Source organism: Macaca mulatta, chromosome 11 (genome assembly GCF_049350105.2).
Source record: "Macaca mulatta isolate MMU2019108-1 chromosome 11, T2T-MMU8v2.0, whole genome shotgun sequence".
In the NCBI taxonomy this organism is placed as follows: domain Eukaryota; kingdom Metazoa; phylum Chordata; class Mammalia; order Primates; family Cercopithecidae; genus Macaca; species Macaca mulatta.
Window position 1 is genome coordinate 69,904,587 of NC_133416.1, and position 560,733 is coordinate 70,465,319.

General features: G+C 41.2%; 1 protein-coding gene, 3 long non-coding RNA genes, 2 other non-coding genes and 4 pseudogenes across 17 annotated transcripts; 6 read left to right on the forward strand and 4 right to left on the reverse strand.

Annotated features, from left to right (window-relative positions):
* Positions 1 to 27,856: 27,856 nt before the first annotated feature.
* Positions 27,857 to 316,657, reverse strand: PPM1H (protein phosphatase, Mg2+/Mn2+ dependent 1H). 11 transcript variants are annotated; one of them, XR_013401190.1, is made up of 13 exons: positions 315,999 to 316,657; positions 214,902 to 215,067; positions 184,595 to 184,939; positions 171,683 to 171,795; positions 121,696 to 121,780; positions 103,989 to 104,107; positions 77,420 to 77,483; positions 73,180 to 73,287; positions 51,802 to 51,953; positions 30,919 to 32,544; positions 30,638 to 30,780; positions 30,370 to 30,517; positions 27,857 to 29,840 (listed from the first exon to the last, which is right to left on the reverse strand). XR_013401190.1 is itself a non-coding variant. In XM_001116776.5 (10 exons), exons 1-10 carry the CDS (start codon positions 316,241 to 316,243, stop codon positions 32,397 to 32,399), a joined length of 1,545 nt encoding a protein of 514 aa, XP_001116776.1. In that variant the 5' UTR covers positions 316,244 to 316,657; the 3' UTR covers positions 27,857 to 32,396. The 11 variants fall into 11 exon arrangements, 2 of the variants coding, with proteins under 2 accessions (XP_001116776.1, XP_077810793.1); XR_013401193.1 differs by lacking the exon at positions 51,802 to 51,953; XR_013401188.1 differs by having other exon boundaries at positions 27,857 to 30,517.
* Positions 35,046 to 35,146, forward strand: LOC114671215 (small nucleolar RNA U13). Its single transcript, XR_003721100.2, has one exon. It is a non-coding gene; the product is annotated as a small nucleolar RNA U13 (small nucleolar RNA).
* LOC144332938 (large ribosomal subunit protein eL32 pseudogene) lies at positions 41,387 to 43,839 on the forward strand (annotated as a pseudogene).
* LOC716991 (glyceraldehyde-3-phosphate dehydrogenase pseudogene) lies at positions 139,759 to 141,288 on the forward strand (annotated as a pseudogene).
* Positions 194,442 to 214,951, forward strand: LOC144332940 (uncharacterized). Of its 2 annotated transcripts, none has more exons than XR_013401195.1 (3): positions 194,442 to 194,550; positions 202,145 to 202,265; positions 214,814 to 214,951. It is a non-coding gene; the product is annotated as an uncharacterized LOC144332940 (long non-coding RNA). The 2 variants fall into 2 exon arrangements; XR_013401196.1 differs by having other exon boundaries at positions 194,449 to 194,550; positions 202,141 to 202,265.
* On the forward strand, positions 215,000 to 223,780 carry LOC144332939 (uncharacterized). Its single transcript, XR_013401194.1, has 4 exons — positions 215,000 to 215,131; positions 215,815 to 216,012; positions 218,530 to 218,642; positions 222,831 to 223,780. It is a non-coding gene; the product is annotated as an uncharacterized LOC144332939 (long non-coding RNA).
* LOC114671232 (U1 spliceosomal RNA) lies at positions 235,098 to 235,262 on the reverse strand. The gene has a single exon (XR_003721113.2). It is a non-coding gene; the product is annotated as a U1 spliceosomal RNA (small nuclear RNA).
* On the reverse strand, positions 303,079 to 315,992 carry LOC114670878 (uncharacterized). The gene is made up of 2 exons (XR_003720682.2): positions 315,430 to 315,992; positions 303,079 to 304,826 (listed from the first exon to the last, which is right to left on the reverse strand). It is a non-coding gene; the product is annotated as an uncharacterized LOC114670878 (long non-coding RNA).
* Positions 316,658 to 398,067: 81,410 nt separating the features above from the next.
* LOC100427600 (L-lactate dehydrogenase A-like 6B) lies at positions 398,068 to 400,785 on the forward strand (annotated as a pseudogene).
* A 53,568-nt stretch (positions 400,786 to 454,353) lies between these two features.
* On the reverse strand, positions 454,354 to 454,843 carry LOC100427685 (putative ribosome biogenesis protein RLP24 pseudogene; annotated as a pseudogene).
* Between the last annotated feature and the right edge of the window lie 105,890 nt (positions 454,844 to 560,733).

Consider the following 560,733-nt stretch of genomic DNA (forward strand, 5'->3'; position numbering starts at 1 on the left):
TCCTGGACCTTGAGCCTGAGCCCGATGTCTTAATAAATGAGAATTTCAGAAGGTCTTGGGAGGGGGTGGGTATATTTTGCATGTGGGAAGGATGTAAATAATAGGTGGCCTGAGAGCAGATTATGGTGGCTTGAAAATGTGTCCACCAATTCTTTGATACTACTGTCAACAAGAGGTAGAATCTGTGTCTCTTCCTTTGGAACCTGGGTGGACCTTTGTGATTAAATGCAGCAGAAGGATGCTGTGTGAACTCTGAGACAGGGTAATAACGGGGTGATACAGCTGCCATCTAGTTCTTTCTCAGAACATGTGCCTTTGGAGCTCTGAGCTGCCATGGAGGAAAACCACCTACCCTGAAGCCACAACACTGGAAAGACCATGTGGAAGAACCACAAAGAGAGAAGAGGACCAAATGTGTGAGCCTCCCCAGCCCAGGCTCCAAATATGCAAGTAGTAAGCCTTCATTTCTTTTTGGTTTTAATTTTTTAAAAAATAAATAGAAATGGGGTCTCACTATGTTGCCCAGGCTGGTCTTGAACTACTAAGCTCAAACAATCCTCCCACCTTGGCCTCCCAAAGTGCTGGAATTATAGGCATGAGCCACCATGCCCGGCTGCAAGTAGTAAGCCTTCAGTTGCTTCCATCACCAGCCACCACCTGATGACAACCCCATGAATGACCCTCAGCAAGAACTACCTAGCTGAGTCCAGCCAAACTGCAGACCCATGAGAGAGAAATAAAATTGTTGTTTTGAGTCACTAAATATGGAGTAATTTATATTATCAACAGATAACTGGAACCACAAGTGTAATTGTTAAAGGTAAAACTTTGAAAACATTTATATGTGACTTCTGCCATATTCCATAATTGATGTTTGTTCATGAACCTATTGGCAAGTTTGCCTTATTGCTTTTCCTTCTTCCTTTTTTTTTTTTTTTTGGTTGTGATTTTAAAAATATCACATAATAAAACAACACAAAAAAGTATTTGAATGTGGGTTGAATGACTGTAAATAAGCACAAAAGTTCTCCTTCCTGTGAATCTCTTGTCTGTATATGCCAAGTATCTAACACAAGGCCTGCCTGGCACATAACTTTTTTTTTTTGTAAATGTTAGTTTCATTTATCATTCTTTTTCCCTGTCAGTGGTATTTTCTTGACCCATGGAATCCAGCACCCTCATGCTGACTTGTAGTTCCCCAAAGTCCCTAACCTCTGCAGTCCTCTCCAACCCCCATCCCCAGGCCTCTCTCTATGTTCCAGACATTTTCTGGCTTTTTACCATTATCCAAACTCTGAACTTACCTACTTAGTTTTTTTAAAAAACACAGAGTGACTAGATAGCTAATATAAATAATGCCAGTGTTAACACAAAAATTTGATTGGAATGATTACAATAGCAAACTTCAATGTTTACCCCATGGAATAAGCAGAAAATTTCAAGCACTTTTCTAGGCCACCTGAGTCTATTTTGAGTAAGGATCCTTAAGTTGATACTCAAGTAATGACATTCATGCAATGTAGAAGACTGCTAAAATCTGTCCTGGCTTCTCTCCATGCTATGGGCCATCTGTGAAGCTTTGGAGTCTAGGTCAAATGTATACGTTGTCTCCTCTTTGCTACCATTTTTGCACAGACTTCTAATCTAAATAAAATTAATGTCAATAACAGTGTGGAAAGGGAAAGTCTAAAAGAAAGAGGGTTTTTGAAGAGTGGGGGACCAGAAGAGGACAATTTTACGTGAACTGTTTTACTTTAGAAAATAAATTTGTTCATGTGATTCTGTGAGTCAATTAACACATGTATATAAATACAGCCTTCTTTATTTAACCATTATTATTATCACTATGCGACCCCTCAATGTGCTGGCTACCATAGGTGTAAGATAAATTACAGAAACTCCCTATTCTGAAGGACTAGTTCCAACAACAATTTGGCATTGTGCACTGTGTGGGGCCTGGGAAAAGCCTCTGATTTGCCATACCTTAGGAAAGGTTTTTGCATGATACTAGGCCATGTCTCTTACTACAATTATAAAGCATTCTTAGATTATAAGCATTCTTAGATTTAAAAATAATACCAAGCTGTCAGGAAAACTGAATTCCATCAATAATAACATCTTTTCATAAACTAAAAGCTTGCAAAGCCATAATTAAAAAATGAATTTATTACTAAGTGAATTTAATTCACGAAAGGAATTTTCCCCAATATTTAGGCTGTTGTTGGTTTTGGCTTTGTTTGTTTTTAATTAACATTTTTAGTTGTGTGGTTTTATCAAATATTGAATTTGAGTTCAAAGATACATTTCCTCTGAGGATGCAGTCTAAAGAGGCCAAGTAAGTAAGAGAAAATCATAGTTTCCAAGTTTCACAGAACAAAGCTCAGTAGTTCCATGACTTTTGAGCTACTCCCTCTTACACAAAAAAGTGCTCTAATTTTCATTTTTTTCTTCTTTGCTCAGTTTCTTCATTTCTTTCTTACTTGCCTACTTTAATTTCTTCCTAAGTAAATATATAGCTATCTTTGAGGAGAAGTGAGTGATGTAACATCAGAAACAAAGGGTAGACTCACAATTAGAGTCCACTGACTCATGGGACTTTAGATAAGCCACTAATCAGGAAATTGGGGGTGTTAATGCTGTTTAGTTAGTTGATTGAGGAGGTGTGGACAAAACCTGGTGACTTCAGGGCCTCAGCAACAGAACTCCTACCTATTTCCGTTGCCACCACTTACCTTACGGGCATTAGATAATTCTGCAGTGAGTTATTCTGTGCATGGGGGGCAAAGGCTTTAGAGTCAGGTAGCTGGGGAGTTATTTTCTGTCTCTGCTATTTAATACCTGTATGACCTCAGGTGAATTTCTTAATCCTGTTTATCCTCAGTTTCCTTGTTTGTAATACCCATCATGAGAAGTTGTTCTGAGGATCGCATATACTATACCTAAAGTACCCAACAAAGTCCTGACACAAGGAAGGTGTTCCATAAATGGTAGCTATTTGAAGTAATCAAAAAGTCTCCTTCAAATGTTTAATACACCCATATAATCCCAATCTTCATCTCACTTCTTGGCCCATCATTAGAGCACCAGATCCCCTTGACTGCTTTCCAGGGTAAGGACACAAGACCACTGAAAACTGTGCCGCGCTGGTAAGAAGAGGTGCTGATAGCATGCTGTTGCCTCTGCCAGACAGACTCTGTCTTTGCTAAAGTGTTTAGTATTGCTATTGTGGCAAATGCCATTTTAGTTAAAGGCAATAAATCTTCCCTTGTTTAAATGACAGATGGCTAGGGTTGTTACTTCTGTTTCTAGCAAACCCAAAAGGGGAAAAAATAAATTACTGACATTAAGAGTTCTTGTTTTTTAAAAATATTAGGGGAAAAATGAAGAGTATAGTTTCAGCAAAGTTATACAATGTTTGCTGTCAACAAAATCATGGACCCTCTAATGATGTTCACATTCTAGCTCCTATAATCTATGAATATGTTAGGTTACAGGGCAAAGGGGAATTAAGACTGCAGGCGGAATGAAGGTTAATTAACTGACTTTTTTTTTTTTTTTGAGATGGAGTCTCACTCTGTCGCCCAGGCTGGAGTGCAGTTGCGCGATCTCGGCTCACTGCAAGCTCCGCCTCCCGGGTTCACGCCATTCTCCTGCCTCAGCCTCCCGAGTAGCTGGGACTACAGGTGCCCGCCACCTCGCCCGGCTAGTGTTTTGTATTTTTTAGTAGAGACAGGGTTTCACCGTGTTAGCCAGGATGGTCTCGATCTCCTGACCTCGTGATCCGCCCGTCTCGGCCTCCCAAAGTGCTGGGATTACAGGCTTGAGCCACCGTGCCCAGCCTAACTGACCTTAAGATAGGGAATGTAGCATAATTTATCCAGGTGAGCCCAATATAATCCCAGTGGAGAAGGAGACAGAAGAATCAGAGTCAGAGAAGACGTGGCTACAGAGGCAGAGTGATGAGATGTGAGGACTCTGCCTGCCATTGCTGACTTTCAAGATGAAGGAAGGGGGCCATGAACCATGGGATGCCTCTAGAAGCTGGAAAAGGTAAGGAAACAGATTCTCCCCTAGACTTCCAGAAAGCTCTGCTGACGCCTTGATTTTAGCCTGGTGAGACCCATTTCAGACTTCCAACCTCCAGTACGCGAAGGTAATACATTTGTGTTGTTTTAACCTATTAAGTTCTAAAATTACTGAACCCAATTTCATTTCTTCTCTCCCTTTACAAGGTAGGTGCTATTAACAGTGAAATGACAAAGCAAAAGCACAGCGGAGAAAAGCACCAGCAAAGGGCATGCCTCGCTGGCTACAGATTGCAGTGGCCTCTTCTCAATTCCTATCTTAATATGTATCACATGCCCTGCCTGAGATAATAAGGACTCTTTCTCCCATTCCCTCAGTCTTCAGGTTGCCTCTTCTTCCATTTTCTTTTTCCTTGATATGGTCCCCTTATTTCTCATTCTTCTCTTCTTTCATTTCCCTGGTGGTTTTCTCTCCACTTCTTCCCCCTCTGATAGGAAATAAAGCAGTGGCCCAAGCTAGAAGAAAAAGTACACACCTACCAGCTCCCTTCCTTCCTCACAACACCTACACAGCTGCTGAGGAAGCCTTGAATGAAAGCTAGAAAAGAACAAATAGGAAAAGAGGCATTTGAAAACAGAACAGAAATAGTCATAGACGGGTGACAGGCAGGAGATGCCACCTCATTGACAGCTGCCACCCTTTTCCATAGAGAAGTTATTCCATTGTACTGTACACCAGGGCCGGTTTTAAATATTGTTCCTATGTACTTGGTAGTGTAGTGGAAGCTCCTCCATTTCTCTAAATAGTTAACTGCATACTTAGAGCTCTTGGTAGAGTTTAGAACACAGTTAATTATTCTGAGTGTACCTAGCCCCATCACTGTCTGTCATCTGTACAAAATTTGATAAGCCCTTTAAGATAGTTAGATATTTATTGAGACTCTGCTGTATATTTGGCAGTGCACCAGATATGGGTAGTGGTGGTGGAAGCAAGCAATAGGACCAGTGGAGCCTGCTTTCTAATAGAGAGTGATCTCTCTGGTGCTGTTACAAGTACAGCATATAAGCAATTTACTGGAGGTATTGTCTTCAAGATGTGAGCTCACCAAATTTACACAAGAACATCAAAGCCAGAATTCCTCCCCTTGCAGGGGTTAGCCTGTAACTCTGTGCCTCTCAAGTGTATACTAACTTTTTCCGTGGGAATTATGCTTCTGAAGCATGAGGAAAGAACACACCCTTGTTTCCATTTTCTCTGCTGCTTTGGATGTGATCTCTCCAGGTGTGCAAAATAATGCCTCGGTATCATTTTGACCTGTGTTGTCATTTTACAAAATTTATCACAAGACTTCATATCGGATGGAAGCAAATCTTTAGAAGGGATGTTATAACAACTTGAACAGCCCATCATGCTTTAGGCATGCTCCCTGTCAGGGCTTTGTTTTCATTCATTAGAGATGGAGGGGGAGGAAGCTTAAAATGTGTAATTCTAATCACCTGTTCCTACAGCTCTCTAACTGGTCTCCATGGCTTCTCTTTCCTTCCTCCAGTCTTGCCGATGAACCTTGATTAGAGGACAACACAACACGAACAGCCACTCCTCCCTCTGCCTCCTGACTCCTTATTTGAGTTAGAGGTTCTCATAACACCTGCATCTCCCTTTTGTCACATGGAGTTGTGATTGCCTATTTACTCATCTGCATCTCCTACTGAATTCTGATCCATGGTGGCCTGTCTTGTGTACATTTGCATGTAAACCACTTAACCCAAGTGCTAGGAAACAAACAGTACACACAGGTGTGTGGAGTGATTGAAATCTAATTTGCTACCTAAGAATGCACAGTGATTCCTCAGTGTTTATTAGATCAGGCCTAGACTCTTCATTTCAGTTTTCAACTCCTCTGATTTTTCTTTTATACAGCCTTTCAGATCTCTTGGTTCTCATCTGGCTCTTGCATCCTTATGCCGTGGGTTGATTCCTCTGCCTGCCTATCTGTAGTAGCTCATCTCCTAAGATGGCTGCCATCAATTTCTTCTCTTCTGTATACACATGCCACTCCCACATTGAGAGATGGAGTCGCCTTTTTTACCCCTGGAATCTGGTCTGGCCTGTGACTAATTTCAATAATAGAATCTCGCATTTCTATTGAAACTACAAAAAAAATATTATGTCAGCTACTGAGTTTTGGGGTGGTTTGTTATATGGCAATAGATATCCTCAATACTATTCTTCAAAGTCCGAAACCTACATTTTCTGTGAATCCTTACCTTGCTAGTCTAGTTAACACCGATCTCCTCCTTCTCTAACTCCCATAGAACTTTGTTGATGCCACACACGTTTTGTTATCCAACTGTATGTATTACTACTTTCTCTTTCCTGAATGCCAATATGAACTCCATGACCAAATTATATGGTCTTCGAAGATACCAAATAGTGGAAATAGGTCTTTTGTAATCCCTTCCACAAGTCCTAGTACTGAATAAAAATGTAATGGCTGTTGATTTGGATGAAAAGTAAAAATATTCTTGGCCATTTTAGCTCTCTGCCAATTATTTTGACTTTTTTTCACAGTATCTTTGAGCGCATTCTTTCAATCATGGTTATAAAAAGCATGTGTGGCAGCAGGCAGCCCTTAGGCTCCTTCCCCCTGCAGACAGTCTGTGACAGCGCAGTGGTTCTCAAAACAGTCCAGGAGCAGCAGCAGCAGCAGCATCTGGGAACCTGTTAGAAATGCAGATCCTTGGGCTCACCTCAAACCTACTGAATGAGAAGTCCTGGGGGTGGAGCCCAGCATTCTGTGTTTTACCAAGCTTTCCAGATAATTCTGATGCATATTAAGGACGAGAATCATTCTAGTAGAGGAAAGACTCCTGGTTTAAGGTTAGAAGATCTTGGAGTTTTTGGTCCTAACACATTTTGGTCCTGACGCTTATGTATCAATGAGAAAGTTACTTAACTTCCCTGAGCCTCTCCTTTCTCATCTGTATTATAATAATCCTAACCCTGAGATGGGAGAGTGTCTTAGTTCATTTTGTGTTGCTATAAAGGAAAACCTGAGACTGGGTAACTTATAAAGAAAAGAGGTTTGTTCTGACTTATGGTTCTGCAAACTATACAAGAAGGATACCTCTGGCATCTGCTTCTGCAAAGGCATCTGGAAGCCTACAATCACAGTGTAAGGCAAAGGGGGAGCAGGTGTGTTACACAGCAAGCGAGGGAGCCAAAAAAAATGGACAGGTTCTTAAACAAGCAGCTCTCACATGAACTAATACAGTGAGAACTCACTTATTACTGTGGGGAAGGCACCAAGGCATTCATGAGGGTACCACCCTCATGACCAAAACACCTCCCCCCACCTCCAACATTGGGGGTCACATTTCAACATGAGATTTGGAGGTGACAAACATCCAAACTATGTCAGAGAGTCAAGTGAAATCATATTTATGACTCATCCTTAAAAACTGTAAAAGGACCAGGAGTGGTAACTCATGCCTATAATCCCAGCACTTTGGGAGGCTGATGCAGGAGGATTGCTTGAGCCCAGGAGTTAGAGACCAGCTTGGGCAACATAGAACCTCTCTCTACAAAAATTTAGCCAGGCATGATGGCACATGTCTGTAGCCCAAGTTCTTGGGAGGCTGAGGTGGGAGGATTGCTTGAGCCTGGGAGATTGAGGCTACAGAGAGCCATAATGACACCACTGTACTCCAGCCTGGGTGACATAGTGGCCTGTTTCAAAACAAGAAAGAACACACAAAAACCCTGTAAAAATATAGTGATGAAAGTCACAATTAGGCTGGACTCAATGGCTCACACCTGCAATCCCAGCACTTTGGGAGGCCAAGGTGAGGGAAGACTGAGCCCAGGAGTTTGAGACTAGCCTGGGCAACATGGTAAAACCTCATCTCTACAAAAAAATTTTTTTTTTTTTTTTTTTTTTTTTTTGAGACGGAGTCTCGCTCTGCCGCCCAGGCTGGAGTGCAGTGGCCGGATCTCAGCTCACTGCAAGCTCCGCCTCCCGGGTTCACGCCATTCTCCTGCCTCAGCCTCCCGAGTAGTTGGGACTACAGGCGCCCGCCACCGCGCCCGGCTAGTTTTTTTGTATTTTTTAGTAGAGACGGGGTTTCACCGTGTTAGCCAGGATGGTCTCGATCTCCTGACCTCGTGATCCGCCCATCTCGGCCTCCCAAAGTGCTGGGATTACAGGCTTGAGCCACCGCGCCCGGCCATCTCTACAAAAAATTAGGCGTGGTGGTGCACATCTCTAGTCCCAGGTACCCGGGAGGCTGAGGTGAGAAGATTGCCTGAGCCCTTGAGGTCGAGACTGCAGTGAGCTGTGACTGTGCCTGCCACTGCATTTCAGCTTGGGTGACAGAGTAAGACCCTGTCTCCAAAAAAAAAAAAAAAAAAAGTCACAAGGTAGAATAGGATTGAAGACAGAGAAGAATGCTTTCATTTTAAATTACTTTGCTCCCTCTTCCTTCCTGTCGTGGACTCAGTATAATTCTATCTGGCTTGGCAGGCCTTTGATTTCACAAGTTCATGAGCAGTGGCTTGTGTAATATTCCCAAGTCAGGTTCCAGGTTATCCGTATATACTTCTCTCCCTTAGTAATGGCTGGCTTCAATGTAATTTTTAAGACCCAAGTAATTTCACAGTGATGCAACTGAAAAACTTCCTGTCAACTATTAAAACTAATATGTTTGATAACTTCACTAATAAAGGTAAAACTTAACCAGGAGAATGTAAGCCAACAAACCAAGTTTAAATTGAGTTTAAGTATTTATTCAAGATCAAACCATATTCATTTGATATATCAACTAGTGAAGATGAATTCACTACATGGGAAGTATTGTCCCCAAATTATAAATCTGGTGGAATAAAGGGGGAACTAAAGGTGAAGCAAACTGTAAATGTATTAAGTGTGTATCAAGTTGGACGGAGCAATGAACATGCTATGAGATCCCAGGCAGTTCCGCATGGCTGAGCAGAGGCTGACTACATGGAAAAAAAGTCTTTAGAGGATTCAGGGTAATGTTTCTGAGTTGTGGTTTACCAAGCCTCAAGACAGCAAGTCCACAGGGAAAGAGTGAGCCTGGCACCCAAACAGAAGCAAGCCTTGCTGTCTAGGGTGAGGTAACCTAAGAGTTCCAGTCAGAGATATGAAGCTATTGCTCAATTTGCAATGTTTTCTCACTTCACAGACTGTGAGCATGGAATTAGGGTCAGACGTCTGTCCTGGGCCAGGAGTAGGAAGATGCACTCTTGGGCTCATGTGATCCTCCCACCTCAGCCTCCCATGTAGCTAGGACTACAGGCACACGCCACCATGCCTGGTGAGACCTTATTGTTTCATCTCCGAACTCCGACTCTGATTAGTGGTGTGAAAGTGAGCAGGTCATTTCCCCTTTCCGAGCCTCATTATACTCATTTTGTCAAGTGCGAGGGTTGAAGCTTTTCCACCCCTGAGATATAAAGGTTGAGTCTGGAAGCAGGATAAAAAGGATTACAGTTTAAGGAAAGAGCCAGCTGCTTTCAATAATGAGAGGCAGTGGGGCCTGCGAGAGGCTGTCCCTTTTCAGGAAGTATCCACGGGAGTGGACATTGCTGTAGAGTATCTAAAACTGTACCCTGTATGTAGTTCGCAAACCAGTGATTCCCTCACATCACAGTAAATTGATGAGTGAATTTTCTGAGTAACTAACTGCACAGTCGACACTAGAAAAGTAAGGAATATAGCTCAAAAAAAACAATGAAAAGAAACCAGCAAGAAAGGTGTCTTAGTTACCTATCGCTTAGTTATCTTGCAGTTTTCTGAGGGACAGGAATGCAAGCGGACTGGTGCTGGGTCTGTTTCAATGAGGCAGTCATCTCATTCACATGGTAGCTGGCAAGATTCAGTTTCTTGTGGGCAGCTGGTCAATTCCTTGTCACCTGGGCCTCTCTGTTGAGCGTCTCACAACATGGCAGCTTAATCAGATCAAGCAAGCAGGAGGACCAGAGAGAGTGCTAGCAAGAGAGAGTGCTGGCAAGATGGAAGTGAAGGTCTGTTGTGTTCTAATCTTAGCAGTAATTGCCCATCACTATTTGGGTATTCTGTTTCTTAGAAGCAAGTCATAGCCAGGCGCAGTGGCTCCCACCTGTAATCCCAGCACTTTGGGAGGTCGGGACCAACATGGAGAAACTCCATCTCTACTAAAACTACAAAACTAGCCAGGCGTGGTGGCACGTGCCTCTAATCCCAGCTACTTGGGAGGCCGAGGCAGGAGAATCGCTTGAACCGGGAGGTGGAGGTTGCGGTGAGCCGAGATCGCACCATTGCACTCCAGCCTGGGCAACAAGAGTGAGACTCCATCTCAAAAAAAAAAAAAAAAAAGTCACTAGGTCCAGTCCATAGGCAAAGGAAAGGGATTTACACAAAGAAGTGAATACAAGAAGGCAGGATCACAGGGAGCCATATCGGAATCTGCCTTCCACAAAAGGCTTTCTATTCTGGGGTTCGTTTTCATCTAGACAGTTCCCCAAATTCTGAGGTCATGAAGTAAGTTAGTTACATGGCAAGAAAATGCTGAACCTCCTTGTTTATGTGGGCTATGCTTGAGGGTTCTATTTTCTCAAATATGCATTCTTTCATTAAACAATAGTAAACATGCATCTACTTGTACCAGATAATGTGCTAGGAGCAGGGGCTACTAAGATGACTGTAGGTTTGTCTCTACCCTTGTGGGTTGGAGGAGGGTGGCGGAGGTAATATTTACATACATAGAAATGAGACCTACCCCACACTATCTCTGCAAAACCTGCCCACTGAATGATAGTCTTAATCTTTCAGTTTTACCTTTTCACATGTGGATCAAATGCCATTATCAAGAAGTTAACTTTAGGAACCTAAAGTTAGAATGTGTGATATGGTTTGGCTGTGTCCCCACCCAAAATCTCATCTTGAATTGTAATCCCCATAATCCCTGTGTGTCAAGGGAGAGACCAGGTGGAGGTAATTGAATCATGGGAGCGGTTTCCTCCATGCTGTTCTTGTGATAGTGAGTGAGTTCTCACAAGAGCTGATGGTTTTATAAGTGTTTGGTAATTCTTCCTGCATTCATTCTCCTTCCTGCTGCCTTGGGAAGAAGGTGCATTGCTTCCCCTTTGCTTTCCGTCGCGATTGTAAGTTTCCTGAGGACTCCCCAGCAATGCTGAGCTGTGAGTCAATTAAACCTCTTTCCCTTATAAATTACCCAGTCTCGGGCAGTTCTATATAGCAGTATGAAAATGGACTAATACAATGTGTTTTCATTAAAGATCATAGTAGCCCATTAAAATAGTTTATTTGCAAGTGTTCACATTCACCATAGAATAGAAAATATAGATAAGTAAAAAGAAGGAATTAAAAGCATTAATAATCCCACTACCCATAGATAATAATAGATAACAGCTAATATCATTTCAATGTATTCCAAACTTTTTCAATGCCTGGGTATTATTTTCCCCCTTCCATACCTGTCTGAAGCTCTTAATAGCATATTGTGAACACTGAGTCACTCATTTCCTGGAAGTCAACATCATTTGTGAGATAGATAGTGGTGAGATGATTAGTGGTGTTTGCCCTTGGAGTGAGCCTAGCTACTTTTACTATTTTAGTTTTTTATTTTAATTTTTTGGCAGAGATGGGGGTCTTGCTTTATTTCCTAGGTTGGTCTTGAACTCCTGGCCTAAGGCAGTCCTCCCACATCAGCCTCCCAAAGCACTGGGATTACAGGAATGAGCCACCACACCTGGTCTAGCTTTTTTTTTCACTCTTGTCCATGGCCACTTTTTCCTTTTTTTTTTTTTTTTTGAGACAGAGTTTTGCTGTCACCCAGGCTGGAGTGAAATGGTGTGATCTTGGCTCACTTGCAACCTCTGCTTCCCCAGTTCAAGTGATTCTCCCATCTCAGCCTCCCCAGTAGCTGGGATTACAGGCACACACCACCACACGTAGCTAATTTTGTATTTTTAGTAGAGACAGGTTTCACCATGTTGGTTGGCCAGGCTGGTCTCGACCTCCTGACCTCAGGTAATCCACCCACGTTGGCCTCCCAAAGTGCTAGGATTACAGGTGTAGGCCACCATGCCTGGCCCATTTTTTCCATTTTGTTAATTCTTTCTTTCAGCCCATAGACTCCTCCTTCTTGCCTCTACCTATCCTACTTTTCCTCCCATTTAAGCTTTTTTTTTCTACCTATGTCCAACCTCCACTCCTTCTCTTAACCAACTCTCGGCTTCATCCTTCATGACCCAGTGCAGTTGTCAACATTTGTGGGAGACATTCCTTGATCCTTGCAGACTCTTAAATACTTTCTCCTCTGATTTTCCACAGCATTCTTTTCTTACCTCTATTATTGTACCATCTCATGTGAGCATTACAAATTTAGGTGTCTGCTTCCCTAGAGTAGAGGCATTTTATTCATCTCCATAACCCCTGAAATATATGGAAGAGCTTCTGTAATGTTTGCAAAATGAATAAATAAAAACACCCATCCTGTCAGAGTTACCTAGAACTGCTATTTATGAGCACATCTTGGAATCCCTTGGCAAGCCCCTGGGCTATCCAGGCTTCTGCCCTTGATATACAAGTACTGTGAGTCCTCCAAGAAAACCTCCCCAAAGGTTCAATTCCAAATTGCACAGAGAGGTATTGAATAACACAACCAAAAAGGGAAGAAGTACTTTCAGGTAAGATAGGCACTATATGAGAATAGAGGTCTTGGAAATGCAGTTTATGATGGCCTAGAATCCATGACTAAAGAATGTGCATTTTCCAAGACAAAATTAGTAGCATTACATCTTTATAGAGAAAAGTAGGGCTGCTAGAAACACATCCACATAGCCATGAGGTTGACTGAAGTAAGACAAAAGAGATGTTTTTCTTCCTTTTTTCTTTTTTTGACTGAGGGCAACAGTCAATTCTCCAGTCATAATTCTGATGCTCGACAATGGTTTGAACAATGAGGGAGGAGGAGAAGGAGGCTAAAGAAGAAAGGAAGTGGCCATTTTTTCCTTTTTTTTTTGAGGAAAAAATGGCCATGGACTGAGTGGCCTGGGAGGGAGCTACCCAGTGAGCAAATGAATGCAAACAAACTGAGCTGATTTTTGTTGTGATGACAGATGACTTTCCCGCAGGGTCCTGAGAGCAGCCCAGCAGGACAAAGCAGAGGGGCAAAACCGGACCATTGTGTGGGATCCAGGGAATGCTGCTGGTGACTGCCAGCTTGTCTGTCCTTAGAGGAAAACTACTAGAGTTCAAGGTGTGGAGAGCTGAGGAGACTGCATGCAGTATTCTGATTTGTTTCTGTGTCATGTGTCATATTAATGGAGTAGGATTACTTTAAGCTAAAACAATTATATTAGGATTTCAGTGTTTAGTTTTCTTTTATTATTTTGGCTTGTCCTGTGATCATTATGGCTAGCTGTGCTTGAAGAAACGTCTAGAGTTTCCCATTATTATTTTTTCTTAGAAAATTAGAGGAGACATCTGATTTGATCTTAATTAGGGAGTGAAATTTCTGCTCCCTGATAAACATGTAGTTTCACAAAGAGGTGAGACACAGCTTGAAGTCATACTTTGAGGATCCTCACTGGGCATTACCCAGGGTTGGGCAGCGTTGGTCATCTCCATCTTGTCTCTTCTCCTTTATGCCCTGTGTTCCACCACAGCAAGCATGACCTTTGCCTTTTCTCCTTGACCAACTCCTACTCATCCTTCACCTATCCTGCACCCAGTGCAGCGCCCAGCATGTATGGAAAACCTTCCTTGACCATTTCTGAGATTCTGAAATGCTCTCTCCCCTGATTTTCCACAGCACTCTCTTCTTACCTCTATTACTACACTTCACGTGAGTGTTACACGTTTAGGGAACTGGACACAGGACCTCTGCGTTGTATGCACATGCTGTGGCTTGTGGCCCAAACAACCTCCAAATCCATTTTTGTTGTCCTGGGAGGTAACCCTTACCTTCCATTCCACTTTGCTCTTTAATGAGACAAAATGGGCCACCTTTGTTTCTTCTCAAGCAGCATTTGATGAGACTAGTCAGTGGTGACAGGCAGCCCTCATCCCCCACTGAGCCAATTCCACCTGGCAGGATTGCACTTGCCCACCTTGATAGGTGGCAAGACAATTACTGATCGCTTTCTAGACCTGCTTCAAAGCTTCCTATAACCTGGCAGCGAATGAAATGCACAACCTTCCAACTCAGTGACATTTAAGGCAACCACTCATCAGTTCAGGCAGCAAAATAAATTGGTGCTCAGCTGCTCCCAGTCTATTTTTCTGGTTAGAACTACAAAGAAAAGAAATGATTGTGCCGCTGCATGTGTGACAACAACCTGCCCCCTCCCTCAAGCAATCACATTCTCTTGCTGTCTCTGGCTTTGTTCTGGTCCCCCTGAAGAACAGAGTGTTAAGGATTATATTTGGAGGTTGCCTAGTGCTCTGTGTCTGCATCTGAGTCCTACACACACAGATAAACATGATAAATCAATGGATGTGCATTTCAATTACATATCCACCTCTACTGAATATATCATTCATTTGTATGAAAATATTTTCCACTAAATATAACTCCCTGAAATTCGTATTTAGTCCTTTATTCATGGGACTAAAGTTGCATCACTCAGTGGTGACATTTAAGTGACAGTTACCACTGTAACACAGAATAATGACCTTGTGAAGTGTGGTGTATTTGGTATGCTTATCCAATAATTTATAGATTCTATAAGTTATGATGTATGAGGAGAACTCAAAAGGCAAGAAATGTTTTTCCCAAGGATTGTGAACTCTATCATTTAAAAAAGCATGTTCCAATACTTACTTGCTTCCTGATTTCCCCAAATTTCTTCCCTTCTAAGCTGCAAGTGTTGTGTTTCTCCCCCAGTAGTCAAACATTAACAATAAAAACAAGAAAACACTCTTCCTCCCTCCCACCCACCAAACACTGATGTCTTTGGTCTGTGCAAACACGAAGAAGAAAAAAAAGAATCAGTCAAACCAAATGATCTTCACCCTCTTTCAAACTAAATCTGCTTTAATCAGTGTGCTAGCACATTCTGTCATACTCCCCGACTGCTTGAAGCAATACATTACTCCTTCAGTTTCGGCAAAAACTAAACCTTTGCCAGCCCCAAAACCGACTCTACGTGGAGGCTGTTGCCAAGTTGATTTTTCTGACTCAGACAGGAAGGCTGCTCCCCGGCTCTGTTCTAAATTAATAAGGCCAATCAGAAATGCACAAAGCCTGGATGGCCAATCATTCTTCTCGAGGCTTTTGCCATCTCCTCCGCGGTCAGATAAATCATGTTACAGCCATTCCACCAATGACCATAAATTAGGGGGCCTGATCGCCATCCCTCCCAAGGACACCACAGACTGAGATTATTCCGGCAGCCACACTCGGCCCCAAGGGAGTAGCACTGCGGAGGTGGAGGGTCCTCCAGCGAGGTGGGGGGAGGCCCCCAGTGATATGCTGCCACTGTGCCCGAGCGGGACTGGCGCTGCCTCCCAGGTCCGCGTTCTAGCCGCTCCCAGCTGTTGGCAGCGCTGCTGAGATAATGGCCTGGATCCCCCAGGTGTGGGGACTCCCATCTGGTGGCTCCCCGAGACTATTTACAGCTGAGGTTAGGCCGGTGATTGCTGGGACGGAAAACTCATTTCTCAGCCTGGCTTTTACTTACACTCTTATTAAGGAGGCTTTCATTCACGTTGGAATGGCAGCGAGAGGCTGCGGGCCAGGCGGCCTAACGGGCCGTGACGGAGAGACAGCGGCCGCCCGCGCTGCGACCTTGCGGGGAGAGGAGCGTGGGCGGCGCACGGGGACAAAGGCGCGCGGGGAAAAAGGCGCGCGGGAGCCCTGGGTCATGGCTCTGCAGCAGACACGGGACCTCAGCGCGTTGGAGGCCTGGGTCACGGCTCTGCAGCAGACACTGGACCTCCGTGTTTCTACCACCCCAGAAAAGTTGAGTGGCTCGCGGGCTCCATTTCTCCCTTCATTGGTAGCTGGTTCGTCTCACCCCTTTGCCCGACCACAGCTCTTTGTAAATGCAGGATAGGACAAAACGGAAAGAATGATGTGCTCTCCCCTCTGTCTAAAACCCTAAATAAAGACCCAGTCCTCCCCCACACCCTTCTCCACCTGCGATTCAGGTCTCTGGGAAGAAGGCCCTGCACGCCCGCCCATGCCTCCCCTGCCCGAGGGAGCCCCGGGGAGGCAGCGGCCAAAGACTCCGCAGGAATAACTCCTGGGAGGGCAGGTTCGCGGCTGCTCCTCCCGTTGGCAGCGCCTCAAACCCGGCAGGCCCGCGTGTGTGCGTGTGAGCCTGCATGTCCTGAAAATCCCCCTGCAGCCTCGCACATCTGGGTCCCCTAGCCATGCATATTCATGCCCCAGAGCAGTAAAACCCAGGTCAGCTGCTCTGAGACAGTGAATCCAGTTCTTGAAAGCTGACCAAGCCCGTGACTTCAATAAAATGAAGACGGAGCTGTCTTTTCTCCAACTCCTGAGCAAAGTCTCATAACACTTGAGGCATTTTTGTTTTTTTCTGAAAGGGACAAAAGAAACGGGGGAGAAGTCAGCCGCAGGGGTGGCGTGGAGAGGGTGTCTACAGTTCTTCCATTGCTGTAGAAATCGTGATTTGTTTCTTGTACCCTACCTACTCCCTTTGTTTGTTTCCTCAGCCTCAGGAGAAATGGTTATCATTTGCATATTCTTTCTTTTGCATGTGGTCCCTGTTGGTGTAACATACTCTTCCATTTTACCCTTATCATCCTCCCATTTGATGATGTTCCTCGCCTCCCCAGAAAAAGAGCGGATTCCACTTGTGCCCTCCTAACCCTCCTTTCTGTAACTTCCATCAAAAATGCCCTTTTTGGCCGGGCGCGGTGGCTCACGCCTGTAATCCCAGCACTTTGGGAGGCCGAGGCGGGTGGATCACGAGGTCAGAGATCGAGACCATCCTGGCTATCATGGTGAAACCCCGTCTCTACTAAAAATACAAAAAAAATAGCCGGGCGTGATAGTGGGCACCTGTAGTCTCAGCTACTCGGGAGGCTGAGGCGGGAGGATGGCGTGAACCCGGGAGGCGGAGCTTGCAGTGAGCCGAGATCGCGCCACTGCACTCCAGCCTGGGCGACAGAGCCAGACACCGTCCAAAAAAAAAAAAAAAATGCCCCTTTTCCGGGCGCGGTGGCTCACGCCTGTAATCCCAACACTTTGGGAGACCGAGGGGTGCCGATCACTTGAGGCCAGGAATTCCAGACAAACCTGGGCAACATGGTGAAACCCTGCTTCTACTTTAAAAAAAAAAAAAAAAAAATTAGCCAGGCGTCGTGGTACGTGCCCGAAATTCCAGATGCTCTAGAGGCTTGGGAGGCAGAAGTTGCAGTGAGCCGAGATTGCACCACTGCACTCCAGCCTGGACAGAGCAAGGCTGTCTCAAAAAAAAAAAAAAAGCCCCTTTTCTCTTCCCTAGTAGCTCAGGGGCACAGTCACTCTTTTGCACAGCCTGGGGGGCAGGGGATGGGGTGGGGGTGGCTGGGCTGGGGTTGCCATGGGAAGAGGCTATAAGAACAATAATGCTTGACTGCCCTACCAACCTAACCACCTCATAGCCACTCAGGACTCCAGTCCAGTGAGGGACACTGTTAAGGGCTGAAATGTGTTCAAAATTTATATGCGAGTCAAAACTGCGAGTACCTCAGAATGTGACTGTATTTGAAGATAGGGCCTTTATAAAGAGGTAATTGAGGTCACACGCGTGGGCCTTAATCCAATCTGCTTAGTGTCCTTTGAAGAAAAGGAAATTTAGACACACAAAGGATTTGTGCACGCAGAGAAATGACATGGCAAGAGGGAGGCCATCTGCAAGCCAACCAGAGAAGCCTGGGGAGAAATGGAACCTGCTGGCACCTTAGCCACCCAGCCCATGATATTTTATTATGACACACGAATACAGGTACTAAGGAGGTCTGTCCAGCAGTCAGTCCTGAAGTCCTCCCTGCTCCTCCATGACCTGGGAACTCTCCCTCAGGATGGCACTGGCCTGGCACAACTTTTTGTTATATTCCATGTGATCTTGTTCTTTGAGACGGTTATACCCAGTGAAATTTCCCTGTTGCTGAGTCTTTATTTCTACTCCTATTTGCTTTTTCAGTTTTGTCCTGTGTAAGATTCCCAGATAAAATAGAAGACAGCCATTTAAATTTGAATTTCAGATAATAGTAAATAGTTTTTTTTAGTATGAGTACAACCCAAATATTGCACGGGACATACATTTAAAAATTTCTTTATCTGAAATTCAAATCCAAGTAGATATCCTGTATCTTTTGTCTGATAAGTCTGCCAACATTACTTTAGAGGTGTGTCCTTAATATCTTTACACAGTGGTTCTCACCTTAGAATCACCTAGAAAACTTTTTTTTTTTTTTTTTTTTTTTTTTTTTTTTTTTTTTTGAGATGGAGTTTCACTCTTGTTGCCCAAGCTGGAGTGCAGTGGTGTGATCTCAGCTTACCGCAATCTCCACCTCCTGGGTTCAAGTGATTCTCCTGCTTCAGCCTCCCAAGTAGCTGGGATTACAGGCATGTGCCACCACACCTGGCTAATTTTGTATTTTTAGTAGAGCTGGGGTTTCTCCATGTTGGTCAGGTTGGTCTCGAACGCCTGACCTCAGGTGATCCGCTCACCTTGGCCTCCCAAAATGCTGGGATTACAGGCATGAGCCACCGCGTCTGGCCAAAACATTCAAAAGATACTGATGATTGGGTCCCTCCCTGGGGGATTCTGATTTAATTGGTCTGAGATCTGACCTGGTAGACAGGGTTTTATTTAATGCTCTCAGGTGATGTTGACGAGCTACAGAAGCACTGCAGGAAGGGACAGGTATTAACTAAACGTTCACAGCTATTTCATTGTTAGATTTAAGCTCCCTTAAGCTTAAATTCTTTGGGTTTCGTTCCTTTGTTCTGCTAAAAATGTCATTTTATCACTCTTCTTATTGCTGAGCCCAGAGGCAAAGGTCAAACAGATCATCGAAAAATGCCCTGTTAGTATGTGAAATGGCCATTTTATTTCAGGTCAGCTGAGCCCACAGAGAGAGATGTCAAGAGCTGTAATAGTGATACCACTACAGCAAATGACTTTCCATCCAGACACTTTGGGTTTTATAACAAATAGTGCAACTGGGCAGCCTGGTAAAAGATTTACCTTTTACCATTACTTCTATTACAGACCACTGATCAAGAATGTAGGATCTGTTTTAAGCATACTTCTAGTTCAAGAGGATTTGAACATAATTTTTTTTCAATTCTTCCGGACCCTGACTATCTGTTCTTTTTGACTATTAGTTGGCATTTATAAAGAGCCAAATCTTACCTGCTCCTCACTATTTACTGAAAAGTTAGAAGATTCAGGTACTATGGTTAAAACCCCTGGGGTAACACATCATTCATTCTGCTTGTGTAAGGGCCTTATAATGGGGTCTGGTACTCCATGTCACCATGAAGACAAGCCTTGCCAACATACACCTTCATAGTGCATGCTAAGGAGCTGTTGGCAGAGCTACAGCTGAGCAAGAGTCAAAACTAGATGAGAGGAAAATAAGATGCCTGTGACAAAAACACATTTTACAGAAAAAGGTGCTGGTGGGTCAGCAGATGACATTGATTAGTTAGTATGTCTCAGTGCAAAGTTCCCGGATGGGGATTCGATGTGAAAGGGCTTTGTTAAAAATGCCATCCAAATAAGGGTGTACACACTGGAGGTTTTGCGACTACCCCTTCTTATCTAGTGAGAAGTTACAGAAAACTGGAGTGGTAATTGGCAGTTGGGTGTTGACTACATATAAGCTTTGGATTTGAAATCTTGGCTTTGGTGCTGCTTGGCACTGTGTCCATGGGCAACTGCTTTACCTACCTGAACTTTTATCTTTTTCATCTGGAAAAGGGCTTTCAGAATGGCACAATAAAAACCTCTTGAAATCTACTCCTCCATACAGAGAAAATTCTGGCAAAAATTGCCAGAACCAACTTTTTCAGACCTCTGGAAATTAACCAAAGGACTGCAACAATCTGAGGAATGTGTATTCAAGAAAAATGGCTGAATCTCAGTAAAAATAGGGAGCTTTGTGACATTTTATTTTAAAGAGACAAGGTCTCTGTCACCCAGGCTAGAGTGCAGTGGTGCAGTCATAGCTCACTGCAGCCTCAAACGGGATCCTCCCACCTCAGTCTTCTGAGTAGGTGGGACTACAGGTGCGTGCCACCATGCCCAGCTAACTTTTATTTTGACTTTTAGTGGCAAAGTCTTGTTATGTTGCTCAGGCTGGTCTCAAACTCCTGGGCTCAAGCAATCCTCTCACCTCAGCATCTTGAGTAGTTGGAATTACAGGCACGTGACATCACCTGTATGTAACATTTTTACTTGACCAGTCTCCTTACCCCTCTTTCCAGATCTGTGGTAGGCTTGAACACTAACAGCTTCTCAACCATGACAGCTCTGAGTACCAGCAGACTAGCAGCCAACAGTGAGGCAGAATAGGTTTGCAGCAGCCCTAGCAGATCTGTTTACAAGAAATGCTTTTTTTTTTTTTTTGAGACAGAGTCTCACTCTGCTGCCCAGGCTGGAGCACAGTGGTGTGATCATGGCTCACTGCAGCCTCAAACTCTTGGGTTTAGTGAGCCTCCTACTTCACCCTCCCAAGCAGCCAGGACTACAGGTGCACACCTGGTTTATTTTTAAACTTTCCTTTTTTTTTTTTTTTTTTTTTGAGACAGGGTCTCATTCTATCACACCGGCTGAAGTGCAGGCACGATCTCTGCTCACTGCAACCTCCGTCTCCCTGGCTCAAGCAATCCTCCCACCTCAGCCTCCCAAGTACCTGGGACTAGTAGTGCATGACACCACATCTGGCTAATTTTTGGATTTTTTGGTAGAGATGGGGTTTTGATATGTTGCCCAGGCTGGTCTTGAACTCCAGAGCTCAAGTGATCCACCCACCTCGGCCTCCCCAAGTGCTGGGATTACAGGCGTGAGCCACCACACTGGCTAAGTTTTTTGTACAGATGGGGTTTCACTATGTTGACCAGGTTGGTCTTGAACTCCTGGCCTCAAGTGATCCTCCCACCTTGGCCTCCCAAAGTGTTGGGATTACAGGCATGAGCCACATACCTGGCCTACAAGAAATACTAAGGGGAGTCCTTCAGGCTAAAATGAAGGGACACTAGGGAGTAACTTGAATCCACATGAAGAAATAAAGAACGCTTCTAGGGGTGAATACACAGAAACCATAAAAGGCAGTAGAAATGTATTTTGTTTGTAACTCTTTTCTTCTCCCATATAATTTAACTACATAAAACAACAATTACTAAACTTATTAGTAATAAGTACAGGCTTATACTGTAGAGAGATGTAGTTTGTATGACAAATAGCACAGAAGAGAAGGAAGGAAATGGAAGTGTATATTGCAGCTAAGTTTTTATTTACTATTGAAATTAACTTTGTATTAATCCAAACTATATTGTTTTAAGATGTTACTGTAATCTTCAGGAAAACCATTAAGAAAATAACTGTCAGGAGAGCAGTGGGGTCCTCGGTAACAGTTCCTTTAGGCAGCTCTGCTGACCCCACCCTTTCCTGAACTGCCCTTCTGTCCCAGAGGAGTCACCCTGACCGCGCCCATCTTGCTGCTGGGCTTTGGACCCCAGTCTGGAAAAGGCCCAGCCGTGCTGGCTCTGCCCCTCAAAGAGGCTGTGAGCAAGGTAGGAGGGAGCTGGTCTCCTTTCTTGGGGCCCCACCCAGGACCCGGGCACCACCTCCCCCTGTGAAGGCTCCAGGCCTTAAGTCCCTGGCGAGGGCAATGGGTTTGTGACACCAGCAGAACAGGGGAACAGGGCACTAGAAGTGAGCTCAGCATGTGATTCCGTGAAGGACCAGGTTTGGAAGGGCCAGTGTAGTTTTCGATGTTGTCGTTGGTTTGTTGTTGCACATTCCAGGATATCAGTATTTTAACAGGTTCTAAGTGCCTTTCTATTGTAACTTATGTTTTTCCTCCTATTGGCTCCACTGCTGTTAGCATAGAATTTTTAAAAAAGAGATAAGCTAATGACTGTAACAATATATTCCTCCATGGGAGAGGAAGTTTATAAAGAAACAATAAAAGTGAGTTGCAAAAAGTAAAAAAAAAGAAAAGAAACAAGAGGAAGTGGTATACTAGAAATCATTTCACACAGAAGAAGGCAGTAATGGAAAAATAAAGGAGTAAACAGACAGATACATAGAAAACAAATAGCAAAATGGCAGATGTAGTTCCTATTTTATCGTTAATCACGTTAAGTGTATATGGACTGAGCATTTCAATCAAAAGGTAGAGATTGGAGGCCGGGCGCGGTGGCTCATGCCTGTAATCCCAGCACTTTGGGAGGCCGAGGTGGGCGGATGGTGAGGTCAGGAGATCGAGACCATCCTGGCTAACACGGTGAAACCCCGTCTCTACTAAAAATGCAAAAAATTAGCCGGCAGTGATGGCGGGCGCCTGTAGTCCCAGCTACTCGGGAAACTGAGGTAGGAGAACAGCGTGAACCCGGGAGGCGGAGCTTGCAGTAAGCCGAGATCGCGCCATTGTGCTCCAGCCTGGGCGACAGAGCAAGACTCCCTCTCAAAAAAAAAAAAAAAAAAAAAAAAAGGTAGAGATTGGCATAATGAATTAAAAAAAATAACCCAACTATATTTCTTTATAAAATGCATTTTAGATTAAAAAATGCAAATAGGTTGAATGTGAAAGGATGGGAAAAGATGTACTGTGCAAAAAGTAACCAAATAAGGGTAGGAGTGGCCGTACAAATATGTAACAAAATAAACTTTAAGACAAAAATTGCTGCCAGAGACAAAGGATACTTTATAAAAAGGCCAATCCATCAGGAAAACATAAACACAGATGCCCTAACAACAGAGCCCCCACCCTAAAATACATGAAGCAAAGACAGAATTGAAGAAACAGCCAACTCAACAGTAACAGTTGGAGACTTTCATACCCTACTTTCAGTAATTGATAGAAAAATTAGGTAGAAGATCAATAAGAAAACAGAAGACTCGGACAGTATGATGAACTAACTAGGTCTAACAGACATCTACAGAACAGCCAACAACAGCAGAGTACACGTTCTTCTCATGTGCACATGGCACCTTCTCCAGAATGGATTCTATGTTAAGCCACAAAACAAACTTCAATACGTTAAAAGGATTGAAATCATACAAAGCATGTTCTCGGATCACAATAGAATGAAATTATTTCCTCACCTGCAAAAAATGATAACATCTACCTGAGCAGGGGATAAAAGAATTAATCCCAAGTAGCCAGCATGGGGCATAATAAACTTTTTTATTATGAGATACTTTTATTATTGTAAGAACAGAGTACATGTATGCTTTCCTTTGCCTCATGACTAGAGTGTGGCAAATGATGGGTTAACTTCCTCCTTTTAAATTAGAAAAAAATATTAACCATTTTCAATTTGTGGCAGATTATAAAATTGATAGTGTTATAGTTTTGAGAAAATACAGTATCACAACCCCGATGCATCTACCACCAATATGACTAAAAGCTGAATGTAGGACTACCTTAGAATACAAACTGGCAAATTTATAAATTGCGCTCTGTTTATAAAACAAGATGATTATGGATCTACCTGAATTTTCCTTAGCAATAGGCCGTGAATGTTCATTCATGTGTTTGACTCTCTTCATTTCACACCAGAAAGGCAAGATCAGGCCACATTCTTATGAGTTAATTCTTCTAGTCAAGTAATAAAGCTTGACCTTATACTGTCTTAAAACAGATCTTAGTTCAGATTATCTATGGCTGCATTCGTGCAACAATAGCTGGTTTGAGTAGCTGTAACAGAGTCCAAATGGCTCATAAAGCCTAAAATATTTACAATTGGGATCTTTACAGAAAAAGTTTGCAGAACCATAACCTAAGAACTAAATAAATAATCCTTGGGTGGCACTGGCAGATGATATTCCAGGAAAGGCACTGAAAAAAAACATGCAGTCATCCTTTTATTTCCAAGTTTGCACAACTTTCTTCAACATGGCCAATCTTGTTTCATCTGTAAACCCGTCCACTCCCTTCCCTTTATTACTTTGAAGCAAATCCAAGACATACATTGGTAATATTTCATCTACAAATATTTGAGTCTATTTGCATTGCATTTTAAGGCATGTAATACTTATGATAGCATTTATCTTTTTTGCAAATATGAGAACAACCACACTGTTAATTTTCCTCCAAAGTCTATGGTGCAATTGGTAGATTGGCCAAATATTCTCTGACTTGTATTTAAAAATTACAAGAATGAGCTGGGTGCGGTGGCTTACACCTATAACCCCAGCACTTTGGAAGGCTGAGGTGGAAGCCCAGGAGTTTGAGGCCAGCCTGGGCTAACATAGCGTGACCCTGTCTCTACAGGCATGGTGGCACATGCTTGTAGTCCCAGCTACTTAGGAAGCTGAGGCAGGAGGATCGCTTGAGTCTAGGAATTTGTGGTTGCAGTGAGCCATGTTTGCACTACTGTACTCCAGCCTGGGCCACAGATCAAGACTCTTTCTCCAAAAAAAAAAAAAAAAAAAAAAAAAAAAAAAATTCCCAAAATAAGAAATTTAATGTTTTCACCTAAGACAGTAATAGTGGAGACTTCACAGTTCTCCAGAAATTTCTCCCAACTCTTTTTTTTCACTGACCAAACTCAATAGGGAGGTAATATCTAATTCAGAACTGCTAAGACCACCATTTTCAGGTTTTACAGTTATTTAGTTTAAATCAAAGATGTTTTTCACTAAGCCTACACTTCCTGCAATGTTTAAAGGATGTGAGGTGGCTCAGCTTGGGACATTTTGCTGCTGTAACTCCACATTTCTCTCACTTTCATGTCAACCATTCCTACACCCCCACCCACAATTCTGAATGAGCTCACCTACTTTTACTTTATAGTGACTAAATTTGCAAATATCAAATTTTAAAAAGAGGATTAAAGAAAAAAGCTCAGATTTGTATGCCCCTTTCAGGGAAGAGCTGTCCTTTAGGTCTGCGTTCAGACCTTCCAAAGCCCTGTCCACGGCCCCACTTGCACAAACAAACTGATCCGACCCAGTCCCTGGAAGACAACAGAGCTGCACCCTGCCTCCACCTTGTGCTCAGTCATACTTGGAACGTCTGTCAGGCAGCCTAATTGGAATCAATAAAGCAAAAAGGGCTAGCTAGCTGGAGGATCTTGTCAGAAGTGAAAGACAAGAGACTGAAAATGTAGGGAATGTACTGAGTGAGCAGCAGTCTTTTCAGGGTTCTAATGATAGAGAACACAGTTAAAAAGGCAGACCAATTGCTAGGAAATGTAATTCATTCTTTGGCTTGTCATTTAAAGGAAACAACTGGGGTGGCAACAAGTGTGAAGTATTTTGTAGATAGGGATTTTTTTTTGAGACAGGATCTTGCTCTCTCGCCCAGATTGGAGTGCAGTGATGCGATCGTGGCTCATTGCAGGCTTGATGTCTCGGGTTCAAATGATCCTTCCACCTCAGTCTCCTGAGTAGCTGGGACTACAGGTGTGCACCACCACGTTTGGCTAAGTTTTGTATTTTTTGTAGGGTCTGGGTTTCATCATGTTGCCCAGGCTGGTCTCAAACTCCTGAGCGCAAGTGATCTGCCCACCTCGCCCTCACAGAGGTTGGGGTTACAGGCATGAGCCACCATGTCCAGCTGAGATTTTTAAAAGAGAATTTTTAAATATACACACACAATTTTAAAATGGTCTGATTTTCCCTAACACTGTTAAGTTCTTTGGAATCAAAGAACCACTTGACTGTACCAAAGGTCATAAGTAGTATAACATGGGATGGTCTTATCATAAATGTGTGGTTAAATTAGTGTTCTCCCCTTCTAGGCTCATAGCCTCCAAATGGCCATCATTTTCCTGGCTTAGTAAGGCTCATTATCAGCTGCAAGCAGCAGCAAAAGCATACACGTGAATGCAGGGATTATGTTCATCTCTGCATGATTGCTAAAAAACTGGTTTTCCCATTTCAGTCACCCTACCACATTCCATATGGAAGGTTATTTCCCACGTCAGAAGTGTATTTTCTCAATGCCATTTTCTCTTTAAACATTTTACATTTTTAACCATTTTATTCCCAAACCCCAAGAGCCAGGTTCTCTGTACCTTATTATTTGTTCATGGGTCTGTGGGCCAGGAATTTAAGCAGGGCTAAGTGGGGATGGTTCTCTGCTCTATAATGTTTGTGACTTCAAGCGGAATGACCCAAATAGCTGAGAGCTGGCTAGGCCTCTCTCCCCTCATGTTATCACCTGGAGGGACTCATTTGGGGCACCACTCCCAATGTCTGGGCACTGTGGTTCTCTCCCACGTGGCCTCTACTCACTCACTAATCTAGTCTGACATTCACAGGGTGACTGGCTTCCAAGAGTGAAAGCAGGTACTAGGAGACCTCCAGAGATCTCAGCTTGGAAGTCTCAGAATGTCACTTCTACATTCTATTAAAGCAAGTCACAAGCCAGACCAGACTCAAGGAGTGGGGAAACAAACTCCACCTCTTGATGGGAAAAGGAAACTTGCACACAGACCTAGGAAGCATTGTTGGCAGCCATTTTGGGAGACAACTGCCACACCTTTCAAGAGCTAATCATGACAGAATGTTAAAAACTCCTCCATCTTCCATGGAGAAGAAACATCCCAATCTCCTGGTATCTAATCCAAGCATTGATTTTTTCCATTGTTTTCCACTACTGAGTGGGGGAGGAGGAGGCAGTATCAGCATTAGGGTACAAGTGAAGGTGAACAGAGCTGGGATGTTTCACAATAATCGCATTCTAATATGACTTGTCTTCCATTCTCTCCTTCCCAAGCTTCCACTTTTAGCTTGCTTTTGTGAATCAAGACCATGGATCATTCAAAATAGGTTTTTCTTTTTTTTTCTTGAGACAGCGTCTCCCTCTGTCCCCCAGGCTGGAGTGCAGTGGCACAATCACAGCTCACTGCAGCCCCAGCCTGGGTGCAAGTGATCCTTCCACTTCAGCCTCCTGAGTAGCTGGGACTATAGGCAGAGCTCCAGTCACCACCACACCTGGCTAATTTTTATAGAGATGGGGTCTTGGTATGTTGCCCATGCTGGTCTTGAACTCTTGGGATCAAACAATCCTCCCCACTTGACCTCCCAAAGTGCTGGGATTACAGGCATGAGCCACCCTGCCTGGTCATTTAAAATATTTTGTTGGTATTTTATAGATTACTTTTAACTTCCTGGATTTTAGAACTAAGCAGAATTAGCATACTCTGATTCCTTATCCCACCTGTTATGGTAACTTTTCTCTATAAGATGGTACATTTTACTAACCCTTTGTCGTACTTAAAATGCTTAAGCAATGAAGGGAAGTCTTGATTCTTACTGTCTTTAGCAAGATGAGGCTCTAGGCCTCTCACTTAAGAATACCTCTTGGGAGTAATTATTTTCTCTGAATTCTTCATGTGTTTACTGATGGTATCCATGGTAGTTCCTCTAGAGGCATAGTTGAAATGTATTAGTCTTTACTGTTATTCCTGTGAAGGCTTATAGTGTTGGCATCCATTCCCTTTGGATTTCGAGTCTGTGTTCACAGTTGATAACCTCACATTGAGCCATGATACTCTTTGTGTCATTATCATTACCTGATATAAAGAAACCAGACCATTACCTGACCATGACCTGATATAAAGAAACTTCACATTGAATTCATACAAAAGACAGAAAAAAGTTTTGCTGAATATGTCCTATATACATATATATAATATTTTATTTTAAAATGTCATTGAACATATACATTTCTTTAGCTTTTTCCAGGGGACATTGCACCTAAGTTTCAAAACACACAAAATAGATCCCCTTTACTAAACAGTTTTCATTTTTGGGTTACAAAAAAGTCAATGTTTCACAATCACAAAGCATAAAGGTACATGGTTCTGAAACCATTTCCAGGCAGATTTCTCTCATTCACTGTACGTAGGGTAGTTTCGGAAACCCAGACCATGATCCATTCCTTACAAATGATCTCCACCATGGGCCTCCCTGGGTCTCCAGAAAAAACAAACAAACAAACAAAGAAAACTGGGGGCAAAACAGGAGTGAAATAATAACCTCAGGACTCAGGAAACAAACACAAAATACTTGAGGGAGATCAGAAAAGTAGAGGACACAGGTTCTCCTTCAAGTACATCACAGTAGAAAACTACAGCACATTTACAGCCTTATTTGGTCACTCTACCTGATTGCTACATGAACAAAACTTCACACCTAAGACACAGAGGAAAAATTAAAGCTATTTACACAGATAACACTGTGGATTCGAAAGAGCAGTCCTCTGCAGACTGGCACTCCATCTGACAAAGGCCACAGTCCTCACAGAACAGGCAAGTCAGGCTGCTCGCGTAGCGTCCTTTGAAAAATCCCAGTGTACAAACATGCGCCACATCACCACACAGAACCAAAGTCTGCTCAGAGAGGTGGGCTACGGTGTGCGGGCTGCAACCTTTCTCTGCAATTGTAAGTCCTCAAAAATCTGAGTTCCTCACATAAAATTCTGTGCTGTGGCCAGACCTTGTTTTACCATTTTCTTAGACTGGATAACTTTTAGGATCAGCCTGGTTGTTCTTTGCATAGACAATGACTCTCACAGCTTTCTCCGAGTGTCCCAGAAGCACTGACTTACTGAAAATAGAATCTCATCAAAGCTTAGCATATTCACTCTGAAAACAGCGGAGCTGCTGGGTCACTTAAGGAAAGCTGAGAACCTCAAACCTGTGGAAGAGAAACCAGTGACCACTTGTGGCCTGATAAAGTTGATTGGCAGGTGAGGAAGGGGATATCAAGAGGAGAATCAGAATTTTAAAGACATGGGAGATTTGTCCCTAACATTTTCATACGAGTGCTCTTGTTAAATGGAAAACCCTGCCTGCATGGGGAAGATCTGAGGCTAAATCTGGATCCTGGGACTGTCATTCTTCCCCACCACCATCTCCCTGTGGCTGTCATTCTTCCCTGGAAGTGAATGAATACTGAGAACACTGTAAGAGGAGGGTGGTCACCACTGACTTCACAAAGCCTCATGGAGGTTAAGTTGTTTAAGAATTTAAAAAGTAAACACCCCAAATCCTCCAAAATGGAATACTGTGGAAAATAACTGAAATTTCCACTGCTTAAGGCTTTGTCCTATTAAGACAGCTGAGTACTTGGCCTAGTCCGATTTTCACCTTTCTTTTCCACCTCAAGAACAGCTGATAGGCATGCGCAACCGCAGCAGAGCACACCCTCCACCTCTCTGACTGCTGACACTGGCTACAGGAACAAGGCTTTGGTTATCATCTAGCAAAATGCCACAGAGTCTGGACGGAGTGAGTTTGTTCTAAGGAAAGGAGTTTCACCAGATAGTCTGAAGAGGCCCAGCCCAGCAAAGAGATTTAGAGCAGAAAAGCCTTTCATTAAAGTAGCCACACACCCCTCAAGACAACCATAAAGACTTGACTAGGACAGACATCAAAAGCTTTTTATTAAACAAGACTTCCTCTGAGGCTATTCGAGCAAGCAAATTTGGCTATAAGTCAGATACGCAAGATTTCAGAACCGTGTATAAATACGTTCTGCAGAGTTTCGAAGTGTGCGTCCTTTGACTTTTCCAGGAACACACCAAGGGCCAACCCATTATGTAGACACAGTTACTGTTTCAGGACTGGGTGACATGGGGCCTGGGTAAAAAATAAGGCCAAAATTGAGTAAGCTCAATTTATAGAGCGATATCAGTGCTGGGCAGATCTGCCATGCTTCATTGACATCATGTTTCCCACTTTTGATTTCTTCACCTCATTTATAGTCTTCCTCCCATCCCCCAAACACAAATATGACTTTATCTTGTAACTAAGATCTTTCCACCCTAGGGGGCTTATGGAAACACTTCCTGGATGCCTTTCTAACTAAAACCAGCAGGACTAAATGCTCAAGATTTTATAGAGGATTTAGAGATGTAGAGGTTTCTAGAGTTTTTCCTGAGATGTGCCATAGCAGTAAATGAATTGGTGAATTGAGTAGAAGGTAGTTGTGACATCTACACCCAAATTCTTACTCTGGTGGCTTGAATAAAACTGGAGAAGCTCAAGGTAGGGCCCAGATAGAGGCCCAGGAAAGCAAGTAAATGAAAGGCAGTGGGGACACAGGAAGGATCCCAAAGATGGCAGCTCAGGGTCCTCTGTGGAAGACTCGCTCAGGTTTCCTACTTACACATGACTCTGAGCACCAGGACAGAACAGGGAGTGGACCACACTGCTGTCGCATGCCTGAAGGTTTTCCCACAGCATCAGACTGCCAGGAAGCAAAGCATTTTCCACAAACTTCTCTCCACAGAGATATCTGGGGTAGCTAAGATCTACTGCACGGGGAGGAAACGTGCCGTCAGATGAAGACAACTCCTGACAAGGCTGAAGTCCCATTCTTCCCAGGCCAACACTTCCACAAACACCGGGTGGCGTGAATTCCCACAGGGCTTCACCTGCCAGACAGGGCGCGGTCTCCACACCGTGGAATGAGTTCATTCCTGAGTAGGAGGGGCTCCAGGCCTTTCAAATACGATATCGACAACTCCAGAAATGCAGGTGATTTACTGCCCTGGAGGAGAAGTTTCTCTCCTCTCCTCTGGGGAAGAAATTCAAACAAACGTGAGAACTGGAATTAGCTGTCTAGCATTCTGGGGGGGTCACATCAGTGACCTTTTTCCTTCTTCGGTCAGAAGAGTGTTTTAATTACTCAAAATTGTCAAAATGGTGGCAATACCTCAGGAGCTCAGCAGGAAGACTAGGTAATTTTGTGGCTGTACAAGTCTGCCTAAGAGCCAGAAGTTTTACAGTCCTACTTGGCCATTCCTCCCAGTGGAGAAGTAGCAGGTAGATACGGCTCACGCTGTGCCTGCAGCTGCTGCTCTTGTGGTGAACACTCAGATGTGGGACCTGGAAGAGCTGGGACATGATTCTCTAGAGAAAAGGAGCACAGCATGGGAATGGCCAGTCAACCCATTTCAAATGCTTTTATTAAAGTGCCCCCCCATCCCCCGCCCCGAGGGGCCTTGCACAACGATGATGGGGAGAACAGAACTGCTGCTCCTTGACAGAACTCTGATCCTTACACTTTGTTTGGAGTGGGCTTGGGGACAGTCACAAGCCATGAAACCTGAATCCAAAATGGTCCCCAGACGAGTTATGGTGAACCAACAGATGCGAAGAACTTCTTAAACTGCTCTATTAAACACTGCTTTATATGTGTCCCCATGACACAGAAAAGTGGGATGGGGCCAGCCATTCCAGAAATGAAAATCCAGACTCTCACAGAGAACCCTTGAGACACACAGGGAGACCACTGAAGACAACAGAGGAACTGCTGGTCCACAGAAACACTCATAGTTTCATGAAAACACACTGATTTGGTGAGAAAATGCAACTTGGGAACAAACGTTACACAACAAAGATCCTCTGTCATGCAGGGCACCAGCCCAGATGCTGCCTGGGTTGTGTGGGCTGGAGGATGTGGGGACAACCCAGCCTGGCTGGGACTTTGACGCAGAACTTCCTCAGCAGGGTGTTGGAAAGTCCCAGGCCTGTTCTATGGAAGGGGAAAAAAAAAAAACAGATTCAAGGAATGTCAAAAACTGAAAAAATATACAGTAAAACAAATCCCTGCCTTACTCCACCACTGCCACAAAAGAATAGAAACAGAGAAGAAAAAGAATAGGAAAGAGAAGAACAGAAGAATAGAAAAGAGAAGGGGGCGGGGGTCAGACAGCAATCCCTGAAATAAATCTCAGGCTTCCTAGAAGGTGGGCACTTACATTTTGAGGCATGACCCCTACTTTCCAATGCAGCACTTTTTAACCCGTAGAGAAGTTGGCAGCTTGACAGGCTGAAGAGTCCTCTGCCATTTACACCTGAAAATGGCTGCCCCAGCTACTCGAGATAAAATAAATATGACATATATACCCCAAATAGGCAATGGCCACCTCGGAGGCCTACGAAAGGAACTGAAATACAACACTTGGTAGCAGCCTTTGTGTTTTGCTCTTGTTGAGTTGACCTGTTACTAAAGAAGAAATGGAAACCAAAGGGTCATCTTGAAGCATAGCCTTTTGGCCGCGAACTCCAAACCTGGGCTGGGAAGAGACTGCGTCACTTGGAACTCAGCTGGGGCACTTCCCAGTTCCGTCCTGCCAAGAGGCATCCCAGCTTTCTTCCCCTCTGTCCTCCCAATCCCCAGGGCCTTTTTCATGACAGCTTGTTTCCATGTATTAAAGGAATGACATATACAGAAATGTCATCTCCTGAGCCCAGTCGGTCATTAGATATCCGCCATCCTCTGTCCTTCAGCACACCCCGGGCACGCATCACCAGGTCCTGAGCTGCCAGTGTGTACCTGTGCAGGAGAGGCAGGAACGAGACAGTCAGTAGAGCATCAGGCAGAAGCCAGGGCTAAGGGAGGCTGGGAAGGGGGAGGCATCACTATAGTTGTATAAATAAGTTTCAAATACACTTACAATAAGAAAAAGTCAAGGTCTTCTTTTCCCAAAATGTAGGACACCTAATGTGAGATTATTGTTTACATGGTAGTGGGATAAGGCACTAAATATAAATACATTAGATAATGTCTTACATTATTCACCTGCTCAGTCCTCTTTTGATGTTTTTGATTATATTGAGGGCAGTCTCAGTTTGCTGCTAGTGTATCTCAAAGAGCTGCTCAAGCTCAGAGCTTTCCATGATAAATGGTATCTAGCTAAAAAGGTACATGGGAAAAATAAGGACTTTTGTTTTCAATATAGTTAGTTTTAGAGTTATGTTGCTTTTGTGACAAAAAATAGTCATTTTCTATTGTAAAAATCATTTAAATTTTTAAAAATGAGTTAAGGAAAAATATTAAAAATAATACAACATAGCAGAAGCATATAACAAGAATGTGAAGGTTTTTTTGGTAAATGATAAGTCTTGGTGTGAGTGAGCTGCTTACTTGTCAATGTCACCCTCTCCTCTTGAACAATGTAAGTTCAGCAAGAGATCTCTTAAGAATTTGAAAATAAGATTGCTGAGATTTAAACTGTAAGCTTAAGGAGAAAGAATGACACTATAAGCTGATGGAAAGTATTAACATCTAGGAGAAAGACTAACTTGGGAGGTGATTTGGGTGGGTATGGGCCTGGGTTAGCCCTGAGGCATAAAAAAATGAGACAAAACATTGGCAGGTGTCTATCCAAACACTGACCAGAGCAGAGGGGGAGTCATAGTTGACAGCCTTCAAAGGAACTTAGTTCCACTGGCAGGGTCATATTTGGTGTGGGACGGACTACTCTCTTAGCCTATACCATTAAGCATATGATTCAGCTTTATTCTGATTTCGTGTTCACCAAAGAACCTCCTGATTATGATCTGCTTCCCTGCATAGGCCTGCCTACAGGAAAGAATGAGCTAGTCATTTGTACTTTAAGAATATCCATCAGTTATATTTCTCTGTGTAAATGTCAAGTGGCATTTTGGTTTACAGATCAATCTTGTGAGCTTGGTTAAGGTGAGACCAACTCTGATAATGAATCTCTTTTTTGTATCTTGATTAAATCAGTTGCTGAACCTGAAAAGCTAAGAGCCAGACTGGTAAATCATCAAGATAATAAACGTCACCATATAAGTCCCCTTGGAAGCCAGCCTGTAGGCCTTTTACAAGGGACCACCCTGATATTGCTAGTGACCTTTCTCTACTTGAAATGTCTCAGTAGTCTCGCCTTCAGAACTGTGAGTTATGGAATTCAGAAAACCAGAAGCCTCTCCATTTCTTTTGCTAAAATTCACAGACTTTCATGTTGAGAACTGCATCATCATTACATTATTTAGGAACAAGTGCTCTAGCAAATGATCCCAGGACTGTGAAGATTCCAAGTTGTACAGTCTTTGAAGATCAAGTCTATTTGTACAGCCCAGATAGCAGACAGAAGTGTAACATACACCACAGCAGAAAGGATACTATAGTCAATAGAAATAAATACCTTTCCTTCTAGAGGATGGGGTAGTAGGTGAATAATTTTTTCTATCTGTATTAAGAGAATTATCTTTGAAGCAGAAATCTTTAAGTTGTTCTTGAGGGAAGATGCAACCAGTTTGTCCTGAGGTTCTCCTCCTCTTGAGATCAGGAAATAAAGGCTTCCAAAGAGGTCTTTGGCTGAAGAGCCAAGTAAATATCTCAAAATCGACATATTGCAGCTCATACACTATAGTCAGAAGAGCCTCTCAGCCGCTCACCTCATGTATTAGTTTGTTCTCACACTGCGATAAAGAACTACCTGACACTGAGTAATTTATAAGCAAAAGAGGTTTAATTGTCTCACAGTTCTGCATGGCTGGGGAAGTCTTAGGAAACTTACAATCATGCTAGATGGCAAAGGTGAAGCAAGGCATGTCTTACTTACATGGCAGCAGGAGACAGCAAGTGAAGGGGGGAAATGCCACACTTTTAAACCATCAGATCTCGTGAGAACTCACTCACTCTCACAAAAACAGCATGGGGGAAATCTGTCTCCATGATCCAATCGCCTCCCACTAGGTCCCTCTCCTGACATGCGGGGATTACAATTTGACGTGAGATTTGGATGGGGACACAGAACCAAATCATATCACCCTAGCTTACTCTTAGTTTTATATTAAATCGTATATGAGACATAAACACATGGGGAAAGGCCACCAGCCACACCAGAGTGACGTTTATTATCCTGGTGATTGACCAGTCTGCACCTGAGCTTTTTAGGTTCAGAAACCTGGCTAAGTTTATTTGCCTATCAGGCCTGAACTTACCTTAACCCAGCTATGAGCTGACTAGACATAGAAAATTATGGTATGCTATGAGAAAATATGCCTGACAATAAAAGATACTCAATCCTTTTGTAGTTCATAAGCCTGTTTGAGTCTTCACACTTATGTGTGAGATATGCCTCCCTCAAACCTTGTTACTACATTAGCACATTAACCATGAGACATGGAAAAAAAGATAGACACTCAAAGATGTCAAAAAACAGATACAAGAACTCAAAACACAACTCTGTATGGCTACTTTCAGCTCCAGACAGGCCTCAACAAGTCCTGCAGTCATGGAGAAATGACTGGCTTTATTAGATTCGTGAAAGATGAACAAGAGACCACCCTAATGCTGCTAGTACTAGTGACGCTGCATATTTTTTAAATGGTCAAAATTAGGTTGGTATTTTTAAAAAGCAAGCATTAGGTCACCTAGAAAAGATGGCTACCCAGGAAACTCATTTCCCTGAGGGCTGTAGATAATTAAGGTTTCATTCTTCAATATGGTTATTGCCTATTCCAAGATAACTTCCTTTGAGATTGCTTCTCTCTTCACCATCCACTGTTTTCCCTTAGGTGTTGAACTTCCTGAGGGAAAATACACTCTTGCTTTCCCAATTTATTACTTCCCATTGTCTTCCTTTGTCTCTTACCAGTAGGCCCAATACCCTGCTAATCTGTCCTCTTAAAGCTTCATCCAAGGGTGGCTTCTCAATACTTATTCTGGTTAACCCCTTGTGTTCAGCAGAAATACTGCTATTTTATCCTTAAAAATCTCTATTCTTCTTGAATTCTCCTTTCTTTCTGGGGCTCCCATGCTATAACCCACTCCAAGTTCTCCTGTGACTGGGCTTCCATGACACACAGCACAAGTCCTTCTCTCTGATGCTCCTTCTTAATTTCCTTTGTAGGCCCTAACTAAGACTTAGGAAGAACTCAATGAACATTAATTTCTTTTTACTTCCAAAGTGGAACATCCCCAGCTATCATCCTTAGTTAATGATATCCTAGTCTCTTAGGCAAGAAATCAGTGTTTTTCAATGCCACTTTCACACCCTGATATTGTTCAATTATGAAATCCACAGGGCAGGGTGGGACTTCTAAACTTTGCATTATTATTGTTATTATTTAGAGACAGGGCCTCGCCCTGTCATCCAGGCTGGAGTGCAGTGGCATAATCATAGCTCACTGTAACCTTGAATTCTTGGGGCCAAATGATCCTCTCGCCTCAGCCTCCCAAGTAGCTAGGACTAACGCATATTCCACCATGCCCAGCTAATAAACTTTGCATTATTTTTAGTGTATTTTATTAGTAGCACATGGCTAATTAAAACAAAATCTATATAGTCACTAAGATAATTTTGTTTATTGCAAAAACTGGTAGATCTGAACCTATATTTTGCAGTCATATATACATATACACACATATGAAAACTTATTTTGTGTTTTTAATTTATTTTTTATTTTATTTTTTTTTGAGACGGAGTCTAGCTCTGTCGCCCAGGCTGGAGTGCAGTGGCCGATCTCAGCTCACTGCAAGCTCCGCCTCCCGGGTTTACGCCATTCTCCTGGCTCAGCCTCCCGAGTAGCTGGGACTACAGGCGCCTGCCACCTCACCCGGCTAGTTTTTTGTACTTTTTAGTAGAGACGGGGTTTCACCGTGTTAACCAGGATGGTCTCGATCTCCTGACCTTGTGATCCGCCCGTCTCAGCCTCCCAAAGTGCTGGGATTACAGGCTTAAGCCACCGCGCCCGGCCGTTTTTAATTTATTGTATGCTTCTTTCCTTCTTTCTTGTTTTCTGTCAGGTTGATAGCTTTACTATTCCCCTCCCCCAACTGGTTTGGAAGTGTTATTTCTATTATCGGTTATGCTTAAGTTTTTAATATACAAGTTAATCATATTTCTGCCCTCCTCCTGAAAATAAAAGGACCTTAGAATGTGTTCTTTCATCTTCCATGTTACTGCCTATTATTTTAATTCACCTTTTTTTGAGCCTGCCTTAATCATCATCATTTACAGTCTACACTTACATAAATAAACCAACATACTCACTTCTTTGCTTTTTTTTTTTTTTTTGCTTTTTTTTCTAACTATTCCTTGCTTCTGGATTTAATTTCCTTCTATTGAAGTACATTTTTAGTGATTTTTTTTAACAATGGTCTGTGAGTGATAAGCTCACCTACTCTTTAGATTAAGAAAATCTTTATTTTTACGTTTGATTTTGGCTATAGCTTTATTGTTATGCAATTCTAGATTGTCTGCTATTTTCCCTCAGCAGTTTGGAGACATTATTCTGCCTACTTCTGACTTCTACTTTTTTTGAGAAGTCTGTCTTTTATCATTCCTTTATAGGTAAATGACTTTTGTCATTGATAGCTTTCCAAGTTTTTGTTTTTTTGTTGCTGATATGAAGTACCACTAAGACATAACAAAAAGGAGCTTTTTATTTATCACGGTAAGAAATTAGTTTTGCTTCTTCAAACTGAAAACTCCTGAAAAATTCTCAGCCATCAATTTTTTGGATATTGCCTCTCCTCTATTTTGTAGATACTCTCCATAAACTCTTATTAGATTTTACCTTGCAGATTTCAACTTCTCTGTGATATCTTTTTTTTGTTTTGTTTTTTTTTGAGACAGAGTCTCACTCTGTCGCCCCGGCTGGAGTGCAGTGGCGCGATCTCGGCTCACTGCAATCTCCACCCTCCGAGTTCAAGCAGTTCTCCTGCCTCAGTTTCCCGAGTAGCTGGGATTACAGGCACATGCCATCGCGCCCAGCTTATTTTCAGTAGAGATGGGGTTTCACCATCTTGGCCAGGCTGGCCTTGAACTCCTGACCTCGTAATCCACCCACATCGGCCTCCCAAAGTGCTGGGATTACAGGCGTGAGCCACCACACCCAGCCTTATGATATCTTTCAATTCACTAACTCCCTTTAGCAGTTTACTATCCATTTAGTGAATTACTTTATTTCAATGACAATGTTTCACCATTGTGAATTTCTATTTGGTTCTTGTCCAGATTGACTTCTTCTTACCTTATAAATTCTGTTTGCACACGTTTAACTCTCTTCTAAATTTGTTCTGTTACACCCAGGTTTTCTTCGAGGGCCTGGAGGGAAGGCTCTATTGTATTTAGTTATTCTTTCTCATGGTGGGTGTAAAGGGAAGACATAAGCACCTCTTCAGAAGGAGTTGTTCACTATGTGCCCTGGGTTATCCACAGAGATTTAAAATTTGCCTTTACTGAGGGGCGGTATGAGTTTCTGTAGTGCTAGAACATGTTCATTTTAGCTTTTTGTCTTAGGATCCCCATACCACAGGAGTAGTATTGTTAGAGTAGGCAGTTAGGTAGACATGAGCAGGACAGGGGAGGGCCCTGCCACAGGAATGTCTGGCGACCATCAGGTGATGGTCAGGCAGTTGTTAAACCCTCTAAAATAACAACTGGTCACAGCCGGCACCAGGGAAATGCAGTCTCCCAATAGAAAACACCTGGCCAGGTGCAGTGGCTTAGGCTTATAATCCTAGCACTCTGGGAGGTCAAGGCAGGCGGATTAACTTGGGCCCAGGAGTTAGACACCAGCCTAGGCAATGTGGTGAATCCCGTGTCTACAAAAAAACCACAAAAATTAGCTGGGCATGTGCCTGTCATCCCAGCTACTCGGGAGGCTGAGGTGGGAAGATCTCCAGAGCCTGGGAAGTGAGGCTGTGCCACTGCACTCCAATCTGGGTGACAGAGAGACTCTTTCTCAAAAAAAAAAAAAAAAAAAAAAAAAAAGGCACCTGAGGCAAGTGATCAGCAGCTTCCTGGTAAGATCTCAGGAGACAGGCGAGTGCGCTCAAGCACATGCACCAGGAGGCAAAATGGCGGAGTTTAGCTGTCATATGACCTTCCTCCAGAAACATTCAACAGATAAGGGAAAAACGAATGAGCATGCGTACTTCAATAAGCACACTGTGTATGCAGCCCCTCCCAAGTGTTGGCAGGCCACTGTGCATGCAGACAGCCCACCCCGAGGGAAGAATCAGGGGAGAAGAAACGCAAACCATGCCAATGTATAAAACCCCAAGTCAAAGGCGGATGAGGTACTTGGATCTCTCAAGTTGGCCGCTTGGTCCTCTTCCAAGTGTACTTTACTTCCCTTCGTTCCTCCTCTAAAACTTGCCTCAGTCTCTCACTCTGCCTTTTGTCCCTGGGCTGAATTCTTTCCTCCAAGGCAGCAAGAACTGAGTTGCTGCAGACCTGTGTGGGTTCGCCGCTGCTAACCACATGAGGTCTAACGTCACATTTTTCCTGTGTGGTAAACCTACCCAGACATTTCCTCCTCCTCATAAAACCTCAATCTTGTCAGGCAGCTGCCCTCATCCATGTACCCGTGTGCTTCAGAAGGGTAAGGACAGCCCCGCCTGAGGGAGAAGTTTAGGGAAGATTCCCAGGACGACTTCTTCCTACCCTGTTCCCAGGAGCTCAGATTCCTTCACATGGCTTCTCTCTGCCGGCTTCACCAGTGCATGTCTATCCCTCCTTGTCCAAGAGCAGTGTGCGTGAACAACTGAGCCGTTAGATGCTGCACTCCATAGGTGACAGTGCAAATGCTCTAGGACCAGCTTCCTGACATTCCCTTCATGCCACAGGAGACCTGGCATTGCAATGAAACTCAGCAACAGCATTCGGGGAAGATGAAGTCACTTGCAGGAGCTTTCATAGATTCATCAACTCAACACAAGCCCGGGGACCCAGCTCTTGGGAGAAAGCTTTTCGTGTCACCCCCATATTGGGCCAGGCTGGTGGCCATTTCAGAGCTCATTTGCATCCATCTTCAGAGCCACCCTGCCATATGAAATGCATGAAATCCTTTGCAAGGCTGCTTTAGGTCAAGACTGGGGCAAGAACAAACAACTTTCTCGGAAGAGAAAGAACTGCTTCTCCTGCCCCCATTGTATTCTCCAATTTTCTACCCTATGGCAGGGCTCCCTGGGTTGGTGACAATGAAAGTGCTTAAGGTGGTACTAAAACAGAGGAGGGCTTTATTGGTTTTGTTACTGAGGCTGAACACAAGGGCATTTATGTGCCATCAAAGGAGAATTGTAGAAAGTGGTAGGAGAAAATTTGAGTCAAAACATACTGTATAACCAAAAAAATATCCAGAGCAGTCAAGAAGAATATGGTACAGCTGAAGACAGCGAATGGGAAGTGGATTCTGTTACACACCAACTGGGACTATGTGGCAGCCGGAGCCTAGCACTTCTGGAAGCTGAGTGTGGAGCAGCCCTAGTACCATCACTGAATGCTGGGCCAGGCTGCATTAGACAACTGTGGAGGAGTTTGAAATGCCCACTCCTAATGAAGCGTCTCCCCAGGAGACATGTTTTTAATTTGGGGAACATTTTTCTTCTCTAGCTGAAGCTTTCAATATTGATCAGCAAAGCTCTGCTGAAAGCAATGGCTGCTGGGCAGGGATCAGACTTGGCAAACTTCACAGGGCTCGGGCTCCGAGGAGGAGGGAGCAGAGAAAGGACAGCAGGGGAGGCATGGAAAACAAAAAGGAAGAGGGGCTGAAGAGCGATGGGAAGGCCAAAACTCTTTTCATAACCACTGACTCTTATAAAGTCAGGCGGAAGGAGGCCATAAATCCTCGATTGTCCCCTTGTCCTTGCAGATTCTGTTGCAGTCCTTAGTTCTTTTCCCTCCTAGTGGATCAGAAAAGGGCTCTGGGTGTCAGCGTGACTTGCCCAGGTTCCAATCCTGGCTTTCCCACCATCCAGATGGGTGGCTCTGGAAAAAGTCCTTAGCCTCTTGGAGCCCCTCTTTCCTTACTTAATACTAGTGCAGACCTCCAAGGCTCCTGTAACAGCTAAATGTGATCTTTCCATAAACATCCAGCATGGTGCCTGGCACACGATCAGAGGTCAATAAATGTTAGTTACGTTCCTCATTAGATATAAAATGCCTTTCTCCTCCCCAGGATTTTGTCTTCCGTCATCTACGTCTTATAGTCTGTTTTTTGAATCTTTAGTGTCTGAATCAGCACAAGAATGTCAAAAATAAGTCAATTTCAGGCTGCAGGCTATCACCATACCCTAAAGTTCTTAATAGTTCTTGTTGGGTGGGAACTTCAATTTGCCATTTGGATGGTACAGACAGGGTCTTATAAGAGGGTGAGTAGTGGCAGGAACTGGGGAATTAATAGCTTCCAAATATTTGCATATAAAAGGCAGCCTCCATCTGCTGACACCCGCAGTAATACAGTGTGATGGGAACAGGAGGAGGAATCCCCTTTGCATTCTGAGCAGGCCTTAGAAATTTAAGAGGTAGAAAAGCTCTCCCAGCTTTGGAATGTTGGCAGGGGTCTATGGCAGTGGCGTCTTGGTGGGTGGAGGGTCAGGGGTGACTTGGAAATGGTGTTTGTTGTGCCCAGAACTAGCCAATTCATCCTGGGAGGAGGCACACCTCTTAGATTCACTGCTGGGAGCTGGTCCACAGATGCCCCTTGTGTAGCTCTGGAACCAAGTTCTGAAGCAGGTGAAGCTGCTCATGCCAGCTTCTGTCCCCCGTCAGGTTATGGCGATGCCATTCAGGCAGAATACCCTGGGACACCAGAATAATGATGACTGTTGTCTGCAGTGCTGTCACTGGGCTCACTGGGAGTTTGTGTGCTGCCAGCAGACACAAAGCTGCAGATTGGAGGGAGTTTCCCACCCCCATGAGAGAGGGTGAGAAGCCCTGCCAGGCCTCATCCACCTCTATGCACCCTGGCACCGGTTCCTGGTTTCTTAGGTGATAGGTTTTTAGTTCAAATTCCAAATAGTGACATTTCAATACGAGTGGGCATAATAGACTATTTCCTTCTCAATCCTCCCTGGCAAGCCCTGTAAAATATCCTGATGTGGCCACACAGCTCTGCCACATAAACACCCTAAACAGGATGGGATGGTGGCTGCTTGTGTGCTGTTAGAGGCTGCCACAGCCAGGGCCTCAGGCTGACTTCTGAATTCCCACAGATCTGAGTGTGCTAAACATTGCAAAAGAAAGAAAATTGAAAATTGCAGATTTTATCTAGTCTTCAAACACCAGATCAAACACCCATGAAACTGAGATGGTGAAAAGTGGAGGAAACCCTTCCTTTTCGCATTTAAGGCATAGTTTTTGAAAACCTTATGGCATGCTAGAAATTAGTTCCGCTAACTCATGGAAAGGTTTCATAAAAAGAACCTTTGTATTTTCCCAAAATAAATTTCATATTATCAGGGTAATGCAAACTAGCATTTAATACTTGCATTCATGCCTGTTGTCAGTGTTGGAGTTTTACTATTAACCTTTCACGGATTAATCTCTTCCTTCCAAGGCACACAGCCATCTGAGCCAAGGAGAGTGCGGATGTGAAGACTGACAAGTGTGGACATCAGGAAGGCTTCTTTCATTAGAGACATTCTCCGTAGGGTTTATGGTATACTGGTACTTACAGATTTAATACCGCATAAAAAGTCCCTCAAGGGTCATAACAGGGAGACGGAGGGTCATTAAGTAAGTCCAGGATACAAAAAAAAAATGAGGTGGGGCCAGGCATGATGGCTCACATCCGCCATCCCAGCACTTTGGAAGGCCAAGGCAGAGGCAGGAGGATTGCTTGAGACCAGCCTGGGTAACACAGTGAATTTCTTTCTCTTCTCTTTTTTTTAAATAAAAAAGTTTCCACAGACAGGTTTGGGGAAATGAAAAACTAGAGCAAGGCCTGCACAGTTTTGCCTGGGCACTAGGAATGTGAAACCACGTGCATTTCCAAGTTTGGTTAGCTATTCCCTGGCCCATTACTCTTGGTTTTGCCCACTCCCTTCCCCTTCAGTAATATTAACAATTTATTCCTTTCTGACAAAATGGTAAGCGTCGTCGTCTTTGAGCGTTTACATATTTGCCTCCGTTTTGAATATTCTTCCCAGGAGACCCCCCCACCCCCCCGACTGAACCTCCAGCCTTACAGAGGGGACAGTCAGTTGCAGATATTTTGCGTCAGAAAACACTTTCCAGGTTTGAGTGCCTTCTCCAAATCATGTAGGATCTCTAGGGCTTAAAAGAGAACCTTATTGGAATTATAAGGAACCAGAGGGCTGTGCAGCCCAACCTCCATGACCTGCAGCAACCCCACTCCAGAACGTTAGCGCAATGCATTTCCTAGAACAGTTTATTTCATGACCCCACAAGAGTAAAAGAACTCCAGTACCCTAGAACTTAAAGTATAATAATAAAAACAATTTTTTTAAAAAAGGCAAATTTGAAAAATATGAAGTTACTTAAAATGATAAATAATGTTATTTTTTAAATATTAAAATATCTTGAATAAATATGTCACAAAAAAAAAAAAAAAAGAAGAACTCCCAGCTTCCCTACAGTTCAGGGCAAACTCTAATAAAAAGAAAAAAAGGTGCCATCTCCTTGGCATCATGGCCACCCTCAGACCCCTTGTAGAGCCCAAGATTGTCAAAAAAAGAACCAAGAAGTTTATCAGCACCGTGTGACCAATATGTCAAAATTAAGCGTAACTGGCGGAAACCCAGAGGTATTGATGACAGGGCTCGTAGACGGTTCAAAGGCCAGATCTTGATGCCCAGCACTGGTTATGGGAGCAACAGAAAAACAGCACATGCTGCCCAGTGGCTTCCAGAAGTTCCTGATCCACAGCGTCAAGGAGCTGGAAGTGCTGCTGACATGCAACAAATCTTACTGTGCTGAGATCACTCACAATGTTTCCTCTAAGAACTGCAAAGCCGTTATGGAAAGAGCTGCCCAGCTAGCCATCAGAGTCACCAATCCCAAAGCCAGGCTGCGCAGCGAAGAAAATGGGTAGACAGCTCATGTGCACGTTTTGTGTTCTAAAATACTGTAAAAACTGCAAAAAAAAAAAAGAGAGAAACTTACTGCACTCATATTCTGGCTCGTCCATAAAGCTGCCTTTTAATTTTCTGCTTCCTTTGTTGAGACAGTTCAAAAGAGCAAAAGGACTTCAGATACACCAGGGTCAGAAAGATCATACAGCTCATTTTTACTCCCAAGTCTGCCTGAGAGGATGGTGTGAGGGTCAGAACACATCTTTATGCTAATCACCTCTTCCCTCACAGCACATTCTGGAGGGGGAGATGCTATTTTAAATTCCTTGCTGGGAAGGATGTCAACAGAGGAAGACAATGCTGGCAATTTGTTTAGAATGGCTGTCACTAGGAGGCAAAAGAAAAATAAAAAGAAAAGGAACCTACAGGCAACATAAACAAAAGCCTAACAATCAAACAGCAAAAGCCCCTAGTCTTGCCTGTCTCAGGCTTCATTCTCTGCCTCTTTTTGTCCTGCTTCCTTTCTAGACAAAACTGGGAGATCCTGGTAAGACTCAAAGTAAAACAGGCCCACTCAAAACCTCAGATGCAGAAGCACCTTGCCCTTTTCACTGGCTCTGTTCCATTCCCCTTCCCTCAGCCTTCCCACCCTGGGGAGAACTTTTCCCTTCTATTTTGTGTCCACAAATAGGCTGACCTCCTTTGGTCAGTTCCCTCAGGCTTGAACCCAGCAACTCTCCAATGAAAATTAAATAGGCAAACTTGTAGTCCCCGGCTACATATGGAGAGATAGGAACTCTCTGGCCAATGAAGGGCTAATAGAGCCTCTGGAATTATAGTGGGCCTTTTCTTATCATAGAAATTATGACTTGGCAACTTCCACTCATATTTCCATTTGGCATGACAAGATTTGAACAGCTCCCAGCTGGGAGGGCACTGGCTCTTGGGACTGAGCTCTCTTTGTCCATGGGCCTCCCAAGGAGACATCCTAAACTGGTGTGTGAGTGTGGTACCCTCCTACCAAACTACACACAGATATGTACAAAGATGTCAGACACATGAAAGAGAACACCATTTCACATATTCCTAAATTATGAGTTTGACAACAGAAATAGAAAAAACAACCCTAAAAGTTGTATGAAACTACACAAGACCCAGAATAGCCAAAGCAAACCTGAACAGAAAGAACAAAGCTGGAGACATATTTCCTGACTTTAAAATACACTACAAAGCTTTATTAACTCAAATAGCATGGTACTGGCATAAAAACAGACACATAGACCAATGGGACAGAATAGAGAACCCAGAAGTAAATCCATGCATTTACAGCCAAATCATGTTCAACAGAGGTGCCAAGAACATACACTGGGGAAAGGACAGTCTCTTCAATAAATGGTGCTGGGAATATTGGATATCCACATGCAGAAAAGAGAAACCAGACCCCTATCTCTCATCATATACAAAAATCAAATAAAAACAAATTGAAGAGTTAAATATAAGACCTGAAACTACGAAACTACTAGAAGAAAACATTGGAGAAATGCGTTAGGACATTGGTCTGAGCAAAGGTTTCTTGGCTAAGATCTAAATTGTGAGTCTGAAACAAATTAAGTTTCTCTGATGTCCCAATATGGTGTAATTACTAAGGAACACACAGGGGTAGGAAAACAATCCTCATCTTGTTTCTTACTATCAGATTTTGCAGAATACTTCCTGGTTGTCAATCATAATGAACAAATTACATAAATTCCATATCGTTACCACAGACTTCCTTTAACACAAATAATTTTCATATTCATGATCTCATGAGATCATGGGCCCCTGCTGACCCCTCACACCTCATCTGTTGGCATTCTGCTCCCCACCTCCAAGACCAGCAGCCACACTGACTGTTGGGTTCCAGAATGTGCCATATTTTTTCTCCCCAACTCCCGACCCCTGCCTCGCTCCTGTTGTTTATTCTTCAGGTTTAAGTGTAGACATCCTTTGCTTTAGGTTGATGCTGCTGTAATCCCTCCAGACTTTAAACTCAAAAAGCAGAGCTGAGGTCTGTGTTCTTCACAAGTGTCTAGCAGGCCTTGGCTCACAAAATAGGTCCTTAGTGGTATTTCCCAAATGAATGAATCAGAATGGGAGTTATTCGTTAAGAAGAAAACCTTGACTCTTCTGTTCCTTTTCTATTTTTTGAGACAGTCTCACTCTGTCACCCAGGCTGGAATGCAGTGGCACCATCTCGGCTCACTACAACCCCTACTTCCCAGCTTCAAGGGATTCTCGTGCCTCAGCGTCCCGAATAGCTGGGATTACAGGAGCCACCATGCCCAGCTAATTTTTGTATTTTTAGTATAGACAGGGTTTTACCATATTGGCCAGGCTGGTCTTGAACTCTTGGCATCAAGTGATCTGCCTGCCTTGGTCTCCCAAAGTGCTGGGATTACAGGTGTGAGGCACTGCGCTCAGGACAGTTCTGTCTTTTAAAACACCTTTTTTTTTCCTTATTTTTAGAGAGGAAGTCTAGCTGTGTTGTCCAGGCTGGTCTTGAACTCAAGCTTAAGCCATCTTCCTGCCTCAGCCTCCAGAGTCACTCAGATTACAGGCACGCACCATTGCACCTGTCTTTACAACCATAATTGTCTAGTCTGCAGTCTGAGAGTTTATTTCTTGCTGATAAACTGTGCTCCCCTCACAATTTTCCGTTTTATTCATTCATCTATCCGATATAGGATTCTTTCTATTGCTTAGGTTTGCCATCTTCCCCGAAAGGCATACTGAAAACATTTTTTCTTTCCCATCCTGTTTGTTCCAAAGAGATCCTTGTGAACCCTGCCTCCATAGGCAACAGTTCTTGTGGACCCCAGGAGTCTGCTCTGACCTGGCATGTGCACACTGCCCACAGTTTACCACTCCTTGGCATACAGATTTATCACCCTGGAAAAAGACGGGCTGGTAAGAAAGACCAAGCCAGCTTAGACACAGAAAAAAAGTGCTGAGTGCCTTTTAATGCATAACTGGCAGCTGGCTGTGCAAAGCTTTATAAAAATAATCATAGTAGAGAAAAATCAACATGAGAATGTTGCTAACAAGTGGGATACATAACTTGAAACTTGAAAGGCGAAAAACACATTCATATTCAAATAAAAGAATATTTAATTATAGTGCCATCAGTTCCTCTGCACCTGAGCTAAATTATATCAAACAATTCTAGGAGGAGACAGATGGTCTACCTTCACATTTCCTGAATTTCTGTTGTGAAATATATGAGACATAATGACAACAAACATGTCTGTAAGTGCTTATTATCTATTAGGCCCTTCACCTAATAATATATACGTATGAGGTTAATACTACTGGAATCTCCATTTTACACATGAAGAATCAAAGTCATAGAAGAGTTAAGAAATTTTCCCAAGGTCCTAAGTCTAGAAGGGGAAGAGCCAAAATTCAACTCGGGAAGTAATTATAGATTACAGGCTCTTAAGCACTAGACTACCCTGCCTCTCATATTTTACATACAAACAGATGTATATAACATTTAGAGTCTAAAAATAACACAACAATAACCTGCCCTCTACTTGAAGGAACAGAATATTATCAAGTAAATATCATAGAAACCCAACAGGCCTCAAGCATATATTCCCCTTGGTACCTGCCTCTTCTCTTCTCAAAGTAACCATTATCTTGAATTTTGGGCCAATTCTCTTGGTTTTTATTATAGTTTTAATGTCTATATCCCTAAATAATATATTGGTAGTTTTCACTTCATGTAAATAGAATCCTAATGTATGTATTCCTCTATGGCTTATTAAACTCAACATTATGTTTTTGAGATTCTTCCCTGTTAATGAGCACAGCTTTGGCTCATCTTGGGGGTAGGGGAGGTGCCATAAAGTATCCCATTTTTTGTTCACCCATCCCACCACTGGACATGCAAATTACTTCCAGTTTCTGTAATAAAAACAATTCTGTGAATATCTTTTTGCATGAATGACAATGCAAGAGTTTTTCCAGGGGTGTAGGTTCTCGAATGTTAGTGGCATCAGAATCACCTGGATGGTTTGTTAAAACACAAATGGTTGGTCCTGCCATTGGAGTTTTGATTTCAGGTGGGCCCTGAAAATCTGCAATTCTCTCTTTTAAAAAAAATTTTTATAAAATATATATATAAAAGTAGAGACAGGGTCTCACTATGTTGCCCAGGCTGGTCTTGAACTCCCAGGTTCAGGTGATCCTCCTGCTTCAGCTTCCCAAAGTGTTAGGATTACAGGCATGACCCACCATGCCCAGCCAAAATTTGCATTTCTAACAAGTTCTCAGGTGCTGCAGATGCCACGTAGCTCAAAGGACCATGCTTTTCAGAACCACCGCTCCAGGGTACAGACCTAAGAATGGAACTGCTGGGCTCCATAAAAACACTATTGATATTTTGGTTATAATTGTACTGATTCTGTGGATCAACTTAGGTAGACAGCTTCACTCCTTTGGGTCCTTAGAGCCTTTAAGTTATAAGAATTCTTGCCGGGCATGGTGGCTCATGCCTGTAATCCCAGCACTTTGGGAGGCCAAGGCGGGTGGATCACCTGAGGTCGGGAGTTTGAGACCAGACTGACCAACATGGAGAAACCCTGTCTCTACTAAAAATACAAAATTAGCCGGGCATGGTGGCTCATGCCTGTAATCCCAGCTACTAAGGAGGCTGAGACAGAAGATTCGCTTGAACCTGGGAGGTGGAGGTGGAGGTTGCGGTGAGCCGAGATCATGCCATTGCACTCCAGCCTGGGCAACAAGAGCGAAACTACGTCTCAAAAAAAAAAAAAAAAAAAAAAAAAGAATTCTTTTGTGTACATTTATGCAAAGAATATAGACTAAACTAGCCAAGTAATACAAGTCAGCCCTTAGGGCCTCACTCTGAGAAATATCTTTCTCTGTGGTTAAGGGTTTCTTTCTTTTCTTCTCTGTTTTCAGAAATCAGGATCTTGTGGCAAGAGGTTCCCTGTGACACAGGGGGATGCTTTGGATAAAGTTAGCTCATGGCATAGAGGGGATAATAGTCAATTCTGGCAGGTCAGAGGTGAGTGGGGTCTTTATCTATGCTTAGTTTATTAAATTAGAAAAAAAAGCTAAAAAATTCAGCCTTTACAGTTTTGATATATATTATTATTCAGGCCCAGGTACTTCTTAATTTTCATTATAATTTTTTCCTTTGATTCATAAGTTATTTAGAAGTTTGGTTTTTACTCCATGTGAGTTTCTTCTCCTTTACTAGTTTAGAAGTTACCCTTTCTATTATTTTAACAGTTTTCTTAGCTATTTAAACTTGTTTACTTAAAGCCTAAAGTTAAACACCATTAACTTCTCAAAAGAAGCACAGCATGTGAGCTGAGTAACACCCCCTCGTTGACAATTTGTACACTATTTTTATGCAATATTTTAGTTCTATCATTTTTAACCCCACACATTAGACATTCTTATTACTGTTTTACATAGTCAATGTATATTTAAATATACCCACATGTTTACTAATATTTTAGCTTAATAATCCATTTTATTTCTCAGATATTTCCTCTGGGATCATTTCCTTTTCTTATCTGAGCACACCCTGTAGAAGTTTCTTCAGAAGAGGTTAGTTGGCAGTAATATGTATCAGTTTAAGTTTTGCCTGAAAATTTGTTTACTTCATCCTTATTATTGATAGTTTTACTACATCTAAAATTTCTAGATTAACAGTTATTTTTTTCTTAGCCAACTGAAGATATAATCCCATCATTGGCACCGTTTGCTTTTGAAAGTTGGCTGTCAGCCCAAATGTCTTTTTTTTTTTTTTTTTCCTGGCTGCTTTTAGTATCTTTTTGGGAGGCAAAGAGGTTAAAGTTCTTCAGTTTTCTTTCTCTTTTTTTTTTTTTTTTTGAGAGAGAGTCTCACTCTGTCACCCAGCCTGTAGTGCAGTGGCGTGATCTCAACTCACTGTAACTTCCACCTCCTGGGTTCAAGCAATTCTCATGCCTCAGCCTCTTGAGTAGCTGGAATTACACCAATGCACCACCATGCCTGGCTAATTTTTGTATTTTTAGTAGAGATGGGAGTTTCACCATGTTGGCTAGGCTGGTCTTGAACTCCTGACCTCAGGTGATCTGCCCACCTCCACCTCCCAAAGTGCTGGGATTACATGGATGAGCCACTGCACTCAGCTGTTCTTCAGTTTCACTATTTTATTTCTCCTTCCAGAGATTTGTCGGGCTTTCTGAATCTTACGTTTAGTATTGTCAAAAAATTCCAGAACTTCTTCCCATCTTCTATAGTTTATCCTTTTGGAATTCTTTTAGAGCACCTTAGGCCATCTTTTTAGTCTCTTAGTCTCATTTCACATTTTCTTTTCTCTTTGTCTAAGCCATAGACTGGATTATTAAGATCAATTTTTTAGTTCACCAGTGTTCTCTTCAACTAGCTCTAATCTGTTTAATTCAGTGAATTTTTAATCCCTGTTTTTATATTTTTCATCTCTAGAATTCCATTTTCTTAAAAATTGTTTAGTCATTTTTTTAGTCTCTTTTAAGGCTCATATTTTAAATGCTTCAAATTTTTTTGTTTTGAGACAGAGTCTTGCTCTGCTGCCTAGGCTGGAGTGCAGTGGTGCGATTTATCTTGGCTCACTGCAACCTCTGCCTCTTGGGCTCAAGCAATCCCACCTCAGCCTCCCGTAGTTGGAACTACAGGCATTGCACCACCATGCTCAGCTAATTTTTGTAAAGATGGGGTTTCACCATGTTTCCCAGGCTTGTCTTAAACTCCTGTGGCTCAAGTGATCCTCCTGCATCATCTCCCAAAGTGTTGGGATTACGGGTGTGAGCCACCATGCTTGGCTAAAAAAAATCTGCTGAAGCATGTTAAAATATTTATATTTTTGTTGGCTTACTTTTGTTTGTGTTTTGAGACTAAGCCTTGCTCTGTCACCGAGGGTGGAGTGCAGTGGCGCGATCTTGGCTCACTGCAACCTCTGCCTCCCAGGTTCAAGCAATTCTCGTGCCTCAGCCTCCCAAGTAGCTGAGACTACAGGCGTGTGTCACCATACTCACCTAAAAATATTTATATTTTTGACTGCTAAATCCAATAAAGAAGTATTTACGGGTCCAATTCTGATTTCTCTGTTATTCCTGCTGGCTTTTACTCATGGTGACTTGTGTTCTAGTTAAAGCTGCCTTTCTCGAGAGGTAGTTTCTGTTTATTTCTGAGAGTCTTCTGAGGATGTTTAGGTAATTTACACTGCCTCTAAACTGTAAGAAGTACTTAACTTGGATCTTTCTCTCGTTACCAAATATTTCTCAAAAGAAACAATTCTCCAATGGATGACCATCATTGCTGGGATGCATTTGCCATCACTCTCATCAACAGGATCAAAAATGGGATTATTTCTACTTTAGAGGATAGTTTAGAGGAAATAAAAATGTGAGAAAGGTATGTTGCTGAAATGCCTAAATACTCAAATTCTTTACCACTTGTATCTAGGTTTAACTTAAGGAGAATTTTTATTTGGCAGAGAAAGTACCTCTTTTTTTTGTTTTGTTTTGTTTTGAGACACAGGGTCACTGTCGCCCAGGCTAGAGTGCAGCGGCGCGGTCTCAGCTCACTGCAACCTCTACCTCCCAGGTTCAAGCAATTCTCCTGCCTTAGCCTCCCAAGTAACTGGGATTACAGGTGCCCACCACCATGTCCAGCTAATTTTTGTATTTTTAGTAGAGACAGAGTTTCACCATGTTGGCCAGGCTGGTCTAGAACTCCTGACCTCGTGATTCACCCGCCTTGGCCTCCCAAAGTGCTGGGATTATAGGCATGAGCTGTCATGCCTGGTCAGAAAGTACCTCTTACAAGAAAGATAATCCCTTCTGCAGTTTGGTTACTGTACCATCCATATCAGCCTCTAAGTCATGAATTATGAAAACTGCATGATTATTATTTATTTCAGGCATGTCATGGAAGAATGCTTGAGGAACAACCCTACAATTGTAGAAATGCACAAACCTGTGAGGATCATCTGGATCACAGTTAGGAAGAAACTGAGTGATTGCTTCTGCTACTTCTTCATTTGATAAAACATCCCAGAGTCCATCAGTGGCCAAGATCAGCACATCATCTGCTCCATGATCATATTTTGAAAGATCGTAGATTCTTACCTGAAAAAACCAGGAATGCCACCACTTAAGAAATTGGAAGCATATTATTCTCCCTAACAAATTGACTTCTGATTCCCCTTCCCTTTTCCTGCCAGCCTAGTGGTTTTCATTGTAGGGTACTTCATTATACAGCAAGCTTTGTGGCCAGGGATAGTCTCCCTTGGAGACTTGCTATATAGACACATGGAGCCTAATACACATTTGTGAATGAGCCTAAGAGGTGGGCTTAGTACTTGTGGGCTAGGCCACAATTCTATGTTCATCCTACTTCAATGTGGGTGGGGAGGGATAGGGATGTGTGGAGAAGGGTTTGGGGTTTCACTGCTCTTCGCTCCTAGTTTGGCAGAATCAACTCCTGCCTACACCATCTCGTGAACTGAGAACAAAAGCAAGTCAATTTAGTCAATCTCCTTCGGCCTCCCTCATTACTCTATTTTCTTTCTTTCTTTGTTTTTTTTTTTTTTTTTTTTAAATTGAGATGGGGTCTCTCACTCTGTCACCTAGGCTGGAGTACTATGGCATGATCTCAGCTCACTGCAACCTCCGCCTCCAGGGTTCAAGCGATTCTCCCGCCTCAGCCTCCCAAGTAGCTGGGATTACAGGCATGTGCCACTACACCAGGTAATTTTTGTATTTTTAGTAGAGACGGGGTTTTACCATGTTGGCCAGGCTGGTCTGGAACCCCTGGCTTCAAGTGATCCGCCCGCCTCAGCCTCCCAAAGTGCTGGGGTTACAGGTGTGAGCCACCACGCCCAGCCCATTCCTGTATTTTCTAAATGCAAGTCTGAGTGAAAGCGACGGGTCAGGGCACGTGTCTCACGGCACAGCCATTGTTATGTCACCTCAGATCTAGAGACAATCATATCACCTCAGCCTAGAGACTGAATGTGTTGAGGTCTTTGAAAGCCAAGCCTCCTGTGTTTTAGAAAGGTTTGTCCAGGCTAGTGATGCCCTGCCGTGGGGCTGGTCCTGTGGGCTGACAGCCTATTCCCAGCAGCAGAACACAACAAAATGTCTATCCACAGGGCCCTGGGTGAATGAGCTCAAATGAAAAGCAGCCGCCAGGTGCCAGGCCTCTGTGGACTGTGAACAAGAAGGGAACAATTAGCTAATGGCCCGGCACATGAGCCATGCTCAAGGGAAGAACACTCAGGAGTACACTGCACTGGCGTTTAACATCTTCTTTTCAAAAGGCATGCTCACTTAAGGCTAAACTTATGTTCCGCAGAAGGCACTAGCCTTTTAAGCCAAATTAAAGAAAACAGGAAAGCTTCAGTTTCCAGCAGACCAGAAAGTCCCAAATGTCAGAATTCTGTCCTCAGGTCACTGACGAATGTGGTCCAATTTTCACTCTGTCAGAAACAAGCAACCCTCCTATGCTTTATTTTCTATGATTCTTGGGTGTGTCAGAGTTTAACTTCTCAAATATTAATGTGCACAGAAATCAGCTAGGGATCCTGCTAAAATCCAGATTACAATTCAGCTCTGGGTGGGCTTGAGAGCTGTGGTTCAGCTTCCTTCCAGGTGATGCCAACGCTGCAGGTTCACAGACTGAGCCCTGAGTAGCAAGGTCAGAGAGGATTCCTACTGGGCCAGATTTGTACACAAGGGAATCAATGGCTCAGTGGACTTTATGACGACTGTGGAGACTGTTCCTTAGAGTGGGCTCTAGACAGACTGTAAATGTCACCTCTGGGCTCCTAGCTTCAAGTACTGGTTCACTGTGTTGTTACTTTCAGTATACAATAACTTTGCTTGAGAGACACTGCTAGGAGGCCAAGGCAGGGGGATAACTTGAGGCCAGGAGTTCGTGACCAGCCTGGGCAACATAGTGAGACCCTGTCTCTACAAAAATTAAAACAGTGAGACCCTGGGCATGGTGGTGCATGCCTGTGGTCCCAGCTACTTGGGAAGCTGAGGCAGGAGAATTGCTTGAACCCAGGAGTTTGAGGCTGTGGTGAGCCATAACTGTGCCATTGCACTCCAGCCTGGGTGACAGAGTGAGACCCAGTCTTTTAAAAACAAAAATAGTGTTTGGGGGATTGATTCCTAGCTTCTTATTGGGTTATATCTACAATAAATTTTTGGGATAATTTGAACTCCATCTGATAGACAATATTGAGTCATAAGAGGTGGTGAGATGTGGATGTCCCAGTCTTATGTTGGTAGTAAACAGGAGATTCCATCTGCCTTGCAGCTTCTTCTAAAAGAGAGGGTTCAGGTCTACAGATAACATCCATTTAATTTCAGAGTCTGCTCTATGAGTAGGGTGCCAAACCTTTAAATCTTTAAAGTGCTTCCTGCTGACCCAAGAAATGTGACAGGTTGTGTTATTCAAGCTGAAGTTGTCTTGTCCACACTCAAATGGAAATCTGGCCAACAGAATGAATGTGGGTTGATACATACACACGTTATAAAATGCTACTCTTCAATTCCATCAATAAATGTAATCTTTCCCTAATTCTACCGTTTCCATTTCTATGCTCAGCTCCCTAATGTAGTTTATTTAGCTAACATGAAAATCCTTGTCAAGACCATTCTTCATGTAATTTTTATGAAAATAATAAAAAGCTGATCACAACCCTGGTCCGTGAAGCACTCCCCAATTAACATCTTTTGAGGTTTTTACAACCACCCTGTTTCCTGCCCTTTAGCCAATTTCCAAAAATCTTTGCTAACTTTCCACTTACAACTCGTGTCTTATACATTAACCTGTGATGCAGAACATTTTGCAAAAATGTTTTCAGAAGAATTGGACTGCCGTGCAAGTCATCCCACTGTGTGCCCATCCTCCCCAGCAGCAAAGGCTTCAAAGGATTCCACTGGGCTCTGGAGTCCTGACCTTCCCTCCCTGAAGCTGTTGTTGGCCTTACTCAATCGGACCATACTCACATCCTCAAAGTTCCCCTGTTCAATTCCTTAAATAGCTTCTTAACGTTCCTGGAAGCCTCACATCAAACTAATGGGCTCTGAAGCTCCCCAGGACTCAGACATCTGGAAGAGTCTTTGCAGCCCTGGAGGGGACAGGTGTGCTACAGAAAAGCCTTTGAAGTGGGACTGGGGAACATGGTCAGACCTTCTAATGGCTCCTTCCTGGGTTCCCATCTGCCAAGAAAGGGAGAGAAAAGCCAGACGAATCCTTGAGATTCTTGCAGTTTTTCAGAGCAATATAATCTGAGCAGCTGAAAAATGGGACCTGTGTGGACCTGCCTTTCTGCTGCCCTCAGTACACTTTTATTGCATACTTGCTGTGTGCCAACTTGTTTTCCAGGCACTGGGGACACAGTGAACAAAACTGACAAAGCTTCTCACAACTTCTAAACTAGTAGACGAGATAGATACAAATAAATTACAATGTCAGAAGATGACAGATGCTCTGAAGAAAAATCCAGCATGGTAAGGAGAACAACAGTGTCATTTTAGAAGATGAGGTCATGGTGGGCCTCTCTGAGAAGATACCATCTGAGCAAGTCAATTTCCCATGGGTCCCTTCTTGCACCTCCCCAACCTTCCTTTGGGTTTCTGTTACTCAGTGTTAGACTGGTGGTGAAGAAAGGGGGCTGAGAAAGGTGGGTGCCACTCTCTCCTGCCAAAGCAATCCTGAGGAGGACCAAGGAGAGGCCATCTTTCTTTTCCCTGGTCCTCTGCAGGCACAATCTTTTCACACCCACTAATGTAACATTTACCTATGTGTTTCACTGTGGGTAAACCTTTGTCTATCAGTTTTGTATGAAACTGTAATCATCGATTTATGGCCCTGTCCTGACACTAGGCTGTAAACACCATGAGGGTTGGGACTGTTTTTTCCTCTTTGTATCTTCAATGCCCAACCTGACACCTGGTTCGCTGAATGAATAGTAGTTGAAACTGATTGTCCCACAGAGATGAAGCTCTGTGCCTTGTCCTTTAGGTACAGAGAGAGATACATAGCATCTGATCTACCCTGGAAGACTGACAAGGCTGATCCTATCTCAGCGGAATCTGAATCTGGAATATGGCAGAATATTATTGCTTTTGCCAGAGCAACCAGGTGAAGAACAAAAAGTGAATGTGCTCCATCCCCTCATGAGGCTTCTGAAGCTTTCCTTATGATCTGATCACAACAAAGGAGACAGGCAACTGACAAATAGCACGCTGGTCCTGAAACACCGCTGGCATCTTTGTCATCAGCCTTTCAGGGCCCACTTTTCTGTCTCTTCTAAAAGATTAGATATTCTCAAACCTAAATGTGTTTAGAATCACCTGGAGTGCTACCTTAACCAAATTAAGATTCAAAGATTCTACCTTTAAGAGTCTGATTGTACAGATCTGAGCTGCATACTTCAACAAAGACCCCAGGGAATTCTGATGCAAGTAGTGGGGGGAATCTCACCTTGAAAAACTGTAACAGATGAGAAACTCTTTTAGGGGTAAGGTCCATCTTATCCTATCTGTTTTTGTGCCCAGAACAGAGCATTGTGCCTAGCACTCAATTCACAACCAAAAAAAGCATTTCCTTATTGGGTATTTACCCCTGTCCAGCTTACAATGAACACCCAGGGAGTTAGTCATCTTACTGTCCCACCAAAATTCAACTTCTGAAGGCCCAGAAATCCCAATTTGTATTTCCTCTGTGGGTCTAGCAGTATCTTCTATAGTGTAAACCACAGTAGGTCTTCAGGACATACTTGCTAAGACAAAACATAAACAGGGGAAGGAGAGAGGAAGAAACAAATTAAACATACAAGATACTTTCAGAAGACTGCCTCATTTCATGGTGATCCAACAGATTTAGTTTGTTAATTGTGACACTTCCAAATCATCAAGAAAACGTAATGTGCTGATATATAACAGAAGTGGCAAACTCTTTCCTTTTCTTCCTTTGTTTTCAGGGGAGCTGCCAATAAACATTCAGTGTGGGGGAGCAGGAATAAGTCTGGGGGCAAACAAGAACATTGACTAATGTGCTCTGAATGAGCCAAATGCTGACTGCTCTCACAGAGCCCTCGGTTTCAGAGCACTAAAAGATGTCCTTAATGTCAACATTGGGCACTTATTTTACACAGGAGCCTGTGACAAGCAACTCTTTAATACAGCACCTCCACTTAGTGCTCGGCTGCAGGCTGCTGTTTCAGCGTTTGTGTAATACTTGCTCCCATCTTTGCCTTATTATTGATAATATTTCAGTGGCATGTTAGGAGGGCTCATACCACTATAAGCTGACACTGGCTTCTTAAAGCTACTTTTAAAAAGAATCCATCAATTCTTCCATTTGCCAAATCTCTGCTGCTTCTCTAGGATGCCCTCACAGCTTTTACATCTTGATCAGTTCAGCAGATTCTCCAAACTGGTTTTTCTCTTTTAAGTACGCAATGTAGGACAATGAGCTCCTGCAGCTCAGGACTGGCTTTGTGGAAGAGAAGGAGGCTTGCCCTTCTTATCAGAAGCCTTGCTTCAGGTCTCTGCTTCTAACAAGCCTTGTGACTTGAGAAGATCCACCTTTTTTATTTTTATTTTTTTTGAGACAGGGTCTTGCTGTGTCGCCCAGGCTAGAGTACAGTGGCACAATTCTGGCTCACTGCAGCCTCAGCCTCCCACACTAAAGCAACCCTCCCAGCCTCCTAAGTAGCTGGGACTATAGGCGCACACCACCTATACTTTTTCACTTTTTGTAGAAATGAATTTCATGTTTCTCAGACTGGCCTCAAACTCCTGAGCTCAAGAGATCTGCCCACCTTGGCCTCCCAAAGTGCTGGAATTACACATATGCACCACTGCACCCGGCCTAGTGCTCAATTTTCCTATCTCTGAAATCATTTTTTAAAAACTGAAAAACACAAGAAAAAGGAAATATTATAACAACTGCTCTACTTCTCTCACAAAGCTGTAATTAAGATCAAATAATGTGGAAGGGAACTGCCAATTTTAATTCTTTTATGGTGCTGACCTCAGGGCAACCACATCTGAATATCGTCTAGTTGGTAGAAGGAGAGGATTAAGAGTGGGCTCAGGGGAACAGGGATTCAATTCCCAAAGTCTCATTTAAAATAGCAGTGATTGGAGCTCTCAATAGTGTTTCCTGGCAGAAATAGCCAAAGGTGGTTCCCAAGGTAAAGGTTGCCAATAGTTGGTGGGAAACAAAGAGATGAAATCTTATCCCTTCTACTTCATATGTCCAACCCAACAGCTGAACCTATAGATCCTTGAAAATGACACTTATAACAAGAAGAAAATAAAACACCAACATACTTCCTGCAGTCCTATAAAACAAGTTGATCATTTCAAGACTGGCATTCCAGCAGGCTACCAAGACTACACCCAAATTCTCTGTACTATTCTATATACGCTACTTGATGTCATGAAACAAACACTGAATCTGGTGGCAGAAGACTTGGGTTTGAAACCCACCTCTGCTTATTAGGCAAAATCACTTTATTCATTCAGTTTCAAAGCTTACAGACCATTTGCTGGGAATACCAAAGGTAAGGTGGGTACCAATTCCTTGGAGGGACGAGCTGGACATTGTATGCCTTACATGAAGAGGAAGCTGCAGGGGCCAAAGCCTGGGGATGTGAGAAAGGGCTGGTGTGTTTCGGCAGCTTTACCTTGCTTGGTTTGGCCACAGTACTGGATGTCCCCTGGGGAGTGGGGAGGGTGAGGCTAGACTTCTCAAATCTGCCCTCTGTTTGTGAAATGAGAAGTTAGACCTAGGTGGCCACTGCTCATGGCTCCAACATCCTCCGACTCTCATCACAGCATCAGGCCTTGATGTGACTGACCACAGGACTTTAGAACATTGGGCTGCAAGTGAATCCAGTGACACCGAAGTGTTACAAATATATTGGCTGCTCATACTATGCAAAAGGAGCTGTTTTGGCTGCAGGTATACATTTATACTTGAAATATGCCATAGATATTCTTGAGAGTTTGTTTTTTGGAGTCTACAGACCAAACATTTGAATTTGGAGGGTAGATACAATATAATAGCTCAAAAAGTGTCTTTCTAAACCAGCTAAAATATGAGATATTGTGCAGAGAGCCTGAAGGTATAACCAATGCCTGGCTGCTATTGCATAAAGTTTCCACTTTCTACACACAAGGCCTGGCACGTTACAAGTCTCTGGGTTTCCAATGGTTTGTTCACCAGTAAATCCAAAGGACCATTGAATGAATTAGTGAATGAATGGGTTTCAATATAGCTCAATAATTATTTGAGGAATAAGTCTATCTTCACAAAAATGCCCATTTGCAAAGATAAGCATCAGAAGAAATCCTAACCTGTGAATGCAAACATGAGGGTGCAGAACAGATGAACCGAGTTGCCTCAAGTCCATCCAGGAGGTAGGTGAGGCAGAGAGTGACCACATATCCCTGCTTGCTCCAATAGTTTTGGTTTGCACCTGTTTTCCCAGCATAATTATTAATAATGTCCCCTTTGATTCTTGAAAATTCCTGGTTGAGGGGTTAAGATGGTCACCTGACATATAAGTAATAAAATGACTGCTGCTTCTGGCCATTGGGACTGAAAGAATCAGTGTCACTACTTTACAGGACTCTTCACCACAGGTTTTCAGAGATCTCAAGAGCCAGTGAGCAAGGTATTATGCATGCTGCCTTAGAAGGGGAGATACAATCACCACAGGTGAACTGTGGGATACCTGCTGTGTGACAAAGTCAATCCCACTAATTGCAGTTGTTCTGGTAACAAGAAGCCCAAGACATAGCTTGTTCAAGTGCAGAATGAGGTATATCATATCCTTAACCCACCAGCCTGGCATGAGCCACATGCATTGTAGGAGTGAATCACACAATCTGGGACTACAATATGGATGCATCACAAACCCATTTTAGGATTGTAAAGCAAGTTCCTGCAGCACAGTGAAGAACAGCTTACTGATGGCAGTAGCAGTCTGTCTGGAGCAGCCGCTGCAAAGATGCTGGCTGTAGCAGGGGTGGCACAACTGGGTTGTGTGCTCCATGGAGCTGGTGGGAGCCCCCAAGTTGGTGGGGCAGGAGCCCTCTCCTTCCAGGTGCAGGTGCAGCCACCCAACCATGGCTACAGACCCAGGCATCCCTATGCTCTTGGGTGCCTTGGAAGTACCCCTGCCCCTGCAGGCTCAGAAGTGCCTGCTCCTGCTGCCTGGCCTCTCTCAGCTCCCAGTGCCCACTCCAGTGTGGAGCAAAGTTGTGACTGAGCCTGGGCACTGTCGTGACCTGGCTGGGTGTGTGGGGGCTTGGGGCAGCACTGATGTGCCAGCCCCCTGCCACCTCAGCCACCTCTGGGCTTTGGTCACCACCAAGCATGAGAGGGAGGCCAAGGGGAAGGGCTGAGGGTGGCTCAAGGTGGGCCTGCAGGCACCTCTTGATGCAGACAGCCAGGGTGTCATGGATGACATGTTGATGGCAGCAGGAAGCAGACATGTTCCTGGGTAGAAAGGGGCAGGTCCCTGGTGAAGCAGCACCTTCAAGCCAGGGATAGCTTGAAGCATGGGAGTCAGGCTGTCAGTTCCAGGTGGGGCTCACGACCTGGAGTGAGAACTTATGGTGCTTTGTCTGGCCCACTCATGGCCACCCATGAACCAATCAGCATGCACTTCCTCCCTTCTGAAGCCTGTAAAAACCCCGGACTCAGCCAGACTCACAGAAACAATGGCACAACCTGCCTGCAGATAGGAGCTACCCACTCTGGGTCTCCTCTCCACTGAGGGCTGCACTCATCAAGATGACCTGCCTATGGAAAGAAGCTACCCACTTCAGGTCTCCTGGGTGAGCGATAGCTCAATAAAGCACCTCTTGGCCTTGCTCATCCTCCAGTTGCCCATGTATCTCATTCTTCCTGGACGTGGGACAAGAACTCAGGACCCACTGTTGTAACACAAACAGGGCTGAAACACGCCTCCCTCTTGCCACACTGCAGGCAATGAGGAGGAGAGAAAAGAGGAGGAAAGAGCCATGGCCCTTTGGGGAACCCAGACTTAGGAGCTCTCCGAGCCAGGGCTGTAACACCCTCTTTGGGGCTCTACAGTTCCTGGTACCTCCAAGCTTTCAGGTACCACCGCATTCCCCGGTGCCCACAATGGAAGCCGCTTGTGGTATGCCTGGTTCAGCCACGGCAGGGAACTGGCACCTGTGCTGGTGCCACAGGTGGTATGTCTGGATGTGTGTAGTGGCCGAACCCCATACTTGCTTACCCTCTCACACACCCCTCACTGCTCTGTGCCTGGCTCGCTCTTGGCAGGCATGGGCTCTGAGCTGGTAGCAAAAGCTGAGTGCAGCCTGCCAGGCTGAGTGGGCAGAACTGGCCCAGTGGGCCTGAGCAAAACTTGGGCAAAGACACCACCAGCCATAGAGGTTTCCGGCCAGTGAAGCAACACCCTAAGGATCCTGTGACATTATCTGTTTCTCAAAGAGTGGTCTTTAGATCACTTACTACAGAATTATCCAAAATGTAAAAATGTTTAGAACTCATCCTAGATCAATGATTCAGATTCTCAGGAAGTGGATTCCAGGGATTTGCATTTTTTTCTTTTTCAAAGACAGGGTCTTCCCCTGTGGCCCAGGCTGTAGTGCACTGGTGCAATGTCGCGCCACAGCCTTCACCTCCTGGGCTCAAGCGATGAATCCTCCCACCTCAGCCTCCCAAGTAGCTGGTACTATAGGCGCACACTACCATGCCTGGCTAAGTTTTGTGTTGTTTTTAGAGACAGGGTCTCACTGTGTTGCCTAGGCTGGCTTGAACTCCTGAGCTCAAGCCAACCTCCTACCTTGGTCTCCTAAAGTGCTAGAATTACAAGCATGAGTCACCAGGCCCAGGATTTGCTTTTTTTAAACCAACTTCTAAACATTCTTATATGCATTAATGCAATAAATATAAAAAAGATACAGCATATTTAACTGAAACATCCAAATGAAATTATTATTTTTCAGGAGGGGATCAGAGGGCAACAATCTCCAATGACAGGAAATGTTTGACACATACAGGTTGGTTTCTGTTATGTGACCATGAATTTTGTGAGTTGCTAAGTTAGTTTTTTGGTGTGTGTCAGAGTAAATCTCAAGTTTTATTCCAACAGTTGGTTGGCAAATCTCAAGTCACTGGCCAAACGAGAATCAGCCATGTAAATGACACACAGATGCACACAACTGATTTTTATAGCCAGACCTGAGATTAGAGATGGAGATGCACAGGACACATCATGAAGTCTCTCCCATGTAAGACGAGAATATACCAGAATCAAAGAAAGTAGCTTCTGCATACTTTTTTTTTTTTCTTTCTGAGACAGAGTCTTACTCCGTTGCTCGGGCTGGAGTGCAATGGCGTAATCTCAGCTCACTACAGCCTCTGCCTCCTGGGTTCAAGCGATTCTTGCGCCTCAGCCTTCTAAGCAGCTGGGATTACAGGCATGCATCACCATGCTTAGTTTTTGTATTTTTAGTAGAGACAGGGTTTCACCATGTTGGCCAGGCTACCCTTGGTCTCCTGGCCTCATGTGATCCACCTGCCTCAGCCTCCCAAAGTTCTGTGATTACAGGCAGGAGCTACCACACCCAGCCTGTATACTCTTTGTTTTTTGAGACAGAGTCTTGCTCTGTTGCCAGGCTGGAGTACAGTGGTGAGATCTCGGCTCACTGCAACCTCCGCCTCCTGGGTTCAAGTGATTCTCCTGCCTCAGCCTCCCAAATAACAGGGACTACAGGCACCCGCCACCATGCTCAGCTAATTTTTGTATTTTTAATAGAGACGGGGTTTCACCATATTGGCCAGTATGGTCTCGATCTCTTGACCTCGTGACCTACCTGCCGCAGCCTCCCAAAGTGCTGGGATTACAGGTGTGAGTTACCACGCCTGGCCACCTGTACACTTAATGTGATTTTATCCCCCAAAATATTCAAAGTGGTGGCGGTGGTGGGAGGGGGCAAATTGCCCCCAAGGGTGTGCCATGCTAATTGAGAACACAGAAATATGAGATATTACAGATATGCAGGGCTGGAGAGTGGCTCAAGAAAGCTGTCAAATATGAATGCTTAAGACTAACAAAGTATCCTTAGAACTCCTCATTTTCCCTTTTTGCAGGGGGATACATGTTTTGTGAGGTCTGAGGTTTATGAAATTTTGGGGGCTCTGTTTAAGAATACAAAAGTAATTATGAATACAAATTTAGATACTAATGTGAATGTTTATTAAGAATGAGAAAAAAAAATCACAACATGTTACTGGAACCCTGGAAGCTGAGGTCCCTTTCCTTTGAGAAATGTTTACATAAGTGTTTCCTGATTGCAACCTGGCTCCTCATCTGGAACAGCCTGTCTACAGTTTCTGGCAACAATCAGAACTCACAGGGGCTGATCTGAGCGAAGGTCCCCAATACTTAAGTTTAATTAGCTTCTTTGTAAATCTGCCTTTACACTGCTAGATTTCCTTTCTTAATTAGCTAAACAGCTAACTCATCAACTTATATTACTTAGGCCTGGAAAGACAGATGATTATTACTTTTCACCCTCAAGATTTCACAGTGGGGAGGGCATTTCTACAGGAAGGCTGTGACACAGTGTCTGTCTCCAGGATGACTGCCATCAGTTCCTTCCCTTCCTGTACAAGCATGTTATTCCTCACATCAAGAGGTGGATCCAATTCCCCTATCCTCAAACATGGACTAGCCTTAGTGATGTCCTGGACCAACAGAATGTGGCAGTGCTGATGTTCTGGGATTTCTTAGGCTAGGTTTTAAGAAGCCTTGCTGATTCTGCCTCGGACTATTTTCTTTTCTCCCTTTCTCCCTTTCTCTTTTCCTCTCTCTGTCTCTCTCTCTCCCCCCTCCCCTCCCTCCCTACCCCTCCCTCCCTCCCTCCCTCCCTCTCTCTCTCTCTCTCTCTCTCTCTCTCTCTCTCTCTCTCTCTCTTTCTTTCAAGATGGGTTATCACTATGTTGCTCAGGCTGACCTTGAGCTCCTGGGCTCAGGCAATCTTCCTACCTCAGCCTCCGAGTAGCTGAGACTATAGCTACATGCCACCACGCCTATCCGGGATTCTTGAACCACCCACTCTTAGATATTTCCTCTCAGAATCCAGCTGCCATGCTCTGGGAAGTCAAAACCACATGGAGAGGCCATGTACTGCTGCCTCAGCTAAACTCCCAGTTGACAGCCAACAATTAATATGTGAGAAAGCCATCTTGGACTTCTAGCCGCAACAGGTCTTCAGAACAACCCCAGCCCCAACTCACATCTGACTGTGGCTATGTGAGAGGTCCTAAGGGAGAGCCACCTAGCTGAGCCTAGTCAACCAATGGAACTATGAAAGAGAAACAGAAATTGTTCTGCAAAACCTTTAAGTTTTGGAGGAGGTTTGTTTTATAGTCAAAAAGGGCACAGAGGAATTGTGTTGGGATATAACTCTTCCATGCCCTCTATCCCAATAAGACTGGAAAGACGAAACATGGGACATTGAACTCCCTGGATTATTTCTGTGGTCCCTATTTGTCTGTAAGTGGTGCTTGTTCCCTCTGTTCCTGTCCTCCAGCAGGTAAATACTAGGAAGACCTTCCCGCTCTGGGATTGGGAGATGAGAGCCCACAGCTGTTCCATAGGTTTGATTCGGGGGCTAGAGGAGACGAATGAGAACTCCATTTTGGTCTCAAATCCAAACCATTTTAACCAAACCAATCTAACTTTATACCATTTATTAAAGTTATTTTGACCCCAGACTCCAGTGTCTATTTTTTTAATTCGTTCAGAAAACTTACAACAAAAAAAGGCATATTTTTTCCTCTTCAGACCCCAACAAGTACCACCATTCTTCCTTTCATGTAGGCTGGAAAGCGAAGTCTTGTTTTTTAAATTTTACTCGGCTTCATCCTCTAAACCCAGTCTGCCTCACTGTGCCACCTTTTAGTTTCCACGGTCCCTTCACCAGTTCAGCTCCTCACTGCCACGGTCTCAGTCCTGCAATGACTGCCCTGTCTGCAGCTCCCCCATCTCCCACAGTTACAGCCAAGATACTCCTCTTGCTGAAGACCTTATCTACCGCCTTAGGTCCGGTCCAAGGACCTCTGTGGTAATTAGCTTTATTAGAGCTAACAGCCCTTCGAGCTAATCTTTCAAACTCAAATGGCCCCATAAGGCAAATTTTATTTCACACTAGACTATTTCTTCCTTTCTTTTAAAACAAATTGTCCTATTCTCCTCTTCTTTAGATTATATAGTTCTCCCTCCTATATCCAAATCCTCTAGTCCCTTAGAAAGCAAGAAACACATGCTTTATGGCTCATTATTCCTTGGCTAGTCTAACCATCTAACTAGCCACAAATTTGAATTCCTTGAAGATATGTTCCCCAGTGCCTTACTCAGTAAACACCACCGGACTCATGATATCTAAGGAAAGAACCAGTGAAATTTTGTTGTTGTAATGGATTAGGAAGAGGCGCTAGGAAGTAATATTTATTATGCTAGGAATTAATATTTATTTGTGTGGAGTACTTCATATGTCATTTAGTTTTTTTCCTTGGATTCCTTAGTATAACAACTCTATTGGCCTCTTTTTCACCAAACAGGAAGTTGAGATCCAGGGAAGTAACTTTTTCAAGGTCACTTAGTAAGTGCGGCAATAGAGCTTGAAGCCAAGATTGATTACCAGTCTAAGTTTTTTAACCACCATATCATATGGCCTCCAGGCTTTTTTGAGGTGCCCAGGGAATTCTTTAAAACAAATTTGTCTTCCTCTTCCAAATAGAATTACTGTTACCATTTATTAAAACTTCAAGACTTTCGGCTATGCATATATGCTTTTCTCTGTATATCATCACACTCTTTGTATGAACAATCATGTTCTGCTTCACTTCAGATGGCACAGCCATTTTCCCATGTCAATATGCACCAATATTGTTTCTCATGAATGGGCCAGACTGCAGAAAGCACAAAATATAACAAAATATGATCTTTTCCCAAATGGGATTTTGGCTTGGGCACAAAATGTCACCCAGAATCGGAAGACTATAAATAAATGTTAAGATGTAAACATGTTAAATATTATTCATGTTTTCATGGGAGAAAATGGGGAAACCCAAACAAAGCAGGAATTCTGAGAGTCAAGGTCTCACTCTGTCACCAAGGCTTGAGAGCAGTGGTGCGATCATAGCCCAAGGCAGCCTTGAACTCCTGGACTCAAGTGATTCTCTAGCCTCAGTCTCCCGAGTAGCTCAGACTACAGGTATGCACCACTATGCCCTGATAATTTTTAAACTTTCTGTAGAGACAGGGTTTCGTTATATTGTCCAAGCTGGTCTCGAACTTCTAGGCTCAGGTGATCCTCCCACTGCAGCCTCCCAAAGCATTGAGATTATAGGCGTGAGTCGTTGTGCCTGGCCTTCATTCTCTCTCTTTTCCATGGGGAGGGGTGGTGGGAAACAGGGTCTTTCTCTGTCGCCCAGGCTGGGGTGCAGTGGCACAATCATGGCTCACTGCAGCCTCAACCTTCCAAGGCTCAAGTGATCCTCCCACCTCAGCATCCCCTGTAGCTGAGACTACAGGCACATACCACTAATTTATTATTTATAAATTCATTATTTATAAATAATATGTTTGGGAGGATTTATTATTTATTTATTTATTTTTTGTAGAGACAAGGTTTTCCTTATGTTGCCCAGGCTGGTTTTGAACTCCTGGGTTCAAATGATTCTCTTGCCTTGGCCTCCCAAAGCGTTGGGATTACAGGTGTGATCCACTGTGCCTGGCCCATTCTCTATTAATACAAAAGTGAATACAAGGAATCTTTAAGTGTGAAGCCTTCCAGAAGCCGGTGGGGAAGGAAGACTAATATTTACTATCGCTGACCACGTACCACATCTTGCGCCATGCAATTTCACTGATGTTCTCATTTGCTTTTCCTAACAACATGTCAACATAGGGATTTTTACCCCACCTTAAGGAAGAGAAAAGACAGGCTGTGATTGCTTGTGCAGTCCTCTGGTAACACTGGTGCTGGATTGGAATTCAGATACTACAGTCTAAGGTCTTTGTTCTTTTAAAGAAGGCTGTTTCAGATAAAAGAAAAAAAACCCTAGATTTTAGAAAATTGAGAGTGAGTTAAATAAGTGATCTGGAGTTATAAAAAATAGCTGACAGGAATCTTGATAACCAAAGAAAGGAAAAATGAAGCAGAAATAAAATTGGGACCCTGTGGTTCAGTCTAGCAGGGGCGGGAAGGGGGCTTGCTGAGCTGAGGAGGGAGCTGGCTCCGCAAACTGGCCCCAAATAGAGGAAGGCCTTGTTTCTCCAAGAGCCCAAAATGGGGTAAAGGCAACAGCACGGTCTTTGAGTGGAGGCTGGAAAGAAGGGTGAAATTAAGAAGAATCCTAGCTCTACGGAGGGCCTGTCACTGGCCAAAAAGGGGCGTGGCACAGAGAACATCTGGAGGTTTGGGCTGCCGGCCTGTGCTGGGCTGTCTGAGTTACAGGACATGAGATGTGTGCTGGACTGGGAGTGGGAGAATTTCTGGGAAAGAAGAATGTGGGGAGAGCCTGGGCTCAAGTGCCTTTGAGTTAACAAATCCTTCCTTGTCCACTGAACGCTTTCAGGACAGTATAAAAAAGTTTAAAGGCGAACTTCACTAAGCAAGAGGGTGGGGGACCTGGCTGGGGACATTTTCCTTATGCTGGGGGAGAGGCTGCACCCTATGCTGTTAGGCAGGAAAAACCAGGTACGGCAGGCTAGAGGGGAGTCAAAACATCCCCTACACTCAACCCACACCTCCAGAGAACAGGCCTGCGCTCGACTGGTGGTGAGGGCCTCTCTTGGAATTCAGTTCTTGGCCAGAAATCCCTGCCTTAGACTGGGGAAGGTTTGAGGGAAGCTCAGCAAACCTGGCGGCTGCTCTTTGGGTTTGGCAAACTCGAGATTTTTCCAGCGCCTTGTGTTCAGCGAAACTGAAAACGTGTTTGGCTAGAAACCCTTCACTAATTTTTAAACCCCTGTGAGTTTTTTTTTTTTCAACATAAATTTGATCCACATGTTTTTGATTTATTTATATTTAACTCATCAAATCGAATTAGGAGCCACAATGATGAATGGGAACAATGCTGATTTCCAAGAAGATTTTTGAGCTCTTTTTCTTAGAATTCAAACACATTCCACCCCCAGCCCCCCACAACTGTTAAAACTACCAGACTGAGCTGGGTTTGAAATTTAGAACCCAAATGTGAAATAAAGATCCATGCCTGGCAAAGACAGAGCACAGCAGGGGAATGTTCTTAGGGAGTCACAGAAAGAAGGTGGGCTCGGGATGGGGGAATAAGAGAGGAAGTGGGTCGGTTATTCTCCCTTAGGTGGTTTCAATACGCTAATCAAGCTTTGGAGGCTCCCAACAGAGGTCAATTCTCTTGGGAATGATTTTATCACTACCACCCAGGGAAAAGGGGTTCCTGCTCCAAAAATTGGGAACAGGGGGTTCCTTGTACCTATTTTTTTTCTTGTGTTCTCTGTAGTAGCCAATTCAAGCTGCTCTTCCGCTTCCCTTCTAACAGTTCCACCCCCTGCCACCCCTTCCTGGCTCTGGTGAAGGCCTCTCCATCTGGAAACATTTAACATGTACAACAATTTTAATCTTGTGCAAGAGAATCTTAGATGCACTACATGCCCATTAAGTTAAATTATAGGTGTACAGTGTTACTTTGCACAATTCTGTCTGGTCTGGGTTTGCACACACAACAAAGGCCATTACTGTCTTTCCCAATTACCCTTTCTACTATACCATCATTTTCCACAACTTCAATCTGAGGCCAGTAGTATTTCTCTGGGAAACTCTGGCCCCCAAGGTCCCCAAAGTTGCTGTCTTAGGTTTAAGACAAAGGCACCCTCTTCAGAGCGCCTTGAATCACTACTTGGTAGGTCCCTAAACACTGACCAAATACATTTCCTTGAATTTGGCTTCTCTCCCCTACAGACTCTGATCTAATTACATAGGCCTGGGTACAAGTACCAGCTTGCTACTTAATAACTGTGTAACTTCGGGAGTTATTTTACTCTCCTGGTTCCAATTTCCCAATCTGTAAATTGGGTATAATAACTTTACTTACCTCACAGCGTTATTGTAAAGAGTAAATGAGATGTGTCCTGTAAAAACCTTCATTTGTTGCATGGAGATAGGGAGGTGTTGGTCGAGGGATACCAAGGTTCAGTTAGACAGGAGGAATAAGTTTTAGAGATCTACTGCATGGCATCATGACCACAGTTAATAATAATGTGTATTTTTTAATTATTAAGAGTAGATTTTAAAAGTTCTTACCACAAAAAAATGATAAGTATATGAAGTGATGAATATGTTAATTAGCTTAATTTAGTCATTCCATAATGTAAACATATATCAAAACGTTACACTATATCCCATCAATATACATAATTATTTATCAATTAAAAATAAACTTGGTAGGTTATCTCACCCGGACTAAGTAGTAAATAACAATTAGTTTTATTATTATTGAAACTGTCACACTTTATTCAACTCTAGAACTTTTCTAAGAGCATTTAAATTTTTGCAGAGGTTGACAGTTTCCTTCTAAATCCTCTCCTCTCCCATCAATGCTGAAGTGACCAACTCAGTGCCCTACAAACGAGTACCATTCAGCGAGGTGACACAAGCTTTCTCACCAACTGCCTGGGATTCTTACCCAGTTCTCAGGGAGTCTTCCATGCAGGCCCAAGTTTTAAGCCTACAGTCCCTTCCTGAGATCCGCAGTAGCAGAGAGATTGGAAGATCTAAAATCTAATGCATAGAGAGCACTCTGCTTCAAGCCAAGTGGAGCTGCTGCTTCTCATTTTATATAAAAAGTATATGTGAGAAAGGGAGGTGGAGAAGGAGGTTTTTACTTTGCTTTAAGGAGCAAAATCAAGACCTTTACGGATGCTTTTTGGAAAGTAGAAAGGTGAAGGCAACATTTAAGTTATCTGACAAACGCCTCTCTCGTAAGGGGGAAAATAGAAAAGTCTATGAGTCCAGTTATAAGCCCTGTGCTCAATGGCATTCAAAGAAAAGAGAGTTGAAGGTCCGACATTTATTGCTCTTCTCTGGTGAGAAGTAGTTTTAACGTTAATTCATGGATCCTGATGTTGGCCAGGAATTCACCAGCTTCTAGGGGGCACTTTGGACACCTAATGTAGTCATGGTCTTCATTATGCAGAATCGCTATGAGGACTCACGAGAGAACACTTGCAGAGTCTTGAAAAATGGTAATTATTATTTCTACCGAGCTGACCTCACTTGAAATCCTGGGTGATACCAGGAAATGTGTGTATCTTCCACGCCCAACATTTACTAGACATTTCTCTTTCAGTGGCTTCTTAGTCCCTTTTATCTACATGTACTATGGATGCCAGCCCAGCTCTAAAAAACCCTCAGGAAACCACTCCCTGCTCACAACTCGGCCAAATTGGTGGGTCTAGGTGACCGTTTGTGCCCATAGAGGGTGAAGTGGACATACAATCAGAAGGGACAAACACACAGGCTGGGAAGTCACTTTGGTCTAATATAAAAGGTGAACTGGCCCAACCAGACTCCTCTCTAGAAATGTGGAATTGGGAGAATGAGAAACTGGGTTGATTGGTAGCAGAGCCATAAAGAATGTGGTTGGCCACATCAATGGCAGAACTCCATGTGAGGGCTGAGAACTTTCTGCTGTGGAGGCTTTGCAGGGCTGCCCTGATTTCAAAACCACTCTCCCATAAAGCCTGGCTGTTCAATCGTTCTGCTCATGGACACCATAAATATCTCTTCTAATATTATTACTATTGTTTTTTTTGAGTCAGTGTCTCACTCTGTTGCCCAGGCTGGAGTGTCATGGCACAATTACGGCTCGCTGCAACTTTGAGCTCCTGGGCTCAAGCAATCCTCTCACTTCAGCCTTCTGAGTAGCTGGGACAGGCATGTGCCACCACATCCAACTAATTTTTTACTTTTTGTAGGAACGAGGGTCCTGCTACGTTGCCCATGCTGGTCTCAAGCGATCCTCCTGCCTCAGCCTCCCAAAGTGCTGGGATTACAGGTATGAGTGACCACACCCAGCTGGCCTTCTTGCAGTATTATTAAACATATCCTTTTTTTTTTTTTTTTTTTTTTTTTGAGTTAGCTTGAGTAAGTTTCTGTTTCCTCTGACCAAAATAGTATTTGTTAAAACAGCACCTGCTCTTGGGAAGTACATGCAAATAGAGTTATGTCTAAATGTTCTGAGCATTTCCAGTCCAAGGAATTATTTTAATACTTAATTACAGGCAAGGTGCAGTGGCTCATGCCTGTAATCCCAGCACTTTGGGAGGCTGAGGCAAATGGATCACTTGAGCTCAGGAGTTCAAGACCAGCCTGGCCAATATGGTGAAACCCCATCTCCACTAAAAATACAAAAATTAGCCAGGCATGGTGGTGCGTACCTGTAATACCAGCTACTTGGGAGGCTGAGGCAGGAGAATCACTTGAATCTGGGAGGTGGAGGGTGCAGTGAGCCAATGTTGCACCACTGCACTCCAGCCTAGGCAACAGAGTGAGACTCCAACTCAAAAACAACAACAACAACAAAAAACAACAACAAAAAAAACAAGAAACAAAAAGCAAAAAACCTTAATTACACATTGTAGTATATGCTATTGGTTCCTGACTTCTGCCTTCCTGATTTCCTTCTACTGTAGAAATTGGGAGAGTTAAAGCTCTTGCTCTCTCAACCTCCCTTGCAGCTAGAAGGTCATGTGACATAGTTCTGGCCAATGAGACGCAAGTGAATATCTGTTGGGACAGAGGCTGCCCCTCCTTTCCATCTTTGCATAGAAATGTGTCAGGCTTGGACCTGCCGCCACCACCTTGTAACCATGAAGGGAAAGTCAAAGAAATGCAGAGATGCTACAGCCCTGACACAATGGAGGTGCTGAACCAATGCCAGCAGCCATCAGATTTCAGCCTTCTTACTGTGTGAGAAAAATTTACCTTTAAACTATTAGGTTGTTGAAAAAGTAATTAAAAAATGGCAAAAACTGCAATTACTTTTGCACCAACCTAATACTACCAGTTAGACTTTTCCATAACTTGGAAGCAAAAAAATTTCTAAATGCTACATCCTGGAAGTCAACATAGAAATTAATACTGTTTCCTATATGTTAAGACATGTGATTTTTTTAAACCAAATACATGACCAATTTGTTTGTAAATTAACTTCTCTAAACATCAGCTGAATGACAGAAGCTCTCCAGGAAATTAGTCTAACGAGGGGAAAAGGTATACATGAATAACTATGATCAGGCTGAGTGCTCATGCCTATAATCTCAGCACTTCGGGAGGCTGAGACGGGTGGATCACTTGAGGTCAGGAGTTCAACAGTAGCCTAACCAACATGGAGAAACCCTGTCTCTACTGAAAATATAAAAATTAGCTGGGTATGGTGGTGCACACCTGTAGTCCCAGCTACTAGGGAGGCTGAGACAGGAGAATCACTTGAGCCCAGGAGACAGAAGTTGCAGTTAGCTGAGATCATGCCACTGCACTCTAGCCTGGGAGACAGAGTGAGACTCTGTCTCAAAATACAAAACAAAACAACTGTGACAGAAGGCAGACAGTGAAAGCACCTTAAGTGGAAGTTACTCTATGTATATCCCAAGTAGGGAGACACATTACTTCTGTTTGGGCAAGGAGGAGATCAGGGAAATCTCCATAAAAAAGCATCTAGGCTAAACTCTATAGAGAAAAAAAGAATTTGGATGTTTGGAGTTGGGGAGAAAGGGCATTCTTGGCAAAAGGAATAGTTTAAGCAAATATGGGAAACTGAAGGTCATGTAAGGGAAACAGCAAGTTCATTCTGGCTGGTGCAGAAGAACAAAGATCAGAGAAGTCCAGACCAAATTATAATAAGCCTTGAACACCAAGTGAATGGGAGTCTGAGTTTTACTCTCCATGCCTAGGCTGCCATTGAAAGTTTCTGAGCAATTAGGAGTCAGTAGTTTTTAAGGAAAATTCACCTGATTGCAATATGTAGCATAGATTGGCAGACTTAGAAAATGTCAGGAGGAGGCCGTGCAGCCATCTGGGTAGGAGGTGATGAGGGTATGAACCAGAAGAGTCAAAGTGAGGATGGAGGGGGAAAAGACACAGATGCGAGAGATACAGTGGAAGTACATACAACACAAGTTGGCCACTGTCTGGATATGGGGTTCAGTGACAGGAGGAATAATGCTGAAAATGTTTTATTGTACAAAATAGAAACAAAAATCTCATGTGGTACCTCTGGAGCTGAAGACAGGAATGGTTTAATGTAGATGTTGGAGTCATGCACCTTCAGGTCATGGTCCCCAAGTCCCCTGGTCACTCCAATAGTTGCCATTACCCGGGCCTAGGAGTATAAGCAGAGAGTCATCAGAAACACGCACACAGTGAAAGCATCCTATCCCAGTGCAGCTGCCTGGCCTAGGAACAACCAAAGAATTTTTCAGTTCCTCCTGCCCGTCTTTCCAGGCCGCTTGCTGCTAACATATGTGGATAGCTCTTACCAAGAAAGGGCTCACCAAAATCACTTCTGTATTTGAGGAGTGTTTTTTCTACCCATTATCTTAAGCTTGACAGGTTGCTGCTGTTTCTTTTCAGCTGTCTTTTTTGGAGACTGGAAGGAAGGATGTCCAATAAACTAACTCCAATGCATGCATGATGTCTACAGCTATGGAAATCAGTTCATATCAAACTCAATAGGATCAATTCATCCATCCATCCATCCGTTCATCCATCCATCCATCCATCCATCCACCCACCCACCCATCTTTCTGTTACATATCCACCATACAAGTATTTGCTCTACACCAGCTATGTCCTTAGTCCTGTGATAGGCACTAGTAAAATATGTAAAAAATGAGAAGTAGCTCTTGCCCTCCCAGAGTTCACCTATTATGTTTTATGGCTGGAAAAAGGAACTTAGCAACTCTATAACCTATCCTGCTAACATCTCCACAAATTCCCTCTGGGTGGAAAGGAACAAAATGTCACCAGTGCTGTGACATAGCTACACAGAGACCTCCGGGCTGAGACCTCATCCTAAACTGTTTTTTGAATGGTGTAAGGAAGCAACACTATTACACAAATGCCTACACAGTCAGCTTAAATATCTCCTGTTATGCTGAAGATTTGATTTACCCAAACATTTATTGGATGCCTACTATGTACTTACATCAGGTGGTGGGGGCACAAATATCTAAGGCCTCGTCCTTACTATAAAAAAACTTGGGGCCACGTGTGGTGGCTCATGCCTGTAATCCCAGCACTTTGGGAGGCTGAGGCAGGTGGATCACTTGAGGTCAGGAGTTTGAGACCAGCCTGGCCAATATGGTGAAACCCCATCTCTACGAAAAATACAAAATTTACCTGGGCATGGTGGTGGGCACCTGTAATCGCAGCCACACGGAGGCTAAGGCATGAGAATTGCTTAAACCTGGGAGGTGGAGGTTGCAGTGAATTGAGATCATGCCACTGCAGTCTAGCCTGGGTGACACAGCGAGACTCAGTTTCAAAAACAAACAAACAAACCAATAAAAACAAAAAGAAATTTGGTAAGGGAGATAAGAGGGATATGTCTAATTAATAACACATAAAATATGGTTAAGTACCAAAAAACAAATAGACAATGGGTTATGCAAGTTTAGAGGAGGTAAAAATTCTACTGAGAAGGCTCCATGGAGGAGGTGGCACTTAGCACAGAAAGGTGGATTGCATCGAAACAAGTGACACGGAGGGATGGAGAGAAAGTCATCCTGGGTGGAAGAAAGCAGTGTCCTAACCCTTAGTCATAAAAAATATATCCAATATAGTGTCATGGTTCAAAGACCTGAGCGTGAATCCTCACTCTATTACCTGGGTGATAAGAGTAATTACCTCCTTTGAGTGGGGATGAAGTAAATAAATGCTAAGAAACACTGCACTCTAATATATTGTCTTCATCTTCATCCTAGTCTGTCAACAGGGCTGTGAATTTTGAAGCTAGCCTTGGTTCACAAGGTAGGCAGAGCTCACATTAAGCAAGAAATGAAACCATGACACTTTTTTGAGGGCAAGGGTCACAGGGGATAGACATGAGACACAGCCGGACACAGTAGCTCACATGTGTAATCCCAGAACCTTGGGAGGCCAAGGCAGGAGGATCACTTGAGCCCAGGAGTTGGAGACCAGCCAGGGCAATGTGGCAAAACCCTCTGTCTACAAAAAATATAAAAATTAGCCAATGTAGTGGCATGCATCTGTAGTCCCAGCTACTCAGGAGGCTGAAGTGGGAGGATCACCTGAACCTGGAAGGTTGAGCCTGCAGTGAGCCGAGATTGTGCCACTGTACTCCAGCCTGATGACATGTCTCAAAAAAAAAAAAAAAAAAAGTGATGCAAAGCAAAGTCTGGGGCTCTTTGCCCCTGCTGGGAGGCTGGACTGGCTCCCTTCTAGCCAAGAAGTGCTCAACTCTAAATGTGAAAAATTCTGAGTCCCTTGTGGCTCTCCTGTTCTCCCCCCAGAAATGGCAGCTTCTCTGTTGCTTTTCCAGTCAAAGAAATGTGATGTTTTTGCTAGTGACCGACCTTGTTTACAAAGTATCCAGGTGTTACCCACACCAGTCTTTAAAAGCATCTGAAGAAAGAAAATGAGAAGTAATGGCCACAGAAGTACTCTGAAACTTCTGGGTAGGTGTACTCAGAGAAGAAAGAGAAAATCCCGGTCCAGGATCTAGACGGAGCTCCAAGAACTCACGGAGTCCTCAGACAGGGGTGGTGTCTACCAATAAAAGCAAAATGGAGACATGGTGCCTTTTAAACAGGCCAACAGGTACACGGACAGAACTTGTCACCTGCCCATCACAAGACCATCAAGCTTAAATTACCTGAAATGCTTGAGGAACATGATGTTTTGGTGAATTGAACTTTACATTAAAATTAGAAAAGCCTTGCTCCTTCAAATCTTATTGCTGTAAACTTCTAAGAATACATCATTCTATTTTCCTGTTGTACTAAGGAAAGTATACTGAACATAACTAAACAGCTTATTTAATACTTATGCATTTATGTCAGGTACCAGGCTAGACAGGAACTAGAGATACAGGGATAACAGGATGTTCTCCTGACTTTACTGGAACTCACTGGATATTAAAGGGTAATACAGAGAATCTCTGCCCCACAAAGAAATGGAGCTGCAGGCATAGGTCATTAGGCTGAGTAATACTCATTAATGGTGCCCATTGTACCGAAAGGCACAAATATTTATATCAGAACAGTGCCTATTAGCCCTGACATGATTCTTAACCAGAGATGGTGATTTGAAGGGTGTTCATTTTCATGAATGGGGTGTGTTTGTTTAAAAATGATTCCTACATGGATCAGATATTTGTGTTTGGTATTCATCTTTCTGTTGAAATGTATTTTTCCATGGAAATCACTGCTGGCCTACACTGAGCCCAAAACCTAATCATGTTTGTTTTTGTGCTCTTGCTCTGACACACACACAGACTCACTCACTCTCTCTCTCTCTCTGCCCACGGAAGGCATCCTTTGGTTTTCTTGTGAGTCATTTCTTCTTGATAAAAACTATCGAATGCTGGAAAAAATATCAGTTGAAGACTCTTCTCAATGTGACCACATTTTTCACTTGGAACGCTTTACACCGAGCTGAAATGTATTAGCGTTCCGAGGAAGAATGCAATGATTCAGATGTTTGTTCTTACTGGGAAATAGATTCCAAGCTTCTCTCCACTCCAGGATTTCAACCTCCTCCAGGCCTTTGCTCAGAGACCACTTTGAGCAAACCCTTTCTTTGGTTCAACAATGTGCTGTTCAGTGCTGGATTCTGACTGGAACCCTGGGAGCTCATGATGGTCTTTGTTACCTTACTCTGGGCTCTGGTTGCTGTGACCCTATAGTCTAATTACGGTGAAGCTTTGGACTCTCTTCCATGGCTTAAGTGGCGAACAGACTTGCAAAGGCTGAACTTCCATGGTGGAGTCTGAGACCGCACGAAGCAGATAGAAAGCCACGGCGCCACACCCGCGGCTGCCCCTCGCTTGGCTGCGTGATCTGCCTGAGCTGTTTTAACCGCATGGTCCCAGCTGCCTCGTCTGCCAGATGGATATAACACAGCCAGCTTGACCTGCCTCCTTGCTTGTTGTCAGATATAAATGAGATGATGTGTGTGAAAGTAGTCATGTTTAAACACTGTAAAAAGTTATTCAAATGGATTGGGAAGGGGGACGTTATTTTCACAAAATTGGCTTAAGTCCATTGTGCTCACTGCCCACCTCCCACCCCCACCACTCCTTGGACCCTGAAGACGGGAGGCCTGAAGGATGATGGATGGGATATGCTTTCAAGCTGTCAAGGCTATAAAATCACAAGCTGCTGAGTGGAACACACGGACTGCCACGGGCTATGTGGAGCCTCGTGGGCTATGTGGAGCGAAGGCGGGACAGAGCCCTGTCCTCTCCACCCAGGGGAAGCACAGGTGCCTACCTTCTTGCCTTCTCCATATATAAGGGGGAACTTCAAGTCCTCATCCTCAATGGTTTTGTATGCCCTGTAGGGGGATAAACAACATTTTAAAAAAGGTTTGCACTCAATTAGTGACCTGCTGCCCTGACACCGACTGCTAGGGATTTCATTTTCCCTGAGACCCCAACCACTCACCACACTGACTACCTCTTTCTTTATAGGGAGTTGTTCTCCCTACAGAATTGTGCGTGTGTCTTTTACCAAACCAGAAAATACCGTCTTCATATGCTTGAAGAGGGAGGAAATAAGTTGGCATATGCATAATTAGCAAAAAGGGGAGATGGGTTTCTGGCCTTAGGGTCTGTGTAATAATGAAGTGACCCAGCGACAGTATTCTCATCATGAATCCAAAACTGTGAGACACAGCGGCGCTCAGAGATGAATGGAGCGTGAACCGGCTTCAAGAGCCAGCTCTCACCTTCAGGGGTTGTTTATACCAAAACAGCCTTGTACTGCCATGGCTGGGGAAGAAATCTTTAGAGCCTGGTTGTTCTCTATATAATATGCAAGGTTGGTAAAACATTCTTTGTTTCACAATAGCTTTTAAACAGCCACTCAATACACAGAAAGAACCTTCAGTTTATGCCTCAATGGTTTATTCCAGATAGGGTCCTCCAGATGCCACGGCCTACACAACGGAGGTGGGTAAGATGAAAGGGACAGAGCTGATGAAGACCATGTCTTGCAATTTTGCTTATAACCAAGTTAAAAAACAAACAAGTGAACAAACAATTATTAGCCCAGTTACAGCTGTTTATCACCTTGAGCATGTAGCTTGATCTTTTTCAGTCTCAGTTTCCTCATCTGTACAATGAGGCTAATACACAGAATACAAAGAGCTCAGTACAGAACCTGCACTTAGTAAGAGCCCACTTAGTGGCAGTTCTTACTAATACTTAGTAGATAATTAACACTTGGCATACCAGTTCCCCTTTCTGCAAAATGGGGATAGCACTGTTCATTACTTCAAATATGTTATTTAAAAGACTAAGTAAAAGATGGCGTAGGTTCTGCTGAGTTAGGTGCTATAAGTAGATGCTTTTCTACAATAACGTCTCCTGAGTGCATTAAAAATCCTGATTTATTAAATGGCCTGCCATTCCTGGATATACCTAGGCTGCCTGGGAGTGAATCTGAAATCAAATTTATGGAAGCTCTTGAGGTACAAAAGAAGGTAACTAAATTTCAAAAGCATGGAACCCCAAAGTTAAAGCAGGTCCATCCTCAGGAAGTTACTTGGATAAGGTGTCCTTCCCCTGAGGTGGAGAATCAGTGAGGTTTTGGCACCAGATGCGCCTGAGCTGGAGTTCGGCATTGACTTTGGTACAGTCCTGTGCAAGTGGATGTGCTCTCAGGCCCTCAGGATCCTCGTTAATCAATTAGGGCAAAATCTGGGGCTCATTTGTGAGATTATGGCAAAGACTGAAATGGGGAAATGAATGTAGAGAGCTTAGGAGGTACTTAGCGCTGTGCCTGGCACAACAAATGCTGCTGCTGCTGAGTGAGCCCAGAGGTATTCTAGGAATTGAATTTTAAAACAAGGAAATATACTGTTTCCTTCCCCCAAATCTACCAAATTAACACAAAGTGCAAATAACCACTTTGATGTTTTTATATACTCACATGAGCTATTTTAAACACTGTGGTATATGAGTTTTGGGGGGAACAAATAAAGCTATTATTAGAAGAATGAGGATTTTTAAAACTTTCCAGGTGATTCCAATGTGCAGCCAAGGTTGAGATCCACTACTGTAGACCAAGCATCAACTAGCTAACATTCAAAATGATTCATCAATTAGCCCCTTATCAGCCTGATCTTTAAGACCACAGACTCTGTGGCTCAAGGGAGAGGAGGAAAATGGCCCAAGAAAGGCCTTGAGATGAGCATGAACAGGGACTGGGGATCCCATGTGGAGTGGGACATGTGGACAGTGAAGAGACAGGCCTGCACAGAGAGGGGGCAGCAGTGGAGACCAGATGTAGAAAGGGGCTGGGCTTCAAGATCCAGGCACAGGAGGAGCCTGGATCTGGTGTAGAAGAGTTGGGTCTATGGCTAGACAGTCACAGGAATTAAACAGAGGCAGAAGGCTGCAGCTCTAGAACCAATGACTGGGTATTACCTACAGCTTAATAGAGACAGGCGAAGAGCACTCTTAACAGGCTTAGAAAAGTAGTAAGAAAACTGCTCTATCACAAGCCAGGTCATTGATTTCTCACATGGCAGAGTGTTGCAGGAGCACGAAGTCCATGTCTCACAACTCTGAAAGACACACACTTAGAGCTGTTACCCACAGGACCAAACCAACTGCAAATTTTAATATTATATGTTAGCTTCTGTTTATCTTCAGGAACAGCAAAACATTATAAATAGAAACAATGGTGGAAAAGGAAGGTTTATTCTGCCCTGCCAGTGTTGGTTTTCAATCAACTATGAGCACTCCCTCTCCCCCAGCAACTAAAGACAAGGGGGAAGAACACCAATGAGGAGGAAAAGTACAACCCCCTTTCCCCCTCCATCTTTCGGAATCCTAAGCGCAGATCATCATATAAAGTTAAGTGGACTTCCAACCATAGTTACAAAGCCTTGAGTAATAAAGTATAAAACATAGTACTCAAGAGTTAAAACTGGCAACTTGATTAGAGTCTGTATAAATTAATAATAGCTAATAGTAATCACAGCAGCTATGATTTACTGAGCATCTTCTACATGCCAGACACTAGGCTCTGTGCTGACTTATAGTATTTAAAATCTCTCAATGGCCTTGCAATGTCCTGTCTTAGAGGAGAGAACTGAGCCCAGAGAGGTTCAGTTACTCCTCCCAGATCAAAAAGGTGGAGTGGCCTTAAAACTGGACTTGGACTTTTCCAGAAAACATGACAAAGAAATGTGATATCAGGACTTAGCTTTGGGAATTTCTCATTGTAGTCCAAGAGTCTGAAAGAAGACCATTATTGTCCACTTTCTTTGGGTGACCAGCTGATATCTGATGAAGAAAAGAAGGCTTTTGGCAAAAGAGGAAGGGGAATTTTCTGTGTGAGTGGCAAAAGAACAAAAGGGGATCATGTTTGTACAAAAACAGTGGCTACTACAGTACTGGGTCTACAGGGAAGAAGAGAGGAAAGTCAGCAGAAGTGATGGTCCGTGCTCTTTTTCTTTCTTTCTTTCTTTTTTTTTGAGACGGAGTCTCGCTCTGTTGACCAGGCTGGAGTGCAATGGTACAATCTCGGCTTACTGCAACTTCTGCCTCCCAGGTCCAAGCGATTCTCCTGCCTTAGCCTCCCAAGTAGCTGGGATTACAGGCAAGCACCACCACGCCCGGCTAATTTTTGTATTTTTGTAGCGATGGGGTTTCACCATGTTGACCAGGCTGGTCCTGAACTCCTGACCTCAGGTGATGTGCCCATCTCGGCCTCCCCAAATTCTGGGATTGATCCATGTTCTTAGACCTGCAGCTGCTTTTCTGGCCATCTCACCAGAAATGAGTGACCACAGAGTCAACCAAGCCCTCTCCCACAGAGAACAGACCTTCCTCAGACTACTCTCAGTTTAAGGAGGGCCATCCAAGTTCTGGCCCACTTGGAAGGCCTGTCTGTTTTATATTCTAGTCCATGTCAAGGCTATCGGCCTGAATTTATGCTTCCAGCTTGTCCTTGGCTTCCTTCTTTCTCATTTGGGGGAAGATAGGAGAGTGAAGCTTGAGAGCTCCAAGACATGGAGGTACTTTGAATTTGAGATGAAAAGAGTGTGCCCAGTCATAGAACCAATTCTTCCACACCAGATCCTAAGATTTTTGAAATCCTAATTAAATTTTTAAGAACTAGCCCCCCAAACAAATCACTCACTAGTTTTACAGTAATATGACTGACCAGAGATTATATTATTTGTTACAATATAGCAATACTGAAAGGCTTAGGAAAGATTTTCTAGACAAACTCTTATTAATATTTTGGGCCAATTCCTTAGTGAGTATTTATGAGGCCCACTGAATCATTTTTTTAGATGAGAAAAAAAAAAAAAATGCAAGGCTTAAAAGGGTTGCTAAATTCTTGGCTTTCCCTAACTGAGAGGCATTATTCTCAGAAGTTTCCATTAAATTCTTTTTTAAAGTAATAGTTTCCTTTGTAACGTTGATTGTGCAAAGCTGTAAAAACAAGCCACTGTTGGTTTGGACCTACTGGAAGGAGCAGTTCAGCATTAAGACTGAAATGCCACCAAGTCAGCTGTACCCCAAGTATAGGAATCCCTTCTACAATACACTTAACCTTGGTTCCTGGCCTCTCCTGAATGGACTGTCACAGATGTCACTGTCCTAGGAGTTTAACGGGACTTAATGTCAGCCCATTCCATTGGAGAACAGCTCTGGGAAATTCTTTCTTAAACTGACCCAAACCCACTGGCCCATCTGGAAAAACATGAAATAAATCCAGACTATTTTCTGCTTGAGAGCTCTTCAATTGTTTAAAGAGAGCTATCTCAAGGTTTCCTTTTCCTTAGTTCTTTCAACTGTTCTTCACAGGACCTGGGGGATCCTAACCACTGTAGTCCCCATGCATCCAACAAACATTAACTGAGCACTGAATACTGGTATGGTAGTGGCCCCTAGGGTCTTTCTGGTTTGCCAGCGTCCTCAACAAACGGTACCTGTAACTGAAAACACTTAAGATGTGGTCCAAATAAAAAAAAAAAATTAGTACTTTTTTTGATTTGCACCTTGCATTTTTTAAAATTAATGAAGCTATTTCCATTATGTGTATTTTTTTTAGGGTTACATATGGAGACTCTGAATGAAAACAAATGAAAAACCCTAGTCCACAAGAAAAAAGACCTGAGAATGTTTTTTTGGCTCATGGTCTCCTCTAGTTTATAATGACATACACAATAGATATCTTACCCTGAAGGAAGGACTCCATTGCCCTTATTAATTTTATCTTGTTAGTTTCAGTCCATTGTTCCAACCCACTGACAACTTCCTGAATTCAGATCCTTCCATCCAAAATATCAGCTCTCTGTCTATGCTATATCATGTTAAATTTGATAAGCAACCCTGACACCTTCATCCAGATCACTGAAAAAATTGCTAAATGGAATCATTACAGACCTTCCTCCAGGCCAAGCTAACCACACAAGGGGGGTGGCAACATTTCAGGCATGTGAAGGAAAGTTTGTGCAATTCAAAAAAATCATATTCAGCAGTATTCTTTTTCATGAAATGAAGAACCTATCAATTTCCTTTTTTATTTTTTATTTATATTTATATTTATTTATTTATCTGAGATGGAGTTTCACTCTTGCTGCCCACGCTTAGGTGCAATGGTGTGATCTTGGCTCACTGCAACCTCCACCTCCCGGGTTCTTGGGATTCTCCTGCCTCAGCCTCCCAAGTAGCTGAGATTATAGGCACATGCCACCACGCCCGGCTTATTTTTTGTATTTTTAGTAGAAATGGGATTTCACCATGTTAGCCAGGCTGGTATCGAACTCCTGACCTCAGGTCATATGCCCGCCTTGGCCTCCCAAAGTGCTGGGATTACAGGTGTAAGCCACCACACCCGGCAATTTCCTTTTTAATACAAACAACAGATGATATAAAGCTCGGCAGAATCTTGTCTGGTGGAGAAGCACAGAAGACAGACTCAACAGTAGAGGGTGGACAATGAGATATTAATATTTAAAGAGGAGGTGTTTAGGATTTAAAAAGCTGTCAACACTGATCCAGATAGACACTGTCCTCATGGATTTCAACTCTCCTGGAATAGCTCTTGGGCTATGAAGCAACTTAACTGAACCATTATCCACTCAGTATTTCTCCATCTTGTCCAAAAGGCTAAGAGAAGAAACAATCAGATTTCTTACAAACTCAGAATATATCTATGTATACAGTATTCGACCAACCTAGAAACCTTACCCAAAAAGAACAGATTACTAATTGAGCCTGCCTTGTTGACCTAAGCTGGCTCTCCTGCTTATATCACCTCCAGTGGACGCCGTTCCTTCAAATCCCTCTTGCTCCTAAGGCACGTGAGTGATGCTCATAGTTCCAACATCAACCCCACCCTTCTAGGCTGAGGCTCTCTCAAAGCCCTTCTGTCAGCCCCTCCATCTGCCTCATATCCCTCCTGCTTACCCACAAGCCTTTCACAACATTCTCCCACCTGCCCCAATGACTTCAGCCTAGGTTCGGATTGCTTTTCCACTCTTTCCAGGATGTCATTCTCAGCATTTTCTTAGAATTTGGTGGTGCTTTTGGATTCCTGACTTTACAACTCCTAGCCTACTTCCTGCTGACCTTTTTCTCTGTTCCCCATCATCACCCTGGTCACGTGGCCTGCAGCAAGAACATCCCGCACCTCTGAGATTCCAATTCCAATTCTGAATTATTTTCCCTCTCTCACTCCTTTGTTGAGGCTCTCAGGCCAGTTTCCCTCCTTGGTCCTGCTATTCTTACTACCTTCTGGCTAAACACGTTCCTGATCCTGTCTCCATCTGTGGCAAAGCTTTTTGATACTTTTCTTTGCTAGAACTTGTCACCTTCTCGATTTTCCAGTAACAAAACAAGGATTGAGTATTTTGCCTATTAACATTATGCCAAATACTGTCATCTTTACCTTTCAAACAAATCCAGAATCCTCAGATTTCAACACTTTCCCTGCTGTCAGAGCCCTAGCATCATATTTCTTGCTTACATTATTGGGACGGAACCATCAGGCCTCTGTGCAATGATCTAGACAAGAGGCAATGGTGCTAGGATGATGTTACCAGGCGGATGGCAGTGAGGGTGTTGAAAACTGTTCTGATTTGTCCCTTACTCCTGTTCTCAGAGCAACTGGAATAATTATTTTAGAATGTCAGGTCACATCATTACCCTACTCAAACCCATCAAAGGTTTTCCATTGCACTCTAAATAAAAGCCAAGTAACCAGATGGTCTTCTTTAACATTGTTCCTGTCCCCCAAATGTCCTAGTCCCCTTTCCTGCTTTATTTTTTTCCATAGCATCCACCACCACCAAACATTTAAAGAATTTTACTTCCTTACTATGGTTATTTCTTCTGTTGCTTCTTCATGCCCTTTAAGTTCTATGGGGATAGCTACCTGTGGCATCTCCTATACCTAGAAGAGTGCTCAACATATAATGGGTACCCAATAAATATTTGGTTAAGTGAGCAAATTAATACTACCTTCCCTATGCAGAGGCTTTATTCGTATTTTCTTGTTCCATAATATATTTGCAAAACAAAAGCAAAGAGCCTCCTTGTTCAGCTGCTTTCTAAGTCTGGCTATGCTGTTCCTACTGATGCTCACTTACAAGCACCCCCTTCCCACCTCTGCCCTAGCGGGCTAGGTGCTGTCCTTACAGGTCAGACATTCTCTATGAATATCTGAACTCAAGATCCCCATGCAGCCACACCCGATGCCCTTTTACTCTAACGAGTGGCAGTTATAGGACTTCTCCACCATTAACATACTTTGTCTTTGTGGCAATTTTATATGTCCCTTCAGCAAAGCTTTGCTCACACTGTCCCCACAGCTGGGAGGCCTGCTGGCAAATCTCCCACATTTCTCTTTTAATCCACAAGCATCACTCTCCAGCTTAAAGTTCTCCATTGAATTCCCCTCATCTTAAAATAGAATCCAATGATGAGGCCCTCCATGATCTGGCCTTTGCACTCTGACATCTTCGATCACTCCAATGCGCTCTCATAACACTGGCTTTCTTGTTTTTTATGACATGCCAGGGGGCCTGGTCATTCCTTCTGTCTGGACCATTCTTCCCTTTGATCCTGCCATGCTGGCTCCTGGGTATCACTCGGAAAGGCCTCACCTGACCACTCATCTAGAAGTCCAGTGTTCTCTGCTCCTGCTCATCCTGCTTCAGTGCTTCAAGCACAATCTGAAATGCTCTTAATTTGTTTACCTTCTGTCCCCACATCCTGCACATCAGCTCCATAAAGGCACAGACTTTCTTCCTATGTACCTCTCTATCTGTGTATCTACAATTGTGCAGGCACATGGTAGACACTAGCCAAATGGATGAATGAATGAACGAGGCCTGGCATGTCTCCCTTAGCATGTCAGTTTCTCTCTAAAGATATCCCCCATTCACCCTGCCTTAATAGCTAGCTTTTCTATGGCTAAAATTCATGGCTACATTCCCATTGGTGATACCTCTGACATATGCTCACCTATTTATATTAAAATTTCAAGTTCCCTTTATTAGTATATATACAAATAGTTATAAAATCATAAAAAATAACATTTATGATTCTCTTGTCTATTCCTTTCTCAGTTCCTTAGTACCACATCAGAATGGCAGTTTTTTGGTCACAGATATTCACCAGTGTATATGGTGTTACCAAGACAATTTTCTAACTTGGTTTAAAGGCAAGTTCCTCACTTAAAGTTCTTCCTAGTATTTGCTGGATTCCTCCATTTCCAGGAAGAGCCCCTACTCTGATTGCTTAACCCACGGGCCAGGAACCTAGAGTTCACACTTGGCATCATCTACATAAATCACTTCCCACGCTCTCCTTTCTAAGTCATGACCTTGAACTACAGAGAGAGAGAGAGAGAGAGAGAGAGAGAGAGAGAGAGAGAGAGATACCACTTGTTTCTCTAAGTCTTAATTCCCTTAGCAAGACTTCAAAGTCATTTAAGAGGAACATGATCCCCTCTGGGGGGCATAACAGGACCTTCTCCCTTCGGGGACAGTATAATCTCAACGACTCACTCGTGCAGCTCCAATGACACACACCAGCAAGTCACATTCTTCCACTAACCTCTAGACATTGCCTTGGCTGCCTCTCCTCCCCTGGGGATCTTCCTTCCTGGAGTCTCTCTTCCCTCCTGGCAGAGCCCACTGTGGTATTAAAGCACACCAGGCTTGGAGTCAGAGGTTCTGAAGTCCCATCTCAATCCTCATGTGAACTGGCTGTATGAACCTGGGAAAATCCCTCAGACCTCACTGAATCTGCCTCTTCAGCTGGATACTTCATAGGACGGTTGCAAGGATTAAGTGCAAACATGTCTGGGAACGTCTTTTGTGAAGGATAAGGTGCTATTTAGCCATCAGTTGTGGCTATTAAGATCTTTGGAGCCTCATTCTTTCTTCAATGCAGAGGTGGAGCTAACAGGCAACTGTAAGCAGGAAGACACAGCACATTCCCATAGGAAAACCACTTCCTGCTGAGCAATCAAGCCACCTAATTCATACTTTTTCTACAGCAAGCATGAAGGAACATACCCGTGCCACTTTATCCAGAACAATCCATTGTTCTCCTCTAACATGAGGACTCAGATACTCAGAAGGATGCCTCAGAGATAATAATCTAAAGAAGGTATAGTTGAGTTAGATTGAAATCGTCATAAAAGGAGGCTTTTTCCCCCCCCGCCCCCTTAGCTGAGAGCTCAGTGCCCCTCCAGGAGGGAGGGAAAAGCCACAGGCAGCCTTGTTTTCTTCTCATTAGAAACCAAGTCCTAGCCCAGCAGAGGCACATTCCATAGGGGCTGGTTGGGTTTGAGTGGAGGCTGGAGCGCAGAAACATTTTGGGTCCCCCTTCTTGCCTTCCTATAACAAAATCTCAGCAGTTGCTTAAATCTCAGGAGGCCTGGGATGAAACACCACCCAGGCCTGGCTGGACAGGAACAGACACATGCCTGGAGCCCAAATGCGACTCCAGGCTTTTAAGAGCTTGGCATGACCCCAGTTAAGCAATTCTGGAATCCACAGAGACTCTCGCTTGACTCCCCTCTCCCCACACCCACTCTCCGGAGACCTTCCTGGAAAAAGCAATGCAGGATTGGCAACCACCTCGTGCTTCCTTTTTTCTGCCAGCCGTCTGTATTTCCAAAGGAATCAGGCCCTAAGCCTAACCACAGTGCTCAGTAAATGGAGGCTGCTTTCTGATTCTTTAAGCGACCTTACAGCAGGCAGCCAGCTCTTCCCCCCTCACTACATGAAAGAGAGAGAAAAAGAGAGAGCGAGAGTGTGTGTGTGTGTGTGTGTGTTTCCTTTAAGGCAACACAAGAAGAATTTGATGTTTGGTTAGATCTTACTATTATATTTTAAATGTCATCTTTTAAGAGTCTTTTTTTTTTCCCTAGTTTCTAAGATTCACTTTGCCTTTGGATGGAAACTGTCTGCTGGAAAGACAGAGCTGCGCTGTGAAGGAGAGTGAAGCTAAGGCACGCTTAACAACGGCAGGCTCAAGTCAGAGTTATGAAGCAAGATCAGTCCCTGGGGTGAGTCTGAAGAGGCTGCAAAACATGCTCTATCCAGCTGGGAGTTTTGGGGCTTAGAATGTTTGGGGATGGACCCAACATCTCGCCCCAGGCTCACCACTGTATAACAGGCTTTAGGTATGCATTAATCTAGTTTTGGGGGTCATATTTTGGCTCATTGGGTTCCCGGATTTATGTGTTGGAAGGTATTTTCAGTAGGTATCTGAATGATATGATCCCTGGGAAAGTGACCCTGTAGGATGGAGGCTCTCTGAACAAATGCTACCTTGTTTTCTTTCTTTGGTTCTTGGAGTGTCCTTTAAATTAGTTGAAGCCTATAGGCCTTAAGCTGTGAAAGACTTGATAGACTTCTGCTAAGACAGTGCAAGTTAGATTCAGGCACAAATAGTACCTTTCAATTGTGAGTGTGATTAATATTTGGCGATAAACAGAAGAGGGCTGGTAGCAGCCTAGCTTGTGCATACCTGGCTCCCTGTAATGAGAGAAACCACCTACTCATCTCCTTAGCCACATGAAAGGCTGCTGGCTTTTCTTCTCCAGGAAAATGCTCCATAATGGGGCCCAAGCTCTGGTCCCCGACAATGCAAGTGCCCTGGAGGAAGTTGCCTGATTGGTAGGGTTAATCCACAGTCCCTGGGAAAATGCCTGCCTCCCCACTACTCCCCATCAGCACGCCTGAGCCAGACCCTGCCTAGAGTTCTGAGAGTGGTAACCATTCCTCTTTTCTGGCCTAAAGACTCTTCTCACCAGGACTATGGAGAATACCAAGAGGCAACGGAGATTGATCTCATTTTACTGGTCAATGTTCTTTGGGAGAGTCTATTGGGTTACAGCAGAGGTTTCACCAGTGGTAAGAAATATATCAATCCTGTTGACCCAATGTATGCACAAACAGATTGCAAAAAACAATATTTACCCTAAGTGTGTGATATACACTGATATTTTCTTTCTATCCTGTGCTATTCAATTGTTTAAAATGCTGCTCTCCATATATTAAACTGATTTCACGATCCTGTGAATGGGTTCCTACCCACAGCTCAAAGATTGGTAGAAGAACAGAACCTGCTCTAAGTAGCTTCCAAGTTAGGAGCTCAGGCTTTGACCAGATAAAAACAATGGGTTCTATTGGATTCATTTGCAAATATTTCCTGAGCACCTAGTAGGTCCCAGGCACTGGCACAAGTGCTGGGTATATGGAGTAGAATAAAGAAAACAAAGTGAAAGTCACCTTTTGATTGATAGGCAGAGTTCAGCAGCAGAAAAGGATTCACTTGGAAAAAAATTATTCAATCAGTATTTTTTAAAAAAGTAATCACGTGTATGTATAAAACAGAACTAATAATATTTCAGGATAAAACATTATGAACGACTCTTAAGGAAATTCGGGATTTGGAAATTATTTCTGATTCAGTATCCACTTGATGTGCATTTACACTTGGCCATAACAGCTTCATATTCTAATCAATAACATTTAGCTCTCTCCACGGATATGAATCAGAGACCCTTACTCCATGAACACACAAATGTGGAGTGATTTCAGCTTTCTCAGGGACCATTTATTCTGCAATAAACATGAATTTCATTGACATTCCCTTTATACTGTATGAGATCAAGTCAATATATACAAATCAGGATATGAACAAAATTGACCCCATAGCTACAAACGGTGGGGTGAAAATAGAAACAGATTATTAATTACAAAGAGGGTTTCTGCTGCACAGGCAGTTCCTCTGTGTTGGCCCTTGCAGCTTTCCCTCACAAAGCTTCTCCCACTCTGGTCAGGCGGATATTTGTATCATGGAGCAGAGTCCTGCAGTGTCCCCTGGGAGAAGCCACATGCAAGGACTTTACCCTATGCTACATCATTTCAAGGCTTTCCACCCAAGTGCCTTTGAACTGATAACATTATACAGTGCAGAGCTCAAGCATCAGTGCTTTGAGTCTTCTGTTTTATCTTTAAAAACCATGAGAGTTTTGCACAAGTCTACACATGAAGTCCTTCTACCTCACTCCCAGAGTTTTCAGGTTTATCTTGAAATACAGGTTTATCTTGTAGCTTCCCATACTCTTCTGAAATCTTCCACTAACCCCCACATTATTCAGGCCCCCAAGGGAAGAAGCGCAGGCCTGAGTAACAGCTGTCGATATTTACCAATGGGAGGAACACCACACTCTTAGCTCCTGCATCAAGATGGCCCTGTTGTTTCAGAGGATGGAGAGCAAAGGCAGCTGTTGTTAAATTTTCTGCTCTCACCTCACACCCAGCAGTTAACGGATTTTCACATACCCCAATGTTTATTATGCAATCTTTTTGTTCCAGGCACTAAGGATTTATATTTTTTAAAACTTACATAATCCTCACTGTAACACTGTAAGGTAGATAGAAACATTATCCTCATTACACAAATAAGAAAATGGAGGCATAAGAGAGGTCGTACATCTGGGGGGAAATAGGGGTCAAGCTCACTTCAGGTCTTTCCCAACTGGGTTACACTCTTAACCATGCTTTTCTGTCCCTTTGTGAAGAGCTAGGAATCTGCATAAATACCACAAAATGACATGATATGCAAAAGAACGTTTAATTACTAATTCTCTTCCTAAAATTAAATTGTAAAAAAAATTTTTAAAGCTCATCCTCATCTTCTAGGTTTTTATAATGGTAAGTCTCATAGAAGTTAAAACATATCAATACTCCTAGGGTTGAAAACTAGGGTTGTCTCTTAACAATATGGCAGATGTACAAGGTCACTATAGAATTAGATTTAACCTGAGCTTTGGCATTCAAAGTGTTCGGGTGCAATAAACTCAGACTCCAAATTTTCATACCTAGGTGCCCAGCTTTCCACAGCGTGATCCAATGGGACCCCTTCGGGATGGGGTATGTAGCATTTACTGAGGATGAGCAGGAATGAGAAACCAATAAGTTAAATGCCCTGGGCAGCACGGTCTCCTGGCCTATCCCATGTATTTATACTATGCGTGAAGGCTGGACTATCCAGGTTATGGGCACAAAAAAGGAAAAAGAGGAGGCCTAATCTGACCCTGACCCACTGCTGTACCTGAAGGCTTTGCCATCTCTTATCAGCCACTGCCAGTCCAGTGTACTGGCACCTTATGAACAGTCACTGGCTCACTGCAGGTGGACAAAGACATTCCCAAGCAATAGCAAGGGAGTAACCGGGGCGAAGACCACCAGCAGCCCAGGAGTCCCAATATTTTTACAGCCCAGGCTGCACAGTGCTCTTTAACCAATCACTTCTGCAAACTGTTGTTCATATCCATTGTAACAAAGTCTAGGGCTGCCCAAAGCCAGTGTTTAAGGATATACAGCAATCGCCTGGGGCGCTGATTAAAAAATGCAGAATCCATAGGGATTCTAATGCAGCAGATAAGGTAGACCCTGGAATGTTTTCAGTAATTGCCCCAGATGACAAAGCTTCACTCTAGGTAAACCTTTGTCTATCAGTTTTGTATGAAACTAATCATCCATATATGGCCCTGTCCTGACACTAGACTGTAAACACCATGAGGCTTGGGACTGTTTTTTTCTTCTTTGTATCTTCAATGCCCAACTTGACACCTGGTTCGCTGAATGAATAGTAGTTGAAACTGATTGTCTCACAGAGATGAAGCTCTGTGCCTTGTCCTTTAGGTACAGAGAGTGATACATAGCATCTGATCTACCCTGGAAGACTGACAAGGCTGATCCCATCTCAGCAGAATCTAAATCGAGAATATGGCAGAATATCATTGCTTTTGCCAGAACAACCAGATGAAGAACAAAAAGTGAATGTGCTCCATTCCCTCATGAGGCTTCTGAAGCTTTCCTTATGATCTGATCACAACAAAGGAGACAGGCAACTGACAAATAGCACGCTGGTCCTGAAACACTGCTGGCATCTTTGTCATCAGCCTTCCTGGCCCTTACAGAGAGATCTGCATTCAGCGCTCCAGCAAGGAACAGACACACAAAACTTCAGCCTCTCTCTTAATAAGTCCTTGATTTACTTGTCTCAAGGTAAGAGGACAGTGGTGGTAGGTTGAGATTTTTCAGAGGTTGGAGTGATGGCTTTCCAGCTCTTGTGTGTGGATTACTAGGGTAAACCCAGAAGCAAGGAGTTTTAAACCAGCACCTCAGATGATTTAGATGAAGATGCAGGTGAGCATCTTCATAGGATTATCAGCTCGAAACCAGCTGTGCCAATTTCCTGCTGGGAAACCTGGGGAGCTGGGAAAAGCAGAAAACTTATCAAGCTCTGGTAAGAGTGAACTAATTATAAGTGTTGGTTGGACGCAGGAAAATGTTTCCTTGGTGGGCTTGTGAGTACCTGGAAAATTTCACGAGTGGCAGTGTACCTACTTCTCTGGAATTTCCTGAAAAATGGGATCCTAAAAATAGGCTGAGAATTGGTCCATGCGTCCTTTTCTTTTCTTAAATCACCTTTTAAGTCACTGATAAAAATTTTATTTTTATTCATTTATTATGTATTTTGGATTCAGGAGGTACATGTGCAGGCTTGTTACACTGGTATACTGTGTAATGCTAAGGTTTGACGTACAGATGGTCCCATCACCCAAGTGTCAGCATAGTACCCGATAGGTAGTTTTTCAGCTCACACCCCCTCCCTCTTCTCCTAGGAGTCCCCTACATGTCCTTCATATACATATTGTCAGCTCTGTATTTCTGCCCTGTGTGTAATTTTCATACTTCACATTCCACCCTAAGGTGTGGAGCTCTTAAGGGTGGGAAAATTCTGTTCATTATTGGCATCCTTAGCCTGGTTCCCCATGAGCTGACTCCAATGTACTTACCTAGTTTCATAGTCTGCTTCGCTGCCCACCGCTGCTCTCCACCCTCTCGCTCCCTCCTACGTGACACTTATGTGAGCCTCCCAGGACCATGTTATCTAGCTGATATACACCAACATAACTGCACACGAAGGGCTAAAACACTGAAACACTCCATGCTAGTTGGCAAACAATGGCTGTCTCAATCTCCATGAATGCCCCATCTGCTGCTCTGGACTCTCCCCTAGAATCCCCAAGGTGTAACAGTAAATAAAGGGTTAATGCCTGGCACAGCAGGGAGGCTTCTAGGACCCTGCTGCAGCCCAGCTGGGGCCTACTCGTCCATTTTGATTATCCAAATATTTTGAATATTATCTCTGGCTTCCAAATTCCCAAAACACACATCACATTTTCACCCCTCTGGGCTTCTGCTGGCACAGTGCCCTTTGCTCAGAATGTCCTTCTCTCCAGCTTTCTTGAAACCCTCTCATAATCCAGATCTTTGGTTCAAACAATCTTCTCCAAGAAGTCCTCCCCAATCCCAGTCTCCCCTCTCAAAACGACTACTCCCTCCACCACAGCCACGGGCATTTTCTTCAAACCTTTTTGTATAACTCTTATCTTTTGTGTTCCTGTAGTTATTTATACATACATTCTAACAGACCTACTTCTCCCCCTGCTGAAATTTGAAGAATAGGTTTCAAGGTGAAATGACATTGTTCAATAAATTTCCAGAAAGGCCGGGCGCAGTGGCTCACAACTGTAATCCCAGCACTTTGGGAGGCTGAGGCGGGCAGATCATCTGAGGTCGGGAGTTCACAACCAGCTTGACCAACATGGAGAAACCCCATCTCTACTAAAAATACAGAATTAGCCGGGCGTGGTGGCGCATGCCTGTAATCCCAGCTACTTGGGAGGCTGAGGCAAGAGAATCGCTTAAACCCAGGAAGCGGAGATTGCAGTGAGCCGGATCACGCCATTGCACTCCAGCCTGGGCAACAAGAGTGAAACTCCATCTCAAAAAAAAAAAAAAAAAAAAATTCCAGAAAGTCAGTCTTTGGCCACATGGCAATTTCTTTGAAGCTAACATAGTCCTATCTGATGAGATCCTTCCGGTGCAAGGACATGCTTTAACCACAGACAGGTTTGACCCTCCCAGTTTCTTGGGTATGGTTTGGAAGGCCACAGGAGTACATTAAAAGGTCCAGCATCAGCTGGGTGCGGTGTGGCTCACACCTGTAATCCCAGCACTTTGGGAGGCCAAGGTGGTCAGATCACTTGAGCTCAGGAGTTCCAGACCAGCCAGGCCAACATGGTGAAACCCTGTCTCTACTAAAAATACAAAAATTAGCCCGGCATGTTGGTGCACGCCTATAGTCCCAGCTACTCAGGAGGCTGAGGCATCAAAATCATTTGAACCTGAGAGGTGGAGGTTGCAGTGGGCTGAGATCATACCACTGCACTCCAGCCTGGGCGACAGAGTGGAGTGAGACTGTCTCTTTAAAAAAAAAAAAAAAAAAAAAAAAAGTCCAGCATCTAGAAGCCAGAGGCAAATATAAGCAAGTCCCCAAACCAAAAAACATCCTATCAAATATAGTGCCTGGGACAGAGGGGCTGGCAACGGGCTTCCTGACTGTACTGATGGTGCCTCTTCTGACAGACAAGAGCTCTACCTTCTCTGTGCCAAACCCATCTTCATCTGCCACGCTGCAGGACAGACCTGCTAGGCAGAGGCAGCCAGCAGACCTGATCTGACTTTAGTTTCTTCTCAAAACTGCCTTCCTTTGTCTTTTTTTTTTCTAGCTTCTCACTACCTTGCAGAGGCAGCATTTCAGCAAATAATAGATTGTAAACATCCTGAGGCCAGCAGCAGCTCTTGCTGACCATTTCACTCTCCATAATAGCTAATGATTATAGTATTAGACACTCATCGTGCACTATTATATGCCAGGCTTTGTTCAATGCACTCAACCTTACTAACCCATGATATCCCAACTATTATCATGTACTGTTTTGTTTGTTTGTCTGAGATAGGATCTTGTTCTTTTGCCCAGGCTGGAGTGCAGCGGTATGATCACAGCTCCCTGCAGCCTTGACTTCCTGGGCTCAAGTGATCTGCCCACCTCAGCCCCCCAGATAGCTGGGACTATAGGCACATGCCACCACCCCCAGAAAATTTTTGTATTTTTTGTAGAGACAGGGTCTCCCCATGTTGCCCAGGCTGGTCTTGAACTCATGGCCACAAAGGATCCACCCGCTTCAGCCTCCCAAAGTGTTGGGATTACAGGCGTGAGCCACTACACCTGGCCTCAAGTACCATTGTTAGCTTCATTTTACAAATGGGGAAGCCAAGTTGAGAGTGGCAAAATGATCTGAGGTGGGGATTGGCCCAGCTAGGCAGTCTGGCTCCAGCGTCCTTGCTCTTAACTGCTACGCAACATCTACTGTGTAGTAGGTGTACAATACACGTCTGTCAAATATATGAGAAGTGTCTACAGGCCCTTCTTGGTTAAAAGGGCACTACTTTAAGAGAGATTTTTATAAGCACTTGACATCCCCAAACTTCCCCAGATGACTTGTAGCTATGTTCTCATCATATACATACTGTACAACCCCAAACACCAGTCACAGGGGACGCGCGGTACACACACTCTGCTTAAACGTATGTGGATAATAGAGATAAATGCTGTGAGTATTCGAAGGGTCTGAGTGGGGAAGAAAGGCTTGGAAGTAGTTTGGCCACTTTAGGACAATAAACTTTTACTCATTGAAGCAGAGAGACGTGTGTGAGTGCATTCATGCGTGCATGCGTGTGCAGGGTGAGTGATGATCAATAGGGAGCGAGCTGGTGGGGGCATCTCTTTTCTTTCTCCTCCCTGTGGTCTGACAAAGCCTGTCTGTCTTGGCTTGCAACCATTCGTAAAGACCCCATAGCTTCCACTGGCCTCCTGCGCAGGAGGGCAGGGAGCAGGGAGTCATTCATCACTGTCAGGAGATGTGCTGCACGCAGCAGGGCCCGCTTTCTTCCCTGCTGCTCCTGCAGCTAGAGCTGCAAATCTTGAAAAGATGCAGAACATGCACATAGCAAATAACCATTCATCATCTCAGCTCTGGAAGCCCCGGGAGAGGCCCCTCCCCGTGTGGGGCTGACCCATTCTGTCTTGGACTACAGCCCCACTGGAATTTGGAACACAGGGACTTTTCAGGTGCCTAATCCCTGCCCCAGCCTATCCGCATCCTGGATAATCTATTGAGGTTTGGGGTTAAAATTCTCTGAAATGATCCCCCCTGCCCCTTTCTCTACAAGGTCAGATTTTCAGAGTGCTTTCAGCAATCAGACTGCTGCCAAGGTGGCCCGTAATCATTAAATTATGAAAATACAAGTTGCTGAGAGGAAATGAATACCAGGTTTCACTAGGGAAAGGCCTGCTTTCTTGTGAAGTAATTATAAAATTAAAATATCATATTTCTCTTGTGAGTAGAAAAAGTCTCCTCATAAGGTAGGTCTGTGGCATGACAGCAACATCAGGATTTACACTGGGGTGGGACTGAGAGAGCCTTCTGTGCCCCCCAAATGCCAGAGACATCTGTAGGTAAATTTCCGAAGACTGGGTTAAGAGTGATTAAAAGCAGAAAGAGGGAAAAGTACCGAGTTTGAATTTTTCAATTACTCTGTAAAACTCAAGAGTCAAGCTGTTCAAAAATGCAGGGTTTCCAAGGAAGGCTAATAATGCCGAGCTCATTAGACCCACAGGCATGGCCAACATATCAATTCGGGCCCAAAAGAGGGACACTGTCCCTTTAAAAACTGCCTTGGGATCTGTGGAAAAGCTAATGAGGAGTGTCAGTTGGGGCTGCTTTATTAGGTGGTCCTCAAGAGGATAAAGCCTGGGGTTTCTGTAACAGGGCTTCTGTGCTTGATTCAATAAATCAATTTATATTAAATGCGGGTGCAGCTCTGGAGTTGGCTTCATAAAGCATTCTGCGGCGTTTCTCAATCTGCTCATCCACTTCCTTGTCAGCCTGCTTGAATGCACTGTCAGAGGGCATTGAAGACAGCAATAAAGAATAAGATAGAAGCTGTATCTATATTTGTAAAACCCAACCTGGCAGCTCCAGACCATGCGTGGAACTATCTCCAGTGAGTTTCTCTCTCCAGAAAGCATCTGGATTGTTGGTAAGAAGCCTGATGCTGTGGGGCTGCGCCTCCCCTCCCCAAGTCAAGCTCCAGGCTATAGATGGAGAATAAAGGTCGCCCCAAACACAGTGGAAAAGGTTGGAAACCAAGCTGCTTTTAAATCATATTCTCAGGGCCTGAGATACTCCCCAAGAAATCAAAGGAAAAGCAAGAGGGACAACAGTGCCAACAGCTGGTCCTCATCCAGGAGACAGCTGAGAGAGCTGAAAGAAGGCTGCTGGGCTGCTTGGGGAGGGGAGGTGCACTACTGACTAGGGCCGATGAAACGGGTCTCTCTTTAGTCTGGCCAGCTTGATGCAGCTTCTTGGTGGCCCAAAAGTGACCACTGGCTATGAGGTGAGTGTTCCTAAGCACAATGACTGATGCCCCCGGGGATCAGAAAAGGGGTGTGAAGCCCACCCGTCTGCAGACTCAGAGTCCGGCAGCAGAGGCACCAGAGGCTGGTGTGGCTACACCATTCCCTGTCCACACTTATCAGTACCCAGCTTTTAAAAAACTCTTTGCTGCCAGGTTCGGTGGCTCATGCCTGTAATCTCAGCACTTTGGAAGGCTGAGGCAGGAGGACTGCTTGAACCCAGGAGTTCGAGACCAGTCTGGGTAACATGGCAAAACCCTGTCTCTATAAAATACACAAAAATTAGCAGGGTGTGGTGTCACACACCTATAGTACCAGCTACTCAAGAGGCTTGACTCAAGTTTTACAGAGTAATTGAAAAATTCAAAGTTGGTACTTTTCCCTCTTTCTCACCTGAGCCTGGGAGGTGGAGGCTGCAGTGAGCTGTGGTCATGCGATCGCCTTCCAGCCTGGGTGGCAGAGTGAGACCCTGTCTTTAAAAAAAAAAAAAAAAAAAAAAAAACCAAAAAACTCTTTGCTGTTGGGATGTTGAGTTACAGAGAGCTCCTTGCACCACCCCATTCCCAGCTACACCCACGCTCTTCTACAATGTAGACCACAGCACCATCCCGTAGAACTTTCCGTGATGATGGAAACGTTCTATATCCGCATGGTCCAGTTCAGCAGCCACTAGCCACATGTGGTTCCTGAGCAACTGAGATTCGGCTGGGGCAACTTGGGAAATACATTTTTAATTTATGTAATTTTAACTAATTGAAATGGCCACATGTAGCTAGCGGCTACCGTGCTTGAGAGCACAGAGAACTGAAAAGGTTTTCTTTGCCTCAATAAAAGCAGAAAGTGCTGAAAGGAGAAAACGAGCTGATTCCACTCTGCTCCCAGTGGAAAATCCCCTATTTGCTCATAGTTTTAATGAAAAGAGAGGAGGGAAAATTATCGTGATGTATCATCAAGTTAGAATTATAAAAATTAGGGGCTCTAAGGGACAAAATAAAACATTGCCATCTCTGGAATCTTTCTAATGGGATCTGTCTTTTCCAGCAGCTCTAAAAGCAGAGCGAAGCCTACCCCTGCCCCCACCACACTTACAGGTTGGCAGCAATGGTCAGAGGAAGTATTTTACAAGCGGGAGACCTAGGCCAGGATTTACCCAAGGCCCCAGAAGCTTGGCAGAGCAAAGTACGCAAGGTGCCTATCACCAAAACAGGACTCTCTTTACCAAATCAAGCATGTGATCTCAAGTTACCAGTCCAGCCTGCCCCTGAAATAAGACCATCATAGCGTTAGAAAGGCTTTGCTTAAAGGAAGAATTCTGGTATACTTTGCTCATGACCAGAACCATCTGGAAGCAATCTAGCATTCACAAGATGGACTTTTCTTCTTTGGCCCTTGCTCTCTCTACAAATCCCATCAGCCCAGGAACAGCTGCCGGAGAATCTGGCCTGGCGCCATGGGTGAAGTTTCAGCCCCCTCCCACACACATGTCCTTCTGGGTCCCTGGCTTGCTTGCCACCCCATGTGGCTGGACATGGCACAAAGTACGCTGGTCCTACTTGAGAAAGCGAAATAGCTAGCGGTCACAGGAGCAGAGACTTGGTGCCACAAAGCCAGCTGTGAGAAACTTCTGTTTCAACTCGGTAACACAGACACTCGCCAGTAAATTACAGCCTGAGACATCTCAGAGGGCTGCGGGTCGGGATACACTGCTCTCAAGGCAACACAATGCCAGCTACAGCGTGCATCCTGCAACAGCAGCTCAACACAAAGGGACGGGGAGGATGGGCCCCAGCGTGAGGATTCTGGCACCGGGACCAATGACACCATGCACAGGAGGTGAGAGCCAAGGGGGTGATAGGGAGAGCAAGGGAAGATTCCATCAGGAATGAACTCAGCGCTGGGGGCACTGCGAAGAGAGCGGCTTTGTAAATCAAACCACTGTGCAAACTATCTGAGGAGAGGGGGAAGGGGAGGTGGGGGAGCCAGGGAAGAGGCCAACTGCATTATGAAGGTCCTGGTGACAATAACCTTTTGTCCTCAAAACAATTTGGGCCTGCCAAGCTGCTCCACAGTCTCTGAGAAAGCACGAGGGTGGGAAAAAAAAGGATCCCCATAAAGAGGCAACAGACTCATTCTTAATTATGAGACAAGGCTTCCCAGAGCTGACATCCTCTCCCACACTTCCTCCTGCGGCAGACACACCACTGAGTGCCGGCGCGATGCTCCTCTAATTTGAGCAGGCAAGTTTTCTAAGAACTGGTTCTTTTGGGATCTTCCCCCAGAACCCCCACCCCCAAATGACACAGGCTCTTAGTGAGAAGTGTGAAGCATCAGTTTAATTTGACCAATGCTCTACAGGGTCAGACTGGGGACTAGAAAAGTGACGGCCTCAGCAGCTCCTAATATGCTTCATTCCATCCTCTTGACGCTATAGGATCGTCAAGACACCGGTCCTGGTCCTGGTGGATAGACAGCCCTTGCTTAAATGTACACCGAAGCTCGAAACGGAATTATCATGTCTAATTATCCTGAAGAAAAGCTGACTGGCACCTTGTGTAAGAACCCCAACAAAGAGTCAGAAACCTGGATTCTAGTCCTTATTCTGACACGTTTGCGTCAGGGGAGGCTGCGCAAACCGCCTAATACCTCTAGGCCTCAATGTGCTCACCTGCAAAATGGGAGTCAGGGGCAGTCATTCCACATCTGGCAGTTCAGCACCTTAGTAAGCACCACACACTCTGAAGTTACACTGCCTGGATCCATATCCCACATTCTCCTTTTATGAGTTCTATAACCTTGAGCAACTTAGCTCTGTGCCTCGTTTCCTCATCTGTAAAATGTACCTAGTTCCTAGGACTGTTTTAAGAGTTAGGTATGAGGAATCAGGTAAAGCTCTCATCATAGTGTCTGGCCCTTAGCTCTTCCAGTAATTGTCAGCCCCATTATCATGATGATTAGTGGGGGATGAAGAAGAAAAAAAATTCCACAACTAGGCATTTACTACAAGGATTAAACAGCTTTGCAGTAGTAATCCTTTATTACAAGGATTCTCACAGCTTTTACCTGTGAGAAGGTTTCAGAAAAATGGGTTCCAGGCCCAAGTAATCCTTCCACCTCAGCCTCCCAAGGAGCTGAGACCATAGGCATGTGCCACCATGCCTGGCTAATTTAAAAAATTTGTTATAGAGATGGGGTCTCCTTATGTTGCCCAGGCTGGTCTTGAACTCCCAGGCTCAAGTGATCCTCCCATCTCGGCCTCTCAAAGTGCCAGGATTATAGGCATCTGCCACCATGCCCAGCCTCCCATCTTTAAGTCCTAAAAAATAACTGCTAGATCTAAGGCTTTCTGTTAGAGGGTAAAAACATTTTAAAAAGGAATTCATTAAAGTTGGGTGGGGGTGCTTTATGTAGGCAGTAGTCTAAATTGAATGGATGATTGATTTATTGATTCATTTACTTATTTAGAGATGTGGTTTTGCTCTGTTGCCCAGACTGGAGTGCAGTGGCGTGATTCTGACTCACTGCATCCTCAAATTCCTGGACTCAACTGATCCTACCACCTATGCCTCCCCAAATGCTGGGATTATAGGTGTGAGCCACTGTGCTTGGCCTAAACTGGTTTTCAATTTCTTAGGTTCTTCTAACAAAGATGTAAAGGGCTTTTCTTCACCTTAAGTCCTATTTTCAAATCAAAAGTCAGAACAGGTAGGAAATGCACAAAGATGCACATAAATCTGCTTGTAGCCAAGGTTGCGAGCCAACAGCCGTGTGGGGAATTAGGCTGAAAACAAATCAGCAAATCACGTCTGACTAAAGCCATTCTCAGTTGTGGCTCCTTCATTATTCAGTACCTTCTGTGAAGTTCCATACAATTAAAAACAGCCAATTTGTGGACTGTTTATCTGCTTAGGACCATGCTAATGCAGAGAGAGAGAGAGAGAGAGAGAGAGAGAGAAAATGAGAAAGAGAACAAGAGGAAGTGTGCACGCAAGACTGAAAGAAAGTAACTGTGTGCATATAAAGTTGGATATAGTCTAGTCCCTGAACTTAGCTACATTTTTTTAAAAAAAATTATAAAACCGGGACAATCTTTAGACATTTGCTAAATATTAAAATGTACAAGCCACTAAAACCAAACCAAACCAAAACAAGACAAACAAACAAACAAAAAACAGAGCTTCCAGGGTTTGGAGAAAGAAACATAAAAAAACTAACCCCATCACACATTCTACTTACAAAGAGACATTTGAGTGGAACCTTTACAGCCTTTGAAAGCATCTTGCCCATTAAAGTGAGGATGCCTATTATCTCATTAGGAGTGCTTTTCAAAGTTAGTAACAATGAGCTGTTCTTCTCCCCCTTTGAATCAATACTAAGCATCTGCAACAAAGATACTTTTCCTTATTACAAAATCCTAGGCAGATATTTACCATTTGTTTTGACTACTTTAGATCTAATTTGCCTTTCTGGCATAGAAAGAACATAGGTACAGCCTTGCCTCAAGCTCAATCTGTTTTAAATGTGCACAACGACTGTCTGCAACATTGACCTCCCCACTTGTGTCAATTATACTTCTTTTCTTCCTTTCAGCCAATACGTAATTGCTGCCTGTCTACTATGTGTCAGGCACAGGACTAGGCACTGGTGTCCCCCTCAAGGAGACTACAGACTTGTTGAAGAGACACATTTAAATAGGCAACTGGTGTTGTCAAAGACTTACCTTTATCCCCTGGCCTAAATGATTTAGTTTCTTTTTTTTTTTTTTTTTTTGAGACGGAGTCTCGCTCTGTCGCCCAGGCTAGAGTGCAGTGGCCAGATCTCAGCTCACTGCAAGCTCCGCCTCCCGGGTTCCCGCCATTCTCCTGCCTCAGCCTCCCGAGTAGCTGGGACCACAGGCGCCGCCACCTCGCCCGGCTAATTTTTTGTGTTTTTAGTAGAGACGGGGTTTCGCCGTGTTAGCCAGGATGGTCTCGATCTCCTGACCTTGTGATCCGCCCGTCTCGGCCTCCCAAAGTGCTGGGATTACAGGCTTGAGCCACCGCGCCCGGCCTAAATCATTTAGTTTCTTATTCATTTTCGTTCCTTCTGTGTTTTCTGCTTCTATCCCTCTATTTAGTCCTTGAGACCTCGCATAAATGTTGCTATGATAGTTTTTCTCTGGGTACCTGAATCTGCTTTCTCTCCTAGTCAATTTCATTCCAACTTCTCTTAGAATGGCCTTCCATAAACATTGCTTTCATTTAATTCTCTTTCTTAGGAATATATAAGAGCACCCCATAGCTTCCCAGTAAATCTAAATTTGTCTGGCATCCCATTTTCCCTATCATGTTCCCTCAGTACCAGCCCCGTCTGTCTCTCACAGTCTCTTCTCTTCTATTTGGTCATATTCCTCGATATCTTTTAGATCTACTCTTTTCATGTGTTTACAACCATGTGGGTTCCTAACCTTCCATCTTTCCAAATTCTACAATTCCCAGACTAAACCCCATGATGCTTTGCTGAATTACACTAGCTCTCACCTTAAACTTTTCCTGTACAAGTGCTGATTTTGCTAACTAAATAAAAATGGATTTACAAGAAAACCTAGTCAGGGTTGGTATGATGACCCTGGGGCATCAAAACCCCAGAACTCAGAGCTGCAAAGGTGAACCCTTTCTGATAAATCCATTCATATTTTAGAGCAGGGATAAATTCTTAGGCTTGAGAACCAGTCTCTGATGCAACTACTTAACTGCCCTGTTGCAGTGTGAATGAAGGCAGTCACAGATCAAACAAACAAATGGGAATAGCTATATTTAAAAAAATTATTTATAGAAGTAGGTAGGGTAGGCAGAATCTGACTCTTAGGTCATAGTTTGCTAACCTTGTTGTAGAGGAAGAAGAGTGGATACAGGTGAGGAACTTCTATTGGCTTGCAAAGGACAACCAGAAGTCCCTTAGATTGGCCTCTTATCTTCCCTGGGTAGCTCAACTTGTTCCCTGAAGACAGTATATAGCCTGGCGGTAGATCCCTGGCCAAGTCATCACCATGGGAATTTGGGCTGTGACCATCTGCTATTGCTATTTTGGTCAATGGGGAAGAGATAAGAAAATCTACTTCAACTCTGTTGGAGATATGGGGAAGAAAGGGTCCATTGTCTCATTCTCATATGTTCTTCCAGACTGGCAGGAGGCTCGCTTGTTAGGACGCCAGGGCACAAGAGCAAATCTTCACCCACACAGTGCCAGGCACTGCACTCTCATTTAATCCTTATATCAACCATAGAGTGTAAGTACTTATCATCATATCTGTTAGTCAGATACAAGAAATGATGAGATCTTAGTCAACTTTAGCCACTGCTCCATTCTAGAAATGGTCTTGATGCTTACACAGTTGTGTTTTTGGAATAAGAGAACCCCCTAGACAAGAGTTCTTATTTCAATTTGAATGTGATATTAATGAGAATAGCTCATTAACTTTAGCCTTGATAATGAACCTTCAAAGGATATATCTTTTTATCACTTTATCCATGGAAAAATGGGCTCTAGAGGTTAAGCAATTTGGCCAACTTTGCTCATTTAGAAAAATCAGAGTCAGGATTTGAACCCAAGTCAGTCTGGCCAATAAACCTTTGGCCATTCTACCTCTTTAATAACCCTGACCTAAACAGATAAAGCTTCATGTGTTTTTAAAGCCCTCAAATGTTTGCTGCATGTGAAGTGAGAAATCAGGTCAGTTTCACGGGGTCCAGTGTCCCCAAGGAGAGCCTCGAAGAAGCAGAGAGGCAAACCAAGGCTTGTGATTTGGTCCTAAGCAAAAATAGCAGAGGCAGGTGTAGCCCCTTGTCCTTCACCACAAACCCAGGTCTCTGGCTGTGCTTCCTGATCCAAACTGTGTAAGTGGCTTTTTATGGTGGTGATGCTTCCTTCACACACACTGTGTGGTGCCGAGGCGGAGGAAGGCATGTTCTTACCAGCCTGTCATGTTAAAGTCCCTGTAGAGCATCTTCTTTCCAAGCTCCTTTCTCTGTACTCTCCTTGGAAACTCCAAATGTGTGAACTCATTTCCCAGCAAGTGAGGCTGCATGAATGCCTAATAGCAAAAAGAAAAAGAAAAAACACATACAGACACATATTTAGAGAAACAAAATAAGAATCAAGGATGCTTTGCAAATTGAGACAGGCCATATTTTAAAAACAAGAAAATTGCCTCATATTTTAAGTAAATAGATTTCAGAGTCTAACCACTGATAGAAGATGAGCACATAAAAATGAACTTACAAAGGAATGCAACTTTTTCATTTGATCTGATACATTGATTGTAACCAAATGCATAGCTGAAGGCATCAGGAAAAAAGACTGAGCTTCTCTCTAAAGCCTGGCTTTTTAGTTTTCCAAATGGTATACTGGTGAGATACGGGGTGAGAAAGCTCCCCTGACGTGGCCTTTTCCACACTCATCTCACTCACATTCCTGGTTATCACGGCCTTGCCTTTGAAACCTGCGTGTGAGCTTTCACATAAACACAATGGCTCGAGTGCTGGTTGGGGCTGGATGCAGCAGACGGGAACTTTCTGTTGGACTCCCTCCAGTTTGCTCTGCAGTCATTTGATCGTGTCATTCGAAGACTATTCTGGAGCAGATGGCTTCTCCCCCTCCCCCAAATCTCTGTTCACACTACAAAAGTCTTGAGCAAACAGCCACTTAGGGAATTGCTTTGAAACAACAGTCTCATTGTCACATTCAAAATTCAAATCTAGCATATGCAATGCTCACATATTAACTTCTCTACTCAGAGGCCACACACCGCAAGCAGGCCTGCACTAGAACTTCCCCGCATGAAGCTGTCCACCTGCTTCTGAGCAGCGTGGTGGAATGGATCTTCTCTCTTTTCTGGCAGGGAAAAGAGTGGGCAGAGCAAATCACAGCCTGGCACTGTAGGAAAGCAAGGGATCCCTGCCACCAGGCAGATGGTCAGGTCCTCAGTGTATGGGTCGTAGGCATCTCCTACAGCTACTTTGCCAGGACGCAATGCCAGTGGATCTCCCACTGATTCTCATGAAGGTCTGGAGGTATTAGTTAGATATGAGTCATCCGATGCTAAGTTTTTCAGGAACCAAAGGAAGCAAGCTATATTGTCACTGGGCTGGTCATATATGCCCAGATATGGAACTCTGAGCAAGTAATTCTAGGCAGGCTTGGGGACAGCACAGGATGGGATGAGACAGGGTGACTAAGGGTGAGCAGGAGAACTGTGCTTCCCGTTTGCTGTAGCCTCAACAGTTTCCAGGTCTGGCGGACATTCTGGATCACTCTGAGGGGTTCTGAAAATCCTGCTGGGAGTAACGCTTGCGGTACCGATGGGTATCAAGTAAGCTTAAATACAAGGTTTTACAGAGAGGTTCTCCTGGGAAGGAATGAAGGCAACTAACACTTAATAGGTCAGGTCAACAGTGGTGCTTTGGGTGAGACAAATTTGGGTGTGAATCCAAGCTCTGCCTTCATAAGCAATGTGGTTTTAGCAGGTTATTTAATTTCTTGGGCCTCAGTTTATCTGTAAATGAGATTAATTATATACCTCACACTGCTGTTTTCATGTAATGTCTATTAATATCTTATCTTAGTTGTTTCTGCTTACAAAAAATTATTATAGTCACCTAATGATTATTGATTCCTATTATATCCTGAGTACTACACTCAGTGCTTTGTGAGTTCTCATTTCACTCTAAGACTGCCTTAACAATCTTACAGGCAACACTAGCTACATCATTTGTGGGGCCCAGTGAAAAACAGAAAGAGGAAGCCTGTGTTCAAAATTAAGAATTTCAAGACAGGAACAGCAGAGCATTAAACTAAGCATAGCACCCTGTGCGACCACACAAGTCACAGGCCCATGAAGCTAGTCATGCCTACTGGGTACATACTATTTTATTCCTCTTTTATCTTGGTCCACCCGTGAAAATTAAGGAACAAAGGCATAAGTGATCAATGGACAGCAGCATCTGTTATAAGCCCTTTATGATGTTTCAGAACTTTGAGATTGTATCAGCATGAATACGACCCACTACCCAAGCTGGACTAACATGGGCTTAGGGGTTACCATGTGCCAGCCCCATACCAGACACTTGATACACCTGATCTTACTCCCCAACAATTTCACAAAGCATCAGTCATAGACTCGATTGACGAATGAGAAAACTACATCCTGGAGAGCTTAAGACCTAGCCCAAGGTCATTCACCCAAGACTGAGTGGATCTTGAGCCTGAGCTTAATATCATGGTTATAACCCTCATCCTAACCATATGTTGGACCTTTAACCTACACACACATTTTAACAAAAGATAGTAAAGGGGCCATAAGAGGCCTGTGATCCTTTGCACTTAGACCACGCAGAGGCTGAATCAGTAAACCTTGTTAAAAGAACTCACACACACAGAGCCACACACGGTATGGGCACAAGGATATCTCTGACATTTATAACATTAAATAACTAGAAGAAATCATTGAACGAATAACTCATTAAATAAACCAGCCTAAACCCAAACAAGAGAATTCTATGGTGTCACTTACAATGACACTATAGAGAATATGCAACGACACAGAGTTGCGTTAAGTGTAAAAAAGTAGGTCTTCAAACAATATGTGTGTGTGCATGAACTTGTGAGTGCTGGGTCATATATGCACAGATCTTTGTAGAAGACATACATATGTATACAGATGCTCCTCTGCTTACAGTGGGGTTACATCCCAATAAACCCATCAGAACCTGAAAATATTGTAAGTCAAAATGCATTTCATACAACTAGCCTACTGACCAGAGCTTAGCCTGGCCTACCTTAAATGTGCTCAGAACACTTACATTAGTGTACAGTTGGGCAAAATCATCTGGCAACACAGTCCACTGTAGAGTGGAGGTTGTTTACCCTCATGATTGTGTGGCTGACTAGGAGCTGCTGGCTCACTGCCACTGCGCAGCATCACAAGGGAGTATCATACCACATATCCCTAGCCTGGGAAAATATCAAAATTCAAAACCAATTTGAAGTATGATTTCTACTGAATGCATATTGCTTTCACAACATCAGAAAGTTAAAAAAAGGTAGCGTCACTTTCATTCTGTTTTGTAAAATGAAGGCTGCCCTGATTAAAAAAAAAAAAAGTCAGTCGGGAACCATCTGTATACAAATGGACATGTTATGGTCTGAATGTGTCTCCTAAAATTCGTGTGTTGGCAATTTAACCCCTAATGCAACAATGTTGGGAGGCAGGCCTTTTGGGTGGTGTTTAGGCCATGAAGGTAGAGCCCTTGTGAATTAATGCTGCTATGAAAAAGGGCTGGTGAGAGGGAGTTCACTCTCTTGCCCTTCCCCCTTCTGCCATGTGAAAACGGAGCAACAAAGCCCTTACCAGATACTGGTGTCTTGATCCTGGGGGCTTCCTAGACCCCAGGACTGTGATAAATTTTGTTCTTTATAAATTACTCAGCCTGTTGTATTGTTATAGCAGCACCAAACAGACTAAGGCTCTCTGTGTGTGTAAATACAGATATGTGGCATTACATATGTATTATTAACAAATAGGTAAGAATCCAAAGGACATTCCTGAGCACATTTCTTAACAAACCCTGTGTCTAAGAAGGTGATGCATGTTCAGGACACACTACCTCAAATAGTGGTACCTGGGCATTTGAGGAAACTAGAAGCAGGCCATAGAAACTAGGAAGAATTCCCCTTACTCCTCCTCTAAAGCAAGCCATGAGACCTAGCTGACCTTCCCCTGAAAACAGATCATTAAGACCCAATTCCAGAGGGGCACTGCACCATACCCAGAGGAAAGAAATATCACACAGGGATGCCAAGATGATGCTGAACAAACAGGCCTTGATAAATACCCCTACTCTTGAGTTTATTACCATTAGATCACACTCTTTTGTCCTTTGATCAAACTTCTGTATGACTGTCCCTAAAAATACAGTTTGCCCTGTCTCCTTGGGGCTTTATTTCTGAAGACATCTGTGTGACATAAGCTTATATTAAATCAATTTGTTTGCTTTTCTCTTGTTAATCTGTCTTTTGTTATAGGGGCATCAGCCATGAATGGGTAAGAAATCTCTTCTCCCCATACAAGGGTAAGTGTGGAGATTTCAGGCTCTTTGCCTCCTAACAGGAGGATGAGTGGGCCCTTTGATGGTGCTTTAAACCAGGGACACTTGGGCTGTTTTTGGCTGGTATCCATTTGCCTGGGCGGCTGTATCAGAAGATCTGTTGAAGCAGATGTCTGCGGGTTAGTTGGGAACTCCTCAACAGCTTTGATAACTGCAGGGGCCACCTAACCTCTCCCTCTGAGGATGTGCAGGTTTGAAAGGGTCTTAAACATTGTGTCGCTCTGAGGCACCTTCACACACAGAGCCTTTCATGATTTCCACAAACTGCTTGCTTTCTCCCAGGATAACAACAGGCTATGATATTTCATCAAACATATATGCCATTAGATGCACCATCATTTTATTACTTCTAGGAAATAAAAAAAAGATGCCAATTAAAATATATATAATTCTTTCTTCACATTTCAAGTTTTAATTTTATCCTTTTCGTAACAACTGAGACCTAGACACATTTTTATTATCTATTGGACATATTTAATCAGGGATATAGAAGTGAAGTATGTTGGCTAAGGTTTCAAAAACTTTTACATTTAGAATCCAGCTGCTCTCATCATTTTTCAACTCTAAATCATGAATTTTCATAATTTTCTACACAGAAGTGTTGTGTGTTTCATGAGAGCACAGTGACGCAGCATTTTTTAAATAATCCACACAGCACTGGAAGCCTCAAAGCCAAGGGTGCGGAAGTTCTTAAGCCTGCTTTGCAATGATCTAGAGCCAGCTTACTTCTGACTCCCACTTCAGGAATGTGGCTAAACAAGTCTGATTCACACCTCCTCAAACTCCTCTGCACAATTAGTTGGATCCAGTGATGCTTAACAAGCCCTTCACTTTTCTCTGCAGGATTTTCTTCCAAGCTGCTGGACACCCATCCCACAAAAGTTTGGTGTGATGGTACTCAGGTCATTCTACCCCAAAATATGGAACCTTGGCATTTGAGGAGACAGCAGAAACGGGAAAGTCTCTCAATTTCCCCTTGTCCCTCTCTCCTGAAGCAGGTCACAGGATTCTCATTCCAGAGGTGCCCTCCCCATATCCAGAGGAAAGAAACATCTTTAACTCTGAAGACACAGGGATACAGAAGAATCTGAACAAAGAGCCTTGCTAAATTCTTCCCAGTTTGTTCCCATTAGATCATACCCATTTTATCCAATTATATTTCTCCATCACTGTCCAGTCTTCCTCAAACTTAAGCATAAAAATATACAAGTTTACCTATTTCTTTAGGTCTTCAATTTCTCATAAAGTCTCCTGTGTCATGTAAAACTTGCATTAAAGAGATTTGTAAGGTTTTCTCTTGTTTATCTTATCTTTTGTTATGGGGGACCTTGTGATGGGTGAGGAAATCTTTTCCACCCCTGCAGGTGTCTGCCCTTTTGATGTTCACGTATGTCCAGGAGATGACATGTCATGTCTGTCCCCTGGCTGGCAGCAAAAATCAAATATAAAATTCAGATATGTTAAAAAACAAACAAACAGGTGACTTAGTTCTGAGGAAATACTGTCATACTTGCTCCCCAAGTGATACTGATGCCACACTCTTAGATTTCTCCATCCTTCTAATTTTTCTTCCCTCTTGCTAACTGACACAGCACAGGTGGCATGATTCATTTTCTGTCATAATCATGCTTACCACATAATTTATAAGTACACCATGTGTACCTGTGATGTATTTTTGCCACTCTCTCTTTTTTAAAAAATCACCGCCCACTTCCTTACCAGCACATTCAATACTTACTGCTGTTGCATATGTCAAACCCTATGGAGTTAATGGTGTTAAAGGAACTCATCTCAAGAACTTGGTACAAACAGAGCAAACATATGGTTGCTTAATGAAAAATGAGATGCTAAAATACATGGCTGCACACAATTTGTAAAAACCTGTTGATTTTCAGAGGAAAACATTTATGCTTGTTAGTCTATCTTTTTGTGCACTCATAAAAGTCTATATATATAGTCTTATATGCACACATGTTTACACATGTACAGTCATCAAAATATTAAAAAAGGTTATCTGAGGGTTTTCTTTTTAATGTACCCATAATCATGGATATTTTGACCATTGGACACAGATTACTTCCATTTGAAAAGAAAACCCTCTAAAAATTAAGTTTTTTGAGAACCCAGTGTTTAAAGCAAGTTTTAAAAGATTGTTGAGAAAAGCGTTACTGCTTCTTGTTCTAATAATTTTAGGGAAAGTCAAAATTCTGGAGAAGAGGCAACCAGGGCAGGGACCTGGCTCCAACGTGGGGATGTGGAAGCTGCAGATTCCCATCAGGCCAGCACAGATATGTTTTGTCGGCAAAAGCAGAGTGGCCAAACAACTTGGGGATTTGGAAACTTCTTAGGGCCTGCCCAGAATTCAGGTGACCATGACTGGCTAGAATTACTTCATTTGTACTGGTCTGTGCCTCTGGAAGCATTGCGCAAGTCAGCATTCTGGAGTCCTGAGTCTTTAAAATGATTTCACTTTGAATTTACCATAAGCAATAAGCCCAAAGTCTGTAAAGTGTTGGGGCAGGAATTTGACAGTTTGCTAATAATTTCCTGACCTTTTTCTTTGAGACAGAGTTTCACTCTTGTCACTCAGGCTGGAGTGCAAGGGCGCAATCTTGGCTCACTGAAACCTCCGCCTCCTGGGTTCAAGCGATTCTCCTGCCTCAGCCTCCCGAGTAGTTAGGGTTACAGGTGCACACCACCATGCCCAGCAAATTTTTCTATTTTTAGTAGAGACAGGGTTTCACTATGTTGACCAGGCTGGTCTAGAACTCCTAACCTCAGGTGATTCACCTGCCTCGGCCTCCCAAAGTGCTGGGATTACAGGTGTGAACCACCATGCCCGGTTGATTTCCTAACTTTAAACTTACAAGATGCATGGACAATTTTGGTATGGTTTACTCCCCATTGTCCATAACTGAGCAGTTCATAAATATATATACATGATTAATGCCCCTTCTCAAGCCACATTTCATAGGGATGCTGGTCTATTAAAATTGTGGACCAAATCCAAGAGGGGCAAACTCACATTAACATCCCACTTCTGTCTGCAAAATAAAAATTCTGGATAGTCTCCTAAACATTCCTTATTTATCTGATATGCTGGATACATTCTGACCTTTTCTCTTTGGTGATGTTATTTGGATTTATTTACGTTAGAAACATCTGTATAGTGACGTAAGTTAGTCATATAAGCCATTGGGTATATGAGAATACCAGCTACACTTAAATGTGTTCATCATTTTAATTTTTTCATTTTTATTTTTTGAGACAGAGTCTTGCTCTGTTGCCTAGGCTAGAGTGCAGTGGTGTGATCTCAGCTCACTGCAACCTCTGCCTCCCGGGTTCAAGCAATTCTCCTGCCTCAGCCTCCTGAGCAGCTGGGATTACAGGTGCATACCACCATGTCCGGCTGATTTTTGTATTTTTAGTAGAGATAGGATTTTGCTGTGTTGACCAGGCTGGTCTCGATCTCCTGGTCTTAGGTGATCCGCCTGCCTCAGCCTCCCAAAGTGCTGGGATTAGAGGCATGAGCCACCATGCCCGGCCATGTGTTCATCATTATTAAAATCTTAGCTACACTCCAGTGCCTAGCATAGCACCCAACATAGTAAAGGCGCTAAATAAGTATTTGCTAGAAGAATGAATGCAGAACATTCTGACCTGCTCTACACAATCACAACTTAGTGATTATTTAAACTATAAAATAACACAGCCTTCAATCTTTTGAAAAAGTTAAAACTGAGGCCCATATTGTATAAAAACCATCCTGGACCCATGTAGTTTGGATTTAGTTAGCTTCTTATAAATTGATAGATGTCTTCCCATAAATATACATATGTATGGCTGCATGTGGTTTTTAAAACCCCGTAATGTTATTTTACAAATCCTAAGAATATCTAAATAATAACGCTATGTCTCTTCTTTACTTAATAAGCCTGCAGATGAGAAACCTATAAATTAGCAGTTGATATTAAAATGCAATTATTATTATTATTATTATTTTTTTGAGATGGATTCTCACTCTGTTGCCCAGGCTGGAGTGCAGTGATGCAATCCTGGCCCACTGCAATGTCAGCCTCCTGGGTTCAAGTGATTCTCCCACCTCAGCCTCCTTAGTAGCTGGGACTACAGGCATGTGCCACCATGCCTGGCTAATTTTGGTATCTTTAGTAAAGACGGGGTTTCACCATGTTGGCCGGGCTGGTCTTAACCTCCTGACCTCAGGTGATCCACCTGCCTTGGTCTCCCAAAGTGCTGGGATTACAGGCATGAGCCACCACACCCAAACTTAAAATGCAATTTAAAGTGTATCAGCCCACCCTGCGATAAAAAAGAAAAAAGGGATCTCTTCTTGTACCTCCATTTTAATCCTAAATTTTGAGGTTTTCCTTCAAGGAAACACAACAGAATGCTACTAAATGAGGGGAGAGGGTGGAGGTATACACCAAATTCATGTGTGTGCCACAAATATCAGCTGGGGGAGAAAGCTTGATAACCTCTGCCCTAGCAAGACCAAAGGCAGGTAACCAAGACTCTTAGGGACTCCAAAGAGCACAGGTTTGTTAAAAAGAGAATAGGACATATCCTCGTCACTTAGTGATCTGAGCAGCTAAAAAAAGAAAACTTACAAACATGGTTATATCTGGCCAGGAACAAGGACACCTCTCAGGAAAGGATGCTGGAATAACCGACTGTGTCAGGGCAGGACACCAGAGTTGGAATAGGGGAATTGGATGTCTTTTTACGGCCACTCTCCTCTCTAGTCCTGAGCAGAAACTGGTTTCAAAGGAAGAGAAGGGAGATGAGTTTGCACTGTGGAAAAATACAACAACTCCATCCCAAAGAAAGTCTTTGAGTACCTGACGGATGGAGGCATAACAGGAGGGAACAAGTCTGAAGAAAAGGCACCTTCCAGAACCTTCCAGTAAGCCTCTCACTAGGGAAGATGGAGGCCAGAAGTCTAGAGCAGGTGAGCAACCTGAACCCAAGGCTGTCTCACTCTAGAGCACATGGCCCCCAGCTCCACCTTCCTGGGCTCAGGGAGAGTTTTGAGCACCTCAGCAGGGCAAGGAGAAAAGAGTAGCTAAAAGCAGGGAACTCAGACCCCAGGGAGGGAAACTAGACCTGGTTATGGGATAGTCTAAGGTGACCGGGGCTCCAGCGGAGGGCGGAGCACCAGCCTTCCAGTGGACACAAAGATGGGGCTTTGAGGTTACTCCAAATTGCATGCTAGGGAATACAAAATGCTTCCTCATTTTCTTCCTCCTTTTTATCATTTTTTTTTTCCTGTTGCTTTGTGGTCAGCTGGCCAGTGAGTAGTGTCAGCCAAGGAGACTGTCCCAGGGCTTTGGGTATCCAGACAAAGGAATTCACGCAACTTAACATTTCAGCCCTTACATAGGCTAAGTATCAGGGGCTAAGGGTTTGGGGCTCAAAGAACACAAAAAGAGGCCCCTCTGCTCAGAGCTTACACACACCAGTGAGGGAGGCTGAGGACAGCTTACAGGCAGAAATGGAGCCATTCGCAGGGACTAAGGAACGGAGTGGGTCACATACTGAAGAGGATCAGAGAGAATCTGCAAAAGAGCTTAAGAGTTGGTCAGGCAAGAGCTCTGGGGGCAAGTGTGGCCACAGCAAAGGCAGGGAAGTGGGAGACAGCACGGCACCTGAAGGTACTCCTAGGAGAGAAGAGAGTGGGGCAGAGAGGAGGCAGGAGTGCAGACATCGGCACCAAAGATGGCCCCTCCTGCAAAGGGTAATGTGCAGTTAAAGAAAGGATACATAGAGTTAAATAAAGCGAAACTACTGAAACTTTTCAGTGAATTATATGTGGTAAAGTGCTCTTCTCATATGCATACAAGCTGATGGAGTTTCACAAATTGAACACACCTGTGTAGCTGGCATCCAGATCAAGAAACAGAACATTAACAGCACCCTGGGACCAGCGCCCCATCATCAGGAACCCACCCAATCACTGCCACAGCCCCAAAGGGGCACTACTTCGACTTCAAGACTGGCCCTGTCTCTGTGCTTCATCTGAAATCCTACAGAATGCCCTGTTTGCTAGGTATTAAGTCTGCGAAATTACACACGCTGTGTGTAATTGCAACTTGCTTATTCTCCGTGCTGTACGTTAATTCCATCCTGTGACTATTTCATTATTTATTTACCCATTCTAGTCTCCAAGGGCATTCAGATAGTTTCCCATTTAAGCTATTACAAACAGTGCTGCTATGCACGCTCTGGTCTTTTGGTAAACATTCGTACACATTTCTGTTAGGTACACACTTAGGAGTAACACTGCTGGACCACAGCACTTTCAACTTTAGGGAGACTGCCAAACTCTTTTTCAAAGGAGTTGTTCCAATTTCCACCCCATCAGCAGAATGTGGAAAATAAGAATACTCATGTTAAATAAGATAAATGAGATGGCAGATTCCATGATAGAAAAGAGTTTGTAAAGTTCTCTAAAAACTAGAATCCTCTACCTAAAACTTATACATTAATTAATTTTTTAAATGTTCAGACTTCACAGCATTTGAGAGAAAGTAATCGAAATGAGAATTTTCCGTGCATAATACAAATCTTTTTTTTTTTTTTTAATTGAGTAATCTCTCCTTTTTCTTGCCCTTAGAGGGGGAAAATCTCATCAGATTATATGAGAAGCAGATTGGAAGCCTTGCAATTCAAGATGATTTATCAAGATAGAAAGTCTAAGGTCAAGAATGAAATGAAATGAATAATGTCAGCCAAGCCACTGGTGATCACTAACGGTCACGCTAACAGTCAAATGAGACAGCTTTTCCAGAGCCAAGGCTGGCTGCCTGATTTACAGTGCAGGAATAGAATAGCCTGGTTTGGGTTAAAAAAATGAAGAAACAATGTGAAATGGCTGAGATCCAAATATGTATAGGTTGGATTCTTTCATAAAGAACTCTGGGTCTTAATTTGTTGTCAAAAATCTCAAAGTAACAAGAACCGAGTTTGTATGTATAAACTATTACAGAACTGAATATGAATAAAATTCTGCCTCGTTTATGAAGATTTTAAGAGAAGTTCACATTTAAATTTCTACATGATCCAGGGAACCTACTGTAAATAGAAAAAAATGCCACAATAGCTTTTAGTTTGCCATTTTATAATGAGAAAATTTGAACCTCATATGCCGTTTTACTAAAGGGGGTTAAATGAGGAAGGAGGTGGGACTGGAGTGGATTTTTTAAATGACTCAGACATTCTCCTAAGGAGCAAAGCAGGGAGATGGGGAACTGTCTCTTTTTGAATAAAGCCAGGCTTGCCGGGTTTAGCCACCTGCTCTCAATGTTAGGTGGGATGACAAGGTGATGTACCTGTCATTTTGACCCACCAGCACACTTGAACCTCCCCAGTTATAGCCTCCTGTCTTCACAGCAGGTTCAGGCTTAAGGAATACTTCTCTGGAGATAATTCTTGAGCAGGAAAAATCCCAGAGAGCCAAGCAGCACCAGGGAAACAGCAGACAAACAGAACCCGGCTCGGCGTTGAGAGCTGGGGGTAGTTCCAAGGACATCGCAAGAAATCACCTCAGATAATGTTGCACTTGTGTTCATCAAATGTGTACTTGAAACCCATGTTCATCTCTTCTATACATTGCCCTTGATGAAAAACAGCTGCAAACTTGGATTATTCTGCAAGGACAGAAGGATGTTATTTGAAGATATGATGACACCGGCACATCTTAATGTAATCAAATCAGCGTTTATAAATATGTCTCGGCAGAATGGAGGGAAAACTATCACTCTCATACCTCAGGGCTTTGGAGGTCTCCTGAGGGAAATCCATTTCTGGCTGTGACCTGAAGCAAAGGTAGGGGTGATTTCCTTGGGGTCACAGCATCAGAGCAGTACAATCTGTTGTGAAATGTCCATCAACCAGAGCCCCTTCCCTCCTATCAGAGCCTTGACCCTGCCAAAACATTCTGTCCTGCTTGGTGAAGCCCCTTAAATATTTTATTTCAACCACCCTGGAAACATTAGAAACAAAACCCAGCAACAGAAGAGCAAAGGTTAGTCACGACTGAGGATCATCAGCTCTCCCTGGCACTGGGGCAGGAGTGCCCGTCCCTTGAACTCCTCATCACACACCTGCCACATTCCGTGTGAACACGTCAAACCCTCAAGCCTGCTCAATTAATCACCCTGCCTGGGAATCTATGAAACAAAGTTCACATTACCCAGAGAGCCGCATGAAGGGCCCTCTGAGGTCAGAATGCAAGACCAAACAAAATTAATGTGCCTGCCACATCCATCATCTTGTAATCTGCTTCCAGTTCTATAATCCCCAAATGTCCAGACTGTGCATACCAAGAACACTGAACATTCCTCTTCGATGTGGATCAAAATGCTTCATGTAGAAAGGACTCTGATCACCTTTTCCACTAGCAAGAAAAGCATTAACCATTTCTACAAGTCAAACAGACCCGGACTGCAGACATCTGTTCAATTCAAGTGGCTAGGGACCCAGAAGTTTTAATGACTCTATCATAGATGTTTCTTCATATACCCTAAAAATAAAATTTGATTTGGCCTAAGAAGAAGGAATACACTTTATTTTTCAGTGACTACTAACTGGTGAGGCCCCATAAAGAAGATGATACAACTATCATTGTACTGAACTATTTTGTAATCAGTCAAGGGAATGAATGTTTAAAATAATGAATCAGTAGGGTTACATGCATTTAAAATTATAACACAGTATACTGCATTTTATATTACCATGCAATTACTTTTCATTTTAATTTCTGAGCATGCTATGAGTACCTGAAAGGAAGTATTGCTACCCATTTCATTCAGGAAGAAAGGAGATTCAGAGACATAGTATGAGGGGAAGCTAGAGGTCACATGACTCATGACTGGGCTGGGCTGGGAGAAATCCACATCACACTCCTATTTTCCTCTCAAAGTTGATACTATTTTCTCCACTCCTCTCCCCACCAAGGTAGAGTCTTGCTCTGTTGCCCAGGCTGGAGTTGCGGTGGCACGATCTTGGCTTACTGCAACCTCCGCCTCCCGGGTTCAAGCAATTCTCCTGCCTCAGCCTCTTGAGTAGCGGGGATTACAGGTGCATGCCACCACACCCAGCTAAATTTTTTTGGTATTTTTAGTAGAGACGGGGTTTCACCATGTTGGCCAGGCTGGTCTCGAACTCCTGACCTCGTGATCTGCCCACCTTGGCCTCTCAAAGTGCTCGGATTACAGGTGTGAGCCACTGTGCCTGGCCAATACTATTTTCAAGATTTTACACTGTTAATCTCTAATTCCCTCAAATATTTTACCATAAAGATTTCACCATTAGATTATTTTATGCTATGAGTATTCTAACTCAGGGTATTTTATGTTCTGATCATTTAAACTCCTGATGTCTGAGGAGAAATGTTTTTAGTTATAAACTGGAGCAACCCATTTGATTTAGGAGTAAGGATTAAAAAGGATATGGACAGCATTCTCACCTTTTAAAAATTCAGACATTAGATTCGGTTCTGTGAATTAATAGTGTCCACACTGAGTGTTCAAGAGCGACACCGAATTATGCATTAACCTTAGCAATGTTAGAAATGGCTCTTAAATAAAAACAAGAAAAAAATTATCCTGGTTTGCAGGCCAGTGGGATTTTTGCTACAGACTGAATGTATCTCCCTAAAACTCACATGTTGAAGCCAGATCCCCAGCGTGATGGTATTTAGATGTGGGGCCTTTGGGGATTGATTAGGTCATGAGGGTAGAGCCCTCATAAATGGGATTAGTGCCCTTATAAAAGAGGCTCCAAGGCTGGGCATGGTGGCTCACGCCTGTAATCCCAGCACTTCGGGAGGCCGAGGTGGGCAGATCAGGAGGTCAGGAGATCGAGATCATCCTGGCTAACATGGTGAAACCCCATCTCTACTAAAAATACAAAAAATTAGCCGGGCGTGGTGGTGGGTGCCTGTAGTCCCAGCTACTCGGGAGGCTGAGGCAGGAGAATGGCATGAACCCAGGAGTCAGAGCTTGCAGTGAGCTGAGATCTGGCCACTGCACTCCAGCCTGGGAGACAGAGCGAAACTCCATCTCAAAAAAAAAAAAAAAAAGAAAGAGGCTCCAGGGATCATTCTTGTTCCTTCTGCCACATGAAGTTTTTTGTTTTTTGTTTTTTGTTTTTTTTTTAAAAAAAAGATGGTCGTCTACAAACCAGGAAGTAGAGCCCTCACCAGACCTTGACTCTACCAGCACCTTGATGTTAGACTTCCCAGCCTCCAAATCTGTGAGAAATTAATTCTGTTGTTTATCAACTACCCAGTTTATGGTATTTTGCTACAGCAGCCCAAACAGATGAAGACAGGTTTGTAGTGGTAAGACTTTAATTCCTCAAACAATAGCTCAATGAGTAGTACTGTGTGTCACAAAACAGTAGGCATGTGTTGGTCCTTACACGGCCTTCTGAAGTTTTCTATCCCATTACTGATGAAGAAATAGGGAGTCATTGAAGTTCCCTGTGGAAATTACATACACTTACGTGACAAAGCTGAGATCTGAAGCCACATGCATCTTATTTCAGCCATCCCGAAATATACTACTGACATTTGGGAATCTGAAAATGTCAGCATTCCTATACTTCCCCCAACCAAGTTAACCTCCCAGGTCCATTCTTGTAACATGAAAAGATGAAATCATTTTAAAACAGAAAGTGCAAAAAGTTAACTTATTATTCATTGCCTGTCATAGGAAAACAGCAACCTGAATAGGGAATGGGTTTCAGTAAAGAGCAGGAGGTGGGCTGTGCGTGGTGGCTCACGCTTATAACCCCCAGCAATTTGGGAGGCTGAGGTGAGAGGACTGTTGCAGCCCAGGAGTTTACCAGCCCTGGCAACATGGTGAGACCCCCATCTCTACAAAAGAAAAAACTAATTAGCCAGGCATGGTGGCGCACCTGTAGTCCTAGCTAAACGGAGGCTGAGGTATGAGGATTGCTTGGGCCTAGAACGTTGAGGCCACAGTAAGCCATGGTTGTGCTACTACAATCTAGACTGAACGACAGAGTGAGACCCTGTCTCAAAACAAGAAACAAAAACACAATGGGAGGTGATGAAGATAGGGGATCATAGAGGCAAGGGAGGCAAAGACTTCATACCCTGCTGTAAAATGTTTGGGTGGAGCACAGAAGAGAAAGGACTGTTTGGTAATAATCTAGAAGGCAATATGAATATTGTTTTTAATCTTTTTTTTTTTTTTAAAGAGACAAGGTCTCACTCTGTCACCCCGGCTGCCCCAGGAGTGCAGTGGTGCAGTCTCGGTTCACTGCAACCTCTGCCTCCTGGGCTCAAGAGATCCTCCCACTTCAGCCTCCTGAGTAGCTGGGACTACAGGCACACACCACCACGCCTGGCTAATTTTTTTTTTTTTGGATTTGTTTTGTAGAGACAGCATTTTGCCATGTTGCTCAGACTGGTCTTGAACTCCTGGTCTCAAGCGATCCTCCCACTTTAGCCTTCCAAAGTGCTACAGGCGTGAGCCACTGTGCTCCGCCTGTTTTTAATCTTCTATTCAGTAAACAGATACTGATTCCATATCTCCTCTGTGCCAGGGGCTGTGCTGAATACCGGCAATATGAGGTGACGAAGGTAGGTGGCCTGCCCTCTAGAACTCAGTCTGAAGACAGGGAGAGACCTGAACAAGCAACACCATACACTGAGAGCCACACCACAGGGATGTGCATGCTGTGGTACAAGCACTGGGGACTGACTCCCTAGGAGGATTAGGGGACACTTTGCAGAAGAAGTGACATTTGTGCTAGGGTCTCAAAGAATGAAAAGGAGTTTTCCTGACAGAGAAGAAAGACAAGGCCATCCAGGCAGACCACACTTCCAAAGGCACGGGGGTGAGAGATCAGAGAAATCATGGTATGTCCTGGAAAGGGAAGGTAGTTCTCTGTGGCTAGAGCATGGGATGCCTGGTGGCAGTGGTGGTGGTAGCAAGATTGAGATAGGACTGGAGATGTGGGCAGAGGCCAGGATTTCAGGACGGCCAAGAAGGGCAGTCTGCATCCTGTAAATTGTGGGGAGCCAAAGGCTTTTAGACAGGGGAGTGACAAGGTGCATAATAAGGTCACTTGGATAGCCTTGTGGAATAGAGTGGACAAAGTCAGACAGGGGGCAGAAAGGCCAGCTGTAATTAATTCTACTTGGAGGGACCCTTGCAGCTCAAAGGCCCTTGGTGACCCTATCATCTAGCTCTCCATTTCACAAGTGATAAACCGAGGTCAGGAAAGGTTAAGAAACTTGTGCAAAACTATCCAGCTGGTAACACAGCTGGGGCCAGAATGAAGATCTGTTGGCTGCGGTGGGGTCCCTTCCACCGGCCTAGACCACCAAAGAAAACAATGAGGTCTGAAGCCTGGATTCCCTAGTAGTGGTTGCAAGTTTATCAGCTTAAGACACCACCACAAAGGTTAGAAAGCAACAGTAGGTGAAAGACTGAAGTACTGTTTTTACAATAATTTTGGATTCCTGCTATCTTATACACCAAATAGGTAGTTAAAGCGACACAGTTCATAGAATAAAACGATCGAAAACACAGACATGGAATGGAGGGAAAGTGCAGAGTTACTTTCTAAATCGACCAAATTAATTAAATCCTGACCACACATACTGAAATGCAGAGACGCGAACAAAGTCCTTTTTGAGTAGCCTGGATCAATTCTTTCCTAAGAGCAGATGGGCACTACTTTAGCTGTGTTGTCTACAAAGAAATCCAGTTGGCAAGAAAATATTTCATCCACAGAACTACAATTCACAGGGTTAGTCCCTAGAGGTATCTGCCCCAAAGTCACCTGGGATGATTACCAGAGTCACTTTAAACCGAGATTCTAAGCCTAATACCCTTGCCCCTGGAATTTGAAGACAAGGAAGTGAGTCTATTCTGTTTCCCAGAAAACTGAGTCTGCGCATAATTTCATTCCAAAGAGAATAATCTACATAGAGAACTTACTTTCAGGATAGAAACAGATTTTCTGACACCTGCACCTTTCCCAAAGGGCCTGTAAGACTTCATATCTGAGCATGAAGTAGTGGCGTGTCTGCAGAGACCTTAGAGCTGCCATGTCGGCAGATTCTTCCTCACGACGGGAATCAGACCAAGTTCCCTGTTTGAGTTAAAGTGAGTAGCAGGCCATGGAAGAAGGTATCTGTGTTTTTTGAAACTGCATCTCACATTGTACATAAGAAGCCATTTAAAAAAAAAAAAACAAAAAACCAGAGCACACCATGTTTTCAATTGGTCACAGATGGGAGAAAATCAGCCACAATAATAAATTCACGGAGGTGGAGTGTGTCGTCACACACGAAGCCAGGATGTGTGATCCAGAAGGTGTGTGGGGGGGAGTTAATACCATATGTCATTTGAATGCGGTGAGCCTGCTCCCATGTCAGTAGCAACGTGTTCCTCCAGAACAGCTCCGATGCCATCCCTGATGCCACTGCCCTCTGCCAAGCCTAGATGACTCTTACCAGGTACTGAAGTCGCTGGCGCTCCGTCTCGGGGGTAAATTCTGAAGACATGGGGATAATTTCTCCATTTCTGACGATTATGGCCCTGAAATGGTGAAAATGCATTGTCAGTAGCCAATCTCATAAATGCTCCGATTCTGTCACAACCATTGCTTGGTTCAGATCACACATGAAATGCCAAGAGATGTTTCTGTTCTCCCACTTGCATGGCAGGGTTCACCGTTCCCAGCTCTGGATCCCTCACCACATGAGAGGCATCTCTCTTTTAAGTGCATTGCATTCTAGTCAGCTTATGTGTACGTTTTCTGCTAGTTGGAAGTGTGCCTCAATGCTCCAGCACCAAGCATACTTCTTGGCACATAACAAATGCTCAGTGAATAAATGGATGGATGGATGAATGAATGAATGATGCAACAGAGTCCTGCTCTAGCCCAGGGTTATCCAATAGCACCTTCTGTGATCATGTTTTTGTCTGTGCAGTCCAATATGGCAGGCACTAGCCACATGTGGGTACTAAGCACTTAAATTGTGGTTAGTGCAGGCAAGGAACTGAATTTTTCATTTTATTGAAGTTTAATGAACGTAGCTTTAAGTTTAAGCAGTGACACATGGCTAGTGTTGAATGTATTTGACAGTGCAGCTCCAGATCCCTGTTACTCAAATGATCCTGTGGGCCAGCAGCATTGACTTCACCTGGGAGCTTGTGAGAAATGCAGAATCTCAGGTTCCACCCAACTTACTGTATCAGAATCTGCATTGTAATAAGATCCCCTGGTGATTCATAAGCATGTCAAAATCTGAGAATGTGTGGCCTAAACTGTTGAGTTTCTAGGGTGATATCCTGGGTCCAGGAAAAAACAACAACAACAACAACAAAAAACCACTCATCTCAAGGCTCAGGAAACTCATACACTCCAAAAAAAATGTATCTAAGAGCTATTGCCCAGTCAAGGACTTTTGAGGGAACAGCATTCCCTGAAGCAGATGTCTACAGGAGAGGCTGCAGGATCGATAACCATGAGCAACCTTTCCTGGGCTTATTCCCAGCGGTGCCTCCTGTTCTCAGAACTTCTGATTCCAAAGTGGTTCCTGACAGCCACTTTTCAGCTATCGATCGGTTGTGGCAGAATGTTGTCATTTCTACAACAAATGGAAGTGGCTTGGGGAATTGCATTCTATATGAACCCAACTGCTCCCAGGCATCAGGGAGCTAGAGACCTGAGAGCTGACATGCTTCTCGGTGAGGAGCCACCAACATGGGAAATGCCTTCGATCAGCTCAGCTCTGAGTGGATGCCTTCTTCATTCTAGGGAGGCTGCATTATTTGTGCCAAGAGGCCTCTGGGCATCCCTCCCTCCCAATGCAGAGGCAGTCCCTGACTTGGAAACAATCCCTATAAATGGCTGCAGCTGTCATGACCCCACCCCCAACCCCTCACCACCTGTGCCCTAGTTGCTGCTGTCATAGAAACAGGAAAGGGTAGGGGGTACATCCAGGAAGGGAAAGAATGATGACAAAAATCTTAGGAGCTTTAGATAACTTATGACTCTAGGCAAAAAAAAAAAACAAAAAAAACAGTGGAAGCTGTGAGAAAATGGAAAAGTTTAGGGGAACTGACTGTGAGAAGATGAGGCCTCTTCGAATACTCCCTATCACTTTTATTATGCTGTCTGAAATATGACAAGTTAAAGATCCCTTCTTATAAACAGGAGCCACTTGGAAAATGCGATCACTATTACCCCACCCCCACTAAGGTGTTATCCACCATTCACAAATCAGCGTGAATTAATTCCAATGGTCTTTGTTCTAATTACCAGGTGAGTATGACTATAATAAGGGAGTAGGAGTTTTGACAGGATGGAGAAACACAGGAGAATTTGAAAGGGGGCGGGGTCAGGAAATTCTAGGTTTGGGCCTAATCTTACAGGATCTAGAGGGCCCCTGAGAATCCGGGGAGCTGGAGTGAAAGTTATTATGTGATAAATCCCAAAGGTAATCTCCTCTTTCAAGATTTTGCCTAAAGCTACTCTTAACTTTTTCCTCTTTTTCTGCACGGCCCCTGAATTGCAGTTGAATTCCCAGGCGTGGACTAGGAAGAGCCAGCATGCCCAATCAGGCCATGAAAGCAGCTCCTCTAGGAACTGAGTGTCAGGAGCTCAGGGGCCTGGTGACTCCAAAGACTTAGGTCATGCCTGTCACAGAGCAGGGGCCCACTGAATGTTTGCTGACTAAAAGAGCAGATGAAAGAACTTAGAAGAAACTGTTCCTTGAATTTGAGGCAGGAAGAGAAAAGAACTAAAAGGCAGCAGATGTTCATTTAACCAAGTCACATGGGGTGATTTTACAGAGGAAAGAGGGGCCTTCAGCAAGACATTCACTGCTCCTCAGCTATCTTTTCCCCTTCTCTTCCTGACCAGAGTTTGTCTGTCTGTCACTTCCCACACGGGGTTCTCCCAATGTCAGTTCCTCCCAACTCCTGTATTTCTGACCTCTCTTTCCACTGGATCTCTGCCCATAGAACAAAACCATGCTAAAGCATTCTGTTTAAAATCAAAGCAAAACCAAAACCAAACAGATGATACTCTCCTAATCCAAACTCCACCTTTGAAAAGTCCATTTTTCTTTCCTAAGAACCTAAGCCTCATAAATTGACGATAATCTACATTCAGGGTCTATCTACTTCCTCACCTCGCATGGATCCCTCAAACAGAAGTAAATTAACTTCTTGCCTTCCTCTACACCCAGCTACTGTCACCTGAATCAACAAACGGCCCTTTTGTTGCTATATCCCTTTGGCATGTCATCGTTCTGATCTCCCAGACAGCATGTGACTGTCTCCTAACCCTGGCACCAGGGATACAACTTCTCCTGGTTTCCCTCCTAACTCCCAGGACATTCTCTCTTCGACTTCTCCATCCCTTCTTTGGTGTTGTGGACTAGGATTCTGTCTCACTATACTCCCTGGGTGCTCTCATTCCCTAACTCCTCAGCCACCAAGGTTAGGTTAGGTTGGGTTAGATCACTATCCCTCCATAAGTGTTCCCTTAGCCTGGTCCCTCTCTTAATACAGAACTCATCATATTTTATAATTGATTACTTAACTGTTTGCTTTCCATGCTAGCCTGTAAGCTGGACAAGAACCATGCCTGTCTTGATCAACACTGTAGCCCTACTACTGCAACCAGTGCCAGGCCATTGTAGGCAGGGCTATGTAATTTCAGGGTCCAGTGCAAAATAAAAACAAGGGCCCCCCGATAAAAAATGGATAATTTCAAGACAGCCACAGCAGAGCATTACATCAAATGTGAGGTCCTTCTGAGAGCAGGGCCTGGTGTGGTGCGCAGGTTGCATGCTCACAGATAGCCCTGAATGTATACTCTTAATATTTACTGAATGGATAAATAGCTTCAACAACAACATACGCTGGTGAGTCCAGACAACCTATCTAGCCCACACATCTCTGTTGTGCTCAGCCTGGAACAGCCAACTGCCAACAGATATATCCACTTCAATATATTCACTGGCATTTCATACTTAATAAGATACAAAATTAATGATCCTGTCCCCAGCCCCCTCCCAAATCTGTCCTCTAGTATTCTCTGTCTCCGGGAACAACACAATTTTCCACCCAGTTGCTTGTGCCAGAAGACAGACAGCCATTCCAGACTCCTCCCTTTTCTCACCTCATATGTCCAAATAGGCACCCAGGCTTGTAGATTTCACCTCCTCAGCAGCACAAGAATCCCTCTCTTTCTTTGATTCCTGGTAGTGCCTTGGTTCTGGTTTCCATCAGAGCTTATCTACGTGACTCAGGAGCTCTCCACTGCTTCCTCAGCCCCTGTTCTGCCCTCCTCTGCCCCGTGCTTCATAGGGTCACAAAGGTGATGTTAAAGCACTGCTCTCATCGTGCCACATCGCCTACCTAAAGCCCTGTGATGGCTTCCCAGCTTTTCCAGTTTCCTTTGTTATCTGGTCCTTGCCTGTATTTCTCGCTTTAACCTCACTCTTGCTACTCCCTTCACATCTGCTTCTCCCTTCTCATGGCCAGCCCATTTCTCTGAGTCAGCTCAGAACGCCTTCTGCTGTCCTCCTGGCCTACCCTCCATGCCCCTTCTCTGTGACTCTGTGGCGTCATATGCCTAGCTGTACCCTTACCAGTCCTTGCTATGACTGTTGGCTTCCATGGCTGTCTTGAACTACCCGGCGGATATTTTCCAAGCAGAGTCTATGTCGTTGTCTCTGAACCTCCAGTGCTCAGTGCCTAGCACGTGGCAGATGTGCAACAACTGCTTGCTGATGGATAAGTGGCTAAATAGATGAAAAGGGAGCTAGACTTGGGAGGAACAGAAGAATCCAGAAATGATGGCCCTAAGTAAGACTTTCTTTAGTAGCAACATTATATAACTTATAGTCTGAGCCCTTAAAAATCCATACGCCTTTTTGTTGGTTTTGCAAAAAGACAGTAGACCTAAGAGGACAATGTTCTGGCTGAGTCACCACCGAGAAGTGCCTTGAAATAGAAGGGGGAACAAGGCAGCGCCTCTCCTTTGTGGGCAAGGGACGGGGAGAGGGCAGCAATGGTAGCAGTCCACCATGTTTACTTTGCTTTTTAATTTCAAATTCACACACAGTGAGGTATCTGCATTCTATTACAATATGACTACCAGGGCAAGCCTAGTTTATTACTTTCTTAAATAGCTAATTATATCCAAATCCATCTATGTACAGAACATTTTTTCACTTCCGTTTGAACTACCAAGCTCTTCCTTTAAGAGGCATCCATGGATTAAAGATGACAGCATGTTTGACTGCCAGCCTTCCCAGTGCCTACATTGCGATGCCTCTTCCTATGTGATCCTTGCTTCCTTTTGATCTTTCTCTCTTTCATCCCTCTGATCTTGGGATCAATTTGTCAGAGTGCTGGTCTCCAATCTGGAGGAGGGCAATGAGAGGAAAGGGGTTTCAAAGGGAACGAAGCGCATGTGAAAGCTGACAAATCTCATACTAAACAATCAATAAAGTAGAGAAATGCCTTTAAAGCTGCAGTCTCTCATCACAGGACCCCTGTACTTCCTAGCTTCTATTTCATTATTTTATGAGATGCTTTTCCTAAGGAAAATTAAGAAAAAACAAAAACCAAAAGCTGTGGAAGCGAAGGTGCAGGAGAGCTACGTACACACGCTGACCTTCCTTCTGAGGCTTCGGACCTAGACTTGTGGATACCACCATGACCAGAATTTGAGTAACATTCCAGAGGTTAAATGAGAAAGTTGCTGGGGTTGAGGTGGTCTAATCCACTGGCAAACACCTCCCATCTAATACCCCTTCCCATACAGAGGGGATGGTTTTAAACATATTATCCAATGTTAAGATTAGCCTTTCCTTTAAAGACTACAGTTGAAATTTATGTGACATCAATTCCAGTAAAATTGATGGGACGTTATTTGTGATACAATAAACAGTAAGGTTTAGGGTGTTCTTATGAGTCAACTGCAAGAATGGGAGAAAAGGAGGTAAAGCAAGATATGAATACTTTAAAAAACTCAGGCTGGGTGTAGTGTCTCACGTCTGTAATTCCATCACTTTGGGAGGTCAAGAGGAACGGATCACTTGAGATCAGGAGTTCGAGACCAGCTTGGCCAATATGGTGAAACCCCATCTCTACTAAAAATACAAAAATTAGCTGGGTGTGGTGGCAGGCACCTGTAAGCCCAGCTACTTGGGAGTCTGAGGCAGGAGAATTGCTTGAACCTGGGAGGGGGAGGTTGCAGTGAGCCGAGATTGCACCACTGCACTCCAGCCTAGGAAACAGAGTGAGACCCTGTCTCAAAAACAAAAACTCCCTTTGGTTCCTGCCCCAAATATTATCTACACGAGAAGATAAAGGTAATTTATTCCTAACCAATGAGAATTCTGAGTTAGAGACTAATTCCTAGAAAATCCCGCTACTTCTCTCCTCTAATGTGATATTTTGGAGTTAAAAACACATACCTTTATTCCCCTAGTCTAAATATTAAGTGATTAAGAGAAACGGAGGGTAAAACAGGATGCTCACTTCAAATATTAACTTGATTTTACAATTTTTCTTAAAGGGATCATATTAACTCTTGTTAAATCTCAACTCAGTGTGATGTTCTCAGAGCAAGACTGACATGTGCCAACAGGCATTTAACAAACAAGCAGAAGAAAAAAAGCTGATAAAAAATATGATTAGGCAACTGACAGAGGAAAAATACAAATGTTTAATAAAGATATGAAAAGATGCTCAGTCTCACCAGTCCATGAAAATGCATGCTAAAGTAAAAACAATATATAATTTTGCTCATTAGGTTGGGAAACATTGAAAAAATCAACAATATATAGTTTCCATAGAGTAAAAGTCACTTTCATCATGGGAATGGGGATTGTTACACCTTTTACATTGATTACAATTATAATTACATATCTAATGGTTCAGTCATTCCACTTTTGGGAATACATTCTAAAGTAATAAAAGACTCAGTACATAGGCTATACATACAATTCAGACTTTTGACGTTATTCATTGGGGCAAAGACTGGAAATAGACCGAATGTCTGTCAAAAGGGGAACTGTTGAATGGATTGGTTTGTATTCTATAAGCCATTATACAGCCATAAAAAAAAAAAAAAAAAAAAAAGAGGCCAGGAGCTGTGACTCACACCTGTAATCCCAGCACTTTGGGAGGCCAAGGTGAGTGGATCACTTGAGGTCAGGAGTTCGAGACCAGTCTGGCCAACATGGTGAAAACCTGTCTCTACTCAAAGTACAAAAATTAGCTGGACGTGGTGGTGGGTGCCTATAATCCCAGCTACTTGGGAGGCTGGGGCAGGAGAATTGCTTGAACCTGCGAGGCGGAGGTTGTGGTAAGCTGAGATTGCACCACTGCACTCCAGCCTGGGCAACAGAGTGAGACTCTGTCTCGAAAAAAAAAAAAAAAAAGTGAAATTCTATTTTGTGACCTGGAGTTATCCATGATATAGTAAGTGAGAAAAGTAAACTGCAGAGTAATGAGTGGTACAATCCCATTTTTGTAAAAACAAAAACTATATATAGATATCCCATCTACGTGAGGAATCTGATTCCATGCCCAAATCCTGTGTGCTATGTTTCAGGCCTGACCACAGGCCATTACAAAGGCTCTGCCCAGCAGGCCTCACGGGGGAAGCTGCCCTCTCCACACCAGATGTGGTGCACAGTCCCCGCACTGCAGCCGCTAAGAGGACTACAGCCCAAGACTCATATCCCCCTAGCCTAAAAGTCTCCACTGAGAAACTTCTCTGCTCTGACTCAGTCTACTCGTAGTCCTTCCCCTTCTCTCCCTGGCCCTCCATCCCTCGGTCCACAAAATGGCAAAGCCTTTAGTTCAGAGCTCTGGGCACTGAGGCTCCCTCCTGCTAGCGCTGCGTGTCATCTGCCAGACCTTCACATGTTGCCATCCTATGGGGAAAAATGGAACCCTGGGGAGTCAGCACTTCCCTCTTTGCCTCTTGCCAGGACTATTGCAGTAAGAGAAGAAACGATTGTTACTTTCAGTTTGGTTCATTGTCCTAACTGACCACCTCGACACCTGGCAGCTTGATAACATATAATTATGTTTGAATGAGTGGCAAGGAAGTTGTGGAAGTGGGAGAGAAAGTTAATTTTTCTTTTTAAAACTTTTTATTATTTTTAATTTTTTAAATTATTATTTTTTTCTTTGTAGAGACGAGGCCTCACTATGTTGCCTAGGCTCGTCGTGAATGCCTGGGTTCAAGCGATCCTCCCACCTCAGTCTCCCAAAGTGCTGGGATTACAGGCATGAGCCACCTCGCCTGGTTAACTTTTCTTTATATATTTTTGTATTATTTGACTGTTACAAGAAATGTATGCTCCTTTTGTAAATTTGAAGAGGAACTGATTTGCCCAGATTTGGCTACACAGTCACAGAAGACCTAGAGTCTTCCTGAATGCCGATTCATCTTTGTAATGTTACCACCCTTCATGAACCCCACACGCCTCAAGCACCTCTCCATGAAGTTCTACTAGGTGGCCCAACCACATCTCAGAGGCCGTTATTTGGAGCTCAGGCACAGCAACAAAACTATCCTGCATCTGTTTCAGAAGCCACTAACTGAGAAGCCAGTGACTGAATCTTCTCATAAAAATAAGAACTGGTTAAGCCTAAAGATGCCTGTACTTTTCTACATCACTTGTGCTTTAAGGAAAGGACCCAGAAAAATAGGTTTAGAACTGCCAATCACATTCAAAATAAAAGTATAAGAAGAGGTTCCAAGTGAGGGATTAAATGCATGACTAAAGAATTCATCAGCTCTTCGATTGAAGGTTAGAGCTTGTTAATCTTAGCCATATAAAGAAGTTTAGACCAGGCGTGATGGCTCACATCTATAATCCCAGCACTTGGGGAAGCCAAGGCAGGAAGATCACTTGAACTCAGGAGTTGAGACCAGTCTAGGCAACATACTGAGACCCTCATCTCTACAAAAAATAGAAAAAATTAGCCAGGTGTTGTGGTGCACACCCATAGTCCCAGCTACTCAGAAAGCTGAGATGGGAGGATCACTTGAGCCCAGAAAGTTGAGGCTGTGATGAGCTATGATCATGCCACTGCACTCCAGCCTGGGCAACAGAGCAAGATCCTGTCTCAAAAAAAAAAAAAAAAAAAAAAAGGTTTAAACAGGTGCGATCTCCCCCCGTAGCCTGGGCATTCTGTATCAGTCTCATACATATATTTCACTAGGCACCCAAGAACTGACTTGAAACTGTGCCCACAGGCTCTACAGTATACATCCAGGTGTGATTTATTCAGTGGTCATAGGGAAATTTTCAATGTGTTCAATCAGTAACACTGATAAAGCAAAACCAAACCAAACCAAACCACCACTCCCAACTCAATTACCGTATTCATTGCCTATGGGCTACCTACCACCACGGACTGCCAGAGTTCCAGGCCCAGACAGCCACCCAGAGGTCTGGAGGTAGCAGTAGGATGGGGAAGCCACCTCCCCTTCATACATCACTACTAGGAGAAGGGGACATCTTCGTTGTGAGGCACCAAACAGCCAATCACACTTTCTATTGCTTGGGTGATATCTCCCTTGTTCCGTAGCAAGCAAAACTCAACCTATACTGTTGTGTGCTGTGGTTTCATCCTGCAGAATAAGGAACTTTCCTTCTAGATGGTCTCAGAAATGTTCTCCCTCCACAGAGCCCCAACACACAGGTTGCTACTGGGTTTGAAAAGTAGAAGCTCATTCACGCCCCCTCACCTCTAAATTTCCTAAAATGAAATGACATTGCCTTAGTACACTGCAGAGCTATTGTTATTGGCTATGGCTATAGAGAAAGCTTCAGATTCATGCAAACAAGTAACAAATTCTTTCTTTCCTTTTTTCTTTTTTTGAGACAAGGTCTCGTTCTGTTGCCCAGGCTGGAGTGCAGTGGCATAATCGTGGCTCACTGTAGCCCTGGACTTCTGGGCTCGAGTGATCCTCTCACCTCAGCCTCTTGAGTAGCTGGGACCACAGGCATGTACCACCATGCCTGGTTAATTAAAAAAAAAATTTTTTTTTTTTTGAGACGGAGTTTCACTCTTGTCGCCCAGGCGCGAGTACAATGGTATGAGCTCGACTCACCGCAACCTTCACCTCCCAGATTCAAGTGATTCCCCTGCCTCAGCCTCCCAAGTAGCTGGGATTACAGGCACGCACCACCAGGCCTGGCTAATTTTGTATTTTTAGTAGAGACAGGGGTTCTCCGTGTTGGTCAGGCTGGTTTCGAACTCCCGACCTCAGGTGATCCGCCCACCTCAGCCTCACAAAGTGCTGAGATTACAGGCGTGAGCCACCGTGCCTGGCAATTAAAAAAAATTTTTTAGTGCTGGGTACTGGGTTTAAGTGATCCTCACACCTAAGCCTCCCAAAGTGTTGGGATGGCAGGCATGAGCCACCATGCCCAGCATAAATTAAGTTTTAAGGGGAAGATGAAGTTTGGAGAATCAAGTAGTGCAAACACAGGAACACTCTGTCAGCACCTTCTTCGTGTCACCCTCAGAAAGCCTAAAAGCCCATGTTCTGGCAGGGTACATTCCAGAGCACACTTCCGCCCTTCTGCCCTCTCAAGGTAAAAACCTTTTGTCTTAAAACCAGACAAAATCCCCAAATTCACAGTCAAATAATAAATAGGTGCTATGTAAACATGGCATGGAGACAATTAATAGGCATGGAGCTTTTCAGCCTCAGTAGAAAGCTTTGCCCATGTGGCAGAACCTGCCAAGCACTCCCTCTGCTCTAGACACACAACAATGACCTATAACGTAGGTGGGAAAGAGAAAGAGAAAAAAATTATGCACGCACACACACACAAATACATAGCCCAACTAAAAAATAAAGGTAGCATCTCTCGGTAGAGTAGAAATGGAAAAGAAATCCAAAATCCCCAAGCTGCTGGACTTGAGAAGCAGGTAATGGTGTCCAGGAGTCCAATTTCTATGGAGTAAAAGGTATTAAAAGTCCTCCAAGTGGGCGGCGCAGTGGCTCACGCCTGTAATCCCAGCACTTTCGGAGGCCAAGGCGGGCAGATCATGAGGTCAGGAGATCGAGACCACAGTGAAACCCTGTTTCTACTAAAACTACAAAAAATTAGCCAGGTGCGGAGGCGGGCGCCTGTAGTCCCAGCTACTCGGGAGGCTGAGGCAGGAGAATGGCATGAACCCAGGAGGAGGAGCTTGCAGTGAGCCGAGATCCGGCCATGCACTCCAGCCTGGGCGGCAGAGTGAGACTCCGTCTCAAAAAAATAAAATAAATAAAATAAAAATAAAAAAAAATAAAATAGTCCTCTAAGTAAGACAAAGGGCAGCGATCAAGCTCACATCTGAAGTCCAATTCCAAACCAAGTCATTTTACTTTGTTATACCCTGGTTTCTTCTCTCCGCAGCAAGAGAACTTGCTGAATGGCAAAGCAAAATGCTTTGAGGCTCTAGTTTAAAAAAGTCCTGGGAGTGCAGAACTTCATTCCCATCTTTAATTCCTAAGCAATCGGCCAGCCCTGTAACATGGATTCCACCCACTCATGTAGTTAAATGTGTGCCAATGTAGAACACACACACACGCGCGTGAGGAAGCGCCTGCCATCATCTATCCTTTCTGGGTTGTTAGGTTCTGACAGTTAACCTGGAAGGCTATACTGTGACAGCCAAAGCACGAAATGATGAAGACTGTGGGACAGAGGCTAATTGTCAAGCCCTCCTCCAGCTCAGAAGGTTCATGGCTTTGGAGGTAATTCACAGATATGTGAGTAATTGGTGGTAGGAGCCTGTGTGTTGTGGCAGAAACAGCACCGGCCTGGGAATCTGAAATTATAGGTGCCAGCTCCACAGTGGGCTACTGTTAATAGTCTTTAACTCTGAGCCCTGGCATCCTTGCTAATAACAAAAAGGGGCACAATCAGGTGATTTCAAGGCAACTTTCAGCGTTAGAGTGAAATGCTTCTGAAAAGAAGTCTGATACACACTGGGGTAGGAAAATACCGACAAGGACTCCAGTTACTACTTTTCTCAGGAGGTGATAATCACCACAATTTAGATTCTAAGAAATATAAACCAAACACAGAAGCAACAGGATGGGAGAAGCCACCCTTACTATTTCTCTTAAATCATCACAGACAAGGAACCTGTTCCTGAGCAAGGCCCCCAATGTAATTTCATTGTTGTCATCAGTCCCCTTGGAACACAGAGCTACAAACAAAAAGGCATCTCTGACACTGTTAAGAGTATTCATGGATGCCCTGATTCCATTACACACTCTTTCAGCTGAAAGTGATTCGAAACGCAACATTAAACTGCAGATTTCCAGAATGGAGGAGAAAATCTGGTACAAGGTGACAAAGAGAAACCATTCGGAAAACCCCTTTTGACAGTGTATATCAATTTCAAGGCACAGGGAGGAAACATCCATTTTGTTCAAAAGCATCAGACCTTGTGGATTCTGTTTGGATGCAGCAGAAGTGTTGTTCTCTTTCAAAAGTATTAGAAACGCATTGTTGGGAAAGAAAGCAGGGCAGCTGAGGGACAAGCCAGGGTTACCTTACCATCGTCAGAGGATGGCTACTCTGTAGATGCTAATTAATGGTATTAAAAAATAGCTGAAGGGAAAAAAGTAAACCTAATAGCCTGGAATCAGTTTGGGTGTATTTCTTGTCATTCAATTTTCAGAATGGAAACTACTAAATAAGTCTGCAAATATGATGATTCATTTAACAAGACCCCAACTATGCAGTTAAGCTCCTAGGCAAAAATATTCACAAATGACAGTCAAGGGAAAAATATTTCAGATCTTTAAGTAGCAGCAAAAATAAGTGACCACTCATAGAGCCATAGCTGAGTCCAACGTTCCTTGCTTTCTTCACAACCAGCCCAGTCTGTATTCATACCACCCAGAATAATTTCTCAGTGTCATATTCAGCCACTTTCTGTAGAAACATCTTAGTCTACCATCTTGGCTACCAGCAACACTCATGAAACCCAGCACACCAACACAACATTTTCCAGATCAGGTAAATGCCTTAGTCATTAATGAAAGGTTTTCAAGGTGCATATCATTTCTCAAAAAAAGAGGTCTATGTGTTTGCTTTCTGGTTTTGAATTACAGTCTGCATACCATAAAATTCACCCTCTTAAAGTGATACAAGTCAGTGTTTTTTGGTACATTCTCAGGGTTGTGCGACCATCACCATTATCCAATTCCAGGACATTTTCTTTTTTCTATTTTTTTTTGAGACGGAGTCTTGCTCTGTCGCCTAGGCTGGAGTGCAGTGGTGCGATCTCGGCTCACTGCAAGCTCTGCCTCCCAGGTTCATGCCATTCTCCTGCCTCAGCCTCCCAAGTAGCTGGGACTACAGGCTACCACGCCTGGCTAGTTTTTTCGTATTTTTAGTAGAGACGGGGTTTCACCGTGTTAGCCAGGATGGTCTCGATCTCCCGACCTCATGATCAGCCTGTTTCGGCCTCCCAAAGTGTTGGGATTACAGGCGTGAGCCACCGCAACCGGCCCAATTCCAGGATTTTCGAAATCTGAAAAAGGACTCCCTAGCCCCTGTACATTTTAGTAGCCACTCCCCATCTCTCCTTCCTTCTAAGCCCTGGCAAATACTAATCTACTTTGTCTCTATGGATTAATCTATTCTGGACATTTAATATGAATGGCATTATACAATACATGGTCTTTATGACTGGTTTCATTTGCTTAACATATGTTTTCAAGGTTCATCCATGTTACAGCATGCATCAGTACTTCATTCCTTCTTGTGACTAAATAATATTCCATCACATGAACACATTTTGTTTATCCATTCATTAGTTGGCAGACATTTGTTTCCATTTTAAAAAAAATAGTGAATAATGCTGCAATGAACATTTGTGTACAACTTTTTGTGTAAATATATGTTTTCAGTTCTCTTGGGCATATACCCAGGAGTGAAATTATTGAGCCATATGGTAACCTTAACTTTCTGAAGAACCACCAGTTAGCTTTCCAAAGTGACTGTACAATTTTACATTCCTAATTGGTGGGTTTTAGAACTTTCTCTTAAAGGACTCGAGTTCAAACTAGATTCAGATCTGAAAATCTCAGTGATTTCTTATTCAGCACCCTTTTAAAGGCATCTTGCTGAAAAAGTTTTGCCTGCATGTTTAGATTTCAATGTGTATATCACACAATGCTTTATTTTTCATTTGCATCAGAGGATATGTATTCTGCTTCTCTCTAGTGCAGGGTCAATATCTAAAATTCACAATATCGCACGGTTCCTTAGCACAAATGTGTACAACCATTTGTTAAGTGCCAAATCAAGCACATTTTCTTCCTCACAGCAAGTAGCCAGAACAGGTGAAGCCACCAAAGGCATTTATTTTTCTCTCTACTGCAGACTATTTATGAGTAGGATGAACTTTTCTCTTCTTTTTAAAGGTGACTGTTGACTACAATGGCTCACTATTTGTGTGCCAAGACAGGTAGGACTTGCAGAGCCCAGGAAATAATTTCTTCACTAATACCCTGGATTGGTCACACCCTTGTTTGATTTGTGTCCGATTCAGGCCTCTTTACTTGAAAAATAGCAATGTGACGGAACAACTGAGCAGGGTCCCAAGAAGAGGAGTAAACACAATTCAAGGGGTGGAAAATAGAAGCTTTGAAGAGGCTAAAGCAAAAGTGGTATTTTAGCCTGAGGGAAAGAATGAGGAACAATCTCATCACACTTGCCTTCATGCATTTAAAATGGGTTTATTCAGAGAACAGTGGGTGACCAGTTCTTCATGCTCAGAGTGAAACAAACAGGAGGAAATCACATCAAATCAGTAAAATTCTATGGTTGGAAAAGGGAAAACAATTTCTTGATCTTCACTTTATACATTTGACCAAAGCTCATGGATCTCCATCCCTGGAATTCTTAAAAAAGATGTAAAGGAGTTTTGTCTCTATTTGCCTGCCAAGAATCTTGAGGCATCCTTCACTGTAGTTTCTTTAGGGTGCTATAAATCAGGAACTACGTCTGGTGCATGAGGGCAAAACCAGACCCATAAACAATGAGATCTAGACTGCATAATGTACTGAGAATGTCTTGCAGTGTGCACTGTGGAAGTAAACAGGACCTCTTCTTTGCCACATGCTCCTGTTCAAAATAAGTTACATTACTTCATCTGGCGAGGCAGGGAGGCTCATCTGTGGTTCATGGTTGGGTTACACAGGCTAGATGCTGCACACCGGCCCTACTTGTAAGGCCTCTCTGGCTCTGCCTGGTTACAGTTACCCAGTGCCAGTTCCTTACACAGCAAAGGCCTGGGAAGCCCATCTCTCATTCATTGAACATAACCCATTAAGTTGGGTTTGGGAGCCGGCTACAGTGAAATGAAAAGTGATCAAAGTTTGCAGTCCAAAGTCAATTTCAAGCTATGAATTAAGTATACTGGGAAAGTGAGTTAGCCACTCTGAGAATCAATTTTCCCCACTTGATAAATACCACTTTCTTCAGACTAAATGAGTGTATGTATGAAGGGACTTTATAGATTATTAGTGATGCTGAATGAATAAATTAAACTCACAAAGAGTCAGTAGGATAGTAATTTACTTGGAACTTCCTTATTTTTGGGTGATTATAAGTGTCTACAAATGGGATCTTAAGGAATTGTACAAAAGAAAAAAAAATTTTTTGTGACCTCGCTTAGGCTTTAAGAATAAAATGGTTGTCTCACATTTTATCGTTAAATAAAAATTTAACATTTTGAAGATTTCTCATTGTCATTTCCATTCACGTGTTCAGATCCCCCCAACATTCCACAGAAAAGAAGGAAGATTGACAGGGGAGTTGGGGGTATTCTTGAATCCCTTGCTCAATAGCTTTGAAACCTCACTCTGCTCATTAATATTAATGTTAGAGTCTCCTTAACATTTTCCCAAGCATATCCATAATTTTTAATTTTATTGTGACAAAGAGATGTATATAAAGGATTCCCACACCAAATCCCCTTTTCCTGCAAAAATTCTACTCAACCCATAATTTATCCAAGGCTCTTACAACTGTCCAAGTAAAAAATGAGTCTGAACTATGTCTGTGGAAACAGAAAATTCTTAGAGATAAAATACATAATTTTAAAAAATTATGTGAGAATTAAAGGAGAAGAAAATGCCTGCAAATCTGCTGAGGTTCCCAGCTTGGGCAATGAAGGACGACGATGCTATTAACACAGGAGAGACAAGCAGAAGAGGTGGTCTGGAGAAGACATTGCATTTTGGGCATCTGAATTTGGGGCATATGCCTGATGTCAGGTGGAGGGGCTAGTGAAGACACAGTTGGAAATGTGGGAGTGGTGCTCAGGAATGAGGTCAGGGCTAAAAAAGATTTGTGAAGAGTCATATCTATATGGTAGTTAAATTATAAAACTGAAACAAGTGTTCTAGGGAATGCATATAGAAAAAGGGGAGAAAAACAAAGCCGAGAACTGAACTAACATATTAAGTGAAAACACAGAAAAACAGGTCCGTTCTCTCATCTACCTTCTAACCTCAGCTACCTGTCAAACTCCTCTTCACAGAATAAATCAGTTAATTTAGGTTGGCCTCTACAACATTTCCCGTGGAATCCGGTGTGAATGAAAACAGGGGACCCCCAAACGAAGACTCCTCGTGCTTGAAAGAGTTCAGGAAACATTCTTCTTTGTCAAAGGACTTTTCTGAGTCTTTAATATACTCGTGTAGATTGTTGTTTTCCAAAACCAGGTTCCTTTATAACAATGCCCAAATCTAACTATGGGACGAACATCTAACATCTTTCCACCTTTCTACCATGTGTGGGTCAGATTCAGGGATGGAAGCACTTGACTGACCCATAGCTTAGGGATACGGTGCCTCACCCCCTACTCTTGAAGTCCTGTTGGATGTAAAATCGGAACTGTTCTGCTCCCTCTTGGAAAAAGGCCACAGCAGGCCATCTCTCTCTGCTTCCGTGGTTTTTTTTTGTTTGTTTTTTGTTTTTTTTGAGATGCACAGGCAGAGGTAAAGAGGCTGAGACTGTGGTGGGGGCTTGTCTGGGAGAACGCCAGGATCCAGGTTCTCTCCCCCTCTCTCTGGCTTTTTCCATTCTGGTTCTTCTCTTAAATAGTTTTCCAGATAAGGGGGATCAGGGTGGGCTCCCACTAACCTCATTTCCACTAGTTCTGACTTGAAGCTTGGGCTTTCTTGTTCTGATTCTTACTTGATTTTTGTATTTGCTGCTTCTCTGGAATGACCTTCCCTCATCACCAGGATTAGAAGTATTATCTTCCCTCTCACATTGAGAAGGTGGAGAAAAACCACAAGAAAAACTAAGGCTCCAAACCAAATAAAAATATTACAGAGGAGAATCTTGCTGCAATAAAAGGGATCAAATCCTCTGGTTTCAATGGATTATATCTTAGGGTCCCAAAAGTCCTCAAAAATGAGGCTGTCGCAGTACTGTTAGGGATCTAGAAGGAAGGGCAGTGAAGAAGAGATGTGGCTGTGAACAAAGATTAGAGATACGCAAGTCAGGTGTAATTTTTAACATGGGAGACTATGGATTCTGCAATGTGAGAAGGGGAGAGCTGTCTTATCCAGTCTTGATAAGATTCTAGAGTAGGCTGGGGACAGTGGCTCACACCTGTAATCCCAGCACTTTAGGAGGCTGAGATGGGAGGATCACTTGAGTTCAGGAGTTCGTGACCAACCTGGACCACATCATGAGACCCCGTCTCTAGCAAAAATACAAAATATTAGCCAGGCTTGGTGGCACATGCCTGTAGTCCCACTTACTTGGGAGGCTGAGGTGGGAGAATGGTTTGAACCTGGGAGGTAGAGGTTGCAGCGAGCCAAGATCAAGCTACCACTGCACTCCAGCCTGGGTGACAGAGACAGACCCTGTCCAAAAACAGATTCTAGAGTAGATTATGAAAGAAAGGCTTGTGAGGGCTAGTGAAAGAAACCAGCAGTCACTGGTCTACCTGGGTTCCATAAGAGAGTAAGTCAACTCATTCCCAATGCTTCTCTCCCAAACCCCTTCCTCGTCCAGCTAAAAGAAATGGTAAGCCATAGTCTTTACTTGAACTTTAGAAATCAATAGTCTTTCATGATCTTTTGGTTGACAGTGAAGAGGAAGGGTTAGTACAAGTAAAAATAAGCAAGTTAAAAACAGTTGAAATGTAACAAAATGGAAGAGCTTCCATCCATGAGACACTTGTTGTGATTCAGCTCTTTGGCGTGGCTGTCAGGAGAGTGAGGGTAGGTTTTAAGGATGTTACAAGGTGGGTGGCCTTCAGCTCTCTACCATGCAGGCCAATTCAGCTCTGAGAGGTGCCACATGTGAACAGGGAAATCACACAAGAACAGGACAAGGAGAGACCTGGATGACGAGAGGTACAAGTCAGTCATCATCTTTGGATGGTAAGAATATCATGTCTTTCTTTTCTTAATCTTGTTTATTTGCATATTTAAATTGCACATAAGTAGCTCTCTGCTCCTCCCATTTGACAGACAGCCGCATCTCTGAGACACTATGGTGAAGGTGAAGGTCAGAGTCAAAGGATTTGGTTGTATTGGGTGCCTGGTCACCAGGGCTGCTTTTAACTCTGATAAAGTGGATATTGTTGCCATCAATGACCCCTTCATTAACCTCAACTACATGGTCTGTGTGTTCTAGTATGATTCCACCCATGGCAAATTTCATGGCACCATCAAGGCTGACAATGGGAAGCTTGTTATCAACGAAAATTCCATCATCATCTTCCAGGAGCGAGATCCCTCCAAAATCAAATGGGGCAATGCTGGTGCTGAGTATATAGTGGAATCCACCGGTGTCTTCACCACCATGGAGAAGGCTGGGGCTCACTTGCAGCGGGGAGCCAAAAGGATCATCTCTGCTCCCTCTGCTGACGCCCCCATGTTCGTGATGGGCGTGAACCATGAGAAGTAATGACAACAGCCTCAAGATCATCTGCAATGCCTCCTGTATCACCAACTGCTTAGTGCCTCTGGCCAAGGTCATCCATGACAACTTTGGTATCATGGAAGGACTCATGACCACAGTCCACGCCATCACCCAGAAGACTGTGGATGGCCCCTCCAGGAAACTGTGGTGTGACAGCCACGGCGCTCTCCAGAACATCATCCCGGCCTCTACTGGTGCTGCTGAGGTTGTGGGCAAGGTCATCCCTGAGCTAAACAGGAAGTTCACTGGCATGGCCTTCCGTGTCCCCACTGCCAGTGTGTCAGTCGTGGACCTGAACTGCTGTCCGGAAAAACCTGCCAAGTATGATGACATCATATTTGAAGCAGGCATCCAAGGCCCTCTCAAGGGCATCCTGGGCTATACTACTGACCACCAGGTTGTCTCCTCTGACTTCAACAGCGACATCCACTCTTCAACCTTCAGTGCTGGGGCTGGCACTGGCTTCAACGACCACGTGTCATTGAAGCTCATTTCCTGGTATGACAATATATTTGTCTATAGCAACAGGGTGGTGGATCTCATGGCCCACATGGCCACCAAGGAGTAAGACCCCTGGACCACCAACCCTAGCGAGAGTGAGAGAGGAAGAGAGAGGCCCTCACTGCTGGGGAGTCACTGCCACACTCAGTCCCCAACAACACTGAGAATTTCCCTTTCTCAAGTTCCCATGCAGACCCCCTGAAAAGGGAGGGGTCTAGAGAGCCCCACCTTGTCATGTGCCATTAATAAAGTCCCCTGTGCTCAGCCGAAAAAAAAAAAATGAGGCCGGGCGCGGTGGCTCAAGCCTGTAATCCCAGTACTTTGGGAGGCCGAGGCGGGTGGATCACGAAGTCAGGAGATCGAGACCATCCTGGCTAACATGGTGAAACCCCGTCTCTACTAAAAATACAAAAAACTAGCCGGGCGTGGTGGCGGGCGCCTGTAGTCCCAGCTACTCGGAGGCTGAGGCAGGAGAATGGCGTAAACCCGGGAGGCGGAGCTTGCAGTGAGCCGAGATCGCGCCACTGCACTCCAGCCTGGGTGACACAGCGAGACTCCGTCTCAAAAAAAAAAAAAAAAAAAAAAAAAAAAGTACATAGGTAACATATACTGCATATGTAATCAGTTTTTTTAAAACAAATGTTTCATGAAGGAAACATGTACATGAACACATTTTGTATATTTATAAATATACAAAATAAATTTCCGAGGGAGGAGAGTCATCATCCACAAAGAGGTGGCCCAGGCCAGGGAATACTGAGACGCAGGTGAGCTGGTGACATTTGGGAATGTGGTCCTGAAAAGATGAAGAGTACTTACTGAGAAATACAAGGAAAAAGTAGGGGAGGGGAAAAGAAGGAGGGCGCTGAATCTCGGAGGAGCCAATTGAATGGACAAAGATGGCGGCACATGAAAGGCTCAAGAACTGTGGGAGCAGCCTCTACCGCAAGCTGCAGAGATGAGAGGGAGAGAGAAAGGAGGATATCTAAGCAGGAACCAGCTGGACCTACGTAAGCTGACTTGAGAGGCACCTGTGATGTCAGCAAAGATTTAACCAGAGCCAAAGACAGCACCTCCACAGGCTCAAAGGGGAAAACTCTCCTTCCAGAGTTCACAAGGGACATTCAATGCTATGACTGGTCCAGTTGGAAAATGAGGCTGGGGAAAGGGTGGATGACCAGAAAATGGCACCCCCAATGGTGAGACTCTGTAGACAGAGACCCATGGCCAAAGAGGCACTGAGAGGCACTGTTTGGTCCTTGTGAGAAGCCTCAGTGGGGTGGCTTTTATCCCCATACTCCCTCATGCTCTCATAGGGCTGGGTTATGAATCTGAATTATTTAAGTGTAGACAGTAGGGAACAAGAAAGGAGGAAGAACATCATGGACAAAATCGGGAGTGTGATTTTTGATAGATAAACTGTTTCCTGTTTTTGCTGGGATTAGTTATGCCAAAAGTGGAAACTCAGCTTCCTGAAAGAAAAGAGATACCTCCCATTTCAACACAAGAAATAGGAGAAATATTTATACCATGGCCTAGTAAGGCTGAAAAAAAAATTTTCAGGTGCATAAAAAATATCTTAAGTTCTAGAGAAACTATTATAGTTACTTAGGGTTTAACTTCTTTCTCAAACTATAAAATGAAAAGAGACCAGTTCACCCTTAGATATTTCATAGGAATGAATAAAATCAGTGAAGAGATAAATTCACTGGAAGAAAACACACTCTAGTGAATTCACCAGAAATTTGTCATCCTCGATCTACTATTTTCAAGTGTTTTTTCTGGGGGCAAGTTTCAAGTTGTAAGGTTGTCTTTACAACAGCATTACTGAGAGGCACTTCCTACCATAACACCACTCCAGAAAACACTCGGAAGCAGCACCATCCTTTAAGACCCATGTTTCTGTGTCCCAATTTCTATGGACTTATTCAAATTTACAATTTCAAATGTTTAGCATCAGTCAGTAAGTCACACACTCCACAGAACAAGAGGCTCTTAGAACACAATTATTATCTTATTCCCATTGGCTGGTCTCATTCACAACCACCTCTCAAAGGAGAAAAGCAGATGGAGGCTTCCCACATGCAACCCTTTATGGCTCCAGTCTGGTGCAATTTAGGAGTGAGGTTTAGAAGGAATTAGAAAGCGCATTAATAGAGACATTCATTGTAATTTGAAACATGAATTTGCTGTTCAAAAGGCTAAACTGGAGTGCTTAAAGCTAAGTGCTTAAAACTACCCCAGAAACCTAAAGTAATGTACCATAATTACAATTACATTCCTTCAATAATAGATTTAAAAAGTTAACACTTTCTTGTGTTTGGCTGGAATCACTCAGTCATCCACTGTAGTTGTGAGATCTCTTTCTTGGAAATCAACATCTTCATTTGGTTTCCACATGAATAATTCTTGGAAGCTACAAAGTCTTTGAAGGGTATTTATTTTTGCCTTGAGGGCTGGTGGCCTCAAAGTTCACATGAACCTCACAGATGCAAACTATCTCAGCATGATTCATCTATGCCTATAGCGTTCTCACCAAAGGGAGGTCCCTGCCTGTGTGGGGTTTCTGTATTTATACTGCTTGTGTGTTTATTTGTAGTTAAAATTGTTTTCACAAGTCAAATAAATTCAAAGATGACCTACAATGCACATGCATGAGAAATTAAGCCAAAACTCAGATTCTTGACTGAGTCACTGTTTGTTTTATCTTGGTGATGGGACATGTGCTTCACCTGAACTTCAAACTTCTTATCTTTCTGCCTCCATAATTGCAATCATCCCACTCTCTACACTGGCTACATTTTATTTAAACCTTCAAACTGTGGAGGAAAAAAAGAAGCATCTAACCCAAGAGAGGTGTCACCTAGACAGGAATTATCTGACAGCTAAGAGAATTTCTTTTCTCCATGAAATGCTGTGGTGGTTACGCCAATTCCCAGAACGACTAAAGAAAAATAACTTTTCCTATAAAAGATGAGAAAATGACCAAATGACCTAGACTAGCTCTGAAGGGTAAGCACGGAGTCCCAGGTTGAAGACTACATTCTAACCACACACCAGTCATACTCTGCTCTAGGAAAAACCTTAAGTACTTCTGTCCCTAACTTAGATGTTGTTTACTTTCAGTTTACATACAGTGCAAACATCAGGGCCTACATGATTTCCAAGTCAAAAAAGATAAGGACTAATCCAGAAAGGAGAAGGAATTCTGTTTCATGCAGACTCATTGACAGCAGCAAGAGATAACAAACCCACAACACAGGAAGCTTTAGAAAAAAACTAAATAAAAAACCGTAATCTCAAAGAAGACTACAGCCAACAATAAATATTAATACTATAAAGTAAGGTCCTAAGGACACCACAGTTTTGGAGGAACAAGGGATTGGAAGTTCATATCCATTATTTGGAAGCATTAAGAAATGTTTAGATTATTTTCCATTACTCTGTGTTTGAGGAGGAAGGGGAAAAACTGTTTTAAACCTGTATGCAGAGTGTAATTTCCCTAGGGGGAAAGTGAGATTATGTATGAAAAAAGGCTGGAAAGATGTACCCGTAATTGGTAACAGTGGTTGGGGAGGGGAGGAGATTACAGGCAATTTTTCCTTTTTGCCTGTTTGTATTTTCTACAAGAAACATGACATATATCTACAGCAAAAACCGCGTAACACATCCTTGAATTTTCCTGCTAAAATTGGTCTATGTGTTTTACTAAGGTAGAGATCTCCACCACAAAACACCAGGCAGACACAGGCCTGTTCAGTGCTTCCCATCGCCCCAGCCTTACAGCCCCTCATTTCCCCATAAAAAAGGGCTGGAGAAGGGTACTGAGAATCTCTATACAAGGTACCCACTTATAGGAGCATTTTGCGAGAGTTTAGGGAGTCCACACAGTGGAGCAGGCTGGCTTAGTGGAATAAATAGGCTGCGGTGAGAGTCATTCTAGGCCACAGCACTCATGGGCATGATCCGCCTTCATTTTACCCATGGGGAATGACACAGCAAGGAGCTGGAAGGCTTAGACATGAAGACTGACCTCTGCAGACTGGTGCGAGGGAAATGGACGTGGCTCCCAGCAGCGGCTCTTCCCACTCTCAGGACCTGTTGTCTGTGGCCTGAGACCAGAGACCCACAGCCAGGCAGAAGGTCTCCCAGCACAGGCCCAGTTAGCGCCTCGTCTGCAGTTCCTCTCTTGGTAGCATCACCCTGCTATATGCCAACAACTTGGGAGTCACTGTTTTAGAGAATCTGCCAAGCCCCAAGTTTGCCTTCGGGTTAACCCCTAACTATGTGTGGCCCATCTTAGGAGTTCCTTAGCGAGGTTTCTGTCTTGCACAGGTAGTCAGGTGAGTGTGCACAAAGCTCTGTGATCAGACCCTGTGGTGACCACACCTGATGTGTGCTTGTCCAGAGGGGGCTCACTGCCATGGAGTCTGCAGCAGTGCCTGGCCAGATGAGCATCAGAGGCCTCAGCAAAGGCCTTCCTGACCTTCCCCTGGGAACTCCGGATAGCCAAGGAGCAGCACCGTGCTCAGAAAGCCACAGAGCAGGACAGGAAACTTCACAAGCTCACCTTCTTCCAAGGCTTGGATTTTCATTCAATTGCAGACTCTGTTGGAGGCTCAGAAGAGGCATGGTAGATGCACCTGACAGCAGTAACTTACCCATACCCCGAGAATAAGCCTCATAGCAGACACACCTGACAGCAGTTATCTCAAGAAATGAGGGTTGCCACGTGGAGGGTGCTAGGGGGAGGATGCTAAGTGAAGATGCTATACAAACTGCGTCCTTTTTTTTTTTTTGAGACGGAGTCTGGCTCTGTCACCCAGGCTGGAGTGCAGTGGCCGGATCTCAGCTCACTGCAACCTCCGCCTCCCGGGTTCACGCCATTCTCCTGCCTCAGCCTCCCAAGTAGCTGGGACTACAGGTGCCCGCCACCACGCCAGGCTAATTTTTTGCATTTTCAGTAGAGACGGGGTTTCACCGTGTTAGCCAGGATGGTCTCGATCTCCTGACCTCGTGATCCACCCGCCTTGGCCTCCCAAAGTGCTGGGATTACAAGCGTGAGCCACTGTGCCCAGCCTCAAACTGTGTCCTTTTTACAAGCAGGTGCAGTTCTGTCCAGACTGCCACCACTGGGCCGTTCCTGTGTGTAAGTTCCCCATAATAAAATCTTGTGTCTTGCTTGTTGGCTTTGGGCCTCTTCTTCAGCTTCTTGAACCTGGTGCCATCCCTACTGAAATTAATAGGGATATAGCATGGCAAAGGAACATGTGATGAAACACGCTCAAAACAGGGGCCATATCGGTTAAGAACTAAAGAACACCACATTGAGGACCAAGAAGGGAGGGGCTGGCAGAGAAACCTGGAGGAGGCTGAAATGCCTTTGGACCTGAAGAACTATGCATGATTCAATCCTTCCTCTAATTGAAGGGAAAGAAACTATTTTTTTTTTCAAAGCACCTGCCAAGTAGCAGGTACTGTGTCTACGTTCTCTTCAACAACCCAAGGAGGCAGATATTACTCTTACTTTGCAAGAAGGGTTTTTAAGTGATGGTCTTGAAGTCCCCAAGCAGGGACTGAGAAGCAGATTTACCTGGTTCCCAATATGTGCTGCCGCCCAGATCAACCAAATGGTCTTTTCAGGTCTGTGAGTCCATCCAAGGTCATCTCCTGCCTGCCCAAATTGGGATGTTTGGGTGGAATCAGGCAGTCCAGGGTTGAGTGCTGGCCTTCCCACTTGTCCCCTGCAACCCTGGACTGGCTGTTAGGCCTCTCCAAACCTCAGCTTCCTCCCCTCTATAAACCACAGCCGTCTACCACACACCATGCCATGAAGATCATCAGCCAGCACCTGTCAGGGCTGAGCACCAAATCCAGATAGGGTAAATGTGCACGAGTGGGAATGGGCATCAGGAGCAGTCGTCCTGATTTCGGATCACCTGCTTTGCATGCAGCAGTTGTTTTTCAGCTGGGAGACTAATTGTTCACAACTTGGCAAAGCAGGTCCAAGTACAACACAAATTGCTACAACCTCTCGCCAGTCCTCAGCTCATTTCTTCCTCAGCTCTTCCTCACTTGGTGGGTAATTAGAACACTTGTCAAATACAGAAAGTTGAAATCACTAATGTGACTCTCAAACTTATTGCAGATCATTAAACATTTACTAGAGGTGCATAATGCAGAGATGTGGTAAATGACATTTCTTCACAGAAATTGTTGAGCTTAGAAATCTTCAATCATTTCATTTTAGGGGTGAAGCAACCAAAATCTTGAGAGGCTGGTGGTTTGGCCAGATCTAAACCCGAGGGGTTTGTTATTCCATTTGCTGTGCTTGCTACCACTCATGGTGGACTATTAATTCTCACCTCCACTCCTGGTTGCTTTTGAACATGTGGGGTGAGCTTGAAGAGAGCCAACGTCCTAAGATAGAGGAACACTCCCGATGCATTTTGCCCCCTCCAGTGAAGGTCAGGGTGCTTCTCAGTCCTGGATTCCTGCCTTGATCCAGCTGCTGCCTTTTCTTTGTCTGCACTGGTTTCTGCTCCATGCTGGGGGGACCATCCTTTTGCTCCTCTCCTTTGTCAGATCCAATAATACTAAAAATGTTGAACTCTGGTGAATTTCCGTCCAGACAATTGCCAGGGACAAAAATAGTGAAATGAGAACAAATGGGAGTGACCCAGAAGACAGACTGCACCCAGAGAGACCACAGACTCTGGAGCCAGGATGTGGAGGCACCGTCTAGGGACACCAACGTCCCCTGGCTTATGTCCTACATTGCCGGGAGGGAGAAATGTGCGCTGGAAATCTAGGTATGCCCTAAATTAGCGAGTGGAGATCATGGCTGCAAACGCTAGACAGAGCCAAACCACCAGGCTGAAGCAAATCTGTCTCAAATGTTGGGTAACAGCTACACTGAATAAAAACATTCTGTGCATATGGAAGGCTCAGCCTCCAAAGGAGCTTGACATTTTTAACTATAAAAAGGTCTCAAATTAAATCCATGTGACCTTGAGTGTAACAGGAACCCCGGTAACACCACACTTTTACCAATCAAATGAGAACTTCCAAGACCCTTTTTTCTCTCCCCTTCTGTTTTTCTTCTTTCAGCATTTAATCCTCGAGCACCTCCTACCTTGCGCCAGGCACTGTGCTAGGCACTGGGATCAGATGTGGAAGCAGAAAGGGCCGTTTCTGCTGCACAGAACTCACAATACAGGGAGGACCGTGATCCATCTGTGAAGGTGGGAGATGCCTCAGGGAGGTCCCGGAGGGGACAGAGAGACTGATGCTGAAAGGACTGGCACGGGGAGGTCATGGAGAAGGATGGAGAGCAGTTCAGGTAGAAGCAACTGCGTGTGTGAAGGCTGCATGGTGGCAGATGCTCGGCCTGTGTGAGGAGCTAGACAAAGCCATGCGTGCCGCTCAGTGAGGAAAACAACAGGCTCAGGGGAGGCTCGAGGGATGGGCTGGGGCCAGTCAGAAGGACCCTGCAGGTCATCAAAAAAGTTCAGATGAGCTCAACAGTCATCTCTGAAGGGCTTTGAGAGGAGGGCTTATCTTTTACAAAGGTTATCCCTGTTGTGTGTGGAAACTGGACTGGTACAGGACAGAGCTGAGAGGGAACCAGAGCTTGTTGCTGAAGTTCAGTGAGGTGTGTGACAGTACCTGAACAGCAGCAGTGAATGGCAAAAAAGAGAAATGATGCCCACCAGATGTCATCTGGAATCAGAACTGATGTGTGAGGATGGACTGGGAGCCGGGCCCAATGGGGTGGAGGCCATGTTTGCTAGGTGCCTGTATGTGCTGGGCATTAGGAGAGTGTTTCCTCAAAAGAAGCCATCTCTGTCATTCATATGCCAGGTCCCTGTGCACCTACTGTTAATGGTGTCCTCCCTCGACTGACTGTACCTACTTGTCTTTAAAGAATATGGAAAAGCCTGCAATGGTATCAACACTGTCATGGTTTTTTCAAACAACAATACTATATATAATCAATTTTTGAAGCACCTAAGCAGAGTTGAGCCTCCTTCTAGAAGAGCTTTGAGAGAATACAAAGCTAAGATTTTATTCCTACCATAAATGAGCTCTGGCCTATTAGGGAAGAGAGAGAGACACCCAGCTATACTACAGTGTGAAAAGTGAAGCAAAAGGAATAGAGGGGAGATCCTTGGGCCCCTGGCACACAGAGAGGCATCAGTGAACAGGTGTCTGCCTGGGATGGGATGGAGGAGTCAGGGAAAACCTCAAGGAAGAAGTGATGCTGAAGCTGAAGCTTCTAGAAGACATCCCAGGGCTGTTCTTGACAGAGAAGGAGGGAAGCGTGTTATCACGACAAGGGGCAGGAAAAACTTAGTTCTGGGAGATGTGAGTACCTGGTCTGGCATTGCCAGAGCTGAGGGTGTGAGGATAAGAAGTGACAGGTAAAGGTAGAAAGAGGGTAGAATCTGGACTTCAGTCTGAAGATATGTCACTGAAGGGCTTTCAACAGGGAAGTGGTGTGGCCACCCCACATTGTAGTAATCTTGGGGACTGCCAGATGGGTGCCAATGCAGTGGCCAGCCCTTGTTAAGGGGCCCAGGTGAGGTTCCTATATGGAGTCTAAAAAAGATGCAGCTGGTGATTAACAGGGATTGATGACAGAAGCGGTGGGGAGGGGGAATGCAGGTCAGGGTAAATTATCCTAGGTTTTCGGTTTAAGTTTAGGCACTTAGTAGCCTAAGAACACAGGAGAGAGGGCTCTATTGGGGAAAAGAAAACTATGCTAGTTCTGGGCATCTTAAGTATGAGATTTGCAGGACATCTTATTTATCCATACTTTACCTTTACCCTTGATTGAAAGGGTGATTACATAAACACACACAAAGTAAAATAAAAATATATGTGGAAGATAAAACTAGAAAGATCAGAGGAAGGTAGGCATTAAGTTAATACAAAGAACATGTACTGTAAGGCCCTTGTGCTTATTAGAAGCGGGTCACAAATGCTTCCGAACAGGCTACACAGACACAAACCAGGATTGGTTGACACAACTCAGGGCCCAAAACGAATTTTAAAAAGCCACAGAAACAAACAAACAAAAAATTACCCTGCTCTCAGTCCCCAGTCTTTTCCTAAATTGCATACGAGAGAAACGTCCTCTGTGGTCCTGAAAAGAGAGGAGGCTGTGTGATAGAATGAGCAAGCTCTTCAGCACGGTCCTTCAGTGAATGCCACAGCACATTTCACATAGCTGTTTCTCACAACCTTCTCCAACGGAGGCACGTGGCCTAAGCAAGCCATTCAGGAAACCATTGAGAAGGGCCACAAGTGTGAGCTTCAGGCTTCATCCAGGGATAGATTTGAGAATTTCTAGAAGGGTGCGAGGAATAGAAATCCTCCCTAAATACTGTTCCTCTCAACAGAATCTTTCAGAAATACCAAAAGGCAGCAAGTTCAAGTTCCTGGCCACCCTGCCCAATAAATACCTGAAAAGCAGTTACTCCACCAGCCAGGCAATAGGCTTGCTAAGTTGGTTAGAGTTGTGGGGGAAGCAGAATGATCAAGTGTGAGGGAAGTTCAAGTTGAGCCCTGCCACTTGCCTCATGGAAAGCCCCTGCTGCTCTGCAGAAATGTGGGAGGCTGACAAGAGGGGAGAGATGACTGGAGGAAGGGAGGTCATGGGGCCTGGTGTGTGGGAGGGAAGTGCGGCTTGGGCTTCTGTACTTGGGCAACATTGGGATGTAAGTGGATGCTGAAGGTGCGTAAGATGGCTCAGGTGGGATGTGGAGAAGCTGGCTGAAGACAAACCCTGGGGCAGCCTGCATGTCAGTGGCAGGTGTGAAGAGGTTCCACCAGTGAAGGGGAGGAAGGGGGAGAGGAAATCCTGGAAGCTGAGCAGAGAGATTGTTTCAAGAAGAGTTGGTGTGTACTTATAGTAGCTGCCTTTAACCCCTCTGTAAGTGAGTGTTTTTGATAGGGTAATATTAGCTGCTATAACAGATAATCCTAAATATCTCATGGCTTCATACAGTGTGTGTTCATTTCGCACATGAAATACAAGGTCTGATTGGCTTGGGCGTAGTTGCAGGGGTATTCTGCCAGCTTCAGCACGCACTTCCAAAGCCATCCTGGTTTGTCAACTTCTAGTCTGGAGAATAGTGAGGATGGTGTGTAGGGCAGTCTCCTAGGATTTATGTAATATGAGTCACAACAAAGTTGGCAGTTTAAAACAATAGAAAATGACTTCTCTCACAGTTCTGGAGTGTGCAAGCCTGAAATAAAAATTGTAGGGCCATGCTCCTTCTGAAGGCTCTGCAGACTCCTTCCTGGCCTCTTCCCAGCTCCTGGTGATTCCAGGAAAACCTTGGTTTCCTTAACTTGTGTCTTCTTAACCCCAGTCTCTACCTCCATTTCCTCCATTTTCACTGGTCATCTTCCCTGTGTCTGTCTATACATGCCCTTAAGTCCAGTCGCTGGATTTAGGGTCTGCCCTACTCCAGTTTGGCCTCATCTTAATTATAACTACAAAGGTCCCATTTCCAAGTGAGGTCCCTTTCACAGGTGCTGGGGGTTAGGACTTCAACATAACTTTTTCCTGGAACATAACAGTTCAAGACAACAATATGTACGAGGTTTTCGAGGGTCATATATCACTCTGCCCACACCCCCGTGGTTGAAACTGAGCCATGTAGCTATGCCTACAACACACTGAAGGCTGAGGAAGGTTGTTCCCTGTGCCCAGGAGAAAGGAAAAGGTAGCAGGAGGACAGCTAGTCAGCTCCACCATACCGCAGGGCAGGGAGGTGGGGGAGCACACTGGGACAGAATCAAGGCTGTCACAAGGGGGAAATGCAGCCAGGGAATGCATGCTCTGAGGGACGATCCTGGATGTGAAGAGAACGAAGTTAAGAGGAAGACACGCCTGTAATCCTAGCACTTTGGGAGACCGAGGCGGGCGGATCACGAAGTCAGGAGTTCAAGACCAATCTGGCCAACATAGTGAAACCCTGTCTCTACTAAAAATACAAAAAATTAGCCAGGCCTGGTGGCGGGCGCCTGTAATCCCAGCAACTCAGGAGGCCGAGGCAGGAGAATCACTTGAACCTGGGAGGCGGAGGTTGCAGTGAGCCAAGATTAGGCCATTGCACTCTAGACTGGGCAACAGAGCGAGACTCTGTCTCGAAAGGAAAAAAAAAAGGAGGAAGACGCAGGGGTAAGGGGAAGCTTTTTGTGCAAAATGAGAGAACTTTGAGTATGTTTGCAGGCAGGTAAGAAGCCGGGGGAAGGGAGCAAATCCAGATATGTGGGGTCAGAGAGGACGGGTGGAGACTTTTTAGAGGGGGTGGAACAAGGAATACTGGTGGAAGAAATCAGCACATCCCTGAAGCTAAGTATGGACAGGCACAAATCCTGTGAAATACCAAATGATAAAAGACAAGATAGCTGCGGTTTGCCTGGCTTTTTAAGCCCTTTACCTGATTTCTTCTAGGCCTAACGTGAGACATGTTTGTTTTGCACAGCTTATTGCACATATTCAGTCACCTGTACTACACACATTATACACAGATACGTTAGGAACGTCTCTCTTCCAAGCACATTCCCAATGTGCTAATCCTGAAAGCGCTTGCAGAAATGTTGGGTCAACCAGAAGACTGCTTGCTGGCAATGTACTAAAACAGTAATGAATACTTCAGCATCATGTAATTATGTATCTGCTGCAGAAAGAACAGGGGGCTAGTCTAGCTCTTCCTGGTGTGGTACCACTAGCCCTGAGAGGCTCTGATCCACAAACCTGCACCACTTGGGGTAAGGAAGTTGTCTGCAGAGTCCACCCTTAAAAGGGTAAAGCAGAATACTGCTTTTAAGCGGCAGAATCCTGATGGCTGTGACATGTATAGGTGGCCTGTGTGTGAGCAACTGGTCCTCACGCAGAGGGAGAAAGGGCACAGTTGCCCAATCACCAACAAAACCAGCCTCGTGGCCTGAACAAAATTAGCCTGTTTGAGAGCCTGCTCATAAGCTAAATAATTAAGTATCCATTCCAGAAAACAATACGAAGATTGGTTTGTTGGTCTTCTGACATTCATTCAATGTCCTCTATGGGCAAAGGCAACTTGTGAAAAGCATGGCATTGAAAGTACCATACTGAACAACTGTTTTTAACAGCTCCATGGGAAACCCTGAGGGACTGTTGATGGGTGTAAACCAAAAAGTATCCAAGACACGTCTCAATTGATTTAAAAGTTCATTTTGCCAACGTTAAGGAATGCCTGGGAGAGAAAAACATGGAATCACAGAAACAGTCTGTGGTCGGTGCCTTTCTCCAAAGATGAATTAGAGGGCTTCAACATTTAAAGGGGAAAAGTGGGCTGGAGGGGAAAGAGGGAGGGTATGGTAACCCACATGTTACAAGAGAAAAGCAACAGGTAGGGAAATAGTCAATTATCTGTTCATCTGGGGCTCAGTAAATTAGTACTTTCCATAAGATAAGGAGAATCCAGAGTAGCTACCAGTGGAGATATTTAACCTTTTATCGGCAGCTATTTGCTTAGGAACAAAAGGAAAGGCAGTTTCTTGCATGACTCAACTTTCAGCTTTTTTTTTTTTTCCTTTTTGGCTTAATAAATCGGGGACCCTAGTTTTTATTTTTTTTTTCCACCTGGGGATAATATTACTAATGATAATTATTATGGTTATTGGTACAGTAATAAAACACTTTTTGAGCATTTATTATATGCCAGAAACTTGTGCTTAACATTTTATACACTTTAAATCATTTAATCCTTCTACTAACCTTATCACAGATAAGGCCTCTTATTATCCCCATTTCCCCATTTTACTGATAAGGAAGGCACAGAAAGGTTGGGTATTTTGTTCAAGGTCCCACAGCGCTATGATAAGTCGCAGAAGCCAGGACCTGAATCCAGCTTGTGTTTCTCCAGAATCTGCGCTACTAATCAGTATGTAACCTGCTCTACATCACAAGTGTTCCTATCTGTTTTACATACTGGGCCTCTGTTGTAAGGTCTCATTTAAATAAAGGGTCTGGAAAGTATATAATACAGCTTTTTAAAAAAAATTTTTTTAGATGATCTATTAACATTGAGAAATTGGTGCAGTCCATTTGGAAGGACCATGTGTCCTTGAAATGCTGGTGGCAATGATGACCTGCCAGTTCTGAATCACAAAGAACATGACAAGGGTGTGGTGGGGGAACAACTATACAAAAACTTTGACACAGAAAAGCAGCAAAACAGGAGCGAAAAGTGAGCAAAGAGATGAATCAGTGTGAAAATGGATTGCATGAATCCGATTTTTGCAGGCAGGCCTGGTGGCCCACAGTAGGGAAAGAGTTCCCACTCTGTGATTTCAAAAGCCTCTTTATTATTGCCTGGGATACCACTGGAAAAGAAAAGCAAGGGTCCAGGAGCCGGGTGGGGGGAAGCACAGGCCAGCACAGAGGGTCAGGGCAGGCTCCAGGCCCAGCAATGCAGCTCTAGGCTTCTTGTGCAGCTGAGTTCCCTGGGAAGCAGTGACCTTGACTTCACGGCTAAGTCTTGCAAGAAAAAGAAAAAGAAAAAAAACAAAACAAAACAGAACAACAACAACAACAAAAACCCTGCACAACTGTGTTTTTCGGATGCCTGAGAGCCGGGAGGCTTTTTTAAAGGCTTTGTTGAAAAAGGACTTTTTCTGTGTTACTTAGAGACAACCATTGCTTGCCAAAACACTAGGTAAAAAAAAAAAATCACAAAATTCAAGAGCTGGAAAGAATATTACAGGCTGCCCAGTGTGTCCCAAAGCAACTAAATTATCATTATAAACTTTGTGGAGACACAGACACAGACACAGACACACACACACACACACACACACACACACACACACACACACACGGGCCTTTGGAGTGTGCTGACTTGAATTCAGCATATTGTCCACATCTAATCTAGAAAGAATACAGTTCTAGGGTCCAGAGCTAATATCTGGCAGCAATATTGGCTAAGATGAATTCTATTACACAGTGGAGTCCTAAAGCAGCTCAGGAACGCTATCAGAAGAGTTCACAACACACGCTTTTACATCAGCCCAAAAGTTCATGTAGCCCTTTCATATGCAAGCCATCTACACTGTAATGCAAATTATATTTTACCGTGCATCATGTATTTATTATAAACTTAAATATATTTACTATCTGCAGTAGTAGCAGCAGCAGAAATAATATATTGATAATCACTGTTGATAACTAGCATTTATTAGGTGCTTTCCATAAGGCAGGCAAATACTTGTATAAACATTTCAAATGCACTCAATTCGCACATAAAGTTTAATGCTTTTGCATGAATTATGTTTTACTTATTTTGCCACCATTCCTCCCCATACCCCATTACAATGTGAGTTCCATAATGGCAGAGGTTCAGGGGTTTTTGTCTTCATTATTAACTAAGCCTTCAGTTCCCAGAACACAGGAGGCATGCAAATATTTTCTGAGTTGAATTAATTCATTTAATCCTCACAATGACTGTAAGGGATAGGGATTGTTAGAATTCCTAACTTACAGATGGGGTAACTGGGGCACAGAATGGTTAAGTAACTGGCTGGAGGTTGCACAGTAAGTGACAGAATTAGGATTCAATCCTGGGCCATCTGACTCCAAACCCTGTACTTTTGGCGAATCCATAGCATTTCTGTTTTAATAATGACAATAGCTAACATGTACCAAGTGCTTCCTGTGTGCCAGGTACCACACTGAATGTCTTCTGTGCACCCTCTCATTAATATAACAGTTCTACAAAGGAGGCTATTATTATTTTAGTCACACATTTTAGAAGGATCCTCTACCTCGACCAAAGTCATTCTGTTAAGTTGTGTGGCTAGAATTCAAACTCAGGCCCGCGTGAGTTCCAAGCACATGCTCATAACCATTGCCCCGTTCTGTGTCCTGAGCCATCCTTCACAGAGAGAGATACTGTGCACTCTAGCTATGGGTCTCCCTTCGCTACTCTTTAAAAATTTTATTTTAGATTTGTATCTAATTTAAAAATGTTCATACTATCTTTTTTCATAACCCATATAAAGTTTGGGTTACTAAAAAGGACTATCATTAAGTGAAAGAGCAGCACCGCTAGTCTGAGGGGTGAAGGTGAACTGAACCAGGGCCAGCAAAACCATATCGGGCCACGACAGGAGGAAGTGGTGCCAGCGGCAACTCCAGATCTGTGATGCACTAAAACCCTTAGGAAGGGATTCTGGAAAACCACTTTCCTTTGGGAAGGTACCAGAGGGATGACTCAAAGGGAACCTGTAGGGCTGGGGAGGGTTAGAGACAGGAAACTGATCCCAGTCAGGTTGGTTGGCTCTGCCAGCTGACAGGCAGGCAGTAGTAGTGGGAGGTGCCAAGGGTGGGCAGTATTTAAAACAAAGTCATAGGCTGGGCACGGTGGCTCACGCCTGTAATCCTAGCACTTTGGGAGGCGGAGGTGGGTGAATCACGAGGTCAAGAGATCGAGACCATCCTGGCCAACACGATGAAACCTTGTCTCTACTAAAAATACAAAAATTAGCTGGGCATGGTGGCGCGTGCTTGTAGTTCCAGCTACTCGGGAGGCTGAGGCAGGAGAATCACTTGAACCAGGGAGTTGGAGGTTGCAGTGAGCCGAGATGGTGCCACTGCACCCTGGGCTGGTGACAGAGGGAGACTCTGTCTCAAAAAAACAAAACAAAACAAAGCAAAAAACAAAACAAAACAAAACAAAACACAAAGGCATGAAGCCTGGGTGCTGAGGCTCACGCCTGTAATCCCAGCACTTTGGAAGGCCGAGGTGGGAGGATTGCTTGAATCCAGCAGCTCAACAGCAGCCTAAGTGACATAGGGAGACCCATCTCTGTAAAAAATAAAAATAAATTAGCCAGGTGTGGTGGCACATGCCTGTGATCCCAACTACTTGGGAGGCTGAGGTGGAAGGATCACTTGAACTTGGGAGGTCAAGGCTGCAGTGAGCCATGATCATGCCAGTGCACTCCAGCCTGGGTGACAGACTCAAACCCTGTCTCTAAAAAATAAAATAAAAGGATGAAAGAATCCACTTCTCACATTGAAGGGCAGGATGTAATACCAAGGGAAAGGTGGTGGTCACCACTCAGGCCCACACACAGCCACTAAACCATGAGCTGTTAGTTCAGCTCATTTCTTGATGGGTTGGGCTTTGAAAAGTGATAGAAGCAATCTTAACACCCAAGTGGCAGACACTGTCTGCAGCCTGCTGACTGGGACCTCTTGAGAGCCAGAAGAACTCAAAGGTCAGTGCCGTACAGTTCTTCTGAAGCTACAGAGAAGAACATCAGGAGCAGGGTGGGGACTTCCTGGGAAGCTGAGATCTGGGGAAACTGCTGGAGCACAGCTCTCGGGGGAACCAAGTCCCAATGGAGCTGGCAACTGAAAATTTTCTTTATGCTTTAGGTTTGGAGCATCTTACCTGTCTTCTGCCATCTATGCCTAACCTAACAAGATTGAAGGGAAGAAAACGGAGGAGTCAGGAAGCTGAGCTGACCAGGTCAGTCTTTGGCTGGATACTAATTGAGTGGTTCCCAAATTTCAGAGCTAGAAAACACCACTGAAATCAATTAGTAAGATCTTGTTAACTTCATTTGTTCTTTAAAGCAGGAAACCGGCTCAGCAGGGGAAGTGGGTTTCTAATTGTTATGCAGTTTGCTACAGGACAAGATTGTGATTTATCTCTGGACTCCCAACCCAGTGTTTTTTCCATTGCTGTCTCAATGAGGCAGCTAAGAGCAAAGACACACACCTCTACTCTGGAAAACTTTCTTTCTTTCATTTTATTTTTTTGGAGGTATTTTTGTCAGGCAGGAGTGCAGTGGCATGATCAAGGCTCATTGCAGCCTCAATCTCCTGGGCTCAAGTGATCCTTCCACCTTAGCCTCCTGAGTAGCTGGGACTACGTGTGTGTGCCACCACATCTGGCTAGTTTTTAAATTTTTTGTAGACGTGGAATCTCATCATGTTGCCCAGGCTGGTTTCAAACTCCTGAACTCAAATTATTCTCCTGCTTCAGCCTCCCAAAGTGGTGGGATTATGGGTGTGAGCCACCATGTCCGGCCAGGAAACATTTGTTTTTATAGTTATACTCCTTTTTTCCCCAATAATGCTTGAAAATTTTGACCAAGGAGAAAATACATTCTTAGTAATCCCCCAAGATAGCAGAGGCTCAGCAAACTGTTCATGGATAAAGAGTAGGGCCAGAGTATGATTTGATCTTAGAAAGAACTGATGTTGCTACCAGATACCAAGCAAACTCTTGGAAAGGGAGGAGATGGGTCCTCCAAAAACAGGTGATGACCAAGGTTCTGGTATGCGTCCTGCCGCTGGCTATCTGTGGGAACTTGAGACAGACTATTTCTGTGAGCTTCACTTTCCATCAGTAAAAAACGGAATCTGGACTAGATGAGTGGTTCCCACAGTGGCCCCAAGCTCAAGGATTCTGATTCGGTAAGCCTGAGAATAAGGGCCCTGCAATTATTATTATTATTATTATTTTTAAAATCCCACAGGTGAATACATGAATGTCTGCCCTGGACTGATAGAGGGATGGGAGGATGGACAGATATATTTGATGAAAATTGTTAACTGCAGGATCTAGGTAGTAGGTATACAAGAATGACTCAACTATTATATATGTTGGCAAAAGTCCCCCAGGTGATTCTGATGTACAGGCCAGTTTGGCATCCTCTGGACCAGATGCCAGCCTCAGACTGAGTTCAGGGTACTTCACTGTCCCTCAGGGCAGCCCCAGGTGCCACCTTGGGAAAAGGGAGCTGGTGTGAACCTCAGCCTTGTTCTAGAGTTTAGTCTGGGCAGCTCCACCTTATTTGTTTATACACAGGAGAATTTGTGTAAGATTCTACTGGAAAGTGTACCAACAATGGACCCACTGCTTAACGTATATAAACCACTTTACGAGTTGGTTGTTAAGGCCTTACATAGATCCAACTGTTTATGAATTTACAAAATTACTTAAGGTTTGCTGTGCAAGATGGAATGAAGGCTTTAAAAATGAATATTATACATAAGTATGTGCGCACGTGCACACACACACACACACACACACACCCTCTTGGTTATTATAAGAGTCAAGCAAGAGAGGAGAGTTCAAGCTCAGATCTCATGGCCATTGCCATGGTCACTGCAGCACTAGCTGCCACTGAGCATGCCTGGGCCCTGTTTGCACCTCTTCTGCCTCACCCACCACCCCCTCTTTCTTTGGTCCATTTCTGTCTGGTCCTCAACTACAAAAGGTACATTTCTGGTTCAAGGCTGTATTAGTCTGTTCTCATTCTGCTAAAAGGACATAGCCAAGACTGGGTAATTTATAAAGAATAAGAGGTTTAATTGACTCACAGTTCCACACAGCTGGGGAGGCTTCACAATCATGGCAGAAGGTGAAGGAGGCGCAAAGGCACGTCTTACATGATGGCAGGCAAGAGAGCATGTGAAGGAAACTGCCCTTTATAAAACCATCAGACCTCACGAGACTTACTCACTCTCACGAGAACAGCATGGGAAAAATACTCCCCCATGATTCAGTTACCTCTCACCTGGTCCCCTCCCATGACACGTGGGATTACGTTATAGGAACTACAATTCAAGATGAGATTTGGGTGAGGACACAGCCAAATCATATCAAAGGCCTTGGCTGTTTCATTTGCCAGAGCATCTTGACTCACCTCCTTCAGACCTTACTCTAAGACTCTCTCCCCCATGACACCTTCTGTTGCTACCACATCTGAAACTGCCACCCACCCCTGACTACTAAGTCCCTTCCCTTGTCCTGTGTTTCTCTTTAGAAATTATTACCAATAGCATACTCAACATTTTACTTATGTGCCTTGCTTATTATCTGTCTTTCCAGACTGGTTTGCAAGCTCCTTGAAGGCAGGATTGTTTTTGTTCATGGCTGTGTTCCTAGTGCGTTTGACAGTGCCTGGCATGAGACATATTTGGTGACAGAATGAAGGGCTGAACCACGCTTGTGCTTTATATACATCATCTGTCACCTGCATGGCAATCTAGAAGAGTAGGAACCAGTCCCTTCCACAAATGGGAAAGCAAGGTATTTTCTAGAGGGATGAGGGCCAGCTTTTCCAAACCCTAGCGCCTGGGATCATTCTATTTCACCACTCTACCTCACACGACCCCGGCTCACTTCCGAGGGCTGACATGTTTCTCCCTCCCTTCCTGTACTAACAGCTAAACCATATTTGGGCCTGGAGAGTTTATTACCCTGCTTAAACAAGACAGGACAGAGTTGAAGGTGAAATGCCCATATTGTTCAGTTAACTCCTTGAAGCAAACAAATCATTTGATAACTGTACACCACACACCAGTAAGGACTGCTCAGTGAACATCAACATCCCATCAGGAAACAAGACCTTCATAAACCATTGTCTGTTGATGGTGGCTCAATGCGGGTTATATTTCACAAAAACGAGTATGATCCCGTCCAACATGTATATCACAAAATGACCCCAAGTGCCATACCTTGAAGCACTATTCACAACCACAATGACACTGAAATAAGAAAGCAAAGGGCTTAGCCTGTAGAATCCTGCTGCAATGGATTCTGACCTGTGAGGCAATTCTGTTGATGCAGTGTACCAGCATTGCTATTTCTGCAGCCAAAGAACATGATTACAAATGTATGCCTTTAACCCAAGGCAGCCCTGACTCAGTAAAGCCCAGAGCTTCATGTGTCTCCTGAAACACCTGCCTTGTCTGTCACACTGCTTTGTATATGGATGCCTGACTACCTGCCTACCTGGGCTGACTACAAGTACAAGAGGACAGAGACCTTGTCTGCCTACTTCACGGTGGCTTCCCCAGCACAGTGCCCAGCAGATGCCTGGCTCGTGGAAGGCATATAAATATTTGTTGAATCCTGCTCCTACCATGACATTTTACTCTGCTTACCCTTTATCTTCTAACTATGTAATACATGCACGATGGACTGTAAAAGTTTATCATATGCAAACTGAGGATGGATTGAGGTGTATATATAAGTAATCCATTCATAATAGTTATTTCAAATCTTATATTAAGGATGACATCAATGGGAGGAAATGAACTCAAAAAACATACTGAAGAACTGCAGTTTGAGAGCAGATAAGAAACTAAACTATTAAACTGAACTGGTATATCATTTAAAAATCTTTACAATGTAACTATGACAATTTAAAAATAACCGCCAAAGAACAGAAGTTTTTAAAACATCAGTATAGTCACACCCTACCTGATTAATGTAATCTTTCTCCTTTAGCAATGAAATAATCCTTGCTTTCTATGATGAACTTTCCAAAGACAAATATTTGGTATGCTGTTTACCTGTAGGCTTTTTCATTATTTAAATGTGTTCTTCTCCAAGATGAAAGTGGATCTCGGTGAGTTAGCTCTTTCTTCACTATCTTTGATAGCTAAAGCTGAACTTAACTGCATCTCTCCTAAAACTAACAGTGACAACATGCAGGTAACAAAAGAGGTAATTGGTCTTTGGGCTTAAAAATGATAGTGATATCCAAGTTGTAACTTCATCAGAACAAAAGGGAAAATGTATCAAAAACTGAATAAAGACACTATTACTAATTGAACCTAGTAAGAATTCCCTTTTCAATGCTACCGGTGGCCAAAACTGCTAACTGTCCACCAGAATCAATTCCCTTGGGCCTGGGTAGATGACTTAGACTACATTTCCCAGCAGCCTTATTTGCTTCTCAGTAAAGCCACATAACTGGATTCTAGCCAACGGAATGCACCCAGAAATGTTGTGTGTCTCTAACAGGCCTTGCCCCTAACCCCCTTCCTTGAGTGCTCCTCCACACTCTTGTCCCCTTCTGTCTCACTGGATGGAGATGCCTCAAGAGCTCTTGGAAGCCAAGAGTTAAAAATGTCAGAGCCTCCTTCAGCCTAGGTCCATGAGTGCCTGCAAGGGACAAAGGCACTGCTTCATTAAACTCTTTTTGTTTTTTTTTTTTTGAGACGGAGTCTTGCTCAGTTGCCCCAGGCTGGAGTGCAGTGGCGTGATCTCAACTCACTGCAAGCTCCGCCTCCCGGGCTCACACCATTCTCCTGCCTCAGCCTCCCGAAGAGCTGGGACTACAGGCGCCCGCCACCACGCCTGGCTAATTTTTTTTTTTTTTTTGTATTTTTTGTAGAGACGGGGTTTCACCATGTTAGCCAGGATGGTCTCGATCTCCTGACCTCATGAGCCACCCGCCTTGGCCTCCCAAAGTGCTGCTTCATTAAACTCTTAAAAGAAAGAGGCAAAAATGAAAATAGTCATGTTATTTCTTTAAAATCCTCAAAGTCACAGAAACATAATGCTTTGCTGGGTGTGATGGTTCATGCCTATAATCCTAGCACTTTGGGAGGCGAGGCAAGAGGACGGCTTGAGCACAGGTCCAGCATAGTGAGACCCCATCTCTGCAAAAAATAAAAATTAGCCTGGCATGGTGGCATGCACCTGTAATCCTAGCTACTCAGGAGGCTGACATGGGAGGATGGCTTAAGTTAAGGAGTTTGAGGCTGCAGTGAGCTATGATCATGCTACTGCAATCTAGCCTGGGTGACAGAGTAAGACCCTGTCTCGAAAGGAAAGAAAAGAAAAGAAAGGAAGATTGGGAAGGATAGGAAGGAAGAAAGAAAAAGAAAGACATAATATTTCTTTCTGTTTGTTGTTTTTTGGTTTTTTCTTGAGACGAGGTCTTGCTCTGTCACCAGGCTGGAGTGCAGTGGCACAATCTCTGCTCACTGCAACTTCTGCTTCCCAAGTTCAAGCAATTCTCCTGCCTCAGCCTTCTGAGTAGCTGGGATTACAGGCCCACACCACCATGCCTGGCTAATTTTTGTATTTTTTTTTTTTTTTTTTTTAGTAGAGATGGGGTTTCAGCATGTTGGCCCAGCTAGTCTCGAACTCCTGACCTTGTGATCTGCCCGCCTCGGCCTCCCAAGGTGCTGGGATTACAGGCGTGAGCCACTGCACAGGGCCTCAAACATAATATTTCATGGGCACCTTGAAAAACTTAGCACAACATCCTTGCTAAGTGGAATGCAGTTGATGTACAACTATTTTTATTAAGAAGAACCCACTACTTCCTTCAGCAGCTTATTGCATCTATAAACAGTTTCCTGATCAGTATGATAACAGTAATAGTAGCTAACCATTACTGAGCAGTTGACATACACCTGGCTCTGTGCTAAGGGCCTTCCAGGCATCTGCTCATCTAATCCTCACCTGAGGAGTGAGTACTATCATTATCTCCATTTACAGTTGACAACACTCAGTACAGAAAACATGAGATTAGCCCAAAGTCACACATACTAGTGGCAGAGCCAGGATTCAGCTCAGGCCATCTGAGTCCAGAGTCCCTGCTCTTAACCACCATCCTGCCTGCCTGTGGCTGTCACTTCTATCCCAGACTCCTGGACAGCTAACCTTACCACCTTACCCCATATCTCACAAATACCTGATCTTTTACATTAACAAAAGTTATCTTTTCATGTGGCTAAAAAACTGTAGCTCTTTTGAATTTTCCTCATCTTTTCAAACAGTTCCAATCTCTTCACCACTCCAGTCTCTCTTTTGAAGGTTCCTGTTCATCTATACACATGCTGAATTATGTCACCTAGAAAGGGACTTCATAGGTAAAATGACATTAATAATAGTACTTCCCCAAATGGGTTGATGTTAGTATTACTGAGGTTATTTATGTAAAATTCATGTAAAGCCCTAGACACTAGTAACAGTACTTACTACGGACAAAGTAAGCCAGCCAGTAAGAAACATTAGCTATTATTTACCTTGTATCTCAAATACTGCAGCCTATGATTAGATTAGGTTCTGGTGTCTATAGCACACTACTGACCAGATTAAATTTACTGTCTACTTAAATACATTAAAAAAAAAAAGTGAGCCATTGATAAGCTGTCTCCCCTATCCTGCTAGTTTTCTTTTTTTTGGTGACAGGGTCTCACTCTGTCACCCAGGCTGGAATGCATTGGTGCAATCATGGCACACTGCAGCCCAACCTCCCAAGCTCAAGTGATCCTCCTGCCTCAGCCTCCTGCGTAGCTGGGACCACAGGCGTGTGCCAATGTGCCCAACTAATTGAAACACATTTTTAAAAATAGAGACAAGGTCTCACTTTGTTGCCCGGGTTGGTCTTTAAGTCCTGGGCTCAAATGATCTCCCACCATAGCCTCCAAAAGTGCTGGGATTACAGACGTGAGCCACTGTACCCTGCTGCCAGGCTGGTTTTTGTCTTTTCAACAGGTGTGATGCTTTACCTTTACTGTGGTTAAGCTTCACCTGGTATTTACCCACTTTCTCAGGCACTAAAGGACTTTTTGAGTCTTGCTAGTTCATCTTACTTGGTTTCATATCACCTACAAATTAGATGATTAGGTCCTGGAAATCTATACAGTTGTGGGCTTCAGTGGGCAAACATAGGGCCTTGGGTTCTCTACTAGGAAGTTCCCTCCTGACATTGATCGGCTGTTCTACCCTAGCTCAGCAGCCAGGCATAGAAAAGGTGACTATCTTGATCACAATAATCTCATGCCAGCATTTCTAAGTGCACATATTCTAATTCTATGAACTTCATGAGACTTCCTAGCTCAGCCTTTCAGTGGGCTAAGAGAAACGGGACGTGTTTAAAGGCATAGCTTGGTTGGAATGGGGAACTGCAACAACTACACTTTCCCAGGGGCCCAACAATGAAAAGTCCGCACGGGGGCATGTCTGACCCATTCCAGACAAGGGAATGGAGGGCCGGTATAGGGTGGGATGCTTCACAGCTACTCAGGCTTCAGAACGACCCAGCAGGAAGAGGAGGCTGACATGTGGAGCTGGATCGTGTTAGAAATTCTCACCCCAGTTCCACTCTTCAGAGGAACAGGGCTGGCAGAAAGGAATCTGCAGCCAGCCGGCCCAGGCACAGGCAGCCCCACCCCGCCGCCGCCGCCAACCCCCGCCCCCCCGCCCCCCCGCCCCCCGCCCCCCGCCCGCCACTGCATGTAGCAGGCTGCAGCGTGGAAGGGGAAACACCGGTTCCAGGAGCTTGCCCTGCATGTGGTGTCTGGCTGCAGCAGGACTTGCTGAGACTGCCTTATAGTGCGCCTGCAGTCGAATGCTTTGACCCTCAGGCCAGGAGCAGCTAAAATATTTCACTCCTTCCTAGCTCTCTCAGATGCCCACGGGTAGACTTTAGAGTGGCGATTCTTAAACTGGAGCATACATCGGAGTCACCTGTAGGACTTGCTAAACACAGACTGCTGGGTCCACCCACGGCGTTTCAGTGAGCCGTGATCTGCTCTCCTAACAAGTTCCCAGGTGATGCTGCCGCCAGTCTGGGGATCACACTTTGAAGACCACTAATTCAGAGCAAGAGGTGTCAGGAAGAGCTTCAAAAATCCCTGAGAGAGGAAGTTGAGAGAGAGAAGGGCCTCTTGGGTGCCCTCTGTGTGGACAGCAAGTGGCCTGATGGGAAAAGTAGAGACTGTCTCAAGCCATTACTTGGTTTCTCTGCTTGTATTTGTGATCATTTGGTAGCATTATTTTCTTTCTGCTCATCCCTTCTACAGGTTGTGGGTATAGCTAAGGGATTACATGAAATACACACTAAAAAGATAGGGAGGGGGCTCTGCAGATAAAAGGGAGAAGCAGCAATTCACCTTTCACAATGGAGAAGAGTTGTTGATTTTGGTTTTTCTCTGTTATTTTTCAACTACATGTCAAAGAAAGTGAGAGGAATAGTGTATTTAATATAGTTAATGGCTTAAGGTCAAATATATTTCCAAACTCAGAGGAAGGCTAATATCAGAGCAGGAGCTCACTGGCATGTATGGATAGATGAACCACTTTTTAGCAAAAAAGAGCTTCAGAAAGGATTTGTACTGGCTGTTGGTGAAATCCATGGACATAAGAAGAAATGAATAGTTCTTTGCATGCCCTTGGCTTGGAGGCAGTTACCTAATATTTCATTATTTTACCACCAGCAAAAGGAAGAAACCTGGAGATAAGATGCCACAGATGCGTAATTGATTTTGAATTTAGAAACGTTAAGTCCTGTTTAATACCTAACTCCTGTCCTCAGGAACATTCAGACTTGTCAAAGGAACTCACCTTTGAACTAATAGAGAAAGCTTTCACTCTAATGGGGGGTAATTGTGGGAAACTAAAAAGGAGTGAAAGATACATGAAAGAAAACCATCCTGGCTGGACTTTGCTGGCTTCGTTCAGGGACAATTCATGGAATGCCGTTCACTCCCGTCCTACCGAGCTAATGAATGAACACATTCGACTTTCCCTACCCTTTCCTAGGAGACTCTCAAGCACGAGAAGATGACCCTCTATTCCCAGAAGTCTGTGGGCTCAATTCGAAAACGTCAGTGAGACACTTGCTTCCAAAGAAGTTATAAGCACAACACAATGGAAGTCTGAATTTATGGTAGCATTCATTTATAGAATCAGAAAATGCTTATATTATTTTCAATAGATTACGATCAAAATGAAAACATTTATTTTTAATTTTAATTTTTTGAGACAGGGTCTCACTCTGTCACCCAGGCTGGAGTGCAGTGGCATGATCACAGCTCACTGCAGCCTTGACATCTCTGGGCTCAGGTGATCTGCTCATCTCAGCCTCCTCAGTAGCTGGGATTACGGGTGTGAGCCACCACACCCAGCTAATGTATATATATATTTTTGTAAAGATGGGTTTTTTCCATGTTGCCCAGACTGGTCTGTAACTCCTAGGCTCAAGTAATCCTCCTACTGCTCAGCGTCCCAAAGTGCTAGGATTGCAGGCATGAGCCACCGCACTCGGCCAAAAACACAACATTTAAAATAGTCTCAGAACTTTGGGACTCTTGGAATGAGATGGGAGATCTCATGTTGAGAAAAAATCCTTTTCTACATTATAAATGGATGAATTGGACCATCCAAAGCTTATCTTGTCGACAACTGCAGTGCATTTAAAATAGCCTCTAAGGCAGCCTTCCACTCACTCCATAATCCATTTTAGGTGAAAACTAAGATGCCATTGATTATAAGGTATGTCACTATTTCACATAAAAACAGGAAGAAAAAAATGTTAATGAGAACTTCTTTATTTAGAGATGCTAAAATGAGAAAAACAAAACCCTGTGAGTCTCAGCATGGATGGGAAATCCCAGGGTACGGTGCAGAGACTGGGGATCAGATCCAACTCCCAGTCTTGGGCGGGGGGTGGCCCTGCTCCTCCGTAGCTGCCCAAGCCTGGGGAAACCACTTCCCCTCACTCTGCCTCAGTTTATTAATTGGTAAACTGTATTTAACTGGTATTAACAGTGCCTACTTCTCACTATATTATTGAGATAATTAAATGTGATCCTCTGTTATAGTATTTAATACGTGCCTTGTGCTTTTTAGCTGTTTTAGTGCCACTGTTACTATAAGTCTGGCAAGGGTAGAATTAAGAATTTAATGAATCTTAAACGCTTTTTAAAACTCTGAGTGACTTCACCCAGTCTCAGTTGCTAAACCCTTACACATTGTTTAAAATACGTGGTAATGGCTTCGCTTCCTCGGTACCTTAGTTCTCTAGAGATGAAATGAAATTATCTCTAAAATGGAGTCAAAGCACCTTCTAAACTGAAGAATCAGTCAGAGCCCTAAGGAGCTGATGACTCAAACACAATGGGTGATAGTTTGCATATTGCTTTGCATGACATTTGCATGCTACTGGTTCATTTTTTGCCTGAAGTGAAAATCCACCCACCATCTGCTTCTTTCCTGGTCCCTTATGATCCCCTAGGTGTTGAGTTGGCTGCCTCTGCCCAGGAAAAATAAAGCAACTGGCATGCATCAAGCAGTTACTGCATGTGCCTCTGTGGCTGGTTAGCTTGGCAGAGTAGAAGGGCAAGTTCTATCAGGGCATGGAACAGACCACATGGATCAGGTACCCGCGTCACTGTGGACCATCCTACATGAATGGTCCTACGTCCTCTGAGTGGCATGGTCGTTGACTCAAAAACCCATAAAGCCACAAATAGCATCAGGCAACATTTCCAGAATACAACTCCTAAGTGTGCAGATGTCTGATGGTAAATCAGATGATACACAGCTTAGTTCCTGACCATTGGCAGCTTCCCAAATCAAACCAGGGCAAAGCTTCTCTTTTCTTGTGTGTGAATAATTATGGGGGCAGTGAACATATAACAAAGATTTTTTACTCTCAAAACTGTCAAGATGTAAAAAAAAAAAAAAAAAAAAAAAAGGCACATGACAGCTAATATCTAGCAATAAAGAAGAAAATTTAGCACTTCATTAATCAGGACCCTGTTGCCAGAACCTTCTGCGGCTCTAAGCATTTGTTTTAAACTGAGCCCTGGGATTCCTGACTGCTCGTCAATCAGTGATAATGGACTTACATTTCTATAGATATGATCAAAGCTCACTTAGCTGTTGTTTCTTGGGAATAACTGAATATTTCTGTAAGCTCAAACACCTATATTATTAGTATGGCAAACTAGACAATGATCCTATAAGATGATATCAGTATCTATTGTTTATAAAAGAACTGCGAATGGCACGCTAGTAAGCATCCTATAAATGATCCTTCAGATGGCGCATAAAAATATCAACTCACATTGTTCTCAGGTTTGCTGAAGTATGACCCAGATGTGAAAAGCACACCAAATAATCAACTACAAAACCCCAAATTTATATCTGGATACTGGGGCTAGAATACTGTAAGCATAATTAAGTTTATTAGGTTTTAGAGGTAGTATTTTATCATTAAGCTTATTAGGTTTTAGAGATACTGCTTTTTTGATTTTTTTTGTGTGTGTGTGTGTGTGTGTGTGTTATGGCTTTATTAAGTATAAAAGTATCTGTTAGGCTTTTCAAATGATTGGATATAACATGTAAAACATCATACTTTTTTTTTTTTTTTTTTGGAGACAGTCTCACTGTGTCGCCCAGGCTGGAGTGCAGTGGCACAATCTTGGCTCACTGCAACCTCTGCCTCCCATGTTCAAGTGATTCTCCTGCCTCAGCCTCCTGGGTAGCTGGGACTACAGGTGCGCACCGCCACACCCGGCTCATTTTTTTTTGTATTTTTAGTGGTGATGGGGTTTTACCATATTGTCCAGGATGGTCTCAATCTCCTGACCTCGTGATCTGCCCGCCTTGGCCTCCCAAAGTGCTGGGATTATCGGTGTGAGCCACCATGCCCGGCCAAAACATCATATTTTTATGAACACTTAGAAACACCAAGAACTTCAGTTATATTAACATTTCCAAAACAAATCCTAAGAAATATAAAATAACCAAAAGATAAACCTTTACAACTTTACTTTCTAAAAGTGCCACTCCTCGTGGGATAATTTTTAGAGATTATCTAGTTCAATACCACTGCCTTTATAGATGAAATCGAAGTCTGGTCTGGAAATGGGCACCTAAGTACAACAGAAGGCAAGAACCCAGAAGATGAACACTTGGGACTGGCAGGTCCCTGGACAGAGGACTGGAGCTTCTGAGATACAGGCTTAGAAGCCCCGGCTAGGTAGTTGGCTCTGTTAAGGAGCCTGGAACTTTGAAGGAAACTATGTTTAAAAATGAGAAAAAGGCATTGGGGAGGAGTTGAGTCTTGAATAGTCGAACATAAAGGTATTCCAGCCAGGAAGTTGAGGTAACTTCTGACTCAGGTCATCTGGTGAAAGGCGCTTCCCTGGGAGGTAGGGGTGGGCCTGTTTCCAGGAGCAAGGCACTCAGTCACTTCCTTAGTCCCCAAGTGGGCCAGGAAGCAAACTCATTTTAAAGGACAGGAAACCAGACATAAATGCAAAAGGTGAACGTGAGTGCAACGGCTGAATCATCCACTTGGTCTTACTCAATTGGAGCAGACAAAGAGGAATTGCCTCCTTTGCTGCTCTCCTCTGTCTCCCAACCAGCTCAAGATCAGGAACTGAACAAGAGGCCAGGGGCTGGCCCCTCAGTGTGTTTTAAAAGCCCCTGAAGACCGAAGATTCCTGTCTTTGAAGCTGCTCAAACGCTGGGGTGGGAGAGGAGTAGCAGATGTGCTGGTTCTTTTCCATCTGTCCCCATCCTGGAGGTACTGTCCTGGCCTATGTCTGTGTCCTGGCAGGCTGACCTCCCTGGGCCACTCGTCAGCTGGCTTCCTGCTGGGGTCAGCTGATGGGAAGGTCCGGCAAGAGATGGGAGGGCGGGCAGAGAGAAGTCAGCGTCTCTCCTCCCATTTCTCCCAATAGCTCCTGCCCAGTGGTCCCTCATTAGTGACTCCCACTATCCTTGGCTCTGCTACAGTGTTTCCTTCCCTGGTTCCTCAGGGTGGTCAACTCCTTCCTGGGGACCTCAACACTCCTGGCTGGTTCTCTCTACCTCCTTCATTCGCAGCTGACCCATCTGAGTTGGAGTCTGTCTCCTGTCAGAACCCTGACCTGACACAGGGGAACAGCAGCCACAGGGTAAGCATAGCATTTTACACATACTTCCATTTACTGGGCAGAATTTTACAAGGAAACGTAAATATATATGTTTTTACAACATGTATTACACATTTCTCCACCTCTTTCATGTTAGAACATGTAATTACATTTCATGTAATACATGTTAGAATATTTATTGTAAAACATATATATATATGTTTATATCACCACATATATACTTTTGAAATCAACAGACCTTCACAAACACCAATGTTCAAGCCCCCAAAACCGCTGCCAGGTCAGTTCGCCCCTTGTTGTCCAGGATCTTTCCTGGGAAAGGATGCTTTACTAGGAGGAATGGAGGCTGCCTCAGCCTAAGTTTGCTTTGTAGATGGAAGTAAAATTAAGGTGAATTTCTTGATTGCCTCAAGGGAGTTGGTGTTCTGGGCTGCAGAGGCAATAGCAACTTAAGCTGGAGACAGGGAAGGGGAAAGGGAATCAGGAAAGATCAGACCTCAAAAAGGGTGGAGCAAGCAGGAGAGCCCACAAAAGCCATGTGACCTAGAGGAAGGGGAAAGAAGAATGAGAGTCCTCACAGCCCTTCAGCGGGGGAAAAAGTCCTGTACTTTTACTACTTTCAGAATAAAGAGTCAGTTCTTTGGTAGAGGTCCCACTCTCAGGCCAGCATATTTTGTTATGAAAGCGGTGGAGAAGTGTGTAATACATGTTAGAATATTTGTTGTAAAATCTGTAATTTAAAAATTCCCCACACCAAAAGTGAAGAAGCTTCAGTTATTGAAAAGAAAATCACAACTGCCAGGTGTGGTGGTGCAACCTGTAATCCCAGCTACTCAGGCTGCTGAGGTGGGAGGATTGTTTGAGCCCAGGAATTTGAGTCTAGCTTGGGCAACATAGTGAGACCCTGTCTCTAATTTTTAAAAAATAAATGAAATAAAAACATAAATGTATCTCATTCCCTGGCAATGCTGGATAAAGGAAGGGTTAACAACGATCTCTTGGCCAAAATTTCCTTTAGTTGAACCCGGACATGAGGTGACTGCAGTTTCTATAGGAATGTGCATAAAAGGAGAAGCTTCTGGGAGAGAACAGTGCAAAGTCACTAAGTAAAAATGGAGTCAACTGGGGAGTCATCCCAGGCTCCCTTCCAAACACCCAAGGCACTCGAATCCCTTTCCTTCCTCCTCATCAGTCTCACATCATATGCTCCTGCTAAGTTTTCATTGAGAAGCAGGTTCTGAAGTCAAAAAAACGTTTGAATACTACTGGTTTAGATTTATCACAGACATGTACATGAACTGCTATATGCATAAGAGACTGCCTTTACCTTGTAATATCAACCTGATTGCTCTTAAATGCATTTTCATTCTGATGTAGAAGGCCTGTCTTTAATTATTTCTAATCATTTAATTTTTTGAGACAAAATAAAAACATCAGAAGGCATTAGAAATTAGCAAGAATCAAGACAGCTCATTTGCTTACCTGCTATCCCCAGCATTTGCAACATACAGCTTCCCCAAAAGGCAAATCACAATGAGGGCCGTGCAGCCACCAGATATATTATATGAACTCCTCTCTCGTTCTATCTGTAGGTCCTGGAGAATAAAACAGAGTTAGTGTTGGATTGTGTAGGATGTATAGCAAAAGCTTTCTCACCTTCACTCTCTTTACAGTCATCAGACTCTGAATGTGCTTCAAGAAGGGACTAGAAAAATCTTTAGTGCTTGCTTTCCTACCACCTAATGAGCATTTCTGGAGAGGACACTGGCATAAAACTGCCACATATTAGACCATCTGTGAACCAGAGACAGGAAACAATAGACAGCAAACAGAAACAATCAGACAAAAATGCAAATGAAATGTAAGTTGTATTCAGTAAATATCACAGCTTATGGAAAATTTAGTCTTTGTGGATTGCATGAGCTGCTATGTGAAACATACACCAGAGAGGCTGAGAATGCCAAGTACTTGGACCTGATCAATGTTTTGTTTGTTTTTCTGAAGACAGGGTCTGGCTCTGTCACCCAGGCTGGAGTGCAGTGGCCCAATCTCAGCTCACTGCAACCTCTGCTTCCCAGGCTCAAGTGATCCTCCCACCTCAGCCTTCCGAGTACCTGGGACCACAGGTGTGCGCCACTACGCCCGGATAATTTTTGTATTTTTTGTAGAGATGGGGTCCTCCCACATTGTCCAGGCTGGTCTTGAACTCCTGTGCTCAAGCAATCTGCCTGCCTCGGCCTCCCAAAGTGCTGGGATTATAGGCACGAGCCACTGCGCCCAGCCTTGCCTTTTTAAAGAGAAGGTTTGGTCTGTCACCCAGGCTGGAGTGCAGTGGTATGATCATAGCTCACTGCAGCCTTGACCTCCTGGGCTCAAGCCTCCTGCCTTAGCCTCCTGGGTAGCTGAGACTACAGGTCTATGCAGCCACCACACCCAGCTAACTTTTCTATTTTTTGTGGGGACAAGGTCTCACTATGTTGCCCAGGCTGGTCTCAAACTCTTGGTTTCAAACAATCATGTCTCAGCCTTCCAAAGCGCTAGGCCGCCATACCCAGCCCAGACTTGATCAATGTTTTAAACTCCAAAATCTTGGATAAATAGTCTCTTTTACAGAGGAATTACAGAAAGATGTCTTCTGTTCAACACAGGCAGGAGTCAACCCATGACTTACAGGGCAAAGACTTATAATGACTTATAAATGACTTAAAATGACTTAAATTATAAATGACTTATAATGACTCAAATGACTTAAAATGACTTATAGGGCTTCTGAACTCAGACCTGACTTTTCCCACAGCCACCAATTTACAGTGGTAACACGTTCATAATAATTAGAAACATTCATTGAGAACTTTCTCTACGTCAGGCAGTGTGCTGAGCACTTTATCCTCAAACTCTCATATCGTCCTCACGACCGTCACTAGGAACCTCATTGTTTAGTTGCAGAGAAGTGGGGGTAGCCTGCCCATATTTACCTGGCTAGAGTCTAGATTCCAACCTGGCTCTCTTCCAAAGCTTGTGTTGTTACCTGCCACCTAATGAGGCCTCCCCAAGAAATTAATATTAAAAATAGACCAACACTGACATCATCAAGACAGATATCTGTGAAATTCTGTTAGCGATAGAAGCAAAGGTTCTGTTACCTCAGAAAAATCGGAGTTAGTAAGATACACTGAATGCCCAGCTAAAATAATGCCAAATCTTCCAGTGGTAATCTACTACTTTTGTGCAGAGGGAAGGAAAATGAGGGCTGGCTAAAAATTACAAGAAGAGGAAGAAATGGTGACGTTGATGGTGTTGTTGGCGGGTGTAGGGTCAGGCCACTATTGTAATCCTGAGAATCCCACAGAGTTAGAGCTCAGCTGCTTCAACCAACCTCCTCATGGAAAAGGGGGAGAGAAGTCAAGACTCCAGCATTTACCAGCAACTGCTTTGCTCTAGGGGCCAGAGATGGTAACATAAAAAGGATAAATCACCAGTGGGAAACTGGAAACAGAAGAGGTTGACCTTAGGGATATCATACTGGTTAAAGAGTAAGTGGAAGCCAGTCACAGTGGCTAATGCCTGTAATTCCAATACTCTGGGAGAGACAGACAGGAGGATCACTTGAGGCCAGGAGTTCAAGACCAGCCTGGGCAACATAGTGATACCCCCATCTCTACAAAAAATAATTAGCTGGATGTGGTGGCACATGACTGTAGTCTTCGCTACTTGGGAGGCTGAGGATAGAGGATCTCTTGAGCCCAGGAGTTTGAGGCTACAGTAAGCCATGGTCATGCCACTGCACTTCAACTGGGGTTACAGAGCAAGATCCTATCTCAAAAACAGAAACAGAACAACAACAAAAACCAGTAAATAGAGAAAAAACACAAAGCCAGGACTTGGGAGAGACCCACACACTGGGAGTGAGCTGGGTAAGAGGTTGGGGGAGGGGAGCTGGGGAGTCACAGGGAAGAGGTAGGAATACATGTTGGGGGATATAGGGGTTTATAAACAACTGAGGAAACACTTCGATATGGGAGTGAACAGCAGCAGCAAAAGCTGCAGAAGCATCAAGCATGGGGCGAACTTCAAAGGACTATGTGGGATTTTTAACATTTACTTCAACTGTGTATTAATTAGCTTTCTTAAAGGACTGTCATGAGTCTAAATTAGCCGGCATGTGTGAGGGGCTTAGCAGGATATCTAGACCCTTCCCGCAGCCCAGAAGCTTCAACATTGAGAGCGGTGGCCTTTCTTGCTCACCTTAGGCCCTCAACACCCAGGTTAGGCCAGGTAAATGGTAGTTTAATAAATGTCTGTTCAATGGACAAATGAAGAAATAAATTTTAAATTTTTTATCTCCCTATCCCCTTACCTCTGCCTTATGGATTCCACAATTCACAAATGAAAAGCTTACAATGCTAACGCTCGCTGAGATAATAATTAAGCAGAAACCCATGCTTCAATTAAAATGCTCGATTGACAAAAGTGGTTATCAGAACCTACACAAGAGTGGTAGGAGGCTGGAGGATGAAAAGGAGGGGCATGGGTGTCGGGTGGGAAGAATTAGTTCGAGGAAATACAAGAGAGGAGAAGGAAAACATCAAGATGCCTGTTTAACCTCCAAGAAAACCCATAAAAACAGAACCCCGAACCCTACTGACAAAGGAGTTTGTGGATGGAACTGCTATTTCTTTTTTTTTTTTTTTTTTGCATTTAAAGAACTCATATAAAGTTGATACTATGATAGATACATAGTTTACTAAATTAATATATAAATTGATAAAGAGTCTATATCCAATATATCAAAAGGAACTACTCAGCTACTGAGATTATTTTTTCACTGTCAGAATCAATATTTGCTTGAATACCCAAAAGGCTGAAAGACAATATTTATTAAAAATTATTTGAACACGCCGGGCATGGTGGCTCACGCCTGTAATCCTAGCACTTTGGGAAGCTGAGGCAGGTGGATCACCTGAGGTCAGGATTTTGAGACCAGCCTGACCAACATGACGAAACCCTGTCTCTGCTAAAAATACAAAAAAAAGTTAGCTGGGTTTGGTGGTGTGCGCCTATAGTCCAAGCTACTCGGGAGGCTGAGATAGGAGAATTGCTTGAACCCAGGAGCCGGAGGTTGCAGTGAGCCAAGATCGTGCCACCCCACTGCACTCTAGCCTGGGCAACAGAGCAAGACTCCATCTCAAAAAGTTATTTGAACACCTACTGCTTGTATATTGTATATAGACTAGAATGTGAATGGTGTTTGTTTGATAGACTTGATCAAACCACTAGTACGATCCAAAAGGTAGAATCGTTATGGTGCAAAAAGTCCACGTAACAGGGCCGTCCAAGGCAACAGATTCCTCTGCGACTCAGTTAAGCAAGTTCGGGCTACACCACAGGTAGGTACATTATTTATCATGGTTTCTATCACAAGAAATTCTGCTTAGAAAATTATGTAATCCTTAAGAAAAAAAATCAAGGTAAAGAGCTCAACACTAAAACTTTTCTGCTTTAACTTTGGGGGAAACATTCCAGTTAGCTTACCCATTTAACCCCTCGCTATTATATTAATAGTGTGACTCAATATTTTTTTCTAATTGATTTCATTATTTCTTTCACCTTTTTCTACGTTCAGCTATACTCCCTCGGTAGCTCCCCCAAATAAGGAATGCTAAATTTGGCAGCACTTTCTCATAAAGAGTGAACTTAACTACTTTTTAACCCAAGAAACTTTGCTAACATGTGCATGCGTTTGCCACTTCCCTCCCCCACATTCGTGTGGGGACATAAGTGTGCATACATGCACATGTGCACACACACACATTGATTACAAGTGTCCTCTCTGGGATCATGGTGGGAAGGATTTGAAAGACGTGTTTCCATAGACTTCATCTCCCCTGAAGGATTCGCTGTGGTTAAAACACACTCTTCTATTTCTTCTAAAACCGTGTGCAACTAGAACATATTCTAAAAATAATTGCTTCCCTCCCCCTCCTCCCTAGAAGCCAAAATAGCACATTTATTTTTTCCCTACATACACCACCTACTCCTCTTTAAAAGATGTTTCACAAAATCTTAGTACTGAAAGGAACACTAAAGGACCATCTGGCTGGTTCTTTTACTATCAGAGCAAACATGATAAGTTAAGTCAATAAGGATACATTTACCATTGCATTATCTACATTTTTTCTTCAAATCCTCGCCTTTCAGATTAGATTACGTTTTTAATATTCTAGATAATAAATAAAAACATGGAACTACTTTTTTAAAAACCTCAAGTTTTTGGTATTTTTACAAAAATCAATGAAATCATGGAAAAAAACCGCTTACTGCTTTGTACTAAGCAAAGACTGATTTAGAATATCTCCCCATTTTAGCTGTCAATGAACCCTGAGCCATGTGTCTAGAATAAACTGACTAGCAAAACACATGCATATACTGTCATTCAAGTATGGTCTAAAAGGATCACTTAAATGACTCATAAGATTCAATTAACAAGATAATTGATTTATCTGCTTAATCAATAGTCCTGAAGACCTTCCATGGCAACTTTCTAGGTAGCAGGACTGAGTTATCTTCTGTTGTGTCTGCTTAAATACTACATTTAAGCGAGGTTAATCTTTAAATCAAACAATAGATCCAGTTTTTAAGATGTGGGATTTTATTTTGCTCCTTGTTGCAAGGAGAAATGGGAGCCGAGAAAGCAAATAGAGGGCCGGGGCGGTGGCTCACGTCTGTAATCCCAGCACTTTGGGAGGCTGAGGCAAACGGATCACCTGAGGTCGGGTGGTGGAGACCAGCCTGACCAACACGTAGAAACCCCGTCTCTACTGAAAATACAAAATTAGTCTGGTGTGGTGGCGCATGCTTGTAATCCCAGCTACTCGGGAGGCTGAGGCAGGAGAATCACTTGAACCCGGGAGGCAGAGGTTGTGGTGAGTCCAGATTGCGCCAAGCAGAGATCGCCCCATTGCACTCCAGCCTGGGCAACAAGAGAGAAACTCCATTTCAAAAAAAGAAAAGAAAAAAAAAAAAGAAAGAAAGAAAAGCAAACAGAGATGTGTGTGCAATGAGACTAATTCAGCAGGAAAGAAGTGTAAGCGAAAAATATTGCCCGGGATGGTAATAATTTGATTTGAAAGTCCCATAGATGATGCAACTCCAAGGTCATTCTTTGTTTTCTACCAATTTCAAGTTGCAAAAGGAAAGCAATATCCGGTTGCAGAAAGGAGCAAGTGTTGGGTAGTTCCAATAGGACCTGGCAGCTCCCCCTAGCTGAGTTAAAACACAGCTCTGAGCACATTGCTAATAGTGTCAGTCACAAATAATCAGATTCTGCATGGTTTTAGTATCCAAATCTGATCCCGGTTTATTCTGAGAACAAGGCCATCTGCCAGCCAAGCAATGGGGGAGAAAAACCAGCACTCTACTGCCTACTATTTCCACCTGCTGGCTGCTGGTGGAATCACAGGCTCATTCCTTCCTAGAGGAACTTCCTGTTCTAACAAAAACAAAGAAAACAAAACCAACTTAAATAAAGACAGCTATGTGGGTTCCCAATTTACCATTAATACGCTAATTTTGGAAAACACTAATTTATTATAATTAATCTAGAAACACTAATTTATAGATTTCTAAACTATAACCTTTGCCCCCTTTTCGTCACAATGTCACCATGTATTTATACAGGTTTTACCAACAAAGCCTAGCTGCCTGGTATTTCCATTTACCCAGTGATAGAATTACATCTAGTAGTTCCATAAGTTAAAATATTGCCATTTTCTTCCCTTCTTAAGAACCGACTGTGACGGGGAATCTAGACCCACTCTTAAAAGGAGATAGAACTCTGAGATCCTCCCGGCTATGTCCAGAACTCAAATCCCATAGTTAACAGGTTAAAAGGGTAATCACTGCTAACTTGGTTCTGATCTCTGGGAGGGCAAAGGCTTCCTGTAAGTAACCCTGCAGTGGAATTGACTTCCTCCATGGGTCTGAAATGTTGAACATTCAACCATGTTTTTGGGAGGGTGGAGAAGTAGGGAGAAGGTTTGAAATCAGGACTTAGAAGACATTTGTCTTATTTTTACCTATTGTCCTGGGCTAAGTGACAATATAAATCTAATAGGTGACAAAACAGAGCTAAGCCAGGCCTTGCTGGGAAGCAGAATTGAAGTCAGTCAGAAAATTCCTGAGATTTTGGTCCTTTAGGAAAAAGCCAAGGCTCACTTTTCATAGTGGACACAGGAGGGATTTGCTACATAGCCTTCGCAGTATGAAGGAAGATCTGAGATACAATCAGGGGGTTGTAGGGGCACACCTACCTCTGACAGCGTGCGCAGTAAGTATTAAAAACCAGTGGTCAGAGGTCACCTTCACCACAAGCCCCACGCCGTGCCAGGCAACCCGAGGACCAAAGATGAAAAGCGCTGCTCTCAAAGAAGCCTAGAGTATTTGATGAAACTGTTACCATCTATCCTCATTGGAAGCATTTTTTTCTTCTTCTGTTCATCTGTATTTTGTGACTAGTGCCTACTTTTTCCCCAGAAATAGGTACTATTTATTCTGACTTGAGTGTTTCTGAACATTTTTAACAGTGTTTCCCTTTGGGAAAGGTATCAACATTTCACTACCTCCTTTTGTTATTTAGAATATCAAAATAAATCAGATATTGCATATTTCTATATTCATATAACGTGGGACTACAAATGTCCCCAGATAAAAGATCCTTTGTTTTGTTTTTGAGACAGAGTTTCACTCTGTTGCCCAGGCTAGGGCGCAGTGGTGTGATCTCGGCTTACCACAACCTCTGTCTCCAGAGTTCAAATGATTCTCATGCCTCAGCCTCCCAAGTAGCTGGGATTACAGGCATGCACCACCACGCCTGGCTAAATTTTTTGTAATTTTATAGAGACAGGGTTTCGCCATGTTGGCTAGGCTGATCTCAAACTCCTGGCCTCAGGTGATCTGCCCACCTGGGCCTCCCGAAGTGCTGGGATTATAGACGTGAACCAAAGTGCCTGACCATAAGATCTTATCTTTTACTTCCTCAGTGGTGTCTAAAAGAATACTGATTTTAAGATGTAAGCTCAATAAATACTAGTGACTGAGAGGAACAGTTCTTAGTGGAAAAAACACAAACTGTTTTTCCTCTGTTCTTACCCCACAACAACCAATACAGAAGAATTCTGTGACCAAATGTGTGAGAATTTTCCTCCACATACCCAGCAAGCAATCAGTTCTGCAGAAGACACCAGCTGGGCGTCCTCCAATTCAATTCCACACTATTATGTACTTGAAGATAGCATCAGATTCCACAGGTTGAGGGCTCAGTCCCCAAACTGACCCCCACTTCTGATGCCAGTCGCAAGCCCCAGGTTGGTTTACCTGTGCTTCTGACCGACCAGCTATAAATCTGGGTTCCCAAAACCCCCTTCTCCTAGGGTTTGATTAATTTGCTAGAGTGGCTCACAGAAATCAGGAAAAATTACGTACATTTGCTAGTTCATTCTAAAGGATATTACAAAGGATACAGATGAGGAGATGCATAGGGTGCGGAGCTTCCATGCCCTCGTGACCCTCCAGGAACCTCCACGTGTTCAGCTACCCAGAAGCTCGCTGAGCCCTATCCTCTCGGGCCTTTATGGAGACCTCATGACATAGGCACGGGTGATTACATCATCACCTGTTAGTGATCAACTCAACCTTCAGCCCTTCTCCCCTCCCATGAGGTTGAGGATATATGTGCATGTGCGTGCACACACACACACCCCCCCAAGTTATTTGGGCCCATCTAAATTAGGCTATTCTTTCATTTTATTCACTGTAATACACCTGATATCTACATTATCCACGGCAGCTTACTGTGTGATTCTACTTAGTTGCGCAGCCCTCTAATCTTGCCTTGGTCTTTTTGATGTACAGACCCCATCCTGAATCTATCCAGAGGCTGCCAGCCACCAGTCATCTCATTAGGATACAAAAAGATACTTATCACTTTGAAGATTTCAAGGATTTTAGGAGCTGTATGTCAGGACATGGTGTTGAAGACAGAATATCATAATATCACAGCATTCCATTGAGGGGAAAGACAAACAGATGGTGACAGCAAGTAGGTAGATAGAAACAAAGAGAGAGTCCAAAGAATTCTGATTCCACGTTGTTGAGCTATTATAAACAAAGCAAAAACTCCCAGTGAAGGAGAAGCTCTGTTTTTAAGGATATTGTGACACTTGGAATCTCCAGAGGGACAGCTGCATAGATGTCATCAGTGAGGTAAATTAGAGACTTAGGTGCAAGGCTTGGGGAACTTTACTTTTAGGGATTAAAAATGGAAGAGAAGGCAAGAGAGCCACAAAGCCGAAATGCCCTATGACAAAACTCACTTAATATTGAATTTCCTATTATATAAAATCAGAGTGGCACAAAACCTGCAATACCTAAAGAACATCTAGAAACAGGAAAATTAGACAGTGGGTGGCTATTGTGGTGAAAAAAAAAAAGTTTAGCATACACGGTGAGGCAATGACTCTCAAAAACCTACTATTGAGAGGGGGAGGAAAGAAAAAGGAGTTGGCAATGGCCTTCCAGCTATTATTTTGAAGCTGGTATAATTTCTGTGCTGTGGATTCTGAAGCTCACCTTAAGCAATTTAATAAGGATAAGGCATTGTTTCTATGAAACTGGAGTATAGTTTTTCTGAAATCTCTGATGAAGCAAAGAAAGACAAGAGCATCTGTGATTAAAAAGACATCATCCAAAGAGGGTCACATTTGAGAGTGAAAGGGGAGAGTATTAACAATTACCCTGAGACAGCAGGTACCCACTGGCCCAGTCCCCAGAAAAGCACAAGGTATGGCCACCCTTCCAGGTGCCATGAGGACCAAAGAATGGGTGAGCTTCTCACATAATAAGGCCAACCAAGTAAGGTGCTGTCAAACAAAAAGTATCTGAGACAGGTCTCAATCCATTCAGTTTATTTGGCCAAGGGTAAGGACACGCCTGGAAGGAAAAAAAAAACACAGATCACAGAGACAGTCTGTGGTCTGTACCTTTCTCCAAAGATGAATTTGAGGGCTTCAGTATTTAAAGGGGAAAAGTGGGCCAGAGTGGAAAGAGGGAGGGTATGGTCATCCACATATTCCAAGAGAAAAGGAGCAGGTAGGGGATAGTCTGGGGCTCCAGAAATCAGTAAATCAACACGTTCCGTAAGATAAGGTGAACACAGAGTAGCTACCTGTGGAGATATTCAACAATTCATATGTAGTATCTGCTTAGGAATAAAAGGAAACGCAGTTTCTTGCATGACTCAGCTTTCAGCTTAATTTTTTTTCCTAATAATTTCCAATTTCCATAGTGGATTGGAGGCCCAGTTTTTATTTTCCTTTCACAGTGCAAAGCCCCGGTAGGCATTAGGCAGGTTGGGGACGTAGACGGACCATCTGGGGGGAAAAAGTGTGAAGAGGAAGCTAGGGCATGGGGGTAAACCTGAGAGGAACACAAAGGGAAAAGACATGGCTTAAAGCTAAAAGTTCATGATATGGCACACCTGGGCCTGGGTCTCCACGGGGGCTCCACCCTTCCTCCTCATTCATCTGGCATTGCTACCTTTAAGATCTATCTTCCACCGCAGCAACATTGGCTTGCTCCCTTTGGCCCACCTGGGTTTTTTCTCAGGCTGGGTTTGTTACCCAGGTTGCCTGAGCCCAGGGCATTCATTCTCCCCACCCTGACCTGCACATGTCTGCTCTACTTCTGCACCCCTGCACGCCAGCATCACCTCCCCAGAGAAACTTTCCCTTCATCTCTTCACCAGACTCCTGCGTCACCCTGTATTTCCCCTCTCAAGGCTCCTCCCATTTATATTTTACTTGTTTAACACCCATCTTTGCCTAACTGGCTCAATGTTCTTTTCCCAGTCAAGCCTGGCTTCTAGTTGGTTCTCAACAAATATTATTGATTGAATGAATTGCACATGAAAATGAAGCAAACAATCTTTGTTTTTGCTGGGGACTAAGTTTCCAAGAAAAATGTGAGGTGATGAATTGGTTCATTAAAAGTTGAAATATTTTTAAAATGAGCCTCTTAAGTATTTTTCTGAATGAACCTTTCTTTGCCAGCACAGTTGTTAAGAGCAACCCTGAGCCATCAACGGGCAGCAACAGCCTGAGGCCCCTGTGGAGCCCTGAGTCAGTGTGACATTGGCCTCTAGTGGACAAAGTTGAGAATGCAGCAGCTCCAGGCAAAAGATGTCCTCTGGCACTAGTCACAAGGGAAGGAAATTAAAATCCCAACATTTCCTTTATTTTTCACTTCTACCGTGCAAACTGAATTTCCTCCCATTACCAGGAGAGCCCATTGTCAAATTTTTGCCTAAATAATTAAAAAAAATAAATTCAATGCTTGGCATTCTGAGTATTAGTGTCTAGAAACATTTATTGACATCAGAGCTTCTAGAGAGGCAGAAAGTGAGATTTTACACCACGACTGAGTAGGAGTCGATTTTCCTACCTTAATTCCTTTTTTCCTAAATAATCTTTTTCAGCCTCCTGGTATTTTATTGGGATTGCAGGGTTGCAGGCTATCAGACAGTCTTGAGATGGAAGTGCATTTTATTTTTAAATTTTTATTCTTTATTTTTTAAGAGATGGGGTTTTGCTGTGTTGCACAAGCTGGAATACAGTGGCCGTTTACTGGCACAAAAAAGCACTGGAGTTATAACCTGCTGTGTATCTGACCTGGGCCGGGTCACCCCTCCTGAGGCATCCCGGTGGTGCTCTGCACCAAGGAGATCACCACATTGACACTGAACCCACATGACAGCTCAGAACTCCTGGGCTCAAACAATCCTCTGGCCTCAGCCTCCCAAGTAGCTGGAATGACAGGCAATGCACCACTACCACACCCAGCAAGGTGCATTTTAAACCACCTGCTAGTCAAAGGGTAAATGTTATCTCTCTAACAAGGAGAGAAAAAGCTGAGACCAAAGAAGGGATACATTTAAATAAAAAGAGGATGGAAATTTGAGGGGTGAATATATGAACTATTTTTGCCTTACAAACAAATCAGATGACAATACGTATTGTCATTATTTATGTCATTATTTATACGTATTGTCCTTCTTAGCACACTACCTGATGCCGTGAGATCCTGGAACATGCACCGTGTGCCTACTCGGTTCTGGCGAGATGCTTCTTGCTGCTTTGACTTCATTTAACAGCTTCTCATCACTTTGTAATCTCCAGGTTTTAAGGCTATGACCGCCCACTTGCCTAACTCAAGCCCTTATAAATATCCTTAAATATCTCTTATTCTTTATCTGCATGCAGGTTGCCCAGCAAGAAAGAAAATCTTCAAAACCAAAATAATTGGCTCAGGATAAAGTAAGCTCAGAGAGGGAAAGAGCTGGCATAGAACAAAGCACAGGCGGCTTCTGTGTGCACTCCTGCCAGGCAGAGGGGCAGCAAGGGACAGTGAGAGCTGTGGCACTCTCCCGAGGACATGCTCAGGAGTGAGGCCAACAGGGAAGGATGATAAACTCCCGATCAGACCCATTCAGATGGAAACGAACAGACAAATCCACATGCCTGGGTAAAACTAAGACTTCTTGGATATTGGCCCCTGGCTCTGTTCTCCTCCAGCACTTTGCCTGCAGTGTGAACCACATTCCCAGTTGTGGTAAAACAGCCATTCTTAGATCACATCTATATAGGATGGGGACATTTGAGCACTTTCCTAAACCCTGTTTCCCCCAACACTGGACTTTATACACATCCGTAAAACAGATGGTGATCATGCTCACATCCAAGTGCAATCCTACCAGCTGGCATCAATATGAATATAGGAAATAAAAGCGATAAGGCCTGTATTTAATAAGCCTATAACCTCATGCACTGTCTCTTTCATCTTCTTTTACTTTTTTTTTTTTGAGACGCAGTCTCGCTCTGTTGCTCAGGCTGCAGCGCAATGGTGCAATCTCGGCTCACTGCAACCTCTGTCTCCCGGGATCAAACAATTCTCCCGCCTCAGCCTCCCGAGTAGCTGGGATTACAGGCAACCGCCATTATGCCCTGCTAATTTTTGTATTTTTGTAGAGATGGGGTTTCACCATGTTGGCCAGGCTGGTCTTGAACTCCTGACCTCCCACCTCGGCTTCCCAAAATGCTGGGATTTCAAGCGTGAGCCACTGCACCCAGCCTTCTACATTTTTGCCAGCAACTGGTGCCAGGAACTCTGTCTGCTGCCAATTTCTATTGGGAATGGAAGCCCCATTATCACAGGCGGCCATCCGGGTGGAGCCGGGCAGCAAAACCGTACGCTTTCTGGGAGCCCTCCAGGAAGGACGGACAGACCTGGCGCAGGCGCCCGACTGGCCCTGCTGCCCCAGGAATACCTCCCAGGAATACCTACCATTTCCTTGAATGCACTTTCAAGCGCCCCGATGACCAGGCACTCGTGGGGAATCTTCTTCTCGGTAAAGAAGCGCGTGGGGGGCGTGCTGGGGGAGCCCGGAGCCCCCACCCCTCCGCGCAGGGAGGCCGCCCGGGTCAGAGTCCGGCTGTTAGCAGGCGCGTTCTCAGGCTCCTCCCCTAGGCAGGTGGGGGGCAGGACGGCGGAGTTCTTCAGGATGTCCACGATGTCCTGCAGCTGCTCCGTGACGTGGTGCTGCAGCAGGCGCGACGCCACCACCGCTGCCCCGGAACCCGCGTGCCCGTCAAACAGCGACCAATAGTGGCAGGAAACACCCTCAGATTCCTGTGGGAGAGGACGACAAGGAGGAGTGAGAACGGCTGTGGCCTTTGCCCCAGGGTCATACAGGTTGTGCAACACCTGTGGGACTGAGCGTCCACTTGGTTGCCTGTCTGTCGTCTGCAAACAATGCAGTCAAAACATAGCAACCAAAACAAAACAAAACAAAACGCTCAGGGAAGGGTCCCCAAATGAGTCACTATTGTTACCAGCACCAGAAGGATGAAGTGGTCCCTGCCTCCCCACCTAGCAAGCGAGCCCAAATGATCACATACTAAGCTACTACTTGGAGGGTGAGATCTACTTTAATTTGAGGTGTAAATGTTTGCGTAAAACTCTCCTACAAACAGACAAGTCTGTATGAGTCCAGCTTGAACATCTAACTCCTTACCTCCCGTCTTTTTTTTTTTTGAGATTGTCTCACTCTGTCGCCCAGGTTGGAGTTCAGTGGCACGATCTAGACTCACTGCAAACTCCACCCAGGTTTAAGCAATTCTCATGCCTCAGTCTCTGGAGTAGCTGGGACTACAGGCGCGTGCCACCACACCAAGCTAATTTTTCTTTTTTGTATTTTTAGTAGAGATGAGGTTTCACCATGTTGGCCAGGCTGGTCTCAAACTCCTGGCCTCAAGTGATCTGCCCACCTTGGCTTCCTAAAGTGCTGAGATTATCCCAAAGCGCTGGGATTATAGGCGTGAGCCACCGTGCCTGGAACCTCCTATTTCATTCCCAGAGTAGGTTTGGTCTGGGGCCTTAGAAAAAGGCCATTTCTCAGGTTTTACAATGGGAAATAAGTAGACCCATTTTCCCCTTTCAGAGCCCTTAAATGCTGGGATAATTGTTCCATCTTTCTTGGTCTACATCCTGAATTTTTAGAACATGTTTTCACCCTAGACACCTAGTCTAGTCCAGGCCTCACAAGATGCAGCCAATTCAAATCTCCTCTTTATACTTTCCACCTCCCTTAGTTCTCCAGCTGATGTGGAGAACTAGTCTGCAGCTGATGTGGACTCTCAGTCTCTCCATTCCCTCTTCCTGACTTATGGCTACATGCAACCGGTGGTTCCCTCACCTACATTGGGTTTAGTGGCTGCCGGTGGATTTCTAGACTATGTCAAGATGAGCACTTTTGAACCCATGTTTGAATTACATATGCATTAGATCTTAGAGAAAAGGAGCTCAATTATGATATAGCTGATAGAATAGAGAGCTCAGAAATAAACCCACACATATGTTGTCAACTAATCTTTGACAAGGGTACCAAGAATACACATTAGGGAAAGAAGAGTCTCTCCAATAAATGGTATTAGGAAAAGTGAATATCCCCATGCAAAAGAATGAAATTGGGCCCTCTTCTTACATCATATACAGAAACCAACTCAAAATAGCCTAAAGTCTTAGATGTAAGACCCGAAATCATAAAACTCCTAGAAAAAAACATGTGGGGAAAAAACTCCTTGATATTGGTCTTGGCAATGATTATTTAGATATGATAACCAAAGCACAGGCAACAAAGCAAAAAGAAACAAGTGGGACTACTAAAATGTTTCTGCACAGCAAAGGAAGTAATCAACAAAACCAAAAGGTACGTAGCCTATGGCATGAGAAGAAACACTTGCAAAGCATGTGTGTGATAAGGGGTTAATTTTCAAAATATACAAGAAACTCCTACAATTCTATTGCGAACAAACAAAACAAGCAAGCCAATGAAAAAATGGGCAAAGGGCTTGAAGAGACATGTCATCAAAGATGACAAATGGCCAGCAGGCTTGTGAAAAGATGCTCACCATCGATACCTTTCATAAAACTCAGTGAACTGAAATTAAGGACCTTCCCCAACCAGATAAGGGGCATCTAAGGAAAATCTATAGCTCATATCATATTTCATGGTGAAATACTGAATGCTTTCCCATAACATTGGGCAAAATAAAAAAAAAATGTATGCTCTCACTACTTCTATTCAACATCATACTGGAGAGTTCTAGATAGTCAAGAAAAAAGAAAAGGCCTAAAGATTGTATAAGAAAATAGCTGGGCGCAGTGGCTCATGCCTGTAATCCCAGCTACTCAGAAAGCTGAAATGGGAGAATCCCTTGAATCCAGGAGGAGGAGGTTGCAAGAGGCCAAGAACTTGCCACTATATTCCAGCCTAGGGCGACAGAGTGACCCTGTCTCAAAAAGAAAAAAAAAAAAAAGAAAAAGAAAAAGAAAAAAGGTTGTTTAAGAAAATAAAGTTGCATTTATCCTGGCTTTGAGCAATTTGAGCATGATATACCTTAATGTCATTTTCTTCATGTTTCATGTGCTTGGAATTTGTCTTTCTAGATCTGTGGACTTTATTTCATATCATTTAGAAAAATTTCACCCATTATTTCTTAAAAAAAATTTGTTTGGTATCCTTCTCTCTTTTCTCCTTGGAAGAATCTAATTACACCTGTAGTAGTCCCTAGAGGTTGTCCCATAGCTCATTAAGGATGCTTTCATTTTGTCAATGGTTCATTTTGGTTAATTTCTACTGCAATGTATTAAACTCACTGTTTTCTTAATCTTTTTCTTTTTTATTAAAAAACGGACAAAGGATCTGAATAGACATTTCTCAAATTAAGACATGCAAGTGGCTAACAGGTATATGAAAAAGTGCTCAAAATCAATAATCATCAGGAAAATGCAAATCAAAACCACAATGAGATAGCACCTCACACCTGTTAGAATCGCTATTATAAAAAAAAAAAAAAAAAAAAAAACGACACAAGTGTTAGGATGTGGAGAAAAAGGAACCTTCTGTTCTGTCAGTGGGAATGTAAATGAGTACAGCCATTACAGAAAACAGTATGGAGGTTCCTCAAAAAATTAAAAATAGAACCATCATATGAAGCAATTTTACTGCTGGTTATATAACAAAAGGAAATGAAATCAGTATCTATAGCCCAATGTTCATTGCAGCATTATTCACAACAGTCAAGACCCTGAAACAACCTTAGCATCCATCAATGAATGGTAAAGAAAATGTGGTGTATACTAATTACTTACAATAAGATATTATTCAGCCACAAAAAGAAGGAAATTCTGCCATTTGCAACAACATGAATGAACCTGGAGGGCATTATGCTAAGTGAAATAAGACAGACACAGAAAGACAAATACCGCTTGATCTCATATGTGGAATCTAAAAAAGAGTCAAACTCGTAGAAGCAGAGAGTAGAATGGTGGTTGCCAGGCGCTGGGGTTGAGGAAAATGGGGAGATAATGATCAAAGGGTACAAAGTTTCAGTTATAAAATGAGTAAGTTCTGTGGATCTAATGTACAGTATAGTGACTATAATTAGTAACACTGTACTGTATATTGAAATTACCTAAGAGAGTAGATTTTAAGTGTCCTCACCACAAACACACAAAAACTGGTAACTATGTAAGGGAATGGATGTATTAACTTGATTGTGGCAGTCATTTCACAATGTACCCATATATCAGATCATGCACACCTAAATACATGATTTCTGTCAATCACACTGCAATAAAACTGGGAAAAATAAAACATTACATTTGAAAAAATGTAACTAGAGGGGTAGGATATAAAACACTAAGAAAAATAAATATTTGGGATCTCTATTTTCAGAAAATTGATGGACAAAGAGATAAAGTATGCATATAACATCTACTTCTGACTAGTTGGCTTGTCTACCCTACAGCAATAAATACTGAAGGCTTTTTTTTTTTTTTTGAGACGGAGTCTCACGCTGTCGCCCAGGCTGGAGTGCAGTGGCGCGATCTCGGCTCACTGCAAGCTCCGCCTCCTGGGTTCACGCCATTCTCCTGCCTCAGCCTCCTGAGTAGCTGGGACTACAGGCGCCCGCCACCGCGCCCGGCTAATTTTTTGTATTTTTAGTAGAGACGGGGTTTCACTGTGGTCTCGATCTCCTGACCTTGTGATCCGCCCGCCTCGGCCTCCCAAAGTGCTGGGATTACAGGCTTGAGCCACCGCGCCCGGCCTTTTTTTTTTTTTTTTTTTTAACTGAAGCCATTAAATAAAATTCTTAGTATAATGCCAGTAGATACTGAGTAGGTATGGTGACATGAGCCATTACTCTGTGCTCTTTAAAACTTGATTTCCATTCAATTCTGTGCTAGGTGCTAAGAAATAAAATAGTTGATTTTTCATTCAACCAATATGTGATTTGAGCACTTTCTATGCAACAGGCTCTAGAGTAGGCAGTAGAGATAAAAGATTGGCTGAAAGAGATATCAGACATGGCTTGACCTTACTAGTCCAATGGGGAAGATAAACACTGATTGATATGGTTTGGATTTGTGTCCCCTGCCAAACCTCAGGTTGAATTGTGATCCCCAGTGTTGGAGGAGGGCCCTGGTGGGAGGTGACTGCATCATGGTGGTGGATTTCCCCTTGTTGTTCTTGCCACAGTGAGTGAATTCTCACGAGATCTGGTTGTTTAAAAGTGTGTAGCACCTCCCCCTTCACTATCTTCCTTCTCTGGCCATGTAAGACGTGCCTGCTTCGCCTTCACCTTCCACCATGACTGAACATTTCCCTAAGGCCTCCCCAGTCATGCTTCCTGTACAGCCTGTGGACCAGTGAGCCAATTAAACCTCTTTTCTTTATAAATTACCCAGTTTCAGGTATTTCTTTAGAGAAGTGAGAGAACATACTAACACACTGATCAAATAATCACACATATAAACATAAGATCACAAATCTGATCAAAGAGAGGACAAGGAGAAATTCTTAGTACTATAAGGCCAGCCTACAGAGGGACAGGACACATTGGAGAAGGCTTTCTGAGGACATCAGGACTAAGCCAAGGATGCATGGAAGTTCATGAGATAAGGAGGGGAGGGGAGAGAATGCCAAGCAGAGCAACAGCAGGTGCAAGGCCCCTGCGGTAGAAGGGGCATAGACTAAACCATGGCCGTGTGGCTGAGCGGGAGAGTGAGGAGCAAGATGAGGGTGGAGAGAGAGGTAGCAGCTAGAACACTCAATTTTTACAGGACACGTGAAGGATCCTGGCTTAGCTTAAGTGTAACAACAACAGAAAAAACCATTGACTGAAGTGAGAATGACAAAATCAATTTATGTTTTTAAACGATCACTCAAGCTATTCTGTGAGATTAGAAGGGAAGTAAGGGTGAAAGTGATGATGCTAAGGTAGGAGGTAAACGCTGCCCTAAAAAACATTCAGTCACATTCCAGCCATAAGAAACACATATGAACAATGAAAAGCATCATAAAACAGAGGTATAAACAGTAAGAGCTCTAACTCATAGGAAAGTGGAAAGAACAATGATTACGGATGAGAAGATTTGAATTCTAATCCCCTATTCAACACCAATCATCAGCTGAATGGAGGCAGGACAGATGTTGGGCCACTAGCTGGTTGTCCTTTTTGCTTAACATTTCTATGCCATGGTTCGTTGTTGTTGTTTTTTATTCCCTTGAACTAGATAAAAACAAGTTCATAATGAGATTTTAAAATCTTCAATGTCCTCCTATGCTAGGGGGATGTAAAGTGAGGGACATACTATTCGGGGAAATACAACCACAGTGTGTGCTTAGAGTTCAGCTCAGCTGTTAAAAGTGTAAGAGACCCTAAGGTCAGAGAAACACATCCAGTTACAGGTCCAGAAAAACCTTCCCATCATTTATTTAGTTTTTGAGACAGGATCTTGCTCTGTCACCCAGGCTGGAGTGCACTGGCACAACCATGACTTACTGAAGCCTCAACCTCCCAGGCTCAAGTGATCCTCCAGCATCCGCCTCTCAAGCAGCTGGGACTACAGGCATGCACCACCACATCCAGCTCATTTTTGTATTTTTCAGAGATGAGGTTTTGCTATGTTGCCCAGGCTAGTGAAGTCCTGGGCTCAAGCAGTCCTCCTGCCTTAGCCTCCAAAAGTGCTGGGATTACAGGTATGAGGCACTGTGTTTGGCCACCCATCCCATCATTTAATGAACTTTATATAGCAGGCAATACTCTAAATGCTTTACAAATACGAACTCATTTAATCCTTACTCCGGTCCTCTGTGAGAGGTGTGGTAATTATCTGCATTTTATATTGTAGGAAAATGAGAGGCAGAGAATATAACCACTCTAGGTCACCATCTATTAAGTTATGCAGCAGAGACCAGAGTTCATGCTTTCAGCCATCAACCTCTTTGCTAAAGTGACCACCCCTACCCTATCCCCTGAGGGAAAGCTTGCCTTAATTTATACATAGTGCCAGAGACCATTTTTCTACTCTACAACCTGAGTTGCAACCAGAGTGATTTTTCCTAAAATACAAATTTGGTCATTTTCTTTTATGAGTCTAACAGCCTGCTCTATGGGCTGGCTCCTGTCCGTGAGCCTCTAGTTTGCAGTCTCTGATAATCTCTCCCCACATTCTAGACCTTACTCACTTCCCACCCACACCAAACTACCAAACTTGCAGCTCATCACAAACCACTAACCATCACCACCTCCTTTACATAACTTCCACCTGGCTTTCAGTATGCAGCTTAAATATCATCTCCTTCCAGAAGCTTCCACCGCACCCTGAGCACCATCTGGACAGTGACCTTGAGGGCTAGGGTGAGATTTCAGTCTGGCAAGGCAGACTGAGAAGCCTCTATTTACCAGCTTGGGGGTACTAGTGAGATGTAATTCCTCTGTACCTAGTAGTGCTATGAAAGCTGCATGGCAAGAAAGAAGCACTAGAATTTAAAAGGCTCATGTAGGACTGCAAGACGTGTTTCAAAGCACAATATGAGGCCAGAGAGGGCTACATGTGTTTGAAATGTGACCAAAATATTACAGATAATAAAAATCTATTTTCAAAGGTGGAATGATCAAACAGGTTTTGCTGTACCCTTATTTTATTTTTTTTCTGAGACAGAGTCTGTCACCCAGTCTGGAGTGCAGTGGTGCGATCTTGGCTCACTGCAGCCTCTGCCTCCCAGGCCCAAGTGATTATCCCGCTTCAGCCTCTCAAGTAGCTGGTACTAAGGCATATGCCACCATGCCAGGCTAATTTTTTACTTTTAGTAGAGACAGGGTTTCACCATGTTGGCCAAGCTGGTCTCAAACTCCTGGCTTCAAGTCATCCACCCACCTCAGCCTCCCAAAGTGCTGAGATCACAGGGGTGAGCTACCAGGCCCAGACTGTACACTTATTTTAAGAAGGATATGAGGATTCTCCCTTCTTTCCTACCTGGTTCTTCTCAAAATGATGCCATCAACTGCTGTAAGGTAAGCAAGATGGTTTGATGCATAAAGTCAGACCTGGGAACATGAAGGAATGAATGTCTCCTCAGTGTCACACGAGCAGTGAGGGGCCTTCATCAAGGTTAGGAGTCTAAGCCGGAGATAAGGTAGCCTGGGCAATGCAACTATGAATCTAAGAGATTGGCCTGGGGAATCACAAATGGTATGAACATGATGCTTTTAAAGCATCTGAAACCTGCGATTTCACTGCAAATACACATGTATTGCTTCACTGCTTAGAATCTTTGGTTACTCCCTACCGCCCTTAAAATGCCATTTTTTTTCTTTTAGATGCTGACATGTCTTACAGACACTGAATGATCTAGTTACTATTCCTCTTCAGCACATCTCTTGCTTCTTTGAGTGGTCCTGAACGTCTCTCATTTCCTCTCTTCTAACTCTCAGTGACCTCTGGAACTATGACCATCATGTTTTTCTTCTGCCTGAAACACTGATCCCTATCTCTGCTTGGAAAACTATCCTTCAGTTTTTGGTGGAAGTGTGACCTATTCCATCAAGCCTGCTTGGATCACCTCAGCCCCTGTGCATCCCATTTTCTGTACCAGTATGCATCAGCCCTGCTCACAGAGACTTCCGTGTGTCTCATTCACTCTGGTGTTCCCAATGAGTGCCTCGTACAGAATAGATGTTCGCTACTTATTTAAACATACAAAGAAAGAAAAGGACAGAATGGTTTTTATTTTTTCAAAGCAATACAGTAGCTTGGCAAATAGGGATTTTATATAAGACACTTCACATTGGTAAAACAAACAGAATATCATAACCCTAACCTACTCCAGGATTGGGGATGACTTGATCTTGCTTTATTTACCCAGGACTATGTCCTCTCAGCTCCCTGAGGCCAAGTGTGCCAAGCAAATAAGGAGCCTGCATCTAGGACCCTGGGAATCTGAGAGGGGCTCCAAGGAAAGCAAAGAGACATTGCCATCTCTGGCTGTACTTGACTGCTGAGCCTCATGGTCCTACATAACCAATATGAAACTCACTCTCCCTCTCTCTCTCAATCCAATCTCTTCTGAGCTAGGGCACAACCATCCCTCATACTGTTGGCAAGGGAGGAACATCTCCTCAGTTTGGTATTCACTCTGAGTATAAGATTTTGTGTTTATATGGTAAATAAACAAGTTTTAAGCATTTACATTATTTAACAGTCCAAGGACAATTTTAGTTATTTAAAATGCTGGGTATTTACTTACACATTTTCAAATGAGTTAAAACAAACATATTCTATCTACCATATGTCTTAACACAGAAAGGCCACAGGCTTTAGATCAAGACAAATCTGGGTTCTGAAATTTACTACTATGTGACCTTGGGGAACTTACTTCTCTCAACTCCATTTCCTTATTTGAAGAAGAAGATAAAGGACAGGGCAAAATGGTGGTATGAACAGTAGGATTGCTTCATGTAATGATACATGTCTTGGAGCCTCCTTTCCTATGTGCCAGGCTCCATGCTGGGCACTAGGGATACAGCAGAGAATGAAAATGTCATGGTTCCCAAGCTCTTGAACCAACAATCTAGAATATGATCAGGTAATTACAAGTGTGATGAGTGTTAGAAAAACAAAGTGCATATTACATGAGTGGATAACATGTATTAAATGTGCAGCTAACCATGGGGTATGGGGGGCACACAGGAAGGAGTATGGCCATAAAGGGATAGCAAGAAGGAGTTCTCTGTCATGATGAAACTGCTCTGAATCCTGGTTGCAGCAGTGATGATATGTATCTATGCATATGTTAAAATTCACAAAACTGTATACCAAAAGGAAAAAGTTAATTGTACTGTATATTTTAAAAATAATAAAACATATAGCACTGTGTTTAGCATATAGGAGTAGCAAAAACACTAGAAGTAATGGTAATTACTTATATTATTAAATAGCCTGGGGGGACACTGAGCAGGTGGAGAGACCAGGCTGCACATCTGAGCTCCTAACTTCCAATTCTGTCAAATGGGGCACTCATCTCACTCTACTGTGTAACTCCTGTTGCTTCTGTTCACCTTTCTTATTTCCCCTAAAGGAAGACTTAGTTCAAAGGACATCTGATATGGTTTGACTGTGTCTCCACCCAAATCTCATCTTGAACTGTAGATCTCATAATCCCCACATGTCATGGGAGGGACCCTGTTGGAGGTAATTGAATCATGGGGGAGGTCACCTCCATGCTGTTCTTGTGATAGTGAGTTCTCACGAGATCTCATGGTTTTATAAGGGGCTTTCCCTCCCCTTTGCTCTGCACTTCTCCTTTCTGCCACCATGTGAAGAAGGATGTGTTTGCTTCCCCTTCCACCATGATCGTAAGTTTCCTGAGGCCTCCCCAGCCATGCTGAACTGTGAGTAAATTAAACCTCTTTCCTTTATAAATTACCCAATCTCTGGTATGTCTTTATTAGCAGCATGAGAATAAACTAATACAAATCTATCAAGCACCTATGTTTAATCCCCCTAACATCACAATAAAATGGGTGTCACTCCATTTTGCCAACAGTGAAACTTGGGTACAGATAGTTTCAGTAACTCTACTGGTATGTGGCAGAGATAGGATTTGAACCTAGTTCTTCAGACTCCAAGTTAAGGGATCTTTCCATCTTCCCAGTGGCACACAACTTTGTGTAATTAATCTCCTTGGCTTCTGTTACTCTGTGGTCTTTGCACTTCAGTGTTGCTTGCATTATTTTAATTTGGTTATTGCTTACTAGTAATTGCATACGTGTCTGATTGCTAAAATGTTTCGGCAATGGCTCTGCATTACTCTTCTGGAAACTTCAGAAAATGTTGATAGGGCACCAGCACAGGATGCAAATCAGACCCTTCATAATTAGAGTAACCTAGCTCTTGACATAATACACTTTAAAATTACTCATACTCATTTTAACAAATGTTTAACCTTATTTTTGCTCCAGATAAACATGAGTTAAACGTGTACTCCACTTGAAGAAAAACAGTATCAAGCCCCTTCCTGACTTAACCATATAATTCAATTTGGCAGAAATCACTTCTGACTCACAAAACAATAACTTTGAGGCAGTTTTCCTCAAAATTGCACTCTAAATTATTTCATTTACAAAGAATCAGTCTTACACGCAATTTATAACACACATATGCCTACCTACCTCTGTTCAGGAATACATCTGCAGCCTGATGAAGGAAGATTCCAGAAGGTGAATAATTGAGAGCTTAAAAATTCTGTTTCTCTTTTAGGCTTTCTCTACAGTAGGCTCACTATTACATTCTCTTCTTGCAAAGGAAACTGCTTTTAAATTATTTTATTTTCCTTTTCCCATTTTTCAAAAAATCTAGTATGCCAGAACTTAATGAGTTCTAACTGGAAAAGACTCCTTGGGCCTTTCAACAAATATAAGATTGTTCCAAACAGAAATCTATCTATTAAACAAGGAGCTGAAGTCATTTCAGAAACAAGCAGGTGGTGTCCATTCAGCTTCAGGTATACTGATTGCAGGGCCAACAAAAGATGTCAAGAATGACCAGCTTAAATTTTAGCCCTACTCAAACAAGAGCCACATCACACGCACCTGAACTCCGGGGAATCCATAGACTAAAACAGCCAGCGTTAGCCATCTGGGTGGTTGTGAGGTACCCACCCCCTCTTATGGAGTGCCAGCTAAGAAGGAGAGGTTCTATACATAACCTCAGACGTTTCCTGTGGAGACCAACAGAAATACCCAGATGTAGGGGAGGAAATACACAAAGTCAAAGAGTGGGGTTTGAGGTATTTGTTCCAGCTTAAGGAAACCAAGGTTTTGCCTTACTTTACTCACTGCACAGAGCTCTAGAGGTTTGCAAACCTCTTCATCCCTCTTCCCCTGAGACTAGTGCTCTCCACACGAAGCACATGACTGTGAGGGGGAATTGAAAAACAGTCGGTTGGCGTGTAAGAGACACGTTAGAAATGCTTTCCTAGTTTTCATTCGGGATGACACTGGCGCCCTCGCGTGGCAGGTAAGTCAATGCTCCGCGTGCATGGGATGCTGGTGCTCTTCCATGCCTGTTAGTTTTGGTACATGGCAACCCGTTGCAGGGGACCTGTGCCCCTAAGTGGTGATTATAATACTAAATTTTAAACTAAAATTATTCCTCACATAGTAGACAACAGGTTAAAAAAATGTCTGCAAAGAAACTACAGATAGAAAACATGAGCAAACAAGAACATGTCAGAGCTGGCACTTGATATTCCCAGGAATGACAATCCAGTCATATCTGACAATCATCATCATCATATCTAGCCAAAACACTCTGAAACCCTCAAGGGGACAGTTGAAATATGGAATTATACTCGCTATTGTTAATGATGAATTTTGCCTTGATATATTAGCTAATGATAGCATGAAGTCTTTGCTCTCAGCAAGACAGTAAATGAGTTACTGTATGAAAAACACTTAAATCAATGCCTGGCATACAATTAACACTGTATCACTGTTCGCTGTTATTTTAAAACATTGCCTTTTTACCTTTATTGCCCTTCAATTATTAAAACATTTAAAAAATGTTTAATGTATCTTTATAATTTTAAAATAATTATATACTTTATGGATATACAGTAGTAGGTTATATATCAATAAATGATCAATAAATGAACACACACTTTGGGGTGCATTTCTTTTTTTTAAGAGACAAGGTCTTGCTCTGTCACCCAAGCTGGAGTTCAGTGGCATGATAATAGTTCACTGTAGCCTCAATCTCCTGTTTTCAAGCTATCCTCCCACCTCAGCATCCTGAGTAGCTAGGATGATGGGTGCACCACCACACTAGGCTAATTTATTTTTTATTTTTATTTGTGTAGAGATGAGGTCTCCCTATTTTGCCCAGGCTAGTCTTGAACTCCTGGCCTCAAGCTGTCCTCCCGCCTTGGCCCCAAGAAGCTAGGACTACAGGCATGTGCCACCACATCTGGCTAATTTTTAAATCTTTTGTAGAGAGGGTCTTGCTATGTTGCCCAGGCTGGGTCTCAAACTCCTGGCTTCAAGCGACCCTCCTGCCTTGATCTCCCAACGCTTTGAAATTACAGGCATGAGTCACCACACCCTGCCAAAAAAATTGTTTTTAACTTATGATTTGGAGACTGTTAATTTAGAAATAGTTGTCTGAAGGGAAAAAGTGGTATCCTCCTAGTAACATTCACAAGTCCTTGGCTTATTTAATATTATTCTTCCCTTTGCTACCCTAACTATTCAGGTGTTTACACAACCGGTGGAGGGGCCATATCAACAGTACGAAAGGCCTATCACAGATGTAGAAATCCCACTTTGAGTGACATCTCATGGTTGATTTTTACAAAATGTCCTATATGAGTACAGAATGCACTTTCCAACCCTTCTCTCCCACTGCCAAAGAAAAGGGACTGATCACTTCCCCTTGGGGAAACAGAGTTGCCATATTCTTCTGTTTCCCCACTATATATGTGATTATATGGTTTGATTTCCATAAAGTTTCTGGCCAGTTTTCCAGGAATCACAGTGAAGATGATAATGCACAGTCCAGAGTACCTGCTATAGGCATTCCATCCACAGGGCTTTCAATGTCCAGTTTTTCATTTGATCCTCACAGTACCACAGTGAAAGGGAGAAGAATAAGCCAATGAGGAGGTAGAGATGAGACAACATTTGAGTGACTTCATGAAAGCCCTTCCTAGGGCCCATGTTCTATTGCTGTCCACATGGAGCCATGACCCTACAGTGTAGTTCACTTTTTACCATACCTCTTTTTTTGACTAAATTGTTCAGATACTCTGCTCTGCAGTGGAGGAAAAAAGTCCCTTAATTTCATATACCTTAATGAATATGCTGCTTCCTTCTCAGAATATGACAATATGAAATGCAGGTTTCTTTGGCTGAATTCCTCCAACATAATGAGACAGTAAGGTGCAGGATAGGTTTAGTAAGTTTGGCTTTTGTTTTTAAATGGCAGTTTAGACCTGTCTTAAAATATTAATTTATAAAAGAAAGTACAAAGTTTGTAACAGTTTTTGCTAAACTGCATTGTGACTTATTCTAGAATCAACTTGGGAATATTCTTAAACTATTAGTTATACATCAACAACTTCTCCCTAAATTAGTTTATGGAAAAAACGTTAAGTACTGTGAAATAATACTGAAGTGCAGTTGCCAATCCACTATTAGAAACAACAACAACAATAGATAATATTTATTGAGCACTTACCCCATGCACTATTCTAAGCACTTTTCATATTTTAACTCACTTTGCTCTAATAAGCCTATGAAATAGCACCTACTATCAACAATTTACAGACGGGAAAATTGAGGTATGGAGAAGCCAACTGACTTGCACATGATAACACATCTAGTAAGGGACAGAGACAGGATTCAAACTCAGGTATTCATGCTTATCCAATCAGAAGGCTTTTTTTTTCTTCCCATGGTTTATGCAAACGATGGTCTTTCTATAATTTAGCAAGAAAATGGACTATGAAGAGAAGATGATCATTTCATTTTAGCTCTGTTTTTCACCTTAGTAAGAGCTATTACAGTTTCTGAGTTGACAGGGGACACTGCTAACTAACTCCCATATCAAAAGAGAAACCATAATGGAAATGAAAAAATATTTAGCATCAAATTTTATTGAAATTATACATATCAACATTAGGAGTTATTCTTCCTTGATGTCTGACTTTCCCCAAGAGATTTTCCTGCTCTATGTCTCAACTGCTAATGGATACAGAGGCAGCATGGTGTAAGTCTAGATGCTGAGGCCAGACTGCCTGGGTTCAATCAACATCTACACTTTCTAGCTCCGTGCCTCAGCTTCCTCATCAGTCAAAAAAAAGCAATAATAATACATATTTAGGCACATATTACAGTTTGGGCACTCCTAATCCAAAAGTCTGGAAAATGCTCTGAAATCCAAAACTTTTGAGCACGGATATGACATCACAAGTGGAGAATTCTACACCTGATCTCCGTGAGTCATGGTAGAAGCACAGGCACACTACATCTCGTTTATTTAGCAACCCCAAGGAAAAGAAAACTACCTTCAGGTTATGTGTATAAGGTGCATACAAAATACGAATGAATTTTGTGTTTAAACTTGGGTCTCATTCCCAAGATATCTCATTATGTATATGTAAATAGTCCAAAATCTGAAAAAATCTGAAATCCAAAACACTTCTGGTTTCAGGCATTTTGGATAAGGGATACTCAGCCTATATGAGGTTAAATGAATTAATACTGGCAAGGCACTAAAATCAGTGTCTGGTACATGAGTCCTGAGTATTATTTATTTATTTATTTTTAAGAAGAAATGAAAGAAGAAAATAAAGTTTATTGCCCCTGACAATGTTCTTCCCACTTAAAGCTGTGGGAAGTCAGATTATAAGTGAAGCAAGAAGAAATTTCCATCTCAACATAATTTATTTTCCTTGCACCTTACATTTTGCCACAGTGGGAAACTATAGTAAAACCATGTTGTGTTCTCAGCTACTATGTACATCTTGGTCAAACCTGGTCTTCAGAGTCATCCAACACCCACCAAGAAGGGATCTTTAAAGGGACTCCAGCTGACATCAGTCTCCTCAATTCCTAGGTATAAAATAATCCATCTTAATCACTGGCAAGAGTTCTATGTCCCTAGAACTAAAAGAGTTTTGAAAGAAACCACTGCATTACTGACAAAACAAACAAACAAACAAACAAAACTGGCCAGGTGCAGTGGTTCATGCCTATAATCCCAGCACTTTGGGAGGCCGTGGTGGGCGGATCACAAGGTCAGGAGATCCAGACCATCCTGGCTAACACGGTGAAACCCCGTCTCTACTAAAAATACAAAAACTTAGCCAGGCGTGGTGGTGGGCGCCTCTAGTCCCAGCTACTCGGGAGGCTGAGGCAGGAGAATGGCATGAACCCAGGAGGCGGAGCTTGCAGTGAGCCAAGATCGCACCACTGCACTACAGCCTGGGCGACAGAGCGAGACCTTGCCTCAAAGAAAAAAAATTTAAAAATCTAAGAAGAAAAGAAAATTCTTATTTTCTTCATATGAGCAGAACAAGGAACAAAATGTTAGCATAATAAAATGAGATGACTAAAAGGCTGCTCCTATTACATTTTTATAGCTGACATCCTTGCAGGGAGCCAACTGCCCGATGAGGGCCAAACATTCCAAAGGGCCGCTGTTGTAGAACCAGAAGCAATCTTCATGTCACGTTTTGGGGGTGAAAGAGTACTTCTTACAACAACAGATAAAAAGAATGGCAAAACCTCAGTTCAGAAAGTTGAAATAGTCCCTTTCTCATGTTCCTTTTGCCTCTCCCTGCCCCATTTTGATTCTATTTGCCTGGAGTTCCCACAGTGCTGCCCCGTCCTCTGCTGAGAAAGATAATCAGCTTTCCTCTCCCCTGCTGATGGTCTTGGCTGAGATGCTGACACAGCCCTCTCCTGTTATTGTAATTAGACACTGAACTAGCAGATACTGAAACCACACACTTTGATGTGTTTTGGCTAAATTAAACAACACAAGGGTGCTCCTAAGGAAGTAGACTTAGAATGCATGTGTTCAGAAGTCTAGTCTCAAGTCAAAAACAATCTGTTCCAAATAGGGAGTCAGATGTGGGCAAAAAAATGCCCTGGTTATAGCCACAATACCCTAAATATTTCCCACCTACGCATCTTATGTAAGTACATGCACTTCTTATCTTAATGCTAGGTTATGACAAGCCGTTCACAGTGATCTCTTTCTCCTTCCACAGAGAAGTCACCTGGTACCGTCCTCCTCTTATCTCATTCCTGGAATGACTAAATATTTGGAAACTAAAAAGCAAAAATCTCTTGGAAAAGCTGTGTTTTCACCTGAGGATGGCAATCAGTGTGATAAATAAAGACTCTTTATAACCTTCCAAGTCAAAGGAAAGAAAACCTAGCAATGGTGATTCATGTCCACAAATCTTGAGCTGGTTAATTTAAAAGCCTTCTGTGGGAATCAGGCGGCCGTTGGGAATAAGGTGTTCTCCTCAACAAGCTTACAGCAGCTTTCCTAAGAGACAGTGTCATGAAAGTGTCTTTTGGAAGTGCTAGAATTGTAGACATCCTTCTTTCCTGGCCACCCATCCTATATTCCCAAATCAGTACCCAGAGGTATAGGCATGTTAAGAGGCTTGCACATTGCCACAGAGTATCTATTTGCTATCTGCCAGACTGTGGGCTTACAACTCTTCACATTAAGCTACCCCAAAATGATCCAGGCACAAGAAAAGTTCCACCTTCATTTGTCACTGAGAACATCCTTCTCTACTACACTACATACCCACTTCATCAAATATCTCAAAATGTTGCTCTCTTATTTTTTTTGGGACAGAGTCTTGCTCTGCCACCCAGGCTGGAGTGCAGTGGCGTGGTCTCGGCTCACTGCAAGCTCCGCCTCCCGGGTTCGCACCATTCTCCTGCCTCAGCCTCCCAAGAAGCTGGGAATACAGGTGCATGCTGCCAAGCCCAGCTAATTTTCTGTATTTCAGAAGAGACGGGGTTTCACTGTGTTGCCCAGGCTAGTCGCGAACTACTGAGCTCAGGCAATCCACCCGCCTTGGCTTCCCAAAGTGCTGGGATTACAGGTGTGAGCCACTGCGCCCAGCCAAAATGTTGCTTTCTTAACCCCAAAGGAGAAATGCTTATTGTTTCTGTATTATAAGTTATATCACTAAACTCTTAATTAAAAAAAAAACAAAAACAAAACAAAACCTAGATCTATTAGAGAGTGTTGGAGATGGAGACTAGAAAAATTCAACCACATTCGCTTGCATTTCTTCAGGCTAAAATACTACAGGGCAGAACACCTTAAAACATTTAAATTTGAGTGCCTTTTGTTTGTTGTTGTTGTTGTTTTACTTCTTTCAGACATTGCTTCTTTAGCTCCTGATCCAGATGGAACCTGAAATTAATTTGTATTTTTTTTCTTGTAAGTCAGGTGCCACTGTCAAGAGCTCAAACACGAGTCCGTTCCTGGATGGCCTAACGGAAACAGCTCCAGTCTGCAGCTCCCAGCATGATCGACGCAGAAGACTGTGATTTCTGCATTTCAAACTGAGGTACCTGCTTCATCTCATTAGGACTGGTTGGACAGTGGGTGCAGCCCACAGAGGGCGAGCAGAAGCAGGGAAGGGCATTACCTCACCCGGGAAGTGCAAGGGGTCAGGGAATTCCCTTTCCTAGCTAAGTGAAGCCATGACAGACTGTACCTGGAAAATCAGGACACTTCTGCCCAAATACCGCTCTTTTCCAATGGCCTTAACAAATGGCACACCAGGAGATTATATCCTGTGCCTGGCTCAGCGGGTCCCACACTCACGGAGTCTTGCTCACTGCTAGCACAGCAGTCTGAGATCCACTGGTGAGGCAGCAGCCTAGCAGGGGGAGGGGCGTCCACCATTGCTGAGGCTTGAGTAGGTAAACAAAGCAGCTGGGGAAGCTCAAACTGGGCAGAGCCCACCACAGCTCTGCAAGGCCTGCTGCCTCTGTAGACCCCACCTCTGGGGGCAGGGCATAGCTGAACAAAAGGCAGCAGAAACTTCTGCAGACTTAAACATCCCTGTCTGACAGCTCTGAAGAGAGCAGTGGTTCTCCCAGCACAGTGTTTGAGCTCTGAGAACGGACAGACTGCCTCCTCAAGTGGGTCCCTGACCCCCATGTAGCATAACTGGGAGACATCTCCCAGTAGGGGCCGACTGACACTTCATACAGGTGGGTGCCCCTCTGGGACTAAGCTTCCAGAGGAAGGACCAGGCAGCAATATTTGCTGTTCTGCAGCCTCCGCTGGTGATACCCAGGCAAACAGGGTCTGGAGTGGAACTCCAGGAAACTCCAGCAGACCTGCAGCTGAGAGACCTGACTCTTAGAAGGAAAACTAACAAACAGAAAGGAATAGCATCAACATCAACAAAAAGGACATCCACACCAAAACCCCATCTGTAGGTCACTAGCATCAAAGGCCAAAGGTAGATAAAACCACAAAGATGGGCAGAAACCAGAGCAGAAAAGCTGAAAATTCTAAAAACCAGAGCTTCTCCTCAAAGGATCGCAGCTCCTCTCCAGCAACGGAACAAAGTTGGATGGAGAATGACTTTGACGAGCTGACAGAAGTAGGCTTCAGAAGGTCGGTAATAACAAACTTCTCTGAGATAAAAGAGGATGTTTGAACCCATCGCAAAGAAGCTAAAAACCTTGAGAAAAGATTAGATGAATGGCTAACTAGAATAAACAGTGTAGAGAAGACCCTAAATGACCTGATGGAGCTGAAAACTATGGCACAAGAACTACGTGACACATGCACAAGCTTCAGTAGCCAATTCGATCAACTGGAAGAAAGGGTATCAGTGACTGAAGATCAAATTAATGAAATAAAGCGAGAAGCAAAGTTTAGAGAAAACAAAGTAAAAAGAAATGAACAAAGCCTCCAAGAAATATGAGACTATGTGAAAAGACCAAATCTACATTTGATTGGTGTACCTGAAAGTGATGGGGAGAATGGAATCAAGTTGGAAAACACTCTGCAGGGTAAGATCCAGGAGAAGTTCCCCAGCCTAGCAAGGCAGGCCAACATTCAAATTCAGGAAACACAGAGAACACCACAAAGATACTCCTCGAGAAGAGCAACCCCAAGACACATAATTGTCAGATTCACCAAGGTTGAAATGAAGGAAAAAATGTTAAGGGCAGCCAGAAAGAAAGGTTACCCACAAAGGGAAGCCAATCAGACCAACAGCAGATCTCTCAGCAGAAACCCTACAAGTCAGCAGAGAATGAGGGCCAATATTCAACATTCTTAAATAAAAGAATTTTCAACCCAGAATTTCATATCCAGACAAACTAAGCTTCATAAGTGAAGGAGAAATAAAATCCTTTACAGACAAGCAAATGCTGAAAGATTTTGTCACCACCAGGCCTGCCTTACAAGAGACCCTGAAGGAAGCACTAAACATGGAAAGGAACAACTGGTACCAGCCACTGCAAAAACATACCAAATTGTAAAGACCACTGATGCCAGGAAGAAACTGCATCAACTAATGGGCAAAATAACCAGCTAACATCATAATGACAGGATCAAATTCACACATAAAAATATTAACTTTGAATGTGAATGGGCTAAATGCTCCAATTAAAAGACACAGACTGGCAAATTGGATAGAGTCAAGACCCATCAGTCTGCTGTATTCAGGAGACCCATCTCATGTGCAGAGACACACATAGACTCAAAATAAAGGGGTGGAGGAAGATCTACCAAGCAAATGCAAAGAAAAAAAAAAAAAAAGCAGGGTTGCAATCCTAGTCTCTGATAAAACAGACTTTAAATCCACAAAGATCAAGAGAGACAAAGAAGGCCATTACATAATGGTAAAGGGATTAATTCAACAAGAAGAGCTAACTATCCTAAATATGTATGCACCCAATACAGGAGCACCCAGATTCATAAAGCAAGTCCTTACGGACCTACAAAGAGACTTAGACTCCCACACAATAATAATGGGAGACTTTAACACCCCACTGTCAATATTAGATCAATGAGACAGAAGGTTAACAAGGATATCCAGGACTCAAACTCAGCTCTGCACTAAGCGGACCTAACAGACATCTACAGAACTCTCCACCCCAAATCAACAGACCATAACATTCTTCTCAGCACATCACACTTATTCCAAAATAGTTGGAAGTAAAGCACTCCTCAGCAAATGTAAAAGAACAGAAATCACAACAAACTGTCTCTCAGACCACAGTGCAAACAAATTAGAACTCAGGATTAAGAAACTCACTCAAAATCGCACAACTACATGGAAACTGAATAACCTGCTCCTGAATGACTATTGGGTAAATAACAAAATGAAGGCAGAAATAAAGATGTTCTTTGAAACCAATGAGAACAAAGACACTACATACCAGAATCTCCAGGACACATTTAAAGTGGTGTGTAGAGGGAAATTTATAGCGCTAAATGCCCACAAGAGAAAGCAGGAAAGATCTAAAATTGACATCCTAACATCACAATTGAAAGAACTAGAGAAGCAAGAGCAAACAAATTCAAAAGCTAGCAGAAGGCAAGAAATAACTAAGATCAGAACAAAACTGAAGGAGATAGAGACACAAAGAACTCTTCAAAAAATCAATGAATTCAGGAGCTGGTGTTTTGAAAAGATCAACAGAATTGTTAGACTGCTAGCAAGACTAATAGAGAAGAAAAGAGAGAAGAATCAAGTAGATGTAATAAAAAATGATAAACGGGATATCACCACCAATCCCATAGAAATACAAACTACTATTAGAGAATATTATAAACACCTCTACGCAAATAAACTAGAAAATCTAGAAGAAATGGATAAATTCCTGGACACGTACACCCTCCCAAGACTAAACCAGGAAGAAGTTGACTCTCTGAATAGACCAATAACAGGCTCTGAAATTGAGGAAATAATTAATAGCCTACCAACCAAAAACAGTCCAGGACCAGAGGGATTCACAGCTGAATTCTACCAGAGGTACAAAAAGGAGCTAGTACCATTCCTTCTGAAACTTCCAATCAATAGAAAAAGAGAGAACCCTCCCTAACTCATTCTATGAGGCCAGCATCATCCTGATACCAAAGCCCGGCAGAGACACAACAAAAAAAGAGCATTTTAGACCAATATCCCTGATGAACATCAATGGGAAAATCCTCAATAAAATACTGGCAAACCAAATCCAGCAGCTCATCAAAAAGCTTATCCATCACGGTCAAGTCGGCTTCATCTCTGGGATGCAAGGCTGGTTCAACATAAGCAATCAATAAATGTAATCCATCACATAAACAGAACCAATGACAAAAACCACATGATTACCTCAATAGATGCAGATGAGGAAAATAGATTACCTCAAAAGATGCCTTTGACAAAATCCAACAACTCTTCATGCTAAAAACTCTCAATAAACTAGGTATTGATGGAACGTATCTCAAAATAATAAAAGCTATTTATGACAAACCCACGATCAATATCATACTGAATGAGCAAAAACTGGAAGCATTCCCTTTGAAAACTGGCACAAGACAGGCATGCCTTCTCTCACCACTCCTATTCAACGTAGTGTTGGAAGTTCTGGTGAGGGCAATCAGGCAAGAGAAAGAAATAAAGTGTATTCAATTAGGAAATGAGGAAGTCAAATTGTCCCTGTTTGCAGATGACATGATTGTATATTTAGAAAACCCCACCATCTCAGCCCAAAATCTCCTTAAGCTGATAAGCAACTTCAGCAAAGTCTCAGGATACAAAATCAATGTGCAAAAAACATAAGCATTCCTATATACCAATAACAGACAGAGAGCTAAATCATGAGTGAATTTCCATTCACAATTGCTACAAAGAGAATAAAATACCTAGGAATCCAACTTACAAAGGATGTGAAGGACCTCTTCAAGGAGAACTACAAACCACTGCTCAATGAAATAAAAGAGGACACAAACAAATGGAAGAACATTCCATGCTCATGGATAGGAAGAATCAATATCGTGACAATGGCCATACTGCCCAAAGTAATTTATAGATTCAATGCCATCCCCATCAAGCTTCCAATGACTTTCTTCACAGAACTGATAAAAACTACTTTAAAGTTCATATGGAACCAAAAAGGAGCCCACATTGCCAAGACAATCCTAAGCCAAAAGAACAAAGCTGGAGGCATCATGCTACCTGACTTCAAACTACACTACAAGGCTAGAGTAACTAAAACAGCATGGTATTGGTACCAAAAGAGAGAGAGAGACCAATGCAACAGAACAGAGGCCTCAGAAATAACACCACACACCTACAACCATCTGATCTTTGACAAACCTGACAAAAACAAGACATGGGGAAAGGATTCTCTATGTAATAAATGGTGCTAGGAAAACTGGCTAGCCATATGTAGAAAGCTGAAACTGGATCCCTTCTGTACACCTTATACAAAAATTAATTCAAGATGGATTAAAGACTTAAATGTTAGACCTAAAATCATAAAAAGCCTAGAAGAAAACCTAGGCAATACCATTCAGGACATAGGCATGGGCAAGGACTTCATGACTAAAACACCAAAAGCAATGGCAACAAAAGCCAAAATAGACAAATGGGATCTAATTAAACTGAAGAGCTTCTGCACAGCAAAAGAAACTACCATCAGAGTGAAAAGGCAACCAACAGAATGGGAGAACATTTTTGCAGTCTACCCATCTGACAAAGGGCTAATATCCAGAATCTACAAAGAAGCAAATTGACAAGAAAACAAAAAAAAATCAAAAAGTGGGCAAAAGATATGAACAGACACTTCTTAAAAGAAGACATTTATGCAGCCAACACACACATGAAAAAAATGCTCATCATCACTGATCATCAGAGAAATGCAAATCAAAACCACAATGAGATACCATCTCACACCAGTTAAGAGTGGCGATTAAAAAGTCAGGAAACAACAGGTGCTGGAGAGGATGTGGAGAAATAGGAACACTTTTACACTGTTGGTGGGAGTGTAAACTAGTTCAACCATTGTGGAAGAGAGTGTGGTGATTCCTCAAGGATCTAGAACTAGAAATACCATTTGAGCCACCCATCCCATTACTGGGTATATACCCAAAGGATTATAAATTATGCTGCTATAAAGACACATGCACACGTATGTTTATTGTGGCACTATTCACAATAGCAAAAACTTGGAACCAACCTGAATGTCCATCAGCGATAGACTGGATTAAGAAAATGTGGCACATATACACCATGGAATACTATGCAGCCATAAAAAAGGATGAGTTCATGTCCTTTGTAGGGACAAGGATGAAGCTGGAAACTATCATTCTCAGCAAACTATCACAAGGCTAGAAAACCAAATACCACATGTTCTCACTCATAGGTGGGAATTGAACAATGAGAACACTTGGACAGAGGGTGGGGAACATCATACATCGGGGCCTGTCATGGGGTGGGGGGAGGGAGAGGGATAGCATTAGGAGAAATAACTAATGAAAATGATGAGTTAATGGGTGCAGCACACCAACATGGCACATGTATACTTATGTAACAAACCTGCACGTTGTGCACATGTACCCTAGAACTTAAAGTATAATTTAAAAAAAAATAAAATAAAATACCAAATTACCACCAATTACATTACAATCAAAAAAAAAAAAAAAAAAGGGAGCTCAAACACAGGAAATGACATTCCTTCAGTCAATGCCTCATGGAAGCCAAGAGAGGCAGAAAACAGTTACATTATTTTCTCTACCAAAAAAAAAAAAAAAAAAGTTTTTAAGATTTGCTTTAAAATGGGAGGCTGAAAGATTATGTGTATAACAGGATAAAATAATTCTTTATGAATTGGCATTTGGGATGGCTAAGGGTTGCCTTAAAATCTTTACACCAATTCATAATAATCTGTAGTAGAAAAGGCCATCTCACTGGGTGCAGTGGCTCACGTCTGTACTCCCAACACTTCAGGAGCCTGAGGTGAGCAGATCACCTGAGGTCAGAAGTTCAAGACCAGCCTGGCCAACATAGCGAAACCCCGTCTCTACTAAAAATACAAAAATTAGCTGGGCATGGTGGTGCTTGCCTGTAATCCCAGCTACTCAGGAGGCTAAGGCAAGAGAAGAGCTTGAACCTGGGAGGCAAAGGTTGCAGTGAGCTGAGATTATGTCATTGCACTCCAGCCTGGGCGACAGAGTGAGACTTCATCTCAAAAAAAGAAAAGGTCATCTCGTTGCTACCCAGCTACCATATGGCCACTCAATATAATAAAGGTCATCAAATATAAAGTCACACTTCTATTGAAATCCTCTGTACATCACTGATGTTTCTAACAAATAAGAAATCCCTATAATAATGTTTTCCATGGTAAATTTCATGTTACTTTATTAAAAATTTTAGGTTTTCTTTAATCTCCAAGGAAGGTGAGGTATATTATACATGAAATAAGTCTTTTGAAAACATATATTTTGACTTTACTAAATTTACAGGGGACAAAAGAGGTCAAGAAAGGAGGGAGAAATAAACCATATGTATTCCAGAGGGACTCCATGCCTCTTCAGTTTGCCAGCCTTCATGCCTGTCAACTCTGTTTGCAGATATTATTTATCCTGTTGTTCCATTTTTTGCTTATAACATTATATGTCCACTTTTCCCATCCTTATCTTTCTTATCACTGTGTGGCCCACGCCATAGATACCTTCCCTCTTCATAGTACCCCTCTCTTCTTGGAGCTTCTAGAACCCCACTGTGATCATGTTTCTATTACACACTTTTATACCTTCTGTGTCACCTAAGCCACTTCTATGGCTTCAACTATAATTTTCAATCTTGTAACTCCTTAAATCTAAGCCTCCCTAGGCTTGTGCATGAGCTCCAAACCCTTATTTCTAATTTCCTACAAAACATTTTCACGGCCGGGCGCGGTGGCTCAAGCCTGTAATCCCAGCACTTTGGGAGGCCGAGACGGGCGGATCACGAGGTCAGGAGATCGAGAGACCATCCCGGCTAACACGGTGAAACCCCGTCTCTACTAAAAAATACAAAAAAACTAGCCGGGCGAGGTGGCGGGCGCCTGTAGTCCCAGCTACTCGGGAGGCTGAGGCAGGAGAATGGCGTAAACCCGGGAGGCGGAGCTTGCAGTGAGCTGAGATCCGGCCACTGCACTCCAGCCTGGGTGACAGAGCAAGACTCCGTCTCAAAAAAAAAAAAAAAAAAAACAAAAACATTTTCACCTGGAAAGGTAGAATCAGAATCAGTACACTCAAAACTCATGTCATCATCTCTGCCCATCCCCTTACCATCCAATGGTCCACTTTTCAATGACCAGCACCTAGTGGCTAAGCCTGGTATCTTCATCTTCCCCCTGTTCCAGGCAGTTGGTCATCTGATCACCTCAACTGTATATCTCACTTAATCTCTTCTGAGCCTGTCCCTTGCACTGATCAGTGCCTTATTTTAAGCTGTTATCATCTCTCACCCATATTTCTGCATGAGCCTCCTAACTAGCCTCCCAGCCTCTAGGTTTGGACTCCTGGCCTTCCCAAGTCAGCCTTCCCACTGCCATCACTGTCTTGAGTCATCTTGCCCTTGTCCAAAATAATTTGGTAAAAATCCCAGCTTATTATGGTATATGATGACCCTTGTGATGCCCGCTTATTCTTCCTGTCTTGCCAACCCTCCAAGAGACCACATATTTTCCAAAACACTGGAAGACATACGTCATGTGCTCTCATGCCAATCTGTCTTTGCCTATACATGTTCCTTCTACAAGAAACCCCCGTTTCTCTTGTTTGTTTGCTTCACTCCTATTCACTTTCCAAGATCCCAGGTCAAATGTCACTTTCTCAAAGAAGAGTTTCCTAACCTTACCCATCCCCTTCTCCTTGGTTGTTCCCCAAATCATCATGACCAATCTGAGTCAGATTTTCCTACAACCTGGGCTTTTCGTCTGTCTCTGAAAACTCACTCCATTGTAGTACCACTGCCAATGACTCTCCCCACTTGACTTAGCACTAGGAAGATGGGAACTATGTTGTGTTTTATCTCCTTATCCCAAATCTCAGCATGCAGACTCAGGGTTCAATATGTTCACTGGGTGAAGGAACAAGAAGGGTGGGTACAATCCGCTTTGTCTCTGCAGATGTTTTCTTGCCGTAAGCCCTGTATGCTCACCATCCTTTCCTAAGTGCTACTATATTTGAGTTTTACCACTAAGGGGATGTCTTCTAGATGGGAAAAATCACTGGCCACTTTCAACTAGTGTGTCCAGGGTCCTCTGCTAGTAAATTACAGAAGTGGAAGCCAAAGTCTTGACAGTGACCTTCAATGTCCTTCCCGACTGGCTCACTCCACTCCTATGACTTCTCTGACAACATTTCCTGAAATCCAGGCTTTACAATATTTCTGCTCCAGCCACACAGACCTCCTTCCTAAACCTTGAGAACATAGGGCCGGCTCCCGCCTTGGGGTCTTTCAATTGTCCAGAATGATAAATGCTCTTCCTTCAAATAGCTGCAATTTCAGATCTTTGCCCAAATGTCACCTTCTCAGTGATGCCTTCTTTACCCCAGCCCCCTCAGACTTCCTATTTTCTGTGTTCCCCACTTCGTTTTGTATCTTCATAGTGTCTATCATCTGACACACTATATTTTGTCTCCCGCTACGAATGGAAGCTCCCTCTAAGTAGGGATTTTGTCTATTTCATTCCCTGCCAAATCTCCAGCATCCAGTTCTCAGTACACAGCAGTTGCTCAGTGATTTATCTTCCACACTAGGTAATGGTTTTCAAGTTTTTAAAAAGCAAAACAAAAGTAACAACAAAACAGACAACCCAACTTTTAAAATGGGCAAAGGACTTGAATAGACATTTCTCTGAAGAACGTATACAAAGGCCAATACACAATGAAAAAATGCTCAACATCACTAATCATCAGGGAAATGCAAACCAAAACTGCAGTGAAATACCACCTCACACCCATTAGAATGATTACAATTAAAAAAAAAAAAACAACAGAAAACAAGTGCTGGTGAACACATGGAGAAATAGGAACCCTTCTCCATTGTTGGTAGGAATGTAAAATGGAGCAGCCACCGTGAAAAACTGTGGTAGTCCCTCAAAAAATTAAACAGAATTATCACATGATTCATCAAATCCTCATCTAGATATACAGCCAAAAGAATTGAAAGCAGGGACTCAAAGAGATATTTGTTCACCTATGTTCACGACAGCATTATTCAGAATAGCTGAAAGGTAAAAAATTCTGGTTCACATTACAACATGGGTAAAACCTTGAGAACATTATGCTAAGTGAAATAAGCCAGGTACAAAAGGACAAATATTGTATGATTCTACTTACGTGAGGTACCTGCAGTGGTCAACTCACAAAGACAGGAAATAGACTGGTGGGCACCAAGGGAGGAAAGAATGGAGAGTTAAGTGTTTAATGAATACTGAGTTTCAGTTTGAGAACCTGAAAAAGTTCTGGAGATGATGATGGTGATGGATGTACAAACATGTGAATATACATAATGCCACTGAACTATATGCCTAAAATTGGTAAATTTTATGTTATGTACATTTTACCAATTAAAAATTTAACAATTTTAAAAAAGAAAAAGCAGCTCAACTTGTCTTAAACTCAGTAAGAAGCCTAATAGGGAAAGCAGATAGAAGTGAAGGGGGCCGCGGTCGGAGCCGGAAATGGAGCACCAGGGTGTCTCCACTCTGCTGGCCCCTTGCTCTTGGAGGATGGACCCCACAAAGATTGGGAACCACCACAGGGGAGGGTTACAGCTCCATCCTAGAGTGCTTATGCACTGGTTTCACTGTTCTTAAGGACAAGAAGTTAAAAAGTCACCCCGGCTCCATTTCTAGAAGGAACTTAGTAAAAAGGAAAAATACCATCACCAACTGGCCTTGGGCCAAACGTCAACACTGACTGATTTTTATAGAGATCACTTTATATCCCAGGGACAGGGGGAAAATATCAGCAGAAAGAGCAACACTAAGTCACTGGTGCCCATATTGAATGATCATGAACACCTTCCTTACACTTTCCGAGCCCTTTCCCATAATAACAATCCTCAAAACAATCCTGTCAAGCAGATATGAAAGGAATTATGTAATCTCCAATTCACAAGTGAAGAAACATAGAAAGTTCAGTCATAGAGAATAACCGAAGTGGGACTGACCTCAGGATAATCACTGACGCTTATTACAGATTTATTAAGACATTAAGACACTTGCTCAACATTTTTCATGGACTACTGCAGTTCACATTTCCAATCAGCCTCCTTCTACCATTTGGTAGTTACTGCTGTTATTCCTTTTTATTTTATGTATTTATTTAATTTTTTTGAGACGGAGTCTCGCTCTGTTGCCCAGGGTGGAGTGCACTGGTGCGATCTCGCCTCACTGCAAGCTCCACCTTCCGGGTTCACGCCATTCTCCCACCTCAGCCTCCTGAGTAGCTGGGACTACAGGCGCCCGCCACCACGCCCGGCTAGTTTTTTGTATTTTTAGTAGAGACGGGGTTTCACCGTGTTAGCCAGGATGGTCTCGATCTCCTGACCTCGTGATCTGCCCACCTTGTTCTCCCAAAGTGCTGGGATTACAGGCGTGAGCCACCGCGCCCGGCCTGTTATTCCTTTTTAGCGTAGACAAAACTGAGGCTCAAAGAATAACCATCCCAAAATTAAGTAGCTAAAGTGGTAGACTGCACAGTCACCTCACTCCAGGGCCTGTGCACTTAACCATCACCATTCTATACTGCCCATCTGGCTCTTCAGCTCTGGTTTGGAAAAGACCTTCCTTCAACCTAGAAAATATGTACAGTTGATAAATCCCCATAAATCAACTTTAAATTAAACTAGTACTAACAAAATAAATCAATACTTATTATTCCCTAAGCATAGATGTAATGAGACACTATTACTTTCTTTTTTTTTTTTTTTTTTTTTTTTTTTTTTTTTTTGAGACAAAGTCTCCCTCTGTCGCCCAGGCTGGAGTGCAGTGGCCCGATATTGGCTCACTGCAAGCTCCGCCTCCTGGGTTCACGCCATTCTTCCGCCTCAGCCTCCAGAGTAGCTGGGACTACAGGCGCCCGCCACCACACCTGGCTAATTTTTTGTAGTTTTAGTAGAGAAGGGGTTTCACCGTGTTAGCCAGGGTGGTCTCAATCTCCTGACTTCATGATCCGCCTGCCTCGGCCTCCCACAGTACTGGGATTACAGGCGTGAGCCACCACGCCCAGCTGCAATGAGATACTATTTCTAAAACTAAGAAAAGATTCCTAGATCTTTTAAAATCCTATGAAAATTTTTACAGAAAAATATCCTCAAGACAATCAGAATGAATAGTTATGTTTAGGTCAGTCCATTCTGTGTCTCCTGATTTTCCCAGGAAACATCTCTCTATAAAGCACATCATCTGCTGACAGAGTGTCGATGACTCCCCGTCCTTTGCTGAGAGCTTCTTCAGAGCTTTCTGAGGATATGTCTGCTTTATTCTCCAGAAACTGGAGACAGGAGAAATATTTTGTGGTTTTTCAACATTGTTCAGTCTGCAAGGCCACCCCAAGGGCTGCAAGAGTTTTGGGTCAATTGAAATAGATATTTATTTGGAAGAACATCAGCCACGGGCTGCAAATGGACAACTATCATGGGCAAGCAAGGAGGAGAAAGGGGCACAGTCATGGCAGGGCTCGAAGCAACAGCCAGAGTTACTTCCATCTCTCATGAGAGGCTTTCGGACTATTTCCTTACAAAGACCTAGAAGTGGCTCCTCTGAAACCATCAAACATTATATTTACATATAAATTTATATATAAATTACATATATTATATCAATATATAAATTTATATATAAATTATATATATTAATACATAAATTTATATATAAATTATATAATTTATATATAAATTGTATATACAAATTATATATATAAATTATTACAACAAGAGCTAGATACATATGGTGTGGGTGTTTCATTTACTTTGTGTTAAAAACCTAACCACAAGCTGGTCATACATGTGACGCCTTCAGCTTGGTATGTGTGATACCGTGACCACAGGCCCGCCACCCCACTAACTCTGGGGACACTGCTTTCTCACTTGCATTCCAGACTTAGGTGAAGTCCTAATGTCTTCCATCGGGACCAAAGTGTGTGCCATTCCTCTCACCTGAAAATCAAGGATCAAGAAGGGGCTTACCGAGTTCTCCTTCAGCTGCAGCCCTTCCCCATTGGGAAGGGAGGACCGTCTCTTGGATGAGTTCCTGTTTGGGGTTGAGGTCATAGCCCCTGCCTTCTTCTTCACAGTTAGCACCTCACAGCTAGCTTGGTCTTCATTGTGTGTGCTCTTCCCGGCATTGATAACCCTGGAGAAGAAGCCGGAAAAGCTGGTCAGACAGATAAAGCTGAGGGCACAGTCCCTTGTGAAGGGTAAGCCAAGACAGTCTCTACAACTGGCCCAGAACTACAGCCCTGCTTAATGCAAAGAACATTATGGTCTTAGTATTTTATGTTCCCAAAGAAATGAAAAATTTTAAATGGCATTATGTTAGCACTCATTAAAATATTTACTAAAGAAGTTGTTTTGAGACCTGTTCACCGGCAGGTGTCTGATAGATGTGATCAACTACACTAATCCATTTCAGTCAAAACACATGAGGCAATCACTCTTTCAGGGTAAGGAGCCCAAATGTTTTGGCAATTACAATGAAGACAGATAATCTGGCTCAGGGAATTCTGTTTCACTTCTCCAGGTGATAAACAGCAAAACCACCATCAATCTTATCAAGGTACATGGCAGTAATTTACAGCATGTCGTAAAAATCCAAGAGAACAGAGAACCATATTTCACTACTGCCATACCCATTTTTGTTTTACACAAAGGCAAGCAAAGGAATCAAAGGTTTACTCTTTTAAAACTATTTTTAACTCTTTGTCTTTTTTCATGTAGAATAATACTCATCACACTGGGCTACAGGCACTCTGATTTGGACACCAACACACATAGTAATAAGGCACGTTGACACTGCTTTGCTCGAATTACTAAATGTTTTAAGCATAGAAACGCTTCAGGAAAACATGCTGCATCATTCATGCACCTTTTTCTCTATCAGGTGACTATAGACTCAATTCTTGGGTTTCCGCACCGCTTTCTTCTTAAGTAATTAAGCAGCAGCTACAATAGATTTCCTTAAAGACTGCTCCTTGATCTGCCACAAGCTTCAACAGTGTCACAGTCCTGACAGAGTGCGTGTGGAGTTTATGGAACTCAGTAGCAAGGAAAGAAAAGGTGTTTGTTTCTTCTTTTTAAGGTAAGCTAAATAAAAATTCACTCTATAAGTGTGGTGTGTACACTGCTCTATTAATTGAGTTGCACAGCCTCCTAACAGTTAAAATCATTATTTTCAAATGACTTTTTAAAAACCTTTTAATTCTACAATAATTATAGGCTCAGAGTAAATTGCAAAAATGTAGAGTCCCATGTATCTTTTGACAAATTCCCCAAACGGTAACATCTTTATAAAACAGTGCAATATCAAAACTGAGAAAATGACATTGATACAATACTCTCTCCCAGACTCCTGACCTTATTCAAATTTCAACAGTTCTTACATCAAATAGCTTTTAAAAACGGTATCGATTTCCATAAGCCAACACACACATGCCACAACCAAACAGGAAATGGAAAGCAAATTGAGATTTGAGTGCCACAAGATCTAAGCGAGCGTGTTTCAAGCACGCTTCTGCCAAACTCTGGAACTCTATGGAGGTGTTTCAGACATTTTAACATTTTCTTTGTTTTTAAAATGTATACACATTTTTAAAAAATGCAATAATTTAAAAGTTCATTCCCATCTGTACATGTGATCAAATAAATGCAAGTTGACATTTTCTGGGCGGCTTTAGCATATTAAGCCATCTATCTTTTCAATTGACCATATCATTGATTGGAAGGAGAATTATTTTTTTAAATTACTATTTGCAATTACTCATCCGAAAGTTCTAACAAAAAGATCTTATCGGTCATCTATTTCCTCAATTGCAAATTTCTGTATTAATCAAAATTGCTTCACTGGTCCTATCAGGTTTACTATGAATTTCAACTTAATAATATTTTTATAAACAAAAGCCTATGTTTACTCATTTCACATATTACAGTATTTCCCGAGATTTGTCTTTAAGTAGACTGTTGCTTACGAAGTTTGACAATTGTCCTGGGGCTTGTGTAAGGAGGTGGGAATCCTTGCTGGTCTGAGGTCAAATTGGACTCGGGTGCTTATCATACACTCTCACGGGCTGAGCAGTGGGGAAAGGGAGGATTCAATGTTTATTTTCTTGCCCCATCTTCACTGTCTCTCCTCTAAGGAAAGACATTTTCATATGGCTTAAGGATAAAATGTAAATATTTAAGGACACAATGAGGCTACCTGTGTGATGGTGATTAATTCTACCTTTACTGCCTGAGCTAAGTAACTTAACCCAAGCCCCACAGCCAGGAAGTGGCACAGATGGTGTTCAGAATGAGCCTATCTTGACCCCTAACCCAACCTCTTCCTATTGTGCCCTGGGGACATCAGTCTGTGATGGGCTGAGCTGGACTGTGGGGAAGCATAGAGTAAACAAATCAGGCAAGGTCTGCTCCAGGCCTGAGAGGAAGGGGAATTCTTTCCCAGCATCTCTGGCTATTGGAGGAGTCTGGGGAAAAGGCCCAGGAAAGAGGAAAGAACAGGTGGCTCAGATCTGCCTGTCCCTAGAGAAGCTAATGCTATCCAGGCTAAGTCACTAGGGGGCCTGCTGCTGAAGCTCATAGTACAGAACATACATTCATCTGGAACATCCCTTTTACATCTCTCCTCAGAGAACCAAACCAGGCAGAGGAAGGAGGTCCGAAATACCACCTGCCTCCTCTCAGTCACTGGTGGTGACTTCCCAAGCAACATGCATGTTTGGGGTGGATTGTTTACTGGGTGATGTTATACCACCGTGGTGTCCCAAATGAGCACCTTCCCTGGGGAAAGCTCAAGTGGAGGTTCAGCTGGGAAAACTTGTTCATGACAACCATCCCTCCATACTGTCGTCCATATAAGATCCTGGCTGCTATTTCCAGAACTTGGCATCACTCTGACCACTGGCACCTAATCTTGGGCTGTAGAAAGGTGTTTTTTCCTTTTGGTTCTGTTTTTTGAACCAAAAAAGCATTGCTGATCTCCAATAGCTACATGCCAGGCTGACTCATCCACCACTGCCGTTTCCAGCAGACAACAAAGCTACTATAATTACATAAATCACGAATTCCTGTCCTCTTAACGTGCTTCGTCTCTCATCTTTCTCTCAGTGGTTACTAAACTCCAAAGTTGACCTAACTTCAGCAAAAGGTCTTAGAAACTTCATTGCATGCATATGAGAAATCAGTGACCTGGAAGACTGTGAATGGCGCAAGGTCACACAGCTAAATGTGAACACACTTTTGAGTTCTGAGAGCTTTCTGCATCAGCTCTCGGGTTTTATTTTCCTATTGTGCATCTATTCTTGTTGGTGCTTGGTTCAGAGGTCTGTCCTGCAATGACTCAAACCCAGAGAACTGTGAAGGAACAATTACTGGTGCCCTTACTTTGCCATTTCATGTTGAACGTAGCTTATGAATAGCACTAGTGAAGTATCAGTCAGAAATGTCAATCTAATGGGAAGATGGCAGTCCCAGCTCTGTAAGCCTGTTTTGTCAGAAACCTGATTACCATTCAGATGATAAAATACTAATTTAAATATTAAATTTTATTTTTTAAATTTATTTTTATTTATTTATTTATTTACTATTATTATACTTTAAGTTCTAGGGTACATGTGCATAACATGCAGGTTTGTTACATATGTATACTTGTGCCATGTTGCTGTGCTGCACCCATCAACTCGTCAGCACCCATCAACTCGTCATTTACATCAGGTATAACTCCCAATGCAATCCCTCCCCCCTCCCCCCTCCCCATGATAGGCCCCGGTGTGTGATGTCCCCCTTCCGGAGTCCAAGTGATCTCATTGTTCAGTTCCTACCTATGAGTGAGAACATGCGGTGTTTGGTTTTCTGTTCTTGTGATAGTTTGCTGAGAATGATGGTTTCCAGCTGCATCCATGTCCCTACAAAGGACACAAACTCATCCTTTTTTATGGCTGCATAGTATTCCATAGTGTATATGTGCCACATTTTCTTAATCCAGTCTGTCACTGATGGACATTTGGGTTGATTCCAAGTCTTTGCTATTGTGAATAGTGCTGCAATAAACATACGTGTGCATGTGTCTTTATAGCAGCATGATTTATAATCCTTTGGGTATATACCCAGTAATGGGATGGCTGGGTCATATGGTACATCTAGTTCTAGATCCTTGAGGAATCGCCATACTGTTTTCCATAATGGTTGAACTAGTTTACACTCCCACCAACAGTGTAAAAGTGTTCCTATTTCTCCACATCCTCTCCAGCACCTGTTGTTTCCTGACTTTTTAATGATCGCCATTCTAACTGGTGTGAGATGGTATCTCATTGTGGTTTTGATTTGCATTTCTCTGATGGCCAGTGATGATGAGCATTTTTTCATGTGTCTGTTGGCTGTATGAATGTCTTCTTTTGAGAAATGTCTGTTCATATCCTTTGCCCACTTTTTGATGGGGTTGTTTGGAGGCATCATGCTACCTGACTTCAAACTATACTACAAGGCTACAGTAACCAAAACAGCATGGTACTGGTACCAAAACAGAGATATAGACCAATGGAACAGAACAGAGTCCTCAGAAATAATACCACACATCTACAGCCATCTGATCTTTGACAAACCTGAGAGAAACAAGAAATGGGGAAAGGATTCCCTATTTAATAAATGGTGCTGGGAAAATTGGCTAGCCATAAGTAGAAAGCTGAAACTGGATCCTTTCCTTACTCCTTATACGAAAATTAATTCAAGATGGATTAGAGACTTAAATGTTAGACCTAATACCATAAAAACCCTAGAGGAAAACCTAGGTAGTACCATTCAGGACATAGGCATGGGCAAAGACTTCATGTCTAAAACACCAAAAGCAACAGCAGCAAAAGCCAAAATTGACAAATGGGATCTCATTAAACTAAAGAGCTTCTGTACAGCAAAAGAAACTACCATCAGAGTGAACAGGCAACCTACAGAATGGGAGAAAATTTTTGCAATCTACTCATCTGACAAAGGGCTAATATCCAAAACCTACAAAGAACTCAAACAAATTTACAAGAAAAAAACAAACAACCCCATCAAAAAGTGGGCAAAGGATATGAACAGACATTTCTCAAAAGACATTCATACAGCCAACAGACACATGAAAAAATGCTCATCATCACTGGCCATCAGAGAAATGCAAATCAAAACCACAATGAGATACCAAATATTAAATTTTAAATATCAATTTAAAGTCACTGTTTTTTTGTTGTTCAAAAAAACAAAAAAGAAACAAACAAAACCCCACGACTCTTATTCCCTATTTTATATTAGTTCAACTTTCCTACTTCACACAGCTTTAGTAGAAAGGCCTAATTCTTCTCAATCTCATTTGGCTCTAACAAGTTTGACCAGTATCAACTTAAATATTTTATTTTGCACTTCAAAGGTAAATGCTTTGTTTACTAAATGTAAACAAAATCTTTAATTTTATAAAAAGTAATTGAGAAAAACTTTGTTTCTCAAGCTGAGGAGCACCATGCTGTTAACAGATTCAACAGTTTCCTTAAAGGCAAGCAGGTGGACCGGGGCACCACTCCCTTGCTGTGTGCTCCGGCACAAAGTCTGTGCCACCTTGAGGTCAACAGGAAAGACGACTATACTATCTACATTGTTGGCCTAAACAATACTTGCCCATGATGCTCATTTTGAAGGCTTTAAAAAAATGCTGGTGGACCATGAATCATCATACCTTCGGTCACATTATTTTCCAGTTTACAAAGAGGGAAAGTATTTTTCTGGAAATTAAACTGGAGGTAATAAGTCATGGTGGTTCTTAACAAAAACTATCTCCCTAGAATACAGCACAAAGCAGGTACCCAACACATGTTTACTGAATTAATGAATCCGACAGAAATCAACTCTGCTACTTCCTAGATGTGGATAACAGTATCTCATATTTGTTGAGAACTATGTATGAGCCAGAGACTGCTGTTAGTATTTTGTAGAAAGTAATTAGCTCATTTCATCCTCTTGTCAACTCTATAAGGTATCTGCCACTGTTACTCCCTTTTTAAACGAAGTTACAGCTAGTGACTGGCAGAGTAGTTTGGTCAAGTTACTTAACTTTTGCAAATCTCACTTCCTTAGCTGTACTTCATGGATTAAATTCTATGAGTTACTAAGATTTTGTGTGTGTGTGCGTGTGTGTGTGTGTGATCACAATTAAAGACGTGGTTAATTTTGAAGTTAGGTTTAAATTCAAGTAGGAAAAATGTTATAAGTTGAAAGGGGAAGCAGAGCTACTGTCTCCTCAATATGGAAATTTTATACCCAGTTTATTCAATTCTTAGAACAACAACAAGACACATCTGCTCTGGGAGAGACACGTGGCAAAGTTAAATTTATTTAGGTACTGCTTTAACCTACCAGCCTACCTTCAATTGAACCAAAACCCCTAAAATTTTTCCCTTTGTGAAAATAGGTAAACACAGACCTTTACAAACTTGAAAGTAAAAAATCCTGTATGTGTATCAGATACACCTTGAAATTATAACCTAAATCTCAGGCATGAACATGCACTGAGATCGTAACAATAGCAGAATCTACTTAAAAAGAGCAAACAATTCATTCTGTGTTACCATGACACACTTGGAAAACTCATTTTTCTTCTATTTGTGAAATACTCTAGTCAATTTATTTTGTAATCATCACCACCTCAATTTCAGCAGAAAAGTCTTGCTTTTACATGCGACTGTTATAAACCTGACTTCAAGGACACTCATCTGATGACATGACACTTAGAAAGCATCCCTATCACTAAACACAGACAAAGTAAGTACCTCAAGTATTCGCATGTAGTGAGTCCTGTCACAAAGGCCACTGGCCCCATAACTGTTTTCAACAGATTTACAGAAGATAGCCAACCAACAAAGGACAGATTAGACATTTTTTGAAGGTTTCCCATGCGGCACGTATGGTGCTAAATACTTCACAGGTGGCAAAGTCATTCAACACCGACCCCCTGTCTCTCCCCACCATGAGTCACTCAGCACAGTGCAGAAGGCAGACACAGGGACTATGGTCGGAGACACCTAATTCAAACTTGGTCTCTGTTAATTACTAGTTCTAGCTATGTGTTCTTGGGCAAGGTACATTTTTCCCCTAAAATAAGAATAGTCACTTCCCATCAGAAAAGAGTTGTGAGAATTAAATGCTCTAGCGTGAAAAATATTTGATGAGTGCCTGGTATATGGTAAGCACTCAAAATATGTTATTTAATAATAATACACCAAATGCAAAGCTAGCTGCCTCTTCTATCAGGACCCAGGGATGTTATCCAGCCATGTGAGTTAGAGGAGAATCTCCTCCTTCCTCCCCCTTTCCATCAGCATCCCTCTGCCTCCCTCAGGAACACATGGCCAGACATCCAGAGCCTACGGGGACAAGGAATGAGACTTCCCAGAACAGGGACCTCCTCTGAGTCCTCTTCTCAAGCCACGTGCTCTGTACACAGGCGAGTACCCACATGGTTCTGAACACGCTGCTTCCAGATTCCCGCCCAGGTCTGCCCACGCATATCAGCTCTGGGCCCCCAGGCTCCTGGACTCAGAAGCACAGGTCTCAGGACCACAGAAAAAGGCCAAGCAGAGAGTCCTGTTTTGTGGTTATTGTCTTGCTTTGCTTTCAAAGAAATATCAAGGCCTTGACAGTTTAGGCTAAAAAGTTTACATTAAGTGTTCATACTGGTTAGCAGACAGTATTGACAAATGTTTAAGGAGAGGTGTCTCATGATGGCCCTCAGGTGAAGTGAGATATATATATATATATATAAAACTAGGAGGTAGACAGTAAAATACAGTGTGTATGTGTGTGTGTGTGTGGAGAGGAGGATGAATAACTTACGGAAGACCAAATAAAGCTATCAATTATGAAAATTCTCTTTTCCAGGTTACCTCTTGGGCAACGTCTCACTCATGTGGTCCTCTCAAGTGGTTACTGGCCACGCAGATGGGCTGGAAAATAAGGACAACTTAATTCCTAGCTGCAGTAATAACCTCTCATTCTTGGGGTACTGAGAAACCACAGCTCTGACCAAGAACCTAAGCATTTGATAACAGCCATCAGCAAATCCAGCTGGATGGCCAGTCAGAACATCCATCAAGAATAACAACTTCTCCCAGAGGGTTTCACCTGGCCCAGGTGGCAGGGGGACAGGAGATCATCTCAGCCTGTTCACAATCCGTGCCCAGGGAGGAGAAAGGATGGTATAAAATGAATTTGCTGTGATGTTTGGCTTTCACATTTTTGAAGGTGGCTAAGTAACATCTCATGACTTGTGTGGTAGCGTGGCCGGGCAGTGTAAGTGCCATCTTGTGGAGGAAGCCGCATGTAAAGGCAGAATAAACACAGGCTAGGAAGAGGTCCTTCTGTCTTAGACCTTCTGGCTCCCAGGCTCTGTCTGTGGCTAAGAGCAGTGACCAATGAGGGGTTGCAAACTGGGGTCTCAAGAGCCACTTTCAGCCCCCAGTCAGATTGGTATTTTAAAATTTTTGTCCACAAAGTGTTCATTAAAACATAAATTAGTTGCCAATGTTTTAAAATTGGGATATTTACATTAAAATCTTACTTTTCCAATTTCTTTCGAAAATTAATACATCCAGCTACAGATGTCACATTCTTGAGTGACTATAATCAGCTGGACCTGAGGAGAGGCCGCCCCCTCCACGACATAGGACATGTCCTTGCTAGTTTACCCCAGATCTTACTCTGTCCACTTTTGTCATTGAAGTGACCAGCCTGGCCTCATGGGCATTTGAATCTGTAACCTTGCAATTAGATCTCTGTGACTTTATGAGTAAATAAATAAAAAAAAAAAGATACATAGTATATGTTGATTAAAATAATTTTAAAAATATTTATTGTATAATAATAGGGATAAGTCAAGATGGCAAGGAGATGGTCTCTACTCTCAAAAAGCCTATAGTCATTTATGTTAGTTTTAGTCCTTCTGGGTTTCTGACACAAAATACCACTCATGATTGTAATCCCAGCACTTTGGGAGGCCAAAGCAGGAGGATCATTTGAGGCCAGGAGTTTGAGACCAGTCTGGTCAACATGGTGAGATCCTGTTTCTACAAAAAAAAAACAAACACACTCAATGTGGTGGCATGTGCCTGTAGTCCCAGCTACTTGAGAGGCTGAGGCGAAAGGATTGCTTGAGCCCAGGAGAAATTGGAGGCTGCAGTGAACTATGATTGTACCACTGTACTCTAGTCTGGATGACAGAATGAGACCCTGTCTCTCTCTCTCTCTCTCTCTCTCTCTTTCTCTCTCTCTCTCCCTCTCTCTCTATATATAGACACATACACACACACAATAAACTGGGTGGGTTATAAATTTCTCACAGTTTTGGAGGCTGAGAAATCCAAGTTCAAGATATCAGCAAGTTTTTGTGTCTGGTGAGGACCCCCTTTCTGGTTCATAGGTGGTTGTGTTCTCACTGTGACCTCACATGGCAGAAGAGACAAGGAAGCTCTCTGGGGCCTCTTTTCTAAAAGCACTAATTCCATTTGTGAGGGCTCCATCCTCATGACATAATCAATTTAAAAAGGCCCCACCTCCAAAAACCATCACACTGGGGGTGAGGATTTCAACATATGCATTGGGGATGGGGGATGCAAACATTTAGTCCATTGGTCCTTCTCACAAAAACTACAATTTGCTTGAATTGATGCCATACTCAAGGCCTATGTCGCACGGGATCTGAGAACACAGAGGAGACAAGTCAACAAAAGAAGAGTCGGGGAAAGTATCACAGATGAAGAGGCATCTGAACTCAGTGTTATGGAATGAAGGAAATCAACACTCAGAGAAAAGGTAAGGAAAGGCTCTCCTAGCAGAGAAACAGCCTGTGAAAACAGAAGGTGTTATGAAGTTTATAAAGAGGTGTAGGGTGTGACCTAACTAAGTATTGGCTTGGTAAGGGAGCTACATCAGAACTAGACCACAAAATTCTATAGGAGCTTTATTCTATTCAGCTTATAACCAATGGAAGAAATCTAAGATTGTTTAAACTAGGGACTGATGTGATCAGTTACTCTAGAAAAATAATACTTGTGGCTTAGTAGAAGATGGGCTCTAGAAGACAAATGACAAAGGAAGAACTCAGGGTCTCTTACAATAGTCCTAGTGACAAAGAGGTTGTGAACCAAACAATGGCTCTCGGTGGACGGGAAGAGAGGAGGCGAATGAACCGAGAAGTCCCATAATACCTGTTGGACATGGGTTATGGAGAAGAGAGAAAAGAGGATGAATCCCATGAATTTCCAAAATGGCAGAATGAGGTGCCACTGATAAATGAAGGGAGGTAAGAAGGTGAAACAAGTCTTGGTGGTGGGGAGTTCTGAGGGGTGAGATAATGCAACTGGTTTTAGGTCAATGAACAGAGAGTTCAAGGTACCAGAAATTTCAAAGTCAGTAGCTGCCAAGTTCAACTTAAACAGTGACTGGCAAACTATCGCCCATGGGCCAAAGCTGGACACTGTTTTTACACAGCCTGCAAGTTAAGAATGATTTTTATATTTTAAGTAGTTGGGAGGAAAAAAAAGAATATTTCATGTCAACATTACATAAAATTCAAATTTCAGTGTCCATAAAGTTTTGCTGGAACACAGCCACATTCATTCATTTACATATTGTCTCTTGTGGTTTTCATACTATAATGGCAGAGTTATTAGTAGTTGCAACAGGGACTATCTGGCTCACAAAACCTAAATTATTTACTATTTGGGTCTTTACAGAAAATGTGTGCTGACCCTTAAACTTATTAGGTTGAATTATCTGAAATTGTTTTTGCAGATCAAAAACAGTTGAATGCTGACGATTTCACGTGGTTACACGTAATACATAGGTGAAGCAAAAGAGAGAGATACAGGGTAGGGGTAGAACTTAACATGCATTTTGGCATTATTAGTAACATTAGCTGTGGATACACTTTGCTCTACCATTTGGAGGCCATCAGTAACTTCTATCCCCCTCACCAATATGATTAAATGAGAATGAAAAAACAAACATAAAGATCAAAAGATAAAACGTTGCCTCATAGATTTCCCCACAAAAATATCAGCGTTTTCTTCTTCACAGTGGTTGTTTAGAAATGAACATTTAACATAGTAAAAATGAAAATCGGAAAGTCATCTTTGTGTATTTCCTTTCAGTAATCCTCTGGGTCCCCTTGGCAAAACCATTGATACCACCAATGTCCAACTTCCTTATTTAAATAAGGAAGTCTGTGCTCTGTCAGATGCTGGAACAATTCCCGTACAAGTGCTGCTCTGTTGGAGCCAAGTGAAATCAAAATAAAGGCCAATCCAAATAGGATTGAAGTGTTGAAGTTTTGCATAAAATAAAGCAGAAAAATGCTTTTTGCAGGTTTAGAACAATATCATTTGTATATAGCTATTTGCATCTGTTGGTGATTAAGGAAAAAAAAGCAAAGTACTGCTTTTCTAAAGATCAGATTTTGTTTTATTTACCAGCTATATCAGTACTATCAGCAATGTGAGAAATTTTTTTAAACAAAAAAATTTTTTGAAAGTCAGTTTCAAATGTGTAATTTAAACAAAAAAAATTTTTTTTTGAAAGTCAGTTTCAAATGTGTAATTTAAAAACCCAAACTTTAAAAAGCCTGAAACTAATAAAATATGAAACCAAAAGACAGAAGTATTCTAATCTCAACAACTTCAGATAAAACATATACATTTTTAATCGACAGATCCTCAAAAATCCCAGACACCACCTAGGCTTTCTCCTTATTGCTGGATAAAGAAAGTATTGGACTATCTAGGCCTCTGGTATTTTCCTTTTAAACCTTAAAGTAACACAAGAGAAATAAAGTTATACAGAAGGGGACTGTTATGTAGTAAGGAGGGTTTTAAACCCTAACTTGGGAGTTATCTTTAGAAAGGTGCTATCCACCTTCACATAAGAGGCCACTCCACCTAAACATACAGTAGAGCAGGAAACATGAGAGGGGCAGGTAGACAGGTTTTTCTCTGCTAGAAATTCGAGACGAAGTCTCATATAGCTTTTAAGAGCAGAGAGACTCTGGAACCAGACTCCCTAGGTTTGAATCCTGGATCTGCAAGTAGGTAGCTGCACGACTTTTGGCAAGTTATTTCCCTGTGCCTCCGTTTCTCATAAGATGGGGATAATGAACAGTATTTTTCTCATATGGTAGCTGTCTGTTGTAAAAAAAGAAATGTTAAAAGTGTTTCATAGGCTGGGCACGGTGGCTCACGCTTGTAATTTCAGCACTTTGGGAGACTGAGGCAGGTGGATCGCTTGAGGTCAGGAATTTGAGACTAGTCTGACCAACATGGCGAAACCCTGTTTCTATTAAAAATACTAAAATTAACCAGGCATGGCGGTGTGTGCCTGTAGTCCCAGCTACTTGGGAGGCTGAGGCACGAGAATTGCTTGAACCTGGGAGGCGGAGGTTGCAGTGAGACGGCGCCACTGCACTCCAGCCTGGGCAACAGAGAGAGAATCTGTCTCAAAAAAAAACCAAAAAACAAAACAAAAAAAACCCAGAAGTGTTTTATACTTAACAACTTAATGCTTTTAACTGTAAACATGAGAAAGGTGTTGTTTTTATCCTCGTTTTATTGGCCCCATCAATGTCATATGCATGGTGATTTATGTAAGTAAAGGTCCTAGGCGAGACATTCTGATATTTTCTTATAGCAACTGAGGTTTTACATTATGTACTGTGCTCACACATATGATAAACTGGCAATTAGTTGCACAACAGACTATAAATAAAACACAGGTAACACAAGAAGGAATTGTGACATGTCACATGGTTTCAGCACTTCAATATATTTTTTTCAAGGCAAGCACAGTATTACTGCAAATGTACATTAAAAGTGATAATTAATTTTCCCCTTGCTATTTCAATCTTTTTTTTTTTTTTGAAGTACTTTAAGTGAAAACAATCTGCTTTGAAAAATCTCTACCCTTGTGTTAATTAACCTGCAGAGAATGTTTGTTTCCAGATTAAAGACTGAACAATACATCACGTAGCCCTTTGAAAACCAGTTGTTATCTGATCAAATATTTTTACCTTTGTCCCCAGACCCAGGGCAAAGCTCAGTCAACAATCCAAGTCTCCCTAATTTACAAGGGAAAGAACATGCTAATTTAGCCCTTGAGATCTCAGAATAACCGATCTGAGTTTCATTTTAGGCAAACTGATTTCTCTACCCTAAGAAAGCTAGAAAGTACAATAGGACTTTGCTATGGCCTTTGTCAACCTTAAAGAATGAGATTCAGAAATTATGATTAAGCATCTAGTTTATTCCAGTGCAGGGCAAAGCTTAAGGATAGCCACCTGGGCAGCACACACTCCAAATGGATGGGGTTGGTGTTCCAAAGTGGGGAAGCTAAGGTTTCACTTATATAGGCAGAAACAGTTTTAGCGGGGTTCAGCACTTTCTGTACAAAGCCAGTATGTAACATTACAGTGATTTGCTTAGTATGGATGGCTACATTCCAAGGAAGATTGCTTAACATTCCTGAGAAGGAATAATGTTCTGAGGGGCAAGGGGGGTGTCTTATCTCTGATGCTGCTTCTTCATTGCTAATCATTTACAGGAAAAAGCAGAAATTGCAACTGCATGCTACATGACTCAGGCTACGTAGCCACATTCCTCTCAAGGCTCAGGATAACTTAAAGTTCCAACAGCTTTAAGTCTGGATTATTTAATTTCACATTTGAAGGAGACAAATGCACTGAATGTAAGCTATTTTAAATTAGACACTTAATATCATCCTTAAATAAAAAAGACAAGGTAGACTACCAATATATTTCAATTAGTCAAGGGTAGATGTGTTCCAAAATGTATGTTTATTTCAGTTGTGTTCTTTCTATCTCAAATCACACAGCAGTGAGTAGGCACTCAATAAATGTTACTTGAATGAATAAACAAATGAACTCATTTTGCCATAACACCCCATGGGAGAGAGACTAGAATAATGATGGTGTTTTAAGCCTGCCTACATATTTCTTCAAGCTTACAATATTTGGAGTTTCTCCTCATTTGATTTTTGCATTCAATAGAAAAAAAATTAATTATAAGCACCTCTACTAGGAAATGAGCTTGGGAGTAGGATATGTTAAAGTGACCCCTAAACATTCTCCAGCAAAGAAGTGGCTGATAGATGTCAGAGCCTAGGGTACCTCTTCCTCCAAATTCCACTTCTGGCTTCTGCCTTGTAAGTTCTCACCCTATTAACAGTTACAGCCGACCAAGAAGGCCCTGGAGGGCCAGGATGGCTCTTTCTCAACATCAAACGACTATTGCAAAGGAGCGGAAATTCCAAAGGTCTAAGCAGGACCTGGAAGTAGCAGACAGGCAATTCTCACGCTATCAGTTTGAAGCTACCCAGCCATGCAATGAGTTACCTCAAAAAGTAGGAATTCCCTTCACTAGAAATGTCCAAAAGCTGGCTTGTGACCTCCCAGGGATACTCTGAGGGTCTCTGCATGGAATGAGAATTTCCTAAGGCTTCTTTTCCAACTGTTGAGTCTATACCTCCATCCTCTTCTTGCCTCCATCTGTAGTTAATATAAAATCTATACTTCTTTCAGAGCTAAAATTAATTTACATGGAACATAGCTTTAGAAAAGCGGAGTGGTACTTCCTGCTGAGGTAATTCTCTGACACCTGGTAAACCACATTTGAGGTATGGCAAGTCTCCGTAAAAATGGAAATTTCATTGACTTGGCTTCCTATCCCCAACTAGACCTTTAATACGGGGTGTACAAGGGAACTTCAAGTGCTGCTGTTCCTTGGGGCTGCAAATGTGGCTTGCTGTTCTTCCTCCCCAGGCAACTTTCCCTGGGAGATCCTCTCTATTCCCAAGGCTTCATTTAAGATCCAAACACTAAGCACTGCTGAAATCATATCTACAGTACAGATCTCTGGGGTGCCTGGGCTGGGTTTCCAAATACCTTTAGAATATCTGCATTTGCATGTTGCACACATGCAAGCTGCCCAACCCTATACTCATTTCTCCTTCCTTCTGCCATCTCCTTCCTGTCTCAAATACGATGCTCCTTGTGGTGTTCTATGTCTTAGGGGACCAAGAATTCCAAGGAGCATCCTTGTCCTCCCAGCTTACTACTCTCTCTACATCTAGCTTCTCAGTTTGTGGGACTAAGTCATAACTATGACTTACATCCCCAATTCCCTGCCTTGTTCAGGCCCTCGTCACATCCAGCAGGCACCAATATTTAAACCTCCTAACCTGTCGTCTCTTCTTAGTAAATCCTGCACAGCATGGCCGGACTGACCTTTCTCAACTGTGAACGTGGCCGTGTCTCCCGCACACTCAAATATCTCCAAATGGGTTCTGAAGATTTCAGGATAAAATTTAAACTTTTGGGCCAGGCACGGTGGCTCATGCCTGTAATCCCAGCACTTTGGGAGGCCGAGGCAGGCAGATCATCTGAGGTCAGGAGTTCGAGACCAGTCTGACCAACATGGCAAAACCCTGTCTCTACTAAACAAAAATTAACTGGGCATGGTGGCAGGCACCTGTAGTCCCAGCTACTAAGGAGGCTGAGACAGGAGAATCTCTTGAACCCAGGAGGCGGAGGTTGCAGTGAGCCAAGATTGCTCCACTACACTCCAGCCTGGGCAACAGAGCAAGATTCCGCCTCAAAAACAATTTTTTAAAAACTTTTTAGTTTACCACATCAGTGTCTTCCTGATGGGCCCTCTGCATATCCTCAGCTTCCCCCATCTGGTCTCCTCACATCCCCTCATCCTTAGCCATAACAAACAGCGTGTGGTTTACAAAAAGCACCCAGTTGCTACATACCACGATTCCTTCTCACATGCCTTTTCCACCCTCTGCAATGACCTAACCTCCTCTTGTCTGACAAACATCCCTTGTCCTTCAGCATTCAGTTTGTTAAGGCTGTTTTGCACGCACTTTATTGTTCTTTTTTTTTTTTTTTGAGACGGAGTCTCACCCTGGGCAGTGGCGCGATCTCAGCTCACTGCAAGCTCTGCCTCCCAGGTTCACGCCATTCTCCTGCCTTAGCCTCCTGGGTAGCTGGGACTACAGGCACCCGCCACCACGCCTGGCTGATTTTTTGTATTTTTAGTAGAGATGGGGTTTCACCGTGTTAGCCAGGATGGTCTTGATCTCCTGACTTCGTGATCCGCCCACCTTGGCCTCCTGAAGTGCTGGAATTACGGGCGTGAGCCACTGCACTGGGCCTATTGTTCTTAAAGACTGCAGTGTAACCAGTAAGTAGCACAGTGCTGTTAGTATGGAAATCACCAGAAACTTGGATTGGTATACTAGCTCTGCCACCGGCTAGTTATGTGTCTTGGGGAGGTTAATGGGCTACTGTGTGGACTAAGAGAATGCATAAATGTAAAGTGCATACACCTGGCAGAGACATATTTTTATCTGCCCAGACTCCCTTTCTCCTAGACATCATCTTCCCTTCCCACCCTCCTCCGTCCCATTCATATGGTTTTTCCATGGCCAGAGTTGACTGTTGGTCTAGGGATGGACACCTGATCTCTGAGTTGAGCCAATTAGGGACCTTCTATGGAAAATGAAAGAAAGAAAAAGGCAGCAGAAGGCAAGAGGGGGAAGAGAGGGAGAGACAAAGAGGAGAAGAGTACATATTTGTGAGAAGAGTACATATTGGAAATAGAATCTCAACAGAGTCCCTAGTTCTAGGTGTTCCCAAGATCCATTTGTCTTTGGAATATCTGGGTAACCCCACATCCACTAGCAAATTCTCCTTGAATGGCTGTCAATTGCAAGCTAGAGTCTAACAACACCCAACTCGCAACACGCCCTCACTATACTATTATTATTAAACTGTAAGTGCCTTGAAGGTAGCGGTAGAATCTTATTTAATTTTGTATTCTCAGAGATTAGCATAGTGCCTGATATACTGCAGGCAGTCAAATACCTACTAGATGAAAGGTTTATTGACTTCAGGGGAGAAATTATAATTCGGAGTTAAAATTTATATCACAAGCTCAAGGATCTCTACCTAACATCCTGTGCTAAGAGGTAAAAGACAACAAGAAGTAGCAAATTTTTCCCAGTTATGACCAGAGCAAGCCAGTGAGGTAAACATCTGACAGCCACTGGTCAGGCATATTTAATCCTCTGAGTATCTTTGATTTATTATCAATTAAGTAAATCAAGGTTTATTTTAAGGATTCAAAAAAACCTGTTAAACTTACACAGATAACTATTACTGAAGCTTACCAAGAGTAGACACTGAGCTGTTCAGAAATCTAGCAACTGAAAAAAAACAAATAATCACTCCCATGGCCTGGGATACGGAAGGACTCAGAAATTGTTGGAAATTCCACAGACTCAAAATGAGGTAACTGTTTACCTTCCTTATTGCATTTTAATCTAGAGATTAAAATAGATCTCATTGTTCCAGAATCCTGCCTATGGTAAGAAATGGGTTCTCAATGGCTGAGAATAAATTTTAATAGCGGAACCAGAAGCATAACAGGAAATCAGGAGGAAGAATTTTTCTTCATAAAAAGGACCATGAGGTTAATTTTCATTTCATTACATTTCTAAATTGTGTATACTTTTGTATGCTGGTTGCAACATATCCTTTCTGTGTTGACATGAAGTATAAATTAATCAGTAAATACATAAAATTCTTACATCCTACATTTTCAAAATAGTCCTAACTCATTAATTTATTCCTAAAATAACTAAGGTGCAAAGATTCAAGAATAAGATGACTGATAAATTTGATATATGAATTAACCAAAACCAACACCAAATCATGGTTAGATTCAGGCTTACCTGAAAATTTTATGAAACCACAACCTAATAAAACACAATACTAAATGACTACAAATGCAATCTAGGACACTTTCCATGGCAAGCTATATTTAGAATTCCAGGCTCTGTTGTGTAGAATGGTTCTCAGATTTTCATGTGCCTATGAGTCATCTGGAGGACTTCTTAAAACATCAGTTTTTGGGCCCCACTCTCAGAGATTCAAACTCAGTAGATCTAAGGTAGGATCTGAGAAAAGCTCCCAAGTGGCGGTGATACTTTGGGTTTACTGATGAGGACTGAGTTGCACTGGCCTAGATGAATCATGGTCGCTTTGATTTCAGCAAACACTGGAATTCCCCTGCATCCTCAGCCTCATTCCGCTGAGCTAGAGAATTGTACGTGATATACCCTTAGTTTATAATCCACTGGTGGTGGCTGGAACTACCAGAGTCAGAAGCTCAAGGGACTCCTAGAGATGGAAAGGGGATCCTAGTGAGGCATTGAATTATGGTAATAGGAACATAAACCTGGTGGGGTTGGAGGGCAGTCACTGGGAGTGGAGAAAGGGGGACTGGGGACTAGGATAATGGGGAATCCTAAAAGGTTGGGAAGAAAAATACTGGCAGGTCACTAGCTGCAGGGGAAGGGAGTGGGAATAGTGGTGAATGAGAGACTACCTCACATGGAATTCCTGTTAGGAAATGGTTGGGAATAGAAAAGAGGGTGGGAGAGGGCAGGGGACACACAGGAAGCTTGTTTCCCAAGGTGGAAGTGGCTGCCATACGAAGGGGTACAGGGCATCCGGATTGCTCAGCACATCCAACCTGGAAGGTGAATAACCATCTGGGACAACTCTTTTTATATCAAAGATAATGATACACTATCTAAATTATCAATTACAACACACTTTTACTAGAAAGAAAAAGGATGGAAATAACACTTGTAAATACTTGTGATTTAATTGTGTATTGTCTCAGTTGAGCATCCCAACAACAAGATAGATAGGGAAAGTATTGTCTGTCCCATTCTATAAAAATTGAATCCAGAAAGCTGACTAACCTGGGGTCAGATAGCTATTGGGTGGTAAAATCAGACTCATATCCCACCTGATTTCAAAACCTATTCACCCACTACCCTATGCAGCAGAGAAAGGAAGCTGAGCAGCTCTCAGATCTAGAAGGAAAACCAAGGGTCCACTGGTATCATACAAGCCAAGTGTGAGGTTTCAAGAGGGAAAGGTGCCAGGTGCTAAGAAAAGTTCAAGTGCCCACTAGATAAGCAAAGAGGTTATCAGTGGCCACTGGTAAGGACTATAAAATTCAAAGTACTAAAATACTCTCCCCTCCCAGAGAAAGAAAAGTTTTAAGGTGATAAAATGCACTAAGTCTGAGATGGAGTGCATTCATTTCCAGGGAAGTATTTCACTTGTCTGCTTCCTTTCTATGAATAAGTTAAAAACTTGAAACAGCATCCATGCCTCTACACAAATTTTAGCTCTAATCCAAAGAGGACACTGTTAAACAACTGCTCTAAAATGCTATCACAAGTTTCTAGAAATTATAAATAGCAATTTACAGAGCAATTAAATAACAATTTTTTACTTTATTTTTATTTTTTTGAGATAGGGTCTCAGTCTGCCACCCAGGCTAGAGTGCAGTGGTGTGATCATGGCTCACTGCAGCCTAAACCTCCCAGGCTCAATTAATCCTCTTCCATCAGCCTCCAAGTAGCTGGGACTACCGATGTGCACCACCACGCCTGGCTAATTTTTTTTGTATACTTTTTGTGGATACAGGGTTTCACTGTGTTGTTCAGGCTGGTCTCAAACTCCTGGGCTCAAGCAATCCACCTGCCTCAGCCTCCCAAAGTGCTGAGACTGCAGGTGTGAGCCACTGTGCCTGGGCAACAATTTTTTAAGTTAGCTCCAAATTCCATGGACATTTCAAAACTTTATATGTTTTTGTAGTTAAAGATTTACTGATAATTTAGTTTTGAACTTTCAAATTATTTTTTAAAAATAATTTTGACTCCTGAAAGTAAAAATTTTTAAAAGCACACCCAATAATTAAAAACTTAACTGCATAGCAATTTGGTAATCTAACAATACAAATTAGTAATCAAAAAATGCAAGTGCCTTTTAAACAACTATAGCACAAAAATCTAAAGAGGAAAAATGTTAAAAAAAAAAAAAAAATCCCAAAATGTCCTCAGCAGTTTTACTGTTAGTAGAAATATTGGTATTGACTTTTTGGAAACTATTTATATATGGATATATGAAGATATTTAAAAATATAATATATATTATATAAAATATATATTCCAGTAACATATATATGTAAAATATATATATTTAATTATTTATTTTAGGGGAAAGCATGAAGAATGCAGTCCCCCACTACCACAAATTACGCAGTCGAGTTTCCCACTTTCGGGGAAATCATGGGTCAGCACATCCAGAGTGCAATGGAGGAACCTCACCCTGGGAAAACCACCTTCGTGATCATGTTATCTTCCCTGCCAGGTAAGAATGGGATGCAGAATAAATGTTATCTATTAAGAGCTGGCAATAAATATAAATTAAATTGAAGAAAAAGCTAGTAATGTTAAATTTGAATTGGAGATATCAATATGAAGTCAACTGTTGAAATACATGTATTTTTTAATGCTGTCTACTCAAAGGGCCTGGAAACAAGGACAGCCTAGGACTGTCAGCATTCTAAACACCCAGACTTTGGTTTCCAAATACTACTACCCACTGAAAGATACCAGTGTTTCTTGGCAAAATGGCTGGTTCCAGATATAAGACAGTAAAAGTATAAGGTGAGGCAGAGGCAGCTTGTAGGGCCAGAAAGCATAAAAGCATTCAAAGATAATATGGCATTTCAGAAGGACCCAGGAGTATGTTTGAAGGGGTTATAACTGGTTAATTATGAGTTAATTAACATCAAAAGCAAACAAATGTTAAAACAGAGAAAAAAAGTCCCTAAATCTACAGTGGTAGTTAAAAGGAGAAATAAAACTAAATTTCTAGGGCTGGGTGCAGTGGCTCATGCCTGTAATCCCAACACTTTGGGAGGCCAAGATGGGTGGATCACCTGAGGTCAGGAGTTCAAGACAAGCCTGGCCAACATGGGGAAACCCTGTCTCTACTAAAAATACAAAAATTAGCCAGGCGTGGTGGCAGGCACTTGTAATCCCAGTTACTTGGGAGGCTGAGGCAGGAGAATTGCTTGAACCCGGGGGCAAAGGCTCCCTGATCTCAGACTTCCAGCCTCCGGAACTGAAAAGTAAATTTGTTGTTTATAAACCACTCAGTCTGTGATACTTTGTTACAGGAGCCCAGACTAAGAAATAACAAAGACGCCATCAGAGAAATGAAAATCAAAACCACAATGAGATACCATCTCATACCAGTTAGAATGGCAATCATTAAAAAGTCAGGAAACAACAGGTGCTGGAGAGGATGTGGAGAAATAGGAACACTTTTACATTGTTGGTGGGACTGTAAACTAGTTCAACCATTGTGGAAAACAGTGTGGTGATTCCTCAAGGATCTAGAACTAGAAATACCATTTGACCCAGCCATCCCATTACTGGGGATATACCCAAAGGATTATAAATCATGCTGCTATAAAGACACATGCACACATATGTTTATTGCGGCACTACTCATAATAGCAAAGACTTGGAATCAACTGAAATGTCCATCAGTGACAGACTGGATTAAGAAAATGTGGCACATATACACCATGGAATACTAGGCAGCCATAAAAAAGGATGAGTTTGTGTCCTTTGTAGGGACATGGATGCAGCTGGAAACCATCATTCTCAGCAAACTATCACAAGAACAGAAAACCAAATACCGCATGTTCTCACTCATAGGTGGGAATTGAACAATGAGATCACTTGGATGCAGGAAGGGGAACATCACACACTGGGTCCTATTGTGGGGAGGGGGGAAGGGGGAGGGATAGCATTAGGAGATATACCTAATGTAAATGACGAGTTAATGGGTGCAGCACCAACATGGCACATATATACATATGTAACAAACCTGCACGTTGTGCACATGTACCCTAGAACTTAAAGTATAAAAAAAAAAAAAAAAACAAAGAAATGTTATTTTTTATAGAAAAATGCCATAATGTACATAGAGGAATTGATAATTGGAGAATAATCGTTCTGCAATCTGCAATGACATAATTGGTTTGGGCAAAGATCATCCGCAGATGCTAAATCTCCTAGATGAAAGATTATTGTCAAAAGAGTGGCTACATGGTGCCACCTCACAGATTGCTTGCTAATTTCATGGAGACAAACATACCTTTAAAAGGGAAAGACATGGTGAAAGCAAGTGATCAAACATGCGTCCTGTGAGTGGGACGACCCGGCACTCCATGAGCAGGATACACCTCCTGATGTGTTGCACCTTGAAATGCACAGCATCAGCTAGAAAGTATTCTTCCCAATCTAACTAAGCCTTAAGGCATAAATCCCAGTGTATGGGAAACAAAGGAGATAGAGAACTGGGCTAAACATCACAAGGAAACAACTAGAAAAAACTAAAACATTATGATAGTCTGTAGAAAACTAGTTTGGTTTCTTCAAAAGGTCAACCTTATTATTATAAAGGCCATAAAAAGACATTTCTGGGATTGGGCCGGCGGGGGAATGCGAATATGGACCAGATGTCATGAATCAATGAGAAGTTTCTTGGGGGCAATAATGGTTTGTGCTTCTGTAGGAGAAATGTGCTTGTTCTTAGGTGATTCAGAGTGAAATGTTTAAGGGTTAGATAATGTAAAAGGATTCAAAGAAAAAAATGTATTTAGGGAGATAAAGCAAACTAGCGAAATGTTAATAACACGAATCTAGGTGAAAGATAGGTACACATTAAGTTATTTTTTCAACACTTCTACATGTTGGAAATGTTTAATAAAAGGTTGAGAGAAAAATCTACATCTTGCTTTAATCCTATGAGGAAATGAAAGTTTTTACAAATGCATACAATAAAATGTTAAAACATATGTAAAATTCAAAATTATGAAAAAAAGGAATAAAAGAAAATATCAAGAATAGGAGGAGTTTCGATGCACATGTACTAATCACAGTTCAGATACTTATTAAAAATTAAGCCTCAAATGTAGTTCTCGGTTTCCTGGCTGCCATAGCAGAACTGTGGCCACTGTCGCAGATTTCCATCATCCAAAGGCCAACGCTGCTAGTTCTGTAGGGAAACTAGAGCTGGTTCAGAGGAAATGCTTCTTCCCGTGGGTTTCCTAAGGGAAAAACTCATTGATAAAGGGAGCAACATCCTCATCATCACCCCCACAATATACACAAGGGAAAGGGAGCCTTTTCCTTTCTATTGTCTGTCTTGCTATAGAAGATAAGGGGGTAGTTCCAAAGTCAAGTTCACTTAAAGCCCTGTTGGGAAGAGACGTAGGTAGGGATGAAGAATAAAGACAAAATTCACGGAGTACTACAGAGGTGGCCAAGCTGCACATCATTCAAAATAACTTCCATAGATGCCATCTGCTCCAAAACAATTTTTTGATAAAAAGCTGGGCAGCAGACCAAAAAAAAAAAAAAAGAAAAAAACAACAAAAACCATCATTTTCTGTTTGTTGCTCACATAAGGAAATAAGATTGATTTCTGTATTGTTGAAAAGAGATCACCTTTTTCTTTAAAGCTGAGCAGCACATTTACTGTTGAACTCTGACAAGTATAAACAGTGTAGAACTTCTGGAAAAACTAGATAACTCAGGCAACTCTCACCGCAATGGATGGCCACCCCACCTGCACATAGCCAGAGTTTTTCTTAAAAGTTACTCTGGTCTGCTGCAACTCAGGAATGATCTACAGTCTAGAAAATCTTAGATAACTTCTAATTATTTGGGGTAGTCACAGGGGTGGGGGTGGCCAGGAGTGACCTTGGCAAGTTACTCATAGCTCAGTTTTTCCACCTAAAAATGAGGATAATTTAGTATTTAACCTCTCAGGGTTATGAAGATCAAATGAGTTTTATAACAACCTGTGAAAGCCTGGTATACTGTAAACCCTCAAAAATGTTATAGCACACTTATTTTTTAGGTAGATTCATATTCCTAAGTAATAGCCATGAAATCATGAGTATCACATCAAAGCTTTACTTTTCTCTAATAGACATTGAGAGACTGTGCCTCCTAAATCATTTTATAGCCCTCAGAAATAGGTAAATATTTGTCACTCTCTTCTGGAAGGCAGAATAACACAAAAGCATAAAAATAAAAAATTTAGAAGTATGTTTGTTTTGGGAAAAAAGAGGGAGGATAGACCAAAATTTTCTTCTAATGGTCAAGAGATATTTCCTTCGACCCTGACCTTCACCCATGGTATAGGCTCAGCATAAGCTTCAGGGATTAGACATCTGTTAACTTCGTTTCCTCTAAACCAGTCACTTTCCAGAGTCAAACGTAGAAGGAGGGTCAGCAAAAACCACTGTGTTAGAATGCTCTTGAAAAATTTCCCCATGTGATAAAGAATATACTGATCCCAGTCAATAGTAGAATAATACGCCAAAAGCTAGGGTGACTAGCAATCCCAGTTTACCGGACACTATTCTGGTTTTAGTGCTGAAAGTTCTCCCACCCTCTCGGTTCCCAGCAAACCACAATGTTGGTAACCTTCCTCAAAGCTCACTTGCTCTTCGTGTAAAACACTGCTCCAAGCAACACAGACTAGAGACTTTTTAAGTTGGAAACTGACATAGGTATTAGACGGCATGTCCAACAAACTACTGAATCTAAAGTTGAGGAAAGCAGAAAGGGGCAAACTGTACTTCAGACACACCCAGAACCCAGAGAGGATTATCTCTGAGGCAATGAGCAGAAACAGGTTGTCATGGCATAAAGCCCAAGAGTCAGAACAGATTTTGAACATTGTGATGCCAAAAGTGCTAAGGTTTCAATTAGCAGTGAGAAAAGATGACTTCTTAGGACCCAACACCACTGGGCTAATGTGTTACATTTGGGGCCGATTCCTTGGATCCCTGGGATTTCGAGGTATATGAATCCAGTCTTCCAGTTATCAGTAGAAAGTTCAAGACTTTTCCATCTAAAGCACCCATGTTATTCCAGGTCTCTGGGCCTGTGAATGAACTGTCAAGTGAAAAGTCAACAACTGAGTCTGATTTCCGTGCTTCTTTGCATGTCTGGCAATTTTTAATTGGATTCCTGACACTGATTTTGAGCTTATTTGGTAGTGGATATTTTTGTATACCCACAAATATTATTGAGCTGTGTTCTCAAACAAAGGGACATAGTTACTTTGAAAGAGTTTGATCCTTGCAGATTTTCCTTTTAAGATGTGTTATGTGGGATGGGACTGTGTTAAGTCTACAGCTGATTATCCCCTACTATTTAAGGCAAGACCCCTCCTAATGCACTGTGAATGAGGTTTTCCCATTTGGTTGATGGAAGAGGCACTATTCTTGGCTCTGTGCAAGCACCGGGTACTGTTCCCCCTAATGCATTTGGATGGCTTCTTCTCCAGCTGGTTTCCTATGAATGTGCTGATCAGAACCTTGGTGAATACTTGAGGTAGACTCTCTCTGCAGATCTCCAGAACTCTCCCTCTGTACAACTATGTCTTCTCTAGGACACTGTTCTGTGAAATCTAGCCTTCTTGGTCTCCTCAGACTCTCAACTCTTCTTCAACTCAGAGGGTTTACTTGGTTCTGCCTGGGTGGGGAACCTCTCAAATGAGCATAAGTTAAAAAGGGGGCAATCTCTCAAAGTGGGGACAATCACAGGGCTCACCCCATTTGCTTCCCATCTTTCAGAGATTACTGTCTTTTGTTGCCTGATGCCCAGTGTCCCACAAACCATTATTTCATGTATTTAGTTTGTTGTCTCTTTTTTTATTGTGTCAGACGAGATGGTACATCCAATGTATTACTGTTACTTCATCTTGGTTGGATGCAGAAATAATCCCAGGCTAATTTTCAAGCTAGATGAAGGATATTGAATGTTCCCAGTACAATGAAATGATAAATGTTTGAGATAATATGGTAATTACCCTGATCTGATCTGATATATTATATGTATTGCAACATCATTATGTATCCCATAAATATGTATAACTATGTGTCAATTTTAAAAATTAAAAATTAAATGAGGGAATCTTTGTCAACATTTTAAAAATGAACTGATGCCAAACAGGATCTGACACTGTATCTAGTACTGCAAAGAAAATTTTACTTTAGAGAGTGAAGCAGTATTTATAACAATGGATGGGATCTTGTGACCTTGTGGGTGATCACAAGAGCACGAAAGATCCCTACAGCTTAACAGAGTACCACGCACTTGGCATTTTGTCACAATAATCTATTTCACCTCCTAGCTATGCTAGGACATTAATTTACCTAAGAATTGTCTTTTCTTAAATTGGGTAATACCTAGGTCTAATGTGTATAGTGATCATTATAGCAGTTTATGAATCAGACTCAAAGGTGTGGAAGGATCTTCAGGAATCATGTAATTCCCTGCTGTCTTCACCTTCAGTGAAGACCAGATTTCAGTGTGTGCGCGTGGTGGAGAAAGGCGGGATGTACCTTATTTACCACAGCATCCCTAGCACCCAGCAAAGGGCTGGCACAAAGACAGCTCTCAAATATTTTAACAAACAAATAAAGGAAGGAAGGAAGGATTGCTACTGTTTTGGCCAGTTAAATATGTAACATGAACTCCTTTCAGTGGTTCCAAGGCATCTTGAGTGAAACACATATACCCTCCTTTGTCCTCCTGGTTTGGTGAGAAGCAAAGGGAAGAAGAATGGTGGTTGTGATCAATGAGAACGCAGATAACTCATTTTTGTAGCTGTTACCCAACTAATCCTAGTTTTTAAAAAATTTTATTTTACTTATTCACATAATAGATAAGATTATAAATCACTCCAAAGACATAACATCTTCTTATAAAACAGCCTCACATGCTCTTTATAAGTCCAAATTGAAAGCTCTCTTTTAGTCTTCATGATGATGCCTCAGGAAAAGATTCAGCTGTTTTGGGTCTGGATTCAAGTCCACTGCATGTCAAGTTTTTAAATTTTATTTAAGCCCTTCATGCTGAAGCTCAAATTCATGTTATCACATTGCTGTCACCGAAGGTCCTTCTCAACCTTCTCCTCTCCAAATTAGACCATCGTTGCTTGCTCTTTATACTAGCCCCTCATACCTCTGAACTTTATATTAAACATTTATTTATATTGTGCACATTATATTTTATTGTACTTATTTGAAGGCACAATTAGTTTTCTTTGTGAGGGTTTCATAAGGGCAGTCATGCACCCAGGTCAGCACCTTGCATATATTTTTATATAATAATTATTTAATGTATATACCCTTATCTATTTGTCATGAGCCTTCAGACTTTTTATGGCTTCCCTTTGACCCATCTTTCAAAAATAAGTCCTAGTACACATTTGCAATGGATCCCCAAATGGACCATTACCACCACCACCACCACCAAACCACCAACCCCCTACCACCCCACCACCCCCCTACCTCTCCCTGGATAATCTCTCCATTGCTTTCACTTCCATTTGATTTCACATCTCTTTCAGTAGCTGCCACAGAGAGCCTTGTATTAAATTACATAATCAGGTATCTTTCTACCCTATTAAATTGACAAGAATCCAGAATCAGAACTCAGTAGAATTCATCTTTGTGCTGCTTGCAGGATGTGGCCCAGAGATTGGGGTACAAATAATTATATTATGCTATTATTGATTACAGGCACCGATTGAGATTGGCTAAGCCTTTTCCTAGGGTTTCTAGCCAGTTTAATAGGCTAATTTAGGCTTACTTTTTAGCTCTGGTAAGTGTAAGTGCAAAGAGGAAATGCTTTTTTTCGTTGTTGTTGTTGTTGTTGTTTTCATAAATAACTCTACAAGTTTCCTAAAAGTTTGCTTTTCAGAAACCACTTGTAAGTATGCAATCTCTCTCCCCGACTGTCCACACCTCCACAGGGCAGAAATGTGTGTGTAAACTGCCATTCCTAGTGTCCCAGCAGGTCTCCCCAAGCTTTCAAAACTGTCCTTAAACTTTTGTAGTCAAATTTTACACTGTGTCTAATGCTCAGTTGAAGGGAAAAGTGAAAGGCTTGTCATCAAAATCATCTTAAGGCTTTAAGCAAATAAGGAGATATGGGTAAACATGACTATTATTCAATGTCAGTTTTATTCCTCAGCTGTAACACCTTTATAATTTCACTGCTTTGGTAAAATACAGGAGCTTTAAATACCTCTCACTCTCTGCCAGATAAGGAAGATGAACAGTCACGGGGGACAAAATTTTTTAATTCATAGAATTTCAAGAGAATGTAATCTAAAATGCATTTTAAAGATATTATTTCTTCCTTTATTCTAATTGTCACACATTAATTTCTCATTATTTGCCTCATATGTACAAATAAAATGAGCTAAAAAATCTGTAAAAATCAGAAGCTAAGTTAGTAGCAACAGGCTGACAATTACCATAATGGATATATATTAATTCCATAACCATATACATTGATCCAGCTTCAGTAACAGCAGCAAATGCTATCCCTGGAAAAGACAGGGGAGGGGTAGCTTAAGGAAGTGGCTGTATTAGGAAACAAGCCACTAGGAAGCACGTGATCTTCAATTGTAGTTCCTCATTAACATTCATCCAAAAAACAAGGGGGAAATAGTGTGTAAAAAGCAAGGTCAGATCTCAAAATAGGTGGATGTTACATTTTCACAACTAGCTCTGGAATCAGTAATTTGTTCATTTTTGTGCCTTTTCCAGCTCCACAGGTAAAGCAAGATGCTCAAATGTCTATTTTCAAAATGAACCCTGCAGTGACTTGCATTTTAAACAGCATGGTGCATTATCTTTAATAATAGCACTGGCCACATTTTGGAGGAAGTTAACTGTCTCAGCAAATGACAGAAAATGATCCTTTCACATCTGCAGCTAGTAATCTAAGCTCTGAATAGTGATTCATTCACATCAGTCAGTCAAATAATGGCCTAATTCTTCTTCCAAATTTATACTGCTTATTGTCTTATGGAACAATCACAAAATCTGAGGTTAGGAAGTAGATCACCTGAATGAGAAGAAACAAAGCTATCATCTGACACCAATGCTTGCCACCAGGCCCTTCACATCCCAAGGGACAAAGCCCCTGCATGGAAATAACCCAAGGAGGGGGCACATCCATTGTTGCTGTGGGGGCCACCTTCTGCCTAGCATTTCCTCAGTAGGCTTCTCTTTCACTTCTTAAGTGACACTCAAGAGTTAGAAGCACAGAATTAAAAAGGAATATAGCACGTGCTAACAGAGAACATCATAAACCCAAGAGGCTGAAAGAAAAAGTTAGCATGTGTCCTTGTCTTCTGGGGAGATTCTCATGCTGCTATGAAGAAATACCTGAGACTGGGTAATTTATTTAAAAAACAGGTTTAATTGACTCACAGTTCTGCATGGCTGGGAAGGCCTCAGGAAGCTTACAATCGAGGAAGAAGGAGAAGCAAACACATCCATCTTCATATGGCAGTGGGAAGAAGTGCAAAGCAAAGGGGGGAAGTCCCTTGTAAAACCATTAGATCTCATGAGAACTCACTATCATGAAAACAGCATAGGGGTAACCACCCCCTCGATTCAATTACCCTACTGGGTCCCTCTCATGACACATGGGGATTATAGGAACTACAATTCAAGATGAGATTTGGGTGGGGACACAAGCAAACCACGTTAGAGGGGATGTTGAAAAGAATCAACAATCGAAACCTCTGAAAGTATACCTTTCAAGCCTAAAGATCTTAATATATATCCATTAAAAAAATCAAGAAACAAAACAGGCAAAAAGCTCTATGTCACCTAAACTGATAATTATGGGAAAAGCAGAACTCAGACTTTGAAAATGATTTATATAAACTGTTTCATCTTGCAGATGAAGAAAATGAACTGTAGAAAATTCTCCAAGATCTCCAAGGTCATATGGTGATGACCCTGATTATGACGTACTGAATCCCTGACGCATCTCCTACAACTCAGTGTTGAAAGGCTCAGCATGCCTTGGTGCTCCTCCTTCCAAGCGTAAAGATTAAATTTACGACATCACTATAACCTCTGCCTTCTAAAGAATCATATTCCTATATCCCCTGCTCCAATTTACAGCAGTTTGAATTGTTGCTATTAAGTTTCCTGGCCACAGAAATGATGGGGCTGTTGGATGAACATGGCTTAACACGGACTGACTGGGTGTGGGAAAATGAAACTGCACCCTCTCTTATTTTGTGTTTTATCATTTACCCATCTCTTCCACATATATCATCTTCCTTAACACTCCAACAATCCTGTGTGGCAGAAAGAGCAGGCATTACACCTCCCTTCTTCTAGATAAGAAAACTGAGTCTCGGACCTGCCTAATTGCAACAAAATATAATACAAATAAGATGATATTGGAAACTAAGACAGACAGTGAGATTTATTGAGACTAGCATCAACTTAAAAATTGAACTAGACTAGGTTAAAATCCCACTTGCTTCCTTACTAGCAAAATAAGCTATGGGCCTCATTTCTCTCCTCTGAATCGGAGCTACTATAACCACCTTCCTTCCAGGCATTTTTGAGGATTAGACGGAGATTCTGCAAAACGCCTGGCACAGCAGCAGTCTCTCAGCAAACGCCGGCTAGCATTAGGAAGCACTAAAATTAAACATTCCAACAAATCACAAGTTTCAAGTCCTGGAAACTGCAAGTAGATAATACTAACAGTTTCATTTAAATTACAGAATCTTCAGACATGGAGTTGACAACAGTTGATTAGCTTCAGTTGACATTCATAGCCATCCCCTTTTCTATTTGTTCAAGTATTTCTGGCTCTATTGACTTTCTATGACTTTTTGCAGGTTGCTTTCTCCTTGTCAGATACATTGCACACTTTGTATATTCAAATACATGTCTTATTCTCCATTTTACTCCCAGTAATAGATCGTTTAATTCCAGAAGAGAAACCATATGGTTATAGAGAAAGAGGCAGGTGAGGAAATGAACCCTCACCGCTAAGACTTCCTGGAAGGAATCAGTGAGTCTCATTCCCTTAAGCAGGGCACAGACCCAAACACTTCCTGGGCCAGAATGCCGTATCTAGGGCACCGTGGTGCTTGCAGCAAGCTGGAGAGCATGTGTCCTTTCTAAAGGGGCAGCTTGTACACAGCTCCAGCTGCCTGGGAATATGGCTCAGTGTTACCAAGTCTCCCAGCATTTCAATGAAAGCCAAGAATCTATATTATGAAAAATTTCTAGATTTTTGAAAATACGATGTGGGCCAAACCAAATAATGCTTATGTGCAAATCTGGCCCATGGGTCACCAACATTTCCTGTGTTACCCTAAAGCCTTCTGAGATCTAATATACCAAATTGCAGAGAAACTCTGCTCTGGAGTTTTCTACCTGGAAAGTTGTGCAGAGAGCAAAGATCATGAGAGACCCAGAGAGTGGGCTGCTGACATCAAAAGGATGAAATCTTAAACAGAATCCATTGGAAAGTAGGAAGATGGAGAAGTCAGGGGTTAGGATATAAGATGGCTGCTGGCCCCAGGAGAGGCAAGAATTCTTATGGTCAGAAGATGACAGCGAGAGTGATTAGCTGGAAAACAAGGCCATTGAGAGAGGTTTTTGCACAAAAAAACAGATATAAGGGCTTTTCACTACATATAAGGCTGTGATCTAAATAAACTTGAATGTCTGAGAGAGGCAAACTGACTTGAATACTTTTGAGCATCTATCGAGTCTTCAAGGCTTTCAGATGCATGAATGATATATGATCCTTAGGCCTCTTTCAAAGACTTTGTTTTGATGACATCACCCATGACTCTTTGAATGTCATTTCTAGAGGGGTGAAATGGAAGGAAACTTGGAATAAAAACAAATGTAAAAGAATCTTTGTGAATTTGGTATACAGCTTTTACAGATATGTACAGACATCTATCTTCTCTGATGAAACAAACCTAGAAGTAGTAAAGAGTCAGCACTTTAATATCGTATTTAGAAATATATGACTCATGGCATAATCAACTTTAAAAAGTGTGCTGAGAAAATCCATTAGTCAGAGATTCCAATCATTCTTTTATACATGAAAGGCAGAGATATAGTAAAACACCAATTTATCCTTTATCATTTAATTTAACAGACATCATTTCTATCTTTTTAAAATTGCTTTAGTGAAAATTCAATACGTTTTTAAATGATGATTTTTGCTCTCCAAGGTAGAATAATATCAAACAACCCTAAGAACCACTCAAGTTTTAAATTCACAGAAATTACATTATACAACACTGATTCCCCTTACAGAGCTGTTTTTGTTTGTTTTTGTTTTTAGACAGAGGCTCACTCTGTCACCCAGGCTGGAATGCAGTGGCATGATCTCAGTTCACTGCAACCTCCGCCTCCTGGGCTCAAGTGATCCTTCCACCTCAGCCTCCAGTGGAGCTGGGACTGCAGGTGCATGCCACTACACCTGGCTAATTTTTCTGATTTATTTATTTATTTTTTATTTTTGTAGAGATAGGGGTCTCACCATGTTGCCAAGGCTGGTCTCAAACTCCTGGGCTCAAGCAATCCTCCTGCTCTCACCTCCCAGTGTTGGGATTACATGCGTGAGCCACTGTGCCTGGCCCAGAGCTGTTTAAGTAAAAATGATTATAACTTTAACCACACCCCATTATTGACAAATGTAGACTTTATAGTCCAAATATTCCTATTCAGAGATACTCATTCAAAATGCAAAAGGGTGTCTAATACTATGGCTACATTGTTGATCACCTGTATTCCATTTCCCACAAGTGAATTTTCAACAGACTTACTTTCACACTTAAGGTAATATACCATTAACGTTCCCCAAAAGAAAGCAAACGTGTAGAAGCAATGCTGCCATTCTCTGTAAACCTAAGTTTGGAAAATTTTAAATTTGCTTGTTAAGTAAGAGTTAATCTGACTCTTACTATAGGCACTATAGGGTTGCTATTGTCTTAAGCTGTAGCATCAAGGTGGATGAAAAGGGAGAACTGAGATTTCAGGAAAAAAGTGGGTTTAATTTTAAAGCTGGAAAAGGGTTCAGGGATATTCTCTCATTTGACAGACATAGGAAACACAGTCACTAAACATGACTAAGACTGCTGCCCAATTTGTCGGTAGAATTCAAGTATCCTAATTTCATTCCCAATGCTTTTTCCATTGAGGCTCTTGATAAAAACTGGCAAAGCAATAAATCTAACCATGAGACATAAGGATCTTTTCTAACTCCATTCATCCACATCATTGTTATTATCTCATTTTGCACATTCATCTGCAAGCACCAACACTTTAACTTTAGAGCAGTTGTTCTACTGCAGGGGACATTTGGCAATGTCTGAAGACAGTTTGGTTGCAGCAGCCAGGTGAGGGTGCTACTGGCATCTAATGGGCAGAGCCCAGGGATGCTGGCAAACATCCTGTAATGTGCAAGACAACCCTCAACAACAAAAATTAGCCCACCCAAAATGTCCTTACTGCCAAGGATATAAAAGCCTGGTCTACAGCTAATGTAAGAAGGTGGGCATTTCTTCTACAAAGCAAGTTTGCAGTAATAAAGTTGAGTATGGCATTACTGTTGAAGCATGGTACATAACTGGTAAGGTAAGAACTAATACTAGTTTAAAAAAATCAGAAACAGGCATTATATTTAAAGAAGTAAGATAACACGAACCTAGAGTGACTGGCCACTTAGCTGACATTCTCATGCCACCAGAATTTGTGAACTGTGCAACGAGCACTTGCTAGTTTTGTCTGCTAGGTAGAATTTTAGCTTTGCAGGATTGCAGGATATTTACCATTGCTGTCAGTTTAGAACAACCAATTTACTTTTATGTTGCAGGAACAAAATACACATAGATATATGAAAACTTTTTTAATATTGAAATTCATGCAGGAAAATTAGATTTGGAAATCCAAACCTCTCTTTAACCCTTAACTGCTTTATCTTCCCACTGAGAACTTCTTAAATCAAAGTAGTCTTTCTTAAAACTAGAATTATCACATAATAATAGTGGAACAGATTCATACACACAGGTACAATATGGGTAAAATGTTTTTATGAGAAACATGCTTTCAATGTGCAACTCAAGTAAGCTAAGCCTACAAGAAATGGCACAAATTTGAGTAAACTATTTCCCTTGTATAACGTTTGAAAATAATTTTGAAGTCTAAAAGGCCTCAATAGACTATTTCAGGATTATTATTTTTTAAAGGTGAAGCTTTAAGATGATAATTTGAGCACTCACAATGAGAAAAATGCCCACTCCTCATTAGGGCCAAATGAATGCTCTCTGGGCAGAGGGAAAGAGCACTTGGCTGGCTGGCCAAATCCTGTGGATGATTATTTTTCCTTTTGTTCATTCTCTCCAATTAAGAGTGAAGACTACGTCTGTCACTAGGGAGGGATTCCAAAGAAGCCCCTCCTGAGAAGGTGCCCTTCCATTTTATGTAGTAGCCTGACAAGGATCTGGTCCAAGCTTTTCAAAAAGACGTCAGCAGATCTCCTCAGCTCCCCAGAATAACTGCTCTGTCCAAGCAGCTGGCTTCCAACCATCCCACAAACTGCCATCCAGAGACACATTTATTCATGTGGTTCCCTCCCTCCACCCCATCACCGTCGCTGTCTGTAATGCCCTCCCCTCCTCTGTCTCTCTAGTCTCCACATGCCCTTCAGGGTTTAGCTCCTAGTTTTGACCTCCCTACTCTCAAACCTTCCCACCATGAACTTCACCCTCACTTGAATTCCAACTGCATTCTCTCTGGATCATTTTTTCTAGCCCTTTATCATTTTTTAAAATCTCTTCTAGATTATTAAAGGCCTCACTTAACCTCTGTCTCCTGGGCTCAAGCTATTCTCACGCCTCAGCTTCCTGAGTAGCTGGGACTACAGGCATGCGCCACCATGTCCTGCTGATTTTTTATATTTCTAGTAGAGACAGGGTTTTGCCATGTTGCCCAGGCTGGTCTTGAACCCTGGGATCAAATGATCCACCTGCCTTGGCCTTCCACAGTGCTGGAATTACAGGTATGAGCCACCATGCCTGTCCTAAAGGTCTCACTTCTAATAGGTTTCTCTTTCTAGGTAGAGTGAATATTAAAAAGTATATTTTTCAGACTCCCTATAAGACCCAATTGAACCCCCAAATTGTTCTTGACCAGTAGTAACCACTTAATGCACAAGTAGCCACAATGACTATTGGGTCCCGGCTTAGTTTATAAATTCCCTAAACTTCCAACTCAGCACAAGAGCTTTTTCTCAGCATGCATTTATACAAGCCAACGTCTGCGGTGAACGCAGCATCCTCTTCCAAGCATCCTCTTCCAAGCAGTCTAGTTATGTCAGATGTTGGGGGTGGGTATCATTGGAGTATGGAACTGCTAATGGGGAAAGCCAAGAGACTTGAGTCAAGCTGTTTTTTAACTCTCTTCTTCCTGCGTCCTTTGATCTCAGCAGGGCTCCCCGACCCTGTCCTTCTGATGTCTTGCTATCCCACTGGGATGTAAACAGCCTGCCCAATTCCTCCAGCACTAAGGTTTGGAGCACTGACTTTGGTACTTCCTGACATCTACACTTAGCCCCTCTGGTGGTTTTAAAGCTTGTTCACAAATTCCTTGACACCCATCCCTTCAAAAGTGAAGCCTGATTCCCTCCCTCCTAAGTGTGGGCAAGACTTAATGACTTGCATCTAGTTTATAAAATATGGTGGCAGTAACAGTGTGTAAACAGGTAATAAAAGACATTAAGGCTTCCTCTTTGCTCTTTCTTTTAGATCATTCACCATGGGGAAGTCAGCTACTATGTCATGAGGGCACACGGCAAAGGACTGAGGTTTCCTACCGAAAACTAGCACTAACTGGCCAGCCACAGGAGTGAGCCACTTCAGATAGGATCCTCCATCACCAGCCAAGCCTTCACATGCCTATGACTCCCGCTAATATCAGGATGGCAACCTCATGAGAGGCTGACCCAGAAATACCCAGATAAGCCGCTCCCAGATTCTGACCCACAGAAACAGAGTGACATCATAAATATTTGTTTTAGGCCACTGAGACTGGGATAACCTGTACGGCAATAGATAACTAGTACAGCACTCTTCCCCTTCTCCATTCTGTCACTTAGAACTAAGTCCATGATGCTCATCCCTAGGGATGAGTTCTTTCAAGGCCAGTCTTAATCAGTATTTCTCTACCCTGCTCCCTTCCACCCTACACCCCATGCTTTCCCCCTCCTGCCTCGAGGTTTCACATACAGCAGGCATTCCACAAATGTTGATTCAAGAAATACCTCCAGTTCCAGCCTTTCCTGCGGCTCATTCACAACCCAGAAAAATGTACCAAAAAGCTGACTTGATCCTCGAATGCTTATAGAACTTAAGACAGTGCATGGTAATTTGTAAATTGCCTCCTGATTATGAAGAGTTTATTATTAATACAGGATCTGGATTAAATTTGGCTGACACTTTCATCTGTCTGTGCTAATCTAATGCTAAGTCATAGCTTCAATGCCTTTATCTCCACGGTCCTCACTTCAGATAATCAGTCATTTACTTTATCAGTCATTTACTGCACATTAGAAGTGGTGAAAATTCTATTTTACACCAGAGCAATGGTCCTTCAAATTTCATATCTTTAAACTTTCCCCTTTGATTGTTTTGCCCTCTTGCCTACTTTCCTTCTGAATTCACCTTCCTGCCTCCTCCCATAGACCCATATTAGTGCTAAATATAACAGCAGGGAAACAAAACAGGCTAGGATCTCATCACAGCTGATACAATTCCTTTAAAGTAGCTTCCTCTCCCGGAAACGTCTTACGAGCACTTTTTTTTTTTTTTTTTTTTTTTTGAGACAGAGTCTCACTCTGCCACCCAGGCTGGAGTGCAGTGGCAGGATTTCGGCTCTCTGCAAGCTCCGCCTCCTGGGTTTGCGCCATTCTCCTGCCTCAGTCTCCCAAATAGCTGGGACTACAGGTGCCCGCCACCGCGCCTGGCTAATTTTTTTTTGTATTGTTAGTAGAAGCGGGGCTTCACTGTGTTAGCCAGGATGGTCTTGACTGATGAGTACACCTATCCAGCAAAGAAAGCAAATGTTCTTTCGGAATGTGCTTATGATACCCAGAAAACAGTGTTAGGAGCAAAACGCATTGCCTTTAATGGGCATCGCACCAGCTGGTATAAATGCCCACATTACCTTCCGGGGGCTTCCAGAGGGGTGGTTATGGTTTTCACTTTGTCACTATGGTCTCAGTGTCTCACCGCATCTAACAAGGTGTAATAGGACTGTGGGACTTCGACAAGGTTGAGAGCAGTGTAGGTTACCAAAAGGCTGCCAAATGCATGATGACTGCCCTCCTGCCCTGGCTTGTCCTAAACCTGCCATGTGCTACCAAGGATTGAAAGCAGTTTTCTTAATACCAAGAACAGCTCAAGGCCAGTCAGACTTCTTATAAGCCAGGTGTATGAAACCATGGTCTGTTCTGCTCAATCTACATCCCCCTTAATAGAATCTGGAAATTAAGGGTTTGTTCTAGATTCCCTCTAAAGACCATGTAACATCTGAGCCTGCACAACGCGTAGGTCATAAGCTGGAGCCCGCTTCCTGCTAGGGCCATCCACAAAGCCTTCCCTGCCTCAGCGACTCAGGCCAAATTTGCTCTGCTCTGGCAATGGAGAAGAACCTGGGTTAAAGAGCAGCAGATCCCACGCTTGCCCCTCCCCCACATAGATAAACCCATAGCTGGATTTTAAAAACTAGGTTGGCATCCACTAAATCTTATTGACCACCACTGAAACATTCATTGTTTCTGTAGCAACTAATTCTCAGCAGGAAATGAGCTTGAATTTTCATTTTTACTTTTAAGAGCTATTTACACTTACATCAAGAACATTACAATATCCTGTACAAATATGCACAGGAGAAGATGCATAACTTGAGCTACGGAAGTGCCAATGGGGAAAAGAACTGCTCCAGAGATGATAAAAAATCACGGCAGCAGCCACTGCCACACACGTGGGTGCGCATGACGGTGCAAACACTACACACAGGGCTGTTTGCGCATTGTCCACTAACACCCTCAATCTCCAATGAGTTCCTCAGGATACCCAATTTCTCACTTAAGGAAGCTGAGTTTACCTGAGCCTGTAAAACTTGTCCAGAGTTACACAGCCCAAACTAGAAGAACCTAGAGAAAAACCAGGTGTGAATGACTCCCAGGCCTGGTCTGAACCACTCACTGTACCCACTGTGTGCTGTACCCGCTACATGCTACAAAGTACACACAGTCACACAGGTAACAACGTGACTGGTGCCTCTGGAGGTACACCTTGCTGTACATGATGTCATACACTGATTCACCAATACCCTATATGTGGCTTTAGATATTAAGGACAAGGGTATAAAGGTACATTGCAATGAAAACAACCATCTTCCTGGAGTTTGTCTTATGGATTTGTTTTCACAGTATTTTCATTTTGTCATTTATTCATGTATTACAAATAATGTTTTAGTACTCTTACTAAAGTCATTAAAATCTTTTACTTTCAAATGTTTTTATATTTGATACTTCATTCCTGCCAAGATTTGTTCTAAATTCTTTACACATATTAATTCACTTAATCCCCAGAATTCAAAGGGGCATGTAATATTAATGGTACCACTTTATAGATGTGCAAACTGAGGCACCTGCCGAAGATCCTAGAGTAACAGAGGGGGGATTTGGATGCAGGCATTGTGACTCCAGAACCTACATCTTACCCACTAGACACATTGCCTCTATGCTACATTCTCAGCTGGTTCCCTACATCCAAGCCTTGCTGTCCTTCAGAACCACTACCACATAAAAGATCTCTGTGGATATTCTAACTTAAAACAGGAGCACGACAACATCTCATCTCCTGCTCAAAGTCCTTGCAATGACTTCTCAATGCACTTGGGATAAAATTCAAAGTTCTGTAACTTGTCCTGAAACCCTGTATGAGCTAACCCCTGCCTCCATCACAGCCTCAAGAATGCTTCCTCTGAATCTACTCTCTGGTCTTTTTCTTCAAACACATCATAATATTTTTAACTTCAAGGCCTTCAACCATGCTGTACCATGTGTGTGAGTCACTCTTACCCCCAACTCTTCTCTCAGCTGACTTCTGTTCACTCTTTACAGGTTGCCTTACAGTGCCTCAGAAAGAGGCCTTCCCAATCCTTCATCTAGGAGCAGGACCATGTTTAGATGCCCCCAGTAATTCCTATCAAGAGACAGAAGTACTGCAGGGTTGACAGCAGCGTGAGAGTACAACAGTGGTGTTGTGAGGAAAGTAAGAAGTGCCCATGATTCTAGATGCTACATTACAGCCTGTGATGCTCAAGCAACCAAGATATAACACTAACCAGAAGAACAAGATAGAATGTGTTCTTGATTCTAATATCTACTTCTAATATTTCAATTCTCCTAAAATCACAATGAATTGTACAAATGTCATAGATGGAATGTGATGGCATTTTTTTTCACTAAGATACTAACTTCTGGTATAGCTTAAAATCGATTGATGTCAGTAGGTGGTAGTCTACTCAGAGGGTGTTAGGCACATTTTCTAGCTCGATCCCTCTGTAATGGATTTTATATTCTAAATGCATGATTTCCCTGTGTTGAAAGAATAATTACATTTGCATATGTTTTAGCAGTCACTATGCAAACATGGTGAGAGTGGCTCTTGTGCTAGCAAATGTTGATCAAAATATACTACCCTTAGACCAATCAGGATGTGTGGAAATTCTTTTCCCAAAAGATTTTACAAATCGACATATAATATTTACTGCATAAGTACTCTAACTGCAAATGAAATTATTCAACTAAAATGCATTTCCAGGAAATTTACATATAAAGTATGTGCAAAGAAGGTACATTAGACAGTTAAATGCGTTCTTCTGCAATTTTGAATTTAAACACTACTTTCTACATAGAAACCTTAGACGTTTTGAAAGCATGTTTATATATTTCATTATAATTTTCATTCAATACTTCCCCATAACAACCCTTTAAGATTGGCAAGAAAAATACTACTGTTTTTTATTTCTATTTTATAATAAGGAAGCAAAAAAACAAACAAACAAAAAAACAGAGGTTCAATATGTTTCTAAGGCCACAGACCTGGTTAGTGGCAGGGTTAGGACTCTATTTTGATATAACTTACCTGAGTTGGGTGTCTTCCTACTCTGTCAGGTGGCCTCCACATGGAAATGGTAAAATAATTGGTAAGACTAAGCATTAGTACCTGTCTCACATCCCAAATGGGACTTTAGCACAGGTTACTGCCTGGGATAACCCCACAGCTCTGTACATCCTCAAGTACACACATGCGCACCTTTTGTGCTGGCACCTGCTCTGTCCCCAAGCCTCTGTGCTGGCCTACTTCCAGATCCTTCAGTTCCTGTTATCTTCTGCTAGTCATGATCTGGAATATCACAGGTCAAAGCAATGACGTTAAGGACAAGAAGGCACTCTACCATGCAGCCCCTAGAATGTTCACCTACAAAATGACTCATTTAATCTTTACAACGTCTCCAAAGGCAAGTCAAGATAATTATCCCCCACTGAAGCAAAAGGCAACTGAAACACAGGAAGGTGAAAGTTACAAAGTTGCTGAATGGCAGGACAGAGCCCAGATCCATGTCACTACTGCAATGCCAGAGCAGGTTCCATTTTACCACATTTGGTGAGAGGACTCGCACTAACCCATTCACCTATATATTCATTCAGCAAATATTTAATTATATATGATGCATCAGGCTGTGTAAAAGTTTGTGGGGGCTGTAATACATAAACATGGTCTTTAGCCCTATAAATTTGACAGTTCATGGGGACAAAGTTTAAGGAGATAATTACAAATTATGATAATTGCCTAAGTGAAAATAACAACTATTAAAGAATGTAACAAGGAGCCCTAACTTAGATGAGAATGTTAGATAGAACTTCTCTGAGGAGGTTACATTTAGGCTTAGGCATGCAGTCAACCAAGTGAGGAAATAGAGGAGGGTCCTTGCAGGGGGAAATATATGCCAAGGCCCTGAGGCAAAAAATCGCTTGGCAGAGGGACAGTGTGCTAGGAGATGCAGCTAAAGAGATATTCCACAGGCAGATCATGAGTCCCACCCTATACTGTAAAGAATGATTTTATCCCAAAATGCAAGAAGGCATTGAAGAGTTTTCACAAGGGAATGTTATAATCTGACTTACATTCTTAAAAGTGCATTTCAGTCACTGTCTAGTCCAGAATATAAATTGGAGGGAGATAAGAGTGACAAGTGAATGACCCTTAGACCATGGCAGTGTCCCAGGCAAGGCTGGCACAGAAGAGTGGAAATATAAATGGATAGGAGTGACTTTCAAAGGAGAACAAAGCTTGGTTGTTAAATCCAAAGGATCCAGAGACTGTATCACGATCTGAGAGGCCCAGGATACACCTTTAACATCTTACCCTCAAACAAAATTTAAGAACAGGGCATACATCTAAAGTCAAGAGATGGTAAGTTTCTCCAGCTTGTTGTGGCAGCCAGCTACCTTTTTTTTTTTTTTTTTTTTTTTTTTTTTTTTTTTTAATGGTTAGCTGTCTCCGTATTACTTTGAGCCAAATACAGAAGGCACTCCCCAAAGACCACCGCAACGTTTCCAAGCTATTACCAAGAATTGGGACCTAAGAAACTAGGACACAGCTGAATCAAGATGCTGAGAACTATTTCCTAAGGTCAGAGACTATTCTCTGTTTAGGAAAGTCCAAGACCCAAAGTGATAAACATTCTCATCCACATAGGCACGATTTCAAATGTCTTTTTCTTTCAAAGGAAATGCAGATGACATTATCTTAAGAACAGCCCAGACACGTTTATATAGCTTCTGTGCTTTATGTTAACGTAAGAATGAAAAATAAACTGTCTTACCATTTTCAGTCTCAATACCAAATTGTGTAACACTGAACACTCACCCTTGGGTTTCTATAACATGAGAACTGAGGAGTGGAAGGGACATGTAGGAGTAGGAGAGAGTCACAAAACTCATTGCCAAATTGCAACTATTCTGATGCCTGTCTTCTCCCTAAGGGCAAGTGTTCTCTTGGTCAAAGCTGAGTTCCAACAGGCACTGCCTCCAGGGCAGCAGATGGCCATTCAGTACCCAAACATTGGTGGGACCCTCTTTGATATTTACACATGGATTCAAGACTGGGAGAAGTCTTATTGTTCCTTGCATAGAGGGAACCATCTTGGGTCACACAACCAATGAGTGGTATAGCTTAGGTTGGAAGTTCTCAGGCAACAGGGACATGGTTTTGGGATATGAAATTCTAAAGCAGGAGTGTTCATGAAGCTTAGAAGCTCTTACTAGGCAATCCCCCCAAAAATCCTAATCAGAAGAAAAGTGAGTGTTGCTATGGAAACCAGTGAGCTTGCTCTGATCTTAAAAGGTCACACTAAACCTTAGGAAGGCAAATCGAAGGAAAAGTGTTTCAGGTGAATGTAAGAAAGGGGATGGTGAGGAAAGGTACATTCAGTCATGAGGATTACAGAAATCATTCAGACAACAAAATTAGGCTTTAGGAATGGGCTCGTTAGTTAAAATACCATGAATATTTTTCTATATAGCAAATCAAGGATGGAGTATTTCTGGTGCTTGGGGTTAAGAAAACTTACATTCAGCTTCTTTAAAGAAAATTTTTGTTAGATAGAAAGGAAGAAATGAACATTGGTAGGGCAGAATGAAAGTCCAAAATGAATCAAAAGATTGTAAAAGAGCACTGGGCTGGTTGAAAATGGGTTCATGTCACCTGGCATGGTTTTATGCTTCTTTTCAACAACTTGGAAATTTTATTACTGATCCATTGTTGGTGAAATTTAAGGAAGGAATCAGGGAGAACTGGGCATCACTAAGGCCTCTGAAGGTTATCGTGATATTCTTGTTGACTAGATGGGATATTGGGATTGAACAACTTGGAGAATTGTTTCTAATAATGAGCATGTCCACAGCATATCAATGAAGACGGGGGCTGGCTCAGGCCTTGCCAAAGACCCCTTCACTCAGCTCTTGCCTGGCAGGCACAAGCTGCAACTTGAATGGTAACATGGAAGGCAAGATTTTCACATCTCCGGTTAGGAGGAAGCCCAGGGTGGTAGTGAACTTCCTGTCCAACCAAATCAGGATCTGATAATCTGTACATGCTGAAAAATTAAAATAAGGAGCAATAAAAGGCATGGATTTGAGATCTAAAACCAAAGTGTACAAATACACGAAGGAGAGCAGAAACTTAGGAGATGCTAGTAAAACTATCAGAAAGACAAAACAAAACCACCTCTACAGGTGTCAGCAGACAAGTACGCTTAGTATGCTGTCACCCAAAGCTCTAGCAAACCTTAGGCTCCATTGACAGAAGCCTGATTTAGGAAGACGAAGGTGGAGATCCATAATTTTGCTCTATTCAAGGCAAATCAGGCCATTTGTTAATGATGCATTCAGTGCTTTATGCTACCCATGAAAGGAGTAGAGAAAAACTAACCTATGGAGGCAAGTAATCAAGATGGTAAAAAGACTTAAAACCATGACACATGAGGATGTTCAACTTAGGAAAAGAAAACACAAGTGGGCAGGAGAGCTGTTTTGAAATTATGTACAGTCAGATGGGAGAGGGTGTGTACAGTATCGCACCTGTATGTCCCCAGGAGGTAGAACTGGCCCCAAGAGTGGAAACCAGCTGAGCAAGGTGAAATGGGGTTGCCCCAAAGTCTGAGTTCACCATCATTTGAGGTTTCCATTGGGGGCTGAGTGCCACTTCACAGAAATAATGTGGAAAAGACTGGCTGAATTTAGCCATTTTAGTAGTCCCTTACAAACCCAACATCCCGTTCAGTGATCAGTTTTCTCCATTGTACCCAGTTGCTGAAGGTGTTGAATCCAATGATGTAGCTGCCACGTACTATTTTTTAAGCACACACCCACGTTATGGCTTTCCTTCAGCAAGCATTGGAACAGGCTCCAGTCGGCACTTACGCCCATCTTACGTACACGTTTCAGTTCTTTCTGCCCCTACAAACACCCTGTTGCCCAATTTATTTCTTGCAGTCTCTAATCTCAGAAAAAAAAAGTTATTGTGTTCCCTGACCTAGGGTTTGCATATTTTGCTCTAATTAGAAATACAGTCTATGCTCAGTCTGAGATAGCCACTCTGGAGGCGTATTCTTGGCCAGATCTTTAAAAATCTTGGCAGTATCCTCCTCCCAGGACTTATACTGTGTGAGCAGCCTGCTATTATAGGCTGTTTTCATGGCTGTTGTGTCCGCAGATGCACCAGGCCCATCTGCAAAGCTTCCTGGTATTGAACACAGACCAGGAGATACTATGAAGGCATGCTCCTGCAGTGAGGCGCTAAGCACTTTCTGCAGAGACTGGGGGCCCCTTGCCTATGGAGTAGTCAGCTCTTGACTAAGCGCTCAACATCTGCTTCTAGTATCACTGCCTGAGCTCCTTCAAAAGCATTTTGTTCCAAGGTACCAGATGATAAGGTAATAGTAATTAGCATCAGTTGAGCTTACCAACTCTGCTGAACACTAGATGGACTCTCTCTCTCTTTATTCTCTGAACTCCTCTTGAAATATATATGATTTTCCCCATTTTGAGATGAAGCAAACCAAAAAAGTCATATGGCTGTTAAGTGGCCCAGCAGAAGTCCCCTCTCAGACCCCGGACTGCCTGCAATCTTAAAGCATTCTGTTCCACCTGGCACAGCCACACTGGGTGAATGAATGATTTACATCCACATTTGCAGAGTGAAACCAGGAGAACACACAGGAATGATTCAGAGGTTTGCTGTATTAGACATTCAACTCCCAGTCAATTACTATTATTTTGTATTTGCAGGAAAGCTTGCCCAGACATTTTAAATAAAGAAGAAAGAGGAAGGCAGAAGCCCTTTTTTTTTTTTTTTTTTTGAGATGGGGTCTTGCTGTGTCATCCAGCCCGGAGTGTAGTGGCGCCATCTCGGCTCACTGCAAGCTCCGCCTCCCCAGTTCATGCCATTCTCCTGCCTCAGCCTCCTGAGTAGCTGATACTACAGGTATCCGCCACCACGCCCGGCTAATATTTTGTATTTTTAGTAAAGACGGGGTTTCACCGTGTTAGCCACGATGGTCTCAATCTCCTGACCTCGTGATCCGCCCGCCTCGGCCTCCCAAAGTGCTGGGATTACAGGCGTGAGCCACCGCGCCCAGCCTGAAGCCCTCTATTTTAATGTCTAATACTAAATTTTTTTCTTCTCAATGCCTGTTTCTATTTTTAAAATGTTATCTATACTGAAAAGGAAACATGTTCTTCATCCCCGCTTTGATCCCCATCAGGGTGTGGCACACGATGGAGATGGAAAGGATCTACCCAGGGCACTCTCTCTCTACCTGAGAAGCAAACCGCAGGAGGAAATAATGCACCATGGTTTGATTCCTCTTATAGAACAGCTGGTTTCAATTTGATACTATTTTTTTGCTAATTTTAGTTTTTACTCAAGACAGAAGTAGCTTTAACACTTGATGGTTTGGTTTTTAAACTGTGTTTTAAGGAACCCTACCAGTCCTAAAAAGGGTCCCAGGGGAGGATGGTGGCTGGAGGGTGGGGGTTGGAGTTCTAAGATTTGGTTTGAAACAGTGGTTATGCTTAAAACAAACAGAAAAAAGAGGCCAGGCACGGTGGCTCACGCCTGTAATCCCAGTACTCTGGGAGGCCGAGGCAGGTGGATCACCTGAGGTCAGGAGTTTGAGACCAGCCTAGCCAACATGGTGAAACCCCATCTCTACTAAAAATACAAAAATTGGCCAGATGTGGTGGGATGTGCCTGTAGTCCCAGCTACTCGGGAGGCTAAGGCAGGAGAATCGCTTGAACCCATGAGGCGGAGGTTGCAGTGAGCCAAGATCGCGCCATTGCACTCCAGCCTAGATGATAGAGCAAGACTCCATCTCAAAAAAAAAAAGAAAAAAGAAAAAAGAAAAAGAAAAAAGAAAGAAAACCACTGCTTGACGGTATCTGTGAGACAAAAATATTTCCCCTTGTCCAGAGCACCTGCAAGTGGATTCTATTCTGTTGGAAGCTGATTTTGATGTTTAGAACAGAAGTCCATTTTCACCATATAGGCTCGGTCTAGTCAATTTGTACTAATGTCTTGCCGTCTAGGTGGGGGCGGGGGCAGGAGGTCCCAGTGAGTCACCATTTAACAGGAAGTATTTCTTTTGCTATTTTCCTTCTCTATCCTCCTCTGGAGGCTGTGGTGGATCTTCTCTCCTCCTCAAAATAGATATAAATGATATGAAATAAACCTGGTTGCACATTAGAATATTCAGTAGTGCTTCATGTATGTTTATTGCAGCACTATTCACAATAGCAAAGACTTGGAACCAACCTAAATATCCATCAAAAATAGACTGGATAAAGAAAATGTGGCACATATACACCATGGAATAGTAGGCAGCCATAAAAAAGGACGAGTTCATGTCCTTTTTAGGGACATGGATGAAGCTGGAAACCATAATTCTCAGCAAAATAAGGACAGAAAACCAAACACCGCATGTTCTCAGTCATAAGTGGGAGTTGAACAATGAGAACACATGGACATAGGGAGGGGAATATCATACACTGGGGCCTGTTTGGGGATGGGAGGTTGGGGGAGGGATAGCGTTAGGAGAAATACGTAATGCAAATGACAAGTTAATGGGTGCAGCAAACCAACACGGCACATGTATAACTATGTAACAAACTTGCATGTTGTGCACATGTACCCTAGAACTTAAAGTATAATAATAAAAAAATTTTTTTTAATTTAAAAAGGAATATTCTATAGTGCTTAAAACTGGTATTGCTGGCCAGGCGCCACTGCACACTAATTAAATTGGAATCTCTGGGAAGTTGGGTTAGCTTTGGCATTTCTGAAATATGCCTCAGGTGATTGTGCTGGGCAGCTAGGGTAGACAGCCTGGATTAGACACTCTATTCTAAAGTCATTTATGCCACAGGCAAATGTCTACCGGTCTGCCAAACTTTTATTATTGAAGATTCTTATTTTTCAAAACCTACAAACTTTAAAAGTTGACCTCTGGAAAATGAATTTTACTCTGACTTAAGCATGCTCATTGAAAGGAGAGAGAAAAAAGTTGTTAAAATAGAACAATTATACATGCATACACATGCATATGCACACAAACACATAAAATACCTCTCTGATATCATTTAGATGTAATTTAGTAGAAAACAGACACCTTCCCAATCGAGAGCAGACTGGGCTGTGAAATACTGCTCTAACGAAGTCAAGGAATGAATTTGCAAAGATCAAGTTTGGCCAGGATGATTGCGGGGGCAGGATATTAGGTCCCCTTTTCATTTGGCCAATTCCTACACAACTCAGAGATTGTAACTTCCACTATTTCTTTGTGAAACCTTTGCTGAGCCCCAAGACTAGATCAGGGGGCTTCCCCTGCCTGCCAGAACCCAGCAGGCACTTGAGTTTGCAACCCCCAGCCTGGAAGCTGCACCATAAAGGCATGCACACGTATACACTTGAGGGGAAGCAATCCGATTTCCCCCAGTGCATGCCATGATCACCCTCCATCAGCACTCCCGATTCCATTCTCCTTGTGTCTTCCTCTGACTGGGAATCAGCTATAAACTTGGCCTCATTTGCTTCTCCCCAGGATGGGAAGAGAAAATTGTGCCATTAAGCAGACTTACGCCACCACTATTCTTTCACTTGTCCCGTGCTCAGCTCCACCTCAAAACATTTCTAAGTAGCTCAGCCTGTTTTTCTCTCTTCCTTCCTCAACCCCTTATGTGTGAACATTCCCTTCTCCAGGTGCTTGCCCTGCTACCCCACATGATCCACCAAGTGGAGTCACCTGATTCTAACTACCATGCATATGTTGAGGAACCATTCTCTGTGTCTGCAGCCCAAACTCCTAATGAGCTCTTGGACCCACATTCGTGAGCAAGATACATGATGGTCCACAGGCACTTTAGAACTTCAGCAAGCCACAGAACTCATCATCAACTTCTCTCCTCCACCCTCGAATGGTGTAACTCCAGTCTCAGTGAATCTAACATGAGAAGGCGTAAAGTTGCCCTAGTAAGAAAACTGGGAGTCATCTGTGATGGCTTTGTGGTGTCAATTTGGCCAGGCTAAACAATATCCCCAGAATTCCCTTTCTAGTATGTTTCTGGTTAGCGCAGGCAACAAGGAAGACCTTCTGAAAGTTAGCAGATGGAAGGGAGGCATGGCCATCTGCAGCACCCACACTCACTCACTCAAATATACAATCCAACACAAATCTAGGTGCTGCTGTGAAGGGATTTTGCAGATGTAACTGAAGTCCCTAATCAGGTGACTTTAAAGGAGATTATCCTAAATGAGCTGATAATCAGTGGAAGGCAGAGAGGAGAGAGAGATAAAAAGAGAAAAGGGAAAGAAGAGAGGAAGTGAGGGGGAGGGGAGGAGAAAAAGAAAGAGAAAGAATGTTGCAGGAGAAAGGGAGGAAAAAGAATTGCTTCCTATCTGTGGGCAACAAGATTCAGTCTATGGGATTCCAAGTTGCCTAGCCAGTTCTCAGTTGCATAAGCCAGTTCTTTGCAGTGCATCCCTTTAATTCACACATATTTAGATACCCACCTACTTGCTTTGTAGCTACTTGTTCTGTTTCTCTGGTTGCACCCTGACAAACCCTGACATCAATGTTGCCTTTTCCCTCCTCACCTCAGCTCAAATCAAGTTGATTCCATCTCTTCAATAGTCCTCTGATTCAATCCCTCCTCTCCATAAACACGGTCAATGCCTTAGTTCCAGCTGCCATCGCTTGCTTGGCATAATGCAAAACCCACCTACACTGGTCTCCCTACCTCTGGTTTCCCTCTTCACCAATCCACCCTCCAGATCAGCCTTGTTCAATAGAAGCTTCTATGATGGACATACTCTAGATCTGTCCTGTCCAATATAGTAGCCACCAGCTACATATTTAACAGCACAATTCTAGATTATCGGGTTTTGTCCTAAAAAATCCAAGAAACATGCCAAATAATTCAGACATTTCTCAAAAACAAAGCATGTCAAATACTGGAAAATGTCCAACAATACTAATAACTAAAATGAAAGTAAATTTATACGTATGCAAAAGATGGGGGAATATATTAAGCTATGGTGATTAACTCTGTGTATTGGAACTCTTCAACTCATCCAATAAACGATTGCTAAACACCTACACACTATGTGCCAGGCGCCCTGCTAGAGTCTGGAGATTGTAGACTGGACAGTCCCTGTTTTGCTACCCTACAGAGGCTTTATATACCAGATAAAGTAGCGACGCAAAGTCTATCCTGTGTGGTGAGAGGTATAACAGGTGCTAGAGCTGGGGCAGGCAGCCAAGGCTTTGCCCCAGGGCACTGACCTTAGGAGAACCCCAAAGTCAGATAACATGTAATTGTAACAACCACATATTTAAAGCCCCTCCAGTCTCAGATGCACCTCTAGCAGCTTCTAGGAATGGACAGGGCTAGAGACTTGGATCAGAGGCGGCGCAACAGTCCTTGGAAACAGGGGCAGAGTGGGGCTGTCCCACTTGTATCCCTTTCGTTGCAAGGACAAAGCACCATTCTCTTTGCTAACCACATTCCAAAATGGTAAGCTGGGTCCTAAGGGAGCCAACAGAAGGGCAAACACAAATCCGGGTCAAGTATTTATTCTTTGTTGTTTTCTGTGCTTTCTGGTATTTTTATAATAGAAATATTGCTTTATTTCAGAAATGCAAGTCTGATGTCACTTCTGTTTAAAAATTCCTTAGAAATACTGTGCAGTTTTCTGAACTGTCTCACATATACCCCCAGTGCGGTTTCATGCCTCAGTGCCTTTGCACGTGCAGCTGCTTCTGCTTGGCATGGCCACCCTCCACCCCCCACCACCACTCCCCAGCCCCATCTGTTTGGCAAAGGCCTGTTCATCCTCTGAAACTCAGCCTAAATAGCTCTCCTGTGAAATTTTTCACTCCTCAGAAAGAATCACTGTAGTATATTTATTTATTTCTGTGAATAACCTCCACTAAAATGTATAATTCTTGAGGTCAGAAACAGTTTTTACTAGCCTAGCACCTAGCCCTGAATCTGGTATTACAGAAGAAAGGAACTTCTCATACCACCCCTCTCCATCCTGCTCACTTCTGCCCACCTGGAGCCCTCCTCATCCAAGGGATGGGGAGAAGTTGCTCATCTGCTTCCTCTGAACACAGGACGATGACAGGCCACCGTAACCAGCCATGGAGTAATGGGGTCTCATGAAGCAGGAACTCGGGACTCCCAACTGAACCAGTACTGCCCCCATCCATTACCCCTGGGCTCCATGGGTGGGTCAATGGACTCGGTGGCCTTTAATCTGAGTTAGGGTGCAGTGCTAGATGCTTTTGAAGCTTTTCATGAAGTAGATTCTCAGTCCCAAGTTAGAAACCTCCCAGAATCTCAAAGCAGGGCATGTAGTACTGGCAGGGCACAATATAAACATTCCTGGCCTTTGGATAAATTACATCAACATAGCACCCAAACCTGACCATTGATCTCTAACATGAACAATACGGCAAACCATGTTTGAAAAGACTAACCTGCTTATAGTAAGAACATACTAGAAGCAAGAAAGACTAGATTCTAATCGTGGAAAACTTGTGTACCATTAACAGTCTCTACTTTGTCACTTGTAAAATGAATGCACCGAGGATAGAGTCAACTATCCTGATTATATGGCGTTTGAGTTTTCTAAAATACCTTGCCAGGACCCAAACCAACAATTCAAAGCTCAGGAATTAGCGCCAGCAGGAGGCATTTCCTCACATAATTGCATCCTTCTCAGACAGCTGGATTCTGTGTCATTAGAAGAAGAAAAAAGACAACAGAGTCTGAGGCCTATTTCTTAGATTCTCAGTATTCTGCTGCAGCTTCGCATGGATGTGACAAGTCACCTGGAGAGGCCCCTCTGATGGAGATGAGACCAGACAAAAGAACACCGAGTCCCAGAGGGAATCACACTAGATGCTATTAATGTGACCAAACTTGAACTCAAATGTTCAGATTACACTGCCTGGTGACCCCATCCCTGGCAAATCAGTGAGATGAAATCTCTTACAGATACTGAATTTGTACTAGTTGATTACTTATCATGAAATACCAAGTATAGGCTGGGCACGGTGACTCACGCCTGTAATCCCAGCACTTGGGAGGCTGAGGCAGACAGATCACCTGAGGTCAGGAGTTCGAGACCAGCCTGGCCAACATGGTGAAACCCTGTCTCTACAAAAGTACAAAAAAAAAAAAAAAAAAAAAAATAGCCAGGCGTAGTGGTGGGCACCTGTAATCCCAGCTATTTGGGAGGCTGAGACAGGAGAATCACTTGAACCTGGGAGGCAGAGGCTGCAGTGAGCTGAGATCATGCCACTGCACTCCAGCCTGGGCAATAAGAACAAAACTCTGCTGAAAGAAAGAAAAAGGCGGGGGGGGGGGGAGGGAGGAAGGGAAGGAGGAATATCAGGTGTAATTTTGCCTTGATTTATTAAAAATAAGAGACCTATTAGGAATGGGTGGATCCTGGAACAGAAGACAAGACAGTGGAAAAGCTGGTTCTGAACAAAGCTCGTACTTCAGTTAATAGTAGTAATATGGTATTGTGTATTGGTTTTCTACTGCTAGGTAACAATTTACCACAAACTTACAACACATGTTTATTATCTTGTAGTTTCTGTAGGTCAGAAATCTGGCCACGGTAGAGTTGAATCTCACAAAACTAAAATTAAGGTGTCGGCACGTCAAGGTTCTCATTTGGAGATTGAGATCCACTTTCAAGATCATCCTGGCTGCTGGCAGAACTCAGTTCCTTGCAGCTGCAGGATTGAGGGTGTATTAATCTATTTTCATGCTGCTGATAAAGACATACCCGAGACTGAGAAGAAAAAGACGTTTAATTGGACTTACAGTTCCACATGGCTGGGGAGGCCTCAGAATCATGGCAGAAGGCAAAAGGCACTTCTTACGTGGCGGCGGCAAAAGAAAATGGAGAAGAAGCAAAAGCAGAAACCCCTGATAAACCCATCAGATCTCATGAGACTTATTCACTATCACGAGAATAGCACAGGCAAGACCAGTCCCATGGTTCAGTAATCTCCCCCTGGGTCCCTCCCACAACACATGGGAATTCTAGGAGATATAATTCAAGTTGAGATTTGGGTAAGGACACAGCTAAACCATATCAGAGGGCCCTGTTTTCTTGTTAGCTATTGATCTCGGCTCCTAGAGGACACCTGGTTCCTTCCTTAGGCAGTTCACAACAGGGCTCTTCCCTGTTGCTAGGACAGCAAAAGAGGGTCGGCTGCTGCTTCTTGTCTCTCATAAGGGCTCATCTGATTAGCAGGCCCACCTGGGATAACCTCCCTTTTGAAAACTCAGTCTACTGATGAGAAACCTTAGTTACACCTGCAAAATCCCTTCTACCATGTAATGTACCACAATCACAGTGTGCTATTCCCCATCATATTCACAAGTCCTGCTCACACTCAAGGGGATTACACGGGGTATATACAATAAGGGGCTGAAATCTTGGGGGTCAGCTTATAATTCTGCCTACCATTGGTACTAATTTCAATTTCGTAGTTTTGATCATTATACTATGTTTATGTAAGATGTTCACAACTGTGGAAACAGAAAAATACTCAATGATTTTTGTCATTTTTCTGTATCTCAAACTGAAAAATTTTAAAACATGGAATACTTATATGCTGTGAAATAACACAATAATTTGCATATCTGTGCCACCTTATCTTCTGGCTTATGTTGCTATGTTGAATTTGCCAGTTCATGAAATATCAGGTATAATTTCATCTGCTTATAGTAACATCAGGGCTATAAAACTTCTCTACAGTCACACATCAAATCAAATTAGTGAGGTAAGACTTAAGACTTACAGAACTCCACAGTGCTATTGCTTTACCTTAAATAAAGGTGAATAGTCCAGAATTTAAGATAACTCTTACAAAAAGGCTATGTGAAAGGCTGTTATACATCTACAGTCAATATTTGTTTCAAGTATAAAGTTTCTCACCAGTGAACTGCCTTTGGTTAGCCCAGTTGCTTTTTAAACGTTTCATCACTATTGTCTTTGGGCCTTTATATCTCATATGGCTTCTGACACTCTACACCATGACTATCTTTAGTAAGCAAGCATCACATCATACACACGTGCACACAGAGTCTCTGTATAACTTCTGACTACCAAATCTCTGTTAATTGGAGATAACCTCTGTTATAGGTAATTTACAAAACTCTATGTACTATGCTCTCAAAAAATAAGGTGTTAATCCAAGTTATTTTGTGTATGTTGGATGTGTACAATCTCATATAACTCAATTATCTGATTAAAGTTCTATGGTTGGGAAAAGTGCTGTATTTTTTTTCAACAATAAGAGCAGAAACTGAACAGTAGCACTGAAAGCATCTAGTCACTCTATCGGGAATGTCTACACCTCCTCAGAGGAATATCTATGAACGCATAAGACCTTATTTTGTAACCTTGCTGGCTGCAAGATATTACCAGAAATGTCAATCAATCAGAAGAAATTTAATTCACAAAACTTCTAAAATTTCACTCCAAAGTGTTTCATTATCAGAAGTGACAAATCAGATTAAGCAGCTCAACACAATTATTTCATCATAGGAATGTATTTAAATAGTTGTCACATACAGAATAGTTGGAATTTTTCAAATCTTTAAAAACTCCATTTATGCACACAGAGAGGCATGAGAAAGCCTGGTGAGGGCCGGAACTGCTGAAACAAACAAAGGGTTTGCCATGGTGGTTTTAATTCAGTAAGGGATGGAATCATGTTGGCACTTCAAAAGCAAAAGGTTAACCCGGTGGTAGGTAGGCTGGAGGGGAAAGTGATGGGAAGACCAGCGTGACTACCTAAAAGTGGCTATCTAAGCCAGAAATGAGGAAGCACTGCTGTACAGGGAGACAGGAAGTAAGACAGAGAACTGGCCTAAGAATGAATGGGGACTCCATTAAGAAGCTGTATACAAGGACCCCGGCCAGTGGACTGGATGTGGAGAATGAGGGAGGTGCCCTGTTTCTCACCCAACTGACACAGAGGGACAGTGGACATTTCCACAGACAGGCCAAGTGAGACGAAGGCAGAAAATATACTGGTAGCACAGTATTAGACTGTGTCCAATTAACAAAAGTGCAGCTTCCAAAAGTTCATGTATGAAACAAATCTTTATTAAACATCTACCATGTGTCAGTTACAGTATTAGCCTTTGGAATACAAAGATATCTAAGATGTGAACCTTGCTGCTCCTTAGGAATCTAGCCAGGCTAATGGACATGTAAAACATGTTTTCATGTTCAAGTGACAATTGTCAATGTTTACTGAGCAGTCATTAATGTACCGGGCATGATGTTAGGAACCTTAACTGCATGTATTTATTCACTTGACAAATATTTATTAAGCACCTATACTAAGTGCTAGGCTGTTTTAGATTCTAAGAATATTATACTGAATCAGACAGCCAAGGACCCTGCTCTCATGGTGCTTATTTTGTGGGAAACCAGACAATAAATAAGTAAATAATGAGCAAGGTGATTTCAAATAGTGGTATGCACAGGGAAGACAAAGAGGACTGCATTGGGGGGAAGGGTATACTTGTATTAAATATAGGTGGTGGTCATGGAGGGCCATGAAGAGCACATCTGAACTCAGACTTGTAAGACAAGGAGGTACCCACTGGCAAAGGCAATGGCAGTGTTCCAGGCTGAGGGGAGAGCAACAGCAAAGGTCTGAAGTGGAGGCAAGTTTGCATGGTCAGAGAACAGAAACAAAGCCAGGGTGACTGGAACCTATCTATGAGCAGGGTGGCAATGCTCCTCAAGGTGGTCAGGGACCTAGAAGCCACAGAAGGGCATTCACGCGTGAGCGACATGATCTGACATTTTTAAAGATCATTCTGGGAGCTGAATGAAGAAAAGGTGGTATGAATGGATGCAGGAAAACCAGTTAGGAGTCCAGAAGAGGCTGTAGTGAAGATGGAGAGAAGAGGATGATTACTGGATATATTTCAGAGGTGGAGACAAAAGAACACGCAGATGGGGCAAAGAACAGAGCCTGAGTATTCACTTCATCAACTAGGTGGATGGTGGCGCCATTTACTGAAATTTATAAAATGGAGGGAGAGGCAGAAGTTACAGGAAAGGGAACAAAGGCATTGAAAATTCAGAACTCTGCCCATGCGGAAGAAGCCAAGGGGAATCATCCAGTAGTTGTTTCAGTCAAGAGTGTGGAGCTCAGGGCTGGGGACACACATTTGGTCACCATCTACCTATGAATGGTATTTAGAGACCCTGGAATAAAAAAGACTGGAACCGAGAAACAAGACCTGGTTGTTCAGACAAAGGAAGAGCCAGCAAAGGAAACTTCAGACACAGCATCCCAGGAAGGCAGAAGAAAACCAAGAAACTATCATCAGAGATGCCAACGTAAGAAAAGGGTGTTTCAAGGAGAAAGTGGGCCACGGAGCTATAATACTGCTAAATAAAGAATTGTGCAAGGAACCCCTGTATTTTGTAACATGGAAGTCGCTGGTGACATTGTAGAAAGCAGTTTCAAGGGCAAGTTAGGGAGGAAGTCTGGATAAGGGTGGGGAGAGGAGAGAATGTAATATAAACTAAAACTAGGATATGCAAACAACTTTACAGGCATTTACCCAGATTATCCCATTTGATTCCTACAATTAAGTCCATTTTACAATCGAGAGGATACTTGGCTAAAATCTTGTGAGTGATGCAAGGTGATGAAGTCAGAATTAGGAACCTCCAGAGAGATTCCAGAGCTCGCATTCTTTAACACTAATGTGGAACTTCAAAAAGTTGGGTATGACATAAAGGAGGGTTTGTGGTAAACTATGCCCACGGTTGTCAATCTAAACTACCTAGGATCCCTAGCAATGACTCTTTAGAAACCATGGCCAAACTGTTTAGAAACCAGGCCCAAGAGTTAGCTGCCTGCTCACCTGCAGTCTTAACCCCCTTCCATTCCATAGTCAGAATTTCAAAATCCAAATCCAAAGGTTCTTGGAAGACCCAATATTGTCACAATATCAGATATTCCCAACTTGATCTACATACTTAATGCAATTCCAATCAAAGTTGTTCTGTGGATACTGACAAACTGATCCTAAAGTTTAAATGGGAAGGCAAAAGACCCAGAATAGCCAATACAATACTGAAGGAAGAAGAACAAAGAGGGCTGACACTACCTGACTTCAAGACTTACAGCTGGGCACTGTGGTGTGTGCTTGCTATAGTCCTTACTACTCATGAGGCTGAGGCGAGAGATTACTTGAGCCCAGGAGTTCAAGTCCAGCCTGGGTAGCATAGCAAGACCCTGTCTCTAAAAAAATTATATATATATATATATATAAAATATTTTATATATATATATATATAAAAGGAATGTAATGTTACATTTATCAAGACGGTGTAGTGTTGGCAAATGAACAAATACCAGCAGACCAACAGACCAGAAGAGAGAGCCCAGAAATAGACCCACATAAATACAGTCAACTGATCTTTGACAAAGGAGCAAGAGCAATACAATGGATCAAAGATAATCTTTTCAACAAACCATGCTGGAACAACTAGAAATCCACATGTAATAAAATGACTCTAGACACAGATTTTACACATTTCACAAAAATTAATTTGAAATGAATTGCAAATGTAAATGTAAAACACATAGCTATAAAACTTCTAGAAAATTATGTAGTAGAAAATCTATGTGGCCTCGAGTTTGGCAATGAGTTTTAAAATACAATGTCAAAGGTACGATCTCTGAAAGAAATGATTGATAAGCTAGACTTCATTAAAATTAAGATTTCTGCTCTGCAACAGACACTGTCAAGAAAATAGAAAGACAAACCACAGACTGGCAGAAAACATTTGACAAAGACATATCTAGTAAAGGATTTTTATCCAAAACATACTAAGAACTCTTAAAACTCAACAATAAAAAAAACAGCCTGATTAGCAGATGGGCCAAAGACCTTATCAGGCATCTCACCAAAGATAAACAGAAGGCAAATAAGCGTATTAACAAGTGTTCCAGGTTGGACATGCCAGTGGCTCATACCTGTAATCCCAGCACTTTGGGAGGCTGAGGTGGAAGGAGCGCTTGAGCCCAGGTATTCGAGACCAGCCTGGGAAACACAGATGCAATCCCATCTTACAAACAAAAAATTAGCCAGGTATGATTGTGCACACCTCTAGTCTCAACTACTCAGGAAGCTGAAGTGGGAGGAATGCTTGAGCCTGGAAGGTCAAGACTGCAGTGAGCCATGATCGTGCCAATTATGTGTGTGGGTTGAGTGAACACGGGAAATCTCTGTACTTTCTGCTCAATTTTGTTGTAAACGTAAATCTGTTATAAAAAATAAAGTCTACTTGAAAAATAAAAGTGTTCTTGAACATTTACCATCTGTAGACATCGTTATGAAAGCAATAAGGATAAGTTTTAGCAGCCCCTGAAAGGTAAACAGCTATTAACAACTGAAAATATCACCTTATTTTGAAATCTTTCAGTAAGTGATTAATGGAGTCAACACTTGTTGATTGGGAATACATATAATATCATTTCGTGTACACACACATATATACACATATACATATATATGTATATATATATGAAACAGCAAGAAAACATGTCTGACACTTAACTCCTTTAAGACTTGGCTTGTGTGAAGTCCGGGCGAGGTGACTCATGCCTGTAATCCCAGCACTTAGGGAGGCCAAGGGAGGCAGCTCACCTGAGGCAGGAGTTCAGGACCAGCCTGACTAACATGGTGAAATCCCGTCTCTACTCAAAATACCAAAATTAGCCAGGCATGGTGGCGGGCGCCTGTAATCCCAGCTACTTGGGAGGCTGAAACAGGGGAATTGCTTGAACCTGGGAGGTAGAGGTTGCAGTGAGCCAAGATCGGGCTATTGCACTCCAGTCTGGGCGACAGAGAAAACTTTCAAAAAAAAAAAAAAGACTTGGCTGTTTGAATTCTAGAGCATATTTTTCCATAAAAGTGATGTATCTTCATAATCTTGTTACACACTCTCTCTGGGAAAATACATTCCATATATGAATGGAAATACTCATATCATACCTATATGGGAAACTCCATAAAAGTGGCAACCTAAGGCTCAGTGCCTGGTGCATTTATCCAGTCTAACATCAACCAGTAAGATGAACCATTAGTTTACAGACTGTTTAGAAAGCCAGGTAAACTGATACAATGCTTCCTTTTCATTTATAATTATTGAAGAAGCGTTTAGGTAATTAGATTTTTCCATGTATCAACCATGTACCTACATGAAAATTAAAATAAGTTGGCCAAGATTTTGCTAACACATCTTCACATGCCCAGTTTGACTCTTCTCAGTCATTTTAACTCAGACGCTAATGTCCATTTCTTCTATCATATGCTCCACTATTGTCTCTGGTACATTTTTCTAGCTGTCCTATACTCAATATGCCAGTTTTGAGGCTGGCGCTTTTTTGTTCTTACCTAGTATCACAGCAGAGGGCCTTTGGGATAACTAAGACTCATATCTTTGGTGACTAAAATTGCCACAAAGTTAGCAGTTGTCAAGTCTTGTTGACAGAATTACAAGTGGGTCACCATACTCTTCAATGAATATATTCTTTACTGTTCAGATACACATCTGTGAAAGCGATCAAGAAGCTATATACTAGGGGAGTTATATGGGGGCTCTGGGACATCTTTTCCAGACTACTGAGTCATTTCTTCCTCAGTTTGGCTGAAGAGTGTGTGTGTGTGTGTGTGTGTGTGTGTGTGTGTGTGTGTGTGTGTGTGTGCGCGCGCGCGCGCGCGCGGGCGTGTGGATACATGATAACATCTTTGGGTAAGAACTCTTAGGAATTGTTTGACAGTTTATGATTAACTTATGGCTACAACTTTCAGCCACCACCAACTGTGTAAAGTATCACAGATGCTTTCACAGCCTCTGCTCATGCCTTTGATCTCTGTAGTAACTTTAACATTTCAAAAAAAATTTACAGCCTTTTAAAGAACACTGAGTTTTTATCAGCATTTCCTATCTGTCTAAATTCAGCTTTTTTCCCCCAGTTAAATCACTAGAAAATAAGTAGCTACCGTTCAAAGTCAGCAGGAAGTTTGATAAATGGATGTTCTACGCTTCAACAACAGACCTGTGCAACCTATGAATTGGACATGCCAGTCTCTTACTGCTTTGAAATTCCTTTCATCTCTTTGAAGAGATCTACCAATTTTTCCTGCTTTCAGTTGCATAATTTGTCACCTAGGAGGCAATACTTTTGCCATAACTCTGTAACACAGCTTCAGCCACTTGTCTTCTGCCTCAGGCCCTCACAGTTCCTGGTTGCTTCTTTGCAAAAATAGCAACTGAGGTCATTCTTGTACAAAAATTTGCTTCACTAGTTCCAAATTTACATCCTGTTGCTCTACTTCTATAACTTTCAACACATATAAATCCTTTTTTAAAATTTTGAGTCACAATTTAAAATTTTTGAAGATCTTTTATATGCAACTAAACTCAATATGTGCTTACCAACAGTATACATCAACACAATTGTTGCATCCAAATTTGCACAAGTTCACGTAATGACAATGACTTATCATTGCCATCTAGTCAATGGTGATAAGATGCTATCAGCAGTAAATACATCCTGATTTCAGAGAAATTAAAATGTGGGGGCAAATGTACATTTCAAAAGTAAGGCATAAGTGGATACTCCTTTAATTTATGTTAAAAAATCATTTCCAAAGATGGACATCAGAAATTCCTCCCATCTCTGTATAGACTTGCCATTCCTCCTATCAAGAAACAAAGTCCAGGTCCTTCACTTGTGACTTGATTTCGCCAATAGAATGTGGCAGAAGTGAGATTCTGAGAATTTAAGCTAAAGTATTAAGAAGCTTGGGCTACAGTCTAGAGAAGGGGTTGGTGAACTACGGTCCAGTGGGTCAAATCTGGTCTGCTTTTATACTACCTCTGAGCTAAGGATAGCTTTCATATTTTAAAAGAGTTTTAAAACAAGAAAATATGTGATAGAGATCGTTTGGGTCCCAAAGCTATGAGGCCTAACTGGCTGTATTCATTTGCTAGGGTTGCCTTAAGAAAATACCACAGACTCAGTGGCTTCAACAACATAAATTTGTACCTTCACACTTCTGGAGGCTAAAAGTCCAACATCAAGATGTCAGCAGAGCTTATTTCTCCTGAGGCCTCCTCTCCTTGAAGGTGGTCTTCCCTGTCTGCATGTCTATGTACTAATCTCCTTTTCTTATAAGGATATCAGTCATATTGAGTCATATTGAATTAGGGCCCACTTGACCTCATTTAACCTTTTTTTTTCTGAGATAGGACTTCACTCTGTTGCCCCAGCTGAAGTGCAACGACAAGATCATGGCTCACTGTAGCCTCTATTTCCTGGGCTCAAGCAATCCTGCCACGTCAGCCTCCCAGGGAGCTGGGACTATAGATGCATGCCACCATGCCTGGCTAATATGTGTGTGTGTGTGGAGGGGAAGGCGGTTTCTTTTTGGGGGAAAGACAAGGTTTGCCATGTTGCCCAGGTTGGTCTTGAACTTCTGGCCTCAAGTGATCCACCGGCCTCAGCCTCCCAAAGTGCTAGGATTACAGGCATGAACCACTATGCCTGGCATTAACTTAATCTTAATTACCTCTTTAAAGGCCCTATCTCCAAATATACTCACATTCTGAGGTACTAGGGGTTAGGACTTCAACATATGAATTTTGGGGGAACACAATTCAGCCTTTAACACTGGTCTTTTTCAGAAAATGTTCCCAATCTCTGGGTCACACTATTGAATGAGAAGAGACCAGGTAGAGAGAGAGGCTCAGCCAGACATCAGCCATTCCAGCTCCGTGCTAGCTAGACATGTGAATAAAGCCCCCTTGGATGGTCCAGCCACAGCCAAGCTCCCAGCTAAATTCAGATACCTAAGTGACTCCTGACAATACAATGTAGAGCAGAGACAAGCCATCTCATTGAACCCCACCAAAACTGCAGGCTCATGATCAAATAAATGGTTGTGTTTAAGTCACTAAGTTGGGGGTGTTTTAAACTCAGCAATAAATGACGGGAATAGCTTCTATGGCAGAGGCCCCAGGATAGGAGCTCTCATGCATGGAACCAAAAGGGAGAAAGGCTTTTTGTAGGGGTGACAGCAAAGGAAGAGTTGGGATAAAAGGTAAAGGCAAGAATATATAGTAGCCAAGACCCAATAAGGTATTTAGATGATAACGTTGCTCCTTGTGTTAACGAGAAAATCTCTTAGTATGTATATTGAAAGTAGGATTGTATCAGAGAGTAGGTGGCTGCAATGAAAAGGACAAAAGCCCCAAAACAAATCCCAGGAAACACACAGGTTCTGCCTCAAATTAGCTTTGGTAAGATACTTAGACTCTTAGATGTTCTGTGTCCTCATCTATAAAACAGGGACAATACAACCTCCCAGATTTAAAAGTATTAGACATAAAAGTATGAAGTCCTTAGCATAGCACTGGACAAATGGTAGGCATACCACCTTGTCTGTGTTTCAGTCTTTCCAAAAGATGTAATGCCTACCCTATCTGAAAGGCTTATTCATAAGCTCAAATTTGCTAGGCACTATGGCTCACGCCTTTAATTTCCACATGTTGGGAGGCCAAAGAGGAAGGATCAATTGAGCCCAGAAGTCCAAATTCAATAAAACACACAAAAATGGTTTGAAAGGTATTAAGCCCTACCAAATAATATGATTGCAATATATAAAAATTCGATTTTTATTGTTGGGGGCTACATAGCAACTTTGTGAAACTTAAGTATATCTGCATAATTGTTTTTATATTGTTACTGTTAAAGTTATCAGCATTAGTTACTTATTCCAGTTACTCATCTCCATCTTCAGGAGGGAAGGTCAGCACAGTATCTAAAGAAGGAAAATGAAGATAGGAGGAATCCATAACTCCATTCTTTTTTTTCTGTGTTACAGCAACACCCCCATCTATTTAGCGGGGCATCCCCAGTGCAGTTCCACTATGCGTCCTCTTTATCACCAGCAGGACTTAGCACTGGGCTTGGTATGCAAGAGATACTGAATATTTACTGAATATAGAAGAGAGGACAAGCCAATAGTCTCAGAGAGAATTAAGGAGATATCCCCTTTAATGTGATTTTTACATGCAACTCATAGAGGTAGTGGTTCATTTTGGAAAGATGACTCTAAATGGACACGTTCAATGACAATCACTGCCCAAACTTATAAGTCCCTATGTTTGAAGCCCGGGGCACAGGGTAGTGGTTCTCAAAGCGTAGTGTTCAGAACAACAGCAGCAGCAGCAGCACCTGTGACTCATTAGAAAGCAAATTCTAGTGCCCTACTGCTATGGTTTGGATATGGTTTATTTGTTTGACCCCACCAAGTCTCATATTGAAATCTGATCCCCAGTGTTGAAGGTGGGGCATGGTGGGAGGTGTTTGGGCCATGGGAGCAGATCCCTCACAAATAGATTGGTGGAATTCTCAAGGGAGTGAGTGACTTCTCTTCATTCCTGCAATAACTGGTTGTTGAAAAGAGCCTGAGGCCTCCTCTGCACTTGCACTCACTCACTGTCTCCCTCTCATGCCACCTGATCTGTGCACATGCAGGCTCCCCTCTGCCTTCCACCATGCGTGGAAGCAACCTGAGGCCCTCACCAGAAGTGGAGCGAGTGCTGGAGCCATGCTTCTTGTACAGCCTGCAGAACCGTGAGACAACTAAACCTCCTTCTTTATAAATTACCCAGCCTCAGGTATTCCTTTACAGCAACATAAATAGACTAAGAGACCCACCCAGAACTACCAAGCAAATAATAGTTTAATAAGCCCTATAGGTGATTCTGACACACATTAGACAATCAGTAGCCTAGGGAAATGCACTTCTATTATCAGCTACATTTGATAACAAAATGTCTATTCCCTTTGTGTTTCACAAACTAGCTCATTCAGATAATGTGAATACCGGCTAATTACTGCAATGATGTTTGCTTCCAAGCATTAAAAAAATTGCCAGTGTTATGGGCAAGGGCTTCATGACTAAAACACCAAAAGCAATGGCAACAAAAGCCAACATAGACAAATGGGATCTAATTAAACTAAAGAGCTTCTGCACAGCAAAAGAAACTACCATCAGAGTGAACAGGCAACCTACAGAATGGGAGAAAATTTTTGCAATCTACCCTTCTGACAAAGGGCTAATATCCAGAACCTACAAATAACTTAAATTTACAAGAAAAAATTAAACAACCCCATCAAAAAGTGGGCGAAGGATATGAACAGACACTTCTCAAAAGAAGACATTTATGCAGCCAACAGACACATGAAAAAATGCTCACCACCAGCCATCAGAGAAATGCAAATCCAAACCACAATGAGATACCATCTCACACCAGTTAGAATGGCAATCATTAAAAAGTCAGGAAACAACAGGTGCTGGAGAGGATGTGGAGAAACAGGAACGTTTTTACACTGTTGATGGTACTGTAAACTAGTTCAACCATTGTAGAAGACAGTGTGGCGATTCCTCAAGGATCTAGAACTAGAAATACCATTTGACCCAGCCATCCCATTACTGGGTATATACCCAAAGGATTATAAATCATGCTGCTATAAAGACACATGCACACGTATGTTTATTGCGGTACTATTCACAATAGCAAAGACTTGGAACCAACCCAAATGTCCATCAATGATAGACTGGATTAAGAAAATGTGGCACATATACACCATGGAATACTATGCAGCCATAAAAAAAGGATGAGTTCATGTCCTTTGTAGGGACATGGATGAAGCTGGAAACCATCATTCTGAGCAAACTATCACAAGGACAGAAAACCAAACACCACATGTTCTCACTCATAGGTGGGAATTGAACAATGAGAACACTTGGACACAGGGTGGGGAACACCTGCACGGGACCTGTCGTAGGGTGGGGGGAAGCGGGAGGGATAGCATTAGGAGAAATACCTAAGGTAAATGACGAGTTGATGGGTGCAGCACACCTACATGGCCCATGTATACATATGTAACAAACCTGCACGTTGTGCACATGTACCCTAGAACTTAAACTATAATAATAATTTTAAAATTACCAGTGTTTTTTCCTACTCCCTTGTGCCCTCCCCTATTATAAAAATCAAATAAAATAAAACCACAGCCCTTTGCAACTCACGCCACATACACTAATAACAGCCTCAGGCAAGCAGTATCTGTGGGACTCATTTAAATTTTATTTTTATGGAAGAATAAAGGAAAATTCAATACCAAATCTTTAAGACACACCACTTAATGATTTTGGTGGACAGTCTGACATAGACAGTTATTGGAGCTTTGGATTAAGACAATACAATGTCTAAAATGACCTATCAGTGTCCATACCCTGTAAGAACCTTGCCCAGACTTCAGCCCCTGATGAAGCATATATGGGTATACCTTGTGTGTGCCAGCCACAATAACTGGAATGGTGTGGGATCCCAATGAAGGACACCCAGCCTTGGCATGGCAATCTACCTACGACTTTGTGGCTTGGCTGAAGGATTTCAGCTGGGTCAAGCAGATGATCTCTTTCAAGACTCTAAACCAAGAAATACAGGAGGGTCTTGCCAACTAGCTGTGGGAACTAAACCAAGAGAGCAGTGAATTCTCAGGGAGCACCATGAGAAACCATGATGGGCTACTGCCAAACTGAAGTGATGTGGGGATCAGAAGGTGTAATGGAGTGGGGAAAACCCAGTCCATCACAAGTGGACAATAGTGCAGAGATGCAGAAAGAAACAGAGCCTATTACCAGCAGGAAGGACTGGACAAATAAACTGACCCTTAGTCTAAAGTAGCCAGGGTACCAGCTGTATAGTCCACCCCAGCCCAGCCTGGGGAACGCAGTCACTATAGATCCTCTCCTTCTGCTGCCACCCACACCTCATAAAGGAGTTAAACTATAGTGCATAATCATCCTTAAATGGTAGCAATAAACACTTCTGCATTTCCTTGTCAATGGATGCATAATAGATGCAAAATACTTCCAAGGTTAATTATACGAATTATTGTAGACTTCTAAAGTGAGGGTGAACTCTGCTTTTTCTTTTAAAATGATCCAACTATTTACCAAGGCAATATTTTTTAAGTTAATTAAGTACGGAGCAGAAAGTCCTCCAAGCAGACAGTTTTAATTAATTCTTAATTATGAATGCCCACGTATGTCCTCCAAGTGGCCAAAAATGTTCAGTGTGGGGAGACAAAGGAAAAAAGGCACTGAAAAGAAAACAGATACCACTCCTGGTTTTGATACTTTTTAGGTTAAATTTACCAAATGTTATAAACAGCTTTAGAAATACTTACCTTTAGGGTGGTTTTCAAAACAGTGCAAACATACACAAATCACAACACACTTCTTAATTTGTTCCTCTTTGTTGTTACGTGTTGCTAACAGACAGGCTTCTTCAGGGCTCAAATACGCAGATTTTTTCCAAATTTAGAAAATAGGCATACTTGCAAAGAAGCCTCAAAAAGGCAGCCCGTTAGAGGTAGAAATTTATTTGGTAATTACCAACCCACATTTCTCCAAACAACTTCCTGAAACATATTACTGAATGCCTGCGTGACTCATGGAAACTTCAAAATTGATCATCTCTGGCTCTGTGGCAATCTGCTTTCTTAATTTACACACATTAAAGTTTGTGTACCCCTCTACTCCTTACTGAAGGGAAACAGGAAAGTCAACCTTCCACTGAAAGACACTGAGAAGGCCACTGAAAGGCTCGTGTACATCAAGATTTCTCATGAGTGGTTAGGGGATGTTGATCACCCTTAGGAATAAACTGTAATCAAAGATCAGTATGTGAAGCCAGGAACGATAGCATATATTAACAGTAATATATGCTATTATAGTCATATTCTTGTTCCTTAATTTAGAAATTAGGGTATACAGTATGTTATTAAACAGATATATCATAGCATAATGGTATTACAAAAGACTACTTTTTCCTTTAAAACTTCTAGGTGCACTTATGTATGTATTTTTTTATTAGCTATCTGACAGCTTGGGGAAAGAAACAAAAAGGCAATAGGTACCCGTGACAACTGGTGATCAAAAAGCCCAACACAAGCTGGTCGTGGTGGCTCACACCTGTAATACCAGATACTTGGGAGGCCAAAGCGGGAGGATCACTTGAGCCCAGGAGTTTGAGATCAGCCTAGGCAACATAGAGAGACTCCCATCCCTAAAAACATAAAAAATTTTTAAAAATTTAAACTCAATATAACCGAAACTAGATTGTAAATCAATGAGGAAATGGCTAAGTTTACAAAAGTCTGACTGACAAACCTCAGAGACACACCCCTGTCTTTAAAAAGGACACACTTTGACATTTTAAAATATCCATGTGCATAGTTATTAAAGAGCTTTTATACGGGCCCCATAACTGACAGTAGAGAACCACAGGGACAGGCCAGCCTTGCTGAGACAGATGCACAGCCTTTATTTGTTTGCAAAGAAACACAACTGAACTCAACTATAAAGACAACAAAGCTCAAACAGCCTCAGCCCTCACTAGGGTTTCATGCCAGCCCAACCCCATACATTTGGAAGGCATTACAGTAACTTTGGAGAGTAGGACTCAAGTGGTCTAGGCTTGCAACAGACAATGTTTATGTTCACTCCAAATTTATATGCTGAAATTCTAACCTCCAATGCAATGGTATTACGAAGGTGAGGTGAGGGTGGTGCCCTCACAAATGGGATTAGTGCCCTCATAAAAGAGACCCTAGAGAGCTCCCTCACCCTCTTTCAGGCATGTAGGACACAATGGGAAGTCTGCAGTTTACAACCTAGGAGAAGGCCCATGCCAGCACCCTGATCACAGACTGCCAGCCTCCAATACTGTGAGAAATTTCTGTTGTTTATAAGCACCCAGTCTGTGGTATTTTGTTATACCAGCTCAACTGGACTAACACAGAGCTGTAGTCTCAGTTCTGCCACTCAGGTAAGCCATTTGGTTTCTCTGAATACTGACTTCCTCATCTGGATAAGAAGGAAAGGACTACGTGGAAAGGAATGGGGGTAGAGGCGGTATAACGTCTTCTGAGCATCTCCTACAGGCCAACACTGTCCTTATATCATCTCACCTGATCCTCATACTAGTTCCTGATTTTACAAAAAGGGAACCCAGGCCAGGGGAGGAACTGCTCAGTGTCACAGGGGACATAGTACAGATAGGGCTTAAGCCCTGGTCTCTGGTTTCAAGGCACCACTACCCAATTGCTACGCTGACCTTACACATTCTGTTTCTAGAGTTCAAGGACTAATTTGAGCATGCCTTTCTCAATGGCCCAACATATTTCTATTTCCATGTGCTGTGATATAATTTCCAAGTCACATCTGAGATCTCACCCTCTCTAAACTCTCTGGCCTTTCTCCCTTACTGCCATCACCACTTAAACCCAGACAAGCTCTGGGAGCAGAGAACTTGGAGAGTCATCTGCCTCTATTTCCATGTAACCAGATACATTTTTGCATCATGTAGTTTGCTCAGAACACAGCAGAGATTCTAGTCCTGCAAGTTTGGTGCCTTCTAATCACAGCAAAGAGCATTCTGTTGCACAATGAATATTAGTATTCACTGATACCATATGTTCCCAGTGGGCAGCAGCCAATCTCCACTGTTTCAAAACCCTTGGGAGGTGAACTTACAATTACAATGAAGAAATGACAATTATCAGCAACCAAATCCAATTAATTCTCGTATTTCTAAGTTTCTTGAATTGGAGGAAAAGATCGAATATCATTAATAATGGAACTTACTGTCTAGTTTCATAAAAAGTTTGCCACTTCACAGATGAAATCTGAGGCAAGCCAAAGAGAAATGTTGGCAGTTTGTGCCTTCAGGCAACAGAGGCCTTTTGGGTAAAATTATGTTTTTGCACTGAGGGGGACTGCCAATAGTACTTGCTCTAAAATTATATACATCTTTATAGAAATTGCCTCTACAAAAGTGCAACCATATTAATACATATACACTTGCTGTTAAGGCTATCAAGTTAAATTTAAGAAGCAGAGCTATTCTCTAAGTGGGACACATTCTTAACATTCCTGACAGGTAAAGAAAATCCTTCCTATACATCATAGCCTATTAATGACTATTAAAATGCTTTTAGGTGCCATGGTAGGAAGTCCCTGACAGGTAGCTTTGAGCAGAAAGAGCCTCTGCTCCAGGCATCCCTGGGCTCTTGAATGACATTTGTCCTTGAACCTGCAGGAGGCAAGTGCGAGAAGGACTTGGTTTCCAATGAAGGCAAGGAGGGCAAGTTCTACCAGCTACTAATTCTGACATTAGCTTCTAAGATTAGAATAAAATGGGATAATAAAACAGAAAACAAATATGAAATAATCTATCAGTAACATGGTTTGCCTACTTTAAAGGGTTCCTCTAAAACCGATTCAGAGGGATAACTAACCAATATATGAAACACTGTAAAATAAAAGCTTTTTGGCTAGGCGCGGTGGCCCATGCCTGTAATCCCAGCACTTTGGGATGCTGAGGAGGGCAGATCATGAGGTCAGGAGTTCGAGACCAGCCTGGCCAACATGGCAAAACCCTGTCTCTACTAAAAATACAAAAATTAGCTGGGCGTGGTGGTGGGCACCTGTCATCCCAGCTACTTGGGAAGCTGAGGCAAGAGAATCATTTGAACCCAGGAGGCAGAAGTTGCAGTGAGCCGAGATTGCACCATTGTACTCCAGCCTGGGTGACAGAGCAAGGCTCTGACTCAAAAAAAAAAAAAAAAAAAAAAAAAAAAAAAAAAAAAAAAAAAAAAATTAAATTAAATAAAAATAAAAGCTTTTAAAAAAGATTTAGGATTTTTAAAACAGTTTACAAAGTTGAGATACTTTAGCACTGTTTGTGACTGCCCAACACCAGAACATTTTCCAGACAAAGCTCTGGACCCCAGGACTCAGCCCTCTTCAGCACAGCCTGATAAGGCTCTCATGGAGTACCCCCGCCCCTGGGGGTAGCCTACTTGGGTCAAAATCCTGACTCTTCCCCTTGTTGGCTAAGGCCTTGGACAAGTCATTTAACCTCTAAGGGTCCATTCTTCTTCTACATGGTAACAATCCTGACTTTGAATTACTTTAAGGATTAAAATAATATATGCATAACCCTTAGCCCAATGCCTGGCACAGGGCTCAATAACAGGTTGAGGCTCTCATGACTGTAATAATTATGAGTAGTACTAAGAATGATAGTGGAAATAGTTGCAGTGAGGCCCTACTCTAGATGGAGGGCCCACTTGTGATTTGAAACATCCAGCCACAGTTTAGACAATCATACAGGCCTATCTCCTATGGCAAATGGAATACTGCCCCATCAAATGGGTTGAACTAACATCACTAGACTAAGTATTTGATGACTGCTTTTTTTACGAGGTACTTAGGTAATACCCAAATTGCTGGTTTTCAGAGGACACGATTATATTGCCCAACATGGACAACTCACTATGTAAGATGAGTTGTAGCCCCCTCCTGAGACACAAGGACAGAAAAGATAATACACTAACAAGAGTCCAGCTTTATGGCCATTGCATTCAGACATTACCAGATTCCAAGTTTTTCCCATTTGAAGTAGCTGGTGCAGTTCATTTCTTTAGACATGCCTCCATCCACATCAAGTCTGAAAGCTTCTTTAATGCTTTTAAGATTAAGATAAAACAGCTGGTGAAGGGGTGGAAGCGTGTCAGTGGCAAAAACTCTAAAAGGAGAACACAGAGCTTGGCTAAAGACAAAGCAACAGGAAGTCAAGCACATGCATGGTCCAGAAATACCCTGAAATGTTATTTCAAGACTTCCACCCTTGATGAATCTCATCCTCCATATTTCAATGCTTTTGTGATATTTGAAGGAAGGGACAGGAAAATAACAATGATGAATAAACTTAATTCTGGTTAAGTAACAACTAGGCCTGAGGGCCAGGTGTCCCTTAACCACTGAGCACAAGAACTCTGTGATTTTAGATACAGACAGAAAATGATGGAAAATATCCACCCACTCCCAAAGTTTCTACCATTGAAATTCCTTCAATGGTAGAAAACATAAGACACAAATAATCAACTTTACTTAAGACTTGCAAACCTTATATGTACTAAGTAACCAGTACTATGTCTAGTTGTCATGGGGCAGGGGAGTGGGGTGTGGGGTCTAAAAGAATTGAACATTTCAATGTTATTCAATAACTAGGTTATATATGAACATTCTGTCAAAATATATTTGTAAGGGAGTCTTCAGTTTCTAGAAGAGAACTAAGAAATAGAAAGGCAGCTGTAAAATTTGGTATACACTGATGTTCATATTTAATTAATGGGTAATACATTTCTGAAAGGGTCTATTTATTTTTTTGGAGTCATCCTGTAGTAGCAAATCTTAGTGATTGATGAAACCTCATACCATGAAAAGAACAGGATAGAGAAATGTAATACAAAGTTGAAATGGTTAAGGCTGTTCATATTGCCTTCACTTCAAAGAAATTACATTCACTGTTGGTATTTCTTGTAGGGAACTGAGATACCATTGCAAAAGCCTTCAAAAAGGCTACATTTACATTAAGTATTAAAACAAAAAAGTGATCTAGTAACAAAAAGGCCCACAAACAGAGCTGTGGGGTACAAAATTAGTTCTTTGTAAATATTTTTCTTTATTTTTTTTTTTCTTTGAGAAAGAGTCTTACTCTGTTGCCCAGGCTGGAGTGCAGTGGCATGATCTTGGCTCACTGCAATCTCCACCTCCCAGGCTCAAGCAATCCTCCCACCTCAGCCTCTGAGTAGCAGGGACCATAGGCACGCATCACGATGCTCGGCTAATTTTCTTTTATTTTGTGTAGAGATGGGCTTTCTCCATATTGCCCAGGCTGACCTCGAACTCCCTGTAAATATTTCTTATAGATCAATGAACACAATCCTATATTTTCTTACAATGCTGCACCCGACGGCTTCACGGGCCCTTCTAAGGAAGAAATTGACCAGTAGACAGAACTGTGCCATACGTTTTGTCATGAGATATGGGCAAAAGGATTGCTGTCAGATGCCAGGCAACGAAAGTAAAGGCAGGAGGAATTTCCACCCTTGAAGCGAAATAAAGACATTTTAAAGCTACAGAGGTTGGTGTGAGCTATTCAGGGGTCACCAGGACCAGCAGCATGTGGACTGTGTCTCAGTTAAGTCTGCAATGTCTTTCCCTCATCCTTAATAGTATGTAAAATAGTAACATGCCCAAAATCAATCTTAGTATATTAAATATTAATTTCTTAGAAAAAAATCAATGCAAACCTATAAGCTTTAAAGGCTATTTTTTTTTCAGCTCTGACCTAGATGTAGCCTAACAGCCATGGCAGCCTTTTCCCAGGCCAGCAGCACTCACTCCTAATAACAGGGTTAGTGCTAAGAGGGGGCTTGAAAGCCAGTCCCTCTAGGTTCAAATTCCAGCTCTGCCACTTACTCTGTGACAATGATAACAGTACCCATCTCATAGGGTTGTTACAACAATTAAACGAGACAGTATTGGCAGAGAGCTCAGAGCAGTATCTCACACAGTGAGCATCATGTCAGTACTTGTTAAATAAAACTAGCACCTAGACTTTGGTGTCAAACTGTTCTCCAGAGAAAGAAGCCAGGGATTCTTAGAGGGTAATTCCGTATCTTGGGGCAGGGAAGGTTAAGGATCGACAAGGCTGAACATGTGGCTAGCAGAAAGGTAGAAGATGTTCATGGAGCTCAGGGGTAGTGATGAAAAGACAAATCACTGGCCAAGATGGGACAATGTGGGCATCAAAAGTACTAAGGCAATCTAAATATGAAAGACATGATTTCATGATATCCCACATATGAAAAAGTTAATATAAAGCACATGAGGTGTTATCATGCAAAAGAAAGGAGGAGAGTATCCATTCCACTTTATTTTAATAAATGGAAGAGTGCTAGGTGTTTTGTTTCTTCTATTAAATATTTACCTATTTAAGTAGAGAAGAGTGAACACTGGGAACTTAGTAATACTAGTTCTCGGTAAGACAGACAGTAGACCAATAACAGGAAGGCTTTAACATACTTAAAAACCAGGGGGAAAGAAAATCGAAATGTGTCAAGATGACGAATTCTCTAAACGTTTTAAGAGGTGCATTAACTGCAGACTTCATCCCTCATATCCTAGGAGATAATACCCCTTACATGTCTTACTAATGGAGATAGTAATAGATCATATGGTAGCTTCTAATGATGCAAAGAACCAAGCAAAGATTAGGAGGGCAGGGCAATGGACTATGAGATGCCAGCCAAGCAAAACTTGGAAAAGAAAACATTCTGGGAGAAGCACCATGCTGCAAAAAATCTAGAACTTGTGTGGAAAGTGTAACTCCAAAATCTTATTGATGTAACAAATGGTGGACAAATATAAAATGGAGCCTAGCCAGATGCCCAGTGGCTTGGATTTGATGAAGCCAGAGATGGCAAAAAATAACTAGATCAGTGGTCAGCTGGTCAGACTATCTTTCTGGCTCTAATAAAGTTTCTGTAATTGTGGAAATGTACTAGTACTAAATTACTGTAGAAAAGTCTCAAAATGCACATTGCTCTAACACTGGACACTACCAAAATATATGTCGCTACAAATTTAGGAAAGTAAACAGACAAATTTAAAACTTAGGAAAGTAAACAACAAATGAACCATGACGGCATTGGTATTTTACAACAGCTTTAAGTATGTTATATGTTTCATAATCACTGGATCTTTGTGTGCTGTTTCCAGTGTCAGGGGCCTTAAAAGAATCATCATTGCAGTTTAAGTTGTTAAAAGAGTTCAGTCAGTGATCCATGTTCAAATAGATTTCAGAAGCTGATTTTCAAAGCTTGGTTTTACATACAAATTTAATAGTTTGAGCACTAAATTACATATAGTAGCAGGTGCTTCTCTCCATGAACAAAAACCCCTAGAACATTAAAGAATACATAAAGTGGGTCACCAACAGGATGTCCAGAGAAGTAAACTGTATTTCTTCACATGAAAGACTATTCAGAAGCACGGTTATCCACTTCTTCCATCACAATGACCCCAAGGGAAACAAAAGGTAGAGGCAACAATAGAAGAAGATATGAGATAGAAATGCTACACAGTTGATAAGAGTTCTTCCATATTAAAAGCAGGACAGGGGGATAATGGGAAATGAACTACAATAGAACCTGGCTCAGTTTGTTGTATAAATGCAATCAGACATGTATAGCATAACAACACGTTCCTTCTGTTATAGCTTTGAAATAAAATGAATCTGAAATGACAAAGAATACAAATTTGTCTAGAACAATTAAATACAATGGTGAAGTTTCAGACATGGAGAGGGGTGAAAGTGGAACTGAGAAATGCTCTCAAGAGTCCACTGACCCATTTCCTCTAGAGGAGCTAAACCAAACAAGATCGATCACCTCCAAATCTTTGGGTTTATCCCTGGCAACTACTCTCCTTGCAAATTTAATGTTTTTCTTTTTGAAAGGCTGATATTATTCTTTCTACAATTCTTTCTCCCTGTTCTTCCACCCCCCATCTAAGACATGCAATCTAAATGCTCACTTATGGGAGAAAGGCAACAAAGCAAATGGCATTCATTGAGCACCAGCATGTGACAGGCACTGCAGAGGGAGATTTCCATGATCATTACATTTCATCATCATGAATCTTGGTAGCTGGATATTATTACCCTAGTTTTAGTAATGGAGAAACTGGAGTTCTGCAGAAATGAGCAAATTGTACAAGGACATGAGAGCAGTTTGAGTGTTCAGACCTGTGTTCACGTCTGCCACCAAACCCAGTATGCTCTTCCGCTGTCCCGTGCTGCCTTTGGGTTCTCTGCCCCACTCTTTTTACTGGGACTGCCTGTCAGCAGTTCTTTCTCAAATGAATTGCCAAGTCAAAAACCTCAACTCTGAAACTCAGTTCCCAAAAAAGCAACATAAAAATGTTCTAGTCTAAGTCTCCTTTGTTTATCCAGTAAGTACTTGTTACACAGAGAGCTGTATCATTCCAGCCTGAATCTCAATAGTGCTCTGTATGACCTGGAGAATTTAAATGTGTACCTGTACCAAAAAGAGGAACTCATCCTAAGTTTTCTACCAGTCACACACATGTGACAAGTTCTCCATACCAGTCTGCACTTCAGTTTCAGGTCTGGAAAAAGGTGCCTAACAACCAATGCAACTCCCAGAGGCTGACAGAGCGCCCCCTCTCCCCTTCATGGCTGTCCTTATAATGCTCTCTCGACATTCAGAACAGAGTGTAAAGGCTTTAAAACCAGCCTCTTAAGCTATCAGGGCAACATCAATTAAGATCATTTTTAAAAGCTCAAGGCAGAAAAGAAATTAACATTCCATTTATTTTAAAATGTAGTACACAAGATTAAAAAGTATTAAGGACGAGTAGAGGACAACCTCTTTATTGACTTTTACAATCAAAATCATGCATGCATGACAGGTCATTAGAAGTTGAGTTTTGCTTATTTTTATTTTATTTTTAAAATCCTACCCAAGAAAAGCATACTTTTTACTAACCAAAAGTTATTTACTATCTGTACTCTGAATATTATGCAAGTGGAGAAAACCAACCAAGAATGCCATATACGGTTGGGTAAAAGTCCATGGCACAAATATGCTGGCTGAGGGGCCAAAGCATGGTTTGTATCATAGTTGGGGCTGCAACCACCTGAAAGAATGGACTCCTCTTAAGTGCCAAGTCTATGCTAGGGCAGGGAATAGATGGGTAAACAAAAGAGACGCAGACCATACCCTGAAGGAGCCTCCGGTAGAGTGGGTAGACATTAAACAAATAATTACAAATAACTATGGACCATGCTCACCTCTAAGAAAAACATTTTCCCTTATCTATTTAATCCTCACATGCACCTAATCAGTTATGACTAATCCCTGGCTTACAGATGAGAAAACTGGCATTAACTATCTGCTTGAAGGAGTGGATTTGGGATTGGAACCTGGGCCAATGGACTCCGGAGACCTTTCCTTTAAGGACAACACTACACCACTTCCCACCAGTTCCCCACCCCACCCTATCCCCTGGGCTTCTTAACTATTAGAAAATGGAACCACTATTCACCCAGTTTCTCAGGCTGAAAATCCAGAATTATCTTTGGCTCCTCTTTTTCTCACTCAGTTCACCAGTTAATCCTGTCATCTTTCTTTTCAAACTATATCCAGAATCCCACTGCATTTTATTCCTTCCAGTACTATCATCCTGGCCCAAACTGACATCATCTTGTACCCGGAGTAATGTAAAAGCTTTCAACTGCTTTTCCTGCTTTTGCCCCTGCTAGCTACAATTTACCTCCCACATGGTGGCCAAAGCCATCCTTCTAAAACAATTTCCCATGTTCCTCTGCTCAAAACCTCCCATTGACCTTCCATCTCGGCAGTCACTGGCCTCAGCCATCTGACCTCCTCTGGACCCTCATTTCCCATCTCCCTCTCCTTTGCTCCCTTCTCCGCAGCCACCCTCACCTCCCTGCTGGTCCTCAAACACAACAAGCATATCCCAATCTTGGCATCTTTGCACATCTGATTTCTGCTGCCAGCACACTCTTAAGCCCCCATCTGTTGATGTGTGTCACTCTCTGATTTCACTCAGGTCAACAACTAACCTCTCTAGAGGGCTCTTCTCTGACACCCCCTGTGAAGGAGCATGGCCCTCTTTTTTGTCTGTCTCCTTCTTCAGACTCTTCTCTGCGCTTACAGGTAGCTGTCATCACACTACATATTTATTTGCAAATTATCTGCTTCACACACTAGAATAGAGGCTCTCTGTGGGCAGAGACTGCTTTGCTCACCGTTTCCCAGCACTTAAAACACCACCTTTGCATGTGGCAGTGAACAAAAGAATGAGTCTTAAAAGTATTATTAAAGCAAGTCAGTAGTGTGTATTATAATGGATACCATTGTGGAACTGAAGAATGACATAATTATAATACTAACTATTGTGATGAAGATTATGGAGGTTTTAATAACATTAATTGCAGAGAGGTGGTAATGTATCCTGGGGTTCAGAAATGGCCTCCTCAAGGAAGGGCTGTTGAAGTTGAAACCTGAGGCTAAGCAGGAGTTAACCAGGTAGAGTGGTGGGGAGGCCATTCTCCACAGATGAACCAGTATGCACGAAAAGCCTGGAGTGGAGAAGAAACATGACAACAGATTGGAGAAAATGCAGAAGAATGAGTGTGGATGGAGCACAGGAGAGAGGGGAGGATGGAAGGGAATTGGAAAGAGACAAGACCATATACTTGGTGCTGTGGGTCACATTCTCAAATTGTGATTAAGTGAATACAATGGGATGCTTATGTCTATTTATATTAATCAGTTTAAGATGTGCCTATTCGTATTCTTTTGTAGTTCAGGAAAAGTTTGAATAACCTGAAGATTATCAGTCCCTCAAGAGAACTTTTCAGTCACATAACCAGGGGCAGGTATTGGCAGGAGGGCATTCAAAGAGAGAAAGATACTAATTCTTTGGACATTTTCTCTATTTCTTTTTTTCTATGAAGCAATGTATTTAGGTCATTTATATAAAAATAATTCAGCATATTGGATTCAGAAATCTGATGCCTGTGATAACAATTTTTAGAGAAAATTCCTTTCAAGTCTATATCCTTTTGACTTACGGCACTTTATCCAGGCTCACACACCATGATTGAGAGGATTATCTGATGAAGGAAGGGCTTAGCAGTTGCTTAGAGATATCTCTTGATAAGAAAACTGGTCACCAGCTCCTGCCTCTCCCATGCATTAGCAACTGTCATCTCCCTCCCTTGTTTTATCTGAAGAATCAGACCAAGTCATTGGAGCACCAGCCAGCAAATCTGAGGTGTACAAAGCAGCTGCTGGCAACGAAGCTTACTCTAGTTCAGAATACAAAGTACTCACAGGTGAAATGTTAAATAATAATGAAAGGTTTAAATAAAGATTCATGATAAAAACTAAAAAAAATATGTAAATATTTGAGTACCTACAATGTGGTAGGCTCCCCAAACTGGGGACAAAAACAAGAGAATGTGGGACAGGAAATCTCCAGTGGCCATGAAATCTCACCACCACTACCTACTTCCCAAGGACTAGAAAGCAGATCAGCTAAAAACCTGAAAAGCTGGAAGTAATACAAATTACTGGTATTCTTCAGGGGGTCTAATGATATCTATATCAGATATATGGTCCCTACACGGCACTCCAAAGTCTGAGTAGGGCTAGTAAAAACTGAGCAGAGTGGCACTGTGATCATCAGAAAGATATTTCCCCCAACAATATGACAAGATCTGAAATTGCACGAGTTTGTCAAAATTTTAAACCCTACGATGTAAAAGTCCTCCTTAACATCCCAAAAGGCAATTTTTACTTTAACAAATTTTTAAATTAAAGGTAGTGCTCAAAACTGTTAATTATTTTTTCTTGCATATCAGATTTCCAAGAAATGTGTTTGTTATCTTGTACAATTCATTTACTGACCTGAATTACCTAAATGTACGAGTCGGCATTACCTGACGAGTCCGTTTGGAGATCTTACAGTGTGTGAGGGCACCCATGCTCCAGCCTCCAGCTCTTCTTGAGCCTCATCTTTCAACCCCAGCATTTACTTATTTCTGAGCCTTTGCACATCAGTTTCTACTTTCAGAGAATAGGTTGGCTGATTCCTGCTAATTACTCATCCTTCAGGTCTTAGCTTTGCTTGTGCACTCTGCAAGGACAGGCACCACACTTTCCCTCTACTGCATCCCCAGCATCAGCCCCATCACTTGTCACAAAGTAGGTTAGATGTCTAACAAATCTTGTTTGAAGAAATGAACCACTGTCATCTCCCCGGGACAACTTCCCCCAAACCAGAACTCAGGTTAGGTAGCCCTCTCATCTTGTCCCTCACACATGTGTACTCCAATGTACACATTACATTGTGTGTACCTTATTGCCTGATCCTTAGGTTGCTTATCTCCTTTGCTAGATTTAATTCTCAAAGCCTCAGGTCTTGTCTTGGTTCCTGTTAAATCCCAGAGTCTTCCACAACAGTTGGCAACATTTGCTGATATTCCTTATTAAATCTTTGAGGAACTCACCTGTTTCCCCCTTTCAATTAAAAAAGAAAACGATAGCATCCATTTCACAATTCTCTCAACAGCCTACGACGCAACAAAGTGGTGATTATATGAAAGGACTCTAATTAGAAATTCAGATAACATAGTGCAAAACTACTTATGAAGCTAACAACATTCATTTAGTAGAAAAAATTATTTCTTCACGGTCCCAACTTACTGCCTAGGACAGTAAAATCTAGAACCACCCTCATTCCCCAAACGACCATTAACTTTACTTTTCTAAGTACTGATAAAACCTGTGGCCTACATTATGGTGGCAGTAACAGAGGTTTATTTCTCATTCACTCTATGCGTCCATTTCAGGTTGGCTCCTCTCAGGGAGGACAGGGCTTCCACACTCTGGAGGGTCACCCCTTGCTGAGGCAGAAGGAATAGGAGGAGAAGAGCAGTGCGCCCAGGAGGAGGAGACTTGAAACTGAGAATTGGTGAGCAGCATCTTAATGGCCATCACACAAGATTTGGCAGAAATGTACACAATGTGCAAGAGTACTTAACTTTCTACTATGATATCCCAGAAGGTAACTCTGAATCAATATACAGACTCAATCTTTTTTATGTTTTTGCAAAGCTAATGAGACAAACTCAGGTAGTAACTCACTACAGGGCAATTAACCAAAAAAAGAATCCACCACAATGTAATTGGACAAATGAACATGTCCATACCCCCAGAGTACCTACAAGAGAATTCGATAAGAGAATTTTATTAACAGACTGACGTAGCTCTAGAAACTGAAAGCAGATTTGTTCCCCAGCTGTTCCTACGTATTGACACAGTGAAGCCTCAGCATTATCCAACTGCTTCCACCTGGCACTGTCAAAAACCATTAGTTTGTAGATGATACATGGGCACAGAGTATCCACCACGTCCTTTACAGCTACTCTAATTTATACTCACATTTTGAACAAATACAAATGCAGGCTCATGCAAAGCATATGGTATGGGCAGGCAGAGTGAAGGAATGATCACAGCAGAGGGGACCCTGTGGAGAGCTTAAGGGAGAAGCAAGGCTACAGGTAAATTCAAGTTCCAAAGAAAGTGATATGGATAAAATTGTTAATGAAGATGAGGAAGAAAGGGAGGAAAAGTTCTGGAAAGCTTGGGGAACATTAGTATTTAAGGGAGATTTGAGAAGAAAAGGGAATGTAGTGAGAAAACTAGAAAAAGAACCTGAAGCAGTCTCCAGAAGTTACGAGATAAAAGACTTCATGGACTAGAGAGTGAGCAGCGACAATTACCGTTGCAGTGAGGATGTGGAAGATGCGCACATTTTCAAAGTGACTATTTGCACCTAGAAAGTCACTGCCAGTGAGCGTTTTCCTAAGTAGCACTGAAGTGGAAGCAAAGCATGGAGAGCACCCCGCAGCTTCCCAGGCGCATCCTACTCTGCCCTTCCATGTACCCACACTCGCTTTCCTCTCCAGCCTTCCACTGTCTGGCTGGCTGCTTTATGGTTCAGCTCCTGGCTCATGTCTGGGGGAAGCCTTCCTACAGTGGCTTGTTCGGCTGGATGGGACTCCTGCTAGACAACTTCAGGAAAAGAGGTTTGTCTTGTCTTTGTGTACTTGGCACCCAGACAAGTTTTTGACAAAGTAAGCATTCAATATACTGGTTTTTGTTGTTTTTGTTTTGGTGAGACAGAGCTTTACTCAGTTGTCCAGGCTGGCGTGCAGTGGTGCAATCTCGGCTCACTGCAACCTCTGCCTCCCAGGTTCAAGCGATTCTCCTGCTGCCTCAGCCTCCTGAGTAGCTGGGATTATATGCATGCACAACCATGCTGGCTAATTTTATATTTTTAGGAGAGATGGGATTTAACCATGTTGGCCAGGCTGGTCTTGAACTTCTGACCTCAAGTGACCCACTGGCCTCAGCCTCCCAAAGTGCTGGGATTACAGGCATGAGCCACCATGCCTGGCCCAATATACATTTCTATAAGGGAGGAAATAAAGGAGTGCTGTCGTTTGGTTTGTCCCCACCAAGTCTCATGTTGAAATCTGATCCCCAGTGTTGAAATTGGAGACTAGTGGGAGGTATTTTGGTCATGGGGTCAAATCTCTCAAGAATGGCTTGGTGCATCTTCATGGCAATGAGTGAGTTCTGGCTCTATTAGTTCCTGAGAGCTGGTTGTTAAAAGGAACTTGGCACCTCCTTTCCTCTCTTGCCATGTGACCTCTGCACATGCTGGCTGTCCTTTGCCTTCCGCCATGAGTGGAAGCAGCCTGAGACTTTCACCAGATGCCCAATCTTCCAGCCAGGAGAATCATGGGCCAAATAAAATTTTTTTCTTTATAAATTACCTAGCCTTTGGTATTCCTTTACAGCAACATAAACTAAGACAAGGAGGGGAAGATTTTCTTAAAAAGGGAGCAATAGTACACCCAGTAACTTGAAGGGGTGATGCAGCCTGGAAGAGGAAGTGTGTTGTTTTACCCAATAGCAATGACTTAGCACATCTGTGGGAGAGGGAAAGTGATGGAGGGGAAAAGGCACAGGACACTACGACAACAAATGAAAGAAATGGAAGACACAATGTGCTGTGTGGAGTGTTAACATTTAGCCTTCTCCATTATCATTCAAGAGGAAGACAATACTGGAAGGTCTTCCAATGACAATTATAGGCATCAGCCTAGAAGTGACACTTCATTTATGCTCAAAATGTACTGGCCAGAACTAGTCACATGGACTCATCTACCTACAAAGGGAGCAGAGAGGTGTAAGCCTCCCATGTGCCCACACAGAGAAAGAAGGGTATGCACTAGATGTCGCTAACATATCTCTTCATTATTCCCAAACAGTCCTGCAATCTATTAGATTTACATCTGGAAAGCCTCCAACAATGCCTCTTCTCCATCTCACCATTGTACCTCACCCTTCATCTGTTTCACTCCCATATCTGCTACTTTTCCCAAACATAAACTTCATGTCATTCCCAATAATTGCTTCCTAAAAAAAATTCTTTGTGGCTGCTCACTGCTTATGATGTAAATAAAGTTCCTTATGATGAGATACAAGGGCCTTCACAATCTCATGCAAACCTATCTTTTCAGCCCTGTCCCTGCCTCTATGCAGTTTTTGTTTTTTGTTGGTGTTAAGAGTTGGTGCCTTCTGGACTCTTACTTTGATGACTTTTAACTGCAATGAGTTAGAAATCTCAGGACAAAAGAAACTTGGCTTAGGGTTTCAGTGGCTCTTTATTTCTTGGCATATGTGGTGTGTGCCTGCAGCCCTCTGCCTCACGCGGGACCTTCAGGAGTTCTGCTGTCTGCTCCAGCACTGGCTCTGCTCCCTGCATGGTTCAATCAGGAATGGTTGGAGGGCTCTGGGCACAGCTGTAGCAGAGTTTTTGCAGGAAGTCTCCAGGTGATCAAACCAGCAAGTGAGGGATTAGTACCTTTTCTGTAGCAAAAATTATGGTCGTTAGTGAATTCACCTGGGACCCCCATCCATGACAAATCCCAGCAGGTTTTACCTGAGAAGGAAAGTCCCTCCCACTTCCCCTTCGATCCTGGATACATAGCATACAGGTGTACCCAAGAGCAGCCCAGCAAGAGTCCTAAATACAGAGGCAACATTCAGACGTGATTCCGTCTACCATCTTGAAGGGAAGCACCAATCCCACAGAGAGGTTCCAGAGGACATGCCTGGCAGACCTAAAGAGCAGTCAAATGTTACCAGCACCCACTCTTTCTGTAAGAAGGGAGAATCATTGTATGTCTAGTGTCAGATGGTTCAGGCTCCACAAATGCCCTGTCAGGGATTTTGACAGGCCTACAAACAGTCACAAAAGATTTTTCTAATTCCCAGAAATTGCCGCTTTCATACCGCCATGACCTTCCTCATGCTGCTGTCTCCCTCATGTGCCTCCTCTACACAACATCTGTTCCTCCAGGGTTCGAACAGTCAGCTTTGCTCACCTCTTCCCATTTTCTCCAGACTTAGAATTAACCAGCCTGTGCCCATTTGCTGGGTTCCCATCACATTTGATCAACTCCTTCATCACAGTAGCTTATTATATTACAGTTATCCACACTATATCTCCCCTGCTAACTTGTGAACCCCTTGAAAATAGAAAATATATTTTTTAACCTTCAGAGCCTTCCTTACACTCCATGAGGAGGTTTAATAAATGTTAGCTGACTGAAAACTGAGTTAATTTAATGGTTTTCTGTCAACCTAGCTGAAAGAGTCTTAAGTTTTACTTGTAACTAATATGGCTTGCTAAATATGGGCATTGTTGATCATACATTATTTTCTTTAATAAACAATTTTAACTATCAAACCATTTAATAACATAACACAATCTAAACATCTTCTGTTTTGGTATCTGTCTCATAATACAGTCTGAAAAGTGTGAATGTTAAGTAGAGATGGTTCATCTTTAAGTCTCTAAGTACCTAACCAATGATATTTACTGAATAGAATAAACTGTTTAGATTCCTAACAGAGCTGCAAAACTGGCTTTACTGATGAGGTAAATTACTGCTTTGAGATATAGTAAAAATAAATATATCTCAGGAAAAGATATGTTTTTAAGTGCAAACACCAAGAGTATTTTTTCTGTGAGAAAAAAATTACTTGAGCATACTGTTTTAAATGAATTGTACTTAAATCAGAAGAACTCTATTATATAAATGAATGCTGAAACAGTTCTGGTATAAATGGAGTTACTGAAAAGTAATAAATCAATCCTTGAAGAATATTCAAAAGCACATTAGGGAGGAAGCTGATGTAGGCAGAGTCCCAGTCATTCATCCTTAGCCACTTAACCCTGATGACCTTCAAGGAGCTATTGATGCTAGCTGTCAGTCACTTAACATCTGAAATGAACAGACCACTAGTTACCCTCTACTTTAAAAAAAAAAAAAAAAAAAAAAGAGCATGTGAAAGTTCAACTTCCAAAGAACCAATACTGATTAACAGTACCATTCTGAACATTATGAAAATGTCTTGCACTGACATAGGTCACAAAGCAAGCTTCCTGGTGCTTTTAAAATATAATTTGACTTATGCGAATTTTCAAAACCAAACCTCAAGCAAACCTCTGCGTCCTTTACTCAGGTCAGAGATGCTGAGAGCAGTACAGTGACACGTGGCTGCAGGGCCACGTACAAGTACAAGGTATTGATTAAAATTACATCAAGTGCAGCTGCTTTCTGCGGCAATTTAACTGACAAAGTGAGAGAACATTAGCTCTGTGCCAAGTGGCAGCACAATCCTGACAGCCACATAGATGTCCTCAGGTCACCCACCTACAGACAACTTGAGGCTAAATTGAAAGACTGAATTCAGATCTAGTTGTGATCTTCATTCTTTTTTTTCCTGGAAGGATCAGTAAGAGCTTTCAATTTTACATTTTTTTCAACTTTTAGTAGACCCTAATTCGATATCCACATACCTTACAAATTATAATTTGGCTGTAACAGAACCATGTCTCAAAATAGACATTCCAAAGTGGAAGGAAAAGCTTGTCATCACCACCATGATTTTGTTTGCTTCACTGATAAGATTTTGAAGCACATCCCCCTTCCAGGCAAATACTTAAAGTCATCCTTTCTGGACAATAGAGTAACATATCACATCACTTTAAAAGAATTCTGGGGGAAAAGCCTAAAAATTTAGTCTCTTTTTATTCAGGATAGGCTACTGAAGTTTATTTTTATTTTTTGATTTTTTTTCTGGAGACAATATTATAACCTGTGCTTGGTGCTCACTCTTCATGCTGTAAAGGGTGGGGAGAGCAGGATACTATCCTCTAAGCAAGGGGATTAGTTTCCACTATACCATACTTGGTTTTTCATGCTGTTAGGTTTAGACATTTGTTTCATAGAATCAAATGTAACTAGATTTTCAATTCACTTCCACTTTTTGTTAAAATGCATATTCAGAGATTTTATTTAAGATAAAGCAGACAGGGCAGAAGAAAAAGTGTTAATTTTTAGTGAAGTATATACAAGTATCCCACTGAAAAGTCATTAGAAATTAAGAAGAACCCAACTTTTGTGCTGACACTTACTCCGACAGCACTGTACAGCTGGGAAGGGCTAAGTCAATGACCTAACATTATGAATATGCAAACTGAGGATTAAAATAGTGAGGCTGCTTGCTGAAGCCACAGACTGGCTAGGGAAAGAGCCAAGACTACCACAAGCTGCCCCTTCAAGTTATTGATCATGGTGCCACCCCAGCAGCATGCTACTCCTCTGTCATGCTATGCATGGGTTCTCAACTTTTCATTAATTTATTTTCCCAAGAAGAGTGTGAGCCTCCCAAGGTTAAAACCTCTGTATCTTTTGCCTCTTAAGGCATGTGAAGCACACAGTGAATGCATGATGATACCAAAAAAGGGGCAATTTAAACCTAAATATTAAAGTGAAGCCATAATGCTTTTTAATCAGTATGTCCAGCTCACCAAAACACTACTTTGGTAAAGTACATTAAAGTGTATAGCTAACGCTTCCCCAAACAATTTCCAATCTAAACACTGATCTTTTCTAACTATTAAATAATGTCACAAGAAATATTGGGAAAGTCCCTTTTGAGTATTTTTCCCAGAAAAATGTCACTTTTCAAATTATAGCTTAGCAAAGATTTGTCTACAAGGAGGTTCATCCCAGGACTGTTTTCAATAGTAAAAACTTGGCTAACATCAAGGAGAAAAATGTGTGTTACAACCATAAATAGAATACAATGCAGCCATTAAAAATGAGAGAGTAAAATACTTGTTTACATGGGAAGATAGTGACTCCATTTGAAGTGAAAAAAGTAATCAGTATATAGAATTATCCCAGTTTGAAAGTAGATATGTACTAACAGACGCACACAAATTATCAATTGAAGCTAATTACAGGTGATAGAATATATGGATAGTTTATGTTCTAAGTTCCTGACTAACCAATGCCTTCCTCCACTTTGACAGATTAGTAAACATCTCAAGATAATTTTAAGTTCTTCTCATCCACAGTCAGTGGAGATAGAAATTTGTGCAACAGAAACTTTTGCCGAAGGGTCAAACTCTGCTAGAAAAATAATATTCTCAGCACGAGTTTAATTAAACTTGCAGCTGACATGCATTGTGCCTCTCGGGCAACTTGTAGCACTTTGGAAGGCAACAAAATAAAACTATTAAAAGACAGTTTTTCAACAAGAAACAGAACATCAGGGACGTTAAAATAATGTTCCTGAGGAAGGTGCTACACATCTGAAACCCAAACAATGATCTTGACACTCATCTGAGCATAGCTTGCTGGTAACTCAGGTGATACAAAATCCAAACCTGTGGGCAGAGAGTCCCATTTGTGGTCTAGGCTCTTTGAAGACCTGGGAAGGTAGCAATAGGAGATCTAACCTGTTTTAAATATTGGGGGGTGGGGGTGGGGGAGAAGCTAATGACAAACATTGTGGGCAAGAAGTACTCAAGATTCACAAAGGTTAATTCCTTTGCTTTTGGCTGAAATGTTATCAGTTTCGATATGATTTTTTACTACACCTTCGTGCTGATTAGGAGACACGATGTATCCGGTTAATTTTTTTTAATAGGAGTAACTTAATGCTTATTTAATACAGCTTGTTGGACAAAATTTTTCACAAGGAATTCATCCAAGAAAAAAATAATAATAAAAGGGCTCGTGATGTTGAGAAGGTTGGGAACCAGGACTTGAGGAATTTACAGCACAAGTCCTCATGGAGCCCAGAACCAGAGACGAATCACATCGGGTGGTCCCTTTGAGGATGGCAAGGCAGGTGGCAGGGCTTCAGGTGGTGTGCAAGGGGCAAAAGGGCAGCGTGGCCAGGTAGTCTCTGTCAGCACTAAACTGATGACAGGGAAATGGGGAGAAGAGGACAAGCAGGACTTCAAGTATGGGCCCATGTGATTCCCAGCTGAACACCAAGATTAAAAAAAAAAATACATAAATAAACACCAGCTGCTATAGTCAGAGCTGCCAATTCTTCTCTTCTTCCCATTTGCTGCTGGACTGAGTCACCAGCCCAGTTCTGGACACCTGGTTCTAACAACAGAGCAGCATGGTCCTCTGTGGCATAGCCTCATTGTTGATAATCACAGGGAGAGATGCCAAGAGGGCATCTAATCTCACTCTTTGGCTCCACTCCAAACCATACCTTATGGGCAAACACTGTCCTAAAAGGCCAATAAAATTATTGTTTGTCCCAAACGTATCTTTTAGAGTCCATTGTCATAGGTTACTTATTTACAACAAAATACTATAGCTATTTCCTCTTTTATATTACAAAAAATCCTCTTTTTAAAATTGCTTTTTGTTGAGACAGGGTCTCACTCTGTCACCGAAGCTGGAGTGTGGTAGCAAGATCACAGCTCACTGCCGCCTTGACCTGCCTGGTTCAGGTGATCCTCCCACCTCAGCCTCCCAAGTAGCTGGGACCACAGGTGCACACCACCATACCTGACTGTTTGTTTGTTTGTTTTGGTGGAGACTGGGTCTTGCTATGTTGTTCAGGCTGGTCTTGAACTCCTAATCTCAAGCAATCCACCTGCATTGGCCTCCCGAAATGCTGGGATTATAGGCATGAGTCATGGCACCCGGCATCAGAAAAAAAAAAAAGAAGTAAAAACTCTTAATAGTCCCTTCTTTATTAATATCAGTTTGGTTTTCCATTCCTGCTTTCACTGACACCCTGTTATGGGCTGTTCACAGTCACTGTACCTTACAATTTGCTTCCTACTGAACATTTACACTCCATCTTTTATTTTTACCGGCTGTGTGTAACATATTTTGTCAACAATCACCTTTTCAAAAAGGCATATAGTGACTATTAGTACACCACAGCAGACCACTTAAATATAGAAACTCAATAATCTATAGCATTTTTATTTATTTTATTTATTTATTTATTTATTTTTTGAGACAGTCTCTCACTCTATTGCCCAGGCTGGGGTGAAGTAGAGTGATCCCAGCTCACTGCAGCCTCTACCTCCCAGGTTCAAGTAATTCTCCTGCCTCAGCCTCCCGAGTAGTTGGGATTACAGGCACCTGCTACTACACTCGGCTAGTTTTTGTATTTTTGGTAGAGATGGGGTTTTGCCATGTTGGCCAGGCTGGTCTCAAACTCCTGACCTCAGGTGATCCACCCGCTTCAGCATCCCAAAGTGCTAGGATTACAGGCGTGAGTCACCACGCCCGTTCATATTTTTATTTAAAAAAAAAAAATCAGTTTATCACAAGATTTTTTTCCTTCCTATACTTATATGAAAAAGATCACAGGTAAAGATGCACCATTTTTTAATAGCTTAAATGTGTATTTATCAACTTCCTGAAAGTACAGTAGAGCACAAAAGCCACTTTGGTCCTCTCAGCTGGGCAAGTAATTGGTCTGTCTGCCCAGAACCCTGGGATGATTAATTACACCATGCATTCAGCAAGGCTCCATTAGGCCTGGCTTCTGCAAGCCAGCAATGTAGATGCACACACTCAAGACGGCCACCCCAAGAGACCACACTGCCAAAGACGAAGATATGAATGCTAACTGAATGCTGTCACACTTGTTGGCCCCTAAGTTCACTAACTTGAAAAATTTCCATTAAAACTTGACTCTGAAGCAAACTTGGCCACTCACAATCCCAGCTACCTGGAGGCTCAGGTGGGAAGATCACTTGAGCCCATAGGGTGATATGATTGTGCCTGTGAACAGCTACTGCACTCCAGCCAGGGTAACACAGTGAGACGCCATCTCTAAAACAAACAAGCAAACAAAAACCTGACTCTGCTTAAGTAAAACTTAGGTAACAAACCTCCCAAATTAAATTTTAAAGGGGACTCACATAAAACCTCACTTACGATTTGAGTCCCATTACTCAGAATTCCTAAGTACATTTCCTTACTTCTAAGTAGCTACTGATGTTAAAACACATGCTGTATTTATTAACTTTAGAAAAAAGAAACATCACTACATAAAATGTACAGATTGGTTTTTAAGACATACAGGCTTTCCAAAAACATTAAAATATTTTAAAATAGCAGTGTAGTCCAAAAATATAGTAATTTTGACAAGGTTTTGACTATTATACTTAGGAATGCACATATAGTAAGGAAGTATAATTTTAAGAGACTACTATATTCAATATAACTATTTTAAAGTACTGTTAAATGTATCCTTTTGTGCAAAACTTGATGTGCCAACATGCCTTTATTCAATATAAAGCCTCTTGAAAATTAGTTTCCTTTGAGCAATAAAACACATTTAATTCACTTATGTGGCATTTTGTTTACGGGGATAGGATTTTTTTTTTTTTTTTTTAAATAATTTCACACAATGAATGGTCAGGTTTAATGATTCAGTGATGGTCACCAGGGTCATGGGACAGCCTGCAATTCTAAAGTAACTTGATTTCTCTCTGGGGTTCATTTTCTTCTTTTATTGAACATAGACAACAGATGCTTACCTTTAAGCATTACAGACCAGGGCCTTAATAATCATCCAGAGCTACAGAGATGGAAGTTGGTGTTCCCTTATTCTTTCTCCTAAATATGAGAGCATAAAGTCCACAGAAAGAAAATACAGCTAGGCAGTTAAATTTTACAGCCGTTTAGAGAAAACTAAGTCAGAAATAGTATAACAAAGGAAGCACTATGGATTCATGTTTCAGAGGACCCAGCTGATCTGATCACACCAGAAAAAGAGCAGCTGAGCAGGTATTCTGCTTTCCCTAGGTTGTCTAGTGGACAATCTCTACTTCAGACGTACGGAAAACACAGTGATGTCCTGATTCATCATGATTACTTTTCAGGTAACACATTCTGAAGTCTTTGTTGAAGAGTACTCTTCAGGGAGCATTCCTGCCTGGCCACCGGCTGAAAACAGGAGTGATTCAAGTTTTTGGCAGATTTCCTAATTTAATTAAATGGGAGCATAGCAAAGAGATACTTTTAAATTTGACCCCATGTGAAGCTCAGCTATGTGGATGCTAAGTTATGGGAAGGTTATCAATTGAGCGAGCAATTGCAGGGGCCACTGTTATAAAACTGAAGTCTGAGGTGGTCCCTTCCATGCAGAAGGACCCAATTGCTGCTATTTTTCTCAACTGAGGATGTCAAAGTCACTCAAACTTATTTTTTTTATTTTCTATGGAAAAGAACTTAAAAGCATAAATTAAGGCCACTGCACTAAAAAAAAAAAAAAAAAAAAAAAAAAAAAAAAAAAAAAAACAAGCTTAGAGATAACTCAAGAATGGACTGATGGACAGATAAATGGGTACACAGACAGGTAAATGATAAAGCAAATCTAACAAAATGTGAATTACAGAAGCTAGATGGCGGGTATATACGTGTTAAGTCTACAATGGTTTCGACTTTTCTGCATGTTTGAAAATTTTCTTTTTTTCTTTTTTTTTCTTTAACAAGACGGAGTCTCACTCTTGTTCCCCAGGCTGGGGTACAATGGCGCGATTTCGGCTCACAGCAACTTCCGCCTCCCGGGTTCAAGCGATTCTCCTGCCTCAGCCTCCCGAGTAGCTGGGATTACAGGTGTATACCACCAAGTCCGGCTGATTTTTGTATTTTAAGTAGTGACGAGGTTTCACCACGTTGGCCAGGCTGGTCTCGAGCTCCTGACCTCAGCTGATTCGCCCACCTCGGCCTCCCAAAGTGCTGGTATTACAGGTGTGAGTCACTGCGCCTGGCTGAAAATTTTCATGGTAAAATGCTGGGGGAAAAAATAATTCCGAGTTATAATCACAATAAAGGAGGCAGCAGGCCCCACTGTGAAAAACCTCAGCCCTGAGGGCAAACACTTGGTTCCTGGCCTAACTCCAGGAACTCACAGAGTTTAGAACTGGAAAGGGCATTGGCAATCCTCTAGGGCAGGTAAAATACATGATTTTATGAGTCCATGAAAATTTAGAAAAATAGAAACAATATCATACCTTTTTCATAAAACTAAAAGTATTTGATTTAAAAACTGTTGTTTTGCTGAGGTTATATGCCTCTATGATTCTGGTTTTAAAACTCCTTTATTTCATGAAACACTGGTGATGGTAGATGACAGATTTGATTATGTCCACACTTGGCAAAATAAAGTTAATAACCTCATGTCAGTCTTCTCAACATTTTTGAAATGATAAAAGGTTACAAAATAAAAATTCCGAGAACTACCAATGCAGTTCAATGACCCCATTTTGTAAGAAGAAACTGAGGCCCAGAGTGGGATTAAGTGGGGCAGTAACCAGCTCGACAACTGTAGGCAGTCACCAACTCAAAGGGTCAAAAAGGTGACTCACTTAATCACAGCTGGGATGCCTATCCAAGGAATAAATCCCAGGTTACACATACAGGGATGGAAGCCCCTTGTAAGAATCACCCACATGGCTGACTTTTCAGTGCTGCCATTGGTCTTCTGAACATAATCTCTGTCAGCTCAGCATTTAGAGTGAATTTCTTACAGAAATCAGTTTCTGAATTTTGTTGTTAGTCCTTCAATCATGCTTGCACAAACATAGGTAAACAGTGACATAATACAAGCACATAAGGAAATGTGAATTTACTACATTCGAGACTATCATCCACTGGTCTTATTTTTTCTAAGCTTTTCTCATAGCCAAATTGCCGGCACAGAATTTTATGTAGAATATTCTGAAAAAACAGAATACATTTTCTTTGTAAGCTAATATTCAGGGAAACCCGAGATGACATTTGATAACAATACAAGCAGCAGACTACAAAACGTGAGATTTCAACTGGTTCAAGAAATGCAATTAGCCGGGTGTGGTGGCTCACGCCTGCACTCCCAGTGCTTTGGAAGGCAAAGGCAGGTGGATCGCTTGAACCCAGGAGTTCAAGACCAGCCTAGCCAACATGTCAAAACCCCATCTCTACCATACAAAAAATTAGCCAGGTGTGGTGGTGCGTGCCTGTGGCCACAGCTACTAGGGAGGCAGAGGCACAGGAATTGCTTGAACCCAGGAGGCAGAGGCTGCATTGTACCTGGATCACACCACTGTACTCCAGTCTGGGTGACAGAGCAACATTCAGACTCTGTCTCAAATAAAGGAAATGCACTCAATAAACCTGCATTTAAACTACAAAAATAATATAAGTAGATGAATATCAGATTAAAACCATGTCTAATAAAGGGAAAAAGGTAAATATCTTAGACTAATTAAAAAAGGGGAAACTATAGAAGTTGAACTTTTGTTTTATAAAATAAACACCCATTCACCAAATATGTCTGTCATTACCCTACCTGCTTAGACAAATGAGATGAGGAAAAGAAATAAAAATAACAGCGAGCAGGTGGGGTGCAGTGACTCACACCTGCAATCCCAGCATTTTGGGAGGCCAAGGTGGGTGGATCTCTTGAGGCCAGGAGTTCAAGACCAGTCTGGGCAACATGAGGAAACTCATCCCTACTAAAAATACAAAAATCAGCCAGGTGTGGTGGGACGTGCCTGTAGTCACAGCTACTCAGAAGGCTGAGGCATGAGAATTGCTGGAACTGGGGAGGCAGGTGTTGTAGTGAGCCAAGATCGTGCCACTGCACTCCAACCTGGGTGACAGAGCGAGACTATCTCAAAAAACAAACAAAAATGAGCAGAGCTCTGGTGTGTCATACTAGCCAGGTTTATACCCCTGTGACCAAAGAGCTACATCATCTTATATTAATATGTAATACTTATTTATTGGTACAAATCTTCAAGCCATATTTAGTTCCAAAGCTGGCCTGAGTCTTTATCCCTTCTATGGCATTTTTGGGACAATTTTGAATTCCTAGCCTAGACAGCTCCCCAAGGGCTGCAAGGCAGGGCAGCAGGCATATTCAGACACAATCACTATTTGCCTGTTGACACGTTTGTCTATTTGGTCATTTCATCTGTCTTCTAATATGTGCCTGAAACAAAGAAGGTACTCAAATATCTGTTGACTAAGTTACCTATAGTAGTAGAATCTTCTAAACTATCTGCCCAGCCCTAACTACCACCACCTCCCTGTTTAAAGAACTGCCCATTCTCAGGAGTGGGTCCTGGCAGCCATATTTATGATCACCTATGTCAAAGGTGGACATCTGAGACAAACTGAACCAATTGGAGTCTCTCTCCCAAAAATTCAAAATTGGAATTGAGGCCACAGGTGATGCGGTCTGGTTGCTTGTTGGTGGCATGGAGAAGTCACCTGTGCCCTGGTGAAAGACTGAAAGTATGGCCACTTTGTTGCTGGCTAGCTTTCCAGTTCAGGGTTCCAGTCCCTTGTAAAATCCAAGTTATTCCTATACTTGGGTTCTATAAGACAGTTGGTATCTAATTACCATTTCTTTCCCCGCCCCCCATGCCCCGAAGTTAGCTCAAAGGCATTTCTATGACTTGCAACTAAGGACTGTAAGTAGCTAAAAGGAGTAGGATGGTTATTCTAGTACTTTACATGTTCTAAGCCTGATATGAAATAGAAGCCATAGAGGAGAAATTAGGTATGACCACCCAAATATTAAATTTTGCATTGCAAAGAAAAAAAAATGAAGTTAAAAAATGAACATGTTAGAAAATATATTACAACATGATAGGCCAAGGGTGAATAGCCTTAAAATATAAAGAGCACTTATAAATATGAAACATTATTTCAACAGAAAAATGAATATAAACAGGAAAATCATAAAAAGATCTCTAAATAGGTTGGGTGCAGTGACTCATTCCTGTAATCCCAGCACTTTGAGAGGCCGAGGTGTGCAGATCATCTGAGGTCAGGAGTTGGAGACCAGCCTGACCAACATGGAGAAACCCCATCTCTACTAAAAATACAAAATTAGCTGGGCATGGTGGCGCATGCCTGTAATCCCAGCTACTCAGGAGGCAGAGGCAGGAATTGCTTGAACCCAGGAGGCAGAGGTTGCAGTGAGCCAGTGAGCCAAGATGACGCCATTGCATTCCAGCCTGGGGGACAGAGCAAGACTCTGTCTCAAAAAAAAAAAAAAAAAAAAAAAAAGATATTTACATGGCGAATATCTGTGACATATAAGTATATACATCTGTTTATTCATTTTCTTCAATAATCAAACACAGATTACAATGAAGTATATATCATCTATCAGATCACTGGCAAATATTAAAAGGCTTAATACTAAAGTGGTAGATACTGCTGGCTGCAGTGTGAATTGATACAACGAATCTGATAGGTATCACAGTTGTGAATGTGCATAGCTTCTACCCAAGCTTTCCATGTCTAGAAGTTAATCATAAGGAAACAACTGGATGAGCTGAAAAAAACACATGAAGATATTCACTAAAAGCCTAAAAGTAAATCTAAATGTTCAATGGGAGATTCATGAATGAGAAGCCCTTCAGTGGAATATTACCCAGTCGACATAATAAGAATATATGGGCCGGGTGCGGTGGCTCAAGCCTGTAATCCCAGCACTTTGGGAGGCCGAGACGGGCGGATCACAAGGTCAGGAGATGGAGACCATCCTGGCTAACACGGTGAAACCCCATCTCTACTAAAAAATACAAAAAACTAGCCAGGCGAGGTGGCGGGCGCCTGTAGTCCCAGCTACTCGGGAGGCTGAGGCAGGAGAATGGCGTAAACCTGGGAGGCGGAGCTTGCAGTGAGCTGAGATCCGGCCACTGCACCCCAGCCTGGGCGACAGAGCAAGACTCCGTCTCAATAAATAAATAAATAAATAAATAAACAAACAAACAATATATGTTGGAGGCCGGGTGTGGTAGCTCACACCTGTCATCCTGCACTTTGGGAGGCTGAGGCAAGAGGATCACCTGAGGTCAGGAGTTTGAGACCGGTGTGGCCAACATGATGAAATCCCATCTCTACCAAAAATACAAAAAATTACCTGGGTGTGGTCATGGGCACCTGTAATCCTAGCTTCTCGGGAGGCTGAGGCAGGAGAATCACTTGAACCCAGGAGGCGGAGGTTGCAGTAAGCCAAGATCGCATCACTGTACTCCAGCCTGGGCAACAAGAGTGAAACTCCGTCTCAAAAAAAAAAAAAAAGAAAAGAAAAGAATGTATGTTGGAGAGGGGTCCATTATATATTCTTAAGTGAAGGAGACATGTTAAAAGACATGTAAACATATGATCAGCTTTTATTTTTTAAAAAACATCTATATAAGAAATCAGAGAGACCTAATCTAAAATATAAATAGTGGCTAATGAATTATCAAACATTTTTCATACCTTTTACTAGGTTATGTTTGATAATTTACTAATTATCAAACATTTTCATACCTTTCATGTTCTTCATACCTTTTACTAGTCTGTATTATCTGAATTTCCTATAATGAGTATCTTATGGTTAAAAATGTTTTAAGTATTTCATTAGACACAGTGAAAACCCACCAAAGGTGGGAGTTCCACAGAACTGGACATGAATCCAGGATCTGCCACTTAAAAAGCTTTGTTACTTTGAGCAAATTACTTACCTACATTGCATTCATCTCATTAAATCCTTACACGTAAAGTGCTTAGTACAGAACCTACACACAGGACTAGCTCAACAAATGACTATTGCATTTAGCAATTTTCAATGCCTCTAATAAAGTATAAATAGGAATGATCCCATCACTATGTGGTATATGGGAGATGGGCCAAACAAATCAAATGCTATACCATTCTTAAGCTAATAATTTGCAAAGTATCTACTGTAGTACCAAACTGGAAAGCTAGGGAAAACCACTTATCTGAAAAAACAGCATGGGAAAGGCTCCTCAACTCTTTGCCATAACATTATGTTGTATAATTAGGTTCAATCCTGCTTCTTTTGCACCATAATTAAGGGCATCTGCTCTCCTTACATGGTTAGTAGGAAACACAGTCAATTATGGAAGGTCACAGAAGTAATGCAGATAAATCAGAATGAAAATCATAGTTCAATAACTGCAGTACCATCTACTCTCTTCCCCTTCTCCCCCATCTGCAAGGATGACAAAAGATTCTGTCCTCCACCAAACTTTACTCAGGCCTCTCTTCTCTGCTAGGCCACAACATTGGCCCCAGTCCTGTTCCTTAAGCAAGAATCCTGTTAAGTCAGGCTAGTAAGAATCCCCCAAACTTGATATCTGCTCAAGTTCCTCATTCCCCACCTTTGATGTATAAGTCTTTGGTCTGCTTTCAGCAAGAATCCTGCTAGGTCAGTTTAGTTTGGTTTAATGTCCCTGCTGAGTAACTTTCCATTCCACTGACCCCTCATACTCTGCTCTTTGCCTACAAGTACCAGCTGTCAATGCTGTATTGTACCAGCTGGGTTGTTTTCCTATATTGCAACAGACTTGAGTAAAGTCTTCCCTAGCACTGTAACAAGTGTCAGAATAATTTTTTTTCTCTAACAGCAGGTAAGGTCTTGGGCCTTCAGGTACAAAGCTAATCACAAGCTGGTTGGAAAAAACAAGTTTGCTTCCCTAATGTGACTTAAAGGCTCCAAATACTGAGATTCAAAATTACCCAGAAGCATTAAGACATTAAAATCAAAACAAAACCCCTGGTGCTGGTCCCTTTGAACCTTAATAGTCAATTTCATTTTAATTTAATTTCAAAGGAAGTACAAAAGGGGGAAGGTTATGCTATAACATTTTCTTGAGGATTATGACTATGTCTCATTATATTATGAACCCAGCATGGGACCAGTGCTGGACACATAGTAGGACTGCAATGATTTCATCAATTGAGAGAAATAATGGAAGCAGATGAATGATTATTTCCTGAAAAATGATAGCATAAATTCAAGGGGGCAAGCTAATTAATCCTCCCTTTAAATTAGGCAAATCACAGAACTATAAATGCACCAGAGTTTATTTCTACCAAACACTGAAAATTAAAAACAACTTTCTTGAACATTAATGTATTTTTAGAAAACAATTCCAGTATGCAGTTTTAAATTTTCAACGAGTACTGCTGTAACCTTAATTAAAAGCACTGTATAGTGGGCTCATATCAGAGATGTGGATGTCTACCTAAACTGGGACTGAAACATATAGTAAACACCCCCCTGCATGGTTAAACCCTTTGCCTGAAGCATCACCAGTCCTTGAAAGAAGCTGATGCATTTCCCTAAGAAAAGAGACATCCCCAGGAGCTCCACCTAAGGGGGATGATTTCTTTATAATGTTATATCTGAAATATGAAGGAACGCTTAGCTGTCTGCTTTAAAATAGGAAATTAATACTTTTTGTAAGTCACCAGAAAGGTAGCTGAAATAGCTCAGGCTACTCTGGACTTCTAACTCATCTGCAAATACCCTCACCCACTTCTTTTTATCCTTACACAAGAGTAGAGAACCTCGAGTTTCTTCAGTTGCAAAAGTCAAACAGGAAGTTTCCAAGCAGGAGTTCTGCAAAGAGGTATCAGTAAGAGGGGCAGGTAAGCCAGGAAGGGTTAGAAGGGAAAAAGAAAGGCCAGGGGATTTCCGAGCTTTGGGGCAAGAAAGAAATAGTGGGTTTTGTGTCATCACCACCACCCAGCCAACTAATGCCATTTATTGGTAATAAGCAATTAGTGCCAATGACCCGAGGAGACAGACAGCCTGCAGAGTCCAAAACAAATCCAAATACTTGTAGGCTGTTGGCTGGATTTAAACAAGGTTATTTCATCAAAAATTTCATAATTTTCAACTCTGTGAGACATACACTTGTATGATATACATTTAACAGATGCTCTCAAAGTGGCTTTTTGTTTGTACTTATGTCCAGGGGTACTTTTATAAGAAATAGGAAAAAAATAATAATTATAGCTATAACCTAAGTAAAATTAGCTATACTTATGTATTCTTTCTGTACAAGTAAAGAAATGTATCACTGATAAAAACCTGAATATGATGCATTAACATACAGAATACTCTTGCTCAAAACCACAGCACACTCTTTGGCATTCCCTACGGCTGTAGTTTCAGGCACAAATTCCATGTCTGCTGGCATCTCTAAAACCAACTGTTCATCAACAGGATAAAAATTGGGCAAACAGGTAAAAAAAAGAAAAAAAGCCAAAATGGGTTCCTAACCCATTACAAAAATGAACCAACCTCCACGTGGGTGGTATTTAAGAGAAAGGAAGTAGCTGCCCCATGGTCTCTGGGTCAGACTGTTGCTCCCCAAGGGCTTTATCAAATGAGCAGACCAAACAGGCTCAGTCACTGATTTCAAAGCCAAACTTAAAACTTGCTAATGCATGTTTTTAGAAAGATTTTAGCTTAGTAGATGTTATCTATAACTACAATGCTTTACAGAGCTTTACAACCTTGCAAATACCCCTTAGCCAAGTGGCTAAACTTTTCAGCTATAATGGGAAGCTTTTCAAGAGCTGGGAAATTCCATCTAGGACAATGCCAATGAATACTGAAATGAACAAGCATCTTCAGTTTCTGCAACCTCAAGTCTAGCAGGGATTGCTTACGGCTAATTCTCTAGTTCTATAACCTATAGAGTCTCTCTTCTTAAAAGGGATTAACAGTAAGTGGCAAAAGATTAGACCATTTCTTCTTAATTTTTCTACCATCTCAAAGGGTCAGTCATCAACATTAACTCATTGACCAAAAGATGTCAATTTTTCCTCCCAAGGAAGGCTTGGAACGTGACTCACCTTCTAGAGAGATAAACAGATCACTTCTGATTCAGGCATTAGCTCCTTAGTGCAGTTCTTATCACCACAATTTGAGCAATATTCCTACCTATTCAACCCCTCTTGGGTACCTTCTAGAACAAAGAGAAGACAATTTTCTTCTGCCAGTAAATCCTGTAGGAAAGGGCAGCATTACTGGTGGCAGCTTCTGATCACAGCCACAGTCCCTACTTGTCTTTCTCTTTCCTTCCCTATTTCAGCCATTTTGATCATTCAGGATGCATTTTTGCAGGAAGATAAACAGTTCAAGATATAAGGAAGTGGTGCAGTATAACATCTGACAGGGATAAAGGTGAGGAGAGATGGCCAAGACTTTAGTGGCTATTCCTGGGTACAGATGAATACATCATAACTTAATCCACTGTAGAGAATGAGTTTAGTGTTGTGAGCTCTGGAGTCAGACTGCCTGGGTTCACACACAGGCTTGACCCTGGGCAAGCTGCTTAATCACTCAGTGCCTCTGTGTTCTCAACTATAATATGGAAATGATAGTGCCTACTTCATTGGGCTTTTGTGAAAATCAGATAATATAAAACAGTATTAGCACTAAAGAGTAAGCATTAACTATGTTAGCTATTACTAATAGTATATATTTAAGAAGAATGAGGTAATTCTGTGTTTACTTGTGAATACTGTCAGTGACACAGTGTTTTGTGAAAATGCTACAGACTAATATGCTTAGAATGAGTCTATTTTGAGAAAAAAAAAAAAAAAGCATGATATGTATTTATGAGGGCATCCAAAGAAGTCTGAAAGCCAAATATCACCCAAACACTGAACCCTCATTACTCCTAGGGAGTAAGCCAGGGCTGGGGAAGAGGGGCTGACCTTTTTTTTTTTTTTTTTTTTTTTTTTTTTTTTTTTTAAATAGGTCTTTGCTTGAATTATCACACATGTAATTGCTTTTGCCACTAACTTTAAAATTTGTAACATTTTACGGTGGCCTTCCTAGCCGTCAAGTTGAATATCTCTCATGATTTATTCTAGGAAAAAGATAAACTCTTTAGGGATAAGGAAATGGAGGTCCAGAGAGGATGGGGGGAGCCCTCTAAGCACTCTCTCCTGCGTGTCTCATTGCATCCTGTGCCTACCATAGGCATGCAAACATTCTGCAATTCGTTCTTTCCTTTCCCTCATGCTTATCTGAGGCTTTCCGTTTACTGTCCAAACGGCTTCCACCTTCAGTGTTTCAGTATCTTCTTTCCTATCTCTCACAACTTTCTCACCATTGCCTGTTTTTCCTTCTCGCCTTGACAGGCGCCCTCGCCCTGGGAAACTCACGGGAGTGGGGACAGATCGGCAGTGGGGGAGTGGGGGCGTTTGGCAGGCACAAAGACCCCCACCTACACAATTACAGGACGGTGTATGCCTCCAAGTTGCTTTCTGTCTCGTAAAGGGTCCAAATGGGCTTTTTTTTTTTTTTTTTTTTTTGAGACTGGGTTTTGCTCTTGTTGCCCAGGCTGGAGTGCAATGAGGTGATCTTGGCTCACTGCCATCTCTGCCTCAGGGGTTCAAGCGATTCTCCCGTCTCAGCCTTCCGAGTAGCTGGGATTACGGGCTTGCGCCACCACGCCCAGCTAATTTTTGTAGTTTAAGTAGAGACAGGGTTTCTCCATGTTATTCAAGCTGGTCTCGAACTCCCGACCTTAGGTGATCCGCCCGCCTCGGCCTCCCAAAGTGCTGGGATTACAGGCGTGAACCCCACGCCCAGCCCAAATGGGCTTTTAAATAACGTTTTTATTTCAGTTAAGAAACAGTGTTTGGTATGTTTGGCAGGCACTTTTTTCTCCTTTAGGTCTTTCCTTACACAGGTGTTTATTTTTGCTTTGGCTTTCTCTTGGAAATTACAATGCTATTTTGTACCTTCGCCACCCACAACGTTCTCTTCCACGCTCATCTTTTATGAAGTGTTAATTTTTACTGTCTGAGCTCCCATCAAGCGCATTTCTGCCTCCTCACTTTCACACTCCAATCGTCTAGCCCCATTTATACGTTTTCCATTTCAGCCCATGGAGAAACGCGTTTATAGGATGATGAGAGAAGGAAAGGAAAATTAGAGATAATAAGCAGAGTAGATTCCAAGCAGTCTCTCCCACCGGAATCCTCAGCGTCGGGAACCAAGCCTGCTCGGGGGTATCCAGGCCACCAGAACAGGGTCAGCATCAAGGCGCCCAGGCGTTGGAAGAGCTGATTGGTTCCCGGACGAACCAATCAAGCAGCGAGGCCGTGCACGGATAGGGGTGGGCCAAAATTACCGAGGGGATGGGGTTAAAGGAAAAGGCGCAGGTGTGCCAGGCACCAGGTTTTGCGTGCACGTTTGCACCCCCCGGTTCATTAATAACCCCGAATTCTATTCTAAATGTGTCCTAGTTTTCCCGTTTCCTACAACTGAGGTAGTAGACAGAAGGGAAAACGTCACTTATCTTACCATTCATAAGATGGTTATTAATAGTTAATGGAAAAGTGGCCATGGAGCTGGGGGAAGGGCAATAAAATCCTCCACCTCTCCTTTCCCGGTTCCACTCCAGATCGTCAACCTGACTCAGTCGGTTCCTGAAATAGCTGATCAGTCAAAAGCAAGCTTAATCACCAAAGCGGATTACCAAAATGTTATATTAGACAGTTGGAATAAGTTTCCCCCTCCCCAAGGGCTGAGGGAAATAGTACTGGCATTTACCGAACGCGCAGCATTTTACTACCTGCTAAAGGAGAAGCGAAGGAACTCGCGGGCTGAAAGTGAGAAACTGAGACCTTCGGAAATGTACAACCACGCACTCAGACACGGCCACCTCCCGGAATCGGACACAAGCTCCCAGGCGCAGTGACATCTCCTCTAAGCCTCCACCCCACAAACTCTGCATCACGCGGGGACGCCAACTATATTTTGGGAGGGTGGGGATACAGATAGCAGATTTTCCTAATGTGTTTCAAACTTCAGCAGAGCTTTTCTGCCCTTTTTTTCCCCCAAGTGACAGAGACCCCGGATTCACAGACCTGTCTCACCTTAGCTTTCCCACGGTCCAGCGCTGCCACCCACCCCTCCACCACCCATACCGGGGCTGGAGACGCCGCGTCCTTGGGTTGGGGGAAGAGGGAGTGGGGAGAAGAGGGAAATAGCCAGTGTAAGTAAAGAGCTCCCCGCCGAGGCCTGGACGCCGGCAGCTAGTGGAGAGCCCTGAGGCCGAGAAGCAGGGAGAGAAGAGGGCTGGAACCGTGCGGGGAAGGGCCGCGAGGAGAGCAGGGGCGCCGCCGGTGTCGCTGCACTCACTCTGCGTAGCCAGTGGCCCAGGGCAGCCTCCGAGTCTCCTTGAGGATGAGGATGGGGCGGGCGATGTGATCGGCGCTGCACTCCACCTCGTCCTGAGACAGCCCCAGGAACTCTGGCCGCCCGTAGGGGAAACGCAGGGGCAGGTCCGAGCCTCCGCAGCCGCCGCCGCCGTGCTCGGAGCCTGAGCTGCCAGCCATGATGCCGCCCATGAAATTGGCCACGGCAGATTTCACTCGAGTGAGCATATTACTCCGGCGCCCGACTGCAGCGGTGCGAGCAGGAGGCGGCGGGGGCCGGGCGAGGCGCAGCGCGGGGCATGCAGGCTGCGGTGGGCGCCTGGCGCACGGGGAGCCGGGCCGCTGGGACGCGCCGCGCGCGGCTCCCAGAGCCTAGTGCTGCAGGGGGCCGGGCCCCGGCCTCTCGTGTTCCGTGCCGCGGCGGCAGCCGCCTCCCCACGCTACACTTCCGCAACGGAGCGGCATGGAGCGGGCCGGCGGGGGGAGTCACCGCGCGCTCCAGTAGCGACCAGGCAGCTGCAGTTGCAGCAGGTCCCTTCCCCGCCCCCTGCACTCGGCTCCGGCGTGCGCGGAACTGAGCCCACTCGGCGAGCCCGCGGAGCCGCCGAGGCTGCTGCCACGGCTACCGCTGCGGAGTCATGTGATAATCAGGCTGCAAGGGCTCAGGCTGCTGCGGTGGCCGTTGGTTAGCCCCTCCCCTGCCGGCCCGAGCGAGACTCGCACCGGGATCGTGACCTCCTGGGGGAGGGGGAGACCGGCTGGGTCTGTACCTGCCGGAGGGAATGGGGGCGCTGTGAGCTGGAGGCGGTACAGGTGTTAGGGGCTGTCACGTGGAGCCGGGCAGCCGGGAAAAGCGTTGAAGAATCCACTCCTGAGGAATGCTGCCTTCACCCTCCAGAAAGGAAACTTTGGGAGCAGGAGGGGAAAGGGGAGACAGGTGCAATCAGGGTGGGACGCTTCTAAGTCCTGCCGTGGAAACCAGCAGTCACTGGGTGTAAGAGACTTTTCAGGGCTTAAAAATAAACAAGCCTACACGGATTGCATGAGGATTATTAAAAGTTTTTCCCTAAGTATTTGTCGATTTACTTTTCTTTTTATTACCACTGTATGCATCACTATCTATGAAGCAAATCTTATTTTGAACCCAGAATAAGCTTAATATACAAGAAAAAAGATCTCTTGAGAAATCAGACGCTGGTCTGAGGGCAGTGGTATTTACAACTAATTGATCACAGCCAGTTACAGATTTCTTTGTTCCTTCTCCACTCCCGCTGCTTCACTTGACTAGCCTAAAAGAAAAAGAAACAGGGACTGTTAGTACTTAATTGTTAAATAAATTTATACAAGTCCTCCAACGTAGCAACAAAGGTATCTTTTCAAAGTTACCTTGTTTACTATCTAGACAAATAAATGCATTTTCCTCCAACATAGAAACAGAAGTATCTTTTCAAAGCTTACCTTGTTTACTATCTAGACCCTTAAATGCAGTCCTATTTTAATTTTCTTAATTCAGGACATTGTTGCAAAATTATCTATGGGCACTTACAAAACGAAAGAAGCTTAAGTAGAACACAGCAACTCAAATGCTAAAGTAAAAATGAATAAATACAATGATGAAACATTTTTGGCGATCGTATGTTAAAATAAAAAGCGCGTCTTAAAAACTGAATACTTCATCAAGGCTAACATTTCTTAAATACTGGCTTTTTGCGGGAAGGGAAACTTTGCAATAGGACATGTATCCTGTTCGTGTTTACCTATTTAATTTGCCAGAATTCGGTGTTACTTATGCAGTTATGCACCAAACATCTTGCTCTGAGTTCAACAGGGAATGCAGGCCCTTGTTCTTCTCAGCCAGTGTTTGGGAAGGAGAGTGGCCCAGGTGTTGAAGGAGAAACCAATTCTTTGAAGAGGAATTGTGAATCAAGGAGTACTTGCTGTTAGGTGAGGCCTGGATAAGCCTCACAGATATCTTTTCTTCAGTATGTATAATATTCTTTTTAAAAGACATTTTCCCGTTTGACTTTTTCATGTCTAGATATTCTAATTTACTAGATACCAAATAATTATGTAAAAGATGGCAGTGTTTTAAACTTTCAGTGAAATGCCACTCCTATCAATGAAGTTTTTAAATCATTTTTTACACAACATAAATGTAATTTTATCTTAGCCCCTTTTCTTCTTATTATTTGGTGCAGTCTTTTAAATGATGCAAGATATGTCTTCTTAACCTTTGCTTGGTTAAACTGCAAACTCCTGAATGGGAAATCTCTGATTATATGGGTGGTGGTGAAACACTGAACATACCACTTTCTCTGGTATCCATTGAGTCTAATATAAGCTTATAATCGTCTTTTTAAGAAAACTTTTGTTGTAGAACAACTACCTTTATCATTGTCTCTCAGATATTACAGTAAGTAAACATTTTTTTATTTTTTTTGAGATGAAGTTTCTCTCTTATCACCCAGGCTGGAGTGCAGTCGCGGGATCTTGGCTTACTGCAACCTCTGCCTCCCGAGTTCAAGCGATTCTCCTGCCTCAGCCTCCCTAGTAGCTGGAATTATAGGAGTCAGCCACCAGGCGCAGCTAATTTTTTGTATTTTTAGTAGAGATGGGGTTTCTCCATGTTGGCCAGGCTGGTCTTGAACTGCTGACCTCGTGATCCGCCCACCTCAGCCTCCCAAAGTGCAGGGATTACAGGCGTGAGCCACCTGTGCCCGGCCATTTTGGTTGCTTTTTTTTTTTTTTTTTTTTTTTTTTTTTTTTTTTTTTTTTGAGACAGAGTCTCGCTCTGTCGCCCAGGCTGGAGTGCAGTGGCGCAATCTCGGCTCACTGCAAGCTCCGCCTCCCGGGTTCACGCCATTCTCCTGCCTCAGCCTCCTGAGTAGCTGGGACTACAGGCGCCCGCCACCGCGCCCGGCTAATTTTTTTTGTATTTTTAGTAGAAACGGGGTTTCACCGTGGTCTCGATCTCCTGACCTTGTGATCCGCCCGCCTCGGCCTCCCAAAGTGCTGGGATTACAGGCGTGAGCCACCGCGCCCGGCCTTTGGTTGCATTTAACATGGTCTTCCGTTCATTTCACTTTACGGGAAAGCTTTAGTATTTATTTGAAATAGGAATGTAAAATTTTTCCTGTCTGATTTATTTTCAATTTAAACATGGTAACAGTTCCTGGTAAATAATTAATATATAAAATTCAAATATACAGAGCTGTAAATAAAAACATAAAAGACTCCAAAAGAATTCCCCAGGGGATAACTACTGTTAGTATTTTTGGTAGGCTTCTAAAATTTTTCTCAAATAGGATATTTAGCAAGATTAAATTTGGTAACATTAGCAAGATTTGTGAACTAGTGTTCTGTAAGAAGTTATTCTACTGTTTTTCCACAACCTAATTATTACCTGTAATGAGAAAGTGTTGGTACGTCATTAGCTTTGCTAGCAAACTTTGCCCTGCAAACGGTAGAAAAACAGAAATTCTATACCTGTTCTGTTTCAAATATTTCTATAGTAAAAGATGGAAATGAAATTTCTGATTGTCATCCCTCTTGGAGGGACCCCTAAAAATATATGCTTTTCACACCTATTGTACTCATAGGTTCTGAGAGTATCTGTGTTACTAAATTCAAATGGGGAATTGATCAGGTACTGAGAGACCCTCAGTGTGTTTGTTAGACATCAATAGATATCCTTCAGTTTCTCTTGTGTTTTTTCTTTTTCCTCTTGGAAAATGTGGGTCTGAAGACTTATTCATTTAGGAGATAGACACATAGACCTTATATTTAGATGCTCTGTATATCAACATAATCTCATTTCTAGGTCTATAATACTATAGTTTTGACTATTAAATAACACTATGCCATTAGTAAGACTTACAAAAGGTGGGCCAGGCGTGGTGGCTCACACCTGTAATCCCAGCACTTTGGGAGGCCGAGATGGGCGGATCACGAGGTCAGGAGATCAAGACTATCCTGGCTAACAGAGTGAAACCCCATCTCTACTAAAAATACAAACAATTAGCCAGGCGTGGTGGCGGGCACCTGTAGTCCCAGCTGCTCGGGAGGCTGAGGCAGGAGAATGGCGTGACCCCGGGAGGCGAAGCTTGCAGTGAGTCGAAATCGCGCCAGTGCACTCCGGCCTGGGTGACACAGCAAGACTCCATCTCAAAAAAAAAGAGGAGCCAGGGGGTTGAAGGAGTGGGGGCGGCGGTGACGGGGCGCGGTGGCTCAAGCCTGTAATCCCAGCACTTTGGGAGGCCGAGGTGGGCGGATCATTTGAGGTCAGGAGTTCGACCAGCCTAACCAACATGGGTGAAACCCCCTCTATACTAAAAATACAAAAAAATTAGCCAGGTGTGGTGGTGGGCACCTGTAGTCCCAGCTACTTGGGAGGCTGAGGCAGGAGAATCACTTGAACCCGGGAGGCGGAGCTTGCAGTGAGCCGAGATCACACCACTGCACTCCAGCCTGGGCGACAGAGTGAGACTATGTCTCAAAAAAAAAAAAAAAAAAAAAAAAAAAGAAGGAAGCAGCAGCTCTGGATAATTTCTTCAGTCAAAACATCCGGTATCCTCTCAAAATGTTTATTAATTATAAAAGGTGAAACAATAAATTACAGTGAAAAAACTTGGCAGAAATCACCTTAATCGAATGACCAAGATTAACATCACTAGTCATTAAGTACCTCCTGACATGGGTCTTCTTCCCCCAAATCCTAGACCTCTGTATGATCATGGGAAAATCTGGGTGACACCCAAACTGAAGATGTTCTAGAAAGTACCTGACCAGATACCAGATATGGTCAGAAGTGTCAAGGTCCTGAAAGGCAAAAAAGACTGAGGAACTGTCACAGATTGAAGACAATGGAGCTACAACAACTGCAATGTAATACCAATGTTATTTTCTTAGTTTTGATGTTAACATTAGGAAAGCTGGGTAAAGGGTATACAGGAACAAAAAATTAAAATACACATACACACCAGAGGAATTTGGGGTTTAAGTAGGGAGCAAATGCTCCTTTGGAAGTCAGTCCAGAAGAAAGACAAATGATGCTTTTCCAGGACTCATCCCTCCCACAGCTAGAGATTCATGCCTCCATTATGGTGCTAGTTTCCTTGTATTCTAATTAGTACTTTACATATATCTTCCCATTAGACAGTGAAATCCTGCAGGGAAAGAACATTCTTATTCATCTTTGTATTTCCAGCACTTTGCCTAATCCTTAACAAGTAACAGGGTTCAGTGGGCAATTAATTCTTCTTAAAAATCCCATTCAGGGAAGAAAGACTATTCTATTTGAATCACCAAATCTGCTGTTTTTATTCCCTCTGTTTTCTTTAAGCTCTTTCTCACTTAATGCCTTAAAATCTGTGTTGTCTATATGCAGAACTTTCTTTTTCTTTCTTTCTTTCTTTTTTTTTTTTTTTGAGACGGAGTCTCGCTCTGTGGCCCAGGCTGGAGTGCAGTGGTGACATCTCGGCTCACTGCAAGCTCTGCCTCCCGGGTTCACGCCATTCTCCCGCCTCAGCCTCCGGAGTAGCTGGGACTACAGGAGCCCGCCACCACGCCCGGCTAATTTTTTGTATTTGTAGTACAGACAGGGTTTCACCGTGTTAGCCAGGATGGTCTCGATCTCCTGACCTCGTGATCTGCCAGCCTCGGCCTCCCAAAGTGCTGGGATTACAGGCGTGAGTTACCGCGCTGGGCCAACTTTCTTAACCTATGGTATCTGATAAGGCTTAGCTAACTTCAGTCAATATCCAGATTGGTAACAATATGGATACCAAGTCATGTGGGTCTCTCCTTCACACAAAACTGATAGCCTGATGTATATATCATAACCAGGATATGAAGTTACAACAGTTAACACTAACTTGTTTTGCTTCAGAGATAGTTTGGATTCCAGTTTTGTATGCAGGAATGTACTGATTGGAAATTCCTGATTTATTGGGGATCGGGGGATACGTGTATTTCTCTTCAGCAAACAAAACCATTTACTTGTAAGTGATGGTTTCTTATGAACCAAGAAATTTATACTAAATTCTTGAGCACAGAGATATAGAGTATTCGCAAATGTTACATCCATGAAATGCAGTCATTCCCTAGATTATAAACACCTCATTTAGAAACATGTGGAAATGCCCTACACTGTCCACATTGTCCTACACTGAAACTACTGTTTTGTAACTGATGTGGGAATTGTAGAGAAAAAAAATAGCTATCCTTATCTCACAGAATAGCTGCAAGGATCAGTGAGATAATACGTTATAACTAATGTTGGGCTGGGGTTATCACTCTTCTCTAGTTAAATCTGTTTTTTCCTTAGAGATCAATTTTTAATATTAAAAACTTAAACCATTTCTTTTCTCTGTTCTTTGCTTATAACAACCAGATAACAATACCTACCTCATTGGATTATCTTGATAATTAATGAAATAACATGTAAATTCCTAGTATTCTTCTTGGTACAGAATAGATGATCAATAAACAGGTAATAAGCACCATGACAGCACTCTGCGCTGTAGGTGGTGAGTGAATTTACATACATTGTTTCCAGGGCTCTACCAACACCAAGGTAAACATTGCTTTTATTGCTCTTAAACAACACTACCGCTTTACTATTGAAGACTGTTGGGAGGTTTATAAATGACTTGCCCAAGACAACACAGCAGTAACAAAGCAATGCAGTCCCATTAGGTACTTTCTTTAACATTATAACATATAGAAAGTTTACATCACAAAATATTTTTTCCCTACCTTTTTCAAGCAAAGATCTGGTAATTTCAGTTATGGTGGTTTTTAAAGGCTTCTGTGAATCTGAAATTAAAACAATCCCTTGGCAACCTTAGATGGATTGTTTTAAGTACAATTCTGTGATTTGGAAATCGTTCCAAATTCTAAAGCAATTACTTTTCAGTGAGGTTATTAGCTATAACTTATTTCTAAGTTGGGAGCTGTCTGGGTCATGCTAAAGTTGTATAGAAATACTAAATTCTGTTCAACTGGAAAGTATCTTTTAAAAAAAGATTATAATATTACTAACCTATTCCCAAGCCTTGTCATATTAACTTCTCTTTTAATATGATGTATTCCCTTGCTCTTCTGCCATGATAAATCACTACTATCATGATTTTTTTTTTCCAGATAATAGTGGCTTTAGGAAAATATCCAATGACACTTGTTTATTGAATGGAAAAATCATCATTTGCTTAGAGTAGTGCATGTGGTTTGAACAAGTTCAGAAATCAAGCAACTGAAGACAGCTTCTTAGCTAAGAACTATAAACTCAAATTGCTTTTTATTCTCTCAAAGGATCAGTGTTGCTCTATGCCAGTAGATATGGCAGCTGTCTAGAATATGTTGAAATGCAGAGTTAGTTGCTTTGTCCTTTTTGTCATCAACTGCATTTTGAATCAAATTAGAGAGGCTTTTTATGCTTGCCTGTAAATATTTTTAGGTTTATCTTTCCAAAACCAAAACACAGTGGAGTGTCATGGCAAATAGCCTCATATTTTATTCAAAAACAATACCCCCTCCCCAATCATGCATTTATAATTAAAATACCCTATTTTAATACATTCTCCTTATCTCTACTTTAGTGAATTAAAAAAAAAATCTCTTGACATAACTGGGTAATTGTAACAATTCTCTTGTAATTGCTTTGACTGTGGAAAATAGGCATATCCGATTGTGGTCCCTCACATCACAGCCACCAGCAAGATAACAAAAGACAGATTGACAAGAGAACAGCATAAAATTTCATTTAATGTAAGTTTTATCATATTAAATAATATATTATGTATTTATTAAAACTCATTTTTATATAATACATATTTAAACTTATTTTTATATAATGAAATTTATTACATACGAATAAAACTTACATAAAAATTAGTTTTAAATGATTGGACAAAAAGATATGGTCTAATGGTAATAAACTGGGGGAACTTGGCAAACTTGTTAGTAAACTTGTTGGAAAAGTAAACTATCTGGGCCCATCGCAAACCTGTTGATTCAGAATCCCTGGGATGGGACCCAACGATCTAGCTTACAAGTCCTCCAGGCGATTCTGATGTAAACTATTTGAGAAACCCTGGCACATGGGAAACCTGTACTATTTATCTAAAGGACAGGCACACATGGAAATGCAGGGAATATGTCAAGTAAGAAAATAACCAGTGACGCATGTGCTCTGCCTTTCAATGTACGTAGAACAACAACAGTTGTTGTTCAACAGTCTCAAATTGAATGAGACTATTCAACTGGATCTATTCAGAAACATATGAACTGTCCCTTTCTGTTTGATTTCCGTGGGCTTATGTTAGTGTAGAAGCCTGAGTACATTTGCTGTGGGCAGATATGTAAATTCTTTAGCATATGGGAAGCTGTAGAGAAGAAAGGAGGATTGACTACTGCCTCCTGATCATCTCCCAGGACTGGATTACCAACAGCCAGTCTGTCTATGCCTGTGTTCTGTCATGTGCCAAGCAGGGGCAGAAAAAAAATAAACATAAATATATATTTCTATAAATTCACATTATAATATAAACATATAAACTTTATATATATACATATATTTTAAACTACATGTTTGGTAATATATTTTAAAAGTAACAAAGTGGTCACTATTAGGAAAACCAAAATGTTCTTGGCCTTTGTAGGGGAGAAAAAACTTTTTCCTCCACCAACTTTTGTTATTTCAATGGGAGCCTGCAAAGGAAACTGAAAAAAGACATTAGTAAAAGAGTTTATTTATGCGGGCAATGTTCGCACATGTGGGAGTTTTCTGTGATGAGTAACTGAAAAGTATGATTAGAATTTGGGGCTTATATACCTAACTTAGTAGGGGAAAGGAGTGGGGGAGAAAGACATCTATGGGAAGGACAAATTGGTTTGTTTAGGAAAGGCAAATGGGTTTTCAGGAGAACAAACAGAAGATAAGAAAGTTTGTGGTAATACTTATGCAGGTATGAGTGGTCTTTCTGTCTTCTTCATGGCCATGAAACTGCACCTGAGATGGGTGATGAGGTTTAAGACGTGCTACTTCAAAATACGGCATCTTGACATTTGAGAAAACATCAGAAGTGGGAAAGTCTCACTCACTTTCCTTCTGCACTTCTTCCCAGAAACAGGTCATAAAACCTAGGAAGGATTCTCTGGCCTTCCCTGGAAGCAGGTCGTAAGACCCTCATTCTAGAGGTACCCTCTCTATACCTGGAGAAAAAGGACATCCTTATCTCTGGAGACACAGAGAAGAATCTGAACAAATGACTTGCTGTGTTTCTTCCAGTTTCTTACCATTAGATCATACTTTTTTATTCCATCATAGCTCTCCATGAATATCCACTTCTTCACCAAACCTAGCCTAAAAAGTACACAGGTTCACCCAATTCTTCATGTCTTTATTTCCTTATGAAGGCTTCTATGTTATTTAAAATTTTAAGTAAATTTTTATGCTTTTCTCTTTTTGATGTCTTGTGTTATAGAGATCTCAGTCACAAATGTAATGATGGATGAAAAAAGACATGTTTTCTTCCCTATAGGGGATTTATTGTAGTGGAGGGGAGAAGATAATTTTTTTCCTCACCCCTTGCTAGGTTCATGGCTGAGACTCCTATAAACAAAAGACAGACTGACAAGAGAACAGCATAAAATCTTATTTAATATAATTTTATTATATTAAAGAATACAGTATTATAATGTATTTATATATAATATATATTAAAACTTACATATATAATTAAACTTATATATTTAAAACATATAATAAAACTTACATAAAATATAAACTTATATATTAAAAACTTATATATTAAGTTTTATGACATCTAAATAATTTTAAATGATTGGACACAAGGGGTATGGTCTAATGATAATAAACTGGGGGGAACTTAGCAAAGCCTGTTTCTTCAGATTTTTCTCTGTAGCCTTGTGTCCTCAGAGATAAGGACATTCCTTTCCTCTGCATATAGGGAGGTCACCTCTAGAATGAGGGTCAAAAACCTACTTCAGGGGAAGGTCAGCTCTTTTATGACCTGCTTCTGAAAAGAAAGCTAAGAGAAGACCCGAGAGTGACCTTCCTGCTTCTATTGTCTTCTCAAATACCAAATTGCCATATTTTGGAACATCATGTCCTGAACCCCATCATTAGCCTTATTTCCCAGAAGTTCCCTGCTTTTACTCAGATAAGGGAAGCTTTGAAAAGGCTCCTTTCTGCATCTGCTGAATCTCAAGTGTCTTCATCTTAAAATAATCTTTTACCAACTCTGGGGTCCCTACATCTTCCTTTGTTGTATGGCTTATTATTGTTTTTAGTATAATTGCTGGGACTAGAGCACTGGATATAATCTTTCAGTCCCTGGAGTTTTAATCTGGCTCCAAACTCTCCACTTGTATATCCCACAGGCACCTCAGATTCAACATGTCATAAATAGAACTCATTATCTTTCCATGACGCTTCTCCTTTTCCTCCTGAGACTATAGTCTCAGGTAACGACATGAGAATCCACTTGTCCAACCTAGACATGTGGGAGACATCATCTACTCCTACCCCTTTCTCATATTCCCGTTTCCAGTCTGTCATCAGGTTTGGTTGATTGTACCTTCCGGGTACCTTCCAAGTCTGTCTCCTCCAGTCTGTTTCACAGCTACTAATTTTGCTCAGATCTTCATTTTCTCAGACTTCTTTGGCAGACTCTTGCTGGGATACAGGTGGAGCTATCTTCCACACAACAGCTAAAAGGAGCTTTCAGAATAGAGCACATAGTGATCTTACCTCCTTTCCAGTTTTAAACTCTTCAACTAGCCAAATAAAATCCTTAACATGAGCCTTCATAGTCCCGCCCCTGATTGCATTTTGAATCTCAGGTTCCCCTTTCCTCCAATCTGGCAACTCTGTGCTTCAGGCTTGCCAATTACATACTTGCCATTCTCAGAAGTGGATATTATTGCCCTCTACCTCTATATTTGAACACGCCATTTTCCTTTGCCTGAAATGCTGCAAGCCCTTCCTGTTGTCCTTCTCTGCACATCCAGTGGCAGAATCCAATTATTTTCATATCCTCCACATTCTTTCTTCAGTGAGGAGTTTCTTTATTTGCATTCCCCAAGCACTTTTACATAATTCTATCCATAATTATAGCAATCACATTGTGTTATAATTATCTCATTCCTGAAATGTGTGATAACTGAAAACAGGGGCTCTTTATTTTTCTCTTCGAATCTACAATACTTTTCATACATTATATGAATTAAATAAAGGTTGAATGAATAAATGAGTAAATAAATTACTATGGCAAAGAGAGAAAGGCAGTAGTAAGTGTCTCACTGAAAGGCCAAATTGGAGGAATTTTAGTAGTGCTTCCAAAAAAAAAAAAAAAAATAGGTGAAATGTTCATAAACCTAGCCTGGTATCCATAGCATCCTAATTTTGGTGTCCAGGAGATTTAATGTAAAGGTCCTCAGCATACAAGTTAGGTGTTTCTCTATGTTGAAAAGTGCTCAATTTGATATATCTGAACAATAAAACTGTGTCCAAAATTTGAATATTATGTTTTTTTGAATGCCTATAATGAATGCCTTTGGCCTTCCTATTGAAGGACAAATAAATAGGTGGAAAATATCTGTTCCTGAATTATCAATTTGTAATTCAGAATCAATTTTTATAAATTTTGTTTTTGTTTTTGTTTGTTTTTGTTGAGACAGAGTCTCGCTCTGTCACCCAGGCTGGAGTGCACCGGTACAATCTTGGCTTACTGCAAATTCTACCTCCTGGGTTCAAGTGATTCTCCCGATTCAGCCTCCTGAGTAGCTGGGATAACAGGCACCCGGCACCACCCCTGGGTAATTTTTGTATTTTTAATAGAGATGGGGTTTCACCATGTTGGCCAGGCTGGTCTCGAACTCCTGACCTCAGGTGATCTACCCGCCTGGGCCCCCCAAAGTGTTGTGATAACAGGCGTGAGCCACCGCACCTGGCCAATATTGTGGTTTTTAAATGAACACTACCCATCAGTGGTTTCTACCTGAAAATAACTGTTACATCCACCAATCTTTTCTTTCCTAGTAAATTTTTTATTGTCTCTATTATTCATGAAAACAATAGAAAAAAAATTTTTAGAAATTACTGAAGGTTGTAAATCAAAACTGGTAAAATCAACTTTGTTTGTTTGTTTGTTTGTTTTAAAAAAGCTAATTTGGTGTGTTGTAAAATGGAGTAGGGCAAGAAGTCTGAAGAAATTTCCTAGCATTTGTGATTTCATGTGCCGGAGCACATCTATTACTGTGCTTTTTCAGCAAATGAAGCTCATCATTATTAGGCACTCAAGATTTGTAGAGTAATTCAGATGTGTTTAATCCATTGATATATTCTAAAATAGCATAAAGTACCTACAGTGTGTCTAGCACATAGTGGAGTTTTAATGTAGTATGGTTATCATTTTTACTGAGAGGCCCATGTGTCAAAGACAATTTGAGAGCATGTTTCTAGCCTCTAAGTCCACCAAGAACCAAAAAGAAAGAAGAAGAAGAAAAAGAAAGTAGATACAATACATCTTAATTATGTAAATAAAAATGGATACTTATTATTTCAGCCAGAAATAGCGTTTATAATCAGATCTCCACAACAACACACACACACACAAATCATCATTTTGAGATTTATTTTTTCCATAGAGGAAATGTCCAACCTCTTGTGATGTTCTCACTATCTTTCTTGTTTTTGTGTGTGTTTTTTAAAAATTCTGAATACATTCTGTATCCCAAGATGCAGAAGCTAAACATTAACGATTTGAAAGTCAAGGTATTCTTTTACTATGTCCCTATTTAGTCCATTTTGTGTTGCTATGACAAAATACCAGAGACTGGGGAATTTATAATGAACAAAAATTTATTTCTTGGTTCTAGAGACTGTGAAGTCCAAGATCATAGGACTGGCATCTGTGAGGGCCTTCTTCCTGTGTCATAACAGGGCAGAAGGAATCAGATGGGAGGGAAACAGACAAAAGTGGGGTCCTTTTATAAGAAACACACTCCCTCGTGATAACATAAAGGTTGAGGAACACATTTAAATCATAGCCATGCTAGTTCCACATTTCATTTCAGCAACTTGCATTACATTTTCTTCCTATCCCTGTCTCAATTATCTGGGAAAGCCTTTTAAACAAACCAGTCATCCTCCCCATATTTCTTTTTCATTACACACCATGGAAGATGTTTTCTAGAAAGGAAGCTTAGAGAGAGAAGCTAAGCTGTTTGTCTAAGTGGTTTGTGTGGAAACTTGAGTCCTTATGTTTTTCTTCCGAGGATGGATTTGGACAATGGGAAAAGTGAACCACAGTTCCCTTGTGAAGGCTTCAGCATAACTTCACTTGTTTATTTGAGCGATTATAATCCACTGATTGATCTGAGTGATTTAAATAGAAGTAAAAATCCATTCATTCCAAATACATAATATGGGTAACTTCAGTTATAGGTATCTTTGTATCTTTGTATGTCTGATATCATCTGTTGGTATAAGGTGGGATTTTTTTTGTAATTTTTTTATTTTTAATTTCTGGGTACATAGTAAGTAAATATACTTATGGGGTACATGATACTTTTTTTTTTTTTTTTTTTTTGAGACGGAGTCTCGCTCTGTCGCCTAGACTGGAGTGCAGTGGCGCGATGTAGGCTCACTGCAAGCTCCAACTCCCAGGTTCACGCCATTCTCCTGCCTCAGCCTCCCAGGTAGCTGGGACTACAGGCGCCCACCACCACGCCCAGCTAATTTTTTGTATTTTTAGTAGAGATGGGGTTTCACTGTGTTAGCCAGGATGGTCTCGATCTCCTGACCTCGTGATCCACCCACCTCAGCCTCCCAAAGTGCTGGGATTACAGGCGTGAGCACCCGGCTGGTACATGATACTTTAATACAGGCACACAATAAGTGATAATCACATAGTGTAAAATGGTGTATTCATTCCCTCAAGTATTTGTCCTTTGTGTTACAATCAATCCAATTATATTCTTTTAGTTATTTTCAAATGTACAATTAAATTTTTATTGACAATAATCCCCCTGTTGTGCCATCAAATACTAGGTCTTATTCATTCTTTTTAAACTACTTTTCATTCCTGCTAACCATCTCCACTTCCCCATTACCATCCCCACGAGCCTTCCCAGCCTCTGGTAACCATCCTTCTACACTCTATGAGTTAATTGTTTTGATTTTTAGCACCCACAAGTAAGTTAGAACATGTGAAGTCTGTCTTTCTGTGCCTGACTAATTTCATTATTAACATAATGACCTCCATTTCCATCCATGTTGTTGCAAAAAACTGAATCTCATTCTTTTATGTGGCTGAATAGTATTCCATTGTGTATATGTGCCACATTTTCTTTATCCAATCATCTACTGGGTGAATATTAAAGTTGGTTCCAAATCTTTGCTATTTGGAAGTGCTACAATAAACACAGGAGTGCAGATATCTCTTCAATATACTGATTTCCTTTATTTTTGAATATATACCCAGCAGTGGAGTTGCTGGATCTAGTTTTAGTTTTTCAAGGAAACTCCAAACTGTTCTTCATAGGGATCGTTCTAATTTACATTCCCACTAACAGTGTATGAGGGTTCCCTTTTCTTCACATCCTCTCCAGCATTTGTTATCGCCTGTCTGTCGGATAAAAGCCATTTTAACTGGTGTGAAATTATGTCTCATTGTAGTTTTGATTTGCATTTACCTGATGATCAGTGATGTTGAGCACATTTTCATATGTCTGTTTGCCACTTGTATGTCCTCTTCTGAGAAATGTCTATTCAAATATTTTGCTCATTTTAAAATTGGAGTATTAGATTTTTTTCCCATAGAGTTGTTTGAGCTCCTTATGTATTCTGGTTATTGAGCCTTTGTCAGATGGGTAGTTTGCAAACATTTTCCCCCATTCTGTTTGTTATCTCTTCACTTTGTTGATAGTTTTATTTGGTATATGGAAACTTTTTAACTTGACATGATCCCATTTGTGCATTTTTCCTTTGGTTGCCTGTGCTTGTGTGGTGTTACTCAATAAATCCTTAATTAGACAAATGCCCTGGAGAATTTCCCCAATGTTTTCTTGTAGTACTTTCATAGATTGAGGTATGAGATTTAATTCTTTAATCCATGTTGATTTTTCTATATAGCAAGATACAGGGATCAAGTTTCATTTTTCTGCATATGGATATCCAGTTTTCCCAGCACCATTTATTAAAGAGAGTGACTTTCTCCAATGTATGTTCTTGCCACCTTTGTCAAAAATGAGTTCACTATAGTGTATGGATTTGTTTCTGGGCTCTCTATTCTGTTCCATTGGTCTATATGTCTATTTTTATGCTAGTACCACACTGTATTGGTTACTACGGCTTTGTAGTATAACGTGAAGTCAAGTAATGTGATTCTTCCAGTTTTGCTCTTTTTGCTCAGGATAGCTTCAGCTATTCTGGGTCTCTTGTGGTTCTATATAAATTCTGGGATTGTTTTTCTATTTCTATGAAGGAGGTCATTGATATTTTGATAGGAATAGCATTGGATCTGTGGATTGCTTTGTGTAGTATGGACATTTTAACACTATTGAATCTTCCAATCCATTAACATGAAATATCTTTATTGTGTGTGTGTGTGTCCTCTTCAATTTATTTCATCAGTGTTTTACAGTATTCATTACAGAGATCTTTCACATCTTGGGTTAACTCCTAGCTATTTAATTTTTTCTGTGGCTATGGTAAATGGGATTACTTTTTAAATTTATTTTTCAGATTATTAACTGTTGGCATATATAAAAATACTATAGAATTTTTTATGTTGATTTTGTATCCTGCAACTTTACTCAATTTAACAGTTCTAGTAGTTTTTTTGATGGGGTCTTTAGGTTTTTCCAAGTATAACATCATATCATCTGCAAAGAAGGATAATTTGACTTCTTCATTTCCAATTTGATGCCCTTTATTTCTTCCTCTTATTTGATTGCTTTACCTAGGACTCTCAGAATTATGTTGAATGACAGAGGTGAAAGTAGACATCCTTGCCATGTTCTAGATCTTAGAGGAAAGGCTTTCAGTTGTTCCCCATTCAGTATATTAGCTCTGGGTTTGTTATGTATGGCTTTTATTATGTTGACATATGTTTCTCCTATACCCAGTTTTTTCAGGGTTTTTATCATGAAGGGATGTTGAATTTTATCAAATGTTTTTCAGCATCAATTGAAATGATCATATGATTTTTCTCCTTCATTCTGTTGATATGATGTATCACATTGATTTGCATATATTGAACCACCTTGTGTCTCTGGGATAAACCCCACCTGGTCATGATGAATGGGCTTTTTAATGTATTGTTGAATTTGGTTTACTAGTATCTTGCTGAGGATTTTTGCATCAATATTCATCAGAGAGATTGATCTGTAGTAGCCATCTTCTTCTTCTTCCTTCTTCTTCTTCTTCCTTCTTCTCCTCCTCCTTCTTCTTCCTCTTCCTCTTCTTCTTCTTCCCCTTCCTCTTCCTCTTCTACTTTTTCTTCGTCCTCCTCATCCTTTTCTTCTTTTGATGTGTCTTTGTCTGGTTTTGTTATCATAGTAATACTGGCCTCATAGAATGAGTGTAGAAATGTTCCCTCCTCCTCTATTTTTCAGAATAATTTGAGTAGGATTAGTATTCATTCTTCTTTAAATGTTTAGTAGAATTCTACAGTAAAGCCATTGGGTCCAGGGCTTTTCTTTACTGGGAGACTTTTTATTATTACTTTGATCTCATTACTTGTTATTGGTGTGTTCAAGTTTTGGTTTCCTGGTTCAGTCTTGGTAGGCTGCATGTGTCTAGGAATTTATTCATTTCCTCTAGATGCTCCAATTTTTTGGAATATACTTGCTCATAGTAGTCATTAATAATCCTTTGAATTCCTCCAGTATCAGGTGTAATGTACCCTTTTTAGCTCTGATTTTTTTTTTATTTGGGTCTTGTCTCTGTTTTTCTTTGTGAGTCTGGCTAAAGGTTTGTGAATTTTATTTATGTTTTCAAAAAAACAACTTTTCATTTCATTGATCATATTCTTTTCTTCATTTCAAAATCATTTCTTTTATTTATTTATTATATTTCTGCTCTGATCTTTATTATTTCTTTTCCTCTACTAACTTTGGGTTGGTTTGCTCTTGTTTTTCTAGTTCTTTAAGATGCATCATTAGGTTACTTATTCAAAGTTTTTCGTCTTTTTTTATGTAGGCACTTATAGCTATAAGTTTCCCTCTTAGTACTGCTTTTACTGTATCCTATAGGTTTTGGCATGCTATGTTTCCATTATCATTTGTTTTAAGAATTTTTTCATTTTTTTCTTTCTTTTTTTTGTTGATTCACTGGTCATTCAGAAGCATATTGTTTAATTTCCTTGTGTTTTTATAGTCCCCAAAATTCTTCATGTTGTTGATTTCTAGTTTTATTCCATTGTGGTCAGAGAAGATGCTTTATATTATTTCCATGTTTTTGAATGTTTTAAGACATGTTTTGTTTCTTAACATATAGTCTATCTTTGAGAATAATCCATGTGCTGAGGACAAGGATGTGTATTCTGCAGCAGTTGGATGAAATGTTCTGTAAATATCTGTTAGTTCCTTTTGTTGTATTGTGCAGGTTAAGTCTGATATTTCTTTGCTGATTTTCTGTCTAGAAATCTGTCCAATGCTGAAAGTGGGGTGTTGAAGTCTCCAGCTATTATTGCATTGGCGTCTATCCCTCTCTTTAGCTCTAATAGTATTTGCTTTACATATCTGGGTGCTCCAGTGTTTGGTACACATATGTTTACAATTGTTACATCCTCTTGCTGAATTGACCCGTTTCCCATTATATAATGACCTTCTTTGTCTCTTTTTACAGTTTTTGTCTTGACATCTATTTTGTCTGATATAGTGTAAGTACTCTTGCCCTTTTTGGTTTCCATTGGCATGGCATATCTTTTCCCATCCTGTATTTTCAATGTATTTGTGTCTTTATACGTAAACTGTGTTTCCTGTAAGCATCAGATTATTGGGTCCATTTAGCCACTCTGTCTTTTGACTGGAGAGCTTAGTCAATTTATATTCAATGTTATTATTGATAAGTAAGGACTAATCCTGCCATTTTGTCATTTATTTTCTAGATGTTTTGTGATATTTTCTTCCTTCTTTCCTTTCTTCTTGTCTTCCTTTTAGTGAAGGTGATTTTCTCTGCTGGTATGATTTAATTTCCTGCTCTTTATTTTTTGTGTATCTGTTGTATGTTCTTTGATTTGAGGTTACCAAGAGGCTTGCGATACTATCTTCTAACCCGTTATTTTAAGAGGATAGCAGTGTAACATGGATTGCATAAACAAATACATAAACAAACACACAAAAAGAAAACTAATGAGAAATCTACACTTTAACCTGCTCTCCCCAGTTTTTAACATGTTGTTGTTTCTCTTTATGGCTTATTGTACTGTCTATGTCTTGAACAGTTGTTGTAATTACTATTTTCAATTAGTTCATCATTTATCCTTTCTACTTAAGGGTATTTTATACATTCTTCTGACTGTGTTTTTCAAATAGCCAGTCTTCCAACTCACTAATTCTTTTTTCTGCTTGACCAATTGTGCTATTAAGAGACTCTGATGCCTTCTTCAGTATGACAATTGCATTTTTCAACTCTAGAATTTCTATTTGATTCTTTTAAATAATTTTAATCTCTTTGCTAAAATTATCTGATAGGATTCTGAATTTCTTCTATGTTATTGTGAATTTCCTTGAGTTTGTTCAACACAGCTATTTTGAATTCTCCATGTGCAAGGTCACATATCTGTTTCTGTAGGATTGGTGCCTGGTGCCTCGTGCCTTATTTAGTTTGGTGAATTCATGTTTTCTTGGATAGTCTTAAAGCTTATAGATGTTCACTGGTGTCTGGACATTGAAGAGCTAGATATTAATTGTAGTCATTACAGTTTGGGCTTGTTTGTGCCCATCCTTCTTGGGAAGGCTTTCTAGGTATTCAAATGCACCTGGGCCCCAAACCCAATAATTCTGTGGTCCTTGCAGGCTCATAGAGGTACTACCTTGGTGGTTGTATAGGAAAAACTCTCCTTGAATCATGTTTTGTCCTTTAGTCTCACACTACAACAATCATCAACACAAAAGAAGATTTCTGTGACCAAATGTGTGGAGTTTTCTCCCATACATCAAGCAATAGGCACCAGCTATGTGTTCTCCAATTCAGTTTCAATATTCTCTACCCAAAGATACTGTCACATCCCACAGGTTGAGGGCTCAGTCCCCAAGACTGCCCCCTCATACACACATGCACCACTCACAAGTCTGGGCCCCCAGAACTTCTGACTCACCAACTTCAAGTCAGGGTTCCCATGACCCCTTCTTCACATTCAATTACTTTGCTCTAAGCAAATTAGATTCAGGTTCACATAACTTGGGAAAACACTTACTACATTTATTGGTTTATATAAAGAACATTGCAAAGGATACAGATGAAAAGACACATAGGGTGAGTTATGAGGAAGGGGCACAGAGCTTCCATGTCCTCCCTGGGCGTACCACCCTTCAGAGTCCTCCATGTGTTCGGCTATTTGGAAGCTCACTGAAGCCTGTCCTCTTGGGTTTTTATAGACGCTTCATGATATCAGTATTCCTTTCCCCAAGGTATAGGGGTGGGACCCTCTCATGGGAGGATCTTAAGACCCACAGTTAGAAAGGTGGGGGAATTTTAGAGTGGAAGGAGGGAAGGAGACGGTCAGAAGCCTGACCCTGAGGCCTAACACACCCAACATTATAACAAAAGACTGTAACGAGGGCCATGGGAGTTATGAGCCAGGAACTATGGATGAAAATCAATATATATCATAACACCACAGTAGTCCTGGTAAGAACCAGAAGTATTCTCTGAATTACCAGGCAGAGACTCTTATTCTTTTCCCTTACTTTCTTCCAAACAAATGAAGTCTGTATCTCTGTGCTGGGTGTACCGGAACTAGAGGTGGTGGGACACTAGCACCCCTGCGGCCACTTCCTCTGGGAAGGTACTGGTTCAGACCTGAAGCCAACACAGGACTGCATCATGCCCAAGGCTTGCTGTAACCACTACCTGGGTACCACCTAAGTTCACTCAAGCCCTAGGGCTTTACAATCAGCAGGCAGCAAAGCCAACTAGGTTTGTGTCCCTCCTTTCAGGGCAGTGAGTTTCCATAGGCTCTGGGTGGGTCCAGAGATTCTGTCTGGGAGCCAAGGATTAAAGTAAAAAAAACTAGAAATTGACCTGGTGTTGTATGCTACTGTCTGTGGCCAAATCGGCACTCGAACCACCAGACAAATCTCTCCCACTCTTCCCACCTATTTCCGCAGGCAGAGGATCCTTTCTCCGTGGCCACCACCACTGGCCCATGGGGGCTTCTGCCAGGCCACCACTAATGTTCACTGAAAGCCCAAAGGCTCTTCAGTCAGCCTGTGGTGAATGCTGCCAGGCCTGGGACTCACCCTTCAGAGCAGTGGGCTCTCCTCTGGCCAAGGGCAGGTCCAGAAATGCTGACCAAGAGCCTAGGCCCGGATTCAGGGAGGCCACAAGCCTGCTTGTTACTCTACCCCACTGTGGCCAAACTGCTGTCTAAGATGCAGACAGAGTCCCCTTTTCTTTCCCCCTCGATTTTCTCAAACAATAGGAGTCTTTCACCATAGTCACCCGCATTGGGAATGTGTTGGGTCATAACTGAAGCTAGCACATCTCAGAGCCCAAAACCCTCAGCATATTACCTGGGTATTGCTGTTGGTTACTCAGGGCCCAGGAGCTCTTTATTTAGCAAGTGATCAATCCTGCCAGGTCTCCGCTGTGGCAAGGCAGCACTGAGTCCAATGTAAAGTCCCTTAGTCACTGCGCTCTACATCTCCCATACACACATGTATTTTTAGTAGAGGCAGGGTTTTATCATGTTGGCCAGGCTGGTCTCAAACTCTTGACCTCAGGTGATCCGCCTGCCTCGGCCTCCCAAAGCGCTAGGATTACAGGCATGAGCCACCGCACTCTACCATAAATGATGTAGATTTCTATTTAGCCATCTTGCTCTGCCTCATCTGTTAGTATATGTAATTGGGATTAAAACATTTGTTTTTGTTTTAACCTTTTTAAAATTTAATATTCTCATCTTAGTGCAAGATCAATACCTGGCAAATATCAAAGAGTAAGGCTATTATTCACTAAATCAATTATCTGGTAATAAAATGTTGGAGCTCCTATATGGCTGCTGCCAGGGGATGGGGAAGAGATGGTGCAAGAACTCCCTTAGCCACCTGCCTCGTGTCTCAGTAGGTCATGTGCCTCCCCAGTCCGCTGGCTCTGAGCCCAGTTCAGCACTAGGACTTGCAGATCATGTGGCCTAGACTGCCTCTCAAGTTCACTTAGGACCCCAGAGCACTTCAGCCTGTGATGGCAAAGCTTGCTGGAACTCAAGCTCCAACCATGGAGGGAGCATCTGGACTGACCCTAGCCTGCGGGACCTGCTGGAGTGGGCGATTTCTGTTTGGCTACGGCCAGTCCAAATGTTCCCTCTATACGCGGATGTCAGCTCAATATAGCCTGGTTCTGCTTTCCGCTACGACAGGGCAGTACTGAGTTCAATGCAAAGGCTCACAAGCTCTGTGCTCTCCCTCTACCAAACCCAGAGATCCTCCATGCTGCATGGCTGCTGCAGGGGATGGGGGAATGGTGGCATCAGCAATTCAAGACTGTCTTTCCTGTCCTCTTCAATGTCTCTTTTAGCAATATGAAGTTAAAACTAGACACTGTGATTGCTCACCTGTTTTTTATTCTTGTGATGGTGCTTTTGATGTGTAGTTAGCTGCTAAAATTTGGTGCTCCTGCAGAGGGTACAAATGGTGTAGGCTTGTTTTGTTTTTGTTTTTGTGTTTTGAGATGAGGTGTGGTTCTGTTGCCCAGGTTGGAGTACAGTGAGGATGATCTCGGCTCATTGCAACCTCTGCTTCCCAGGTTCATGTGATTCTTGTGCCTCAGCCTCCCAAGCAGCTAGGATTACAGGTGCCTGCCACCATGCCCGGCTAATTTTTGTATTTTTAGTGGAGAGGGTTTCACCATGTTGGCCAGGCTGGTCTCAAACTACTGACCTCAAGTGATCTGCCTGCCTTGGCCTCCCAGAGTGCTAGGATTACAGGCGTGAACCACTGCACCAGACCATAAATGGTGTAGGTTTTTATTCAACCATCTTGCTCTGCCTCATGTGTTAGTATAGGTAATTGGGATCAAAGCATTTGTTTTTGTTTTTAACCTTTTAAAAATTTAATGTTCTCATCTTAGTGCAAGATCAATACCTGGCAAATATGAAAGACTAAGGTTATTATTCACCAAATCAATTCTCTGGTAATAAAATATTGGAGCAAATATTAACTTTAAGACTTGATATACTATGCTTAAAAGTTACTAATTCTCACAATATACACTGTGGAAAGATGAAGGGATTTTGAAAAAAAACCAACAAATTTTTGCTAATATTTGCTGATTTTTTAAAACAAACACGAATTAATACCAAATTTTTAAAAGATCTTTTTATAATTTTAAGGAATTTCCTTTTCAAGACTACATATAACGTTATGTCCATTGTTCTTCCTTTCAGAAATTCTTTTACATTTTCCATTTATTGAATAAGACTGGTTCCTTTTTTATGATTTTACAGACAAAACGAAGAAGGTATTTTTAAAAATTATGTTTTGATTATTCTCTGTGTTAAAAAAAATTATTACTCTAAGATTATTTCCTACCCTACTCTTTTCTGGAGCAAATCACCTACTCGTTTTGGTTTTTTTTTTTTTCATTTGTTTTGTTTTGTTTTTTGTTTTGTGGGATAGTGTTGGGTTTCTCCTTCCTTTCAATTTTCTGTTATTCTAGTTGCTGTCACACAATTTTGTAAGTAGAAGCACTTTTCTTTGGAAACAAATATCTGCTTCTTTGTTTGCTTAGCTTGGGGGTCAGTAAGAAGGACTCCACTGCTTAGTCAGCAGCCCAATTCCAGGGTTAGATTACAGAGGAGGCAGAACATAACAGGAACAGTTAACTCTTTATGACCATGTTTAAGAAAAGAGCATGAACTGGGAGAGCCTAGCTAAAACACTGCAAGGTGACCCCATTTTTCTACAGAAACAAAACAAAGGTACTTCCGGCTCTGGGATACCATTTGCATGTGAGAAGAAAAAAATACTATGTTTGACAAAGGGAGATAGTATCAGCCTCTTAAACAACCACTATGCTCCTTTGAATTGGATATCACAACAATTTACATAATGTCAGAATACTGTGTAGAGGAAATACTGGAATGGGTAGTCTATTGGTGATGAAAAACAAAACATAATTTTGAATTGTTGCAGAACACTCGGTTATCTTAATAACAAAGAACAATGATTGCAACACACTGGTTTGTTTTGTTAAAATTTTCTGACAATGACCAGATTAAGCTAAACTTCACAACGACCAGATTAAACTTGTTTTGATCAAGTAGACAGTGTGCCTACTTTTCTTTTTAAGAAGTTCTTAGGTTACTTGGAAAAATACAGAAACTTAATATCTAGTACAGTTGAAAACAAGAAAATCCTATCTTTGCTTTGGAGAATGGTAGAAACAAAAAGCTGTACAATGGGTCAAGTTTGCCCTTCATGCCAACTCTCCAATTGTACCCACTTCCAGCCCCAGAGGCCATCCCTAAATGCCATTCTGGAGATGATCCTTTTCTGGATTCTTGTCCTCAGGTTGTTCCCTGGTTATCCTTACTTTGTCTCAATGTTTTCTTTTTCTTTCTCCAAGTTTAATTATTAGCTGTGTGTCTTGCACCTTGACATTAAATTGGATCATTAAATCTTCATGAAGCTGGTCAGAAGAAAAAGTCATGAGTGACCTTCTCAGACCTGAAAATGTGTGTGCAGTAGGTTAAACATATCTTATAGATCATGGTCAAAATTGCAATCTTATAATGGGCCTTTAAAACTGATGAGGGGCAGAGGAGGTCTAATTTCCCCCTGTTTCTTGTTACGAAAATTACTGAAAACTTGTAACTAAAGCAAGAGAATGGCTCTGTGTTCTTTTTTGTGTCTTCCTGGAGCATTGTCTCACAGGCTTACCCAAAGTTTACTTAGTTTTCCAGGGGAATATGTCATTGTTAATTATTTTAATTAGAACTCACTCTGTGATATTGCTTGATACCTTTCAACGTCTGTCTATTGGAGATGCAAATGATTTCTGTCTGATAGAAAAAAGAAAAACACAGAGGTTATGGTTTTATTACCCTGTAGGACTTCAGCCAACTTAGTTTCTAATCTCTCAATCTTCCAACATCCAATCCTGTCTAACTTCAGTCCTTATAAATATCTAGTTTCTCAAATGCTTGCTTCTGGATCTTTCATCGAGTTAAATAAATTTTGACACATGCTTATCCTGTGCTTATGTGAGAGTCATGTTTTTTTCTTTTGAAAGTTACACCTTGCTGTCCTGAATGAAGACTCAGGCAGGCGTATGTTTTCTGGTCACTCTCTACAGAAAGTAACTGGAAAGAAAATAAAGAGCCCTCTAGTCACTTTTCGTACACACAGTTTCAATGTAGTAACTATCTAAATGATAATGTAGTCCAATATCACTTAATTTTCAAAATTCTGCATTCTCCTCTTCCAGTGGAGGCCTGCCTCAGGATGGAAGTCTGCACTGGGAACAGGGAGTGTGGTTCTGCTCAACTGCCCTTATGCTCACCAGATGAGTTGTGATTTTGGATCCCACCAGGATCAAAAGGGGGTGAGGTATATGGAGAGAGGTAAGGTGTTTGGCGAGGGCTTGCTTGCCTCAGTGGATTCGTACGCTCTACACAGGGCTGACAGTTAATGCTGACAGCATCTCTGCTAGGCCTTTCTCTCATGTAGGTTCCTCGATCTGCACAGATAAAAATTTGTTGAATTTCTTCATCAGTCCCTGGGCAACCAGGTGGTTCCTCTAAGCTTTTTCTTGAAAACGATCTCAGCTCACTCTAGATGACCCTACTGGGCAAGAGCTAAAATGTCAACCTGAGCCACTGGTCCTTGGAAATGCCTAACTTTTGCCCCACAAAATTCTTGGAATGTGGGCTGATCCTACATGAAGAGCCTCTCAGTAGCCCCTCAGTAAGTGCTTAGCCCTTTCTTTCACTGTCAAGATTTCCTAGCTGGGAGTCAGACCTCTGTCCAGTACCGCTTTAAGCTTTCTATATGTGAGTCAGACAAGGGTACTCTGTATCTTCAAATTTGGGAGCACAATTATTTGAATGGTCATGTCTAAAAGCTTGTGGATAGAAGTTTGCATCTGTCATCCAAGATGGAAGGGTCAGTCAGACCTTTCCAAAGTAATCTCTTCATTAATTCGACTCATGTCCACACTCTAAACCCTTTGGATGATTTCATTCAGTAAAGGAGATCAAGGGTTGTGGAACATTTCTCCATTCTATTTCTTTGTAAATCTACATATGGTTGCAAGGATGTAGGGAGACATCACTCTCCTGCTTTGGTACTATTGTAGCAGGACAAGCTGCAGACAAAACCCTTCAGACACCGAGTTAAAGAAAGAAGGGCTTTATTCAGCCTGGAGCTTTGGCAAGACTCACGTCTCCAATAACCAAGCTTCCTGAGTGAGCAATTTCTGTCCCTTTTAAGAACTCACAACTCTAAGGGGGTCCACGTGAGAGGGTCGTGATCGATTGAGCAAGCAGGGGTATGTGACTGGGGGCTGCATGCACAGGTAATTAGAACGGAACAGAACAGGACAGGGATCTTCACAGTGCTTTTCTTATGCAAATAACTGATTAGGTCAGGGGTTGATTTTTAACTACCAGGCCCAGGGTGTGGTGCCAGACTGTCTGCTTGTGGATTTCATTTCTGCCTTTTAGTTTTTACTCCATCTTTCTTTGGAGGCAGAAATTGGGCATAAGACAATATGAGGGGTGCTCACCTCCCTTATTCCCCCTCTTTGAGAATCTCACTCAATAGTGGGAGTTCTCACTTTCATTCTTGCTACCCATGTCTTCTTGCAAGACAGATCGATAGTATTTCATATAGTACACTTGTGCTGACGCATTTTGGTGAACTAAGGTAGTGATGAAGCTTTTTATCATTTGAAGAAGTACAGGTAGAAAACAAGGGAGCAGTAAGCAGGTTCCTATTACTATTATAACTCCTATAGAAGAGTTTTAAATCCTCCTACCCCTGGGAACCATTTTCCAAACACGGCCCTAGGATCAAATCCATGCCACACTTGCACGGGCACATGTGCCACTTTTGTCATATCTCTAACTATGTCTTCAACTACTTGCCCTTGATCATCTATGTGTAGACAGCAATTAGTAAGGTTAAATTTCCCACAGACCCCTCCTTCAGCTGCTAGCAAGTAGTCAAGAGCCAATCTATTATGATAGATAGCTTTTCTCATCTGAGTTTCTTGCTGGACCAGAATAGTCAAGGCTCTGCCAGTTTTATTAGTGATTATTTCTAAGACAGCTTGTAACCATATGATTCAGTTGATCATGTAAATGGGGGTCTGGTATCCCCATGAGCCGTCTTGTGCCCAAGTAGCAGGCCCATAATATTGTATGATTCTCTCAGGGGGCCATTCATCATCTTTCCAATTTTCTATAGCTATACTTCTCTTTTTGTGGGAAGCACAGACAGGGAAACCCTGGAGTTCGCCTGTCTTTATGGGCAGTAGGAAGAAAGATAATTTAATAGTGCCAATAACACAACTACCTGCCCACTCGTAATTTGGTGTAAGCTCTATGCCCACATATCCAGTATAATACAGTGGGGGCTATCCAGTCCTGGTGAGACTGTGGGTGGGTCCACATGGTTTGTAACTTTGGGAATTTACTAAATGGATTTTTCTTAGTGTGGTTTGAACTCCACTAGGTGGCTGTTTTTGTAGTATTATTATACAGTTTTTGCCCAAAGCAGCTGACTCTTCCCACAGGAAGGGTGAAGTCCTTCTTCACTCTTGTTATACAGTATTGTCTAATGATTGAGGCTTTTAGGACCCAGAAGTTATCAGGGTGATTCTTCTGAGCCAGGAATTCATCAGGAACTGGGTCTGTAGGTACTAATTCTCAGGCTTCCCATGGCCATTGATCTCCCATTACAGTTCCTCCACGTACATAACATGAAGTGACATTGAGAGACTGGGCTACGTGCTCAGCTAATTGCAAAAACAAATTTCTTGTCTTTCCTGGAATTTCTGGTACTGGCACATTTAGTTTATCATAGAAAGTTTGAAGTACTGGCTCATGAGAGCATTTATAAACTTCTCCTCAAACCACGATATTCACTGGAGGATCCAGTCCAGGCCCCTTGATTCCTAGGGTTACATGCTCCCCTTTTTTCCAGTGAGGATTAAAGGGGTTGGTTATTACTAGTCCTAAGGGGTTACACTGACCACTGGTACAGGAAGGGCCACTTTTCTTTTTCTGAAGGTGGACAGGATCCTTTTTATTTTTTATCCAAGTAGCCTAAATGACACAAGACGAGTATCCACATTCATTTCCACACAGTCCTAATTCATGACAAATGTACTTATTTTCTGCCATATAGCCTCCTTCCTAATTAAGAGAACCACATCCTACTACTAACTTACTAATATTAATGACAGCACAGGCATCAAACTTCAAGGTGACTTGTTTGGGTACCCCTTTTTCTTTTGTTTTGGCTAACACTTTACTCATATCATTTACGAGCCTCTTCCAGTCCTCAGTCTTTAATGTTATTTCAAAAACTGTGGTCATAGGAGGCTCAGATGGGTCATAACACATCAGATTGGTCATTTCCTGGGTTACATACCTGGCATAGAACAGCTAGTTTTATAGAAACTTTTTTCTATAAACTTTCTTTTGCATAGAAAACCAGTTTTTTTGCTTTGTTAGAGTCTTGGTACTCTTATAATAATCATAAAACAACAGGACTATAGCAACTTTTTGTCCTACCTCAGTGACTTGATGTATACACTGGGAACAGTCCTCAGTCTGAGGAAGGTTAGTGAAAGTCCTTACTGTACAAGTCCAAATTTTAAGGAAAATTAGTCCCATGATGAGTTTTCTCATGCTTTGGCCGTGTGTGGACCAGTCAGCTTCTGGGTGTGCAGGGCTTGTTGTCTTCTTCAGAGTCACTTGCAGTGATTGGTGAAGCTGCTCCCGTCCACATACTACTCACAGTCTACTGATGTTCAAGGATGGTCTCGGAGGTTGGGCCCACTGGAATAAACTGAGTCCAACACCTCTACACAGTTATGTTCAACTGGGCTCTCTGATACCAGGAGCAAGGCGGCGGGGTTTAAGGTGTTGCAAGCTTCAATGGTTATGCGGGGATTTTCACATAGCAAGCTTTGGTACTTGGTTAATCTAGCATTTGTTAACCAATGATGTCCTTTGTTAGTCATGGGTAAATTACCCCACAGCATGGGGAGGGGGCCTTTATATTCAGGTTTTGCCCAAGGGTTAGTTTATCTGCTTCTGGTGCTAACAGGGCCATTGCTGCCAGGGCCCTTAGACATGGGGGCCAGGCTTTGGAAACCCTGTCTAGTTGTTTTGAGAGATAGGCCACTGGCCTTGGCCAGGGCCCCACAGTCTGGGTTAAAACTCCAACTGACATTTTTTCTGTTTCTGACACATAGGGTGTAAAGGGTTTTGTCTGGTCAGAAAACCCCAGGGCTGGGGCTGACGTGAGTTTTTTCTTTTAATTCATGAAAAGCTTGTTGCTGTTGGTAGTAATACATGTAGTTTATCCAATTTACATTTTTATTAACTGTCACCCACCAAAATATTGACTGAAATTCTGCAGTTATTTGATTTCAAGCTTTAAATTGATCTGGTATTCCCCATAGGACTCCGATTGTGTCTAAATGGATGTGAGAGTCGAAAGACCCATCAGGGGCTTCTCTCACTTTACGAGGTCTTATTTTTCCTCCCTCTGGTTGATGAAATGCCAGGGTGAAAGGGATAGCCAATTGGACTAAAGTACAAGTGCCACTACAGTTATTTGGCAGAGTGCCTAGTAAAGGTCCACAACAATACCACCACACATCTGCTCAGGGATGAACAAGGGCTGACTGACTGATAAGCTCTTGAAATGTTTTAAGCTCACTGCATCCCTTCAGGTCTCCAAGGAATGCTAAGTTTCCTCCCTGTCATGAGAGACACGAAGTGAACTTAGTGTCGGGAGACAAAGGCTGGATGGCCCTTGGGGGCTGACCTGCAGGGTGCTGGACTTTGGGATATAGCAGAGAGAGCTTGGCATGACTTATTACCCCAGGCTGTAGAATCCTGGAAAAGAGCTACCATGCAGCCTATGCCTGGTCGACTGGAGGATCACCTTAGTGGAAAGGGGACAGTCTGGGCCTCTGGCCTGCCATGTGCACAAACATAACTATTGCTTTTGTTTAACATGTGGATGGAATATTTGATCCATTCTAACCAGGCATTTGCATCTTGGTATCCTGTCTTAATTGCCAAAGTTTGTTTTAAGTCTTTAACTTCTATGATCCTCTAGTAAAATGAATGCATGATCTTGGGAAATTACAAAAACCGGTTGGGGTAGTCCATCTTTGCCCTTTAGTGGTCCACAGAATGTTAGATCAACTACAGCATAAAAGCTCTACATTGGGGAGCAAGACTCCTGGTTTACACGGGAGCCTTTATCAAAATTTCCCTGGATTAAATGGTCTTAATTTATTAATAACCAGTCTGAGGAGAGTCAGTGGGGACAGAGGTACTTTTCTGAAGTAGAGAGCTGTCTTTGACTTGGCAAGTCCCCATAGGGTATAACAAGGCAAGCATTAAATGCAATAGTTTGAGGCAAAATTGACTTGGTTATATTAATAACCAGATGGTCAGCAATAGAGTGAGGAAAGAAGAAAGAGTAATAGAATAGATGAAAGAGTTAAATTTTTCTTAGCTTCAGTTTGGTAGGGTTTTCCCCTGGGACTGTGGCCAATGACTCTGGAGGGGGTGGCGCTTTGACTTGGGTGTGATGAGTCCATCCCTTTTCCGCTGTACAAACAGCAGTCTCGGGGTTAGCAGCACAAGGTAGGGTCCCTCCTAGGCTGGCTCGAGTTTTTCTTCTTTCCACCCTTTGATTAGAATGTGATCCTCAGGCTGGTGCTGGTTTACTGGAAATTCTAGGGGTGGTACCTGTTTTAAAAGACTTTTAGTTTTGAGGAAAAGGAAAGTGGAAGATAAACAAAATATATAATTTATAAGAAATCGAGTTTTTGTTTTAAATGTGGGGACATCAACAGTGGACTTTATAGTCTTTGATGCCTTTTTACTGAGAAATTTCCTTTAGCACCTATTTTTATTAATTTTTAGACCAAAGAAAGCCAAAAACCATTTTATATTTTATAATGCTTCTTGTATGATTTTTATACCAGATAAGCTAAATTTCACCTTTATATTAGTGTGCTATTAATGCTAAACTTAGTTTTAATAAAAGTTTGCGTACATATTTATTCAATTTTTAATGTCTGACCATAAGGTAACATTTTTATAGACTCTTTTTAAACTTTTACAATCTTTGTTAAAGAGCAAGTTAGTGCTTTAAGAAAAACCTGTTGTGTTTTTACTTTAATGTCCAGTTCACAGAAAAACTGGATGATACTCCTTTATAACTTTAGCTAATATGTTTACACACATAATTTTTTTATAATTAATGTTATAAAACTTGCTTAAACCTTCAAAACAATTTTTTAACCTTTTATTGTAGTTAAAAATTTACATTCTTATAACTCTTTATAATCTTTCTAGTAAAGGTATATTTTACTTTCTTTATACACCTTGCACATAAATTGTTTTTTCTTTTTCAATAGTTTTACATTCAGGAGGCCTAGTTACTTTTAAATTTTACAACATTTCTTGCATAAATTCTTTTTTTATAACACTTTTCTCTTTAACAACTTTCTTTTTTGTTAAATTATACTTTAAGTTGGAGGGTACATGTGCACAACGTGCAACTTTGTTACATATGTATGCATGTGCCATATTGATGTGCTGCACCCATTAACTCGTCATTTACATTAGGTATATCTCCTAATGCTATCCCTCCCTCCTGCCCCCTCCCCTCAATAGACCCAAATGTGTGATGATCCCCTTCCTCTGTCCAAGTGATCTCATTGTTCAATTCCCACCTATGAGTGAGAACATGCGGTGTTTGGTTTTCTGTTCTTGCAATAGTTTGCTGAGAATGATGGTTTCCAGCTTCATCCATGTCCCTACAAAGGACACGAACTCATCCTTTTTTATGGCTGCATAGTATTCCATGGTGTATATGTGCCACATTTTCTTAATCCAGTCTGTCATTGATGGACATTTGGGTTGATTCCAAGTCTTTACTATGATGAATAGTGCCACAATAAACATACGTGTGCATGGGTCTTTATAGTAGCATGATTTATAATCCTTTGGGTATATACCCAGTAGTGGGATGGCTGGGTGAAATGGTATTTCTAGTTCTAGATCCTTGAGGAATCACCACACTCTTTTCCACAATGGTTGAACTAGTTTACAGTCCCACCAATGGTGTAAAAGAGTTCCTATTTCTCCACATCCTCTCCAGCACCTGTTGTTTCCTGACTTTTTAATGATTGCCATTCTAACTGGTGTGAGATGGTATCTCATTGTGGTTTTGATTTGCATTTCTCTGATGGCAAGTGATGATAAGCATTTTTTCATGTGTCTGTTGGCTGTATGAATGTCTTCTTTTGAGAAGTGTCTGTTCATATCCTTTGCCCACTTTTTGATGGGGTTGTTTTTTTCTTGTAAATCTGTTTGAGTTCTTTGTAGGTTCTTAGCCCTTTGTCAGATGAGTAGATTGCAAAAATTTTCTCCCATTCTGTAGGTTGCCTGTTCACTCTGATGGTAGTTTCTTTTGCTGTACAGAAGCTCTTTAGTTTAATTAGATCCCATTTGTCAATTTTGGCTTTTGTTGCCATTGCTTTTGGTGTTTTAGACATGAAATCCTTGCACGTGCCTATGTCCTGAATGGTATTACCTAGGTTTTGTTCTAGGGTTTTTATGGTTTTAGGTCTAACATTTAAGTCTCTAATCCATCTTGAATTAATTTTCATGTAAGGAGTAAGGAAAGGATCCAGTTTCAGCTTTCTACTTATGACTAGCTAATTTTCCCAGCACCATTTATTAAATAGGGAATCCTTTCCCCATTTCTTGTTTCTCTCAGTTTTGTCAAAGATCAGATGGCTGTAAATGTGTGGTATTATTTCTGAGGGCTCTCTTCTGTTCCATTGGTCTATATCTCTGTTTTGGTACCAGTATCATGCTGTTTTGGTTACTATAGCCTTGTAGTATAGTTTGAAGTCAGGTAGCCTGATGCCTCCAGCTTTGTTCTTTTGGCTTAGGATTGTCTTGGCAATGTGAGCTCTTTTTTGGTTCCATATGAACTTTAAAGCAGGTTTTTCCAATTCTGTGAAGAAACTCATTGGTAGCTTAATGGGGATGGCATTGAATCTATAAATTACCTTGGGCAGTATGGCCATTTTCACGATACTGATTCTTTCTATCCATGAGCATGGTATGTTCTTCCATTTGTTTGTGTCCTCTTTTATTTCACTGAGCAGCGGTTTGTAGTTCTCCTTGAAGAGGTCCTTCACATCCCTTGTAAGTTGGGTTTCTAGGTATTTTATTCTCTTTAAAGCAATTGTGAATGGGAGTTCATTCATGATTTGGCTCTCTGTTTGTCTGTTATTGGTGTATAAGAATGCTTGTGATTTTTGCACATTGATTTTGTATCCTGAGATTTTGGTGAAGTTACTTATCAGCTTAAGGAAATTTTGGACTGAGACGATGGGTTTTCTAAATATACCATCATGCCATCTGCAAACAGGGACAATTTGACTTCTTCTTTTCCTGATTGAATACCCTTTATTTCTTTCTGTTGCCTGATTGCCCTAGGCAGAACTTCCAACATATGTTGAATAGGAGTGGTGAGAGAGGGCATGCCTGTCTTGTGCCAGTTTTCAAAGGGAATGCTTCCAGTTTTTGCCCATTCAGTATGATATTGTCTGTAGGTTTGTCATAAATAGCTTTTATTATTTTGAGATACGTTCCATCAATACAGAATTTATTGAGAGATTTTAGCATGAAGGGCTGTTGAATTTTGTCAAAGGCCTTTTCTGTGTCTATTGAGATAATCATGTGGTTTTTGTCTTTGGTTCTGTTTATATGCTGGATTACATTTATTGATTTGCATATGTTGAACCAGCCTTGCATCCCAGGGATGAAGCCCACTTGATTATGGTGGATAAGCTTTTTGATGTGCTCCTGGATTCGGTTTGCCAGTGTTTCATTGAGGATTTTTGCATCGATGTTCATCAGGGATATTGGTCTAAAATTCTCTTTTTTTTTGTTGTGTCTCTGCCAGACTTTGGTATCAGGATGATGTTGGCCTCATAAAATAAGTTAGGGAGGATTCCCTCTTTTTCTATTGATTGGAATAGTTTCAGAAGGAATGGTACCAGCTCCTCTTTTTACCTCTGGTAGAATTCGGTTGTGAATCCGTGTGGTCCTGGACTTCCTTTGGTTGGTAAGTTATTAATTGTTGCCTCAATTTCAGAGCCTGCTATTGGTCTATTCACGGATTCAACTTCTTCCTGGTTTAGTCCCGGGAGAGTGTATGTATCCAGGAATTTGTCCATTTCTTTTAAGTTTTCTAATTTATTTGCATAGAGGTGTTTATAGTATTCTCTGATAGTAGTTTGTATATCTGTGGGGTTAATGGTGATATTCCCTTTATCATTTTTATTGTGTCTATTTGATTCTTCACTGTTTTCTTCTTTATTAGTCTTGCTAGCAGTCTATCAATTTTGTTATCTTTTCAAAAAACCAGCTCCTGGATTCATTGATTTTTTGAAGGGATTTCGTGTCTCTATCTCCTTCAGTTCTGCTCTGATCTTAGTTATTTCTTGCCTTCTGCTAGCTTTTGAATGTGTTTGCTCTTGCTTCTCTAGTTCTTTTAATTTTGATGTTAGGGTGTCAATTTTAGATCTTTCCTGCTTTCTCTTGTGGGCATTTAGTGCTATAAATTTCCCTCTACACACTGCTTTAAATGTGTCCCAGAGATTCTGGTATGTTGTATCTTTGTTCTCATTGGTTTCAAAGAACATCTTTGTTTCTGCCTTCATTTTGTTATGTACCCAGTAGTCATTCGGGAGTAGGTTGTTCAGTTTCCATGTAGTTGAGAGGTTTTGATTGAGTTTCTTAGTCCTGAGTTCTAGTTTGATTGCACTGTGGTCTGAGAGACAGTTTGTTATAATTTCTGTTCTTGTACATTTGCTGAGGAGTGCTTTACTTCCAATTATGTGGTCAATTTTGGAATAAGTGCAATGTGGTGCTGAGAAGAATGTATATTCTGTTGATTTGGGGTGGAGAGTTCTGTAGATGTCTATTAGTTCCCCTTGGTGCAGAATTGAGTTCAATTCCTGGATATCCTTGTTAACTTTCTGTGTCATTGATCTGTCTAATGTTGACAGTGGGGTGTTAACGTCTCTGATTACTATTGTATGGGAGTCTAAGTTTCTCTGTTAGTCTCTAAGGACTTGCTTTATGAATCTGGGTGCTCCTGTATTGGGTGCATATATATTTAGGATAGTTAGCTCTTCTTGTTGAATTGATCCCTTTACCATTATGTAATGGTCTTCTTTGCTTCTTTTGATCTTTGTTGGTTTAAACTCTGTTTTATCAGAGACTAGGATTGCAACCCCTGCCTTTTTTTGTTTTCCATTTGTTTGGTAGATCTTCTTCCATCCCTTTATTTTGAACCTATGTATGTCTCTGCATGTGAGATGGGTCTCCTAAATACAGCAAACTGATGGGTCTTGACTCTTTATCCAATTTGCCAGTCTGTGTCTTTTAATTGGACCCTGTAGTCCATTTATATTTAAGGTTAATATTGTTATGTGTGAAGTTGATCCTGTCATTATGATATTAGCTGGTTATTTTGCTCGTTAGTTGATGCAGTTTCTTCCTAGCCTAAATGGTCTTTACATTTTGGCATGTTTTTGCAATGGCTGGTACCGGTTGTTCCTTTCCATGTTTAGTGCTTCCTTCAGGATCTCTTGTAGGGCAGGCCTGGTGGTGACAAAATCTCTAAGCATTTGCTTGTCTGTAAAGGATTTTATTTCTCCTTCACTTATGAAACTTAGTTTGGCTGGATATGAAATTCTGGGTTTAAAATTCTTTTCTTTAAGAATGTTGAATATTGGCCCCCACTCTCTTCTGGCTTGGAGAGTTTCTGCCAAGAGATCTGCTGTTAGTCTGATGGGCTTCCCTTTGTGGGTAACCCGACCTTTCTCTCTGGCTGCCCTTAAGATTTTTTCCTTCATTTCAACTTTGGTGAATCTGACAGTTATGTGTCTTGGAGTTGCTCTTCTCAAGGAGTATCTTTGTGGTGTCCTCTGTATTTCTGGAATTTGAATGGTGGCCTGCCTTGCTAGGTTGGGGAAGTTCTCCTGGATAATATTCTGCAGAGTGTTTTCCAACTTGGTTCCATTCTCCCTGTCAGTTTCAGGCACACCAATCACACGTAGATTTGGTCTTTTCACATAATCCCATATTTCTTGGAGGCTTTGTTCATTTCTTTTTACTCTTTTATCTTTAAACTTCTCTTCTTGTTTCATTTCATTCATTTGATCTTCAATCACTGATAATCTTTCTTCCAGTTGATCGAGTCAGTTACTGATGCTTGTGCATTTGTCATGTAGTTGTCATATCATGGTTTTTCATCTCTATCAGTTCATTTATGGACTTCTCCACATTGATTATTCTAGTTATCCATTCTTCCATTATTTTTTCAAGGTTTTTAGTTTCTTTTTGCTGGGTATGTAATTACTCCTTTAGCTCTGAGTCTTCTCTCAACTCATCAAAGTCATTCTCCGACCAGCTTTGTTCTGTTGCTGGCAATGAGTTGCGTTCCTTTGGAGGAGGAGATGCTCTGTGATTTTTTGAATTTCCAGCTTTTCTGCACTGCTTTTTCCCCATCTTTGTGGTTTTATCTGCCTTTGGTGTTTGCTGATGGTGACATACTGATTAGGTTTTGATGTGGGTGTCCTTTCTGTTTGTTAGTTTTCCTTCTGACAGTTAGGACCCTCAGCTGCAGGTCTGTTGGAGTTTGCTTGAGGTCCACTCCAGACCCTCTTTGCCTGGGTATCAGCGACAGAGGCTGCAGAAGATAGAATATTGCTGAACAGCAAGTGTTGCTGTCTGATTCTTGCTCTGGAAGCTTTGTCTCAGAGGTGTACCCAGCTTTGCGAGGTGCGAGGTGTCTGTCTGCACCTAGTGGGGGATGTCTCCCAGTTAGGCTACTCAGGGCTCAGGGACCCACTTGAGCAGGCAGTCTGTCCATTCTCAGATCTCAACTTTTGTGCTAGGAGAACCACTGCTCTCTTCAAAGCTGTCAGACAGGGACATTTACATCTGCAGAGTTTTCTGCTGCTTTTTGTTTAGCTATGCCCTGTCTTCAGAGGTGGAGTCTACAGAGGCAGGCAGGCCTCCTTGAGCTGCGGTGGGCTCCACCTAGTTCGAGCTTCCCATCAGCTTTGTTTACCTACTTAAGCCTCAGCAATGGTGGGCGCCCCTCCCCCAGCCTCACTGCTGCCTTGCAGTTACATCTCAGACTGCTGTGCTAGCAATGAGGGAGGCTCCGTGGGTGTGGGACCCTCCAGGCCAGGCGTGGGATTTAATCTCCTGGTGTGCTGTTTGCTAAGACCTTTGGTAAGCACAGTATTAGGGTGGGAGTTACCCGGTTTTCCAGGTGTTGTGTGTTTCAGTTTTCCTTGGCTAGGAAAAGGAATTCCCTTCCCCTTTGCACTTCCCAGGTGAGGCAATGCCTCACCCTGCTTCAGCTCTCACTGGTTGGGCTGCACTCACTGACCAGCACCGACTGTCCGACATGCCCCAGTGAGGTGAACCTAGTACCTCAGTTGAAAATGCAGAAATCACCCATCTTCTATGTCTTTCACAACTTTCACAGACAATCCTTCGACATGACTCAACTTTCTGACTTACTACAAACATTTCTTTCTTTAAACAACCAGTTAATTTATTTCAGGACAAGAATTTACCATATAACACTCTTTTTACATAAATTCTGCCCCCCCCCTTTTTTTTCCTTAGGATACTTCTGAACTGGTGAGGTGTGCTCACAGTGAGGTTTCCTCTAAAAGTTACTTTTTAACTTTTTTTTCTGTTAGCAAAGCAGTTGCCGCTATAGACTGAATGCATTTGGGCCATCAGCTGGTTAGTGGGTTAAGGATTTCTGATAGGAAGGCCTCAGTGCTTTTGGGATACTCCTTTGTTTACAATGACAACAAAGTGGTACTGGAGTGTTATAGGTTTATGGAGAATACCTTCAATTATCAATTATAGGTTTTAAATTTACCTTGGCTTTTAAAGCAATAGGGTACACTGTTTTTTTTTTTTTTTTTTTTTTTTTTTTAATATTTGTATATCTCTTTCTTTTTTTCTTTCTTTGATTTTCTGTCTCTTTTTCTCTTTGACTCTCCTTTTGCCTCTGTCTCTTTCTCTCTCTCTGCCTGTCTCTCTCTCTTTCCTTGACTCCCTCTTTGTCTCTCTGTGTCTTCCTCTTTCTCTCTCTGCTGATCTTTCCTTGCCTCTGCCAGCCACTTATGCTGCTGTTCTTTCAACCACTGTGGGGGGCGGTGTCTAAAACCAGCTGTAACCAAGTGTCTATGTACGGGAACTGGTCTCGGTGCCCTGGCTTACAGGTTATCTTGTTCCATACCTTTGAAACAAGGAACCTGTCTAGGCTTCCTTCTGATGGCCAACCTACTTCTAATGCTGGTCAGTCTATCTTACACAAAGTTTTAAGTTTTCCTGGTGTCATAGTATTACACAGTCTCCTTTGAATCCTTTCTTGAAAATTTTCAACATGGTTCCTAATGGAGTGGGCTCACTTTGTGCCTGACCCATGCTTCTTTGAGACAAAATACCACACTCACATCACACGCACACCACAAAACAAAGAATGGGTAAAAAGGGCACACACACTTTTAAAGTTTACACCAAACCAGAATCAAAACCAAAATCAGAGTATCAAGAAATCCAAGCCAGGTCAAAACAAAAACCAAAGTATCAAGCAATTCAAATCAAGTCAAAAACAAAAACCAAAGTGCTGGTACAGGCACACTGTGGGTGATCAGGCCATGTTTCCACTCCAATAGAGTGGGCAAGTTCCAAAGACCAGTCTTACCAAGTTTCAGATGTCTGGACTCCAAGTGCCAGTTCCTTCCTGGTGTTCAGCCACTGTGTTGATCCTCCATGGGGTCCTGCCACACGCTGCTCTGGAGCGACGTTCCACCAGGGCAATTGCCTACCCGGGAGTGCTCTCAGGATCCGTGTCACTCAAGCTGGCCAGAGTCCCCCGCAGGGATGCTCCACAGGGCAGGCCTAAGCTGCCTAAGGGGCTCTCTCGACTGTCTGTTAATCACCTCGCTTCCCAGTCAGGGAACCAAGAAATGTAGCAGGACAAGCCACAGACAAAACCCCTCAGACACCGAGTTAAAGAAGGAAGGGCTTTATTCAGCCGGGAGCTTTGGCAAGACTCACGTCTCCAACAACCAAGCCCCCTAAGTGAGTAATTTTTGTCCCTTTTTAGGGCTCACAACTCTAAGGGTGTCTGCATGAGAGGGCCTTGATCAATTGAGCAAGCAGGGATACGTGACTAGGGGCTGCATGTACCGGTAATTAAAACAGAACAGAAAAGGACAGGGATCTTCACAGTGTTTTTCTTATGCAAATAACCAATTAGGTCAGGGGTCCATCTTTAACTACCAGGCCCAGGGTGTGGCACCAGGCTATCTGCTTGTGGATTTCATTTCTGTCTTTTAGTTTTTACTTCTTCTTTCTTTGGAGGCAGAAATTGGGCATAAAACAATATGAGGGGTGATCTCTTTCCTTACTACGACTATTGCCTCACTCAAAACTGAGTTAAAAATAATCTCCCCTGGGCACGGTGGCTCACGCCTGTAATCCTAGCACTTTAGGAGGCCAAGGCGGGAGCTGAGATTGTGCTACTGCACTCCAGTCTGGTGCCAGAGCAAGACGCCATCTTAAAAAAAAAAAAACAAAAAAACAAAAAAAAACCTCAATCTGGCCAGGCGTAGTGGCTCACGCCTACAATCCTAGCACTTCAGGAGGCCAAGGTGGGTGGATCACTTGAGGTCAGGAGTTCAAGACCAGCCTGGCCAACATGGCAAAACCCCTATCTGTACTAAAAATAGAAAAATCAGCCAGGTGTGGTGGCAGGTGCCAATAATCTCAGCTACTTGGGAAGGCAGAGGCAGGAGAATCAGTTGAACCTGTGAGGTGGAGGCTACATTGAACTGATATCGTGCCACTGTACTCCAGCCTGGGCAACAAGAGCAAAACTCCATCTCAAAATAAATAAAATAAAATAATATAATTCTAATTTCCTGTTACAATTATATTTAAATTCACTGGAAAGAAGCAATTATCATGATGGGTGTTTTAGATTTTGTAGGAGGAGAGCCTTTACTGCATCAAGAGACGCACTGGGATAGAAGCAATCCCCACAGGGATTGCCTACTCAGTCCACGAGTAAACCTGGCTCCGGAATGAAAGCAGAGCTTTATGAATATGGCCATTATTCAGCAAAAGGCATACATTTTTCCTTCATATGCATATGATGGGTATATGTGTACTTTAAAATCCCATTTCAATGAACTTGTAGTGGTATATGCAACTGTATCTCCATCTCCTCAAGTTTCATCTGATATTTGATATTTGTTGATTGAACTTTATGCTAGGTGCTGGGGTATGCAGTGGTGAACATGTGTTTTCTTTTCTTTTTTTTTTTTAGAAACAGAGTTTCACTGTGTCACCCAGGCTAGAGTTCACTGGCACGATCTTGGCTCATTGCAACTTCTGCCTCCCGGGTTCAAGCAATTCTCCTGCCTCAGCCTCCTGAGTAGCTGGGATTACAGGTGTGCGCCACCACGCCTGGCTAATTTTTGTATTTTTAGTAGAGACGGGGTTTCGCCATGTTGGTCAGGCTGGTCTAAAACTCCTGACCTTGTGATCCACCTGCCTCGGCCTCCCAAAGTGCTGGGATTACAGGCATGAGCCACCGTGCCCAGCCTGAACATGTTTTCTTATGACTTATGACTCTCACACACAGAGCTAATCCTGAAAATGATTATATTTTTAATGCTCTATCACATTTCTTTTTTTTTTTTTTTTTTTTTTTGAGACGGAGTCTTGCTCTGTCGCCCAAGCTGGAGTGCAGTGGCCGGATCTCAGCTCACTGCAAGCTCCGCCGCCCGAGTTTACACCATTCTCCTGCCTCAGCCTCCCGAGTAGCTGGGACTACAGGCGCCTGCCACCTCGCCCGGCTAGTTTTTTGTATTTTTTAGTAGAGACGGGGTTTCACTGTGTTAGCCAGGATGGTCTTGATCTCCTGACCTCGTGATCCGCCCGTCTCGGCCTCCCAAAGTGCTGGGATTACAGGCTTGAGCCACCGCGCCCGGCGCTCTATCACATTTCAAGGATATACTGGAAATCACTTTCTTTGGAATTAGACCCAGGTTTGAAGACCAATTCTGTCATCTGTGATTATCTTTATGACTTGGGAAATTTACTTAATCTCTCTAAGACTCAGTTTCTTCATCTACAAATAAGACTAACACTGACCAGCTTAAGTTGTTTTATTAAGTGAGATGATGCCTTTAAAGTGCTGACATGAAGTAGGTATTTTCCAAGTGAACTTCCCAGGAGTTTTTCTTCATTCTGCTTTTGAGGCACCTCTCCCAGTTGGGGTATAGTGCTGAGGTTCATTATGAAAGCAACTTTGCCTCCTGTGTTCTTAAAACTAAAAGTCATTCCTTGTATTTACCATTTGGAGCATGAGGTTGTTCACTTTTATTTTAATCAATGGGATTATGACTATGCTTTTATACTCAGATTCTGAATAACCACTTAAATAACTGCCACTTTATAGACACAAACCAGAGTGTTACATGTTTTTTTTTGTTTGTTTGTTTTTGTTTTTTTTTGAGACAGAGTCTTGCTCTGTTGCCCAGGCTGGAGTGCAGTGGCCAGTCTCAGCTCACTGCAAGCTCCGTCTCCCGGGTTTATGCCATTCTCCTGGCTCAGCCTCCCGAGTAGTCAGGACTACAGGCGCCTGCCACCTCGCCTGGCTAGTTTTTTTTTGTATTTTTTAGTAGAGATGGGGTTTCACCGTGTTAGCCAGGATGGTCTCGATCTCCTGACCTCGTGATCCGCCCGTCTCAGCCTCCCAAATGCTGGGATTACAGGCTTGAGCCACCGCACCCAGCCACTGGGATTACGTGTTTTCTTATCCATTATCTTAACTACACCTTTTTTTCTTTTCTTTTTTTTTTTGGAGACAGAGTCTCACTCTGTTGGCCAGGCTGGAGTGTAGTGACACAATCTCGGCTCACTGCAACATCCATTCCATCTCCCGGGCTCAAGCAATTCTCCTACCTCAGCCTCCCAAGGAGCTGGGATTACAAGTGTGTGCCACCATGTGTGGCTAACTTGTATTTTTAGTAGAGACAGGGTTTCACCATGTTGGCCAGGCTGGTCTCAAACTCCTGACCTCAAGTAATCTGCCCACCTTGGCCTCCCAAAGTGCTGGGATTATGGGCTTGAGCCACTGCACCCAGCCCTGCACCTCTTTTTTTGATTATTACTTTAGAATTCTTATAAAGACTCATGGATATTTAGAGATCAGTAACTTGCTTCTTATAATGGAGGAAATAATATACTTAGCCATTAATCACAAAGCTAGCTTAAGATTTGCTCAACAAGCACCACAAGTGTGTCACCCTGTAACCAATCATTGACTAAGTGGTATTTCTGAAGAGGAGATAGAAAGTACTATGACATTCATGAGGCATCATTTTATAGGTATGAAATTTGATTGCATTAGTGCTTTTTGGTTTCAACTCCAAAGTGTCAACAGACTCACAGATTGTTAACTCCCATTGCACCCCTAGATTAACATCAAATTGATCTAGTTTTTCCGCCCGTGTATTAGTTCATTTTCGTGCTGATATAAAGAACTGCTTGAGACTGGGTAATCTATAAAGAAAGAGGCTTAACTGACTCACAGCTCCACAGGGCTGGGGAGATCTCAGGGAACTTACAATCATGGTGGAAGGGGAAGCAAACACGTCCTTCTCTGCATGGCAGCAGGAAGGAGAAGTACCAAGCAAAGGGGGAAAAGCCCCTTATAAAACCATCAAATCTCATGAGAACTCACTATCACCAGAATAGCATGGGGGTAACCGCCCCCATGATTCCATTACATCCCACCAAGTCCCTCCCCTGATACGTGGGGATTATGAGAACTAAAATTCAAGATGAGATTTGAGTGGGGACACAGCCAAGCCATATCAGTCTACCTATCCTTTCTTGTTCTCCATCCAGCTCACCAAGGCTCATTCAGCACTTCATGTGAGGAGCTGCATTGGGTACTCAATCACAGGACTTAAAAGAGTTCAATGCCCTTGGAGACCACTCAGTTTGTACTACCAGTCATTTAAACTATAGTTATAACTGTCCTCACTGGCCCTTGGCAGAAACCAGGTTTGTCATAAAAAGACAAAAGGACAAAGGTATTAGAGATCATTGCAGATCAACTCGATGGTTGATTTTTCAAACTGATGAGTTTTTTTTTCTTTTGAGATGGGGGTCTCACTCTGTTGCCCAGGCTAGAGTACAGTGATAGGATCTCAGCTCACTGCAGCCTCAACCTCGTGGGCTCACATAATCCTCCCTCCTCAGCATCCCAAGTAGTTGGGACTACAGGTGCACATCACCATATCTGGCTAATTTTTATTTTTATTTTTTGTAGAGGCAGGGTCTTGCCATGTTGCCCAGGCTGGGCTGAGGTGATCTGCCCATCTTGGCCTCCCAAAGTGCTGGGATTATAGGTGGGAGCCACTGCACCTGGCCTGAACTGATGTTTAAAAAAATAATTGAAACTTTTTTTCTTAAACACATAATCATCATTGTAAAAGATTAACCAATAAATGGTAGCTAGCTTGGTTAAAGGAAGGGTGGGGGATCTTGAGATCTACCCACTCAGCCCCTCCTTATCTGAGCTTTCTCTGAAGACTCAAAATGTTATGCAGGTCACAGTCTGAAAAGCACTCATCTAAATTAAGCCCTTCATTTTGCAGATGAGGGAACTGAAGCCCAGAGGAATGGAAACTCAAGATGACCTACGGAATGGGAGGTTTTATTCAGGCCCTATTCTGAAATTTTTGATTTGTTGTTGTTTCTACAATCCTGCTACTTTGGATGGCAGCTAAATAGGACTAGGGGGAGGCCATGAGGTGCCCATGCAAGATTTAAGGAAGCACTCCCTTTCAGGTGTGGGCAAGTGCCAACTCTATACTTGCAAGGACTAGATAGTGAGTGCTTCTTTAAATTTTGCAACTAATCGCAGTCCTGCCTCTATTCATATTTAAAATACTATCATCTCCAAACATGCTTATCTTCTACTTCATGTTGTTTCTTGCCTTCTTATCTTTGTCTTCCCATTAGATTGTGAATTTTGGAGGTCAAGAGCAATGTCTTTCATCCTTATTTTCCTAGGGTTTGGTATAGCATATGGAAAATCATGGGTCTTCAGTAAGTATCTACTGAATGAACTGATGGGTGAGTGGATCTAAATTCTGTTTTTGATGAAGGCTTTCCTGACCCCTCAAATCCACTCTGATCTCTCCATCCTCTGAACTCCTAACATATTATCCACATTCTCTGAATAACTCAATTCATTTAATTATATATGCTGACATAACTTTTATGTTTATGTAACTCTTGTGCAGCAACTTAATTTTCCAATTTTCCCTTTCTTTATGCACAATTAGATTTTAGTTAATTAAGAGCAAATGCCAATTTGTGTTCTTTGAATTTTCTCAGCAGCTAGTAGAAGATTTTGCACATTGGAGGTACATAGTAAATGTTTCTTTAATATATGATGAAGAACAAATAAGTAAGTAGATGAATGGTATTTTTTTAGCTGAAAATAGAATCTATGGCAACTGTTTTCAAGTCCTAGCTTGCCTCCTAACTACCTGGGTGCAGAAATCCTTTCACCTCATTTGCTTCGGTTTCTTTTTCCCTTTTTTGAGATGAAGTCTTACTCTGTTGCCCAAGCTGGAGTGCAGTGATGAGATCTTGGCTTATCACAACCTCCACCTCCTGGGTTCAAGCGATTCTTCTGCCTCAGTCTCTCTAGTAGCTGGGACTACAGGCATGCATCACCATGCCCCGCTAATTTTTCTATTTTTAATAGAGACGGGGTTTCACTGTGTCGGCCAGGCTGGTCTCGGACTCCTGACCTCGTGATCTACCCACCTTGGCCTCCCAAAGTGCTGGCATTACAGGCATGATGAGCCACTGTGCCCAGCCTGGCCTCAGTTTCTTTATATGTAAAATGAGGAGGTGGTTTGAGTGATTCTGAAGATACTTCAGCTCTGGCATCCTGTGAATGTATGAATTTAGAAATCAGTCATGCAAGAGGAGTTCAGATGTAAATTTTGTTACTGTGAATCCTTGCTCATCTAACAGGAATTGTTGCATGTAGTTGATGGTCCAATTTTTAAATGTTCAGAGTCTTAAAATTATGAACAGATTGTATGTCAAAAATTAATTTGTAATATACAAGGTAAATTGTGGCTGAACTAGTTTTTGTGCTCTTAAACTGGAAATTAAACACCTAGTATATAGAACCAATAATATTTCAAGTATACGTATTCATTATAGCATTATTTCTGTGGGAAAATGCACCCAGAATTCTAACTAGGATCTTCAAAGAACAGCTCTCCCCAGGTCAGTGCATGGAGCAGAAAGAGAAGGGAAAGGGGTAGAATGTCTTCATGACTTTAATCCTAGTACTTGAAAAAAAAATCAAGCCTTGCACCTACAAATTTCTATCTTGATCCAGAAAGTCATTAGCATAAAAAAGATCATAGTGAGTATTTTATTATTTCAGGAGGGTAAAACAGATCTTTTAAAATGGTTCATTGTATCATTATGTTCTCATTTAGCTATTTTCAGTATTTACTTTTTCTTTGTAAAATAAATGTGAAAGTGACTTGTTAAAAATTTTTTAGAGAAAGCTGAGTAATCTTGCCAGAGACTCCTGAAGAAAGATTTAACTTTTTTTTCACCTGATTTTCATCTAATGTATTCAATTCTACAAGTTCCATTGCTAAAATGCCATACTGTGTGAGTGATGTCCATGTTTGGTGACTAAATTAACTATGTGACAAAACGGATACTTTCTTAAGGAAAAGTCTAATTTCATGAGGAAGTATTTAGTGGTTCATGGGTGATGTTAGATATGAGTTCTAAATTTCTTTACAAAGAATCAATATGTCAGTATGTTTAATTCTTTGCCTTCTACTTTTAAACTTAACTTCCTCATAAAGCAACCTTTTTCGATCACCTGCTCCACCCTGACTCATTCCGATTACCAGCTACCTGCTCCACCCTGACTCATTCTTTTCCCTGCATAACCATTTTTTCCCACCAAACCACTCACCCCGTCACTCTCTTTAAATTAGCAATCGGAATTAATTTAGCTTGTGCGGTCTAACCCCAGCCAATGGGTTAGAACGACACAGCAGCAGGGGCCACGTGAGTCAGGGATAAAAACCCCTTTCCCTCCATTGTCCAGATGTGTGCTGACCGTTGCTCCCTCTGTAAGGGTGCACCTTTCTACAGAAGTACCTTGCCTTGCTGAGAATTAAAAAAGAAAATTTTACATTCAAGTGCTATTTCTTTTGCAGCATCGAAATGCTATTTATAACAGTGGGCTGCATGCCATCTTGAGAATTCATCTCTCAGAATTGTGGCCTGTGCATTTCAGTTCATGCCAACTAGCCAACTTTGAATATAACATTGTACTTTCCCTTCTAACTCTCCATTTATTTAGGCCTTTGTTGACTTAAAAAATTATCGTTAGTGCAGCAAAGAGTGAAAGGCTCTGTGTTAGACCTGACAACTATATGACTTTACTTGGCTGTCACTTACTGGTCTCTTAGGCTCTAGTTCACTCCACCTAGTTCCGTTGATCATGGTTGGCAAGGTAATCTTTTTTGAAAACAATTTCTTTCACATTGGTCTTTAGTTTTATCCATTGTCTTTCCATCAAATCTGAACATTTTAGCTCATATTTCAAGTTCTCTCCACCCCATCATCAGGCTTCTCCACGCCTGTTCAACATAATTCACTTCATCTGGCTGCCCTTTGGCTTCTCTCTGTAAGTAGTTAGTGTGACCCAGGAGATCTTTTCAAACCTTTTCCATCTTCATTTGTACTGGGGCTTTGTGAAAGACAGGTGAGGTGATGGGCCACGTCCTCTGGTGCCTGACTTCCTTCCACCTTTTCTCAACAATCTGTATTATACATGTACTTACTCCAGTAACAACAGTCATAGTAATGATATCTTTTATTACTGAGTTCCTACCATGTAAAGCACTAAATTATTTTATATGTATCATCTCTGCTAAAACAATAGCATGATTTAGGTAAATATGGGTATTATTATCTCCATTTTACAAACAAAATATTGAGACCCAAAGGATTAAGAAATGTACCCAAAGTCATACAGTTAGTCGATGTCAGAGCCAGGATTTAACCAGTTGGTACGACTCTAGAGTTTTTTATCTTAACCATTATACTTTTCTGGCAAATGACTGTGTGCTGTGATTACAAGGATGTAAAAGATCCAGTGCCTGTACCACAAAGTTGATTGTTTAATTTGGTAGATTAGAGATGCATACAAATAACTTTTTTATAGGTCAGTGTGTGACAAGTACTGGAAAAATGGGCATAAGTTGCAACATGGATCTACAGTTGGGAGAAGGCTTCCCAGAAGCTCTGATACTTTAGTCTTGGAAAGATAGGTACCATTTTCATGGGTATCTAAACTATTCAAACTTACATGTTAGTTTATTCTGGCTTTCATTGTTTATTTCATTTTCTTTTTATTGGCTTTCTTCTCAATTAGAGAAGTTCTTTTAAACCAAGGTTCATGTCTTATACCTCTGTATTTCCCATATATTACTAGCACAGTATTATGTACATGGTAAATTATAAATAGTTTGTGATTAACCACCTAAAGATAAAATTTACTTATGGAAAACAATTAAATCAACCTTTTTCAAAGTACATCTTATTAAGCTCTATTCTCTTAATTGTTCTTATGGCAGATATATTTTCCCTTTCATTATATTCATCAACTTTCAAGTAGGAGTTTAATGTGTGTGTTTTCCACTAGACTGTTAAGACCCATGAGGACAGGAACTGTGCGTGTCCTGTATACCACTGAATCCTGGGTGCTTGCAATGTGTGCACATAGAAGTTGTTCAAAAAATGTTCTCTCAAGGAACCCTTTTACAAAAGCCTTCCTTGACCTAGGGAGTTTACGAAAAGCTGCATGGATATTATGTCATCTTCTTGAATATTCACAGTTGTACATCGGCCGATGAAATCTCCAAAAACCTTGTGGCAAAGAAATCTGTTTAAAGTGGGTTATACAGTTTATTAAATTAAACTGAACTGATGAACTACCCTCCTCCTTTATTTCCCTTGGGATAATCTATTAATTTTCTGTGAAATCGCCGATGAGCAGACACTCTCAGGAAAGCCATTTCTGGGGGAATTTGATTGTAGCATTTGTCATACAATGTTGTTACAACTATAGATCCCAAGAAATGTGCCCTCTTCTCAATCCTTTTCCAGCCAAAGGGACAGAGGATTCCAAAAGATAGAAACCAGGACCACACCTTCCTGAGGTAACCTTGTCATCTACGCAAAGGGGACTGCTCTATGCTCTTATTCATATTCTTTGTCAGTGTGTGACAAAGGCTTTTGTTCGCAATAGCCTGCCTAGTCGAGGAGAATTATTTTTATTGGGTCGTTTCCAATATTTATCTATAAGCTTCACATTTATTTACAAGGACTGTGAGAGAACTACACAGGGCTCAAAGAGGAATAATAAGGGCAAAAGATTAAAGGCTGTGTCTTTTAAGAAAAGTTAAATAAGTTGAAGTAATTTTATTTAAAGGAAAAATACAGATAATAAGGAAGGACAGGCTTAATGAAATAAAATTGAGCATGCTACCTGAAGTCGGTCTGTGTGCAGGCTGCGTGGCTTTTTGTCACTGAATGCCTATAAGCCGAGATGCTGGTCCTGTTTAATGCCTGCCTTTAGGTCCAGCATAAGTTATCTCTGATTCTATAACATATGCCAGCAGTCATTCCTAGTATCAATATCATAACTATACTCCCCATTTTTTTTGAGACTAACATTAAGTGCTTACTATATATTAATTTGTGAAGTGTATTTTATGCATCATTGATTCATTCAGTAAACATTTTTAAAGTGCCTTCTGTGTGCCTTTGTATTTAGAATATATCAATGAATAAAACAGACCCAAAATCTTGCCTTGTGGAAATTATATACTTGTGGGTGCAAGAAGACAGTAAACAATAAACATAATAAATACGTAAATTACATAGCATGTAGGAAGGTAATAAATGTTATGAAAAAAAAAGACCAGGGAAAGTAGGAAGATTGCGTGCCTATAAGAAGAGAGGGGCTGAAACCTTAATTTGGACAGTGTGGACCTCACTGAGAAGGTGATATTTGAGCAAAGAGATAAAGTCCTTGAGCAAGTAAACTGTGTGAATACCTGGAGGAAGAACAGGTTGACCAGTAGAAGCAATCAACATAACATAAAGGCCCTGAGTCAAAAATGTTTGTTGACTTGAGGAACAGTAAAGAGGTCAGTGTGGCTGAGTGTGGCTGGGTACGAGGGCGCCGGGAGAAGACCCTATAGGGCCTTTGACCATTATAAGGACTTTGGCTTTTACTCAGAGTGAAATGGAAAGCCATTGCAGGATTTTGAGCAGAGCAGTGTTATTGCTGACGTTTTTTAAAAAAGGGATCACCAGCGCCCGACGCGGTGGCTCACGCCTGTAATCCCAGCACTTTGGGAGGCCGAGATGGGCGGATCACGAGGTCAGGAGATCGAGACCATCCTGGCTAACACGGTGAAACCGCATCTCTACTAAAAATACAAAAAAATTAGCTGAGTGTGGTGGCACGCTTCTATAATCCCAGCTACTCGGGAGGCTGAGGCAGGAGAATGGCGTGAACCCGGAAGGCGGAGCTTGCAGTGAGCCGAGATTGCGCCACTGCACTCCAGCCTGGGCGACAGAGCGAGACTCCGTCTCAAAAAAATAAAATAAAATAAAAATAAAAATTAAAAAACAGGATCACTAGCTAGGAGGACAAGTGGAAGCAAGATAATAATTTAGGTGCTACTATATAGCACCATTAGGTGCTGTTATATAATAATGCAGGTGAGTGAAAATCAGGGTTCAGACCAAATAGTAACCAACAGTGGAGTTGGTGAGAACTGGTCAGTTACTGGATAGATCTAGTAGCCTCTTATATCACCCTTTGCAGTGTCCAGCAAACTTAAAATGAGCTAACAGAGCAATAGGGTTAGCTAGAAGTGTGTGTGAGAGAGTAGTCAAAAATAAGGCTAACAGTTTCTTGTTTTTTTTGAGAGCGAGTCTCTTTCTGTCGCCAGGCTGGAATGCAGTGGCACTTCCTCAGCTCACTGCAACCTCTGCCTCCCGGGTTCAAGTGATTCTCCTGCTTCAGCCTCCCGAGTAGCTGGGACTACAGGTCCATGACACCACGCCCAGCTAATTTTTGTATTTTTAATAGAGACGGGGTTTCATCATGTTGGCCAGGATGGTCTTGATCTCGACCTCTTCATCCGCCTGCCTCAGCCACCCAAAGTGCTGGGATTACAGGTGTGAGCCACCGCGTCCAGCCGACTTTAACACTTTTTAACCTCAACTAATCCTTACAGCCAGGTAGGTTATATTATCACCTCCCTTTTTCAGATACAGAAACTGAGTCTTAGAGAGATATTAACTCTAGGTTATTTAGCTAGTAAGCAGAAGATCCGGGATTTGAATCCAGTGTTGTCTGACTCCAAATGCTGGTTTTTGTTTTGTTTTGTTTTGTTTTGTTTTTGAGATGGAGTCTCGCTCTGTCGCCCAGGCTGGAGTGTAGTGGCACAATCTCGGCTCACGCAAGCTCCGCCTCCCGGGTTCACGCCATTCTCCTGCCTCAGCCTCCTGCGTAACTGGGACTACAAGTGCCCGCCACCACGTCCAGCTAATTTTCTGTATTTTTAGTAGAGACAGGGTTTCACCGTGTTAGCCAGGATGGACTCGATCTGTCTCCTGACCTCATGATCTGCCTGTGAAATCTGACCTGAGATCTCCAAGAAGCTGATTCCAGATGTGTTTTTCGGTTATTCAGTACCTACCTTGAACACCAGTTTCCATTAACATGTTTCTATTTCTTAACCTTAGTTCATTAGTGATATTTCTCTCCCTCAATCTTTTCATTTCTCAGAGTCTCCCACTTCTGAAGCCTGTTTTCCAACTGTTTAACTCTCTGACCACCTAGACATCCACGATGGGCTTGATTTTTTCCCCAGGCCTTGGACTCAGTTTGGACTTCCACCAAAAGCTCTCCTTTTCTCTTTGGCAAGCTTTCACATTCCACAGCTATTTTCTAATATTTGTCCTCCAAGACCTACTTTAGATTAATTGACCCCTGACCACTTTGAAAAGTTAAAATCTTATGCTTTTCCATGAGGAGCAAGGGAGTGTGTGACATGGAGAGCTGCACTGGCAGTGACAGTTCTGAGTTCTCTATCCTTCACCCAGCTCATGCGGGGAGATAGGGGTGTGGCAATAGCAAGCTTGGAGGCCTGTAGGCAGGACAGGTGATCCTATTGGTTAGAGACAACTGGCTTCAAGCAAATATTGTTTACACTTTACCGTCTTCATCCTGAACCAATTTAGTGTCCTCTTGGATCACATTTTACAGCACCAAGCAAACTTATAATGAGCTAACAGTATTATCTTAACAACCAGCACTAACATTCTTCCTACACAGGAAAATGTCAATATTGGGGGAGATGTTTCAATATGTGTTTAGGGCAAAAAGTGGGTTCCCCAATGGCTGGGGTGTCAGCTGGCATCCAGGTCTCAGGGGATTGGGAAGCTGCCAAGCACAATGCAGAGAAAATGACACTCCTGGTTCAATAGGGGGTAGGGAGCAGAAGGGAACAGCAGAGATGGACAGAGATGAACACAAGGGAGGTAAGATAAAGCCATCAGGTTGGAGGAAGGCTATTCAGGGAACTGTGTGACCCTCTCCACACTTCATCACCCAATTTATAGGAAAATTTGCTTATCCCCAAAAGATGTGGTATGAATGAGGGTTGTCGTGGAGCTAAAGGAGAGGCTCCGTTCTAAGTTAGGTTCTTCCTAGCATAGGACAGAGGCATTGTGCAGAGACAAGGCCCAAGAGACATAAGAGGCATGAGAGGGCTTTGGGTGCTATTGGGCATAAAATAAAAAGGGATTCATGGTCATTTTACCCAGATTTCATAGTCAGGGAGTTCTCAGCTATAGTACTGTGAATGACTTTAACCTTTTCCCATCTATATTCTTACATTAATTCCAGTCTTCTCCTGGAGAAGACTCTGGTTCCACAATCTCTACATATTGAAATGTTGCTAAACTCAAATCCCATTCCTCTGGAAATTCTGAACATTCAGCATAAAGTGAACTTTTTCACATAGCAGGCACATTAAGTCTTCCACATATACCCTATTGTTTTAGTTAGATTTTAAGCTTCTAGAAAACAGACACTTAATGAATTTTTGAAGTAAATAACTTATATTAGTCTTCCCTAGGAGACATTGTTATTTACAAAAATGTATAATTGAAATCAAATTTTATAAAGGGAAAAATTGAATCTGTAGAAATAACACACACATATATATGTATAGTTTTACCACCAGTATCCAAATACCTCTCTATCCCATTTCTTTAAGGTTTCTGATCAAATATCAGGCCTGACCTCCCTCTTCTCCATTCATCCAATACCCTATCATTTTTTTTTCCAGTAGTTATCAGCACCTGGATGTATAATTCATATATCTGTTCATGTATTTGTTGACAGTGTCTCCTGCCACTAGAACATATGTTACATGAAGGCAGAGACTGTGTTCTATTCCCTGCTGTATCTTCAGTGCCTAGAACAATGCCTGACTAGACTATAGTCTGGCCCTCAATAATATTACATGAATAAATCCACAGCCATGGTTAGAACTGTATCTTTCTTTCTGCTTTGACATTCAGAGTTGATAAACATATATTAGACATTTATATTTGCATAACCAGGTAAATCACTCAGAACTCAGTATGTAGCTTCATTACCTATGATTAGAAATAAACAGCCAAGAAGAGAAAAGCAGAAAATAACTATTTCTTGTAAAGTGAAGTGTGATGTCTAGGTTGAAACTTCACAAAGCAAATTTGTGCAATCATTTCTTTCCTGATGAATTTCGGGGACACATTTGACCTCTACATAACTTTATCTATAACTCAAAACTGTACAGCAGGTTTAAAAAAATCTGATTCCAGATATATTAAAGAAATTGATTAAGTGTGTCAATTTCCTGTAAATACACCAAACGTTAATATACATAGAAATCTGGGTGTGGAGGAGACATTGAAATTTCTCTTTCAAGATGGTCATTTTATTTTATAAATGAAGCAACCAAAGAATACAAAATACTCAAGTGACCTACTGGAGCGCATATGTGTATGAATTTAAAGGTAAAACTCCGCCTACAACTCAGCACCATGCCTGCCCCACTACACTGCACAACTTCTCTGTATTGCTGGAAACACGACAGTTCTGCCCAATTTTCAAGTGGCTTTTCAAGTTACAGGTCCCGACTTCAGAGTTTATCTCACATTTCGTTTGTATCTATTTTTACTTTGTTTCCATCGTTTATTCCAGCTTATCACTATTTCTGGTGACTTCTAGGCCGAGGGATAAGCTTTAATTTATAAAAAATAATAATCTCTTCCCTCCCGTTTTCCATTATTGTTTTTTCCTTTCCTTTATATGAATGTTTACTGTCTTTTTTCTCCTCTTCCCATGATGACTTCCTATACTCTAAAATGTGTTTGACTCAGCCTCCTTAATGATCACTTGTAATTAGTTTATGTGTTGCCATATATTTGTGTTCATGACAAGTTTTTATCTGATCATCAAAATTTAAGCTCCTTGAAATAAAAATTAAAATCAAAATGAGATATAACTATATATCAGAATTAAAAAGAGTGACCATACCAAGTATTGAGGAGGATGTAGAAGAACTGGAGCTCTTATACACTGCTCCTGGGAATGCAAAATTGTACAACCAGTTTGGAAAAACAGTTTGGTGGCTTCTTTAAAAGTTAAATAACACCTATCTTATGATCCAGCTATTCTACTCCTAGGTATTCACTCAAGCTAAATGAAAGCATATATCCATATAAAGAGTGGTACAGGATAGAGGAATTATAAAGGGACAGGAGGAAAAACTTTTGGTGGTAAATCATATGACGTTTCTTGACGTTAGAGATGGTTTCAGAGGTGTATATATGTGTCAAAACTTATCAAATTGTGCATTTTAAATACGTTCAAGTTACGGTATGACAATTATATCTCAAAAAGGTGGTTAAAAGAATTTTTAAGCCCCTTGGATGCTGAAACCATAACTTTTCTTTAATAGCTCTCAGAAATGCCTGGCAAAGTGCCACACAACCTCTGAGAACTAGGTATATATTTATTGCTAAATTGTTTAACTCAACAATAGTTTAGCGATTTCCCTAGGACCATGAATTTTAGGTATTATCCTGACATTGAGAATAGTTCAATTAAGATCAACTAACAGTTACTAAGCTTCTCTTATGAAGCAATAATATATGAGATATGTTTTTGATGCATTTATAAATCAGGCTGATTTCAACATAATCAGGTTGATTTTAACACAGAAACTTTCTATTCAAAGCCAAAACAAAATCCATTGAATTCTATAAAAATTAAGCAATTTAGTAAAAAATGTAGTCAGCCTAATTTTGCATCACACAAACTAAACATTTGACTGATTTTTGTTTTCCAGTAATTGTAATATTATATGGCATTCATAAGAAATTGTAACCTCTGCTTATTTTCACTAATAACAAAAGTATCTTCCATTTATTTTTATTTTTTATTTATTTATCTTATTTATTTATTTTGAGACAGAGTCTCACTCCTTTGGAGTACAGTGGCACGATCTTGGCTAACTGCCACCTCTGCCTCCTGGGTTCAAACGATTCTCATGCCTCAGCCTCCTGAGTAGCTGGAATTACAGGCACATACCACCAGGTCTGGCTAATTTTTTTTGTGTTTTTAGTGGAGACAGAATTTTGCCATGTTGACCAGGATGGTCTCGAACTCTTGGCCTCAATTGATCCACCCACCTCAGCCTCCCAAAGTGTTATAGGCATGAGCCACCACACCCAGCCGTCCATTTATTATGTATAGATAATACCACATGCACCAGGTATTTTATAAAATTACCTTACTTAATCCTACAACAATATGAGAGATAATTAGTTAATGAAGCATCCCTCTTAAACAGATGAGAAACCAAGTCTCAGAGAAATTAATCATTTGGCGAAGATCATACAACCAGTAAACAGAGGAGGTGAGATTTGAATTCAAACCACTCTGACATCAAAGCACAGTTTTCTATTTTTGTATCCCTGAATAATTTGCATTATCTGTGCAGGAATGTCATGGACTTGATCATACCACTGACTGTTATTCAACCAAAATATAAATTCTTTTGAATGGATTAGCAACAAAAAAAATTAAAAACACTGCTTCATTCATTCATAATAAAGCCAGAAGACACTAGAACTCTATATAGATTTTTACACACACACACACACACAAACATATATAAAATACACATATACCTACAATTAGAATTCCTTTTTTTTTTTTTTTTTTTTTTGAGGCGTAGTCTCTCTCTGTTGCCCAGGCTGGAGTGCAGTGGTGCGATCTCGGCTCACTGCAAGCTCTGCCTCCCAGGTTCACGCCATTCTCCTGCCTCAGCCTCCAGGGTAGCTGAGAGTACAGGCGCCTGCCACCACGCCTGGCTAATTTTTTGTATTTTTAGTAGAGATGGAGTTTCACCCTGTTAGCCAGCCTGACCTCGTGATCCGCCCACTTCGGCCTCCCAAAGTGCTGGGATTACAAGCGGGAGCCACCGCGCCCGGCCTAGAATTCTTTAACGTTTAAATCATACCTATTTCCTTCACAGCATTTTATATTTCAGTTCTTCTTATCTCTCTTTAATATACTTTTTATGCCCAGGTTACAAAATAAAGTATGTTATATTGGTGAAGCTTGGCCTGGTTCTTATCTTAGGTTCAGGTTTGGATGTTCTCAGTGTGACCTGGAAATTTCCCTAGAGGCAAATTTGTGGTATCTGACCTAATTCTATAGAAAGTTCTTCTTATGTAGTTTCTCAGATATTTGCATTCCTTGACTTCTGCCCTCTCTTTTCATCCTACTTTAAATGTTCTCCCACTGTGACTAATTTTCCGTTTTATAACCACGTGAAAAACAAACCAACAAAAAAGATCAGTTACTTAAGGCACCAACAGGACAAATCATTGCCCAGAGCTTGCAATGACAGTTTCCCTTGTTATTGCAACAGGTCTTAAAGATTGGAAGAAAGGGTAGGACAAAAATGAGGTGGGAGCCTTACAGCCTTACTCATAATTTTTTTTTTCTTTTTGGTTGATGGGGTCTCACTCTGTAACCTGGACAGGAGGGCAATGGTATAATTACAGCTAACTGCAGCCTCAACCTCCTGGGCTCAAGTGATTCTCCCACCTTAGCACCCTGAGAAGCTCGGACTACAGGCAAGTGCCACCATGCCCAACTACTTTTATTTAAAACATTTTTTTGTGGAGACTGCATCTCACAGTGTTGCTCAAGGTATTCTCAAATTCCTGGGCTCAAGCGATTCTCCCGCCTAAGCCTTCCAAAATGTTGGAATTACAGGCATGAAGCACTGTGCCTGGCCTAAGACAATTTTTATTTCAAATATTTTACTTTGATCTTAGTATTGCTCCATTTTGAGAACTTCCTAGCTTTAAGGACAGTTGCGTTATGTAGAAAATCTGGTGAAAATGCCTTTAAATGATAGAAATATCGACAAGAGTTAGTTCGGTTTAACCAACTTTTGATAAGCCATTTAGGTCAGTGCCATTTTGGTTTAATCATTATTATTTTACTTCTTTGGCAACTTAGCATGGCTTCTCAACAAATGTGGCTGTGAAGTTGTGGCAGACAGCCACGTTTACTACTTGAGACCTTCACTATGACAGTTACTACTGTTACTACTTGAGACCATCATTACGAGACTGAATGAAGGGGGATGTACATAGAAATGAAAACTTAAGACAAAAGAAACTGTTTTAAAGGAAGGGGCCAGGGGAAGAAGAAAAGAGCTCGCTGCTCCTAGTGAGCAAATCAGCCCCTGAGCTTCCACAGCCCATTGTATTTATTGGGTAGCAAGAACAGGAAGGAGGAGGTAATGATTGGTGAGCTGCTTAATTGTTCACAGGTTCATATTATTACTAACAGGCTTCAGATGGACCTAATCACAAGAAACACCGCGCTTGGGGCCGGACTGCCCTCAGCAGTCCTTCTGGGTGGCAGACGTAGTTTGACAGTTTGCCAACATTCTGCATTTATGAGAAACCGTTTGCTACTTACTCATGTAGCCTCCAGTGATATACTGAGTTGATCACAACCCTCATTCTTTCCGCCTGCAACATGAAGTCATTCATTTGGATATGCTGCATGGACCATTTAGAAATAGCGACATCACAGGCACTCCTCTATAAAAAGAAGGGCTCTTTGGATGAAGAGTGTTCCTGTGGAGGGAGTATAGAAATATGAAATATGATCTTGTCCTAGAGAAGCATTTATATTGAGTAGGGGAGAGCCAGCACACACGAACCCATAAAATAATAATAAAGGGCTGCCTATGATTGACTGCCATAAAATAAATACTACAGGTTTTCAGAGTGGAAAAAAATCCACCATGGCCTGACATGAAGAGGTTGGTAGTCATTTAGCTCTTACTATGTGTAAGCCGTTTTGAAAGGTGCTGTTTAAGATAAGAATAAAATGACAGGGCTGCTGCTCTTTGTGGGTGTGTACCCTGAAAATGATGTAATAAGGAAAGTAAGAAATCCAAAGCAAAATCCTCAGTGAGTCATAGTGAGTGAGAGTGCTTCTCATGGAAAGATGAGAAGGAGTTCAGGGAGGTGATATTTGAGTTTAGACTTAAAAGATGGGAAGAATTTAGACATAAGGAAATTGGAGAAAGTGGAAGGGTATTTGCAGTTAGGAAAAACAGCCCAAGGAAAGACACAGAGGCATTAAATCATAGGATATTCAGAAAAAAGTGTGTTATGGGAAGGAAACAAAAAAGCTGAAGAGAGGTGGAGGTGAATGTGGTGGGTATTAAATAACTTACGGTGGACAACAGGGAAACATTATAAGTTTGATATAAGAAGAAATATGATCATAATTATTGAGGAAGAAGAGAAGAAAAGCCAGGACAGAAGGTAGAGGAGCTCCAAGTTTGAATGGTGGATAGAAGAGAATGAGATAAAAAGGAAGAGAAGCAGCAGCCAGAAAAGTAGGAAGAAAATCAGGAGGCAACTGGGCCTCGAAAACAAGAGGCAGAACATTGCAAGAATGGGTGGTCAGCAGAGACATCAGGCAAAATGAAGACTAGAAAATATGTATTGTCTTTATGATACGGAGGTCATTGGTGTTTTTGGCAAGTTGCATGATAAGAACTAAATTGGAATAGATTGACTTGTGATTGGTGGATGTGGAAAATAAGGCAAAACATGGATGGTTTTTAATTTTCTTTTGTTTCTGTTTGACTGTAATAAGACAGGAGAGAATAGAACCTGGGGAGAAACATGAGGTTAAAAGAGGTTATTATTACATTTAAATGGGAGAGACCTTCTTCACAGAGGTAAAAGGCAATTGGAAAGGTCTAGTGGGAGTGGGGATTGACTGTAAAAGAGGAGTGAGATATTTGATCGTTTTGTGAGAAGAGTTTTGGGTGTGGGGTGAGGTGGACAGGATGAAGTCGAAAGCAAGGATAAAAGGAAGAGTGGGAAGGCCTCTGTTATTACAGAATAACAATAGAGGAAAGAGACACAGAATGGGTTAAGGTGTAGGTAGGTTTATATCTTGGTTGTTGGAAGAAGAGGGCATTTATATTAATTTGCTAGGGTTACTGTGACAAATACCACTGAACGTGTGGCTTAAACAATAGAAACTTATTTTCTCACAATTCTGGAGGCTAAAAGATTAATGTGTTGGCAGGGTTATTTTCTCCAGAGGCCCCTCTCCCTGGCTTGCAGATGACTGTCCTCCTGTCTTCACAAGGTCTTCCCCAACCCCCCCCCCGCCCCCACCCCCACCACCGTGTGTCTGTATGCTAATTTCCTCTTTAAAAGACATGAGTCATATTGGATTAGGGGCCACCCATACCTTCCTATTTTATCTTGGTTATCTTCTTAAAGGCTCTATTTCCAAATACAGTCACATTCTGAAACAATGAGGGTTAGGACTTCAACATAACAATTTGGGGGTGGGGACACAATTCAGCCCTAGCAGCATCACTACCTGAGATTTTTGTCTGTTAAGTAGAAAGAAAGGTCATTTTCTGGGAAAGAGGAAGGGAGAGGATGGACAAAGATTTAAGAGTAGAAGTATTTTGAAAATTTTATTGTAGGGGTGGTTAGGTTGACCAGAGAAATGTAATCGCATTATTCAGCATGGATGGCCCATTAAAATTGGCGATTATGAGTTCACAGTGTGACTTTCTCCAGCAGAAATATGTGCCTAGGGGCAGGCAGGGAAGGAGCGGATGGCTTTGTTGATCATTTTGAGAGTGATGCTACTAAAAGACAGAGAGAAAGGAGAGTAAACAAAATGGATAAAAGGCAAGTAAAGAAAAAAGATGCTAATGGTTTTGACGAAAGTTGAAGAGGCAGTAGATTTGGGGATTCTAATAAGGCCAAAGAATGGTTGAACAACAGTAATTGCTAATCATTAACTGATGGAGGGTGATTATGGTTTGGCTCTGTGTCTCCACCCAAATTTCACCTAGAATTGTCATAATCCCCATGGGTCAAGGGCAGGACCAGGTGGAGATAATTGAACCATGGGGGCAGTTTCCCCATATTGTTATCACGATAGTGAGTGAGTTCTCATGAGATCTGACGGTTTTATAAGGGGCTTTCCCCTTTGCTCAGCCTGCCGCCCTGTGAAGAGGTACCTTCCACCATGATTCTAAGTTTCCTGAGGCCTCCCCAGCCATGTGGAACTGTAAATCCACTAAACCTTTTTTTTTTTTTTTTAAATACATTACCCAGTCTCAGGTATTTCTTCACAGCAGTGGGAGAACGGACTAATACAGAGGGAGAGGGCTCATCACATGGGAAGAATGTTTAAATTGGATGGATCACATAGAGGTAACAGCACAGGCTAAAGTCTGACTTTAAAAGTGGATAGTTTTGGAGACGTGATGGTCAAGGAATGAAGACAGATCTTGAGTAGGAAACAACGCTGAACTGTCAGTCTTCAGTGGAAGAAGGAGCTTGGACAGGCTGACAGTAGATGGCAACAAAGAGGAGAGGGAGGGTTGGTATAGCCAAGTGGCTTGGACCCCAGAGAGGTAGTTTTTAATAAGAGGGAGCAAAACAAATTGTCTGGAATGATAATGGGGAGCAGGTAGGACACCAACCCCATCTCCCAACTTTGTGATGCATGATTAGAAGATAATAAATAGTCACCCCTTGAGAAGGCTAAAAGGAAAGTCATGAGTTTAGAGAAGAGCTTGGAGGCAAGGAAGTATAGGAAACACCCAGAGAAGAGATTGAATTTAGAGACATCTTCTGGTCTCCAGGATATAGAGAAATAGAAGTTGGCCAAGAGATAGAAGATGAGGCCCAGACAAGAATAAATAAAGCATTATGAAAATAATGTTTTATGAAGAATGAATGTTTTGGAGTGCTTAAACTTGGGCACTGTTTTTGACAAACTAGGATGAGAGAGCTGGTGAATAGCATTTAACAATTTCTCTCTAAGGGTGAGCAATAAGCCTGATGGGGAGATGGGAAATGCAGAAACTGCAGATCTCACACTGATGCTAATGCCTCTTTTCCATTAATTCTTTGAACAAATAATGTGTAGGATCTAATGATGCCAGGTCCAATCCCAGAGACTGAGGATGTAAAGATGAATGGTGTGGAATTTGCCCTTGAAAAGGTCTCTAATAAGGAGATACCTAACTACAACACTGTAATAAATGACAACTTAGAAGTATTTGTAAGGTGAAATGCGGGCACAGAGACAGACAGGGGTCTGATGAGACATGGGCTACAAGTTGTACATTCACTCATCTTCTGAAAGGTCCCCGACATCCACACAGAAGGGGCCTCCACTTTCTTTTCCAGGAAGATTCACCCAGAATGTTAACTGCTGTCCTTAGTCATCATGGCATTGACATAACAGTGGTGGCTAACTCATAGTATCTGCTAATCAGACTAAAATATTTCAGCTTCCAAAACTTTCTCTCTCAACCAGGAAATTTACAACTGAAAATGAATTCCATTCCTTACCATCTTGACTTCTTCTCTTCATCTTACTGTAACCCCATATGTCTCAAACTCTAGATGCCTCAGAATCACCTGAAGGGCTCTTACTGACCACAGTTGGCAGGGTCTTACCACCAGAGGTTCTGATTTGTAGGTCTGGATGGCACCTGAGATCTTTCCATTTCTTGCAAGTTTCTGGATGTATTAGGCCACTCTGATGTATAAAGAAATACCTGAGGCTGGGAAATTTACAAAGAAAAGAGGTCTCATTGGCTTGTGGTTCTGCAGGGTGTAAAGGAAGCATGGTGCCAGCATCTCCATCTGGTGAGGGTCTCAGGAAGCTTATAATCATGATGGAAGGCAGAGGAGCAGCAGGTGAGTCACAGGTGAGAGTGGGAACAAGAGAGAGTAGGGAGGTGCCATGCAGTTTTAGACAACCAGATCTCAGGTGAACTTGCAGCGAGAACTCACTTATCATGAAGGGGATGGTGCTAAGCCAGTCATGGGGGCTCTACCCCCATGACCCAAACACTTCACACTATGTCCCAGCCCTAATACTGGGGATTATATTTCCACATGAGATTTTTAGGGGACAAATATCCAAACCGTATCACCAGATGATGCTAAGGCTCCTGGCCCAGAGTCCATACTTTGAGAACGACTGCTATGAACAGATTGGTAATGCTTTTCCACAGTAGACCTGACTTTTCAACTTCAAACGTCCTATAAATGTGTCAGCTATTAGAACTAGTTAAGGGAGTCTCTGAGGAAGAAAACAATTCCTGAGCTTTTATTTTGCTTTCACTGCCCCAGTGGTTATAACCTGGTCTATTTAACCATTCCACATAGTCTTCTAGCAATGACCAGTTTGAGGAGAATGTGGCCTTTGAAATGAGTCTTGAAGGATAAATAGAGGTTCAGCAAAACAACAAGAGACATGGAAGGGGCAGGAAGAAGCTTGAGTAAAGGGCTTGGTTGGGTGAGCTGGAAGGGCATGGGCTTCAGAGGACAGCTACCAGTTCTCCATGAACTGAGAGCAGCGGGTAGGGTAGGTGGAGGAAATGCCTTGGATAGCTTTATGCAGGGAACATAGGCCTGCGTTTTAAAGAATTTTGAATGTTATATGACAGATAATTTTTTAAAATGGAAGTAGCTTTTTAAAATAATATGTCTTTTATTTATATATATATTTTTTGAGACCGAGTTTTGCTCTTGTTGCCCAGGCTGGAATGCAATGGTACAATCTCAGCTCACTGCAACCTCCACCTCCTGGATTCAAGCAATTCTCCTGCCTCAGCCTCCCAAGTAGCTGAGATTACAGGCATGTGCCACCACGCCTGGCTAATTTTTTGTATTTAGTAGAAACAGGGTTTCACCATGTTAGTCAGACTGGTCTTGAACTCCTGAGCTGAGGTGATCCACCTGCCTCAGCCTCCCAAAGTGCTGGGATTACAGGTATGTGATACCATGCCTGGTCACTAAATTTTTTTTAAACAGGGTAAAAGTAAAAGGGCCCTGATAAAGAGCATTCCCAGCCCCCACTCTTTTAGTGAATTAAAATCAAGTGAAAAATAAACACAGGAGTTAGATAAAGTGAGTTAGAAATATCAGCTTTATTACTGCTGAAACCTAGATTAGAGTAAGAGGTTTTTCTAGCTGGGCAGCCAGGTGGCCTTTCTAATGCTATACCCCAGGCTTAAACTTACCCTTTAGTCATGGCTCATGCTGGACAACTCCAGCTTCCCCTATAGGGAAGAGTTAGACCCCCTTTCTACTAGCACGGGACCAGGGTGAGGCAAGCCGGGCACTAGGACAAGAATTTAAGGAGGGCTGAGTAAGTGCAGGGCTGGCCTATAGCTGTTTGATTTGCACATTAGAAGCAAGAGGAAGGCACTGAACCAAGATTTCTAATTCTTTCTCCCAACCTCACTGTGACAAAGGGAAGAGGAGTGTGGATAGGAGAAGAGTCTTAGTGTTCACATGGCAGAAGTCCTCTCCCCAGAAACATTAGAATGAGAAAATGTTTCTAATAATAACTGCTGTTAGTATTTGCTATTCATACTTTATTAGGTATGTTTTTACATACATAGTATAGACACTGGTCTATAGCGCTTCTCTTTTGTTTAGTTTACGGCGTCCCTTAACTCACTTTAGTACATAATGACTGTCTTAGCTTGGGTTGCTAAAACAAAGGACCATAGACTGAGTGACTTTATAATCAACAAGAATTTATTTCTGACAGTTCTGGAGGCTGGAAGTCCGAGATCAGGGTGCCAGCAAGGTTGGATTCTGGCGAGGACTCTTTTGGGTGGCAGACTGCCACCTTCTGGTGTCCTCACATGGTGGAAAGAAGGTGACAGAGCTTTCTGGGGTCCCTTTTTTTTTTGAGATGGAGTCTCACTCTGTCGGAGTGTAGTGGCATGATCTCGACTCACTGTAACCTCAGCCTCACGTGTTCAAGTCATTCTCCTGCCTCAGCCTGCTGAGTAGCAGGGACTACAAGCACGTGCCACCACGCCCAGCTAATTTTTTGTATTTTTAGTAGAGCTGAGGTTTCACTGTGTTAGCTTGAATGGTCTCGATCTCCTGATTTCGTGATCCACCCTCCTCGGCCTTCCAAAGTACTGGGATTACAGGCGTGAGCCACTGCGCCGGCTCACTGCAAGCTCCGCCTCCCGGGTTCATGCCATTCTCCTGCCTCAGCCTCCCGAGTAGCTGGGACTACAGGCGCCCGCCACCGCGCCTGGCTAATTGTTTGTTTTTTTTTTTTTTTTTTTTTTTTGGTAGAGACAGGGTTTCACCGTGGTCTCAATTTCCTGACCTTGTGATCCGCCCGCCTCGGCCTCCCAAAGTGCTGGGATTACAGGCGTGAGCCATCGCGGCCAGCCCTGGGGTCCCTTTTATAATGGCAATAATCCCACTCATTTAGGGCACAATCTTCATGACTTATTACCTCCCAAAGGCCTCGCCTCCTACGGGCATCAGATTGGGGGTATTTTAATATGCAAATTTAGGGGAGACACAAACATTCAGTTAATTCAGACCCACCTTTTTAATGGTTACAGGGTAGTTTATTGTATGGTTTTATCGTAATTTATTTAATTAAATGTATTGGTGGGTAATTTTTTCCATTGTTTAATCAATATAAGTAAAAAGTGAAGAACAACCTTTTGGTTAGGAGTGTGAATTATGGAACCCTACTGCATTGAATGAACCCTGGACTCTGCTACTTAGGAGCTTACCTTTTTGTGCCTTAGTTTTTTCATCTTTATTATGAAAATATTATTACATATCTTACAGGGTTTCTGTGAAGATTAAAAGAGTTAATAATATGTACAAAGTTTAGAAATGCCTGGCCCAGATCAAGCATTCAATCAATGTTAGCAGCCCACAACAACAATTGAAATGAATAGGCCAAAGAGTGAGCATATTTTTAAGGCCCTTGTTATATATTATGAAAAACTCATGGAGAAGAGTTTTATTTAATATACACAGTAGGACACCACTTTTCAAACATTTTCACCGAAGTTTCCAGATGATGGAAAAGACTAAACGTACACTTCCAAAGAAGATGGAGAGACAGTGATCCTTAAGCCTGCTGTAAAATTTTTTTCAAGTCTCAACTTTTATAAAAATTAATGAGAATATGCATTCTGTTCCTTAGGAATTTGTGTCTATTTTGATTTTTAAAAATTTCAAATGAATCACAGAGAAAAGAAATTGCAAGCTGTTCTCTAAAATTTTCCATTAAAACTGACCCTCTAGAAAGATGTACCACATTTAACGATGGTTCCAAGTCCCTCTTGACCTACTACTGTGTACCCCAGTGTGTTACACTAGAAACTGTGGTTTTTGAACCTTGGAGCAACTTAAATAGATATTTATAAATTTTAATCTGGTGTATAAGATGGACTTCAGAGTACAGACTTTACAAATGGGTACCTCACCTCCAGCTTTGTAGGGCTGGAAACTCAGTACATGTGTAGGCATGCATATGTGTGTATTTGCTTAAATGGTCAGTTTAGTAATTCTATCTCATTTACTCCTCACTCCATACACTTGGAAATTCACCCATTCTTGCTTAATTTCTCATAGTTAAATCCTGAATTAAATAACTTTTTGTAAATAACATGTGGTAATATACAAATTTGGGGCTGAGGGGATCCAATGAGCAGTTGTCATCAAGAGTCCGCTGGATTAGGTAAGCAGCCTCCCTACAGAACGGTAGTTAAGCTATTTATTACACTTATACAACTCACAGTTGAATTCCACTAAGATTATGTCCAAAGTGAAGACATGTTTGTATACTGGGTGTGTCCAAGAAAAGCTGAAACATTCAGAAATTCAGGCTGATGGGCGCAAATAGAACAAAAGAGATAAAATGTCAGAGAAAAAAAGATAATATACTACAGGTAGAAGCCAGAGAAAAGATTTTGGCAAGACTTGCATCAATATGGATTACCCTAGTGCAGATTCAGCATCAAGTTAGCAGAGAGGGGTAGGATTAGTGATCCAGGGATGTTTATGGTGATAACGTGATCTAAATCTTTATTGGTATACTACATTCATTTATAATTTTTAAGTTTACTGTATTTGAAATGGCAAAAAGCCAGATTTGAGTTATTTTCTGCCTTTATTTTGCTTTTTTTGCCACCTACCTTCAAATTATAAGATTCACAAATTTATATTTATAGTTCTCTTTAAAAATTTATGAGCAGACATTGCAGCTGTTGGCTTCTCTTTGAAGCCATCTAAACTAGGGCCTGATATAAGGATTTCTTATATCCCTGTGAACTGATAAATTAATTCTTACCTACCAGTGAGTGTTCCAAGGGACCTAGTATATAATAGGTACTGATGAAACATTTTCTAAAATAAATAAATGAGTGTTTCATTTTATATTAGAGAAAAATAAAATTCCATTATAAGATTTTCTACTTCCATGATGAGTCTATGTTTATATTAATGCTTTTTTTTTTTGGCTGAATTTTAACCCTAAGTAATTTAAAATAATTCAAGTTTAGTCATTAATGCAGTAGCCATTACAATTATATCTAGAAATAAAAATTTACAAAATGTGTGTATTTCTAGAGGCTAAGCCTGAAGTATCTCCTTTTAGTTCCTCAGCACCTTTTAGAACTACTTCCCATTTTCTTATTTAATCTGTTTCTATTAATACCATATTCTTGGTAAATTAAGTTCACCTAGAATGATCAAAGCTTGATCACTAGTTGGTCTATTGTATAATATGCCTTTGAGTGATTATTGAATAATTACTTCCACAGAAACACAAAATAAATAATTAAATGCATCTGTGTTCTATTAAAAGTCCACAAGTTGTAGGCCCTTCTTCCCGATATTAGTAAATAATATGATCAATAAGAATGTCTCTTCAGCCGGGCGCGGTGGCTCAAGCCTGTAATCCCAGCACTTTGGGAGGCCGAGACGGGCGGATCACTAGGTCAGGAGATTGAGACCATCCTGCCTAACACGGTGAAACCCCGTCTCTACTAAAAATACAAAAAACTAGCCGGGTGTGGTGGCAGGCGCCTGTAGTCCCAGCTACTCGGGAGGCTGAGGCAGGAGAATGGTGTGAACCCAGGAGGCGGAGCTTGCAATGAGCCGAGATTGCGCCACTGCACTCCAGTCTGGGGGACAGAGCAAGACTCCGTCTCAAAAAAAAAAAAAAAAAAAAAAGAATATCTCTTGAACAGGAAAAAACAAAAACACTTTAGACTCTAAATGACTAATAAATTAAGTTTAAACAGCTTTGGTAGCACTGGGATTTCAGGTCAAAAAACCAGAAAAACTTAATAGTGATTTCATTAAGAAAATAGTTTTTAATTAATTTTAGCACCAATAGTAAGGATCAAAGAAAATACAGATTTCAAAATATAATGGATTACTATTGAGATTAAATAAATATTTACTTAGTACCATGTGACATACTTTCTTATAAATGGACTTATTTTAGCTATAAAACAACTCGCTATGACTAAATATTGGTTTAGGTAAAAGTGCGCCTCTACAATAGCCAGCTATTTGGTTGTTTTCAAAACTTGATTTTTTTGCAAGCCTTGGTTTCAGTCATGACTGTAATTATGTTTTTACCTAGAACACTGAAAGATGCAATTTAAGGAATTGTTATTTAGGACCTAAATACATATTTAGGACCTCATGGAAACCACAAATTCTAAAGAGTTTAGATTTAATGAAACTAAGAATGTTAGTACCATGGGAAGATTAAAGAGACAGTCCAGGCCCAGTCTGTGGGATGTGTTGAGCCAAATAGTTGGATCTTTAAATTGACAGTACTCCACTGAAGGTATTTTAGACAGAGAATACCACAACTGTCTTATGACAGTGTTTCCCACAATGTGTTCCATTGCAAGCTAGTACACATTACTTTGTAAAATAGTTACATGATCAGTGATGTTTTGGAAATTGTGTTAAATAGGTTGTTTTTTTGTTTGTTTAATGCAGAAATTCTGTATTCTTATAATCTAGCATTGTAACTGTCTAAGAATGGGCTATAGTATGAGACTTTTCCCAAGCTTACTTGTCCATGAAACATGTTTTTCTTGAATTTGCTACTTGCATCCAGGAACACATTTTGGCAAACACTGTATTATTGAGATTAATTTGGTGGTGTTACATAGGAAGGATGAGTGAGTTGACCAGGGTTGAAAGAATGGAGACTGGGAGGGGTGAGATCAATGAGATGCCTGCTCTAATAGTCCAGGACAAGAGAATGAGAGTTAGCAATGGGAATGGAAAGGAAGTTGGCAATAGGAATGGAAAGGAAGAAGACATGATTAGACTTGTCATCTAACTGCATGGAATGGAGAAAGTTAAACAGGCAGATAGGATTAAGAAGAAGACAAGTTGGATAGAAAAAATGAATTGATTGGAGGAAATTTGGGCTTGTGGCAGCGGAGAAGAGATGTTTATTTAGCTATTGGAAATAGGAGTCTGGAGATTTGGAAGTCACCTGCATAGCAATGATAATTGAAAGTAGTGGAGTATGGCCGGGCGCGGTGGCTCAAGCCTGTAATCCCAGCCCTTTGGGAGGCCGAGACGGGCGGATCACGAGGTCAGGAGATCGAGACCATCCTGGCTAACACGGTGAAACTCCGTCTCTACTAAAAAAAAAATACAAAAAAAAAAAAAACTAGCCGGGCGAAGTGGCGGGCGCCTGTGGTCCCAGCTACTCGGGAGGCTGAGGCAGGAGAATGGCGTGAACCCGGGAGGCGGAGCTTGCAGTGAGCTGAGATCCGGCCGGGAGGCTGAGGCAGGAGAATGGCGTGAACCCGGGAGGCGGAGCTTGCAGTGAGCTGAGATCCGGCCACCGCACTCCAGCCTGGGCGACAGAGCCAGACTCAGTCTCAAAAAAAAAAAAAAAAAGAAAAAGAAAAAAAAAAAAAAAAAAAAGAAAGTAGTGGAGTATATGAGATCATTTGATTAAAAAGGAGAGAAGAGCTTTGAAAACTCACCCAGATCTATAATATATGTGGAACATCTATGCATGGAGAGAAATTCTCATAAATTTGGTGCCGAGTTTCATGCCCAGTGTCTTAATCCTAAAAATGGATTAAGGAAACTATGTTTCAACATTGAAATTCTACTTAAACAGCTGATCAATCAAATCATAATTTACATAAATCAAATTATTTAAACATTTAAATGTTCATTTAACTTTCCTAAACATTTCGGTTATCACCAATCTAACATATCAGCTTCTTTCACACGCTTCAAGCATTTAAAAACTGGTAAATGTTAATACTACTGATTTCTATGAATGTAAAACTTATTTTATACATTCAAAAGCATTGATTCTGTGGATTTAATTCATTTCTTCATAATTGTACTTTTTCCCTAGGGTTATAGTAATACTTATTTTATGTTTTCCTGGGGCTACAGTCTATTGCCAGACACTAAATGAAAAAAATATTGCCTCAAGCTAGCCATGGTTTCAGCTTATTGATTAGACCAATTGATTCTTTTTTCCCTTTTTTTTTTTTGTTGTGAACAATTTTTTTTAACATAAGCAAAAGTAGAGGGAATAATATAGTAACTCCCATTACCTATCATTCAGTGTCTATAATTATCAGTAGATTGCTAATCTGATTTAATCTATACCTCCTCACCTATCCACTGGCTGTGTTTTGTTTTGTTTTGTTTGTTCTGTTTTTTTTTACAGCTTTATTGGGATATAGTTTTCATACCACAAAACTTATCCACTGAATTTTCATATAATTCAAACCTTTTTGGGAAGTGTATAGAGTTGTGGAACCATTACTATAATCCAGTTTTAAAATATTTCAGCACCCCAAAAGATTCAACCAATAAACAGTGTGAGACAAATAAGAACATTTGACCCATATGTATGAAATAAGCATTCAGTGGAAATTGTCTCTGAGTGGACATTGAAGACAAAGACTTTAATGCACCCATTGTCCATATTTTCAAAGAATTAAAGGAAATTGTATTTCTAGAATTGAGGGAAAGTATGACAATGATGCAATAAATTGAGAATCTCAATAAAGATAAATAATAATAATAAAAAAAACAAATCAAAAGTTTGGAATTAAAAAATACAATAACTGGCCGGGTGCAGTGGCTCACGCCTGTAATCCCAGCACTTTGGGAGGCCGAGGCAGGCGGATCATGAGGTCAGGAGATAGATCGAGTCTATCCTGGCTAACACGGTGAAACCCTGTCTCTACTAAAAATACAGAAAATTAGCTGGACGTGGTGGCGGGCGCCTGTAGTCCCAGCTACTTGGGAGGCTGAAGCAGGAGAATGGTGTGAACCAGGGAGGCAGAGCTTGCAGTGAGCCGAGATGGCGCCACTGCACTCCAGCCTAGGGGACAGAGCGAGAATCCATTTAAAAAATAAAATAAAGTAAAATAAACAATAACTAAAATGAAAAGTTCCCTTGAGGGCCTCAATAGCAGATTTCAGATGGCAGGAAAAAAGAATCAGTCAATTTTAGGTTAGATCAATAGAAATTATTTAATATGAACAGAGAAAAAAAAAAAAACAAGAATGAAGAGAAATAAACAGACCCTTGAGAACCTATGGAAAAACAATTGAAGAAGTAATAGCTGAAAATATTCAGCACTCTGAATATATCACTTCAGGGATTTTGAGACATATATTTCACTTCCTTCTGACCTCCATTGTTTACGATGATAAATTAGCTGCTAATTGTATTTCTTTCCCCCTTTTTTCCCCTTTATGAATAGATTTGTTGCTTTTCTCTTTATTATTCTCTTTGAATAATTTGACTAGGGTGTTGTCTAGGTGTGTATCTCTTTGTCTTTATTTTGTTTATATTTAGCTTCTTGGATATATAGACTAATCTTAAAAAATAAAATAAAATTTGGAATGAATAGGTATTAGATTTTGTCAAATGCTTTTTTTGATTTATCATGTAATTTTTCTCCTTTAACCTGTTGATGTGGTGGATTATGTTAATTGATCTTTGAATGTTGAACCAGCCTCACCAACCTGGAATAAATTCTACTTGGTCATGGTGTATATTTCTCATTATACATTGTTGGATTCAATTTGCTAGTATTTTGTTGAGGATTTTTGCATCTTATGTTCCTGAGAAATGTTGGTCTATAGTTTTCTTTTCTTGTAATGTCTTTGTCTGCTTTTGGTATTTGGGTAATGATGGCCTCATAGAATAAATTATGAAGTATTCACTCTGCTTCTATCTTCTAAAAGAGACTGTAGAGAATTGGTATAGTTTCTTCCTTAAATGTTTGGTGGAATTCACCAGTGAACCTAAGTGAGTCTAGTGCTTTTTGTGAGCCTAGTGCTTTTTGTTTTGGAAGGTTATTAATTATTGATTCAATTTCTTTAAAAGATATAGACCTATTCATATGGTCTATTTCTTCTTGTGTGAGTTTTTGGAGATTGTGTCTTTTGAAGTATTAGTATTAATACACTTTATCTAGGTTTTCAAATTTATGGGCTTGTTTGTAGTAGTTCATTATTATTATTTTAATGTCCATGGGATCTATAGTGATGTTTCCCTTTTACTTACGATATGAGTAATTTGTGGCCTCTCTGTTCTTAGTTGACCTGGCTAGAGGCTTATTGATTGTACTCATCTTCTCAAAGAACCAACTTTTGGTTTCAGTAATTTTCTCTTGACTTCCTGTTTTTAATTTTATTGATTTCTGATCTAATTTTTATTATTTCCTTCTGTTTACTGTGGATTTAATTTGCTCTTCTTTGCTAGTTTCCAAAGTAGAAGTTTATATTATTGATTTTAGAGTGTACCTTTTTCTAACCATGCATTTAATACCATAAATTTCCCATTAAGCATTGCTTTTGCTGCATCTCACAAATTTTGATAAATTGTGTTTTCATTTTCATTTAGTTCAAAACACTTTTAATTTCTCTTGAGATTTCTTCTTTGATCCATATGCTATGTAGATGTTTGTTGTTCAATTGCCATGTGTTTCTTAATTTTCCAGTTATCTTTCTGTTATCGATTTTTAGTTCAATTCTTTTGTGGCCTAAACTTTGACATTGTATGATTTCTCTTCTTTTAAATTTGTTAAGGCATATTGTATGACACAGAATGTGGTCCACCTTTGTGAATATTCTATGTGAGCTTGAGAAAAATGTGTATTTTGTGGTTGATGGAATGAGTCTATAGATATCAACTATATTTTGTTGATGATGTTTTGAGTTCAACTATGTCCTTACTGAATTTCTGCCTGCTGGTTCTGTCCATTTCTGATAGAGGAGTATTGAAGTCTTTAACTGTAATAGCGGATTCACCTATTTATCCATGCAGTTCTACAAGTTTTTGCTTTACATATTTTGATGCTCTGTTGTTAGGCATATACCTGTTGAGGATTGTTAGGTCTTCCTGAAGAATTGACCACTTTATTATTATGTAATGCCTCTCTTTCTCCCTGATAATTTTCCTTGCTCTGAAGTCAGCTTTGTCTGAAATACAGCTACTCTCTCTATTGATTGTTAATACTGTGTATATTTCTCCATCCATTTATTTCTAATCTACATGCATCTTTATATTTAAAGTGAGATTCTTGTATTATTTTATTATTTTATTTAATTATTCTATTTATTCTGACAATCTTTGTCTTTTAACTGGTATATTTAGATCATTGATATTTAAAGTGATTGCTCATATCGTTGGATTGATCTCTACCATACCCGTTACTGCTTTCTGTTTGCTGCCCTTGTTCTTTGTTCCTATTTCTGCCTTTCACTTTTTTCTGCCTTTTGTGAGCATTTTATATTATTTCATTTTCTCTTCCCGTTTAGCATATCAGTTAAACTTCTTCTTAAACAATTTTTGATAGTTATCCTGGATATTGCAATATGTATTTACAATTGATCGATGCCAACTTTCAAATGATACTATAACACTTCATGGGTAGTCAGAGTACCTTATAATAACCATTCTAATTTCCTCCTCCTGTTCATCATATCTCTGCTGCATTTATTTCACTCATAAAGAAGCGTATACACACATACATAATTGAATATATTGTTGCTATGATTATTTTGAACAAACTGCTCCTACATCAATTAAGAATAAGAAAAATAAAAGTTTTTATTTAACTTTCATTTATTTCTTCACAGATACTCTTCTTTATGTAGATCTGAGTGTCTGACCTACATCATTTTCTTTCTTTCTAAATAACTTTTTATCATTTCTTGCAAGGCAAATATACTGGCAACAGATTCTTTCAATTTCTGTTTGCCTGAGAGAGTCTTTATTTTTTTCTTCATTTTGAAGGATAATTTCACAGTGTACAAAATGTTAGGAAGATGGCTTCTTTTCTTCTCAACACTTTATTTCATTCTACTCTGTTCTTGCTCACATGGTTTCTGAAGAGAAGTCAGAGGTAATTGTTATTTTTACTCCTATACAGGTAAGCTATATTTTTCCTCTAGGCATAGGGGTTTTTTCTGTTTTATTTTTGTTGTCATTTATCTTGCTTGGTGCTCTCTGAGCTTCTTGGATATGCAGTTTGGTGCCTGACACTGGTTTATGGAAAATATTGTCATTATTGCTTCAAATATTTTTTCTTTCTTTCCAGTTTTCTGCTCCTTTTGGTATTCCCATTATAAGTATGTTATGCTTTTTGTAGTTGTTCCTCTGTTCTTGGGTGTTCTGTTCTGCTGTTGGTTTTTTTTTTTTTTTTATCTTTTTTCTCTCTGCTTTTCAGTTTTTGAAGTTTCTATTGAGATATATTCAAGATCAGAGATTCTTTTCTCAGCTGTGTCCATTCTGCTAATGAGCTCATCAAAGGAATTCTTCTTTTCTGATATAGTGTTTTTTAAGTCTAAGATTTCTTTTTGATTCTTTCTTGGAAATTACGTTGTTTATCTGTTCTTGCATGCTGTCTACTTTAACCATTACCATGTTTAGCATATTAATCATCGTTTGTTAAATTCCCTGTCTGATAATTCCAAAATCCCTGCCATATCTAAGGCTAGTTCTGATGCTTGCTGTGCTTCCTCAAATTTTATTTTGTTGCCCTTTAGTATACCTTGTATTTTTTTTTTCATAGCTGGATATAACATACTAGGTAAAAAGTACTGCTGTAAATTGCCCTTTAGTAATGTGGTGGTAAGGTGTGGGGGAGGGAATGTGTTCTAGAGTCTTTGATTAGGTCTCAATCTTTTAATGAGCCTGTGTGTCTGCACTGTAAACTTCACAAGTGCATCACAGTTTTGTTTTTTCTTTTTACTGTTTTTCTTTATTTTTACCCTCTCAGATGGTATAGAATTGCTATAGTGGGCTAGAGCTTGATATTTTCCTCCCTCCAGGTAAGTTAGGTTCTGAGAAAAGCCTAGTAGATTAGATTCTAGTTAAGTAGTTTCTCTAATAATAGGGTTTGAGGGCAGACCTTATTAAGAACAGAATTATATGACGTATTTCAAATATGGCTACTTTCTGCTCACCTTGCTGGAAGCATGAGAGCTTTGTCTCCATTATTCTCTGTGACAACCCAGGAGAGCTACTATAGGTAAAACTCACAAAAGTGTGCCCCCACCTCCGAGACTGGGTGCCCCTGGAGTTTTTAACTCTCAGGCTTTTCCACATTCATCTCCAGCAATTTGTCAATTACAGTTTAGGTTTTTCTACCTTGGAAATGGTAGCTGCAGAGGTTTGTGTTCATGGGTTTCTTCTTTGGTAGGTTGTGATTCTCTGTATTTGCCTATTTTTCCAATTTTAGGGGCAGTGGTTTGCCCTGTGGCCCTACTTTTCTTATGGGTCTAAGAGGAATTGCTGATTTTTCAGTTTGTACAGCTTTTTACTTGTTAGGATGGAGTGGTGATTTCCAAGCTCTTTATATGCTGGACTGGAAACTGGAAGTCCATTTTTCCAATTTTAAATAAACACTTCCTTAGTTTTGTGCTTCATCTGTTTTTGATTCAAGATATGAGTGATGTTTTAACAATAACTGAAAATGGAAATGATTTTCAAGTTGCTTTTTACTCTGAAAAATTTAGGTATACAGAAAAGTAGAGAGAAGACCACAACTAACACCCATGTCTATTGCCTAGAAATGGCATTTATCAAGCTTTTACCATATTATTTTAGTTTTCCTTTTTTTGTTATTGTTTTTCTTGTTGAGGTATTTTAAATAAATCCCTTGGTACTTCACCTGTCATACCTTAGTACAAGTGAGTATCTCTAATCCAAAATACTTAGGACCAGACGTGTTTTGTATTTCAGATTTTTTTTATTTTGGAATATTTGTATATCATAATGAACTATCTCAGGAATGGGACCAAAGCCTGAACATGAAATTCATTTATGTTTCATATACATATCTTATACACATAACCTGAAGGTAATTTTATACAATATTTTAAATAATTGTGTTCTGTTCGTATCTATTGAATCATCAGAAAACAAAGGTTTCACTGTCTCATTTCAGTGCCCCAAGTTTTGGATTTTGGAGCATTTGGGGTTTCAGATGTTCAGATTAGTGACACTCAACCTATATGCATCTCCAGAAAACATGGACATTTTCCTGTAACTACCATGCCATTATCAAATCCAACAATATTAACATTTCTTTGATTTTCATCTAATAACCAGTCTTATTCAATTTTCCTCAGGTGCTTCAAAATATGTGGTTCTCTTTTTTCAGTTGATTTGTTCAAATCAGAATCTAAACAAAGCCAGTAACTGATTTTGGGAAAAATCTTGTTCTATGGAAAAAGCATTTTGAGAAATACATGTTCGAAAACGTTTACACTGTTATATGATTTTGTGCTGAAAATAATGTAAGCATTCCACACTTTTAAAATCTCACATCTCTCTCCACTCTTAACACGCTGGAGGTGCATTTGACTCTCTCTATTGTTCTACCATAGATATCTTTGACAGCCTTCTGGGAATGCCCGCTGTGGCCAGATGCAGAGGATTTGCTCTTCTTCCCGTCTTTAAGTGGGAAAAGCTTGCCTTCTGGGCTGAGTTCTTCCAGATTTTCCTTATTACCACCTGTCATATTACATGTTTATTCACATATTTTGTCTCTTATTACTTAGAAGCCATTTCCTTATAGTTATTTTTAGTTCTTACTGTCTAGTATCACATGGCACCTGAGGTTCTAAGATACCACTTGGGACAAAATGCTGCTTTTTGAAGACTGAAGAAAAAACTCAACTGCTTCATGTCTTTTGGGTGAATTATAACTCAAAATGTACAGAACACCACTCTATTCAATAATTTGTAAGTAATTATCTCATTTGATTCTCACAGTCTTCTGTGTTCCCAAAGCATAGCAGTATAATGCCAGTGGGAAGGCACAGAACAGAAGAAAGCTAACAGAGGAGGAGAATATTTGATTGGGGTAATTAATGTCTCAGTCAATTCAGGCTTCTGATGTGGTTTCTATCTGAAAGTGTTATTTGGAAAATATCTGACATGAGAGTACATGACTTCTAAAATTATACCTAGTGTAGACTAAACACCATCAAACTTACTAGATGGGGATTTGACTTCTTAATGTAGGTACAACCTTAGAAAAACTCATTTTAATACTTAGTGTTATACACAACCCACTTTAGAGAACCCTAGTTCCATTATAATTAATTATTTATTGAAACCCATCTGTGTACTTACCTCTGAATAGCTATAAATGAAAACCCAGTCCTTCCCTAGGGCCCTTCTGAGCTAAATTCTGTTGGTTAATGTTCTGGTATTATTGGACAATGGATTGATCCACAGCTCAGAAAAATTCTCTGAAGTTTACATTAATTATGAAGACCATGAAAAGTGATCTTTTATATTTGCTCTAAGCAAAAGTTAGAATCAATTGTTTTTTAAGTACCAAATATGGTTGATGATAAATCTGTTAGGTATCACTTCAGAGTATTAGTACATGGGTAAACTCAGTTGGTGTATTGATTAATGATTAGATTAAGGATTAAATCTGTCACTTGCCTTCACAAAGGACAATCCCCACTAATATCAGTGCTGATGCTTTCAGTGTTCACAACAGGCAGGGCCACCAACGAAGTTTTAAGCAGTGTTGTCACTGCTATAAAGTAAATCACTCAATGCTCATGTTTTGCTAACTTTGAGTGTTCTCATTGCCTGGAAGCCACAGCTAATGCTCTGGGGCTTTGCTACTGGAACTCAGGTCTGGCAGTAACTTTGGCATCACCTAGTTGCTCATGGAGGCCACCAAGACCTGTTGAATCAGAATTTGAATCTGTATTTTTAACAAGATCCCTAGGTGATTCATAGACACATCTAAGTCTGAGAGACATTGTACCTAGTCCATTAGAGAATTGTTGGAGCTATGAGAGCCAAGAGGTTCTTCTCTCTATATAGATAGAAAACAAGGTCCCAGAGGGCTCAAGAGATCTGCCCAGTTATAATCAAGCAGGTTACTGGCAGAGATAGAGTCAGGTCAGGTCCTGTCCCATATGTTGGTGACATCTGTTGTCTCTCAGCAGACCATCCCCAACCTGTCTGTAGCAACCTTGGCATTCTCTCTCTCTTGGTGATGTACAATCTGCACTGCCAGTCCAAAGCAGGTTTCTTGCACCTCTCTACCTTGCCTCCACTTACAGGGAATGTGACTCAAGATGAGTCAATTAGCTTCTCACCCTGGGTCATGCAATCTTGAGTGAAGACACACAGGGATGCAAGGTACCTGGAGCTGAATCATCTCATGGCAGCACTACAGAGGAAGACCCATGGGCTCTTTCCTGTTGCTGCCCCAGGAGAAGAGCTGCTTCCTGTGGTAGCAGAGTTGTCCAGCACTTCCTTCTATTCCGTTCCTTAGAAATAACCACTATCAATTCTTTATAAAAAAAATCCCTACTCCTTTCAGAATTTCCAGGCATAAACCAGTGTATGTGCCTTTATAAATTATGTAAATTTCCTCATCCAACAGACACTTTTCTGCATCTTGTTTGTTCCCTTAGTGTAGGTCGTAGTTCCTTATGGAGAGTTCAGAATCTTGGATTTTAGAGCTGTAATACAGTGCACACAGCAAATGTCATACAATACTACTAGTGAGGTCTAGGGTAGCACCTTATAATTAAACACATTAATTTTTTTTTTGGAACTAGAAGATATGAGTATTCTATTCACACCAAGTTAGATAAATTAATACTTTACATATTCTCGTGTCAGGTCAGTATTTGATGCCAAGTGAGTGTAGGATTGGCCATGTTTTGCCACTAATTAAGTTTCTTAAAAAAAAAAAGTAATTTCTAGAGTATTTTGGATTTGGGAATTGTGTATAAGAAATTATGGAACATATAATACATCCTGAAGATATGATTTTCAAATCAGTACTTACAGATCTACCTGAATATTTTTCACTTCTGCAGATATATTCTATTATATGGATGCAACATAATTCATTTAACCAGTCTTCTATTGATAGACATTTAGAATTTTCCAATGTTTGGTCTTACATATAATGTTGTACTGATTGTCCTTGTGTGTCTATTTTAATGTACTTGTACAAATATAAAACAACAATTTAAATGTATGAATAGGGCCAATTTGAGGAAAAATGTTTCTCATTTGCTGGTTGCGATTGATTTCTCCCATAGTGAAAGACATTTATGTAGAAAATTCTAAATCCAATGGTGGAAAATATCCTGGTATCATGGAAAGAACTCATTGCTGAGAGTCAGAACCCATGTTCTGGTTCAGTCTACACCATTTAACATGAGCAATTCCAGTTTTTTGTGTATCACTTTCTCAGTCCATAAAATAAAGAATTGTAATATATCAATCAATATGATTTCCACTGAACAGGTACTGTTTTAGGTGCTAAAAAAATAGCTGTGACCCCAAATACACAATAATCCCTACTCACATGGAACCTACATTTTAATGAAAAAGAACAACAATAAACATGATAACTAAGTAAACATTTAGTAGGTTAGATAATAATAAGTGTTAAGGAAAAAAAGAGGAAACAAGGCAGGAAAAAGTAATAGGATAGGTCAGGAAGGAGAATTAAAATTTAGACATTAGGGTCAGGGAAAACTTCACTCAAAATATCTGCACAGAGCCTGAACGAAGTAGAGAAACTATCCATGCAGATATGTGGGGATAAACAGCAGAACCAGCAAGCGCCAAGATGCTAAGGCAAGATCATTCCAGGAATGTTCAAGAAGTTCCAAAGGCCAGTGTGGCTAACAATATGGGGTGGGGAAGAAGAAGGAGGTGAACTTAGAGAGACAGCAGGGAGCCGATGAAAGCGCTTTATAGGTTTCAGTAAGGAATTTGGCCTGTAGTCTGTGTGAGATATGAAGTCCTTGGAGGATTGCAGACACAAGAGGAATGTGATCTGGTTAACAGTTTCAAAGGGCCTCTGTGTTTTCAAACTATACTAAAAGGGGGCAAGGGCAAAGTAGGGACACTAGGTTGGAAGCTATTGAGCCAATCCAGACAAATGATAATGGTGGAAAGTGCTGAGTGGTGAGAAATGGCTAAATTCTGGATATAATCTGAAGATAAACTTAATAGGAGTCATTGATGGATTTGATACACGATGTGAGAGTAAAAGGATTTAACGATGACTCTGGAGTTTGTTGTCTAAGCAACTGAAAGAATGGAGTTGTATCAAGTAAGATGGGAAGCAGACTGCTTGGCTTTGGATGTATCGAGTTTGAGATGTCTACTAGATATTCTAGTAAAAATGTCCTATCCAAGTTGACACTTGGATAGAGATGAGTATGGAGTTTAAGGGGGAGTGGTCTAGGTTGGAGACATAAATTCGGCAGCCATCAATGTGTAGATGGAATTTAAAGCTTTGAGACTGGATGGGATCACGCAGGGAGTGAGTACAGTCAGAATGAGAGGTCTGGACTGAATCTAGAGGAATTTCAACAATTAGGAGTCAAAGAGATAAGGAGGAGGGAGCAAGATTCAGTGGGAATGGACAGAGAGGGAGGAGGAAGTCAGGAGAGCATGGTATCCTGGAAGCCAAGTGAAGACAATGTTTTCAGGAGGAGAGTGGAAACACTGTTGCCAGGTCAGGTTAGGAGAGGAATTTGGCATCAGAGGGTCACTGTGAACCTAAGAACAATTCAGTGGAGTGGTGGAGATGACAGACTGACTGTGGTGGGTTCGAAAGAGATGGGAGGAGAGAAATGGAGGATGGTGAATGTTGCAACTCTCCTAGGTAGTTTTTGTGAACATGTGTAACAGAAAGAAAAGCAATGGAACCTGATGGGGGCAGGTGGCACCAAGGCAAACCTTTGTTTTTTTTAAATTGGAGAATTAATGTCATGTTTATATGCTAATGCAAGTGATTCAATAGAGAGGGAAAACAGGGATGCTACAAAAGAGAGGGAAGGCTTTTTGGAGCACATCAACTGAGCAAATGGAAGGGGATGGGATCTGGTGCAGAAGTGGGGATCTGGCCTCATCTAAGCTCTTCTTTAGTAATGGGAGAGACTCTAGTAGGCAGGAAATGTGGTGGGAACTTGTGGAAGTTCTGTTTTTAGGCTTCAAAAATGGGAGGTTAGGACATTACGGAGAGTAAAGTAGAACTCTGGGGAGGAAAGGAATGAGGCAGAGGGCTGCTGTTTATTATTATTATTTTATTTTATTTTACTTTTTTTGAGACAGAGTCTTGCTCTGGTCGCCCAGGCTGGAATGCCGTGGTGCAATCTCAGCTCACTGAAACCTCTGCCTCCTGGATTCAAATAATTCTCCTGCCTCAGCCACCTGAGTAGCTGGGATTACAGGCGCATGCCACCACGCCCGGCTAATTTTTGTATTTTTAGTAGAGACGGGGTTTCACCATGTTGGTCAGGCTGGTCTCAAACTCCTGACCTCGCGATCCATCTGCCTTGGCCTCCCAAAGTGCTGGGATTACAGGCGTGAGCCACCACACCTGGCCTGTTTATTATTATTAAATAATATTATTTAATAACTCTGTGCTACTACTTGATAATTAAAACTATGTACATATATTAATTTGATAAAACGAACATTTTTTAAAAATAAGAGAGGAGAATGTCTGGACTACTTCTCTGGGTGAATTTCAGGCAACCCTTGAGATGAATGGAGGAACACAACAACCAGCTGTGGAGTCATGGTTCTAGAATGGAATGGCCAATGTCAGAATGAACCATCGGGGTATGAAAGATTTTCTTTGGGTTTTAAAACACGAAGAATATTAAAAGTAGCAAATCAATATTATTGCATTTCACCAGGACTTCTATCAGGAGAGATCCTGCCTCTTACAATTGCAAATATATTTCAGTGATTAAGCTATGTTAATCACTGCTATTTCTGCCTTTCAAAGTCTCAAACAAATAGTTTTTCAGCTCTATGATGTTGGGAGCTCTTTGTAACTTGAAGACTGAGACTGGAGGATCTCCCTCTCTGTCTTTCCCTCCCCTCCCTCTCTCTGTTCCACCTCTTTCTCTGTCTTTTCCCTTCATCCTGTTGCAAGACATGGGCCTCCACAAGTCACATTCTCAGTCAGGAACTATTTTTTTTTTAGATGGAGTCTTGCTTTGTTGCCCAGGCTAGAGTGCAGTGGCATGATCTGCAGCCTCTGCCTTCCAGGCTCAAGCAATCCTCCCACCTCAGCCTCCCAAGTAGCTGGGACTACAAGTACATGCCCACTACATCCAGCTAATTTTTGTATTTTTTGTAGAGACGGGGTTTCACCATGTTACCCAGCCTGGTTTTGACTTCCTGAGCTCCCACTTCAGCCTCTCAAGGTGCTGGGATTACAGGTATGAGCCACTGTGCCCAACTCAGTGAGGAACTTCTTTATTTTTCTGAGAATCTCCTTTTTTCTTCCGTCTATCTAGATTGAACTTATTTTTCAAAATTCAGATCAAATTTTGCTTTCACACTGAAGCTTCTTTCGACCAATCCAGTTCTCACTTATCTTTTCCTCTTTTTCTTTACTTCTCTTTATACTTGGAGAGATAAAAAGCCCAAGTATATTGTTGGAAATAGTGAAAGGGCGTTAAGGTGTTATATGTTTGGAAGAATTTGTCTGTGTAAGGCTCTCTGTGAATTTTTAATAGAGCAGCTTAGAAGGGAAAAGGAAGTTTTCAATAGAAATATCAGGGCATTTGTATTTTTAGAATACAATACTAAAAATTGGGCTTTTATAAAAGGTGGACTTTAAAAGGAAGTTTTCAATAGAAAACTTGGTCTAAATATCAGGACATTTGTATTTTAGTCCTGACTCTGCCACTAGCAGTTTGGCTTCAATCAAGTCATATAACTTATTTGTCCCTCAATAACCTCATCTTTAAAATTAATGTCTTCGACTATATAATCCAAGTCTAGACACGATGGCTAAAATGCAAACATTCAGCTGCAATTTAAAGATAGGAAGAGTTAGTTGGGGGCAGATTTTGCCTTTGAGAGTGTGTGGGATTATGGGTTGGCACTGGACTTTCTATGCCCCAGACAATGTCTGTTGTCAGACCTCTCATCATCCTGTGGAGCTGTCATCCCATCCCCAGACCTCTTACCCTGCCCCAAACCACAGAGGCACTGCACTAGCTCTTGCTCATCTGGGTCTCAGTCTTTGTTCTGAGCTGCTTACCCTGGCCCACCCCTCCTTCATGGTTATGTCAATCTGCATCCTCTCAGCTTTACACTGAATTGCTCTTTTCTTTTTTTTAAGTTTATTGAGACTTTTATTATGGTCCAATGTACGAGCTATCTTGATAAATGTTTCATGTACACTTGAATATGTTTTCAATATGTTTTCTACTTTTTAAAAAAAATTATACTTTAAGTTCTGGGATACAAGTGCAGAATGTGCAGCTTTGTTACGTAGGTATACACGTGCCATGGTGGTTTGCTGCACCCAGCAACGTGTCGTCTACATGAGGTATTTCTCCTAATGCTATCCCTCCCTTTGCCTCTCACCCCACAACAGGCCCCGGTGTGTGATAATCCCCTCCCTGTGTCCCTGTGTTCTCATTGTTTAACTCCCACTTATGAGTGAGAACATGTGGTGTTTGGTTTTCTGTTTCTGTGTTAGTTTGCTGAGAATGATGGTTTCCAGCTTCAATCATGTCTCTGCAAAGGACAGGAACTCATCCTTTTTCATGGCTGCATAGTATTCCATGGTGCATATGTGGCACATTTTCTTTATTCAGTCTATCACTGATGGGCATTTGGGTTGGTTCCAAGTCTTTTCTATTGTGAATAGTGCTACAATAAACATACTATCCAGAATCTACAAAGAACTTGAGCAAATTTACAAGAAAAAAACAACCCTATCAAAAAGTGGGCAAAGGATATGAACAGACACTTCTCAAAAGAAGACAGTAGAGGCAACCTAAACACAGAGACAGCGGGCTCTGGGATTGGGCAGCCAGCCTCTCTGCTGGAGGCTCTGGGATCCACGGATGACTGTCTTTTCCTGGTTAAAGGTGGAATTTTCCTTGGTACTGTTGATGCAGCAGGAATGCTAGCTGGATTTATTACAACATTATCACTGGCTAAAAAGAAAAGCCCTGCATGGTTCAGTAAGGGAAGCATGGCCACGACTGCATTACCAGAAAGCAAGTCTTCCCTTGTCTTGCGAGCTCTGGGCTGGGGCTCACTATATGTGTGGTGTGGGGTTGGTGTGATTAGCTGCTCAGTCTGGAAAGCTTTAGGAGTTCACAGTGACATGTAAGAGATATCCTCATTTTAATTGAAGGCTACATCACCAACTTTCTACCCGAGAAGTCGTTTTTCTTCGGGACCCACAATCAAAGGCTTTCCTCTGGCATGAGAAAGGAGTAGCATTCTCGTCTGGTGAGTTTTTAGTGCTGAAGTGACTCCCAGTTGTCCCCGACCCCGCTCAAGCTCCTGCTGACTGTCCCAGTGTGGGTCTGGCCAGGACTGGCACCAAGGCAGTGGGATCCTTTATAAATAGGCCTCCAGCGCCATACACTAGAAAGCAGGAGCCCACTTCTGGGATACTGGGAGATGGTGCAGGCAGCTACCGGTACTAAAGCACAGCGCCCTATCCTTCCCGGCATGGCCACAGTTCAGAAAATGTAACCTGATTTTCATCTGTAGTCACTAGAAGCATTTTTCCTTGACATTCATACTAAAAATAGAAAACCAGTAATTCCAGGGATCTGGGTTAGCCTCTTAAACATGTCAACTATTGATGAGAATACTCTTTGTAAAACTGACTCCAGAAATCACTTGCTAGAGAAGCAGCCCTTCACTGCCTTAGTCTGAGCAGCCACGGAAAGCACGTGTTGGAGGCGCTGGCAAGGCCCGCGCAGCCGCAGTAGAGGGCCGGGGGCAGGTCGTGCACACCCGCCATAGAGGGCTTGAAGGTGCTGCCAACGGCTCTCTCGGCGTCTCGACGTTCTAGTTAGTAGCTTTTTCCCGTTCTCTCCCTCCAGTTCTTGAGTGAGCAGCCCCGAGTTGGACTGTGCCTGTTGTGTGGGTCAGCCAGAGAGTGAGCTCGGCGGGAGCGAATTTTCTGTGCCTGGGGATGGCCCTGTGTCCCCGTCAGGCGGCGTGCATGCTGCTCAAGGGCGCCTGGCTCTTCACCCCCGTGAGCAAGATGGCGACTGTGAAGAGTGAGCTTATTGAGCGCCTCACTTCGAGGAGCCCTGTCATCACAGTAAGGTCTCCATCATAGGAACTGGATCAGTGGGCATGGCCTGCGCTAGCAGCATCTTATTAAAAGGCTTGAGTGATGAACTTGCCTTTGTGGATCTTGATGAAGGCAAACTGAAAGGTGAGACAATGGATCTTCAATATTCAGCCCTTTCATGAAACTGCCAAACATTGTTTGTAGCAAAGATTACCTTGTCATGACGAACCCCAACCTAGTGATTATTACAGCAGGTGCACGCCAAGAAAGGGAGAAATGCGCCTTCATTTAGTCTAGCGAAATGTGACCATCTTAAAGTTAATGATTTCCAGTATTGTCCAGCACAGCCTCCTTTGCAAACTGATTATTGTTTCCAATCCAGTGGATATCTTAACTTACGAAGCCTGGCAGTTGAGTGCATTTCCCAAAAACAGTGTTGTTGGAAGCGGCTGTAATCTGGATACTGCTCGTTTTCTATTCTTGATTGGACAAAAACTTCGTATCCACTCTGAAAGCTGCCATGGATGGATCCTCGGAGAGCATGGAGACTCAAGTGTTCCTGTGTGGAGTGGAGTGAACATAGCTGGTGTCCTTTTGAGGGATTAATCTCTGATATAGGAACTGATAAAAATCCTGAGCAGTAGAAAAATGTCCACGAAGAAGTGATTGCTAGTGCCTATGAGATTATTAAAGTGAAAAGTTCTACTTCTTGGGCCATTGGCCTATCTGTAGCTGATTTAACAGAAAGTATTTTGAAGAATATTAGGAGAACACATCCAGTTTCCACTATAATTAAGGGCCTCTGTGGAATAAATGAAAAAATATTCCTCAGTATTCCTTCCTTGGAGAGAAGGGTATTACCAGCCTTATAAAGATAAAGCTGACCCCTGAAGAGGAGGCCCATATGAAAAAGAGCGCAAAAACACGTTGGGAAATTCAGAAGGAGCTTGAGCCTTAAAGTTGTCTGAAACTACTATTCCGAAATTATTGAAGAGATCATAGGTACAGGATTATATATCAAAATTTTGAATAAACTTGAATTCCTAAAAGATGGAAACAGGAAAGTGGGTAGAGTGACTTTCCTATTTATTTAGTCTTCCAGCTCTTTTATTTAGCATCCAGGTGCTGGATGATACTTATTTACAATTCCCAAAGAAAGTGATTTTGGTACCACTGATGTAGCAGCACTTACCTTGTTATATATATGTAGTTGCCATTTGGTTCCCAGAAAGTAGGATGTAGGTATTTATTCTGTTCTAGAAATTCTGATTCTTTTCTTTAGATATATGCTATTTCTTCTTGCTGGTTTATATCTATGTTCATTTGTATGCTATAAAAAATTGGTAATTTCCTCTACAATGTAAAAAGTATGTACATACAAGAAAAAAAAAAGAAGACATTTATGCAGCCAACAAACATATGAAAAAAAACTCAATCATCACTGGTCATTACAGAAATGCAAATCAAAACCACAATGAGATACCATCTCACACCAGTTAGAATGGCAATCATTAAAAGGTCAGGAAACAACAAATGCTGGAGAGAATATGGAGAAATAGGAACACTTTTATAATGTTGGTGGGAGTGTAAATTAGTTCAACCGTTGTGGAAGACAGTGTGGTGATTCCTCAAGGATCTAGAACCAGAAATATCATTTGACCCAGCAATCCCATTACTGGGTATATACCCAAAGGATTATAAATCATTGTACTATAAAGACACATGCTTTCTCTTTTTTCTGACTTGCTCTTCAGACTTAATGCTCCGTATTACCTTCCTCTCTATGAGTTTGTCTCCCCCTAGAAGATAGTCTATGTTTTCCAGTTGGCTGTGGACCTGATTCTGCTTGGGGCATGTATTTCTCTTGATTACTTGAATACCATGGGACCCACCCATGCTTTCTGGGACTCAGGCATAAGGCAATCACCTCAATTTTCTATGTCCATGTAATGACTCTGGTGCTGGTGTTATCCTGTTAACTAGATTGTAGTTGTGGTTCTCTGCATGTAAGGATCAATGATTTTTTTCCTGCTGATTCCCCCAACAACCTTATATAATGTTGCATTCCTATAAGATGCTTAGAAACTATTTGCTAATTTGTACATTCCCACTTTTCAGATCCTCACCCAGCTTATCTTTTGTTGGAGGATTTTGTAAAAACAAAAAGGGGAAGAGTAGACACTGCTGAAGGAAAGAACTTAAAAGTCAGGAGCTGCCTTGGTTTCCCCTTTTATTTTCTTCCTCTTGCTTTTGTTATCTCCTCTTTCTAATGTAGTAATAGGAGTGTATGACTACCACATATATTTGTTTAAATTTAACTTAAAATATCCATTCTAGGTAATCTGCCTTTAGCCCTTTTCTATCAGGGTACTATATTTTATTATTAATTAATTCCTTATAATTAACTTCATTTATTAATTTCTTATTAAATAATCTCATAATGGAAAAGGAGCACCAATTCCTAGTTGAATAAAGAGGGGAATCACTTCGTTGTCAGGACAGAAACTCATTCAAGCCAGCTTAGGTCAGAAACAAAACAGTGGGGAATGTGTTGAATGTCTGAAGGTATCTCTAATAACCGTAGAGTAATAATTATAGAGATATGTCATTTAGTACTGGATCCAGGACCCAGAAAATTTGAATCCAAGGTTACTTGCTTTGTTTTTTTCAGAAGATAGGCTCTGCTCCTATCGCTACATCAACTTTATTTTTCCTGGGTCTTCCTGTAGATTATCTTACTGTGCTCCGGCCCGTGCATGTTGTTCCCAGCCTCTGCATTTCCAGGTTTCCTAACTCAAACACTTACCAGAAACTAAGTTCAGTCTAGTTTCTGTGTTCCAATTCTAAATTCCAAGAAGAGATTCTGATTGTCCAGCTTTGGTCAGATACAGACCCCCCATCCTGTCAGCAGGGGTTAGGGAGTAGAAGAGTCATGTCCTACAAACATGGGTACAAATATGGGCATCAGCACGGGGGAGGTGCTTACTCCTGAAAGTCCCTAAGTGTTGGTGTAGAACAGTTTCTCAATATATACTGGTTGATTTTACTATGTCAGGCTCACAAAGTTTATACAGAATAGACCTTTCCAATCTCCTTAATTTCTTTGTTTTGGAATGTGGCTGATGTCTGAATATAGTATCCAACAAAATAATTAAAGCACTGTTTGGAGATGTAGCTTGAAGGGCAATCACTTTTTAACTTAATATGTGTCTTAGATCTTGATTTAACTGTCTTTTTTGTGGGGTGAAAATTTGTTTGATCTTGTCTTATCATTAGAAAAGACACAGCATGGGAATTCTATGCATTCCTGTAAAGTTCAAACACATTTCCTTTTGTTGACAGGTAGTAATTTGTATGAGGCAGGCAAAGGAAGAATGAGTTCAAACAAATGATTCAAGTTCACAAATATGCAAATTAATGGATTTTCTAATTTTTTTTTTTTTTTTTTTGGAAACTTTTACCTTAAGCCTGTTGATTAGTTGTGATTGCTTTGTAACAAGAATCTGGAGGCCATCTGAGGACATCATCACTGATCTGGGGAAACAGGACCTGCTTTGGGGAATTGATCTTACAAGATCGAGGCAGCACTTTCCAACATAAATGTAATGTGAGCCACATATGAAACTTGAAATTTTCTGGTAGCCACGTAAAAAGTTGGTAAAATAAATCAGTAATTAATTTTAATAATTTTACTGAAACTGATATATTCAAAGTATTATTTCAGCATGTAATCAATATAAAAATCATTAGTGAGATATTTCACATTCTTTTGATATTAAGTCTTTGAAATCTGGTGTGTGTTATATGCTTAGAGCACAACTCAATTCAGATGTTAATTTTTCAATGATTAAAGTGAAATGCAGACCTACCAAAACATGACATTTGTGTTTAATAGAAAAATATTTTAGGTTGCTTCAGTTTATTTTAATGCATTTAAATAAAATAAATTCAATTTGTCAATCTGCAGTAACTTTATTGCAAATGATCAGTAGCATTTACTGATTTCCTATTAAATAATCTCATAGTGGACAGTGGCTTGTGGCCATTGTATTGGACAGCACAGTTTTAGAGAATGGGATTCATGAAATTTGAGACCAGAGTTTGTCTTTCACCAGTGAAGCTTAACCTAAGAGCGAATTTTGTTATCAATCGGTGTCCACTGTGTCGCTGCTCGAGTATCACTCAGAATTCCGTCTCTGGCCACTCACTGTTGACAGTGGCTTTGCTGATCTCATCCTCACCACTGCGGCTGGCTCTAGTCATCACCCTGCTGCATCTGTCCTAGCCCAACCCAGTAGTGGTGGCCCTGCCCACCACTTTGCAGCCCTGAAACTTGTCTGTCTCTTGCTCCAGGGCAGACTTTCTTGTAGTCTTGTTCTGCTGGCAATAGTCTTAATGCCCTAATGCTTTAATGACATTACATGAGTTTGGCACAAGTTGCAAATTTGGAGATTATTGTGTTAAAAACTGAAAACTACTGTAGCAAAAGGACTTGCTTTATTTTGGTTAACCCTGTGTTTTCCAAGCTTAGTTGACCACAAGTCTCTCTTAAAAGAATAACATTAAGTTACTGCAGGAGACCAAAAATATGTCAAAAATATGCATGAAGATACTGTAGGAGACCAAAATATGCCACCCCAAAATATTTCTGTTTGGCATGAAGGTTATTTTGAGCTGATTAATTTGAGACACTGCAGACACAGGGGAAGCTCTGAAAACAGAGAAGTTGCCCTTTCGTAAGGGAAATTTATATTTGTAAAGGAAATCTCTATCAGGAAGGATGTCGCTTTATCTCTACCAAGAAAAGAAGGATGATTAAACCACTGGAGACTCACGAATGAAGAAGGCACTGACTTAAATCTGCATAACTACCCTTGCCTTTTGATATGGTTTGACTGTGACCCCACCCAAATCTCATCTTGAATTGTAGCTCCCACAATTCCCATGTGTCATGGGAAGGACCCCATGGGAGGTAATTTCATCATGGGGGCAGATCTTTCCCGTGCTGTTCTCATGGTAGTGAATAAGTCTCACGAGATCTGATAGTTTTATAAATGGGAGTTCCCCTGCACAAGTTCTCTTGTAAGAGAACTTGTAACTTATAACTGCTATGTAAGAAGTCCCTTTGTGCTTCATCTTCCGCCATGATTGTGAGGTCTCTCCAGCCATGTGGAACTGTGAGTCCCTTAAACTTCTTTCCTTTATAAATTACCCAGTCTCAGGTATGTCTGTATTAGCAGCATAAGAACAGACTAGTACACCCTTGTTTACTGTGCTTTTCCTGGGCATCTCTCCATAACTACCCTTTCCCCACACCCTCCTTTCTTTGTTTCAGCAGATGATGGTATTTAAGCCTGAACTCAAAACCATGCCTTTGAGACTTACTTATTTCTTTGGGTTATCTCCTAGTATATATGAGGCATACATGCTCTTAAGCTTCTGTTTATTTTTCTAATTTGCCCATCTTTTGTTACAGGGATCCATCCCAACTAACAACTATGAAGGGTGGAGATAAAATTACTTTTCCTCCCCTATATTACATACTACTGAAGTGTTCTGAAACACACACTCTCAGAAATACTGCTCTGGTTGGCTACAGAGTGCTTGATTCTGAGACCTGCTCTTTTGACCATGTTTGACTTCAACAGGTCCTTGAATGTACCATTCTGTACGTGTCTGTAGAGGACATCTGTTATTTTTGCCTGAACATCATCTGTTCCCTGTTTTCTGGTATCAGAATCCTCCTTTCCATGGGGAATTCATTCTACATTGGTTGGATGTGACATTTGTCACCTCTTCCTAGCCACAGAGTTGGGTACATGGTGTGGAGACTGTTATTGTTCATACTCCCTTTTTTCACCTGGGCACATAGTTAGACTGTATTTTCCTAATTCCCTTGCATTTAGCATTGGCCATGTGACTAAGGTTGGAGCAATGGACAGTGAGCAAAAGTAATGTATACAAATTCTAGGCTGAGGCCTGAAGACAACAGGAATGCTTTGTCAGTGCTCTATTTTCTTTCCCAGAAGCTGGAGCAAGGATTTGCTTTCCTCCAGGTTCAACCACACACACACACTAGGGGCTGATAGGAAAACAAAGTGGAAGAAATCTAGATTTCTGAATGACTCCATGGTGCAGAGCCCTTACTATTATGGAATATCACCTCAGGTTATGAGAGAGAAGTATACCTCTATTTTCTTGAAGCCATTGAATTATTATCTTTTAAAGTCTCTTTGCTATTGAAGCATAGCCTTATTCTGGAAAATATAGTACAGGGACTCAGTTATAATCCCACTTCTGCTGTCCATGATGAATGTTCCAGGAATTGGACCTAACCCAGATCAAAGTCATGCTTTGGATGTTTATGCTAAAGCTAGCTGAATTCTTCCTTTTTGTAGTTAACTTGTAAAATATATATCCACACCATCTTTCTTTCTCTCTCTCTCTCTCTCTCTCTCTTTTTTTTTTTTTTTAAAGCCACTGGGAGATGGCTGGCTTGAGAATGAAGCCACTTCTCTTAGAGAAACAATTTCAGGAAATGGTGAGAAACAGGACCTCCAGATCCAGCTGTGCTTCAAATGGGATTCATCATTGAACTTGATAATCGAATGAAACAGTTACCAGTTTTGCTTAACTTAGCCTTAATTGGATTAATGTTACTTTCCATAAGTCTGGAAAAATACACTATATATTTCCTTCTTATTCTAACACTGTCCTTTGCCATTAGGCCACTTGCTGGTGCCATGCTCTTTCTTGCTTGCCAGAGCAAATTAAGGCAAAGTTTGCTCATCCTGCACTGAAGATTCAACCCAGTAGCTCTTTGGGAGGGTAAAGGAGGACCCTTTACCCAAAGAAGGTAGGACCCTTTACCCAAATAAATGTAGGACATGCTATCCTGAGAGCTCTGTGCATACTATAGGAAGAGCCAGAAACTATCTACCTCATTGGCTTAGGGAATTAAGCTTCTTTTCAGCCTTCTTCATTTCTCTTCCTCTCTATGGATATAGGAGGAATGCTAAGATAGACAAGGGAGCTTCCTGGACCAAAGGAGAAATCACTACTTTCTAGATGAACAAGGTCCCATTTAGAGTAGAGATGACTTTATTAGTTGAGGAGGCACAATTACCATGAGTATATGGAATAAAAGACCTTACACAATTGTGGGAAGAGCTGGGGAAGCAAGGGTTCAGGAGTTGGAGATCAGAATTAAAGGAATAATCAGTCTTCCTGAAACCCTGGTGCAGGTGGACAAGACAGGATGTACAGAGCAATCAAGGACATCCTGTTCCTGAAGTGGGAACAGAAAGGGAAAGTTCGTGGGGAAGTCTATGAGAAGGTATTGATTTTATGTAGCTACCTCCTTTGTGGTTCTGTAGCTGGGCTTCTGGTGGTAGGCATGGGGCTTCTGTTAAGCAGTAGTGCCAGTGGTCAGGAAGAAGAGTTGGAAAGGGAGGAGAGGAGAGTGTGAGCAAACTGGATCCTCTGATGCAGATGGGCACCTCTGCATCAATCATGTGACTGCAAAGACCTTTGGGAAATAATAGCTGCTACTTTATTTCTGTCTCCCAAATCCTAAGATCTTTTAGTCAGTGGTAACCTGGAAGCATACAGGACGGGAAATGTGGAAAATGTAGTTTGTAGCTTGGTCAGATTGACTTTAGAAAAACCCAGCACAAGGCCCATCCCTGGGTGGTGATACCAAGGCAAATCACTAGTGATCTGTCAACATGGTGCAATTGGCACAACTTATCCTTGGAAAGTGATTCAGGCTGCTATGTCAGGTCAGTGCTTTCTCTGTAGCATCTGACTCTTTCGTTCTTTATATATATCATCTGTTTAAACTATTCCCACCACAGAGGGGTTCCTGACCCTACCCATCACCCTGTTTCTTCCCTGCCATTGGATTGTCAAGGCTTCATATCTGGTTGCTTCCTGTTATTCCTACCAAATTGTTCAGTGGTGATAACTGCCCAAGCCCTAACATACTCCCGTTGCTTGTAATTATTCAGTGTGAACCTAGGCAGGCTTGGAAGGCCCAAGACTCTTTCCAGGCTGGGTTCCTGGCTCAGCCCCACCCACTTCTGCAGCCACCTCTGGTTCAATTGCCTTAACTTCTGGGGAAGCCAGTCTTGGTCTTCCTTTGGTGACATCGAAACCCTGATACTATTAGTGATTTTTTTGTAGTTAACAGACTTCTTCTCACTTGACTAAAGGTTTTTCTCTGTGTTTTAATATGAATGAAATGGATTTGGGGGAATATTTGGAGCTGAGGAAAGCATATGGATTTAGTGCCAACAGACTTGCTTTCATAAGCGTATTGTGGTAAACACAAACAAATGAAAAACGAGCAAAAAGGTTGCAACAATACTGGGTCTGGCCCTAGACACACCTGTAGGGTAACTGCACCTGATAGCAATAATTTAAGCATGCCATTACAATTACTCTGTATGGCAGATGCAACTGAAAGTATTTTCTAAGCTAGGGAATTTGGGAGTGGCCAACCCGGAGATTCATCCTTTATCTATGATAAACATCTGAGCTCCATCTCATCCCATGGAACATGAGCCATACAGGAGATTGAAGTCCTGAGTTTTCAGTTAAATGAAGAATGCCAGGTGGAGGTCGTTGGGGAGAGGTGTTAAGTGAAAATGCTATAAACTGCATGATATTTACAGGCAGTTGCAGTTTTCCTGACTAGCCTGTTGCCACTGGATGCTCTCCTTTGTATGTTAGCCCCTGATAAAACCCCATGTCTTGTTTACTAGCTCTGGGTCTCTTCTTTGGCCTCTTGAAACTGGTGGCTTCCCTATTGAGGTTAGGGGTTCGATACAATATCACCCTTCAGGTTAGAATATGAATGAGAATTCAGAGGTGAGATTAGCTTTCTGACAGCAGAGGTCCAGCTGGGAAGGCAAGGAGTGACATACTGCTAGTCTCCCTAGAAGTTTGTACCTTCCCCACGCACAGTTTACTCAACCTACACAATGACTGGATTTGAATCATAATCCTAGGTTTTATTTGCATTGTCATTTTGGACACCTCATTTAATGTTTCTGAGTCTCAGTTTCTTCACTTATTTAAAAAATGGGATGAAGATTTCCTGCCTTACAATGTTATTGTAAACATTAGATAAAGCATCTAAAGTGCAGGACACAGTAGTTTGTGATGAATAAATGGTAACTCCTACTGCACTATTAAATTCTAGATCCTAAACCCTAGCATGGTCACTACTGAAGCTTTATTACTAAATTTAAGCCAACTTCCAAAGAGCTGCAGCAAGAGGAGTCTGTCAACGATTAAGTCCTGGCAGACCTCTTGATTATACAAGCTTGTTCTTATTGAATATTCAGGGTCTATATAGGAAGAAACTGTGCTAGTGGAACAAACCTAGGAGAGATTTAAAGCTCCATTTTGACATGAACTCTTGAAACCTCACCTAAGTAAATAAACCAAAATTTAAGGACCGAGGGTGGTTGAATCTGGGGCCTGGGGTCTTCTCATCAACAGATCTCAACCACAATCATAGTGTTTCTCTCTACCTTTGAAATGGCTGAACAGATTAACCCCTTCTGACTTAATGACACTCCAGTACCAGCCCTGGATGGTTAGCTTTTGAACTTCTTACCAGTAATTTGCCTTAGCCAGTTCTCTGAACCTCTATTAATAGCGGCTAAACACAAATCCCACCTACAAGATGCATACAGCGGGGATCCTATTCTTAATTCTCCTGTAGAGGTTTCTGGAGCCGAATTCTCCCATGTGTTAGAAATGTCTTTGCAATTGAGGCAACATTTGGATCCTGGAGGCTCAGAAGGAACCAGATGCTTGTAGTTGTCTGTCCATACCTATGTGAAAACTTTGAGCATCTCTACTCTGTGTGCAAATGCGAGGGTGAGCTGATGCTGCCTTTAGAATACAAAAACCAGTGCCACTGACAAAAGCAGACTTCTTACCATGGGCTGCAGAAGCTCAGTCAGCTTTTTTGGGGATTGTCTAACTCAGAACCATGTGCCTACAGACATTTGACAATTTCTATAAAAGGGTGATGGCAGCATAGCTTTTATTAATGTCTTTTATTATCTCTTGGTCTCATTGTCGTTGAATTTTAAACTGTTAACATTTGTGATTCATATTTAATGAATCTTTATTACTATGAACTTGGTGGTTTCACATATTTCTTTTGTGTTTTTTGTAACAATCCTGGGAGGTAGGTCGTAATTACCATAATAGCTAACACACACACACACACACACACACACACACACACACACACACACACACACAATATTTACTATGTGCCAGGCATAGTTCTAAGCATTTTATAAATTAATATACTCCATATAACACTTCTGTGATGTAGTGCTTAATAATATCTTCGTCATCATTCACATTTTTTAGGCAAGGAAATTAAAGTATGGAGGTAAGTAGCTTGTCTAAGGTCACACAGCCAGTAAGTGGTAGTACGTGAGTTCAGAACCAGGCAGGCTGGCTCCAGAGTTCCTAGTCTAATTATTATACATACTGCCTGCAAGTTTTAAATGAAAAGCCAAGATGCAGTGAATCATCCAAGTTTCCACTGCTGTTAATGAGAAGAACCATATTTCAACTCAGGTTTTTGGTAAGGCTCATATCCTTTCTCACTATTCCATGTTTTTTCCATTGGCTATAGGGTATGACCTTGGACAAGTCACTTGGTTTGTTGAGCTTCATTTTTCACCTATAAAATGGAGGGTAATAATGCTTACTTCATTTAGTTGTTCTACAGATTAAATATAACTTGATAAAGCCATGTTTAACTCAGTCCCTGGCACATCATAAATGCTTAATAAATACTGACTTATTAACAGATAAATTCCCTAGAAAGGCTGTTTATTCTCAGTACTTGATAAGACTAGACTTACTAAGAACATGTTATCCTTGGTAAGTAGAATGTATATAAAGCAAAGTTGATGGTTTTACATCATTTCTTCCCTAAACCTTGTTAATTGTGTTTATATTTGATCAGCTGTAGAAAGAACCAGGTGTTGTGTCCATTGAAATGCTTCTTTTTGGGGCAAAGAAGTTATCGTGTAGATCCTTAAAAACCCATTCTTTTAAAAAATTTTTAGATATTCATGATCTATGTCTAATTACTGTCTTAAAATAGCATGCTTTTATTTCCATATCAAAATTTTAAGGCGAGTGAATGCGAGAACATTGCTTTCTCACTCTTTTTTTTCTCTTTTTCTTTTGAGATGGAGTCTCACTCTGTCACCCAGGCTGGAGTGCAGTGGCACGATCTTGGCTCACTGCAAGCTCTGCCTCCTGGGTTCATGCCATTCTCCTGCTTCAGCCTCCTGAGTAGCTGGGACTATAGGTGCCCACCACCACACCTGGCTAATTTATTTTATTTTTTTATTTTTAGTAGAGATGGGGTTTCACCGTGGTCTCGATCTCCTTACCTCGTGATCCGCCTGCCTCAGCCTCCCAAAGTGCTGGGATTACATACTTTCTCCTTCTAAAATAAGGTCTGATGACCTGATTTGATCTGTTTTCCTATTGTTTGTTGATGCTTTTGTTGACAGAATCAGTGAAAATTATAAGGTTAAGTCATAAGGTTCTTTTTTCCTCTAAATAAAATTGTGATGTACTTGTCAGACATTTTAAAGATATGATGGAATATGGTGTAAATATGCCCTAGATAATGGTACTCTGGAAAGGAAAAAGTCTAGATGGTGAAAGGTAAGAGCCAAGATTATTATGTACTCAACGTGGATAAGATATTTTTGTAATGTAGGTAATTGGAAATGAATCAATAGAGCAAGAATGTTAGTGGTTTTTGGAGCATGGTGTCCATTACAATGTGTATCTGGGATTACATGCAATATCTTTTGCATATCTAGGCCCATTTCTGTCCACTCCCACTACCATTTTCACATCCCAACTCCTACCTGTGCTAGGACATTAACATGTCAAACTTCATCATTTAGATAACATTAGGCCCCCACTCAAATATATTAATTGATTATCCATTGCCTTCAAGATGACAACCAGGCTACTTTGACATCAAGGTGTGCCATCTTTGTAAGCATTATACAAGATAATAAAAATTGAGATCATAAAGATCTCCTTGATGGAGATCATGGTTCTTGCCCTCAAAACAGAGTTTACCTTTTGGAGGGGGAGACAGATAAGCAAAACATCATTCACAGTACAATGTGGTGAAGGTATAATAGAAGTGAGCTGAGATGCTGGGGAAGTTCAGAGAAAGGTACCAACTTTTCCAGCTTACCTCCCACTACTTCTTTATTCAAGCCGTCTGTGCTAGACTGATTTATTTTTAATTCTCCTAAATATCATGCATATTCCCATCTCTCTAACTTAGATCATATTGGTTTTTTCATGCTTAATCTCCTCATTTTCTGTTTATTCATTCAACCAACATGTATTGAAAGTACACTGCATGCCAGAATGAGCTATTCACTCTGGTAAGTGAAGGCGAGAGGCACAGTCCTACCCTTACAAAGCTGACAGTGTTGCCTTCTCAGTCTCTCCTGCTGCCTCCAATCCATCTTCTCTGACTCCTCAGCCTGTGATTTCTCTCTTCTTACTTTTAAAAAATTCTTTCTGCTTATTCTTTTTTTTTTGAGACGGGGGTCTTGTTCTGAAGCTTAGGCTGGAGTACAGTGGCATAATCATGGCTCGCTGCAGTCTTGACCTCCCCAGGCTCAGCTCAGGTAATCCTCCCACCTCAGCCTCCCGAGCAGCAGGGACTACAAACATATGCCACCAAGCCTGGCTGATTTTTTTTTTTTTTTGTACTTTGCAGAGATATGGTTTTGCCATATTGCCCGGGCTGGTCTCGAACTCTTGGGCTCAAGTGAGCCACCCACCTTGGCCTCCTAAAGTACTAAGATTACAGGTATAAGCCACTGCACCCAAACAGTCTCCTTCTTCTTGAGCTCCAGCAAACTTACATCTGTCACATGTAGGGAACTTATATAATTATCAGAGGATCAATCAGCACTAAGTGGTTGGTTAATTTATCACGTTGATGCAAATATCATGGAAAAATAATCATTTTAGATTACTTTAAAACTTCTGCTGTTATTCCTTTAGTTGAATAATGGTTGGTAATGCCTGAGACTCAGTCTTCTCATCTGTTAAATGAGCAGAATAAATGAGAAATTTAAGTTCTCTTCCAAGTATGCAATTATAGGGTATTTTTTGCAATCCAAAACTTTGGTATGAAATTAGTATACTAGGTTGGATGTGTTTACATTTTATTTCTAATGCTCATGGGTATCTAGAGGAAAAAAAGGAGTCCAAGGTGGAAAAACAAGAGGGAAGCAGATGAAGGAGAAAAGAAAAGAAGAAGCAAGAGGAAGCAACCAGGAAGAGGGCTGGGGATGTTCTGAAATATGGGCAAAGATCTTTCTTTGCAGAAAATATTCCCCCTTCAGGGTTTCTTTCTTCCCACTCCCCAGTCAAATCTTGTGAACAATTTCTATTTGTTATTAACACTTTGTGTAAAATTCTATATTGAAAAGCAATGGCTGGACTGTGGTGCTGAGACCAGCTTGGTTGGAGAGACCCTAACCCAGTGGCGCTAGAGGAATTAGAGACACATACACAGAAATATACAGGTGTGAAGTGGGAAATCAGGGTCTCACAGCCTTCAGAGCTGAGAGCCCCGAATAGAGGTTTACCCACATATATATTAACAGCAAGTCAGTCATTAGCATTGTTTCTATAGATATTAAATTAACTAAAAGTATCTCTTATGGGAAACAAAGGGATGGACTGAATTAAAGGAATAGGTTGGGCTAGTTAACTGCAGCAGGAGCATGTCCTTAAGGCACATATTGCTCATGCTATTGTTTGTGGTTTAAGAATGGCTTTAAGCAGTTTTCTGCCCTGGGCGGGCCAGGTGTTCCTTGCCCTCATTCCCATAAACCCACAACCTTCCAGCATGTTATGGCCATCATGAACATGTCACAGTGCTGCAGAGATTTTGTTTATGGCCAGTTTTGGGGACAGTTTATGGCCAGATGTTGGGGGGCTTGTTCCCAACACTGTGGAGTGAAAATTGTATAACTGACCACCTAATCCTCTCAATATATTTCTTACATAGTTGAGTAAAAGAAGTTTTTAAAAAAGGCCCACACTGTATCTTTATAAATATATTTTAATAAAGTTCAATGTTAGAACCTCCAAAATAAAAAATATACCCTGGGTTCTCATGTATTTCTGATACCATAGTCAAAGGGTCATGAATGAATTCCATTTTTTTCCTTAGATATATTGCTTTAGACTGGGTGTATTGGGTAACTCACTTTATTGTAACAACTACTTTATTGAGCACCTACTGTATGCTAGGCAAAATGTTTATAATAGATCAATGGAAGGTAGTTCCCATTGTCAAAGAGTTTACAATTATTGGGGGTGCCTGTTGGTAGTGAGAAAATTTATAAGACATGCATTTCTACATTTATTTTAAATATATTCATGTTTATATCTGTATGTAGATGCATGTACCTACCTAGACATATACAGTTACTCAGACATTTATACCATTCTAGTATGCATATACATACATATACAAGCATGGGAAAAAATTTACTTCTATATGCCTATAAAAAAGAAAACTTTAAACATATAAGAGATTACTTCTCTGAGAAAAGTTCCAAAAGTTATACATTATATTATCTGTGATTCTACATTATTTTGGGTCATGACGCCAGCTGAAAGTCTAAGGAAAGCTGTGGAAGCTCTTCTAAGAAAATACCCAATGATGTGAAATTTTAGAAACCTCAGGCATAAGAAAAAGACTTTCCTATAGAAAAAATTGAAATTTCAGGATATTGTTCCATCCAACAACTTGATGCCAGCTTTTAAAAATCAAAATGCCTACAAATGCCAATTAAAGTTCAAATGGAAAAACCTATATTCTGCACAGTTCAAAACTCTCTGTAGTGAATTCAAGTGAATGTAAACAGCCAGTGAATTAATCATTCACAGGCTTATTTGAATATCATATCTTTTAAAATTATTAGTACGTTCTTTTTCCATATAGCAAATCAGGCGAGCAGTCATAGGTAGACTCTTACAGTTATTGTTGAAAAGGTTTTTCTTTAGGGGACAGATAACATCCCTTGATGGTGTTTTGGGAAGCTGACCTGCTGGCTATTTTGCTGCCTTCCTTTCCATAAATTTTCCTCTATGAAGTCTAAGCCCTGGAAGTCCGATTCTTAGTCCTTTTTTTTTTTCTAGCAGCAATTGCTTCCTTGAACTGTCATTTCACTACCAGCAGTATAATTTTGATCTTTGATGTTATGCAAAACATATCAGCCTTTTAAATTGCCTGATCCAAATCTCATTTGCCATGCATTTTCCACCCTTTGATCCCTCCCTGCGTTGCTATTTATCAATATCAAAAAGGCAGCTGAAAAGTGGGCAAATTCAAAGGTGCCCAGCATTGCTTTTGGCCTGGAATCTATAAAATCAAGTCTTTCACAGGTCTGTGTTTTCTGTAACTAGACAGCATGCACCAAAAGAGCACCACTCTATACTTTGTTTACTGAGTCATGTAAAGGATTGAATGAAGTTTGTCTTGAAAATAATGAGTAACTTTCCCCCCTACCCATAGCACACAGCAACTTAGTCATCCACATGAGATCCTTTTCAAAATATCTCTGCATCACTTTCCTTCTTAACAATGATGCCAGTTTCAATTTTACATTATATTTTGTGACTATTTAATAGCTGTCTTCCCTGCTGTATTGTAAGCACAAGTCAGGAATACATCTAGCTGGCTTGTCTTTCTATTCCTAGTGCCTAACACAGTACCTGACATATAGTCAGTGATAATTCGTATATTTTGGATGAATTTAACCTCACCCAAATATTTTGGGAGTCTCTCCTCTAGAATTGTCTTTGGAGCCAGTTTCCCAGCAACGAAGAGAAAATGGGTTTCTCAGTTTGCTTTGAAGATCATGAAAGCATTGTCTCTTGGTCCGCCTGCTGTGTTCCTTTCTCCCTCTCCTTTCTGCTTGTTCCATGTAGCTCCTCTCAGCTGGCCTGCTTTCCGTCTCCTCTCAGAACAGTTGAAGCCACCACCGGAAGTTACCTGGCACAGCTGTGCTGATTCTGACCTGAACCCCAGAAGGGGACCTCTGTGCAGGCTGATGGCTGAGGATAAATAAGCTTTGGTGAAATGCTCATCACACAGGCTACATTTATCTGGGGTTGCCTACCTGCTGTCATTGCTGGAAAAGCTTTAAGTGGATGCAATTAGCTGAGAACTGTAAATATGCATTGCTGAAAGTTTAGGACTCAAGTTTTAAGTGAGTTAATTATAACTGAGATGGTTTAAAGTGAGTTGATGTTAATGGTAATTATGGTGGTGGAAGCGAGCTAAATTTACAAAGAACTGTAACAGTCTGTTTTATGTATTTATGTAATGTTTTAGTTTCTTTTTTACACCAGAGTTATTATTTACTTTCATGACTGAAAAAATGTATACAACAAGTATTTTAAGTATCATAAGGGAAATGATTTCCCTATCAAGAATTATCAATTAAAAAATGTCAAGAATATAGTGTAGAATGGAATGAATTTATAATAACATAGATACTGATACTTAAAATGATTGAGCTAATATAATCAGCTAGAATTACTTTCTTTTGAAAGTAATACATAAAATTATATAGTTCAGAGAGGACTCAGAGTCAGGATGCTTTCAGATATTACTGCTTAACAGCTGTATAATTGTGAAAGTTACTGAAATTTATATGCCTCAGTTTCCTCGTCTGTAAAACAAAGATAGTCATAGTTCTTTCCTCATAGAATGCAAAGGACACAAATGGGGCCTAACACACTGTAATGCTACATCATTTTTATTGTTGTTATTTTATATAATGACAATCTACATATACATTGTGAGAGATTTCAAAATGTTAATGTCTTATCTATCAGAGCTTGTGGCTCATATAAACAATTTATAGTTCAGAAAATAATGACATTTTGCGCTATATTTACAAAGTTTCTCCTTCCCTTCGATAACATTCACCTTTATTAAGCAGCACTTAAATGTATTTGTTTAATTGTGGTGTCTGCAAACACTGGGCAAATGGATGGTATAGGGGTTGGTCACATGCTCAGAGGAAAACATGATGATCTGGCCTGAAGATGATGACAGTAATGATGACAATGATGATGTTGCAGGTTGTGTGCCAGCTCTACTACTTGCGTACTAGCTGTGTGACCTTGGGCAGATATTCAATCTCTCTGAATCCTCTTTCTCATCTCTGAGATCAAGATATTCTGTACTTCATCTAATAACTGTGAAATGATATCTGTGAAAGTGCTTTATGAACTTTTTTGAATTAGACGTAGTGCTGTAGTTCCATCTCAGGAGCCATGTGCCACTCACTCACATTTCCCTATGCCCTTCACCCACGTTTCCTTCCCTTTTCCTCCACTAGCCTTTTCCTCCCTCTCTGTATTCTCTTTGAAGTTGTTTATGTATTTCAGCACTTAAGGTAAAGGCATGCAGTCATCCATTAGTGCAGTTTGTCCCCAGATTTCTTCCCCACTGGGCCTGTCACTAGTTTAAGGCGTTAAAAGCCAGGGAAGAGAGAAATGGTTTAAAAATTCATTGAAACACAGCTTAAAGCAAGACAACCTATCTGACTCTAACTGTGAAACAATCATGGCAAAGAGAGTAACTTCTTTATCTGCTTGAAGGAATAGTGTTCTCTCTAAGTGAAAGCAATATGCAAAAGCAGATCTCCTAGAGTGCCACACACCTGCAATGCTGGCTTTAGTTTCAGCAGTCAGTAAACATTTAGCCAACAGTAACACTGGTGCCAGGCAGGAAGATCTAAAAGATGAAACTGAGTCATTTGTGCCTTTCAGGATCCTATGTTCAGGTATAAAATTTAGAGAAACAAATGCATGTTTAGTAGGAAGATACGTTATTTGCATATCAACATACACATACACCCCAGTAATTATATAAATTTATTATGTTTGAAAAACAAACCAATGGGATCCTTTAGAGAGTCCTCTGTGTGCTGTAAACATTGTTTGACTTCTTAAAGTGCTGGTTTCTTTAGCATGCAGATACATATTACAGTCATTGAAGTTAAATGCAGAAGAATATTTAAAAATAGGAAAAACAAACTTTGAAAACTTATGTAGTTTAAATCGGCGCAACTGAGTCATTAGGATTGCTCAGACTGTATTCCCCAAATAGCCCCCTTCACATGTTCTTTAAAAAAAAGTTATATAAAATAATGGCCGTTCCTTTTTTAAGCCTCTAGCTGCACTTACTGTTCAAACATAAAGGCCCTGCATTTTTGAATAAGTCACATCACAAATGAGACACGTATCGCTTAACGTCACACACACACTTGCCAAACGCTTTCAGAATTCTAAAATCCACAAAACACCTAGAAGCAATGTCTCATCAGATGTTTCCAACTTAAAGGCCCTGTGAGGTTCATTCCATTGTAAAGCATGAGCCATATTACATGGATCACTAGTTCTGCTTTTTAGTTTATCACATGGACCATATTTCTCTCTGCATCTTATGCATCAGCCTTAGCGACTGAAATGACCTGGGGCCCAAGAAAACTCACGATGTCACTTGTGACTTGTCCCGTGGTTTTGTGAGTTCCCTTTAAGACTATCTTCCTCTTTTCAGTGAATATTTTGGAAATGTTTCATTTAGTAAATTGAAAATCCTTGTCAGAATCAGTACAGATGAAAATCCAGGCTAAGAGGGGATAAAGAAATGCTTTCTGGTCAGGGAAACTGGCTATATAAGAGGCTGTGTTCGTGAAATGAAGAAATGGTAGAAAACTTCCCTCAAATGATAATGGGAAGTGGGTCAAGTCCTACAGGTATTGGTTTAATTCACTGCTCAGTGAGAACCACTAACAGCTGGTTAAAGATTGAGCCCATCGACACTGTTAGAAAAGCAACTGTGGTTGGATTTTCTTTCCAGCTCAACTGGGCTATTATCTTGAAAAATAAGGAGAACCATTAATGCAAAGTTTAGCTACCAAGAAACCCTCAGGAGGAGGGAGGGAGGGAAGTAAGAAGCAAGGGAGGGAGAGGATGAGAGGGGGAGAGGGGGAGAGGGGGAGGGGGGAGAGAGGGAGAGGATGAGGGGGAGAGGGAGAGGATGAGAGGGAGAGAGGGGAAGAGGGAGAGAGGGGAAGAGGGAGAGAGGGGAAGAGAGAGAGAGGGGGAGAGGGAGAGGGAGAGAGAGAGGGAGGGAGAGAGGGAGAGGGAGAGAGAGAGGGAGAGGGAGAGAGCGAGAGTAAGCAAGCGCGCTACATGGACCAAAATATAAAGGACAGAGTAAAAACAGTTGTTCCCTAAAATTTTAGCATCACTGAGCTTCTAGTGCCATGTTCTCTTTTCTTGGTGAGTGAATGACATGTTGCTATCATTGCCAGTGTTGTCTTTTTCTGGGTCTAGGAATCTAGTCTGGCTCCTCATGTTTTCTGCTTCTTGCCTCTTATTCTCTTTTAGTGTGTATCTGTTTTATTGCTTGTGAACATTTTCATCAGAGGAGAAAAGGAGATGGAGGTAAAAGTCAAAATTTGTCAATTTTTTTCCTTGTTAGTAGCACTTACAAATGTTTGAAGGGAAGGAGGTAATAACAAACAACTAAAATGAGACTTTTTTCAATTATATCTGAATATTATTTGGCAAACTATTTCCCAGTTAGCATGGATAATTGCAAACTAGTGTATCACTATTAAATAATACATTTAGGTTTAATATTTGAACACATTTGTCTAAAATCTTATTGATGCCAGCTTTCTTATAACAAAGCTATTGACATTTGTTGTGGAGCCAAGCAGTGCTTGGAGGTGGGATGCCAAGCTGTGAGTGCATATCAGGCAGTGCTTGTTCAACACGTTGGACCAGTATTCCTTGCCATTCACCGAGAACAGCTTCCTTATATGAGATTGGCGGGTCCCAGTCATGGTTTTGTGACATCTGAGAGTACTTATTACTTCAAGGGATTATGCAATCCTGAAAATAGTTTCAAAAAATTTAATTTAACCTTATTTTTGTAAATATGACCTATATCTTATAATACTCTCCCACTTCCTATTTGACAAGGAGAGAAAGAAGGCTGTCATGATGTGAACTCAATTTTATTTTTTCTTTCACAGAAACCATTTATTGAAGACTTACCATGTCCCCTGCATTACAAGTATATGAGAGATACAGTAACAATCCTAGATACAATCCTAGGAGGAAGTTGGGAACCACAAATTGACAGATTGTTTTTCTGCATAGTAGAAGCAAAGTAAATGGAAATAGTATTGTATTTCTTATACCTGGGCCCACACTCTCTTTTACTCACTACAAATATTTCAACATGACCCCTGAACAGCGCCAGTGGATAGTAAGCTAGACAATATCTGATTCCATTGGTTCCAATCAAATATAAATAAAAGTAGATATATGTCATACTTTTTACACAAAGATGAGGTGGTTAATTTATCATTAAAAGTGGCTTGGAGTTAGTAGGGGTCCTGGTTCCTAGGAGAAATACCCTTAATGGCTTAAGATCCACCAAACAGAAACCATTCTATAATGCTGCTTGCCTTACCTTTGTTATTAGATTGCTCTCCAAATTAGTTAAAACTTTTAAGCCTATTTCCAAAGCTGTCTGATGCAATCCAATTATGACACAACTTGAATTTAAGTGCCAATTACATGTTTGGGATAAAAAGATGAGATTGGCTTTTAGCTATATATTTTTAAAAGATGGGTGTGTGATTTGTACCTGGGAATCCAAGACCTTAAATACCTAACTGGTTTTGATGACAGTCAGGGAAATACTAGCTACCCCATAATAGAGGTCTTCCCAGGGCAGCAGGGAGCAATAGAGCACAGATTCTGAACCTACGACTACTGATGTACCTGCTCAGACTTGCTGAAAGAAGAGCTACTCATCACACTGACAAAATGAGGACTGATGGGGTCTTCTGAGTTTCCTTGGAGACCCACAGGGTACTAGAACAACTCCTTCTCCCCTTCCACCATGTGCGGGTACTGCTATTGTACTATTAGTCTGGGGGTGAGAAACCTAACCCTTTACCCCCAACTGCTAATTTTTTTTCTTCTTCCTAAGTCCAGAGAGGACAAGAGGCAGCCCCAAAGCTTGCATTTGTTTTGCCTGCACCTTGGGGATCCACACTCTTTCTAAGGCCCAAGTTTCCACAGAAAGAGGGACATGCTTCTGGTCTCACTCTAGAACTCAGATCTACACACGTAGACTTTGAATTGTTTCTCCAGTAGTCGCCATAGGCTATATCCACATTATTACTGTTTAAATGTGTCACCTGCAGTTCATGTGTTGGAAACTTAATTCCTAACTCAACAGTGTTGAGAGGCAGGACATTTAAGAGGTGATTAAGTCATGAGGGCTCCGCTCTCATGAATGGATGAATGCTGTTATCTTGGGAATGGGTTAGTCATCACGGGAATCGGTTCCTGATAAAATAATGAGTTTGACCTGCATCTGTCTTGCTCTGTCTCATGCTCTTTCACCATGTGAAGCCTTCCATCATGTTATGACTCAATAAGAAGGCCCTTGCAAGATGCAGGTGCTTTGACCTTGAACTTCCCAGCCTCCAGAACTGTGAGAAATAAATTACTTTTCTTTATAAATTACTCAGTCTATGGTATTCTATTATAGCAACACAGAATGGACTAAAGCACATTCACATATACATTTATTTACTTATTTTCCATGTGAACCATAGATTGTATTTACAAGATTGTTGGCTTAGGTTGAGACTTCAATCTTTTGCCAGTGAACAAAACAAAGCTACCTGGAATATGGTTTATAAGGATGAGTACAGGATTTGGAGCCATGCCAACATAAACTTGAGCTCGCACTCTACCATTTTCCAGATCTGTGACCCTTGATAGATTTCTTAATTCAGATCTTGGTTTCTCCATAAGTAAAGTGGACATACTACTACTCATATTATTATAAATATATTTAGAGTACTTAACACAGCACCTAGCATATAGCAAGTGCTTAATAAATACCAGCTCTAATAAACAAATATGCCCAGAAGGTTAGAGGTGCCAAACTGTAATAAACACTCCATGTCTAGGGACATGGTAAGAAAAAGAAAGACTCTAAGGTGGAGAAATACCATTTTTTTGGTGTTATTTCTAACTAGAATAGTATGAGGCAGCCCTGGAGAGAGGGCAGAATGGGGAACTGTGGCTGATTAGTCGAGAGTTAGGGGTAAGCAAGTTAAGCTCTTACATAGGGCCTGTCATATAAGGCTTACCCCTTTTTTGAAAATCTGGAAGGGCTAAGAAAATCTAAGAATGTTTAAATGGATTGGGCTGGAATGTGTGTGTGTACATGCATGCATGTATGTGAAGCTAAAATGAATTGTCTAATATTCTGATTGCTTTACATATTTTAATACATCCAACTTTAATTTAAAGAAGAAGAAGAACAACAAAAAGACCTTCTCAACATTAACATCCTCAGAGAGAGGGAGCTGGGATACAAATCCATAAAAGGTAGGGACTTGAGCTCACAGAAGCCCTGTGTTATGCGGCTTCTTGCCCTAGTCTTTTGCCTTAGTAACTTGGAAGCTTCCAAACTTTGTCAGCTGGGCCCTACTTACCCAGCAAAATGAATACCAAGCTGAGAATTTGGCCTGCACCTCAGTTATGCAAATTCAGAGGACACAAATGACCCATCCATGCCATGCAACTCTACCAGGGCCCTTGGTTGCTTTTGCTCTGGAAGCCAATGACATCATCTGCTAGACATACTGCATAACATGGGAAGACCTCAAATACAAAGCAGGTTACAGACCTATTTTCTGCCTGGAAGATGCACAGGGGCCCCTCCTCCCTCGCTCATATTTTTATCAGCTGGTGGAAGCTGCATTCATTTTCTCCAAAGAAGAATAAAAGCTATTGAATCTCATCTCCTGTGTCTTTTATATGGAAATGACTGAGGTACTCTGCTTTCTTTGAAAAGTTTCTGGTTGCAGTATCTACGGTCTCTTCTCTTTCAATTACTGAACAGCCTATGTCTGACCTGTATTTTTTCTCAAAACCGAGCTCTGTTTGCCAGCTTCCATTTATGCACAAAATGCGCCAGTACTCCAATTTCAGTTGGGGAAGAAAAGGTAGATGGGCACAGCTATTCTTGAAACAAACATTTTTATTTCATTTTTAGCATGCACCTTGGTGCTACAGTGTTAGTAACAAGAAGTCTCACTGTGAAAATAATGATCTTATGTGAAGGAAAATGTTATTAGTTGACCATGTTGCAGCTAAATTCCTTTGGTGAATTTTTGAGAGAAGGCTCTGAAGTCGAACCCTGGCCCACTATGTACGAGTACATGACTTTGGGTGTGTAGGGGCAGAAAGGTATAATACCTTTTCTCACCCATCGTAAGGGTCCACAGCTGACACTTTGATAACAAAAGACTGGTTAGCAAGAGAAGAACACAACATATTTATTTAATCAAAGTTTTATGTAACACAGGAGGCTTCAGAAATAAAGACCTAAAGACTCAGAGGAAAAATTATTTATTTTTATGTTTTGGTTTGATGAAGAATGGGCAGCCATGTAGAAATGTGATTGGACAAAAAGGTATGATCTAATAGATCATAGCTGAAGGAGGAAACCCAGCAAGGCCTGCCTGTTCAGATTCTTCTGGGCCTCTGTATAACATTCCTCCCTCCCAGGTATGGGACAGGACCCCCATGGAAGAAGGGTCTTCAAAAGAGAAGAGATAAGGGAGAGAGTGACCTTTCTGGGTTTTATGGCTTGTTTTGGGGGAGAGGGGTTCTAGTTCCTATGATACGCCATGTGGAAGAGGAATTCTGGATTCTGTGACTCACATCAGGGGAGAAAAAGGAGTGGGTGATAGGAGGGCAAGAGAAACTGCTTCTGAGGTCCTTCTAATGTCCTTCAGTTCAAAGTACTCCGCATGCCAAGGTGCCATGCTTTGGGATATTGTTTGCTGAGTCCCAACAGGTGAGATTCAACTATTCCCCGTTTGTGAAATGGAGTCTTAATGTAAAATGGAGTATTAATGTAAAATGGAAGTGTTCTTCATGCATAAAATTCAAGTGAGGATTTAACGAGATCCTTCATGTACATGATTTAACATGATTTCGGGCATACGTAGGTACTTGAGAGACTTTTACTATTGTGATTAATCTTTTGAGAAAAATTACAAAAAAATTATGGCTACATCTCTTTCTCAATTATATCTACTATAGGTGCTTTGGGAGGCTTAGTTTGTTTCCCTCTTCAGACATCTCTTTTGTTGATAAGGTGTTCTGACTCCAAATTATAGCCCCATTCATTTTTGAAAATGTGGTTTCTCTGTGGGCTCTGTACCATAGTCGCTAAAAAGGACCCTTGGTGACTGTAATAACATGATGAGTTAAATTTTCTGATTATCAGGAAAGAATTTCTTTTGTGCATAGCCATGTAGCTTAAAACTTTTCTGAGATATATCAGTTTCTTTTTATTTTTTAACATGTATGGTTTACCTAAATGGTTGCAGAGAACACAAGTTTGAGTCACACAGACTTTAATTTAAATCCTGTGCCCACAATTTACCAGTCATGTGACTTCAGGTGGGCAGCTGCTCTGATCCTTAGTCTCTTTACAAAATAGGAAATAAAAATCAATTACCCAGTTTTGAAATTGAACCTTTAGGAGATTTTTAGTATTCTGTAGTACCTAATTTTGACCATCAGCCCTCACTGCAAAATATTAAGAAATAAACTTAGAAGGTTTTGGAGATGATATGCATGCCTGAAATTTTTGCATTTCAAAATAACTGTTGTCTTTGCAGGTATTTTTCATAGTAATTCCCAGAAGCCAGAGGTTTTTATTATGAAATGAGAATAACAGAGAAAAGAGTGGAATGGCTGAATTCAGTGGTGGTATATGTGTAATTTTTTAAGAAACTGCCAAACTTTTCCAAGTGACTGTTCAATTTGCATTACTGCACTGATATAATTTGGCATATTTTAATTGTATAGATCCACTCTTTATTGCCATCACCAAAATTCTGTATCTTAAGCTTTGTTCTGCATTTTGCAATTGTTCTAAGAGTCTGTTTCTCAGACACACACACACACACACACACACAGGCAAGCAATACCTCTTGAGTATGTCTGCCCTTGATTGTTTTAGAGTCAGGCTGAGCAGCAGGGAAATCAACAATGTATTGGATTTAGCCAATGAGTATAGCTGACTATTTTTGCTTATGTGATTAGCTTCCATTTCAAAGTCAGCCTTAGAGGCAGATAACAAAATCTCTTTCTGGACAAACAAACAAAACTGCCAATAAATCTGCATGAAAGTGGAAGATGACCTGAAGCAGCTTGGTCTTAAGTGACCCTTACAGACTACCAGAGAAGGAGCTATCTTTTCAAGGAGAAAAAAACCCAAAACAACAAAAGGATCATCCCTTTCTTCAAGGAGAAAATACATATTAAAAATACACTTCACCATTTTAGAAATGCCTGCGTAACTTTGATTGTCAGCCCCTCAGGAAAAAAACCTTGTTTGTAGGCTCTTCAGGGAGACTGGAAAAAAGAATGCTGTACTGGCAAGCAATCCGTCCGAAACATTAATCAGAGAATGCAACCCTTATGTTTTGAGAAATGCTTGTTGGTTTAGATAATAATAATAAATATACTAGTTTTACCCATAGTTCTTCATATTACTGCTGCCCCTTATGATAAGAAGGCTTTCAGCTGGAGAAAAAAAGTTAAACGGGAAGATACAAATCAAACATCTGCAAATATATAAGAATCTTTTCGAAGCTTGCTTTCTTTTAAATCAATCTGCCGGGTAGATTTGTTACAACATAGAGAACCATAGGGAAATAACAGAGAAGGAAAAAATTTTTTTAAAGGATTAGCAAAACTGATATTCTTATTTTCTCACTTTACCCTTAGCCTGATCTTTATCCCTAGTTATGTTGAAAAGGATGATTGTTTCGTATCACTTTTAAAAGCCACAATTTTCCCTAAGCCAACAGTAATATATGCTAATAAAAATTACTTCGTTAATAAGGGGATTTAGAATTACCAGAAATTTTCTGTTCTTATCCAGAAACAAAAAGATGCCCAGTTTTTTTAATTTAGCATCTTTTAAAAAGTGGTTTATTATAGAAACAATATGTAATGATACAGTGGTACAATTGCATGAGATCTGTCCACAATATAAACTACCTTTAAAAATGTCCTTGTTGTATATTTTGGGGATGGTGGCTAATTATTCCTCTCACCTGTTGTAGGCCATTTGCTCTTCATCATCAGGGATAATAGAATGCCCATCAGTTGAACATGTGATTTGTGTTGTCTATGAGTAGGATAAGTTTGACCTGACTTGGTGTATTAGTCCATTCTCAAACTGCTAATAAAGACATACCTGAGACTGGGTAATTAATAAAGGAAAGATTTAATTGACTCACAGGTCAGCATGGCTGGGGAAGCATACGCGTCCTTCTTCACATGGCAGCAGCAAGGAGAAGTGCCCAGAAAAAGGGGGAAAAGCCCCTTATAAAACTATCAGATCTTGTGAGAACTCACTCACTCTCACGAGAAGAGCATGAGGGTAAACATCCCCATGATTCAATTATCAATGCCTCCCACGGAGTCCCTTCTATGACATGTGGTGATTATGGGAACTACAATTCAAGATGAGATTTGTGTGGGGACAGAGTCAAACCATATCATTCTGCCCCTGGCCCCTCCCAAATCTCATGTCCTCACATTTCAAAACACAATCGTGCCTTTCCAACAGCCCCCCCAAGGTTTGTTTTGTTTTTGTTTTTGTTTTTTGGTGGCAGGGTGTCCCTCTGTTGCCAAGGCTGGAGTGCAGTGGTGTGATGTTGGCTCACTGCAACCTTCACCTCCCAGATTCAAATGATTCTCCTGCCTCAGTCTCTGGGAGTTGCACACCAACACACCTGGCTAATTTTTATATTTTTGGTGGAGACGGGGTTTCACCATGTTGGCCAGGCTGGTCTCAGACTTCTGACCTCAGGTGGTCCTCCTGCCTCGGCCTCCCAAAGTGCTGGGATTACAAGTGTGAGCCACCATGCCCAGCCCCAAAGTCTTAACTCATTCCAGCATTAACTCATAAGTCCAAGTCCAAAGTCTCATCTGAGACAAGGCAAGTTCCTTCCTCCTATGAGCTGGAAACATCAAAAGCAAATTAGTTACTTCCTACATACAATGGGGGTACGAGGATTGTGTAAATACACCTGTTCCAAATGGGAGAAATTGGGCTACAGGTCCCATGCAAGTCTGAATTTCAATAGGGCAGTCATTAAATGCTAAAGTTCCCAAATGACCTCCTTTGACTCCACGTCTCATGTCCAGGGTGCACTGATGCACAAGGTGGGCTCCCATGGTCTTGGATAGCTCTGCTCTTGTGGTTTTGCAGGGTACAGACCCCCTCCTGGCTGGTCCTCAGCTTTTGCAATGAGTTCTTTGATTATGAATTTAATCTTTTTCCTTGTTATAGGTCTATTCATATTTTTTATTTCTTCTTGAGTGAGTTGTAGTAGTTCATATCTTTCTGGAAATACTTTTAATTAGGTTATTTAAATTTAGGGTATATGGTTTATAAATTTTTTTATTTAGACACAATCTTTAATAAAGAGATCATTTTATAAAATGAAGCAAAACTATAACAAAGTCTATGTTAATGTACCTGTGGTGTCATCTTCAAATAAATACTCTCTTGGTAGTATTTATATAGTAGACAGAAATAAAAATTTAAGTTATCATAGTTGATCTTTTCTTCAAGGATCATGAGGTTATCAGAAACCCACTAACATATTCATATCATCAGGTTTTGATGAATAACCTTAATGTTATCCATGGTCTGGAAATCTAGACATAAAATATAACCAAACCTTATGCAAACCGGAAAGGAGAGTTGCAAAATCAGGACTAGATAAATTCACTGGCTCAAGTGAAAAGGTAAGTGATTATATGATAGCATGTTAAAGTGGAAATTCTAGGAAGACTGGTAGAGATTTATTAAAGGATACAAAATTATAGCTGGACAGGAGGAACAAGTCCCATACCATCATAGTGTTCCATACCATTATAGAATGTATATAGTTCCATACCATTTAGTGTTCCATACCATCATAGGATGAATATAGTTAATAATATATATCAGGAGAACCCGCTCCCGATGTTTAACGTGGATTCTTTTCTATTTCCTAAGTGTCTCAGCTGGGTTGAGAAATAAAGGGAAAGAGCACAAGAGAGAGAAATTTAAAGCTGGGTATCCCGGGGAGACATCACATGTCGGCAGGATCCATGATGTTCCCAGAGCCGTAAAACCAGCAAGTTTTTATTAGCGATTTTCAAAAGAGGGAGTGCACAAATAGGGTGTGGGTCACAGAGATCACATACTTCACAAGGTAATACAATATCACAAAGCAAATGGAGGCAGGGCGAGATCACAGGACCACCCACAAGGTGAAATTAAAATTGCTAATGAAGTTTCAGCCGGCATTGTCATTGATAACATCTTATCAGGAAACAGGGTTTGAGAGCAGATAACTTGTCTGACCAAAATTTATTAGGTGGGAATTTTCCTTATCCTAATAAGCCTGGGAGCGCTATAGGAGACCGGGCCTTATTTCATCTCTTTGGCTTTGACCATAAAAGACAGCACGCTTTGAGAGGGCGGTTCATAGGCCTACCCTCAGGGCACATTCTCTTTCTCAGGGATGTTCCTTGCTGAGAAAAAGAATTCAGCGATATTTCTCCTATTTGCTTACGAAAGAGGAGAAATACAGCTCTGTTCTGTCCGGCTCACTGGCAGCCAGTTCAAAGTTACCTCTCTTGTTCCCTGAACATTGCTGTTATCCTGTTCTTTTTTTAAGATGTCCAGATTTCATGTTCAAACCCACACGCTCTACAATTAATCTGTGCAGTTGATACAATCACAGAGTCCTGAGGCGATATTCATCCTCCTCAGTTTACAAAGAAGATGACGGGATTAAGAGATTAAAGTAAAGACAGGCATAGGAAATCACAAGGATATTCATTGGGGAAGTGATAAGTGTCCATGAAATCTTCACAATTTATGTTCTTCTGCCGCGGCTTCAGCTGGTCCCTGACCTCTGTTCGGGGTCCCTGACTTCCCGCAACAAATATATAGTTCCAAATAGCTAGAAGAATATTGAATGTTCCCAACATAAAAAAATGACAAATGTTTGAGATGATAGATATGCTAATTACCCGATCTGATCACTATACATTATATGTATCAAAACATCACTATGTACCCCATATATATATACAATTATTATATGTAAATTTTAAAAAGAAAAAAAAAAACAGAAAAAAAGGAAATTACAAAACCCAGTACTTATAAAGAGGTAAGAAATCAGAATTTTTGAAAAGTGTTTCTTAGAGCATTGCTGTGTGCTTTTTCTCTCCTTTCCTTCCCTCAAAGGGTAGAGGTAGGTGGTATCTGATCTTTTTCTTAAGCCTAGGAAAGGGAGTTTCAACAGGATTACCTGAGAGAGCAGATGGAAGACACTCAGCATTGGAGTCTGACTCCTGCAGGAGCAGAATGAGAGGAGTTTGTTTTGGGCTTAGGCTGCATGCCTCAGATTTGCCACAGCAAAGATGTGCAAGTGTCTCCTGAGGATCAGACATAGACCATATACACAAGATCGGCAGTGTGAAGTTGAATTAGGCTCCGTTCAGCAGGGCCCTCAGAATGGGAGATAGGGATGCAGCAGATGGAGGCTAAAGATGAACCACAGGATTCTTATGGCCGTGAAAGAAAAAATGGTGCCATTCTGTTGAGAGATGCATTCATCAGAATTAGGGGAACTTTCAGGAAGACATGTCTAGCAACAGGTTCTTTAAAGGGCCTGCAAAAGTAATTCAACCATATGTCAGTCTCCCAGAGAGGGACAGACCAACTTTTGACAGTGTTAGGTGAGAATATTCTTTTCCTTTACTTCTCCATCTTCCCACTGCCCATTCCCCTAAGCCTTTAGGACCTGGAGAGTAGCCAATGGAAGAAAGTAGCCAATGAATAAAAGAGGACATAGAACTGGTAAAAAGGCCACTGCTATTTCTTTCCCTAGGCAGAAGCTCTTTCCCAGGGAAAAGTGTGTCAGGAACTATGAAGGGTCTGAGATTTTACCCTGTTTGCAAGTTAGCCTTCTATAGTTTCATGGATATTGGTAGGAAACAAGATTCCCTAAGCCAGAGACAAAGGGCAGTTTATTACTCACAGCAATAGTAGAGAACAGAGCATTCGCATTTTTATGCTGGTTTCCTGAACCTTAATTTCCACTGGGCAATGCAAAGAGGGCCACATTACACCTGTACATACAGTGGATTGTGCAATGGGAGAGGAACTCTATGTTTAGGGAAACCAAATGTTTTTATGCATAATAAACATGCCTGCCCTTTTCTCCAGAGGGAGACATTATCTTTATTATACTGGACAGTAAGCAGTCTGCTCTTTATTCCTAAGCGAGACACTATCTTTGTCTTCTAAGGCTGTTCACTACACACATATCCTTGAAAAGATGTTGCAGAACCAAGGAAAGTCAGTGCTCTCCAGTGAAATATGCAGAAACATGGGAGACCCATGATGAACTGTCCCCTTCATAGGAAGCAGCAATAACTTTGAATGAAGTTGAAAGCTTTGTATATAACATGAGACTGGACCTTCTAAGTAGCAAGATTTGAGACTCTTCTTTGCCATTTAAATTGAGCATAAGATGTTCTGTTAAATGAAAATGATCAGGAAAGAAATTTCAAACAGAGGCAGGGGAAGAACTTTCCTACCTTGAATAAAATGTAAGAAGAGAGTGGAGAGAAAAAAAAAAATAAACCCTAAATGGCTTTTGGATGAATTCCTAACAATTGCATTTGATTAGCATACCCATATCAGGTTTTGATGAATAATCCTAAAGTCAACTATGACCTGAAAATTGGGACATAAAGTAGAGCCAAGCCTTACGCGAACTGGAAGGGAGAATTGCAAAGTTAGAACTGAGCAACAACTATATGATTCCCCCTCTGGATAATTTGATCCAAATGGCAAATATACCCTTGCTATATAGTATAGCAATTTAACATCTAGGTATTTACCCAAGAAAAGTGGAAGCATGTATTCATATAAAGACTTGTACACAAATGCTCACAGCAGCTTTATTCACAATAGCCAGAAACTAGAAACATCCCAAATATTCATCAACAGGTGAGTTGTGGTGTATTCATATACTAGAATACTACTTGGCAATAAAAAGAAACAAATTACTAATATGCACAATGTTATAGATAAATCTCATAAACATGATGTTAGGTAAAAAAGCTAGACACAAAAGAGGACTTTATCTGTTTACATGAAATTGCTGGAAAGACCAATCTACAGTGACTGAAAGCAAATCAGTAGTTGCCTGGAGTGGGGATGAGGGGTAGGAATTGAATGGAAAGGGCATAGGGGATAATGGGCATGTTTTATATTTTGGGGTAATAGACATGTTTCATATTTTGATTTTGGGGTTGTTATATGAGTGTATATACTTGTGAGACTCCACTGAACTGTAGACTGAAAATGATTGCATTTTATATAAATTATACCACACTAAACTTGATATTTTTAAAACATGAGAAACTATACATCCACTCAAATGCCTAAAACAAAAGACCAACAACATCAAGTGTCTCTGAGGATGTAATGTGTGACAGTTATTAATGTGGAGGATATATTGCCAGTGGAAGTGTAAAACATGGCTGACTAATTGAGAAAACTGTTGTCAGTTTCTTATAAAGTTAAATATACACCTATGCTATGACCTAGGAATTCCACCTCTAAATATATTCTCAAGAGAAATAAATACATATGCCCACACAAAGACTTGCACATCAATATGCATAGCAGCTTTAAGCATAATAGCAATAAACTGAAACAACCCAAATGTTATGCAAAATGTGAATAAACAAATTATGGCATATCCATGCAATCGAATACTACTCAGTAATACAAATGGACAAATTGATCAATGTAGCAACACAGGTGAATTGCCACATGAAACAAAAAAAAAAAAGAAAAGGTTTACACAGAAAAAAATACATACAATTTCACTTATATGAAGTTCAAGAACAAGTACCACTAAAACTATAGTGCTGAAAATCAGAACAATAGTAACCTTTGTTGTGGGGATTCATTTGAAGACTCACAAGGGAAGCTTCTGGGGTGATGGTGATATTCTATATCTTAATAGGGATGTATACACTTGCCCAAAGACATCTAATTGTGTATTTAAGATCTGTCCATTTCATAATAAGTACAATATAACTTAATTTAAAAAGAAAAAAAAGCTCAGCTGTGAACCTTTCTATTTTTTCTAGTTTCTTCTATAATTTCAATCTTGAGGAAGCTCATAAAACTATACCTTAACAAAAGAAAAGGTACATGTTCTTGGTTGGGAAGACAGTAACATAGGAATATCACCTTTCCTACAAACAATATTAAATTTAATACATTTTCAATGAAAATGTCAACAAGGAGTTTTGTTGTGGCTATTTGACTTTGATTTTGAAATTTGATAAAATGTATTCAAACTTTAGAAGGAAAATGTGAAAAGAAAACCAGTAAGGGGGACTTTAAGAAATATTAAAACATACCATCAAACCAATATGACACTAGCATAGAAACTGACAAACAGATCGGTGACACCAATTTGAATATATTTCCCATCCTCCCTTGTCATTGAGTGGCCACGCATCTGAGCTCTGGCTTATGAAACAAGCACAGGAACATTGTATACCACCTTCAGACTTGTCCCATAAAAGTCCTACATACCTGATTCTCCATGTACTTTTCCACTTCTGGCTCACTAGTTGGAATGGTGATGACTACCAGGGCCATCCTAGAAGCCTTGTATTGAAGATGGAGAGCCCACAGATGAAAGAAACCAGGTCCCCAAATCACTGTTTGGAAGAAGCAAGCCAGAAGACCTGCCCGCCCAGAAATACCTACACTAGTTTAGCAAATAATCTTTTATTATGTTAGGCCACCGAGATTTGGAGGGACTCATATGTAACAGTGGTTATTGATAAAGATCCAAATTTGAAGAAATAAGATTATAAAATTATTTCAGCTAGGTAACTGTCTAATCATTAAGAACAAATAAAATTAGGATCTTTGTCGTAAATAACAAGGAGTTGCAGATAAAGTGTTTTCTTTTAAGAAATAAAACAAATCTTGGTAAAGCTGTTTGTGAATACATATATGAACAAGCAGTTACCTTTTAATCAAGATTAAAAACTCTGAAGTTATTAGATTGGTGCAAGAGTAATTACAGTGTTTGCCATTAAAAGTAATTACTGTTGCATCAACCTATATTTTATTTAAAATATAATATAGCCATTTAAATATAGCCATTTAAAATATTAATATAAACATATTTAAAGCTACAGTGTTACAAAGCATGATATTTTGGAGACTAAGTCATAAAAGGCCTGGCAATCTACTCTCCTCTCTCAGATCACTTGCTCTGGGAGAAGTTAGCTGCCATGTGGTGAGCAGCCCTACAGAGACCCAAGTGGTAAGGAACTAAAGCCTCCTACCTACAGTTAGTGGTATACATGCATACGAGCAAGTAAGCATTCTTCTAAGAGCTTGTCATATATTAGTTCATTCAATTCTCGTAACTCTTTGAGGTAGGTTATATGATCTTCATTTTACAAATGAGGAAACTGAGTCACAGAAAATTTACAAAACCTTTTTAAAGTCACACAGGTTATAAGTGATGGTACTGGGATGAGAAGAATATTGCCTCTTATGTCCATGCTCTTAATTAGACACATTAGTAGATTATTAACATGAGTTGGAGATAGGGGTAAAAGCCTGGAGAGCTGAAAGACTGGTCGAACAAAGAAAACAGTATTATATCATCATCATATTTATGTGCTTGTAAAATTATTATATACATATAAAGCCATTTGTAATAAGAAAGTGACATTCTACAAGTGAATATACATGAAATTTTTTAATTGGCTTAGCTTATACAAAGCATAAATTGTCTTAGTTATAATGAGCTCACTATAGTTTCTATTTTTATTCATATTTTACTCATTCAACAGGTATTTAGTCAGCACCTACTATATGTCAGGACAAATAGTGTGCATATTTGTATTACATGCCGAGGAAAACGGCAGGAAGGCATAGCGTCTCAACTCAAGGCGCTGTCAGTAGAAGATCGAAATCAGCAAATTTGCCATATAATTAAATTATGTGACCCTCCTCACACCTGTAATTCCAACAGGACAGACATAATTAGTTTTCAGGTAGCACTTAAAAATAATAATTAAGTGTATGCTGATATCTGCAAATCAACTATGCCAACCAACCACTTATGCTAACCAAACAACTATGCTAACCATTCTCAATTCCTCCTAGCCAACTGTTTCATGTTCTAGGCTAAAATAATATAGATGTACCTAGCATTACCCCATAGGCTCAAGTGATCATGAAACCTGAACCAAAAAGGAATAAAAATGAGAAGTAAATAATATTTGATTTGTAGGCCTTTTTATTTCAAAAATTCAGTGTATAATCAAGGCTTTGGACATAGCAAAAGAAAGGCATATATATCTTTTGATCTAGGATTTGTTAGAGTAGTTTAGATTTATATGCTGATACTGAGTCCATAAATACATAAATCCCTGCTGATTCCATCTGGATGAGACCTTTGGCAGTGTCATCTGTCAGCGTTCACACAGAGATTGGCTGGGCTTCTTTTCAGAACCAGTCTTCAAATTACTTTATATATTGAGGCCTGTTATACTAACAAAGTATTTGCCAAATCAGTGTCACAGAATACTAAATGCTGATTTTGCAAAACTCCTGTCAATTAGAATCCCTGTGTGGAAGCCAGGCTACACCAAGCAAGGAAGCATTTGATTATTAGAAACTCACTGGAACAAACTGTGCCTATATTATTCATTCCTATTTCATAAGCTACCTTAAAATTAGCCATGGAATAATGTGTTTGGTTTTTTTTTTTTTTTTCCCCTGTGAAAGTACATTAAGGCAAAATAAGGTCATTAAGTGCCTCACTGCAGAACAGGCATAAAAGAAACAGGAGAGAGACTGCAGCCCACTGAGCAGGGCATTTTCTCTCCTCCATTTTATATGAAATAACCCTGGAGAATTTTGTACAAGAGCCAACCAAAGAAGGAAGACATAGACCCTTCCTCTGAAGCAGCACCTCATGCAGTATCTGGCTTATAATTCTCAGTTTTCATGAATGAATGACCGGCTCTCCAACTGCATCTTCTACCACTCACTCTCTTTCTCCTTATGATTCTGCCACACGGTTTCTTCCTGCTTTTCTTGTTCCTACCTCAGGGCCTTTGCACTTGCAGAACTCCCCACCAGGAATCTGTCTCTGATTTTCCTCCAGGTCTCTACTCTTATTTCCCTTTTTAAAGATCCTTTCCTGATCACCCTAACCAAAGGAACTTCACACCCCCGACTCACCATCTTTCCTTTACCTTGTTCTGTTTCCCTTAGCAGCAGGCATCATTCTCTGATATTCTCTTTGTCATTTATTTTTTACTTGTTGATTGCCCGATTCCTTTTCTGCAGAAGGACAGCTTGGTGAGGGCAGAAGAGCCTTGGCTGGTTGAGTCATTGCTATATTCCTAGTGTTTAGAGCTATGCCTGGCAAATATTAGGCACTCAACTAATATTTGTTGAATGAACAAATGAGAGAGAGACAGAAAAAGCTAGAGACAGAATGCCAATGCAGAAAGACTGTAAATGTCCATTCTAGCTTAAGTTCTTAAGTTGCATACTCCCAATAGAGTTTCATTAACATCCACAGAAATATCTAGTACACTTTCAAAAGTCTTCCTTTCCAGCAGATTATTTCATGACCGAATCGTGCTGGGTCTTTCTACTTGATTCACAACATTGTGAGGCCAACAGTGGCTTTTGGCTCCAGTGCATGATCTTTAATTTCCTGTCCAATCTCTGTCAAGGTTTAAAAACCAAAAGATGAGAGAGAGCCACTCATCAAATTAATAGTGCCAGTTTTATTTCCCTGATGTCTCTAGTGCATTCATGCTGGGGACAAGCCACTTAGACATCTCATTACTTTAATTTCCTCTTCTTTCAACTGTGGGATTAACTAATATGGCTATTAAGAGGATTAATGAGGTGATGTTTTTATAATGCTGAAGGTGCTATATAAATTTTTAAAAAACATAATTAAAATGCTATTTCCTTCTCGTCTCTCTCTCTCTCTCTTTCTTTTTCTGTTTCCAACGCAGAGCCCAGGGTTTCATCTCCTTCCACCCACAAATTACAGAAAATCACTGCCGTTGTGTAATTGCAGTTTAAACAGGCTTTGGAGGTATATGTCTGTTTTGTAAAGCACAGCTCTTCCTGCTTCTGGCACCAAATCTGATGACTCTGATGAGATGTTGATAAACATGGTCATGATAATGGCTCTGACAGCTTTATTCCTGAAGATGTCATTATCTATGGGAACCATCAGACACCTAGGCCATACCTTAGTCATGGAAGCTGAGTGGATTGTAACCATTAAAGCTGCAATTATACAAACACTCCTGATGACTTTGCCCTCCTCATTATTTTTATCATTTGGGGAATCATCCAAGTCTTACATAAAAATATTTTTAACTCTGTCTGCCGAAGCACGCCTCTATGGATCTTACACTTGATGACCTCTGCTGCCTTCGCATCATGTTGCTTACTTATCAGGACAAGGAAAGTTATGTGCCAAAGAGTTTACTGTTTGCTAAAAATTCTGATAATCTTTGTGTTACTACTCAGAGTAGCTACATGCAGGCAAGGCATCCACTTTCTACGAGTGGGATTGTCAACAAAAATGCGAAGATAACATTTGCTGCCAGTGAGCTGTGGGGAGGCTGATAGGTACCCTGAGTGCTGGAGTCTGAACTTTCTTGGACACATTATAGAGAAGCAGTAAGCTTATCATCAACCTCCAGGAGGACAAGGGTGGAGTTGTCTGTCTGCTGCTGTATCCTAGAACCTGATATACAGAATGCTGAACATCCGCTCTAGTTCCCCAGCACGTACGCCTCTGAATCTTAGCTTCTCGAACACATCAAGTACCTTCCTGATCCAGGGGCTTCAAATATGTTTATTCTGTCTGCCTAGAACTCTATTCTCCCCAATTTTTGAAAATGTAACTTCTGCTCATTGTTCTGGTGTATATACAACCTCCTCAGGGGAAGCCTCTCTGATCACCCAAACTACATCAATGTATTAGTAAGTCTTGACCGCAAACAACAGAATACTCAAAGCTGTCTTTAACACCGAGGACTTACGTTTCATCACCTAACAAGAAGTCCACACACAGACAGCTCTGGATTGACTCAGAGGTTCAAAGTTCTGTTAGAGCCCTGGGTCTGCTTTCTGCCATTTTCATGGCTTTCTTTCATAGTCACAAGAAGGCTACCACTGCTCCAGACATCAGGTCCTCATGTAACAACAGCTAAAGTAGAAAAGAAGGGAAGGATTTTCTCTTCATGTTTCTTTATCAGGGAGGAAAACTTTTCCAAAAGTGTCCCTGTATCCAGCAGACTTAACCTCAAATAACACCGGACAGGATTTAGCCACATGCCCATACCCCATTCTTGCTGGGAAAGTCAGGATCTGGCAGTTTTAGTCTCTAAATAAGGTAAATTTTGTTGGCAAGGGAGAAGAGCTGTTGAGTAGGCAATCAGCAACACCAAGCAAAATAGGGTCTTTCATTTATGTGTTCTCATAGCATCCCATACCTTCCTTTTGTACCTCTTATAGCAATGGTTCTTATGTAATTATCTGTGCTCAAATGTAAACTCCATGAGGACAGAGTCTGTGTCCTACTTGTTCATCACTGTCCCCATTTCCCAACACAATGCCTGGCCCCATGTCCACCTACATAATTCGCGGGACCCACACAAAACAACAATGAAGAGCTCCTTGCTTCAAAAAGCAGGAAAGTGTATTACAATATAAAGTGGTTCCTTTCCACATTCTCTCTCTTGACCTACTGTGGTGCATTTGCTACTTAATGTTGTCCTAAGAAAAGTTTAAATTGTAAACTTTCAGCATAAGTTTTTGTCATGTATCTCTATGTTGTATATTGCCAGATCTAAATGTAAATATAAGTGCATTTATATTTGTGTGGAATCATCAAAATTATGGTTTCGATTTTGTAGCTCACACTTACATGTGTATATTCTTAACAGAATAGTACAAATGCTGCACAAAACCAACTCAACAGTTTTAGTTCATTTATATATATATTTTCAGTCTATCAATGCTATCTAATGAGTATGGAATGATTGAAAGGAAAAGAAACTCTCCCTTTCTATATCATTATTTGTGGTGCAACAAAACTAAGAAAGAATATTGATAGGGTTCCTTGATTGTCTACTTCTTAGAATACCAATGCCTCCTTTTTGTGTTTGAAGCAAATTCTGGATTGAATGGAAAGTGCTGTCCCTTGGGGCCATCAGCACCACCACATACTCCGTCCTAGACATAACACACTTACCTTGTACTCATTTTGAGTCTCATGGAATTCCTACATATCATGGGTGTACTGGAATTTGAATACTCATGGGCATCACAAATTGCTGAGACCAGCTTGGTAGGGGAGACCCTAACCCAGGGGCGCTAGAGGAATTAAAGACACACACACACAGACATATAGAGGTGTGAAGTGGGAAATCAGGGGTCTCACAGCCTTCAGAGCTGAGAGCCCCAATGGAGATTTACCCACATATTTATTAACAGCAAACCAGTCATTAGCATTGTTTCTATAGATATTAAATTAACTAAAAGTATCCCTTATGGGAGACAAAGGGATGGGCCGAATTAAAGGAATAGGTTGGGCTAGTTAACTGCTGCAGGAACATGCTCTTAAGGCATAAATTGCTCATGCTATTGTTTGTGGCTTAAGAATGCCTTTAAGTGATTTTCCGCCCTGGGCGGGCCAGGTATTCCTTGCCCTCATTCCCGTAAACCCACAACCTTCCAGCTTGGGCGTTAGGGCCATTATGGACATGTCACAGTGCTGCAGAGATTTTATTTATGGCCAATCTTGGGGCCAGTTTATGGCCGGATTTTGGGGGGCTTGCTCCCAACAACAAATGTTATAGGAAAATGGAGAAGCAAGAAATGAGGTAGACACACATGTTGTGTATGTCCCCTCTGCTCAGTCATATGCTCTGTTGTCCCATCAGACTTCACTTATACAACATATGTTCAACTATAAAATTATAAGAAATTCAAGATGGTGACAACACCATGTTAAACCAACCACAGGGTCCTTCTGAGCATGGGACCCTCTGTGACTACACACATTGCACGTCCATGAAGCTGGACTTGTTTGACCTATCCCTACATACTCAATAGTATTTGATGGGTGAATAAGTGAATGAATGACTACATTTCTTTGCTGTGTTTTCTAATGAATTTCATATGTTTCTGACATGTCCTCTGAATGAACTGCTCAGGTTCTTAAATCCTTTTCCTAATCATTGCACAAAGTTCAGGTGGAAGGCACACTAGGCTCTTGGTAGTTCAGGAATGAAGGAAGGGTAAAATGCTGAAAGAATGGGCCAGAGAGGAGTCCTCTGGTCCTTAAAGATGGAGTCAGTAGTCCATGATATAGGGTCCAAAGGATGATGTGAAACTTGAAGTATTAGATAGGGTTCCCCAGAAAAACAGAACCAATAGGTATATTTATAATAGGAGATTTATTATGGGTGTTAACTCATGCAACTTTGGAAGTTGGAAAGTCCTATAATCTGCCATCTGGAAGCTAGAGAACCAGGAAAACCAGAGATGTAATTCAGTCTGAGTCTGAAGTCCTGGAAACTAGGGAAGCCAATGGTATAACTCTAAGTTGAGAAGAGCTGAGAACTGGGGAAACAGAGAGAAGCTGGGGAGACCATTGGTGTAACTCCCAGAGCCTGAACACCCCTGACCCAGGAGCTCCGATGTCCAAGAGCAGGAGTAGATAGATATTTCAGCTCAAGAAAAGTCAGTGAATTCATCCTGCCCCTGTCTTTTTGTTCTATCTTGAGCCTGCAATGAATGGCATGATACTCACATTGGTGAAGGTGTTCTTCTTTACTCAATCACCAATTCAAATGCTAATGTCTTCTGGAAGCACACTCACAGACACACCCACCAAAAATGTTTTACCAGCTATCTGGACATCCCTTAGCCCAGCCACGTTGACACATAAATTAATCATCACACTTGGGTTGGGCCATCTGGGCCTCAATGTCTGTAGGGGTTTAATTTCAGCTCAATAGGAGAGCTGAAGCAGGGCCAATCAACTGCACAACTAGTGCCAACTGTGTCAACCATAGTGTGAATGATGCTCCTGGTATTGTGAAGCAGTGGCCTGGGCTGGGCACATTGGTTCTCTGTTATCAGAACCACAGAATTAACAGAGAACAAGAAAAGATCTATACAAGACTGGACTCCAGCCAAGTGGCCTAATGTTTTAAGTAGAACTCCACTCCATACAGAATCTGCCATCTTAACTTCACATTGATACCAAAATCCAAGTATAAGGGCCTGGATTCATTGCACAGTTATAATTTAGTAAGAACACAGGTAATCCATACAAAGTTACATATAAATAAAAAAATAGTAAGTATGGGAGTTATAAACATTTCATACAGAGAGATTTTATCTCCCCAACAAGAGTATGAAATTCTCAAGAGCAAGAAATATTTGGTTCTGGCTTCTTAGACAGAGTCAGCTAAATTTTCATACTGGTTTATTTATGCAGCTTTAAGCAAGCTATAATGCCTCACTGAGCCTCTCTTCTTATCTATAAAATGAGAACAGTAACACCTACCTCACAGGATTAATGTGATTGCTAACTGTAAACCACCCAGCACAGTGTCTGCCATATGATAATTCTCAAAAAAAAAAAAGGGACACGGTCATTATTATTGTTTTAGTTTTCATATTTTTTTTTTTTCTTTTTTTGAGACAGAATCTCGCTCTGTTGCCCAGGCTGGAGTGCAGTGGCCGGATCTCAGCTCACGGCAAGCTCCGCCTCCCGGGTTGACGCCATTCTCCTGCCTCAGCCTCCCGAGTAGCTGGGACGACAGGCGCCCGCCACCTCGCCCGGCTAATTTTTTGTATCTTTTAGTAGAGACGGGGTTTCACCATGTTAGCCAGGATGGTCTCGATCTCCTGACCTCGTGATCTGCCCGTCTCGGCCTCCCAAAGTGCTGGGATTACAGGCTTGAGCCACCGCGCCCGGCAGTTTTCATATTCTTTAAGACACTTGTTGGCCTGACCACTTCAAAGCCTCATATTATGAAATCCTTAGAGAACGTCTAGGCCAGAATATTTATTTTAATATCAAAAGGAAACACTAAAGGCCATTATTCTGTTCAAAAACTTCCAACTGTACCACATTTTTGCAAAATTAATTCCTTGCCTCAACATTCAAACCATATAGAATATTGCCCCAATAATCCTCATATTCTTACCTCCTCATAGTCCCTGTCCCAGTCAGTCTTGACTATCTTCTGCTCTCCCATGTATTACTCATGTCTTCCTGCCTTTGGTAATGCTACCAAGATGTTTGAACTTCCCTATTCACCACTCCCCAAGTGCTTCATGAAATTGGTCTTCATCCTCTAGACCTGCCTGTAATCTCTACTTCTGTAGTGACTCACTTTTGCCTTTCCTGTTTGATCCAGACGACTAACATACATGTTCATTTTTAAAAATAAATAAATTGGATTTGTGTCTTTTCCTAAGGTTTGAATTAGATACTTCCCTAACTCTCTGCTTATGAAAATAGTATTTCTTTTCAAACTGTCTACAATTCTGCATTCATTACTTTCAGAAGTACTAGAACCTTTTCCTCTTTCTGCTTGGTGTAAAAAAACTACTTCAGACTGGACGTCTACGTCGCCCCTGAAGTACAATATTCACAATGTATTCTTTGGCTTCAACATGTTTGAGAATTAACAAACTTTCCACATTTGAAAAGGAGGAATTTCTTTCCACAAAAATATTAATCCACTAAGAGGGATCAAGTGGTGTTTTAAATTTCTAAGTATTTCTACAAAAGTTATATTTCACTATGTTTTCCAAATACCGAACTTTATTTCACACAGTCATCAGTGTACAAACATAATCCTAATCTCCTAATTTTTTTTTAAAAAAAACAACTTACCTTGACTATAAACTTATTGGAAGAGTTATTTCTAGTTAAGATCTCTACCTCCATATACCTAACCTACTCCAAATATGCTTCAATCCACACCATACCTCAAAGAGTGTTCTGCTAAGATCTTCATGCTGCTAAATCTATAGGTCACTTCTTTCTCCTCTTTCAGCAAGAATCAACACATTGTCTGCTCCATCCTTCTTGGAATGTCTCCCTTTTTTGGATTTCATGACATCAGATTTTTTTTTGGTTCTCTTTTTACCTCACTGAGCTGATAATTCCTCTTCTCCTAAAGTCTAAATGTTGAGGTGAACTAGGGCTATGTCCAAAACCCACTTAGATCTCATCTATATGACGATAAGAGACAAATCAAATCTTGGTTGTGAAATTTAAGTCCTTGAACCTGTACATCCAATGGCCAATTTGACATCTTCAATTAGATGTTGCAGAAATAACATGGTCAAAACAACTCCTGACTCACAGCTCTCCCTGGTCTTATTTTCCACCAGCCTTTCCATCCCAGCAAAAGGTACCACCATTCACCTAATTCCTCAAACCAAAAATGTATAACTTAACTTAAACCTTTATCTACTTTACTCCCCATCTCCACTCCGTCTATTGGTCCTGTTCTCTCTATCACCTATAATTGTTCATTTCTCCACTTGTCCTTTTCACCACATCCCTAGTATAAGCCACCATCCCTTCGCACCTGCTCTTATATCAACATCTCCCCGACGGGGATTCCTTCTTCCTTTCTTGTACCTTGCTCTCCTACAGAATATTCTTCACAATATTTTCTTTTAAAAATGTGTGATCTTTTAAAATGTACGTCACTGTGTGACCTTATAGAAATGTATCTAAGATTGAGTCACCCCCAATTCTTATCCTACCTGAAAACCTCTGGGTGGCTTTTAATCACATTTAAAATAAAACCTGAACTCTTACAATAGTTGGCAAAACCCTCCATAATTCAGCTCTGCTTATGTCTCTGATCTTAGCTCTTACCACTCTTCCCTTGCCCACTCCACTCCAGCCACAGAATTAGTCTTCAAACACACTGAGATTATTCCAACTCAAAGGCCTTTGCACTAGCATTTTCCTCTGCTGAAATATTCTTCCAATTGTTCTTTGTATAATGGTATACTGCTTCTCATTTAATTCTCAACTCGAGTTTCATCTCTTCCTAGAGACCCTTGGTGACCACTCAATCTACAGGAGCTCCTGCTCACTAATATCTTTCCATCCCATCACCCTAATAGTTATCATATCGAACACTTCTTTCTTTCTTTTCCTTCCTACATTCTTTCCTTTCTTTCTCTTTCTCTACCCAATGTTTATACTCTTGCTCAAATCCTGTCTCAGAATGTGCTATGAATGTGCTATGGTTTGAATATGTCCCTCAAAGTTCATGTGTTAGAAACTTCATCCTCAATGCAGTGTTGAGAGGTGGGTCCTCCAAGAGGTGATTAGGTCATGAGGGCTCTGCCCTCATGAATGGGTTAAGGCTGATGGGTTTCTCACAAAAGGGTGAGTTTGACTCCATTTCTCTCATATGCATGTGCTTGCTTGCTTTTCTGCTTCCTGCTATGGCATGATGCAGCAAGAAGGCCCTCATCACATGTGGGCTCCTCAACCTTGGATCTAGACTTAAGAATTAAATCTCTGTTCATGATGAATTACTCAGTCTCAGGTCAATAGCAGCACAAAATAGACTAAGACAGAAAGTCCTGTGTGAGCAAGGGTCCTTGTATGTCTTGATCACTACTACATATATGGCCTATAAACTGTCCCTGACACATAGAAGGTCAGTATTACTATGTTTATGATCCTATGCGCTCACACACACACCCCACTTACTGGACTATCAGGGCATCCAGGACTTGTGATTCTGCTATTATGGTGCAGGAACAGACAAGTGAAGATAAGAATTCAGAACTCAGGCCTGTAGTTACCAGCCTGATGGGCAGTGGCTCTGAGCCATGTTAAGTTTATGAAGAATCCAGCAAGGGAAAGGAATACATGATCACAATCTTCAGGAATGTAATGGAATGATTTATTCCCCCCTCCAAACAGCCCTAGGGGCTGCCCTCCAAAGAAAGCAGGAAATCATGATACTAGGGACATTCCACTCTCTGGGTGGTGAGGCAAGTGTCTGAATCTGTCTTTCACCCACTCACCCCCACCTGAGGCCTAGGTTATTTCTATATTAAAGTCAGCAGCTCTGACCATTACCAACCTGCTTTGCATTCTTCATTCTCCTCATGATTGTTTTTTCAACAAAACTTCAATAAAGTAGTATAAAAGAAAAGGAATGTATTCCCAGTCAAGCAATGACTGGAAAGAATTCAGAAATACCAAGAGACAAGCAGGCAGGCAATTTCAGAAAACACAAAACCAGGAAAAATGATGAAGAAAAATATATCCACTTGAATGCAGATTTAAAAAAAAAGAACTCTTCAAACCCCATTAAACCTTAGATCTTTAAAAATGTTCCCTTAGGCCGGGCGCGGTGGCTCAAGCCTGTAATCCCAGCACTTTGGGAGGCCGAGGCGGGTGGATCACGAGGTCAGGAGATCGAGACTATCCTGGCTAACACGGTGAAACCCCGTCTCTACTAAAAATACAAAAAACTAGCCGGGCGTGTTGGCGGGCGCCTGTAGTGTCAGCTACTCGGGAGGCTGAGGCGGGAGAATGGCATGAACCCGGGAGGCGGAGCTTGCAGTGAGCCGAGATCACGCCACTGCACTCCAGCCTGGGAGACACAGCGAGACTCCGTCTCAAAAAAAAAAAAAAAAAAAAAAAAAAAAAAAATGTTCCCTTAGACTTGACCAGTATTTGAGGACAGCAATCAAATCTCCTCTTTAGCTCCTGAAGCAGAGAAACACATCACTTCTCTTAAAAGAAGCTTTCTGGGTATGGATTGATACCTTTCAGAAAATATACGGGTAAGGCTCAGATCTGCTCTTTGATTTTCACTCACTCAAGGGAAATTTTCTGAAATGTTTTATTTATACGGGGAGCATTTACCAAATGCTCCCGTGGGGTGGGAGACTAGTTTTAAAAAATATTAAATACTTGGAAACGAATTAAGGCAAGGTTGCCAGTTTCCCAGTCTTTTTTTTTTTTTAGGCAGAGTCTCACTCTGTCGCCTAGACTGGAGTACAGTGCTGTGATCACAACTCACTGCATCCTTGACCTCCCACCACAGCCTTCCGAGTAGCTAAGACCACAGGTGCACACCACCACTCCTGAGTAATTTTTGTATTTTGCCATGCTGCCTAGGCTGGTCTCAAACTCCTGCGCTCAAGTGATCCACCCGTCTAGACCTCCCAAAGTGCTGGGACAGCAGGCGTGAGCCACTATGCCCAGCCTCTGCTTTTTTTTTTTTTGAGACGGAGCCTTGCTCTGTCGCCAAGGCTGGAGTGCAGTGGCGCGATCGCGGCTCACTGCAACCTATGCCTCCCGAGTTTAACCAATTCTCCTGCCTCAGCCTCCTGAGTAGCTGGGACTACAGGCGCCCACCGCCACGCCCGGCTAATTCTTCTTGTGTTTTAGCAGAGACGGGGTTTCACTCCAAGATTTTTAAGCTGATAAATAGTAAATAAGAGAAACTGATTAATACATAAAATTTTACTTCCTATAGTTTCTTTTTTACAAAATGGAAATGCTCTGACATTTTACCTGTATGTTTTCCCATAAATTAATTTACTTAAAATATGCTTCTAGAAAAAGGCAGTATTTCACCAAAATGAGGAATAAAACAACATATTTATGACTATACTTGTACATTTTCATCCTCTATAATTTGAGTCGTTAAAATAAGCACTGTAAATATAAGAAATGATATTCGATTGTTTAATAAAACACACAAAGGGATCTCAATATATGGTATTGAACAGCTAGTTTGACAAAATTGAGATTTTTTTCAGTATCTGTTCATTGTGTTTTATGGATATTCCTCTTCCACTATTTACTTATATTTATATATTATATTTTATAAGTAATATTACTTATATTACTTATATTTCTATCACCTCTAATTGATAATTGTATATATTCTGAAAAATAAGACCAACTGTTTAAGTACTAATATTAAGTTATTATTTTGTTCAGAATCCTCAATATTCAAAATGTTATTTAGCATATTTACATCCACCAAGGGGAAGAAATGAATATTTGATTTGGATAGTCTTTTATTTATTTTGCTTGTTTGCTTTTTCTCTTATGACAGATGGTTTTAACACAGAGGGAATAAAAACAGGATTCTTGTTTATCAAGGGATCGTCTGTTCCTGGTGTGTAGTCCTCACCTGTAAAGCACAATTCACTGTTGCAGCACAACAGCTTGTTATTGTAAAAATACGAGTTCTGATGTGGTCTCCTGACACCATGTACAACTACACTTTGAGCTGCACTGGGTCATATTTTTAGTCACTATGTCAAGACCCACTCATGTGTGCCCTATTGAGTCATCTCACCAGGTGGATAGCCAACAGTGTTAAAGAGTAGATACCAGAAAGCAAAGCTCACTCCTAAAATACCCGACAAGTATTTTTTCAAAATTATTTAGCTTATGTGTTTATCATTTGCCAACACCAGTCCATTGCCTTACCTCTGTTTGAGTCAAAGCCAAAGGAACATATTCAAAGATTTCCCCACAAGAGCAATGATAACATAATGATCAAGCCCAAAGTTAGAAAGGAAAATCAAGACTGGGCATGGTGGCTCACGCCCATAATCCCAGCACTTTGGGAGGCCGAGGCGAGCGGGTCACCTGAGGTCAGGAGTTTGAGACCAGTCTGGCCAACATGGCGAAACCCCATCTCTACTAAAAAATACAATAATTAGCCGGGTGTGGTGATGGGTGCCTGTAATCCCAGCTACTCGGGAGGCCGAGGCATGAGAATTGCTTGAACCTGGGAGGCGGAGGTTGCAGTGAGCTGAGATTGTGCCACTGCACTCCAGCCTGGGTGACAGAGTAAGACAAATGGTTTTTGCAGTTTTTAAATAAAATTTTAATTTTGGAATGTTTTAGATTTTCGGAAAAGTTACAAACATAGCACAGAGAGGTTTTGTGTAACCTGTCTCCAGTTTCCTCTATTGTTAACATCCTTCATTAATATGGCACATTTGTCACAACTAATAAACCAGTATTACTACATTGCTATTAAGTCCATATTTTATTTAGATTTCTTTTGTTTTATCCTAATGCCCTTTTTCTTTTTTAAGATCCTATCTGGGATATCACACTGACATTACGTTGTTGTGTCTCCTTAAACTCTTGTTTTTTTTGTTTTTTTTTTGAGATGGAATTTCACTCTTATTGCCCAGGCTGGAGTGCAATGGCATGAAATTGACTCACTGCAACCTCTGTCTCCTGGGTTCAAGCTCTTCTCCTGCCTCAGCCTCCCAAGTAGCTGGGATTACAGGCATCCACCACCACACCCAGCTTTTTTTTTTTTTTTTTTTTTTGGTATTTTTGGTAGAGACAGGGTTTCAGCACGTTGGCCACACTGGTCTTGAGCTCCTGACCTCAGGTGATTTGCCCATCTTGGGTCCTCAAAGTGCTGGGATTACCGGCATGAGCCACTGAGCTTGGCCATTAAACTCCTCTTGACTGTGACATTTTCTCAAACTTTCCATGTTTTTGATGGCCTTGACAGTTTGAGGAGTACTGGTCAGGTATTTTGGAGACTGTTCTTCCATTTGGATTTGTCTTAAGGTTTTCTCAGGATTAAACATGGTTTATGGGTTTGGGGGGAGAAAGACCATAGAGTTAAAGTGCCACTTTTATCACATCATCCCGTCATCATGACTTGCCTCTGTAGATGTCAACCTTGATGCACTGGTTGAGGTAGTGTTTTACAGACTTCTCCACTGTAGTTACTTTTTTCCCTCCTTTACACAGTTGGCTTTGGAAGGAAGTTACCATGTGCAGGCCATACTTAAAGAGGGAGGAGTTGTGCTCTACATCTTTGAGAAAGGGATATCAGTAAGTTATCTGGCATTCTTTTGCACCAGAGATTTGTTTTCCTCATATTTATTCTGTATTCAATTGTTTATTCATATGATTATGGACTCATGGATATGTATAGTATGCTTTGGGTTATAACCTAATACAATGGTATCCATTTTGTTGTCAAATTATTCCAACTGGGCCTTTAGAAACTCTTCCTGTTGGCTCCTGTGTCCTTTTGACATGTAATCCTTGTTTTGCTTTTTGAGCAATTCCTTAATTTCTGGTGCTACAAGATGTTCTAGATTCATACTTTATACTTCTTGTCCCAGCCCTAGAATCAGTCATTTATCCAAGGGAGAGCTGGTTCCTTTTATGGAGAATTATAACAGAATGTTTTATATTTTAAATCAGGCCTAAACCTTGATTTTTTCTAACTAACTTTGGGCAGAGAAATTCCATTTGATTTACATGGCTTATTAAGATTCACAAAACTTTGGGCCAAATGCCAAAGGTTTAGACCTAGCTAAAACCATAAAGTAAGGTCAAGCGTGTGTTCAGCCCCCAAGCTTCATTCCTCTTCTCCCAATATGGTGCCTCAGTCCTCCCCACATCTTGTCTTTAAGTCCTTTTCCTAAGAAATCTCTAATTCCACTTACATAATCAAGACTCTCTCCCAAGCATAACATTCTGCCCCCTTTCTCATTCCTACTCACACAAAAGCCCTGAGACTCTATCTACCTTCCCATCTGCTATCCCTCAGAGCACTGGAAGCCCTTATGTGTATGCCCAAGAAACACACTGCACAGCTAAGTTTAGACAGTGAGGCTGATAAGGAGAAAAAATGATTTGAGAGTCAAGGAATCTTAAAACATAATATACAGTAGGCTGGGCATGGTGGCTCATGCCTGTAATCCCAGCACTTTGGGAGGCCGAGATGGGTGGATCACAAGGTCAGGAGATCGAGACCATCCTGGCTAACGCGGTGAAACCCCATCTCTACTAAAAATACAAAAAATTAGCCGGGCGTGGTGGTGGGCACCTGTAGTCCCAGCTACTCTGGAGGCTGAGGCAGGAGAATGGCATGAACCCAGGAGGCAGAGCTTACAGTGAGCTGAGATTGCACCACTGCACTCCAGCCTGGGCAACAGAGCAAGACTTGGTCTCAAAACAAACAAACAAACAAAACCACAATGTACAGTAGTCACTTTCTATCCACTGGGCCAGTCCTGGCTTCTGGTGAGGGTAGCCCTCAATGCCCCATCAGCTTGAGAATTCAGAACTAGTTTTCAGGGAAATACAGTATTCCCAGGTTTCACATACAGTTCTGGAATTTTTACCATTCTGATTATGTGTTTGTACCATTAACAGTGTCAGCAACCATTTATTTGTTTACTAAGTACCAGCCACTGAACTGGGTGCCGTACTGGAACAAATTATGAACTTCCCCAAATTCTCTTTGCCCAGCTTTCTTCCTATTTGGTTGCTCACTCAAAAGAGGGCCCAGCCTCATCTTGACACAGCCAGGTGTCAATCTCCCCTGAGGTAAGGCTGATTTCTGATATAGCTGTGGAAGCCCCAGTGGCAAGACCCAACCTCATCAGATCCACGGAGGTGCTGGTTTCTCACACCACTTTCAGGTTCAGAAGGTTCATGACAGGATATGGGATCTGCCTTCCCCAGTAACAGCCTAGAAGGACCTGGTGACACAACTAAAAGTGCACAGGAGTTAATGTGGATTGAAGATTTACTAATGAGAGGTAGAAAACCACAGAGAGCCAGTAGATAAATCCCTCTTCCTTCCTTCCCTTGATGAACAGTTCTGCCCACCTGCAGGTGCCCTGTACAACCAGCGGTTTTCTCTTGAAGCTATGGCTACATTGATTACAAACCATCTGTATTTTCTTTCCCTTCTTCTTTTCCCCATTTATCCTTTTTCTTTACTTTCTCTGTCCTGGGATTATATCCTCCAAAAAAATGTTAGTATATAAGCTTGTCTCAGGCTCTAATTCATAGGGAATCTGGGCTAAGTACCCTGTATATTATTCTTTCTCACTGTCATGTCCACCCTGGAAAGATAATATTATTATCTCCCTTCTACAATGAGGAAACAGCCTCAGAGAGGTGTGCTTGCCCAAATTCACACAACTCACAAGCAAAGAGTTGGAATGTGAATCTAGGTCTTTTTGACTCTAAAGACTCTACTCCTAACCACCACGGTATATACTGTCTCTTGCCATGTGTTTTGGAAACAGGCTTTTACCCTTGTAAAGTGTTCACAGAAGGCTGGTACCCAAGGAGTTAAATGGCCTTATAGTAGATAAAATTTCTAAGACTTACAATGTACCAGGAATTCTTTAAAAACCTCTGTGCATATTAACTCACTGAATCTTCACACTAATCTTATGAAGGAGCTATTATTATACGTGCTTTACATGTGAGGCCCAGAAAAGTTTTATAACTTGCCAAGGGTCTTTCAGCTACTGTGTGGTGTGACCATGGCTGGGCTTAGTCAGTCAGTCTGCGGAGGTCATGCTCTCACGTGCTTCTCCAGAGAGAGTGAATTGAATCATCATGGCACAAGAACAGCAACCCACCAGCAGCACCATCGTTTGTATCTCTGGGCATTCCAGGGAGTAAGACAAATAGCACTGACACAGTGCCCTGTACATCAGCCCCTGGGTGGATTAGTACAAGCTGCACCTGGTAGTAAATGTTTCTGGTGTGTCTGCCATAGATAAAAGAAGGTTTAGGGTAAAAAAGGAATTTTGGAAGAAGAGGCATTATATTTTTTTTAAAGGGTGGAGGTAAATTCATGGTACACGTAAGCTTGGCTTGTGTAAGTCATTCGAAGACAGTAAACTGTGCTAAAAGGAACTATGGAATAACAGGACAAACCTGTAAGAGCAGCATTAAGGGTGAACTGTGGAGAGTTATCCTAACTGTGGGGGATTCTGAACTTCAATTTGATTTTTAAAAATAATTACAGGGAAACACTTCTATAAGGGAAGTTAGGGAATCTGAAAGATTCTACATGAGAAAGTCTGCAGTTATACGGGGTCATAGACTGTAGAGCTGGAAGAGACCATGGAACTGTCTTATAGAAGTCTGTATACACAGTAAGTAGTTAAGGGTTCATGCTTTGGAATGGAGTCAGAGAGCCTGCATTTGATTCATGATCCCACAATTTTAGCTCTATGAACCTGCCCAAATAATTCATCTCCCTCAGTCTTTTATTCTTTTTCTATATACATGATTTAATTATAGCTATTACATAGGTATAGGGTGACTTGACAGTTAATTAAGCTAATGTATATGATGTGCTTAACAATGTCTACCATAAAGTAGTCCATAAATGTTAACTACTATTATCTAGCCATCAATGAAGTATATGAGGCCTGTAGAGGTCATGTGATTTCTCCAAGCAACTGGTTAAAATTCAGGACCTTGACTCTGGGTTTCTATTTCTAGACTGTGTGATATACAAAGATTTGTTAAAACAAAGTCCCTAAACTTAAGGAGCTAGAGAATGAGTATGGTATACAAGAAAGAGTAAAGACTTTTGTGATAGAAACTAGGTTAAAACTCTGGACTTGTTCCCTGTTGCTATCTTATCTGGGCCAGGTATTTGGATTTCTTGTAGTTTCAGCTTCTTCCTTGATAAAATCCATTTATGATGTTACTGTATATCTCATGTACCTATTTAACAATAAATTTCAGGGGCTTTATGTAGTAAGGTCTAAAGCAGAGGATGAAAGAGAAAGGAGAAGCAATAAATTATCAATATCTTGCAGGTATTAATAGGATGAAAGAGAAAGGGGAAGCAATAAATGATCAGCATCTTGCAGGTATCAATGAGACATTCATTATTCCATCATTATTCTTGCATTGATCTATGCTGGCAGAGCCTTCCTAAATAATGCATATGGCCTGGTTCAACTCATCCATTGTGGGCCAGTCATGCCCAAGGTCATTGCAGTTGGAAAGAGACTAAATTGCTGTTGTCTTCTAAGACCTTTGGGATAGTATTAAAGACAGAAAATTTAGAATTAAAGTTTTTTTTTAATTATGAAAAACTTTACACATATGCCAAAATAGAGAGCCTTGAATTCATCATTCAGACACAATAATCATAAATTTTTGTTTCACCTGTATTCCCGCTATACTAGATTAAATCCCGGGTCACATATAATAACACTGAATTTTAGTGATTTCAGAAAACAGGGTTGTTATGGTTTGGCTGTGTCTCCACCCAAATCTCACCTTGAATTATAATAATCCCCACATATCAAGAATGGGTTCAGGTGGAAGATAATTGAATCATGGGGTGGTTTCCCCCATACTGTTCTCATGGTAGTGAATAAGTCTCATGAGATCTAATGGTTTTATAAATGGGAGTTCCCCTATACAAGCTTTTTTGCCTGCCACCATGTAAGACGTGACTTTGCTCCTCCTTTGCCTTCCACCATGATTGTGAGGCCTCCCTAGCCATCTGAAACTGTGAGTAAATTAAACCTCTTTCCTTTGTAAACTACCCAGTCTCAGGTATGTCTTTATTAGCAGTGTGAGAATAGACTAACACAAGGGTTCAGGTGCAGCATTCCATACCTCCCTCCTGGTACCAGGCCAGGGAGTTTCCCCAGTTGTACAACCCAAGGGATGGTAATGGTTACATTGTTGATCACTTCTGAGAAGCTCCTTCTTCTCTGGTCCCTTCAGAACCAAAGTCTACCTCTTCTTCAGTGCTGTAATTGAGGTTTTCATGACACTCTGAGGCACAGTAATTTTTCTGAAACTCTCTAAGATCCATGTCTACTTCCGTATATACCCAAAGCATTCACTCTCTCCAACTCAAACCTGGGAACTGGGATATAGGTTTCCTCTCTCGGATAGCCATCTAGGTCACTGCTTTCCCTGCTTCTCTCCTGGCCTTCCTTCTTCCACCTTTCCCTTTTAAAGAGTCGGTGAGTGGAAAGAGGGGTTGTTAATGAAGGGAAGACCTGCTGTATTTCATGAAGCCTGTCCCAAATATCCTATCAATCTTGGAGTTCACAGAATTTCCAGTCTACCAGAAGAGTCTCCTCAGGTATGTTCTACTTTTGGATCTATCATATCTTTCCCCTGTGGCAACGAGTTCAGGACCTGTTATCTCTGCAAATGGAGTGGAAAATATGAGGAGAAGGGAAAAAATTAATATTTCAAAAATGTTGTCCTGCTGAAGATGGGTTTAAAATTCTGTGACAGAAAGAAAGCCAGTGTAGCAATGTTCAGAGCCCTGCAAGATGCAGGTGGTAATACAGGTGCCTGTAGTCTGAAGCAGATAGACCTAGATTGTAATGCTTTTTTACAATTCAAGGTATTTTGTATCACTCCCTTAGTTTCCTCATCTGTATAACGGGGATGCTAACACCTACTTAAATGTGCGATTTTTTTTTTTTTAACCTGCAAATAATGAACAGATGTTCTACTCATAAAGTCTACTTTCCAAAAACAGTTAGAAGCTTTTTAAAAGAAAACCACACAATACATTTTAAAAGGCACTGGGATTCCTCTGCTTCTCAGTCATTGCTAGGCTAGAAAAATAAAGCCTGTTCTACCAGGAATCACAAGTTAGAACTGAGTATTCTCCAAAGTGGAAATTATAGGGTATAGTGCCATTTCAGGCAGAGATTATTCAGTTCTCATTTACAACATCCACAATTACCTATCAGAATGGCTAAACCAGGTAACCAGGTCAAAACAGTCCAGTATAATTAGGCCCCATCAAACGATGTCATTATGCTGTTCTAAGATGCTAATAAACCAAAACAGGAAATACTGAAGTCAAAATAAAAGATATTCAACCCTGTCATACAAATTGTTTGTTCCTTGCTGTATCCCCCTGATTTTATAACATTAATAAATGAAATATTTTACTGCAAAGATTTTATTTTATATCTCACTAGCCATGAATTTTTGTCATTAGTTACTGTATAAATGCTGCCTTGTGACATTATCCAAATGGCATGACCATTTTATGCCCACAATTCACTTCTATAGTTATAAACAGAATTTTCATGATTTATGTAACTATATCTCTCAATGAAGATTTAACATTGAGATGCAATCTAACATTTATAATAACTGATGTTTTGTAGACAGTAATGTAGGAAATACATATTTTATCACTTTTCATCTAAGTGACCTTATGTAAAAAAAGAAAAACCAATAATTTAGCAGTTCCAAATCTCCAAAGGACATTTTCAAGTGTACATATAGAAATAGTTACAGTGAGATTTTTAAGAAGCATCTTCCATGTCCACATCTTGTTGTAATGGCTGTACCATTTTCTCTTCCAGCTGCTTTCTTTGCCTGCCAGAGGGGCTCCGATGAGATGGATGTTTTGCTTGACTTCTTTAATATATCCTGAACTTTCTGTAGTTCTATTTTTCTTCAATCTGTTCATTGTAAAGTTAGCTTGGCGTTTCTGTTTGATCTCTTCAACTGTCTTCATTGCATCAATAGTTTATTCCATAGCTCTCACTGGTATTTGATAGATTCCTTTCTATATTTTTCATATTTAAATGAATTATCCACTGTAAGCTTTTCACCAGCTGCTTTCTGGAATGATTTAGTCCACATGACCTTGCAAGAATTGCGCTTCTTTTTAAAGTTTTAATGACATTTAGATTTACAAAATCTGAACACCTTGAAGTTCTTGTGGATGAACATCATGCCGTGGTCAGGGTGGATCGGCCCCAAATAGAAATAACACTTCTCCATACACATGTTGAACCCGTGTGGATCCCCACTGACCAAACACCAAGCTTGAGAGGTGGTAAATATGTGATTTTTTAGCAGACAAAATAATGTGCTAATCTTAGTGCTTGTTACAGTGCTTGTTACACCTAAATAACATTAGGTATTATTACTATTGCTATCACTACAGGTGCTTTGAAAATGAGAATGAGTTCTCACTAATGTCATAAGGGAATATTTCTTAGTTTCAGAAAGTGGGCTCAAATTGGGTCTTGAAAGGTGCGTACATCTTCTGTAGGTAAATATGGGGGCATATGGCAGCAAGAGCATTCTGCGTAAAAGAAAAACATGTTCCACAAGGACAATAACCAAATATCTTTCTTTTATCACACAAAGCTATCAGCTACTAAAAATATCAACTAAAGAAAGAATGAGTTTTTTTTCATATAAGTAGATCCCCCACTTATTACAAACAAAATACATGGTTTCCAGAAAATATTTAGAAAACTTAGACAAACTTAGGCAAATTAAATGAAGAAAATTCAAACTACTCAAAATGTCAAGATATAATTGTTATTAAAATTTAAAACATTTTAATTGTGGCAAAACATACATAAAATTTACCACCTTAACCATTTTAAGGGTGCAGTTTAGCAGCGTTAAGTACATTTGTATTGTTCTGCACACAGTCTCTAAAAACCCTTTTCATCTTGCAAAATCGAAACTCTGTACCCATTGAACAACTCTCCACTCCGCAGTCCCTCCAGCCCCTGGCAATCACCATTCTACTTCCTGTATCTGTGATTTTGATGATTCTAGGTACTTCGTATAAGTGGCCTCATATGGTACTTGTGTTTTTGTGACTGGCATATTTCACTTACAATTGATTTCTTACTAGTTTTGTTACCTGTTTTTGTATGGAAATGTTTAGATCTGCCATTGTTTATTTAATCATTTCCCCACAGTGGGACAGTTAGGGGCTTACATTAAAAAATATTATAAATAACCTTGCAACTATTATCCTTATTGTAAATCTTTAGGCCCCTACATTGTCAGCTCTTTGGGATAAGTTTCCAGACATCCATTTGCTGGGTTATAGGGTATGCTCACTTAGTCTCTTGATAAATACTGCCACCTTTTCCTTAAGAAATGTAGTAGCAATCTTGATTCCTACCAGTGTTGTGAGTGCTGATTTCCAAGTCTCTTTTACTTTTCTTTTTTTTACCACTTAAATTGGGACTATTTTTGATCCTTCATCAGTCATTGCTTAAAGCCCGGTGAAGTGCAGACTTCACAAGGGATATACCATAGACCTACTATAGCCCAAAGGGCTAGAAATCAAACTGAGAACTTCATGCTTCAAGAAGTTCAGGGCAGCTAACTTAATCCTGCTTAACCACGAAATCCTAGGTTCTTGGCTTAGGATTCCCTCAGTCTTTGAACGTACAGAAAATCCTGTTATTTAGTGGCCTAAGGATATTGCTTGCATTGACTGAATCCACCCTGTCATTGTTCCTCAAATTAATTCCTAGCAATACTGTTGTTAGAAAAACTCAGCAAAGAATTTAATTCAAGTTAAAATGCCAACATGAGAGAAAATCACATCTAACCCAACATATCACAGCAACCAAAAAGAACCAGTCTACAAGTAACTTTCTCAAAGTTTTATCTGGGAAGGTACTTCCTTAAGAAAAGCAGTATATATGCACACTAATAACCTATGGTTAGATTTTTTTTTACTGTGTCATGGTACAATAATATATCTAAACACACATACAGACACTGAATTTTCTTGGTTAAATGTCAAGTGCAAATTTATCACATAAGGAGGGTTTGCTCATTATGGCATTTCCTAAATAATCAGTTTTAGGAGATTTAGCAAGTAATAAGAAATTAGTAAGCTTGAAGAGCAACAAAAACATGGCATCTGGAGATTAGATTGAATGGAGCACATTGTTGAGTAAGCTGAATAATGTAGAAGATACTGTAAGTGTCCAAAAACTTGTTAGAGGGAAATATCAACTAATATCTAATTTACACTTGTTTTATAATGCACACACATGGGCACAAGCACATTAAAAAGAAAAGACGTCAGGAAAACATTGGAACAGTATTGGTCAAGATACCATTTCCTTTCCAATCTGTACCATGAGTTTCTGTAAGGGTAGGCATGAATTAAGTTTTGGGGTTTGATAGTTCTGAGCAGTGATTTGGTCTTGTCATAACTGGTGATTTCATTCCCTTTGGCTTGTGTCTGTCTGTAAAACCTTATTTATGAAATTCCACTTGACTTTTCTCCTATCTTCCTCTTTTTATTGTTTGTCACGTGAAGACAGATTCACTGGTGTCAGCACCCCTGACTTATAGTGAAAGCTGAATGTAGGCATATCCTGGCTTGGGGTATGATGGTGAAAGCAGGGGTGATTGGGGACTGGAGAAGAAACTTTGAGCATGTATTCTCAACTAGGGCAATCTTGCCCCCAGTGGGGTGAAACTTGGTTGATGAAACTGGGAGGCAAAAATACCTTATTCTTTGTGCATAGGCACAGATATACAGTGTATCTACTGCATTAAAACATTATGAGAGTGATGATTAGTAAAAAATGTCTAAAAGGCTGGTGGGAGGTGGAGGCCGTAATGAAGAAAGGTTAAGAGGTAGTGAATGAGAGGAAAAGTAGTTCTTTACAAGGCACTCAGCTGCCTAGAAATGACCCAATTTAAGAACCTCTGTTCTTAAAAAGGGAAATATTCATTTTTAAAGGATATTTCCAATGATAGTCCTTTGGAGTGGAGGTTATAGAATAAGTTTCTCTCATTTTCTTTTCTACCTCTACCTTTCTAGGATTTCCAGCACAGAGTACAGCACAGGATAAAGGTCTGAATCAGAAATGACAGCCTGCTTGTATTTGTGAAAAGTTAAATGGCCTCAAAATGATGACCAGCATCATTGTTGATGAGATGACAATGTAGATTCATTGGCATCTACTACATGTTAGGTACTTTGTCTATGGTTACTACCTAGTTAACATAAAAACCCTGCAGAATAGGTGTATTATCCCCATTTGACAGATGAGGAAGTAAAGCAGCAATTATGTACCGAACAGGAATGTGAACCCAGGTCTGTGTGACTCTCAAGGAGATACCCTTTCCACTGGGCCATACCACTCCTCATGAAGCAAACAGTTCAGATGAAGGGTCCCTGGAAAGCCCACTTGTTCCATACAGAAGGTTTTTGTTTCTCTGGAGTTTTGACCTTGGATGCTCCTTTAGGTGCTGTATCCCTCACACTCATCTTGCCCTTCAGGTTGTAATCTTAGCCTTTCCTAAAATGGCTCAAATGTAAATGTCTTCACTTTTTTCATTATCACTTATCTTTAATGAGATGCACTTAAGTTCCTAAATGAGCATCCTTCCATTCTACTTGAATGAACTGTATCACAGAAAAACCAGCATTACCACCCAAGCCAAAAGCCCGCTTTCCCAGAAGCCTGTCACTGTAGATGGGCAGCCGTTATGGTTGATAAGCTGTATCTTTCCTTTTAAGCCCCCAGATGCTGTTTGGAAATATGCAGTTATGTTCTCCTCTATCATATTGGTTTTCCAAGGATCCTTCTTCCTATTTCTTTCTCACTCATAAAAACATTTGGGCCAGGCACGGTGGCTTACGCCTGTAATCCCAGCACTTTGGGAGGATGAGGTGGGCAGATCATGAGATCAGGAGTTTGAGACCAGTCTGGCCGACATGGTGAAAACCCATCTCTACTAAAGATACAAAAAAATTAGCTGGGCGTGGTGGTGCGCACCTGTAATCCCAGCTACTTGGGAGGCTGAGGCAGGAGAATTGCTTGAACTCAGGAGGCAGATGTTGCAGTGAGCCGAGATCACGCCACTGCACTCCAGCCTGGTGACACAGCAAGACTCCATCTCAAAAAATAAAAAAATAAAAATAAAAATAGTATATTTTTTGGTCATATATCTGGTTATATTGATTAACCACAGACCAAACATAAATATTCTCATTCAACAAGAAAAGTTTTTGACTTGCAGCTTGATGTAATGACTGTGCAAGGGAATTTAACACATTCTTTATACCATGAGGCCCTTTAAATCTTATCATTTTAAGAACTGCTCCTTTAAAATGATGCTGTATTTGGCTTTTTTATTCTGTTACTTTCTGCCCAATAAATACTCCACAGTTTTCATTTTTCTCCATGTCATTACTACTCTGTTAGCTGAGCCTTGCACTTGTGGCATAAATTTTATTTTTCCAAAATGAAATGTCAGAAGGTTAAGAGATCAAGCGATCAGCTGCTACATCTTTTTATAACATGTATTCTTCTATTTAAGAGGCAATATTCTAGCCATCGTAAGATGCAAGCAGACTATATTTTCCATCTCCTTCAACCCTGCTTTCCATTATTTTTTAGATAGGGTAGCCTCACAGCTATCAAGGTTTAAGTGGTAGCTCTGACAGTAGAGGTAGCTAGAGGCTGTTCTGAGAGAACATTTATATACAACGGGAGACTCTTACTCTCCCCTTCCATCCTTTTTTAGATGATGGGAAGATAGTTTTCCTGGATATCACAACATTTTGTTATTTTCGAGATAAATAGGAATTTCATAAATATAGATTTTCTTTAAAGCATGTAGATTTGATTCACAAACTGTATAATAAAATAATTATGAACTGTGTAAAAGTATGCTGCTTAAAATTTACTTTCCCATAGCTGTAGAAGGAAAAGGTGGTTTAATTAAATGACAATGCCAGAGCTTTTTTTTCCAAAATGTGTTTAACAACATGGGATATCATGGATCACCAGATTAAAAAGGCTGGATCTGATTCCAGAATTCAAGTTTATCTTCTTCCAGAACAAGTGTTCTTTCTTTGACACAAAACAACAACAAAACAACCCTCCCACCATCCACCAAACAAAAACAAAAGTAGTAACAACCGATGTAGCGCAGTAGTTTCCTTATAGATACATTGCATATTTTTCAGTTCTATATTACAAATTTCATCTTATTTCACATTGACCTTATGTATTTACAGATGACCCTGCAATAGATTATATTCAGTGAGTTTGTGATTTTCTTAGCATAGAAGAAAATGCTAAGAAAAATGCTGTAATTTACAAACTACTGATGTGGTTATCCTGTTTCCTTTTGTCTAATGGATGCTGTGTCTTCTTCCTTCTTGCACACAGACTTGCAGAGTTTTAAAGCTGAATTGGATCTAATTTTGTAGATGAGCAAATCAAGGCTCAGTGAATTAAAGTTACACACTTAGTCTAGCAAAAGAACTGGTAGATGGGGAGCCTGAGTCAGAAAATGTGGAGGTCAGCAGAAGACATTTTCTGTGCTGAGAGAGAAACATCCAAGCAAGAATTCAGGATGTTTAAGATGTGTTTAGAAGATGATTGAAACTCAACATGCATGATTTGGTTTCTGTTTTCTGAGAGAAATGAATATTTATGTCCAATATTATTGTACAAAACCGGTATCTGCCCAGGAGTCCGACCCAGATTAAAATCCTAGCTCTTTCTCTTCTTGTGTACCTGCAAGCAAATGGATACATCTAATTTTCAGTTTTCTCATCAGTAAAATGAGGTTAAGTTATATGCCATAGGATTACAGTGAGAATGCAATATAATGTGTGAAGTACTTTGCATTATGAATGGCCCATAGTACATGCTTAACGAGTGACTTTTCATTATCCTTTCTTCTCTGGTTTTGGCTGTACGTAGGAAGACTGTGTGGAATTATGCACAATCCTATAGCATTATCATGGTAAAAATAAGTGACCCACATATGTAAGCTGAAGAGTTAGGTCAGAGAATAAAAGAATAAAGAGGGAGCGTCTTGAACCTAGAGAAAGTGAAGTGCTCTGCAACGTTCCCGTGGTAAGACTTTGATGTAATTTAATTTGTTTAATTAGGGTAGATTTCCAATAAAGGACAGAAGTATTAGATAAACAGGAAAAGAAGAAATCTTTCTGATCATCATGGTTTTATATATTTAAAGAAGTTAAAGCAACATTATTTTAATTGGAAGGATATATGTTAATAGAAACAGAAGGGAGAACATTCATTTAAAAAAATAATTATAACAACCCCAATTCGATAACTTATAATAACATAGTTGTGGTTAAGATTAAGGACTTGGAATCAGACAGATGTGGGTTCACACCCCAGGTTCCCCACATGCTGTGCAACCTGGGCAGGTAAGCAACCTCTAAAACTTGGTATCTGTATAATGGTAATATGTATGAGGTTGAATCACATGAAATTATCACTTTCATAAGTCAAAACCAGTCAAATACTGGATAATTCATATGATTCAACCCAGTAGTGAGAATAAAAAGATAATGTAACTAAAGTTATTACCACAATCACAGGCACTAAGTGCTCCACAAGTGATAGTTATTATGTTAATGAATCCAACAACTGGAGAAAAAAAATGACATCACAATTCCTCCATACAATGGAGTAAGATAAAAACAGTTAAAATCATGACTGTGAAGAGTAATTAAGGGTATAAAACTATAATCATAATAAAAACTCTAAATTAAAAACAAGAAGATCTAATATTTATATACAATTTCATCCAAATTTTAAAACATATATGCAAGTCTATTTGTCTGTTTATATAGAAAGCTGTCTGGAAGAAAATATATTAAAAAGTTAAACACAACCCTTGATAAATGATATTAATAAAAATTATATAATAATTATATTATCTTCTTTCCATAGTTTCTTCCCATTTTCTATAAACTCAGACTACTTTTATAATCAGTAAAAGTATGTACTTTTTCCTTCTACCCCTCAAAGTACAAAAAGCTAACAAGAGTTCTTCTATATACAAGAACAACACCCTATTTTATAAATGCCATTTTGTTATCCACTTTAAAATTTAACAATAAAAATCTTAGGTATTGATTTCGTTTGAGTTCTAATTTCCTTCCGCATAGCGTTTTTGCGTATGGCGCAGGGTTAATGAAAAAACTAAAACATGAGATATCAAGGCAGAGTTATAGAAACAATAATTTAGGCTGTTAAGACTAGGGGAAAAGGTGTAGAGTTTAAGAGTGTGTCGTAGTCCAGCCAGACTGCTATAACAAATTACTGTAGACTGGGTGGTTTTCAAACAAACACAATTCACTTCTCACAGTTCTGGAGGCTGGGAAGTTTAAGATCAAGGTGCTGGCTGGTAAGGGCCTGTTTTCTGGTTCACAAACGTCCGTCTCCCACTGTGTCCTCACAGAGCGAAAGTGGTGAGACAGCTCCCTTGGGTTTCATTTCTAAGGGCACTAATCCCATTCATGAGGGCTCTACCCTCATGACCTAATCACCTCCCAAAGGCCTCACCTACTGACACCGTCACCTTGCGGTGAGGATTTCAACATATGAATTTTGGTGGGGACAAACATTCAGTCCACTGCAGAGTAGTAATTTTAGGTATGGAACTAGCAGGCATCAAAAAAGACTTTTTGACTATTTGTATATTCTTCAAGAATTTTCCTTTCCCAGTTTTGTGTGCCTCTCTACAATTCTGTCTTGGGGGAAACTTTATAGGTGAATCCTAGCATAGCTCCTGAAGGAGACAATTTTAGGAAACTCCTTTGGATGTAGCTTCCAATGGATGTGTCTTAAACCAAAACCTGCCCTTTCACAAGTATATCATGAAAAAGTATAAATGATGCTTCTACAATGCTTGTGTTTATAAAATACTTTGACAAATCTCACCTCACTATGATCTTGCAAGATGAACAGGGCATGAATTATCTTATCCATCTTGCAGAATAGAGAAGAAGATGGGAGGGTAAGTGAATTAGTAGTCTTGTCTCCCACCACTAGAGCACAGTAAGGATTAGAATGAAGACTACTTCCCAAACCTAGGCTTATGTGCCTCTGCTGCGCAGGGCTTTTTTTAAGATATGTTTTAGGGTATCTTGTAATACAAATAAGAAATCTTGTAATGTAAAATAAGAACACAGGCCGGGCGCGGTGGCTTATGCCTGTAATCCCAGCACTTTGGGAGGCCCAGGTGGGCAGATCACCGGAGGTTGGGAGTTCGAGACCAGCTTGACCAACATGGAGAAACCCCATCTCTACTAAAAATACAAAATTAGCCGGGCGTAGTGGCACATGCCTGTAATCCCAGCTACTCGGGAGGCTGAGGCAGGAGAGTCGTTTGAACCCAGGAGGCAGAGGTTGCGATGAGCCGAGATCGCGCCATTGCACTCCAGCCTGGGCAACAAGAGTGAAACTCCATCTCAAAACGAAACAAAACGACGACAACAAAAAAGAACACAGAGAAAACGGAAAGTAAAAAATGAAAAAAAAAATAGCAAAGAATAAATGAAAATGGTAATGCCTGATTACTTTTTATGTTACTTCCTGTCTCTGAGCACATAGCAGTTTGAGGCTATAAAATTAATATAAATAGCCAGATCCTGATCAGTGGCTGATGTATAAGCATGGAATGTTTCATTCTTAAAACCACTTGAGGAAAGAGCTTATTGTGTAATTATAGCTGTGCTTCCTGTCTAATACTGTTATAGGCAGAGATGTGGAAGCTTTTTCCTTCAGACACTAAGTACAGAACTGAGTTTTAGGAAAGAACATGTACGCATATTGTGAAAACACTTTACTCTCAGAATGAGTATTCTCAGCACTAACCGTTTCCAAGCAACTTCAGCCCTTCTGGAGAAATTGTTAAATATTAGAGATAACACTGGACAGTTGGTCAGAAAACCTAAGTTCTTGCCAACTAGAATCCATGAGACAAATAAAAAGACAAGTGATGGAAACTCATGTGGCCCATTTCCTTTTCCGTAAAGTAAGGGGTTTGAATTAGACTAGTAGTTCTTGACTCTGGTGCATGATATACAGCACAGCATTTTACGAATGCTGGTGTCTGATCCAACCTCCAGAGATCCTAATTTTACTGGTCTGAGTAAATTTCTCCAAGTGATGGCGATGCCAGGCAGGTTTAAGAACCACTGGGTTAGGTGACCTCTGAAATGCCTCTAGCTCTGAGATTCTATGTTATTTTGGTTCTGTTTTTCCTTCCAAGAGCAAATCAGCGAGGGGATACAATATTCCACCTCCTGCTTTCCTCCTCTTAGTATAACTTGCTGACTTGTAATCCAGGTAGTGATTTTCAAATTTTAGTGAATAGTAAATAGTTAAAATGCAGATTACTAGGCTTCACTTCATGAAATTCTGATGTGGTAGACCTGGGGCGTTGCCCAGAAATCTATATTTTTCACAAGCATCCACATGATTCTGAGGTCATTGATTGAGAACCAAATTTTGAAAAACACTGTCAAAGGCATGATTTGTGACCTCATGGATAGGATTTTGCCTGGGGAATCTTGGGATCCTGATTCACTCTGGAACACGACTTTGGCTAAATTGAGAAGTAGGTGCAGTGACTCGAAGACCCAAACCTCATAGCTCTGAGCCCCCTCTTCATTTAGGTTTCAATCAGGTAGCTAGGGTGCCGGCTTTCATCAAAAGTTGCTCTGAATATTCAAGTAACAATAAGAGGATTAGAATCCAGAGTAGACAACACCTCTTATAAACAAATAGAGACATAAAAAATGATAATGAAAAACTGGGCAAAAGATATGAACATGCAACTCAGAAGAACGAACCCAATGATGAATATGCATTCACCATATCGGGGAAATAAAAATCAATAAAAAAACCCCATGGTATCATTTTCCACCAATCAAGTTGGCAGGCATTTCAAAAGTTTGGTAGTGTCAAGTGATTACTAGGGAAACTAGTGCTGATACAGTCATGGTGTAATACAAACTGGATGAGCCAGTTTAGAAGGTAATTGGGCAGTGCTCTTAACTAAATATGCTCTTTTTCTTGATGCTAAAAATATAATTTTACTTCTTAGTATTAACCTGAGAAACACTGGAACATAAACAAAAATAAGTATGTTCAAGAATGATTTTAAAACAGAAAAATGATAACCATGTGTATCTCCATAAAGGAGCAAGTGTCCAAATAAATTGTGGAAAAATCTTACTAAATATTACACAAGAATGAGAAGAAATGAGGTAGATCCATATGTACTAGCTTGGCAGATCACCTAGACCTACTGCTGAGTGTAAAACCTAGTTACAGAATGGTATTCATCGTGATAACTTGTCTCCAGAGTGGCACTATTAATTGTTTCCCTTGCCATTTCCCCCATCAAGAGGCTGCATGTATTTCTATCCTTCCTTTGAATCTGGGCTGGTTTCAATGAATTCCTGGACCAGAAAAGTGTGGCAGAAGTCATTCTGGGTCTTAAGCTTTGCAGGTTCCACCTGGGTCTCTTGGAACACATTATTGTAACTCTGGCTCCAGGGGGAAGTCATCTGCTCTGTAAGAAGTTCTGTTGTCCTGAGAATGTCACGTGGAGAGGAGATCACAGCCAACCTTGGCTATTCCAGCCATTGATGTCACCCAAGCCCAGGCAATAGACATGTGAGTGAGGCTGCATCCTGGACATTATGGTCCCAGCAGATGCCATGTAGAGGATAGCCACGGTCCTGGACATATGGCCCCAGTCAAACAATTGCAGCCATCCTTATCCTTCTGAGTCACCCAGCTGAAGTTCCAGACATTGTGGAGCAGCCATACTGTTCCTGCTGTGCCTTGCCCTAATTTTTGACTCACAGAATTGTGAGCATAAGAAATGTCAGTCTTTTTACAACAGTAAGTTTTTGTGTGGTTTGTTATGCACCAATAGATAAACAGAACACTCACAATAAGACCATTGTGTTTTAGAAAAAATACTAAAAAATATAAGATACTGTCGTATTTGTGTCGATACATGTATATGTACAATCTAAAAGGACAGACACTAAAATGATGACGGTATTTACTTCTGGGTCAGAGAGGAAGTCAAGCAGGAATGAACATGGCGGTCCTTCAAAGGGACTTTAACCTTACATAGAGTCACGATTCTGCCAGGAAGAGAGACACTACTGGGTTGATTTGAGCAGGAGGGGTTTGATTTCAGGTAGGTGTTTACAAAAAGGACAGGAGAAGCGAAGGTCAGAGAAAGCTGACACTAGTGTTCAGGTGTGCCACTGATTCAGTGAGTTGCAGGAAAAAACCTGGGATGGCCCCCCTGCTTGGAGGGGGAATGTCTGGAGGCTGTGGCAGAGCCTCCTAGCTGTGGGAACCTGGACACCTGCCCTCACTGCCGAGGAGCAAGGATCTGAGTTCCTTCTCCCTTCTGCTTTCAAGCCTGGGCTGAGTGCCACCTATTGATGAAATTTAACCCACCAGTTGTGGAGGTTTAGGGGTTTTCTTTAGAGCCTAGTGGAAGTCCACAGGGAGGAGGGCTCACAGTAGCTGCTTTACTCCTTTCCTTCATTTGTAGTGTTTTGTGACACGTGACAGATGACATGTTCCCAGTACAGTGGATGTATGCATTATTTTACCTACTTTAACAAAAATCATCTTTCCCAATGGATCAGTGGCTTAAAAGAATTCCTACAAAGCAACTATAATACTAATAGTGCAAGCATAGCTGATCTGTGAGAAAATGGTAGCACTGACACTTTTTTTACTCGAACTTTTTTACTAGAACTTTTCCTTCCACATTATGAAATTCAAAACAATGATAATCAAATCTTATATTAAAAAATTTAAAACTGTTAAACACACTATTTGAAATATAGGGGGATGCACATACTACAACATCTTTCTCTGGATCTACTTTTTCTAACTATTATACCCATTAAAACCAAGAGTCCAAGCATCCAAGTAAATTCAACAAAGATTTAGACCTTTGAATTACAGTAAGCCAGGCCGGGCGCGGTGGCTCAAGCCTGTAATCCCAGCACTTTGGGAGGCCGAGACGGGCGGATCACGAGGTCAGGAGATCGAGACCATCCTGGCTAACACAGTGAAACCCCGTCTCTACTAACAAATACAAAAAACTAGCCGGGCGAGGTGGCGGGCGCCTGTAGTCCCAGCTACTCGTGAGGCTGAGGCAGGAGAATGGCGTAGACCCGGGAGGCGGAGCTTGCAGTGAGCTGAGATCCGGCCACTGCACTCCAGCCTGGGCGACAGAGCGAGACTCCGTCTCCAAAAAAAAAAAAAAGAATTACAGTAAGCCAAGAAAAAATAATAGGAAAACAAGGTGGTTTTGTAGCATTAAAAGACGATGTACAATTATTTAGAATATTTTTATCACATCTTTAGCTCTTTTAAAACTCTATTCTTATATATTTCAAAATGTTTCTAAATACTTACCTATAAATAAGTTATGAACATGGACGTAAATGTTCAATCATATTGAAATCACAAATTATAATACAGCAATCAAAAATATTTCTGTGCCATTATAAAGGAAATAAAACATATAATTATTTAAATACATTTAAATTTCATCTTCATTTCATAATATCCATTTTCTATTTTCAGTCAATATTAATACATATACATATTTGTAGTTATAAAAAGTATCTGTATATTAGGGATGAGTGCTTGTATGTTTCTTTTGCTGGAGTACAAAATCAACTTGTTTGAAGATCTATTCTAGTCCATGAAAATGCCTGGTTGTGGCCTAGAATATAATAGGTGGATTTCTTTGATGCTGTTTAGGCTTCATTTAAATGCAAGTAGGCGCTTCTCCAGGTTGGAGTGGATGCCCACCATTGCACTCGTGCGTGTGTGTGTGTGTGTGTGTGTGTTCGTGTTCTACAGAGTGTACAAGAAAACAGACAAACAAAAACAAATTCAATTTAGTTATTTGGTTAGCAAATTCAATTTTCTGATTAACTGTACTCAAGTCATGGTGAGGGGATAGAGAAGTAAGACACTGGATTCCTGCCTCAAAGGAGGTTACAATGTCACTGTCATTGGGCAGAAAGTCATAAACAAGCACATGTGTGGTATAATAAAGATATTTTATATCTTTATTATAAGTGTGTGTTTAGTCTAGAGAGGGTAAATATATTGAAAGCTATGAGTTAGAAACTAGACTCAGGCTAGTTACACAGTGTTGCATGTTGCTTTCCTCTATAAACATAATAACACCTCCCTATACACCTCACAGATCACTGCAAAGTTAAAATAAAAGTTGAGAACCTAATGTAACATATACAAATAACAGGAATTATATTTTAGCTTAGAAATCTACTTTCTTTTAAAGGTTTTAGTTTGATTTTTTTCTTTCTTCCTGCACATGGAAATGATGATGGTTGGATCCCTGTTTTAAATCCAGGCTTAGTCTATTGGAGCTTTTGGACACCTTAAATTTTAAGCTATTTCTATGTAAGATGGGGTGGCAGTGCGGGATATCTTCTGCTCATGAGCTGAGCACACTTTAGGTTTCTTTTGAGAATTGTTATTTTTTTACTTCTTTAAAGATTGAGGGAAAACTCTCCTAATAATGCATGTTAATTAATTTATAACTCTTCTTGTTTTAGAAAAAGTTTTCAAAAGGAAAATATTGAATAAGCTGGGGTTTACTGACCTCTCATGGCTGGACTTAAAATTGCTACTTTTATCATGCTACTTAAGATGAGGATGTAAAGTTCTTTCTGGAAACTGCCCAAGTCTAGGTTGTAAGGCAGTCAAGAATCACCATACAAGAAGAGGGAGACCACAGGAGGTCAATTAGTTAACCTTTCTTTTCTCAGGCAGGATTTATTTAGTTAATTTTAGGCTGAGGCTTTGTTAAATCAATGGTAATTTATTGAAAAACACTTCAGTGTGTAAGTCAGAGTATTTCTGATCAGAAATCCAAACTCCGTAAGTGGTTAATTAGCATTTAAAACACTATCCAGAAATGCGCACTAGAGAAATGGCTGACTACAGCATTTCAAATATTGCTATCTAAATCTGCAATAGAGTTTGTTAATTAGCATAGTGATATTTAGAACAGTATTTCTTTGGAGATCTGAAAGCTTCGGAGAAATGTAGTTGGCTGGAAATATTGTATAGGCATCTTAGCTCCTGCATGAACAGGGTGTAAAAATCTGACAATAAATGTACATGGAGCAGAATTAAGTCTAAGCCTTGCTTTCATTATAGTGTACCTGGTAGCAAAGATATAAGGGAGCAGATAATAGCTCTCACCTACTTCTAATATTTGGAGGCATCCAGAGTCACCAAAGAGAAACTGACTATTGTGAAGTGGCTAGATTGGCTTAGGTCAATTGTAACAAGCCATCCATCATATTCCTAAACCTTTATAGAAGAAATGATTACAAAAGCTGATTTGTACCATTTCCCTATGTTTTATACCATATTTCATCAGGATATTCCTCCTAATTTTCACCCCAAATCACATGTGTTGTAATTTAAGCATAGTCCCATTGAATACAGATAAGGAGAGAAATGAACTATCCCCAGCCAATATTATATTTTTCCAGTAGAATTAGTTTAAAAAATATATCCATGGCCAAAGACACTTAATTTGAATAGTAGTTAAGAAGATGATATTGCTTTTTGCATGGCTAAATATAGCTGGGAAGTCGTTCAGATGTCCTAGGGGACACTACTGATAGCCTAAAATGCAGTCATCATTTTGGTACACAAGAAGCTTGTATTATGTCAGTGTCACTGTTCTGTCAATTTACTGGAAGGGAAATAGCAATAATAAACTTGACATATTTTATAAAAACTTTGTTTCATATAAATAAGTATATACTTAAAACTGGATTTATATCATATTTTTTTAAAAAATGGACTCACACTGCTTTGAAACCGGGATCCAGTACTAACAAGTTGACCTTGAAGGCCAAGATTAGGTCTCAAGGGATCTCGTGACCTTGTCTCCACTCCTTTCCCCTAATTTTGTCTTCTCTGCCGTAGCCTCCCTAATTTAACTTAGTAAAGTCACATGAGGTTCTTACAATGTCTTCAAGCAGGGCAGGAGTAACCACAGCAAAGACAGGGGAGACCAATTCTGCTGCCATGCTAAGCTGCTTTTGAGGCAGCCCCCAATAATCCCCACCTCCTGGTATTTACACCCTCTCCTTGTGTGTGGGCTGGGCCTAGTGACTCACTTATAATCAATAAAATATGGAAAAAGTGGTGGAATGTCATTTCTGAGATTAGGTTAAAAAGAGATTGTGACTTCTGTCTTGGACAACCTCTCTGGCTCTTTTGCTCACTTGTTCTAGGGGAAGCCAGCTGCCATGTTGTGAGTTTCCCTTTGGAGAGATCCATGTAGCAAGAAACTGATCTCTCTGGCTAACAGACAGTGAAGACCCAAGGCCTGCCAACAGCCTTGTGAGTGAGCTGGGAAGTGAATCCTTCACCAGCTGAAACTTGAGCTAACTATAGCCCCAGCTACAGCTTGATGGCCACCTTGCAAGAGACCCCGAGTCAGAAGCACCCAGCTATGCTGGGCCCAGATTCCTCACCCTCAGAAACCACGCCATAATGAGTGCTTGTTGTTTTAAGCTACAAAGTTTAGGGGTTTTTTGTTATGCATCAGTAAATAACTAATGTAACTGCTAAAGGAGACTTAGGAAGTTTGGGGAATTCCAAGTGCTCAGAGTCATCTAAACCCAGCCAGCGATCCTATTCCAGTTCTTAAGCTTTAGTTTTCCCAGTCAATCTCTTTATATTTCACGGAAAGAGCCTGATGAGTCTCCAAATTAAACTGAAATTCTAATTCTGTACTCTTCAGGATCATATTCTGATTGATTTTCGTGTACATAGCCCATGGTTATGAGAGATTTGTTGAGACCAGTCAAAGGAGGAGATTCTGGTTTTCTGACCATGTTTTAAAATGAAAATTTAAAACCTTAGCTTGTTGTCTTCTAAGCTCTTTAGGATGGTTGTTGTATTCCCCATTCCCACTTTAATGGCTAGATAATCTTGTAAAGCCATGCTGGCAATAGGCACGCCATCCTAGCAAACCACAGGTGATATAATTTAAACAACCATCTTGCAAACACATGGACTACAGATGTCTCATTTTTCATGGTGTCCAGACAATCCCTGTCTTCCAATCCAATCAGATCTGACAATTAATTCCACATTTCTATCCTTGAGAGTCTAGTCCTTGCAACTGCTTCTGGTAAAGCCTGTCTGTGTTTAGTGCAGGCATCAGTAATCACCCTAGGTATTTACAGCAGAAAGAGATTAAGACAGGGTATAAGGTGCTTAAAAATTATTGGAAAGTCTGAGGAAATGGAAGCCAGGAGGCACTGCTGGAACTATGGAGTTCAAGAACAGACTGGGCTATTTATTGCTTAACTTAGTCGTTCATATATGCAACACATATTGATTGAATATCTGTTAAGAGCCAGGTACCCAGGTATTCTAGGCTCTAGGTGAATACAACTGAAAAGCCCTGTAATCTCATGGAGCTTATATTATAAATAGAGATATAGCTGCTTTATAGGTTGATGTGAAATTAAAGAGCAGAGGTTTGGAGGGGCTCCTTAAGATTGGGTATTCAGGGAGATTGCTTTTGAGAGGGTGACATTTGATAAAATATCTGATCAATAAGAAAGAGTCAGCCACGTGAAGATTTACTAGAAGGGCATTCCAGGCAAACAGAGCACTTTGTGCAAAAGCTGTAATGTAGAAATGAGCTTGCCATATTCCAGAACAGAAAGGAGGTGATACTGTCTCAGTAGGCAAGGGGCTGGGAAAATGGCAGGGAGGAAAGTCAAGGGTTTGGCAAGGAATACAACATGTTGAGTTTTGAAGGCCATTATAAAGTGTTTGAGTTTTGTTCTAAACATAGAGGGACATGCTGGAGGTCTTTAACAAGGGGAATAACATGATCTGATTAACCCTTTGAGACCATTCTGGCTCACTTGAGCTCTTATGTCATTTTTAAAGTACCCGCATTTGTACTTGTTCTCACTTCCTAAAGAGTGTTACTTTAGCTACCGTAGTTTAAATAGTGATATATTAGTATGTTATTTTCTTCTATGAGAACAACTCTGATATGCTTCCTGTTTTTAGACTCATATGTGTTCTGTTTGGTCAATTTGCTTATAATATTTCCAAAATTGTGTTGTTTCTACTGCTTGCTTTGTGCAAGTATTTTATAATGGCTCTTGGCAAAAAGCAATGTCTTTTGTTGATATATGGTGTTTGAATTTAGGACTGGAGACTGTAGTAGTTAGTTGCCTAAGATCTCTAGCAAATGCTCAATACAAATTTCAATGAAACTGAAATGATGTGGGATTTCTATTTAGCATCTGTTATTAAAATCTAAAGTGAGCTAAGAAAACCTTTGAAGTGACTTTACAAGAAACTTTACTAAATGACTTCAGAATTTGATAATTCATCATCAATAACCATTAATAGTTAATTGATTATATTTGAAAATCAGTTTAATTATTGCCTTCCCTTCCAATTACACTTGTACATACAATTTTGACAATTTTAATTGATTTAACTCACTACTTCAATACCAATTCTTTAGTTATTTCAAATGTCTTATCATAATGTAATTTGGGTACTTGACAAATATTTTTCAGTATGTACTGCTATATTCCAGGCACTTTGCCAAAAACAAGACAAAATCTCTCATGAAGTTTACAGTCTAATGGGAAGAATAGTTACTCAAGAATATTAGGTTGCTGCCAAAGTAATTGCGGTTTTTGCCATTTTTAAAAGTAATGACAATTTTTTGTTTTAACCAACCTAGCAATGAACTATAATTGTTGAGCATTGTATTGGGGAACCTGACGTGGCCCTGGGGCTCCTCTGAGGAAGAGATATTTACCCTGAGATCTGAACAAGACTCACTGGCCTCATGAAGAGGAGTGTAGAGAGTGTCCACGCAGTAGGGACCCGATGGTGAGAACTCAGAAACCCAAAAGCATTAAGCTTTTGAAGGACTGAAAGAAGACTGTGTAGTGGTGCAAGGCAGTGTGATTTATTTGATGTCCTTTAGAGCAGAAAAACATTTTTTGGCATTTATTTTAAAATTGGTATGCACCTGGGTGTGGCGGCTCACACCTGTAATCCCAGCACTTTGGGAGGCTGAGGCAGGTGGATCATTTGAGGTCAGGAGTTCGAGACCAGCCTGGCCAACATAGCAAAACCCAGTCTCTACTAAAAATACAAAAATTAGCCAGGCATGGTGGTGGGCACCTCTAGTCCCAGCTATTTGGAGGCTGAGGCAGGAGAATTGCTTGATCCCAGGAGGCAGAGGTTGAAGTGAGCCAAGATTGCACCACTGCACTCCAGCCTGGGCAGCAGAGTGAGACGCCATCTCAAAAAAAAAAAAAAAAAAAAATTGTATGCAATTTGCTAAATTTAGCATTTGAAAATTCAGTTTTTCTGTTAATTTTATGATCAACTTAAAAATTGACATATGAGTCTAATGAATTTAAACTACTACTTTAGAGAGGCTTTTAAATACTTTAAGTAAATACCATCAATTTATATTTATTTTTTAAGTTCAGGGGTAACAGTGCAGGTTTGTTACATAGGTGAATTTGTGTCATGCGGATTTGTTGTATGGATTATTTCATCACCTAGGTATTAATTCTAGTATCCATTAGTTATTTTTCCTGATCCTCTCCCTCCTCCCACCCTCCACCCTCCAAAAGGCCCCAGTGTGTTGCTCCCCTCTATGTGTCCATGAATTCTCATCATTTAGCTCCCACTTATAAGTAAGAACTTGTGGTATTTGGTTTTCTGTCCCTGCGTTAGTTTGCTAAGGATAATGGCCTCTAACTCCATCCGTGTTCCTGCAAAAGACATGATCTCATTTTGTATGGCTGCATAGTATTCCACAGTATATATCCAGTCTATCATGGATGGGTATTTAGGTTAATTCCATGTCTTTGCTATTGTGAATAGTGCTGCAATGAAGAATACATTGTGCATGTGTGTTTATAATACAATGATTTATATTCCTTTGGGTATATACCCAGTAACGGAATTGAGAGGGTAGAATGGTACTTAAATTTACAAGAAAATAACAAACGGCTCCATTAAAAAGTGGGCAAAGGCCATGAACAGAAACTTTTCAAAAGAAGACACACATGCAGCTAACAATCATATGAAGAAAAGCTCAACATCACTGATCATTAGAGAAATGCAAACCAAAACCACAATGAGATACCGTCTCACACCAGTCAGAATGGCTATTATTAAAAAGTTAAAAAATAACAGATGCTGCTGGCAAGGTTGTAGAGAAAAAGGAACGCTTATTCACTGTTGGTGGGAGTGTAAATTAGTTCAGCCATTGTAGAAGACTGTGTGGCGATTCCTCAAAGGCCTAAAGACTGAAATGCCCTAAATTATTGAACTGCAGTTATAAATTTCATTTATTCCATGTTGCCCTGTAAGTAACTGTTTACTCTTTAAGATCACTGTTTAAGATAACTGTTTATCTCAACAGAGTAAACCTGCTTAGGATTTTAACTATTTCTTGACAAATTAAGCTCTCAGATAAAGGTGAATCTCAAATTCACCTTAAATTTCCAAAACTGTCTAAAACTTGGCCTAATGGTCATTGTTCAACCAAAACTATAAATCTAAAATTAATGATTCAACCATAGATTTTATACAGAAATTCCAGGTTGTATTGGTTAATAGTTGGCCCATTTTCTTCCTTGCTCTGCGCCTGAGGAAGTTGCTTGGCATGGTCTACATCATTAGGCGGCCACATCCTCCGGCTTCTGGTAGGTTTGACTAATGGAGCATACCTGTTGGAGAGCAGCTCTAGAGAGAAGAATAAAGTCTGAGTACATATTTCCCCAGATAGAGCTCTCTCTACAGAGTAACTTCTAGCTGATTTCCTCAACTTAAGTTCCCTCAACTTAGGGTCTCAGATCATATCAGAGGAACTCTCCACAAAGACTTCTCTGTCCCTTGGCTGCTTTTGCAGGCTCAAAGGTTACAGGACTCCTCTATTATTAGCCTTACAGTATTACATAAATCCTTGTGAGTTTCATACACCACAGCCACACCATTGTAAATAGTCTCTTTATCAAGCTGTCAAATTATTCTACTCTGCCCTTTGTTTCCTGCCAGGACTTTGACTAACACAGCAATTGCTACAAAGAGTGACCCTCAGGAAACAGACCTTCAAATACGATTGTGGGGTTAGGTTGCTGATATATTTAAGGATTTCCTTATTGGAGTGAAATGAAACAGAACATGTGATGGCACATGCTTATTTAAGTGAACACGAGAGAGACGAAATGTAGGCAGAAGCTGATATGCTGAAAGATCAAGTGGCTGTTACATTAGGTCACTATGAGGCATCTGTTGGCTTCTTCTGGTAACCTAACAAGTGAACCGAGTTGTAAAAGGAGAAATGGAAAACTGACTATCTAGTTGAGAGCATGCATGGAAAATCAGAAAGCCTCATGGACCTTTGAAGAAGTCCCTCAACTCCTATAATTGCAGGGTAGATATGGCTGAGGACTAAGAACCAGACCTGATTATAAAGGTTGCAGAATTGCAATGCCAACACATGCTCAGCTCTGATAGGCCTCTTACATAAAGGGAAGTGAAGGGAAGGGAAGGGAAGAAAAGAGATTTAAATTTATGTAGATGAAACTGAGAACTTCACACCCTTGGATGGCCCTGAATCTCCCTTACTAGCAGAGGCAGCCTCCCCAACTCCCATCTGAGGGAACTAGCCTTCCCCTGTATAATTATAGTCTACAAATAATTGCCTAGCAAGCTGATGCCGATTCACCTCCATCACTCTCTAGCCCACGATGAGTTAGATTTCACTATATCCCAAATGGTGAAACATAGGCCTATTCTGGGAGGAAGGAGACTATGTACTGAAAAAGTTACAAGTACTTATGAATCTATATCAGCAAGAGTCTGGGGAGCATATTTGCGAGTGGATTTCAAGGGCATTAGACCAAAGAGAATAAAACTTAAAGCTTGATGAGACAGAATATATTAACATGGGAACACTCACTGGGATTTGGGATTTAATGTGACAATTAAGCAGCCAGGAACGGTGATAATTGTCTCCTAAGCTGACTAATTGAAGCCTGCACTCAAATGGACCTGGAGATAATGGACAAAGATGCTGCAATGGAACTGGGTTCCCTGAGCTCAGTGGGAACAATGGGACCCCAGAATGGTGGAGACCAGGTAGTGCCGCTTAAACTTCGAGGAAAAGATGAACACAACCACCCTAAAAGCTACAAGAACAGAGTGATGAAGTATTCTTACCTGAAAGGATCACTGGAAAATAAGTAACAATTAATCATGGGATTTCTAGAAGCAAAACGGGCAGCTACTCAAATGCTCTTTAACATAACAGATTTAAAAAACTCTATCTGGTGGACAGAAATCTAACTCAAGTTGCAATAATAGTGATCCATGGAACATTTGCCAGTTTCTAGTCCTAAAGTAGTTAAGGTAAAAAACCTCCTGACTGAGGGGAAGGTCAGTCTCCTGGGAGGCAAAACTCTGCACTGTGGTCATAGGTGCATACATGAATCTTCCTTTAAGATGTTACCAGAGGTGAGGCCGGGTGCGGTGGCTCACGCCTGTAATCCCAGCACTTTGGGAGGCCGAGGCGGGCGGATCACGAGGTCAGGAGATCAAGACCATCCTGGCTAACATAGTGAAACTCCCTCTCTACTAAAAATACAAAAAATTAGCCAGGCGTGGTGGCAGGCGCCCATAGTCCCAGCTACTTGGGAGACTGAGGCAGGAGAATGGCGTGAACCTGGGAGGCAGAGCCTGCAGTGAGCCGAGATCGCGCCACTGCACTCCAGCCTGGGAGACAGAGCAAGACTCTCTCTCAAAAAAAAAAAAAAAAAAAAAGATGTTACCAGAGGCATCTGCAGCCATTTACTATGGGGACTGTGCCCTGGAGAAAAGGAGACACCTGGATTCTAGGGGTTGTTTTATACTGGCTTCAAATTGATGATAATCCTTGGAGGCCCCAAAAGCCTCTGAGAGTCTTCTTATTGGTGTAGGTTCTTGTGGAGGTCTGGCAATAAATGCAGTTGTGACTGGAGTCTGTTTCGCAGTGGTGCCAGTGGGACTATGAATCTGTCTTGTAGTTATTAAACTAGTCTTGGGATCTATAGAGGAATAGCTATGGTTAGCATCTGGCAGAATCCCAGCAGACCAATGAAGTGACAGTTAACAGTTAGAAGGGCCAAGTTGTCATCCTGGAACTGCCCCCATCCCCACTAGAATAGGAATTCAAAACCATATCACATCCTTGGGGGAATTAGAGTGCCACCCTCAAAACACTGAAAGACACAGGGATGATGATTCCTACCATGTCCCCATTTAACTCACCTGTTTGGCTAGTGCAAAAGCCAAGCAGATTATGGAGAATGGCAGCAGACTATCTCACGCTTATTCAGAAGGTGGAGCCTATCAAAGCTGTGCTTTTGGATGGGATAGCTTCATTCCAAATAAATACAGCCTTTGGCATCTGAACCTAGAAAATGCTTTTCATTCTCCAAATGTATCAGTCAAAACAATCGGAAGCAATTTGCTTTGATGTGGTAGTGACAACAGTCTAGCTATATGGTTTTACTTAGGAATGTGTCAACTCTCTAATCCGTATTAAATGATCCAGAGGAACATTGATTGTCCTAAGAGCCCATACCCTATTATTTTGGCCCATTACATTGATGACATGTTAATTGGACCTTGTGAACAAGCAGTAGCAAGCACCCTTTATAAGACACGTTTGTACCATAGGGTGGAAGATAAACCTTGCAAAAGTTCAGGGGTCACTATATCAGTGAATTTTCTAGGGGTCTGGTACACATTGGGATATCCCCTCTAAAATGAAGTACATCTGTACTATTCATTGCCCACCACAAATAAGATGTTCGATGCTTATTGAACATCTTTGGATTTCAGAGGCTGATTTACCACACTTTGAACATGGTCTGACGCATTGGCCTGTTAAGTCTGATATTTTGATTGGAGTCAGAGAAAAGAAAAGGCTCTATTGCAGGCCTAGGCTGCGTTAGAACTTACTTTTCTATTAAAGCCTGATGAGTCAACCCAGTGGTATTAGAAATGTATTCTTCATCAGAGATGCTGTATAGAGCCTCTGGCAAGTCCCAATAGAATAATCCCATCAGGAAACCCTAGGACTTTTAAGCAAAGCCTGTTCTTTGCTACAGACAACTGCTCTCCATGTGAAAGGCAGCTTCTAATTTTCTATGGACTTTGATAGAGACTGAATATCTGACTAAGGGCCGCGAAATCTTATGAACTTGAGCTGCTCCTCAGAAACTACTTGTCATCTATTCAACAAAATGAAAAGGTAAATTGTGCCGTATCATTTCATTATTAAAAGGAAACAGTGGCCGGGCATGGTGACTCATGCCGGTAATCCCAGCACTTTAGGAGACTGAGGCAGGCGGATCACTTGAGATCAGGAGTTTGAGACCAGCCTGGCCAACATGGTGAGACCTCGTTTCTACTAAAAATACAAAAATTAGCTAGGCATGGTGGTGTAACGCCTGTAATTGAAGCTACTTAGGAGGTTGAGGCAAGAGAATCACTTGAACCTAGGAAGTGGAGGTTGCAGTGAGCCAAGATTGCACCACTGCATTTTAGCCTGGGCAACAGGGTGAGACTCTGTCTCAATAAATAAACAACAAATAAAATTAAATAAATGAAAATAGCAGCTATGTGATGCTAAGTCAGAAAATACAAGATACTCAGATTTTTATGGTATCTCCTACTGTTTTATCATATTTTTTAAAATGCAGACTGTGATAGTTAATTTTATACATCAATCTGACTGGTTCAAGGAATGTCCAGATGTCTGGTTAAGCATTATTTCTGGGGGTGTCTGTGAGGGTGTTTCTAGAGGAGATTAGCATTTGAATCTGTGGACTCAGTAGACTGCCCTCCCTAATGTGGGCACGCATCATTTAATCTGTTGAGGACCTGAACAGAAGGGGGAATTCCCGCCCTCCCCACCCTGCCCCTTTTTCTGGTTAAATGCTTGAGCTGGGACATCTCATTTTCTCCTGCCCTTAGACCAGGATTTTATACCATTGGCTCCCCTGAGCTATACATACATACACGTGTGTGTGCGCGCGTGCACGTGCACGTGTATATATGTCCATATCCTATTAATTCTGTTTCTCTGGAAAACCCAGACTAATACATTTACCTATTATCTCAAGGGGAGTTCCCAGTAGCTCATTCACAGCCAAAGAAAAGTGTGTTACCATTCATATGTGTTAGCACCAGCCAGAAATGGATGACCACTGCTTCTCAGTGCTCCCAACAGACAGAGGTGAGGGCAAGACTTCTTGTGCGGACTTTTGAGCAGAATGTCTAGTTGTCCAATTTGTTTGGAAAGAAAAATGACCTGGTTCTATATTGATCCATGAGCAGTGGCTAGTGGATTGGCTAGCTGTTCAAAGACTTGGCAAGAAGGGGCCATTTACCTCCTTGTATCCAATTACCAGAAGGGCACTGTGTTACTGTTTTATCATGGGGAGAAAGAGTGCCAGGGAATGCATAGTATTGGACTACCTCGTAGGCCTCCTTTGCCCGATAGTTCTGGTCAATAAAAATACAGTGCCAACCCAATAGAAAGACCACCAAAGATGCAAATCCCGCAGGCAAATGACTCTGTGTAGGGAAGGTGCTAGCGAAGAGTAGGGTAAACATGAAATGGGTCACAGAAGGCAGCTGTGATCACCACCTTGGGTCTGTGAGCAGCTGCATAAGCAGGGACTGTACTAGCTACTGTTTATGTTCATTCATTCTCCCCTCCCCTTTCTCTCCCTGCTGATTAATATGAAGCATATTGATAGTAGCAAATGTTTTAGATTCCATGTGGGGGCACACATGAGTTAACAACACCATATGCTGATATTTCACATGTTTTCTATTTGGAGGTACAAGTTTTTTACAAGATGGAGGACAAGAGTCAATCCTGAGGCACCAAATAGGTTGGCTGCTTTCTGTTTGCCTGTTCACATTCCCTTTCTACCCCTTTCCACCATATACTTTGTCTTGATATGCATCAATTACACCAGGAAGAACTCTTTGTCCTCTGGTGTCAGGTTCCTGTTCAGTCAATGAGAACAGGCAAAACATTTGAGAGAGTGAGGTCTGGGTCTTTATTTCCTGGCTTCCCTCTTCAGGATCACTTCTGGCTGAGCGCAATGTTTAAAAGTTACAGTTTTGCTCAGGGGGCCCTCCAGACAGTCCTCTCTACTTCTGGATTTCAGCAATGACCCCTTCTTCATACACTTCAAGCCTGAAAAGGCACTTGCTACTGTTACTAGCTTCAGAGTACTGTTAACCCCCTTACCATGACCCCTTCACTAACCTTCCTCAGACTTTTCCAGTGTGAGTCAGCTAGGTGCTTCCTACTGATTTACAAGTCTAATTTTTTAGTTATTCTAATATGCCAAATTCTCTTCAATATTACAAATGCTTCAAGTAGTAACTATATCAAGATTAAACCATTCACAATAAATATTTATTCTCGATCTTAACACAAAAGTATTAATATTCTTCCTGGAGAAAAAGGTACTTATTCATGAAGTTGGCTATATATGGCTCCATAGATGGTTTCCTAAACAACTCTGGGGACAACATTCATATTAACTAGTATGAAAGAGGCACATCCTGTAGTTGGGTGCCACACAGCTCCCCCACGATTGCATGTGGTGGCCCTGGGTCTATCAAGGATATGTTTTCGTTATTCCAAGAATTACAAGGTTACTCTTTCTTGCAAATTGAGGTAACTATCCCAGCACACTGAGCGTGCTCATTGGCCACATAATTTTGGATTGGTCTTAGGTATGATTCTCTCCTTGTCACTGACCTATATGAGCCATTTATTTTTTATTCTGTGACTTTCAAATGGTGTGATTTTCCAATACACATGTCCTGGATTCACATTGAGCATTATCTAATTTTTCTGTCTGATTTTGAGTCTGCAAGTCTCAACCCAGGTGACTTCACCACTTGATTGAATTAAACGAATCTCTTTATCGTCTGCATCATCTCAGCTCTTCCTGGCTAAGCCACAAGCCTTAAGGCTATCTAAGTAGTACAAACTAAGACTATCCTTAGTTTGAATCCTGAATATCTGTCTGTGTCTGTGAATATAGCACAATAGTGGTCATGGATGAAGGTACAGTGACATAAAAAGAGGCTGAACAGGGTCCCAGCACTGAGAAAGGTGGGTAAGGTTTTGAAAGGCTTGAAACAGGAGGCCAACTTGATCTACTGTGAGTTCTAAAAAGATCTTCCTGGCTGAGGTGTGAAGAATGAATTGGAATGGGGCAGGTGGGAATGCAGGGAGATGAGTTAAAAGCCTATTGTCAGGTCCAAATAGAGAAAGAGTGGCTTGGATTACTGACAATGGAAACAGAGACAAGTAGATGGATTTGAGAAAGATTTTGGAAACAAAATTCATGGAACTTGGTGGTGACTGGATCTAGGGAGTAAAGAAGGGGAAAGAGGGCTGAACAGCTGGTGGATTGTAGTGATGATGGCTGTGCACACTGGTAGTAGCAATGATGAGGCAGGGGAGGGAGAGAATAGAAGCAAGAAAGGACCACGAATTCAATTTGAGGTGCCTGTAAGAAAGAATCCAAGTGATGAGATTGAATAAGCATGAGATGTTTGGTTGGAGAAATGCTAATGGTAATTAGAGCAAACATAGAGTACTTAATTTTTTAAATGCAGTCCTTAATAAGTGAGGGTGGAGTGGAAGAAAACAAGGTAAAATAAAGGCAAAAAATCATTTGTTCATCTCTCAATGCCTATGTTCATTCAAATAGATATCATTCAATTATCCAGAGTCTTGTGTATGCAGATACTATTCTAGATTCTGAGTAAAGTGGTGAACTAGAGAAAGCTCCTACCCTTAAATTTCCTATTCTCAGTGGAAATAAATTCACAATGTTGAGATTAAATGGTTAACACTAACTTTAGGAAAAAATATACAGATCACATTTGGTTTTATTTTATTTTACTGTTTTAGACATGTCACATTTATTTTGATTTTCCTGTTATTTTGTAGGACTTTATCTAAGTGCTCTATTGGCTAATAGTTCATAAGTTCATCATTTTGCCAGTTTCTATAAGATGTTTATATTTGTGTATCTAGAAATGTTGATTGGTATGGTATTTCTCTTATAATTCTTGTTTGTTTGTTGTTGTTGTTGCTGTTTTTGAGATGGAGTCTTGCTCTGTTGCCCAGGCTGGAGTGCACTGGTACGGTCTCAGCTCACTACAACATCCGCCTCCCAAGTTCAAGAGATTATCCTGCCTCAGCCTCCCGAGTAGCTGGGATTACAGGCACCCACCATCATGCCGAGCTAATTTTTGTATTTTTGTAGAGACAGGGTTTTACCATGTTGGCCAGGCTGGTCTTGAACTCCTGACCTCAGGTAATCTGCCCACTTTGGCCTCCCACAGTGCTGGGATTGCAGGTGTGAGCCACCACACCCGGCCTATATTCTTTCTTGAACTTTAATAGCAGCAAAAATCCTCCTAGATATTATCTACTAGATGAAGAAATATGTCACCAGGAGAGGCTTTTTGTGTGTAAAATAACTTTAGTACTCAAAATATGCCACTGAATTTTTTCACATAGCAGTCTTACAAATATAATTTTTTTTTTTTTTTTTTTTTTAATTTATTTATTATTATTATACTTTAAGTTGTAGGGTACATGTGCATAACGTGCAGGTTTGTTACATATGTATACTTGTGCCATGTTGCTGTGCTGCACCCATCACCTCGTCATTTACATCAGGTATAACTCCCAATGCAATCCCTCCCCCCTCCCCCCTCCCCATGATAGGCCCCGGTGTGTGATGTTCCCCTTCCTGAGTCCGAGTGATCTCATTGTTCAGTTCCCACCTATGAGTGAGAACATGCGGTGTTTGGTTTTCTGTTCTTGTGATAGTTTGCTAAGAATGATGGATTCCAGCTGCATCCAAGTCCCTACAAAGGACTCAAACTCATCCTTTTTTATGGCTGCATAGTATTCCATGGTGTATATGTGCCACATTTTCTTAATCCAATCTGTCACTGATGGACATTTGGGTTGATTCCAAGTCTTTGCTATTGTGAATAGTGCTGCAATAAACATACGTGTGCATGTGTCTTTATAGCAGCATAATTTATAATCCTTTGGGTATATACCCAGTAATGGGATGGCTGGGTCATATGGTACATCTAGTTCTAGATCCTTGAGGAATCGCCATACTGTTTTCCATAATGGTTGAACTAGTTTACAATCCCACCAACAGTGTAAAAGTGTTCCTATTTCTCCACATCCTCTCCAGCACCTGTTGTTTCCTGACTTTTTAATGATTGCCATTCTAACTGGTGTGAGATGGTATCTCATCTCCTGAATGACTACTGGGTACATAACGAAATGAAAGCAGAAATAAAGATGTTCTTTGAAACCAATGAGAACAAAGATACAACATACCAGAATCTCTGGGACACATTTAAAGCAGTGTGTAGAGGGAAATTTCTAGCACTAAATGCCCACAAGAGAAAGCAGGAAAGATGTAAAATTGACACTCTAACATCGCAATTAAAAGAACTAGAGAAGCAAGAGCAAACACATTCGAAAGCTAGCAGAAGGCAAGAAATAACTAAGATCAGAGCAGAACTGAAGGAGATAGAAACACAAAAAACCCTCCAAAAAATCAATGAATCCAGGAGTTGGTTTTTTGAAAAGATCAACAAAATTGACAGACCACTAGCCAGACTAATAAAGAAGAAAAGAGAGAAGAATCAAATCGACGCAATTAAAAATGATCAAGGGGATATCACCACCGACCCCACAGAAATACAAACTACCATCAGAGAATACTATAAACACCTCTACGCAAATAAACTGGAAAATCTAGAAGAAATGGATAATTTCCTGGACACTTACACTCTTCCAAGACTAAACCAGGAAGAAGTTGAATCCCTGAATAGACCAATAGCAGGCTCTGAAATTGAGGCAACAATTAATAGCCTACCAACCAAAAAAAGTCCAGGACCAGATGGATTCACAGCTGAATTCTACCAGAGGTACAAAGAGGAGTTGGTACCATTCCTTCTGAAACTATTCCAATCAATAGAAAAAGAGGGAATCCTCCCTAACTCATTTTATGAGGCCAACATCATCCTGATACCAAAGCCTGGCAGAGACACAACAAAAAAAGAGAATGTTAGACCAATATCCCTGATGAACATCGATGCAAAAATCCTCAATAAAATACTGGCAAACCGGATTCAGCAACACATCAAAAAGCTTATCCACCATGATCAAGTGGGCTTCATCCCTGGGATGCAAGGCTGGTTCAACATTCGCAAATCAATAAACATAATCCAGCATATAAACAGAACCAAAGACAAGAACCACATGATTATCTCAATTGATGCAGAAAAGGCTTTTGACAAAATTCAACAGCCCTTCATGCTAAAAACGCTCAATAAATTCGGTATTGATGGAACGTACCTCAAAATAATAAGAGCTATTTATGACAAACCCACAGCCAATATCATACTGAATGGGCAAAAACTGGAAAAATTCCCTTTGAAAACTGGCACAAGACAGGGATGCCCTCTCTCACCACTCGTATTCAACATAGTGTTGGAAGTTCTGGCTAGGGCAATCAGGCAAGAGAAAGAAATCAAGGGTATTCAGTTAGGAAAAGAAGAAGTCAAATTGTCCCTGTTTGCAGATGACATGATTGTATATTTAGAAAACCCCATTGTCTCAGCCCAAAATCTCCTTAAGCTGATAAGCAACTTCAGCAAAGTCTCAGGATACAAAATTAATGTGCAAAAATCACAAGCATTCTTATACACCAGTAACAGACAAACAGAGAGCCAAATCAGGAATGAACTTCCATTCACAATTGCTTCAAAGAGAATCAAATACCTAGGAATCCAACTTACAAGGGATGTAAAGGACCTCTTCAAGGAGAACTACAAACCACTGCTCAGTGAAATCAAAGAGGACACAAACAAATGGAAGAACATACCATGCTCATGGATAGGAAGAATCAATATTGTGAAAATGGCCATACTGCCCAAGGTAATTTATAGATTCAATGCCATCCCCATCAAGCTACCAATGAGTTTCTTCACAGAATTGGAAAAAACTGCTTTAAAGTTCATATGGAACCAAAAAAGAGCCCGCATCTCCAAGACAATCCTAAGTCAAAAGAACAAAGCTGGAGGCATCACGCTACCTGACTTCAAACTATACTACAAGGCTACAGTAACCAAAACAGCATGGTACTGGTACCAAAACAGAGATATAGACCAATGGAACAGAACAGAGTCCTCAGAAATAATACCACACATCTACAGCCATTTGATCTTTGACAAACCTGAGAGAAACAAGAAATGGGGAAAGGATTCCCTATTTAATAAATGGTGCTGGGAAAATTGGCTAGCCATAAGTAGAAAGCTGAAACTGGATCCTTTCCTTACTCCTTATACGAAAATTAATTCAAGATGGATTAGAGACTTAAATGTTAGACCTAATACCATAAAAATCCTAGAGGAAAACCTAGGTAGTACCATTCAGGACATAGGCATGGGCAAAGACTTCATGTCTAAAACACCAAAAGCAACGGCAGCAAAAGCCAAAATTGACAAATGGGATCTCATTAAATTAAAGAGCTTCTGCACAGCAAAAGAAACTACCATCAGAGTGAACAGGCAACCTACAGAATGGGAGAAAATGTTTGCAATCTACTCATCTGACAAAGGGCTAATATCCAGAACCTACAAAGAACTCAAACAAATTTACAAGAAAAAAACAAACAACCCCATCAAAAAGTGGGCAAAGGATATGAACAGACATTTCTCAAAAGAAGACATTCATACAGCCAACAGACACATGAAAAAATGCTCATCATCACTGGCCATCAGAGAAATGCAAATCAAAACCACAAATATAATTTTAAAATAGTCAATAAAACTTTAAGATGGGAGTACTAGAAGATTTTAGTACATAAAACTAAATTTTATAAAAAAGTATGCCTCCCTGATACATCTACTTAGTTTGAAATCACAACATATCATGTTTAAAACAAAAATAATCTTGACAGTAGAAAGAGGATGTTCTTGTTCCAAAATACCTTCACATACATTTTGGTAAACAAGTTGTAACTGAATGCATCTAAGTTTTAAAGTTCTCTTGTTTAGAAATGTGCACACTTGCACATAGGAAGTGGAAATTGAACTGCTTTACACTGCACAAGATAAACACATTTATGACCCAGCCTGAAGGTCTTTGTGAGACAGGTAGACTTTGAGACTTTTAGTGTGATAATGATATGTGTGATAATGATACATTGTTGACTATTGTTGATAATATTAACTATGGACAATTAAGTTGTTAATAGTAACTGGACAGGGAGGGATTCATCCTGCCCAGGCAAATCCAAATGCTAAATAAACATTTATTGAGCATTCGGGTGTGCCAGGCATTAGGACAAGAACTTGGTCTACGAGAAAACCCAAAAGTTCGTAATTCAGACAGAATTTCTTTCCTCAGTATCTGTCCAGTAAACATATAGGAATGAACCCTATCATGTGATTTATAATGCACATGGCTGGAAGCACTTGCTCATATCCACTCACTCCTACTTGGTTTAGGAGCATCACTTACTTTTCATGTCTATATGATCCTTTTGCTTAACATTGCTCAGAAGTGAGCGTCTCATATTAACAAATTTCCTAATTGTTTGGGTAACTGGTGCTTAGTCATGTATCAGTCAGTGTTCATTCAGGCAAATGGAAGTTGTTCTTTGTATTTCAATACAGGGGATTAAAGTTTTCATCCCTATCAAATGGGCTAGGGAAAGGGCAGGTCAAGAAGCCCAGTACCTACAATCTCAGCCAACAGCACTGAAGTGGGTTGTCCTCAAGACCTTACCAGACACAGACACTGCTGTGTGCCTCGTATCCACCACCTGGTCAGCGTCTGCTTGCAACTGCCACTCAAGAATAATGGCCTGTCCTTCCCTTTAGAATCTCCCCAAGTGCCCTGTTCCAATTTTCATGTCCCCATTCTTTTCCAGGCAACATCTTAACTTTTACGAAAGAGGCTTGATGAGGCTCACTGTGAGTTCAGCTTTCATTGTTACTCAGTCACCCATAGGATCCAGTTTTAGATTTGGCTCTCAGAAATCTTAGCTCTGCAGCTACAAGTAATAAAACGTTCTTTCAGAACATAGAAGCTTTTTTAGTTCCTTGCTTGCGAATTTATAGATCTTCCTTCCGTAAGCTTCAGTCTTAGATATCCAGCCAGTTCCGTTATTGTTGTTAAACTTTCTGCTCGAACATTCTCTTGAAGAAGTCATACAGTCTTTCGACACTTAGCTTTCTTCTAGGCTCATAATTCCAGGAAACTAAAAGTAGAAATTAAAAAATTATTTAGCCTCTGCACATTGTGTACCAACAAAGTCTCTCTCTCTTGTTTGTTTGTTTGTTTGTTTTGCTAGCAATGAGGACATTACATTCTTTAACTCTATTCAGATCAGAGAACTCATCCCGGATTCTCTTCTTTGAGGTTCTGTTTCCCTGAAACTGCTGCCAGTAGCAAAAATTATAAGAGTCAGACTTCAGTCATTAAATCAGAAGTCACTCTGTATAGATGTAACTCATGTGGCTGACCTTATTTACTCAGTTTCCAGCTCCTCCAGAGGTCAAACTGATATTGCATGGCCCAAGGTTTCCACCAAAACTATGACCATTAACATAAACTATCTGCATGACCCAAGGTCCAAGGTAGACGAAAAAACTCTTATCAAGCAGGATATTCCAGGTTCTTAGAGGTTATCTCCCAGGAGTCAATCAAGGGGCAAACTTTTCTTTGAAACATGCAGGTCTGTGCAACTCAGGTCTACTGAGTTAATTGCATACACAGAATCACTGAAATTTGTATCTTAAGGAACCTCAGAGATTATCTGGTTAAACCTCTTTTTTCGTAGGTAAGAAAATCAGATGGATGTGGATTTAAATTCTAATTTTACTGCTTATAAACTGTGAGGCATTGGAGAAATTGCTTAACCTCTCTGAGCCCAATTTTTTGCACAGATTCTTAGTTAACAAGAGTTATAATCAAGATGAAGTGAGAACTTATCCAAATGCTTAAGCTAAATTAGTGGTTAAAATATAGGACTAAAAACAATAATTTTTTTCTTATTCAGTAAGTTTATCAAGAGTATATTATTATACTGATGCAGGCAGGAGAAAAAGTTGCTGTTCTATTAAAAATAAGCATTTTGATAACTAGCACTGTAGAAAAATTTATGTAAGAAGAGATGTTACTTTGTTTTGGAAAATGCCTTGAAGGTCCCTTTGAGAGTCAAGAGTGAGGCTCTCCAGGACTTAGTCTGCAAAGAAAGAAATGAACTGCTTTGCAAAATAATTGGATGAAAGACAGCAAGGTAGGAGGGAAAAAGGAGTGAGAAAGAGTGGAGTGAAGGGTAAAAATGAGGAGTTGAAAATATTTTTTGAAGAAGTTGGTCAGTGCCACATTGTTAAAAGCCTTCAAATCTATGTAAATTAGTTTCCCAGAGTCTCAGAGCTTGTTAATGAAAGAGCTGAGATGAAAGATCTTTTTAGAAAACCACATTGCCTCTTTAAGAACCAGTTTTTTGAAAAAACCACTTTTAATATTTAATAATACCTTGGGGTATTAAATAGAGTATACAACTCTTTTGCTAATATTTGAGATTCTCAGAAGCTGCCCACGAAATATCTGGGTTAATACTGTATTTCACATAGTTAATTAAGTATTTACTCACCAAAGAAGAAATAGTTTTCAGCTAAGTTTCAGAGAAGGCTTATGGGAAAATAGTCAGGAACCACTGTTTCATTACAAACATTGCAAGAGAAAACAAAATAGTGCCTTATGCCTGACTACTTTTGGTGATTATAATAAAAAAATTAAGTTTCCTGAGCTTATTGTTATTGCTTTGCATTGATAAATGCCCGTGGTTTTGTTCAGCTGACATTTTTATGTAGTAACAGGGAAATGTACAACTCTCTTAGTTTTTGGAAACCAACAAAGCCTGGATTTGCAAGTATGGAGCCGTAATATGCTACACTTCAGCTGAGCCTCACTTTAGTCACACATTTAGAGAGAGAATCCAAACACAGAGGACACAAACGATGAAGAAATGGAGACATTTGAAAAACTTTGTTTTTCTTTTTTTTTTTTTTTTTGAGACGGAGTCTCGCTCTGTCGCGCAGGCTGGAGTGCAGTGGCCGGATCTCTGCTCACTGCAAGCTCCGCCTCCCGGGTTTACACCATTCTCCTGCCTCAGCCTCCCCAGTAGCTGGGACTACAGGCACCCGCCACCTCGACCGGCTAGTTTTTTGTATTTTTGAGTAGACAGGGTTTCACAGTGTCGATCTCCTGACCTCGTGATCCGCCCTTCTCGGCCTCCCAAAGTGCTGGGATTACAGGCTTGAGCCACTGCGCCTGGCCTGTTTTTCTTCTAATTTGTTTGGGACAATGAGCATTTTCAACCTCTGCTTGCTGTGTCTGGAATTGCCGCGAGGGCCAGAGTTTTGAGCTTATATATTAGAAGCAAATCCTCGTTTTGGACCTCCAGAGTAAAATGCAGGGCCAGCCCAGTATGAACAGTTGTTTTCCTTCTAACTGGCTTCCTTTGGGATTTCTCACTCCATCTTTTTCAGCACTCCAATCCCTTGCTGCTACAGACCTTCTTCTGCTTCTTTGTTTGTCTGAGGTATGTAGTATGTAGCTTAAACTACTGGTCATAATTCTTTACATCTGTTAGTATCCTACATCACTTGCTGTGCTTCATGGTGGATTGACTCTACTTCCCTGCTTGAAGTTGGATTTGGCTATCAGACTTGTTTTGGTCAATGGGATATCAGCACACGTGACATGAGCAGAGGCTGCAGTATGCTTGTGTGATTAGGCTTGTTTTCTACCACTCTTGTCAATGCCATGAAAAGATCACATGCCCCTGGTCTTCTGGTGTGGGATGACCTGGGCCGTCCTGAGCTTGGAGTGAAGGCTAGCCAAACCTAGCTTGGGTCAGCCAAGCCCAGCTGACCTGCACATGTGTGCACAAGAATACATGATTGTTGTTTTAAGTTACTGAGCTGTGGGGTGTTTGTTGTTGTTGTTGTTGTTGTTTGACTGTTATGGTAGACAATATCAGAAAATGTAGGAGGAAGGGAAAAGAAGGCAACAAGAAAGAGAGAAAGAGCAAACTGTCCTCAACATCTGCTCTGTTCTTTCTTTGGCATGTTGGTTTTACTTTCTAGTCAGCCAGCTGCCACTGGTTGCTGACAGATAACACAGCATTTGATCACAATCATAAGACTTGTGATTCTATTTATTGGCCTTAAACTAGAATTTTGTATCTGAAAAGTGAAGACAATAGAAGTACCTACTAGGAGCTCATATGAGCATACAAATAATATAAAGCATGTGGGTTCAATAAATGGGAATAGTATTACTAGCAGCAGCAGCATCACCACCACTAGTAGTTGTAGTAGTAGCAGCAGAAGTAACAGTAACCTTGAACTCATCTTCTAACATCATCCCACACTTACCCCTGCCAGAGAACTGTGTGACATTTTCTTACAGGGTTCTTGTAACATCTAATGAAGAAACACTGTGGTAAAGGAAGATATCCATAGAGTGGTTTGTGTGAAAATTTCTTTGAAGTACATGACAAGTTTTCCTTTATCTCAGTCCCATCCTATATTTCTATTTACCCTGAATCTAGGCAGCATAAAGACAGAAGCCGTGTTCGAGGAGACCCTCTTTATCCAACAGAGAGAGACTCAGGACCATGTATCCCAGAATAATGAAGGTCTGGGGGAGGTAAACAGTCAGAAAATTAATAAAAACAAGGTTGTGTAATGGGAGAAAGATCCAGACTTGTGTTCGCAACTCTCCCGGAATGCCTATGGCAAGTTGTACTGTGAATCTTTAATAAGATACTGAACCTTTACCACTTTCCTTGTTTTCTCCAATATTAGTAACAGTGAAAACTCATGGAAGGGTGGTGATCATGGTTCACGCCTGTAATCCCAACACTGGGAGGCCAAGGCGGGAGGATCACTTGAGCCCAGGAGTTTGAGACCAGCTTGAACAACATGGAGAGACCTCCGTCTCCATGAAAAAAAAAAAAAAAAAAAATTACCCGGGTGTGGAGCACAACTGTAGTCCCAGCTATCTGGGAGGTTGAGATAGGAAGATTACTTGGGCCTGGGAGGTTGAGGCTGCAGGAGCTGAGAGCATGCCACTGTACTCCAGCCTGGGTGACAGAGTGAGACCCTGTCTCTAGAAAAACAAAAACCAAAAATCCTTATGGGAAACCTGAAAGGAAGCTCTACATTTTTAGAGGCAGAGGAGGGGAGATACTGAGAGTGTGTGTGGGTTCTCAGTGAGCTGGGGGAAGTGGGCTGAGTCAGAGCTATGGCGATAACAACAGAAGGGAAGTAAGACACCCAGGGTTGGGTTTTTTTCTGGAATAAATACCTACTGGATAGGTAGCCTGACCTCTTACTCTTCTCTTACTCTCTTCCTTCTCTTGCTCTTCTGTTTCCCTTTCGCACTAAAAATCCAACCTCAGACCATAAAAGCATTCGCCATGGACTCAGAATATAAGAACCCGTAATCTCCTTTCTCAGCACCATTGCTAGAAAAACAAGTTTGATTTTCAAAGTGCCAACTGATAAGTATTCTTTTCATCTTTACTGTAATTCTTGAAAATCAAGATCTGCAAAATACTTTGGATGGCATTTGGCCTGGAATGACCAAGAAAGAGCTCCAGGCTGTCCTTGTATCAAGGGGTAGCAACCCCTCTTTAGGGAAGCTTACTCACCGGCAGTTGGGTTCTGACTTATAAAGAATGTCCTTAAAATTAGGCCCCAGATGCCCACTTTGTTGAGTGACTCAAGAATCTCCTGGGAATGAGTGTACCTCTTGGTACCTCTAGCATGACCTAGAAAGGCAGAAGGGAGGGGTCATTCTGGGCACCTTGTGTTGCTGGTGCCCCAGCTGTCAGCCCAGAAGAAGCAAACTGTACATAAAGAGCATTTAACCTTAGTTTCTCCAGCTCTCACAAATACGAGAGTATACATGAAGAAATGACTGAAGGAGAGGGCTCTGGAATCAGATTGCTCGAGTTGTAATCCTGGATCCTGCACTTGCTGTCAAGTGACCTTGAATGATTTAATTCAATTACATCTGCCTCAAAAGTCTATGGACTAAGTAGGATTCATTGCATGGAACTGTGATGGCAGTATATCACCAGTGAAACCTAAAAGACTATTTTATGAGAAATTCTGTAAGACCTTAAGAGCCAGCATCAACGTCTTGATATTTCCTACCACACTTCCCCAAGGATTGGGTGGCAATGCCTGGGAGCTACCATAGCATTGATGTCTTGGGGGAGACTGTGGTGTCTGGAGGACACTGTGAAGTGAATGGGTAAGTTGTAGAGGATCTGGAACAGAAGGAAGAAGCCAGGGCAGCTTCACAGCCAATTCACTTCACTTGTTTGCAGCAGGTAGTGGAATTCTTTAGAGAGCTGGAGGCCCACATAGGAAGACAGGAAAAAGAACATGTAAAAAGGTAATATTTTTGAAAGTAAAGTCCTTCATTTAATCCATACAACAACCTTATGGATTACATATTGATATGGTTTGGCTGTGTCCCCACCCAAATCTCATCTTGAATTGTAACTCTCACAATTCCCAAGTGTTGTGGGAGGAACCTGGTGGGAGGTGACTGAATTATGGGGATGGGTCTATCCTGTGATGGTTTCATGATAGTGAATGAGTCTCATGAGATCTGATGGTTTTAAAAAGGGGAGTTTCCCTGCACAAGCTCTCTCGTCTACTGCCATGTGAGATGTGCCTTTCACCTTCCGCCATGATTCTGAGGCCTCCCCAGCCATGTGGAAGTATGAGTCCAATAAATCTTTTTCTTTTTTTTTTGTTTTTTTCAATAAATTGCCCAGGCTTAGGTATGTCTTTATCAGCAGTGTAAAAACAGACTAATATACATACTACTCTTATCCTCATTTTCCAGAAAAGATGTTTGAGGCAGATGCAATTGAATTAATTCAAGGTCACTTGACAGCAAGTGTAGGATCCAGGATTACAACTCAAGCAATCTGATTCCAGAGCCCTCTCTTTCAGTCATTCCTTCATGTATACCCTCATATTTGTGAGAGCTGGAGAAACTAAGGTTAAACACTCTTTGGGTACAGTTTTCTCTAATAAAGTTCACAGAGTTGGAAATATCTAGTTTCACAATGGATCTCTGCAACAGAATTAACAATATCCCCAGAAAAGTACATACACATGTTAACAGTAATCACTACCCAGGGTATTATAATATCTTGTGGCCAGTTGATCGTTTTTAAAGACATGCTCTGTGGGGAATAAGCATTACACCAAGGGATGCATTAACACAAAAACAAAAAACAAGTTTAGCAGCTGCATTTTTTTTTTTTTTTTACTATGAAAGTCTTAGAAAAATAAGCGCAACTTTCCCATCCTCAAATTTTTCCATATGGTATGATATCTGTGGATTAGGGAATAGATAGGCAGAGAATTGAATGACCTCTTAATATGATGAGATGTAGAAGAAAAATAAATGAGGGGACTGTCCTATTTTTGTGAGGTGGCGCTTCCTACCTAGAAGGCCGAATCAAAAATAAGTCCCAATAAAACTGAATTTATACATTGTCTTTCTCCTGAATAATTAAAAATGGCTTCATAATTAGGTTATGCATCACGTAGTCCTTTAAATCTATTCATTAGCTTTTTCAGGCAGTGGATATTTTTGAGCACATGTTCTGTATGGTTAGAATCACTGTGTTAGGTGTTAATGAAAAGACACTATCACTGTCTACTGGCTTATAGAACTCCCATCTAGTGGAAGAAAGAGGCAAAAAAGCAGCTAAATATGCTAGGAACAATGTTATTGATTTGCACAGGGTATTATCGAGTTATTTAACTTCACCCTGAGGGCTGCAGACAGGAATATCGGAGGAGTAAGAAAAAAGCTTTCCATCCACTTGAGGACGGAACTCCTTTTCTGAGTGCTACAGCATGCGTGAAGTTAAGTCAGCCAAGCAAAGGACTGGCATGTGGTGGGAGGCAGCAGTCCCTTCATGTGCACTGCATGGAGACAGCTGGAGCCAAGCGGGAGGTGAGAAGCATGTCAGTGTCTCAGTGTGTGGGTGAACTCGGAGCCACATAGAGTCTCTGGAGCTCAGGCTGGGAGGGATCCTGCTAGAATGGCAGCAGCCATGAGCCCGCTCGTGGGAAGTCTTGTGTACCATGCTAGACACTGCAGACTGAAGCCAGTGGGAGGCAACATTTTCACTGCTTTGCGGATGTGTAGACTATTTTTTTCGCAAAGTTCAATTTATTCAATGGAAGAAACTGGCCATTTTTTTTCCTGAGATTACAGTACTGTATATTGTGTGTATGTATGGTTTAAAATGATCTTTTCTGAAAGGATTGTGATAGAAGATGGCATTTTGAAAAGTAGTCCTTCCTTGGCAAAATGTAAATTTGGCATCTTCCTGTAAGTTTCCAATATTAAAAAAAAAATTATCCTGGTCTGTGAATTGAAGAGACTGAGAACTACTGCTGTAGGGAAGGGAGTAATTGAAGAGATTTAGCAATAGAATAGCATAGCTGGATCTATACTTTAGTTTTTTCAGCTATGTGGAGAGGAACTTGAGGGAGACCAGACCGGAGGTAGGGAGATCATTGATGAAGTCAATGATCTGTCCTAGGAGAGACATGATGAAGGTCTAATCTAGCGCTGAGCAGTAGGAAAGATGGGGATTGGGGGACAAATTAAAAATATATTTATAAGATAAAAGCAGGACTTGGGGACTGGATATAGGAGGAAGGGAGAAGAATGAATATCACCATTCCCTTTTGCACCATATCAAGTGGTGAGTGAGATTTTTCATGTTCACGGAGTGGCTGAGGCTACTTGGGGGCAAACATAGTTGTTTGCTCCCATTTCTCTGTCCAGCACAATCGGCAGAAAGACGGAGGAAGGCAGCAAAGTGACCTTCAATGCAAGACCAGATACCTTCAGGGTCAAACCACTTTGGAAAAAAATCTCCATAGATACCAGCTTTAAGTTTGGTGGAAACAGAAGCTTTTGATTGTGAGAGGGACTTGGTATAAAATACAGTGGCATGGTGTGGGGACTGAAGGGATAGCCACATAGAAAAGACATTATAAAAGCCCAGCAATGGACCAGGACAGATGTGAGTCATGTGTATGATGCTTGCCTTGCTTCTTTACATAATCAATGCAAGTGCTAATGCCTTATCCCTTCTTCTCAATTCTAATTCCTACAAGGAATTGAAAGTGGCAGTCAGCTCCGGCCAATGGTCATAGCTCAGATGAATCTTGGTTGTAAGGGCAACCATAAACCTTTTGCCATCTTACAGAAAACAGATTTAACTGTGTATTTTATTTCCATTCAATCACAAATTGTGTATTGATTTGCAACTCATGAAACTACGCTGCTTTCACTGTTGAGGCACAAACCACACCTTAAAAGGTAGTTGAGTACTCTCTGGAAAAAGAAATTTCCTGTATTTATGGATGGAGAATTGGTTAAGAAACTAAAACTCAAATTGCAGGTCTTCTGACCATGGATTGTGATCAACAGAACTTAATATTACAAGTTAAAATGCTGAAGCCTCCTAAGGAGCTGGTAAAATACACAACACAGTCTTCAGAAGACTGCTGGGAAAAGACTTGCTGAATGATAATAAAAACTCAGGAGACAAGGCCATGTCTCTTGAGTTTTGATTCTACTTGACTCTGGGAAGAAAGTATGTTTGAAATGTGGAAAACAGTCAGGACTGGAATTTCAGAAGGCTGCATCACAGCATATTACAGCAGGAAATTCACTCTGAGGGAATTACAACGTGGAAATAAAATTAAGAGAGAGGCACTGAAGATGAGGCTGCTGAAATGATCTTGAATTCAGGGAATGGCATGCCTTTCAATTCAACAACAAGTAGTCACACTGAAATATTAACAATCATTCTTCACAGTGTGCACTTATGGGGCAGGATGTAGAATTGCATTATTTTCTCTGAAATGACTCTACCCCATTCTTTTGAAGTATTAATACTGTTATGAGGTAATGGGAGCTAAGTGACTTTCAGTTACATTTACTTTCAGAAAGTAAATAGTGGACTTATAGGAAATTACCTGATAAAAGTTCGTGAAACAACACATTCATCAGGGACATGCTGAGCATTGATACTCTGTGGGCAATCCCCAGCTGTGGGTGCAGTTGACCCGTTACCTATGCAACATCAATTTTATTTTTTCTTCCACTTTCTAACAGTACCCAAATGTCTCTTTGGGGCATCACTGTTCTCCCTACTGTGTAGTAGCCCTAGAATTCTGCTGCATTGACCCACTTACCCCAGAAGGATACTCTCATCTTCCAGGACACAAAAATTGGTTGAGGGAACCCAGGTCTAAGTCAATCAGTGCATGATATGATCGTGACCACATGGGTGGTTCAATCTGTGTGAAGTTCTAGGGCTTCGTGGATGTGAAAAAGGAAGCTTGCAGTTCTGGTTGCTATTGGCAGCCATCTTTTGATCATGAGAGCAGCTAGTTTGAAGACTAAGTCCATATAAGGAGAGAGAGCCAAGAGAGCTGCGGACAAATGGAGCCAGCGTCCTGATCAAACCAGATTCACTGCCTGCCTTTCCTGAGAACTTTCCAACTACATGATACAGGAGATCCCCTTTATAGTTTGCTAGTAGGTTTGTTTGTTAGGTCATTGGTTGGTTGCTTGTTTGCTTTGCTGAGGTAGGGGGGTGAACAAGTGTAAAGCTTGGTTTTATGTCTTTACATTTACGCAAGTATTAACTTTGGTTCTCTATCCTTAAGTTTAATTGTGGACTGACTGGGTTTTTTCCCTTATCCCTTTCTAGCAGGCGATACTATCAAGCTAATTTGTTCTTTTCCTTTTTAATTTGTAGATATTTCATGCTGAAAAATCTGATGACATTCTTTTTCAAGGTCTATTGAGGGGAAAACAAGATGGCGCTTAATGCCTGAGAGAGCAGGGAGAAAGACCTTTAGACTGTGGGGAGGGCCAGAGCTTCCTCTGATTCGTTCCCCAACCACAATCCTGTCCCAAGGCTTCCCTGGATGTCAAGACATCATTTTATGTACATTATTAAGAGGTTGGTCCTTGAGCTTAAGACTTGTCCATCAGTGTGATTCAGACCAGTATAAAGATACCTGAGTAAGTGATGAAGTGGGTCTGCCATGAACTTACATACACAGAGGACTGAGAGTCTTCTAGGGGAGATCTCATTCTCTGGGAAGTCCAGGAAATAAGCTTGATATAGTGAAGAAAACCGTAATTTTTAGAGCAGAGACATGATTCAGAGCATAGCTCCATGTGGACTCACACGTGGTTCCTGAGATGGGAAAGAAAGGGCTGTGGGTAAGAAATGAAGGAAGCTAAACAGGAAGAAAGGGGGAGGTGTGAGGAAGGAAGGAAAGGAGAAAGAATGTGGCTGGGTGTGAGTGATCTTCAAGGGCTGAGATTCTGCTGCTTTTCCAGATGTAGCTGTGTCTCTAGCCTGGTCAGGGTAATGGTGAACCCAGAAGTGCCGACAATTGGTTTAAAAAAAAAAGCAAACACCCCCAAACTCCATGATAATAAAAAGAAATCAGATAACAGCAGAAAATATTGCTCGAGACTACAGCAGAAAATATAGCTAGAAACTATCACCTAGAAGAAAGTTGGCAATTTCATATAAAATTACTGGTTCTTCAAACGTTTACCAGGTATCAAAACTGCTCTCGGCCGGGCGCAGTGGCTCATGCCTGTAATCCCGGCACTTCGGGGGGCGGAGGTGGGCGGATCATGAGGTCAGGAGATCGAGACCATCCTGGCTTACACGGTGAAACTCCATATGTACTAAAAATACAAAAAATTAGCCGGGCGTGGTGGTAGGTGCCTGTAGTCCCAGCTACTCGGGAGGCCGAGACAGGAGAATGGCGTGAACCCAGGAGGCGGAGGTTTCAGTGAGCCGAGATCGTGCCACTGCACTCCAGCCTGGGTGACAGAGCGAGACTCCGTCTCAGAAAACAAACTAAGTAACTAACAAAACCACAACTGTTCTCAATGGGAAAAATGTGGGAAGAAACTTTGTTCCCTTCTAGTGCAAAATGCTTACAATGTAATGTTTTTGTAGAAGAATACCAACTGTAGGTGATTTCTTTTTCTTTTTTCTTTTTTTTTTTTTTTTTTGAGATGGATCTCATTCTGTTGCACAGGCTGGAGTGCAGTGGCGCAATCTCAGCTCACTGTAACCTCTGCCTCCCATGTTCAAGTGATTCTTCTGCCTCAGCCTCCCAAGTAGCTGGGATTACAGGCGCCCACCACCACACCTGCCTAATTTTTCTATTTTTAGTAGAGATGGGGTTTTACCATGTTGGCCAGGCTGGTTTCGAATTCCTGGCCTCAGGTGATCTGCCCACCTTGGGCTTCCAAAGTGCTGGGATTACAGGCATAAGCCTTCACACCCAGCCCATGATTTTTCTTCAAAAGCAGTTCTGGTGCCAAGGAAAAATAGATCCCCGGGGAAATTATGTTGGTGTGATGGTAGCTTCCAACTTTACTCCAGTCAAGCTATCCTAGATGTCACAGGACAGAAAGGCTCAAGGACTAAATTTAGATGCTCAAATTGCATGGCAGATTGGATCTATCTAGAACATTCATCAAGGTGTAAGGGAAAAGAGATATGAGGTGAGTGATTACAGAGTAGGGTGGGAGCACCATGGGAGGACCGATACTAAATCCTGTATTATACAATTGCTCACATATCCCCTTTTTTTTCTTTCCCTCCAACTCTACCTTTTCTTCTCCTCTCCCCCTAATTCCCCTTCATGTCAGTTTTTTGCTAATGGAGCTGTGGTTACGAGGATCAGAACTTCAACAGGGGACATAGAGAGCCGAAAATGTCTGGAGTCAATGCATGTTTGTTCCATTGGAAAGACGGGAGCAAGAACACCTGGCTACAGCTGTACTCACCAATTAGTTTGCTGGGGAGCTGTTAACTTTTTTTTTTTTTTTTGAGACAGATCCCACTCTGTCACCCAGGCTGGAGTGCAGTGATACAATCTCCCAGGTTCAAAGGTTCAAGTGATTCTCCTGCCTCTGACTCCTGAGTAGTTGGGATTACAGGCACCCCCCACCATGCCCAGCTAAATTTTTTATTTTTAGTAGGAATGGTTTCACCATGTTGCTCAGGCTGGTCCTGAACTCCTGACCTCAAGTGATCCACCCACCTTGGCCTCCCAGAGTGCTGGGATTATAGGCATGAGCCACCATGCCCAGCCTGAACTTTGTCTTTTGGGCAGAGCACATGCTAGCCCAGAATAGGGCCCCAGTGGCTGGCCAGTTTAGAGATGACAAAACCATCACTCTGGAAGTGGCTTGATTTATACCTTATGATTTAATCCTTCCACCTTCTCTCTTTATAATACTCTTGAGTGTTCCATCTTTTAAAAAATCACATAATCCATTCTACTTTAACATGTCTTACTGGTTGTTGGCTATCTGTAGTGAACAAATCTTGTGAATTCTGCTCATGTCTCATACACCTGCTCACTCACTGTCTTTATTCAGCACATGGTCTAAGTTTTATCCATCCTACTTGCTTTTGTTTGTGAAAACAGAACTGAATATTTACAATTAATAGTGAGCACACATTACAGAATAAGCTTTGCCTGCCTCACACAGAAAGCCAATTCCCATTTTCACCATCACCTGCAGTTCAGTGAAAGAACTGAGTGAAATGAACTAAAAACATGGCGTCCCTCCTGTAGCATCTTAGGAATCAAGAATGACCATGACTACTGCTGCTATCATGTTTCATTGAGTACTTACTCTTGGAAAAAAATGTTTGACATGCATTGTCTTACCCAGTCCTCATAATGAACCACTAGGTAGGTATTATAATATTGAGTGTACAGGTAATACAACAGAGGCTCAGAAGAAAGATGACTTGTCAAAGTCAAGTGGCATGTGGAGAGCAGAGCAAGAAAAGGAACCCCAAACTCTTTTACCCCAAAATCCCTCTTCTGGTCACTGGGCTAGGGTCTTCCATTCCCAGAGCCCTATCAGGGGTCCCAGGTATTCTCCTCCGTGCCCTGCTGTCATCTCCTCATCTTTACTTCTGTGAATGATGTACATCTCTGAGCTCCTACAGGAACCTCCAGGATGGCTTATTCCTCATGTGCTCATTTAAATAATGATGTGACATTAAAATCCAGGTCACATATAGAGCAAATTAATAAGGATTACTTATTTAAAATGAAGTCAAAGATCCACACAGTATATTTAATCAGATAGTGGATGTAAATAGCTTGTGAACACTATATGTGAGAAGGAATGACCACATTGTTTAGTCAGACAGAAAAAAATACAGCTAGAGAGAGGCAGCATGACATTCATAGAGGACAGTGCTCATGTGATAAGAGACACACACGAGTGTTATGAGCCAGATGCTGTACATGTGTTATTTCAAATCCTCACAACCACTCTGAATGATGGGTATTACAGACAGGAAAATGAGGCACAGCCTGGTTAATAACATGCTCCAAGTCACTCAGCTAAGAAGCCGTGGGGATGGGTTTTGATTCCAGTTTGTGGCTGTTCTTTCTGCCATATCAACATGTACCGTACGGCAACATGGAAGAGAGAATGTGGAGGCTAGAAGGGAAACTAGAGGCCTGTAGAATAATTTTCTTATAAAGGAGGATATGGAAGTCTTTGAGAATGGAAAATATAAAATCAGAATTGTAAGTCTCCGACAAAAAAGGAAATTATATTTGGATAAACGAAAAGAAAGTGACCTCTGTTTACCCAAGTTTAACCCAGTTCAGTCCAGTATGTTTTTGCATGTCCTGAAATGTTAAAAATACCTCGGTGTATTAGAAAGATCATTAGCTGGATTTATTAAGCTAAAGACAAAGGCCTCAAGTCAGATTGCTCTTTGCTAAATGTTCTGTGCTTTCCCACCCATAGTCTAAAAAGAACTCTCAAGTTTATTTGGCATATACTCACATGTTTACAAGTACAAATCTTAATTTCTTTGCATCCATGGACATCAAGTTTTGTAAAACAAAGCTTAATTGTAAAATGCCATAGAACATGACTAGGTTAGACAAACAGTAATATTTTCTCAGCTGTATCTACTATAAATCATTTCTAATCTCTTAACCGCCAAAGTTGAATTTTCTTTTTTTTTTTTATTTATTATTATTATACTTTAAGTTCTAGGGTACATGTGCATAATGTGCAGGTTTGTTACATATGTACACTTGTGCCATGTTGCTGTGCTGCACCCATCAACTCGTCAGCACCCATCAACTCGTCATTTACATCAGGTATAACTCCCAGTGCAATCCCTCCCCCCTCCCCCCTCCCCATGATAGCCCCGGTGTGTGATGTTCCCCTTCCTGAGTCCAAGTGATCTCATTGTTCAGTTCCCACCTATGAGTGAGAACATGCGGTGTTTGGTTTTCTGTTCTTGTGATAGTTTGCTAAGAATGATGGTTTCCAGCTGCATCCATGTCCCTACAAAGGACACAAACTCATCCTTTTTTATGGCTGCATAGTATTCCATGGTGTATATGTGCCACATTTTCTTAATCCAATCTGATGGACATTTGGGTTGATTCCAAGTCTTTGCTATTGTGAATAGTGCCTCAATAAACATACGTGTGCATGTGTCTTTATAGCAGCATGATTTATAATCCTTTGGGTATATACCCAGTAATGGGATGGCTGGGTCATATGGTACATCTAGTTCTAGATCCTTGAGGAATCGCCATACTGTTTTCCATAATGGTTGAACTAGTTTACAGTCCCACCAACAGTGTAAAAGTGTTCCTATTTCTCCACATCCTCTCCAGCACCTGTTGTTTCCTGACTTTTTAATGATTGCCATTCTAACTGGTGTGAGATGGTATCTCATTGTGGTTTTGATTTGCATTTCTCTGATGGCCAGTGATGATGAGCATTTTTTCATGTGTCTGTTGGCTGTATGAATGTCTTCTCTTGAGAAATGTCTGTTCATATCCTTTGCTCACTTTTTGATGGGGTTGTTTGTTTTTTTCTTGTAAATTTGTTTGAGTTCTTTGTAGGTTCTGGATATTAGCCCTTTGTCAGATGAGTAGATTGCAAAAATTTTCTCCCATTCTGTAGGTTGCCTGTTCACTCTGATGGTAGTTTCTTTTGCTATGCAGAAGCTCTTTAGTTTAATTAGATCCCATTTGTCAATTTTGGCTTTTGCTGCCGTTGCTTTTGGTGTTTTAGACATGAAGTCTTTGCCCATGCCTATGTCCTGAATGGTACTACCTAGGTTTTCCTCTAGGATTTTTATGGTATTAGGTCTAACATTTAAGTCTCTAATCCATCTTGAATTAATTTTCCTATAAGGAGTAAGGAAAGGATCCAGTTTCAGCTTTCTACTTATGGCTAGCCAATTTTCCCAGCACCATTTATTAAATAGGGAATCCTTTCCCCATTTCTTGTTTCTCTCAGGTTTGTCAAAGATCAGATGGCTGTAGATGTGTGGTATTATTTCTGAGGACTCTGTTCTGTTCCATTGGTCTATATCTCTGTTTTGGTACCAGTACCATGCTGTTTTGGTTACTGTAGCCTTGTAGTATAGTTTGAAGTCAGATAGCGTGATGCCTCCAGCTTTGTTCTTTTGACTTAGGATGGTCTTGGAGATGCGGGCTCTTTTTTGGTTCCATATGAACTTTAAAGCAGTTTTTTCCAATTCTGTGAAGAAACTCATTGGTAGCTTGATGGGGATGGCATTGAATCTATAAATTACCTTGGGCAGTATGGCCATTTTCACGATATTGATTCTTCCTATCCATGAGCATGGTATGTTCTTCCATTTGTTTGTGTCCTCTTTGATTTCACTGAGCAGTGGTTTGTAGTTCTCCTTGAAGAGGTCCTTTACATCCCTTGTAAGTTGGATTCCTAGGTATTTTATTCTCTTTGAAGCAATTGTGAATGGAAGTTCATTCATGATTTGGCTCTGTGTTTGTCTGTTACTGGTGTATAAGAATGCTTGTGATTTTTGCACATTAATTTTGTATCCTGAGACTTTGCTGAAGTTGCTTATCAGCTTAAGGAGATTTTGGGCTGAGACAATGGGGTCTTCTAAATATACAATCATGTCATCTGCAAAGAGGGACAACTTGACTTCTTCTTTTCCTAACTGAATACCTTTGATTTCTTTCTCTTGCCTAATTGCCCTAGCCAAAACTTCCAACACTATGTTGAATAGGAGTGGTGAGAGAGGGCATCCCTGTCTTGTGCCAGTTTTCAAAGGGAATTTTTCCAGTTTTTGCCCATTCAGTATGATATTGGCTGTGGGTTTGTCATAAATAGCTCTTATTATTTTGAGGTACGTTCCATCAATACCGAATTTATTGAGCGTTTTTAGCATGAAGGGCTGTTGAATTTTGTCAAAAGCCTTTTCTGCATCTATTGAGATAATCATGTGGTTCTTGTCTTTGGTTCTGTTTATATGCTGGATTATGTTTATTGATTTGCGAATGTTGAACCAGCCTTGCATCCCAGGGATGAAGCCCACTTGATCATGGTGGATAAGCTTTTGGATGTGTTGCTGAATCCGGTTTGCCAGTATTTTATTGAGGATTTTTGCATCGATGTTCATCAGGGATATTGGTCTAAAATTCTCTATTTTTGTTGTGTCTCTGCCAGGCTTTGGTATCAGGATGATGTTGGCCTCATAAAATGAGTTAGGGAGGATTCCCTCTTTTTCTATTGATTGGAATAGTTTCAGAAGGAATGGTACCAACTCCTCCTTGTACCTCTGGTAGAATTCAGCTGTGATTCCATCTGGTCCTGGACTTTTTTTGGTTGGCAGGCTATTAATTATTGCCTCAATTTCAGAGCCTGCTATTGGTCTATTCAGGGATTCAACTTCTTCCTGGTTTAGTCTTGGAAGAATGTAAGTGTCCAGGAAATTATCCATTTCTTCTAGATTTTCCAGTTTATTTGCGTAGAGGTGTTTATAGTATTCTCTGATGGTAGTTTGTATTTCTGTGGGGTCGGTGGTGATATCCCCTTTATCATTTTTAATTGCGTCGATTTGATTCTTCTCTCTTTTCTTCTTTATTAGTCTTGCTAGTGGTCTGTCAATTTTGTTGATCTTTTCAAAAAACCAACTCCTGGATTCGTTGATTTTTTGGAGGGTTTTTTGTGTCTCTATCTCCTTCAGTTCTGCTCTGATCTTAGTTATTTCTTGCCTTCTGCTAGCTTTCGAATGTGTTTGCTCTTGCTTCTCTAGTTCTTTTAATTGCAATGTTAGAGTGTCAATTTTAGATCTTTCCTGCTTTCTCTTGTGGGCATTTAGTGCTAGAAATTTCCCTCTACACACTGCTTTAAATGTGTCCCAGCGATTCTGGTATGTTGTATCTTTGTTCTCATTGGTTTCAAAGAACATCTTTATTTCTGCCTTCATTTCGTTATGTACCCATTAGTCATTCAGGAGCAGGTTGTTCAGTTTCCATGTAGTTGAGCGGTTTTGATTGAGTTTCTTAGTCCTGAGTTCTAGTTGATTGCACTGTGGTCTGAGAGACAGTTTGTTATAATTTCTGTTCTTGTACATTTGCTGAGGAGTGCTTTACTTCCAATTACGTGGTCAATTTTGGAGTAAGTATGATGTGGTGCTGAGAAGAATGTATATTCTGTTGATTTGGGGTGGAGAGTTCTATAGATGTCTATTAGGTCTGCTTGCTGCAGAGATGAGTTCAATTCCTGGATATCCTTGTTAACTTTCTGTCTCGTTGATCTGTCTAATGTTGACAGTGGAGTGTTGAAGTCTCCCATTATTATTGTATGGGAGTCTAAGTCTCTTTGTAAGTCTCTAAGGACTTGCTTGATGAATCTGGGTGCTCCTGTATTGGGTGCATATATATTTAGGATAGTTAGCTCTTCCTGTTGAATTGATCCCTTTACCATTATGTAATGGCCTTCTTTGTCTCTTTTGATCTTTGATGGTTTAAAGTCTGTTTTATCAGAGACTAGTATTGCAACCCCCGCTTTTTTTTGTTCTCCATTTGCTTGGTAAATCTTCCTCCATCCCTTTATTTTGAGCCTATGTATGTCTCTGCGTGTGAGATGGGTCTCCTGAATACAGCAGACTGATGGGTCTTGACTCTTTATCCAGTTTGCCAGTCTGTGTCTTTTAATTGGAGCATTTAGTCCATTTACATTTAAGGTTAATATTGTTATGTGTGAACTTGATCCTGCCATTATGATATTAACTGGTTATTTTGCTCGTTGGTTGATGCAGTTTCTTCCTAGCCTCGATGGTCTTTACATTTTAGCATGTTTTTGCAATGGCTGGTACCGGTTGTTCCTTTCCATGTTGAGTGCTTCCTTCAGGGTCTCTTGTAAGGCAGGCCTAGTGGTGACAAAATCTCTAAGCATTTGCTTATCTGTAAAGGATTTTATTTCTCCTTCACTTATGAAACTTAGTTTGGCTGGATATGAAATTCTGGGTTTAAAATTCTTTTCTTTAAGAATGTTGAATATTGGCCCCCACTCTCTTCTGGCTTGTAGAGTTTCTGCCGAGAGATCTGCTGTTAGTCTGATGGGCTTCCCTTTGTGGGTAACCCGACCTTTCTCTCTGGCTGCCCTTAAGATTTTTTCCTTCATTTCAACTTTGGTGAATCTGGCAATTATGTGTCTTGGAGTTGCTCTTCTCGAGGAGTATCTTTGTGGCGTTCTCTGTATTTCCTGGATTTGAATGTTGGCCTGCCCTACTAGGTTGGGGAAGTTCTCCTGGATGATATCCTGAAGAGTGTTTTCCAACTTGGTTCCATCTTCCCCCTCACTTTCAGGCACCCCAATCAGACGTAGATTTGGTCTTTTTACATAATCCCATACTTCTTGCAGGCTTTGTTCATTTCTTTTTCTTCTTTTTTCTTTTGGTTTCTCTTCTCGCTTCATTTCATTCATTTGATCCTCAATCGCTGATACTCTTTCTTCCAGTTGATCGAGTCGGTTACTGAAGCTTGTGCATTTGTCACGTATTTCTCGTGTCATGGTTTTCATCTCTTTCATTTCGTTTATGACCTTCTCTGCATTAATTACTCTAGCCATCAATTCTTCCACTTTTTTTTTCAAGATTTTTAGTTTCTTTGCGCTGGGTACATAATTCCTCCTTTAGCTCTGAGAAGTTTGATGGACTGAAGCCTTCTTCTCTCATCTCGTCAAAGTCATTCTCCGTCCAGCTTTGATCCGTTGCTGGCGATGAGCTGCGCTCCTTTGCCGGGGGAGATGCGCTCTTATTTTTTGAATTTCCAGCTTTTCTGCCCTGCTTTTTCCCCATCTTTGTGGTTTTATCTGCCTCTGGTCTTTGATGATGGTGATGTACTGATGGGGTTTTGGTGTAGGTGTCCTTCCTGTTTGATAGTTTTCCTTCTAACAGTCAGGACCCTTAGCTGTAGGTCTGTCGGAGATTGCTTGAGGTCCACTCCAGACCCTGTTTGCCTGGGTATCAGCAGCAGAGGCTGCAGAAGATAGAATATTGCTGAACAGCGAGTGTACCTGTCTGATTCTTGCTTTGGAAGCTTCCTCTCAGGGGTGTACTCCACCCTGTGAGGTGTGGGGTGTCAGACTGCCCCTAGTGGGGGATGTCTCCCAGTTAGGCTACTCAGGGGTCAGGGACCCACATGAGCAGGGAGTCTGTCCCTTCTCAGATCTCAACCTCCGTGTTGGGAGATCCACTGCTCTCTTCAAAGCTGTCAGACAGACTCGTTTGCGTCTGCAGAGGTGTCTGCTGTTTTTGTTATTGTTTACTGTGCCCTGTCCCCAGAGGTGGAGTCTACAGAGACAGGCAGGTTTCCTGGAGCTGCTGTGAGCTCCACCCAGTTCGAGCTTCCCAGCAGCTTTGTTTACCTACTTAAGCCTCAGCAATGGCGGGCGCCCCTCCCCCAGCCTCGCTGCTGCCTTGCCGCGAGATCGCAGACTGCTGTGCTAGCAATGAGGGAGGCTCCGTGGACGTGGGACCCTCCCGGCCAGGTGTGGGATATGATCTCCTGGTGTGCCTGTTTGCTTAAAGCGCAGTATTGGGGTGGGAGTTACCCGATTTTCCAGGTGTTGCGTGTCTCAGTTCCCCTGGCTAGGAAAAGGGATTCCCTTCCCCCTTGCGCAATGCCTCGACCTGCTTCAGCTCTCGCTGGTCGGGCTGCAGCAGCTGACCAGCACCGATCGTCCGGCACTCCCCAGTGAGATGAACCCAGTACCTCAGTTGAAAATGCAGAAATCACCGGTCTTCTGTGTCGCTCGCGCTGGGAGTTGGAGACTGGAGCTGTTCCTATTCGGCCATCTTGCCAAAGTTGAATTTTCTACTGGGATTCTTATTTTTTCCTTTCCTGCCTTGTATTACATTCCCTGCCCCCTGCTGAGTATAATATTGTAGTTTAACTTCTGATTGGTTGCAGTTGTTGTGATATCTCCAGACTGCAGCTGTTTTTGACGAACTTAAGTGAAAGAAAAACCTATCCGAAAGCTTCTAAATCTGAACACATTATGAAGTTGCACTCATCTACAGGTTACAAAGTGAGTTAGTGGCAGAATGGGACTGAAACTGACGCAGGGGATGTGTAGGAGAGCTGCCATAAATTTGTCTCCACAGGTAATTGGTCTTGCATCTAATTTCTGACAAAGAGAATGATCTAATATAGCACTCTAAAGCAAAAATAATCATTTTTGTTAGCAGCCTTTAATTGGCTTATATAATTGGTCAGTATATTTAGTTACCTGGGAGTACATTTTTTTTCTGTTAAATTATGTTAAAAGACTCATCATAAAGTTTCATTGTTTAAAATTTGACATTTCAAGCATTTATGAAGTTTTAATGGCTGTGGTAGGAAATTGTTAACTGGTACTTTTAGAAATTTCAGGCTAAAGGAATATCTTGAGCTTTCATTGTGTAATTGTGAATGGGATCAGCACCAGAACTATTTTCTGAGGAAAGCTGGACGCAGCCCATGGGGACTCCCTCAGCCTATTTCCATGCAAAGGTAAGGTAGGTCTCCATAAAGAACATGAGCCCTGGCTTGACATCTTGATTTTTGCAAGATAATATGCTTGTGTTATCTTCTCCTCAGCTGCTCAATCAATCTTTTTTTTCTTCTTTTAGATGAGGGTCTCACTATGTTGCCCAGGCTGGAGTGCAGCTACGATTCATAAGGATGAGCATAGCACACTGTAGCCTCGAACTCCCGGGTTCAAGTGATCCTCCCACTTCAGCCTCCCAAGTAGCTGGTACTACAGGCATGCACCACCGTGCCTCACTTTGATAAATCTTATTGAACTATTTTTGCCAGGAAGCGTAACTCCATATTCCTGATGACCAACTCTCAAAGGAGTGCCATGACGACAGGAGCCACCAATTCCCCTTGTGTTTCAAATTCTATCCCAGAAGCAAAGCCAAATCATGAGGATCAATGTACTGTGGGTCTTCACCTAGTGCACTTTCTGAATTGATCTCAGATGCCCTGGCTCTTGCATCTTGTCAGGCTAACTAAATAGCTATGAGATGATCACTGCTGAATTTATACCCACTGGCAAGGCTTCTCCTTTCTGTCTTGTATAAAGCTGATTTTGCCACTGTGCTTGGTGGGTAACAGTGGCAGTGGCAGAAACCAGGGGAGTTTGCCTTATGTTCTCTGGTCTTGGTGGCCACCTGCTGGTTGGTTATTCCCTCTGATTGGTCATTTGCCATTAAGTGGGTTGGTGACAATGGATATTTGTGGAACGGTTGTCCACCACTTTCTGAACACCTACACAAAGATCTGTTACTGAACACCAGGGGTTTGGTCTAGGTCCCATAGCTTGCCCCACAAAAAGAAACAACGTGTATTGCCAAGGAACAAGGCTTTATTATTTTATGGGTGATGTCAACCAGGGAGATGGGAGACAAGTCTCAAATCCATCCCTCCTTCTCAACTAAGGTCAGGGGTTTACATAGCTGGGAAGGAAAACAGAAGGGGCAAGGAGGAGGAGTTGGTCAACAGGCAGCAGGTGGTTGAATGAAGGGTCTAGTGTCTCATTGTGACCACATGTAAGAAAATAGGAATTAGGGAGGGGTAAGAAGGGGAATTGGTCAACAGTCAACAGATGCATCTCATTGTCTGGGTATAGTGATCTAGAAAGCCTCAGCTCCCGGATGGCATCTGACAGTCCTGGCAATTGGTTTCCTGAGAAAAGATGGAAGTGTAAAATTGGGTTGGCTTCGGATCTTTTCTTCTGATTGTTGCCTTATTTCCTAAATAGCTCCTCCCACGGTCCTCCTTGTGGTTTCCTTCCACAGTCCGCATTGCTCAGTACTGCCTCTTTTCTTTTTCTTTTCTTTGAGACAGTCTTGCTCTGTCACCCAGGCTGGAATGCAGTGGGGCGATCTCGGTTCACTGCAACCTCTGCCTCTCAGGTTCAAGTGATTATCCTGCTTCAGCCTCACGAGCAGCTGGGACTACAGGCACGCGCCACCATGCGCGGGTAATTTTTCTATTTTTAGTAGAGATGAGGTTTCACCATGTTGGCCAGGCTGGTCTTGAACTCCTGACCTCAAGTGATCTGCCTGCCTCGGCCTCCCAAAGTGTTGGAATTACAGGCGTGAGCCACCAAAGTGCTGGGTTTACAGGCATGAGCCACTGCATCCAGCCCAGCACTGCCCATTTCTTCCACAGAACATCATTCATGATGGATAAAAGCATTCTGGTCCCAGGCCCTTCTGCTTTCTCGGGCTTGTCTCTCCTGGCTCTTACCAGTCTCTGTATCCACTCCCACTTCTACTCACTTCTCAGGAAGGAAAGCTGAACGCTAGTCTCAGTTTAGGTGAGGAGGAGGCAGTGGTGGAGCTTTAGCTCTATTTGAGGTATCTAAAGCCAAGCATGTCTCCTTATTAGGCTTAACTACCCATTATATAGAAATGGGACCTCAATACACATGTCAGGTACAGCCAAACCAAACCTAGTTCAATCTAGGCTCAATTCCAGTTAGAAGTGAGGATTCTACTTTCATATGCTTCTTCCTGTCTCAAATCTCAGCTCTAGATCTCCTGAAACCAGTTGTTCAAATGGCTTGGGCCATTTTTTTCAAGATGATTTCCACAGGAAAAATTACACAATTTTGATAAGAGATTTAAAAAGAGAACCTGAGTTAATGGAGATGTATCATGTTTATGGAAAGGAAGAAAATATAATAAAGATACCAATTGTTCCCAATTTGAATTATAGATTCAATGCAACTGAAATCAAAACCATAAAACTTTCTATGCTTATTTCACCACTTATGTGGAAGGGTAAAGGGTCAAAAGTAGAATGCTTCTGAAGTATCAGGTATCAGAACTTAATGTGAAGCTGTTGAAGGAAATTAAAATATTTCACTCCCAAATATATTTTTTTGACCTATTTTGAAAAGGCTGCTGCAGGGCCAGCAGATTGAGTTGGGAGAATTTTGCATCTGTAGAGAACCCTCATTAACGTAGCCAGACCTTCCCTTTCTAGGCATTTCCCAGACCTCGGTGAGGTTAACTGAGTCTGGCACCTTTAAAGGTCTGAAAAGAGACATTTACCATCTATTCTCTGAGGACTGCTATCTATGAGGCTTTAGCTACTGTATAACAAGGCCACCTTTGCTAGCCAGGCCACCTCCTTTTAAGCCTCTCATTAAACCTGATTTACCAACATAACCTGTTCTTGGCCATGTTCTGAATCCTCATTCTTTCTATAACCTCAAGATGGTATATAAGCTTCTGTGCCTTATTGTCGGGTTGGGTCTTCCTTCTGAAGACTCCCATGTATTCTGCCTTTTGCAAGTTGATTTTTCAGTGAAACTTAAGAGGGTCAAGATTCCCCCTTGGCTCCCACATTGTAGTCATCAAGATAGTGAGATAACAGCAGAGGGATAGATATGGGGTAGATGTATACATCATATCAAAGTACTCCCCAAGTGCTTATTGATTAGATATTAATAAGTTCAAAATTCTTATTATATAAATGTATAGTAGAGAAGTTTGGCATACAACAAATTAACCAGGTATTAAAAGTTCACTGCACCAGTAATGGGACAAATCAACGTCATGTGCCTCCTCATACACCGCACTGAGAAGGACACAGTATCACTTCAGTGGTGTTCTGGGGCCAAAAATGCAAAATCTCAAGTTACTTATGAGTAAACCCCAGACAAAGTCAAAACAATGGACATTCTACAAAGCAGTTGGCCTGTACTTTACACAGGCGTTGAGGTCATGAAAGACAAGACAGAAGAGCTGCTCCAGAGTGAAGAAGACTGAGGAGAGCAAAGACCATGGGGTGGCCATCAAGCAGACTATCCAGAGGCAAAACTCCTTTTCTGAGGAATTCAGGAGTAATTAGACTTCCCTATTATCTAAAGCTGACATCTGGTAGCAGACTTCTTTCACCACAAATGTATAAGTAATTAGAACTTCTGTACATCTCTGGAATGCATGCATGTTGAATCTGACTGTGTGACCCTTGATGACATCAAGGCACCCAACTGTCTACAAATGTAATCATTTATCATGACCTATGTGGCTAATATGGTTTAAATTACCCTTAACTCCCACTTTAAGTTCCATAAATACCCCTAAGGAAAATTCCACCATGGTGTGCTCAGTCCTCTTGCTGAGATGCCTGACTGTACTCTTCTGTAGCATTCTATCTATCAAAACTTTCCTTTTCAAAACTATGCTGTTGTGGATAAATTATTCTTACTACCTATGAGTCAGTCACTTTCCATTGCTGAGGCTTTGACACCTTGCCTGGCAGAGTCATGGAACTCTTTGCAGAGTTCAATCCTAGACTACACCCCGGACCATGAGGGAAACAATTGGCAAAATCTAAATGGAACATGTGGATTTGATAGTAGTATTATATCAATGTTATTTTCTTGATTTTGATGGTTGTATTTGCCTGTGTAGAAGACCATCTCTATTTTTAGGATATACATACTAAAGTATTTATGAATAATACCGCCTCATATTTGAAACTTACTCTGAAATAGTTCAGAGAAAAAATTATGCATACACAGGAAGAGAAAAGGATGAGACAGAGAAAGGGGGTAAGAGAGAGAATAAGAATTATAAGGTAAATGTGATAAGATATTAATGGCTATGGAATTTGGGTAAAGGGAAGAGAGAGAAATGCTTTGTATTTTTCTCTCAACTTTTCTGAAAGTTTGTTATTTTAAAATAAAAGGTTAAAAGAATATATTGAGAACTCTTACAAATAAGAAAAACATGAATGATACAACATAAAAATGGAGGTGAGACATGAACAAACATTCTGCACGAGAGGATATACGCGTGGCCAATAAAGCCACAATGACATTTTTGACATCATTGGCAATCCCAGTTAAGACCATAGTGAGGTACTACATACCATTTTGCATTTGTTTAACTGTCAAATGTTTTAAAATCTGAAAATACCAAGTGTTTGAAAGGCTTTGGTTTCAAATTATTTGTTATAAATTTCTGAAAGGAGTGTAATTTGTTGCTGTCATTCTAAATGACATTTTGTCACTCTCTCAGAGTTGAACATTTGCATACTGGGTGTGACCTAGTAATTCCACCCCTAAGTACATATCTAGGAAAACCTCTCATATACACCTACACCTGGGGATATGTACAGCATACTCACAGCAGTGACACTTACAATAGGGAAAACCTAAATGCCCATTGGCGGAATAGTGCGCAAAAGAACTGTGGTACATTCACACCACAGAACATTGTAGAGCAGCTAAAACAAAAGAACTCTAAGATGGAAGAATTTTAACAATATAATAGAAAATGAAAAAGGAAGCCATTCCCCAATTACCTACAGTATGACACCAGTTTTGAAAAGTGAAAACTAAAATACAAAAAATTATGCATTTATAGAGATTCATAAAACTGTATAAAAAGAATGCAAGCAGAGAGTGGCCACATGGAATGTGTGATTTTATTGTCACAGAGAACATTAGGCCCTAAAGGTGAATTGATGTTCCTAACTTTAGAAACTGAAAGTTTTTGATAACTTAATTAACAAGCTTCTTCCTCAGCTTTTATTTATCAAGTTTCTAATGTCTTAGAGTTCACTCTTATCCAGGATACCTGTTACACAGATTTGGCCTGTAGTTTTTCTATAGTGAGCAAAATATGAAATTTTATACTTATACACTAAAATATACCCTCCATGAAAACAAATATTTTTTGAGTTTCATGTTTACTATTGTATCTCCAAAATCCAGCACAATACCTAGTATACGGAAGACAATCAATACATAATATCTACTAATGAATAATAATGAATGCAGGTCTGTATTTGTCAATGTTAAAGGGTAACATTGCAGTAACATAAAATGTCCAGTGGGTGGAGCCCATGTTGCATTTTGTAAAGTGAAAATTTTTGATGAATGCTTTCTTGTCCTTGGGAGAATTTTAGGTGGTTCAGCGGGACCTCTGTAATAAGTTTGGATTTTCTTTGAAGTGTACTAATTGTCACAGAACTGCAGCCTTTTAAGTGTGGCATATTTGTGTTTAATGAACAACTTTCTAATATTTAAACCATTTCGTTCTTGAGTTAATATGAAGTAAACTCTTTTTCCTCCCCACACACTTTAATTAGATTGCTAAGTTTATTGTACTTATTTCTAGGTAAAAAAACTAAAAATGTTAAAGAATGAGAAAAATCTGTTTAAAATAGAATGAGTGATAAAAAGGTGGTAAACAATGTAACATGAATGCCAACTATGATGAAAATGTCTAAGGAAAAAAGAATCAAAGCAATTTTCCATATTATTTCTATACCCAAAGGCCTGACATTGTTATAAGCTCAGGGCATTTGTCTTACCTTATTTAATTTAGCTTCCTTTCTTGAATCACTTGCAGAAAATCATCAGTTACATAGGGGATCATTCCCACATGGCTCTGTGCATCTGCTCACCTGGCCCCTCTCTCTCTCCTCCCTACTTTGGAAAATTTCCACCATGCTCTCCGGAATTCAAAATCTATCATCTGCAAAATACCTAGATCCTTTATTTCTTCTCTGAACACTGTTGGTTTTTTGGCTCAATGGAAACCTGGCTCTAGTGTGAAGAGCCTGCTGTCTTGCACGTAGCTGTTGTTCCCACACCCCTCTGACTATGAGGCCTTGGGGGCCAGTAGATGCCGGCCAGTCCCTCATCGCTGTCTTCAATCATTCTCCTCTCCACCTCTCTAACCCCCAGCTTTGAAGTCTTTGTCGTCCGACGATTGCACAACCCCTTCCTATACTGCAGTCATTTACTTCTAGTCCCTCCTCTTCATTTCTATACTATTTTTAGATCCTGGCTCACTGTCAATTTCCCCCTAAAACTCCTGTGACAAGTATTGGTTATTTCAGTATCCAGATAGATGATCATTTCAAAACATGGGTTCTAGGTTTCTTAACCTCCTCTCCTTTAGGGATATTCCCCTCTACCTTACCTCAGTCATTCTTTCCCATGGTCACAACCCTTGCCTTTGTGTTTACCAACTACTACATCCCTACCTTAGTCTCGGTTTCTAGCATATACTTCCTTACCATTGCATTCTATCAAAATACTCTCTCGGATGCCCTGTCTTCACTTTCCCAATTCCACTGGACCTTCAGTCCATTGCTGTGATCACCTTTTCTCCTTCTCTCACTCTTCCTCATCACCTCACTTTATAGCCTTATGTGGAAGGGATTCCATGCTTTCATATTGTTATAACTTTCTTGCATACTTCTGTATGGCCTTGCTTTGTCCTTTATTACAGTGCCTGGAAAACCCCAACCCAGTTACATCTAACTCTCTGCCTATTCCATGCCTGCCTCCTTGCAGCTGGATATGACTGGATAAAAACCTATAGCCATGACTACCAGGCACATGTTAAATTTATATTATGCTAACTCAAGTGGAATCTTTGAGCTACCCGGCAATTCTGCTTCATCATACTGTCCATTCATTCTCCCATTTTCTAATTGTGCATTTAAAAACTTAAATAAAGCTGAATAGAATTTAATAGGGTACACAGCATAAAATAAGGATAAACACTATTTCATGAAATGCTTGTTTCATTCATATGTGTATGTACATTTATATACACATGTGTGTGCCAGTTTGGGATATAAAATGTGCGAATTAAAAAAAAAGTTCTAGGCAACTTTTTCACATTTTCTTCCTTCTCCTTGAACTTCTACAACCTTTTTCATCTCTTCACTCTCATCTGATGATTCTGCTTCCTATTTTACTAAGAAAACAGGAGGACTCAGAAGAGAGCTTCTGCACTATCAGCCTACGCATGTCCATATTCTTCTCTCCTTCTTGTTACTCTGTGCATCTTTAGCCCAGCCCTTCCACATGTCTCCTAGATCCATTCCGTCATTTCTCAACTTCTAACTGAACCGTCTAGTTACTAGTAATTACAAACCTCAAGCAAGTTCTTTCTAATGCATCGTCGATTTCACCCTCTCTTACTGTACCATTCTTCTTAATATCAGGCATTCTGCAGTAGCTCCCGTGTTAAAGACCAAATCCAAACAAAGCCTTTGGTGATTCCCCTCTAGCTACTGTGCCATTTCTGTTTCTCTTTACAGGAATAGTCCTCTAAAGAGTTGTCCACACTGTCTGTTTCTGAGGATTCTCCTCTCACTTTCCTCTGTCCTTACTTCAACAGGGTTTTTATCCCCGCTATTCTACCAAACTATTCTACCAAAAACGTTTAATCAAAGTTATCAGTGACCGCCACTGTTCTCTAATTTCCTAAATCCAATGGGCTTTCCTCAAAGACATCTCTCTCTCCTCCTTGCAATACTTCCCCCGCTTGACTTTCAGGCCACCAGGCTCTGCTTTCCTGGTTTTGTTCCTACTTTCCTCCTTCACAGGTCATTTCTTGTAAATGTTGGAGTGCTCATGTTAGACTTGCAGTGTCCAAGGTCTCCCTCTTGAAGCTCTTGTCTTGTTTATTTATACTTATCCCTTGATGCTTTCATCTAGTCTTCTTGGGTTAAGTTCTTTTTTTTTTTTTTTTTTTTTTTGAGACGGAGTCTGGCTCTGTTGCCCAGGCTGGAGTGCAGTGGCCGGATCTCAGCTCACTGCAAGCCCCGCCTCCCGGGTTCACGCCATTCTCCTGCCTCAGCCTCCCGAGTAGCTGGGAGTACAGGCGCCCGCCACCTCGCCCGGCTAATTTTTTTTTGTATTTTAGTAGAGACGGGGTTTCACCGTGTTAGCCAGGATGGTCTCGATCTCCTGAACTCGTGATTCGCCCGTCTCGGCCTCCCAAAGTGCTGGGATTACAGGCTTGAGCCACCGCGCCTGGCGGGTTAAGTTCTATTTATATGACAATGATTCCGAAATGTATAGAGCCCAGGCCTTTCTCCTGAAACCTTTTTGGCATCATGGACCAGTGTCTATGGAAGACAGTTTTTCCACAGACTGCGGGTGGGGGAATGGTTTCAGGATGAAACTGTTCCACCTCAGATCATCAGGTATTAGATTCTCATAAGGAACATGCAACCTAGATCCCTCACGTGCACAGTTCAAAACAGGGTTCACGCTCCTACGAGAATCTAATGCTGCCACTGATCTGACAGTTGGCGGAGCTCAGGCGGTCATGCTCGCTCACCTAACCACCTCTCACCTCCTGCCATGCAGCCCGGTTCCCAACAGTACATGGACCAGTACTGGGTGTTGGGGACCCCTGTTGTAAGGGTTAAAAAGAGTCAATGTTTATGTTCTTAAGGGGCTTAAATATCTTTTAAGGAGTAATATGATAATAAAATCGACCAGAAGGCCAGAAAAAATATATTTTACCTTCCTGAAAATGTTCATTTTTAAGAAGCATTGAAACAGTAAATAAAACACTAACGCATCATAATTAGCAGATTCATAAATACTCACATTCGCCAGACCAAAAAATTAATTTATCAATGTGAGAGAGCTCTGGCAAGGAAATCCATTTTCCCTCCCACCTGACCTTTCCGGAAGTGTCTTTTTTCTTGCTGAAGGTGAGATCTGTCACCCTCGTCCCTTGATCACTTTCTGCAGTTTCCTCCACTGTGCTGCTTCATCATTTACTCACTCATGTATCCATTTAGCAGACATTTATTGGATACCTAGGTGTCTGGTAAGTCATTAAGACTAGGGGAGAAGAAAAGAAAAAGATACAATCCAAGGCAGCAAGGAGGTCATGGTCTAGTGAGATTCCTTTATCTTGCATCTTTTAGTGGTGAGTGGCTTCTTCTCTGCAGGTTCCAACCTGTTCACAGATCCTCTTTCTTGATTTTTCCTCTGGCCATGGAACTACCAGTTCTCCTCCCTGCCCACTTCCAGCATTGCCCTGCTTTTCTTCCCTTCTCATTCAGGCCCCTTTCAGGGTCCTCGTACTCTCACTGTGTTCCCCTCCTCACCTGCTTTCACTTATCAACTTTCGATTTGGCTTCGGTCCTATCGTTCCACTAAATCCTCTGCCAACGTCAGCATCCACGGCACTCATCTTGCCAAACCCATTGGTTATTTTCCTGCCTTTATCTTTTTGGACTGCTCTGCTGCATTTTCTTTCTTCTTCACACTCTGTGCCTTTGGCATTTATGAACCTTTCCTCTCAGCCCCCTTCCTGGCTGTTGTTGAGTAAATTCTTCCTGCTTCTTTGGTCGTCTTCCTGAGCTGTTATACTCCCTTGCCTCTCCTCTGTCTCTCTGAGCTTCTTCCTCAGTACACGCTCTCCTTAACAAATCCCATTTGCTCTTATAGTCTTAGATTCCCATCCTGATTAATAGAGCTGGCTATTAATCAGGTTGTATATCAAACTTCCTGTTGTTTATATCTACTTCTATATCAACCTGTCTACTGGTTATATTGACTTGATGGCTCCCAGGTATCTAAACTCCACATGTTGAAACTAGAACTCATTGTCTTCCCCATCCTATTACAAACCTTCTCCTTCTCCATGATTTCATTACCTTCCTCTTTCTCTGTCTTCCACAGATTCCATCAGTCACCAAGCCACACTGATCCTCTGTGTATTTATTTCTTGAATTGAGCCCTCCACCTCCATCGCTAGTACCATTGCTGTGATTCAGGCCACCATCATCCCTTGTTTACATCACTTAGAGCTTTTCAGTCAATGCCATACTGTGTCACACCTCCACACCTTTAGCTGTATTCTTTGCCTAAGTGTCCTTTCTTAAACTGGTAGGTTTCTTCATCCTTCAAGATTTGCTAGGTAGTCGTTCCTGAACTGTGCAAACTTTTTTTCACTACATTGATTTAGAAAATAAAAAAAATCTATGTGTCTTAAAAAAATCCCGGTAGATAGTAAATTCTGTGAGAATAGGGACCATGCTTTATTGGTTTTTGTTCTCCTGGTCCTTAACTCAGTGCCTGGCTATAGTAGGCTTTGAACCTAAATGCAATTAAGATTTTTGCATTTGGTTGCAATCTACAAGCTTTAGTACAGCACAAGATGCTTAGCCTTTTTCACTTATAAACAAACTGAGAGCTTCCTGCACATGGGCACTGTGCAAGAATGAGCCTACTCTGTGCTGGGAACTGTGAGTGAATTACTGTGGCGATAGTGTGGTGTGGGAAGAGGGAAGTGGGAGGAAAAAACTGGAGAAGTAATCCAGGCCAGATCACAAAGGGCTGTGAACACAACAGCATTGTCACAAGGAATATTTGGTAGCAGTGAAAAAGGATGATGGGAGCAAGATTGGAAGCACAGGAGTCTTTTGTAAAAATAAATTTGTTGTGTAGATCACATTTCACTATGATGTGTCCATTTGGGTTGTACTAACTTTTCAATAGTTTTTAACTGTTGCTTTAAAGTATTTACTGAATTGTATTGATTCATGTATTCAGTCTACAACCCTTGGTGACTATTAGTGCCACATATTATATATACAATATTTTGGGGGTCTCAGAATAATAGATACTGTCCTTGGCCTCAAAGAACTCATTGTCTAGTAGTAGCACTGGACACAACAATGGAAAAATGTGATTCAGTGTCAGTTCTATGGGAGGGGTGAGCACAGGTTATGGAACATTAAAGGGAAATGACCTCTTAGATGGGAGCCCAGGGAGTCCGGGGAGGCCATCCAGAGCAGTGGTTCTGAGCTCAATTTTGAAAAGTAAGCAAGAATGAACCTCTTGAATAATCCGGAGATCTGCCAGACTACTCCGGGCATGGGGAGCAGCTTGTGCAAAGGCCCAAATGAGACAACTGAGTTTCTAGTGGCTGCAATTTATTGTGCTCATGGAAGTAGGACCAGGGATGAGGTAAAGAGGTAAATAGGCACCTTATGTTAAAGCTTTTTTTTTTTTTTTTTTTTTTTTTTTTTTAAGAGGATCTCACTCTGTTGCTCAGGTTGGAGTGCAGTGGCGCAAACATGCACAGCTCACTCCAGCTTTGACCTCATGAACTCAAGTGATTTTCCTACCTCAGCCTCCCTAGTAGCTGGGACTAGAGGTGTACACCACCACACTTGGCTAATTTTTGTATTTTTTGTAGAGATGGGGTTTTGCCATGTTGCCCAGGCTGGTCTCAAACTCCTGGGCTCAAGTGATCCACCCACCTTGGCTCCACAAAGTGCTGGAATTGCAAGCATGAGTCACCGTGCCTAGGCAAAGCTTAAATTTTATCTTGCAGACGATGTCATAGAAGAAAAATTCTGACCCACTTTCATTAATGGATTAGATAGAACAAGGTAATAGCTGTGCTACACATTTAAGAGACCGAAGTATAAACAGAAAACAAGACAATGACAAAATCACCACAGCTTTTTGGGAGAAATATTCTTAGAGAAGAAAAGTTAGTGGATATTTTTCTGGTCACCAATCCATATTTCTTAGTTTGGATCTGTTTCTGGCTGATACTAAAAAATGGAATCCAAGAAATCCTATCATTCCCCAGAGGGCCAATAGTTCCTGTAATAACTACTCTCATGACATTTCCTGGATATGATAAACTCTCTAGTCCCATATTTACAGGTTTATAAGTCGAAGGCTTTCTTTAGAGATTTTCTTGCATCCTCATTACAACGTGCAATATGCCTCAGAGCAAGGTAACAACTAGCCTAGTGGAGAAAGCAAGGGAGTCTCTAATGGGAACATTTCCTAGCTGACGCAGTATCTTCACTCATTACAACAGATTTGGTCAAAGCTTATTTTTTGTTCCAGAACAACTGGAGTTCCTCAGAATACTGTATAATGTACTTCTAAACAAAATAATTACTCACCTAGCGAAAGTGGCCAGGATGTCTCTACTGGTGACATACTTCCATGGGGCTGAGAGACGTAGCCCTATCAGAGAAGGAAGAGGAAAGAATATATTTTAGAATTTAACACCCTCAATATGATTTTATTTTCTGTACTAAGATTGTTATGAATTAGATCACACTCTTTTCAGATGGAAAGAACATCTCTTCCTGAGTCATTGGTAGATGTTTCCTGTAACTGACCTTTGGGACCATAGAAAAAGCCAAACACCTTCCTTTGCCATACGATAAAACATTGTATGTTTAGATTCTCTGAGTGGATTTTCTATATATTTCTGCCTGGATGACATTTTTTAGACATACATTAATCTATCTTTATTGAGTACTATTACCTTGTGCACATTCAGTTACAAGCAGCCCAAAATGTAGAACATATGCTATTTAAAGAACATATATTTTTTTTATTAGACTTTAAGTTCTGGGATACCTGTGCAGAACATGCAGCTTTGTTACATTGGTATACATGTGCCATGGTGGTTTGCTGCACCCATCAGCTCTTCATCTACATTAGGTATTTCTCCTATTGCTATCCCTCCCCTAGACCCTCACCCCCTGACAGGCCCCGTATGTGATGGTCCCCTCGCTGTGTCCATGTGTTCTCATTGTTCAGCTCCCACTTATGAATGAGAACATGCTGTGTTTGGTTTTTTGTTCCTGTGTTACTTTGCTGAGAATGATGATTTCCAGCTTCATCCATGTCCCTGCAAAGGACATGAACTCATCCTTTTTTATGGCTGCATAGTATTCCATGGTATATAGGTGCCACATTTTCTTCATCCAGTCTGTCATTGATAGGCATTTGGGTTGGTTCCAAGTCTTTGCTATTGTGAACAGTGCTGCAGTAAACATATGTGTGCATGTGTCTTTATAGTAGAATGATTCATAATCCTTTGGGTAAATACCCTATAATGGGATTGCTGGGTCAAATGGTATTTCTGGTTCTAGATCCTTGAGGAATCGCCACACTGTCTTCCACAATGGTTGAACTAATTTGTACTCCTACCAACAGTGTAAAAGAAGGAAGATAATTCTTTTTTATTCAATTTTTAAAAATATTATTACGGCTACACATAAGCTGTCACATTTTCCTTAGCATGTTCATTATACTTTGGCCAGTGGAAACCAATCAGTAAATGAATAATAGATAATTGAAAGCATTTTTAAAAGTCATCTTTATATCTCAGAACAGCTGTAGATTTACAGAAAAAAATTGTGATGATAGAATAGAGTCCCCAGATTTCCCCCTCATTCAGTTTTCTCTATTATTAACATCTTAGTATGGTACATTTGTTATAATTAATCAGTGCTGGCACATTATAATTAATTAAAGTCCATAGTTTATTCAGATTTCCTTAGTTTTTACCTAACAACCTAACAATGTTAGTTATTTATTTTTACATTGACATGTAACAGATGTACATAGTCCTCAGGGTATATGTGATAATTTTAGGATGTTCATAAAATGTGTAAATATTAAATCAATGTACTTTAAATAACTATCATCTTAAATATTTTTCTTTTGTTTAGAACCATTTGAATTATTCTAACTCTTTTGAAATAGTAGCTAGATTACTGTAAGCCATAGGCACTTTACTGAACTGATACTAGGTCTTACTTCTCCTATCAAACCATATATTTGTACTGATTCATCAACTTTTCTTCATACCACTCTTTCCCCTACCCTTCCCAGAATAATGTCCATTTTCTATTCTAGGATCCCTTCCTAGATACCTCATTACATTTAGTTGTCATGTCTCCTTAGACTCCTGGCAGTGACAGTTTCTCAGTCCTGTCTTATTTTGGATGACCTTAATGTTTTTGAAGTGTTTCGGTCAAGCATTTTGTAGGATGCCCCTCTATTGGAATTTGTCTGATGTTTCTCTCATGGTTAGAATGGGGTTATGGGTTTTGAAAGAAAAAACGCAGAGGTAAAGTACCATTCTCATCACATCATATTCAAGGGTACATACTCTCAAGATGTCTTATTAGTGTTGTTGTTCACCTTAATCCCCCAGCTCAGGCAGTGTTTGCTAGCTTTCTCCACTGTAAAGTTACATTTCCACATGCGCTCTTTGGAAGCGAGTCACTCCGCACAGCCCACACTAAAGAGGTAGGGATTTATGTTCTCTATCCTTAGGGAAGATTTGTTTCTTCTTCCCCATCTATTTATTTATTAGTTTGTTTATTTTTGTATTGACTTATGGAAATTTAATTTCTACTTGGGCTTAATATATTGCTAAAGTTGTTTCAGCATTGGCCATAGTGAACTCTCTCAGCTGGCTCCTATGTCCCTTTGATTCCTAAACCTGTATGTTCCTGCCTATGCAGGGTTGTTTTTTTTTCTTTCTTTCTTTCTGTTAAGTACTTCCTAAGTTTCTAGCCCTATAAGAGGCTCCAAGCTCATTTTATATAGTTCCCACCCAAGTTCTAGAATGAGACATTTCTTCAGGGCACCCTGATTTCTTTCACTGGAGAACAGTACTAGAAAACAAGACCTACATGTTCATTTTGCTTATTGTTACCTTGGTATTATTGCTTTCAGACCCTCTCAACTGAAAGAGCAAGGAGATACATGTTTGTATACTAATCCATGTACATATAGGTATCTACACACATTTCCATATGTAAACATTTATATTAAGTTAAACATGAGCTCATACAGATGTCTCTAACTGTTCAGTTACCTCATAGATAACTGTAGCCTTCTGACAGTGCTTATCTGTAAATTCCCACTCCAACAGTGAGAAATCTGTTACCTACCCTCCATTTACCTAACTGTTCAATTTTAGTATAAACGTATAGGGGTGTCCAAATTGTTAGCCCATACCTTATGGGAAATGCTTTTATCAACTAGTGTACAGCGTACATGTGCAGTTGTAAAAACAACGGCCTCCAACTCAGTCAGCACCCTTTCTGGTTACCTTCTTCATGGAGGTTGTTTCACACATTTCTGATATAGTTAGATTCTCTTGTTACAGTCTGTATTCCTTCCTGGGTCCTCCAACTTGCTAAATGATTATTTTTAATTTGCATGCATTAAAGCTCAGTCTTTCTGCTGTAAAGTTCTATAGGTTTTGATAAATGAATAATGTCATAGACTCACCATGAAAAATCCCATGCTTTACCTATTTAGATGTCCTATTGAACATTCCACCACAAAACTGCAGAATATATACTTTTCTTATTTGCACATGGAAAATTCTCCAAAATCAACCAAATGCTTGTTCATGGTAAGTCTCAATAAATTAAAAAAAATCAAAATCATATCAAGTATTTGCTTGGACCACAGTGGAATAAAATTAGGAACTCTCAAAACCACACATGCACAAGGGAAGTAAGCAAATTGCTCCTGAATGACTTTTGGGTAAATAACGAAGTTAAGACAGAAATGAAAAAGTTTTTTTTTTTTTAATGAATGAAAATAGAGATGCAATAAATTACTGAAAACACAACTGTGCAAGATTGAACCAAGAAGAAATTCTGAACACACAAATAACAAGAAATGAAATCAAATCAGTAATAAAAAATCTACAAGAAAAAAACAGCCCAAGACCAGACAGATTCACAGCCAAATTGTGTCAGACGTACCAAGGAGAACTGTTATCAATCTGACTAAAATTGTTCCAAAAACTTGAGGAGGAGGGATTCCTCCCTAACTCATTCCACAAAATCAGTATCATCCTCATACCAGAATCTGGCAAGGACATAACAAAAAAAGGGAAATTAGAGAGTGATATCTCAGATAAACATGGATGCAAAAATCTCCAAGAAAATATTAGCAAACTGAATTCAACAGCACATCAAAAAGACAATCCCTTTGGGAGGCCAAGGTGGGTGGATCACCTGAGGTTGGGAGTTCAAGACCAACCTGACCAACATGGAGAAACCCCTACTCTACTAAAAATACAAAATTAGCAGGGCTATGCCTATAATCCGAGCTACTCGGGAGGCTGAGGCAGGAGAATCGCTTGAACCCAGGAGGCGGAGGTTGCAGTTAGCTGAGATTATGCCATTGCACTCCAGCCTGGGCAACAAGAGTGAAACTCTGTCTCAAATCATCATCATCATCATCATCATCATCATCCATCATGATCAAGTCAGTTTTATTCTGGGGATGCAAGAATGATTCAACATATTCAATAAATGCAAATCACCACATAAGCAATTAACAAAAACGTAATTGTCTCAATAGATGCAGAAAAAGCACTTGATAAAGTTAAACATCCCTTCATGATAACAGAACCATCAAACATCGAAGGAATATAATTCAAAATAATAAGAGTCATGTATGACAAATCCATAGCCAACATCATACTGAATTGGGAAAAATTGAAAGTATTCCTCCTAAGAACTGGAAGAAGACCAGGTTATCCACTCTCATCCCTTCTATTCAAGATGCTACTGGAAGTCCTAGCCAGAGCAATCAGGAAAGAAAAAGAAACAAAAAGCATCCAAATTAAGCCAAATTATCTCTGCTGATGACATGATCTTGTACTTGGAAAATCCTAAAGATTACTCCAAAAAGCTCCTAGACTTGATAAATGACTTAAGTTTTAGAATACAAAATTAATGTACAAAAATTGGTTGCATTTCTATGCATCAACAACATTCAAGATGAAAACCAAATCAAGAACTCAATCTCATTTACAATAGCCACAAATAAAAATAAAGGAATACATTTAACCTAGGAATACATTTAACCAAGGAGGTGAAAGACCTCTACAAGGAAAATTACAAAACACTAATGAAAAAAGTCAGAGATGAAACCAAGAAATGGAAAAATATCCCGTGCATATAGATTGGAAGAATCAATATCATTAAAATGGCCATACTGCACAAAGCAATCTACATATTCAATGCAATTCCTATCAAATTACCAATGCCATTTTTCATAGAATTAGAAAAACCCTAAGCAACCAATAAAAAATCTGAATAGCCAAAAACAATTCTAAGCAAACAGAACAAAGCCAGAGGCATCACATTACCTGCCTTTAAACTATACTACAAAGCTATAGTAACCAAAACAGCATGGCACTGGTACAAAAAGAGACACACAGTTCAATGAAATAGAATAGAGAACCCAGAAACAAAGTCATGTGCCTGCAACCAACTGATCTTCAACAAAGTTGAAAAAAATAAATAATGGAGAAAGGACAACCTATTCAATAAATGGTTCTGGAAAAATTGGGTAGCCACATGCAAAATAATGAAACTGGACCCCTGCGTAGGGTAAAACTCTCTCAAACCATGTTTTTTTCTCTGCTCTCATGCCACAGCAATCAACACAGAAGATTTCTGTGACCAAATGTTTGGGGGTTTTCACACACACCCAAGCAGTGGACACCAGCTGGTTGTCCTCTAATTTGATTCCAACACTATCTACCTGGAGATAATGTCAGATCCCAAAGGTTGAGGGGTCAGTCCCCAAGAATGTCTCCCCAACCTCCAGACACAAGTCACAGGTCTGGGCCTCTGGAACTTCTGACTGACTGGCGTCAAGCTGGGGCTTCTATGACCCCCTCCTTGGGATTGGTTAATTTGCTGGAGTGGCTCACAGAACTCAAGGAAACACTTAACATTTGTTGATTTGCTATAAAGGCTATTGCAAGAGATACATATGAAGAGATGTGGATGTGTAGGTCTAGCTATGGAAGGAGAATGGAGCTTCCATGCTGTCCCTGGGCTCCACCCTCCAGAACCCTCTATGTGTTCAGCTACCTGGAAGCTCTCTGAATCCGATACTCTTAGGTTTTTATGGAAGCTTTATGACATCTGCATGTCTTCCTCTCAGAGTATAGGCCGGGATCCTCTCTGGGGAGGGTCTTAAGACCCACAATCAGAGAGGTGGGGGAAGAGTAAAGTCCTGCCTTGGGGCAAGTGAAAGGAGGGCAGGAGAAGGTCAGAGGCCTGCCCCAAGGTGTTTTAGTCTAACACACCCAGCGTTATAACAAAAGACTGTAATACTGGCTATGGGAGCTATGAGTCAGGAACCACGGCTAAAACCAATATATATCATAACACCACAACCCCTATGTTTTGCCATATACAAAAATTAACTTGAGATGGATTAAAGACTTAAATATAAGACCTCAAGCTATAAAAATTCTAGAAAAAAACCTAGGATAAACTCTTCTGAACATTGGCCTAGGGAAATGATTTATGATTAAGACCTCAAAAGCAAATGCAACAAACCAAAACTAGACAAATGGGACCTAAACTAAAGAGCTTCTGCACAGCAAAAGAAACAACCAACTGTGTAAATAACCTGCAGAATAAGAGAAATATTTGCAAACTATGAATCTGACAGAGGACTAATATCGAGAATCTATAAGAAACTCAAGTCAAAAAGAAAAAAAAAAACATTAAAACGTGAGCAAAGGACATGAATAGATATTTCTCAAAAGAAGACATACAAGTGACCAATAAACATGAAAAAATGCTCTATGAAATGCTATATGAAAACATCACTAATTGTCAGAGAAATGCAAATCAAAACTACTATATCACCTCACACCACTCAGAAGCGCTATTATTAAAAAGTCAAAAAATAACAGATGTTGGTGAAGATGTGGAGAAAAAGGAACAGTGATACTCTTGGTGAGAATGCAAATTAGTACAACCCCTATGAAAAACAGTATGGAGATCTCTCAAAGAACTAAAAACAGAACTACCATTCTACCCTGCAGTTCCGTTGGTGGTTATCTATTCAAAGAAAAGCAAATTTTTCTATCAAAAAGACACCTGCACTTGTACATTTATCACAGCACTATTCACAATAGTAAAGTCTTAGAATCAACCTAAGTGCTCATCAATGGTGGATTGTATAAAGAAAATGTGGTATATACACACCATGGAAAACTATGCAGCCATAGAAAATGAAATCACATCTTTTGCAGCAAAATGTTGGAGCTTGAGGCCATTATCTTAAGTGAAATAACTCAAACAAAATCAAATGCTGCATGTTCTCACTTACAAGTAAGAGCTAAAGAAAGGCTACACATGGACATAAAGATGGAGAAACTAGACTCTGGGGACTTTAAAAGGGGGAAATTGAGAGAGAAATGAGGGTTAAAAAATTACCTACTGGATACAATGTTTACTATTCAGATGATGGGCATACTAGATGCCCAAACCTCATCATTACACAACATATCCAAGTAACAAACCTGTACATACACTCTCTGGACTTATAAAAATAAATAAAAGCACAAAGTTGTTGTAGTAGCAATGAATGAGTCCCTGTTGCTATGCATTTTTGCTGGCATTTATTATCAGTTTTGTTTTATTATTATTTACGTTTAGAGACAGGATCTTGCTCTGTCACCCAGGCTGGAGTGCAGTGGCGTTATCATAGCTCACTGCAACATCCAATTCCTGGACTCAAGTGATCCTGCCATCTCAGCCTCCCAAGTAGCTATTGTAGTCATTTAAATACATGTAGCCATATATCATCGTTAATTTGAAATTCTCTAAATTTCAAGACAAGTGGCTATCTTGACGAATGATGTTGGCCATCTTTTTATATGCATATTTGCCATTTGTATGTCTTTTTTGGTGAGGTGTCTGTTCAAGTGTTTTGCTCCCCCTCCCTTTAACTGTTGAGTTTTAAGGGTTCTTTATATAGTTTGGATATATATATCCAAACTTTTGTCAGATAGGTAATTTGCAAATATTTTCTCTCAGTCTGTGGCTTGTGTTTCCATCTTAAGTGTCTCACACAGCAGATATTTTCAGTTTTAATAAAGTACAACTTATCAATTTTGTCTTTCATGGATTGTACTTACGGTGTTGTATCCAAGAACTCATCATTAAACTCATGCTCACCTGGAGTGACTCAGGTATTCTGAGTCAGCCCAGTGTTCTATCTATGATACCATTTTTGTCTGGGCTATAAGTGCCATTTTGCCTATCTGTAGGCCAGCATCTTCTTGGAGCCTCTCTGTTCTGAAATCAGCAGAGATGTATGAGGAAAGAATCTGGAAACGTGGATGGAAATGTGGCTGCATTTGCCAAGAACTGAGTCTTGAGACTGCCTATTTTGGGAGAAGGGTAGCAATGACCATATCTACCACCATCTTCTGAACTGTGCATGAGAAATCCCCACACTTTCTGCCCCTTTTTCTACTCCTGCCTGGCACCATACCTACGGGTGTACCTACCCAGCTCAGTAGCACCTGCTGAAGTTCTCCATCTAACCTTTGTGTCTTCACCTCTTGAGAGAAAATCTCACTAGAGACACCTTGCTTCTGCAGAACTTTTAAACTTTTGCCAGTTTGTTCTCTGGCTAGGAGGATTAGGTAGTACAGTCTGCAGTAATAAGCATTTTGGGACCAGTTTTTCACCAGGTGCTAAAGAAACACAGATTGGTAAGACTGTCCTTATCCTAAAATGGGTTTGGAAGAGAGAAGAGGGGGAGAGTGAGAGTGTTAATGATAGTGACAACTATGATTTTTCTGTCGCTATCATTTGAGTGTTAGCTTCTTTATGACAAACTTGTTTTTCGTTATCCTTGTATCACTGGAGCTTAGAAAATATCAGCACATAATCAAGCAACAAATAATAAGTACTTGTTGAATGAATCTAAAAAAGTGATTTATAAAATTAAAGGCATTTTAAAACAAACCAAAAAAGCATTAAGAATTTAAAAATCTCAGAATAAAAATTTTGCATTGTCTTTCTTATTTTCTCATTGCCATGAACCAGAGAAAATGTTTTTGGAAACCACTGAAATTACTTGGAATCCTGAAGACAGTTAAATTATATGCATGAAATTAAATAGACTGTTTCTTTAAATTAAAAAGAGACAGTACTTTTTCTTTATATCAATTTTTATGTGAATTATCTGTATTAATATGTATTTAAGTATTAGCGTATGTGTTTAAATGATTTAAACAATATTTATTTTATTCTCACTAAATCAAAGAGGGAATTAGTAATCAGGATATTCCAGAGGAAGAGCATGACCTTACATCTATTAAAAATTGCAACTAACAGTAACCACAACAACATCCCAAAACAAACACACTTCAATGCAAAAACAAAAGTTGCATCTGTCAGAAAAGCTAATCAGAATAAATAGATTTAAATTTCCAGACTATTTCATACTTAAAGCGCTGAGCATGTTGAAAAATGCAGATATAAAAGTTTCTAAGAAATAATAAGTTTTTTATGACTATGTAATTCTCATTTTTTTTCAGGTGCCATGTCAAAATATATTTGTTCCTCTTCTAGTTTTATGGATAATGAGACTGCTATGTGATATAACTACTTGGATGAATATTATCAGAAATCTAGATTTAGCAGTAAGAGTCTATTGAGATATAAAATTTAACAAAATCTCTCAAATGTTTCACATTTTAAAATGTGAAATATAACCTATCTCTTTTATTCATATTAGGTTGGTGCAAAAGTAATCGTGGTTTTTGCCAAAAAAGGAATGACCAAACCGCAATTGCTTTTGCACCAACCTATAAACCCTTAGATTTAATAAAAATGTCAGGTCAATTAGTTCATGCCAAGTATCTCCAAGTAGCTGCTACTTTGTTAATCTCAAATTTAGCATGTTCCAAGTGAAACCAATTTACTTTTTTTTTTTCTTAGTTTCTCCCTCTTCTTTGACAAAGGCATTAACATTTTTCCAACTTGCCAAGGAAGGGCATACAATAATTAGAGATGTGTATGGCGTTTCTGATGGGGCAGAACTGGGTTGGATTACTAGCTTTAAGACCCTTGCAAGTTGCTTAACTTCTTCAAGTCTCAGTTTCCTTACCTTTGAAGACGGAACAATAATTCCAATCTCACAACATCATCATGAAGATTAAAGCTCTCAGATGTAAAACAATTAAGAGTAGTAAATATCACTGGGCACAGTGGCTCACGCCTGTAATCCCAGCACTTTGGGAGGCCGAGGAGGGATGATCAGGAGGTCAGGAGTTCGAGACCAACCTGGCCAGCATGGTGAAACCCCATCTCTAATAAAGTACAAAAATTAGCCGGGCATGGTGGTATGAACCTGTTGTCCCAGTTACTCGGGAGGCTGAGGCAGGAGAGTTGTTTGAACCTGGGAGGCGGAGGTTGCAGTGAGCCAAGATCACACCACTGCGCTCCAACCTGGGTGACAAGGTGAGATGCTGTCTCAAAAAAAGAAAAAATAGTAAATATTATGAGACATTCTGGTATAATCTACTCTCCCTTCTTTTTCTTCCTAATATCCAGTCTTTGACAAAGTCCTGTAATTTTTTTTTTGTAAATATCTCAGATATCTTGCTCTATATTCTTATACTCTTAGCTTATTATATTGTACTTGGATTACTGCAAATATCTCTGGGCTGGTATCTGCCTCTTCTCTTCCCTTCTACAAGTCATTTTTCCCTCTTGATATTGAAAGGTAATTCTGAGATTCCAGAACACTAATTTCCATATGCCATTTCCTTGCTTTAGATATTTGACCTAATTTTTTCAGAATCATGTTTAATCACCAGTTTGGTTTTCAGGACCCTCTCTAGAGGTGATTGTGTGTTATTGTGGAAAGTACAGATTTTGGATTCAAACACACACAGATTCAAACCTTGGGTATACCATCTAAGATGTTGAAAAATAACCTGACCTTGCAGTCTGTTTACTCAACTATCACATAATGTCTACTTGTGTGGTAAAGGGTTAATCCAGCAGGTCTGCACAGTCTAAACCCTGCACACTCCAAAGAAAGGTTTAGTCCTTACCCTACTCCTGGCAGATAACCTCTAAGCTTCTATAATATCCTGCCTCTTAAGTGTTTTTATCTAAGCCCTTGGGCTACACCAAATAGTTTAAGCTATGAAAGTGGGAAATGTGTGATTAAATCTGAGAGTGGTCTTGGCGACTCCAAAACTACTTCTCAGAATTTTCGTAAGAATTAAATGAGATAGTTTATGTAAAGCATTAGGACAGTGCATAGGGTGTTTCTCTCCTTTACAGGCTTTGTAATCACTCCCCCATCTATCCAGACTTATACTGTACCTGCCTGCTTTCCTGCTTTTACCTTCTGTGTCATTGAGGCTGTATTTCACTCGATACTCATGAGTTCTTGCCCATGCTGTCCTGATTGCCTGGACCACCATTTTTTTCTTCTGCCCAAACAAAGCCTATGTGTTGAAGTCGTCTTTTCTCTGGATCCTCCACTGATTACTACACTGTTTGCTAATTTCTTTCTTTCCCAATTTTTAGTTGTACTTTTAGCTGGTAATAGGAGCTGGGTGATACCTTATGCATTTATTGGGTCTTTAACTTGGAGGGAATGGAGTATGTTTTATTTTTCTTGGCCTCCCCATTGGTAGATGCTCAGTAGTTGACTTACAGATTTACTCTAAGCTTCCCATTTTGAGCTCAGACACCATCAGGAGTATGCGACTTAGGTTGATGATAGTTGCCCTTGTTCTGAATTACCTAGGTGCTTTTAATGTCCTAGTCCTTTTGCCGCTACGTGCTCTTTGCCCCTTCTGCTGTGGGCCACACGAGTGTTGGCAGCAACAAAGATCACCTTCTCTCCTCTTCTTCACTCATTGGGTCTAGAAGGCCCTGAGGTTGCACATGCCTCACCTGTGCAGGAGTGTGCATACTGCGTGAGTCCAGCTGGGCCACTGTGACAAGTACATGTTGCCAATTTATTGAAACATCTCACTCCTTAGGGCACAACCACGAAATGCCTTTTGTTCCCCAATAACTGCTTTCTAACTGGGCGATGTTTAACCCATTTTCCATTGGGAAGCAGTTCCTTTCGTTCCAAGTTAGCCAGATTTTGTAACTTGCAGTGATTTTTTATACATTTTAATCCTCTGCAGTTTAAAATTTCAATCTCAGCTTCACTCAGAGCTCTCCTCCCCTTCCACTAACAAAAACCAAACCTGTCACTGGCTTTAACTGGTGGTGAGGCGGTTGTCTCATTACACACTTATCCCTCCTCCCTTTTTGAGGGCTAGCTCTTCCAGTTCTTGGGGCAGGGAGAAGAGGGCAAAAAGAGGAAAAATCTCTTACTCCTCTGGACAGGGTTTCAGTCTTCTCCTCGATTGGTAAACAGTTTTCCTGCTTACTACTGATTTGCTATTGATCACATTTCTGAAGCACCTGTCCAAATGCTGACGCTCTCATGGCAGGCATCTCTAAGTACTGTGAAGGGCCCCAAAAGGCTTCCTGCTGTGAAGTTCCCTGACATGAGAAAGGGCTGGCTTCATTGGTATGGGAACTGTGGGAACCTAGGGACACAGGGCCTCGAGTTCAGAATTCTTCCCATCCCTCTTGAAGTTTAATGGTCTGCAGTTGCCATCTTAAAATTCTTAATTTTACCTCTTAAGTTCATGTTTTGTAAGTGAAGTCCAGTAGGACAACAGAGCATGTTTGGGTAGCTTGGAGCCTCAGCTCATGTGTGGCTCTGTATTTGTAATCTCCCTGCCTCCCTGGGCAAGGTCACCTTGCTTCCTGTTCCCTATTTCCTAGGGCTCTGCTTTCCTTCCCTCTCTTGGCACCTTCCTGGCTACTGCTCCAAACATTTGCCCAAGGCCATGAGGGAATGGCATGGTCATGGTGAGGGGGAAGACCAAAGCTCCACCATTTCCTGGCTTCAGGCACAGGGAGGGTCTGGGTAGAGTGAGTCAAAGAGGTGCCTTGTGCCTTTGGTGGGTGATTCAGCAGGGGCCTCTTGGCTCCCAATACCCACTCCTATCCAGGCATCCAGTGCATCTCTGTATAGAGCTTACAATCCTTTGGTGGTTGTTCCTCAGGTTTGGGTTGGAGCCAAGAAAGCACATGGGAAGGGGACGTTGACATTTCCCACCCCTGCATTTCCTTTTTGTGCCAGGCTGCAAGTCATGTAGCTGGCCCTGTAGGAGATCTGGCTCCATCTCTGCCACCCCTACAGCCTTACTTCAGTCTCCACTAAAGGAGATTGCTTCCCTACTGCCTGGGAGGCTAATAAGGGATACTTAGAAGTCATATCAAGTCCATCAACTTTCTTTGGGTGTCTACTCAATCCCAGGAAAACTCAAGTACACTTGTTATGCTAATTGAGAGAAGTGCAGAACTTCCCAGAAGGCTACCACCCATACCTCTGCTCCTCTTTTTATATAGCTGTGGTGGTGATGAGGGGTAGCTGGTGATAGGGCACTGCTCAGTGATCCCTGAGGGAAGGTGATTAGCTGTCTCCAAGATTTGGTGACTACCGGAATCTCTCTGAACCTCGATTATGGTGTAACACCTTGGGCCTTAGTTGCAATTTTGGGCAAAAGGAAAAATCCCTCTTGTCACCCTGTTTACAAAGAATGGAAGATAGACACTGGATATTACCAACTTTATTATCAAAGATATCTTATGAAATTCATCAGGGAACTCACAAATGTAAATAGTCTTTGAAGGGCAAATCCTACATAAGCTAATGTTAACATTAATAACTTCCATTTATTGCATGCTTACTACATGTAAAATATATTATGCACTCCACTTTTCTCTCTCTCCACACACACACACACACACACACACACACACACACACAAACGTTCACACTTATAAGAATGTGAGGCTTAAGCACTTTGCTGTAAGTCTCATGGGTAAGTGAGCCAGCCAGGAATCATGTCCCAGACCCTCTAATTCTAAAGCTCTACCCTAACCCCTACATAATGCTACCAAAGACAGAGCTTGAACACTTACAATTAGAAGCATTTGCTCACATAAAGACAATGGTAGCCACTTAAGGATGTACTTTTTTGAAGGCAGGACTAAAAATATCACTCACATAGCTACTAAACTAGTTACATTCAATGCATATAACCTTTATGGAATATTTTTCTTCTTAACCAAAGGATTTTGTCCATAAAAAACAACAAATTTCAGAGAAAGCTTTAGATTTTTCTTCTTTGAAGGACATACACTTCAGGAATTGCCTGAAGAAAACATCAACATGAAATTAGCATAGTAATAATTTCTCTAGGAAAAAAAATAATCTAGAGTTTCCCTGTAGCAAGAGTGCTTCGTCTTTTAGAGCAGATACTTTACTGGGGATAGAGACAAGGTGGGTGAGCAATGTATTACAAAATCTAAGTGGGCAAATGAGTATCTGGTAAACCATGTCTATTTACTAAGGGCTACGTTAACAATAGCTTTTTGGCATATTTCTAAAGTTGCTTCTTGAGTTCTGCAAGAATTATTTACAACATTTGTTTTCTCAACCAGGGAGTACAAGTGACTGTTTTAAATTAGCCTGTGTAGATGGATAATATCATCTATTGTTTCTGTTAATATGAACAATTGATTACTCTCTACTTGAGGCCTTTTTTCTTAAGAATTCTGATTTGTACAGAACGTGTTCATCACAGCTTGGCCACTAGTTCCTATGTATGCCCTTTGGGAAGCAGTATAGCATGGTGGCTTTGGCATCAAATAGACCCAGAGTCAAGCACTGGCTCCTTTAATTGTATGAGAAAAACCTGAGATTTCAATGTCCGCCCAAATAAGGAGGAGCTGATAGTCCAAAGAATGACTCAGACAAGTCCAGCTTGAAGAGTGGATAAGCTCATTCACTTGCAGGGCATTCCTGGGCGGCAGCGAGACAGCTCCAGACTTCTTCCCCACCTCACATCTCTGAGTTGCTCTGAAGTTAATTTTTCTGGCTCTTTGATTACTGCATGTGTGCAATGAGACTGTTTTCCTAGGAATGTTCCAAGCTATGCTCCAGGATGTTGAGGTTCTCAGGGACACTTGCTCTGCTGCTGGACACCATGGTCTTGGCTCACCACCCAGCCTTCAGGGTTCAAGCAGTGGATATACACCCTTAAATAACCTGGTGGGGGATCCATCGTTGACTTGATACCTTGTGACCTTGGGCAGGTTGCTTCTGCATTCTCAGCCTCATTTTTAGCCTCTATAAAATGGGGTTAATAGCTCTTACATAGGATTGCTAGAACTAGATAAAACAAAGCCTATAAAGCACTAGCACTGTACTTAGCACAGAGTAAAAACAATATAGTTCTCATATTCTTATTTCACTAAGGAAAAAAAGTGTGTTTGGCATGTTTTGCCGTGTATTAACTTATTTGCCCTGATTCACTTTAAAGTTATCTTTATACTAGTGCTGAGTGTTATGAGGCTAAAGCTGGTATCAGACTGGTGAAGCCCTCTGAATGGGTTTTCATGGAGAAAATGTGCTAAGTAGGTTCAATTTGAAGAATATTGATGCAATGCACAAATAAAACGAAGTTGTGGAGTTTTGGTAATTTTTTCTCATGGTGTATGCAACAGAAAGGTCCTTCAAGTTTTATCCAAGTTAAAAGATATGGGAATTTTTTCTTACATTCTTTAAATCACCTTTAGTTCCAAGAATGACACTCCCATATGAAGACAACAATGAGAAGTGTTAACTATATGATTTTTTTTTTTTTAAACAAAACCAATAAAGCCATGTACACTAAATGGCAGTGGAAGAGAGGAAATGTAGCATCCAATTTGAGTGAACTAGAAGATTCATGATGTGGAGTGGCTGGGTCCATCTCCACTTTGTGGAGCTGCCCATCCAGAGCCTGCTATAATGTGGTTTTCCACAGTGCCCTAGTCCTGTCCACTTTAATTGGCTTCTTTATCAGACACATCGTGCCCCTCAGTATTCTTGTTTATATCTTCTTCTCCACCTGTCCGGTATCTACACGGTAGCCAAGGCACAATTCAAGTACTACTTTTGGCACAATGCCATTGATTACTGCAGCTCATATTTGTCTGAATTTGTAAATTGGCTGTTTATACAGAGTTATCAAACAGAGAGGTCCATTACCTGGCGAACTTCCCAATCAGTCACAGTTGTAACTACAGTTGACCACTGAACAATATAGGTTTGAATTGTGCAGTTCCACTTGCACAATTTTTTTTTGAAACAGGATCTCCCTGTCACCCAGGCTGGAGTGCAGTGGTGCAATTATGGCTCACTGCAGCCTTGACTTCCTGGGCTTAAGCAATCCTCACTCCTCAACCTCCCAAGTAGTTGGCACTATAGGCACACACCACCATGTCCAGGTAAGTTTTTGTATTATTTTTTTTTAGAGTAGAGATAGGGGTCTCCCTATGTTGCCCAGGCTGGATTATACATGAATTTTGAAAAATGAAAGTTACGCTGAATTTGTCTGCCTCCCCTTTTGCCTCCTTCACCCCTTCTATCCCTCAGACAGTAAGATCAACCCCTCTTCTGCCTCTTCCTCCTCAGTCTACTCAACCTGAAGATGAGGATGAAGACCTTTATGATGATCCACTTACACTTAATAGAAAGCACTTTCTCTTATTTTTAAATAACATTCTTTTCTGTAGCTTACTTTATTGTAAGAATACAGCATATCATATATAATTCGCAAAATACGTGTTAATTGACTGTTTTATTGGTAAGGCTTCCTGTCAACAGTAGGCTATTAGTAGTTAAGTTTGGGGGGAGCCAAAATTTATACACAGATTTTTGAGTGTATGGGGTCAGTGTCCCTAACCCTTGTGTGGTTCAAAGGTCAACTGTATATCATCCTCTATGGCCTTCCCGTTTCAACTTCTGTAGTTTGCTTAGGTATCCAGCAGCATAATGATAGGGTGACAATGGGCATTTGAGCACCTACTGTGTGCTAGGCACCATGCCAGGCTTTTTCTATACATTATCTTACTTAATCTTTTTAATAGTCATATGAGGTGTCTGTCAGTATATTATCTCATTGTACAGATGAGAAAACCAGTGCTTAGAGACTTTCAGTGATCTCACACTTGCCCAAGTTCACCTAGAGAGTCAATGACAGATTCTGTATTTGAAAACAAGTCAGCCTTGTAGGTCGCCAGGACCAGGCTTTATCACTCTTGGCTTCTCTTGAGATTTTGGGAAAGTAAAAATCTTCTATGTGAAAAGTAACTGGGGTTTCCTGGCTTGTACCAATCCTTTATTTATCCCCGTGCTGCCTTAGATAATTAACTTTTCAAGACATATTTTCAATTTATGACAAAATTCTGTGGAGAAAGACCCACTTTAGTACCTCATATTCTCTACAATGACTAGCAAAGTAGTCATTGACAATTTTCAATAACTTGAAAATAACCGAAAAAACATTTGCTACTTTCTGCCTTATATTGATTTATTTAATCAAATTGATTTTGAAGATACCTGTTTACCCACCTGAGGTTTTGGGCTGACCCTAGTATGAGTTTACTGAAGTCCTCTGTATGACTCAGTACTTGAAAAGTTATCCCTGACTACTGCCATGGAAGTTCTAGATGGTACAATGCCAGTTAATAGATATATCTAAACAACATTTGTTTTTAATGGGCTAAGATATTCTCTAGAAATCTTTTGTGTGAGAACTGAAAAAACTCCCAAGAATTAGGCACACTTCTGAGGCTTGCTATGAGAAGTGACTTTTTATTTTAACAATCACCATAGGATTCAGATCACACACTTTATGATACCATGAGTGTTTGCAGTTTTTAAACAGAAAGTTACTGTGCAGAATGGAAAAATTGCTTTCTATAAAATATCTAGCTGCACAGTGTATAGTCAGTTGGGTGGTTCTCTTCTACTTCCGACCACCAAATTTAGAAAGCCAGCGATAGGCTGGGTGCGGTGGCTCACGCCTGTAATCCCAGCACTTTGGGAGGCCAAGGCGGGTGGATCACGAGGTCAGGACATCCAGACCATCCTGGTTAACACGGTGAAACCCTGTCTCTACTAAAAATACAAAAAAAAATTAGCCGGACGTGGTGGAGGGCACCTGTAGTCCCAGCTACTCAGGAGGCTGAGGCAGGAGAATGGCATGAACCCAGGAGGCAGAGCTTGCAGTGAGCTGAGATCCGGCCACTGCACTCCAGCCTGGGCAACAGAGCAAGACTCCATCTCAAAAAAGAAAAAAAAAGAAAAAAAAGCAAGTCAGTGATAAAGATGAAGCCAGCTGTACATAGAGATATGCCTGATGCACTATCGAGATGGTAAGTACAAGAATAACAAAAAATTTTCCTCTGTTAGTAATTGAGAAGAATTCTGAGGCTTTGCCTAGGCTCAGAAAAGGAAAGCCATAATTGATTAGTGATTCCTAACATACATGGAGGAAGGAGAGTGGCAGCTTTTATGCTAAATTATTGTTATAACTAGACCAGTGTTTTGTATAAGTCGAAATAGCTTTTCCCTGATTCATGTCTTTCCTAGTTTTCCTCTTTTGGTAAATGATGGATATGCCTACAAGATGGCTCAACAAGCACAGTTATCAAAGGAAGCAAAGGTAACAATTATAACCAGGGGACCAACTCCTGACCTTAGTTTCCTTTTGACTGAACTTTAATCACCTAAATTCAACAGTCAAAGATGAGCAAAGGCAATTATTCAAGAAGTAGAAGAGAGGAGTTGGATCACAAAATAACACCTTAAAATAACATTCAATTATACTCCATGTGGCTTGCAAGTTAGCTTTAATGCTAATAAAAACATATTTTGATGGTAAAAAACCACTGCACAATCCAAGTGTTGCGATAAAAACTGGGGCAAGAATAATCTGTGCATTATTCTTTATTGTGTGTTTTGATTCAAAAGAAATTGTCATCCAAATCCAATTTCAGAATCATTTTTGTTGAAAGAATACTAAATATGAAAGGGAGGGGTCACAGCTTGAGTTTCTGATATAGTGCCACACTTCTCTGGCAGAGTGAAGAACTGAAATTTGGAAATGTTCTTGTTTACCTGTCCATCTAGAAAACATTAGAAATCACTGCCAAGAAACCCTAGAAATCACTGCCAAAGGGACCTTACAGTCCTCATTTTTTGGGTGCAATATTTATGGTCACAATAAGGATTCATTCCTAAGATTCCAAAGTAAGTAGAGTTCTGTAGGACTAGAAAATATTCATTTATCTACTTATAATTTTATTTAAAAATATTTTTCCACTTCATTAACATTTAATCTTTACATTTCTGATTTTATGGTAATTTAAGACAATTACTATCAGTGAAAGCATTTTACAGACTAATTTTATATCTTTTTTATACTTTCAAACTCTACTTTTGAAATGTATAATGATACTACATTGGTTCTCTAAAGAGAGAATATACTTCTGATATTACTTAAATATTTTTATTTATTTTTATGTGCTCCTAATCTTTTCTAACCCTCTCTATCCTATTCTATTTTAATTAAGTCTTATTTACTGTTAACTTACTGATGACACATTTCTTCCACTTGGAGTTATTTTCTGGTATCCTATTGTTCCAGGTATTTATTGCTGCTCAACAAACTTCTCTAAAAGCTCAGGGCCATAATTTCTCTTAGTTCTATAGATGAACTGGGTTGAGTAAAATCGTTTTTTCTCGGGGTCTTCCATGCAGTTGCAGTCGGATAGCTGAGGCTGCAGTCATCTGAAGACTCTTCTGGGCTAGTGGCCTAAAATGACTCACAGAGTTGGGTTGATGTTGGCTATTATCTGGGAACCCCGCTGGGGTTGTGGGCCAGGGTTTCTACACAGTCTCTCCGAGGTATCTTGAGTTTCTATCTGTCTGGCAGCTGGGATTGAGAGGGAGTGTCTCAAGGGTTCCTCAGATAACTGGTAGCATGTATTGTTTGTCCTTCTGTGTCTGGCTTAATATTTCATGTGAGCTTGAGAAAATGTGTATTGTGCTTGTTGTTGAGTGAAATATTTTATAAATGTCAATTAAATCCAGTAATTTTAAAAAGAGAAAACAAGTATTCAACGAGGCCCAAGCAGAAGCTGCGACTTTTTATGAACTGGACTTGCAAGTCCAAGAATGTTATTTCCACCATAGTCTACTGGTCAAACAAATCACCAAATCCAGCCCAGATTCCAGGGGTTGGGGGGCAGTAATTATAATACATCTTTTGATGGTGGAGAGACAAGGTCACATCATAGAAAAATATGTGGCGTAGGAGGTTTAATTTACTTACAGGTCCACATGGCTGGGGAGGCCTCATAATCACAGCTGAAGGTGAATAAGGAGCAGAGTCATGTAGTGGCAGGCAAGAGAGAGCTTGTGTAGGGAGGAACTCTTTATAAAGCCATCAGATCTCATTAGAATTATTGACTATCACGAGAAGAGCATGGAAAAGACCCACCCCCATGATTCAATTACCTCCCACTGCGTCCCTCCCATGACACGTGGGAATTATGGGAGCTACAATTCAAGACACATTAGAATCACCTGCCAATGTATTTGTTCAAACTCTGATTTAGTTTGCCTGAGGTTGGGCGCAGGTATTGGTGTTTGCAAAAAGCTCACCAGATTATTTCAATATGAAGTTAGGGTTGATAACTCATGCCTCAGAAAACATGGTTTTTAAATTTTAGTGTGCACCAGAATAATTTGAAGGGCTTGTTAAAACACAGATTGCTGGGCCCACCCCCAAAATTTTTTATTCAATATGTCTGAAATAAGCCTGGAAACATGAATTTCTAATGAGTTCCTAGGTGATGTTGATGTTGCTGGTTTGGAGACCACATTTTGGGAAACACTGTTTTAGAGAATTGCTATAGTGTTGAGCTATATTGGTATGAGTTGGTTGAGGAAACCTCTCAGGGGTGTCGAAGGGAAAACTCACTAGAACAGTGCACTTCTAACTTGAATGTGCACTACCCAGGGATTTTGTTAAAGTGTAGACTTTGCATTTCTAACAGGTGTCTAAGTGGTGCCCATGCTGCCCACAGAGAGAATACTGCATAGCAATGCACTTGCATAAGTATCTGTAAAGATCATTTTAAGCCTGAAATGGACCGTCATGGGGATTACGGTAAAAAGACCAGTTAGAAAGCCACTTGTGAGTTAGCAATGCAAACAAGGTTGAGAAATGGCAGGAGGCACTGGAATAAACTGAAGTCCAGATGTAGAAGCTGTATGATAAAGATCCTGTTATTTTCCACACCAATTGAGTCTTTAATGGGCTTTTTTTTTTTTGCAAGCATCTTGCTTTTTAATGTATTATGTTTCTTGTTATGAAATCTATTGTGTATAATGTATGTGACAGACATAGAAAGCATACAGAAGAAAACAACAAATGTGGCCTCATTTGAAAAATTACTTTCACCTAGAATTTAAAAGGTCTTAAAAACAGGTGACAATAGCAATCATTTTTGAGTAGTTGAGAGGCTTCACTAGCAGAAAACTATTCCTAACATGCTCAAAACTTGCTCTGATGCCCAGGATACCATTAAAGATCCAATTCTTCGGATTGAGAAATGTTAACACCAAGATCCTCTGGAAAGATCATTGCTATACTTGATTTGTGCTCTGAAGCAGAGGGCGGGCCAGAAGAAGATTTTTGGAAAATATACGTGTCTTGGCCCTATCCTTAGTGATTCAGATATAATCAATTTGATAGGCCTTTAATTTATATTTGAAAATCTCCCAGTGACTCTCATGTATACCCTCAGTTGAGATCCATTGCCTGGTGGGACTTAGGTGATCAGGTTCTTTCCGCTGAGAATAGCACGAAACCGAATGAGGGCCAGGTGGAGCAGGAGGCAGAGGAAGGCAAGTGACATGCAGTATTAAAAGGTTTTGGATTGAGCCTTGGTTTTGCTCCTAATGTACGATCTAGGGTTGTCTCTACTTCTATAAAATGGGTATGATAAATAAATGCCTTATAATGTTATTCTCAGGGTTGAGCTATCATGTGAAAACATCTTGTAAATTTCTAAAGCATTACACAAGTATCATTATTGTATGACTGAACTGTACAAAAATTAGGTACTAATGGGGGAGAGAGGGCAGATATGCTGTTAGTTTTTTTTTAATGAGCTATTTAAACATATATTTAAGAACAGATTTAAAGAAAATAGGTATTAGCCTCTAGAAACAGGGTTTCTTAACCTCAGCACTACTGACATTTTGTGCTGGCTAATTCTTTCTCATGGGAGAGAGGAGGTACTGTCTGGTGCGTTGTAGGATATTTTGCAGCATCCTTAGCCACTACTCACTAGATGCCAGAAGAACCCTCTCCCACTCCCTGGTTATGATAACCAAAAATGTTTCCGGAATTACTAGAAGTCTCTTGGGAGGTATAAAACTGCACCTCCCCGTTGAAAATCACTGCTGTAAAAGCAGTTAACAGTCTTCAATTATATGATTGAAAAAACAAATTATTAACATCACGAATACCTGTTTTTCAACTCTACTCCATGAAACAATAGAAAACGCTATTCAGGGTATTAGGAAGGAGATAACAGCCACATATTGAATACTTGGGATAATTTATCAAATGTAGCCCTTTGAACAATGTGTCGTGGTTTGCCAGGATGTTAGCACTGAAAGTTTTACAACCGGAAAAACCCCTTACTACTCTTTATTCTCGTTCTCTGTGGAATTCAGAGGGGGGGGATCATTCCACATTTGCTGGCAATGAAGGCAACTAACACTGGTTGAGGGCCTGTTGTGTATCAGATGTCTTACCTGTTTGCATCACTTCATCCTCACAGTAACCATCTAGGTAGGTGGTTCCATATTACAAATGAAGAAGCTAAAACTCTAATGCAGAACCTTGCCCCGTGCACATAGCTGGCAAGGGGTAGAGCAAGGTTCAGCTCCAAGTGTTTCTCAATCTTAAGTCTGCATTCATTCTGCCACATCACTCCACTAGTAGGCTTGATAATTTATGAAACCTTAAGTCACTATTTGATTTTCTAGGGTCTTTGAAAAGTGTTTTTAAAAAAGAGATGTGGGAAAGTAACTTCTAGTCCAACAGTCTTTTGCATTTGAGCTATGGTTAGTGAGTGTCCAAGATTAGAGTCATTTGGAGTAAACTCTCTTTACCCTCTTGCTTGTCTCCCAGCACAGGATGAGAACCTACAAACACTAGAGCATCTTATCCTGTAACTAGAATCAAACTCAGTGCTACTGTGAGAATCTGTGTTCACTAGGGACCCAAGGACTACAGTTGGAATGCCATTAGATTCCATTAAATTCAAATAGCCTCCTGCAATTCCATCTAACTCTCCAGGTAAGACAGTAATATTTATGCTTTTCAATGTGTCTTGGTTAATTATATTGCACAGTGGTCCATCTGTTGTAAAAGATACATTGATTAACAGCAAAATTATATTAGGCATGTCTCATTAGGTTAAGAATGCTATTATCTGTCTCAGTTCACTGTAATAGAACAGAATACAGTCGCTTAAAATTGTTCTTCAGTCATAGGAGAACCTCAGGGGAGAAGTTCAGAAGAATAACATAACATAACATGGGGAAGTAAATCACTGAATGTAGCTATAGGGTCTGGAATGCTACTAAAAATAGGCTGAATGTTTCCAAAGACTATATCTGAAATCAAGGCAATCACAGAGTTATATAATGCTTTTTCAGAAATGGCATTTGTACATATAAATGCCAATGAGAAAATGAAAGGTAACCTAAATTTGCTGGTTGTCCCTTATCAATAGAACAAAGAAACAAATTTCCTTAATAAACAAACTTGTTAAAGTAACACATTTGCTTTAACAAATTTAGTTATTGGCCGGGCATGGTGGCTCACACCTGTAATCCCAGCACTTTGGGAGGCTGAGGCAGGCGGATCACCTGAGGTTGGGAGTTCGAGACCAGCCTGACCAACATGGAGAAACCCCATCCCTACTAAAAATACAAAAATCAGCCAGGTGTTGTGGCATATGCCTGTAATCCCACCTACTCAGGAGGCTGAGGCAGGAGAATCACTTGAACCCACGAGGCAGAGTGGGCAGTAAGCCGAGATGGCGCCACTGTACTCCAGCCTGGGCAACAAGAGTGAAACTCCATCTCAAAAATAAATAAATAAATAAAAATTTAGTTATTTGAGAATAACTATATCTCTCCAAAGTTTAGCAAGACCTATCCAGTATAAAATAATAAAAGTGAGATGAATAGAACTGAATAATGTGTGGCGTACTCTTCATGTAATAAGAATACTTTTCGGCATGTGGAAATCATTTCATTTACTGGCCATTTAAAGAAGAATAATTCTCAATGTTGCCATATGTGTTCCAATGACAAAGTAGCGTGTTGGCAGATTCGTGCTGCACTGACCTTTTGTTCCTAATCTCATAGCTAGGTTTTTAAAAACAAACAAGGGATCTGTGGGTTATTAATCTTCAGCAGAGGCCATTGATGTTCTAAGGAACTCAAAAACCACATGATGGGAAGGAGAGTTACAAGACACTCTTTAGCAGATTCAGTCTAGAGGGATGATTCTCATGTTCCCCGAGAATGTCAAGGAATTGGCAATTGAGGGAACATGAGAATTATCTTCACATACTTGAAGAAATTGCAAGTGGAAGACAGATTCGATTTTTATAAGTAGCGAAGAAGTACATAACTGAGATCTTGGATGGAAATTACAGGAAGACACATTTCAACTTCTATAAGGCACAATATTTTATTAGACTGTTCCAAAATGTAACGGGCTCCATGATGCGATAGTAAGTTTTCAGACACAGTAAGTTTATATGTGTTCATTCATTTGTCATTCATTCACTCAATAAATAATTACCAGTGCCTACTGTGTGCCAGGCATTGTTCTAAATTCTGGGAAGATAGCTATAGATAAGAAAGACAAGGTCCCTGATCTTATATCACTTATATTCTAGAGTAGGGGTTGATAAACTATCTGTAAAGGACCAGATAGTAAATATTTCAGGCTTTGCGGGCCATGTGGCCTCTGTTGTGACTGCTGAACTCTGCCATTGTAGTGCAAAAGCAGCCATGACCAAGGGCTGGCAAACTATGGCCTGCAGGTCAAACCCTGCCTACCATCTTCTTTTCTAAATCAAACTCTGTTGGAACATACTCACAATCAATTGGTTCCCTATTGCCTATGGCTAACTTTGTGCTTTACAAGCAGAGCTGAATAGCTGTGACAGAGGTGGTATGTCCTGTAAAGCCTAAACTATTTACTTTCTTACTCTTTACAGAAGAAAAGTTTGCTGATCCTTCCCATAGTAAGTACGTAAACAAAGAATTGTGACTGTTTTCCAATACAACTTTAATTACAGACACTGAAATCAGAATTTTATATAATTTTCATGTGTCAGAAATATTCCTTTTTGATTTTTTTCAATTATTTAAAAATGTAAAAACTATTCTTAGCTCATAGGACAAACTAAAACATGGATGAGGTAGATTTGGCTTGTGCATCATAGTTTGCCAATTCCTGTTCTAAAGTATGTTAATGAATACACATATCTTGAATATTACTGTTTTTCATTATAGGTGAGAGCCTATTTTTGATTCCCATTATGCTGATAAATAAGCTACTGATTTCACCATTATGTTAATTAACAAAATGTCTATTGTCAATTAGAGGAAGAGGTCACCAATATTCTTACAGTAGTCATCTCTGGTGGGTGGGGCTTTTTGATAAAATTCTAGCTGCTTCCCCATTCCCTTCTACCACTCCAGTGTGAAGTCCTAATTAGAACACTGAAATGCACCAGGCTTGTATTTTAGCCTAACTTATACTTAATATCACACTATCTATGTGGACATATTATGGATTACAGACATCATAACACTTTAATATGCAGAGACATTCAACTCTTCTTTGCTCAGCAATCCCTTCTTACCGTTTGAGGTATACTTCACATAATTAGAAGGGCCTATGAATTTCCCAAACAAAAAAGCCATCCATCTGGGATACTATATTTAGAGGCTGGCTGTAATTCCCGACCCCACATAGCAATTTTTCCTTCATAGCGCGCATCAAAACAAACTACTCATGGTCAAATAGAAAAAAAAGTAAAAGTATTCAACTAGGCGTTTGTCTGAGTGATTAAGAAGTTTAATTTTAAATAATCAGCCTAATAACTACTTCTACGTACCATCTGAATTTTTTTGTGAAATAATTTATTTTCTTAGCATAAATTTTTGTTTTAGGCAAATGTGCTCCCTCTATATAAAATTTTATCAGTTAAAGTTTATTTGTATAGTTACACACATAGAGACACACAAGTTCAGAGCTCAATGCTAACGCTAATAATTCTTCTTTTCCACTTCCTACCTAAAAGGGTATTTAATTTTGAAAGTAGAAGGTTGAACTCTGTTTAGAGGTTGTAGACATAAATCTGACATTGGTTGATTCTGGGGCATGGACAAACGCAAGGTCAGTGATGTCATAATTTGTAAATAATGATTATAGTTATTACATTCATTATAAACTGCTTTGTACATTCCCTTGACCCACTAATGCAAGGCTATATATTTGGGCAATATCCACCCTGTTAAATCCAACTCTCTTCTAACTCTGCCTGGCCCCAAGCAGTGGAATGTGGGTAGGAAAAAGCATGTAACCATGAGAATTGGTGTTACTTTATTTCACTGCACTAGCTTCAAGTCAGCCCTTAATACTGTCAGGCAGTGATACTGCGCTTCTCTGTTTTGCTCACTATTCTTCTCCTTTTAAACTATTTTCTTACACCCAGGGGGGCACTAAGAAATGTTTATAAGTGTGCTGGGGGCAGGCTGGAATGGGTGGGGGAGGATGAGTATGAATTAACAGGACTGGTTTACAAGAGGTCGGTTCTGGAAATCAAATCCAGTGTCAAGAGTTTTAGTCAGTCAGCCATCTCTAGTCTTTAAAAAAGATCTCAGATACCAAAAGACGATGGTACATAGAGATTGGCTCAGAAAAAAACAGTAACAAAGAGATTATAGAGAATTTATGTGATCGTCCTTTTGAGTAGCATTAAAAAAAAAACAGTTCCAATATTTAGTAAATAATTTAAATATAGAATATTTACAACATAATATTCTTAGTATTGTGTTATAAAATTTAAAAATTTATAGTATTACTATTGATATGATTTGGATGTTTGTCCCCTCCACATCTTATGTTGAAATGTGGTTTCCAATGTTGGAGGTGGAGCCTGGTGGGAGGTGATTGGATCGTGGGGGTGGATCCCTCATGGTTTAGCATCATCCATTGGTGACAAGTGAGTTGTCACTCACTTCCCAAGAGGGCTGGTTGTTTAAAGGAGGTTGGTTCCTCCTCCTCCCTCTCTTGCTCTTGCTTTCACCATGTGATGTACCTGCTCCCGCTTTGCCTTCTGCCGTGACTGTAAGATTCCTGAGGCTCTCACCAGAAGCAGAGCGGATGTTGATACCATACTTATACAGCTGGTAGAATCATAAGCCAGTTGAATTTCTTTTCTTTATAAGTTACTCAGTCTCTAGTATTCCTTTATAGTAACACGATGAATTGATTAATACAACAACAAAGTGAAGTATTTTAAAAATAATATTACTAAAATTACAGAAGATCTCTGCATTTTAAATGTTTTTAGCAATATGACGTGTTAGATATTTGTAAATGGTGTCATCACCTTTGTGGTAGTGACACTAAATATGAAGTATGAAATGCTAAAATAAGTATTTCAGCCTTTTTCAATAAAAAGTATATACACAAAAGTTGACAAAAGTTTTCAAAGTCCTTTTTGAAGAAATTAATGACTCATAGGGGTGTGAACCCACAAACAACTTTAAATCTAATTGCTTATAAAATGGCACCTAAATAAGAGTAACATTTTCAAATAAATATCTTTAAGCCTGTTTCCTCCCAACTGTTGCAGAGGAAGAACCAAAAATAATCAGAGATCAAGATTATTTTTAAGCAATGTATTTGGTGATACATTTCCAACAGTAGTGGCTTAAATTTAATGTTTAATTTTTATTCCTTTGAACCAAAAAGTTCTATGGTAGTATCTAATAATAAAGAAAATTGTATTAAACAATTTCCTATGTAGAGCCATTTTAATTCCATGTATAGGATAATAATAATAAAAATCTTCTTTGTTGTCAATGTTCAGTTTACAAAATAATCTATCATTCAACCTATCACTCGTAATAATATTTATAATAACTTTATTTTATTTATGAAGACTTCCACAAGAATTCTTTCCAACTAAGCCGTGTTGATGAATATGAAATTAAATGCTAAAACACCTGGTACTACTTTTCGTAAAGGTTAAAATCCACATTGCCAACCAGCTATATTTGTGTATCTTTTTGCACAAGCAATGAATTTAGAAAAAGGAATTTTATTCCATAAAACAATTTTAAATGTTGTAATATCAACAATCCCTCCGTAGTTAATGACCATAATTTTGAAAATGGCATTTTCTCTGACTTTTTATTTCAATAACACTTAATGTATGCAAATGTTATTCTATTTTATCCATCTCTAAATCAAATTTGCGCAATTGCTATTTATTACACAGCTGTTTTATTTTATTTCAATAGTTTTTGGGGAACAGGTGGTTTTTGTTACGTGAATAAGTTCTTTCTTGGTGATCTTTTGAGATATTGGTGCCTCTGTTACCCAAGCAGCGTACACTGTATCCGGTTACACAGCTAATTTTTGACATTGTTTGCATCTCATTGATTCTTCTCAAAACAATATTATCCCTAAATAAAATAGAAGAAATGATTTTGTTACCTTTTTGTTAAACTATAACCTCTTATGTAGCTGTGTATTAGTCTGTTCTCATGCTGCTATAAAGAAATACCTGAGAGTGGGTAATTTATAAAGAAAAGAAGTTTAATTGGCTCACAGTTCTGCAGGCTGCACCAGAAGCATAGTGACCTCTGCTTTAGGGGAGACCTAAGGAAACTCACAATCATGGCACAAGGTAAAGAGGAAGCAGGTATGTTTTAGATGGTGGGAGCAGGAAGAAGAGACGTGGGGGAGGCGCCATACACTTTAAACAACCAGATCTCACGAGCACTCACTACTATCATGAGAGCACTAAAGCAGGATGGTGTGAAATCATGAGAAACCACCCCATGATCCAATCACCTTCCACCTGGCCTCACCTCCAGCATTGAGGATTACATTTCAACATGAGATTTGGGAGGGGACACGGATCCAAACCATAAGCTGGTAAGATAGTTTTACTCTAATATTTGGTTTACTGTGTTTCATGATCATTTGTGTTATTCTAGAAGAAACAAGATCTTTAGTTTTATAAGATTTTTAAGAAGTACTTCACTTAACCTTGATTGATCCATTTCTTCATTAGAAAAATGTGTTGGTAGAGTAGACATATTGACTGGAGTACCTGGCTAAGGTAGTGCTTGCTGGGGTTCTTTTTGGAGGGAAGTCTGTATTGCAGCCCACACTTAAGGAGTGGGGATTTACTCTCCCACTCCTTGAGAGCGAACATTTAATATATATACATAAATTATTTGGAACTGTTTATAGGAGATTTATTTCTTCTCCCTCTTATTCAATCTTTAAATTAGTATGGACTTGAGGATATTATTTGATACTTTGGATTATAATACATTACTACTTTATTTTGTTGCTCTCCTGTATCCCTTTAACACACCTTCATCCATATAGGTTGGAGTTTATTTTTTCAGGTTTTTGGCCGGCCTTCCTTCCTTCCTTCCTTCCTTCCTTCCTTCCTTCCTTCCTTCCTCTTTCTCTCTTCCTTCTTTCTTTTCTTTCTTTTTTGCTGGCACTACAAGATGCTCAAGGATCAAATTCTATATTCTTGTGCCCCAATCTTTGGAATCAGACATTTCTGCAAGGTGCCTTAGTTAATTTTGTTTTGTGTTAAAGAGAACGGTCTGGATTCCAAGTGTGCTTGTCGCCTCTGAGGTGTCATTGCTTCTAGGCTCTCTCAACTGACAGACCAAGAAAATATTATACATATATGTATACCAGCACATGTATACCCACATATCTAGAAATATTTCCATATGTAAACATCTCTATCTATATTATACTAGACATGAGTTCATACTGATGTCTCTAACTCTAATCCATTGCCACACAGATCATCCTAACCACCTTTACTTGCTTTTCTGTAAATTCCAACTCCAATAGTGAAATACTTGGCTCCCAACATCCATTTACTTAGCTGTTCAGTCTCAGAATACATGTATAGCAGTATTGGAGTTGTTAAACCTTACTCCTATGGTAAATAGTTTTATGAACTAAAGTACACTGCTTCTGTGTACTTTCTTTTGCTTTTAGTATTACAGACTTCATTAATCTCTAAAGTTACTTAGGTCAGCAGGTTTTCCCCCAACCCCCTTCAGGGAAGTTGTTTCATACATTTATAATATGATTAGATTGCTTTGCCACATTCTGCATTCCATCTTGGGATTCCTGGATGGAATCCTGCTAAATAATTTTTTTAAGTTGAGAATTAGGTTCAATTTTTATGTTATTGTTCTATGGGTTTTGACAAATGTATAATTTCACGCATCCAACCTTACAATATTATATAGAATAGTTTACTCCCCTTAAAAAAATCCTGTGTGTTTCACCTAGCCATCCTTCTCCTTTCCCCGAAATCTCTGGTAACTCCTGATCTTTTTACCATTGCTACAGTTTCGCCTTTTCTAGAATGTCATATAATTTTAATTATACAGTATGTCCTCTTTCCAACTGGCTTTTTTCACATTGCAATGTGCATTTCAGATTCATCCCTACCTTTCTGATACTTGTGGGTTTGTTAATTAGTGTTGAAAGATTGTAAATAATTTTCCATTGATTAAATGAGTGCTCTACAAAATATGTGGTTGTCTAGAAAACATCTATGCATTCCCCCCTCACCCGTTACCTCATGAGCCTGTATAAGCAGAGGACCGGGAAAAGGAGAAGAGAATATAATAACTTTTTAGCCTTATAGAAAGAACACTTCATTAGGATTTTATCAGTTGTGTTCATTATTGTATTCAGTGTTTAGAACGATACCTACCATACAGTCGAACTCAATATTTGTGTGTTGAATGAATGAGTATTAAAACCCCACTGACCTGAGATGTTAGAAGAATAAATAAGTGTTACATTATATTTATTGGTTCCTGTTTCTTTTCATTCCAATCAAATGTTGGACTGAGAGAGTAGAGTGTGAATTTGTAGGATATTCACCCATTGGATAGACTTGATAAATATTCTTTATAATATTGAGCTCTCTATGGCCATGCACAGCTTTAAACATTTTTTCTCTGATACTGTCTTCCGCCCTCATTACTAAACTATGTCAACATTCTCTGAAAAAATTAGGTTTCTCAATCATATAAAGAGAAGTGCTATGTAGCTGAATAGTGTTTGGAAGTGCGTATTAATTTATGTTTGTTGTTCTTCCTATCTTTCTCCCTTCCCCTGTTTCTTCCACAAACTTAAGCAATAGACTGCGCTATGCTTCACTGGCTTGGGTGGAGAAGGGGGCATGTGGCAGGACAGAAAATAGAGAATCTATATATCTTTTAAGTATTTGACCAGGAGCTGAAAGAGGTTGGAGTAAAGGGAGAGTACAGTGGGATTCAGACAAATGTTTAGCCACTGGCTCTTCAGGGAGGGAGGGGAATGGGAAGCCATGATTGTAGTAATTGTTGATTCCCATTGTATAAATACTTGTGTTGTGGCCAATATCAAGCTACTGAGGTAAAAGTAAAACTGCTTATAAAATTCTTAAATGTTTAACAATTAGCTGTCTTGAGCTGGTCTGATTCCAGGATACCACTCATCATAGGTCTCCCACTCCTTTCATCCCCATTCCTTCCCCTCCAGAGCTGTTAAGAAAGAGATTCACTTAAGCAGGACTGACAAGAAGGAAAGGCAATAGAAAGAATCAAGAAATTATTTTTTGGCATATGTAGGCTGAAGAGACCTTGGGGAGCTTCATGAAATATTTCCGGGTCTCAACGGAGTTTTTAAGCATCCTTTAAGGAGCAAGATGAGAGCAACTTACAATTCAGTATTGATTGGTGTGTATTGATGGACCAGGACTTGCTGCATTCATTATCCTTCACCCATACCCACCTCACGCTAATGCCTTTACACTGCTTGAGATTCCAAAACTAGATTCCAGCTCAAGGGAATAGGAAGAAATCCCAGAAAAAAACTGAGAGGAGTATGGTTTTCCTGTTAGATTGGTAGAATGAAAGCTTGATATAAGACACTAAGTTGTATCCGAGACAATTTCTTGTAATGGAAACTGGAGTTATTTCACTACAACTACATATTTTATTAGGCACATCTTACAATCATATTGTTACAGATTGAGGCAGTCCTGCAGTGAAGAAACTTATTTAACTTTTTAAAAATATGAGCATTTCAAGAATTGATTTTCCATGAAACAAATTTTCAGAAGCACTGTTGTGTATTTTTCCTGTCTCTTGCCCAGTTGGTATGGTTGTGTGTGTGTGTGTGTGTGTGTGTATGCATGTGTGTAAGTACAGAAGTATAAACAACAGAAAATAGGGATTGTAATGTTCATACTATTTCACAACTTTCTTCTTTACTTAATATTTTGTGACTGCATCCTTTTGCTTTTCAATGGAATATTTTCTTAACCTTTACAATTTTTTTCTGAGAATAATTTGGAGGCAAACTGAAGAATTAAAGGCATGATGAATGCTTTCTCTTAGCATTCATGAAACGTGGCACAGATTTGGAAACAGCTGCTTAGCTACCCCAACAGGGCATCAAAAAATAACTGAGCAAGTCAGCAAGTCCTCATCTAAGTAGAAGGAGTTGCTCATTTCTGGAGAAGCAAAGGAGGAAAGTTTCTAGTTGATATATTGATACTTACTGGTAGATGTTAAAGACCTTAAAAAGATCTCTAAGCCAATTGCTTTTGTCATTTCTCCCATTCCTTCTTGTTTCTTGAGATTTCAGAAAAGGGAGAATGGCTAGCCATGATTTCACCCCTTGGCAATGTAGACATGTAAGTACTCTCTCTATCTCTTTTCTTTCTCTCATACACTCACACACACCAACACCTGTACAACATACACACACACTATTTGGTGTCCTAACATTCTGTATCCTTCGCATACCTCAAAAAGTCAATACTATTATTCCTGGCCAAGTAATCTGCTATACTTTTGGTATTTGTCTCCCTAAGCCTAATGTTGAAATTTGATCCCAGTATTGGAAGTGGGGACCCTAATGTTTGGGTCATGGGGGCAGATCTCTCATGAATAGATTAATGCACACCAAAGGCGTGGTAGTGAGTGAGTTCTTGTTCCATTAGTTCCGTAGAGCTAATTGTGTTTTTTTTTTTTTTTTTTTTTTTTTTTTAAATGTATTTATTATTATTATACTTTAAGTTGTAGGGTACATGTGCATAACGTGCAGGTTTGTTACATATGTATACTTGTGCCATGTTGCTGTGCTGCACCCATCAACTCGTCATTTACATCAGGTATAACTCCCAATGCAATCCCTCCCCCCTCCCCCCTCCCCATGATAGGCCCCGGTGTGTGATGTTCCCCTTCCTGAGTCCGAGTGATCTCATTGTTCAGTTCCCACCTATGAGTGAGAACATGCGGTGTTTGGTTTTCTGTTCTTGCGATAGTTTGCTAAGAATGATGGATTCCAGCAAATCAATAAACATAATCCAGCATATAAACAGAACCAAAGACAAGAACCACATGATTATCTCAATTGATGCAGAAAAGGCTTTTGACAAAATTCAACAGCCCTTCATGCTAAAAACGCTCAATAAATTCGGTATTGATGGAACGTACCTCAAAATAATAAGAGCTATTTATGACAAACCCACAGCCAATATCATACTGAATGGGCAAAAACTGGAAAAATTCCCTTTGAAAACTGGCACAAGACAGGGATGCCCTCTCTCACCACTCCTATTCAACATAGTGTTGGAAGTTCTGGCTAGGGCAATCAGGCAAGAGAAAGAAATCAAGGGTATTCAGTTAGGAAAAGAAGAAGTCAAATTGTCCCTGTTTGCAGATGACATGATTGTATATTTAGAAAACCCCATTGTCTCAGCCCAAAATCTCCTTAAGCTGATAAGCAACTTCAGCAAAGTCTCAGGATACAAAATTAATGTGCAAAAATCACAAGCATTCTTATACACCAGTAACAGACAAACAGAGAGCCAAATCAGGAATGAACTTCCATTCACAATTGCTTCAAAGAGAATAAAATACCTAGGAATCCAACTTACAAGGGATGTAAAGGACCTCTTCAAGGAGAACTACAAACCACTGCTCAGTGAAATAAAAGAGGACACAAACAAGTGGAAGAACATACCATGCTCATGGATAGGAAGAATCAATATCGTGAAAATGGCCATACTGCCCAAGGTAATTTATAGATTCAATGCCATCCCCATCAAGCTACCAATGAGTTTCTTCACAGAATTGGAAAAAACTGCTTTAAAGTTCATATGGAACCAAAAAAGAGCCCGCATCTCCAAGACAATCCTAAGTCAAAAGAACAAAGCTGGAGGCATCACGCTACCTGACTTCAAACTATACTACAAGGCTACAGTAACCAAAACAGCATGGTACTGGTACCAAAACAGAGATATAGACCAATGGAACAGAACAGAGTCCTCAGAAATAATACCACACATCTACAGCCATTTGATCTTTGACAAACCTGAGAGAAACAAGAAATGGGGAAAGGATTCCCTATTTAATAAATGGTGCTGGGAAAATTGGCTAGCCATAAGTAGAAAGCTGAAACTGGATCCTTTCCTTACTCCTTATACGAAAATTAATTCAAGATGGATTAGAGACTTAAATGTTAGACCTAATACCATAAAAATCCTAGAGGAAAACCTAGGTAGTACCATTCAGGACATAGGCATGGGCAAAGATTTCATGTCTAAAACACCAAAAGCAACGGCAGCAAAAGCCAAAATTGACAAATGGGATCTCATTAAGCTAATTGTGTTGTTAAGAAGAGCCTGGTACTTCCCTTCTCTCTCTCTTGTTTCTTTTCTTGCTATGTGGTCTCTGCTCATGCTGGCTTCCCTTTCCCTTCTGTCATGAATGGAAGCAACCTGAGGCCCTCCAAAAGCAGATGCCAGAGCCATGTTTCTTGTACAGCCTGCAGAACTGTGAACCAAATACAACTCTTAATAAATTACCCAGCGTCTGGTATTCCTTAATAGCAACACGAACAGACTAAGACACAATCTCAAATTGTCATGGCTTCAAGAATATTAACATGTAGTGCCCCTTCCATCCCTAGGAAATATACTTTTTATAGATAAATCGCTAGACAAAGGGAATTTGCAATTTTGTAAGAGGAAAGCAACAATATGAACTCAATGCAGATGAGACTAAGCTGAAGGATCTGTCATCAACAGGGGGGTTAAAAGTAGCAAGACTCAGCCTATGCCCCTCTCAGAACTCTAGCAGCATCCAGCAGGTAGATCAGAATTGAAAACTCTGCTGCAGGCAGGGGCCCAAAGGTATTTGCTCAGTGGATTAAATACTTAAGTTGTTGGGACACTGGTACTCAATGTCAAGTTCTGGTTGTACAGAGAAGAAGTATGTATGTTGGTGGTAGAAAGCTCGTTAAAATTATATTGATTAGTTGTTCCAATCTTATTGTTATCATAATTTAACAACAGTGTTATACGTCTATGCCTTATTTTATTAATAAAGCATATGTTTAATTTCTGTTAAGTTAAAGTGAACATTCTAACTCTCCATTCTATTTACGTGATGAGATACAGACTGCTGGCTTAACCAAGAAAGAAAGTAAAAAAGTGCTTAAGGTAGATATTCAAAAGGAAGGCACCATAGAGAGCTACTCCAAATTTTCCAGGGTTGTGGCTAAGTAATTTAAACGCAAGTGGCACATCATCACCTCCATCTCAGGCCACATTGAAATAATTGTACTACCTTCCTTTGAGAATTAGGGACTGGAAGAAAGTTAAACTTTTATTACATTTACAGACATTAAACCATTTTAACAATTCGTGGCTGAAAAACAAACAAATTTAATTAAGGGGGGTTACATATTAGTCCATTAGGCAGCAAAAAATATGTCTTCTTAGCTTTTCCTTTTGAGCTGCTGAACATAGTACCAAACACTTCCTGGCATTCTGTTTATAACTATGTAAATTGTAGATGCAGGTATAATTTTAAAATATGATTACAAAATCATAGGCCTGGAAGGGATGTAACAACAACAAAAAAAGCAAACAAAATAAAACTAACCAAAAAACTAATCTGTTTTCTTGGGTTTACCTGAAGGCAAAATGCATTCTGAAATTGTCCAAGGAGAAGGAATTCCAGAACTCAATAACCATCTGTAATGAGGTGAGAACTACACAGGCTGAGTCAGTGATGTGAAGATTGTCTTCAAAAACGCTAATTTATTTATGTAAATAGCCTTGGATTTGTCTCCTTCCTTGTATTACCATAAAACTACAACCCCAACTAATTTTTTTAACCTGCATTTAGATAAGAATAAAATTATTATTTTTTGCTTTCATCAAGACTCTGACAATAGTTCCTATAATATAGTTTAAAATGGGTAATTTTTCCTCTTTTTAAATTATACTTTGTTATGATGAATTATATATTAAGTTATTCATCCCTTTATTCATTCACTTAGTTATTCATTTATCCACTCATTTGTAAATAGATATTAACAAACCATCCTGTATATGCTGGGCATGGCTCTAAACCAGGGATGGGAAAGTACAAACATAAATTAGAATATATAGTGTCAAACACAATAATCTATGTCACTATGCTATGAAGACACATATAAGGAAGCAAGTAATAATGAATCCTATGATTTAAGATATGAATAAGAAATTAGAGATCACTTAGTCCAGTCTCCTCATTTTACAGTAGGAAACTAAAACCCAGAAACTCAGCTTGCTAAAAGAGTGCATGACTAATTAGTGGTAGTGATAGCATTGATGTCAATTGCTAGTTGAATGCTTAATTATCAGAATAACACCAACAGACAGTATATACCATCCCTATTTACCAATGAAGAAACCAAACTCATGTGAAATAACTTATCCAAATCACAGCTCAGTGGCAGACCTGTGATTTAAACCTAGCTCTGTTTTAAAGCATGTGATCTGAAATATATCTTTGTCTACTAGAATAATATATGCTAACATCCAGTTCAGTGATTTTTTTTCCTCTGTAAGTCATAATGTAGAATATCCGAATCTCAACTAAATGTACTCCCCCCAAATATGAGTGTACCAGCACAGCTGTACCAGTTAGGATACTTTCAGGCACAAGAACAAAATGCCCAATGCAAGTAAGTAAAAGAGAGCCAATGTGTAGTTGCTTAAATAAGAGGGAGAGAAGTTTATTTTTCTCAGATCACATAATATGACTAAAATTTTACCCTTTATGTAAACAATCCTCCAAAATTCCTTATCAGAATTATGTTAAAATTAGTGAAATGGTTTACGACGTCAAATTTCTGATAGATATTTGATACTGGATATGATTTTCTTTGAAAGTAGAATATCCATAAAGAAAGCATTATGACATTCAAAAATATCATCTTTTCTTCCTCAGGTTTTGGATGTACTCTTCAATTTAGGGAAGGCTGTGAAAGAATTTTCTTGATTTTCTCATTGTCAGGACAAGCTATTCTCTGGAATAGGTGGTTTGGTGTTGGCTTCTGAACACTGTGAATCTTGTAACTGATTGCATCTCTCCTTTGCCAGGAAGCTGCAAATGTGAGGCCCACCTCCTTCAGGCATGCAGGATGGCGTGGCATGTATTTCCATGACTGATCTTATCCCGGTCTTATTTTAGTCATGAAATAATGTAAAAAATGATTTAGAGGTATATGAATTTGTCTGAGGAGTATTAAGTTCTTCAGAGTATAAAATGAAGTATGAATAAATAAATATTTTCTTTTTTATTCTCAACTGTACTTTGTAGATTTATTTCTAAGACTTGGCAAAATCTTAATGTGTAAAAGGAAAATATCACAGTGAATAAAGAGTCACATGAGCAAGCAGTTTCATTCCTAGAAGGCAAACCTGTAAATCTTTTTGTACTGATTCCATCAACAGAATAATTGGTATAGACTGGGGGAAATTTCTCAGTCTTCTATCTAAGATAGAGACTGCATTGCACACTGGGTAAGAGAATGAACCTGGTGTAAGGCTGAACTGCATTTCATTCCCTGCTATTCCACTAACTGTGAGACTTCAGAAAAGTTCTTTATCTTTCTTAATCCTTACTTTTTCCTCAGCAAAGTTGGGAAATAAGTAGTACCTACTTTATATGGTTGCTGAGGGAATTAAATGAGATAATGCATGTAAGATGCTTAATACATGGTCAATTTCAGTACACATCAGTGTTATTTCTATTATTATTATGGCATACCTGTCTGGTATAGGTCACAAAGGTCAGGGATAAAGTTGTTGGCTGGTACCCCATATGCTGTTTGGAATGGAAGCCCCAGGAGTGTCTTACAGTAGAAGCGTATCGTAGATTTCTAAGGGGCAAAATGAGGGTAGGGAGGAGTAGTATAGCAGGCAAAAGGTGATTAAAAATACCATCCGTCATTTATTTCACAGTTTTGTCTAGGTCAGACCCTACATTTGATCATGTATACATATTCACACTTGTGAATATTTCTGTATGAATGTAAATGGTAAAAATTATTTTCTCAAAGAAGTCTGATTTGGCCCTAAGGGATATAGTACACAGATGCACCAGTTAGGACAGCTTTAGGCACAAGTATAAAATGCCCAGTGCATTTTAAGTCAAGACACCCAATGCATAGTTGCTTAAATAAGACAGCAAGAAGTTAATTTTTCTCATACTATATGACATCCGGAGATAGACAGCTCCAGAGATGGTTTGAGAGCTCAGTGGTGTCAGGGCTCCAGACTGGTGCCTCTGCATTCTCTTGGACCCAACAGACCAATGGTCCAAAGGTGGTTAGGGCAGCTTCAAGCACCACGCTATTAAACAACTGAATGGAAAGTAGGAAGCAGGAGACAGCATAGGGCAGAGAGTTTCTGCTCCTTCCTCTCCCTTATCAGTTCCAGAAACCCACAGATACATCCCTTATATCTGTATCTCAGACTGGTCACATCCCCCATTCTCTGACTAAAAGGAAATCTCATCTTTCCCGAGATCAATGAACTCTGTCTGGTGATACCTATATTAAATTATATTCTGTTGCTCTGTAAAGATGATAGATGTGAACTACTGATCTCTTGAGTCTAGCCCTGATGTATAAGCCATTTGTTTAAGGAGTGGAAATTGGATTTTTTTTTTTTTTTTTTTTGAGATGCAGTCTCGCTCTGTTGCCCGGACTGGAGTGCAGTGGCACGATCTCGGCTCACTGCAAGCTCCGCCTCCCAGGTTCACGCCATTCTCCTGCCTCAGCCTCCTGAGTAGCTGGGACTACAGGCACCCGCCACCACGCCCGGCTAATTTTTTGTATTTTTAGTAGAGATGGGGTTTCACCGTGTTAGCCAGGATGGTCTCGATCTCCTGACCTCGTGATCCGCCCGCCTCAGCCTCCCAAAGTGCTGGGATTAGAGGCGTGAGCCACCGCGCCTGGCCTGATTGGATTCTTTGTGTAGATTCTTTGTCTTACAATCAATAGGCAGCTGGTGCATGTCCAGTCTGCCCTAGATGTAGTGATTTAAGAAGAACTCCAAAGAGTCCCTGCTTTATAATTAGATGAATATATGTCATTTTTTAGGTTTTTATTAAGTGGTAGCTTTCTTTAGGCCCAGAATTTTTGGTTCTGTAAGACTACCTAATTAGCTAGTGAATGGATCTCCAGACAGCGAAGGTGGGAAGAAGGGACTGCCAATGCAAATGGGAGTTGTTCTGAACAGTAAACCCATTTAGTTTTATTCCAAGAATAAATTCCTCTGCTTTATTAGCCAATCATAGAAGAGTCCTTACAAGGCTTTTTTTTTTTTTTTTTTTTTTTTTTTTAAATAAATAGAATACTCTTGATTTATTTTTTGAATTCCAGCTTCTATTTTAGATACAGGTGGCACATGTGCAGATTTGTTACATGGGAGTATTCCGTAATGCTGAGGTTTGAAATACGGATTCTGTCACTCTAGTAGTGAGCGTAGTAACTGATAAGTACTTTTTATAGCCTGCCCCCTTCTCTCTACCCTCCAGTAGTCCACAGTTTCTATTGTTTCCATATTTATGTCCATGTGTGCTCAACGCTTAGCTCCAACTTATAAGTGAGAACATGCAGTATTTGGTTTTCTGTTCCTGCATCAATTTACTTAAGATGATGGCTTCCAGCTCCATCCATGTTGCTGCCAAAAATATTATTTCATTTATTTTTATGGCTATGTTGTGTTCCATAGTGTATTGTATCACATTTTCTTTATTCAGTCTACCATTGATGAGCATCTGATTGAGTCCATGTTTTTGCTATTGTGAATAGTGCAGCAATGAACATACAAGTGCATGTGTCTTTTTGATAGAATGATTTATTTTTGGGGGGCATATACCTGGTAATGGGATTGCTGAGTGGAACGGTAGCTCTGTTTTAAACTGTTTAAGAAATCTCCAGATAGCTTTCCATGGCAGCTGGACTAATTTACATTCTCACTTAACAGTGTATAAGTGTTCCCTTTTCTCCACAGCCTTGTCAGCATCTGGTTTTTTTTCACCTTTTAATAATGGCCATTTTGACTGCTGTGAGATGGTATCTCATGGTTGTTTCAATTTGGGTTTCTCTGACAATTAGTTATGTTGAGCATTTTTAAAATATGTTTTTAGCTGTTTGTTTGTCTTCTTTTGAGAAGTGTCTGTTCATGCCCTGTGCCCATTTTTTTTTTTTTTTTGAGATGGAGTCTTGCTCTGTCACCCAGGCT

Bases quoted from the DNA above. Each gene is read 5' to 3' on its own strand.
- PPM1H (XM_001116776.5), bottom strand. From the start codon at position 316,243: ATGCTCACTCGAGTGAAATCTGCCGTGGCCAATTTCATGGGCGGCATC. The intron at 77,484-103,988 runs GTAAGAACATGC...ATCCCCCTACAG, and splicing joins GACTTTAACATGACAGGCTG to GGCATACAAAACCATTGAGG. The intron at 32,545-51,801 runs GTTTGTGCATTT...TCTCCTGCACAG, and splicing joins GATCCAGATGATCCTCACAG to GTACACACTGGCAGCTCAGG.